Source organism: Ornithodoros turicata, chromosome 1, assembly GCF_037126465.1.
Source record: "Ornithodoros turicata isolate Travis chromosome 1, ASM3712646v1, whole genome shotgun sequence".
In the NCBI taxonomy this organism is placed as follows: domain Eukaryota; kingdom Metazoa; phylum Arthropoda; class Arachnida; order Ixodida; family Argasidae; genus Ornithodoros; species Ornithodoros turicata.
In genome coordinates, this window is record NC_088201.1 from 193,419,204 (window position 1) to 193,906,790 (window position 487,587).

A 487,587-nucleotide genomic window follows, 5' to 3' on the forward strand; every position below is an offset into this window, starting at 1 on the left:
ACTGCAAACACCCTTTCTGAAAGGGTGTAGAGCAAGCTGAAGGTGTAACATTACACCTAAAAGGGAGTCAGTTAGGATACCATCTTATTACACCAATATTGGTGTAGAAATACACCAATACACAAAGGGTGTATTTTCTTCGAGGGTGTTGCTATACACCTTAAAGGGAGTCAATTAAAATACCATGGAATTACACCCAAAAGGGAGTTTTTCAGTTTACAGTGTAGGGACCAACGACATCGCACGGTCGACAGCACAACATGTCATCCAGGAATTCGAAGCACTAGTTTCCTTCATCACAAACAACAGACCAGGCGCTGAAATAGTACTGACAACGATACTTCCCCGAAGACAGAACAAACACCGAGCACACATATACCAGGACACATGGCTACACGAGTTCGACAGGAAGGCGCACGCTGTCAACAGTCACCTCATCCACATGCGTCAGGTACACACCAACGTTATGGTTATCACACACGCAGCTTTCGAATACCACGCTGAAGCACACCTCGCTCGGGAAGGCATCCACCCAAACCACGCAGGCGTACGAGCTATGGCACACAACATCAAACACCTAATGGTCCATAGATGCCGTCCTGCACTGACAAACGCTCAAACACAACATCATCAACCAGCTTACACTTTAAGTGCCAGCACCGCAAACACGCCAGAACACACGATGGCATCAAAGGGGACCCCAACGACCACTGCACCCACGCATACACACGCGGCAAACGACAACACTCCGAACACAACCCGCACACACACAAAGTTCACACAAACTGTGACACGGAAAACCACAAGCACGCAAACACAGACAGATGACATCGAGGAACACAGCGAGTCTCCACAGCCACTGACCCCACAGCCACCGACCCCACAGACACGACGCACGCGCACATCACGCAGAAAACACCGTTGACTATCTAATCGCCAGCCTACCATGCAGTCAACGAACTTTCTACGAATGCGAAAACTCATGGAGAAACGTAGCCGATACCTACATCATCTACGGATCTACACCCACCACCTGGCTCACAACACAGTACCTAAAGGCCTCACCCCTAAAACAGTTCCTGCATTAGGAAAACTGACACCTGAACTAGAGCTAGAGTGGGCATCAGCCCTTAACAACACAGCCCGTACGTTTCTAGAAATATTAAAGAAACAGTGCCACGCGCAACTCGCTACGATCCAGGCCCATATGAACAATATCAGTCTCACCGACGCGGAGGCAAACACTCTCGAACTACACATTCAACAACTCAACCGCGAGCTAGCTAACAAGGAACACTCAAAACTCGGAAAACCTAATTCCAACAACGACACGGATACCGGACCCACTAACACGACACACGCAGCAGCCGAACAAATAATTTCCAGCACCACAACCACAACTCTCCGCAACATCGCTGAGTCACCCCGAGAAAACGCTGACGCAAGCACCGTAATAGATATATCACGCTCACTAACCAGCGACGAACTACAAGTCCTCTCTAGGGGGTTAACATTCTGCCCTACACTCAATTCTGTTAACGAATACGAAATCCATAAAGACATATCAGACTTTGCGAGACGGCTACGCCTTAGAGAATTCTTCGCTCATACAACACAAGAAAACAACAACGACCTCCGACAACCATCAACCTGGACACCAAATCACGGCCGAGAACCCGCATTAGACCTGTACATTAAACAAGTAAGCAACGACATCCTTCGCGGTATTTCCCAAAGCTCGCGTGGTCGCAACCTCACTAAAACACAGCGTGACATCATCAAAGCGCTAGCTGACAGAGATGATATCATTATCAAGCCCGCAGATAAGGGTGGGAGTATCGTCATCTGGCCCACAGATAAATATGTTTCTGAAGCTCAGAGGCAACTCAACAATACGCAACACTACCTCAAACTGGACCATGACCCAACAAAGGAGTACACGGCGCTAATAACCCATACCATACAGGACCTCCACGAACGAAAGCTCATCACACGTGATGACCTCAGATACCTCACCCCATCAAACACAGGCGCAGGTCGTTTCTATTTACTGCCCAAAATCCACAAGGTACACGCCAACGAGCTCTATACGGCTGACATCCCCGGCAGGCCAATTGTATCTAATAACAACACACCAACAGAAAGACTCTCGAAATTCCTGGACCACTATTTAAACCATATTCCGACAACACTGCCATCGCATGTACAAGACACACCCCACCTCCTCAGAATAATCAGAGATATAAACAACACTCGTACATTTGGTAGGGACACAATACTAGCCACGCTGGATGTGACATCACTGTATACTAACATCCCACACAACGACGGAATCACAGCCCTCTGCAATACCCTTTCTACAACAAACACCAGAAAAGACACAGAAACCATACTCGCTCTAATGGACTTGGTCCTTAAACTGAACTACTTCGAGTTCAATGGCGAACACTACCTACAAGTACACGGTACAAGTATGGGTACACCTGTTGCACCCACATACGCAAATATCTTCATGGGGTTCCTAGAAAACACAGTTCTCAGCGCCCTCTCATTGAAACCCACGGTGTACCTTCGATACATCGATGATATACTGATAATATGGGAACACGGGGAACATGAATTTCAAAAGTTCATAGATCTACTGAACACCGCGCATAGCAACATAAAGTTCACATCACAACAATCAACTCACTTAATTAACTTCCTCGACACCACAATATCACTAGACAACGGCAACCTCATCACAACCCTGTACAAAAAGCCAACTGACAAACAACAATACCTTCACTTCAAGAGTCACCACCCGCGTCACTGTAAGGTTGGAATTCCTAATGGGCAGAGTGTAAGACTACGCAGAATTTGTTCAAACGACACAGATTACGCTGAGAAGCTTGACGAACTCTGCAGTACACTTGCCCAAAGGGACTATCCAGACTCCCTCCTAACCGAATTCCGTCGCAAGGCACTTACACTCGATCGAGACGAGGTTCTGGAAAACCGAAAAAATCCTGACGCGTGCCAAATAAGCTTCATCACAAGATATTCCAACGCACTTCCAAACATCAAAGCCATTCTACAGAAGCACGAGCCCCTCCTCCAAAGCAGTGACCGACTTAGCAATATATTCACAAATCCTATACAGGTGACATACCGACGTGCAAAAAACCTGGCAGACTCCTTGGTCAATGCCAAAATCAGCAAAACAAGCACCCCGTACACGGGAACACGACCCTGCAACCTCCCGCGCTGCAAAACATGCAAGCACGTTCAACACGCTAACTCCATCAAAAGCACTGCGAGCAATTACACCCACCCCGTTAACCACGCATTCACATGCACAAGCTCCAATGTCATATACTGCATTGAATGCGGCGACTGCTCTATGCAATACATTGGTGAAACCGGCCAACAAATGAACAACCGCCTTACCGGACACAGAACCGACACGTCCAACAAACTCCCCAAAGCAGTCGCCGAACACTTTAACGTTCCTGGTCACAATTTTGACAACATTAAACTATATATTCTAGAAACTGGGTTTAGATCCACACGTGACAGACGTGATAGGGAGTCTTATCTCATATACAAGTTCAACGCTCTTCACCCGTCCGGTATCAACAAATCACAAGGCACCCTAGAAACACTTCACAAATAAAATATGCTTTTCCCTTCTACCTCCATTATCATCTGTTATGTTATGCATGGCCACTGCTTTCTACTTTCTTTATTGCATGCCACAACTTTGCATTACAAATATATATATATATATATATATATATATAGAACAAATAGGTTAATATATCAGACGGCTACGAAGTTGAATAAAAGTGAAATAATAAGACTTGGACTACAGATTACAGGAACGTTAACAAAAACTAATTTATTTAATGGGCATTTTAACACATAGATTAAAAAAAGAATGGTCGACGTTTCGACAGTGGCACTGTCTTCGTCAGGACAAAAGAGGTCCAAGGGTTGCATATTGCTTAAATAGGTTTCCTGGGTGACGTCACAATCGGTGCAAGTATGCCACGTGGCAGTTGTCTGAGTCATATTCTGGAACATTCCGCAAGGTCAAGTCCGGGTGGTGATGTCATCTTTCTTGGGGAGCCAGCTCAGGGTGAGCTGTACTGAGGCCATAGCTGAAAAGAAAAAAAAGGAAAATAAAAGGAAAAAAATGGGAAAGTATATCCTATCTAGACGACCAGATTCCTTACTGTTGAAAGTACACCGGGATCATCGTTAATGATTGATTGGAATTTGTAAATGAGGTAAGACTCGCGTTGTTCCCTGCCTCTATCGGAGCTAAAGTTTGATTGAAGAATAAAAAGGGCAACGTCATTTATTGAATGACCAGGCTGGTTGAAATGACGAGAAACAGGAAGATTTGGCTTTTTATTAACGTCCGACCGGTGGTTGTTGAACCTGATCCGAAAAGATGTTTTGGTTTGACCTACGTATTGTGCTTGACACGCGTTGCACTGAATGGCATAAATGACGTTGGATGAATTGCAGTCAAAGTCACCATGAATTTTGACGAAGAAATTAGAATTTGTGCTGCTAAGCACGTGGGCACCTCGCATTAGTTTGCATATTTGACATCTGCGGCCATTGCACGGGTGGCAGCCTGCCGTCGGACTTGTTGGTCGGTTGACTTTGGAGCTGACTAGATTATCGTGGAGGTTTTGCGAGCGCCTGTAGGTCACACGTGGCGGTTCGGGGAAGATTTGTCGCATGCGCTCTGACTGACAAAGAATACCGTGGTGGCGATTAAGTATACTGTTGACGTTGGAAACATTATTGTTGAATGTTACAACGAGGTTGACGGAACCATTGTCTGATTTGCGGTTGCGGTTTTGGAACAGAGCTTTGCGATCTGCCCTGCGGGCCTTCCTTATTGCGTCCTCAACTAAACTGGGTGGGAATTGGTGACTGATGAATGTTTGCTTGAGTTGGTTCAAATTTCTATCCAGATCACTTTCGCTGGAACAGATGCGTCTATAACGAAGTGCCTGGCTGTAGGGGATAGCAAGTTTAGTGTGCCGCGGGTGGCAACTCTTGAAAGCTAGGTACTGCTGGGAGTCCGTAGGTTTACGGAACAGGTCCGTAGTTAGGACCCCGTCCGTTAACTTTACCTGGACATCTAGGAAGTTAACAGTTAGAGCTGAGTAAGAATGGGTGAATTTGATAGACGGTTGTGCTTGGTTAAAATTGCTAATGAATATATTCAGATCGTCCTCCGAATATGGCCAAACCATAAAGATGTCGTCCAGAAAACGCTTGTACAACGTCGGCTTTTTCTCGCATTGGAACAGAAATGCCTCCTCCAGGTTACCCATAAAGATGTTTGCATAATTTGGTGCCATCTTAGTGCCCATAGCCGTGCCACTGACTTGCAAGTAATGTTTACCATCAAATTCAAAGTTGTTATTTTTCAGAATAAGGTTAAGGAATGTGAATAGAACACAAGGATCGTATGAGTTGTCCGAATATTTTAAAAACGCCCTTTGAGCTGCAGCAATGCCATCTTCGTGGGGGATGTTGGTATAGAGGGAAGAAACGTCTAGCGTGACCAGCAAACTTGAGGGAGGAGGTTGGCACTGACTCAATATTTCCAGGAAGTGATTTGTATCTTTAATGTAGGATGGAAGTTTTGGGGGTATATCTTTAAGAAGATAATCTACAAAGCTGGAAATATTTTCGGTAGCTGTACCGTTACACGAAACTATCGGGCGCCCTGGGTTCCCAGGTTTATGGATCTTGGGGAGCATGTAAAATCTGCCTGGCACAGGATCTCTAGGGAGTAAGTACTCGTACAGGGTGGTGTCTATCTTTTTGCTGGTTTTCAGATCTTTCAAGCTACAGATAACATTAGCAGTGATCTGTTCCGTAGGGTCAGCTTCGAGAACTTTGTAAAATGATGTGCAAGATAACTGCCGAATGCCCTCGTTAATATAATCAGTTTTGTTCATTACCACAATTGCACCACCTTTATCAGCTTTTTTTATAACCAGATCATCACGTCTTTGAAGGTCGGAAAGGCTACGGTGTTCAGCTGGCGATAAATTGGACTGTGATTTACGATTGGATGAATGGCCGTACGCGTTAATAATGTCCTTTTGGACTGCACGAATATACATATCCAGGGCTTTATCACGGTTACCGTCCGGTGTAAAACTGGACGGCTGTTTGAAAGGGTTGGAGTCTGACTTAGGCTTGTCATGAAAGTATTCTTTGAGGCGTAAGCGGCGGGCGAAGTTATCTAAGTCTATGTGAAGTTGATATTCATTTAATTTATTGTTGCTGGGACAATATGAGAGGCCATGGCTGAGTAAAGATATTTCGGAATCTGTGAGAATATGGGATGACAAGTTAACGACATTATGAGACTTGGGGCTTTCGGCATTACCGGGGTCAGTGGAGGCGGCGTCTTGATTTTGATTAATAATGGTGTGCTGATCCTGTGATGACGTACTAGTAATTTGGACAATACTTATCGGGCGACTATCCTGAAACGTTGTTTTAAGCCCAGTAGGGGCAACCTGGCTAACTCCGTCCCTGGCGAGCTTTTTGCGTTTACTGCAGTGCACGGCTTCTTCCCTGTTCTCAGCGAAGCGTGCTAAATCTGAGTTATGGTTGTCACCAAGAGCGTTTTTTTCGCGAATAATTTTAGCTTCCTGAGAAAATTGGCTGATAGCGTCATCACAATGGGATAACAACACATCGATTAACGCGGTGGAGGCATTGTTGATAATCTCGTTCCACTTATTTTGGTGTTCATTTTTAAGGGGGAAAGTAGGTTTAAGGTCGATTGCAAGTCCCTTTGGAATTTTGTTGTGTCGCTTATAGAGCTGCAAACTTTCACGATGAGAGCTATACCGTATGGACTTATCAGTTAGTTTTCTAAGTTTAAAGAAAGCATGGGCGCTAGGGGATGGTTGAGGGTCAAAGTTGGAAAGAGTACGCTCACCGGCGGTTAGTCAATCCTGTCTTGATGGTCGTGGCGTCCGTCCTCGCTGTCGCTGTTCCAAGATGGTGGCTTCCTGTGGAGTAGGCCACACCGGGTCCGGGACGGCGGGGGAGTCAGGTCGACGAGGTGGCAGTCGTCGTGCGAGTCGTGGTAGCAGGTTCTGCAGGTGACGGCTGATCATCCGAACTCCCTCGAAGTTTGGATGAAGTCCGTCCGCAGCCAGGACCTGGGTGGGACGTAGTCGGTAGAATCCGTGGTCCAGGTAGCAGAGGTCCGCGGTGTTCCGGCACAGCTGGATCAATCGACGGTTGAACTCGAAGGCCCGCGGGTTACACTGGAACTCCCTGCGCCTGTCAATGAAGGGTCGTCGTCGGTTATATGATCGAGGAAGGACGAGGGTACAAACCACCATGTCGATTCCTCCTCGAGCTCGTATCTTCTCTAGTAGTCGTTGGTAGTGAGAGATAGCCTGCTGCGGTCCAGCGCATGGCATGTCGTTCGTCCCACAATGCAGGACGACGACGCGAACGCTCGGCGGCAGCTGGTCGACCTCCTCAGTGAAGTCCAGGATTCTTGCTCCGCTTCGGGACACGAACATCGTTGGCATCGATCGGGACCTGAAATCAAAATGGTGATAAAGGTATTTTGCTTGAGAATCTCCAAGAACAGCAACTGTAGGAGCATAAAATGGATACTTCCTGACAATCGGTCCAGGTCTTCCAGCAGCCATCGTAGAAAACAGAACAAATAGGTTAATATATCAGACGGCTACGAAGTTGAATAAAAGTGAAATAATAAGACTTGGACTACAGATTACAGGAACGTTAACAAAAACTAATTTATTTAATGGGCATTTTAACACATAGATTAAAAAAAGAATGGTCGACGTTTCGACAGTGGCACTGTCTTCGTCAGGACAAAAGAGGTCCAAGGGTTGCATATTGCTTAAATAGGTTTCCTGGGTGACGTCACAATCGGTGCAAGTATGCCACGTGGCAGTTGTCTGAGTCATATTCTGGAACATTCCGCAAGGTCAAGTCCGGGTGGTGATGTCATCTTTCTTGGGGAGCCAGCTCAGGGTGAGCTGTACTGAGGCCATAGCTGAAAAGAAAAAAAAGGAAAATAAAAGGAAAAAAATGGGAAAGTATATCCTATCTAGACGACCAGATTCCTTACTGTTGAAAGTACACCGGGATCTTCGTTAATGATTGATTGGAATTTGTAAATGAGGTAAGACTCGCGTTGTTCCCTGCCTCTATCGGAGCTAAAGTTTGATTGAAGAATAAAAAGGGCAACGTCATTTATTGAATGACCAGGCTGGTTGAAATGACGAGAAACAGGAAGATTTGGCTTTTTATTAACGTCCGACCGGTGGTTGTTGAACCTGATCCGAAAAGATGTTTTGGTTTGACCTACGTATTGTGCTTGACACGCGTTGCACTGAATGGCATAAATGACGTTGGATGAATTGCAGTCAAAGTCACCATGAATTTTGACGAAGAAATTAGAATTTGTGCTGCTAAGCACGTGGGCACCTCGCATTAGTTTGCATATTTGACATCTGCGGCCATTGCACGGGTGGCAGCCTGCCGTCGGACTTGTTGGTCGGTTGACTTTGGAGCTGACTAGATTATCGTGGAGGTTTTGCGAGCGCCTGTAGGTCACACGTGGCGGTTCGGGGAAGATTTGTCGCATGCGCTCTGACTGACAAAGAATACCGTGGTGGCGATTAAGTATACTGTTGACGTTGGAAACATTATTGTTGAATGTTACAACGAGGTTGACGGAACCATTGTCTGATTTGCGGTTGCGGTTTTGGAACAGAGCTTTGCGATCTGCCCTGCGGGCCTTCCTTATTGCGTCCTCAACTAAACTGGGTGGGAATTGGCGACTGATGAATGTTTGCTTGAGTTGGTTCAAATTTCTATCCAGATCACTTTCGCTGGAACAGATGCGTCTATAACGAAGTGCCTGGCTGTAGGGGATAGCAAGTTTAGTGTGCCGCGGGTGGCAACTCTTGAAAGCTAGGTACTGCTGGGAGTCCGTAGGTTTACGGAACAGGTCCGTAGTTAGGACCCCGTCCGTTAACTTTACCTGGACATCTAGGAAGTTAACAGTTAGAGCTGAGTAAGAATGGGTGAATTTGATAGACGGATGTGCTTGGTTAAAATTGCTAATGAATATATTCAGATCGTCCTCCGAATATGGCCAAACCATAAAGATGTCGTCCAGAAAACGCTTGTACAACGTCGGCTTTTTCTCGCATTGGAACAGAAATGCCTCCTCCAGATTACCCATAAAGATGTTTGCATAATTTGGTGCCATCTTAGTGCCCATAGCCGTGCCACTGACTTGCAAGTAATGTTTACCATCAAATTCAAAGTTGTTATTTTTCAGAATAAGGTTAAGGAATGTGAATAGAACACAAGGATCGTATGAGTTGTCCGAATATTTTAAAAACGCCCTTTGAGCTGCAGCAATGCCATCTTCGTGGGGGATGTTGGTATAGAGGGAAGAAACGTCTAGCGTGACCAGCAAACTTGAGGGAGGAGGTTGGCACTGACTCAATATTTCCAGGAAGTGATTTGTATCTTTAATGTAGGATGGAAGTTTTGGGGGTATATCTTTAAGAAGATAATCTACAAAGCTGGAAATATTTTCGGTAGCTGTACCGTTACACGAAACTATCGGGCGCCCTGGGTTCCCAGGTTTATGGATCTTGGGGAGCATGTAAAATCTGCCTGGCACAGGATCTCTAGGGAGTAAGTACTCGTACAGGGTGGTGTCTATCTTTTTGCTGGTTTTCAGATCTTTCAAGCTACAGATAACATTAGCAGTGATCTGTTCCGTAGGGTCAGCTTCGAGAACTTTGTAAAATGATGTGCAAGATAACTGCCGAATGCCCTCGTTAATATAATCAGTTTTGTTCATTACCACAATTGCACCACCTTTATCAGCTTTTTTTATAACCAGATCATCACGTCTTTGAAGGTCGGAAAGGCTACGGTGTTCAGCTGGCGATAAATTGGACTGTGATTTACGATTGGATGAATGGCCGTACGCGTTAATAATGTCCTTTTGGACTGCACGAATATACATATCCAGGGCTTTATCACGGTTACCGTCCGGTGTAAAACTGGACGGCTGTTTGAAAGGGTTGGAGTCTGACTTAGAGTCTGACCTAAGTCAGACTCCAACCCTTTCAAACAGCCGTCCAGTTTTACACCGGACGGTAACCGTGATAAAGCCCTGGATATGTATATTCGTGCAGTCCAAAAGGACATTATTAACGCGTACGGCCATTCATCCAATCGTAAATCACAGTCCAATTTATCGCCAGCTGAACACCGTAGCCTTTCCGACCTTCAAAGACGTGATGATCTGGTTATAAAAAAAGCTGATAAAGGTGGTGCAATTGTGGTAATGAACAAAACTGATTATATTAACGAGGGCATTCGGCAGTTATCTTGCACATCATTTTACAAAGTTCTCGAAGCTGACCCTACGGAACAGATCACTGCTAATGTTATCTGTAGCTTGAAAGATCTGAAAACCAGCAAAAAGATAGACACCACCCTGTACGAGTACTTACTCCCTAGAGATCCTGTGCCAGGCAGATTTTACATGCTCCCCAAGATCCATAAACCTGGGAACCCAGGGCGCCCGATAGTTTCGTGTAACGGTACAGCTACCGAAAATATTTCCAGCTTTGTAGATTATCTTCTTAAAGATATACCCCCAAAACTTCCATCCTACATTAAAGATACAAATCACTTCCTGGAAATATTGAGTCAGTGCCAACCTCCTCCCTCAAGTTTGCTGGTCACGCTAGACGTTTCTTCCCTCTATACCAACATCCCCCACGAAGATGGCATTGCTGCAGCTCAAAGGGCGTTTTTAAAATATTCGGACAACTCATACGATCCTTGTGTTCTATTCACATTCCTTAACCTTATTCTGAAAAATAACAACTTTGAATTTGATGGTAAACATTACTTGCAAGTCAGTGGCACGGCTATGGGCACTAAGATGGCACCAAATTATGCAAACATCTTTATGGGTAATCTGGAGGAGGCATTTCTGTTCCAATGCGAGAAAAAGCCGACGTTGTACAAGCGTTTTCTGGACGACATCTTTATGGTTTGGCCATATTCGGAGGACGATCTGAATATATTCATTAGCAATTTTAACCAAGCACATCCGTCTATCAAATTCACCCATTCTTACTCAGCTCTAACTGTTAACTTCCTAGATGTCCAGGTAAAGTTAACGGACGGGGTCCTAACTACGGACCTGTTCCGTAAACCTACGGACTCCCAGCAGTACCTAGCTTTCAAGAGTTGCCACCCGCGGCACACTAAACTTGCTATCCCCTACAGCCAGGCACTTCGTTATAGACGCATCTGTTCCAGCGAAAGTGATCTGGATAGAAATTTGAACCAACTCAAGCAAACATTCATCAGTCGCCAATTCCCACCCAGTTTAGTTGAGGACGCAATAAGGAAGGCCCGCAGGGCAGATCGCAAAGCTCTGTTCCAAAACCGCAACCGCAAATCAGACAATGGTTCCGTCAACCTCGTTGTAACATTCAACAATAATGTTTCCAACGTCAACAGTATACTTAATCGCCACCACGGTATTCTTTGTCAGTCAGAGCGCATGCGACAAATCTTCCCCGAACCGCCACGTGTGACCTACAGGCGCTCGCAAAACCTCCACGATAATCTAGTCAGCTCCAAAGTCAACCGACCAACAAGTCCGACGGCAGGCTGCCACCCGTGCAATGGCCGCAGATGTCAAATATGCAAACTAATGCGAGGTGCCCACGTGCTTAGCAGCACAAATTCTAATTTCTTCGTCAAAATTCATGGTGACTTTGACTGCAATTCATCCAACGTCATTTATGCCATTCAGTGCAACGCGTGTCAAGCACAATACGTAGGTCAAACCAAAACATCTTTTCGGATCAGGTTCAACAACCACCGGTCGGACGTTAATAAAAAGCCAAATCTTCCTGTTTCTCGTCATTTCAACCAGCCTGGTCATTCAATAAATGACGTTGCCCTTTTTATTCTTCAATCAAACTTTAGCTCCGATAGAGGCAGGGAACAACGCGAGTCTTACCTCATTTACAAATTCCAATCAATCATTAACGAAGATCCCGGTGTACTTTCAACAGTAAGGAATCTGGTCATCTAGATAGGATATACTTTCCCATTTTTTTCCTTTTATTTTCCTTTTTTTTCTTTTCAGCTATGGCCTCAGTACAGCTCACCCTGAGCTGGCTCCCCAAGAAAGATGACATCACCACCCGGACTTGACCTTGCGGAATGTTCCAGAATATGACTCAGACAACTGCCACGTGGCATACTTGCACCGATTGTGACGTCACCCAGGAAACCTATTTAAGCAATATGCAACCCTTGGACCTCTTTTGTCCTGACGAAGACAGTGCCACTGTCGAAACGTCGACCATTCTTTTTTTAATCTATGTGTTAAAATGCCCATTAAATAAATTAGTTTTTGTTAACGTTCCTGTAATCTGTAGTCCAAGTCTTATTATTTCACTTTTATATATATATATATATATATATATATAAAAACCCTTTGCTGGTTCTGGAATTTTCCCCACGTAACCACTAACCTCCTTATCTTTCTCTATGCTTGCCAATTCTTGCCTGTTGTCCCGTTTCGTCCACGTGTTCGTGAACCTTCCATTTTTCTGTAACCGGTCTGTAGCCTAGATCACTACGTTCACATAATCCCCTCCACACTCTAACAAAGCAGCCATTCACTCCGGCCGTAAAAACCCGTACGGAACCTTTCTTCCCTCCGGGCTGTTGACCCACAATTCGCATGAACCTTTAAACACGTCACACCTAACCCTTTAAATACCATGCCAATGATGAGGACGGTGCCCAGAAGAAGAACAGTCTCTGTTCGAAATATCGGCGGCTTCTGTCCTGAGGCAACTCCCTTCCTACATTCTACCGGTTCGCTGGATTTCTACCCATCTATGTATATCCAAGTGGGCTTCTACGTCCTCTAATATATGGTTATCCGCGCTCATACCGTATTAAGACACCACCCCACGTCCGACATCCCAACACTAAAACATTTATAGAAAACGCTGTAGTTACCTTGTTCAAAGCGTCTTCATGCTTGCATCTAATGCGGTCCAAGGTTTTAGCGTTCTTCACCTATGAAAGCAAACGAACATAATCATCGCATATTGATTTAAATTATGTGCAGTTCAATGCTTGGCCTGGGAGTGGAGCTCAACTACACCCAACTTTTCTGTGCGTAAAGAGTGCTATACATAGTAGAAAGCGCCCGGGAGATGATGCACTATATACCGGTGGATTTAGGTGCCTCAATACTAGCTCCCTTCGTGTAGGGTGGAGTCACCCTTTGTAGAAGCGAATGCCGCAAAGCCGCAACATTGACACCCACGCTTATCACGGATGAATGCTGTGTACCGATTTTCGCCAACTTTTTAAAGCCTCCTTTGTTACGAATTTACTCAACTATAAAATGCAGTGTATCGCTAAGCGTATCGCTACACTTTTATGAGCGTATCGCGAGCTGTGCGTGGGAGTCAATATGGCGGAAATTCGTAGCAGACGACGCGGTTCTCTTCACCCTATGCAGAGGGAGCTAGGATGGAGCCATCCCACGCTGGATATTGTGCAGAGTACCATTTCGCAATGCTGTGCAAGCTCGCTCCTTGGTTTTGATATACGAGCTACTCATTCGTTCGAGTGTTATGTTCCGAAAAATTGGGAAGAGTCTATGATAGGCGAAGACCAGTCGTATACGAAGAACGGACAGAGGCGAAGTCTTGATGAAGGGGACCATTCTCTACGCGATCTCTCTTACGAAGCTTAAACATCAGTACTTAGCTATCGAGTGCACGGAACTACTGCCATATCATATGAGAGAGGACCAGGTCCCCGATCTTCAACTCTTATCCCATAAAGCACGTTAAATGCCAAACTTCGGCCCCTGATTTGCCACAAGCACTTGCGCGTGCCAATCAAAACGGCTTCGGAGCGCGCAAACTTTAAATATAACGATAATGATCGCTATTTGAAAGTTCAAGATCGGGGCCCTCAACGTCTGCTCGTGCTTCACGTCCGCATGTCATTCCCCTATGTACCGCTGTTTTCCGTTTCATACAAGCGGACATACATCGGGACGATTATTTCCCAGATATCCGCGGGGCGGTCACAGTGGGATCTTTTATAACATCTCGAACTGTTGTCCCCGTTATTATCATGCTACTGCATCCGTGATCGCCATCGCGTGATGCCGTGTGCGTCCCTCACGCACATGTGCCAATTATCACCATCGTCGTTTGGATCAGAGGCTCAAATTTACAGTTTGAGTGATCTATAAGGTCCGTCACATTTTCCTGCGTGACGCGATACCTACTTGACGGACTTCCGCTGGAACGCAGTGAATAATTTATGCCGGAGATCACTAAGCTAAGAAGCTAAGAAAAACTCGTGGTTACCAGACACTGCGCAAGAAAATAAAGACGACCACGCAAACGTTCGCCTTCATGCATTTTCTATGGGCTATACCGATGTAAAAACGGCGGTCTACGAATGGTTACGTGCAGCTTCCACCTAGGGGCGCTAGCAACGTGGAAACCGAAACCAACTCACGTGGGCTGGCGCCTCTAGGCGGAAGCTACACACTACCATCAGCACGCCACCGTGTTCACTTTGGTATAGCGCATACAAAATGCATGACAACGAACGTTTGCGTGGTCTAATTATTTTATTTCCCAGTGCGTGGTAACCACGAGTTTTTCGTAGGTTTCTGTTGCATTGATTATTCACTCTGTGGCAGCGGATGTGTGTGCGTCAAGTAGGTATCGCATCCAGCACTGAAATGTGACCAGGCTTTTATATAGCACTCACCCCTTAAATACCGCTCCGCGTCCGAAAGGCGAGTATCCATCAGCCCGTGTATCACCACTGCTACCACGCGGCTGGACACAGGGTTATTTGATCGGTCGACGAAGGCTCGTATGCACGCACAGGTTGAAATGTTCCCCGGCACACGACGCCTTCCTGGACATTTCATAACAGCTGTTCAGGACTGAAGGGCACACGCACCGAGATTTTGTGGCCGTCGGTGTACGCAGAAAACACGCGTCACGTTAACCCGGCACAGTGTAATTCAAGCGTTCCCACCAGAAATTCCCAATACGGTGAACTCCCTGACTCTGGCCTCGTCAGCGGCCATTGACGTGCTGCGCTTATTTATGCGCTTATTACGAAAGCCACACCGCTTTATGGAGAATCCACAAAATCTTGGTCGTGAACGTGCCCACAAGCGCGACCCTTGACTCGAACAATAGAGAATTTAACCCTCTGTTATCGTATTCGAAAATATCACGCGCCTATGTCAGTTTGCGCGGACGCGCAAATATGGACGCGGGTGACATTTTATAGCATCAGTTACGAAGGCACGAGCGGATTCGTCGATAGAGATTGTACGACGATGAATCATTGTAATCACTGCATTATAAGAAATATAACATATTGATTTACATAGCCCTGACGTTGAAAGTTCCGTTACAATTGTGTAACCGTATCTTGGATTATTGTTTAACATGAAGGTCTTAGATACAACCATAGTTTCGATGTTACCCTAATAATAATCCACGATTCTTTACGTAGGAAAGAGAACAGGATGGAAAGCAGAGAGGCTGAGGCCTTCGTAGGGAAATTATCCGCTAACGGTATAGTGGTGACCGCACTTCCCCGTCACTGAATGACTGTGAGCAAGAGTGTAGCATCGACACTCTAGCTGGAGTCGTTTTCTGGCTGTCTCAAAGGCTTCCTTATGTACATTTTCTATGTACTATAAAGTATGAATAGCAGAAGGAAATACAAACAGTGAGCGTTTCCATGTGAGTTGTGCTCCCTGAATATAAGCCTCAAAATGTAGAAAATAAGGCAGTAAATATGCTGTCTTATCTGTTGCGCTCCCTGTTTGCATTGACACGCTCTCCCCGTTAGTAGTGTAAAACCCGTACACTGGGAGCAATGACATAACTATAGCCACACGATGCTATACACTGGGAGCAGTACGTAGTTAGCAATGACATACCTAGCCAGACGGTGGGAGCACTAGTCGCTAGGAGCGTTGCGTAGCTGGCAATCACATAACTACAGCCACAGGTTCCTCCACACTGGAAGCACTAAATACCGGGAGCAGTACATAGTTAGCAACGACATTCCTAGCCAGACGCTCTTAGCAGGACGTTGGGAGCATTAGACGCTGGGTGCAGTGTGTAGCTGGCAATGACGTAATTCTCCAGATGTTGCTCTACACTGGGAGCACTAGACGCTGGGAGGAGTACATACTAAAAGCGATAAAACCCCGGTGCAGGGGACACAAAGAGACAACACAGACGAAGCACTGACTGACAAACAACTTTAATGGCAGGGACACATCTTAAATATACTTAAGAACCTGTTCCGGGTGCGAGCCGCCCCAAGCAGCACAATGTACTGAAAGTCGAGTGCAATAGGGGTGGAAGGTATGTGTCTTATCAATTCTCTTTAGTTTCACAAGTCTGTTCAAGGCCTTCCACCTACCCGTCCACCCCTATTGCACTCGACTTTAAGTACATTGTGCTGCCTGGGGCTGTTCAAAAACACAAAAGTGTTGTTTAAAAGTCATAAGTTAGGTGTTCTTCTTTATAAGGAAGCCTTGTTGATAAAACAGGCTGGAGATAGTTGCATTAGCGTGCCTTCCGTGTTGGTAACGGATACAATCCAGCAATTCATTGATAACTAACGCGAATTCTGTTCCGGGGGGGGGGGGGCGTTTACTTGGTGCCTTGTTTGCGTGATAGCTTTTTGATAACTTTGTGATAATTTTGTGACTACAGCATGACGGCCTTGGCTGCCCCTAGGGGTCGGGTGTGCAGTTGGTATATTTAAGATGTGTCCCTGCCATTAAAGTTGTTTGTCAGTCAGTGCTTCGTCTGTGTTGTCTCTTTGTGTCCCCTGCAGCGGGGTTTTATCGCTATTAGGATGTACCACCAAACAGCCCGGTTTTTATCGCTTTTTAGTTACATAGTTAGTACATAGTTAGCAATGCCATAACTAGCCTGACACTGTTAGCAGGACGCTGGGAGCAAGATAACCCAGACCAATCTCGCGACAGTCCCGCCCCGGCTCGTGCAAGTGATTGATAACCAAACATATGTCACGTCTTTCTATTTTTATTTGAACCATAATTGATTCTGCATCACCTGCAACACACAAGATACTGCAATTACTACACAATCACACATATGTAAGGATGCGTCACACATTAACTGGTACACAATGTAGCACACAAACTGTCACATAAGGATACTTGTGAGAACACGTAACACACAAACATTGTGAAAACTGTTACGCGAGGGCACACCATGTGTGGATCGTCAAACACGCAACCGCCCACTCTATACAGAGTAATAATGAAGAGACCTTTAGTGGTGAAGAGCTCTGAACTGCTGTGCTTCATGCATCAATGTAGTCCTGTGAACAGCTGTGCTTCATACATCCGTTTAGTCCTCTGAGATGCTGTGCCTCATGCATCCATGCACTTATCTGAATTTGATATACCGCACAATCCACACGGCATCACTGATTTGAAGACAACTATAGGACGTAACGCTTTCGCAAGAGTTCTGAAGAGAACACTTTGGCAATAATCTCGAGGAAAAGCATACCACACTGTGATCCCTGGAAAAAAACCGCTGAAATACCCCCTCGCAAAACAAGTTTTGGGATCAATTACCTTGTCTCGTGTAGCTCTTTCTGTGGCGACTTGAGCAACGAATACCTTTTCTTTTCTCGCGTAGCATTATCTCCAGCGAGGATCTGGTTTCTTATACATTTTTTATTTTTGCTGCAAGCTTCATGTAACCTCTGAAGAGGAAAGTGAAGCTCTTCCAGGATGACTATTTCGAATCGCATCTATCGAGATTTTCCCCGGCGCTCCTACCCAGGAACGAGTGGCAAACCAATTGCATATAAAAGTTGTGTGTGCAACTGGATGTTTGCCAGAAAGAGAGAAAATGGTGAGCCAGTTTTATGTAAATGTGCTCTCGAATCCTTCCACTAATGATCTTCAAAATAACACGATGAGCAAGTTCCGTGTTAAGCTCTCTCAGCCCTTAAGTCTAGATGGTAAGTGGGAAGTTGCCCTGACAGAGGTAAATATTCCTTTTGCAATTAAGAACGTCACAGATGACGTTAATGAGATAACGATGACAAGCATGTTCGGCGCTACATCCACAAATGAGAAGATCAAGTTTCAAGCAGGAGAAAACATTCTCCCACCCATCAAACAGCTGCTCGTAAAGCATTAGAAGACACAGGCGCGAATACTACGCGGTACTGGTCACTATGAAACACAGCTTCCACTTAATGTACTTGGAATTAAGTGCCCACGCTGGCAGCTAAGCTTGGTTTTACTCAGAAGATTATTGGTCGCTGGGAGATGGATAAAGGTTAGTCTGTAAAGGTACTGAAGCACCAATTGGATACCGAAGCGGAAATCTTAATTGCTTATCAGTCACGTACAAAAAATATGAAACTCCTGAAGGTTATTACAGATCGGGTCAGGATCCCTAGATGCAATGAATCACGCATATCGAACACAGTTACATCTCCCACAGGACGCTCGTCTTTTATTCTACAATTCCTACAACAACGTCTGTCAACTGGAACGTCATAACGATGGCTACGTCACATTTCACCCATATTTAGCTCTAATGTTGGGATTTGGAGCGAGAACAACTTTCTCCAACTTTGCTGTGGCAGAACGTGATACACGATGATACACAATCAGTAAAGCAGGAACTCCGCACCACTCTCCAGGGTCTGGAGGCTCTTAGCCATCAGTGCTCCGTGTCCTCAATCCTTCACCCTTGAGCCCTAATTCCCTGTACGCATTCTTAGGCTCTTTTGTCAACTGGCCACTGTGTCTACTCATGTGATGTGCATTGGTTTTTTTCACTTGCACCTCCTATGGATTGCGCTTTGCTTTTGTTTATATTTGTATTACATTTGTTTGTATTTCTCTCAGCCCTCACCATTTTCTCTTGTACCATTTGACATGTTTTCGGTATATCCTTCACCACTTGTTGCAGGTCCTCAAACATGAAGAAGTGCAGCCTACTGCGCGAAAGTCTTGTTTTTAATTTGTATATAGTAAACAGTCGATTCTCTTAGCGCTCTTTGTTATTTAGCACTGTGAGCAATTATTGGAATCTTCTAAGGTGTTCTGAATTTGAGGTTGCACCATTGACACAAGGGTTGTCGAAACGTTCCACTCACATGGTCATGGTCACGCACTTTCTGTTTCTTTGCAAAAGTTGCAGTGGGTGGCGGCGGCGTGCTGGCGTTCGTTCTCTTCGCTCATTTCCAGAGGTGCAATCTTCGTATCCACTCCAAAATTTCGTCGCGCAATCTCTGTAGTTGACTAAATGAACACAGCAGCACAATCTGGTCCACGAAAAAGATGTTTTTGTGGAACATTTGAATCTGACGCTCGTATAACTAACAGGCAGAAGCAGGATTGAATATTATCTTCATACACGTTTCCTCCGTCGAGACATGCTGACAGGACACTCTCAAAGCCATACACACAGTAGAAAGGTACTTCAGCCGAAAGATGTTCACTAGTGAAATCTAACATGGCTTCTCTCTTTGGATAAACTGTCGTGCCTACCTTCTGAAGTTTGCACATGTTTACTAAATGATTATTCAGGACAGCTTCTGTAGTGAAACCAATGGTACATCGCGTACAGTGGAAACGTCGAGGTTTTTGAAAGAAACCATTGAGATATATGATGAGCACACAATGAGAATCGATCATGAGTAGGTCCACATGTTTTTCGCGCTCCTGGTTCACAACTTTTATAGGATAAACACATTTCTCTTCCCTTCATATGCATAGACATTAATGGTGACACCATTTTGTTTTTAAAACATTTCCATATCTTTGGGAAAAGCGATGGGAAATGACACTTGGAGTACATACTGGGTTAAGTATGGCCGACACGAGGGTGCTCTACGTCTTCGAAATTGATCAGCAGGATGCAATTCTGCTATCACGGAAAAGCGAAACACATATTTTGCTCACCCTCATGCAGATCGTAATCCATATTCAGTCGAGACCTATTCTTGTGTTTCAACTCTGCAGGTGGATCAAAGTCACTACAACCGATTAGTTCAGGCGATAGACGTCCAACATTGATAATGCAGGTGAGAATACGAAAGAGGAAGAAACCAGAGCCTTTTATTTCGAGACTTTCCAAGTTGTGTGCAACTTCACTGTCTGGCTGAATAAAAGTGTGTTTTATGTCTCCTTTTGACCATACTGTCCTCACCGTGGAAGGCACGAAACGTGTATCAAGTAGTATCTCATCATCATCCACTGTATGTGGTCTAAGTTCTGCATTGAGAAGGATGTAAAAACGTAATGGGAAGCCAAAGTATCGCAGCACACTACCAATATACTTTCTGTATTGATGAAAGAATGTTGTCACATCATGTCCAGCTTCGACTCTGTCATGCAAGTGCAGTTCGAAGCGTCTTGTGTAATTTCGAGGTGTGCATACAGTCTCATAGTATGGGATACATGGTGTCTCCAGTTGGTGTACGTTTGCCAGATGAATTGGAGTCCAAGCGGTGTTGCATAGAACTGTCGCTCGTGTGGAACACACAGATGACAGGTGACCATGGTTTCTGCAGCTACTTTTTCTTGCCATTAGTGAGAATGATGTCTGGATACGACAAATTTTTGCCATTCCGGAATCCATCCTTCTCCTCCATTTTGCAGATTTGGTAGCCGTCTCATCTCTTCCAGATCTTCGTCTGAAAGTCGCTTGAATCTATTAGGAAGGTAGACTTTCACCTTGGTCTCATTGTCTGTCAGTAATTCCACATACACAGTACCTCCATACATTGCCTCGATTCCCCGAACATCCAAAACATCAAATTTTTGATTCTTCGATAATGTACTCATCTTTTGAATTTGTCCATCTCCTAACTTTTTCAGTTTGTTGAGTTTATCCAAAATCGATGACATGATATCCTTGGAAACTGAAAAACCACATGGAGAAAAACTAGTTAGCTCAACATATACCCACAGGTAGCATACCCTTTCACACTCATATTCTCACTGACGAAAACCCAACGTAGGTGGTTGTCTATATGCTCGTACAACAGACAACTCATGCATTTTTCGCTAATGTCCTTTAATGTCGGAAGAGCGAGCAAACATGCATATAGTCACGTTATATCTTGTCAGACCTTTGAACGTCTGCTTCCTCCTCACACCACATGGTGAACGAACTTGTGTAGGCATGTTATATCTTGTTAGATCTTGAACGTCTTGCACGGACACGTGCTACTACCTTGAATCTACTGTCTGCGTTTTCCGCATACATGATTTTTTTTTGTAAACTTGCATACACATGTTATGTCTTGCAAGATCTTGAAGGTCTTGTAGAGTTGTCTGCAAACCTGAACATACTCTGTGCATTTTTCATTTTTCTATATCAGTTGCTACAAAAAGTTTTTTCTTTATTTTCTACGTGGCGCCTTTAAAAGAAATACCTCAATGAAGTTAAGAGAGACAGTTATAAAAGCGAGTTTGAGATAGTAAAATAAACAGTAGCTCTTGGTGGTGACACCAGAGTGCCATGGCAGAACACAGCTCAAGGTGGTTCGATATTGAAACTCAACCCGGTGGTTCGTGGTCCTCATCAGACAGCGAGGAGGCAACAGTAGAAGGAGATGAGTGTGGCAAATTGAACAAAAGTGTCTGTAGCGCGATCCAAGGAGGGACAACCGGAAGCCTCGGAAGGCCAATCGAAAGGTGATTTATTCGCAGCGCACGGGCACCGTGCTAAGCTCGGTGCGCGGCGATGACGATGATGCTACATAGCCCCCCCGTTGGAGGAGAGCTATAGTCTCCAAGTGACTGTCTTGGGTGAAGGGCTGGACGGGGGATGCGAAGATGGAGAGAAACTTGCCAAGGCTTCAGAAGAGACGTCCGGATTCAAAACATGGGCCGGCTTTAGTCTGTCGTTGGAGACGGTCTCCTCTCTGCCGTTGACCTTGATGATCGAGGTCTTGGGGGTTCTCGAGAGAACGGGATGAGGCCCAGTGTATGGCGGTTGCAGAGACCTGCGTACTGCGTCGGTCCGCAGGAACACGTGGGAGGAGTTCATGAGGTCGGGGCTGACGTAGGGAGACTGGTTGTGCCGCTCCCGAGGCGGGGAAGGTCGAAGGCAGCGGAAGGCTTGCTGCAGCTTAACGAGGTAGGCTTCCGAGTCACCTGGGGAAAGCGTGGTCTGGGAAGCGCAGAACTCCGATGGCAAGCGAAGCGTGGTGCCATAGACTAATTCGGCGGGGGAACAATTGAGTTCGGCATGCAGGGCCGTGCGGATGCCTAGAAGCACGACCGGAAGCGAAGAAACCCATTCGCCTGTGTTTCCAATGCACATGAGGGCGGCCTTCAGGGTGCGGTGGAAGCGTTCTACAAGGCCGTTAGTTGCAGGATGGTAGGATGTCGTCCGGAGACGCGAGCAGCCTAGGAGCTTCGTGAGAGCGTGAAAAAGGGCGGACTCGAATTGTCTTCCCCTGTCGGTGACGATCTCGGAGGGAGCGCCGAAACGGCTGATCCATGTGCTGACGAAGGCAGCAGCCACCGAGTGGGCGGTCATGTCGGCAAGGGGAACGGCCTCCGACCACCGCGTAAAGCGGTCGACGCATGTCAAGATGTACCGTTTCCCTTCGCAGTGTGGCAGGGGGCCGACAATGTCGACATGTACCGTGTCGAAGCGGGCGTCGGGAGGAAGGAAGCGGGACAGAGGTGTGACGGTGTGGCGGTGGATCTTGCACCGTTGACAGGCCAGGCAGGCCTGAGTCCAGAGCCGAACGTCCTTGGTGACACCGGGCCAGACGTATCTTGCGGAGACAAGCTTGACAGTACGCCTGACACCAGGGTGGGCAAGGTTGTGAATGCTGTCAAAAAGCGCCCGGCGAAGGCTTACTGGAACGAACGGTCTAGGGGTGCCGGACGAGGTATCGCAGATGACGGGCGAGGAAGTACCGGGCAGCAGCACGTCTTGCAAAATCAACGCAGACGCGGAGCGTCGAAGGGCTTCGAGCTCACTGTCTGTTTGCTGGAGCTGAGCTAGTCGGTCGAGGGAAAAGTCCTGGGAAGACTGAATGGTAGCCAGACGGCTGAGAACGTCGGCGGGTACGTTGTCGGATCCCTTGATGTGGATGATGTCTGAACAAAATTCTGACAGAAATGCCAGGTGCCGGATTTTCCGTGGCGAGTAGCGGGAACTGGACTTTCGGAAGGCGCCCGCCAACGGCTTGTGGTCCGTAAGCAACGTGAAATGTCGGCCTTCCAACAGGTGGCGAAAGTGGCGCACGGACATGTAAGCTGCCAGGAGCTCTCGACCAAAGGTACTGTACTTGGCTTGGGTGTCAGTAAGCTTCTTAGAGAAGAAGGCTATTGGTTGCCAGAAGCCAGAGATATGCTGCTGGAGAACTGATCCGACGGCCTGGTTGGAGGCGTCAACCATCAAGGTTGTCGGGGCGTCATGGGCAGGGTGGGCCAGCAGGCTAGCGTTGGCGAGGTTTGACTTGGCTTGGTCGAAGGCATGCTGACGTTCCCGGGACAAGTCGAGGGCTGCGGAGGGCTGCTCAGGAAGCTTCAGCATCTCCTCGAGCGGCAGGAGGGTGGAGGCACAGTGAGGAATAAACCTCCTGTAGAAATTAATGAGTCCCAGGAATCTGCGAAGTTTACGGATGGTGTCGGGACGAGGAAAATCTAGGATGGCTTGCACCTTGCTCGGAAGAGGTCCGATGCCGCTAGTGTCGAGGTGGTGGCCGAGAAATTCAAGAGAGGTGCTGCCGAATTCGCATTTCTCTGCGTTGATGACGATACCGTGGTGAGCGAGCCTCTCGAAAAGTAGGCGAAGGTGCCGGAGTGCTCTTCGGCGGAGGAGCTGGCCACGAGTATGTCGTCAACGTACGCGAAAACGAATGGTAATCCTCTGGTCACAGGATCAATAAACCTTTGGAAGGTCTGTGCAGCGTTGCGGAGTCCAAAGGGCATCCTGAGGAACTCGAAGAGGCCGAAGGGGGTGGTAATGGCCGTCTTTGGAACGTCCTCAGGAGCCATGGGTATCTGGTGGTACGCCTTCCGCAGGTCGATTTTTGAAAAGATGGTGGCCCCATGCCACCATGGTGGCCCCATGCGGATGTTAGGCAGGGGGTAGCGGTCTGGACCGGTCTTTACGTTTAAAGCCCTGTAATCTCCGCATGGTCTCCAGTCCCCAGTTTTCTTGGGGACCATGTGGAGGGCCGATGACCAGCTGCTGTCAGATGGGCGAGCAATGCCGATTTCCAGCATATGCTCGAACTCCTGGCGGGCGATGACAAGCTTTTCGGGAGCGAGACGGCGAGGCTTGGCATGGGTGGGATGTCCGGTGGTAGTGATACGGTGTACCACGTCGTGTTGCACCGGGCGAGTCCAATCGGGAGGTTGGGTGAGGCTAGGGAACTCTGCAAGCAGGACGCCGTAGTCACAACTCGGATTGGCAGGTTTCAGGCCGAGAAGGCCATGGCGTGGGGAGATACGCGTCGACGAAATGCCGGCCATAGACAGGTTGGTAGTAGAGTCGACAAGCCGACGGTGGAAGGTGTCAACGGCGAGACGGTAGTGGTTTAAAAAGTTCACGCCGAGAATGGGGTGCGTAACGGCGGCCACGAGGAAAATCCACCGGAATTGACGGCGTAAGCCCACGTCTAGTGCCAACGATCTTTCCGCGTAAACGGGGATAGAGGTGCCGTTCACAGCGGAGAGGTGGTGCGTGGCAGGTCTTCGTTTGTCTGCAGCGCTAGCTGGCAACACGCTGACTTGGGCGCCGGTGTCCACCAGGAACAGGAAGCCGTGAGATTTGCAGGCAATGAAGAAAAGGCGACCTGGATGAGTGTTCCGGGGATCACTAGTCGCCGTTAGTGATCCTCTCTGCTGTTTCCCGGCCAGCCGCAAGGGCTGGCGCAGTTGCGAGCAGCGGCGCCGAACTTGGCGTGGTAGAAGCAAGGCGGAAGGCAACCAGCTGGAAGTCGGCTGGGAGAAGGGGTCAAGCTACGCCGTCGGAGGGATGGGCGACGGGATCGAGGTCGGCGACGGGGGCGCCGGCTCGACAAGGTTGAAGCGACTACGTCAGATAACCGTCGAATTTCTTCGTCGAATTACGTGTTGGCAATGCAACAGAAAGTGCGGCTGATTTTCGATAGAGCTTTACTATTTTCTTCTGGATGCCTTCAACTCAACTCCCATCATTCATTCATTACATGTATTTTCGTTGGGCTTCCCTTTGCGCCCCTCTTCCACTGGCATTGCGCAATTCCGCGCGGCGGAGTGGCCAGCTGTCGGCTACGCGGCGGCGAGGAGAGCCGTCTGAATCAACGGGGAATTAAATGACGGAGGACGAGTTTTTTTCGTGAGGAGCAATCTAATGCTATCATACTGCAGGCCGACGCAACTCTGGGCTCAGGCAATGCTCGGGACTGCCTAGCTCTGGGGGAAGTACTCATGCCCTCCAAAACGCGGCAGGTGTTAGCTTCCAGCTAATCGTACTGCGGCTGGTCGCGCGTGAAATACAACATCCACATTCAACGATCCCAACGATACGAAATGGCTGCGCGTCTTCAACCTTTAAGAGGGAACACGCTCGGCATGCCCGTTGCCCGCACGGGGCGTGCGGACGCTAGAGGTGACACAGTCAGGTCGCCTTCTGTCCACTCTTGGGTAGTTCCATTTTAAATCGACAAGCGTGGGAATTTTTAACTTCCATGAAAAAAATATATGTTACATAGCATCTTCATTGATGACAAATGCAACAATTTCGTGCTCCATCCGATGAACCGTTTCCGATATGGAGAGGCGGAAGTTTGCGGCGGCGAATGTTGGTTCGAATTTTTTCCCAACTTTGACCTCATAGCAACGCGCTTCTTGTTTTACCACGTCCTTCAGATTTGGCTGATAAAAACTATGGGTTCAAGACAGCACGCGGAAAAAGTCCCGTGACTCCTACTTTAAAGGGGCGCTACGAAAAAATTTCAGAACACAGCACTTCCTGCAAAAAATGTACGATTTCGAACTTTTATTGTTCATGAGCCGGTACGCATTCCCTTGAAATTGGACTGATTAGAACCGCTAACTCATTTTCTATCGAATAGTATAGATATCATTTATATAGCTCCTGTGGTAGAGCGAGCAGACGGCTGTAAGTAGGAGCAACTCGCCAAATTGCTCCCCCCAATCGCCCCCCCAAAACGTCAGTTTATACATTGAATTTCCCTCTCCCCCTCCCCCACTACGCGCTCCGACAAAGAAACCGCCCCCCAAACCGAGCGTCTGGATCCGCCCCTGACACAGGCTGATATGTGGTGACTGATAGTCTGGTATACACGCCGAGCAGGCGTAACCGAAAATGTATTTCTAAACTAAAAAAAAATTATCTCCTAAAATATGAATAAAATTTCGGCCAGCGGATTGATAGGTTGGCCCTTTATATCCTCGTCAATCAGACGAAATTTATTGCTTGCCATGTCACGCTGTTATTTAAGCGTTGTTTAGTGAATATGTGCAGTATTAGTAATTTTTAGACACGGTTATAGGTCTAGTAATGCTACTGCACGAGTTTTGGCTCCCGGATTTGTCAAAAGATTCGATAAGATTTAGGTCCGGAAAACAAGTCCGGAAAAATTTAAAAGGATTTGATTTAACGTGACAAAATGAAATCCGGACTTTATTTGGATTTGATTTACTATTTTCAGAAAAACTGCGGATTTGATTTAAATCCGATTTGAGCAGCCAAATCCGCAACTCTGGTATGAATGCTCGTATATCTGCAGGTCTGGCATGATATTACATCAATATCAGCCATGTATGAATGCAGTACTAGTATGGCAGGTATCTGTATCATGCAGTCCAACTTGCTGGTACCACTGGTATACATATAGATACAGTATGACAGATGTGATACATGCCGATTCGATATCAGAAATATCCAGTAGGGAGGTGCAAAGCAAGCAGGTACAGTGTACGAGGAAACCAATGCCAGGCACACATTCGAGATACTGATCAAGGAGAAAAGAAGTTATTCTTTGCTCAAGTTATCTACATTCTCAACAACAAGATACTTTGTCCAAAAACCTGATAGGAGGGACTAACTGATATGAGTTACACAACTGCCAACGGTGTAAGGAAGGTGATATGTTTAATTGTTACAAAGGAAAAAAACAGAAAGGGAAAGGTTAGTCAGACATAGTGGGGACTATAAAAGCTTACCTGATAGCCAGGTGCTGCGTTTCAGAGTAGCTCCTATCTTCAGTGACCACCGGCATGCCTCGTGAGTATTCTTAAGCATTACGCCTTTCATACGAGTGATGCCTTTCGAGATTGCCATGTGTTTTTAGTATAAAGCAAAATTGTTTATGCACATAGCTCAAGAACTATTATATATCGAATATTACTATTCGAGACGATTTTTCGAAAATGTTTTTGTAGACTAAATTTGGGTTCCACTTTCGAGGAGCATCCCCAGGTCCATTCTCCAAATACCCATGTCCATGCTTTGAGTTGCTGTACATCTGTGCTTCCAACATCCATGTAGCCTCCTAGGGGTTGGTGTGTTTTAGGACTTTCCAATGCTCTCTCGACTCAGTGGAGCGCACATATTTTTTCTAGGAGCACCCTCTCCAGCTCCATTTCTTCAAATTGTTGTGACTATGCTTTGAGTTGCTGTGCTTCAGGCATCCAAGTAGTCTTCCAAGAGTATGTGTCTTTGTAGAACCATTCAAAAGTTTCTATACTTACCTGAGCATATACATCCTAGGATCGTGCCCAGGTCGATTTCTTGAAATTGTTGTGTCCATGCTTCAAACTGCTGTTTTTCATACAATTGTCTTACAATGAAAACAAAAATATAAAAACTTGAGATACGTTTGGCTATCAATCACTTGCATGAGCCGGCGCGAGATTGGTCTGGGTTACCGTTCTCCCAGCGTCCTGCTAACAGTGGCTGGCTAGTTATGTCATTGCTAATTGCATACTGATCCTAGTGTCTAGTGCTCCCAGTGTAAAGCAACGTCTGGAGAGTTACGTCATTGTTAGCTACACATTGCTTCCAGCGTCTAGTGCCCCCAGCGTCCTGCTAAAAGCGTCTGGTTAGGTATGTCATTACTAACTATGTACTGCTCCCAGCGTCTAGTGCTCCCAGTGTAGAACAACGTCTGGAGAGTTACGTCATTGTCAGCTACGCATTGCTTCCAGCGTCTAGTGCCCCCAGCCTCCTGCTAAAAGCGTATGGCTAGGTATGTCATTGCTAACTATGTACTGCTCCCAGCGTCTAGTGCTGCCAGTGTAGAGCAACGTCTGGAGAGTTACGTCATTGCCAGCTACGCACTGCTCCCACCGTCCTGCTAAAAGCGTCGGCTAGGTATGTCATTGCTAGCTATGTACTACTCCCAGCGTCTAGTGCTCCCAGTGTAGAGCAACGTCTGGAGAGTTATGTCATTGCCAGCCACCCACTGCTCCCAGCGTCCTGCTAAACGCGAATGGCTAGGTATGTCATTGCTAACTATGTATTGCTCCCAGCGCCTAGTGCTCCCAGTGTAGATCTGCGTCTGCAGAGTTACGTAATTGCCAGCTTCACACTGCCTCCAGCATCTAATGCTCCCTGCGTCCTGCTAAAAGCGTCTGGCTAACTATGTACTGCTCCCAGCATCTAGTGTGCCCAGTGTAGAGCAACTTCTGGAGAGTTAAGTCATTGCCAGCTACGCGCTGCTCCCAGCGTCTAGTGCTCCCTGTGTCCTGCTAAAAGCGTCTGGCTAGGTATGTCGTTGCTAACTATGTACTGCTCCCAGCATGTAGTGTGCCCAGTGTAGAGCAACTTCTGCAGAGTTACGTCATTGCCAGCTACGCACTGCTCCCATCGTCTAGTGCTCCCTGCGTCCTGCTAAAAGCGCCTGGCTAGGTATGTCATTGCTAACTATGTACTGTTCCCAGCGCCTCGTGCTCCCAGTTTGGAGCAACGTCTGGAGAGTTGCGTTATTACCAGCTACGCACTACGCCCAGCGCCTAGTGCTTCCTGCGTCCTGCTAAAAGCGCGTGGCTAGGTATGTCATTGCTAACTATGTACTGTTCCCAGCGCCTCGTGCTCCCAGTTTAGAGCAACGTCTGGAGAGTTGCGTTATTGCCAGCTACGCACTACGCCCAGCGCCTAGTGCTTCCTGCGTCCTGCTAAAAGCATCTGGCTAGGTATGTCATTGCTAACGATGTACTGTTCCCAGCGCCTCGTGCTCCCAGTTTAGAGCAACGTCTGGAGAGTTGCGTTATTGCCAGCTACGCACTACGCCCAGCGCCTAGTGCTTCCTGCGTCCTGCTAAAAGCATCTGGCTAGGTATGTCATTGCTAACTATGTACTGTTCCCAGCGCCTCGTACTCCCAGTTTAGAGCAACGTCTGGAGAGTTGCGTTATTGCCAGCTACGCACTACGCCCAGCGTCTAGTGCTTCCTGCGTCCTGCTAAAACCATCTGACTAGGTATGTCATCGCTAGCTACGTACTGCTCCCAGCGTCTAGTGCTCCCAATCTAGAGCGACGTCTGAAGAGGTATGTCATTGCCAGCCATCCACTGCTCCCAGCGTCCTGCTAAAAGCGACTGGCTAGGTATGTCATTGCTAACTATGTACTGCTCCCAGCGCCTAGTGCTCCCAGTGTAGAGCAGCGTCTGCAGAGTTACGTAATTGCCAGCTACACACTGCCTCCAGCATCTAATGCTCCCTGCGTCCTGCTAAAAGCGTCTGGGTAACAATGTACTGCTCCCAGCATCTAGTGTGCCCAGTGTAGAGAAGCTTCTGGAGAGTTACGTCATTGCCAGCTACGCGCTGCTCCCAGTGTCTAGTGCTCCCTGCGTCCTGCTAAAAGCGCCTGGCTAGGTATGTCATTGCTAACTATGCACTGTTCCCAGCGCCTCGTGCTCCCAGTTTAGAGCAACGTCTGGAGAGTTACGTCATTGTCAGCTACGCACTACGCCCAGCGCCTAGTGCTACCTGCGCCCTGCTAAAAGCATCTGGCTAGGTATGTCATTGCTAACTACGTACTGCTCGCAGCGTCTAGTGCTCCCAATCTAGAGCGACGTTTGAAGAGTTACGTCATTGCCAGCTACGCACTGCTTCTAGCGTCAAGTGCTCCCAGCGTCCTGCTAAAAGCGCCTGGCTAGGTATGTCATTGCTAATTATGTACTGCTCCCAGCGTCTAGTGCTCCCTGCGTCCTGCTAAAAGCGTCTGGCTAGGTATGTCATTGCTAACTTTGTGCTGCTCCCAGCGTCTAGTGCTCCGAGTGTAGAGCGACGTCTGGAAAGTTACGTCATTGCCAGCTACGCACTGCTCCCAGCGTCTATTGCTCCCAGTGTAGAGCAACCTGCCGGTATAGTTACGTGATTGCCAGCTACGCAATCCTCCCAGCGTCTAGTGCTCCCAGTGTAGAGCAGCTTGTGGCTATAGTTACGTAATTGTTCCCAGTGTACAAAAATACCCCATAAGCCAGGAGTTTGGCAATGATGATGTCCGTCACATGACGGACGAAACGTCTGCGTAAACCTTGTTATTTTGTTATGTTAAGGCTACTTTTTCCCAGTGTACAGTTTTCACACTCCTCCCGTTGACTGAGAAAGTACCTATACTTAACCTACCTCCCGCATTTTTGCATTGCACTCTTCTTCACGTTTAGCGATATCCTCTGTCATCTGAAATATTAAAAGGAGTCTTCATAACTATAAGCGCCTTTGGTAATGCCGATATCAAAATCTATAAACGAACCTTCTTCAGATCCAGTTCTTGCTCAATTGTCTTGCGAGCAACATTGTAGCAGGCGTCCAACATCTGTAACAGAGAAACGGAGACAAGAGACAGTGTTAGTTGAATGTGTTGATGTTAGCATGATATAGCTTCGTTTTTCACAGGAATGAAAGCAACGATGCGAAGGAAAAACACTCGTACCACTGAAGTAACAACCACCGGTTTCTTTCTGCGAACAGATTTCTTATATATGCTGCTGAGAGGTACATGTGATCCTTCTACACGGGTACACCTCGTTATCGCCTCTGAATAAATGTGCCGCTGTTGAAGTAACTGTGACGAACGACTTTAACATCAGTTACCTATACCCAGGGGGAAAAACTAGCTGAAGCTGTTTGGATTCAGGCATAGCGTATGTGTTTGTAAGTCCTAAAACAGCCATAGGCAGCGATGTTCCTAGAAATCTCCGTCGTCATGTTCTGATTGACTACTCATTAGAAAGCTTTAAAAGTCAAAATCTTTCAGATACCTTCTACATGTGCCTGTTGATGTGTTGATGCTGATGCAAAAAATAATAGGGAGAGATTGCATTCGTCACACGACAAATGCGGCTACTCCCATAAACAGACTCCCCATGTCTGTCCCTGTATCGTCACAGAATATATCTCCAGCTTTAGCTGTTACCATGGCGTAGAGTTTAGTCTGGTCAGTATAGAAATTCATTGTACAGGTTTTCCCATCGTATTTAAAACTGATACCACGGAATTTAATCCTGATACCTTGGGATTTAGTCCTCATGCCGCCACATTTAATCCTTATACCGTGGGATTTAATCCCTCTTGTGTATAATTGAATGCTCGCACTACCAATTTTAATCATTGTGCCGTGGAATTTGATCCTAAATTCTCAGGTTATCTTTTCTTTACTCTGTTCACTACCACGACACTTTGGGTCTACATACCTGTATGATTTATGACCTGCTTTGACTATTTTCCCATTTACAGCCTACACTGACTTTTTTGTGACTACCCCTGCTCACTGCACTATGTGATAGTATGGAACTACCTGTACCATCTATGACCATGACTGTTGCCTTGTTTGTTGCCGAGGAACGTCCCTTTAACATGCATAACCTCAATACACGTGTTAACGACTAAACTGCTAAGGAGCAAGCGGAACGTCCTCGCCCTGTGGGAGACCTGGACCAATTAACCATGACACACGGAAGGCTTGTGATACGTTTCCTGTAGCCTTCATTTGGATGCTCTCTGTGACCACCAAGAGATTGACAAAGTTACCCAACAAGGAAGGATGCCCGCTCTCTCACCGGACTGGTATACATTACACCGGGATCCTGTGAAGGCAAGATCAATAGGTTACTGCTAGCCAAGCTCTTCTATTACTCTTCAAGCAACAGCTTCGTAGAAAACTTTGGTGAGCTCTGAAGAAGAGTCGGTGAGTACTGGCCATTCTTGCGCGCACAAATCAACTATATGCTGCAAAAAGAATACAATGGCATAGAGATGTGCAGCTGTTGATGAAGCTGGATGCGAAAGGCGTCGTTGTATGGTATTACAAACGCCGATGCAGACTTTCCGTTTCTGGAAGCGTCATTCGTGTATACTGCTCCAGAAGTGGAAAATGTCTCTTCTATCAGAGCATGAAAATAGCATCGAAGGATATGGGGAGAACTTGGTCTCTTCGTTCCCGAATATCCAGAAGTCTCAAGAAGATGAGTGGGAGCGGTAGGAACCAAGGGGCTTCCTGTGGTGTTACGTCCTTAGCTGCGAAGCCAGTGGGGATACCACGTGCCATCGATGCTACTCAGGGTGCACGCGAACGGAGGAAGTGTCGAGCTGTTTCCCTTTGGGAGAACGACGAATGCTAACGACAAAACAGGCTCCGAACAGTATAGAGTGAAGTTGTAGGAATTCTCTATAGGCTGTAATATACAGCCGCCCGCACCAATCCTGTGTGTAATTGAAGAAAGCAGTCTTGAGCAAAGCTTCATCATCAGCCAAAAATGTGTTGAATAGCGGGGAGCCATCGGTGCACTTTGGTTTCGGGGTGCTCAATATGGCGTGTCCAGAACAGATCCCATTGTGTGACCATGGCAAGGCAGGGATGGAAACGTACCATCTCAAGCTTCTCTGCACCGACCCACAGTGAGAAATTTATCATAGCCCTGCGTGTGAACGGACGCCCGATGCGCTTTTCGAGCGAAAGGTCCATCCCAAGTTGTGTGACATACTTGTGGATGTTATTTAAACGAAGAAAGAAGGAAGTCACTGAAAAGGTTAGCCAGCTGCGGGACTCGAACCCACATCTTGTGGATTGCCGGTCCAGGGCCTACCCAATTCAGATAAGCTAACACGCCCCTCCAATGACTTCCAAGGTTGCGCCATGTGAAGGGACGGGCCACATCCACCCACTCACTCACTCCCTCACTCACTCATTCCATTTTCACTCTTACATGCTTTCTCACTCACGCACACATTCATACGACGAGGCGACGCAAGCGGCATCCGTTGAACACGATGGGAACTGATGTTCCGAGGCTGGAAGAACGGACAAACACACAAAGCCTCAGGCCTTCGATGTTATTTAAAGCCACTGATATTTCTACTGTTCAAGGGGCAACATCATCTGCATCGACAGAGAACGCCACTTATCGAGGAATCATCTGTTTGAGGGTCCCCATCACCACATGAAGGTGGAAGGGCTTTGGCCTTGGAATGTACCGATAGCTACAGTTCCGTCCGCAGAAGAGTCGGCATGATACACTAAAAATGTGCAAGACGTGCGGCAACCAAATGTGCGAAAGAGTGTCATAAGCGCGCTTGACGTGCAAGAAAACTTATGCGACTACACGTCGGTGAGCACGAGAACGCTGAACTGTAGAGACTCCATCGAGAACTGGATTCATGAGGCTTCGGCGGGGGCGAAATCCCACCAGAGGAAGCAACTTTGTTTTTCGAGCTATCATTCCAGGCGATGCAAAACCACTCTTTCTATCAGCTTTCTCATAGATCTTGTAAAGCTTGGAGCGCGAAATGACGATACGGCATTTCTGGTTTGCATAGTATCAAAACGGGCACAACTGTTGTCTCCTTCCAGCTGGAATGGTGCATTCCACGCCAAGTGATCCAGCGATTGCGCTCGATGAACGCCGATTCCCATGAAAAAAAAAGAGAAAGAGTGCACTGCGGTGGTAGAGGTGTACCAAATCCCAAGTATTAGACTCAAACACCTCCGCGTTCCGACGCTAGAGGGCTTTGAAGTTTGTGTTGCTATCAAAAACCATACTCCCTATGGAAGCGTGTCGTCAGCGTCCTACAGCACTGCAGAAGCTGAAATTTTGAATGGGTTTTCTAGAAGGACCATGCCACCTACTGACGGAGTCTCAGCAGTTTAACGCAAAGTTTAGAATTTGGAGAATTCTGGGAAACACTTCGACATTTGCCCAAATTTGCGATTTTTTATAAACATAATTATTGCCTTTAACAAAACCAAATTTTGCAGGCGTAAGGTCCTTCTACTACCTTCTAATAAAAAACTCTGAAGTATTTCCTCAGCGATTTAGGTGTAGTAAAATATTCTTAGAAGCACGGAAATCATTGAAAAGTGCATGTATCAGTGAGGAAATTTTCAACCGCGATAACAAGCTAGAGAGACGTGCTTTATATAGAACTGTAGAATATCACCTCATTTATGCACGGAGAAAACACTAGAAAAGTACCTTTTTTAAATTGAACTTATTATTTACTTTCGGCGGCATACCAGCGAAGTAGGCTTCGCAGCGCGGTTACCGAGTATGGGCGCACCTTGCTCCTGCTCACCCTGAAGAACATTGTATAAAATTGAAGTTACTGCAACAGAAAGACTGGAGATAGTTCTCTAAGCTAATTAAGTCAACACCAAAATGGCGATTTTCCTATTGACCTTTTCGACAGTCTCAATTTCGGGGCTAAGTTCGCCTGACAGCTGTTTTCTCTTTTTCTCGCATAAACAAGGCTGGAAAATTTGTAATGCCTGATGTCAATAACTCCAAGAAGGAATTGTGTACATTATCCAACATTCGCTGCAGCAAGAACAGTCCCCTTTCGTCAAGGAATATTATTGTTTTAGTGAAAACGACGTTAGCATTGCACTGACAGCAGGAGACCGCAACAAACGAATGATAGCTTCTTGTACCAGGCACTGTAAGGTCATTTCTGTGTTTCGAAGGAGGATCGTAGACTCCCTTTCATTTTCATTTTTGGTGACTCATACTGCTGTTATATTTCCTGAATATTCATTTGCACATGTGTACAAATCATGAGGCGTTAGGATATGGCTGTTGAATGACAGCTGTAGGCTGGCTTTTGCTGCGACCCTCTCCAACGTTCTCCCATCAGTCACGTCACAGGGACCCATCCCACGGTATATGTTGCAAGAAATGCCAAGAGGGGGTATTCCAGAGTCATATACCTGGTGACAGAGATTGACAATGTTTTTATTTCTATTTTCTTACACTATCGTGACGCAGCACCGTCTCTGAAATAAGAGTTTTACTAAGAAGTGGATCACTAACTGTAATCTCAAAACGGAACATTCACACGAGCGCCAATCGTGAACAACTTCGAAGGACAGAGAATCCCAATAATCGAATGTAACACTCATTCGTTGTTTGCTGGGTAAAGGTTATAGTAAAACAAGCTTCGGCACATGAAGGAAAGCGATTCAACACTTACCCATGTGGGTATTATTTGCTGTACTAGTAGAGCCTAAGTTTCATCAGCGTGTTTGAATAGGTTCAAAATAGCGGACAGCTCAATCGCATTCAAATAAAAAAGAAGAGGTCTACCAAATCAGGAAGAGCAGATTGCACATGTCCAAATCAGTCGAGTTCAAACGACGGTGTTTTAAACCTTCTGCAAATATAGAATTCCCCTGTAGAGAATATTTCGCTTAGTTGCATTGGTCAAGCACCATTATTGTCAACGAAGGGAGCAAAAAATCTGAGACCTGAAGGAAGCAGAAACCCAAGACAGAGTGCAAGTTGTACAAGGTCGACATGTGTATAGACAGCAGTAAAACATTTACAGTCACGATGCAGTGAACGAGGCAATTAAACGTACAAAGACAAGCACAACAGAAGCCACATAACTCCCGCTTGCATACTTCAAATAAATGCAGCGGGTTGGAATTCCACTGGTGGTGCCTTTTCTTTAAGTGCCATAGTTCACTTGATAGTCGTATGGCTGCAAGGGCCGAAAGGGGAAAATGGAAAACAGTCGTCAAGTGAAGTTGAAGCGAACTTGAGACTTCTGCGGCCCCGACATTGAGACTGCCGAAAAAGGTCATTACGCAAATCGCCATTTCAATATTGACTTAGCTTAAAGGACAGCCTCCAGCATTTCTACCGCAATAAATTCAGTTTTAGACTACGTTTTTCGAGGTGGGGAGGAGCTAAGTGAGCTCATGCTCGGTGACCGCCCTGCGAAGCCTACGCCGCAACTATGCCGCCGAAACAAAAGTTATTGCTTCAATACAAAAAAGTACGTTTCTAATGTTTTCTCCACGCATAAATGAGCTGTTCTTCTACAGTTCTATGTAAAGCATCCCTTTCTAGCTTGTTATCGCGGTTGAAAAGTTTCTTTTCACGGATTTCCGTGATTTTACGAGATTTTTACTACACCTAAATTTAACTTTAAAATTAATTTCTAATTTAATTCACTACACCAGAGTTCCGAATCTTCTATTAGAAGCTGGTCGTGATGGACGTTATACTTGCAAAATTTGGGTTTCTTAGATGCTGTAGCTATCTTTAGGAAAAATATCAAAGTTGGGCAAATGTTTCGAAGAATTCCCTAATACCTAAATTTTGCGACAGACTAATGAGACTCGGTGGGTAGGTGATGTCCCTCTAGAAAACACGTTTAGATTTTCAGCTCCTTTGATGCAGTAGCACGCTGGCGACACGCTTCCACAGGAATGATTATTTTTGCTCGAAGCGCAAACTTTAGAGCTCCCTAGCGTCGGAACGCGGCGGTGATTCAGGCTAATACTTGGAATTTGGTATATCTCTACCATCGCAATGCATGATTTTTTTTCGCGACAATCAACGATGATCAAGCGCAATCGTTGGATCAGTTGGCGTGGAATGTACCAGATTGTAGATATGCACAGTGCCAGTATGCAGTATGTATTCTATATCTGAGTGAGAGCTTCTGTTGACCGTCCGTCAAAGTTTCAGGTGCGGCTACGTAATTTTATCGGATTCTAGGTACGAGCGCACGCTCACATATTTCAATGCTGGCTTTAGCTCGTGGTCCATACCCCTGCTGTATTTGGTCAGTCTTGACCACTGTGGCCAGTGTCTAAACCAATAAATATAGGGATTATGTGCTTAACACGTATACCAAATACGTGTGCACAACAGACTTGGTCAATGTATCCCTTAGAGATCAACGAACTTTTCATTGTCTTCATTGTCCAATGACTACAGCTGCCAAGTGATTTTGAGACGCGAGAGCGTGAAAATGTCGCGCTTCTCGCTTCCGCTTCTCGGTCTATGATTCCCACACCAACGAGCCACCCAGCGCGAGCTGAAAAATCGGCAACGTGTGCGTTAAATCACCATATCACTTGTATCTGCCGGATGTAGATATTTTCGCTCTTGCTTCCAAGATGGCAGACGTTATAGACAAAAAAAAACATACATGCATGCTGGCACATGCGAATGTAATACAGCTGGTAAATGCGATAATTTCGAGCGTGCTATATCAAGCACAATGACTTAAGGCTGTTTTGCATGCTTCGAGCTATTTTACGCATACAGTTGTGTGCAAATCTGTAGACATATTCACTCCAGAATCCGCTTGGGGACCCAATGTCGCAGCAAATAATCGCAGAACTGGCCGATGCTTTTTCAGTGCAGAACCGGTGATAAACAGTTAGGAAGTTTGCATAAACCTACGAAGAGCGTAAGCAATGCCGTTGTGAAGAAGTGAACTGTGTGAGTGAAGTGAACTATAAGAGCCAGTGCAAAATGCACAAAAGGTATTAAAAGCTGTCATTGCAGAAATCAGTGCACAAATATGTGCGCTTGGCAGATGCACTTAACAAAGACAATTCCTTCATAATCACGTTTGCGTCTGTCTCTTACTGTGTACATAGTTTAAAATATATACAATGGCATTATGTGCGATGACCTAGGGTGACTATACGCATTTCGGACTACATGATGAATATTGTTGTCTTCTGCTCCAACCTTGAACCGATATCAAGGGTTGCTAATGCTTGAAGTTAACACCCAATATATTAATATAAACATTAGTTTGTGACGTGACGGCCAACAACTCTTTCGAAACTACAGCTTTTTCCGCCGTTATTAATCCTCTTGTCGTACATTTTAATCCTTATACCATGACATTTAATCCATTTGCCATCAGAATTAATCCTCCTTTCATTATTTTTAATCCTCATTTCACATAATTTAATCCGTTTTCCATGCAATTTAATCCAAGTGACTGTGTGTGGGCTACATGACTTTTTTTTGTGTATTTTGGGACAATTCCCATGTGTACGCATATTGCACATGCTTTTCACTAATATTGTGGGTTTCTGCACCATAACGGGATACTGTGGGACTGTCAATCTGGATTACGGTGTTGTGGGACTATTCCCATGTCTACGAGTATTACCCATGGTTTTCATTAAAAACGTGGGTTTCTGCATTGTAATGGGATACTGTGAGACTCTGTACATGGATTACGATATTGTGGGACTATTCCCAGGTGTACAGATATTACCCATGCTTTTCATTATATATGCGGCTTTCTGCACTGTAATGGGATAATGTGGGACTGTCGATCTTCATTACGATATCCTGGGACTATAAGCAAGTCTACGGTTATTCCAGTGCTTTCTATTAAAAACGCGTTTTTTGCACTGTAATGGGATACTGTGGGACCGTCAATCTTCATTACGATATTGTGGGACTATTTCCATGTCTATGGGTATTACCCATGCTTTTCATTCAAAATGCAGGTTTCTGGAGTATAACGGGATACTGTGGGATTGTCTGTCTGGTTCAGGATATTGTGGAACTATTCCCATGTGTGCGGGTATTACCCATGCTTTTCGTTAAATATGTGGGATTCTGCACTGTAATGGGATACTGTGATCCAGATAGACAGTCCCATAGTATCCCATTACAGTGCAAAACCCTCATTTTGAATTAAAAGCACGGGGAATACCCGTAGACGTGGGAATAGCCCCACAATATCGTAATCAGGACTGACAGTCTCAGAGTATCCCATTACAGTGCAGAAACCCGCGTTTTTAATGAAAACCATGGGTAAAATCCGTAGACATGGGAATAGTCCCACAATACCGCTATCCAGATTGACAGTCCCACAGTATCCCATTAGTGCGAAAACCCGCGTTTTTAATGAAAAGCACGGGGAATACCCGTAGACATGCATATAGTCCCAGGATATCGTAATCAAGATCGACAGCCCCACAGTATCCCATTAAGGTGCAGAAACCCGCATATTTAATGAAAAGCATAGGTAATACCGGCACACATGGGAATAGTCCCACAATATCATAAGCAAGGTTGACAGTCCCACTGTATCCCATTACGGTACAGAAACCCGTATTTTTAATGAAAACCATGGGTAAAATCCGTAGATATGGGAATAGTCCCACAAAAACACAATCCAGATTGACCGTCCCACAGTATCCCATTATGGTGCAGAAACTCGCATTATTAATGAATAGCATGTGCAATACTCGTAGACATGGAAATTGTCTCAAAATACCCATTATCTCAGTATCCCATTAGTGCAAAAACCCGTGTTTTTAATTAAAAGCACAGGGAATACCCATAGACATGCTTATTGTCCCAGGATATCGTAATCAAAATTGCCAGTCCCACAGTATGCCATTACAGTGCAGAAACCCACATATTTAATGAACAGCATGGGTAATACCTGCACACATGGGAATAGCTCCACAATATCCTAAACCAGATAGACAATCCCACAGTATCCCGTTATACTCCAGAAACATGCATTTTGAATGAAAAGCATGGGCAATATCCGTAACATGGGAATAGTCCCACAATATCGTAATCCTTATACACAGTCCCACAGTATCCCATTACAATGCAGAAACCCATGTTTTCAATAAAAGCATATGTAATATCTGTAGACTTGGAAATAGTCCCACAGTATCACAATCCAGATTGGCAGTCCCACAGTATCCCGTTCAGAAACCCACGTTTTTAATGAAAACCATGGATAATACTCGTAGACATGGGAATAGTCCCACAACACCGTAATCCAGATTGACAGTCCCACAGTATCCCGTTATGGTGCAGAAACCCACAATATTAGTGAAAAGGACGTGCAATATGCGTACACATGGGAATTGTCCCAAAATACAAAAAAAAAGTCATGTAGCCCACACATAGTCACTTGGATTAAATTGCATGAGAAACGGAATAAATTACGTGAAATGAGGATTAAAAATAATGAAATGAGGATTAATTCCGATGGCACATGGGTTAAATGTCATGGTATAAGGATTAAAATGTACGACAAGAGGATTAATAACGCCGGGAAAAGCTGTAGAGTATGATTTAGTAAAGCAGAGAATTCAAGAATTCCGTTGACATCGGTCCAAATGTTAATCGCCGTTACTGAAATCATGTGAGTGCGTCTGCTCACAGTAGTATAGAGCCGTTACGTACAACAGCCACTTTTTTCTAATCCAGTTGTAGAAATTTCTAATCCACCACCCATTTCTAATCCAGGTCAAGCCAGGTCTCATCCAGGCTCCACCCCTTCATGGTGATCCACCCAATTTCTATGTGATTGGCTACCCTTCATTGCCACATCTGCTCACTCGCTCATAAACACCAAAATTATCTATTCTATTGAATTCTAAGTTGGCTCATAGGCTTCCAAATCGCTCACCTGTCTATTGGTCTGGGGGTGGTCACTTTCATTCATTTCTAAAACCTAGTGATTGGCTTGTTGGCTTCCTGTCATACATGCTCGATAGACTCATTGGTCATTCCTACTCACAGGTTACGCGGTCACACGCTTTCAACTGCATATTGCTTCATAATTCCAGCTGCATAATAGACAACCACTCATTGATCAATCCCATTCATTTTTAGGCCAGCTCACAGTTCCCCCAAATTGCTTATTCATCCGGGAGGCCTTCTTTTTTAGCCTGAGTGACTCTCGGCAATGGTTGGGACACAAAAACATGGTAATTAGTTTTCAATGTTTATTGAGTACATCATGGCAGTCTCAGAGATATTGCAGTTCTCCCTGGGGACACATCCATGCACGCCGTACATCTCCGCTCGCATCCATGGCATTTTTCGCATAAGAACCATGTGGATCACCCAGGCACTCGTCCTTCTCTATCCATGACCCAGAGGCAAACCGCAGGAGAGAACAGTATGTGACAGAAGCATTAATTCTCTTCCTGCACATCTTTTGAAGAGATGAAAGAACATTATGAGCTTCACTATTTATATCACCCACTTAAACTTACCATATTCGTAGCTTCCATAAGGATAGGAGTCGACGTCATTGCACAGGTATCTCTTGTCGTCGTATGCCATCAGACTTCTTTTGACATTTCTGATGGTGTACATACACTGCTTCTTTCCAACGATCGATACTTGTTCGTTCGATACGCTCGTGTGATTGAACAAGGTATCGTAGTATGTCTCATGGAGGAGGTGCTTGCGTACAATATTCTTTTTGACCCCTTTAGCTCTTGCAATTTGCTTTCCTCCAACTAATTTGACGGAATACATTTTAGCTTTCAAACGTACTACTTCCTCAATAGGTACACTACCAGTTTCGCTTTTGAATGCCCCAAGTCTTCCACGATTCTTTTCACTGTACAGTGGATGATCCCGATCAAAGGAAGACAGATCTAAGTGGTCGGCGGCGATCGCTCGTAACTGATCTTCGTAGTCCTTGCAGAATAGGCCGAGGATCAAAGAATCCGTGTCAAAGTAGCAGGTAATCACCGGACAAGTGAGCTTGCTCAAGAGGGTTTCGTAGTAGAATGAGTACATGGTTAATTTACTGAGTTCTAAAATCGTAAACCCAATTTGGAGCGGGAAATCGCATCGCACTTTTCTTTTGCGCATTTCGTGCATGACACAATCTGGGGACAAAATTTCCATCCGCACGCATTCTGCCAGACTCCCGAGGCGACTCGCCGTCTCCTCATCGAAGGCTACTCGAATATCACGCATGTTAAATTTATTTAAAAGTGTTCTCCCAAAGACTGCATTATTTGAGAGTTTGTAGAAGTTTTTTTCGAAAGTCGTACACGAGGCAACGCGTGTGGCAACATTGTCCTCGATGTAGGGACGCAGGAATGGTGCTTGACGAAATTTTAGAATTTGGTGAATTTTCGTCACCCTCATGCCCAATCTACAATAGAGTGCGAGCAACGCGTAATGAACGACGTACTCGACCTTGTCCTTGCACGTGAGCAACAGCTTTTTGCTGTTAGCAGGCTGATACATTAATTCTTCGAGAAGCCCTCGCTGGAATGGCGAGAGTCATTCCTTTGGGACGACTGCCTTCTCGGGAGCCAGGGGGAAGTACCTCGTTAGAGCATGGATAGATTTTGGATACTCCAAGTCACATACGTACACATACCCCACCTCCGAATCCGTGGGGTGATGCATAAAATCCACGGAGCTAAAATCCTCGACCCATTCGAAATCACCGACAGGGAGGTGCTTTATCATACTAAATCCGTAAAGACTGTTGCAATCTATGTATGATATGTACACCTCCTCTTTATCAGGATCATAGCCGCTACACAGAGGGTTATTGGCACACAAATGACGCCTGCTCGCCTGACAGAGCCCGCCTCTAACGTCCGATTCGATTGTTCTGTACATTTCCTCATCGGTAATCAATTCCAATTTTGCATTCGTATAATTTAACGCGCATTGCCACGAATAGGATGCCAGAGAAACGCAATGAAGCAATTCCAATCCGCGTGCGCTGTAGCACAGGCGTCGGAAGTGCTGCATTATGTCTGCATGTAAGAGGGCATCCGTCTTCAGGTACAACGTGTTATAATCCCGTAAACTCGAGCATCCAAAATGTTCAAATACATGCACAGCGTACTGGTAGCCTTCGTCGCTTACATCTTCCCCAGTTAGATCATTTTGAATGCGGATTTTTCTGGGAGACTCAACTCGTCGTACACTGCAAAAGAACTAAGGTAACTGTAAGGGAACACACCTTTATGAAGGAAAATTTTGTAGTCGTCTCCAATACCTGCTTCAAGCATTGGAACGTCTCTGCACCCCCCATGGATTTGACGGTTTCCACAAGCTCCCCAAGTGATGAATTTAGGTACTGCATGGTATCTCTGAAGAGGAAGGTACCAATTTCAAACGAACGAATTTTTTCCATGGAGCTGGCCACAATGAAGGGAGGTCGCTTCCACCCGAGAACGTGAAATTCCCGTAACAGTCCAGCCAAATCATAAGACAAATTGTGGACCATGATCGGCAATTTTTCTCTGGTAGTGCACGCGACGTTACAGGGGTTGCACAGTGTCGCGATATAATTTGTCTCACCCGCAGTACAATGCTTCGAATGATCATGATGCCGGACACGAGGTAGGTCTTTCGCGAATTCCCGTTTACAGTATGCACAGTGGGTGGCAGCTCTGTGCTTGGCTTGTTGTTCGTCGCTCAGCACCATTGCAGCGGGGCAGGCGTTCAAGGCAATCATTTCATCACGCATTTCCATGAGCGCCTTCACACACTGCTTTGCTGCATCTTCCCCATGGTGTGTTCTAATGCGCATCACCTTTGAGTCGTGGGTACGCACGAGCACAGCACAGAAGCTAGAGGTAATGTGACGTTGCATGCCAACACCACTGGGTGCGAGTACGCTCTCAGTGTCCAACACAACGACGTAGTTGTACTGCTGCATGTACTGTATTTTAGTAAACTCTACAAATTTTTTTCCCGGCTCGCAAAATTCCAACAGGATTTCGTTCACGTCCGTGCAAAGGCGTCGATGTTTCGCCATGCTCTCTTGCTTCACGAAAGAGCGTGTACAGCGTTCGCATACGAAATGGTTACTTCTTGTTGTCAACATGCGTTCGAGGGACTTAATCCCAAAAAAATGCTCATCTACTTCCAACAAGTGAATTTTCTTTTCCCATTCTAGTTTTGGGAGTCGCGACACATGTACTCCCTGATCGACGTACGCGTACACGTAGACGGAAATCTTGTTTTGGTTTTCGAATTCGTCAAGATCAGAGAAGAATACAGGGAAGTGACTAGGCCACCAGTACTCTGTTACATAATTTTCATATTTTTTCCATCGGTTCCTTTCCTGCGGGTGCAAGAGGGCGAGCGTATTGTATTTAAAGCACTCGCCCTCCTTACGCTCTAGTAAAGGGACATTCGTTAACACGTTTCTGCGTTTAGCCAAATTTGTGGGAAGTACCCCATTGCACCCGAATTTTTTAGTTTTCACAGCGGAAATACACATTTGAACTTTTTGGACGTCAGTGGATACAAACCCACTACCCTCGCGCTGGTAATTTTCAACCCGCCCAGTGGACTCCTGAATCACATCCATCAAAGTATTTACGACAGCTCCATCACTGTGGACTTCACGAACAAGCGCCATAAAATGAGCTATGTGTGCGGTTACTTCCCTCGATTTTCTTTCATCATTAGAACGTCAGAACAAATGCAAAACCTAAAGGGTATTCTTTGCGCTTGCAAAATAGCAATTATATTGTGGAGGTGGTTCATTAAATATTGTCGCAAGTCCTCTACTCCCTGATCGTGAACAGATGCCAGTAGCACAAACGCTTTGGCGATACCTCGAAATGCGCTATCAGTTTGAAAGAAAGGCAGGAAGGAAATGTCCACATAGGGATGTGGTCGCTCAACGTGAGCACGCAATGTGCCAGGTGAAATGTCTGGAGAAGATGGTGAATTCTCTTCCAATGGCTCATCATCCCCGATATCATGAGGATCAAAAAAGCAGAACACGCATCTAGGCACTGAAAAAGAAAAGAAGAAACACTAAGAAAACGTGCACCACAGAGCGTGGATGAAAAATACTTACTTTTGAAGCGAGCTCCGCACACTCCCGAAGCTATGCGAAGACTGCTGCCTCTTTACACATCCTCCCCACTTATATAGCGGCGACCTCGCTGCATGCCCCAACATGCACGGGCGCGAGGAGTCGTCATAGCCTAAAAATAAACTTGCTCTGCATGTTCAAGGTCGCAGCTTGCCCTTGGCTTCACGTAATGCTCCGTCCGCCTACACCATTGCCGCACCTGAGCGCAAAGTTCGCTCTCATCACATGTCATTCCGATATGCAAGTTGCTTCCATGAGCAGGCACACAACCATCCCTTTTTATTCACAGTGGCTGTGGAATTTCAATAATATTACTTAAATGAAACAAATTGCTGTGAAATGCAGATTCATCTCAGACAGGAATTTCTACCCGCAGCATTAAGCCCTCAGATACCAGCATTTCTGCTCGAATAGCAAACTACCTATGACTTCAAAAATTAAAGCTAACAAACTACCGTCAACTGACAAAACATCCATTTCTCCTATCAGATAATTATTGCATAATGCTACATACAGTCGCATTGTCCCTGCGTAAAGAAACCACAGGACAAGGGTACACAAATTCACTTAAGCGATGAGGGAAAAGGCTTAAGACCTCAGGTCACCACACATCGCCACGCGGCTAGCACAACATGACACCAACAACATAATAGAAGCGGGAAGAACTGCAACACTGCTAAACAAGTCCAGACATGGCACGATGACGTCACAAACCAAGAAAAAAGCACACACGCGCGCGCACACAGCAGCTCAGGAACGCACAAGGGGAGGTGCTTTATTGGAATTTCTACTCCTGGCTCAGACACCAACATTTCTGCTCAAATACCCATAACTGCAAGATTAAGTACTGCTTACTTCATCGAGCACCCAACAAAATCAAACAAACAAACAAAAACAAACAAACCCACCTTCCGTGATAGAACACTATTCAGCTTTACCAAGTGATTTTCTTCTGCTTTAGCAGTGAAAGAAAAAAAGAGCCATGAAAAATTACACGTACTTTTGCTTGAATAGCTATAACTGCAAAAAAAAGAAAAGAAAAAAGAAACCGAAGCACATGCTAATAAATGGAGAAAAAGGCACCCATTTCTGCTATCAGATAATTATTGCATAATGCTACATACACAGTCGCGTTGTCCCTGTGTAAAGAAAGCACAGGACAAGGGTACACAAATCGAATTGGGAAAAAAAAATCACTTCTAGTCTACTCGCGCAGCATAATACGATATACGCTTTTTTTTTACGGGCGAAAATTGCAATAAGAAGACACTGCTATGCAAGTGCAACAACCCTTTATTTTTAAACCAACATTTCATGCAATACCACATAAATTTATCACTCGAGTCACACGAAAAGGCATACACAATGTACTTACTGGTTAAGTGGGGTCACAGTTGCACACACACACACAACACAGACACAACGAGCGACAGTGAAAAATAAGAAATTACACACACTTCTGCTCGAATAGCAAAGTGTCAAGCATAACAAAACACATTTTCTACCACCAGAAAATTATTAAACAGAATAATACAATATTCGCAAAAATTAAGCTTGTGTGGCAAACACACAACCTGAGGAACACACCCATTCACATCTGCTTCCTGAATTTGTTATACAGGCGTGAGCGATTCGATAAGAATATAAAGCACGCTGCTTGGAGAAAGCATATATCATGTGCAGCGCGGTCTACTCTATTGAAAATGCGATGAACCTCATTTTTCAAACAAAAGAAAATCACAGTCGGCATAATATACGGCAATGTCGGCAATATCACTGAAGTCAAACACATTGAACTTACTTGTCAAGTGGGGTCGCAGCTGCACAAACGCGCACGCACACTCACACCTTTTTAGTGTCTCACAACCAGTAAAAACCCAAGGTCTATTCACAGCCACATAAATTCATATTATTCCTCACGTCAATAATTATCCAGCCATCGTCAAAACGGGGAACACGCATATTCCAATGCGAAACAATAGGCCTTCGCGCCGGATGTAATACGATATCGCCAGTCGACCGTCCCAAAGCAAAAAAGAAACACAGCATCTCAGGAATGCATGTTGCCTATACATCCAAGAACAGCGTGCAGCAATTATAACACAGAATGAGATTCATTTCTTTGTACTTTTGTTTGCTTGTATATAAATATTTCACAAGAAATATTACAGAGTGTAAAAGGAGAACAGCATTCGCTACACCCTGTAGCTCTTGTCATTTTTAAACAAACCAGTTTTCATAACCACACTACCATTCACTAAATAGGGGAGTCACTAACGATTCAACTAAGATAAAATATCATACCATCATCATTGATTGCAAACTTCACGCAAGAATAAGCAAGTGCTGCGCGTCGTATTTTTCTTATAAGAAACACCAAATCTCGCCGCGTTAAACACAAACAGCAACGGGTTTTTTTTTGTATTTTATGTTTATTTTTGTCGTTTCCAGCAGCTCATTACTTTGTGCGAGTCATCAAAAATTAAAAATTTCTGATCTGCTGCCGTTAAAGTGATAAAACAGTGTGCCCCCATGTGAGCCACATCCCGGCCCGTTCACGCAGTTAGGACACGCTTGACGCTATGACGCGCGCTCCGTTATCGTTTCCCCTTGCAGGCACACTGTTTTATCACTTTAACAGCAGCAGATCAGAAATTTTTAATTTTTGATGACTCGCACAAAGTAATGAGCTGCTGGAAACGACAAAAATAAATACAAAATACAAAAAATCTTTGCTGTTTGTGTTTAACGCGGCGAGATTTGGTGTTTCTTATAAGAAAAATACGACGCGCAGCACTTGCTTATTCTTACGTGAAGTTTGCAATCAATGATGATGGAATGATATTTTATCTTATTTGAATCATTAGTGACTCCCCTATTTAGTGAATGGTAGTGTGGTTATGAAAACTGGTTTGTTTAAAAATGATAAGAGCTACAGGGTGTAGCGAATGCTGTTCTCCTTTTACACTCTGTAATATTTCTTGTGAAATATTTATATACAAGCAAACAAAAGTACAAAGAAATGAATCTCATTCTGTGTTATAATTGCTGCACGCTGTTCTTGGATGTATAGGCAACATGCATTCCTGAGATGCTGTGTTTCTTTTTTGCTTTGGGACGGTCGACTGGCGATATCGTATTACATCCGGCGCGAAGGCCTATTGTTTCGCATTGGAATATGCGTGTTCCCCGTTTTGACGATGGCTGGATAATTATTGACGTGAGGAATAATATGAATTTATGTGGCTGTGAATAGACCTTGGGTTTTTACTCGTTGTGAGACACTAAAAATGTGTGAGTGTGCGTGCGCGTTTGTGCAGCTGGGACCCCACTTGACAAGTAAGTTCAATGTGTTTGACTTCAGTGATATTGCCGATATTGCCGTATATTATGCCGACTGTGATTTTCTTTTGTTTGAAAAATGAGGTTTATCGCATTTTCAATAGAGTAGACCGCCCTGCACATGATATATGCTTTCTCCAAGCAGCGTGCTTTATATTCTTATCGAATCGCTCACGCCTGTATAACAAATTCAGGAAGCAGATGTGAATGGGTGTGTTCATCAGGTTGTGTGTTTGCCACACAAGCTTAATTTTTGCGAATATTGTATTATTCTGTTTAATAATTTTCTGGTGGTAGAAAATGTGTTTTGTTATGCTTGACACTTTGCTATTCGAGCAGAAGTGTGATTAATTTCTTATTTTTCACTGTCGCTCGTTGTGTCTGTGTTGTGTGTGTGTGCAACTGTGACCCCACTTAACCAGTAAGTACATTGTGTATGCCTTTTCGTGTGACTCGAGTGATAAATTTATGTGGTATTGCATGAAATGTTGGTTTAAAAATAAAGGGTTGTTGCACTTGCATAGCAGTGTCTTCTTATTGCAATTTTCGCCCGTAAAAAAAAAGCGTATATCGTATTATGCTGCGCGAGTAGACTAGAAGTGATTTTTTTTTCCCAATTCGATTTGTGTACCCTTGTCCTGTGCTTTCTTTAAACAGGGGCAACGCGACTGTGTATGTAGCATTATGCAATAATTATCTGATAGCAGAAATGGGTGCCTTTTTCTCCGTTTATTAGCATGTGCTTCGGTTTCTTTTTTCTTTTTTTTTTGCAGTTATAGCTATTCAAGCAAAAGTACGTGTAATTTTTCATGGCTCTTTTTTTCTTTCACTGCTAAAGCAGAAGAAAATCACTTGGTAAAGCTGAATAGTGTTCTATCACGGAAAGTGGGTTTGTTTGTTTTTGTTTGTTTGTTTGATTTTGTTGGGTGCTTGATGAAGTAAGCAGTACTTAATCTTGCAGTTATGGGTATTTGAGCAGAAATGTTGGTGTCTGAGCCAGGAGTAGAAATTCCAATAAAGCACCTCTACTTGTGCATTCCTGAGCTGCTGTGTGCGCGCGCGTGTGTACTTTTTTCTTGGTTTGTGACGTCATCGTGGCATGTCTGGACTTGTTTAGCAGTGTTGCAGTTCTTCCTGCTTCTAGTATGTTGTTGGTGTCATGTTGTGCTAGCCGCGTGGCGATGTGTGGTGACCTGAGGTCTTAAGCCTTTTCCCTCATCGCTTAAGTGAATTTGTGTACCCTTGTCCTGTGGTTTCTTTACGCAGGGACAATGCGACTGTATGTAGCATTATGCAATAATTATCTGATAGGAGAAATGGATGTTTTGTCAGTTGACGGTAGTTTGTTAGCTTTAATTTTTGAAGTCATAGGTAGTTTGCTATTCGAGCAGAAATGCTGGTATCTGAGGGCTTAATGCTGCGGGTAGAAATTCCTGTCTGAGATGAATCTGCATTTCACTGCAATTTGTTTCATTTAAGTAATATTGTTGAAATTCCACAGCCACTGTGAATAAAAAGGGATGGTTGTGTGCCTGCTCATGGAAGCAACTTGCATATCGGAATGACATGTGATGAGAGCGAACTTTGCGCTCAGGTGCGGCAATCGTGTAGGTGGACGGAGCATTACGTGAAGCCAAGGGCAAGCTGCGACCTTGAACATGCAGAGCAAGTTTATTTTTAGGCTATGACGACTCCTCGCGCCCCTGCATGTTGGGGCATGCAGCGAGGTCGCCGCTATATAAGTGGGGAGGATGTGTAAAGAGGCAGCAGTCTTCGCATCGCTTCGGGAGTGTGCGGAGCTCGCTTCAAAAGTAAGTATTTTTCATCCACGCTCTGTGGTGCACGTTTTCTTACTGTTTCTTCTTTTTTTTTTTCAGTGCCTAGATGCGTGTTCTGCTTTTTTGATCCTCATGATATCGGGGATGATGAGCCATTGGAAGTGAATTCACCATCTTCTCCAGACATTTCACCTGGCACATTGCATGCTCACGTTGAGCGATCACATCCCTATGTGGACATTTCCTTCCTGCCTTTCTTTCAAACTGATAGCGCATTTCGAGGTATCGTCAAAGCGTTTGTGCTATTGGCATCTGTTCACGATCAGGGAGTAGAGGACTTGCGACAATATTTAATGAACCACCTCCACAATATAATTGCTATTTTGCGAGCGCAAAGAATACCCTTTAGGTTTTGCATTTGTTCTGACGGTCTACTGATGAAAGAAAATCGAGGGGATCTAACCGCACACATAGCTCATTTTATGGCGCTTGCTCGCGAAGTCCACAGTGATGGAGCTATCGTAAATACTTTGATGGATGTGATTCAGGAGTCCACTGGGCGGGTTGAAAATTACCAGCGCGAGGGTAGTGGGTTTGTATTCACTGACGTCAAAAAGTTTATATGTGTATTTCCGCTGTGAAAACTAAAAAATTCGGGTGCAATGGGGTACTTCCCAAATTTGGCTAAACGCAGAAACGTGTTAACGAATGTCCCTTTACCAGAGCGTAAGGAGGGCGAGTGCTTTAAATACAATACGCTCGCCCTCTTGCACCCGCAGGAAAGGAACCGATGGAAAAAATATGAAAATTATGCAACAGAGTACTGGTGGCCTAGTCACTTCCCTGTATCCTTCTCTGATTTTGACGAATTCGAAAACCAAAACAAGATTTCCGTCTACGTGTACGCGTACGTCGATCAGGGAGTACATGTGTCGCGACCCCCAAAACTAGAATGGGAAAAGAAAATTCACTTGTTGGAAGTAGATGAGCATTTTTTTGGAATTAAGTCCCTCGAACGCTTGTTGACAACAAGAAGTAACCATTTCGTATGCGAACGCTGTACACGCTCTTTAGTGAAGGAAGAGAGCATGGCGAAACATCGATGCCTTTGCACGGACGTGAACGAAATCCTGTTGGAATTTTGCGAGGCGGGAAAAAATTTTGTAGAGTTTACTAAAATACAGTACACGCAGCAGTACAACTGCGTCGTTGCGTTGGACACTGAGAGCGTACTCGCACCCAGTGGTGTTGGCATGCAACGTCACATTACCTCTAGCTTCTGTGCTGTGCTCGTGCGTACCCACGACTCAAAGGTGATGCGCATTAGAACACACCATGGGAAAGATGCAGCAAAGCAGTGTGTGAAGGCGCTCATGGAAATGCGTGATGAAATGATTGCCTTGAACGCCTGCCCCGCTGCAATGGTGCTGAGCGACGAACAACAAGCCAAGCACAGAGCTGCCACCCACTGTGCATACTGTAAACGGGAATTCGCGAAAGACCTACCTCGTGTCCGGCATCATGATCATTCGAAGCATTGTACTGCGGGTGAGACAAATTATATCGCGACACTGTGCAACCCCTGTAACGTCGCGTGCACTACCAGAGAAAAATTGCCGATCATGGTCCACAATTTGTCCTATGATTTGGCTGGACTGTTACGGGAATTTCACGTTCTCGGGTGGAAGCGACCTCCCTTCATTTTGGCCAGCTCCATGGAAAAAATTCGTTCGTTTGAAATTGGTACCTTCCTCTTCAGAGATACCATGCAGTACCTAAATTCATCACTTGGGGAGCTTGTGGAAACCGTCAAATCCATGGGGGGTGCAGAGGCGTTCCAATGCTTGAAGCAGGTATTTGGAGACGACTACAAAATTTTGCTTCGTAAAGGTGTGTTCCCTTACAGTTACCTCAGTTCTTTTGCAGTGTACGACGAGTTGAGTCTCCCAGAAAAATCCGCATTTCGAAATGATCTAACTGGGGAAGATGTAAGCGACGAAGGCTACCAGTACGCTGTGCATGTATTTGAACATTTTGGATGCTCGAGTTTACGGGATTATAACACGTTGTACCTGAAGACGGATGCCCTCTTACATGCAGACATAATGCAGCACTTCCGACGCCTGTGCTACAGCGCACGCGGATTGGAATTGCTTCATTGCATTTCTCTGGCATCCTATTCGTGCAATGCGCGTTAAATTATACGAATGCAAAATTGGAATTGATTACCGATGAGGAAATGTACAGAACCATTGAATCGTGCGCTAGAATGGGGGGCCCTGTCAGGTGAGCAGGCGTCATTTGCGTGCCAATAACCCTCTGTGTAGCGGCTATGATCCTGATAAAGAGGAGGTGTACATATCATACATAGATTGCAACAATCTTTACGGATTTAGTATGATAAAGCACCTCCCTGTCGGTAATTTCGAATGGGTCGAGGATTTTAGCTCCGTGGATTTTATGCGTCACCCCACGGATTCGGAGGTGGGATATGTGTACGTATGTGACTTGGAGTATCCAAAATCTATCCACGCTCTAACGAGGTACTTCCCCCTGGCTCCCGAGAAGGCAGTCGTCCCAAAGGAATGGCTCTCGCCATTCCAGCGAGGGCTTCTCGAAGAATTAATGTATCAGCCTGCTAACAGCAAAAAGCTGTTGCTCACGTGCAAGGACAAGGTCGAGTACGTCGTTCATTACGCGTTGCTCGCACTCTAATAGAGATTGGGCATGAGGGTGACAAAAATTCACCAAATTCTAAAATTTCGTCAAGCACCATTCCTGCGTCCCTACATCGAGGACAATGTTGCCAGACGTGTTGCCTCGTGTACGACTTTCGAAAGAAACTTCTACAAACTCTCAAATAATGCAGTCTTTGGGAGAACACTTTTAAATAAATTTAACATGCGTGATATTCGAGTAGCCTTCGATGAGGAGACGGCGAGTCGCCTCGGGATTCGGGCAGAATGCGTGCGGATGGAAATTTTGTCCCCAGATTGTGTCATGCACGAAATGCGCAAAAGAAAAGTGCAATGCGATTTCCCGCTCCAAATTGGGTTTACGATTTTAGAACTCAGTAAATTAACCATGTACTCATTCTACTACGAAACCCTCTTGAGCAAGCTCACTTGTCCGGTGATTACCTGCTACTTTGACACGGATTCTTTGATCCTCGGCCTATTCTGCAAGGACTACGAAGATCAGTTACGAGCGATCGCCGACAGCCACTTAGATCTGTCTTCCTTTGATCGGGATCATCCACTGTACAGTGAAAAGAATCGTGGAAGACTTGGGGCATTCAAAAGCGAAACTGGTAGTGTACCTATTGAGGAAGTAGTATGTTTGAAAGCTAAAATGTATTCCATCAAATTAGCTGGATGAAAAAAAATTGCAAGAGCTAAAGGGGTCAAAAGGAATATTGTACGCAAGCACCTCCTCCATGAGACATACTACGATACCTTGTTCAATCACACGAGCGTATCTAACGAACAAGTATCGATCGTTGGAAAGAAGCAGTGTATGTACACCATCAGAAATGTCAAAAGAAGTCTGATGGCATACGACGACAAGAGATACCTGTGCAATGACGTCGACTCCTATCCTTATGGAAGCTACGAATATGGTAAGTTTAAGTGGGTGATATAAATAGTGAAGCTCATAATGTTCTTTCATCTCTTCAAAAGATGTGCAGGAAGAGAATTAATGCTTCTGTCACATACTGTTCTCTCCTGCGGTTTGCCTCTGGGTCATGGACAGAGAAGGACGAGTGCCTGGGTGATCCACATGGTTTTTATGCAAAAAATGCCATGGATGCGAGCGGAGATGTACGGCGTGCATGGATGTGTCCCCAGGGAGAACTGCAATATCTCTGAGACTGCCATGATGTACTCAATAAACATTGAAAACTAATTACCATGTTTTTGTGTCCCAACCATTGCCGAGAGTCACTCAGGCTAAAAAAGAAGGCCTCCCAGATGAATAAGCAATTTGGGGGAACAGTGAGCTGGCCTAAAAATGAATGGGATTGATCAATGAGTGGTTGTCTATTATGCAGCTGGAATTATGAAGCAATATGCAGTTGAAAGCGTGTGACCACATAACCTGTGAGTAGGAATGACCAATGAGTCTATTGAGCATGTATGACAGGAAGCCAACAAGCCAATCACTAGGTTTTAGAAATGAATGAAAGTGACCACCCCCAGACCAATAGACAGGTTAGCGGGTTAGAAACCTATGAGCCGACTTAGAATTGAATAGAATAGATCATTTTGGTGTCTACGAGCGAGTGAGCAGATGTTGTGGCAATGAATGGTAGCCAATCACATAGAAATTAGATGGATGAAGGGGTGGAGCTGTGACCAACCAACTAGAGGGTTTAGAAGTGTCTTGACCTGGATTAGAAATGGGCGGTGGATTAGAAATTCCTACAACTGGATTAGAAAAAAGAGCGATTTGGAAGCCTATGAGCCAACTTAGAATTGAATAGAATAGATAATTGTGGTGTTTATGAGCGAGTGAGCAGATGTGGCAATGAAGGGTAGCCAATCACATAGAAATTGGGTGGATCACCATGAAGGGGTGGAGCCTGGATTAGACCTGGCTTGACCTGGATTAGAAATGGGTGGTGGATTAGAAATTTCTACAACTGGATCAGAAAAAAGTGGCTGTTGTACGTAACGGCTCTATACTACTCTCACCATATAAACCAGGGTGTCGAACCGAAACGTTTTTTGTTCCGGTTTTCGTTCCGGTTACATCATAAAGGATCCGGTACCGGTTCTGCTCTGGAGCAAAAAACCAACGGTTCATACCAGTTTTTAACCGGTTCCGCTTCTACTGGGAATATTCATCCCCACAAAAAAAAAAAAACAATGTTACATAATGTAAACCCGTTTATTCTGCATACATGGTATTTAATATTAATAGACAGCTGTGAAATTGGTAGCTCCTGGTTCCTGTAGGTTACTGTCTGTTCAAATGGGCTTTCTCCTTTCTTGAAGCACATGCTACAAACGGACTTGTTTGTCGTGATGTCATACGTAAGTAGTACTTTCTTGCTGGATTGGAGTGATCGCGTCCCATCCGAATGTCTGTTGCTACTGTCTAGCCAGCAAGCACAACCGCACGAGTAGGACGCAAATCGAGGAACACCTTCCCTCACAAACGCGCTCGACGGCTCCGTTTTATTTTCTTCGTGTCCTGTCCACAAAAGAGATGCCACTTCGCACGGGCTTGCCCTCGCGTATACGTAAACGTATTCAACTTAGCAAACGTATTCAACTTAGCTGCTCTCCAACAAGGGACGCGTTGCGCGACATTACCGATAAAGAAGCCGTTATGCAGCCCCCTGGGGTCGCAGTTTAGTTGAGGAGAGTTTGCGGGGATCAAATTAAAACGAACACTACGGCACATTGATAGAGAGTCACATGTACCTCTAAGTCTGTGTGCGTGCGCGAACGATAAACCATTACAAAGGGAGCCTAAGGGTCATAGTATACCGACATACATTCCACCGTAACCGTAACCCTCGTATAGTATCCATGACATGACTTCAGAGCACACGACGTCTGTTTCATTCGCCTATCCGTAGTCCAAACCGATGAAGTTTTTTCTTGGACCGAAAACCGTTAAACATATTTTTCGGTTTCCCTCCTGAGCGAAAAAAACGTATACGGTTTCGATTCCGCTCCGGTTCGCACCAAAATAGCGGTTATTTTCGGTTTCGGTTTTCGGTTCGCTCCGACACCCTGATATAAACAAAAAGTGTAATATATTTAGTGTTCTCTGACACAAAAACGCATAGAGTAGAGGAGACCAACCCATGCCAAATAAGCAATGAGGTGACACTTAACATGACTCGAAATCGTGCCTCATTCTTAAAGCGACAGTCCCGACATCGGGATGGTATTCGGATTGCGACTGCATTCGATCGTGCTCCGCACGTATATCATCCATGTAAAACAGAAAGGGTGGAAGCTTCCCTGTTTAGAGAAAATCGATTACAACTAACGTTTAATCGATATCCGGTTTCGGTTTCTTCGTGGCGTCACTGTGTTCTCGACGTCACAATTGTTCAAGACGACACAACAACAATTAGCGCTTGGTTGAGGCACATAGTAGGATTTTCAGGTGCGGTTTTACCAAGTTAGGATTGGCAACTTGGTTTAATAACTTTTTATTTCGAACTATGTAGTGTGTGACATTTGTCATGCAGGCGTTGGTGCTGTAACTCAGAGGCGCCTGACAAATGTTTATGCTGCGTAGGCAAAATATGTCACGATAACGATGTCGACACTTAATAACACTTACTTATCTCGTCAAAAGACATTGGTACTGCACCGAACTTTTATCCAGGACGGTTAATACTTGCTACCGTTTTTTGGGGTCGGTCTCCGCAAACCCGAAAAACGACACGCACCTTATGTTTTCCCTGTTGTTCTCACGATGTACTAAGCAACACCTACGCTTCATCGCTCAACAACTCCGTCACGTATGCAGTAACCAGGTACTTTTATTAAAAAGCAGGAATGGCATGCGTATTGAAAGTACAGGAATCAGAAACGACGACGCACAAAGCACAACACACAGACACAGCCCGCCGAGAGGAGCCGAGCAGTTCGAAGTGCAGTTGTTGTTCGAAGTGCGGCTTTCCGTCGGGGGTAGAAGGTGATACTTTAAAATTGCATTACAAATTATCGGTGCCGAATATGAACGAAATTTTTGCCTCGTATCTGCAACTAGGAAAAATTGCCACAACGGCACCAACTCACCTGAGAGAGCTGTGCTTCGATAAGCCCAATATACGACCCCATTATGGGAGCATTTTCCAGTTCTGCCATACACGTTGCTTTACAACGGCGGTGTACTGCTTCCAGTGCATCTAATGGTCCCTCATAATCCAATGACTTTTGGTGCTCCTGTAATATATATATAAGGATATAGGAAAGATGAACGCAGAACCATCAAAGACGACCGCATCTGTCCTGCTTTGGGGTTGTTTCTTTGTTTTACTCCGTCGCGTGTTGCTGCTGGTACTTAGTCAACATGGCAAGTCGCTCAGCGTTCTTTTTTTTTTTCATCCCTGAGGTCGCACGGTAAGCTTTGCCTTTTCTTCTCAGATTTGGTAGTACACATGATAAATGTTTGTGTCACTTCTCGTCTGGGACTATTCTAACGTCTTCTTTTGTAATGTTTTCATGCTAGATGCTTCTGCTTTTGTGATTTTAAAAAATCACAAAAGGTTGTCGTGCTGCCCAACTGTTGCAGCACGACAAGATTTTCGTCTGAGTCACAGCCGGTAACTGAGTGTCGTGCCATGGCGAACATCAGGTCGCGCCGGCGAAGCGTGTCAATTCCGGACATGACGTCTTTCTTTGAGTCGCATGTTTTTAAGAACTATACTCTCGCCAAATGCCGTATCGTGTACCGCTTCACATAGGAGTCGGCAGTTGTCGGATGTCGCGAAGACGTGAACTCAAATCTCGGACGCTGCTTGAGCCACTCTTTCGATTTACGTTGCAGTTGACAGCACTGACGACGTGGTAGAGCACAGAATTTGAGAAAATGGGCTATCTGCACACAATGTGATGCAATGGCCTAGAAGGCGCCTGTTTACCGCGAGCGATGATCGCAGATATTTGAGGAAAGATTGAGCATCTGACGACACGGTCGTACGACATGTTTCATCCGACTGCTGAATGAAGTGCGCTGTCACACTGAAAAAGAACGAATTTTGCGACACTGGTCCTGCTGTTGTGTCGCGTCAGTGTGATGGTAAGTCGGCGACATCCCCATACAAGAACCCGATACAACGAACACATTTTGACAAACTTGTGTCGCGTCGCCAGGCGTTTGATGATGTGCCGCACCAGTGTGACAGAACTGTGATCTTGGAATACAGTTGAATTTAGGCGTAAAATATTTGGCACTGGTGTTGCGGGTTTTGTGGACATCTCAGGCGTAGCCTCGTCTTGCTTGGCCGCTCGTATGTAACTCTTTTGGGTACACAACTTGACACATACCGAGCCTGGCGAAGGTCATTACAAGCTGTCAGCAGCATTGGCCCTTGTTGTCTGCAAGACCATGATAAACGCCCTACCAGGGTTCAGACCGTCAAATATATTTTTGGAAAGCGTGGTTATCTTGCGTGCCAATAGTGTTCCCAATTCTCATTAGTAAGAAAGCAGCAAAAAGGAGATTACACATAACACATGGTAAGCATCTCATGAGGAATAGTCCTCAGAAAGTTAGTATGGGACAGTATCCGGAACGCGAAAAATATGTTCTACTTTTACCGGGAAGCATTTGCAGACATGAAAGCTTGCATAGGACGGTGGCATGAAAATATGCTGGCAAATGACTGCATTCGAGGACAATAAACGGATTGTAGGGAGCCTTGATATCAGTTCAGTAATGGACTACGATGGACACTCTAAACAAATTTGGCTTCTATAGTCAGGCTCTAGCATTAGGGAGTGATTCTGCGAGGATGGATCCAGGTACAATCTCTTTACTGCACTAATTTAACCAAAAAACTTCGCTGTTGAGGGACAACCGAGGACATAGCAAGAATGGCCCCACAAGAAATACTCAGGCACCGGGCTCAATTCGTGTCGGGAAAGAATACGCTTCGTGATTTGTCAGGCCAAGGTACCAAAAACTGCCCTTTAGAAAGTTGGAAAGACGCTCGTCGAAAGGTGCTGGCTCAATTTCCGCTTCATGCACGGAAAAGGATCACAAAGATTATCAGTGCATCACCATAAGAGGAGAACAATGAAAGCAAATATGGTCTGAGTAATGCGCTGGAATAAAAGGTGAATAGGAATTTATTTAAATCCGTTCCTGACGTGATGGCCATATCACGGCGTGATGGGATCACTTTGTAGCTCCGTCGCTCTTTGTGCATGGTCACGGAGAGTCATGCAAGGTGGTTTCATTTTCACAAAACAGTTGTGGCTACACGGGGCATCATGACATATGGAAGCAGCTCTAAGCTATCGAGAGAAAACGCTCAAATATAAAACAAACGCAAAATTTCACAGCCACCTTCTTGTTCTGTAGAATATAGAAGAGTAAGCCACACAATAAATACTTAATAAACAAAATTTAAAACGATAAATGTGCCCAAAATATACTATCATCCGTTGTCCCTCTCTGGAGAAAAGTTTGACTCACCAATGAACTAGGACATCACCTACCTGGTGGAAGGCTGACACGTAGTTTTCCTGGATACCTTTAAGGACATTGTTGTTGTGGATAAACGCCGTCAACTGGACATGTGGGAAAAGAACATATTGTCATCGGCAACATGATCGGAGTAGGCTTTGTAGGACGCATTTAAACAAAGTGCGAGAAAGCTAATTACACATGTGCCTTGTAAAATGCGTGTTTGAGGGGGTCTCGACAACGGGGGTTTCCGCTGTATGTAATCACACTTGCCCATCAGCGCGGGAAAGCACGGTGAGCTCGGGACACAGCTGGTTTGCCTGAAATTGCTCATTTCTTCAATGTCAACGTAGACACTTGATCACTAGTCTGATGAATTCAATTGTGCCGCGGGAATTATCTTCCTATTATATCTCTGTAACCAACGTAGCCGCCCCATTGGAGCCTTTTTATATGTGAGGGGTGGTCCCTTTAAGGTTGCATTTCGATATATTACTTTTTCTTTCATGGTCGCGTGCCAGATGTTCCTTACGGCACCTTAATTACGACAAGAAGCGTCAACTTGGTCTGCAGCAGCGATCGCTGGTCTGATACAGAACAATGATGTAGCAGCATTGGCTCCCATCGGGAAGGTCGCGTTTGCATTTGCCCAGTGAGCAGCTTCCAGACGAGTGTCACGATTATGCCTCAGGTGGGCAATATATATCGCATCGTTGTGCAGCAAAGAGAAGGCACTATCCGCCTTTCCCACAAGATCACGCCCCGTTCATACTGGGTTCTACTGCCACCTCCTGCAGTCACTAGTTTGGTATAAAAAAATAACTGGCACCATCTTAGTAGCATACTGACAGTAGTTGTCAAACTGTGAGAACAGATGCTTTGTCGTGCATGATTTTTATTACAGATGAGCGAAAGCTGGCTCGTCCTCCCGCTGCGCTATCTTTTCGTGATTTTGCCGTACTTTCGACTTACCAATATCAATATACCTTCAGTGTTGTGCCCACTTCATACGGAGGCAAGAGTGGAATACTGCCATGCAATGGGAAAGGTAGTTGGGCGTATATCTACCAGTTGTCTAGGATATGATGACTCTGAGGATGATGTGCGCATTGGTAGTGGCTACGAAGCAGCACTCAGTTATTGCGTACCTGATGAGCTTCATTTTATTCAAGATATGAAAGCAGCCGCGAGAGTCGAGAACGAAGTCTTTAAATATAATGTAGAATTGATTATCTACCATAGTCTGTGGGTGAACAAAGCGGTGGAGTTTTGCGTCGCGTCGTGGACAAGGGTACCTGTCAGTAAAAAATACAACGGAAGCGAATGATCCTTCAGCGCAGCCTCGTCGATCGTTATAGGAAGATATTGTGAAGCACGAGTAAGCGGAAGCGAACGAAGCCCTCCAAAGAAAGAGATGGAACAGCTTCTGTTGCTTGAAAAATTGCAGCAGCCCGCAACACCATGCACAAGCTTAAGACTGATTGCTGAAGCACCACTCAAGCTGGGCATTAACATGTTCCGACGAAATGTACGGAGAAGATCAAGGACAGCCAGTATCCGTGCAAGACAGGACTCAGCAGGGAGTAATACTCTACATCCAGAACATATCACGTACGACATTCACTGCTGACGTCATCGACTTTCGCAAGTACTAAACGAAAAACTTTCAATCTAAACTTTCAAATCTATATCCTCATGGGCGTGCTGAGGTAGTCGTTCACCATGATTACACCTCATCGCGACAATGGAAACACACACAATCCATATCGATTATAGTACACTCTAAATCTGATGCCCGTTGTGTACCTCTCTGAAGAAGCGGGGATCGGTCAGATGAGGTACACAAGCGTTACACCGAAGCCAAGGTCTTTAGACAGCGGGTACATAACCGTTCCTGAGCAAAGGGGCTGCGGATTCGTGAGGCACACAGCAAGTACAGCACGCTGTACCGTACGAACACGACTCGTACCTAATGCCTTCAAGTATCCGGTATAAACCCACTTCGCGTACACTTCTTAATTACTTTTACACATTATGATTCTTGTGGGTATGGCAAGTGTGAATAAAATAAGGTTTAGATTTCGTTGCACAGGCGAGGATCGCGGGATAGTGTCGGGGCTGTGATTATTATTTGAAAGACTGTCACATTTCAGCTATACCAGCTATAATGTAGCTCCTGTATTAAAACTAACTACATTTTCCAAGGTTTTGAAAAGGTAGTTTCTTTTATTATTACTTCAGTGTCCTATATCATTCCAATTTCCACCCGCTTCATGCGCATACCAGGGGAATATCGGTCCGAGCCTCGCCACGAAACAGCAAACGTCACTGACATCACCCGCAAGTTGTGCAAGGCATTAAATTACAAGTTCCAACGTGCGTTCCAACGGTCCTCGCTTGTATGGTTCCTTCGCCTATGAAAGAACAAAGGAGGATGTGTTTTTGCGTCGTGAGGGGTAAGCTGAGAGTGTATGCTTGTCGGTCGTCTTTCAGCTTTCATTAAGTGTGCGATCACGCTTCAGGAATATTCATCCACGGCTGTTCTGCTGTATTTCCTATCGAGGAGCGGCTACAGCCTTGCGTTTGCGTCCCGCCAGGTAAGAGTGTACAGTGCTGGACAAAACTTTACGGAACGCGCGAGCGGTGTATTTTCTCTCGGCAGAGACACTAGCGGCAAGCGGAAGACGGATGGAAGAGTGCGCTTGTGGCGACCCACTTTGAGAACATTGGTAACTTTGCTTCTGAATTTTTTTTTCGCACTACTGCACCAATTGCGAGTTGCTATGGCGGGAAAGGAATCTCTCCGCTATCGTAAAGATAACAGGGTGCTAGGATAAATTGAGGCGACAACGAGCTGCAGTGACCCAACTTTTTTCATCTCTTTTTATGCGAAAAAAAAACAGAAGAAAAGAGTATGACACAAACAAAAACAGCAAGGAGGATGCCATGCTCTTTTAGGAACTTTGTCGGCCCCCCTCTCGCAGCAATAACGGAGGCCATGCGCACAGGCAGGGATTCGTATAGCCGACGGACAAGGCCCACGCCTTCACGTAGTAAGGACCAATCTGCTTCTATAAATTCCCAGAGCGCATCTCTGCTTCGTGTAGGCGTCCGTCTCTTGCTTATTCTGTTCTTCAGGATTTCCCAGTCATTTTCGATAATGTTTAAGTCCAGCCTCTGCGCAGGCCATGTCAGCTGCATTACGCAGAGGTCATCAAGAGGGCGGTGCTCCCCAATGCTCTGGATGGGTGCTGCCATTTCCAGCACGATGGCAGCTCCGTCCATCGAAGCACAACTGTCCAACGCCTTCTCGACGACCTCGGCGTAATGCAACTGACATGGCTTACGTCCGGGCTCTGCGCGGGCCCCCTTTCTCTTTTTGTATGTGCTCAAGGATACATGCTCTTGTTTTCTGCTCTTCTCGAATAGAAAACACATGAAAAAAAAGCTAGGCCACTGCAGCTCGTTGTCCTCTCAATTTATCTTAGCGCCCCGTTATCTCTACGATAGCGGAGAGACTCCCTTCCCGTGGTAGTACCTCGCGCTCAGTCAATGCCACCTACAGTATAAGGCCGCATGATATCCCTTTCACCCTGGTTCTCACCCTGACGTCACGTTGGTTGGACCGTGTAGCGGGACCGGTTGCTTCTCGTGTAGCTACCTCCATATGAATGTTTATGGCAACGCACGAGCAACTCAGTGCGCGACCTCGTGACGGCACGAGCTCGGCACTCGCGCTGCGTTCACTCCTGTTTTCGCTTTCGGCAAGTACAGACCAAATAGTTGTGTTTGTCCATGTGGTTGGTCCAGCTTTCTAGTTTTGGACATGCCGGGTCGGTGCACTATGCCACGATGCTGTGGGAATTACGACAGTGGACCAAATGTTCTAGTGTTTTCCTTCCCGATGTATGGAAAACGAAGGAAAGCATGGGCCAGAGCCATACCAATGAAATACTTCGTTTTCACAGAAATCTTCCAAAGTAAGTTTTGAGGGTCACAAGTGGAAGTACCGTGCGTACCATGTTGACGTATCTATCTGCAATATCTGTGTCAATACAGTTTAGTGCCACCGAGCATTGCCTTCCCGTTGTAGATTGTCTTCTCAGCTTGTCGACGCGTTTGGGAAAAACTCAATAAATAGTGTACTGAATTAGAGTTAATAATGACGGGAATAGAAGCTACCCGCAGAGCTGAAACGCTATAGACAACTAATTTACAACAGATGCAGTACCATGATAATTGTGTGCATAAATGAAACATTTTATTCACTTCCGGGTGTGTGAGCGACACTTTGAAGCCAAGTACATTGTGACCACGTCAAGGTATGAAGACCACAACACTGGCAAAGTTCTGACAGTACCCCAGGAGAAGTGGCGTCTCACATTTGATGCCATCCCTACAATCTTCCCGGACTGCCCATCCTACTTGTCAAAAGCAGACGGATCAAGAGCATCGCCTTGCCAGAAGAGAACACGACTAGATGCTGCAGCAATGAGAGATTCCATCGAACAATCTATACAGTGTTTTGAGGTAGAGAACGAAAAACATAAGGTGGCAACATTGCAAGACATTGTAGCTGCTCTACCTCAGTTGAGCATCTCAAGATTCAGTTCCACTCTCCACACCGATGAGGCAATGTTCCTACACATCGTTGATGAACGTGCCCCGTTCCTGCAGTATTCAGTTGTGCTGAAGCAAGATCTCTCACTATTGGTGTTCAAGGGCAGGGTACAGCTTACAGTCCTCACAGAAACTATCCCAACAACCGTGGAAGACACAAGAGTTCTCATGGGAGTATTGGAGGAAGTAGAGAACTTTGGTGCCAAGTGAATAGCTCCTGAAGGCGTCGACGCATCACAGCCGGTGATCTCTCTCATACGAACACTGATTAATGATTTGAAGTCAGCTTCAGTGACGTCGGATGAGTCAGCATATGCCTTTGATTTTCTTTCGAAACAGATAAGTCTGCTGACCAAGAAGCTTCCGAAATACTCAGCAGACCTCCTTGTGGTTGCAAGCCTGCATATCGCCACAAGTTTACAAATTCGCCCGGTCCTCCTCGAAGCTCGTCTTGCCTCACCCGTCAACCATAAAGCGGGTTTGCTCTGGATATGGAGTCAACCTTTCCCCTCTCTTTTTTTTACTTTGTATTAAACATATCCCCCCCTCCCCCAGCGTCAGCAAAGTGATGGGAACTTCCTTTCCTATACATGAAGAAAAGAGCAAAGCAAATGACAGAGCGTGAAAAGGTGATGACATTAATGCTGGATGGGGTACACCTGAAGGAGTGCTTTGACTACAAAGGAGGAACCATTGTCGGGGCCTCTGTCAAGGCAGCTGAACCTGGGAAAATTGCAGCATGGGTTTATGACTCAGAGCTTGTTGATCCAAACAAAGACGTGGTCCATATCGTACCACTTTATAAGATCACTACTGAAGTCCTGCATCAACTTCTCCGAAGAGTTATTGTGGAGCTTGAAAAGGTAGGCTGTCATTGCTGTTATCACTGAGAACAACCATCAATAGCAAAGCCATGTCTTTCTTTGTGAGGCCTTCGAGATTGGACACTGTCTTCCCACATCCATCTGACAGCAGTCGACCGCTGTCTTACATCGTGGAATCCGTCCATTCGCTGAAATGCATACACAACAACTGGATCAACCAAGAAAATCATGGGATGGTCATGTACAGGTTGGGACACAAGTTTACAGAACACGCGAGCGGCGTACGTTTTTTTAGGCGCGACACCCTAGCGGCTGCCGGAAGCGGGTGAGTTCACTGTTCCGGAGGGATGGAAGAATGGAAAGGTGCGCTGTTAGCAACACGCTTGGGTGTTTCTTGGAGGTGGAAGCTACGGCTGTGTGTCGCTAACAGCGTACACTTCCACCTCTCCAAAACAGTGAACTCACCCGCTTACGGCGCCCGCTAGGATGTCGCGCCGAAGGAAAAAGTACGCCGGTCGCGTATTCCGTAAACTTTTGTCCCAACCTGTATCACCCTTCCTTTCATCATATGCTCGAAGATGCTTCCACACCTATGCTCTCTGCAAGTTTCAACGCCCTGTGTAAACTTCATGCATCTGAACAAGGCGAATTGATAAAGCTGAGCCACGGATTGGCCATGAAAGCACTGAACCCATCCAACTTGGAACGACAGATCGTAAAGTTGGCACTGCAAGTCTTCAGCAGTTTTGTGGTGTAGGCGTTGAGGCAGCGTAGCGACAGACTTGAAAATGCCGATGAAAATGCTGAATTTGTGGACATAATAGTGAGATGGTGGCCAGGTGGTGGTGGGCATCTGTTGTAAACGTGAAGACTCCCAGAAAGGGCCAAAGACTCCGTGATCCCCTACAGCAGCCCGTGACTTCACTGACTGAGCCCCAGATTCTGTTTTTGAATAGTGTTGATGAATGGTTTGATGAATGGCAGCGGCAGAACCTTGACTCTGGCAGATTAACACGGGAGTCCGGTTTTCTTCCCAGAAGAAGAACAGTCTCTGTTCGAAATATCGGCGGCTCCTGTCCTGCGGCAACTCCCTTCGACTTCACATACGTTCTCCTTGAAAAATTCCTGACAGACAGTCTCGAAGCGAGATTTGGCCAATATGGAAGATTATCTGGAACACAGTACCACATATCTGTGAGGCAGATCTACGAGTCTGAAAACAAACCGAGACCGCAGAAGATGATGTCCTTGCCTTTAGACGAAGAAATGGGAGAAATGTCAACCTCGCCTGCTGCTGATGATCAAGACTTTGACATTGAAATTACAGATGAAGGCATAGCAAGTAAAAGATATGTCATGGCTGCTAAATCCTACGTGGCAGGATATTGCGCTCATTTGAAGTCAAAGATGTTAGCTTGCAAGCCATGTGAAGAGAATCCTGTCCTAACGCACCGAAAACTCGTAATTGAAAGTTCAATGATTGAGAACCTGACGTGAGGAGGGCTGAAGTTCCCTCAACCATTTGTGGTGAATTCAGTTGTATATACCGAGCTTGTGGTAGGAACGCTGATGTCTGAGAAACATGCTGTGCGGCTTCATGCAGCTAGGAACCAAAGACAATTGGTGGTGAATCTGACGCAATCACTGCTGGATACCTTTGATGACTTTGACTGCTGTATGACAACACATACTGTTGAACTCCTAGAAATAACATTGAAATATTAAACTCCATTTACTTATGTTCCCTGACGATACACCTACAACTCCTGACTCTGTGAGTACTCAAACGCAAAATATTCGTTAAACACAAGTTCCAAACAAATGTCAATATAGATACTGAGCGCCCAAAAAGCAGTGAATGCTTCAGATTTCTGTAGTCTGCCCGTGGTATGCCATACTTTCCAAGTGACGTACAGGAAGGCATTTACGAATTAGCAGTGCTATTATGTTCATAACAACACAGTCCAATTTTTCAGTTGAACATTGTTCTGTTCAGGAGAGAAATATTGGACTAATGTAACTTAACCCTGTCAAAGAACTACACCAGGCAATCCTGATTGTGTCATTCCACGCCATATGATCCAAAGGTTCACTTCGCCCCCTCAGTTGTCAAAAAAAAAAACCATGGGCACTCCGCCCTACCAACAGGCATCTGAAAAGATTTACTAAAAAAATATCGAACCGCTCTTGAGTTCGGAGGGGTCAAAATTTTCGCAAACGACGAAACAGCAGCACGAAGGAAGAAGCCGAGAAGGCTGACTTCTCCCCATTGATACGGTTCCGTGGCTCACGGTGACACAACGACGCCCCAGCAATGTGCAAAGGTGATTTCTTCCTCCAAATGCGTAAATTTTCATACGTCGTACCTGGAGAGCGGTTTACCATTCTTTACCCAAGCAGCACAGAATCTTGACCCAATATAGGCCCTATATTCCTAAGGTTCTGCCAATATTGACCCATCATTGGGCATATTGCCCCAATATTCCCAAGAACCTCTCAATGTTGGTACATCACTGGTCGTATTGGCATTCCCAATATTGGTTAGATACATGGAATACTGCCATTTTTTTAGCAATCTAGAAAATCAGAAAGAATTTTCCCAGATTAAACCAAACCTAAAAACTTCGCACTGGCAGCCGTGTCAGGCAGACCCAAAGCGAGGGTCTGCATCAGCCCCAGGTTCAGACGAAGTTCTAAATCCAAGTTTGTTCGACAAACCGTCACGCTTCGCGCTTCGTTGCAACAACATCCCTGGGAAGCTCAGCCAGAAGCGCCGCGGCAAATGCGGTGCTGTAATTTGTACTGCTTGAATGCCGCTAATCGGATTACCTGTTCTGGTTCTACTAGTTATCTGCCACGTCGCAGTTATTCATTTGCAGTGACTTCCGAACGCTTTGATATTCAATCAGGAAATCAGCATGGACTGCCTGTGCACAACGCCCTCAGCTAAATGACTTGCAGACTGAGCTCAATCATAGACTGTTGTGCGGTGACCACTTCACACTGGATTACCTCTTGTGCCAGAGTTGGGTTGAAAAGAAGAGCTCGACGTGTATTCGTGTGTTGGTTGCAATGAAACGAAGCTCACAACAAAACCACGGTATCTATGTTTCCACGTGTCCCTGTTTCCACGTGTCCCTCAAACCGGTACCATAGACAACAAGGATAAAAGCAGTCGACGTTACCAACAGAGTGGCAGTCAGCAGCTGCATTGTGTGCCGTGCTTAACCCCTGATTTTTGACTCAGGTAAAGCAATCAGTTCCTATCAATAACATTTTATATTGAATGCTGCTGACTGCCAACCATGAATTCTGGATTACCTGACATTTGTATGCATTGCCGTGAACCCCTGCCTGATGAGGGAAATTTCATAAGGTGCACAGGTTGTCAAATGGGGTATCATATTGGGAACCTGTGCTCTGGAACCAGAGAGGCTACCACTCGCAACAAACAATTTAAACAGAGCTGGAAATGTTGTACGTGCCGACTGTACACCGACGGCAGTGGCAAATCCTCGGAAACTGATACAGTTCCCGTAGCGATCGGCGTACTGGCAGAAATAAACCAAAAGCTACCTGAACTGCATCCAATAAAGAGACAACTATCAGATGCTGAACAGAACGTCACCGCTCTTTTTGAAATAAAGAAAAAGGTCGACGACCTTCTAAGCATCAAAAATACTGTTCACGAAATTCAGAACACTGTGGAATTCCTATGAAAACACAGGCACAGTATGAAAACGTGCTTCTCGATGTAAAAAAGCATGAGCAAAAGCTTTCAGAGATTGAGAAGGACTCAAAGAAATTCGAAGCGAAAATCAGAGTACGGAAAAAAGATCGGTCAACTGAAAGCCTCACTGAATAACGAAGAACGATACAATAGGTTGATGAACCTCGAGATACACGGAGTGCCCTTAAAGGAAAATGAGGACCTAATGGACACAATATGCGAACATGCCCGCAATCTGAATATCCCTGTTAGCAGTAGAGACGATGTACAGGCCATACACAACCTTCCTGCCCGTAGGGAAGCCTTGCCTGTAATAATTGTGCGTTTTGTAAACCGGAGGACAAAGGAAATATGGCTGTCCAATAAAAGTGCTCTAAACGTAGCTAAGACCGAAGGCAGAATCCCGCGAACTGTTTTTCTTAACGAGAACTTAACAGCGGCAAATAGGCAGTTGTTTTGGAGAGCACGAACGCTTGCAAGAGAACATAATCACAAATACGTTGGGGTTAAAAATGGTAAAGTGTTTGCGAAAAAATAAGATGGACAGCCAGTGCTTCGTTTGTCTCCCGAAACTGACTTGGCACAAATATGCTAGGCTCCACATGTTGCTGTTCTGGACTTGCAATGCCCTACACACCAGAAGAGTTTTGTAACAACATCGTAAAACACGACAAGATGTCGATTCTTCATCTGAATACGCAAAGTGCCAGGTCTAAAATTGACGACTTACATACTTTGTTTAATAATCTTCAACGTGCTTTTGATATTGTTATGTTAACTGAGACGTGGTACACAGATAACGATGACATTAATATGTTTATTCCTGTTGGTTATAAACACTTTTTTTAAAATCGTACTAACAGGAGAGGTGGTGGTGTGGCATTATTGGTCAGAGATACGCTGACTTGTGAAACGCTTTGTGAGCTCAGCTCTTGTAATGACATTGAAATGCTCGCAGTCAAATGCCAAAATGATATTTTTGTAGTGGTTTACCGACCCCCGACTACCGGTATCACGTTGATATTCACTGCAATGAAAAAAATTTTAAGGACGTGTACCGAAAATATGTACAATATCTATGTATGTGGTGACTTCAACATTGATATGCTTAACAATAACAATCAAGCATGCGATTTCACGAACTTACTGAAATAGTATGGATGTTACAATGTTATCACACATCCTACCCAAGCAGCACAATGTACTGAAAGTCGAGTGCAATAGGGGTGGACGGTATGTGTCTTATCAATGTTCCTTAGTTTCAAGAGTCTGTTCAAGGTCTTCCACCTACCCGTCCACCCCTATTGCACTCGACTTTCAGTACATTGTGCTGCTTGGGTACACGCGTTACCGATACTTCGTCAACGCTCCTTGATTTGATGATAACAAATCGACCCTGTGAGGCAATCACTGCCGGTGTTATCTCTAGTGATGCAAGTGATCACATGCCGACATTCATGTTAGTCAAACAAAGTACACACTTACAAAGGAAATTGCGGTATCATACGGTCCAAAAGATGGGTGATGAGGAAATAAACGAGTTCAGGTCGAAACTGAGTAATACTGACTGACACGCCGTATTCATCTCAACATCTGCGAACGAGGCGTATAACAAATTTTATGGCTCTTCTTCATCCTATCTATGTTAGTAGCTTCCCGATGCACCGTGTCAAACATCCATCACGTGCATGTAAACCCTGGATCGCGCCTGCACTACCACGTATGTTGCGAAAGAAAAACAGACTCTACAAAAAATTTACCGAAACAAAAGACTCGGAAGTCTTCGATATCTATAAAAGGTTCCGCAATAGTGTCAACCGTGCCACTAAACAAGCAAAGGCAAGCTGCTATCGGGACCTTTTCTCGGGGAGTTGCGACGCGGCCACTGTATCGAAAAAGTTACGGCGCAATTTAAATCCGACTGTTGTGACGGACAATGTTAGTGTCAGTGGCATCTCAGACGATGACCTTCCAAATTTGTTCAATAAATTTTTCTACAATCTTGCATCGTCCGATGCTACTGACCTACCACCTCCATATTACCTATCTCGTGACAATGTCACGGAATCGATGTTCCTCAGACCCGCAGTTGATGAGGAGATAGCCACGATCGTCTTAAACTTCAGGAATGGCAAATCTCTCGATTGCGATGGTTTACAGATTAAACGGATAAAATGTGTTATTGATATTATCGCTACCATTGAAGTGGGTGGTTGATACTATATTGTAAGTTTAATTGGAATGCACGGATAGGAGCAGTGAACATTACGCGTTGCGATTACAAGTTACATCCCAGGAGCTTTTCCCCGAAAAATGCTACTGTTGCAGCTACGTATAGCGTGTTTTGTGTCTTTTTGAGGGTCCCGACGTCCTCTTTCCCACCGGTTTGGTCCCGTAAGCACGCAGCGTTTCGTCATCGAGTTTTAGTATACCGTTCATAAGATTATCGTGGCTTATCGGAACCAATCGTAGTGGTGCGTGACTCAGAATCTTATTCACTGATTGGTTCCGGTTCATACGGTTCGACGCAAGCCACGTTATCAACGGTCTGCTAAAACTCTCTATTCGCGTAGGAGTGTCGGTGCAGGTGCCGTCTGGTAGCGCCTCCTAACTGTCTGGGGACGGAACTGCCCAAGCACCACAATGTACTGAAAGTCGAGTGGAGTAGGGGTGGACGGGTAGGCGGAAGGCCTTGAACAGACTCGTGAAACTAAAGGACATTGATAAGACAAATACCGTCCACCCTTATTGCACTCGACTTTCAGTACATTGTGCTGCTTGGGTAGCTTCCCCCTCTCCGATCTCGTTTAAACTTTAGGTTCGTATTGCGCGTTGGTTCCTCTACAACTGTCTTGTTCACGCCTATGTTCTAATCACAGCGGTTATGCTTATGGCCTTTCTGGCCTATGTTCCTTTCCTTTAAGGCCTATGTTATGCTTATGGCCTTCCTACATAAAGGGTGGCACACAGTGCACTCAATGGGACACAACAATGCAATATTCGTGCACGCAGTGTTTAGCAAATAATGTGGGTTGACCCTGACGTTTTACAGATGTTCAACCCATTCGTACATCATTTGCAATTTTTCGTTAGAGTACACCCTAATGAAAAATTGAAAACCCGACTCAAAATCTCTCTAAGAGACCACTCAAAATTTCCTGAGAGGTCTGAAAGGACCTTTCAAGAAAATCTGAAAGGTCTGGTAGGACCGTTTAGCACCTCTGAAGGGTCTGAGAGGACCTTCAGAGAAAATCTGGAAGGTGTTGTAGAACCATTCAGATAGTCCTGAGGGGTTTGAAAGGACCTTTCAGACAGCTTTGATGGGTCGTGTAGCACATCCCAGAGCAACTTGCTACATGTTTTCCGCGCCGCAGGACGTAGTACCTCGTCTGCTTTGGAAAATAGGTCGCAAGATTTCACATGTCTAGCACCTCTGTTTAGCACCTCTGAAGGGTCTCAGAGGACCTTCAGAGAAAATCTGGAAGGTGTAGAACCATTCAGATAGTCCTGAGGGGTTTGAAAGGACCTTTCAGACAGCTTTGATGGGTCGTGTAGCACATCCCAGAGCAACTTGCTACATGTTTTCTGCGCCGCAGGACATACTACCTCGTCTGCTTTGGAAAATAGTTCGCAAGATTTCACATGTCTGTGGATTATTCCTCCAAGGTACAGGTGCCGTGCTAACCTTGGATTTCCGGTCCTCCTTGAAGCTATTGTTCTTGCAATCCGTGCGTTATTGCACTGCACATAAGTGGAAGCGTTTCGGCAAGTCGCCAACGCTTCAGTCTGTCTGCTCTGAAACGTTGGAGTGTGAGGACGTCGGCCGCGGATCTCAAGTAATTCGCGTTTTGTCTTCGAGATTGTAACTATTTTGAGGCATGTAGACAATGAGCTTTTGTGAGTGACAGCATTCCTGTTCCGTTTACGCTTTCACCACTGTTATTCGCAGGCACGCATTATGAGTGCCGATGGGAAGATTACCAACCACGTTATGTTGCCAACCGCGCTTTGTGCCAAACGGTATGTTATGTATTTCGATGCCTACACAATGACTTACCCTGACATTTTGAAGTGGTACTTCTTGCCGATGAAGCTCCTACAAAGCGTCAGGCAAGCGACCCTAAGGTGGTGAGTATCCAATCTCGCCAGTTAGCTAGCGTCTAACGCAAACAAGGCAAACTGGACGGTGCGTCGCGAGTCCACAAGTGTACGAAACGCAAACGAACATCATCACCGAGAAGCTGAGTTCGTCAAGATTATTTTTCGTCGTCGCTGCACGGGCATTGCGAATATGTGTCCCATGAGTTGACACTTTGTGGAACACGACTGTATGTGTTGATGATGACCGTATGCTTTCGTAGACATGTATGTGCTAAATCTAGTTTCTGTTGCTGCTATTTACCGTTTCGTGTAGTTTCTTGTGAGTGATTCTTCAACCCATATTAGATATTCACAATTCTCCAAGACATTTGAAGTAACTGTTAGGTAAGCTGATAGCAGTGTGCATGCCTTGAGTGTATCCGTACAATCGAAGAAAGTCAATATATGTGGAGTTTTGTGACATCTGTCTCTGGTGTATCGTAGCACTGTATGGTTCTACAGTTCCGACGACAGGTGCAGTGTAGACGACGAAACTGGACATCCATGTTCCGATGTCGAATAAGGGTACCAGCTTCTGAGAGGTCCTGACAGGTCCTGTCAATCTGAGGGATCCTATCAGGCTGAGAGGACCTGTCAGTCCCATAACAGATTAGACCTGAGAGGTATTTTCAACAGAGTGCTGTCAACCTCTCTACTGACGACTTCCCTTCCACGGGCACCGGAAATGAATCATGAAGGCCATCATTGCAAGCTAATGCCACAGAAAGATAATGTAATATCTGAGTATGCGTATATATGTAATAATACACGCATGAGACTACACCCAATTGGGTGTAGTCTCATTGTTTTCATGCTGAGGTACTCTTTACGCTCTATGCTGGTGCGTGCTCGCAGACATTGTCACAAGCCGCCGCCGTGTAGCAGCGACGCAGCCACAGCCCACTCAAGGTCACGTGGTAGAGTCGAGTTACGTGGGGCTTCGCTAACGGAGTGCAAAAAGTGAGCCCCGTGACGGAAGGTGCTCTTTCAGATGTCACACCGCTGACGCGAGAACGCCCACTCCGGTGCAAAGTTGTCCAGTTCAATAAGCGAGCGTGTCGAGGCGCAGCGACAACTGTGTTCCACGGAGACTTCAGAGCAACGCAAAACTCATTTGTGTAAAATGCGACAAGCTGAACAGGCAGAATGCTTCGCGAGAACAACGAAGAGCACCAGCTTCATCTACAATTGAAGGAAGACGCGCGTTAGATAATAAAAAAACCTACCGACTACTCACGGGATTTCCTAAAAGACAATGCAGTAGCTCAGGCAGAACTACAACATAGACGAAACTGTCTTAGGAATCAAAATAGTCACTCTGCAGGTAGACACGGTAGAACCGCCCTAAACCCTGCATGCGATATTGGTGACGGAAGCGTCCCGAAGAGGGGGTATGGTGTTTGGGGAAGGTGCGGTCAGCCTACTCGGGGATTGCGGCTAGGTGCACCCAGAGGAAGGGAAATTAAACTACGACGTTCCGCGAAGTTACCACACCTATGCGTCATAAGGGTAGACTACAAGGATTCCCCCACCAAGGGTGATCCTCTAAGGGAAGATCAGTATGTTCGTTCTAGCGAAACTCTCTTACTTGTTAATCTCTTAGGAACCCCCCTCATAGAATACTTGAAGGAACACAACATGCACCGTCATGGGAGACCTAAATAGAAACATTTGGAAGCGGACTTTATTGAAGGAAGTCTTGAGCTTGCATCTAGCCACTGACGATAAAATTACCACGACCCATGCGGGAAGTGTTATATATTGTGTCTTCATTAGGGGCATGGACAAGCCCGTAGGTTGCTAAGTACGTCAGGTACAACAGGCTCCACAGGCCTCTACTGTCCATCGTCGGGGAATGCCTGCGACGAGTTCATAAATGATGTAGCGTTTGAATGGCAATTTGCACAGGGATTTCCCTGGGGTTTCTGTAGTACTTCGTCGCTTCCTTTTTTGTCGCGTCCACGCGCGCTATATATCGCTCAGTGGCACTACGGAGTTAGCTCTCATGCACAACCCTATGGCAAACTCGAAGGTACGTCAGGTGAAATGTACTGGAGGTGTCGGAAACTCTTCACAGACGCCGTTTCTCCGGAAAATATTGTGAAAGTTGTTCTGTGAGTGTGGGACCCTCACCCATAAAACCACTTTCGCGATATTGTCCATGAATTCCTGGCGCTGGCTCGCCCATGAAATACCGAATTTTCGCGAATACAGTGCTGCGTCGACGAGGGTATAATATTTTTTTCATAATATGCATTTTGAAGCAATCTGATATTATTGGGTTAACTTTTCATCATAACAGAAAAAAGTAATGATATACTACAGATATTTAGATGTGTAAACCTATACTCACGTCGCACATGGACCGCACTTCTGGCAATTCCCCGCTTTTACAGTTTCGGAAGTATGCCTGCAATGAGATAATTCAGTATAGGAAACGCTAAACAGCATATCACTGCACTTTTGCGCCGCAGATCTACACACTAAATTTTTTTCACACTTATGTTAGTGCAAGAGGTGTGTACTTTCGAATATACACCCTAATCACACTCATATTATACCCCTTCGAGAATGATCCTCTCGTAAATGGGTGTAAATTGGGTGCACATCTTAAGGGTGTACTAAGGGTGTAATAGGGGTGTAATGGTTTAAAGGTGTGCAATTCTTCAGTGTTTTTCTGTGTATATAATGAAATTAAACTTCGACACATCCCCCTTCGTTTCGAGTGGCTTGCGAGCTGGGCTAACGAATTTGCTGACGTTCGCAAGACAAGCAATGCATATAGTATCTGTTTTCTCTTAGAAAAGAAATGCCGTTCTAAGTGAGCCTTTGGTTCGCATCCCATTTACGTGTTGTTTCAAATTTATCTCTAAATTTAAGCGCGTATGTTCTTATCCGTATACCAGACAGTATATTGGTTCAATATGGCACCAGTTCGGAATTGCCATATTGGGAGAACACAATCTATAACATGCTCGTGTTATTCATTTACTTTGGCTGGTATGCATGATACTCACTATGGAAACAAAGCTGCGCACTTTACGCCATTGATAAAGGGTGTTGCTTTACACCAAAAATTAAATCAGTTATGGTATCGTCCAATTTCCAGTATAGACCAACAAGACGAATACCCGCTACGTATATGTGACACCCTTTCAGAGGTAAACTGGGTGTACCATAACTCTCACCCGTTTTAATGTTAATTTTGAATGTGTTGTGAAATACACCCTGAGAGGTAATGTATTTCATTACCCCTACAAACTTTTACACTCAATTGGGTGTGAGTTATGGTACACTCACCTTACACTCTAAAGGGTGCAAAACAGTTTAGTACGGTGGAAGAATGGGCATAAAAGAAGTCCAGAAGCTGTGCTACTCCTACGTCTCCTACGTACAGACTTGGAAAAAAAATGGGTGTATGATGCTGTAGTGAGTGACGCGTTGAATGTTTTAGCTGTAAGGCCGTATTCTTTCTAGCTGGTTTTAGCTGATTTACATCAAGAAAGAACATTGTCACTGATATAAACTAGCCAATGTATATAGTGTGCTCGTAGAACAACTTATAGTGCTTGTCCTGAAGCACCCGTTTTGGGGTCAATTTTTGTCCACCCAATTTGTTCGTCGGATACATCTAGGTGTACACTCCAAGAAGAAAGGTACGAGGGTGGTTCCATAAGTTTCCGGCCCGACCAACTTTTAATAGTCATAGAGACGAAACAAGTGTATCACTTTTCGACATAGTCACTCTTAACTTCGATGCACTTTTGACACCTTTCAACCAGCATTTGTAAACCCTTGAAAAAATAGTCCGAAGTTTTGTCCGCAAAATGCTGGAAAACTGCCTCTTGCACCCCACTATCGTTTTGAAATCTCCGTCCTCTGAGATCCCTCTTCAAGTTTGAGAACAGGAAGTAGTCACTCGGTGCCAAGTCTGGACTGTAGGGTAGGTGGTGGATTTCTTCGAAGCCGCACTCCTTCAGTGCAGCCTTGGCAACAGAAGCCGTGTGGACAGGGGCATTGTCCTGGAGCAACCGGACACCTCGACTCAACCTGCCGCGCCTCTTTTCCATGATGGCGTCTCGCAGTCGGTGCAGGAGTGAAGCATAATGAGTCGCATTCACTGTGGTGTTCCTCTTTTTGAAGTCGATGAGGAGGATCCCGTGACAATCCCAAAATATTGTTGCCATGATCTTCTTTGTGGATTGTGTGACCTTGGCTTTTCTTGGGGGTGCTTCTCCTGGTTCTTTTTCGAAAGGGAATCATAATAGAGCACCATAGTCTCATCCCCTGTGACAATTGACTTCAATATTTCTTCTTCGCTCTCTTGACAGAGCTCCAAAAACTCTTTGGCACAGACGACGCGCTGTTGCTTTTGAACTGACCAGAGAAGTCGTGGCACCCATCTCGCAGTAACCTTTTTCATGTGAAGGCCCTCGCCGATGATGCGAAAAACGGTTGTTTTGGAAAGCGCCAGCCTTTCTGAGATTTCATTCACCTTCAGACGCCTGTCGCTCAGCACTTCCTCCTCGAAGAGAGACAAATTTTCTTGTGTCACCATTTCCACTGGACGACCATCGCGTGGATCATCTTCAATGGACTCTCGCTCCAGTCGAAACTGCTTAGCCCAGTTTTTACCGTTGTGTATGAGGGAGAGGCTTCCCTGTACACGTTGTCCAGTCGCGCTTTAATTTCTTTAGGCGAAAGTCCCTCTTTTGTCAAGAATTTTATCACAGCGCAGTACTCGATTTTTTTTCCATTTTAACCGAAGAGTGCACCCTGGCTGTTTGAAATGCCGCTCGCCAACCGACAAAAGCATGGAGAGGGTTGAGGGTGGTGTTCGGGCCCTCTAACAGATTGCGCCACGCGTCCTTAATCGCATTTTCAAATTCGCGCGCATTTTCTACCTTGGGCCGGAAACTTATGGAAGCACCCTCGTAGAAATGTCTACCCATCTCGCTAGAACTGTACTGCAACCATATTTCTATTCAAACAAATTTTACCTTTTGGGCAAATTTTACTGCAAAGTAGAAACAAACTACAGAATAGGAACTGTCGTTTACCAGCAGGGTAGGAAATTCTACCCTTTTTTCCTTAGAGCAAACGTGAGAGAGAGGAGCAAGGGAAAGGGACTCCGCCGCTTATACCCGCGGAGGAGAAGGCACGCGCGGATTGGCCCGAAATGGTCGAAGTACTGTCGTTCTACCAGCTTTGGTAGGAAATTCTACCTTTTTTTCTTAGAGTGTATTAGAACATTGAAGTGATTGCGAAAACAGTGTATTGGGGTCAGTTGTTAGTGTAAGTAAGATACTTTTTGGTAACATACCTCTTTTTTTTAGTTACAGTACCTTCTCGATGAACTTGTTCACCCAACTTTATGTTCGGAACTCTTACTCTCATTACCACTCATCGCGAACTACATATCGCTATAGTGACTGCACTTGAAGCACACCGCCTACTTCGCTCTATAGATATCAAACACTGTAAACAAATCGCCGGTGTACCACCACCAAGCATGTGGTACAAAGAGCCATGTTTGTATGCACTGACTCCCGAATAACATATTTCTCCGTTTCTTTTCTTCTTCTTTTTTTTTGTGGCTCAGCTTATTTAATACGAGAACATACGTGCATTGCGTTCGGAAACCTGTGTAAGCTAAGCTGATTCTATCTTGCCAGCAACACTTCAGCTGCGCGGCACAAACACCATAAGGAAAAGTTACATAATATTTTTTCGTCTAATTGCTTTATTACAGAGGTAATCTTGGAGCAGTAGACTCTTCCAGGAAACAGCGTATTACACGCAGTTTTTCGTATAATCATACGTGTGGCTCGAAAAATGGAGGCAGAGAGTAGCCAACAGCAGTAACCACTAATTCATGAGAGACCCTAGCTTTAGTGCAGTGATGCCAACAGCACACAGGAGGCTAGTGGTTGCCAAGTACGTTGTCTATTCTTAGACGTGTTGTTCGTGGCAATTAAAACCATTATGCCATTCGTTTGATCCCTATGAGTGGTTGCTTCGATGGCAGTTGCGCCACTTGACCACCGATAAAACTGCTCAATCCGACGACAGTAAGCAGACGGAAACGCTTAAGCTTGGGATTCGCGGATATCTCGAACAAAATAATGTAATTGCAGATAAACAGTCTTGTATGCGACACATTCTGACGGCAAAAACTAAATGCACATATCGGTTATGTGTATTCAATTGTGTCTTAGTGAGCACCATCTCAAGATCAGTATCAATGTGTAATGATACATCTTGGCTGTAAGTATAACGATATACTTTACGCTTCATGCTGGGCATGTCATGGAACATAAATATTGCACCATCTTTAGGTACATTCGATAACGAGGTGTCTACCGCAAGGTGTTGCCTGGAGGAGGGTACGGTAGTGTGACTGTCTGGGCATCTTGAGAAAATCGGTTTCACAAACTCTTCCAATCTTCTAACATCAAAGGGACAGCGCGCCCTGATACTTTCAAACAGCCCCAGGAACTCGTGTTCCCCCAGTGTTGGAAGCCATACAGCCATGATGACATCTGTTCCCCTTCCGGCAGTGTTGTTTTCCCCTAGAGGCGGCTTTGTGTAGAAGGGAGCATTACTGTATGTTAACGGAAGCGGTGGCAATTACAGTGCTCTTGGAATGCTGTGCCGGGCGCACATGTGTTTTTGGTTTGGCATAGGGGACTGGCCCGGACTGTGACATGGCGCGGGAAAGGTGATATAAACCATGAGTGACGTCGAGAGAGGGAACAGGGAGTGACAAGTCGCCTAGTCCGTCAACTGTAGTTATGCGCCAAGAGTCGGAACGAGCGAGGAGCAGATCTGTGATCGACAGCCGGACAGGTGCCTGGGGGAGATGGAGACGGCGGCGCCTGGATGCCTGGAATCCACCTTCCACCTGAGGGTTCGTCGCTTGGGTCTCTCTCCACCATCGCGGACGTCCGGAAAACCGAGGCTACGACCGTATGAGGGCGGCTTGCGGTGATTGACCGGCGCGACGTATACCTGATGACGTGGCGAGCGAAGAGAGGGACCTAAAGGGCGGTATCAGAACTCCTGGGAACGAGCCTCCAAGTGGAACAGTAGGCCTGCCGCCAGCTCGCCGTCCTCGCTGCTGTTGGGACACGGGCCGTGGACCAATAATAAAGACCAGAACGGATGAAGATCGACGGACGCAGCAGCTGAAGGCCAACAGCCTGGAGAGCCGGCCGCGTAGGGTACAGCCGAAGTCATCCTCAGAGTTCCTCTGACACGCCATCGTCCATGGCGTGGTGAAGAAGCGGTGTCGTCGGGTGCACAAAAGCCGCAGTGTTATGTCTTCCGTATTTGCATTTCTCGTGCGAGTTTTCGACGCCGGTACACACAACATTTTTACACATTTTTGAGTGTAAGGTGGATGTACCTCACACCTCTCTGAGTGTAAAAGTTTGTTGGTGTTGGTGTAATGAAATACACCTACCTCTCGGGGTCACTTACTTCAACACCTTCAAACTTGTATACTTAAAAGGGTGTGCGTTATGGAACACCCACATTATCTCTGACAGAGTGTAACATCAGCGGGTGTGCGGCAGGTTGGTCTGCAGTCGTAATTGGATGATACCCTGATTCAGTTTTTGGTGTGAATCAATGCCCTTAAAGGTGTTGTGACAGTTGGTTTCAAGCTTTCCCAGATAAATACGAAAAACTATTCTATCACCCGACATCATCCCATATTCAAGTTTTCAGGTGCATGACGCAAGCACATGCGGAGAAAAACGGCCCCGAAGAAGCAACAGTGGTGACGTCACACAGGAGCAGGGAGGGAAGACGCGCGTCTCCCAAGCCAAATGGGGGAGAGGGGTCCGTGAGGTCACACCGTGGGTCGTCGTTTTGCGGCTGTGCGTATTTTCCGAACTAATCTAGCGAGAGGAAAAATTATTTTTGCCACAGTGTTCTCATAATGAGTACGATGCGTATACATTATCCTTCAACACATCTGAGAAAGTGTCGCAACACCTTTAAGCAATGGCGTAACGTGTGTAGAATTGTTTCCATGGTGTGTGTATCATGCATATCAGCCACAGTATAAATGCATAACAAGAACATGTAATGCATTGTGTTCACCCAATATGGCAATTCCGAACCGGTGCCATATAGGGCCATATTCCTGGTGCCATATTCGAATATGCAGTCTGATACACGGGTAAGGATATACGCACTTAAATTTCGAGATCAATTTGAAACATCACATAAATGGGATGGCGAACAAAAGCTCACTTAGAAAGGCATTTCCGTTCTAGGAGAAATATACTATATACATTGCCTGTCTTGCGAGCGTCTGCGAATTCGATAGCCCTCCTCGCATTCCAGTCAAAACGAAGGGTGAGGTGTCTTAGTTTAATCTGATTATGTACACAAAAGAACACGGAAACGGGGAAGTGCTTGGTGTGTCAACAGACCACCAAGATAACGTTTGTGTTTCTTACTGATTTTGGTATAAGGAAAAATTAAGACTCGGTGTACACGCCATTCATATTCCACAACAATTTTAAATATCTTACAGTCAGGCAAAACGCACTTAAATCATTACACCCTTATTACACTCTTAACACACCAATGTAGATGTGCACCCAGTTCACACCCATCTATGAGACAATCAGCTTCGAAGAGGTGTAATATGAGTGTCATGTGGGTGTATACTGCAAAATACACCCATTTTAAACTAACGTAGGTGTAAAAAAATTAGCGCGTAGTTTAAAGTGTATCATGCCATATATTTGAGTTCCGTCCGCTTTATCTCACGTGTGCATTTGTTGCGCGTTTTGTGCAGCCGTTCTCTTAAAGTATCATGTCATAATGTTTAGTTGAGCTTTCATTAAATAATGTTTTGTTGTTGTTAACGAAGTGCGTGGTGTCATTCTTTCTAGCCTCTGTGGGTGCCCATGGGGTGTGCCCCTGTGTCACCCCTTGTTTCGTTATTATTGTGCCCCGTCCCCTTCGGCAACGAGGGACGTCGGCAGAAAAATGGCGGCATAGTATTTACGTTATTTTATTTGGTAGCGGTATCGCGTTACTTTTTCAAAGTTGTAGCGACGCTAGTATTGCGCGACTTTTTTGTGGAGTAGCGAGCAGCGGTATTCCATCACTTCTTTTTTTGGAAACGAGTACAACGGGTAATGGAATTCCCCTTTGGGATAAAGGATGGGACATTTAAAGGAGCATTGAAGTGACCCAAAAAATATTTTTAGTTTTTCGCTGCGACATCTTCAGCAAGGAATAAAATGAGCTCCTGCGAAAGAACGAGGAGCGCAGGTAACCTACAGAGTACGCGCAGGGCTCTGTTCCGCACGCCTTAAAAGAAAAAAAAAAGAAAAAAGACTCTCCAGATGCAGAGAGCGCATCGGCGAATGAGAAGACGTCGTGACGTATCATGGGCTGCGGCACGTGACCACTGACGTCCGACAGCACAGCTCAAGCATGTATAAGCGACGCGTGAGCCGAGAAGAAAAAAGGCTGCGAGCAGTTTCTACGTCATGCGGGGCTCGTTATCTCTCCTCCGCGGCTGCTTTCTCCGACTGTCTTTTGTAAATTTGATTGCCCGGTGACGATACGCCGCAGAGCGAAAATGTTTTGCAGGGTGACTCCTCGTGGACATCTTCACATATGAAGCAGGGTTCCCAGCCATGTTAAATGTCACTTCCATGCTCCTTTAAAGCCTCAACAAAGTGACACTTGAGAAGTGGCACGCGGAAAATACTCGCATACCTGAACTTAGTTACAGCCTCATTTTACAACTATTTTAGTTGGAAGCGATAACTAGTCACGGTTGCATGTTGCTTGTAACTTAGTTACTGCACGAGGCTGCATGACATACCACCAGTGTTGTACATAACGGCGCTACTAGTAGGGCCGCTACCGTATTCGCTACTTATTTCAGTAGCGGAATAGCGATCGTGCTACATTTTAAATTGTTAACGGAAAAAGTAATTCCGCTACTTTTTTACGTAATTCCGCTAGCGGCGGCGTCTTTCTCCGCATCCGCCACAGCTACTTTCATAATATGGATGAAGTGAACACAGAGGGAAAGTGAGGTGACAATGATGCAGAATTTCTTATTGTCATTCTTTTTAGTTAGTTGTTACTCAGGCAAACTGACGTGACGATCTTCTTCAATCTCACTAGCTTCTGAACTTGGGGGAGTTAAAGGCACGCATGGGCCAAAATCAAGTACACCATCGACTGTGAACCGAGTATTTTAACGCGTTAGCATTAGGATTGTCGAAATGCAAAATACTGTATTTGTGTGTATGATATGATGAACCCTCACCAAGCAAGGGGGATAAGGAGACATGTAAATGAAGGTAACTGATATGAAATTGAAGTAGTTGAAGGTATAGAGTAAGAAGTAAGAATAAAGATCATTAAGGCAACAAAGGTGAGTTTAATCCTAACGAATGTAAGATATATGTGACTAAGAGAAAGACCAAATGAAATTGTAAGTGCCGGACCACTGGATAACTGGAAGTCAGGTTAGACTAGAAGTGGACAAGCGGAAGTCGAGTTGGGCCGGAAGAGTCGCTTAATACTAACAGTTTCTCTCGCATTTACCGCTAAATCGGAACTGAACTGTTTGGCACGAAATACCGTTGTGCGGTGGTGTCGTCCAGTTCATGTTTACACTTGTTCAGTAATGATTATCAACTCCACGCCCCTCTAAAATTCACAGCGCAGCATCTTCCTTCATGATGTGGCGTGCGCTGCACGAACATGAATGGTTTATCTGCATGCACTGTGACTGTACACACCTCGTAACTGCGTACTTCTTATAGTTTGGTTTCCCTTCACGAAATGGTTGCTACTCGCTACAACCTCAAGCAAGCCTCGTTCACGGCTCAACACAAGAACATGTGTTGTGGCCACCGTGGTTGTGACTGTTCATACGAGTCGTCTCCTGCTCTTTCCAACTGGATGCTTCCATTCGATTTCGTCAGGTATTATTGGGAGATCCATGCGCTACATACGTTACGCTACATTACGCTACATACGTGAAGAAAAACGTTAATATAACGGGTTTCTTTTACCATCCAGTAGGTTTCACCCATAAATTATTATACGGCAGAGAATGCGCGAGGAGCGCTATAAACGACGGAAATTTCCAGAGACCTTTATTTTGAGAAATGCTGGGTTATAGTGCATTGCCTTCATTTGTGTCTACCCTGCTGAGAAGGGATGTGAACTGTCGCACACCTCGCTCGTTGTTATAGTCTTCGAAATACAAATAGCATTTTTACACTTACTTTGCTCAATATCATCGTCTTTTTCACCCCCGCGGTATGGGCCGAGCGCTTCCGCGTCGCTGCTCCAGACGTATTCATTTCGAAATCCGAACGGCAAAATCACAGCTCTCTTTGTGCCAATCCGTGACACCAAGGATGAGCCAGGTTTCGTCATACGGTATTCCGCTGTTCTATCAACTTTCAAACAGCCATCAAAACTAACAGGAGGACGGGTTCTCGGGTTGGGAGGGGGGGGTTGCTTGGTTGTTCTTTTTTGTGTGATAAGTGTTTGTGTCTACAGCATATTGGCTTTGCCTCAGTAGTAATAGGGGGTGTCCTATTAAATTGGGTGAGAAACTACGGCACCCCTGCCCTGAGCCCTGCGCGTATTTTTCCCCGCGCGGCGCCTGTGCGGAGGGTTGTCCGCGTGATTATAACATGCAGAGACATGATTTTTGCGCCTTGGCCGACCTTTTTCGCGTATTTTTTCCCACGACCGGCGGGCGGCGCTCGGGTGGAGGCTTACCGGTGGGCGGCGCGTGGCCGGAGGGCTGCGTGCGCGTTTACCCTTCAACCTGGCCCGCCGACTTTCGTCATTTTTTACATGCAAAGGATAGCCATACGCAAAAGTACAAGTGAAAATATATTTATTAAAGTCATTAGTGTCAGAAATTATGTTATAACTCTGCGTGAATGGGAAAAACTTAGCCAAAAATCTGAAGTAGAAGGAACACAATACACGTAACAATACCTATTAAAGGTATGATACAATAGCATTGAATAGGTATCACAGATCAAACACAATATTTTTTCTTAACTGTAATCACACAAGTTCCCAAGGAATCAGAACAGACACCACATTTAATCAAAGAAGATATTCTTAATCAATATGATTATAAACAAAATTACAAGTCGTATTATAAAAAGTCTAATATTCCTATACGTGAGAACCATCAGCGCAATAGCGGGAAGTTCTGATAGTTGTATGTAATTAACTGTGAACAGCAGAGACCCTGGAAGACTATGGGACATGAACACAAGAGGAAATAAAATCTATACCACTACAAAGAAGATATTCCTAATCAAAACAACATAGTAATCTATCATTCAGAAAATCAGAAGAAAAAATCAAACTCATCAGAAAATAGACATGTTAAAAATGAACTTCACCACATAGCACACTCCTAGCCAACAAACAGAACAAAGAACAACACAAACACAAGAGGAAATAAAATCTATACCACTACAAAGAAGATATTCCTAATCAAAACAACAGAACAATTTATCATTCAGAAAATCAGAAGAAAAGATCAAACTCATCAGGAAATAGACATGTTAAAAATGAACTTCACCACATAGCACACTCCTAGCCAACAAACAGAACAAAGAACGACACAAACACAAGAGGAAATAAAATCTATACCAATACAAAGAAGATATTCCTAATCAAAACAACAGAGTAATCTATCACTCAGAAAATCAGAAGAAAAAATCAAACTCATCAGAAAGTAGACATGTTAAAAATGAACTTCACCACATAGCACGCTCCTATGCAACAACCAGATCTAATAATATCTGCCCTGATTTGTTGAAAACGGGAGGCGTACACCTGTTTTGTGACAGTTATGAACATTTCGAGCGCAATAGGGAATCTAAGTTGATTATTCCAACATTACACAACTTTTAATTTCTTATTAAGTGAACAGCATAGACGTAAGGAAATAACGAGAAACAACACAATCAACAGCTACAATTAATAGAGAGCCAAACCTGCGCACAATCCAACACATAGAGAAATAATAGCTAATCAATCTATCAAAAGGCGAAATATTACAATATAGCACAGACTTAAGGCTGAAGAACAGAGGAAGACGCGGCGACACGTAAACAACAACAGAGGAAAATAATCTATCATTGAACCATCATAAAATCGACTAATATACAATTTTCATTCTAACAAACACTATAGAACCTTGATGGAGGTATCCAAGACGTAGGAAATATGCACTGTTTTCACTCTTTTCCCCAAAGCCAGGAGACTTTATGTCTCTATCTATGTGACCATAGCACCGCGCATGCTTTATCACTCAAATGGTTAGGGCCTATATTACTTCGTCCAGCAAACGGGGAGCTCTAGAGGTCAGATAAGAGAGTTCAAAGGCGATATATTTTATTGTGCAGCGCAAATAGACGTCGATATCACCCGCGGGGGTCACTATCTTTTCGCATCATTTCCCTGAAACGGAAATCTTTCGTGAAAGTGGTTGACAAGTCGAATAAGTTTGTAGAGATGCGATATTGTTATTGAACATGAAGAGAAAGTTCAAATTATTAATTGGTAGCAACGATACTCAATCAAAAACGAGAAACAAATTTAATTACATCTATTTTTGTAATATCTTGCAACAGAAATTTCCAATGAACCACACAGAAATATCAAATGTGAAATGCAACTCAGAGTTATGAGGCATTCCCATCTTAGAGGTACTTACTTATGTCAATCGAGTGAACAATTGAAACACATACAAGACAATAATTATTTCGAGCAGTAAGTTCACAACTCATAGAATATCAGTCGAGTGAGTACTTGAAACAAAATCAAAACAATAAATCTCACGACAGGTGGAGATTATAGCATTCTAAACCAGATAATAAAATTTTAATCAAAATAAAATAAACATAGATATGCTTTTAATTAAGTGTAGATGTGCACTTGAAAACAGAAGAGACAATTGCTCTGCATTGAAAAGATGGACAGATTTTGTACTCGATACCATAAGTCATGGGAAGATGTGATAAAAGACTGCTTCGAAAAGGAGGAGCCACGAAACGATTTCATTATCGCTGCATTTCAATACGTCCTAGACATGGTCGTATTCGGAGAAATGGTACAAACTACAGAACTGAAGGTGCAAGAATTTATATGCCGAATCTACAACACTTATAAAAATATCTGCACATCAACGTCGGAAGGGCCACTGGGATTGATGGCGGAGTTTTTGAGGTTTGCAAACGAAGAATTGAAATACACTAGACCAGATGTAATTGTAATCATTGCAATGGGCATTGCATTCATCAAGAAAGCTGTCAGATCAAATTATCATATACAAGCCGTCTATATCGCACGATTCATTACGGATTTGTTGAAATTACACATATCTGAGATGGAAAGTACATAAAAACTTATCGCGTGATAGTGTTCCACTACCACGGCAACGCAATTATTTTCTTCTACCAGTCAGGGATGTCGAATCAACAGAAGTTCAATATTGTCGTGCAAGGTCTGATGTATTATCACCTGTTGAAACTCAACAAACATATCAATTGCGGTGGACCACCGGACGATTTTCATCTAATACTCTCTTGTACACCATTCAAGAATCTTCATACAAAGAAAGGAAACATCAATAAGAGACTGTGCAAGTTCATCGCGACAAAGTGCAAGTTGTTGAAGCAATACAAACACGGTGACAACATAGCGCCTGCGTTAATCAACGCTGGATTCAAGCGCCCAATAATCAGAATAAACTATTTAATGTCTTCGGAATTCATCAATGAAGACAACAGACGAAAACTTCAGAGTTTGAAATAGAACTGTAATTTATCGAAATAAACAAGTGTATCACTGAAACAATAAATGTAATCTTTGTCATCATTATAATGAATTCTACGCATCACAATGAAAACACATTGCATTTAGCATGGCTAGAGAATTAAATTTGCACAGTGCATGTATATTTCTCAATCAGTTGCACTAGCGCAGACATAGTAAAAGAAGCAGAAAAGGCGTCTTTGACAAGCAACCCGATTGGAGTGCGGAACAAATAAATAAATATTTTTGTCAACACAGTTGTCCGTTTGTATGACTGGATAGGAAAAATGAGCCGTACAAGATAGGGCAAAACGGGAAATAGGGCAAAATAACTGATTGCGGCGGGATAAGTCAAAGGGTTCGCGACACAGTGTCATCGACTTTTACGATCACATTCGGGTTCAATGCCTGGGAGATAATACGAAGCCTTCGCGAAAAGCGAATCTATTATCAGATGGTACAATGCAAACAAAAGATTTTACGAGCATGACGTGCAGGCCAAGTCTACATTTCTAATCAAATAGTCTTCGTAACACACAGCACACAAACGTATATGAAATAATTTCTAAGTGGTAATCAGATTTTGAGAGAAGCAGATCACACAACCGCCATCAAAAGTGCTTAACCAATATACAATGAAGATGAGCGTTATGCATAAACACAATGGAAGATATGTTATATTAATTATAATAACCAGATCACCGCAGGTCACACATCAACGTAGATCAAATTCACAAAATATACTCGAGATTTCCCGTAACCATACAGAAAAACTATCACATTATTTTAGTGTCATAGCATCCGGGCACTACAAATGGAAAGGCCATACTTTAGTTTTAAGTCTTTAGCTCATAACGTTGTAAAACGCAAATTCCACACTAAAGATTATTTTCTTTAAATTTTCAAAGTCGAAACTGCACGCTATTTCTTGCATTTTTCTAAAGATATAGATTAGAAAGTTGTGCATATACTCACACATACTGTACAAGATATTTGATTGTGGATTAATTGCTAAAATTTATCGATTCACATTCAAGAGAAGTGATGACTACCACACATCAGTAAGAGTTTAATTACAATTTGCACAGGTATTGCGATTTATGATCAGTGTTGTAGAATGTGTAATTTCACAATACGCAAGCTTTAGGTCGCTCACTTTGACGAGCACTCTTTCACGATGTCAGAAAAGTTATTCGAATGGATTGATATTTTCTGTATACTCTATAACATAATGCGAATTCTTTATAATTGATAAGACACATACCGTCCACCCCTATTGCACTCGACTTTCGGCACATTGTGCTGCTTGGGCTCCAATCGGGTTGCTTGTCAAAGACGCCTTTTCTTCTTCTTTTACTATGTCTGGGCTAGTGCAACTGATTGAGAAATATACATGCACTGTGGAATTTAATTCTCTAGCCATGCTAAATGCAATGTGTTTTCATTGTGATGCATAGAATTCATTATAATGATGACAAAGATTACATTTATTGTTTCAGTTATACACTTGTTTATTTCGATAAATTACAGTTCTATTTCAAACTCTGAAGTTTTCGTCTGTTGTCTTCATTGATGAATTCCGAAGACATTAAATAGTTTATTCTGATTATTGGGCGCTTGAATCCAGCGTTGATTAACGCAGGCGCTATGTTGTCGCCGTGTTTGTATTGCTTCAACAACTTGCACTTTGTCGCGATGAACTTGCACAGTCTCTTATTGATGTTTCCTTTTTTTGTATGAAGATTCTTGAATGGCGTACAAGAGAGTATTAGATGAAAATCGTCCGGTGGTCCACCGCAATTGATATGTTTGTTGAGTTTCAACAGGTGATAATACATCAGACCTTGCACGAGAATATTGAACTTCTGTTGATTCGACATCATTGACTGGTAGAAGAAAATAATTGCGTTGCCGTGGTAGTGGAACACCATCACGTGATAAGATTTTATGTACTTTCCATCTCAGATATGTGTAATTTCAACAAATCCGTAATGAATCGTGCGATATAGACGGCTCGTGCATGATAATTTGATCCGACTGCTTTCTTGATGAATGCAATGCCCATTGCAATGATTACAATTACATCTGGTCTAGTGTATTTCAATTCTTCGTTTGCAAACCTCAAAAACTCCGCCATCAATCCCAGTGGCCCTTCCGACGTTGATGTGCAGATATTTTTATAAGTACTGTAGATTCGGCATATAAATTCTTGCACCTTCAGTTCTGTAGTTTGTACCATTTCTCCGAATACGACCATGTCTAGGACGTATTGAAATGCAGCGATAATGAAATCGTTTCGCGGCTCCTCCTTTTCGAAGCAGTTCTTTATCACGTCTTCCCATGACTTATGGTATCGAGACAAAATCTGTCCATCTTTTCAATGCAGAGCAATTGTCTCTTCTGTTTTCAAGTGCACATCTACACTTAATTAAAAGCATATCTATGTTTATTTTATTGATTAAAATTTTATTATTTGGTTTAGAATGCTATAACCTCCACCTGTCGTGAGAATTATTGTTTTGATTTTGTTTCAAGTATTCACTCGACTGATATTCTATGAGTTGTGAACTTACTGCTCGAAATAATTATTGTCTTGTATTTGTTTCAATTGTTCACTCGATTGACATAAGTAAGTACCTCTAAGATGGGAATGCCTCATAACTCTGAGCTGCATTTCACATTTGATATTTCTGTGTGGTTCATTAGAAATTTCTGTTGCAAGATATTACAAAAATTGATGTAATTAAATTTGTTTCTCGTTTTTGATTGAGTATCGTTGCTACCAATTAATAATTTGAACTTTCTCTTCATGTTCAATAACAATATCGCATCTCTACAAACTTATTCGACTTGTCAACCACTTTGACGAAAGATTTCCGTTTCAGGGAAAGGATGCGAAAAGATAGTGACCCCCGCGGGTGATATCGACGTCTATTTACGCTGCACAATAAAATATATCGCCTTTGAACTGTCTTATCTAAACCTCTAGAACGCCGCGTTTGCTGGACGAAGTAATAGAGCCCCTAACCATCTGAGTGATAAAGCATGGGCGGTGCTATGGTCCCATAGATAGAGACAAAGTCTCCTGGCTTTGGGGAAAAGAGTGAAAACAGTGCATATTTCCTACGTCTTGGATACCTCCATCAAGGTTCGTAGTGTCTATTAGAATGAAAATTGTATATTAGTCGATTTTATGATGGTTCAATGATAGATTATTTTCCTCTGTTGTTGTTTACGTGTCGCCGCGTCTTCCTCTGTTCTTCAGCCTTAAGTCTGTGGTATATTGTAATATTTCGCCTTTTGATAGATTGATTAGCTATTATTTCTCTATGTGTTGGATTGTGCGCAGGTTTGGCTCTCTATTAATTGTAGCTGTTGACTGTGTTGTTTCTCGTTATTTCCTTACGTCTATGCTGTTCACTTAATAAGAAATTAAAAGTTGTGTAATGTTGGAATAATCAACTTAGATTCCCTATTGCGCTCCAAATGTTCATAACTGTCACAAAACAGGTGTACGCCTCCCGTTTTCAACAAATCAGGGCAGATATTATTAGATCTGGTTGTTGCATAGGAGCGTGCTATGTGGTGAAGTTCATTTTTAACATGTCTACTTTCTGATGAGTTTGATTTTTTCTTCTGATTTTCTGAGTGATAGATTACTCTGTTGTTTTGATTAGGAATATCTTCTTTGTATTGGTATAGATTTTATTTCCTCTTGTGTTTGTGTCGTTCTTTGTTCTGTTTGTTGGCTAGGAGTGTGCTATGTGGTGAAGTTCATTTTTAACATGTCTATTTCCTGATGAGTTTGATCTTTTCTTCTGATTTTCTGAATGATAGATTGCTCTGTTGTTTTGATTAGGAATATCTTCTTTGGAGTGGTATAGATTTTATTTCCTCTTGTGTTTGTGTCCCATAGTCTTCCAGGGTCTCTGCTGTTCACAGTTAATTACATACAACTATCAGAACTTCCCGCTATTGCACTGATGGTTCTCACGTATAGGAATATTACACTTTTTATAATACGACTTGTAATTTTGTTTATAATCATATTGATTAAGATTATCTTCTTTGATTAAATGTGGTGTCTGTTCTGATTCATTGAAAACTTGTGTGATTACAGTTAATAAAAAATATTGTGTTTGATCTGTGATACCTATTCAATGCTATTGTATCATACCTTTAATAAGTATTGTTACGTGTATTGTGTTCCTTCTACTTCAGATTTTTTGCTAAGTTCTTCCCATTCACGCAGAGTCATAACATAATTTCTGACACTAATGACTTTAATAAATATATTTTCACTTGTACTTTTGTGTATGGCTATCCTGTGCATGTAAAAAATGACGAAAGTCGGCGGGCCAGGTTGAAGGGTAAACGCGCACGCAGCCCTCCGGCCACGCGCCGCCCACCGGTAAGAGCCTCCACCCGAGCGCCGCCCGCCGGTCGTGGGAAAAAATACGCGAAAAAGGTCGGCCAAGGCGCAAAAATCATGTCTCTGCATGTCATAATCACGCGGACAACCCTCCGCGGGGAAAAATACGCGCAGGGCTCAAGGAAGGGGTGCCGTAGTTTCTCACCCAATTTAATAGGACACCCCCTATTACTACTTGCCTCCACTAGGGGTCGGTGAGAGCAGTGGTGTACTTAAGCGTGTCTGATGCATTAAAATATGTTTGTCAGTCAGTGCTTCGTGTGTGCTGCGTCCTTTTGTGTCTCCTGCACTAGGGTTTTATCACTTTTAAAATGTACCACCAAACAGCCCGGTTTTTATCGCTTTTTAACATAAAGGTAAAACCGTCTTGGGTTTCCCAATTCGTATCCACAAAACGTGTTCATTGTTCAGAGATCGAGAGTTCGTAAAACCAGGCGGAAATAAACGGCAAATGTTTCGTCTCGCGGCATACCGTTCATACATCGAGGAAATTCATAAATCTAGGTTTCACAAGTCGAAGGTTTGGCAGCATGTGTGCATCTTGTAGCCTAATGTCACTGTTTAGTCATTATTTTATCGTTCTTTGTACAGGGTGCACTGCTGAATTCTAGCATCGTGTTATGCCCATTTTGAGTTTTATCATTGTGTTGTTTTTGCTGTCAGTTTTCCATACAGCCTATGACGTCAAGTATTGTGTCATTTCATTCGTGAGTGTCCCACCCTCATGCACATTACTCTCCACCGTTTTTTCTGTTTTTCTTTCATCTCTTGCAACCTTCTTTCTTTATTTTCTTTTCATTTATTCGCGAATTGTTTACTTGCGGAACCCCCCCCCTCTTTTTTATTTTTCTTCTAATAAGGATAGCCTCCGCCCAGAATCGGCGTTTGGCAGGAACATCTTAAGTACTTTGTTACCGAACTCTCTCTTGTTTTTAATCAACATTCCTGACTTTATTACTTTGACACGTTAAAATTATCCGTCGCGTAATCGTTATCCATTATACTTCTTTTCGTGTGTCAGTGTGACGCTGCTATAAAATTTCTGGGGATTTCCGGACGAACCTGTACACTGAATTTACTCCTTATTTATTTTTGCGGCGGCATTTGTGTTGTCAGCTCCGAATAATCAGTACAATAAATATTCGGAGGCAGCAAATTCGTATATATTTTGCAGTCGTTCAGTATGGCTGTACACTCACGGAGTCAAATCCGAGATGCTTCTTAGTGGAACCATTTCAGTGTATTTTTACTTTGTCCGTAGCGAGCACCTTCCGGAAATTTCGCGTCTGCACCTGGTAAGGTAAAATACTAACCCTCTATGGGTTCAATTTTGAATAACTACAATATTTAAGGAAGGTCGCTTTACAAAGTTCAAACGTGGAAGCCCTCCAAAAACTTGCCTCTAAATTTGATACATCGTAGGCAGACCCTTAGACTACACACAGACGAAAAATAGAAATTCGCACTTGATGGGTAGGAGCACTGCAAGTTTTTTGTCAAAATTTTGGCAAAATCTTCTTTCTTTTTTTTTTGACATAGACTTTCAGCTTTTGTATTCATGACTTTCCAGACGAACGTCCGCACAATTCCCCATGGATTCGGCCCGGGACGCATACTAACCCCCACACCTTCCTGCTGTCCTCTCTCCATCTGTCCACATCTGCACGCTGCTCATATCCACGGTTGCTTGGCGGCGCTAATAAGGCATACAAAAAATATTCACATGAAAACTAATTGCTGCCAGTTCTAGCCGTTCTGAGCGTTTGAGTTCATAACAGCGTTATAATCACTCCATGTAGTTTGCTCAGCAACCAGATGTGCTCGCATATTTCACTGGACATGAGGCAGGTTTGATACCACGGATGACACAATGCAGTAAAGTAGACGTCTTCACACAAGGTGTATAAAGGTCACGCAGTACTCTTCTGTAGACGAGGATGATGTGAAACGTGGTGTGCAAGCTTTCTCCCTGGAGTTACGTAGAAGTTGTTAATTTCGCGGTCTTAATAATTCGCGAATCCAGCGCGAAGCATATTTCCGGAATATTTCGCGGGAACTTAAATTCGCGATTCTGGGCACTCTTCGCCCCACTATCTTATTGCTATAGTGTTGTTTTCGTTTCGTTTCCTTTATACCACCTTTTTTTGTCTTCTTTTTATTCCAGCTTTTTCTTGTTTTATTTTTCTGTAATAGCAAGTCGTCTGTTGCATTGCTAACCTTTGGACCTTTCCATCCGTATTGCTATAGACATATTCTCCCCCTTTCGCCGCCGGTCTTCGTTTGGGTGACATACCGTTTTTGTGCAGGAGATAAGAACGTAAATTAACGAAAGGCCGATCAGCGGAGTGCGGCCTTTTCGGACCTTCTTAAATGCTCCTTCTTCTGTTCCGGAAACACAATGGTTTGCCAGTGGAGGCCAGTGTAGCACTGTTCTTTGGCTTACTATTCGTTGTGTCCGGGTTCCGACGGTGACAAAAGCAACCTGTCAGTTAGGCATTGAATTCTTTCCACGTTGTGGAATCGACATGTCCTGCTACGGTACTTCAAGCCCGGATCGCCACAGCCACCGCGTTAAGTCCCAGTGAGCATGTACACGGAGTGCCCGACGGTTCAAAACTGCTGACAATGGGGGACAAGTGTGTATTTTGTTCTGCTGACGAACATGTATCCCAAGAAGTTCTCGATCAGCATCATCGGAAGCGGGAGCGTGGATCGTATAAAGATTACACGCCGGAACTTTGAAGCAAGATTGCAAGGTAGGCTATTGAAAATGGGAACAAAGCAGCTGTCGCAAAGTTCTCATCGGACCCCTACTGGGCAGTCAACCAGAGTACTGTGTGCTCGGTAAAAAAGTCGGTTAACAAATGTCAGCAGACCCCAGTGATACAGACAGGGAACATTCTTCACTTCCCCGCCAACCTCGCGGAACCAAGCCCCTCAAGTCGATGCTGACGTCCAAGCCTACATTAGAGAACTGAGGACATATGGTTGCAATTCCAAACACAAATATACATTGCTGCTGCCCCGGGCATCATCCGGGCTTGGAAGGCATCCCTCCTGCCATAATATGGCGGATCACTCGTTCTCGACAAGCCATGGGTAAAGTCCTTCTTGAATCGCCTAGGATTCGTTCGTAGGAAGGCAACGAAAGCTGCCGAGAAGCTCCCAGTGGACTTCAACTTGATGAGGAGAGAGAAGCTTCTTGAAATCATTTCCTCCGTTCGGTCTGACCTAGAGATTCCCGACAAGCTTGTGATCAATTTTGACCAGACTGGAGTGAAGCTTGTTCCAGTGGGCGAGTGGACAATGGAAGAACGTGGTGCTAGGCCAGAGCTTAAGAGATCTGTTTGTTAGAAATATTAGTGCTGTATGAAGAATGGCCACCCTATTGGAAAAACGTCTTGAGGTTACCCCATAAATCCTGAGGTTATCTCAGGATATCTTGAGGTTGTCTGAGGTTACATCAGAACCGCCTGTGGTTCTTCTGAGGTTACCTCAAGAAATCCTGAGGCTCTACCTCAGGACCTCAGACCCGACTGTGGTTCTTCTAAGGTTACCTCAAGAAATTCCGAGGTCCTGCCTCAGGACCTCAGACATCGCTTTCGCTCTTTTGAGGTAACCTCAAGAAATTCTGAGGTTCTACCTCAGAACCCCAGAACTTGCAGTGGTTCTTTTAAGGTTCCGCCTCAAGACCTCAGACCAGGCCGTAGCTCTCCTGCGGTTACCTCGGCGAATCGAGATTCATCATAGGGCCTCACACCTTGGTACACCTTACAGCCTTGGGAATTTCTGTGGGAACTTCTCAGGGGGCTTTTCGTTGGAGAGGTTCGCAAGGTGTTTTGAAGTAGAATTTAGTTTGATGACTTGTAATTTAATTATGTTACCTTCACTACACATTGAAAGAATTGCTAAAGAGCAAGCGAGCTGGAGGTTATAATTCATATTACTCATGCCCAGCAATTCGGGACAAAACGTAAAGCGGGCTTCACCTAATACTGCTCCCATAGAAGCCATGTATTAGGAATAGAAAAGCGCGTGTAGCACGTTCCTTTGTTACCGCTTTGCATTCGTTCTCTAGTGGGACGTTCTCTGTGTCATAGCGAAACATATGGCGCAAGTTTCGTTAACGAATATTGGGGTCTTCGAGGTTCCATTTTGGTTCCAAATTTCTGACCTGTAAAGTAGGCTTCACCAGATGCACTGAAGCGCTGGTTGAAGCCCTCTACCTGGTGAGTAGTGGTGGCAAATACTCCATGTACTTTGCAAGAAACGCGTGAGCAATTGAATGCTCTGTACGGCATCTCAAACACTCTGCAAGACAGATAAGTTCGCATAATTTGTTGCGCATGCAAACAAGAAAAAAAAATCTCTTGCTCTCACGAGGCTCTTGCTTCGATGCACGGAGCTTGTGAGGAGGTCTTAGGCCAGTGGCGCGCGCAGGCAAAGAATATCGTGGTATGAGCGGTGGTAAACAAGCACAGAGGCAGATATTAGAGCAACTTTTGCGGTGCGCTCGCACCTTCTGTGGTGCGATCGTACCGTTTCTTTTGTTGTGGGGTAGCAGAATTCACTTGCGCGAATTCAACCTACCCTTGTTATTTAACCAACCAACAACAACAAGTTGATTCCTTTCGCATGGTAATAAGCAGGCATCATCTACCTACCGCCGCGGGATGCGCGTATTGAAAATCAAAGAGCGCGTGTAGTGTTGTTTTTGTTATGGTGATGCTTGTAAATGCATATTTGTGGGTGAATATGGTCAGGTTCTTTTGGGGTCTCTCCTGCGTCGACTCCTTCTCAATGTGGCTTTCACCCCACAATTCAAGTGCATGATCAAGTGCTGGCACACAAGCCTCTGCTTAACGTGCGGTGTCGTTGTGAACTCTCAGCACATTCTTATGGAATGTGCACTCTACTGCCCGCAAAGAACATACTGTGTGATGAGGTAGCCCCTATCAACAAGAGACCACTCAATTTAGCTGCATTCATTGTCCCCATGAAGATCCTGTGCTCCATCCATCTCGGGTTCTTCACCTGGTCATGGACTTCCCGTCTTCCATTGAATGGACGCTCTTATTCTTTCCCGTATTTTCATCCTTCCTTCATCAGCTTCATATAATGTTCCACGTGCAATGGGTTAGGGTACTAAACCACCGCGGTGAAACACCCCGTCATCATCTATTGTTGGTGTTGTCCTTTGAGGTTCCAAACTGTTCCGCTCGGTTTGTTGAGGGAGCTTCACTTGGGAGCCCCAATGTGTGTGTGGGGGGGGGGGGGGGGGCGATTTTCTCTGCATACTTCCGCATATACTTCGCGTGCTCAACATTCCGCTTGCATGGATTCGAAATAAGGAACAGATCCAATGCTCCTACAACCCGAAGTCCTAAATAGGCTGTGAAAAGAACAATGAAAATCAGGTGAGAAGATGGTGATATTCAGAGGGCGATGGTAACATCCCCCCGCAACGAATATCTGTTTTGAAAGTCCCGAACGTACACACTCATCCTGGCCTCCTTTAATGTTCTCTATGATTAGTCCTTCAAGGAGCCATATTTGCGTATGAATGTCTTTATGTTTGCGCTACTTGGCTACGCGCGTTTCGGATCGTTTTTCCTCTGTTTGGTTGGTAACATGTGTCATGGTAACATCTATTTCTGTCATTTGTCATCCATTGTACATTCTCCCGTCTAATTTTGTACAAGCCAGACATTCTGCTGCTGCACGAAAAAGAAAAGAAACGGAAGAAGCAAAGCTTTTCAGACATAGTATGCGGAAGCAGAATTGGCACTAGCGGAAGACCAGCTGTCCAGCACCGGATCAGAATCAGTAAAAGTGAAGCACAATGCACTTTGTTGAGTATGAGGTCATCGTAGTGCAGCGCACAGTTCAAGCAATTCCAAACAGTTCTAGCAATTCGTCGAAACATTTATCTACATAGAGGTGACATCACGGGCTTTTACAGCACCCTGCTGTGTGTGATCAAGAAACTCCAAGAGCGTATACAACGTGTTGCGATAGAACCGTGTCTCCTTTGGTTCACCAGTAAAATATCAATGAGAAAACATACAACGCCCTCGTACATTTATCGCTTATCGGTGCTCCAGAGAGATGTAAGAGGGAAGCAACGCTGCCTCTGAGACACCCAAAGCGCATAATACCTTCTCTTTTTATCTTCAGATTGATCGAACCACAGTTAAAGCACACGGGTATCAAGCAATGGAAGCTATGTGAGCACCTGCTGTACAACGCCTGCGGTCTGTTTATCAGCATCGTGATCATACCATGTAAAGGTTTATTTTAAGCTCTGTACAAAGAGCGGCTGGAACTCCCGAGCATATTGCATGATAAGCCAATTGCCCTGTTTCTTTGAAGCGGGTGGCATCACACTGCTAAGCTTGGATATGAGAATTTATTTATCGTATCGTTTTCGTAGAGTTCTTCCGATGTACTAAAGCTCGCTATTAGCGAGGTTTAGCGAGAATTCTTCCGGTGTACTAAAACACGCGATAACACGCGTTTTAGTGCATCGTACGCTATCGCCTTTGCATACGTAAGGGATAGTGTGGTGGTCCTGCGCAGCTCTCTAATGCGCGAAGCTCTGTTTTCCTCATGCGCAGAACCAACAACGCTATCCTTTACGTGCGCAAAGGAGATACCGTACGATGCACTAAAGCTCACTATCAGATAGTTTTAGTGCATCGTACGCTATCGCCTTTGCGTATGTAACTGATAGCGTTGTTGGTTCTGTGCACGCGTAAAACATAAAGCGATCTACAGAAGATACGCAGCCAGAGCCAAGGGACGACAAACCCGCAACAACTGCATGCTTACTAACAACTGACATAATTTCATGCAACAGAAAACAAGGAAAACACAAGCTGAAGTGATAGGAAAAACTGGCTTGTTAGTCACTATCTTCCTCTTCGGTGGTCTAACAGCGCCTGTCGTACAGGTAGCTAATCTCTTGTGGCGATAAGTCAATTGACCACCGAACAGGAAGGTAATGACTAAGAAGACAACTTTTCTTGTCACTTTTCTTTGGGTTTTACTCGTTTTCTGTTGCATTAAATTCGGTTAGTAAGCAGTTCTTGCGTGAAGTCTGTCGTCCCTTGTCTCTAGCTGCGTATCTTCTACAGCGATATGTTCCAGCAAAAGAGAGCTTCGCGCAGTGCGCATAACCACTACGCTATCCCTTTGCACTAAAACTAGCTGTTGGGGACTCCGGTAAATGGGGTACTTTTTACATTAACGCTTGAATGAATGATAACAAAAAGTAAAGTCAGCAAAAGGAAGAAAGAGCATATAGTGCTGTTTTTGACACCCGGAGAAGTTGGCTAATTCGATTACAAACAGCTGAAGAAATATGTCTTCCACATAACACGAACAGCAATTTACCTGCCGAAGCGTGATGTAGAGTACGATCATGGCTTTTCGCTTTTATTTCTTTTTTTACGTGCGAGTGATCTGAAGCACTCAGCACCGCATTATTGAGACTCCTCAGTTTGCACTTTGGTTTGATTAGGTAGGAAAACACAGAAATTTCAGTATGCAGAAGGCCACTAAGACAGAAAAGTACAAAAAGTTTCAACAAGAAATGCAGCGGCGGCTCAAGGGCTGTTGCTCAACACACATCGTAATATTTGCCTGAGCTTCCTTCGAGGTGTCACTATGACACCTCGCCTGATTTGCGTCGAGCTCCGCGCGCAGTTCAGCGTACGTCATTGAACCTACGGATATGTGGTTCCATCAACCTGAAGATAAGAAAAAAAAAAACGAAATAAGAAAAACGATATTGTGCGATTTGGGGGCATCAGAGGCAGCGTTGCTTCCCTCTTAGGTGTCTCTGAAGTAGCGATAAGCGATAATTCTACCAGGGCGTTGTATGTTTTCTGATTGATATTTTACAGGTGAAGTAAAGATAACGTGGTTCGATCACAACACGTTGCATACACCCGTGGAGCTTCTTCATTGCATACAGCAGGATGCTGTAAAGGCGTCATGATATTACCTTTATGTGCGGAAATGTTTAAACGAAAATTGCTGGAACTGTGCGCTGCAGTGCGATACTCAGCCCAGGGAATTGACGTTCATTTTTACGAATTATGCTCCGCTGCTGGACAGTTAGTTGGTTTTCCGCTTGATGTGCAGCTTAGGACACCAGTTCACGGCACACCGTGGTGTTGCATTTCTCCATTGGAGCGACAGCCCAGCAACAAACCAGAGCGGACGCACACACACACTCAAGGAATAGCTGGTCACCCGTTTCTTATTCGATCTTCTCCTGATAGTTAGCAGAGCGCCGCTCCGATGAAGAAATACGTCAGCGCCGTGTTCCGTAAACGTTTATCCCAAGCTGTACCCCCCGCAAGTAGACCCCCCGCAGCGGCACGTCATACCAAGATATCATGAAACTGGGAAAGAGTGGATCTTTGGCAAAGCAAGCACACGTGGTTGTCGCCGTCGTTTAACGTCGTGGTTTTCGCGTTTTGGTGAGGTGAGGTCAGGGTAGTTCTGCCTCGCCCATGAAGTTTTCCTTGGTATCTCCTTCTTGCAATGGCATCCATTATCGGAAACAACTCAAGTGGTCGGCAGCTGCCAACCCACGTCGCTTTATTTTGCCAACGACGGTCGCGACATTTGGCAGTGTGACGTAGACTGTTCGCAAACAGCGGGTAGTCTATTGCGCACATTTTATGTACGAAATGCTCTGCTTCTTTCTTTTCTTTTGCGGGTAGCAGGAGAATTCCCACCTTGTACAAAGAGAGACGCGATAATAAACATTGAACGACAAAGGACACAAACAATTGCTCTTTTTTAAGTTCAGTGTTAGCGCCGCGAAGCAAATGTAGCTATGAGCGGCGTACAGACGTGGACAGATGCAGAGAGGAGCAGGAAGGATAGGGGGTTAGTATGCGTCTTCTGCAGATTTCAGCGAGAACTGTGCAGACATTCGTCTGGAAAGTCTGCCCGAAAAGCCAGAGAGAACCTCAGACAACACAGCCGGTGCCAGGACTCGAACCCGCGTCACCTCCCAGTCTCTGCGTGGAAATGAGTAATTCTAACCACTACGCCACGATAGCTAGCACAGAAATATATATTGGGTAATGGGGCAAAATGAGACAGAAATTTGCAATTTAACGTGAAATTTTTATTTTTCGTGTTTTTCAAGAAAACTAGCCATAGACACATTCTCCGGGTTCTACAACTTCTGACCTGTAAATGGAGAACGAATGTAGCCGGTCTAATATAATTACAGAACAAGAAATTTAAAAACGCAGATTGTCTCATCTTGCCCCAACCCTCTGGGCAAGACGAGGCATCGCGTGGGGCAAGATGAGACACGCCGTGGTAATGAACTACACAAATTAGTTTTTGCAATTCATGCAGACAAAGTGAAGCCAGTAGACCACTACACAACCCCCTGAGCCCACCATAACCACATATAATGTCCAATAAAACCGCCCCCAACCCGGTGCTATTTTGCTCCACCGTCCTTTACAAACAGGGCACGGCCCGTCTGACGTGTCGCTGGTGACTGGCTTTTGTGTGCGCTTCTGCTTTGCTGGAAATATCCTAGGAAACAGGAAAATTTGCTGGAAAATACTACACAATATGCACAAAAGAAATCCCTGAGGAACAGGCATAAAGCCACCTAATAGTTGACTTATCAGTTTTTAAATCACATGAAATTGAAATTGCATTCAATTAAAATTACATTAAATTGTCGCGTCTTGCCCCGTGCATGTCATCGGACGCGTTATTTTTTCTGTTCAACAGTGAATAACCAAGAGTGCCCATATTTTGTATATATCTAGAAGAATGAATAAAAGAACGGGATGTGAACTTCCATTGACAGAAAAGGCTGCGAAACGCTGCCGCACTGATTGCAACAAACGGACTACAGAAAATCGCGCCTTTTGTCGGGTCTTTACATTCCAGTCAGAAGTAACCGATATTTTTCTCCTAAACGCATACACCAGTACGTACAATTCTCACGTGCAATAAACCGGACATGTAGAGCCGCACATCAGTAAAGTTTCAAGAGCATGCAGCAACGCGTCTCTGAGACAGGCGGCGTCGAGTAAAGAATGTCGCGTCTTGGCCCGTGTCTCATCTTGCCCCACCTTACCCTATATGTTACCAATCAAAGTGAGAAAAAACGACCCGCAACACGCGTAGTCAAGTAGCGCGAACAAAAAATCATCTATACGCAAATATCGCTGCATAAATCAGCTGTTTCAAGGACGAATCATAAAGAAGAAAGATGGCAGATTCTGTACTTTCGAGGCTTTCGAATCCGATGTTCGTAACTGGGATGTTACCATTATCGTTTGAATATATTGCATTATTTGCGCATTAAGATTATTAGCGGTATTTGGAGCACGCGAAGTTCATGCGGAATTGTGCAGAGGAACCAGCCAGATTGGGGCTCCCAAGTGAAGCTCCCTCAACAAGCCGAACTGGAAAGTTTGGAACCTCAAGGGACAACAACAACAACAATAAATGATGACGATGAGATGGGGTGTTTCACCGCGGCGGTGCGGTACCCTACCACATTGCACGTGAAACATTATATGAGGAGGATGAATGAAAATACGAGAAAGAATTAGAGCGACTGGAGCAATCCAGTGGACGACAGGAAGTCCATGAACAGGTGAAGAACCCGACGATGGAGCACAGGATCTTCACGGGGACAATGAGTGCAGCTAAATTAAGTGGTGTCTTGCTGATAGGGGCAAGCTCATCACACAGAATCCGCCTTTGCGGGCAGTAGAGTGCACGTTCCATAAGAATGTGCTCAGAGTTCACAACGACACCGCAGGTTGAGCAGAGGCTTGTGTTCCAGCATCTGATCACGCACTGGAATTGTGGGGTGAAAGCCACATTGAGGAGGAGTCGACGCAGGAGAGACCCCAAAGGAACCTGACAATATTCACCCGCAAATATGCATTTAGAAGCATCACTATAAGAAAAACAACGCACTACACGCGCTCTTTGATTTTCAATACGCGCATACCGTGGCGGTAGGTAGATGATGCATGCTTTACCAGGCGAAAGGAATCAACTTAGTGCTCTAATGTTGGCATCTGTTCTTGTTTACCACCGCTCATACCACGATATTCCTTGCCTGCGCGCCACTGGCCTCAGACCTCCTCACAAGCTCCGTGCATCGAAGCAAGAGTCTCGTAACAGCAAGAGATTTTTTGCTTGTTTGCATGCGCAACAAATTATGCGAACTTATCTGTCTTGTAGCGTGTTTGAAATGCCGTACAGAACGTTCAATTGCTCACGCGTTTCTTGCAAAGTACATGGAGTATTTGCGCTAACTCACCAGGTAGAGGGCTTCAACCAGCGCTTCAGTGCATCTGGTGAAGCCTACTTTACAGGTCAGAAATTTGGAACCAAAATGGAACCTCGAAGACCCCAATATTCGTTAACGAAACTTGCACCATATGTTTCGCTATGACACAGACAACGTCCCACTAGAGAACGAATGCAAAGCGGTAAGAACGGAACGTGCTGCACGCGCTTTTCTATTCCTAATACATGGCTTCTATGGGAGCAGTATCAGGTGAAGCCTGCTTTACGTTTTGTCCCGAATTGCTGGGCATGTAAAACCCGAGGCTAGGGAACTACGAAAACAGCCGGACACTGTCCGCGTGCGTCTGTTTGCGTAGCTCCCCAGTCTCGAGGGTTTTGGTAATATGCAAACAGAAATCACATTACTCGTGTGAAAAATACACTACCCATTTTTGCATGACGAGTAATCTGAAAACACAATGAGGGTAATATAGGGTAAACGGTAGATTCTCACGTGTATTTCTATTAGAGGCTATAATGGATAGATAAAATTGCAAGCAGGAGTTGTTGCGATACTTTCTGCTTCTATGAGCTTCACACAGGTTGGCGTACGCCACAATGAAATGTTGGCAAAGAATCTACAAAACATAGAATATTTCGTTTCGTTTGGTTCAGAAAAAAAAGAAGAAAGAAAACAACAACGCGGGAAACATGCGTCGGTGTTATTTTTACAGCTCCACTCAGTGGCTTCGCTCCAGCGACGCATCCCTATTTCTCCCTCTTTTTCTTTTTTTGCTCGGGGGCCGTACACTAAGTTCCCGCTTTTGTAACGCGTTCTCGGAATCACCTCTCTCTGCTTAGTACAGTCACGCACCAGCTTCCATGGCATGCGTGTGTATTTGCTTCGTCCTGTGTGCCGCTTATTAAAGTGCCATGATGACGTGCGTATACGTGAGTTTCTTGACGACATTTGAGTTGTTACTTCTGTGGACGACGTGAGGAATTTTTCTGAAGACAACGAACGCACAGATTTTCAATCGGAACACGGAATATCCAGTGCATGCTATTTTCCGGAAGGAGGGCGAGAAAACCCGTGGAAGCTTCTTTCTGGAAGGTACGTGAAGGGGAAATTTTCTTGTGTATAGGTTTTGCTGTATGTGTGTGCCTGCGTATGTGTGTGTCTTGTTTCAAAGGAAAAATTATGCTTGAATATCTCGTGAATGGAAAGTGACACTTTAGAAGTTGATGTAACTTTGAATTTCTTGTATTTGTGATACCGTATTTTCAGATTCCCTACGATGCATTTCAGATCGATCGCATGTCGCGTGATAGGCACTGAGGATATCGCCAAGGCCTGCAGCGAACGAAAGCGGATAGCAAAACCATCAAGCCGTGAGCCGGAACAGCAACAAACGCGGAATAATGTGAGTGTTTACATATCTTGAACGGTGTATTATCGGCACCAAATTTCTGTCCTTCTGTTGCTTTCCATTCGACGTGCCTGAGGGTGCTGCTCGCCAGACTGTTTATCCATCTGGTTTGACAAGCATTTATCGTTTCTTTTTCTTGTTGAAAACGTATACGCATATTCTTGGTATGCATAGAGCTACTAAACTTATTTGGAGACGCTAGGTATGCCTGTGGTCGCAACCGTCTGCGTTTTGAGTATGGCAATTTACCGTAATGAACTTTTATAGTTTTGTCACTGCGTGGAACAAATTACTTTCGTAGATGCAGACATGCGCACGCAATTTGGTAATCACTATTCGGTATTTCGTGTATTATTTTGTATTACGTCTCTGGTTATCGTACCTCAACTGAATTTTATCTCTATGTGCATACCTCCAGTGCTTCAAGAGCAGAACGGAGGCAGGTGAAGAAGCCAGAAAGAAAATGAAGAGCGTCGCGACACTGAACGACAAATTAAAGCGTCTGAAAAATATTTAGAACCTGATGACCTCAATACCAATAAAAAAGTCTTTGAACACGAAATCGTGCTACGGGCGCTCTGTGTTGTCCAATGCTTTCAGGTCCAATCTGTGGAAACCTCAGGCCCTGAGGTAACCGCAGGGGCTCAAACTCTGAGGTAACCCCAGAACCCCAAGCTCTGAGGTAACCCCAGGACCACAAGCTCTGAGGTAACCTCAGAACCCCAAGCTCTGAGGTAACCCCAGGACCTCAAGCTCTGAGGTAATCTCAGAACCTCAAGCTCTGAGGCAACCTCAAGACCTCAGATGTCCCATAATACCTAGAGACCTCAGACTTTGAGGTAACCTCAGGAATTATTTTCAATAGGGAATATCCATAGCCATAGCCATAGAACCCATTTTAATCTTTAATTTTGAATTTCAAACACGTCTAGTATCATTTACTTGTTTCTTTAATGGCTTTTTTTCCTCATTATAATTCACTGGCTTGCACTGTGGCATTGAGGAGTGCTCGGCCACCCTCTTAGGCGTATATCGCTCGCTGAGCGACCCCTAGTTTGCCAATTCCGAACGATGCGCAGCTACCCCGAGCTGACGAGCCGCAAACACGGCGAAACACGTGTCCTCTGGTGGTGTCGCATCGTTCCATGAGTATCTATATCTCTCTGTATATATAAAATGAAAAAAAAATAGCCAGAGCTCTTTGGCTGCACGTATAGCATGTGTTTGTAACTCAAACGTCGCCATGCCAGTACTGGACAGCCGTTTCGGCCTGGTTGGGCCTCATCAACAGTACGCAGGCAGGCAACGTTTGAGTGGATGACGTCAGAAGGTCACGTAACACGTGATTCCTCCCGTCAGGGTGAGATAACTCACTCACTGAAAGCCCAGTGCAAAGCCAGTGAAGTATAAAATGAAAAAAATAGCCGGAGCTCTTTGGCTGCACGTATAGCATGTGTTTGTAACTCAAACGTCGCCATGCCCGTACTGGACAGCTGTTTCGGCCTGGTTGGGCCTCATCAACAGTACGCGGGCAGGCAACGTTTGAGTGGTGCGTACTGTCCACTCAAACGTTGCCTGCCTGCGTGCTGTTGATGAGGCCCAACAAAGCCGAAACAGCTGTCCAGTACTGGCATGGCGACGTTTGAGTTACAAACATATGCTATACGTGCAGCCAAAGAGCTCCGGCTATTTTTTCTTTTATATATATATACAATTTGATCGTGCACTCCCAGCCGAGTACAGCTGTTTCGTCTTACTTGGGACTCATCAGCCCGGTGGCACTGTTAGTGCCGACCAAGATCGTGTCACTTCCCTACGCCAGGCTGATGAGTCCCAAGTAGGACGAAAGAGCTGTACTCGGCTGGGAGTGCACGATCAAATTGTAAACATATGCTCAACGTGCAGCCATAGAGCATTAGCTATTTTTTCCTTTTTGTATATATATATATATATATATATATATAAATAAGTAAAATAATAAGACGTGGATTACAGGAAGTTATATATATAAGTGGAATTAGATGAATGCGGTTGACCACGAAAAATAAAGATATTCAATAAGAATGAGAAGTGAGAAGTGGAGACAGTGCTTCTACAGGAAAATGTATAAAAGGGGGACCTTATTAAAAACTAAGAGGGGGTATTCGACATTTCGACAGCGGTGCTGTCTTCAACGGGAATGGGGTATTATGGTGACGCACGACAATTTCAAAGAATGAGAGGGGAGTATGTACAAGGTGAGAGGGCAGCACACGTGCTTTGTCAAACAAAGGTAAAAGGGTAAAATTTTTACCCTTCATAATTTACCCTTTTACCTTTGTTAAAGCACGTGTGCTGCCCTCTCCCCTTGTACATGCTCCCCTCTCACTCTTTGGAATTGTCGTGCGTCACCATAATACCCCATTCCTGTTGAAGACAGCGCCGCTGTCGAAACGTCGAATACCCCCTCTTAGTTTTTAATAAAGTCCCCCTTTTATACCTTTTCCTGTAGAAGCACTCTCTCCACTTCTCATTCTTATTGAACACACACACACACACACACACACAAACACACACATATATATATATATATATTAGTATGATTCACCTGCGGCACAAACACCTCAAAACAAAGACGGTGGACGGAATATAATGACTATGGGTACATCGGATACAGTTTCGTATTCCTGTCCCAAGAGATACGACGCTTTGTTTATCTCCACAGGACGATAAAGTCACCTAAACACAGTTTGAAATGTGCTACCAACACGCTCACGCTAGTTTTCTATGTGATTGTATGACGGAAACTAGCTTCGTATACACCTACCTGTTTGTGCTTCGCAAATGTTAGCTTAAGAAGTTGAAAAAACATTGACGATGAACACACGTTTTATTCCTAAATATTCGATAGGGCTTTGCTTATGAGAGTTAGTGAACTTGAGAAAAATTGTCACATCAGTTTGCCTGACTCAGCAATCAGTAAAAGGAATAATAAGAAAAAATTCTGCTTCGCCGTTATCTCACTTATTTTCTCTGTGTTCCACATCTTCCATGTTAGGAGAGTAGCGGCAGCGCAGAGAGTCCGTCGCTACCCATATTCGTAGCGGAAATACCTTTTACGTTAGCAAATTAAAATGTAACGGGATCGCTACCCCGCTTCTTTTACAACGCTGCTACAATACATGTACAGATGTACAACACTGCTTCTGTCACATTCCCCATGTAGTTCGTTGTGAAGATCAGTGTAATATTTCGATGTAAAAGCTTTAGAAGCCCTTTAGAAGTCCTGATTAGTAGGCCCATATACAGGTACGACCTGTACTCCGCAATACTGGGTAACCTTAGCGTGATACAAGTGTCTTATATGTGGCCATTTCCATGAATGCTTTCAACAACAATTACAGCTTCACATTAATAGTAGCTGTGTTTGTTATTTACTTGGAGTGCTTGGCTTTCTGGTGTATACACTATGCAATGCATGAGCATGGTAGCATAAACATCAATGACTTACCTTGAACATAACAGTGAAATCCTTGCAGGTTAAATGCCTTCCGTTGACAGATTTTGGTACGAGATTATCGGGAGAAAAAAGATATCGAACCAAAGCGTCCAGTGCCATTTTGAACTTTTCTGACAAACCTGAAAAAAAAAGAGAGGAATGGCAAAGATTGAACACACTTACCCATCAGTATTCCAATTCCAGACAGTAACCAAAGCATGTTCGATAAGACGGGTTGGATAAAAAGGAGCTTGGCTGAACAGTTTAAACATCAAAACAAGTATTGACATTTTGCGTCGTGAAGCCAAAGGTAGAATTCCGTGCTTGTTTTTCACCTGGGACATGCTTACTGCTATAGGCCACGTATATCGAGAGTAAATCTTATCGTTTTGTTTTGCATCAGCTCCAGTTTGTCTGTTAAGTACCTCTGATGTGGACTCCAAATTGCAGCCCCATACTCGAGTTTCGACGTATCAATGGAACGTGAGCGAACAGTTTTACGTCTGCTGTCGCCAAATATAATGTTAGCTTTAAAAAGCCTAGTTTGCGCGAAGCATTCCAACAAAGCTTTTGTATGTGATGCGGTCAAAAAGCGATCAAATTCATGTTTAAAGGCCGCGTAAATAGCATTAACATGTAATCCGTCATCTGTCAGTTCAAAGAAGTATTATATGCAGGAAATCCAACAGTGAAGCCTTCTTTAATATTCACAAGCTTTCATGTAGTATAGTCTGGTCAGGTGCAAAACATTTGCACAAGTCGCACAGCTACAAGGAAAGTCCTATGTGAGCACTAAAGGCGAGAGAGAAAGAGAGAGAGAGAGAAACAAAAGGGGGAATTGTGCCTATGGCGTCACTCTGTGTGACCTTGGTTCACAAATGGAGTTTGTTGGAACGCATTATCCTACAAAAGGTGTTCCGGCTGGCTCAAGGTTACCTGTCTAGACTTGAGCTAGGAATTGTGCCCCTAAACAATGTGGTGACGGTGATGTAACCATTTAAACGTAAAACGTTAAAAAATAAATCTATTAAAAACCCAACTTCCAAAATAAACCTTTACAAATAAATCATGTAAGTACAACCGTGGTCAAAATAAACTCCGAAAAATTAACTTCGCAAAATCAATGCATCAAAATAAACCTTCAAAATCCATCCACTTTAATTTAAAATCTCGAATCATCATCATCACTATCATCATATAATTGGTGGACAGCCGAAGCTTTCTACTTTTACGTTGGAAAACAGTACGCTCTTCACCTTGGAATGAGCATTCATCTGAGATGAGAACGACAATTTTTTTTTTTTTTTCTACTGGAACTGGCTTGTGGGCACATTTTCCGTGACTACGCACTTCGTATATTTGTAGTTCTCCCCTAAATGAGAACAGTAAAGGGGACGGATTCGAAGCGTCAGCCAGCTTGAACGGCTTGAACCGATGAAGTTATCCATGCATCCACCACTTCCACTTGCTATGACTACGTAGGCACCGTGGGGAGAAAACAAGGGAACGAACAAAGAAACGTACAACACTAATTCCTTTATGCCATGAGGCCTTCCACCGTATGCATATAAGAATGGCATTGCTCCACTAGCTTAACCCAGGAATGTGTGTGTTATTTTGTATTCGTACGCGTCGTCGTTTAAGTCTCAAACTGGATATTTCGATTTCATAAATTATTTTTGGAAGAAACATAGTTACCTATGAAACAGATGTGAATGGAGAACGTCGATATTGAGGATTTCGCTGAGCAGAACATGGTGTTCCCCATAGGCAAACGTACGGCAGAGTTCTCCTCTAGCCCTATGATTTATTTTGACAGGGTGAATTTTAATTTCCAGAGCATGGATTCTGAGGTCGCTAATTTGAGCAGGTGAATATGGATGGGTGCAATTTTAGGAGTGGATTTTTCATGTTTTACTTTTGAGTGTTTATTCCAGAATACACCCACAATGTGTGAAAGCAGCGTTACGAAGCAGCGACGGAGATAACGAAGACGAAAGGGATGGATGCGACAAGTGAATGAAGGACATAGTCGAGATAAATTGATAGCGGGGACCTAAGGTTATGTTTAGGCCCTGTGGGTGAACAGATTGAAATTCGGATATTAGGTAGGACCAGACTTGTACGTAACGGGTAACGGGTAATTGCGTTACTAGTAATCAATTACTTTTTTGAGTAATTTGTAACGTAGTCGATTACTTTTGGGGCCCAGTAATTTTTTTAGTAATACAATTACAACGTTCAGTAATCAATTACCAAGTAATCGATCACTTGGAAACTAAAGAATCCACATTGTTCGGGACGACGCACACTCACATATATGGGATGATTCACCGCCGTGAGAAGACAAAACCAACTGCAATCTGCAAGTTCGGTGCAAGGTTTATCTCTAGGACTTTTCCCGCAACAATTACTTACCCAAGGACCTCGAATTCAATTGCCACAGTGTTCCGCACGTGTAGTGTATTTTTGAGTCCACTGTCCTCTCCCCATTCATGTGTACTATCTATCCGTAACCCGGCCTGTATGTAGTAAGTTGGACTGTAGGTTGCACCGTGAACCTGATGAGTCATTTGTGGGAGTTCCAGTTAGGACTCTTTTCACAGAACTCTCAAAACTCAACCTCTCGACACATTTTTCACAGAACTCTTGACCCCGATAACCTAATGCCACTCTCGTGGCATTATTCAGGCAGTGTTCAGTGTTGCTGCGGACGTTCTGACAAGAAAACGCGGAAAATTAACGAACGAAAACTTCGAGAAGCAGCTGCTACTAAAGTTGAACACTGCTCTTATGAAATAAATTCTGCTTTAATGCTGACTTCGTTTTTACTTCGTTTCGCTTCGTTTTTGCTCAGTTTCCTTTTCTTTTTTTTTGTGGATATCTTTTTTCTATATCTTCTTTTCTATCTTTTTTTATATCGTTTTCTCAGATATCAAAAGTAATTGGCAAGGTAACGCGTTACTTTTCAAGGCGTTACTTCATTACTTTTTCCGGCAAGTAATTTGTAACGGTAAACAATTACTTTTTCGTACAAGGTAACGGTAACGGTAATCAATTATTTTTTTTAGTAACATGTACAAGTCTGGGTAGGACCCCCGACTTTTGCGCTTGATATCGTATTAAAACCAGATTCTAATACGACATTTTTCACATCGGTGTGTTTATTATGATGAGGGAGATTGAAATGAACCGGAACCGGAGATTGGCGTTTACTATGAACGTCAAATTTATGTCAGATTAGAAACGAGGGCTCACGTATAGTGTTTGAGGTTACTGAACATTGCATCTGACACAGGAAATTAGATAACAAACATTTTAAGTACTACAATGAAGGTTCCGGCGGATGTTAAGTGAAAAATAACTAGTGCTGCTGCGGAAGCGAGAATAAATTTGCATGTTTGGCAACGCCTGTTTCCACAAGGGAACAGCCAGGTAGTCGCTGCGTTAACAGAGAAGGTACAAGAATATTCCGTGAATTATTCGATCTACGAAATGCAACCATAGGGACAGATGGAAAAAAAAATTAACTTTTCGCCGTGTAGAATGTTGAGGCGCCTTTTAAGGATTGATTTGGCGTTGCAGAGGGATTTGTACTAGGCAGTAGCAAAGATTAAACTGTTGTTGTCATTTTTGGGCTTGGAGATTACTAAAGCAGCTCTATGAACAGCCTCTACAGACCTAGATTATTATTATTATTCTATCAGCGGATGAGGATTTGGGAAACTAATCATGTATAAGGTCAGTATGGTAGCCTATCTTTGGAAAGTCAGACGTCATCTCTTTAGCATGTAGAAGTCGCCGCTTTCTGAGCTAATCCGTTTAAGGCGAAGAAATTGACCGTAGGGTATACTTTTTTCTGTGCAGCCTGCTGGCAACTTTTAAAGTGGAGGTATTAACGGTTATGGGTCGGTTTTTTATACAGCCTCACAGGCCTCTCAGGTTTAAGTTGTCATGCTTGTGGTCACACCTGGGCGAAGCAGAAGCTCGGGGGGGGGGGGGGGAGGTGCAGAGTGCGTGGACAGACAAGCGGGACGGACAGAAGTGGGTCTGCGTGCGAGGCGCTTCCAGTACAGTGACATGCCTAGGGTCTCGACCTATATTGACAGTAAAGTCTGTTTACAACCTTGTTTGACTCTGTCTCATGCTAGCTTCTATCCGAACTACCCTTGGGGCTCTGGCGTCCGGTGTAGGCACTGTGAACTGAGCTGATCCGCTGTCACGTAGGTTGACTCACAGCCTGCCGCATCACATAAGTTATACTGCAACGTCATGGATATTTACTGACGTTCTCGAATTGTTACACGAGAATTAAATTTTATCATGAATGGAGTTGAAGTGTTCAAAAAACGAGTGCAAATATGACTCATCACCTGACCACTGGAGCAAAATGTAATCAATAAATATGTGGTACAGGAGTGGCTTTACAGGAAAAAGACTAACGCTCTGGCTTCGAAATGGCCCAGCATGAACAGGTTCGCATAATTTCGTCACACCTGGGAACTCATTTCATGGTCGAATGAATTTACGAATCTGGTCGAGCGGTCGAGTGACTGACTTAAGGACTGTAATTACCGGTCTATTGTTTTCTCGAAAGTGCAGAAATTGATTGACAAGAAAGCTCGCTTTGCTTCTCAATTTTATTTTTATACAGATTGCATTACGCAATGTGTTGTCCGCAGAGGTATTTCCCTTTCTCCCTTACCTAGGCTCAAGTTTCACTCACCCGGTATCTCTACTAAATACCAAAAAAATCTCTCAGACACGCTTCAATTCAACTTTTAAAGATTCTGACATTCGAAAGCTCATATGTGATCAACGATACTCATAATCAGTTAGATCAGCTAGCTAGTCGTATCTATCAAGATGAACTGCTGAATCTCTGATATTACCTCTAATAAGTTCAAGAAATTGCACCCAAAGCAGCACAATGTAGTGAAAGTCGAGTGCAATAGGGGTGAACGGGTAGGTGGAAAGCCTTGAACAGACTCGTGAAACTAACGAACATTGATAAGACACATACCGTCCACCCCTATTGCACTTGACTTTCAGTACATTGTGCTGCTTGGGACTATACAAAATCCAAGAAATCTAGGCGCGACAATCTAATCTTATCCCCGATATTCGACACCGACCCAAGCAGCAAAATGTACTGAAAGTCGAGTGCAATAGGGGTGGACGGGTAGGTGGAAGGCCTTGAACAGACTCCTGAAACTAAAGAACATTGATAAGACACATACCGCCCACCCCTATTGCACTCGACTTTCAGTAGATTGTGCTGCTTGGGGACATGTGTAAGGTGTTGCCAGTTGACCTTTCTGTTTCCACTCCATGCAAGAACGCAGTTTTCAACCTTTCTAATGCTGCATTGAATCAGGCCCAACTCATCGTTCTATCCATGGGGGGGGGATATGTTTATTAAGAAAAAGAAAGGAAAGGTCAGCAAGACGAAGGTCGGCTTGCTATTCCAAACAAAAAAGGCAAGGGGAAGGGGAAGGAAAGAAGAGGGGACGAAAAGAAAAATAAGAAAAGAAAAGGGGAAGAAAGAAGGAGAAAAGGGGAAGGAAAGAAAAATAAGAAAAGAAAAGGGAAGAAAAGGAGGAGAAGAAAGCAAAGGAAAAGGAAAGGAGAAGAAATGAAAAGAAAAGGAATAGAAAAAACTAAACTAAAACACAAAACTAAAACTGAAAAGTCACACACACAGTCACACAATCACAAGGCGTTGACAAGGTTCGAAGGAGGAGCGCTGTGGTGACTGCCCACTGGGCCGAGAGAGAAACACAGGGCTCACAGGGAGCCCAGGAGACCCGTGTTACGCAGAAAGCGGAGCACCGCTTTTGTGACTTTCCACTGGTTAGCTCGCTGTACAGGGCCAAGGAGTGTTGCGAGAGAAACGTCTGTCCGTCCGTCCGTGCACCCAAGCTCTGAGAGATGTTGCCAGAGCACGGCCCGATGATGGTGGTGACGCTGACAGTGGAAGAGCTGATAAGAAATATCGTCTTCTACACCGCAGCAGGGGCAAGTGGGAGATGAGACGCGGCCCATTTTGAACAGGAGTGAACGGGTGAGGGCAACGTTCAGCCGGAGACGATGTAGAAGGGTCTCCTCCTCGCGGGTACAGCGGCAGCCGATGACAAACTCCAGTGAGGGGTCGATGGACTGCAGGAACGCATTAGGTCGGATAGCGTCTACAAGAAACTGGCGGGTGCCGTCGCCGCAGAGACGCCGTATAAGCAGGCGGCACGCAGACACCGGGAGCGGTAGTAGGGGCACCGGCGTGGCCGCACAAGCGCGGCGCGTCTCGCAGCCGCGTCAGCACATGTGTTTCCGTGTAGCCCTGTATGCCCGGGTACCCACTGAAGGCAGATACGGTGGCCCACCGAGGAGAGTTGGGCGTACTCCTGAAGTACCATGGTACGCAGATCGCTCACGACACTCGGGTGGTATGTGGACAGGAGCGCCAAAGACGCCTTGCTGTCTGTGAGGACGACCCACGCATCAGGCACAGATTCAGCGATATACCGCAGAGCGGCCTGCAGTCCGAGCAGCTCCGCATCCGTGGAGGACACTGTGCAGGGAAGTCGGAGGGCGAGGTCACTGTTTTCCTGCGAAACGTAGTAGGCCGCTGCAGATGACTCATTCGCTACCGATCCATCAGTATAGATGGCGCGGCTCAGAGGATAGGCCGAACTGAGATGCTCGAGCGCGAGCTGGCGGGCTACTGTCACAGGCACATCGTTCTTCCTCTGGAGGCCGGGAATAGTGGCACAGGTCTCGGGTCTTGCAAGCGTCCACATCGCAGGAGCGTGCAAGGACAGAGAGAACTGTGCAGGGACGGACCCTTTGAGGCAACCGAGAGCACGACCGAAGTCAGAGGCTGGGCAGTCTTCGTCGACGTGGCGAAGGTAGTGGAGAGGGTGCCGAGTAAGGTACCGTGCGAGAACACTGAGGGTTGCCCCGTCCCGCAGGACATCGATCGACGGTTCACGTGCCTCGGCTAGGACAGAGTATGTCTCGGTGGTCGAAGGGACTCCCAAGCAGACGCGGGGGCTCCTGGCTTGGCTAAAGAGGAGATCTCGATTTCTGCTTCGGCTGATACCGTGCAGGATGGGAAGGCTATACCGGAGAGAACCCAGCACGAGGGATTGGTGGACACGGCGGAGGTCAGAGAAGGATGGGCCCCATCGCAAACCAGCGAGGCAACGAAGAACCGCCCAAGGGTCTTACCTTCGTCCCGACAACAGCTGGAAATAACGAGTTTCAAATTTTATATGATATACATAGCCTTGGTCGGAAAATGCATCTCAAAGCGTTTCTTCTTTTTTTCATGGTAAACCTCTAACCGAGAAAACACCCTTCAGGTAACACTTCCAGCTAGACACCAGAATCTTCCAGAATTAGTCCTCTTATTGATAATTATATTAATTACGGACAGATGATGCCTACTGGCAACACGACACAAAATCTTTATTTTCTCTCACATGATTTCGTCTTCTGCAAGTTTCGTGGTTGTGAAGCATCCTAGAGTGTCACTCTGACAAATCCACAGCGCCATCCGGACCGGAAATGTACAAATAGTCGAAAAGTAAGAAGTTCGGCTCGCAACCTCGGGTTCTCGCCCCCGCTCTCCTTTGCGAACTTTGACGTGGTGGTGAAAAACAGGCAATTCTATATATTAATATACAGGGTGATTTTTATTAGTTACAGAAGTTTTATTAAAACACTAGCAGAGCAAGATAGATGTCGTTTTTGCAGTTAAGTTATATGGCTGCGAACATTCTCTTGAAGAAAGTATGTAACTACAAAATCAGTAACTCCTTAAAATTCATAATGAGAACACTCTAGTTTGGGTTATTTGGGTGCTGCAAGGAGCGGATATTAGCTACACCTCAAGCTGTACTAGTCATCGGCCTGTCCTGTGAAACTTGTTAATAAGAGTTAAATTCACAACAGGGCAGGACTTCTTCAGTAAACACTGCGGATAATAGACTGTTTGGTGTCTGTGCGGTTTCCGTGTCAGACAAAGTTACACGACCCTTATTTAGGTTAACTCGTGTGTCGCTCCCAACCTTTGCTTATTGCAACACACCAAAACTTTTTGGGATTGGTCTTTAACATACCTGGCAGAGAATAAAACTTTTATTTTATTTTATCAAAGCCGCCTTGTTTTCCTTTTGTGGTCCTTGAGTACTTGTCCCAACGTTGTTACAGCTACTACTACTACTACTACTAGCTTAGCTACTACTACTACCACTAGCTAAACGATATTCCTTTTATTAGCAAGTCGTTTTAGCTCTGCGGAATACCACGGGTTCTAGATTTGGCCCGCATTTTTTAACCTACAGGGGTATTCGCATACACACTTTCAAGCAGGGCATCTCCATGGGAGCACCAGCTTTCATTTACAGATCGCTCTGAGAAGCACATCGGGAAATTTTCATAGTACCTCTCCAGGCTTGAGTTTAGGCATTGCATATTTGCTTTCTTATAGTGAGATATACACTTCGTGATTTCACTTCCTTGAATACCCTCGCCTACATTGATCGTTTGAATACCCTCGTGCTGCGACGCGGGCAGGTGTACAATAGCGTGCGATTTTGAGATGCGCGCCGATTGTAAGGTGTGAGGAACGACATGTTTCGCGTCAAAATTACCAATGAATACGTCAGCGACGAAATATCCTATCTGCCAATGGAGATGATGTACGAATCATCTCTGGATCAGGAGCTGTTCCACTTGAAGCCATACTTTAATTAGGAACAGCATTGGAGGACATACAATACAATGGTCTCCACAATCGCACAACAGCGCTTTAAGTCCCCACATTGATGTAGCGTCTTGTGCGCACACGTCTGCAATCTAATCTGCACTGCACCGATCGCGGTGTGTAGCAGCTCTGGCTGCAGTTACTGCCACTGTGGCTTCTACAGAATATGTGTTCCGGCGAAATGTGCCTTCACGTCGCAGCAACTGCGGAGCTCGCCTCGCACAGCGTTAATTGCAAAAAAAAAAAAAAAAATGCAGGAGAGAAACGGCAACTGTCCAGGGCAGATATGGTGCGCTACTATATACGTCTCAAAATGTCCAAACTGGGGCTATAAGGCTCCGCATAAATTTATACCCGACCTTGACTTTGTACATCCCCCATAAAAAAGTGTACTGATACTATATAAAATGCCTATTGACAGTCGTCAGTGGTTGTACGAAGGAGTTCCATAGCGAGTTTATAAGCCAGGTGCGGTCTTCCTGTACACACTTAATTTGGACACGCCTAAAGCGCGAGTGACACCTTGTGTAGGCATCGTTCCAGTTGAAAGTCACTGAACTACATTCTGATCTAAGCGTCACGGCCTCGTGAATAGGTCGTTAAAATGGGGCTAACGAAGGAAAGGTGTGTGCGACGCTACGAGACATCTGCGTGTGACGCCGAAGAGAAGCCACCTGAGACGGCTAGATCATCGCAGTCACGTTAGGCGTCTCTTTCGCGACGGCAAAGCGGAGCAACAGACGCCAAACAGTCTGGGTCTGCCCACTCTCGCTCGCGTTCCAGCCATTCCATCTTTAAACTACAACCGTTGAACGCCCTCGCGTCGCATGCTTCTGCCATCTGTCTGGGCTCGCGTTTGTCTTTCCTGCGGTATACTCCAGCACTGCGGATGTTTAAGTAAGTAAAGTACGTTTTGTGCGGTGTGCTGCATAGCAACAAAAAAGTAATGTGTATGTCCCAGTGCCCCGGAAACAACGGCTTGAGTTGATGCGTTCATGTCGCAGATGACCAACAAGTGAGCTGTCAATGCACGGAATGTGTCCGTGAGAATGAACCTATATTGAAGGAGCTTGAAGTCCGGGACGGTCTCGTACCCCCTGCCCCTCCCATAAAGTGTACCATTCGATTGCCCTTTGTTGAAAATGGAGTACTGCAAATTTACCCGGCAAAGCATGTCACGGTTATTAAATAACCGAATTAAATCGCTAGAGATTACAGAGCACGTCGCGATCTGTGTTGGCAACAATAAGAACGGCTACGTCGCCCTGCAGGAAGGTCTGTGATGGGATACAGAAATAGTGTGCTTTTGCGCGCGTTAGTGCGCCGGCGTGAGCACACGACTTTCAGGAGCGACTGGGGACCGCGGCAACTCTCGTACATCTCCTCTCAGTTCTGAGGCGAAAAACGCACATTCTGAGAAGTGTCCCACATGGTGGTTTAGAACGACTATGTTAATCATGAGAGACAAGTTAAAAGTCGCAGGACAACCCCACCCACAATCACAAATCTGAGGTCGCCGGTCATCGGCGCGCGCGCCATCGCATTACAGCTCCGACCAAAAATCCATTACGCACGCTTCCATTACACTCCCCGTTACACGCTGATCATGTTTCGAAATCAAGTGTCGCTGACGATGTACATGGAGAAGGAGTGCGTGTTTATTTAAAATCGCATTAAATACTCGCGGAAAGAAAAGACGTGACTTAGCTTCCACGTATCCGATTATGTACCACATTATCGGAGACCCCACAGTCAATGCACGGACTACGTTCTCCGCTCGCGAAGATATATGTCTGAGTGTCCCCTTTTCGAGAGCAAAGGGGATGGCTCAACCCAAGGTCCTTCTGCAGGTTCCAATTGCCATGACAACGGCGACATACCCGGAGGCCGACGTCATGCGTGACGTTGCATGAGAGTGAAGCGCAGGTTTTGTTGTCTGCTATTACGGTACGTTTCGACAAATTCCTCGAAAGCGACGTGGTTATTCTGAATGAAACTTTTACGGATGTATGTGTACAGTACTCGTGAAGCTAGTTTTGGCTAAGTTTCGGAATCGCCCCGGCTGCACGAGACCATCTCTTTAAGATGAGCCTTACGAGATACCTTGTGTCCTTAGTTTAGAGCTTTTGGAAAGTTCGGCCTCAACAATGTATTTGACCTACTGCGTATGCGTAAAAACAAAGTCTAAATAAAAGGAAGGACACTACAGTTGCCTGCCTGCCTACCTTTATTTTTTTAACGAAGATGTGGTAACTAGGGAAAATAACTGGTTATAAAGTGATGATGTCAGCATGTGTTGTGAACATTACAGTTTGAAACTGAGGCAAAGCTTCGTTTCGCAAAATCAACCCTGTAGTACAGCTCTGACACTTCTTCGGCCCCGGAATTCCGACGTTTTTCTTCTGCGTTTGGTAAGCTGTGGCTCTTCGGTTCAGTTTCGACCGTAATGTCCACTGCCTGTACCAAATATATAGCAGTAAGTTATAATGCAAATAATACGACACACATAACTTAATCAGCATCCCTGCGTACATAAGAAACCAAGATATAACAGCAAAATATTAGCAGCCCTGACTAGCAAACGTTGTACTTTCGAAATTAGTCTTACGTTTTGCGCAGGTTCCATAACAAGTCACTGCCGTGATGGACCTTGGGCTGTTTTTGTGCGTATTCTTTGCGGCGAGGAGCGCTCCATTGCATATGGAACAACGTCCAACCATCGCGTTTGTTGAGAGGCAGGACACCAGCATTTAAGATGCGCTAATTTTGTGTTTAGCTGTCTACTACATTATGGAGCTCTCGTACCCGTCATCATATAGACAGTTGCTTGGACTTCTCAAACAATGCTCCTGCAAGCCACATCATTTGAAGATGTTGTATGATAAAGAAAGTAAGGAAGACTGTTGACATGATGTAATCCGCCCTCTTACTGAGTGAATTTAAGGAAGCATTACATATCTGAAAGAGACAGATCTGTGATATGTGTAAAGCTGAAAGGGATATATCTGTAAATGGAACCCCACACAGCCAAATAAATGTTTAAAGTGCCACTCCGGACCGGGAAAACGACGTTTATATTATTTAGTCCATGAAAAGAAGGTACCTCAAGGATTCCATACGCGAAATTTCACTCCTCTTTGCAAGCGTTGTGTATTTCTCTCATTTTTTGAAGATCTGCCGATATCCACGAGTTTGGATAACGGGAGGAACAGGTGACGTCATGTCTTGCCCACAAATTGCAGTGACATCATGTTCTGGAAAGAGCGCTCTTCTCCTTGCAACGACGCCGGCGTCTGGAAGGGATTACGTGGTGGAGAAGTCACGCGACGCTGATCGAAAGAGGGGAAATTGAAATAGATGACTTCCCCCTCCTTGTGTTTTCTCGAAGGTCAAGGCGGTCGGCGGATATGTCACGTGGGGCTATGCTAACGAGGTCGCAAAAAGTGAGCAGCCCCCGGAAGACGCGAAGGGCAACAACGTTCCCAGATGACAGCCGGCAGCTCCGTTGGAGCCCAACATGACGTCACAGTTCTCAAAAATAAAAATATTTTTCGCTAACTTTCGCGTCATGTAGAGAAAAATATTTTGCAGCAATGTGAGACAAGAAGAGACATATGCTTTGCTCTCATTCTGTCACATTGAATAACACCGTATGAACATTATAAAATTCTGGAAGTGTACAAGAGGGAACGTAGTATTTGATACTTTGTATTCTCCAGGCTAGGGGACGGAACGCTAGCACAGTGTGGTAACCAGAGTAGCTACATTTCACATGGCGGAATTAGCCTTACTCTGTGGCAGAAGCTCATCGAGTACTTCTCGGTTGCGCCACTTTTGTCTTATTCTTGTCACTGTTACATTTTACTGACTTGCCGTAAGGTCTCAGCGCATTCTGGTATTTAATGCTCATGATGTTGTAACAGAGATGTGTTCACGTCCCGCCCCCTGCCACACACCACGGCGGGGAGTCTTGTGTGGTCAACCGACGAAGTGCACTGCTTATGCCGCCTGATACGCGTCGGAACTGCGGCGCTGATACCTCATGTAGCACATGGTGGGATAATACACGCAAAAAGCAGGGATAAATTAAGACTTTAAGGCTAGGCCTAAAGGTAGATGTCTACTAAACCTCTACGGGGTTAGATGTTCAGTGAATGTCTGCATCAAGATGTCTACTGACCTCTACGGGGTTAGATGTTTAGTAGACATCTCAATTTGGAGGTCTACTGCACCTCTACAGTTTCAGATGTCATTTAGACATGCACAAAAAAATGGTCTACGAGACACCCCCAGATGTTCCACGCTAAAAATCTCCTTTTGATGTCGTATAGCTGCACATATGAATTGTAGACCATACTGAAGCACTCTCAATGTCGTGGTTTTTCTTTTCACGTGTGCAGGGAGGGAGGGGGGATATGGAGAGTTCAGCTACGTGAAGAGTTTGCCTGGTTGGTGAGAGCTACGAGGACCTGATACTCCACATTCGTTAGCTGAGGCTGCAGGCAGTACACAGTGAAATACATGTGTCACTGGGACACTATAGTAGTACAGTCAAAGAGTGACAGTCAACGTCGAGACGCAGTCAAGGCCTAGAAACCGAGCCTGTGTCTGTCTGGAATAATAGCAAGGCGTCTGCAGCAAAGCGTTGGGATGCTGGATTGCTCCAGGGCTTTAGAAGAAGTTTCAGATGCTTTTGTATGCGGGTACTATTCCTTACGTGGAATTAACCTTGAAATTGTTCTACCCTGCTTGGTATTTCTGTCTCCTAGCTCCTCCACTGTTCCCACGGGAGAGGGTGTCAGCAGACAAGCTCCATTTTTTGCACCCCCCCCCCCCGCCCTCGTGCTTGGGATCCGAGATAAACAAGTTTCATCACTAAGCTCGGAAATGCTACGCGTAATTCATGTAGAAGAAGCCTTACCTTTTTTTAAAGAAAGCTACTGGTTTGGCAGCATTGCAGAACTATACGCAAATTAGCATGTTTTGCCGCAAAGATGAAAGAGATCTTTTGGGGCAAAACGCAAGATACTTCGCTTGTCGGCAGCCGTTTTTGGGCACTTCAGTTTTTCGAATATAAACAGTGAGTGCCAAAGCACCCATGATGGTAGGAGAAACGAGACAAAAATAAAAATAGAAAACGCATTTCCTGCGTGTTACTCGAGCACATCCACAGCTTTCGATGCACTAGTACCATCTATAGATTGCCACAAGACCATACCATCAATGATAATAGCTTCACGGCGGATGGAATTACAAACGTCAAGGATGCCTTTCAAATTAGCCGCCCACCGCCAGCAAACTTACCTCTTTCCGTTGGAGCGGTCCGAGCCTCCGAGCTTCGAGAAAACACAAGGAAAAGGTAGAAAAGGGGGACACCTCTATGTTTACCCTCTTCCCCTCTCTTTCGACCAGTGCCACGTGACTTCCGCACCACCTCGTCCGCGTTGGAAAATAGTTCGCGTGATTTCAAACGTTTGTGAGCAATTCCTTCGTGGTACAGGTGCCGTACTGAAGATCTTGCAATCCGCGCAACATTGCACTGCATGTACGAGGAAGCGTTTCGCCAGTCGCTTAAGTTCCAGCAGGCCGTTTAATCAGTCCGTTATGGAACGTCGATGTTTGAGGTTTCTTTGGATGTTCGTTGGGAATCTGAAGCGATTCCCGTGTTCGTCTACAGGATTTAAGCAGTTTTTGAGGTATGCAGACGATGCATCGGATATGCTTTCCTGAGGGCCAGGCATTCCTGTTCTTTTTGTGCTTTTACCTCTGCTTGCAGGCATTATTAGCGCTAACAGGAATATCGCGCAAGATGCAATGCTGTGGGAGTGTTACTAACCGCTCTCTCTGCAAACGTTAAGTTACATGGAGGAGTGCACGTTGGAGTGCGTACGCGATTGTCAAATGCCGGGATATGTCCACGGGGACATCCAGCAGCCTCTACGATAGCGCAGTCGCTCTCCCATAGACAGAGAGCCGGCTATCCTTAGTGGCGGTGACACAGGAAGTGTGCCCCAACCTGAACTCCCCACGCGGCGCGGCTAGTCCGCGTCAACGGAAGTTCTGCCGAGAACATAGCTCGTCTTCAGGGTGTTCTTGTCCAAGAACAATGTACTCGTGAGTGACCCTGGTTACCACTTTGACCTGGAGATATACAGGAAAAATAGGCCACAGGACATTCCTGCTGTGTTTAAGCCAGTGAAACAAGACTGCTCATTCTGGAAGGCAAACACAAATGTAATTGCGAAAGACACCCGATCTGCAGCTCAAGAGCCTATTCAACACCACCTGCTAAATAAGGATGGGTCCATGTGTATATCTGTGAAAACGGAGGGTGCATTCTCTCAGCTTGTGTCCGTTCGGTGTGTTGCAGGCATCGATGTTGCGATTGCCATCCCAACGTCGTATGTCACAAATCAAAGCAAAATCCCCGCTGAGCCGCTGGCGTACCCAAATTAAGATGTTACCGCGTAGAGGATGTTCTATCGGCTTGAAGTCAAGTGTATTATACCTCCAATGGAAAATGGGTCCGACAGGTACATTTCCTTGAATTTTGTCGAACTCACGTTTCGGCCCACACAGAAGCTACCCACGAAAGTCCACCTGGGCTTTTCCGAGTGGGCGAGTATAAGGATGGTTGACCGCAATGTTTCCATTGTCAAAGATTAAGCCACCTTGCCCGTAACTGCCGCTGGCCCCAACGTTGTAAAGTTTGCTCTGGTCCACACAAATTGAGGGATTGTACAGCTCGTCCCCAACACCTGCCAACTGTGGCGGCTATCTTGTCGTCTCTCATTCCCAATGCCCTCATAAACGTTCTGCAATAAGGCGTCTCGAAGAGTCTGTTCTTAGCGTGGATCAGCCTTATATGCTTAAGCCTGGCAGAACGGTCGGGAATGTCTCCGCCGCTCACGTCCTCCTAACTTAGCGCCGCCCTAAGACAAATGCTGCTGCAGTGAAGCCCCAGGATTATCAACGTGTTGACCGACCGATGTCTCTGCCCCAGCAGCCACCTGGCCAGTCTGGATCATCCTACTCACAGGCACCTGTCACCTATGCTACTGTTGTAAGCATCCTAAGGAATATTTCCTCACGGAAGCAGGTGGCCTCCAGTCGACTGAAGCTGTCCTGTAACCTAGCTTCGAGAGATGGCGCTAAATTCATCTGCGTCTTGCCCCTTTTGCTTGCTGCTCTCAAAGCGACAGCTTCTCCGTTCTCTGCCCTCCGCATCATTACATCATGTTCAGTAGCTTGTCGCTGCTGATGGCCTGCTCGTATCGTTCAATCATGGACAGCCTCAATAGAGGGCTGCAGTGACGCGGTAGAATGCGAGAGGATTGTGCAACAAGCTGGCGAAACTCAAGTAGTTTTTTTTCCCGTAGTAGTAGTAGGAGTAGTTTAGTACCAGTAGTTTTCTAAGTAGTAGTGCCCATTCCGATCCTGGCTCTTAAATCTGGCTAGGGGATTTCAGAGTTAGTGGTTACAATATACAACGGTGTCGTCGAGGACTCTAATATGTGTAAGGGTACGCTTAGCGGCTGTCTTCTTGGAGAGCCCTCAGATTGCTCCCATCGACCATGTCAGGTGCAAGGTCGGTTGCTTACACTCGTCAGTTTGTATATACCGCGGTCTGTACCTATGTCGCCACTGAACATTCAAGATATCTTTCTGGGACTACAATCACAATTATCGGTTGTTGGTGACATTAACGCCGACAATCCGGTATGGGGAACTAGAATCACAGGACAGAGAAGAACAAGCTGGAGTGAGGCCATCCAAGTTCTGAATCTGTGCCTCCTGATGACGGTTCACCCACTTACTTGTGCAGCAACTTCATAACAGACGCCCTGGACGTCTCTGTTTTGTTCCAAGGACATATCTAGGCCTTTATCATGGGTACCGACATTGACGGGCGAAGCAGCGATTACCGGCCTATCTATATGCCTAACAACATCGATGCGTACCGTTCAGATTGGCTAGCAGGAAGATGACGCAGGTCATGTGCATCAGGATATGACAGCAGCACAGTAAACAGAACTACAAGGCTCTTCTCTTGGGTCATCATTACGACTCGTGAAGATCATACCAAGTCGAATGATACAAGTCCTCGTGTTGAACGGCTTCGATAATATAGGAGAAGGGCTGAACGGAAGGCAAGACGGCCGGAATTGTTGGAAAACATTGCAGCTGCTCAGCGTACCGCCAGATCTGTGCAGACGACAGTTTTTCAAAGTTTTTCAAAGGAAATCGTTGACGTGTTTTTTTCTTGTGTTTTTTTTTTACGTGAAGAGAGCGTACGACACCGTAAGTCATGCCGAGGTGTTGCATGCGTTGGTACAAGCTAGTGTACCCACTAAACTCTTCTTGGTGACTTTCTGTAGTAGAGGGTTGTATCTGTACGCACTGGAGATGGAGCCACACCGGAAGTCGTGGTAATACATGGGATCACACAGGGATTTTGCTAAGCTATGTGTGGGAAATAGGAAACCACGGAAATGTGTACTGGGGCGCTATGCTCTTTAACCTCGTCATGGTAGGTCTGAAGTCCTGCATCATCCCCAGGCTCAAGATTTCAATGTACGCTGACGATTTTTGCATCTGGACAGTTACAAAGCCAATACCTCAAGACCTGCAATTCGGTGTCGTCTGCAGTCTTCCCTGGACAGAATTATGCGGTACTTCACCGAAGCCGGCATGGATATATCTGGGGAGAAATCTGCAGCTCTCGCCTTCACAACGACGGCCATGCACTGTTATCAGGTTTTTCTTGCTGGCTGGCCGATCAAGCAGGTGAAACACCACAAGTTTCTGGGTGCCGTCCTTGACTTCAAGTTGTCCTGGAGGACACACATTGATCACATCGACCAAAATGTTCAGCAGTGAACCTCCGTCCTTCGTCACTTTGCAGGCGCCAAGTGGGGTATAGGTGAGCGGTCACTCTTGGTGCTCATAAGGCTCTCATTCGTGGTGCACTTTTGTATAGCCTTCCTATCCTTCACGGCATTTCTGAGACGCATGTTCATTGGCTTCGGTGACTCTTTGCACGCATTCTAAGGACCTGTCTCCGCTTCTCCAAAGCCACAGAAACGCGGATGATTACAGGCGGAGCTCATGGAATTCCTGTTTAAGTGTTCCAGACGAGGGAGACTACGTCACTGCTTGCGCCCGTTCGCAGCAACTTCAGTGGCGCAAGCACAACAACCTCTACAAACGTATTGCGGACGCGTAGCCTCAGATGCCCGCCTTTTTAATAAAGCCTACAGCGCCTTTGTTTCCCCCGTGGTCACTCGCAATGCCCTTGATCTCATCCTCCTCCAGCACGGGACAAAAAAGGAAAAGAAAGGTAATGGCAACGTCAGTCCTTCGCCAGATATCTTTGGACATGATGTCCAGCGCAAACGCTGAGTATATCGCTGTCTACGCCGACGGGACACCTACGCTTGTAAGGTCATCGCCCGCCTTCGTGATTCCTTCGGTCCGGGTGTCCCACGAATATCATATATAAGGGGCATGTGGAAGCAACTCTCAGCGAAGTTCCTATAAGGTGCGTGTCCTGAGATGCGCGGTATGCGGGCGTGCATTGTCCTGTAGGAGGAGGACTCCTTTGGTGATGAGGCCCGGCCGCTTGTGCTTCAGCGCCTTATGCACATCCGTGAGAACCTGGCAGTATTATACACTATTGATGGTGGTACCACTGGGCAGAAAATCAACATGAACAACGCCAGCCTTCTCCCAGAAAACCGTGCCCATGACCTTACCCAGAGACGGGGTGCTTCGGAACTTTTTGGGAGCTGACGAGCCCGGATGCTTCCACTGCTTTGATGCGTGTTTAGACTCAGGAGTGAAATGGTGCGCCCACGTTTCATCGCACGTGATGTTCCCGTCAAGGAACGGCTGTCCATCTGTGTCGAAACGGTACCTTAGCTCTTGCAGAATTTCCAGTCTTCTCTGGCGGTCAAACACGGAGAACTAACTTTCCTAAATTGGAGGTGTTCACGAATGATAGTGTTCAACATTCCCACAGAAAGGTACGTCTTTCGAGCCAGTTCTAGACATGTTATCCGTCGGTCCTTGAGGATCAGGCGCTCCACAAGTTGGAGGCGCTCCATGTTCTCAGGAACTCTGACACTGGGCTCTCAGCCGCCCCGGCCGGGATCGTCCTGCACGGATGTACGGCCGTCTCGGAGCCGTTTGCACCACTCAAGCGCTTTGCTGCGGCTAAGTGTATCGTCGGCATACTGAGCCTCAAGTCTCCTGTGAATTTCAGATGACTTTACGCGTTCATTCACGAAAAACTTCATGACAATTCGCTGTTCGATGTGCGCGCTCGACTCGTTGTCGGCCATCTTGTCCAGCACGTGTCTTTTGTTTTGCACAAACTTTGGACCACCACGTGGTGAACGCGGAGGCCTGTCCCGTGTGAAAATGACGAAAAAGAAGTAGCGCGAGCCATTTGTATACTCAGGAGACAGAAAGTCCCGGTTTGACTTGAACACCCCTCGTACTTACACGTGGTGACAGAAGGGCATTCTTGTCAGTGATGACTCACCCAGACAGGTCATTATTGTACTCCGTGGATACAACTTTGTAGTTTTCACACCCAGGCCAGTTTCCTCGCTACCTCTCCTCCCTTCTGCATAACCTTCGCGTCAACGTGGCTTTCAGTCCAAAATTCAGACACCGATTACGGTACCCTCAACAAGCTGCTGTTCCAGCTGCGACACGGTGGCAGACCTTCAACACGCACTGATTTACTGCACCTATACAGTCCGGAGAGAGCAACACCCCAGTCCCAACAGCCTTGCCGCAATTTTGGGCCCTTGCTCTAACACTCTACACGACCGTCAATGCTTGCAATTACATAATAAGTTCTTGACGTCTAAAGGCCTGCCGAGCATTCTCTAACTTCAGAGTCTTTGGCATGAGAGCGGGGATGTGACCTATGGGACTTCATCGCTCTACATCATCGGTGGCCAGCTGCATGAACTCTAAACCTACTGTTACGACGCCACCATACGACGCATATCGTGTCTCTCATTTGCAATGTGTTCTGTCATGTGTGTGCGTGTGTGTATGTCTCTTCTTTTTCATCGCGTAACCCACATGTACTCGGGTATGGTACTGCAATTGCTGCGGTGAAAAACCTCATCCTCTCGTCACTCACGTAGTAGTAGTTGTCGTTGTTGTTCTGCAGAAGTAAAATAATCATACATGTATGAACAGGAAAGTATTTGCATAGTGGCTGAAAAACAAATATTGATACATTTCAGTTCTGCAATCAATACGAGAAGACATTTTGTTACATATAGGCGTTCATAGTGATATCTTTTTTTTTTCTGTTTTAAGTAATTCTGAGAACAGTTCGTGCCTCCAACCTGCAGCCGTGGGCCACCTCACACGTGCGTAAAGTACTTGGTGACTTTAGAGCATGTAGATCAGAGCATGAACCGAGGACAAAGACATTGTTTCCGTCTGTCGCTGATACAAGAAGTGCGATTTACGTTCATGAATGGCACTAGCTGCTTTGGAGGTGATCTCGGTTTGCTGGTATATCCAACGAGCGGAAGCACTGACGGTGTCCGGTAAGTGGTGCGTACATTTACTTTTCTAGTCAGTGTTTAAACTACATGACTACGAAACTAATCTCGTACCAACTTCCATGGTTCACTTGAACCAGGCGTATACCTGTATGTGAATGAATCTGTATGTTGCCCAATTCTGCCTTAATTTACAGATATTCAATCGCTAAATATTGCTTCGTTTTTTTATGTCTGGTCTAAAAAGTTAATATACTCTGTGCCAACCTTAGATAAGCTGATACCCGTATTTTACAGTAACATAGCATTAGTGGTAGCTGTAAGGGAAAGCTAGGGGACGAGCACGCAGCAATAGAACTACATCGTAGGACCTCTAATAGACAATCCCATAGTCAAAATTTAGACGTCATTTAGACGTATACACTACCCTTGACGTTTTTCGCCGCTTCGGAGGAAGAACAAAGGAACTTCAAAACTGGCGCTTTTCTTCACGTTTTAACTACAACACATGAACCCCGTTCCGTTCGCCGAGGAGAGTTGTCACACTCGCTACTTAAAGAAAACGAAGCCGAGCAGCTGCGCCATTTTCAGGCTGTTTGTTAAGGCCGTGTCACACCATACCGACTTTTGTCCGCCGACTGCCTATCTGAACGCGACATGGACGACCGACGACGACGGCAACCGTCAGCAGCACGAAATTGGCCGATATCAGTTATATCCACCCTGTATGTACCCTGTACATCAGTTAAAACAGCTTCTCGACAGATTTACGTACGTCGTTTCACATCATTGTTCGCTAAGAGACGGCACCAGAACCCGAAGCAAAGGCATTTCGTAAAATGATCATACAAAACATTTTGTTGCGTGTTTTCCTTTTTTTTTCTTCTGTTCTTTAGTGGTCACACTAAATATCATTTTTCTACAAACGATAAAGTTGCAAAAACCAACCTAAAGTATGTAACGCACGGACAGTATAGATTTGGAATTCATCATACGACTGAGAAACCTCATTTTCCACATAATAATGTGTTTCGCGGAACGCCAAAAAGTACACGAATACACAAACGACAATATAGTTTATACTTGGATAGAATATGATATATTAGAAGATAATAGCAATAGTTTATGTGAACTGGCGGGAGAAGCATCACAGGAGAAAGTGACTACCGTTTCTGAAGGCTGTAACGGTTTCAACGTCAATTTAAAATGTGGGCGCGCTAGTAGACCTATGCACTCTGTACAACCTACGACGACTGCTACTATGAAGGAGTCACATCTCCCTGCTAGCACGCGGCAGTACCCTGTTAGCGGGTTAGTTTCAGCTTACTGTGTCAACAGTACACTCTAAAAAAAAGGAGTAAAACGGGGAGTAATTGCAGCTTCTACTCCCCTAGACTGCAATAACTTCCCATTTTAGTCCCTAACCCGACATTTAGTCCCGACAGTTACTCCCCAGCACTGCAGATTGTCACTGAACTTCGCGAATGGTCTCCTGAATGCAACAGTCTACGTAAAAGTGTGCCCTTGGTCAATTTGACGGCATAAGGCTGTATAACTCAGCCAACGTAAAAATGTTCCAGCCACAAAGAGAAAGAAACAGTTAGCGCGTCTTTCTTCGCAAATTGTGCCCTATGTATCGCGAAAGATTTTATGTCACTCGATATATCACGGTTGACGGTTTGCTTCAAAGTATTTTCATGCATGCACAAGAATTATGTACCTGGGACTTTTACAACAGCGCGTGAAATGCAGTCTCCACTCTGTGACATTCATTTACTCCCGAGCATTTACTCCCTAAAGGGACTATTCTTTCTGGCAATGCATTTAGTCCCAAAAAGGAGTAAAAGTACTCCTTTATTTTGTACATATGGCGCGCCGCAGATGGGCGCCCCCTAACAAGTACGTGCGTTCTTCGAGTACACATAAAATACATAATATATTCGGATTCAGTTAGAGAGAGCTCCACTTACCGCTATTTCTTCCGTCAAAGTCTCCCCTCGTTACGCACTCCCCAGGATGTGGCATCAAAAAAGAATCAATGTCTGTGATGTTTTCTTTGATGTTCGCACGCATCTCGTTCACACTGTCCTCTGCTTCTTCATTATAACCAAGCCATTCGTCAACTAGTTTCCGCTCGCCATCCAAACCAGGCGGGATTTCGTCCAGGGCCTCCCAGTCACGTATAAGGAAAAGCAGCTTCTGGAATGCGTCGCCGCTCTGACCTTTCCCTTCGCTTCCCATCTTCTTCAACATGTTCGCGTACTTGGCGCAGAACTGCACGAATGAATGCAAGTTGTAGCCAATGACTACCAGTGTCTATAGGGCACCACTTTAGTGGACATATATAGTTTGATACATTTTGTGAGTGATAAGCTGATAAGTAAATTTAGAAACTATGGAGAAATTGAATTCGGCACCCGACCAATTTTGTACCAACTGAGATATATCAAAGTAAAATGCGGCGTATATTTCGCCTTTAATCGTTTTAGTTCGATACAGTGCTGTTTAAAGGCACCCATTCGCTGCACTTGCCGAGAAATTGGCGGGCTTGACATGAAAGTTGGGTGACGTCGGCTCCACCTTAGGTTTCCCAGCCCCTTCGTGGCAAAATCATGAGCGAGAATTGCAAATTTACTTCGTTAGTAGATTCATACAACTGGCGTTCAAACGTGTTCGTGCCTCTCTGAGCACTCGAGCTGAGCAAAAAAGGAAAATATCAGAAATTCGAGCGCCTACTATACAGCTCAGTTTGAGGAGAGTTGCGGGAAGTAGATTCCGTTCGGTTATTGCGTTTCGTCGTCTCCTCTACCGTCGCGAGAGACCCAAGAGCCTTCAGCTGAATGAGAAAGTAACTGAATAGCTACCAAAGCTGCTAACCGAAGTGATAGGCGGGTTAGTTGGGAGTTTTAGTGCATCACGAGGAACTCAACGAAACTTATACGATAAGTGAAGTTATGAAATCGAAGCTTAGCAATGTGATGTCACCCACTTCAAAGAAACGGGCAGACTGGCTTATCATGTTTTCGGAACTATTATCTTGAACGTCTTTTCATGTAGCTACAGCTCGCTCGAGTGATCATAGTATGCAGGGATCATTTTGAAGCGTGAACTGAAGCAACGCTTCCGACATTTCTCCAAACCGGCTGTTCCGCAGTGACAGGAAATTGACGTCATCAAATTGCCACCGCTGCGCACGGTAACGATTTTTAAAATGGAATTCTGCAATATTTATTCATCTGCGGAATAAATTACTTCGCGCGATGCATGTTAATAGGCTCTGTCTTGAAAAAATGGTAGTGATTGAAGTACTTTCTGAGCCCTCTAATGCTTCGTATATCTTAAAGGCACTAGAAAACGACGACAACGACACAACACGACATCGAGCGCCTAATGTCAACAATTTATGAACGTACACGTACAGATGAGACTTTGTAAGAATTCAGCAGGGTCATTCCATGCCAAATCACCCAATGGCCGTGCTCGACTCCCTCCAGTTTCGGTTCCAAAAATTATCATGGACTCCTTACTGCAAATACAGATATTTTCCCGAGTCTTACGGCACTATGTTGAACAGCTAGCTGTCGATTTAGGCTGGGTCAAACTTCGTCAGAATCGCGAAAACCATGCTGCGAAAAAAGTGACCTACTGAGCAGGGCTTTGAGTCTAGGTGGACGTTAGTGACACAGAATGAAAGAGCGTGTCCTTAACATTTTGCCAATATCAAGTTCTTCCCTCGTGTCCCATTGTCGGCCAGGCGTAAGAGAGCTGCTATTTGGCGCTATTTCTTACAAATTTGCGCCTTGCTAAGGGCACTTTTCGCACAAGCTGGAAGAGAGAGAAAAAAAAAATCAGCGTATTCTGAACCTTCCATACTTCAAAATCACATGTTTTGATGGCCGAGCACATAATACGTTTTGCCACATTTAATCCCAAATGTCATACTTTTGGCAAAGTTGGCCATTTCCAACGCCATTTTTGAATAATGAAGCGGTCGGCCGAGAAAAATCCAAATGCGTGGAGATGACAGATCAATATCTATACTAACGCATATAAAAAAAATTAAGAAGGTACCTTTTCATAAGGACGAGAAAATATTTTTATGTCCCATACGGTTACGCGAAGGCCGCACGAGACGGCTCCCTGTGAGGTTGAGGCGCGCGAACAGATCGCGGCCCGGTTTCACAAGCCTCGTCCTGCGGCCGGATATGAGCATGTCCCCTTTTTTCCCAGCCCTTTTGTTAGTAAACTGTGAAGTTTTTATTGTTATCAGTGCATTAGTAAGTATTGTTAGTAGGTGTTTCTCAGAGTCTTTCAGCGATGCTTTCACACTCACAAGGAATATTATGAGCAAACCGTGCTATCCCCTCGAATGCGATTTCTTATGATTAATAGCAACGCAGGTCACGTTGTGAGCGGATGGTTTTTGGTGCATTGTAGCGTCCAAAAACGCGCTCGTATATCTGCACCTTGCCTTGCCTTACCACATCCACGGCCTGGAAATCGGCTTAGGAGAGCTCATCCGCGGCTCAGCTGATTAGTTTATGATCGTATTTCTCACATGTGATGCATGCCGGGTTACCAAAAAGGTTATTATCTCTCCACGTTTGTTGCTGAAGTCGTCGTGCTGAACAATGGCCGAAGTAAGAACGTCAGGAGGCACTTCTGAATCTCCTCAACACCTTAGGGAAGTCGTTGTTTTCCTTCGCTCTGGTTGTCTAGAGCTTACACTTCAGCGTATATTTAAGTAAGTGAAGGCAAAACGCGCACAACGTGCCAGTGAATAATGTGACAAATGCTCACGACTAACCGTTAGCAAATGCGCGCGTGCAAAATGAATGAAAATGTATGAAAGTGCGTGGCACGCAAGGAAACTTCATTCGGAGCAGCGTTCAAGACCTATCTTTTCGCCGTACACAGGAAATTGGAGGAAAGAGTAGTGGTCACTTTTAATGAGATACCCTACCAATGGTCGCCTTTGAAAAGAAAATATGAAAGAAAAATGAAACCGATGTGCATTCATTTATGTAGGTAATCTTTTTGTTCTTACTTCAAACTGTCACAGTCGCGAAAATAAAATATGTAGACTGTCTGAATTGCAAAATAAACTGTTTTTATCATTCCAGCCTGCTTGGGTGAGCATCAGCAGCTAGCTGTTCGGTGTGGATGTATTAGCAAGCACGGCATGAACGTCTCGGGCTAGTACGTGGTAGTAGCATAGATGTGATTTAGTTGCATATAATGTCTGTCCTGGGCCTCCATAGCGGATATGAAACTTCCACCACACGAAAAAACGTTATTCGCCGAATCAAGCCTCGCGCCCCTGCGTAACTATCTGTAGAGTGGGTGGTATATAAAAAAAATATTTTCTCGCCCTTATCAAAAAGTACCTTCTTAATTTTTTTATATGCGTTAGTATAGACATTGATCGGTCATCTCCACCCATTTGGATTTTCCTCGGCCGAACGCTTCATTTTCAAAAATGCCATTGAAAACGGCCAACTTTACCAAAAGTACGACATTTGGGATTAAATGGGGCAAAAAGTATTATGTGGTCGGCCTTCAAAACATGTGATTTTGAAGTATGGAAGGTCCAAAACACGCTGAATTTTTTTGTCCCTTCCAGCTTGTGCGAAAAGTGCCCTTAGCAAGGCGCAAACTTGTAAGAAATAGCGCCAAAAAGTAGCCCTGTTTCGCTGGCCGAAAATGACACACGAGGGAAGAACTTGATATTGACAGAATGTTAGGGCCATGCTCTTTCATTCTATGTCACTAAAGGCACCTATACGCAAAACCCTGCTCACTAGGTAACTTTGTTCGTAGCATGGTTTTCGCGATTCTGACGAACTTTGACCCTGCCTAAATCGACAGTGGTTCAACATAGTCCAGTAAAACTCGGGAAAATATCTTTATTTGCAATAAGGAGTCCATGATAATTTTTGGAAGTAAAACTTCACCGGGTCGAGCACGACCTTTGGGTGATTTGGCCTGGAATGACCCAGCAGGAATTCGCTCTTGATATCTCTGTCGCTCTGATAACGAGGTCTGCTAATTCCGGCGGCAATCTCTAAAAGACACGACATATGTGGTGCTGTGTGTGTCGGCGTTTTTTTTTTTTTTTTTGCTTTTAACTTATAAGAACCATGTAGAAAGAGGCCGAAAAATAGGTTTTATTGAAAATTTAATGTATCTTCCTATCCCCTTGAAACAACAACATGAAACTTTGAAAAGCAATTGATGTTACGGTTGATCTCACCTCTACATTTTGCACGAGAGCTTGATTGATGTTCCTGGATACGTTGTACATAAGCGTTGAACTAAGGAGCATGCTGAGTGAAAACAGAGTCGTGTTACACTTAAGGGTAGAGCTGCTATCCCCAGTGCCTTCGGTGTCCATCAGGACGACAGCAACGGTACCAGATGGCGTGTTCACTTTGAAAATTCTTTTCCAGAGGGATATTCCAGAGGTGTGTCTTTTGCTGCCGTATTTCCAGGAAAACCCTTTCAGCGGCTTGTCGGAATGGCCCATCCACTTATCGGTCTCTCTGTTGCGCTCAATTTGTTTCAAATATCTGGGTTCGAAAAATGCAATCCATTCAACCTAGTACGCTGGTTCATTGTCAAAGAGAAAATGAAAAATTAACTTACCTGATCAAGTAACCAAGAAGGAAAGACTTCCCAGTACGGAACATGCCAGCAATCGATATGACGACAACGGGCAGGTCCGCAGCTTCTTTCCATATACGATGCTGAAATACCTCGCCCTTCAATTCGTATGTGTTCTTTTCTGACGTTGAAGGTACAACCACATGCAGTGCCTGTGACTTCGAGGATGGCGCCTAGATGGTACCAGTAAAAACACCAATATTTGGATTTTTTTAATCAGTAAATCGATCAACCAATAAAAAAAAATACTGGCAGATATGATGCATTCAGGTTCGTCAAAGTAGATGTGCTTTAGGATGGTGGCGGCTCGGTTTACCGTTCGTGATGTACTGCGTGCGACATACTTTTCTAGAATCTTCATCCCGTGGCCTACCTGTCTCCTATCGGCTCTGTCGCATGCGAGGGACCTATACCATTATCGCCTCCGAGGTGAGGCCGTGTTTCACACAACGCCACCAACCGGAAGATATCATCTGTGATATTCGAGCACCAAGTGCTTCATCTGCTAGCTTTGTTTGTCCCCCATGCTAGCAGACGACGTCTAGGTATCACATATGATCTCTCCCAGTTGCTATCGTTGTGTAAAACACGGCCGCCCCTCGGAGGCGATGATGCTATGGGTCCTTCGCGCGCGGCACCTTCGATAGGGGACAAGTGGGTCCCGGGCTGGAGATTCTAGACAAGTGTGTCGTAAGCAGTAGAAGTGCAAACGAAAGAACAAGGGCACAGACACCAGACGAAGACAATCACTTCTGGTGTTTTTGAGAAAAAATCGGGGGAATAGCACCGCAAAGGGTATTACGTCGACGACCATTTTGTAGGCCGCGCATTGAAAGACATGGCCCACCCGGGGGCGGACCGCGTGCTCAAGGGGCCCTTCTCCAATATACGAAGTACCAGCTCCCCTTTGCCTCCCTCCACCGCGTAGACGGATTTGAAGGTAGACCAGAGCATATCTGTCTTTCTTCCTTCGTCTACACTTGTATACCGTGAACATAAAGAACCAACGAGCTGAATCTTTCGCAATTCCTTTTGCCATCCCGCCGGAGCCATCGAGGTTGCAAGTGATCTACGAGAAACGAGGTAACTGGCGCTGTACAATTTCTCGTCATATATGTTATGTCATTTTTTCGCTCTATCTCTCTTACGGTGCGCCTTAAGTATACTTCAGTGTGCATCGACAGACTTCATCTGTTGCAATCTGTGACCGTTTTTCTTGAGATGGCCTTCCCGGCGTCACTTGAATTCCAATGGTACAGTGCTGGACAAAAGTTTACGGAGCACGATCGGGCGCATTCCTTCCTCAGAGTGACTCGCTAGCAGCGAATGGGACCGTACGCACTTTCACACATGTGCCTAGGTAACCCAGGCACCTGTTTGCAAGTCCGTACGGCACCAGTCGTTCATTCGGCAAAACTTTACAGAATGTTCCGTAAACTTTTGTCCAGTACTGTACAAAAAAGATCACTCCCATAAATAAAACCCCTTCTCAGAAAATAAGGGAGTTGAGTGTTGTATGGGTTCGTTTGGTGCAATGTGTCTTGTTACGAGTTGTCCCAGTATGAGATATCTTAGTATGAGTTGTCCTGGTAAGAGTTGAATGTGGTATGAGGTGTCCCGTGTGAGATGCCTGGTGTGAGTTCTCCTGATAGGAGCTAGGGTCGAGCCGGCCAAACATGTATCTGTCCAGTCGGTTGTACGACTTGAGGGCTTCGTGGACCTTGGAAAATTTACAGAGGTAGACAACAAGACCGTTCCTGTAGACTCTGGACCTTCTGATAGCCTTCGAGACTTTCATGAGGAAGTGGACTGAAATGAACGGTAGGTACTTCAAAATTCTATTTGTATTTCAAACATTCACGGAACCATATTTTTATGCGTACTGATTACATGATTTGTGTGCAGGCGTATTTGCTGCTCAAGGCAAACAAAGGCGGACGCATTTGGCAAAAATTGCTGCGGAGTCAGGAATCATATGCAAGCAGTCAAGTCTGTACGTGGACTATGTACGCTCGGATGGAGCATCATGGTTCACGTGCATATGGAGGCAGTTCATTACATAGGTACATGATAAGTTGATGAAATATAGTTTTGAGTGTTTTTCTTTCGCTAAGATACGATATTGGTTGAGTAGACACTATGTATTCTCTCTGCAGGGCACAGCTGAAAAAGTTGCAGCACAAAAAGTTGCAGCTGAAAAAGTTGCACAACCGTCCATCCTGTGAACTGGAAACGCCAATTGTATTGTGTATCGGACTTTTCCGACCTCCTAAAATGTCTCCGAAACATGTTTCTCGAGGCTGGGTTCAACACGCTGAATGGGAAGGTAGCTTTTTACAATTATGACTCAATTTGGTAATTAGGAGCTGCTTACCATGCTGCCTGTCAGATGTTGGTTGTGTGTTTAGAAATTCCGTTTCTTTCTAGGTTACGAAGCAACATATAGTTGCTGCATCGAAAAGCGACTGAGAAGCTCTAACCTTGAAGCAATGGAAAGTGGATCCCGATTTATCTCTCGGTCAGTCGACTGCCCTGCAATTTTTCGTCCATTATATACAGGCTTCGCCTCTGTGTCGCTTTGACCCTTTAGACACAGGCCTGGTTGCTCCAACACTATGTTATGCTCCACGTGTGCCGTGCAAGCAGATATTCAGCACGTGATTGTGGAGTGTGTCCTTTTCAGGGTTCAACGAGCAAGGTTCAAGTTGTGAAGCCCACTGGAGTACATCATTGCCGCTCCGCTCACTTTGGCGACAGTCCTTGAGCCCTGGACCGACATACTGCAACACCATCGTGCCCTGCAGATTTTACTGGATTTTCTGGAAGACACCGATCTCCTTTATGTCCCCTAATCCTGATGTGAGGCCTTGCTACCATATAATTGTGGTGAACCGGGCACGTTGGTTTGATCGAGGTGTTTTGTTTGATTGGTGCATCGAGGTAAACTAGAACTTCAAACGAGGACAGACAGGAGAGAGGACAAACATAGTGCCAGACCTCCAACAAACAAAGGTTGTTGGAATTCTTGCGCAGTGTTTGCCCTATCCTCTGTCTACCCTCGTTTGAAGTGCTAGTTTATCTCGATGCTTGCTACCATAGCTCCCCCCTCGTCCCCTCATTGTCATTTTACATCTTATGCAGTACCACCGACATTGGGGTAGTGGGTCACAACCCGGGTGGCGAATTTCCCCACTCATCATCAATAGTGTATTTGTTGTTGCTGTTGTTTGTGAAAGCAATGACGCGCATATCTCGTTCAAAACTTATTTTCTGCTTGCTTTCATGCATGAAAACATGCTTTGAAAAATGACGAGGTCGTATGGGGATTGAGACGTTACTGGGAGGCTATAGAAGACCAGTATGGTGTCTCTACAGCAGCTGTCAAGTTTGACACTACGACGAACAAGCTTATGGAACTTCTGACATCACGCTGCACATCTCATGTTTTACATTATATATGTCTTGTAGTTGTGTACTGCAAGTGGAAATAAATGTCATAGCTGATATGATTTCTTTATTGCTGTAATTTGCTTTCTGTCATGTTCAGTTATATCTTTCTTTTCTCATGCAGTCTAGGATCACTACTCGAACACTTCTTGCAAGTGCTGCACTTCTTGAGAGAGTGGGAGTTATTTACAGGTGCTGCAAGCTATCTCAGCAAAAGAACATATGGAAGTCTAAGGGCTACCACTGAAATACACTACGCCTCCTAAAGTTCTTTATATCACTGGGCTTCATCTATTTCACGACCTCTCGCTTGAGTCAAGATTGTACCGAGAAACTCTTTGGCATTTGCAGATTCGCTTGGGAGCAATGGGGATCTTACACCGACATAGTTCCTACGCTTTTACAACCTCGAAAGAGCACCACCTGAGGGGACCTCTGGAGAAGGAGTGATAAGCTCCCTCTAATGTCCTGGCTATAATAAAGGAACACCGTCAACCGGACATTTTGATGCCTTGAATGATGAAGGCCACGTTCATCAGCTTCATGGACTGCTAAAAACTGTGCATGCAATGTGCAACATAAAAAAAAAAAGATTCACGCTTGATTTATTACGCTTCAAGTTATGCGACTAGAAAGTACATCTTCAAACAAAATAATGAGAATATAAGCCTCCGTGGCTGAGTGATGTGCCACGGTGTAGCTATTCATACCCCTGAGAGTTTCCCAAGTCTGTGACTCGTGGTGGGCTGCTGTATGTGCCAGACGACATGTTTAAGGTCATAAGTGCCTTGGAAGAAGCAGTTACGAGCTGTTTCACTGTGTGTGAGCTGCATGCTGATGATCTATGCTGATGTGCTACCGCATACAATTGCTTCAGAATATCCCATAGGCTGTGTGCTCCATCGCAGCAAGCTCACACCACCAGTTTGCGATTTTTATGTGAAACAATACATAAGGCATTTCTACGTTAACGGTATCGACCAAAAGAGCACGTCAGAATATTTCCAAGCGTTCTCTGTTTAATTAGATGCATGTAAATAGTTTACATGAGTAAATCAGTGAATCTGTGTAGCAACAACTGCCATTAAGATGTGCATTAATAGAAGCAACGTTGTCGACGTTTGTGTGTCAGTCTGTTTAGTAGTAATGCAACAAAGGTACCAATGAAATCAGTCATCAGGTTTGTTAAGTGTAATACCCCTGTTAGACGGGCTAATTTAGTGTAAATTTCAACGAGTGACACTTGCACTTAGTGTCATTCGTGTGCTGTCACACGACATGTTTTAGTGATACTCAGCTGAAAGTACACCAACGATTTAGTGAGTTTCCCAGACTCACTTCACTTCTTCGCGCGCACTCTTCGGCTGACCGAGTGCGTAGCCTCGATCGCAGGCTTTGTGGTAGAGGTAAAAATATTGGAAAAAGCGAAGGGCCCCGATACCACAATATTTTCAAACAAGTATTTTCAATAGCGTGTTTATTCTATCTTAGCACTGTGTGACAAAGTTCCGAAAAATCATGTCCTTACTTTCGTTATTAGCCGGTAAGAACTTCGCGGTGTCGGCGATCCGGCGTCGGCCATTTTTGTTGTGCCGCATGTTTGAGATCAATTTGGAAGAATATTTGCAGGAGGGGTTTTCAAATCAGAAATAAACATTCTGAGGTTATTGCGGCGCACGCCCACAAATTTTGCCGTGTTTTATTTTTATACATCGTAATTGCCATCATTGCTTAAGTGACACTTACTTAAGCAGTGTAGCAAGCACGTAGTGAAAATGACATTCCCTTGGTTGGAGTGCACTTGACGAAAATGACACTAAGTAGCCCGTGTGGTACGGGTATAAGTATAGTTTTGTTAAAGTGGGACTCCGCAGCTAAATCACCACAAAAAATGTGACATAGCAGTAACCCTTGGAGTGCCAGGTACATACATACGAAATATCGCGTTCGCAAAGTGCGCAGATCTTATTCAAACGAATTATTACGAAGTGCGCGCTTCGCCTCTGCGAAGCAAGAGGACGCTGAAAGCAACACTGCTGACGTCCTCCGGCATGAAAGAATGCAAGCTTTGTAGCAGACGACAAAGCTGGGTGACGTCACAGTATCTTCCTCCGTGCAAACCGCTGTGCGCTTTGCATTTTGCTTTCGGTTTGGTGTTGTCATCATTTACGAATTAATTACTGGTACAAAATGAATGCGAATGTTGTATTCGGTATCAAGGGAGCGGTCCGTGTTCAGTATGATGCTCACCTAGTTTTTTTTTTTTTTCGAGTCCTTGCGAAGTCTCCCTTTAAGTATACTATAAGTGTCTGAATTACGTGTATCTAGGTAGATGGTGTATATCTTCTCTCCCGATTATGTAACGGTATACTTGAACCAACTCAGTTGTAACGCAGACGTGCTCTGTGACAGGCACTACCCAGCTAGGCATTACAGTGAATCGCCCCGCGGGGTGGAGGCGCACCGGATTGCGTCGTCTGCTACCTGCAGGCTTGCACGAAACCTATGCACGACCTAAGGACTCTGTCCATTTTGAGCTTATAGGTACATGTTGGAGTGGTCCATAAATTTCAACAAGGTAAAGTAATAAGCAAAACTTTGGCTAATTGTGGCCAATAAAAGGCACGGCATCGTATGTACAACGTGTATAGCATTCCTCCAACATATCTATGCATTTATTCCAGGAGCGGCACGCTCTCGTCTCTCAGATCGGCACACCACGTTCTAGACACCATAGTGACATAAAAATCGGGAACCAGCAGACTCAATGGATATGGAGGGCTGCTTCCAAGTGCCCGTCCACCCAGAAGCCCTGGAGCTGTTGAAGTTGCGGTTTGGGCTTGCTGAGGTGTCAGCGGTGGGAGGAAAATGCAGCCTGATTACACTCCTCCTCCCACCGCTGACACCTCAGCAAACCCAAACCGCAACTTCAACAGCTCCAGCGGCTTTCACCACCGTCTCGAAGATTTCCCTCCCATCGGTCAGTCGTCTGCTGCCCCTGCTGCACCAAATGGGAGGTCCAACCCCAGTCAACCATCCCCAGAGGGTAACAGTGCAACGAGTACGGGGAACCGTCCAAACTCAGCAAGCCCACACCGCAACCTCAACAGCTCCAGCGGCTTCCACCTCGAAGAATCCCCCTCCATCGGGAACCGTCCTAAGTTGCCGCCTTCGTCTACACGGTCACCTACCCGGCGAAATGCTCCCCGTGATCATTGTGCAACCCAGTCCACGTCCTGTGCCAACCCTGTGCAGCCCTCATCCCCAAACGCCCGGAGTAGCCCCAAACAGAAGCCCACCGTGTTCACCTCGCAGCGCGGGCGTCACCGTTCGGACTAACACCCCTATCGCCGCCACGACTCCCTCGGTCCGGACACGCAAGCCTAAGAAGCAACGACGTGCGACACGGAGGTACAACACAAGGAGCTCTCACTGACTATGTGCGGACAATGTAAACTCTACAACGTTCCTTAGGGCACGTAAGTTATTAGACAGAAAAACTAGATTTGTTTCTCACTTCCATTTCTACTCTGATCGTATAGCACAGAATGTTGTACCCAAAGGTTTAATGGTTGACGTTCACCCAACATTTAATTTCCACTCACCGCGTAGTTCCAAGAGATGGCGTAACATATTAACGCATGCTTCTATAGAACTGATCAGAATTTTGCGAACAGAAAGTTCTTACATAATCAAAGACATAGACAACCAGCTCCGTCAACTAGCTCTAGCTCTAACGCCAGAAGAATTGCTCACACTCAATCGTTTTTCTTCTGATCAGCTCGCCCAATTACAGCGCACGAAGTGTAAGAAAGCTTGTCGTGATAATATCCACCTTACAGACATCACCAGCCTTAATCTTTGTACGGTTTTATTAGACCACCCACAGACTTCTGTAGGTCCACCACTAAATGTTGTTTTTAACGTATCAGGCGTTACGTTAGGCAAAGCTGAAACCAGCGTTTTATCCAAAGGACTGAGCTTTGTCCCCACTCCCCATGGTGTTGATGAATTTGAAATTCTAAATGATCTCCAAAATTTAGGTAGACGAATGCACTTGCAAACATTTTTTCACGGCAGTGCACGCACTGAAGTAACGCCATTTAAGAAACCTTCCGTCTGGACCCCTGACCCATCAAAAACTAGCCCTATGATCGACAATTATATTAAAGCAGTATCCAATGACATCAAAGGCCTTCTTAACATTTTTGACAACCGGGGATCATTTAATTTATCTAAGCAAGAAATGATAGCACTACGGAATCTCAAGTATCGTGATGATATCATAATCAGGCCCGCTGATAAAGGCGGAGGAATTGTCGTGATGAATACTTCAGACTACGTCAGCAAAGGAAATGAGCACCTTAGGTGATGCTAGGTTCTACAAGCCTCTTGACTCTGACCCCACTCCACTATTTTGTCGCACAATTAACCAAAAGATCAGCGGGCTAATCACTAACGATTCTATTCCACGTAACATTGCGGAGTTCATTAGACCCAAAAATTCTACTCCAGGTTCATTTTACCTATTGATTAAGGTACACAAGAAAAATAACCCCGGCAGGCCTATAATATCGGAATAAACACACCCACCGAAAACATTTCTCTCCTTTTACACCACTGTATCAAACACGTTCCTCCGCTTCTGCCCTCTTACGTAAAAGACACCAATGACTTTCTCCTCAAAGTCGATTCGATTAATAAGCAGAACAGCGATTTGAGCAACGTCATCTTGGCTACTATGGATGTTACATCCCTTTATACAAACATACCACACGATGAGGGTCTCGATGCGGTGAAAGTTTTTCTTGAATTTTTCCCGTCTGAAGTTCTCCAGACATCAGCTGTCCTCTCGCTCCTTGAGCTTGTGCTCATGTACAACAACTTTATATTTAACGAAAAACATTTTGTCCAAATTCAAGGTGCAGCAATGGGGTCACGCGTGTCTCCCAACTATGCGAATCTTTTCATGGGGCAATTCGAAGAAAAAACATTAGCATCCTTCCCGATCAAACCTTTAGTCTTCTTAAGGTACATTGACGACATTTTCATCGTGTGGTCGGGTGATGAACCATCCTTAATTGCGTTTTTCGAGCATTTTAACTCCGTACATCAGGCCATCAAGTTCACGTGTATCTTTCCCACTCATCAGTGAATTTTCTAGACGTGACTGTCTCTATACTGTCTGGTAAGCTGGTCACGAATCTATACAAGAAACCCACTGACAAACGCCAGTACCTTCATTTTAACAGCTACCATCCTAATACTCAGAAAAGGAACATCCCTTTTGGTGAATTCACACGTCTAAAACGCATATGCTCTAACCCAGAAGATTTTGAGGCATGCGCTGAAGAAATGTCCAACGATTTTAGAAAACGAAACTACCCTCCCAACCTTATAAACAATGTTCTCTCCGCGTGCAAATCTCTAGATCGAGATAAATTACTTTCACATGAACCGCGGCAGCAACAAAACCCCTTATCCTTCGTTACCGCCTATAACAAAGCACTGAGTGGCGCAGGGTCCATCTTCACCCGCCATCTCAACATACTTCACAGCGACGAAAAACTTAAAATAATTTTTCCTGCTCCCCCCAATATCACATTCCGTCGATCACGTAACATTCGTAACTTACTAGCTTCATCCCGTCTATCCCAACCAAACCCCGGGTGTTCCCCTTGTGGTAACAAACGCTGCCAAACATGTCATCTCATTAGCCCATGTACATTTATCTCGAGCACCTCAAACGCTTTTATTTTCGAAATCCGACAGGGATTGCACTGCAACTCTTTTAACGTATGTTACCTCATTATGTGCACTAAATGTTGTATTCAGTATATTGGAGAAACCTCGAACACCATGAGGGAAAGGTTTCATGGCCATAAATCCGATACTGTTAATAACCATCCTACACCCGTTTCTACACATTTTAACCTTCCTGGACACGCTTTAGGTACGGACCTCAAAATCGTTATCCTTGAATCGGGTTGTAACAGTGACATGAAGCGCAAAAATCGCGAATCCTTTTTAATTGCAAAATTCCAGTCTCTAAAGCCTCATGGTTTGAACATCCACGCAGGCCCAGTACAATTATCGAACCCGTAAATATAATTTTTCAAATAAACAAAGATAATGATAAACACACACACACAACTCTCCAATTGCCACATTTTCTTCGTTTGTCTCTCCCCTGAGACCACCTCCGTCTTCACTTTCTCACGGTCCACTGGTCACCTGTGTACTCCGCACCTGTGCCCTCATTCCGTCGCAATACCCCCCCCCCTTTTTATCCTTAATTCCTCGAACGTCACCAACAAGTGTTCCCCTCCCTGTTGAAAAAGAGCCAAATAGGTTGTATGCGATCCTATTTATCCTATACAAATTGATGTAGGATCCTTATGTCCTATTTTGTATCATGTGGGAAAGTTGTGGGATCCTACATGTCCTATATTCATTGACATATAGGTGAGTCATACGATCCTACATGTCTCATATTAGGCTATGTAGGAGAGTTGTGGTGTCCTACTTGTCCCATATGCGGCAATTATAGGAGAGTTGTAGGACACTACATTGCCTATATCCGGCTACGAGGAGACTTGTAGGATCCTTCAAGGCATCAAAAAGGAGCTATAGGAGATCTTACGTGACCTGTTTGGTTTCATGTGGGGAGGACGTGGGGAATTATTTTGAGATATGGAAGTGATATATTAACACAGCAACAAACGTTATTTGATTGCATATATATATCCTTCAAAACTGGGGCCCAGAACGAACTAGTCATATTCAATCATGTTTGCCATTATATATATTTTTAGGTTGAAAACAACTGAATGGACTGGTTGCATTCATTTATGGAACATGCATAGAGTATGTCCATTACTAGTCGACGAAACATCAAGCATACAATGATGCGTGCATCCCTTTCAGTGCTATTTAAGCACAGACTTCGACAGCAATGCGCAACCGGTCGAGGTGGCGGGTGAACCCCATCGAGCGACATTGCGGTGTCGATGGGGTTCTCGGTCTAATATTCAGGACTAAACCTGTTCTATCAGGACGCGGTTTGTTGTGACGGATTCCCCAATCCTTCCCCTTCACGTGCACGCTCACGGCTGGCAGGAAATCCTAAAAGTAGTCGAGATACTTGGAAATTCCAGGCCTCCGTCTGCACTTCCGATAATTCGGAGCCCCGTAACATCCGCCCCGCTAGTCAGGTCGACGCCAGAATTTCCGTCCTAGTAGGACTTGAGTCGCTCTACGATCGGTCAAATGGAACCATGGATCGGTCTTTAGCGGTTCGGGGGTTGTGGGGAGAGACGCCTTCGTAACTCTGTTTTTCTAAACTTTGGGGCCCTTTTTCGGAAGGAAGCACGCGTCGGACAGTTTTCATCTTTCTGGAGTGTACTCGCCTCAACTCGGTGAACGTGGCAAAATTTACTACAGCTGTCAAAGTCTTCTGGTTCTCGAGCTACCGGTTTCCGTGTTTACACTCCTCCCAATACATGGGTCTGCCGGCCGTTTTTTTCCTAGAAACGTTTCCATCGCACCTACAGAGTCGTGTTTGACATAGTTTTGAAGCTCTCGACGTGCTCTTACTAACCGCTTTAATTCCGTAAGCGCGCGACTTTCCGTTCCCCAGATATGGGCTTTGGAGTTGGAGGGTCATGGCGCTGGCGCCAGCAAGGGGATCACTCTGGTTTACACTTCGCAAAATAAACTTCGAGAATAAACTCCTCGAAATAAATCACGAAAAAATCCACGGTGTAAAGATAAAGCCGTAAAAATCAACTTTTGCGATACAAACGCTTCAGATTCAAACTTTCAAAATAAATCGTCTCTGATTGGTCGACAGGCACGGCAGCCTCAGAGCAGCGAAGGCTTTTGGCTCCCGCGTCTCAGAATAGTTCCCCGCAGGGTGAGGCTTTTTGCGGTGGGCTGGGAACGAGAGTACCGAGTCTGGACGAATCGTTTACTGTATTCTCCGCCGGCTATCAGGATTCTGTTGACACTGCAGTTAATGATTTGCTCTGCTGCTCGCCTGTCAAATTTGAGTATGTCGAACTCTGAATTCGTGTGGTGTCACCGAATGAGTTCCCGGTGTTGGTCCCAGCCGTCCCAGCTATGGTGGACACCTGCTATATTATGAACATTGTCGCGAACATCGCCATTCTCCTGCAGCTGCCTTGGTTGTGAAGTCGTAGAGTTGAAAAGTGACGATCGACGAAAAAGCCTGATTCCGATACCGTGTGGATGTGTTGTGTTTATCCGTCTGTATGTGTTTGTGTGTGTTCCAGCCTCAGAACCGTAGAATCGTGAAATCGGAACCTGCCTGTGGTTTTCCTTGTGAGCCTACGTTCTGATTTTCTGATTAACGCACGGAACAGGTACTGGACAGACTCTCGAAATGCATTTCTGCAAATAAGCTGCATATGAATGTGAAGAAATTGTGTGTTTGTTTGCAAGAAAAAAACTATTTTCTCTCGAATGAATAACTTGAGTCAGCAGAGGTCCTAATTTTTTTGTAACCAGCATACGGTAATGTCAAAGTGTAACGAAATAAGATTCTAATTTCAGGAACATCCACATTGATTCGCGCACCTTCCTAGACAACGATTTGCCATGCAAAAGCTGCAAAAGATGTATCTAGACATAATACTTCAAGCACTTTGTTTTCACTGGTCTTTGAATACACTGGAACCGAAGAATGCCATTTTCAAGGTATTAAAAACCATGAAATTTTCTCACAGAAATTTTTGCATCTTTTTTATTCGCGTGGACATACAGTGTAAATTCTGGTTATCAGATGTCGGAACTGAAGAAAACTAAGAGCAATGAAGTAACTGAAATCAGAAGTGTGAGAAATGAATGGCACCCTCTGTTGTATTTCTTTGCCTTCCTTTCTCTCCTGTGATCTTCGCATTCAGAAATCCCCAAGTACGTTTATTAGCAGTCACTCTTTATGCCTAGCACCCACGCCAAGAAGAGGTCTAAAATTTACGGTACCAGCTACTTCACTGTATGGTACCCTTGCACCCATTTTTACAGCTTATAAATATTGTGCTGAAATATGAAATCGCTGTAAAACTTGCATCCTGTACGACATTACATTAAATGTGCTGCTTGCAGTTCTGCAGCGTTGTTTCTTCCTCACGTTCAAGTGAAAAGGCAAAAAGAACGCTCCGGGACTTACTCTCACACAGCCATTATTTCGGGGCCATGTCCTCGCACTAAATGGTCACGAGCATTCTTTGGAAAACTATAGCGGCACATAGGGAAACCGACATTGCATTTGCACCGACCTTCTATTTCTAATAATTAAACGAGACCTAATTAGTACATTCGCTTCGGATGTAGAACATGTTGTCATCCTTTATAACTGCAAAAATATTATTTCTCTAAGAATAAAATATCAGTCCATGGACATGCTATATGCACTGCACCTACTAGAAATTAACCAGTGCTTGCTGAAAATATACCGGTATTTGTGCCTTATGTGATGTATGGCCCACATTTTCTTTTTGACCAGCTATGCCAGTGTGAGAGCTCCTACGCCAGACTAGCTAATTCTTCCTCTTTGTCCCCTATGTGGTCACATATATGTTACGCTACAAGGAAGCTACCTGATACCACAGTACCAAAGAGGTGAATTTACATGAAGACAATCACATAGCAGAGTGAATAACAACCACCATTATTGACTTAGTTTGCTTGGTCGATGACAACTGAAGGTGGCATATTTCTTTCCTCAGATTTTTTTTATTGGTTTGTTCCAGCTAAAAACAGAAGCCATACACTGAGCAGCAGGGCATAATAAAACCCTCCATAAGCATCACTTTGCCTCTTTGGCTTTGGCAAGCGTGACTTTGCCTCCACAAGCATAACTTTGACATAATCGCTTTGTGCCGTGATATAGGGTACTATGACTGTGTTCGCAGTACGATTTAAAACGTTGGCACCTATAGGGCTAGATTGTAGCCCCTTATTGCGTGCAAATATTCTGATGCCTGCAGAGCTGTAAGCTGTTCTTCCGGGTGAAAGAAAGCTTGAAGACTGCATACGTTGTGGCTCACTGCCAAAGAGATGCGGTTGGAGAAGAAATTACTGGACATAAAGCACAGTGAGGCATGCTCCACCCAGGCCACAAGGAGGTACACAATTAATTTGAGCCACCTTCTGTTAGTGCAGCAAAAACACCTATTTCCACTGCAAGAAAGACTGTTTTTTTTTTCTGTTGTGGTTGAAGGGCACACGAGATCATAATAAATTGTTTCCAAAAGCTGTTACGTCGCATTCTGACATGATCTGAGCCAATATGGTCAGCTGATGCTATAAGACCTACAGAAAACACATGTCAGCTGATTCTGAACATGCTATAGGAGAGGGTATGCCCTTGAAATGATGAGATTTGTTCACTTTCCAGATGACTTCAGGTATGTGAAAACAATCATAAATGTTGACAAAGCTGTTATGAAGCAGCGACTGCAATTAATCTGTAGAACTCGGCAGAACGGTTGAATGCAGAATTTGTTCAAAGTGTGCTATAGCGTCATACAGATGGGATATGAATGAGCTGGCGAAACATTTTTCTTGCGTAAGAGCAAATACACCTGTAGGTTCTCAATTTTTTTTTTTTTGCTTCCTAGATGGCCTCAACTCACGAACAAGCTGCAGCACATTATGGTGACAATTTTTTTAAATTTTTCTTAAAGAAAAATAAACCTCTAGATTTTCAATATGTTGCAGGAGAGGACTAGTTATACAAATAAGGGAAGATTTCTTTTAGATGACCTATATGTGAATATACTATCTGAAAAAAATAGTAATTTTTTGCAAGTGCTTGTTATTCTCAAACACATGGTTAAACAATGAATATAGATCAGCTTGATATTTTTATGTGAAGCTAATCACAAGCAATCAGTTACAAGCATAAATAATCTGGGGCTCCTTCAAGAATGCTAATGTGTCAGAAATTTATTGTAAACTTGACTCCAAATGTGTTCCTTTCTCGAGTTCTCACCATGTCACCAGATTTATTCTCGTTCTACATACCCTTTGGGATGGCAGAGCCGTGGTTCCCCTCTAACACCAGGCAAGGAAAGCGCACAAATGATGCATATGTAGATGTCAGAAGGAAGCTCGTTAGGGACAACTTCATATTTCGGCACAGTTTAATGTGCCCCCATTGTTCAAGAAAACAAAATGATGAGTTACATTCGATATATGCATCATCTAAAAAATGCACACAATTTTTTTCAGTGATATTTAACAGTGTCAAGCTACATCTCTGGCTGGTTTTGGCTGGAATAGCCCGGGTTGACAGTTACACAAGCTGATGTATGCAGACTTGTGCCCGTTACCCAAAAAAAGGAACTAAATACCGTTACCCGTTACTTCAGAAAAAAGTAACTAAATACGTTACTCGTTACCGACATACAAAAGTAACGAGTTCTCGTTACTCACAGGTAACGAGTTACTTTTACGTTACCGCGCATAGTTAAAGGATCCAACAGACATGCCGCCACACGTGTGAACGTGATTATTGACCCTTCGTTTTGACTTGTTGCCCCTCTGCGTCGCGTCTTGGGTATGGGTCATTGTAATAAACCTTTTGCTGAGTCTGATAATGTGTCGTCCGTCCTTCGTGGTCCGTGTCTCTCGGCCCCTTACCATGAGTCTATATCAGCTTGCCTGGACCCTTCCTTCTTTCCGAAGTGGGGGTGATCGGAGACTATGAAGACACAAGAAAAGACACAGGTTTTCGTGCCACCGATCACCAACGGTTCCCGAAAACAGACGAGGGGCTGCGTCATAATTTAGGGCGCTCAGAAGCTTAGCAAACACAAGAAAAGGCTAGAAGTCGAAACGCGTTTTTTGTAGCCATAACACAATTGGTGCCCATTCTTGGGAAGGGGTGATGGTCGGAGATTACGGAAACAAGAGAAAAGACAACACACCCAGCCAGGGATTGCAATAATACTTTGAGTCACACGTGGTCGTGGGTCACGCAGGTCAGATCCGCACGCATTGCGCCACACGGAGTGCCGAAATGTGCTGCCCCGCGCTGAAGAAAAGGAACGAGTAACGTCAGTAACGAGTTACCAATTTTTGTAACTGATTCCGTTACTATTACCATAATTTAAAAAGTAACTGAATCGTTACTTCGTTACCAAAAAAAGTAACCGTTACCAAGTAACGAGTTACTTGTAACGAGTTAGGCACAACTCTGGATGTATGTCAGCACTGAAAATATAAAGGAAAAATGGCAATTTAAAATGCCTCACTCAATTTACTACTTTTCATAGCTTACACCTTGACAGGTGTTTTTTATCCTAAAATGGTTTCATTGTCAAAATCAACGAGAATGACCGTCATCACACTAACAAGTTTCAACTGTATACCAAGTAATAACAAACATGTGCTTACTTTTTCTGCAATCAAGATGTAAATTACATCGTTGAGTTGCAGGCTTCAGTGAAAAATCACTGCTGAGTGAGTACGGCACTGCTAGTGACGCAACATGTGATTCCAGTGTCTTTCACCCCACCCCACGTTATTTCATGAGCAATTAGCATCAGAATCAATGAGCTTGCATGATGCACTTATGAAGGGTAATTTCATGTGTGCCGATAAACATACTGCAGTGGTAATTTACAATGTAGTTTGTGGCTGTGGAGCATACTCATATTCGGTATGCCATATGAACTAGAGGAGCATTTTCTGCCATAAACATTAGATGAGCGAAGACCCCAAAAAATGTAAGCACTGTTTACGTGCACTTGACAACCTGCATTTTTATAACTGAGAGGCTCTCTTCATAGCTAGAGGGAAAGGGTGCTGGCAATGTGGCACATGTTCATAAGATGTAGAACCAGAGACACAGAAAAAAAATTGACAGCATATCATGATCTCAATCATGTCATTGCGTCCGTGTTTCTGTCTCCTGTTCTGCATTTGTTAATCTTTTTGTGTAGTTGCTGGATTTTAGCCAACAGCAGGGGTCAGCAATTAGAGAACATCCAGAACATGCAAGGCATACAATTCCTCATTCCCCGCATTCCTCATTCAAGTAACGTCGTAGAAGTAACCATGCGAAGAAACAATACAACAGTGAAGCTGGCTTCAGTACACTACAGCATGTAACAATATACAGTATGCCTCAGTGTTTCCCAAACCGTGTGTCAGGACCCCCATTGAGGCCACGATAGCCCAAACGGGGCCCAAGAGAGAGCAGATGAAGTGAGGGCAATATGCCACAAAACCAAGGAAACAATTTCTCTACGACTGCATTATATTGAAGTTGTTTTACAAAAATGCAAGTTCAGTTCAGCACACAATTAGTCGGGAAACAAGCTAACTCGCAGCAATGCTTTGAATCAAGTGTGCCGCAGTATCATGACGAGACCGTGGACCTACATCAGATGCTACTTGCACGCACTAGTATAACATAAATTATTTCTTTATTTATTTCGAGAACCCCGAGAGTCCGGAGGACATTACATGGGGGGTGGGAACTGGAGCGTAAGATACATTTACAGCAACTTGATAGAAACAAACAAGCAAGCAGAAAAGAACAACACAATTAGCAGTAAGTAAACAGGAAAATAAAGAAACGACGACAGTACAATCTTATATGAAAACAAGTATTAAAGCGTGAAACAGGGAGTTCGTTCACATAAGTACAGATAATTAACAAATATGATAAGGGGGAGGTGAAAAATTTCATAGCAACTGACATACAAGCGTGGTGGTCTTGTGGGTGGAGTGAACGGGAGAGGGTGTTACAAAATAGTGTATGGTAGATAATAGTTGCGAGAGGTGATGGGAGGTTGTTCCATTCGATGGCAGCTGAACAAAAGAATGATCTGGATAATGCATTGGTATTACAATGAAAGAATGTGACCTTATTAGTGTGGTGGATGCGAGGAAAAATGACACTCAGGCAGGTGATGGGCGATTGGTGCGGTGGCAAGATGAAAAAGAACCAATGGAAGAGGGCTAACTTGGCAAGACGGCGACGATGTTCGAGTGAGTCGAGATTAAGGTTTGATTTTAACGCGGTTACAAGGGATCGAATTTGTAGTCGTTGGAAATGAAACGGCCAGCCCGATTCTGGATGGCTTCTAGGGCGTCGCAGAGATACTTTTGGGGAGGGTCCCAAATAGGTGATGCATATTCCAGCTTGCTTCGTACAAGAGCCGTGAAGGTTAGGAGCTTAAGATGGAGCCCGCCAACCTGAGGGTGCGTCTAACAAAGCCTAGGGGGCGAGAAGCGTTAGTTATTATGTGGTTGATGTGCTTGTTCCAAGTTAGGTTGGAGGAAAGGTGGATTCCAAGATATTTGTAAGAATCTGCTCGGGTTAATGTGATATCACTTAGAGTGTAGGGGAAGGGAAGAAGGCAGGAGACCCGTCTTCGAGAAAACGACAAAATGTGACACTGTGCAATGTTCAGAGGCATTTGCCACTCATTGCACCAACGCCGGATTAGTTAAAGGTCGCTTTGGTCAGAAGGAGAGAGGATTTGCCTGTACACTACACAGTCGTCAGCAAAGAGACAAATCGTGGAAGATATGCCTGAAGGAAGGTCATTTACATAGAGAAGGAAAAGGAGAGGGCCGAGGACTGAACCCTGAGGGACACCAGAAAGCACAGGTACATCTGGGGATAGGTGGTTGTTGCAAGTAACAAATAACGTACGATTAGTCAGAAATTGAGCTATCCAATGGACGACATACGGGTCGAGGTTAAGCAGACAGAGTTTGTATAGAAGCTTAGAGTGCGACACCATATCGAAGGCCTTGCGAAAGTCTAAGAAAGCGGCGTCAGTCTGATGATTATTGTCCGCGTGGAGAAAGATGTCGTGAACAAAACTGACTACTTGAGTTTCACATGAAAAGAGGTTTCGAAACCCGTGCTGCAAGTGATAGAAGAAGCATTTTTTTTCAATGTACTTAACTACGTTGGAGTATGCGTTCGAGAATCTTACATACTATAGATGTGAGTGAAATGGGGCGGTAGTTATTAACGATGTGGCAGCTGCCTGATTTGTGAATAGGGACAATCTTCGCCATCTTCCAGTCCTGCGGTATAGCAGAATCTTGGAGTGACTGAGTAAATATGCAACATAGAATCTTGCTGGAAATAGATCTCGTGTTGTATAGAACCTTCGGGTTAATAGAGTCCGGACCAGCACTCGACGACAGCTTAAGTGACTCAATGATTTTACAAATACCATGAGTGCTGATATGAATGGGGACCATAGGTGACAAAGCGATTACTGATAATGGAGTTTGGGTGTACCCGTTATCGGTGTTGAAAACGAATGAAAACAAGGAAGCGAAAGCGTTGGCGCAGTCGCTGTCGGCGGTTGTCAGTTAGACTGATACGGTGGGATTTTGGTGGAGATAAGATTTTCCAAAATTGTTTTGGTTTATTCGTCAAGAGAGACGGGAGGTCGATGGTAAAGAACTTATGTTTCGCTTCCTTGATCGAGCACCTGTATTCCCGTTCACAGTACTGAAATTTAGCCCATGATACGTTGTCGCCAAGACGCTTTGCTTTCCTGAATAAGCGCTTTTTCTTGGTTAGCAAGATTTTAAGACTTTTCGTGAACCAAGGATTGTGATCATAACATTTCACTCTTATCTTTGGAACATTGTACTCGGTAAGGTAGTTTATGTTGTCACGAAAGAGGGAGCAGTTATCCTCAATGGAGTGAGGCAAGGTGCCATGAAATGAATTTTCACACAGAGCTTCAAGACCCTCGTTGATGGCTTTGAAGTGAGCTCGAGCATAGTCGTATATGGTTTTATCGTTGAATTTATGAACATTTGGACTACTTGAAGAGATATCTTAGAATATGGTCACTGAGACCATCAGTGACATGCAAAGAAGTGATGTGCTCAGGATGGGAGGTTAAAACCAAGTCAAGGGTTGACTGCGTGGCATGAGTTATTCGGGTAGGATGTGGAACGGCATGCGATAGATTAAATGTAAGGCATAAATCCACAAACAGTGTCTCTTGTGAACTCCGGGAAAGATTGCCGTGGAGCAAGTCCCAATTTATTGACCGTATATGTATCAGCGTATATTGAAGGTGTATATTACTGTATATGTATCAGGGCAGATTTCAAGCTTCCTGAGCGCGCACAGACGGTGATTTCAGTTGTCTCGCGACGTAACAGACGGAGAAAGACACCGGCTGACACACACAGACATCCCGAAGGCTATGCTCATCTTTGTTGATGCACCCACGAATCCACAGGAAGACTGCCGAAGCTCTCCCACTCGTATTAAGTACCTGTAGCTTGAACTACAAACAGTTTAGTGCACACTCCACGAAACGAGAACAGCTGATTGCTGCTTTCATGGGCGGGGCCATGCGAGCGCCCTTGCGAGCCGAGAAGGACCGTTCAACAGAGGAGCAATTTTAGGTAAGTTCGAGCGTGGCGCCAGTCGTCGGTGCAACAATTTCCAGAGTGAACCGAGTTCGATCAGCTGAGATAACGCTTTTTTCATTCTTTTTCTTTCTAGTAATATTTATCATTCTTTTTTATTCATTTCCAATTCAAATTCCAATTCCAGCTCAACCGCTCAGCGCGCTGACACTAGTGCAACGTAGAGTCAATAAATCTTTCGCTTCCTCGCTTCCCTAAGGAGAAGAGTACTTGAAGTATATTCCTGTTGTGTGATTCCTTTTTTCCCTCTCTACGTTCCAGAAACATACGGTTTCTGAGCCAAGACAATATAGTTGCGAGCGCAGTTGACTTAGAGAAGTATCCCATACAGATCCCGTACCGTGAAGACCACCACCCCAAACGTGGTTGCCACGGTTTCGGTTTTGGCCATTTGCATGTCAAAATTCAGGGGGCTTGATATTTTAATACACGTACGCGTTTCAGAATTTTTAAACGTGGATTTTAACTAGGACAGTCTCTCATATCGGTATCTGGCTTTTGTTCAAGACGTCCTTATTAGAGTTAATTAATGAATTTAATTGATTAGTCATCCTTATTAGTCATTACAGTCTCTCTTGGAAAAGATACGCGCCCGTAGAACTCAACTGTGAAAATGACGTGCTCTCGTGACTTTTCTATAAAAGTTTGTCCCCCCCCCAAGCTGAAACACACACACACACACACAAAATAAACGGGTTGCCACAAACGCATACTCTGTGGTCGTAGCCATATTTTAATGGATATTTTTTAAAAATAAAACAACTAGGACTATGTGTACATTAGTTTCGCACGTACGCGTACGCGAGTGGAGGAAAACCTTATCTGCAAGGTATTTTGGCATTCTAATTTGCATAATTCACTAAGATGTGTTTTTTTTGTGTGTGTGTGTGTGTGTGAAGCTCTTTTTCTTTCTTCGAGAAACAGAAAGAGCAGAATAGCTGGCAATCGGTTTAGATATGAGATGAATCCTTCATCTATATGCTTCAAATTATTATCCCCAGAGGTGACATTTGTTTTTAGTGCACCGTTTCAGATTTTCCATTATCGAGATACTTCGCTCGCCGATGCACTTTGCAGAGTGTGCAATGATGTCTTTTGTGAACGAGAGAAACCTCAATATATTTCCACGTAATTTTGATCCTACAATTAATTGAGTTGAGGGTATCAGGTATTGAAGTGTGCAGCTCTCTTCTGATATTTAGTGGGAATCACACATTAGTTACACATCCTCTAATCCTCTTTAAAGAAATGTCTTCTTGAAGTGGACACGGAAACTACCTTTCGCATACAGTACACTGCTGGCATACAAAACCCTTGTACAAAGTGCCTTAGAAACAGTACAAATGACATCACACTGTCCATCATAAAAACAAATGACATCATACTGTTCAACAGTGCCACCAATTTGGTACAGTTGAGCTACGCTCAAAGCTAGGGGGGACGAGTTCGCATCAAAAAGGCACGGTCTTGAGGGGATTATGGTGGTCTTTGACAGAGCACGCAACTTTCGGTCCTACTTTTCTTTCAAGAGGAGGCAGTGAACAAGTGCCCATTCGTGGAACCCAGCCCTCCCCTTCCGATTTGTTTCGGTATCAGTCTGTCTACCAATGTCATGATGACATTTCTATTCTGTTGAGTTTCTTACATGCTGTCCAGGACATATATGTAGGTAGGTAGGTATGCCAAGAATTTTTTTTATTACTACCCTTTTTTTATAGTTTGAATCCCTCGAAAAACCATTGCGCAGCACCAGAACACAAAGGCTACATAATGACCCAGTTTCACCAACCTTTTCAGCATCTGAACTAAGATGAACGGTCATTAAACTATCTGCTTCACCACATCACCGATGGAAAAAAACAAGTGTCTGTTAAGTGTCTGTTCGAGGATTGGCAACCCTTGATATTGGTTCAGTTAACCAGAGTTGGTGAAACCGGGCCTATGGAAGTCACCGAAACATTCATCACATCACAAACCAAAGTTTGTACAAAGAATTGAGTGCTAGCATGAAGTTTTGGCAATTCTGAGTAGCATTTTAACTGCTGCCTATGTAGCTGCTGCATAATTACAAGTAATTCAGAAAAAGTAGTACACAATTTGAGGGTACTCTATCTTCCTCTGCATGGTATTGAAAACTGTGATGATTCCAAGTGCTCATCGTCTTGGCCCAGATTCTGTAGCAGACTTATCAGCCATTTGTGTTCCTATTTGTGGTACTGTGGCAAACTAGTCACTCCACCCACATACCAGCATTCCTAGGTTACACATACCATGTGGTTGATATACGAAGAGGGGAGTCAAGTCCTGTAGATCGCATAAACAAAATACAGAAACCGACACTGAAGATTTTTGTTTAAGTTTAATTTGTACAAGGTTTCGCATGGAGGTCCACGCTTCCTTAGGTCCTCCCTGAGGAAGTGTCGGTTTCTGTATTTTGTCTGTATCATGTAGTTATAAGAGTGGTTTAAACCACCTCACAGAAGTTGCAGATGCTGTTCATCAACTTTATTTTGAGATGGACAGAGAGTTTCATTGCCTGGGGCGGTACTCTACCCCATAGCTGCTTGTGGTGTGAGGAAGGAAATAATGTCCCATGGAGTCCAAAATTGCCAAAAGAGCTTCGAGAGCAGGCATTCGTGGGCTCGATTTAGCTATAGGCCAAGAAATTTTAGAGAGAGGGGCAGGAGTTCAGATTATTGAGATCTCAAAATGGCAGTTTGGAAAGCTCAGTAGTGTGGGCAATGACAAAGAATATACTCTGGATCTTCTACAGCACCTGAGAGAGCCAACTTGCCTCATGTGGTAATGACACTGAGCTGTAAATGCCCCATTGAGTCACAGTGCACCACATTGGCGAGAAGTGTTTTGTGGCATCCAGAAACCAAGCTCTGGGCCAACATTTCTCAGTATAGACGGGACGAAAACGTCAGTTGTCCATTGACAGGAACACTATTTAAACAATCCATTGATATGTTGGTGAACGAGATCTGCTTTCTACATGACCAGTAACATTCCTTTGCTATCTTTCACTGTGATTTAATTAAACACATCCCTCATGTGACGGCGTTCCCGGCACAGTTTTACCTTGCTAAACCACTTTTCGCGGTGCTTATCAAACATAACATTAGCGGTTCTTCGTAGGCCGAGGCCGAGGAAAGCAAGAGACGTTTCCATGATGTTTACCGTGATGTACGTGATTACCGTCGTGACAAATGGTCGACACAGCAGTTTTGCGGTACGTTTTATAGTTTTATATGTTGCCTATCGTGGACATTTTTCGCTACCAGATTGCCTGTCGAAAACAGCTACGACTGCATCAATGTCACTTCACCAATGAATTCCTTCATAAGTTACACGCGCGTGTTAGCACACCAAGTCGTTACACGTCTGAAAAATACCTGACGAAATCGGCAGAAGAAACATATGCTTTATTAGAGCTTGCAGTGATTATCCTTTTCATGCAGCACATCACGCAACACCATACAGCTCCGTCGTTACTCCATTTTCTCTAATAGCCTCGTCCCCAATAGTAGCCGAACGGCCGAACCTCTGAAGCGTTGTTTTCCTAGTATTCATACGCGTAGTTATTTACGCCTCTAACTTAATTAAATTAATGAATAATTGAGAGATACATGCGGAATACCACACAGAATTGCATAAAGACTCGTTATTCTGGAGTGTGACCTTCTTAAACACTGATTTTCTCACGTAAAACCATGCTTAACACTGGACTGCATAGACCCATTGTGATTTATTTTGACAGTTTGAATTTGAAAGGATTGGAATTTGAAGGGTGGATTTCTTAGCGTGGATTTCAAGTGTTTTATTATTAAGAGTGGGTAACAGAGTACACCTGTATCTGGACCTGTTTCTGTGTGTGTACCTTGGAAGACCGAAAGCTGTTGGATTTCGTGAATTGAAGGTTAGTTGTATGCATGTAATGCCATGTTTCGTGCACCTTTTGCTTTCCTAGCGTGTGGGTTCCTATAACTTTATCCGCTCAGTGCGATTATTACCCTATTGTTACCTATTGCCTTATCCTCCATCTGTAATCTTGTGCTCTTACCCTGTTGGTTAACCTGTATCATCACTTAACATCAGGTTGATATCATGTGTGATGCTTCAGCGGCCCTGCTACAGGGTACCGGTGCTCTAAGGATACAGATCTTCCTTTTTTGGTTATTAATTCATAATAACTCAGCTTGGGTCATGCATATTTTCCCCGAGTGTGGAAGAAATATGCACAGAATGGAAATAATCGCGGATATTATAACTCAACGTGCATTGTTTTCACCCTGTTCAGGTAATGCCTTACTGACACCCTTGCTGTAGCCCCAGTTGTCATAGTTAATTGATCTTACTGCTAACAAACAAAATCATTGTCTTTGGACCTCAAGTAACAGCATATGTGGGAAGTCTGGTTAACCTGTGCACGAGTTTTGGCACATTTTATGTGACACATAATGTATTATCCCTTGTTAAATCTAGCTTCCTAACTCGCTTTATTGTTTCAGATGCCTCCAAGAAATATATCTTAGAGCTATCATCTACACTGTTAGGAGAAAAGATATATAAAAGAATAAGGTCTAGAGTACGACATTTATACCTCATCACCATTGTCTATACCCTGTTTAGACCATGTGTAAGGTACAGATCACTGATTCTATACCTTCCATTCAATTATACCACAAAGCCCTTAAAAATATACCCTCTAGGAGTTATATGTTTATACCCTGAGGTGCAAATAATATGCCTTCAGGGAGGTATAAAGATAGTATACCTTGAGGAAGGTACAGCGTTTATACCTCAAAAGGTACACGCCCTGGGACAAGCCGTTTATACCCGAAAAGGTATAAATTTTTCTAACAGCGTAGCATGATCCGTAAAGGTGTTGAAGACGCTGTACATCAGGCAAGAGTGTGATTGTTCAACAGACATGTCAGAGGGATGATGAACGATATCAAAAAAAAAGAAAAGAAGCTGCATGATTTGTTATTTCCTAATATACACAGCACAATAGGGTGCACAAATTATACAGGATCACCACGAGAGACTTGGACCTATTTGCATGTAAAACCCAACATAGGTCCCACAATCAAATATGATCCTGTTTATATGTAGGATCGCATTTGCATGTAGGTCCCACAACCAAATAGAAAAGGTCGTTGGAAGGAAAGAAAAAGGTCGTTGTGGTTTAGTGACGTCGGGTTGAAATCGATCACGTGATTTCTCCGACTATGAAGAGCGGTTGACTAAATGTTGATCAACATTTGGTCAACCGCTCTTCATAGTCGGAGAAATCACGTGACCGATTTAAACCCGACGTCACTAAACCTATGGTTCAAGTCGGCTGGTGAATGCGGACTGAGTAGTGAATAGATTAACCCTACAGCCAGGAAATGACGTCAAACAGGAAATGATGTCATCAAGGACGTATGACGTCACTCCAGGCCGCAGCCGCTCCGCCCTCATATCAGTGAGGTCAGTGGATAAGATAGTTAATCAGTGACGTCACATAGTTAATCTTAGTGATATGATATGAATGATAAGATTAAGTAACAATAATGACGTCATGGTGAAACACACTAGGAATCGAACTTGGGTCCTTTAGGTTGTCAGACGAGCGTCTCAAGCCACTGGGCCACGGGCTCTTCATGTTTACTTTCGTCGCTAATCAGGATAGAATTGTGTGGGGTGGAGAGGTTGTTTGATTTCTTTTACGCCAGGTGGCGTCTTGGGGAGTTGAGTTCGTTCATCTAGAGATGGCAGCACTTCCAGCAAATTTACCGCCGTTCAACAGATGGCGCTACCTGCGCCCCCAAATTTTAAATTTCGCGCCCATTTGACTTCGCTCTTGGTTTAAAAGAACTCCTCACGATCATGTTGTTTTCATTTTAGAAAAAGAAAAACAATGGCGAGCCAGTTCTATGTCAACTTACTGTCAAACGCCTCGAGTGATGTATTTCCTAGTAACACAATGAGCAAGTCCAGAGTTAAACTAGCTCAGCCAGTGCAATTAGATGGAGTTGCTGATGAAGTGGGAGGTTGCTCTGGCGGAGGTGAATATCCCATTTGCAATTAATAATGTCACAGATATCGTTAATGGTATATCGGAGACTAGCCTCTTCGGTGGCGTAACCACGACAGAGCAAGTTAAGTTTCTTGCGGGAGAAACCATTATTGTACCTTTTCGTCAACTTCTAACGAAACACTTCAAAAACCAAGCCAAAATAATACGAGTCAGTGGTCATTATGAAATACAACTTCCACTAAATACTGGTCTGGAATTAAGTTCAACTCTCTCTGCTAAGCTTGGCCTTCCTGAAAAGATTATCGGTTCTTCGGAATTGGATGAAGGCCAGCCAGTAAAAGTATTGAAATATCAGGTGGACACTGAAGAGAAAGTCACCCTAATCACGTATCGTTCACGTACAACCAAATACGAAGTTCCAGAAGGGTATTATGAGTCAGGGAAGGACCTCGCCGATGCGATAAATCACGCATATCGAGCAAACTTACACCTACCAGAAGATGCTCGTCTCATATTTTACAATCCCTATAATGGAGTTTGTCAACTGGAACGTCGCAATGAGGGTTACGTTACATTTCACCCATATTTAGCTCTGATGCTTGGATTTGGAAAACGAACAACCTTCTCCAGTTTCACAGTTGCTCAGCGTGATGTCTGCCTCTTCCCAGCGCAAAATTACACTTTCGTTTACAGCGATATCATCGAAAGTGAAGCTGTAGGTGATATAACCGCACCCCTTCTTCGACTTCTCCCATTTAGACTGCAGAGTCGGAATGAGGTTATGTCCTACTCTTTCACAAATCTTTACTATAAATATGTGACTGTCAAGGAGCTGACTAGCATTCAAATCGAACTGGCAAACGAGATAGGTGATTTCATTCCCTTCATTGCTGGTTCTGGTCGTGTGGGAGTAACATTACATTTTCGAAAATGCATATAACTCAGACACCCTGTTGTATATCGCATTTCGGCAGCGGTAAACGAGATCAACCATTGCCACATTACTCAGCTCCTCTTTATCAAGTTGGATCTGGCTTTTTTTCTGAGTTGGTGCAGCGGTTTATACCTATACTGACTAAACAAGTAGCGCCCTATGTAGGTCGGAAACTTCTTGACACAGGACGTCACATAGCGGAGGAAGTGAAATAGGGAACAACGTTTGGAGAGGCACTAAGGAAAGGGTTGGTCGCACCATCCATTCAACTCGTGACGAGTTGCTGCATAGACTCAGAGGGAAGGGTAGGAAACGTAATAAAAGCAAGGGCAATAGAATTGATCGATCAGTAAAACCAACGAAGAAACGAAGAAAGGTTGACTTTTTCACCTGAGGAAAAAAGATGTCTACCATCGCCTTAGTACATAAAAATTCTTGCTTCTGCACAACGAATCAGTTGGACCTGTTTTCTGTTCCACCGACAAACTTTTCTCTGGAGAAGTCAGAATATGTGGAGTTTTTCCCCATTTCTGCACCTACCTCGAGCGGTGTGATTGAATATAATGTTCCAGGTCTCGGTGGCGGCTTCTTTGATCTCCAGTCGAGTTTCTTACACATTCAATGTACAGTTGTGCGTAAAAATGGAGACGCAGCATTGACTACAACTGGCAGTACAGTGACAAATGACAACGTTATTCCTGTACAAGCATTTGCATCTTCTCTCTTTCATCATGTCCACATTTATCTTAATTCGACTCTGGTATCTAATTTCGAACATTATGCCTATCGTTCTTACTTGGACATTGTTACAAATGCAAACAATGTTACTCAAACTCACACCTTGTCTGCAATGCTTTACGAACCAGATCCAGTGGGAGAATCTGAAAATTTTGCTATCCCCAACGAAGCAAAATGACTTTTCGCACGCTATAAACGCACCAAAGGATCTACTCTCTGTGATCTTTATTCTCCTATCTTTAGTGACATCTGTCAGCAAGAAAAATTTGTCCTTAATAGCACCGATATTCGAGTGGTGTTGAGACAATGTACTGACGAATTTAGACTCCTCTCTGGTCCCAGCGAGACTGAAAAGCAGAGAAAAATAGAGTTTTCTCGAATAGTGCTCTACCTCCGACGTGTGCAGGTTTCTCCAAGCGTACTCGTTGGCATTGAAAGAAGACTTCAAACGACACCCGCCACATACCTTCTTCGAGGTTTAGAGATTAAGTATAGGACAATCGCTCCAAACCAATCTCAGGTGATATTTGATGATCTCTATAGTGAACGAGTTCCTTCTAAGTTGACCGTATTGATGGTCAAGAGTGAAGCATATCAGGGTCATAGAGAACGGAACCCTTTTAAGCTTGAAAATTTTAAACTCAAAAGAGCAGTGCTCGACGTTGGCGGTCAACACTACACCGACGACTTCGACTTTCAACGAGACATCTATGCAAAGGGATACATGAATTTGCTTCACAAACTTAAGAGCAAGGATATACCTCTAGCTCCGGCTGCATATGCAAAAGAGACATTTATGCTTTATTATCACCTCACACCGGATGTGGAACTGCAGTCACTAAGTCCAGTGCTTCAAGCTAATGTTCGTCTCACATTGACATTTGCTGCTAACCTTACAGAAGCTGTCACGGTGCTCTTTGTTTCCGAGACACCTCGTGTTCTGGAAATAAACAAAGACAGACGCGTTAAATTCGTATAAACGAATCAAAATAGAAGAATGGGAATTTTATGCAGCTTTTGCTCGGAACCATTGCACAAGGACATGCTTTCGTGGAACTTTCGCTCGCGATGAAATTGCATTGCAAAAAGCTGGACCGGGTCTTTATGTGGTGAATACAGCTCCAAGATCTTCCCCGGGAGAACACTGGACTCTATTCCATATCTCTAACGATAGGAGCATTTCTTATTTCGATAGCTACGGAATGCGACCACTATACAAGGAGTTCTACAAATTCATACACCCAGCATCTTCATTTCACTACAACAGGAAACGACTTCAGGGATACGGCTCAGCCACATGTGGACTTTATTGTCTCTATGTAGGTAGTCTTCTCTGCTGTGGGTTTCTACTTGAAGAGTGTACTCGGAGGTTTTCACACACCAACTTTAAACTCAATGATAGGTTGATAGCAATACTTGTGCGTAAACAGATACCACGAAAAACAGATAACATGTCATGTTGTAGTGTACTCTAAAAGTGAATAAATTTGTTTTTGAAAAGAAAAGAGCCTTTATTTAGTCATCTTAGCAAGAAAAGTAGGATACATTACATCAGACAGCTCACAAAAATGGCGAAAGTATTATACAGTCACAATTTCATCATCACTTTGAAAACAAGAGAACTGAAACAAGCTGTTTTGCAAAGTACATACTCCACTTTTTTTTGCAAACACTTTGAAAAAGTTTCATTATTTAAGGAAGTGACAACTCTCTCATTCACATAAAAAAAACTTAGGAAAAAAGGTGCACTGAATAAGTCAAATGAAGATATGTACAATCAACACTCCTTTAGTGTTAAACACTTGTTAGAAAAAAACACAAGAATAAAGAAAGGGTAACATCTATATTGATGGCAATTGGCTTTTCCATCATTTACCATCCTGTTGCTTCCATCTTTGTTTACACTTGTCCGATGCATACATATGATTAGGTGTGAAAACCAAAAGGGAACGTTTCAATTCCATCTGCACAAATGTAACGCTTTGTATCCAAAGGGTTGAGAGCAATCTTTGTCACTGAGACACTTTTGTTTACATTGTCTTTGCGCACGATCAGGTTCTGTTTAATAGAGTGTATTCTGCCATACTCAAGAGCGTCGGTGTACAGGGAATAAAGAAGCTTCTGTGCTTCAGAATGTTTCACACCTTTCGCACGGTTGTACTGCTTTTTGCTACTCAGTTCGAGAGCGTACACTTTTGGTTTTAGACAACAGAAACCGAGAATGTGATCACAAGGCATCTCGTTTTTAAACATTCCCAGTACCATCTTATTTTTCGCGGAATATAACGGATGATCGGGGTCATAGCTAGAGTTATCCAGATGCTTGTCAGCTAGTTCGAGAAGCGCTTTCTCTTCACTCAACTTTATGATGAAGGAATCTGTGTCCATATACAACAGTCTAGTATCTGGAGCTACACGAAGAAGGTGGTTGTGGTAAAAATCAAACATCTTCAGCTTGGACAGTTCCAGTATCGCGAATCCTAGGTACAGTGGCTGTCTCATGCGGAGCACAGATTGAGAGAATTGGAAGAGGATAACATGAGAGCTCAGCGGTCGGAACTCCTTTAGGTTTGGTTTGCGTAGGAGTCTGAGCACTTGTTCGTCGGTTACTGTGAGACGACAGTTTACAAACTTTCTAACCTGCATACACGAACGTCCGTACACGCTATTAATTGCAATCTTAGCTTGGGAGCTTTCGAAGGCATTCGTAGCTCGTTTTCGAAGATCGTGATTGAAGTCCACATAGGATCGGAGAAAGGGCTTTTGATTGAACTTTAGAACCCTGTGAACTTTGGTGAGACGCAAGCCCAAATGCATATACAACTGCAGATTGCGATAGTGTAGAAAATATCTCTCTTTGTCGAATAATGTCAACAGTAATTTTCCATCGGTAGCTTTCTCAGGAAGGTGAAACTTCTTCATCAATTCCTTTTGATACTCTGACAGCAGATCATAGGGAACTGACATTTTCTCGGGGGCAACTGGCAGATCTCTGTGACGTTGGTGGATTTCTTTGTCATATGCTAGATCTACCTCGAGGAAGTAACCCATAGGTGCGTCATCTGGGAGGTGTGTTATATCCAAGTTCGTGATTTCATCCTCTGTGAGCCACTCGAAACCTCCGTAAGGTAGTGGTTCTCTCATTACTGAACCGTAAAGCCCATTAACGTCTATGTAGTGGATCAAGCTACTTGGGCTTTTGGGGTCAAACTGCTCTGTTCCTGGTACATTTGCAGTCGCTTTCCTCAGCGAACACTGTGTAATACCTCCTCGTATGCCATTTTCAATCAGCAGGTACGCGTCAGGGTCGTGAATCAACTCTAGCTCTACCTTACTCATTTTTAGAGCGCAAGACATGCTTAATCCGGGCAGAGGCACAAAGTGAAAAGGTTCGATCTTGTGAAAGTCAAGTGTCCACTTACGAAAGCCCTGAAACACGTCTGCTAAAAGCAGTGCGTCTGTGAGTAAATATAGGTCTGAATACTCTCCCAGATTACGGAGTTGAAATTTTTCAAAGACCCTCTGTGCATGACAATAATCTTCTTCACTTACTTCTGTCCCATTCAAAGTGTTGAAGAATAGATCCCGAGGAGGTAGAGAAAGCTCATTGTAGGCTTCGAAAGTGGTGACAAAATTGTAACAAAACACTCCCTTGCGAACAACTAGTTGAAAGTGTTCTTCGTTTGGAAAAAATTGACGAAGACAACGAAAGTTGTCTTCACCTTTCTCACGTAGATTTTTCACTAATGTTTCGAGACTTGCATTCAAGAAGTTTAAACTATCTAGGAATCGATAAGAGCCAACGTCTATAGCCTTGAATTTTTGGGAGCTACTGGCAATCACCTTTATGTCTACTTTCTTAAGCAAATGCAAGTGAGACAAAAGAAAACTCAAGTCATAGTTGGCATTGTGTGCAATGATTGGAATCTTAGGAGGCACTCTCAGTTTCAAGTTACAGGTGTTACACAAAGTTGGTCGAAATTTTCCACTTACATGGTCATGGTCACGAACTTTTTGCTTCTTTGCAAAAGATTCCTGGCAAACGTTGCAGTGACTTGCTGTGGCATGCTGCTGCTCGTTTTCTGCGGTCATTTCTAGAGGGGCAATTGTACGTATCCATTCCAAAATGTCGTCATGGAGTCTGTGCAGTAGCTCCATAAAGACAGTGACACAATTAGGTCCACGATACAGATGCTTTTGGAGGACATACCCCAAGAACACAATGACCTCCTAGGTACGTCCGAGGAAAGTCATCAGCGGACAGGGATAACATCCCCAGGACTTCCCTACCAGGTCCTCAATTTGTTAGAAATATGACAAAGTGAGACTCCCCGTCATATCCTCAGGACCTCCTATGGGAGCTACCAAATGACGCGGCTAGTACAGTTCTCGGAGCAAGCAGATACCTTAGTGAATTATTATTTTGGGAAGTGAGGGCACATTTGCAGCACCCAGTCAGCGTGTGTGTGTTTTTTATATATTTTCAACCTCGGTCACCAGCTACCATTCGTGGTTTCTCATCTGTATTTCGTTCAGCGTATTTCTCATCACAAACAATGAGTGTCACAGTTTAAATGGCAAAAAAGGAGAGATATATAAAAGGCGTCTAGGTCATTAAAACCTGCGAAACCACTTAGAAAGGCATATGATGCAGCACCATTTCCTTTCCAAGACAGAACAGATACAAGTTATTGCTTGTCTTCCGAACTTCACCAGATTCGGGAGTCCTCTTCGCATCTCAGTCAAAACAAAGGGTGAGGTATCCAAGTTTAACTTGATTTCGCACATAACCAACAACGATGTGAGAAATTCCTTGGAGTATTAAATCGCTATCAAGGTAGTGTCCGTGTTTCTTACTGCTTTAGTTTGATGCATGCATAGTAAGTGAAGCTTGAGCAGTCAAACGCTATTATTTTTTGTCTCTTCGGAAATAAAAGGCTCCGCGCAACCTCCTGCCAGGGACCCTTTGCGGACACTCATGCAACAAGACCTCAGTGGAAGGTCTAGCAAACTGTATTTTAGTGCACGTCAAACGCTGCACATGGACGGATTCCTTTAAAATCCGACGATCAGAATTTGCGCCCCTATACCTCTTTTTATTTTATATTTTTGTTCGTTTTTTTTATGCATGAGCACTCCTTCTTTGATTGTATTGGGTAATGAGAAATAAATCGGGAAGTTGATTACAGGCTAGCAGGTATTAAAATGCACAACGCAGTATTAAAATAATTTACTTCTCCTGTACTTGTCCTCCGGTTGACGACCGCAGGATGTACGCAAATGATAATCACTGGAAGCTCCTATGATGACAGCCTGTGGACCTCCTCCGTTCATCCCATCACGGACGAGGACGTGATGACACTTTGAGGACATCCTGAGGACCGCGTGTGTTCTTGGGGTATGAGTCGGATGCGCGTATCACTAACAGACAAAATGAAGAGGGGATGTGATCTTCATACACATTTCCTGAATCCAGACACGGTGACAGCACACTTTCAAAGTCATACACACAGTAGAAGGGAACTTCTGACATGAGATGTTCCCCTGCAAATGCTAATGTCTCTCCCTTCTTTGGGTAAATGGTCTTGGCTACTTTCTGTTGCTTACACATACTTAAATGACACTTCAGACTTCCCTCTGAGCAGAAGCCCATTGTACATCTTTTACAATGAAATTGTCCACGTGGAACAAACAATCCATTAAAATTTGCGATGAGCACAAAATGAGAGTCAACTAGTAACAAGTCCACATGTTTCTGACGCTCCTCATCAACAACTTTGATGGGGTAAATGTAGTTTTCTTCCTTTTCGTACGCGTACACATTAATGCTAATTTCATTACGTTTCTCAAATATCTCTACATCTTTTGGGAAAGCTACGGGAAATGTATCAGGAAATACATACTGTGTTATGCATGGTCTGTAGAAAGATGCCCTCCGCCTGTGATGCGAGGCAGGATGTAGTCCAGCAATCACGGAGAAGACAAAACACATGTTCTCTTCATCTTCATGTAGTCCGTAGTCCACATTCAACAGGGAACGATACTTTCGTTTCAATTCACTCGGTAACTCAAATTGGGAACATCCAATTAGTTGAGGAGCCAAACGTCCAATGTTTAGAATACAAGCAAGAATGCGAAAGAGAAAAAAACCGGAGCCTTGAATTTCTAAGTTTTCTAATGTTTGTGCTATCTCACTACTCGTCTGTGCAATCGAAGGCAGTACATCTCCCTCTGACCAAACAGTTCTCACTTTAGAAGGTACAAAATGAATCTCAAGTCGTAACTCCTCATCGGGCGTATGTCGCCCAAGTTCTACTTTAAGAAATGTGAAGTAGCGCAGTGGGAATCCAAAGTGTCGCAATACATTAGCAAGATAGTGTTCATACTCATGAAAAAACGTTGTCACTTCATGCCCCGCCTCGTCTCTGTCACGTAGATGCAACTCGAAGCGTTTCGTGTAGTTCCGTAGTGTGCAGAGAGTCTCACAAAATGGTATGCAGGGTGTCTGGAGTTCGTGAACGTTTGCCAGATGAATTTGGAGTCCCTCTATTGATGCATAGTACTGACGTTCGTGTTGAGGACATAAGTGACAGGTCACCATGATGTGGAGAGAAGTGTCTCAGGATGGGAGCTGCCGATATGTCGATGTATCATCACTTTTTCTTCCCATGAGTGAATAGAATGTCGGGCGAAGCAACTCTCTTGCCATCTTTGAATCTCTCCTTTTTCTCAATTTTAAGATTTGGCAGTTGTCTCATCTCCTCTAGATCATCCTCTGTCAAACGCTTAAAGCGACTAGGAAGGTAGAACTTTACACGTTTGTCATTCTCCATCAACACTTCTACATAGACCGCTTCACCGTACACCGTGTCAATCTTTCGCAAATCCAAGACCTCCAGCTTTTCATTCTTCGGTAGGGTACTCATTTTCTGAATATCTCCATCTCCAGGTTTCTTGAGTTTATCGAGCTTATCCAAAATAGATGTCATACCTTTCTCTTGTGGTGACTTCTCACTCTGGCTCACTTATTCTTTTCTACACACAGAGTGCAGCTGGAAATAAGAATAAATATAAGCACACTTTCCCACATATCGGAGCGAAAGGAAAAAAGTGTAACGTACCCTTCCTCCTGTGAGGATCTGTGCGAAGAATCGTCATGGAGGGCAGTCTTATATAGCGCTTTGCGAACAGTGCATGCATAGACATGTTTGACTTTGTTGGTTACCTTCTCTGACGTAACCAATCACGTGCTCATCACATGTCTAGACAAGTTTGAACAGGAAAAAGTAAGAAAAAAAGCCGTCTAGAACAGACTTGTTCCGAAAAAAAAGATACAGTCAAAGACTCATATTGCATGTTTGCACAAACTGAAAGTGCTAGAACTTGAGAATTCTACACTGACTTGCTGCACAAGATATACAGATATGAGTTTCCCAGCTCCCATATCCAACATTGACAAACTAAAGGAGTGCATAAAGGTTAAGTGTTGTTTGCCATTTATCGTTTTCATAAAAAAACACACATGCTTGAAGAAAAAAAGAGTAAAAGTCTTATGTAATGTGCTATTTATACCAGTCTTCATTTACTTGGAAGAGATGACTGAGGTTAGACCTTATAGGTTTATCACTCCTGTCTCAATGACTATATCTGGACAAAGTCAAAGTGGAAAGACGACACTCGTTACACGTTTGATCAAGCATAGAGCCACTGTCTTCGATAAACCTTTCGATCGTATACTATACATATACTTGTACAAGCAACCTATTTTTGACGATTTTCCCGAAGTAACTTTCAGTCAAGATATTCCCACTAACCTGGAGGATGTTAGAAATTCTTTAATCATATTTGACGATTGCTTGGCTGACAAGAAAAGGCTAAAAGAAATCTGTAACTTCTATGTAGCTGGATGCCACCATCTCAACTGTTCGGCCATCTTGATTACTCAATATTTATTTGTTAATGATCCTCTGTATAGATGTATTCAGTTCAATAGCAGTGCTCTAATTCTATGTCGTTCTGCTCGAACTGTGGATCAATTACAAATACTTTCACGACAATTGTTTGGACGGAACAAAAGCGACTTATTGACAAGCATATATAAGGATGCTTGTAAGAAACCGTATTCATACATCGTAATTGACTTGTCTCAAAATTGTTCAGACCACTATCGAGTGTGGACGAACATATTTCCCGACGATCATCGCCAAATAGTATATAAAACATGAAACGTGTAAAGAAGAATATTCATTTTCTTCACTTGCTCGCAGAAACTACGTCACCCGAGCAACGTTATTATCTTTTGGAGCATGCTACAAAGGATCAGTTGAATACGGTCAGAGAAATTTGTATGAACCTTTGTGAAGGAAACGTCACAGTAACTCCGAGAGTAAGAAAGCAATTAAAACCTTACGCAGCATCAATTCGCATTTTGGCAAAACGAGACGCAACGGGGGTCAAGAAAGCTAAAAAGGTCTTGCAACAATCAGGTGGTTTTCTGCAGTTTCTATTGCCACCTTTGTTGGGTCTCATCTCCTCATTGGGTGGAAGAGCGATTGCAAAAGCAATCGGAGTATAATCGATGCAGAAATACGAACTTGTACCTTACCGAGAAGATCACATCCCAAATCTATTGAAGAAAGGTGAACCGGATGACATCAAGGCAAAAGAGATAATTCAGTATCTTCACTCTTTGCTACATTCAAGTAGAGCTGCAAAACAACATACAAGCGAAACACTTCCTGGATCGCGAGAAGAAGGAACACAGACCGAGGAGGGGGAGAAAAGTGACACAATTGTTGGATTTATGAGTAGTGGTTATAAGGTCAGAGCAAACCAACTTCTGCAACTTCTACAACCAACAATCTCCTGGAATGCGCAAACCTTCGAAGTAATCGTTGACGGTCAAACGTTGGAGAATAGTAATATAATCGATCTCGTTTATTATCTTGTCTCAAGAGCGAGAAATGTTCGAACTCCTCCTTACTTCGATCGCATCTTGCCGCTATTGGTCAAACTGAATCTACCAACACTTATTGTGCATCCAAATCGTTTAAAAAAACACAGAGTAACGGGAGCATCGAGCAGTCGAGCATCGCCTGTTACAAGTGAAGCAAGCACACCTGAAGGTGCCTCGCCAGCAATCACACGTGCTGCAAAGCGTGCCCGCCGAAACCTAACATGGACCCCATATTGAAGCCTGTGCAGGAGGAACAGAAAGACTATTTTCAAGATGAAACCATATTGTCGCACTTCCCTCCAAGGCATCATAAAAAGGTATTAGCAATACTCAAACTGATAACAACTGTTCTAGCTTACGACGAGTACGGAAGAGTTATATGTCACGGGAAGGTAGTGCCACACTCGTCCATTGTCGAATTGCTGAAGTATGAACTTCACAACAGACAACCTTCCTGGATGAGAGGAGACGTGTCAGCTACAATAAATGCCTATCTATCCCTTGACGCTCTTCGAGTTCGCAGCAGAAGAAAGCACTAATGGCCGCCTATTACGACCCAGAACATGCCGGCAGTTTTGGTGGAGTGCAGAGACTCGCTCAAGCCATCGGTGAAAAGAAGGGCAGAGTTGCTAAATATCTGGAGACAAGTGATGTTTACAGCTTACATAAGGAGTACAAGTGACCCAAGACCTTTCGGAAAATAATTGCACTCGGAAAGCAGGAAATGTTCCAAATCGACCTAAAGGACATGCAGTCTCTAAAAGGGCAAAATGATGGTTTTCGCTATTTGTTCTTCTGTATAGATGCTTTTTCCCGGCTCCTCGCTGTTGTACCCATTCGCAATAAAAAATCTCCTGAGATTCTTCGAGCACTTAAAGTTGCATTTAAGAGGATCGGTACTCCCCGGCTGATACATAGTGATCGAGGAACAGAGTTTACGGACAAGGTAGTGCGAGAGTTCTTGAAAAGAAAAGGCATAACGTTATATCATTCTATGTCTATTTATAAATGTGCGATAGTTGAGAGATGTCAGCGAAGTATTGTGTCTACACTTTACCGTATCTTTACCTATCAGGGTCATAAACGTTATGTGAAGATTCTACCTCAAGTAATCAAAGCGTACAACAATCGAGTGCACAGGACTCTCTCTGCGAGACCTGTGGATGTAACCAAAGAAAACGAGCACATTTTCCGAGAAAGACTTTATCCCACCCCAACTGAACCCCCAAAGAAGCCAGTTTACAATCTTGGTAATCTCGTTAGAATTGCCAAATATAGACACCAGTTAACAAAGAGATATTTACAGTCATTTACGAAAGAGATTTTTTCGGTGAGAGCAATCAAAATAGGTTATCCTAATACATACCTACTGCGTGACCTTAACAATGAAGATATCATTGGTAGTTTCTACGAGAGTGAAATGGTAAGAGTGAGAGAAGTACCGAAAGTAGAAAAGATTATAAAAAGACGAGTTAGAAATGGAAAGCTCCAGTATTTAGTTAGATTCAGTGGAACTGCGGACAAGCAGTGGATAGCAGAAAATTACCTCGGCTAAAAAAAAAATGACCAGTACAGCATGGTCCGACGTTGAAACCCAGCCTGGCGATTCATGGTCCACAGACGACGAAACAGAGCAATCGGAAAAAGGAGAAGATGAATGCGGTAAATGGAATAGGAGGTCCCACATATTTCAACTCCATCTGCCACGTAATGAGAAACATACCTCTTGGAAGCAGCTATCAAATTGTGGGTTAACAACGGTGAAGAGGACGCCATTAGCGGAAGCTTTTCAAATTGTGACGAACATTGTGCTGTTTCGAGCTCTACCGAATAATCCTCCAAATCAAGTCATTTGGGAAACTGCAAAGGAAATGTATTCCATGCTTCATACAGACGATTCGTTTTTAACAAGTTCATCATTCGTTTTACTAACCGAATGGTCACGGCAAATGAGTGAGCTATTTGACTATTCGACTCGTTTCGATGCCATGCAACTTGCTACAAAGAGTCTGTGTTTGATCGACACTGCCATAAAGCATGGATTCCATTCAACTGCCAAGTACATAACTTTATTTACTCTGGACCTTTTGAAAAATCGACTTGTTTGTGAATAAGAAAAATGCATCGTCAATAAGAAATAAATTCATCCTCAATACTAAGACCTTCTCACTTCATCATAAAAGAGCGAAATGGATAGGGTGTGTTTTCTATTTTGTCTTCTGTGTCACATATTCTTTCTCGTCATAGTAACTTTTGAGTTAACGAAGTCATCATCTTCACTTCGACAAGGTAACTGTAGCAAAGAAGTTGAGCTGGAAGAATACGTTTATGCCCATACGTGTCCTCCTAATGCATCACTGCTGGCGTTACGACTTTGGGACAAGACTGGTCTTCCAACACGCTATGGAGTTACTCTCACACACAATGAAACACAACAGCTACAGATGTGCTTGAGATTGGTGAATGTCAGTCATAGCTTTTACGATCAGGAATGTGTAGAAGTATGTTGTTTGTGTGAGGATCGGGAGCTAAAAGTTCACCGCTGCCCACAAAATGTATACACACTCGGTCGAACACATGGCCAACATCATTCTGGATATGGAATTACGCTGTCGAAGAGGGCTGTTATATTGTTGTTAAAGTATCTCAATAAAAAGAATTAATCGGAGAATCACTAGTTTATTTTATTTTGTTTTTAAGTGAGTAGAAATATGTACATAATAATCAAGCACTCTTTGAAGACATTACTATTTCGTTTCAACTTTTTTTTTTTTTTTAGTTCTTAACATGTGTCGCTATCATTCCATGCTCGCCTCTCTTCGGAAAAGTGATGAAAAGCAGACGACGCTGGATCTCTTCCTTTGCGAAAGCAGATTTCGAAAGTGCTACCCACGCTCTACTTTGCAAAGGAAAAAAGAAAAAAAGGGTTAACGAAGAGTTTGCGGACCGTGAGTAACGAGGATGTTGACTGCAACGATGTAACACGAAACCATATGTATGGAGCGATCACGTGGAAGGAAAAGATGTAACACGATGTCGAATGCGCAAAAGTTGTCAAGCGGAACGAAGTGAGATTAGGCCAGCGATGAGTTTGCGGAAAGAGGTGATTAGTGTCTATGACGTCTACAAGGCACGCTGTTGTCACGTGGAAGTTGTCAATAAAAGTATGGGAAAGAAAACCTTGACATAAGGATGGCTGAAACATTCAACAGAACTCCTAGCACAGCGTCGAATCCAGAGAGGGGGGGTCATGTGGTCTGCCTGTCAAATCCGTATGTTTTCGCCGTCACTGCGAGCCCCTCTCTGGTGAGACTGAGCTGGTGAGACTGAGCGGGTCAGACAGTTGATGTACGAGTGGACTCTGTCGTCTTCGAGCATAATCATCTGAGGCTGCTGTATGCGAGTTCATTGTAACATTCACGGAAATGCAGTACGAACGGTTCATGATTGTCTCCGTCACTTCCCCATACCGTCTGGCTCACTGTAGAAACTTCAGCGACTCGTCGGCATCATGTGTAGAGCGACTTTGCTCCTCATCGGAGCGAGACAGCCTTTCTAAGACTCTCTCATGCAACGGGAAAGTTGTCCTACATCTTCATCAGTCAAGACTTGAGTGTGATGACCTCCTTTTGTCGGAAAAATCTCCGCAAAGAGACCAGTGATCTGTTGGACTTTCTGTTCGCTTTGGATATCACCAACACAAAATCAACATTGCCTCATCGTCGTCCTCACACGGTATGTGGATCGACTTAATTTAAATGTCGATTCGATGCTGTGTTAGGTTGACTGTGTCATGTAACGTCAATAGAAGGAATATTTATCCCTACAGCGAGACATGTGTGTAATTGTCTTACAATATGCCCGTTACTTACTTTGCATAACACGGTGAATTAGAGTATGAAAATCCAAATGTCAAGGAAGCTCAACTGTTTTGTAAACTAGAGTAGCACTATGCTTTGCTCATTCTTTGAAATGACTATAGACTTGAAAGATAACTGTGATCTAACTGTTATAATAAAAATAAGTCATGAAAAAGCGAATGAATTTGTTCTTTTTTTATACTCGTTCTTTTTTACTGTTTCGTTAGGGATGGAGAAAAATTTACAATAATGTTTTCTCCCACATTTTGCTTGCTCTCTCATGCTTACAGTAACGAGGAGGGGCTCTCCTCGTGTTATTGTTAATTGCAAATGGAATATTCATCTCAGTCAGAGCAACCTGCCACTTTCGATCTAATTGCACTGAGTGAGCGAGTTTCATTCTAAACTTGCTCCTTGTATTACTAAGAAATACATCACTCGAGCCGTTTGACAGGAAACTGACGTAGAAGTGCTTCGTAATTTTTTTTGAACGAAATCGCTCATTGTGTTACTAGGAAATACATCACTCGAGGCGTTTGACAGTAAGTTGACATAGAACTGGCTCGCCATTGTTTTTCTTTTTCTAAAATGAAAACAACATGATCGTGAGGAGTTCTTTTAAACCAAGAGCGAAGTCAAATGGGCGCGAAATTTAAAATTTGGGGCGCAGGTACCGCCATCTGTTGAACGGCGGTAAATTTGCTGGAAGTGCTGCCATCTCTAGATGAACGAACTCAACACCCCATGACGCCACCTGGCGTAAAAGAAATCAAACAACCTCTCCACCCCACACAATTCTATCCTGATTAGCGACAAAAGTAAACATGAAGAGTCCGTGGCCCAGTGGCTTAAGACGCTCGTCTGACAACCTAAAGGACCCAAGTTCGATTCCTAGTGTGTTTCACCATGACGTCATTATTGTTACTTAATCTTATCATTGATATCATATCACTAAGATTAACTATGTGACGTCACTGATTAACTATCTTATCCACTGACCTCACTGATATGAGGGCGGAGCGGCTGCGGCCTGGAGTGACGTCATACGTCCTTGATGACGTCATTTCCTGTTTGACGTCATTTCCTGGCTGTAGGGTTAATCTATTCACTACTGGACTGTTATGTTTATCGAACATGAAAATAATCCTAAAAGTGCATACTTCAGACAATGCACTAATTCTAATGCACTCTAATGCATTCTAATGTGCATTCTAATGCACAGTTCTGTGTGCTCAGCAAAAGTCACATTAAAGGAGCATGGAATGTATTAAGAACGTATATTCTATTACGATGTACCATCAACACACTACCCTCGGCAGCCGTCCCGAAAATTATTTTCCTTGAGAAGCGTGAATTTTGTGAAATAATTAGTTTAGAAGGGTGTACACCCTTTGGTACGTCTGTGGTGCGCATGACCCATGAATAGTGCAGATCCAGAGAAATGTACTGCATTAGCAACATAATCCTGCCTGTCTTTCTATAATCCTTTGAATTCTGAGGTACAGAGGGCTCCATGTAGGTTGTCGTTTGACTTGTCTGGCGACCGCAGAGTCCAAGGTTACAGGGACCTTCCTTTCCAGAGGAGCAGTGAGTGCTTTTGTTGCATTACGTCCTAGATGTCTACAGTGCTTGGTAATGAGAATACTGACTCTCTAAATAATATGGAGCACATTACCCAACATTCACTCGTGGATTTTTCCTTTTTTTTTACTATTCAGACGATGAGTACTAATTTCCACCTGACGCTGAGTTTGCAGATCATCAAATCATCAGATCATCAGATCATCATCAGATCATCAGATCATCAAATTGACGAACAAGGCGGCTGAGCATCTACCAGCAGCAGCTCTTTCCAGCCTCCATGAACAAAGGTGGAACTACAACAATAAAGGCACTCCCTGGCTTACGACTGCAGTAAGTACTTGCAAAGGCAAGCACCAGTGTAATTCCAGGCAAATTCAATAAGAGTGAACCCTGCTTCCCATAAGCCTTGTACGTGTAGAGTGCTCTAATCGTTATTCATCAAATCCGCTGTCATTTTTGGTGAGCCTTATTTTCCTTCATAGGATCTAGAAGATTCATTCAGTCGGCTGCCGATAACCCTTTGCACCGTCACCGTCCACAAGGCTCCTTTCAGCATGACAGACAGGTCCCCAGGGACAAACGGGAAGGTAATGGTCGAGGTCTGTAGTGCTTGTCGTTAACAGCAGGGAGCAATCTTGCCCATGCTGCTCCTGGTGTGTGGTCACATGAAATTTGTCAGAATTGGATGTTGGCAAAGGTGATCGCGATGTGGGAATGCAGTGCAAAATGCAAAACGAAAAAACAACAACTTTATTGCGGGATGATGACTGGGCAGTTTCATTGACAGGGGCGATACATTGCTGGCAGTCATGCGGGCACTGAAATAATAATGAAAAAGAAGGCACCGTTGGGATTCAGCAGCTGAGAAAAAGAACATTTGTGGCCTACGGGATTGAAGGCTCTCTTGTACACCATAATTGCATGCTGCTGACATATATTTGTGCGAATCTACCGGGTGAATTTAGAAAAGGTTACACATTTTGATCGCGTCGTGACAATAGAAGCTAACGTTTCTGGAGCTTCAAACATTTCAGACGAGAGTTATTTGCCTGAAGTTCTATCGCAATTTTTTTTCAAATGCTGTGAGTTCGTAGAAAAAATTTAAACAACGCAAACTGCCACCTAATTCATTTCCTATGGTTTGTACCACCTGCAGACAGCTATGTTTCTCTCTGTCTTCTTCGCGTTCTCATTCCCACGTATAGCTGGTGCTGCCCCAAAACCGTGCATTTGCATCTTGCTGCCGGTCCTTCCTACACGGTCGATTCTTCTAAATATTTGCTTTTGCTTTACCTGCAGGCAGCGCCACCTATACGTGCTGATGTAAATGTGAAGAAAGGGTAAAGCCTTTCTTCACGTCCAGGTCCAAGAACTAACTAACTAACTCAAAGCAAACAAAGGAAAAGTGTGCAATACGTCTTCACTATGGGATTACACATAACGCGTTTTTGGGATCCCTAAACGTGGATGTGCTTCACATGAATGAGGTTCTGGTACTCGGTTGACAAGTTGAAATTCGCCGTTAGAGAGAGCGAGTTATTGTTGTCTTCGTATTCCACCATTGATTCTGTATCATTTGTCACTCTGTGTAAATCATTGAATGCGTCGGTAATTAGCGACCCAGTTCCAAATTTAGATTGTTATTGATCAGTATCACTCGGCGAACTCGCATGATAACTCCTCTTTACTCCGCAAGCAGTAACACGTTTGGGACCATGTGTACTCTGGCGCCCGCCAGATGATCTCCATCGTTGTCGGCCATCCCAAAAAGCGAGATGCAGCCGTTCCTCGATTAATTTCACAGAGCGCACGCGCGATGGTAGGTTTAACACATAGTGATCTTGATTGTAGGTTCACTCTTTCCCATATTCGAGGAATATTTTACTCAATAATGTGTCTGTATCCTCGAACGTGAGCTGTTTTGTTTGCCTGTTCTGCCCTGATAGCGTTTTCGGGTTATGCGGTGCTTTGTTCATGTTCAGGAAGCTGTTGAGAATGGAAAATCCCACGAGACCAACAACATACGAATCACCCAGGTGTAGCGGCTTATCTAACGTGATCGTGATGTCGTTCAGCGTGTTGGACGGGTGCAGGTCCATGCTGGCGTTCGAGGGCAGATACCCGTAAAATTCATTTTCTGACATCGCTTGTGGACATCCAAAAATCGTGATCCTTCGCGTATCCGAACCAGCGCAGGTACGAGTGACATATCGTACGATGGAAGATGGTGGATGGGCGCAATTCCTGTTCGTAGAATGATCCCAGTATTTATTTTCCCTTCGAATATTTCAAGTACACTACGCGTGGATCGGTGTTCCTCGTTCGCGGTACCTCGAACACTTCTGCCATCCACCTTTGATCGTAGCCTTTGGCGAACACCCCGCGATCTAGGGCGGGCTACCTTATACTTGCTCTGGCGTGGGGTCGTCTTATGATTCTTTAATCAAGCTACTTCATTCACAGCGTTCATATTTTTCGGCTTCTCGCCCGTGACAAAATATACCGAGTCGTTATAGTCGGCCACTATCTTCGGCAGCACGTTGATGCAATGAAACTTCGCCGTACTATTGCAATGTCTGGCTATTCTTTCTCTAATTGTTCTTTGCACACGTTCACAGGAGGCCGCTTTCATCGCACTTTGTGTTGTATGATGAATGATTTAATAATGACTGAAAATGCTGACGAAAGAGGGAACCAGCGGTAACGCGTGCGCTTGGAGACTGGGAGGTCCGCGGTTCGAATCCGCGGGCCGGCTGTGCCGTCTGGGGTTTTTCCTGGGTTTCCCTCAGATGTGTAATAGGCGTATGCCGGCACAGTTCCCCTGAAGTCGGCCCATGGACGCAGCTATCCTCCCCCCGAGCGGATTCTGCTCGGTCTTCCACTTCACCCTTTCCTCTCCTCCTCTCCACCACCTTTCCCTTCCCGAGAAACATGCCGCCTAATCAGGCAGGCAGACCTCTCGGGTTCCTCCCAACGACACTCCTCCTCATCCTCCTCCCCAACGTTCGCTTCCACGATTGATCAGGAGATTATTTGGAATTCCACGGCGGAAAACTCGTTGTCAGCTTTCTTTGTGTCTTGCGGGCGCTTTGTGCGAATGGGGACCATGTATAGATACCTCTAAAGCGTATCTATGACTGTTATGATGTACTTGCAGTCTTTGCTAAGTATCTGATATCTATGCATATTCAGGAGGAGCACCTGATACAAATTCCTTATGTCAGTTGTGATGATACAGTGTTGCTTAATTTTTGTTCTTCTCCGGCTTGTGAGGGTTGAAGCAGCTTCTTTCTTCAGCTCTTCGATGGCTTCTCAGCACGGGAGCTTGTGATAACATCAGTACCGATCCACTCTCCATAACCCTTTTTCCTTGATTTTCCACAGGGCCCTATATTTGTTCCAGCGAGCAATTTGGTGTATTTTCAGAGCACTTATAATCTTCGATACTCGTTTGTATCAACATTTTCATTTTTTGGTTTCTTTATGAGGGCGCTCTGAGGGCCGGCATGTTGAGGAGCGTGAGATGTCTTCTGGGATCGGCGTTTCGCGAGCACAAACAGGAGCTGTCCTTCGTGCTGTAAAATACCCGCTCGCAGGCTACGAGATGGGGGTGTTCGCGAGTGCAGATCAACTAAATAACCGTCCCCCTTTTCCATCACCTGGTTACACGTGTGGAGGAAAGGAGAGGAAAGGAAAGCCCCTGTCTGCCGAACGCTTGATGTCCAAAGGATTCTGTCATTGAGCATTCCTGAGCAATCCGACATAACTGGTGTTCAAGGGTATCGTTCAAAAACTGGCATTGTGATAGAAAAAGGCTTCTGTGATACGATCATAAGATGTATTCTTATGGTGGCTACCGCGCCCAAACAGTGACTCCAACAGAACCCACTTTTCTGTAATTTGTTCATCAATAAATATGATGGGGGATATTGTTAATCCCAATCTCTGCGTGCCCATAAACTCACCACAGTCAAAATCCTTTTCCCATACAGCTGCATACTTTCGTACATACAGTGCCTTCTCCGGTGGAATGCTAAATAACTTGGTTTGTCTCATTATATTCTGCATGAACACTGTCTTGTCATACACGGGCGCGCCGGAGATGAGAATTCGATTGGGGTGCTCGAACTACATGCGCATCGTGGAATAACTTCAGGAGACTGTGTAGTGAGATGTGATGCAACTTCATACAACGGGCTCATACCTCCTAGCGCGATTGATAATCGCCTCCTTATTTCTTCGTGACATGTTTCCTGAAGCTTGCGCAGTGACTGCTCCCTGTAAGCCGGTAGGTACTGGTCCAAGACTTCATATATATGATGTCCTGCAACTTGTTTGTGGTGTCAAGGGAGTGCGGTACGTGGCAATACATCTCGACGAAGTTATCTTGTAGATGTGGCACGTCGAGGAGCAACAACGTAGAGCTAATGCACCTGAGTTGTGCAATCTGGTAGCACTCTAATGAGGTTATTTAAGATAGAGCTGCAGAGGAGCTGCTGTTGAGCGCCCTATTTGGTCGTGTGCGGTTTGGCAACGTCATGCAACCAATCAATCAGCGTTGAAGGAACGGTCCGCAAATGAGTAGGCTTAGAATAAGTGGGGAGGATCGACCAGTCAGATGACTTATAGGCGTAGAAAATGTGCGGGGCCAATCTTCGATCTGCTGGCTTACTATTGACCAATCACTGAGCTGGCCAAAGCCAGCTAATTAGCATACGGATGGAGCATGGACCAGTTAGCGGGGGCTCAGCCAACTAATTCCGATATGGGGTGGCAGAGCCACGACCAGTGGGCTTGGCATGCACGAATCATCGTACGGCGGGTGGAGCTATGCCAGCTTATTAGCATAAAGGCGCAGAGCTAGGGCAGCCAATCATCGATCAGTGGGTTTGAAAGAGGCAAATCAGGAGCTACAGTCGACAAATCACCGTGAAGGCGTGGGGCAAAGCCAGATCATTAGCATAAAGGGGCGGGGCTATGATCGACGGATCAGAGGGCTTGTGTTGAATTAGAACTGAATTTTGAGCTAGGACTGGGTTAGAATTGAACTAGAATTGGCTTCTATTGGATTAGAAAAGCGTTTTTCTTCTGTGCGATAGCGATATACTACTTATGTGTGTGGGGTAGAGCCGTATCTTTCCGCTGTGGAAGAGTGTCCAAAAGCAGGGTTATACTACATGTGTCACAATTTGACATATCGAATGGGAGTCACCTGCTAACTTTAAGCTCTCTTTCTACACCACAGGTTGCACTCGTACTTATGTACTTCCAACTTTCTGTGTAGGAATTTTACCGTTTGGTACATCATATTTGACTGATCATTTTCTATTTCATGATAATACTGAGCTCATGGAATGAGCTTATGTTGCACCACAGTTGAAGCTTGAGCGTACGCCACCTAGAAAATATCTTGTACGGCGCCTACTACAGGACTGAGGAGCTACGCTCCATGAGTGCATTACCATACCATATCTGGCTTACAGATATGGTGCAACTGGAGAGAAGAATACCATGCTACGCGATGCTCATAGAGGAAGGTGTAAGCAGACGCCTTGCAGGAAATGATCGAACAATGGTAGACAAACATATGACAACCGTAGCAGTTGCTCCTGAACAGTACACAACACCTTTATCATTTATCCAGCAAATTATAGGAGTATCAAAGTTTCTAGTGAAAATACCACTTTTCGAATTCCAATTTTATTTTGATAACAGGTATACAGTTAGATAATATAAAGTTCAGGAGGAGGAGCCAGAGGGAAGAGTTCTTGGTTAAAGCGTCATTCGAACAAGAATAGAATAGAATAGAATGGCAGGCGTTTTAAGAGTCGGAATCTATTGAGCGAGAACTAAAGGCAGACACATAAAAGTAGTCTTAGAAAATCTAGTAACTCGTAATCAGTAACTACCCGCAAGGAAAAACAAAAACATAACTAAACACATCACATTATTCTGTGTAACAAAGTAGCACTTGTAGTGCACTAGGCATGTAGGTAGCCCACAGCGAAGTAATAAACAATGGGAATAGCAAATAGTCAAAACATTAGTAGGTGCACCTCAGGCAGCAAGGAGATTAAGGATACTAAATAGCATCACATATGTGGTCCTAGTAAAGTCGTAGTGGTTTATAATGTACGCTCTTTGTGAAAGGAGGCCGGTTCAATCAGTAACAGTTTGGCTGAAAAAAAGAGAGTTAGCTGATTCTCGAACCTGTGAAAGAATGTGGACGAATGAGATATTGGCGGGCTACTTGAGGGTATATTAATGAACAAGTGGTAACCTCAGTGTTCGACGGCATTCACCAAGATTAGAAACTTATAATTGCTGTTTGATTAATTAAATTGAGAAAAACCGTGTCAAGTCACTAATAACGAACCTCGCGTCTCAGTTTTGGAAAACCGTAAAGCAGTTCGCGAAGTGGATTTAAGCAGATGTACTGGATGCACAAAATAGGTACAAGCCAACTTCTTCAGCTGCTGAGGAGCGAGTTTGGGATTCCGCCCATTATAACCAAGTACGTAGCTACGCTTATCTACTACAAAATCAATAATATTTCCTCCAAGTTAGATAATCTGAGAGAACGGCGCAGAGACATTTATGTGAATCCACCTTGGAAAGGGCGCTGTTACTGACTGAATATATAAGAGGTGCGTGAAGACATAGTCTGCGATAATGGAAAGGTATGACGCAACACTTCTCAAGGCGAAGTGACTTTTGTCGGGTGTGGCACAGTGAGTGAACTAGTCCAAAATCATGTTGGAGTGCTACGTGGTTACAATAACAATTTCCCGGTATAGAATACAGTCATCGGAGGAGAGGCACACTAAAAGGTAAATACAATTTTTTCGTGTTTAAGCACGTAACTAGTTTTAAAGAAAAAGTGGACCTCGAGTTTTATTTCTGAACCGGCTGGTTCAAAGTACGTGTGCTACATTGTAAAATTTATGGACAAGCTCTACTCAGAACGTCGTTCGTGGTGCCATAACAGATGATACGGGGCGACAGGGATTCAGCGAGTAACACTGAATGAGTACGTTTTTCATATTTGGAGTGTAACAACAACCCTGGCAATTGCCAGGGAAGTTGCTACATTCCAAATGTGCAAGGCAGGCATGTCAGCACTTAGCCTATATGAGCCGGGTTACACATACAACAATGAACCAATATTGACATCCGCGCTACCAAACATGTGCCCAACCCCTATATACCAGCTCTGCCTGGGTATTTCTTAATGCAATGGTACAGGTACAGCAGTGTCAGGTAACGCCAAGCTGTCGATGGATGCCACTGGGTTTCTCAGTGAGGACCTGAAAGAAAAGCAAATACATTAAACTTGGGACAAACCGAGTGTATCACATAATATTTGCACTAAAACAATGGTTGACATAATTATTCCAGAATCGAAAATATATTCACTAGACATTGTTATTGCTGATAATAATCATTGATTCATCATATATTAATATATATTATACATCAACCATACTATATGAATGTATTATTATCGTAGTTGATGGCATATACAGGTGCAGTTATTAGAAGAGCGTATATATATATATACTCATGGAACGATGCGACAGCACCAGACGACACGTGTTTCGCCGTGTTTACGGCTCGTCAGCTCTGGGTAGCTGCGCATCGTTCGGAATTGGCAAACCAGGGGACGCTCTTTAATGGTTTTTTTCCCTCGTCGATATATCTCGAAGAGGGGACCCAAATTTTCCTAAAGTCGTATTTCAATTTTCCTTCAAAAGCTACACCGCATACACGTACTCCCGGTGTGAGCCACGTCGATGTAATAGTGTTTTAATAGCCAGTGTCAAAATTTTATAAAGTTTCATTAATAATAAAAATGGGCCGGTGGTTTAGATCAGAAAGTTGTACAGTGGAGATCTGAGGTCTGAAGTCCAAGATTGGCGTAGCGTGTAGCAGTGCGACAGCAGCAAAACGCAATATCATCGTGCGTCCAGTGGAGTTCCATTCCACATGGGGCCGGTTTTTGTTCTTTCTTTTGTCCCTCCCTCGCTGTGTCCCGCTCTCTCATTCTTCTTCTTGGCTATCCCCCAGTTGATGGTGCATCCCCGCTTTTTGAAAGCTTGATAAAGTGTCCCAGTCGTGCTTCTTTCTATTACAGCGACAGCTGTTAAAACTCTTGTTCCGATCTTGGCTGAACAGACTTCGCTCATGCAGTAGCATGCTGTCTTTCCAATAGTATCACTTTTATGCAGCAACCGTGCTTGCAAAATAAAAAAAAAACAACAGCCGGAAGTGCCTGTAACTCCGCTCCCGGTGCTGCATCGCTGCCGCGCAAAAACACATGATCCGTTCCGCAAGAATGCCCCACCGTGGATTTTTTTTTTTTTTTTTTGCACCAGACCTGCGATAAACGAATTTCCTGTCTTCGTTGTTGAACGAACATTCTTCATATCATTCTATTTCTCTAGTTTGGTTTCTGAAACTTGTTGATTTCAGTGGCCAGGAGGTGTAACAGAGCAGTCGATTGGCCTTTCTCTGTTAACACGCCGACGGAATGTGCTGGGGCTTGTATTTCGCCAACAACTGGGCTGGACATGTTGTGCAACGAAGCCATGAGTTTTAAAGCGGCACTAACACCATCAAATGCGTTTTTTCGACTCTAGTTGCAGAGAAGAGCCACTTCAGCAATATAATTTTTTCATCTCAAGAAGCTGAAATCTAGTTCTAAAATGTACTGCAGCATCATCGGATACGTAGATTACATGAGGCAGCATAGGTAGAGCATCCCCCAGAAGCCCAACTATTTTTTCCGAATGCAAGCAGCACATGTGCGGTGTCGTGGGTCATGTACTCACTCACCGTGGCGCAGCTTCTTATACCCAGCATTGTTGTGCGACGTGAATATGGAAAGCTGTTCTTTTTGGAGTAGTGCCCCTGACTTCGTTAAAAGAGAAATTAATCGTCCGGTTTTCTGCGAAGTCAAAATGTAGAACAATATGCCTTTCTTGCGGAGAAGATTTCTCGATCATGATAGCGTTCCTCTGGATATTCTGTATACAGGGTGTTCAAAGTTAAGCTTTCACGAGCGCAACGCAAACACAGCGATGACAGGAAACCGGATGAAAACTTTACGCTACTTGTGTGTTTGTCCCTTCAGATGACGCACCCTGGAAGTCGCTGAGAAGGCGTGTTAGCTTAGCTCTATTGGTAGAGCTCTGGACCGGTAATCCAGAAGACGTGGGTTCGAGTCCTACAGCTGGCTAACCTTTTCAGTGAGTTTCATCTTTCATCGTTAATTTCTTAGGCAACTTGAGGCCTTGTATGTGATTGTCCCTTCTATGTTGTTCCAGCCGCAGAACGTCAGTTATCTCTTGTGTAGGAAACAGGTGCTGCTAATTATGTAGCAGCTGTTTCTTACTCAAGGAACAGAAAAATAGGCGAACAAAAGAAAAACTGGTGCTATTTGAAGCTAAAAGTGCTAGTGCAAGCTTAATTTTGAACACCCTGTATACGCGTATTTAATGTAAAGTGCATGAACTTCCTGACTTGTTTTAATAATATTGCCACCGTCAATGTATTCGTAATCAGACCTCCTTTGTCCCAAGAAGGAATTGTAACTTCGTCGTTTCGGTGCATTCGCAGATTTTGTAAATTAAGATGCTTCCCTCCTGCGCAGTGGTTGCATTCTCGGAATAGACACACACGTCTTGGCTCCTCACATAGAAACAGTGCTTTTATGTTTTCCATTGTGTGTCTGTGTGTGTTTTGCATTTACTTTTATGCTTCTTTAATTCGTTGTGCTGATGCTGTTCGTGGACGCAGCAACGAGATCGTACGAGATCGAAATTGGCACAATAAGTGCGAACACACAGTTCTTGACGTGGCTGCAGGCGAAACCACTTTGGTGGGACCGCATATAATTTCTTTTATTCCATTTTTATGCCGGTGCTATTAGTCTTGAAAATACTATCTGTCTCCCTCATGGAACGTGTCATGAAACGTTTGTTTACAGGTTTCCTCTTTCCATCAATCCGTGGACTACATGATGGGCGTGCCGAGAGGGGGGCAAGGGGGCCCGTCCCCTCCCTGGAGCTCTAAGGTAGCTTGTGAAAAAGTGCACTCTTTAGTCATAGGACGCAATGAATATTCTCAAATGTCGTAACAGGCACCTCTAAACACCTGCACAGTCTGCAACGTCCACCTCCAGAAAAAGAGGTAGTAATTAGTGGGAGATGCACGCTTGCCCCCTGGAAGCAATTCGCCCTCTTTGAAAAAACCCTGGGAACGCCCATGGACTCCATCATTTTGTTTGAGCCTTTGGGTGAAGCATTTCATCTTATTACAAGGAGTACTTCAAAGCAGTATTTGCATCACTCTGACGTATTGACTTGCGAAAAGCAAATCATTTCAAGTTTTAATTCCGAGAAACCTACGATTGCGTTCGTTTTCTTTTGATCACTGCTAGGATTCTCAAAGCCGCAAAGCGAATTTTAGAGAAAGAGAAGTGCTCTCCTTAATTTGATCGAAAACCTGGATCTGCTTGAGCATAGTCTGGGTCCGAAGTACATACTGGTGGAGACTGCGCAGAACGGCCACTCACCGCTAACTGGAAGTACTTTGCGAAGTTCTTGCACAATTCGTGCTTTATGTCAAGAGCTTCACTTCGCTCCGCATCCAAAACTCTCTTCTGTGCACTGGCATCCTAGGCTTGAAACAGCTACAAATCCGTGCTGCTTGGATGTCTTTTTCCTCGGCATTTTTTTGCGCATAATCCGCACAACACACACGTCCAGTATACGTTTTGTTCCATCCCAGCTGCGCTGCACGAAGGATGGCCGAAGGCGAGAACAGCCTTCAAAAATGTCAAGAACTTTCTTTGAGGTTCGTGCCTTTACATAACCAGAAGTCAACGGAACAGGAATTTCAACCAGTGAATGGCACTGGTCATCAGAAAGGTTACCTTAGTTAGGCCGCATATCACGCGAAAGGTTTTTCCCTGCAAAAAAATCTGGCTCTGTGCTTCCCCAAATACGCAGTCGGTCCGCATATTTTTGCAATGTAACTATTCACTTTCTCTCAGGAAACATCTAAGACAAAGAAAATGCAAAGGTGTGTGTAAAATAAAAACATGTTATTTTGTAATAATAATTATAATACGATTTGATTTCACACGCCTTTTCTTGCGAAACAGCCACCGCGTGTTTTTGCACGGCCGCGATGCAGCAGCGGAAGGGGAATTACCCACGGTTCTGGCAGTGATTGTTCAATTTGTAAGTGCAGTTCTTCATTCTTAACTGGTATATAAGTGGCACGGCTTGGGACAAAAGTTTACGGAACACTGGGGTGTCGCATTTCGCTGTTGGGACGACACCCTAGCAGCCAAAAGGACCAGACACACATACTGAATTAGAATTACATGAACAGAATATCCGGTCGCCCGTTTCGTGTTCGATCTAACAGGGGGCCCCTGCGATAAAGAGATAAGCCAGCGCTGTGTTCCGTAAGCTTTTGTCCCAAGCTGTACCATTGGAAAGGTAACACGTAACTGCATCAGCGAGATTTTTTTAAATAAAGACAGGTGTTTAGTAATCAAAGGTGCTTTTTAAGAACAGACGTAAGAATACGTTGCATTTTGCCGAATGACGGTTAATCTAACGCATATTACACCTCTGTAGGAGAATTAATATGTAAACAAATTATATCGATTAAAAGAGAAAGAAATAAGCTTCATTGTGATACAACTTTCTTTGGTCGAGATGTATACTTTATTTGTAAACTGGCTGCAAACATTGAAAAGGCAGCCTTTTTGCGATAATTTGTCGAAGGCGAAAAGACGATTTGTAACGACGAAGTACGCCCAAGTTATAATATTGTGCGTAGAATAGGTTAAAAGGAATGTTGTGTAACTTCTATGTGAGGCGACTGGGGTGTGGTTGTTCACGCGGGTTGACGTTTCATTTTCTTTTTCTTTTTTTCACATCCTCTGCACCTAGAACTCAAACACGGTGATCTTATTCATCAGACACGAAATGCTTTCAAATAAAGATATCGGAGAAGTCAAGTTGAGTACGTATGAGTAGTATGAGCATTACGGAGTACACGATTAACGGGGGGGGGGGGGGGGGGGGTTGAGGTAGCTTGCCGTTGTTGGCCGCACTGAAGTGGGCATCGTGACGACTATAACGGATTAACAGCGTAGTGGCACCTCTCCTTCCCGCCAATTTACAAACTGCCATTCTTTCCTCATCTATGGTTGCATGCGTCTATACAATGCTCGCTTTCACGATGCTGGAAAACACCTCGCGCAAAGATGTGGTATTTATTGACTTGACGCGACTCAATGTGACTTTTACAACTCAGTGGCGTTACCGCTTGCGATAAATTGACTCTCCTATATGCAGTCTCCGCGGCGGTCTGGAAGATCTCGAGCACAATCTACTTGATTGCCCGCACTACCAACCTTCCTGATCCATACGTTCAGTAGTAGTAGTGTATCAGCTCAAGTATCCGGAAACTCACATCTTCGTCTGGACGCCATTAATTAGCAATTAGAGCTAATTGGGACCCCCCACATTAATCAGGACCCACCAGGGAGTCATTACACTAATTGGGGATCATCTAATACACGTCCAGACCACTGTGTGAGTTTCCGGCTACTTGAGCTGATAAAAAATAAAAAAATAGGTAGAAAATAAAATGAAAAGATAGAAATAGAGTGGAGAGAAACAATTTATTCGAAAATCAACGATGCCGCGGCGAAGAAGCCGCTCCGCAACACCCGAGTGACCAGCGCCCGCCATGTTGGTAGTTTGCACCCAGCAGTTGCAGAGATCGACGACAGGTGGCCACTTAGTTGCACGGCATCACACCAGATGGCGCCACCATCATAGCTCTAGACGAGAAAGACAGAACAAGACACTAGCAGCAGGTAAAAATGACAGCACTGCTAAGCAAGTCTACGCATGCGAGAGAAAAGGTCTATCCGCTACTGCTAAACAGAAAACAGTACACATCGGGGAAAAAGGCTTACGGGGACGATCGCTTAGGCCTAACCACAACACTACGCAGCTAACACAAGGCGGGAACCACACATCGCTAAACATGCGTCAACAGGCTTGGACACCGCAAAACAAGTCTAAACATGCGAGAAAAGGCTTAACAGGAGCGCGGTCAAATCACTCGTTGGTCACCGCTAAACACGGCAAACATACGAGGAAAGAGGCTTACGGGGACGATCGCTTAGGCCTAACCTCAACACTACGCAGCTAACACAAGGCGGGAACCACACATCGCTAAACATGCGTCAACAGGCTTGGACACCGCAAAACAAGTCTAAACATGCGAGAAAAGGCTTAACACGAGCGCGGTCAAATCACTCGTTGGTCACCGCTAAACACGGCAAACATACGAGAAAAGGAGCTCGTCAAATCACTCACCTTTTCCCGCGCGGCAACTTCCAGGCAGAAACTGAGCGAGCGCGGAGAACACACACGTCTGCTCTCTACGAGATCCAGCCAGAAACTGAGCAAGCGCGCGGAGCGCACGTCCGTCTTCCGCGACGGTCTGAGAGAAACTGAGAGAGGCGACGCGCAGCGGCAGCTATGGATGCGCGCGCGCCCTCTGCTTCACCCGTCCGCGCATGCGCGCGCGCTGCTAGCTCCCTCTGCGCCGGCCGCGGGTGTTTTCGGTTTCGGCTCTCTGCTGCGCGCGCGCGCGCTCCTAGCGGCGACGGGTGGCTTTTCAGTTTCGCTTTCATTCTCCGTTCTTTGCGCGCGCGCGTTTATCTCTATAAAGGCAGCGCGCACCACGCTCGCGTCATCATTCTGACCGATACGTGGAAAACGCCATTTGTGGTTTATTCTCCTGCGTTTCTCGTCGTCGCAAGGAAAAGACAAAAAACGAAGAACTTCGCGAATTTATACGCGGCATCGTGGAGGAAGCCTTTCAAGTCCACCGTCTGGAATGGTTGCAAGCACGTCAAGAAATGTGTCAGGACAAGATGAAGACGCTCGACCGCATCTTAGCGGCGGACAGACTGGCGAAAAAGAAGTCCAACTTTAGCCTGGACAATCTGTATTGGGAACGCAGTTCCGATGTAGAGGACGACGACGAGGATGTGTAAATAAAAGCGATGCATTTCTCTTCGAGTCTCAGTCTCGGCGTCTCGCAGTCTCGCAGTTTGCAGTCTCGCAAAGTGGCGGATTTACGTAATCGATGGATATGACGTGAATGGGGTTAGTGCGAGCGTGAGAACCCTGTACTATAAGATGGTCATCCCCTGTACCCCCCTTGTCCACTACTCTCGAATCAAGAGCGCCGAGAAAATGCTGTATACGTTCCAGACGATTTTGGACCTTCTGGTCCACATTCGTCCGCCGTTTGGTAAGTTTTTCTCTATCTCTTCTTGTTTAGAAATAGTTATTTTCTAATAGCTAACGTTCCTCTGTAGGTTTCACTGTGACACACATTGGGCAGCTATTTTTCCAGCTGATCCCCGGTGCGGGGGGAGATGTGCCCCGCTTGGATATGGAGACGTTTTTGCAAGCGTTCGCCATCGTAGGCGAAGAAGACATTGAGACGGCCACCACAGAAGTGCTCATGGCGTGCTACGCCAGGGAGTGGCGAGAAATCGCTGTGCAGCGGGGACTAGAGGGAGAGCTCTTTTTCAGAGTGCCCCAAAGCTTAGAGGAGCATACTTTACCGCTAGAAGGTACTGCTCCTTTAAGCTTCGGGGAAGCGGAGCACCTCCTCTACTCCCTGGTGCACCAGTGGAACAGAGCGAGTGCAGCGGGTTGGAGAGAACTCGCTGAACGCTGGATGGCGAGTCAAATACCGTGAGTGTTTTTCGATTGTGGTTTTTGTTCGTAGAATCCTTATTCTGGTTCTTTATTACTAGATTGGATCCCTGGGTTCTTATGGAAGACCATGAAGCACCCATGTAAACACGCCAGCCAATAAACGCATATCGTCTTTCGCATCACGCGACTCTCTCTCTCTCTCTGCCCCAATACAATAGAAGAATAGGAAACCACAGATCCTGCGTATAAAAGCGAGCGTGGGATAGGACGCAGTTAAAGATGATGATGTCGACGATGTCACCACCACAACGTTCGGTCTGCTTGCGCAGGAGGTAAGTGCATTTGTATGTGTTTAGATCGATGTTTGATTAATGGCTCCTTTTCTCTATTTGCTAGGTGCACACAGGAGAATTATTTCAAATTGGGGGAGGGACTTCATGCCTAACATGAGGTCCGATTAGGCTCCGCTAAGTTCAAAATTAGGGGGAGCATCGCCCGCATTATTCAAAATTGGGGAGGGACGTGAATTCATGTCCAACATGAATTCTGATTAGGCTTAATGGGGAATTGCGGGGCGTCCCCCGCACCAGTCAAAATTGGGAATGGGTAAGGGAGTTTATGGCTAACATAAATTCTGATTAGGCGTAATGGGAAGATTTTGGGGAACATTTTAATCTGGCCTTATTCAAAATTGAACTCCTTCTTTCATTTTTCGTTAGATTATTCCAAAACGGGGGGGAGAATTCGTGCATAACACGAATTTCATTAGAGACCATGTTGATTATGCAAAATTAAGGAGTTCTTAAAGGGATAATTATTTCAAATTGGGGTTAAATTAAAACCTTCTTTCATTTTTCGTTTGGTTGACATCGTCGACATCCTATGCGATATTGCAATGGCGCGGTGTCCAAAGTACAGACGCCATCAGCGCAATGAGAGGGGGAGGAGACGGTCTGGTTCTACGACGGTTGATCGAAAACCCACGAGGGGCATTCATCCAGTTTCGTGGAGCAAAATGTAAGTCGAGTGGTTCTGCTGTGACAGGGGCATTCATCCTCGACGCGAGGCATTTCGTGGAGCAAAATGTAAGTTGACCGTCTCTGCTGAGAGAGTGTATTCTATGTATGACATTGTTTTTCAGGAACCAATAGCCGCTGTCGTCGCACATCATGCAGCACATCATGCAGCACAGGAAATGCCGTCCAGCAACCTCCCCGTTAGGCCCAACTGCCTTTCTGTATAGCAGTAGGACCCCTCCTTGTACAGCATTGGGCAAGGAAGACCGTGAGCGCCTTTGTGAATCGAGTGGCCGTGGAACAAAGAGCAGGCATCTATCGACCAAACCTTTTGTTTGTATTCAATAAAGATGTTTCAGTGAAAGAACACACAGAGTCTCGTCAAAGTTATTCGGACTGTTTAATGCGTTGCATGTCAATAACCAAGCGGTATTTCAATAAATCAATGACAAGGTTGGCGATGTAGACTGCTTGCAAATGTCGCTGCTTCCGCAGGGCGTGCTTAATATGAGCGATGGCACGAGCGAGAAGGTCCACGATGTCTGCAGCGATGTAGTTGAATTCTGCGTTGGACAAGCTCACAAATTCGCTCATTAGTCCCAGGGGTCCGTCTGGAACCGTTATGCAGACGTTCTTGTAACGGGCGTAGATCCGACGCACCATCTCCTGCAGCGGCCCCGGCGAGATCTCTCCTATATTGCCAAAGCCTACCATGTCTATCACGTAGCGAAAAGCAGTGATGACGAGCTCGTTGCGGGGACTTTCGCCGTTGAAACATTCCTTCTCCACTTCTTCCCAAGAAGCGTGGGTGCGGGAACAATTTTGTAAAGAGTGGTAGCTGAACATCTTCACGTAGTGATGACGCGAGCGCGGTGCGCGCTGCCTTTATAGAGATAAACGCGCGCGCGCAAAGAACGGAGAATGAAAGCGAAACTGAAAAGCCACCCGTCGCCGCTAGGAGCGCGCGCGCGCGCGCGCAGCAGAGAGCCGAAACCGAAAACACCCGCGGCCGGCGCAAAGGGAGCTAGCAGCGCGCGCGCATGCGCGGACGGGTGGAGCAGAGGGCGCGCGCGCATCCATAGCTGCCGCTGCGCGTCGCCTCTCTCAGTTTCTCTCGGACCGTCGCGGAAGACGGACGTGCGCTCCGCGCGCTCGCTCAGTTTCTGGCTGCCTCTCGTAGAGAGCAGACGTGTGTGTTCTCCGCGCTCGCTCAGTTTCTGCCTGGAAGTTGCCGCGGGGGAAAAGGTGAGTGATTTGACGCGCTCCTTTTCTCGTATGTTTGCCGTGTTTAGCGGTGACCAACTAGTGATTTGACCGCGCTCGTGTTAAGCCTTTTCTCGCATGTTTAGACTTGTTTTGCGGTGTCCAAGCCTGTTGACGCATGTTTAGCGATGTGTGGTTCCCGCCTTGTGTTAGCTGCGTAGTGTTGAGGTTAGGCCTAAGCGATCGTCCCCGTAAGCCTCTTTCCTCGTATGTTTGCCGTGTTTAGCGGTGACCAACGAGTGATTTGACCGCGCTCGTGTTAAGCCTTTTCTCGCATGTTTAGACTTGTTTTGCGGTGTCCCAGCCTGTTGACGCATGTTTAGCGATGTGTGGTTCCCGCCTTGTGTTAGCTGCGTAGTGTTGTGGTTAGGCCTAAGCGATCGCCCCCGTAAGCCTTTTTCCCCGATGTGTACTGTTTTCTGTTTAGCAGTAGCGGTTAGACCTTTTCTCTCGCATGCGTAGACTTGCTTAGCAGTGCTGTCATTTTTACCTGCCGCTAGTGTCTTGTTCTGTCTTTCTCGTCTAGAGCTATGATGGTGGCGCCATCTGGTGTGATGCCGTGCAACTAAGTGGCCACCTGTCGTCGATCTCTGCAACTGCTGGGTGCAAACTACCAACATGGCGGGCGCTGGTCACTCGGGTGTTGCGGAGCCGTTTCTTCGCCGCGGCATCGTTGATTTTCGAATAAATTGTTTCTCTCCACTCTATTTCTATCTTTTCATTTTATTTTCTACCTATTTTTTTTATTTTTTATCAGCTCAAGTAGCCGGAAACTCACACAGTGGTCTGGACGTGTATTAGATGATCCCCAATTAGTGTAATGACTCCCTGGTGGGTCCTGATTAATGTGGGGGGTCCCAATTAGCTCTAATTGCTAATTAATGGCGTCCAGACGAAGATGTGAGTTTCCGGATACTTGAGCTGATACACTACTACTTTCAGTTAGAGACCGGCGCGGATCAAGGCTCCCAGCCCGGCCCTAGCCGAGAAATACGCCGGCACCACGCATCGGGCAGGACCTGATGTGGCTCGGCCGGATGACGCAAGTAATTCCACACAATGGAGGTCTAATAGTTCGTATTAGGGATGTGCCAACGGAATCCTTGAATCCTAGGCAGGGATTCGAGATTCTCGAATCCGAATCTCAGTGCCCAAAACTGAGAATCGAATCTTTCGAATCCACCAATCACGTTTGCTTGTTTCTTTTTCACATTGGTGCCTCCGGAGCCTGCCCAAAGCTTCATTGGCCGACGGGTGTTTTCTTGTTTGTTTGTTTACATTGCTTTGGACTGAAAGAACTCACCCAGGAAAGGAAGGTGGGGAGGCTATAAGGTTCAGGTAGACGGCAGCTTCCCCTCTTGCTCTGTACTTAAAAAAAGGATACACGACGCAAAAGGCGCCTTTACCCTATCGCAACCGCTTTGCCTCCGTAATTTCATGTATGTCTAATATTTCTGTCGAATAATTCACCCACTGGCACAGAAATATCCAAGCGTGGGTACCTCGTTTTCATTTCTTCGACGATTGGTTCCTACAACTTTTCCTTGAAATGTACGTTGTGATACATCTCGTCCCCCACATTCCACAGTTGAAAAAACCATTCAAATAATGAAAAAAAGAGAAGATATACTCTTAGCTGAGTACAGCAGACTTCGCCGCCATTGCGATTGATGAAGGAGCAGGGTTCTTCTTCTATTTAAAATGTGTGGACGTGTGGGTTTCCAGTCGTAACAAGACGGTACGAGTAAAAAAGCGCAACGTCTTCTTGAGATCACCCGCGAATTCGAGGGACCGTTTGCAGATCGGCGGCAAAGGGCCCGCGGACTGGGTCCGCTGTCTCGCGGACCTGGGACAACGCACATTTTGCCCACGTCACCTGTGACGTCTACGCGGTCCGCGGACGGGTCCCGGGGATCCACCCGCCGTGTGAATCCATCCTTAATGTAACGGTACGCTCGCCCGCGTGCGTTCTGCAATTAATTTCGTCTACTGTTACTGCATCGTTACACCGCCAGCGCTCCTCGTAAGTTTGCTGAGACATTTATGAGTTATGAATTTGTTTGATAAGAGCTAGAAACACGTACTTCCCGACTTCAAATGCTTGGCGGGCTGAGCTCTACTCGCTGAGTCACCGGGCCCCGCAGGGCTCCACTCACTGGGTCACCGGGTCGTGCCCTGCCGCATAAAAGCGGGAAGGCCCGGGCCGTTTTTTTTTCATTCGAAGCCCGAGCCGGGTCGGTTCCGGAAACGTTGGCCAATGCACGGCTCTACTTTCAGTGCCTCTAAGTCATCTGGAATCTCGCCCTTTCGCTGTGTCAAAATTGCTTGTTCCGTGGCCAAATCCCCAAGGCTAAGGAGCCACCGGGGACCAGAATATCCAGGTTCGATTCCTGCGTCAGCACCTCTTTTCCCTGTTTGAATTCATTCATGGAGCTTGTTGTTTCCAGATTGAGCGTCATATTGTAAAGTATCCATGTGGAGTAGTTTTAAACTGGCTGTATAACGAGCATAAGAGCAGTTGTTCACTCCGAGAGACAGCGAATTGCATTCCTACGCAACAGACGACTCATAGGCTGAGCTGATGAGCATGAGTATGAACATTACAGTGCCTCATTCTGATGCAGATACTTACCTCAGCGATACTTCAGATATGTTTTGAAGAGGCCGACTCCAGCTTGGCAAAGACCAGGGAAAGTGTTCGCGATCGTCAACCCAATGTCCCAGATTCGATTCTTTAAAGATGCAGTCTGCATAGCCTTTCTCATCTGCGGTAGGTAAAGAATGAGATAATGATGTGTGACTTACCAGAGCTCTGATAAATGTCAAAAGGGGAGGGAACTTTCAAATTACCTGTTCCATATCTAGACTGTGTCTTCTGGCCATAGAATCCATATTTTCCTGATATTTCTTCCTCTCCTCTTCCATGAGCTAAGAGAGAAATCCGCCTTACTAGAGCGAAAACAGCCGATGTTTCTGCTACATGAAAGACTTGTCACGATCTCGTTTTTGTTTCGCGATAGCTCTGTTTCGTCCCACATTTGCGTGCTGAGATTCCGTGCGCAATGTGAAGTACACATATAGTTTCGTGTTAACATGCAATCCGTGAACTTGTTATAACCTGGACGTTCTGAGAGGGGAACTCCACAGCACGACAGACTTAATAGGCACACGTTAACAAAGTAAGCCGATGCTACGCAATTTCTTGGAAAGATGTGTGCACTGCTAAGTTATATCTTGTGTTCAGAAAGCTAAATAAAGAAAAACTTAAAATATCCCGATGTGATACTTAGAAAACCTGTGCGAAGCATTAATTAATTTGAAATCCCAATTGGAGCTCTCCAATAACTGTCGAGCAGAACCGTGCGCCTTACACGGAGTACACAGTAATGGTACACTACTGATTTGCGCTAGTGTCACACTCTCAAATGCTTAGAGCACACCAGCTGTTGTCACCCCCGTACCTCCCATACTTCTTTGTTTTGTTTTGGCTGCCGGCGTGTTCTGCTATACGAACGAAGTCAGCTCATGTGAAAGAACGACCTATGCAGATGACCTGTAAGACGTGTGCGGGGTCTCTCTTGAATACACCTTTCACAAATCATGTACATTTGGAAAGAGCGTGTCGGGCAGGAAGGGAAGGAGGAGGCATGGTGTTGAGGGGAGGGCACGTCGTGACGTCAGTTATACTCCCTGAAGGCTCGATTGCGTGACTCGTGATGTGGACCGGCGCAGCTCAATCCGGTGTAAGTGGTCAGATGCGCTGAGATGGAAACATGACAAAGGGGAAAGTGTCCGGGCAAGAGCCGGCACACCCAATACGGTCTCACCGACCAACCGAGGCTGCTTTCTCAGAATACTTTCATAAATTTGATCGTGGGGTGATAATACAGCGCACAGCGAAAATAGCTTGCATTGTGGGTCTGTATGGACGGCTTGACAAATTGAACAAATTCAGTTTTGTGCCAAGTCATTGCTACCTTAACAATGACTAGTAGGACTCACACCGTATTGCTGGCGCTGCTTATGTGCAAGCCTCAACTTTGAAAGTTGTTTTCGTCTCGTTTTTGATGAGAATGCTCACGAAAATGAGATGAATGGTGGTCATGATTACTCACTGGCTGAAAATAATACCACACCAGAGTCCACTGGCAACAGCAAAAGCCGCGGATAAGTCCGCGGAAAAGTCGGACAAAAAGTTTGCCAATAAGAAAACCATTAACACCATCTCCCGTTGGAAAACGCTGCCGGTTTTCAGCAAATACGCGTACTGTAAGTCGAAGTGGCAAACTGAAAAGGAACAAACACTTCCCTCACCATTTCTGAGTACGAGTCAGATGCGATATTGAGGTCGCCAAGTACATCACCTGCACAGGTGCATGTGGGCCGCAGAAATAACGATGTTAAAGTAACAACGTCACCCATATTTGCATACCCGACATGATACTACGTTTGTTCATGATTTGATGGTGCTCTTCACAATGAGCTGTCGGTGTGTTATCAGAAGCCAGCGTGAAAGTTGCGATGTTCAAATGGAATATACAAAATTTCATTGCACAAACGCGGTGATTGGGGCATTAATTGAAGCGAGTGTTCTTAAGCGACGTATACACCGAGAATTAGCCGAGGCAGGCCACAAACGGACGACACAAGCCTAAAGCTTAAAATGTGTGTATTTGTACTGCATTGAATCCAATAAAAAGAAATGTTTGGAGTAGGTTCGGCTACCAGAAACGGGAACTGAAAAAAGGAAACGTTAAAGGTGTTGCGACACTTTCTCTGATGTGTTGAAGCATAATATATATGCATTGTACTCATTATGAGAACACCGTGGAAAAAAGAATTTTTCCTCTCGCTAGATTGGTTCGGAAAATAGGCCCAGCCACAAAACGGCGACCCACGGTGTGACCTCACGGACCCTCTCCCCCATTTGGCTTGAGAGACGCCCGTGTTCCCTTGCTGCTCCTGTGTGACGTCGCTGATGTCGCTTCTTCGGGGCCGTTTTTCTCCGTATCTGCTCACGTCACGGATCTGAGAACTTCAATATAGGGTGATGTCGAGTGATAGAATAGTTTTTCGTATTTATCTGGGAAAGCTGGAAACCAACTGTCACAACACATTTAACAACCAGAATTCCGCAGGAAACGTGAGCACAAACAGAAACAAAAGTATTTTCGTTTCCATCTGCAGAAATCGAAACGGACACGAAATTCAAGGGCGGTGACAACATCAGAAACCAAATGTAACAAACGTAATCCAGCCTAACTTTAACATTTATTTTAAGGTAATGTAGTATCCCATCAAAAACATCGCATTGAAGTCCTCCTTGCTTGCTTCCATAAGACTGTCCCTCAGTTAACGTCCTGTTGCTGCAAGACCAAACCGTAATGCCGAAAACGGAAATAATTATCTTAAGGAAGGAGACACCAAAACCACCAACGAGGATATACCGGAGACGACAACAGAAAGAAGAAGTCGAGTTCCTTAGGTATCGGAAACTGAATCGTAGCTGCTTGCTTTAACCAACCCTAGTCAAAATTGACTGTATGCTAGGTACAGTCATCTTTAACCAACCCTAGTCAAAATTGACTATATGCTAGGTACAGTCATATGAAATTATATAATATGGTGTAGTAAGGGTTACCTTTTCGAGACTTTCTTGAAAATCGCGCTTGGGCTTTTCTCGCTCTTCCCCAAATCGGTGCTCCTTATCCTGCAAACATAACGGTGACGCTTACAGGAAGTGATGGAACTATGGTAGCGCTACACACAAAGCGGGCTTACGTGGGTGTACTTCCTCCACATATCACGGGCATGTCTCCACACATCGTAGTGGTCGTTAAGGTCCTACAACGAAGATAGGAAAAACGGTATGGCATCTGTATGTGTTATCCGTTATGAACTTATCATGTGTGAACGTGACTAAAATGTGCGATGTGTGTCCACCTTGAAACCGGTCCTCAGTTTCATATTACCACGCATACCTCCAGAATACTGTCCCGTTTTGACCATTTATTTAGATTTTTGACCATTTATTTGAGAAAAGTCGCTACCGCCCACTTCTGATTTACTACCTACATTCGCAACGGTCTCTTAATTGTTCTCTTTAGAGAAAATTGTAGCTGTATGTTCTATTATACAGATAAAAAGAAACGGCCTTCTGGAAAGTCCTGAAAGAAGCCAACCTCTGGGATAAACCAAGAAAAAAGAACGTTCATTGAAAAAAAAAAAAGACAAATAGAAAACTGGAGCACACTAACCGAGGGAACAATGCTGACAATAGAAATGCACAGTCCCGAGCTGCAATTATTCGAAATTATTATGCAGAGGGAAATTACCTAGTTGATCGGTTGCAAAGGCGGCTGATGTTTTAGGAAACAAGCATCGATTTCCGATTTCGAGATCACGTCATGATATTTTGTAACTGCATTTGGGGGGAAAACAGATAAAGAGATAGCGCATGTGCAGTAAAGAACGTTACAATAGGCGGTCAGGAAACTGTGGAGGGCAATGAACATGCTCCGAGGAAGAACAACTTTTCTTGCTTAAAGGTACGATCTGTCCGTCTTAAAAAGTATCCCATTCGATTCCTCTTTGTAGAAAATGGCTTAAAGTGCAGCTCCGCTACTGTTCCGAAAGTATGAAGACGTTGTGATATCTAGAACCGTGGTCCCAACTTCATTCATAAACGCACATTGCTTTCCAAATTTCCATACTCCTTCGTGAGAAATTTGAGAAAAGCTACCGGGCGGCGGTTCCACTTGTGACGTCATACTTGGAACTGCGCGGATTGGATAGCCACACCTAGCCAGCTCTGCCTGGCAACCAGTTTGTGTTTACACTCCGTCATGGCCGCTGTATCGTGCTGAAATAGCTGTCACGAGCTATCGGGGACCACCGCACCGTTTTATCACGTTTCTTATAAGAAATACTTCGTCTTCGAGCACGTACTCGTTCTCGTTCTCAATAGCTTTGGTGGTGCTTTCTGCACGTGCAGCAAGACCGCGCATAGTGCGCTGCCAAAGCTACTGAGAATGCGTACGAGTATGTCACACGTTAGGTGTTAGGTCTTGTTGGTAGCATGAAGCACAGTGCGGGCACAGAATGTTCGCTCACGACGGCCGTCGTTGCACAACGAGGCCATCCTGTAAGGCTTGTTAAAGAAGACCGGCAAAACTATCTTTGAGGCTATTAACGACAGCAATTATCACGGAACACACCCAAAACATTCACCTTCGCCCATAGATCTCCGCCATCGCATCGACGATTTGGCGTTAGCCAAGCCACGAGCGCGGCTAAGCCAGGACGAAGCCGGGATTGGTCAGGGTTTGCCGACCACAGGACCGCCGTGCCAGGAAATTAAAAAAATTGTTTTCTTAAAAACTACAAACAAATGGGTGAAAATTTTTCACGTGTATGCTCCCTGTGCGGAAACGAACGCACAGCCCAAGCGTGGCTCCATTCTGTCGCAGTCGAAAATCGGCGGAGCTGAGCTTTAAGGCGAACCCACGGCAATCCACCAATGGCGTCCCCATTTCGAGGGCAAAGGTACACTTCCGGGAATGATTCAAACCCACGATCCTTCTGCAAGTTGCAACTGCTGTGCAAACTTTGGCAAACAGCAAGGAGCTGCTTTGCTCGCCGCTCAGCCAATGAGCGACTTACACGCGTGTCGTTTCATGAGGGCAAAGCGCCGGTTCGTCATCTGCTATACGGCGTGTTGACGGCTGACGGCTGTATGTCTACTGTACTCGTCAACAGGGTTTTGGTTAATTTTCTATCTCTTCCCGACTGTACGGGACCGTTCCATTAACAAGGCAGCGCAACGATGAACAAAATAATACCGCAACATGACGGCTGCCGCCCACTGAGGGATGTATTTAATGTAATGCTGTGCTTGAGTAAAAGTCATTGTTAGATAGCGCTTGTTCTGCTATCGTCTTGTGCCTATGTGGGCTGTCTTGTTAAGTAATATAACCAGCAAGTAATATAAGAACCAGCCCTGTTTCGTCATAATAAACTCATATATATATGTTAAAATATATATATATATATATATATAAACTTATATACATATAATAAACTTATATATCAATGAATATCAGTGTGGATTTTGAAGAGCATAAAACGATGGTTAAATTACATAAAATAACAAAACGAGGAGTTAACACACAACACTTTGTGTTGTCACTCGGATATAGCAAACATGTAGTATTCGATTGTGAAAGTTCATTGCCAGGTAGGGTGCGCTACCACGTAGTACCGCAGCTCACAAGTGCAGTTCACGAAAATATAGCCCACACGGTTGATGTCTTCGTAACATGTTAGCACATGCTACCTTACGGAGTACGAGGCAATACTGTAATCGCATCAGATCTCCCAAACACACAATAAATGTTTCCATGTTTTAAATGTTCCACTGTGGACTACGCAAATCTTCTTACACATGCAATTAGGCATCTCACTTGTGACATAAGCGGTGTTCTAATGCCATCCAGTATACCTCTCTTATTACCTGATTCTTGGTAATTACTGTTATCTTAATGGTGACCATAGTGCTGTCGTCGGATACACTATGAAATATGCATGCTTGTATGGAGCAGGTATAGAAGCTTTTTTTTTTTTTGCTTTGCAGCTTTTTAATAAAAAATGCAGCGCTGAGAACATTTTTCCAGGCAGGTTATGCAGCCGGGTGGATGTCCAGTGGCAAAGCCCATGTAGCTACTAGACGACTACTTACCTATTAACAGTGATGGCCAGTAGTTAACTACATGTAGTTAAACTACCATATTGTAGTTAAAAAGTAGTTGTCAACTACTTGCAGAAATGTAGTGGCAACTACTAGTTAAACTACTATGTTAAGTAGTTAACTACAGTAGTTAGGTTACTGAAGGCGCAAACTACTTCCGATTTTGCTGCAAGCTTTACGGCGCGATTGTGCTTCCGACTTTTACCTTGAGCTACTTGTTTGATGAGAACGGAGGTGCAAAGCAATTGTGTCGTGCATGTGTAGTAAATCTTCACTTTTAATGCTTGTCCAGTGAAGCCTCATTTGCTGTGAAGTAATTCTGCAACTTAGTTTATCGCGTAGGCACAAAAAGAATCCCGCCGCGAGCTTTGTATTTGACTGTCGTAGCAGTGGCTAGAGCCAAAGTTTATCATTCCGTGTGATTCATATTTAGATGTCCAAGAACACTACAAGGGATTGGTGTTGATGGACAACGTTAAGTAGTTATAGATGTAGTTAAACTACATTGCAGTAGTTAAAGAAATAGTTTTAACTACTCCCCTGAAAAGTAGTTTAACTACTAGTTAAACTACTCCATCGCGAAGTAGTTAGTAGTTATAGTTAAACTACTGTAGAAGTAGTTAGCGGCCATCACTGCCTATTAATTAATTCATTAACCTATTAACTTGGTGTTGTTTCCGGAAAATGCGAGATAGCAAAATTGGAGAGATTCCAATGAGATTCCATGAGGTATAAATCGCCAATTCTTGCTATACACGTGAAAAACGAGACCTACACATTTCTCAAGCACGGAACAACATTCTGTTACTGTCAAGATGATCGGGAGTTTCATCGCCAGGGGCGAAACCCTTCCACATTGCTGGCAGTAATGCGGTGAAATTCATGATCTCTCGCGTAGCACTGAAGTCCAGCGGTGTTTCTCGACCGCAGGAGGCTATGAATGTCATGTGGTCTTAGAGCGTGAGCTCTTATGGGCAGGCCCACCTCAAATCTCATGGTCGGCGTCTGCGGAATACTCATGTCACGTGACCCCCCGCTGAGCGTAATCCAGTCGTTCGGGAGGCATTGTACAACGGAATCTCCCAGTACGCTGAGCTGCCATTTCTTCCCCGCTTCTCGATGCGTAGGCAGATGAGACATTAGTATTGAAAAATTAGTAGTGCTCTGGCACTGGCCTGCTCGACCTCATTGATATGCTGGGCTTATTGTAGCGGGCAAGTCCATTTATGTAGCGTCCACAAAATCTTGGTCGTCAATCGGTCCACGAACGCGATCATGACGTCGGACGGTATAAAATTTCTTAGATTGCTTAGATTTCTATCTAAGTTTTCATTCTAAAATTCTATTGCCTATCTGAGCTTGCGCGGGAGCTACCGTTTTCTTTTTTTTTTTTTTGGACACGGGTGACATTTTAGACCATAAGCTGCAAAGGCGAGTCACGTGCCTCCCCCCCCCCTCCCCGCGCCAACATCAGAGTGTATATTCAACCTGCAATATACAGCCAGACCTCGGCGAAATCACGCATGAACGCGATAACCCACGATAACCGCCATCACGATCACCAAAGGGATGAGTGTGACTGTGGTTGCAATCGTCATTGAAGTGCCCTTGCGATGATCACGGCGCGTTGAAATAACATCAGGAAACCCTGTGGTGATCGCGAGCGCTCACGGCAGTAATCTGTATTTCGTGATTCCTGTATTGCGATAATGATGCCACGCCTCTGGCGGCACTCAAGGGGAATTCCAATGTGATTACGGTCAGGCTCTTTGCCCTGAGCGCGATTATTGCGTGATCGCGCATTACCGCGATCATGTTATTCTGCAAAAGTACAATGTATAGGGAAGCGTGCACCTTCTGCACGCGTTCGCAACGCCGTGTGTTCAGTCCCATTCTGATTAATTTTATATTATAGTTGATGCTCTGCTTCACTGCTGTCTACCCTCAACACGCCCCTGCCTATAAAGTTCAAATGTAAGAGGCGATATTTGCATAACGCTAGTCTTTGGATGCTTTCTCAACTGTGTCTAGCATGCTCGGACGTCTCTAATTTTTCGTATCTCGTCTTCGACGATCACTGTGTCGTTGTGAACCTGTTGCCGGTTGACCAGACCAAATGTCCGTTGTCACGATACTAGAATTTTGCAATGTCGGCATGTGGTAGTGTGTGTCGTTTTCTGTTTCTCGCACTTTGCTTCGGCATGTAGACATAGTCGTGAGGAGAGGGCCAATGGCCACGGCAGTTAAGAAATATGTCATAATCGGTAGTCTACATTGTGCTTCCAATACCAATTATTTATTCAGCTGCGTCGTGGAATTTCTCCGGCTTCCTACCCCTTTGACCCCTTTCCGCCGCGAGGATGACTTTTTCCACTGTAGTCTGGAGAAGTGAGGATTGTCACGCCCTTTGTATTGCACCGGCCACCGAGAAAGGCGTTCGACGCCACCGGCAGTGGCCGGTATGCCAAAGCAGACCTCCGCTAGGCTACCCAGCTTATGATATCGACTGGTGTCGTGTTTCCAAAAGGTACAGACATCTTGCTCGTCATATTCCTCCGCAAGATACTCATCAAGTAGAGACGTCTGCCGAACTTCAGGCACCCGAGGAACGTGGTATCAAGGACACCGTGGATGCCGAGGGCTGTGGAAAGATCCACAGTGTGCTCTGACCGTGCTCGAAATTTCCCACTGCTCTTCTCTTTCCAAATTTTGGCGTGTTACAGTGAAGACACATCATAAATGTTTTCTCGCCGTCACTAGAGCTGCCGATATATTTGAAGTGGTCCTGCAGCCAATCGGGGACAGCAAAGTCACCCATGGTGTGGAGCTCGTCAACGCGATCAAACACGATTCTTCGCTGCAGCGGTGGCGCAACACCTGTTGCCTTCACAACCAGTGCCCAAAGGACCCACACCTGGGCTCGAACAGCTTTTTATTGCTCGCCTGCAGCTATTTTTGGCCCGAAAGCACAATCACAAGAGGAAATGCATGCCCTCCCTGCCTTTGCTGTGTGCAAGTGCCATGTGCCAATAGCGCAACTACATGGTGATCGCGATAATGCTTAGATATCACACGAACGGCCTTTGCTTGATATCGTGATCGAACTCATGCAGTCACCCTCATGATGATCGCTGCATGCATGCGCGAACCAACTCATTCGTTCGACGTTCTGATTGCAATAAACAGTGGCGCGAGGATGAGTGCGATCCAGTATCGCGCTCATGGTGCACAGCGATCACGCGCCATATCAGCCTGAGCGTGAGCGTTGGTTGGCTTCAGCCTCGTGCTCGCCTTATCAGATGATCGTGATCGTGAGTTCTTTCGGGCCGAAATGCCGACCTCTGTATATAGCTACATGCAGAAACTAGAGCTATAAGGACAATGGACAAGACACAAGTTAACGGTATCGACAGCTTACTTATGTCTTGTCCGTTGTTCTTATAGTCCGCGTTTCTTCATACGGCCATGTACCGACACTCAGACACTCACCCATTCTAAACAACAATACATAGCGGTTCAAGTAATAAGGGCTAACTGCATGGAACACTTTTAACAAATGTATGTCAGCAGAACTTGAAGGGAGCGTCGACGGTCCGGTTGTAGCGCTCACTGGAAGGATTTATTGTCCTTCGAGATACATTAATATACAGGGTGTCCCATCTAAATGTGACAATATTTTTTACAAATATATCTATCACTTTTTCCGAGATGAAACCAATTGCAATATAACACATGCTGAAGGGCATTCCCTATAGGACGGCATTAGCAGACTCCTAAGACAATTGACTTTCAATAAGAAGTTGAAGTTGGAGTTCAATAAGAAGTTGAAGTTTCAATTGAAGTTGTTCCAATGAGAACATCTGATCTCTTCGCTAACCAGATACCAAAGCCGTTTTCAGAAAAATCCCTTCGATAGATCGCAAAAAATACGTGAAGGAGCACCATTTTTTTCTTTATTTTGTTCATTGCGCATCTTCGAAGAAGCGTCTTTCCTTCACCCCCAGGGTGAGAGAGCGAAGGAGCACTGTGCCGCCTCATGAGTCGAAGATTAGCTTTAGCTTGCGGAAACAAAACAAAGACAAATGTATCGTGTGACTCTATCGCAATTGCCCTTACCTTGGGCTGCATTTTGGGCTGCTTACCTTAGGACGCAAGAGGTGATAGTGTGTTCTTTCATCCTCTCGTATTGGGGGCGAAGGAAAGACGCGCCTCTAGAGATGCGCAATGAACAAAATAAAAAAAAAAGGTGTTCATTCACGAATTATTTGCGAACGATCTATCGAACGGATTTTTGTTCTGAAAACGGCTTTGGTATCTGGTGACCGAAGAGATCTGATGTTCTCATTGGAACAACTTTGTATCTTTTATAATTAAAAAGTTATTTATTGAAATTTAAGACATTGTTTAGGAGTCTGCTATTGCCCTCCTAGGGAGTGCCCTTCAGCATATGCTATTTGAACTCGGAAAAAGTGATAGATATATATTTTTTAAATATGGTCACATTTAGCTCGGACACCCTGTAGAATAAACGCGTGTAAACTGTTTAGAAACCGCGAACCTTATGACACACGCGCAACATATCATGCCGCCATCTTCCATTGTCCCCCTCTCCAGTCTCCTCCTCTCCGACGTCGCGCTCGCGCCCCATCGTTTTGTGCACGCAAAAGTTGCAGTCAAGAAAAGCAGTCACACCTGGGCACACTTGACAGCGCCACAATTGTGACAGAGTATAAGGAATGTCCAACTTCCTCTTCAACGTCTGCCGTGCGCAGCGTTGCGCGTTTCAGCCGGCTCCTATGTTGAACTGACTGCTTGCCATCAAGTTCTGCCACCTCATTTCATCTACGTTCTATTGATTTCACACGTTCCATTGATTCGTTTCACTGACGGCTGGTGTTCGAGGTGTTAACGATTCTGTTTTACCATTCCAGGGCATATTCTCGATTCCCGCTTGTTACGTGGACGTGAGTATTCTTGGATAGCCGCAACTTTTCCCGGATCAATCTCCGCACGTCTTACTGATATGACGCGCCCTAGGAACTTCGGTCGTTACGGAAGAACTGACACTTTTCCAGGTTGGAAGTAAAGCCACTTTGCTTCAGTCGTTCCAACACTTCGATGAGGATTCGAGCCTTTCTTCTCTTCCGCTTGCAAAGGTGATGATACGATCCAAATGCACCCAGCAGTTGCGTCCAACCAGTCGCATTAGAATTATGTCCATTATGCCCTGAAATACACCGAGCACACTTCAACACAAAGTGCATCCTGTTGAAGCCGCAAAGGCCGTTCGGGACCTGGTTTACCGTGTATGGAATGCTTTCCTCGCTCATTGGCACTTGACAATTGAGCCCTGCACGGGCCTACTTTTCCGGGCCCGACCCGGCCCGGGCGCATCGAAAAATGGCCTGGGCCCGGACCTTCATATTTTTATGCGGCCCATCCCGGCCCGGCCCGGTGGCCCAGTGAGTGGAGCTCGGCCTGGCGCGGCCCGGTGACTCGGCGAGTAGATCCCGGCCTAGTATTTCTAGCCGTGACGTACGCGTTCCTGGCGCGTATCAAACAAATTTATAAGTAAATTTATCAGAAGAGAAGACAAGACCACAAACATACAAGTTCTAGAGGGTTGAATCGTACACATAATGCAGTGTCCTTTACTTGTCTTTGCAAATATATGCACAGGAATGACGCAAGCGCGTGATGATATGAACTAATAGTCCTCTATTGTGTGGAATTAGCTGCGTGACCCCACCGAACCTGACTCTCGGAAACGTGTTTGTCGGCTCGGGGCCGGGCCGGGCCGGCCCGCGTTTCCGGCGTATTTTGTCTGCCCGGGCCCGTGCAGAGCTCTACTTGGCAGGGCTGTGTATGCACTGTGGAACCCGGGAAGCTCCACAGTACCCCTCGAATATCACGCATTGGTGCCGTGCAAGTTCTCGCTTATTTAACTCTTGATAGTCCAGACAAACTGAAACCCCCGCTTCCGTCTGCTTTTCTCACACGCTACAGGGGGTGCACAAGGCGTTTGTACTTTGCCGAATAATTCCCGCCATCTCCACAGCTTCTTGTATCTCCTCTTGTCACACTACCAGATGGTTTCCGCGGTAGTTGCGTATCAGTGGGCCCTCGGACGTGTGTAACTTCCACTGTTGTTCTCTAGGGCCCCCCATCTTCCCCATATTGTCCAAAAATACGCTTGCCAATCTGTTCACCCACTTGGATGCAACGCGCCACTAACGAAGTCGTTAAGGTACATCATATCCGACGCCTGAGCAAACGACGCCACGTGCTCCTGCCTGTCCGTCAGCAGTCGGTGACGTACCAAAAATGACGCTCCCAGTACAAAATCTCTAGCTTATACCAGTGCCGTTTGGTAGGGTATCCACTCTATTTGATCCCTCCATGTGACCTCGACGTCTAGTCCACCAATGGTAGTCAGGGTACTGTTATGTTGGTACAGTTTGGGTCGTCCAATGCTGCCCCTACGAGTTTTGACCATTCCGCTGGCATTCAGCAAAAACTGTGAGGATACGAGGTTCGCATCTGATCCACTGTCAAACAGAGCACGTGTCACTTTCTCCACCACCGTCAGGCCTATCACTGCTCGGTGGTGTAGGTCGTTCATGGGCAACCTCTCCGGTCCAGTGTTGACGTCATAGAGTCCACACAGTTCGTTCACAGCTTCTGACACCTCACAAGTGTGGTCGCACACGTTGAGTTGAGAGCTTATTTCTTTCCGGTCACCCACGCCCGTCCTCTGAAAGCTTGCGTGGTGCCTTCCTCTCCAGACATGAACACATACATATGTCACTCGTTGTTCCAGGAGGGTTTCACTGTCACTCGGGCTAGGCGGTTGTGGGGAGCGATTTATGAGATGCTCAACCTTACCGTACCGGAAGCAACTCCGTTTCTCGTTTTGGCATGCCGCTTGGCTTGGCTTCTGGTTTGGTGAAACCTCTTTGACAATCTCTTACCTGTCTTGTCAGCCTTGTCTTCGGCCTTCTCTTCCGCTGCCCTTCTTTTCCTCTTAGATGTCTTCTCCAGTCCAGGTGCTACGCATTGTTTTGGGGCGAAGTGGCACATCATCTAAGACATCAAACTAACCATTCACAACCTGATGCGGCCTCTCCGCAGCCGCGCACTTTCGGACGTCTGTCTGCAACTGCACGTGGGCTGACAATCCCTCATCAATAGTAGTGAGGAATTATGGCGACGAATATTGCCCGGGCGCGGTCTACATAGTCTGCAGGGAGCTTACAACGTGGGACAGAGCCAGCTGTACTCCTCGAATTCCACGAGTAGACGTGAAGCACTCAACAAAGTTTTGACGCCATGTCTGCCAGTCACGGATTGTTGAGCCGCCATCTGGCATATCCTGGCACTCAAGGGCATGTCATACAAGGCGCTTGTGCAGTGCCACAATTGCTGCTTTGTCGGACGCGCTGAAGGGTTGCATTTCACCTTCTACACGACGTAGGAATATCACAGCGTCGTCGTCTCTGTCGTTGAAGTTGAGACCCTCCAAGAAGTCTCGTGGCACTTGGAAATTGTCGTTATCTAATTGTCGTGAAGACCCGCTTGAACGCCAAGGCTCATTGTTGCTCCCCCACCGTCTCCACGGCTGCGTCCGGCGATCACCAGGAAAGCTATTCTCGATGAAGTAATGCGCACATTACTTCTTTTGCAAGCTATCGTTGGTAACCAATCGAGGAAGGCGTGAAGAACCGTCACGCGCACGCAACCAAATGCGCAAGCAATCAAGCACGCGGTTGCATTGTTGTAGCTGGGCTACTGCCTCACGAGAACGCCCTATTTTCGCCCTTTCGGAACCGGGAACGGCCATCTTCTAATGAAAATCCTGCAGAACCTTTATATTTGTGTATTTTAATGTATGTGTGATGTGCTGACATAAATGCCTTGTGATAGCTCCACAATGGGACACAAGGAGAGCAATATTACAGAAGTAACAGCACCCAAGTAGCAGTACTGCAGACGTTGTGCCCACGCCATTGCTTGCGACAGGAAACGGAAAACAGCATGCCGAAATAATTTTATTTTGTCCTTATTGGTTGAGCCAAAACCTGCTTCCGGTAGCCAGTGGAAAGGCCAACTTTAACCAGCAACGATGCAGAAACACACAACTCCAAATGCCATGTAAACAAAGTGCCGGGAATTGATAATTGTTTTGTTGAGTAGTATATAGTAATATATAGCTAATATTTCTGAGAATATACGACACAATCTCCCTTCGAGGCCTCCGGTGGTTGCGCCCACAATAGGGAACGGCTATGCTGGCTGTGTAAGGTACGCCCTTGCTCCTGCCGTTGAAGGTAGAGCCTAGATGAAAGCACACGGCGCACCCGCAAATTGTTGAAGGTACTTGTGGATGTCCCGAAAAAAAAAACTTGGAGTTCCTGCGCGTCACTAGCATGTGGCCTGTTTGAGGAATCCGTGTGTTGCTTGTGCACAAGCTTACGATGACGATGTCCGTTCTTTTAGTGCTTGTCAGTGTTATTTGCAATTTGCAACATGTTTGGTTTTTGTCGATCATTACAAGATTAAATTACTGTTATTGCTGCTGTGCATGGTTAATAAACATATGTCATACGACTGCAGTACCTCCTTGACGTGACTATGCGGCGTTACATATGTAATATTACATTGCTTTCCTCGGGTTGCAGTAATGCTTCTGAACGTAAAGAATAGGTCTTTCATAATCTCTGACCTCGCAAAAGCTCCAAAGATGAGTGTCAGCAGCAGAAAATAATCGTAGCGGCAGCATAGCTTCGGCCACTGGCGCTTTCCCGCTGTTTGGTCTGTTTAGTTGTCGGCCAATAGCAATGCAAGAAGCACGGAACACGGAAGTTTACGTTGTCGCCCATAGAAATGTGGGTGGAACAAGAGGTTCCACCCTGAATGTGACGGGGAACTTGTCGTAAAGTAATGCGCGCTTATTACTTCATCGAGAATAGCTCCACAGGGTTTAGGTAGCATCGAGCACCAACCAGCGATTCTCTATTCGTAGTTCCATTGAAGCCCGTCCACCTGGGCACCGAAAAGGGCTCCCGTAGCAATCACTCTTGCGTGCACGTCACTCGACACGCGCCATTATCCCTCCCGTTGCCCCCGGAGTTACCCCTCCCGTTGACGTTTGCGGCCGCGCAGCTCGAGATCTTAATCGTGTCACAGTGCCCAGATGCATCAACGCACGGGACTTTGGAATGCCGGCCGCAGTTTCGATTTCCTTGTTCAAAAATTTGGATGTAGTTCGTTACCGGGACCACTGCGTTTTTGTAACCAAAGAAAATAACTAGGTAAATTTTATGTTTTTACCTGAAGCAGGAGCAAATTAGGAACGAAATTAAACAGGAATGACCCTCGTATATTGCGTGAAACATATAAAAATTAAATTTTATCGCCCGTTTCTTGATGGCGCTCCGCCATCTTGGGTGAGGAGCTTCTGAGGACCTAACCCGAGGCACAGTCTCGACGCCCGCACCGCCTACTGCGTGCCTGGGGTGGGGCACAGACCCCCCCCCCCCAATCTGTAGAACCTAACTTAACCTAACCTCACTAAAGTGAGGCGATTTAGCCCAAGTTTCGAATCCGTTAGGCTTAGCATTCCCGTGTTTCTCCTGTGCTAAAAGTGAATCAGATGGGGTTGTTAAAATGCCTATAAAAAAACTTCTAGTCCACAGAATTTTATAATTCTTACCTTTTTAGATTCAGTATATGAACTTCTTTCACTTCTATGCAATATTTACCCTTCAAACCCTTTCACAATTTTTTAAAAACGAGTGGTCCCGGTAACGAACTACACCCAAAAATTTTGTCCTACATCTCTACTAGAGCATCTGTCTTCTTCCTCACCTTGCTTTCCAGCGCAGCCCTGCTTGCACGAAGCTGAGCGATGTTGCCTACACGAGTGTTCGCCTCATCAGAAACATTTTTTTTCTTCTTCTTCAGCATGGCTGTCTTGTTCCGTCGCTGATCACGGTTTATTCAGACATTGGCTAGCAGTGTATTCTAGCGGTCGCTGCTTAGGGGTGGGTGTCTGTAAAGGCGATATCCTGCACAAACAGATGGTGCGCGAGCCACGCGTAGGAGAGAAAGGCCTGAGCAGGAGACTGAGGAGGGAGACAGTGGAAGATGGCAGCATAACACGTTTCGCGTGCGTGATGGTGTTAGCGGTTTTCTTTCTTTAAACAGCTTACAGACGTTTGTTCTGTATTAGTATATCCCGGAGGTCAATAAATCCATCTGGTGAGTGTTACACGGTGACTAGCAGAGCCAACAACGCGCGCTCGAGCGATGCGCCCACATCCGCCGAGAACAGAACAGAATAGATTTATTCCGAAATTGTGCTAAATAATGTGACAAGTTTTAAGTACTTGTGCATACCCATAACACGAAAGGTGGACTGTGGAGTGCATATTCGCGACTCCAACGAACCCGTAGCCACAGTCGGAGATTTCGAAAAGCTGCGAGTGCAGGTTCGAGATCACGTCGGGGCAGGGAAGCAGTACAGCGGAACACGTTTCTCCTGCTTATGGACAGAAAGCCGGCAACAAAGAATGTATCGAAATCGAAAACAGGAACCTTGTAGTACGAATTTCTTCTCAGCATGTTGGAAATACGCCACGCATTCTTTTCATCATTTCCTAATCAAGAAGAACGGAACAGAATTCTCATATGTGTTGACCCATCGCACGCTCTCGTGATCGACCGTGTCGCCGGGGTTTCATCTTAATATTAATCTTCGGAATACAGAACAAGGAACTGGGATTTCTTTGTCTTGCTGACATGTATGCACTTTCAGACTTCATGCAAAGAAACAATATCACCGTACCAATGCGGCATAGACAAGCATCCACTATTGGTGTTCGCAGCGAGAGAAAGCTTCTGGCTGGTGTCGCACACGTTTCAACGAATGACTGGGAAAGATAAAAGTATCAACCAAGTTGTACGTGAATACCAAGAGCAGTGCAGAAAAAGAATACTTCACTGATGTCAGGCTCTTGCCTGTACAAACACGTACGACGCTAACCAGAAACAGCATTCGACCAGTCGATCACAGATTTCTCCGCTACCTAGACAGGCCAGCCATCATACCCGCCCATGGGACGGACGGCAAGGTCTCTGCTACTCCCTGATTAGCCATATCCGGTCCAAGAGGCGCTCACTGATTTTCCTTGTCCAAGTAACGTTTAGAGAGAATTAATTACGGTATGCCCTCAACATCCGTCGTCTCCTGTTACCATGCGTTAGATGAAATTGCGCAGGAACAACTCCACTAATTCACGTCGGAGTTTCGCCGTCAATATCGGCGATGGACGAGGCGTGAAATGGCATAGTTGTTTCGGAATCGACCGCGCCGGATGCGGTAGCCCGTTGAAAGTGCAACCGGTGCGAACTAGTTCGTATTTTACTTCAAGTACAATTTTGAGGTGCTTCGCCCAGGGGTGACGCAATGTCCTCAATTAAGGGGGATCTCAGATCCCTACCGCCGCCCGTTTCGGCGGCGGTTGGGATTGCCGCCCCTTTGCCAATCACTAGTGACGACACAGTGTAAGACGTGAGGGGTGACCTTACCTACACATGACGGGACTTGCCGATAGACATGGTATCATGGTGAATCATTTCAACCAAACAAAAACAATTATCTGACGATGCTGAGTGCAAAGTTTCATCAATTTGGAAGTTATTCTACCCTATTGCTGGTGGTAATGTGGGAGGTTAAATTATGAGTCGCCTCGTAAGGAGGACAGATGTCTTACGGTGTCCAAATAGTGAGAAGAGCTTTGATGGGGGAACGTTGGTGGTCTGGATGTGGCCATGAACCAACCAATTTCGATAAAAGGAAGGTGCAGGACTCCAGCTGATTCAGGGGTACTGAAAGTTGTGTTGGTGATAGCTACATAACGGTCTCTTAAAATGTTTATTAATACTTTTTTGCTACTGGGCGAAAGATCTAAGGTCAGCTTGTAAAGGACGAAAAGTGGTGGTGCACGAGGTGCGCATGTGTCGTCTGAGCCGACTTCAAAGTGAACTATGCCGACATAGTATGTGGCTATGTCTGACAGCGTCTGAAGAAAAGTGGTCTCTATGCCCAGCAGATCAGTGTCTGCCCCCCAATCAGTTCAGTCGCTCGAAAGCACATTGCCTCCAACGTGAATGCGCTCCGCTCTTTTTGCGATTGAGAAGTGAGCAGTTGTGGAGTTGTCTCTTTCGCACAGCAGAATTGTGCGACTATATATCAGCATCTGTTTCTTCCAGCAATTTTATAAAAGGAGGCGGATTAAGATAATGACTGGCTCCAATTTTGCTAGACATCTAATGAGTGCGATTTGTGAATATGGGCAATTCATCTTGCAGGATTTATGTTGGCTTTCCCACAGCATCTCCTGCTGGCTACAAACTGCCTGCGAAAATGGTATCAGCGGTGCTATGGCAGCAGTTATGAAAACACATCAAACACAACATCAAATAAGAACCTGCATATTTCTGCAAAATGCACTCTTTTTTGTATGTTCATGACAAAAAGGTTTCCCTCTATGTTACCTTGATGAGCAGTTCCCGAAGTTCTGCGTCATGCTTTCCCATCTTTTGCTCGTTCTGGAACACTGATAAGCACTCTCTTGTCAGTCTATCATGTTCCATTTGAATGTCAGTGTCAGAGTGGGAATGAACGATCTGTAAAGACAATTATGTAATGAAACGAACGGACGTATGGCATTCTCCGGCAGCGGCCTCCATGAATTAATAGTTCCCAACTGATTTCAGTGTTTCGTTTTAAAAAGCTGACAACTGATGCCAACACGTTCGTTGCAGGGTGCCAGTTGCCAGGACACAAGGACACACGTCCTCCAAGTTGCCGTCACAGAGACGCGTGATTGGGCATATTAAACGCGGTGTAACGCGTGTTGAATATTTCGGAGCCTGTCAAGGCCACACAGAGAGAAAATTGACCCTTCCACAGTGGTGTATGGTAACAGTCGCCCCTGTCCTGTACTCGTCAGCCCCATATACCAGACGTTATTACAGGCACCAGCGAAACGTTATTACGGTAAAAGCAATATATCCTATTTTAGAGAATGGTCATACAAGCCAAATACTCACAGTTACGACACATGCACATAATCAGGTACATTGGAAAGTCCCCCAAAGCATGAAGTAAGGGGATAACTAAAGGGTGATGGCATGCATTAGCTCTCACCAGAGTGAGTACACTGTTAATATTAAGCACGTTGAAATTGTTCAGCAACGAACCCAGTGTATTGCTGCAACTGTTCCTAATATGAGGCTGATGAATAAAAATAACAAAGACGGTTAAGAGGATCAGCTGTTTACTATATACATTAAAAACGAGACTTTCGTGCAGTAGGCTGCACTTCTTCAGGTTTTGAAAAACGTGAAGAAGTGTAGTAAAAAGTAGAAAGTAGTAGAAAGAAGTATAGTAAACAGTTGACGCTCTTAACCGTCTTTGTTATTTTTGATTCTGCATCGCCGGAAACTTGTATATTGTTTTTCTTCACGTTCTACTATGCTGATGAATAAGGTTGAAAGAGCTCATGAACGCAAGCAAACGCATGCACTCTCACGCAAGCTCCTGGGGTTCAGTTCAGACGATAGTCATACAAGTTGTAGCTCGTATTGCATACAACAACTATCGAATCATTATATGTACATTGAATGTCAGCTTTGCTATCAAAGTGTTTCGAGCTCGAAAGAGTTATGTGGTGGATAACTTTGACTGAATCATTGCTTGGAAGAACATAGTACCAGCCGACGGTAGGATCTTGTGCCGGGATTTTCTGCCAGGATTTTCCGCGACAAACGTCTGCTCGCAATGTTAATTAATTCGAGTGTCGCAAATAGGCATGCCACCTAATCCGACTCTTCGCCCGTCGATTAACACAAATTAACGACAACCGTGTTTAAACGTTACCTCGATCGGAATAACTTCGCATTCTGGAAATTTCATCAAGCCTTCGTATCATCTGTGTGAAACTCTGTCATTTCTACTACGTCTTTTTCGGTACGCCGATTTTATTACCATTGGCAACAGTGTGCTTTCATGAATGTAAAATTATCAAATTTCAGTACTGCGGTTAGTTTTGGCTTGGCACTTAGTTTTGCACAGTGGGATTAGCGTAGAAGGAATTGTATTGAAGTATAAGACTTGTATTGAGATGGTCATATTCCTACAGCTTGTGCTGCTAATGGCAGTGCACTTGTAGTCTGTAAATTATGAGTGAAGCTTTTCTGGTTATTTTTTTCACCTGGACGGACCTGGACGCAACTTTTGTCACCTGGAGCAACGGGACAGGCGCATAGGAAGTGCATACATAAAGATGCCCGGTGAACTGGCACGAAGTAACGTTTGGCCACTGGGAACGCCAATAGGACTCGTCAGCCATCGGATGTCTGACCTTTCGTGGTTACTTCAGGTACAGTGGCCTGGGGTGAACATGTTAGCGAGATAATGGTTGTGCAAGTGGTTGTAGCAACTGCAATCATACGGATGCTGTGAGGTTTTCAATTACAAACTAGATATTGGTCGGTAGTTTTGGGAATGGCGGGATCTGGATATGCCGATTTATGTTGGTGAGCCTTCCTTGAACTTCTTCGCAGAAAGTCTCCTTTTGTACATGATAGGGTTTAAAAGAGCTGGCGGTCTTTCTGTGACAAACACAAAGAAAATTTTGTGTGTGATCTTGTGCTCTGACGTTAAGAAACAATGGTGTCCTTGATGTTGTTTCGGCCTTTATAAAACATACATGAATCAATGTCCTCGACCTTCCTTTAAAGGAGCACTGAGTTGACTTCTAATGCGTTTCGCGTTTGTTTGACTGCGGCGTGTACTGCAAGAATAAAATTATATCCTGCGAAGCAACCACGGGAGCAGGTAATCTGCAGCGAGGGAGTGATCCTCTATTCCGAATGCCTTTGAAATATCCACCACGCCTTGAAACAGCGAATAGAAGAATAAGGGATGAAGGAGAGTACGTCGTGGCCTAGTCTACTCCCCTGGCATGTGACGTAGCCCTGAATGACCGAGCGTATCTAAGCACTGCGGGAGCAGTGGAGGAACCAACAACGAGAAACGGCTGTCTCGACGTCACGCGAGGATCGTGCCCCCCGTGCGCGGCTGCTGTCTCCCACTGTTTTTTGTACATTTCATTGCGCAGTGACAATAATGCCACAGCGAAAACACGTAGTGACTCTTGACGAATAGTTGAGGAATGAGGCAGGGCGTTGGAACACATTAAATGTTGCCTCTGTTTAATGCATTCGGGGAGTTGGGATTCAGAAAATTGCTAGGACACGCGAAAGAGGGTATGCGTTTTATAGGCGCCTTGAAACGACAGGCAATGCCAGCGGTGATTTTCCAGCGCACAAATTAAATTATTTAAGCCAAAGCCTTATTAATTTTCCCTCTGGTAACCTGAAGAGCACACGATTGACGCCATGTGCAGCGAAATTCGCTAGCGAATCATAGAAAGGAGAATTACCAATACCCGCCAGAGCGACACAACTCTTACCTACAACGTCAATGCAGCGGAACAACGGTTACCGCAGTGCCTCGCTGCTGTGCTTTGAAATTTCTACTTCCTTGCAGTCTCAAATTTATGACCAGTATAATGCTTAGCGTGACTTTGCGTGAAAAAGACACCTGCAGTTGCAAACCCTCGTTTGTGACGCTTTACAATATGCATTGAGAGACCCTATAGGGCGATATTGTTCGCACTCATAGACAGAAGGAAGTTCGAATGACAGAAATATGTTATTGGGTGTCTTACCGCTTCCATCCCGGTGTCATATTTTCCAACGATCTTGTCCATTATTCGCTTGTTGTGGATAAATGCAGTCGCCTGCGAAGAGCACGAATACTGAAGATAATATCTGCCTGGTTATCAAAATGCGTGAGATAGACAAGAAAGTACAAGATAAAATTATTATTCATTGTATTAGTGTACTCGTATCACCGCGTGCGAAATAAATTCTTTAAATTCACGTTTCGTTTATTCATTAATATGCAAGTAAATCATGTGTAGTCAAACCTACGTTGAAGATAGACAAGGGTTGAGGGAGCTCCTTATGGTTGAAGACGCTAAAATAAGCCTGAAAGATGAACGAATTGTCATAGTAATTTTCCCGCGCGCACTTTCACTCACAGTGATACATCTAAATAAATCATAACATTTCTACAGTGCTCTCAATAGACAATAATAAAGAAAACTTATGACCAAAGCATATGAAATATAACAAACAACCAAAGGAATGGGCAGACAACCGGAGGATGTCCTCATTCTATGTACACTAATACACTGTCTCGACAACATACAAATGGAAGGAGCTCACCTGAAACATGCACACGAGCTCCTTGCACGTAACAATCCTTCCATTGATCTTTTTTGGAACAACCGTTTCGGGTGAAAGAAGAAAAGGCACGAGATCCTTTATGTGAAATTTAAAATCTGTAGAAAGATCTGTAAATGAAGATTGATATTGTGAGGTACTGATGCTTTTGAGTGTGTAGTTGGAAAACGGTGCAGTGCTTGCGACAAACTTGTCTGGAATCTCCAGCCGGTAGCCCACATGTCTCTATCAGCAGTGTCGCGCCAGAAGAACCTGTATCATTACCGTTCTTGAGGGGAAGCCGTTGAGCCGGAATTGTTGTTTGGCACTGCGCTACCAACCGGGAGTAATCATCTGTGATACACATGAGCAGCATGCGTTGTGTGTTAGCATTCTTTCTTTTCCACGCTAGCCGTATGCTACCACACGACGACCAAGTATCACAGATGACCTCTCCCAACTGGTGACGCTGTGTAAAGCACAATTTCTGCTGTGATGCCGCTGTTCGGCGCACGTCACCAACGACAGAGGACAGGTGTGCCACGGGCTTGATATTGCAGACAAATCAGTATCAAGCAGTACAAGTAGGAAAAAAGTTCAGGCGAATGAGTGGTGTAGCAAACGAATTCCTGAAATGTGGATGACTGGAAAATGGTGACCATGTGTTGGAATACATGAGAAACATACATTTTTCAAGCGCTAAACCCAAAGACGACACAAAGCCGAGTGAACACTTTCAATATCTTCGTTCGCGATACTACACTCCCCTTTAAGCAGACATAGCGACTGTATAGTGCCCCTGTGGTAGTGAAATATATTCAGTGTCGACGCACATGATCCCATTTTGACCAATCAGGGGCATTTCCCATGTCTGTCTTCTTCCGGTTCCGTTTTCGAAAATGTGGTCATATCACATCATCAATAGAAGCCCCTTCTGATTCGTGAGTCCTGACACATTGTCCCAGAAATGTGAAGTCATCCTTACGTTGTTCTCGTATTCAGGTGACAGTCGCATCCGGAACCGGCCTAGATTAAATTCATACCATAATGTTCGGTATCGCTCGTTAGTCTACTTGACCAATTTTTATGACTGGGAACTCCTTTATTATTAAATAAATGGATTTTAAAAATCAGAGCCGCCTACGCAGCCGCGGAGTCTCCAGCGGGACCGACATCTCCGTGAAGCATTTATCTATGCGAACCAGAGGGCTGCGCTGGCTGCGAGTAGTCGATCGTGTTGTTATTGGTTTCAAGCTCCTCTCCTCTGCTTTCGACACTTGTGAATAATGGGAAATCTGCTGACATTTCTTTCACTTCTGGGAGCTCCGAAGTTATTATATCAGGAGGTGCACGTTGTTACTGTCCTGTTTGTATGAAGACGTCCACAGCTAACCCGGAGGTGTTTTACGAGCCGAGGGACCGCGAGATCAAGCGAAAGTTGGGAAGATGAAGTTTCCTTTGCAAACACTGATCTACCAGAGGAACTACGCATGTGTACTTCGCGTTTTCCGGACAATATCTGCACGCCCACTGACATTAAGTGAATGCGCGTAGGGATTCCAGTGAAACGAAAGCGTTTCAGTTGACGCCGTGCCGACAATATTCACTGCGTAAAGGCAACTACTCAGAGTGCCATTCATGGAGGAAGGAAACACAAGGAGCGGCCCCTCCGACAGTTTTCTATCGGGACGAGCGTAGCCGGCCTCGCATTGCATTCTGGGATGCTCCTGTCTACCACGTGACCGCTCACGTGACCCTCCAGACAGCATGGATCCAGCAAAGCAGACGACGCGAGCTGTAGTTGTGCCGCAGTTCAGGTGGCAGTATTACGTTGAACGCGTGCTTGCACTTTATTTCTGTGTGTTACGAATGTTTACTGTTCTATTAGAAGACCAGTCACAGTGTGCAGAACGCAAAAGGAGTACGCGGGACCGGAAACATCACGTGTGGCAACGGTTACTTCCAACGTATGTACTTTTCTTGACTAAGTGGTTAAGAATGCCGTTCCATTAATCAGATTTGTACAACAACTGAAGATATGAAACGAATCTGCGGCAGAGTTTGAGGTCCCAAATGAACAATTCAAGATGACTCGAAGACACACGGGCGACTAAAGCAAGTTACCGTGTACTTACGAACAAAACGCGTTCCCGTGACAGAGCTGATTTCAGTTCAACGAGAGCCGCAGCCGGGACAGGAACACATTACCATACGTCGTTTCTACGACGGTGCTCACATTTTCACAATAAATTACTTCCAATAAGCAAAATCATACGGACAGCAGCGCGAGAAACAAAGCCTTGCAAAACCGAAACTTTAGAGGGGATCACGTGGTGAACAGGAAGCAATGGCGATTTTGACCCGAGCGACCGCTAGAGGGTGGCTACGCTAGTCTGGAGGGAAGAGCCGCTCCTTGTGTTTCCTTCCTCCATGGTGCCATTCCCCGACGTGACATTTGTTTCGCAGCTTCAATGCGCTAAAGATTTGGAGATGTGCTGCTACGACGATGGTTTCGCAGAATTCGTGTGTGCCAGGTAGGATGTACGGCCCGTCGTAAAGCAATAAAATGAGCAGGGGTTCAGCCACACACCATGCGAAAAAGACAGCTGTTCCAACATGCACACTCAGTAGTATTGCGTGACGTTATGCCCTTTGCAGTTGAGGGGACTCTGACCAGAAGTTGTGGGAGCTCTTTCGTACTTGCCGTTGATAAAGCACCTAACAAGGACTCTCCATGAGAAAATTCACGCATTAAAACCCCACGGTTTCTCTAAACTAGAATTTTAAACATTCGACTTCATCCGAGTGCAGCACGCCTAGCGTCGAACCGAGAAAACATACGCTTATATAGAATATCCACCCACCATCAAAATGACGTCGACATGAGGACCACTGGCAACGCCCCCAGTTGACTCAACGCATCACGTGGTCACGCAATGCCCTGTCAATTTCCTTCATGAAATGACACTTATACAGGGTGTCCCAGAAAACGTGTCATTGAATTATAATAAAAACACTACACCAACTAGAGTCATGTGGTCAATGGCATTTGTCCTTACTGCGTTTTGGCCACCTCCTCGTGTGAATGTCGTGTAACGTAAATTTAATTACGTCAATTTTTGCGAGCTTAAGTCGGAAATTTGCCTAGTAAAGGTCACTTTTTCACCCCACCAATGTGAAGAGCGTGTCTAATTTAGTCAAATTAATGATAATTGACAGGGATATGCAGAAGCTATCCCATCGAAAAAAAATACCCGAACATCATGCTCTACGGAGGTCGCACAGAATAGCACACGATGAATTTTTCAGCGCAGTCGTTGTCAGTCCGACGAAAGGAGGTTGGAAACCCAGCCCTTCCCGACATCGCAGAAAGAGATAAAACAGGCACGGCTTATCACGTCCGACTTTCGCTGGGATAATGCTTTCCCTCTCAAAATTTTAGGAACTGTGACTTCTTCTACTATCACTCTGTGGGCTGGCTTCGGAACCTCCTTTCGTCGCACTGCGAGCGATTGCGCTCGAAAAGTCATCGCTCGCTATGGTCCGGTGCTCCGAAAAGCATGATATTCGGCTATTTTTTCTGATGGGATAGCTCATGAGTATCACTGTGAATTATCATAAATTTGAGTGAATTCGACACGCTCTTCATATTGGTGGGGTAAAAAAGTGACCTTTACTTGGAAAATTTCCGAGTTCAGTTCGCAAATATTTACATAATTAAACTTGGAGAACATGACATTCACATTAGGAGGTGGCAAAAACCTTGTAGCTCTAAAGGGCTAAATGCGCCGGGAAGAGGAAAGCAGTAAGGGTGCCATCCGCGGATGCGTCGTTTGGAGACGGACTACACGCTCACACACGTCCGCACAGGTTGACTTCTTTATTGCAACTACAACTGAACACAGAGAGAGAGAGATGGAGACCACAGAAGGGAAGTAAACGGACACTCTCCGTGGGAACGATACGAGGATGGGAAGCCAAAGGAAGTTTATGTAATTGGATGCTCGCCCCCAAGTGGTTCACAGATCGAACCCCAGACACTGAAAACACATACGAAACGTTCTGTCTTTACGTTAGCGGAGAAGACAGCACGTACATATATAAACACACGTTCGTTTCCCCAACACACTCCCCCGCAATGAGCACTAGCTCATTCTGTTATACAATCTCTAGCGGGAAGAGATGTTGGATGGCACGTTTAAGTGTTCCACCTCCGGGAAGTCGGACCTCACAGGATCGTACACGTCCATCTCTGCCAGGGAACACTTTCACAACACGACACATCCTCCACATTTGTCTTGGAAGACGGTCCTCCTTTAGTAACACTAAATCGTTTACTTGCGGTGCCGTTGAGGTCGCAGTGCGCTGCTCATGTGCTGTACGCAGTTCCAGGAGGTACTCGTGTACCCACCGCTTCCACAGGCGCCGCAGGAGAGCCTCTCGGTAACGCAGCATCTTCGATAGCTGCGGCTGGCCGGGCCCCGAGGTAACAGTAGGCTGGTCAGGCAGTCGGGTTATACGCTTACCGACTAGGAAGTGTGCCGGTGACAAGGGATCGGGTTCGTTGCTGTCCGAGTAGACGAAGGAGATGGGCCTAGAGTTCACCATTGCTTCTACCTCTGTGAGTAGCGTTGTTAGTTGGTCAAGCGTCAAGCTACTTTTGCCCAGGACCTTCCGGAGAGTCGTTTTGACGGTGCGCACCATCCGTTCCCAGAATCCGCCCCACCACGCTGCTCTTTCAACGATAAATTTCCAAGTTATGTGCGTCCCAGAGAAATAGTCCTGTACTTCGCCGCCTCGCATTTCGGTCCAGAGCTGTTTAAGGTCTTTCGATGCGGAGGAGGAGGAGGAGGAGGAGTGTCGTTGGGAGGAACCCGAGAGGTCTGCCTGCCTGATTAGGCGGCATGTTTCTCGGGAAGGGAAAGGTGGTGGAGAGGAGGAGAGGAAAGGGTGAAGTGGAAGACCGAGCGGAATCCGCTCGGGGGGAGGATAGCTGCGTCCATGGGCCGACTTCAGGGGAACTGTGCCGGCATACGCCTATTACACATCTGAGGGAAACCCAGGAAAAACCCCAGACGGCACAGCCGGCCCGCGGATTCGAACCGCGGACCTCCCAGTCTCCAAGCGCACGCGTTACCGCTGCGCCACCGGAGCTGGTGTCTTTCGATGCGCGTTTGAAAGTGAGGGCATTATCTGTGTACACAGTGTGGCATATTCCTCTCCTGGAAATAAATCTACGGAAAGCCAATAGAAAAGTGGCTGCTGTTAGATCGGTTACCAATTCGAGGTGCACTGCTCTAGTTACGGCACACGTGAACAGAACTATGTATGCCTTGCTGCTTCCGGTCTCAGTTTTATAGAACAAAGGTCCTGCGAAGTCAATTCCAGATACAACAAATGGTTCTGCCTCTGTCACACGGTCGCGTGGTAGTGGTGCCATTGCCTCATCCGCTGGCTTGGATCGCCATTTCCGACAGGTCAAACATTGATGAATAACTCGTTTGACTGCTTGCCTTCCTCTCAGTATCCAATAGGACTCACGGAGCTGCACTAAGGTGTCTCTAACACCTCCATGCAGAAGTCGCAAATGCTCTTGCATGATGAGTTTCGAAGTGAAGTCGTGATCCCTGGGAAGAATTATGGGATGCTTAACTGCTGTCTCTGCATCGCACTGTTGCAGCCTTCCTCGCAAACGCATTATTTGATCCTCGTCCACGTAGGGTGACAGGGTTCGTAGTGGAGACGTTTCGCCGACAGTGTTTTTTTGCCCGATGATAGTATCTCCAGTTCTCCTGGAAAGCTTTCCCTCTGCACCTGGCGGATCCATTGTCTCAGCGAACTTTGGATTTCGGCCGCATTGAGCGGGCCAGAAATCCTAGCATCTTTCTGTCGACAGTTGTGAATAAAACGCTTGATCCACGCGGTGATTCGAAGCACAGTCAGAAGAGAACTGTGGTTCTCAAGAGTGAGGAGTGGCGTGCTAACATCGGCATCCGTCGCCATCATCGCTGTTGCGTTTTTTCTTTCCTCTCGCGATGTTGTTTCAGGAAGCTCCAAGGTGTCAACTTCGAATTTCGGCCAGAGGGCCTCTTCATTGTTGAGCCACTCAGGTCCCTTCCGCCAGAAGTCGTCTTTCATGAGCATGTCGGGCAGCACTCCTCTTGTCAGCAGATCAGCTGGATTAGATTCACCTGGACAGTGATGCCAGTCTGAAGGGTTGCACATACTTTGAATTTCGGTGACGCGGTTGGCAACAAAGGGTTTCCATCTACTAGCGCTTCCTTTTACCCAGTGAAGAACCACGGTCGAATCGGTCCAATACCGCACGGTGAGGCCTTCGTAGTTCAAAGTTGCTGTCACGTAGTTAGTAAGCCTAGCACCCACAAGAGCACCCAAAAGTTCAAGTCTTGGGAGTGAAACTCGCTTTAGTGGGGCTACTCTCGATTTAGCAGCTACGATAACGACATTTATGCTTCCATCTTCGTACACTGTGCGCAGATGCAGCACTGCACCGTACGCTTGCTGGCTCGCATCGCAGAAGCAATGAATACTTCGGGACACAACTGAGTCATCGTCTGTGATTGCCCTTGGCACAGTGATCTTTGGTAGAAATGGAATTCCCTTGCACCACTGTTGCCACTCTTTACCGATGTGTTCGGGTAGCTCGTCGTCCCATCCGATGCCCAATTCCCACGCTCGTTGACTTAGTATTTTTGCCTTGACTGTGTAGGGCGAGAGAATGCCGAGAGGGTCGTATATTCGTGCACTAACTTGAAGCAAACATCTCTTCGTGTCTCTTTTCTTTGTCAGGAACTGGTCCAATGAGTCCATTGGAGGTGACAGGACGTCATTTGTCGTGTTTCAAACAATGCCCAAGACCTTTTTCATCTGACTGTTGTCTTTGTTTTTAGTCCTGAACGATACCTGTAGCTCACTGTCGTTGGTCGCCCACTTCCTTAGATGCATGCCAGCAGCCGAAAGAACTTTATTTGCCTCATCGTGCAGAATTTCAGCCTCTTCTCTTGACCTGACGCTAGTCACAAAGTCATCCACATAGAAGCCGTCCGTTAGTTTCCTGCAGGGTTCGGGGTACGTGCTAGACATTAAGTTGAAATGATAACGAAGTGTTGCTGCAAGAAGGAACGGGCTGGAGGCGGCACCAAAGGGCACCCTCGTCATTCTCCACACCTCAATCTCGGACAGTGGTCTTCCGCTCTCCGGCATGAAAGTGTACCACATGAATCTGAAAGCGTCTCTGTCGTTCGGATTAAGAGAAATTTGCAAGAATGCTTTCTCAATGTCGGCTGTAACGGCAACACTGTGCTTACGGAATCTTAGAATTGTCGCCAGGAGATCAGGATTCAGGTTTGGTCCAACTTCCAGGCAGTCATTCAACGAAGGGCAGTCCGAAGCACTGGACGAAGCGTCAAACACGATGCGCACTTTAGTACTTGCTTTGTCAGGTCTAAATACAGCTCGATGAGGCAGGTAGAAGACTGGTCCGTCGGCGTTTGCTTTGATATCAACTTTCTCGGCGTGTCCGTCATTCAAATATTGCCGAATAGTGGTGTCGTACTCTGTCATGACGTGCTGGTTCTTCAAAAGCCTTTTCGTTAACGAGTTCAGTCTTTCCTCTGCAGTTCGCTTGTTTGTTGGCAAACAGGGATCACTGGTTTTCCACGGTATGTCTATCTCGTACCTTCCGTCTTCATTGTGCTTTATCTTTGCTTCGAACTCTCGCACGATAGTGTCGTTTACCTTGTCGCAAACCGTATCCTTTGTTTGTATACCCATATGCTCTAGTTCCCAAAATCGTCTCAGTTCGTTCGATATGTCTGCCTCGTTTTGGTCAACTACCGTTCTCATGACGCAGACATTAGTGCAAGTTGTAACTGTACTTGTTGGTACCGGTCCTTGAAGAGTCCAACCAAAGATTGTATTGATAGCCACCAATGATTCGCTCAAATACTTTGTCTCTCCGGTGACGACCCTCCAATAGCAGTCTGCTCCGATAAGGATTCCGATTCCATGGTCGCAGTCGGTGTTAGTCATCGGAACGTCACCTACGCAGAGACCATCCCGTTCCATTTTGGCTATGAGGTCGTTGTTCGGCACTCGCATGACATCAGTGCAAATTTCTGGCATCTCGAGCGCCTCAACTGCGATTTCGTTACGGTCAAACTGGCTACGCAACCATACTTGCACCCTGCGGCATTTTCTCTGGATAGTTGATGTAGAGCCAAAGGTGTGGACTGTTAGCTCTTCTTCTCCTAAGGTTTGGCATTTAATCATCTCCGACAATGACTTCTTAATAAATGTGCATTGGCTGCCTCCATCCATCAGAATGCGTGTGAGCCTTCGATCACTTTCACTTTCTGCATATGCACGAAGAGTCTGAAGGAGCACTGTGCTGTTTGCAGCGTACGTCGGGCTGGAATCTCTCAACGTGGCAACTACCGTTGGCTTCATTATCTGAGTTTCAGTAGCTGTTGCGGCAACTTCGGATCCGGCGCCACGTTTCCATGTTGGGTCGCACATCACTGTCAAGTGTTTCCCATTACAAAATGCGCAGCACACTCGGGACCCACTTCTGCATTCCCGTGCCCGATGATATTGTTTGCCACATCCAAAACATCGTCTCTCTGCTTTGAGCTTCTCCTTCTTTTGTTCCAAAGAAAGAGGAGCCGCGCAGCTCTGCAGGGAATGATCAGTAGACTCACAAAATACGCATTTTGTTTGTTCTGCGCCAACCGTTAAGGCAACTCCTGATGGGAGATTGTTGTGTTGGCGACTTCGGGTACCGTCTCCAAGTTGTTTCGTTATGTGAGGCTTGCTTGCTCCCCCGCGTTGACCTCTCTCGCGTCCGGCAACTTCTAAGTTCAAAAATGTCAAGTAGGAGTCAAAATCATCCTTGTCCGCATGCTTTCGATCATATTCCAAGTTGATATCCACAGGGACTGCCTTGCGTAAAACGGATAGCAACAGCACACCATATGAAGAATGGGCCACACCCAAGGCTTCCAGGCACCTGACCCCAGTTCGCACTTCGTCGTAAAGTTCGCGTAGCTTAGCGACTTGACTTGAATCATTTACTTTTGGCAAGTTTAACAATCTTGACATGTGTTCGTCGATAATTAGACTTTTCTTCCCGAATCGGTCCTTCAGAAGTTCAATGGCGGTCGAGTAGTTTTCTTCGGAAAGCGAAAGTCCTTTGATAACTGTCATTGCCTTTCCTGTCAAGTAGCTTTTCAGATATTTGAACTTGTCCACCTTGGAGAGCGATTCGTTAGAGTGGATGGTAGAGTCGAACTGGTCCCAAAAGCTTTCCCAGTTTCTGAGATCCCCGTCGAATTTTGAGATTTCCAGTTTCGGAAGTTTCACATTTGTGGAATTTTGACTTCTCGAATTACTGGAGCTCCTTGCGTCAGTGGGGGGACTATCTAGGGCATGCTTGGCAATCGACCTTGTGGTGCAAATTTTGTCTTCATAAGCCTGCGATCCCGTCAGTTCCTCGTCATAGGCCTCGTCGGTCGTTAATTCTTCTATTGCGACGTTTAGCTGTTCTAAGGCACTCTCTTTAACAGTGAGGAGGTCGAGTTTCTGTTGCAGCTCACCTTTAACATTCGTTGTGCTTGGCTGCTGAGTAAGTTGCACGATGTCTTCCGTTATCTTTGTCACTGCTGCACGGATGGTGGAACGTTTTCGTTTGAGTCGGTCCATCGTCGATTACTCCACGGTGGTACCTTGTCGATAAAGGGCCTTCTTTCCCGGGTTTCGGCACCAGAAAAATGTAGCTCTAAAGGGCTAAATGCGCCGGGAAGAGGCAAGCAGTAAGGGTGCCATCCGCGGATGCGTCGTTTGGAGACGGACTACACGCTCACACACGTCCGCACAGGTTGACTTCTTTATTGCAACTACAACTGAACACAGAGAGAGAGAGATGGAGACCACAGAAGGGAAGTAAACGGACACTCTCCGTGGGAACGATACGGGGATGGGAAGCCAAAGGAAGTTTATGTAATTGGATGCTCGCCCCCAAGTGGTTCACAGATCGAACCCCAGACACTGAAAACACATACGAAACGTTCTGTCTTTACGTTAGCGGAGAAGACAGCACGTACATATATAAACACACGTTCGTTTCCCCAACAAACCTAATAAGAACAAATGCTGTTGACCGCATGATTCTAGGTGGCGTGGTTTTTTTATTACAATTCAATGACACGTTTTCTGGGACACCCTGTTGCAGAGTCTCAAACGAAAACATATACCATGCTTTTAACACCTGCAGTAGGTTCTACGATTGCCCTTTCAATCTGGGCACGGCGTCCTATATGGTTCCGTATCCGACCAGGTGTACTGCTTGCCGTATGACGAGCTTGCGAACTGCGAACTTGTGTGATTCCCGGCCCATCCTACCTTTTTCGGGTCATTGGGTTAGTGCTGGAGTTCTACGCAATATTCTGAACGTTTCACCTATCGTTGCGGTGTACTGTTCTTGATCTGCTGTGAAGCAACGACCGGCCGCCACTCGCCTCCGCGTAATTCTATCTACTGCATCTCAAACGAGCATCGGGACCTCATGATGTACTGTAAATGCTGAAGTTGAATTCATCTAAAGAACCTTCATCTAAAGAAACCAAGCGTGCTGTCGTGCGGTTGTGACGAAAAATAAGTCTCAACAATGTTAGCACATTTACTTTTCAGTTCCAAGTCTACGCACTGAAAACCATGCAAGCGCTTCCGATCATTCTCGTAGCTGTTGTGTAACACGTATGCTTTCTTACGCAATCCAACAGAAACCTCCAATTCTCCAGCCCAATTATCTTTATGTGGTCCTTCTGATGGCTTCCCACTAGATTATGCCGCTCTGAAGCATTGAGATGAGGAAGCGTCGTGGTGGCAGCACCTCTGCCTTCGAAAGATGAAAGTCATTCCACACTGTGCCTATTGGCTTTGTATCGAGTAGGACAAATCCAACAGATCCGGACTGCCTTTTTCAATAAAGTTTGAAATGGAAGTATGTGTTATATTGGTTTCACATATCCCCACCACATATTGAGTGTGTATCATTGTACTTCAGATGCCAGCATATCTATGTACATTATTATTCAACACCTAGTGTGGCAAACTCGACACCAGTCACGCAATGCCAACAATTGTTTCTCCCTTTTCTTCAACTGCTTATGTTGATCCAGTCATGTCCTTGTTTATATATCAATTTACCAAGTACATGATTTTGCTAGAATCGTCAGATTTTTAACTATTCACAGTTTTACCATGGTTTTGGCGCACTATACCTTGAGTCGCTTATGCGCCATTAAAATTTAGTCATCATCATCTTCTTCTTCAGCTGCTATTATTCGATTGAAGTGCCAGGTTTCAGTTGGATACAAGGATAATGCGAGGTATATTTTTTGCTTCCAATCTGCAATTGCTCATTTCAGAAAAATAGTCACTGTGAGGTTTCTTTTCGTTTTCGGAAACATTAGGAGGACTAAGAGAAAGCACTTTTCTACCAGAACATCCCTTATGCACCTGCGTTTCGATTAAAGCACGCTTTACAAGAATGACACACCACTCAACAGCGATGAACATTTGAAGGTTTTACAATTACAATTACAATAAATATATTGTCAAGTAAACTGTTTACAAGGCTCATCATAATATTTCACCACATTAACGCAAGCAATTGTTACAGTAGTGGCCCACGGTATGAGGCTCGCCACTAATCATCATTCATAATGTCAAATCCTTTACTGAGAACGTCGGCTTAACACAGCATTTTAGAACAAAGCGAGTAAACGTTTCGTCGCCTATCCAGGTGCCATCATCGCTACAAATGAGAAGAGTCAGAAATAAAAGAACATCGAAGGTGTCTCCATTCCTTTCTTCCAGGGTGTTTCATACGTCATTTGGCGGCCACTGTGCCCATCAGGTATTAACACTATGCATATAAATTTGAGTGCATAGAATGTGATCCTACCTACATTGGCGAGATCGACAAAGGACGTGGGACAAGAGTAAAAGATCACACAAGGGACATTGCCAGGACTACAAGTGGTACTCGAACCAGGACCGGATTAGTATACCATTGCTGGTCTAAGGGACATGTAGGTATTTAATTTTCATGGTGCGGTAACGTTTGCCCATTACTAGCGATGAGGCCCTAGAAAGTTCTTAGAGTCCTGCTTTATCAGGCGTGATGCATCAGCCTCTGATACAAAGTGTAGTTCCTTATTGGATGTTTACGACGGCCTCTTAGATAGGCTCATGTGCTCCTCTTTGGCCTCTTTAGCACTGGTGACGCCACCCGGACAGGAGGCAAAACGTTTACGCTCTGTTTTTAATCGTTGTGTTAAGCCGGTCTTTGCAGCCAACAAGGATGTTACATTATGATGTGGTCACTCTGCTTTTGAAATGTATTTGCATATAAAGTTGTTGTTTTACGAAGCTCATTTCATTGCAGAGATAATTCTTATTGCCTATTGCTCAGGAGATACCATTCTTGCAGTCACATGAAACATTGAATGGCCAATTTCAAAAGTAAAGCCATTCTGATTGATGTTCTTGCCGACATGGCATAGCGTATGCATGAGGTAGCTCCATTTATGAAGCCTGGGAACACTCTAAGCAATTAGTGTGCTAGCACTAGACATTGTGTGTGGCGTTACATATTTGGTTTTGCTAGCGAAAATAAGACGGGTGGATAGAAAGGCAGTTACAACCTGTTTCCACAAAAGACACTCAGATTCATTAGTAATTTCCTAAAAGAGACGAAAGGCTTTCCCAGGTTACTAGAACATGTGTACCTGGTTGCACAATAATTCATACACAAGAGTTCAGTGTTTCACACAGCCTTCTTTCCATCAAAATTGTCAAAAGGTATGACCCCCAAACCTCGACAAAATTGCTGGAGAGTCTTCACTGGACACTGTCGCTGTCCCTCTCACCAGGTGGTCTCTACGAACCCTGACTTCCAGTTCGGGATGGACCGCCTGAGGAAACTTCAGCATGTTTTCCCAACACAAACTGTCGCAACTTCTATGAGCAGTGTTGTACTTACTGAAAGTAGCATGAAATGCTGTGCCTCGACAGGTTATGTTGATATCCTTCTTAAGACTGTAGAGAGATGTTCCTCGATTGTAAACCGCACTATCAGACGGAAGCCCACTTGCCACCATGCCAATGAGTAGTGCCTCACAGTCAGAAAAATCAAAGGAATCAACCACGGAGGCTCAGAAAAGCCGTTTTCTATGTGCATGTGATCCAGGACTGAGCCGTGAGTAGCACCTGGGTTTCTTTAAATTTTAGATATGTCATCTTTGAATTTCCTCCTCCCCTTTTTTATGCAGTACCCGAGATTGAGATGAGACCTGCAGATTGAAAAGAAAGAGAGCATAGGCGGTACAATAGATGTGACACGTTTTTCTGATTTTGATATTTATTTATTTATCAATATATATTAAAGGCCCTTGCGGGCATATCATGAGGGGGACATCAACATGAGTCACTTCGAAAATGCAGAAGTTACAAGTAATATACATATTTGTAAGACAGAGCCTGCGTTTCGTTTGTTTATCAGAGGCTCTCAAGAAACTGTTCATTGTAGCAACGGTACACAATGTTACGAAAGGAGTGCTCATCTATCGAACTCATCAAGCTTGATCTCTCTTGAGGGCTATAAATCGTCCTAAATACAGATGCTGAATAATTTTAAATGCGATAAACGAGCCGTGCGAGGAGGTACCTCCAGTTAGGATCTTGGGTACTTGAAGCCTGTATCAGTTTCTGTGGGGAAGGCTTGCTATAGACCCTGTTCACTGCACAGGCTGGGATAACCGTCCTCTTGTTCTCCCAAGCCTGTGCAAGACTCACCTTGCAAACTGGCGATACGCTGTGTATCTGTCCGTCTACACAGATGTTCATAAAATATCGTATAGGCAAATACGTAATCGGTTATAGTACAGGGTGTGTGCAATGACATTTCCACATGTACCTGAGAGCAACTTATTACCATACTTGTCTTCTGTTGCTTCAATCATGCGCGATCACCAGATACTAGCTATTAAAGAAATAATATCTCTACACATATTACATATAACATTTGGCGTTTTGAGCGGACACTTCCTTTCTGTAGCCATGAACTACAACGAACTTCGAGCTGTTCACCACACGAGAGCAGGGGCTGGAGGTGTCTTTAACTTCCCTACCATTAAGACTAACTACAGGAAACTAACCTTTTTGTTTCGAAGTGTAAATGAATGGAACAGCATACCACCAAACAAAAGCGTCAATTTTTTTTTGAATTTAAAAAAACTAGCGAAATATTTTTTGCTGTCAAAAATGTATCAAGATTAATTTAACTATTACATATGGTAATATTTCTGATTTGGGGCACAAAGATGTGCACCTGTGTATAGTGCGTGCCTTGCTATTACATGTGTATTATTTTTGTGCATTGTTTTTCATCTTTGCTTTGTTTTCATGTATTATGTTTTTATGTATTTCGTGTATTATTCTTGCGCATTGTTTCTAATCTTTGCATTGTTTTCAACGGCTCTAATGTTTTTATGTCACACGGACGACCCTTTAACCGGTACACTTTTCCCTCTGGGTCTTCCATCTGTATACAAGGTGTCCACGCTAACTGTGAACAAATTTTTTTTAAATATGTATAACACTTTTTTCCAAGATGAAATCGTTGCAATATAGCATATGCTGAAGAGCACTCCCTAGCAGGGCATTAGCAAAGTCCAAAGGCAATGTCTTAATTAACTCGCATTAATTAAGTTTTTAATTATAAAAGCTACAAAGTTGTCCCAATGAGAACATCTGTTCCTTTCGGTCACCTGATATCGTAGCCGTTTTCAGAACAAAAATCCGTTCGATAGATCGCCCGCAAAAAAATTAGTGAAGGAACGCCTTTTTTTGCTTTATTTTGTTCATCGCGCATCTTCGGAGACGCGTATTTCCTTCATCCCCAACAGAAGAGTGGGAAGGAGCACAGTGCCGCCTTATGCGTCGAAGATGAGCTTTAACTTGCGGAAACAAAACAAAAACAAATGTATCGGGTGACTCTATCGGAACTGGCCTTATCTTGGGTTGCATTTTCTGTTTCCTTTTAATCTTTTTCCAGGACGCGAGAGGCGATAGTGTGTCTCAAGATACAGCACGCTGACAATTACACAGTTGCCTGTATTGCTTTTATCTAGTTCAGAGTTGTGTATTGTGCCGTCTTTTTATGTGTTGCGCCCTGTACTGGAGTTTTTAGCGACTTTAATGCAGGACCAAACCAATTTTGAGCACCCAAACTTTAAAATCGTTCGACAAGGACACATGTGACTTACTTGTGAATCTGGTCCCCCAACGGTTCGCGCTGCCCACTGAGTTCAAAACAGGGTGTCGGAGCGAACCGAAAACCGGAACCGAAAACCGAAAAAAAAACGCTATTTTGGTGCGAACCGGAACGGAATCGAAACCGTATACATTTTTTTCGCTCAGGAGGGAAACCGAAAAATAATTTAACGGTTTTCGGTTCAAGAAAAAACTTAGCCGGTTTGGACTACGGATAGGCGAATGAGACGTCCTGTGCTCTGAAGTCATGTCATGGATACTATACGAGGGTTACGGTTACGATGGAATGTATGTCGGTATAGTATGACCCTTAGGCTCCCTTTGTAATGGTTTATCGTTCGCGCACGCACACAGACTTCGAGGTACATGTGACTCTCTAGCAATGTGCCGTAGTGTTCGTTTTAATTTGACCCCCCAAACTCTCCTCAACTAAACAACAAGGGGGCTGCATTACAGCTTCTTTATCGGTAATGTCGCGCAACTTAGCGCAGCTAAGTTGAATACATTTACGTATAGCGAGGGCAAGCCCGTGCAAAGTGGCAACTCTTTTGTGGACAGGACACCAAGAAAATAAAACGGAGCCGTCGAGGCGTTTGTGAGTGAAGGTGTTCCTCGATTTGCGTCGTACTCGTGCGGTAGTGCTTGCTGGCTGGACAGTAGCAACAGACATTCGGATGGGACGCGATCGCTCCAACCCAGCAAGAAAGTACTTTATGTATGACAAACAAGTCAGTTTGTAGCATGCGCTTCAAGAAATGAGAAATCCCATTTGAACAGACAGTAACCTACAGGAACCAGGAGCTACCAATTTCACAGCTGTCTATTAATATTAAATACCATGTATGCTGAAAAAACGGTTTTACATTTTGCAACATTGATTTTTTTGTGTGGGGATGAGTATTCCCAGCAGAAGCGGAACCGGTTAAAAACCGGTATGAACCGTTATTTTTTTGCTCCGGAGCAGAACCGGTACCGGATCGTTTATGATGTAACCGGAACGAAAACCGGAACGAAAAACGTTTCGGTTCGACACACTGGTTCAAAATATGCCACCTTCAGGACAATCGTACTGGGGCACAGAAGTTGGAAATCTTCGCGGGTTGCAATGCACTTATACTGCAGTCATTCGGCAGTGCTTACGATCTCCTTGCAGCACAAGCATTCTATCTCTTTCGGCGTTATGACACACCAGCCGCACAGGCAGCTTAAACAGCAAGTGCGCATTAAATATGAGGACACAAAGTTTCAGAGAACGTTTACATGCTCAATCACAGTGTGTGTTAAAAAGCTCATTGCTTACCTCTCTGTCGAAGACGGGCGGCTGACGCTGTTTGCCTCATTTGTGATCGATCTTCGTAGAGCTTTGGCTTTTGGTCGCATTCGCGGCGGCGGCGCCGTTCAGAAAGCAAGGCCCCCGAACTGTTCAGCAAACAAAATTTCCTTCTCGATCGCAGAAAGGTCAGAAAATGGTCCGGACTCGAAGTCTCCGCATTTCTTGCTTCGACGTCCATATTGAAGATAGCTTTCCGCATGCCGCCGCAGTCACAAACTCACTAACAACAGAACTTCCAGTCCGGCACCCAATGAACCCCATGCTTTCGTCACACAGGCGGAATTTGGAGGATATCCACTTCAGAGAATCTAGATTTCGGTGCCCATTGCGGGAGTTTAGGTGGAAAACCCAAACCGGTTTTCAGGTCCCCGTTTGACAAGCTTTGCCGCCGGGCACAGCCAGAATATTTCGCTGCGGCTTAGAGACATATTACAGCTTCTTAATACATGAAAACAAAATATTTGTCGACCTTCTGGTCGTAGTCACTTTAAGATTTCAGTGAAATGTGAAATGTAATATGGGCAAGCTTGGAACACACCCGCTGGTTCAAATCGATGCAGTACAATTCGATTAATTTTAGCTGGAGGCATTTGATCTCATTTATCAAATAAAATCTGTTGATCAGATTAGAGAGAACTTTTCCCATAATTAAAAGTGCTTCAAGTTCTATGTGATTTCATATATGGCACGGAAAATAAATAGTAGCTTATTAGCATGAAATAATATTTCTTGTTCAGAGCAGTATTGGACTATCACTGCCTAAAACAGGACTCCATGGGATAACATATCCGTTGTACAATGTAACTATTTGGATGAGCTTATTTTATTATGAATTGTTGCAACATTACAATACAGTTACAGAAACACGCAAATGTTTGCAACGCTGCCTTGCAGCTACGCAGACCCACTTCCTGGTGCACACTGCCAAGCAGGACAAGCCTCCCACCTTCTAGAACCCTCCTTCTAACATGATCTCAGTCGTTCTTGGAGTGTGCGGGGACGAGCACAGCTGAAAGTGTGCAACTGGCGTCCTTTCGAGATATCAGCCGTTCAACACCAACCTCCCAATCAGCACAGACGACCGGGAAAAGGTTAGGAACGCAACGGGGCTACTCGTTCTCCAATGGTCGGTATCGAATGCAGGAACCCGATGCTACACTCAGAGAAAAATTTATACTTTTAGAGGTACAGATTGCCTGCTCAATAACTTAGCCCTCCTTAGCCCTTCTCTTATACCCCGCTTAGAGGTATAAAAAATATAGTCCTGAACAAAGGACTATATCGTATACCCTTAGGGGTACTGCTCTATACCCCTGTGAGAGTATGCACGAGTACCATCATGGTATTAAATCACACCTATAGGCATATACATTTTTAGAGGAGAGATCTAGAAAAATCACCTTTGGAGGGAACACAAGTTTTTGACATACACACACGTACTACAAACACACGCAAATGCATATGGTTGTGAAGTAGAAAGCAAAGCCTGTGCACATTACTCCCCGAAAGAAGTGAGAGGACGCTGACGAGCTGGTGCATGGTGAGAGAGGCGGAATCCGAGACGAGGAGGGAAGAAGGACGACACAACAAGAATTCTCGAAAACAATCGAATTCTCGGAAAGTTTCGAGAATTCTTATTGTGTCGTCCCTCTTCCCTCCTCGTCTCGGGTTCCGCCTCTCTCACATTACTCCCCATGTAAAAAAAAAAAAAATTGAGTTAAAAACTAATGAAAAATTTTCAAGGAGCAAGATCGCTCTGCGCAGTCATCAAGTCACGATATATCACGATCTAAGAAGATATCTTCCCGGAACAGCACCGCAAGCGGTACTGCCCCGACGACCCTGTTATCGACCGCGCGTTCAAAGACACGGCCCACCTAGGGGCGGACCGCGCTATCAAGGGGCCCTTCTCCAAATATGAAAGACCGGCTCCCTTTCGCCTCCCTCCACCACGAAACATTAATACGCGGAGTTGAAGGGAGACCTGAGCGGAAGATATATCACGATGATAGACATTTACAGAGCAACAAATACTGATATATACCGGCGGCGACATGACAACGTGTGAAGCAGTTTTCGTCTGGTACGCAACTCTAAGGGTGAGGACATCTAGATGCAACATTCCGGCAATACAGATATCATACAGCCATAAACTAACCATGTGGATTCAGATAGTACTGTACTGATGTCTACGTAGATGGGTAGAAATCCAGCGAACCAGTAGAGATGTAGGAAGGGAGTTGCCTCAGGACAGAAGCCGCCGATATTTCGAACAGAGACTGTTCTTCTTCTGGGCCCAGAAGAAGAACAGTCTCTGTTCGAAATATCGGCGGCTTCTGTCCTGTGGCAACTCCCTTCCTGTACTGATGTCTGTGTTTCTTAATTAAATATCCGTTTAATTCAGCTGATACCGTCTCAAGAAAAAAAAATAATGATGTGATACAGCACGTTGCGAAAATAAATGAAAAAAAAAGCCCTAAAAAGGTATAAAGAAACATAACGTATAGCAGCTTCATCTATACCGTCAAAGGCATAGCCTGGTTATCTATTCCTTGTACCGGATATAAACGCGTGGTGACGAGGTATTAATATGGTACGTTAGCATTCCTTTATTTATACCTGTTCCATACCCTTGAGAAATGTTGGAGGTATAAATGGGAAATTTGTACCTCTTCTATACAATCCAAAGGTTTATATCTGAAGCAGAAGGTATAAAAGGGGTATAAGAGCACATTACGATACCTTATTTATACGTTTTTTTTCTAACAGTGTATGTCGATAGTATCCCAGTACAAAGAGAAAGGAGGAATGCGAGAGGGAAAGATTGCAAGGTCGCTCACCGAAAAATCTCCTATAGTCACCCGATTCGTGATCACGTGGTAGATGTAAAAAAAAAGCAAAATAGTAGGATTTCACCCTGTTCCCCGACACCATGCCGATTGCATATCATGTGGCCGTGCCTCATATGGAGTAGGCAAGCGCACTTTTAGGACATCCAAGCTAACGCTGCAGAGGTTGATGCAATGCAGAACCATGAAGGCGCCCGGCGGCTGCAAATTCAAACGGCGAGACGTGAGAGCGGAGAGGGTGAGAGGCGTGAGTAACAGGTGACAGTTGGGACTTGGACGCTTTGTGGTGTCTTCGGTTGCAGTAGCAAGGATCGTCTAACTTCTGTGCAGTATTTGCGTGTGTTTTAGTGCGCTTTCGAAGACAACGCGATGACAGTGGTCCCCGCGCAACACATTGTCGATTTCCCGGAAGATTTTTCACAAGAAACGGACGGTGAAAGGCCAACCGGACTGCACGTGGGGATGCCTCTGACGTTCGAAAGTATCAGTAATGACCGTGATGTTATGCTTACTATTAATTAGATGTTTCAATTTTGAAACTTAGGAAGAACTCAAAGAGATACAGATTCCGAACGTATACGGTGAAGAGGAAGGGGGTATATTGTAACGGAAGGTAGATGAAGATGAAGTGCTTGTCACGCGCAACCATTCTCATGCATTAAATCATTACCATCCTGACGCTGTGCCTCTCGCAACAATACGTCGCGACCTGCATGGACAACAGGAGCGTCATGTGTTATCTTCTCTGAGAAAATAGAAGATGTGAGGTGGCCAACAAAACGTAAAGCTCCCTGTGGTCCGTGAGTGCATCGCACAGTCAGCTAAATGCTTTGTATAGACACAGTGAGTGATCGGACTTATTCGTACATATGGAGATGCATTGATTATTTCTTTCTGCTTAGTGTATGCTTTGAGCACAATAAACAGTATATTCCTTGAGCAATATGTGCATTTCCACGTATTAATTTTTCGATTATGCATTCAGTGGACCGATCTGCCAATCCTGGACCACTTGAAGAGGGGACCAATGGATCAATTCCACTAGTTGCACTTCAGGTGAATCTGGTTCCACTTTGAAGTGGTCCCACATTCAAAGTGGGACCAGTCCAATAACCCACTGTGAAGTGGTCCCACTCTAGACTTTTGGCTGGGTACAGTGGGCACTTTGGCTCAGCCACCAATTTTATGCTACACAATGATGATTCCTCATTCCCGAACGCTACCATTTGCAAGTTTCACGTGGTTTAAAATTTTGGTTCGCAGATAGAAGTTGTATTTTCTCAAAATGCGGATTGAGTTAATGCAGATGAGGTAATTGGGATAACCGTTCGTGATGCAAACTCACCGTACATTACCGGGAAAAGGAACACAAATTCCACAAACTATACCAAACGATACACATAGACGAGCATCCCGAGAAAAAAAATGATTTAGGAGCAGATGATCAGTTGGGTATCATGGCCCCAGACATACGATGTACTCTCGTTAACCCTACTGCCGCAACGTCTTTCAGTTTTACTTGGTGGGATAGCGTTGGCCTTGGTTAAATGCTGTTCTGATATTTTCTCCATGTTTGAACTGTCCCAACTGCATCTGACTTGTACATGATGTCGTCGCGTGTCTTTTCACCTCTTTTACTGTGATTTTTTTTTTACTTTCGGTTATATTGCAGCAGTGATTCTGCTGTGCGCTGCAGTGATTGCTGCAGTGGCAATCTTGGACGCTGCAAGGGTGCTTCATTATACTTTCTCTTTGACAAGCAAATACCACTGAGTCCAGACGAGTGCTGCTGTGTAGCGGTTTTGGTAGGCAGGGAAATATGTAGTCTCTTATAGTCAATCTGCTTCTCTTGTTTACCTAATATTAAACGAGAGCGTCACCTGAGTGTCTTGTTTTGGATGCAGAACACCTCCAGAAAAGCCGTAGGAGGAAAGCTATTTTTCCTGTGGTACGTTAAAAACTGGCGGTACTAAAATTGCGGCCAGTTTCAGTCCAGCAAGTACTGCGGAAATAGTCAGTGGTGCCTTTTATCGCTCGGTTCGGAAAGTGTAGTTCGTTTGAAATAAAAATCTACCCATAAAAGCGAAAAATGGAAAAAAAATAGCGGGCGAGGAGGAAGGGGAGGGTGTTTTTTGTGTTTTTAGGTGTTTTTAGCCCATCGGTGTTTTTAGCCCATGCTGCGCGTGCACGCAAGTGCCACGCCATGAAGCAGTCTCTGTAATAAACGTGCGTGTTGCATTGCGGACTGGCGTCGCTGTCCGAAGGATGTGATGATAAATGTTTTCAGTGGAACATTCACGAGAACTTCTGTGGGCTACAATTCAGTGAATCGGTGTCCAAGAATGCAGTAGTGGTCATCTTGCGGCGCATATACGGAACACGCCCATTCCAAGTGTACACGTCCACGATAGCAATGCGCGCGCTTCTGCTGTCTCATTGGATGCTGCCAACCTTTGCCTCCGGGGCACCCCCTTCGTTGCAGCCAAAGACGGCTCTGTTTTCATTGAGCTTTTCTTCTAGGCGGTGGCGCAGTGTGACATATTTTTTTCTCGCATCAGACAAATTGAAACATGGGCTTTCATTTAAGAGCAAGTTGTTTTTGCTTTCTCGTTTCCCTTTAAGTCGAACGGAGTATAGAACCCTTGTGGAAGGCCGCATCTTGCGCCAACAGCAATACTCATGTAATAATAGCAACAACAGGCACATACTTAAAGCAACAACTGCCTGCAGTTGCGGCATCAAGAGCAGCAAGCATCAAGCCAGCCCTGTGTAGAAATCAGGTCACAGGGATGCACCCTCCTGCGCTCAGCCATTTGCTTTTAGGTAGGGGATGTTGCAAAGGCATGTTTGACGTCATGAAAATATGTACCCAGACAAAATCGCAGTATTTCAGGGCACAAAGCAGCATTTATTATTTCATACTGTGAATGGCATTATTACATAAGTACAACTTTGGACAGTATAAGTATCACTCTCGTAACTGTTTCCATTTCCTGCATGTAATTAAGGCTTATGCACACTGACAGTCGAAAATTTGATGGTGTCTTACGTGTCTTTTTTTGAGATGCCTTCATATTCTGCACAGGACTTGCAGTTCTAATTCTCCCATCATATTTGTTTTCGAGTCCTTCGCTGCCCTTTAAATACCGTGCCAATGATGAGGATAGTGCACAGAAAAACATCAGTCAAAATATTGGTAGCCGTCCTAAAGATGCACTTTCCTTCACATTTCCTAGCGAGATTGATAGATTTTCTACCAGTCTACATTTACAGTCTACATTTATGAACAAATATGTTCATCAAGGATCAATTGCTTCACAACCTACCCGTTATTGCGGACATATTTTCTGTGGGTTAGATATTGCGTCATTTGCCTCACATTCATACTGCTCTTGCATTTCAGGGATGCATTATGTTGACCCTCCCTTGTGCACATCTGATGCCCACCTTGTACCAACTGGCTAGGCTGCTAGCCCCCGAAACATTAACCCATTCGGCAAGCAAATGGGCATATTGGGCCCTGCACCTGAATGCATCGCTGTGAAGTTGAACATGATGGAGAACTCACAGGGACAAGAACAAGAAACACACACAGCGTTCAACTAGCATCTGGTTTATTTGGACAAACACCCCTTGTCCAAATAAATATGTTACCAGTTGAATGATCTCTGTGTTTGTTGCCCGTTCGCGAATATGTTAAGTCCAAACAGACATGCTCTATTGCTGCACTGTAAATTTATCAAGATGAAGCAAAATTTCAGCCATGCTTTGCTTATCATTTTATTGTGCAGTTCAATGTATGTCTACACCGCATTACAGAGCTGAAACAAGATATGGACAGCAGGAATGAGACAGGTCTCAATATTACACTGCGTGACATCAGTTACAACTGGGCTGATCAGGAAAATTTAGTTGCAGGTTGTTAGTTTCTAACATGGGGTTGCTGTGGAGCAAAAGGATGGAAAGAGAAGTAATTTATATGGAAGAAACCTGCATAAATCGGGATATGTGTGCGAACACATGTACGCTCATATAATTTTCATGTTCTACGAATACAGGCAATCATCCTCAAGCAGCAAGGGACAAGGACACAAACACGCACAACAAGACAACCTACTCCACTATAGCAACTGCATGACAGAATACAGCACAGGTGTTTCTTTTACTTGAAGAACAATTTAAAGGGACTATGAAATTTCCCGAACCCCCATACTTTTTTTCGATGGAAACTGTTCTTCCCGCAGAGAAACTAATATGCCACAAATTTTTCCGGACGAAATCGCTCCACTCTGCGAGGAGCGCGCGCTGGAAATGTCTCTTCCGCGTTCCTCCTCTCCCGCGCATATTTCCCTGCCGATGGTGTAACTGTACGGACCGCACTTCGGTTCCCCGTTAAGTCACCGGTGTTGCACAATGGCAAGTAATGCCGCGAGCTCGCGCTGTGGCTGCCGCCACTGCCGAAATCTGCCGATCGCGCGAAAGCTGCTGTCATGGAGATTTCCACTCCCGATGAACGCATACGCGGGATCCTACGGCGCATGCTCCTGGCGGGATTCCTCGGCTCGGCAACACGTCACGGTGACGTGTTGCTGAGCCGGCCGTGGTCGCGTCAAGTTACCCGTTGTGTCTCCTCTCGGCAGCTCGCCACGGCGTGGCGCCAGCTGTCCTCCCTTCGCCGCTCCGTTTAAATTCGCTCCCGAGAAATCCGCTCGCGCGACGAAAGTAAAATTTCGGTTCTAGACTCAGAAAAATGTCTTCTTTCGAACGAAACGAAGAAAAAAAATCGTTTCATAGTCCCTTTAAGAACACATGCGCAAGATCAGCGCACTCTTCTGGAAAAACTGTGAGCAACTTCTTCAAGTAATATTTTACTTTGTCATCATTAAAGCAGTTGCCATTGTTTCATTGTGCATGTTCATGTCCCTGTTTCTTCCTGTTGGAGGATGCTCGTTCAATACAAACTACTCCACTTCGCATGTTTGCTCCGAACACAGGCAAGTACCAAAGCTCACAGTGTTAACAATATACAGCATTGTAAAAAAAAAATTGGTATCCGTAGTAATGTAAGATATAATATGCATATGAAATATGTTATCCTTATGAATATGTTAGTACCCTCATATGACGATGGGAAGAGCAACAACACCAGGTAGCCCAGCTGGTGAACCTTGGACATCTGTGAGAAAAAACAATCCTTAAATCCGCCGTGTCAATTAAAAAGGGTAAAATCAGTGAAATAGACCCTGTGCTATGAAAAACAACCAAGCTAAACTGTACACAAGATATACCCATGAAGCAACATGTATACAAAGTATGCCACCAAAGTGTTCGGTGTATGGGTGTCCTCTTTTAGTGTTCGCCCTGTACTGTTAGCACTTTTACCATTTTCATTATCTTAGTGCAACACAACCAGCAATATGTTTCACGTAATATAATAAGCTGGATGGGATGGGACTTGTTCAGATGAGATACTGTTCTGAATCCAGGCGATGAAAAAGTGGGGTGCTAGTTGTGGAGAAACATCCATTTCACGTGAAATACAGTACAAAAGGAAATGCTTGACGCAAGATTTGATACGGAATTTGTAGTTTCTTTCACTTTTGCACACCTTAACGTGGTACTGGAATAACTGTTCGATTACATCAGCGATGGCTGCGTGATATCTATCTATCGTTTGAAAGTGATAACGGGTGCCCCTCGAAGAAATTGAAAAACCACGTTACTGTACCTGTTGTCCCTTCGAGCAGGAAGTTGCAGCCGATAGCATAGGTCGGTGGAAAAAGGAATTACCTGTAATGCGCTAGAACAACAGTGCTATCGCAGAGCGTCGCTGCCGTGCCCACTACATGGCAACTAAATGCTCGTCTGCCTCCTCTGACTGCAAAACGATATAGGCCGCTGTTATTTTGAAATGGGCGTGTGTCAAGCACTGAATCGAGGAACTGCTCGTAACTGACGAACGCCGTGATTATCGCGACCAGTTTCGTCTCCGTATCTCCAATATATAGTGTCGTTGCAAAGGATCCCGAAAATAAGGATCACTGTCTTCATCATTGTACTGCATCACTGCTGTCCTCGAGGAAATCTCTGAATAGCGACGACAGGCAACATTAGGTAACAGGTTAGGTAACATTCGCTCGCGTCGAACATGTTGACATCCAAATGCCTTGCAGAGCTTGCAGACGATGGCGGACCAAAAGCGTACCGGTCCAGATTCTGGAGGCCGCGCCCGAATTGGTACTTAGATAAATAAGTTTCCACGCTTTTTGAGAGAGGGATTAGTGGAATACTCACAACATACGGCGTCTGCTCTTGTCGTGTATTACATCGCCTAACAGCTGAACAAGGCCACTATTTCGTGTGGGGTTTTCGATGGAGTGTTCAGCAGTCGATAGAGAATAAAATGACTCTAAAGCTTCGAACTCGCCCGAAACGGATGCGACTGTCACTTCAACGGATTCGCAAACGTGCGCAGCAGTCGGTTTGGTTGCATCAAAGCTTTATGGATGTGTGAAGCAAAAACGTTTTTTTCTACTTACGACTCCCCAACATACTCTACTGAGGGGAAAGTACGAAAGTTAAATTTAGAGGAATCTTACCATGAAGTTTTCCGTCGAAGCTCGACTTCTCTATCGCGTCACCAGGTCTAGGCAAGAGGAAACATCTCACTTCGGCGAAGCTGGATATGATGTTTTCGCGCAGTTCGTAGACTTCACGGGGCAGTGTGTGGTTCCTTTCAAGCCAGGGATCAAGCAGCTCTTGTCCTCCTTCCAGTCCAAACGGTTTCTCTCCAGGATATTTCCAGTCACGAATAAGAAACAGGAGCTTCTGGAACACTTCATTGCCCTGGCCCTCCTTACTTCTTGCCATGCTAGCATACTCGGCAAATAGCTGGAAGGAAAACGACCACTTAGATACTGCCGACTGAGGAGACTTAAACACTCTTTCTTTTACTTTATTCCATGTCTTCCTTTTCTCACTTTTGTTCTTTTCGTCATACGATTCTGCTCTAGAAGAAATTCCTTTCATTCACCCATTTTCTCGTCGGTGCCACGGGATGTCCACCCCTGAATAATGAGTTATTGCTACTGCTCTTGTTTGAGCGTGAACCTCACGTATGGGTGCCACGTTCATATCTGCCAGAGGCATTTGGGTTTCCTTCTGGAAGCAACAGCAACAGGAAAATATACCGTCCATGCGTTTGGGGAACAGCACAACCCTGCGTACTTGCGTACTTGTGGTGCAATTGCAGTACATAATAGAAGGCGGTTTTATAACCAGAGCAATTTTTCTGATGTTCTTCTCGAAAAGTACGTGAATCTACGAGGGTGGTTCAATACAAAGGAAAGTTTCATTTTATATTTTATTTTCAGTAAGAAACCACATGCGCATTATTCTTCAACATACTCTCCCGTCGTCTTTGTACTACGCCTTCGGATCGTATGAAGAAACACGAGGCGGACTTGCCATTTCTGGATGCATCATCTGTATAGCTGCTACAGACCCCCAAAAAAGTAACTTCCCGTCTACCACAGGCTCGATAAAATTGGGCTCGAAGGTCTTGAAGGGATACCGAATCTCTTGTTTCCAGAAGTTTCGGAAGGCTGACGAAGGTTTTGTTGCATCGGCAGAGATCAGGGTGGTTCCGGTGGTTTTACGGTCTTAGCTACGAGGCCTGTGGCTGTGCGTCTCCTCTGCACTACTCGATAGAATCGCTCTCGGGGCGGTATCGAATTTTCCTGAGCAGCGAAGCGCCAGCGTTACCACACAGTGATGTTCCTTTCATATCATCGTTTGCAAAACACAGCCCTGCACGAACGTTGTAGCATTAGGTGGTGTGGTGGTGCTACCCTCATCCGGATCCCCAAGTACCTCTCGAGAAACTGCCTCTCCCCCCTCCCCCCCCCCCCCCCTGATAGAGGACATGCAGCCGGGAGGCGACGGCGACATTGGAGCATGCAAGATGGTAGAACAGTCTCTCAAGCGGAAGAGCCCTTGGCCATCATTTAGGCATACTCCACACTCCAACTCCTGATGTCGTAATATCGTCCACATCACGTCCCCATTTTGGGCATGACGTTTATTGATGCCACAATCGTCATCTTCCGCCGGGAGCATAAGTAATTGTAAAAGAAGAGCAATAGGAGACCGCGGGCACCCTTTGCGCGCGTGTTATGTGCCGTTTTCCTGGATCGCGCAGAGTTCAGTTTTCAGTTTTTATTAAACGTTCACTTGGTACAGGGCGTGGGATCATCCATTTCCTCCACTAAATTTTTGCCAAATCATTTTGGGAAAATGCTTCCGAAACAAGGAACAAGGCACGTGGCCAATCATAACTCGTTTCAGGATTATGCTAGCTTCGGTCGTTTCTTTGACTTTCTTTTTGTATATTTTCATTGTACGGTGACAATTCACCGCACAGAGATATTAGGGAATGGTTGCTCACCGCTGATAACCTCGCCGTTAGCCTACCGGGCCTACAGGAACCTATGACAGCAAATGTGACTCAGAATCTTCTCTGTTGATAGGGTGAAGAAGACGCGGTGAGATAGATAGGGTGAGGAAGTGCGGTAGCCAACCGAAAACCGGTGGCGGTCTAGTAATGCTCGCTATTAAGGATCTTTAGTATGCCGTTGGTAAGGTCACCGTTATGCTATCGTGCACGCTTGCACAAATGACAGAGTCGAATCTCCTGATTGGGTGGGGTAGACGCGGTAATCTACCAGAAGCGGTATGCTAAAGTCGTTAATATTCTTCGTAGCGATACCTGACGGACAGGTTGATCAATTAAACAAAGTCTTGAGCAACTTGATATGCCTGCTCATTGCTCCTTCAAGAACACGCTTCGAGAAGAATACGTGTCGTTCACGAGCTCGATAATAGCAACACATGGAGCTATGAGGAAATCTTAATTCAACAAAATTATTGCGTTCGTTTAACGCAATGATTTTGTTCACTTAGCATTCCTCAAGATCCCTAAGTGTAGCTCTTATCACGCTTCGAAATGAGAGCTTTTCTTTTCTCTCTCTCTCTCTCTTCAGTGCTGTTATTAAGGTTGATGGGAGCTGTACAATATACCGGTCTCCAATTGTCAAGAACTGCTCATCTGTCGTATTTCATTGTCCACCTCTGTGTAGAGAACCAGTCGTCCATACGACGACAGCAATTTATTTAATAATAGTTCAGGTGCCTGGTCGTGTCTGGTTGTTTTTGGTTTGGCGAACCAGATAACATGCAACGCATGACTAGCTTTTTGCTCGAACGGCACGAGTGAAAGGGGTCACGCGAAAAAAAAAAAGACTAACATTCACTCCATTGAACATCGAATTACACAGTACGGACACTGTTCAGCGACAGTGGGCTTTCTTTGGAAGGTTTGGGCACTAAACGAATAGGTTAGGAATGAATTCAGTGATAACACCAGTGGACAGAACACACTTTTCAAATAACGACATACATGACTCGTACCCACCTTCAGATGCTCCAAATCGGACTGGGTTATTTGTTTGGTGAGGTTGTACACTTGGACAGAGCTCAGCAGCATGCTCACTGAGAAAATTGTGACATTTCCTTCCAGCGTGGACGTGTTGTCGAACGCACCTTCCGTGTCCATGAGGACTACAGCCACGAGCCCGTGTTTCGGGGTCTTGATTTTGAAAACTTTTCCCCACAGGTGAATGCCAGTTGTATGTCTTTTGCTGCCGTACTTCCAAGAAAAGCCTGTCAGTGGTATATCGTCCTTGTCCATCCAACCAGATGGATACGACGACATCTCCAAGTGTTCCAGATACCTGTCATGTCAAAGAAAAGAAAACAAGAACGCACTGATGACAAAAATGTAAGCTCAAGTCAGTGCGCTAAGGTAAGCTCTAAGACTGCGTTTTGGAAACGGGGTCCGGCGAGCCTTGTCGGTTCCGCGAACAGAATGCTGTTCAGCACCCGCGACTGTAAATTGAATGGCTACAAAGACTCCCTCTAGAACATGTCTGCACCTGATACAGAAGCCGAGAAGGAAGGACTTTCCGAGTCGGAATCCTCCTGCCACTGACAAGACCACCACAGGGAGGTCTGCAACATCGGGGTTGGTGAGAAGGCGTTCCAAGTTATCATTCCGTAATTCGAAACAGTCCGGGTTATGGCTGGGGCGCACGATGACCGGATATGCTCCAGAGTCCAGTGCAGAGTCCATTCCCTGCAATGGAGTCTTATTCACCCATTCAGCGTGAGTTAGCACTGTGCTTGTCATGAAACCTCTAACTAGCATATACACTGTTGCTTCTTGGACGATGCCATATTGAAAGCGCGTGGGTATCTAGCCGGAGAAACACGTCCAAACCAGTTTACCGCAGAATCCAGAGAGGAGGAAAGCACAAGGGTTGTGTGCTTCCTCCATGATATCGCTTTCCTCCTTTCTGGCTTGTGCTGGCTGCAAAGCGCTGGGTGCTGGAAAGAAGATGATGTGAACAAAGTGCTTCCTTTCCCATCCTTTACGAAATTTTTATGATGTAACCATAAGGAGCTACCTAGATATGCTTTGAGCAGGTGGGTTATGCCGGCTTTCGGAGAGCTTGTGAGATATGTTTTGGCACGAAAACCGTTCGGTTTGTCAAAATTTACGATGCAACGAAATTTTCTTTATTTTATTTTATTTAGATATACTACAAAGCGATCAAAGGGTTCAAGTAGGGTGGGCCATAACATTTCACTCAAAATGGCATTCCGAATAGACACACCTGCAAGCACATGCATACAAATACAAGAGTGTGAAACATTTGGTCAGACTCAGGTGATCCCGTCAACAAATTGCTGTAATTTGGTTACATTATGTACGGCCTGTGGCAACGAATTCCAATCGCGAATAGTGCGTGGAAAAAACGAATACCTGAAACAGTGTACGCGTGCGAATGGTTCTTGGAAAAGGGTACTATGAGAGCTTCTTGTATGACGAAGTTCGCGAAACCGTGTGTAAGAATCTATGTCGATGTTATATATTCCACGCACTATTTGGTACAAGAATTTGAGTCTTTCCATCCTAAATCTGTCCGGGATGCTGCCTAAGTTTCCTCTTTGCTATAACATTGTAATAGAAGTGCCGTAACTGTTAAAAATAAGTCTCAGTGCTTGATTTTGAACCCTCCTTAACTTGTCATAATTACTCTTGGTAAACGCTTCCCAATTTATGGGACGTCACGGTGGTGTCTAGGTGGTGTTAGACGTCGCCTCCTTCGCTTCGCTGCATGCCCTTTGTTTTATCGGTTTCACCTTACTTGAGAAACAACACTCGAAATAAACACTAGTTTTTGTTGTCATGCAGGACTCAATTCACGGCGAGCGGTCTTGGAAAGTGTCAACACGACCGCTAATGATTTCCCGCAGTGTTTTTCAGTTGTTCCAAGGAGTACTGTTACTCGATTAGGCATCTGTCGTCACGCCAAGGTGATGATAATCTGATACACTTTTGCTACCAGTCTTGGATGATCAATCGTGCAGCATCAAACGTGGAACACGGGCACACCGGGGTCTTCCTCACGCGGAAGTTCTCGAGCACAGCGACAGTTCCTCACCTCTACACTTGTGTGATGATGTTATAACAATACATCAAGTTCAGCCTAACGGCGCAGCGCCCCCATCGTCTCCTTCGATTCGTTTAAAAGAACACGCTTCCTTTGTCGACACCAGTGGAATCGGAAAGAACGCTACAACAAGATCGCTAATGCTTTACCGCAACGCTTTTTCAGGTGCGTGCCCACAACTTACTTTCCAAAAGAAGTAACAGTATAGGGTTTATTCACTGACGTTCCCTCGCCGCCATACTGTAGGTTCCTCGAAGTCATGTTCCCGCATTCGTTCGCTGCCATATGCCGTTCGAAAAAATGGAAATTGTTTGGATACGCTACAAATCACACAACACAATAACTTTGAAACACCAAATATACGGTGAGTACGATATGGGTAGCGGCTTGGATGGGACCTACAATATGGCGGTCGATGCAGCACGGGCACGGAGGAGAAATAAGGAGACCGAACTCGGCTGGAGAATAACGTCCCAATTCCTCGAGTCTATTGTTGGCCGCGACGCGGCGCTCGCGTTCCCTCCGCTACTAGCTCGGCGAAATCTGCAAGGCAATGCGCTGTTTGTCCTCGAATACTCTACTAAGAAGCGTTAAAAACGAGTGTTTGTATAATAAAAATTAACAACGATTTCTCCAATAATGAGTTAATGTTTTCTGGTCAGCTCCAATAATGTTTTGCAATTTCTGTTGCCTCGTTTTCGTGTCATAAGTGGGACCTACTCCAAAGGAACCAAAGGTTGTGCTGAAAAGACACATTTAAATGGCGTGGAGGGAATGACATGTTTGAAGATCTGTAAAGTTTCCGGACGCAATCTTTTCGGAATATGTGGGCATTTCTATGTGGTGTCGCCGCATAAGCTGGGACTGGGAAAGTTTTATCTGCGTACGTGAGCAATTAAGAAAACTTCGTGTATGGCGACGTTGAGTGGCACGCTATGCTATACGGTTTTGGGAACAGAAAAGAAAGTCTGTAATGTGTGTTGTCCAACACCAACATCTTGAATAACACTGACTTTGAAGTTCAGTTCCATGCCTAGGAGTTTCAATTTACTTCAGCACAAGCATGCTGCTCAAACCGTTTACACCAGGTATTCTACCCGAGCTAAAAAAAGCCCCAAATCCGGTAGATATGGTCTTCACACCCCAACCGGACACCAAGATGAAAATTGTCTTGGGGAATCTCTTCCTTAAACTATACGGACTCAGTAGAGTCCTCTACCGCGTTTGCAAACCTGTGACAGAAAGTGCGTTCTGGCACCTTGGTATTAAATTCTTGTATGGTGTCATGTTAAATGTAACTCAATCCTCTGTACCCTAGCGGATGCTTCACAATTACGACAAAAAGCTCCCGTTTCCCAAAGCGTTGTGCACGCGAAGCGGGTGGTAGAAACACCATTAACAATGTAGATCTCGCAGTCGTGCCTTGCCAGTCATGCAACTTACCATCCTGTACGATGTCAAACAACAACCATTGTGCTCCTTCGGGTGTCTTTTGATCTCAAGTAAAACAAAACATACTTCCGCGATTCTTAACAGCCTCTTAACTGCGAGTGCACTACGCTTATTTAGACATTCAAGCGGCTTGAATGTCTTGAATCAAGCCTCGAGCAAACGCGGAACCCCCTTGACGGCGGCTTCCCCACATTGTAAAATGAAAGCCTCCCGCTTTGCACCAACAACAACTCCAGGCGAAAGATGCAAAGAGAGATCGTCCCTTGATACACGACAATCGTGTTTCTTTATCAAAATATTTTTCTGCTTGCACTGGACACACTAGTAAGTCTAACACAGCGCATTACAAGCACGTCATTTCAGAGGAGCAAGTACCTGACCAGAGCCGTATATTAAAAGGGAGTCTGGCCATTAATGGGTCATGCCTATACCTGAAGCTCCACCCACTTTTTCAGCTTTCCGACCAATGAAGTCTTGAAATATGGGGCGCTATCAATCAGCCTATCCTCACTATTTGCCCCCCTATCCAACCTGGGCAGCGCCATTTCGGGTGGCAAGTGGATTGGATTGGATTGAAATGGATACCTCTCGCAATCTGCAAAAGTAGTGGATTGTTGGTGCAAATTTGATAAGCGCCACCTAGGGAGCGTAAGGCACGTCCGGAATTGTCGTCTGCTTCCGTCGTTGTACCGCTGCCGGCAGAACCACCTGCTGGGACACATTCTGTTGTCGGTATGATTTTTAAACAAATCTACATGAATAGTTGGAATATAAGAGGCAAGAATGTTTATATCCATGAAATCCAGCTGTTAAAAATGAGACTGTACAGCACAGTGCCGTTTTTGTTATGATTTCGTCGTGATCGCCGTGCTCACTAGGCCTAACACCGGCTACAAAACGTATTATTTTCAGTTAGATATCGATGGATGACCATAAGTTGAAACTGATTTCCGAGAAATTTATATTAGGATGTACATTTGCAGCGTAAAATCAGGTTAGTCTGTGAAATTTTTTGTCACGAAATGCCCGCTTCACTGTGTTTGTTTTCGTCGCCATATTGGGTGGCAGTATGGTGTCATGGCGACCCCCTTTGTAAAAAGCAGGCCAATCAGAGGACCGAAACTGTGATTGACAGGTCGAGCCTCTTTTTGTGACTCCTCCCAATGGCCAGACTCCCTTTTAATACACGGCTCTGTACCTGACGGAGCGCGAGCGCCGCGCCGCGGCCACAATTAGACTCGAGGAATCGGGACCACACTTTTTCAACGGCGGCGCGGCAGAGTTCGGTCTCCTTACTTCTCCTCCGTGAGCACAGGAGACTCTTTTCGGCTGTAACAGGGGCGCGAAGCTGTAGTACAAATCTGTTGTAGCGGAAAACTCACGTGACCTCCGGAACTGGACCAATGACTGAGGACTAGCCACCATATTTTTTGTTTCTTTTTCTATTATGTCGCGAATGACGCAAATCACGTGTTATCCGTTTCTCTCTCACTACTCCCCTCTGCTCTGCTTCCCGTCCTCTTTTGTTGTTCCTTGTTTTTCTTCCATTCACTGTTTTTTGGTTCGCGTTTGTCGGAATGCAGTGGATGTACAGGAATACGACTGAGCCTTGGTTGTTTTTGTCAGATGAAGTATTTTATTGTGCGACATGCGGTTATACAAAGCAAGACGTATACAGCATGACCTGCTGTAACGAAAATAACATGACATTAATATTGCTCCGGAATTTGCTTGAAGAAGCCTGATAATGTCGGACTGCCTCTTGCAAGGACTGCTACTGGTGGCTGGAGCTCAGTGGCTGCAAGATGAAAATTAGTATCAGATACACAGCTATGCATGTGAAAGTTGCAATTTAAACATAAAGAATAAAGGTGCTATTGAACGCTAAAAATAAGAACGGTGGTTGGGTTGTGAGAAGCTCGTAGCCATGGGGTGTGATGAGCGACCTTAGTGCAAAAAATACCTTTTATTGCGCTACTTCACAATGATGCCGAATAGCCTGACGCTTTGGTGCTGCGTACAGAACAGCTACTAAGTCAACGTCGGACGAAACTTGTCCAGCGAGATCACCGAGAGTCAGACTTACAGTATAGCGTCATACATTTATATGGTTCGACGTGAGCGGGTGTTTAATCATAACATTTAGATGATATTGTTTCACGAACAGAAATATAGTCTACCATCGTATCTGCAAAGCAACGCTGTCTCTCTCGGCCAGAGCGTATTCCGGTCCCGATTTACTGACTGTTAAAGGAGTACAGAGGGCCATCCAAAAAAATTTCAGATTAAGACATCTGATGAAAGTGTGTGTGTCATTATACCGAATAGCGCGAAAGGTTTTGATGTGTGCAATTTGTTTCCCAGAAAAAAACCCACATAAACATAGCTCCGCGCCTTCACCCTTAACTCGCTACTCCAGCTATAACGAGGATGAGGAGGTATGATGGCACGTCACCGATGACGGCATAAGGAGACTCGTTCTGGTTTGCCGGTCAGTGGGGGTCAGCGCCTTGTCCCTTTGCCGCCGTAAACCTGTTTTGCCAGTTCTCCCGGAGAATTGGGGATAGAAGGAGCGGCTGAAGCATTACCGAGCAAGGAGAAAGGCTTTATCAGAACCCCGAACAGCCGAGTAGCAGACGACAGCGGAGTAGCAGACAACATTTCCCTAGGCCAATCAGCGAGCGTTCTCCTTATAGCGTCAGCGCGAGGTTCCAGGCAGATCACAGGCTGGTACTGCTCTTCACCACCGTTGCGCACTGTCGCTTTTTGCGGCGTATTTTAAATTCAATTTCTGCAATAATTATGACTCCGTGGTGTAAATTACTTCGCACGGTGCATCTTACTGGCCTACTTCACAGTTTTATAGGAAGAAAACTGGGTGTTAAAAATGACTTCTGTGCTACTTTAAGCAACTTATTCACAATACACGAAGTGAATGCGGTGTTGTAAGGCAACAAGCAATGACAAATGACTTACCTCTCGGCAGTCGTTGACCGGGTATCGGGTACGAGGCGTTCGGGCTCTCGAATCGTTTCTACACCAAGAAGCAGAGCAGAAATGTTGCGTAGTCATCTTCCCTGGCAGCTGTGACTGTTCAAGGGCACTCACATGACACAGCTTGCGTTTTTAAACAGGAAAAATCACAACTCATACTCCAACCCAACCGCTATACAACACGAGCCGTCTGAAACGGACGCCGGCGACTCCGTGGACGCCTGTTCCAACAGGCACAGCCGCCGCGCTGTCGCCTGTTTGAGCGCTCGCGAGCAAATTTCAAAGCTGCCAATCATCGCTCAGAAAACGAATTCATCCTCATGGGAACCAATCAGTAATCACTAGCCACCGGATGTCTCCATGACGTTCAATTTATGATGTTTTCTGACGTCCGATGACACGAAACGCATGAAACGCCCCACGTTATCACGCAAAGGAATTGGCGAGTTTCGGGCCCTTGGCTGTAGTTCGAGTCATACAGGCTCCGCCTCATGGAGTGCGTCATATGTCACGTGAGGAAGGACAGAGAGAGCAAAGGATGAGGCGGGGATGGCAGGAAGAGCAAAGGCGGGGAGGTGAGATTGGTATGTTCACGGCGGCAGAACTGTATAACAGGCAGAACTGTGCTTTGCAAGTATACTTGCAAACAGTTCTGCCGCCGTGAACATACCAATCTCACCTCCCCGCCTTTGCTCTTCCTGCCATCCCCGCCTCATCCTTTGCTCTCTCTGTCCCTCTTCACGTGACATTCACGTGAATATGTTCACGGCGGCAGAACGGTTTGCGAGTAGGGCAATTTATGAGATTTTTTGGGGAGTTCTAACTACAAAAAAGGTATTAAGAGCGGTTATATGTACACAGCTCGTCAGATTGAGCAAACGATAAACATTCCGTTAAATGTTCCGTTGAAACAGTCAGCACTTCCAACACGTCATGAAATATTATTTACGCTGTTGCCTGTGTACTGCTGTCCGAGGCGTGTTACCCCATTACGGCTTCTCGAATTCAGCATTACGTATTCGGTGCACGGCGATTTTCACATTTATCTTACTTCACAAAATAGTATAGATTATTATGGCTATGTGTAACTTTTGTACGTGTAACGTGTTTACTCTCATATTAACCTATGTGAAGCAGGGTAGGGTCCTGAGGCTACTAGGGGTAAACATCGCACATCATCATAACTTCTCTATAATTTATTATTGTTGTAGTGCTTCCGAATTTCGAGATATAGATATTAACAAGAACAGATACAGAGAAACTATTTCATTAAATGCAACACAATAATCACGTGTATATTGCTCTCAGTCTATTATTTTGCTCTTTTATTTTATTTTATGTTTCCAGCGATTTGAGCACACATTTGAATCACACATCACAGACACAACTGCTTGCTCAGACCTGTCGCACTTAGTGTAAATTGTATTACTGCGCACCGGCCTTGGTGGCCCAGTCGGTAGCGTGTTCGCCTTCTGATCCCGAGATCGCGGGTTCGAACCCGGCCGAGGACGCCAGCAACTTGGTGGCAGGGTACAAGTTGCTTAGACACGCCGTCTTCCGCGAGGGACGTTAAATACGGGTTGCCGTGTGATGAGCTTTCATCGCACGTTAAAGAACCCTCAAGTGGGCAAAAGCAATCCACAGACCGACCGCTGTGGCGTCGCTCATGATCTCAGTTGTCTCGCGACGTAAACACCCAAATATTATTAAAGTATTACTGCAGTTGTCCGGGTGTTAAAGGGAAGGTCTCGTACAGCCGGGGCTATTCCGAAACTTAGCCAAAACTATCTTCACGAGTGCTATATACACATACAACCGTCAAAGTTTCATTCAGAATAACCAAGTCGTTTTCGAGAAATTTGTCGAAACGTGCCGTAATAGCAGACGACGAAAGCTGCGCTTCTCTCATGCAACGTCACACATGACGTCGGCCTGCGGGTCCATCGCCGTTGTCACGGTAACTAACTTGCAGAAGCACCTTGGGTTGAGTCATCCCCTTTGCTCTCGAAATGGGGACACTCAGGCATATATCTCCGCGATCGGAGAACGTAGTCCGTGCATTGACTGTAGGGTATCGGACAGTGTGGGGCAGAATCGGATACGTGGAAGCTAAGTCACGTGTTTTCTTTCCGCGGTTTTTAAATAAACACGCACTCCCTCTCAATGTACGTCGTCAGTGACACTTCATTTCGAAACATGATCAGTGTGCAACGGGGAGCGTAATGGAAGCGCGCGTAATATATTTTTGGTCGGAGCTGTAATGCTACCGCGCGTGCCGATGGCCGGCGACTTAAGATTTGTGATTGTGGGTGGGATTGTCTTGCGACTTTTAACTTTTCTCTGAGGATTAATATAGTTGTTCTAAACCATCACGTGGGCCACTTCTTAGACTGTGCATTTTTTGCCTGAGAACTGAAAGAAAGTATACGAGAGTTGCCGCGGTCCCAAGTAAAGGTTGGTCCTCACTGATGCGTTTTGACGCACACGCATCTGTTCCGTTGGCACGCATCCTCAGTGCTCAACGCAGCGCAATGCGTTGACATGTTCTCACTGCCATGGACCTACGTCCGTCGGTTGACGGCAGATGACACATGTGGTCTACCAAGCGCACCAAGGTGGGTTCAATGCATGCCCATACAGCACAGACGGAGGCACTACGATTGAACATCGTATTTTAAAAGCGTTTTGTTTGTGGTGGTCTCGATATGAGATACGAAAACGGTGACGCTCAGCGATGCTTTCGCTGGATTTCTTGTCACCCAGTATTCCTCGGCGACGCTACTCTTGCAGCAGAAATTGAAGGAGACAAGAACACACCTGTTCTCACGCCGCACTGCCTTTTTATAATCTATAGCCTCGTCTTGTTACCTCCATTTCGCTGCATTTATTGCACTGCAATGCCAGCAGGGCAGTACAACATACACAAAACCACACAACGTTGCTCTGTTGGTCGCCATTGCTGTTTACCTACCAACTGCAAACTGCGCAAGCGTCAGGTTCGCCGCCCTGATTGGTCGTCTTGCTGCATCGAACGCACTGCTGTGCGGAAAAGTTGAGCCGACGCGAACTCTTCTATGTCCGTGCGTGGGAGCTCTCCGTTAGCTCGTCGTAATTGGTAACTGACGGATACGGGCAACGGAACGGATGCCTGTGCGTCAAAACGCATTAGTGAGGACCAACCTTAACTTTTGAAAGTCGCCTGTTCACGCCGGTGCATTAGCGCGCGCAAAAGCAGACGATTTCTGTATCCTATCGCGGACTTTCCCGCAGGCCCACGTGGCCGTTCTTACTGTTGCCAACTCAGATCGCGGCATGCTCCGCAATCTCTTTCAATTTAATTCGGTTATTTAATAACCGTGACGTGTTTGGTGGGGTAAATTCGCAGTATTCCATTTGCAACAAAGGGCAATCGAATGGTACACTTTATGAGAGGGGAAGGGGGTACGAGACCATCCCTTTAAGGTAACGTGACAGAAGACAAAAGTTCAGGGAATTCAGAACAGTCCTCTTATGATTTGTAGTTGTTGATCGCAAAAATTTCGGAAGTTCAGCAGTACGCACTTGTGTTGCCGTTCGGCAAACACTGATCCCAATCTTGCGTTTCCTGCCCCTCTTTTTTTTTGTCTAATAAATATATCCCTCCCCCCCCCCCCCCAACTTGCCCGCGAAGACTAGTGAACGAGTTACTCTTCTTCTTCCAATCCGGAATGATATGCTTGGTTTAATAAACGAACAAAAGTATCTCTTACCGTATGAATTATTTTGAGTGACAGATACCCATCGGAACCGCTCGGACAGAACCGCTCATGTGGGTCAACTTTGACGCGCTCTAATGGTAAGGGTATTTAAGTTGAAGATATTACCACGCGTGTTTGTTGTAGCGTTGATACATGTAAAACATTTACCATAAATTTCGGACCTGTAGCTTAAGCGTCCTTTGTTCCCTATCAAGGCGAAACTCTTCAAATTTGCATTGATAGAGATCTACCTGACACGGAATCGTCGTGCCTGCCAACTTTAACGCGCTCTATTGGTGAAACTAATTAAAATGCACAAAGTGTCACGCGTGTTTGTTGTAGTGTGGATGTCTGTCAGTCATTTAACATAAATTTCGGACTTATGGCTTAAACGTCCTTTCTTGCCTGCGAAATCGAAATCGATGTGACGACGGAACGGCTTATGCGGGTCAACTTTGACGCGCTCTAATGGTAGGGGTATTTAAAGTGAAGGTATTACCACGCGTGTTTGTTGTAGCGTTGATACATGTAAAACATTTACCATAAGTTTCGGACCTGTAGCTTAAACGTCCTTTGTTCCCTATCAAGGCAAAACTCTTCAAATTTTCATTCATAGAGGTCGACCTGACACGGAATCGTTGTGCGGGCCAGCTTTAAAGCGCTCTATTGGTGAAACTAATTAAAATGCACAAAGTGTCACGCCTGTTCGTTGTAGTGCGGATGTTTGTGAATCATTTAACATAAATCTCGGACTTATTGCTTAAACGTCCTTTCTTGCCTGCGAACTCGAAATCGATGTGACGACGGAACCGCTTATGCGGGTCAACTTTGACGCGTTCTAATGGTAAGGGTATTTAAGTTGAAGATATTACCACGCGTGTTTGTTGTAGCGTTGATACATGTAAAACATTTACCATAAATTTCGGACCTGTAGCTTAAGCGTCCTTTGTTCCCTATCAAGGCGAAACTCTTCAAATTTGCATTGATAGAGATCTACCTGACACGGAATCGTCGTGCCTGCCAACTTTAACGCGCTCTATTGGTGAAACTAATTAAAATGCACAAAGTGTCACGCGTGTTTGTTGTAGTGTGGATGTCTGTCAGTCATTTAACATAAATTTCGGACTTATGGCTTAAACGTCCTTTCTTGCCTGCGAAATCGAAATCGATGTGACGACGGAACGGCTTATGCGGGTCAACTTTGACGCGCTCTAATGGTAGGGGTATTTAAAGTGAAGGTATTACCACGCGTGTTTGTTGTAGCGTTGATACATGTAAAACATTTACCATAAGTTTCGGACCTGTAGCTTAAACGTCCTTTGTTCCCTATCAAGGCAAAACTCTTCAAATTTTCATTCATAGAGGTCGACCTGACACGGAATCGTTGTGCGGGCCAGCTTTAAAGCGCTCTATTGGTGAAACTAATTAAAATGCACAAAGTGTCACGCCTGTTCGTTGTAGTGCGGATGTTTGTGAATCATTTAACATAAATCTCGGACTTATTGCTTAAACGTCCTTTCTTGCCTGCGAACTCGAAATCGATGTGACGACGGAACCGCTTATGCGGGTCAACTTTGACGCGTTCTAATGGTAAGGGTATTTAAGTTGAAGATATTACCACGCGTGTTTGTTGTAGCGTTGATACATGTAAAACATTTACCATAAATTTCGGACCTGTAGCTTAAACGTCCTTTGTTCCCTATCAAGGCGAAACTCTTCAAATTTGCATTGATAGAGATCTACCTGACACGGAATCGTCGTGCGTGCCAACTTTAACGCGCTCTATTGGTGAAACTAATTAAAATGCACAAAGTGTCACGCGTGTTTGTTGTAGTGTGGATATTTGTCAATCATTTAACTTAAATTTCGGACTTATGGCTTAAACGTCCTTTCTTGCCTGCGAACTCGAGGTCGATGTGACGACGGAACCGCTTATGCGGGTCAACTTTGACGCGCTCTAATGGTAACGGTATTTGAGGTGAAGGTATTACCACGCGTGTTTGTTGTAGTGTTGATACATGTAAAACATTTACCATAAATTTCGGACCTGTAGCTTAAACGTCCTTTGTTCCCTATCAAGGCGAAACTCTTCAAATTTTCATTGATAGAGATCTACCTGACACGGAATCGTCGTGCGTGCCAGCTTTAACGCGCTCTATTGGTGAAACTAATTAAAATGCACAAAGTGTCACGCGTGTTTGTTGTAGTGTGGATGTTTGTCAATCATTTAACATAAATTTCGGACTTATGGCTTAAACGTCCTTTCTTGCCAGCGAACTCGAGGTCGATGTGACGACGGAACCGCTCATGCGGGCCAAATTTGACACGCTCTAATGGTAAGGAGATTTAAGTTAAAGGAATTACCAGGCGTGTTTGTTGTGGTGTTGATACATGTAAAACTTTTACCATAAATTTCGGACCTGTAGCTTAAACGTCCTTTGTTCCTTATCAAGGCGAAACTCTTCAAATTTTCATTCATAGCGATCTACCTGACACGGAATCGTCGTGCGTGTCAGCTTTAACGCGCTCTATTGGTGAAACTAATTAAAATGCACAAAGCGTCACGCGTGTTTGTTGTAGTGTGGATGTTTGTCAATCATTTAACATAAATTTCGGACTTATGGCTTAAACGTCCTTTCTTGCCTGCGAAATCGAAATCGATGTGACGACACAACCGCTCATGCGGGCCAACTTTGACACGCTCTAATGGTAAGGGTATTTAAGGTGAAGGAATTACCAGGCGTGTTTGTTGTAGTGTTGATACATGTAAAACATTTACCATAAATTTCGGACCTAAAGCTTAAACGTCCTTTGTTCCCTATCAAGGCGAAACTCTTCAAATTTTCATTCATAGAGGTCGACCTGACACGGAATCGTCGTGCGGGCAAGCTTTAACGCGCGCTCTATTTGTGAAACTAATTAAAATGCACAAAGCGTCACGCGTGTTTGTTGTAGTGTGGATGTTTGTCAATCATTTAACATAAATTTCGGACTTATGGCTTAAACGTCCTTTCTTGCCAGCGAACTCGAGGTGGATGTCACGACGGAACCGCTCATGCGGGCCAACTTTGACGCGCTCTAATGGTAATGGTATTTAAGGTGAAGGTATTACCACGTGTGTTTGTTGTAGCGTGGATACATATAAAACATTTACCATAAGTTTCGGACCTGTAGCTTAAACGTCCTTTGTTCCCTATCAAGGCGAAACTCTTCAAATTTGCTTTGATAGAGGTCTATCCGACGCGGAATCGTCGTGCGGGCCAGCTTTAACGCGCTCTATTGGTGAAACCAATCAAAATGCACAAAGTGTCACGCGTGTTTGTTGTAGTGTGGATATTTGTCAATCATTTAACTTAAATTTCTGACTGATGGCTTGAACGTCCTTTCTTGCCTGCGAACTCGAGGTCGATGACGCGACGGAACCGCTTATGCGGGTCAACTTTGACGCGCTCTAATGGTAATGGTATTTAAGGTGAAGGTATTACCACGTGTGTTTGTTGTAGCGTTGATACATATAAAACATTTACCATAAGTTTCGGACCTGTACGTCAAACGTTCTTTGTTCCCTATCAAGGCCAAACTCTTCAAATTTTCTTTCATAGAGGTCAACCACACACGGAATCGTCGTGCGGGCCAGCTTTAACGCGCTCCATTGGTGAAACTAATTAAAATGCACAAACTTTCACGCGTGTTTGTTGTGGTGTGGATGTTTGTCAATCATTTAACATAAATTTCGGACTTATTGCTTAAACGTCCTTTCTTGCCTGCGAACTCGAAATCAATGTCACGACGGAACCGCTCATGTGGGCCAACTTTGACACGCTCTAATAGTAAGGGTATTTAAGTTAAAGGAATTACTAGGCGTGTTCGTTGTAGCGTTGAGACATGTAAAACATTTACCATAAATTTCTGACCGGTAGCTTAAACGTCCTTTGTTCCCTATCAAGGCGAAACTCTTCAAATTTTCATTCATAGAGGTCGACCTGACACGGAATCGTCGTGCGGGCCAGCTTTAACGCGCTCTATTGGTGAAACTAATTAAAATGCACAAAGTGTCACGCGTGTTTGTTGTAGTGTGGATGTTTGTCAATCATTTAACATAAATTTCGGACGTATGGCTTAAACGTCCTTTCTTGCCTGCGAACTCGACGTCGATGTGACGACAGAACCGCTCATGCGGGCCAACTTTGGCACGCTCTAACGGTAAGGGTATTTAAGTTAAAGAAATTACCAGGCGTGTTTGTTGTAGCATTGATACATGTAAAACATTTACCATAAATTTCGGACCTGTAGCTTAAACGTCTTTTGTTCCCTATCAAGGCGAAACTCTTCAAATTTTCATTCATTGAGGTCGACCTGACACGGAATCGTTGTGCGGGCCAGCTTTAACGCGCTCTATTGGTGAAACTAATTAAAATGCACAAAGTGTCACGCGTGTTTGTTGTAGTGTGGATGTTTGTCAATCATTTAACATAAATTTCGGACTGATGGCTTAAACGTCCTTTCTTGCCTGCGAACTCGAAATCGATGTGACGACGGAACGGCTTATGCGGGTCAACTTTGACGCGCTCTAATGGTAGGGGTATTTAAGGTGAAGGTATTACCACGCGTGTTTGTTGTAGCGTTGATACATGGAAAACATTTACCATAAGTTTGGGACCTGTAGCTTAAACGTCGTTTGTTCCCTATCGAGGCGAAACTCTTCAAATTTTTATTCATAGAGGTCGGCCTGACACGGAATCGTCGTGCGGGCCAGCTTTAACGCGCTCTATTGGTGAAACTAATTAAAATGCACAAAGTGTCACGCGTGTTCGTTGTAGTGTGGATGTTTGTGAATCATTTAACATAAATCTCGGACTTATTGCTTAAACGTCCGTTCTTCCCTGCGAACTCGAAATCGATGTGGCGACGGAACCGCTTATGCGGGTCAACTTTGACGCGCTCTAATGGTAGGGATATTTAAGTTAAAGGAATTACTAGGCGTGTTCGTTGTAGCGTTGAGACATGTAAAACATTTACCATAAATTTCTGACCGGTAGCTTAAACGTCCTTTGTTCCCTATCAAGGCGAAACTCTTCAAATTTTCATTCATAGAGGTCGACCTGACACGGAATCGTCGTGCGGGCCAGCTTTAACGCGCTCTATTGGTGAAACTAATTAAAATGCACAAAGTGTCACGCGTGTTTGTTGTAGTGTGGATGTTTGTCAATCATTTAACATAAATTTCGGACGTATGGCTTAAACGTCCTTTCTTGCCTGCGAACTCGACGTCGATGTGACGACAGAACCGCTCATGCGGGCCAACTTTGGCACGCTCTAACGGTAAGGGTATTTAAGTTAAAGAAATTACCAGGCGTGTTTGTTGTAGCATTGATACATGTAAAACATTTACCATAAATTTCGGACCTGTAGCTTAAACGTCTTTTGTTCCCTATCAAGGCGAAACTCTTCAAATTTTCATTCATTGAGGTCGACCTGACACGGAATCGCTGTGCGGGCCAGCTTTAACGCGCTCTATTGGTGAAACTAATTAAAATGCACAAAGTGTCACGCGTGTTTGTTGTAGTGTGGATGTTTGTCAATCATTTAACATAAATTTCGGACTGATGGCTTAAACGTCCTTTCTTGCCTGCGAACTCGAAATCGATGTGACGACGGAACGGCTTATGCGGGTCAACTTTGACGCGCTCTAATGGTAGGGGTATTTAAGGTGAAGGTATTACCACGCGTGTTTGTTGTAGCGTTGATACATGGAAAACATTTACCATAAGTTTGGGACCTGTAGCTTAAACGTCGTTTGTTCCCTATCGAGGCGAAACTCTTCAAATTTTTATTCATAGAGGTCGGCCTGACACGGAATCGTCGTGCGGGCCAGCTTTAACGCGCTCTATTGGTGAAACTAATTAAAATGCACAAAGTGTCACGCGTGTTCGTTGTAGTGTGGATGTTTGTGAATCATTTAACATAAATCTCGGACTTATTGCTTAAACGTCCGTTCTTCCCTGCGAACTCGAAATCGATGTGGCGACGGAACCGCTTATGCGGGTCAACTTTGACGCGCTCTAATGGTAGGGATATTTAAGGGGAAGGTATTACCACGCGTGTTTGTTGTAGCGTTGATACATGTAAAACATTTACCATAAGTTTCGGACCTGTAGCTTAAACGTCCTTTGTTCGCTATCAAGGCGAAACTCTTCAAATTTTCATTGATAGAGGTCGACCTGACACGGAATTGTCGTGCGGGCCAGCTTGAACGCGCTCTATTGGTGAAACTAATTAAAATGCACAAAGTGTCACGCGTGTTTGTTGTAGTGTGGATGGTTGCCAATCATTTAACATAAATTTCGGACTGATGGCTTAAACGTCCTTTCTTGCCTGCGAACTCGAAATCAATGTCACGACGGAACCGCTCATGCGGGCCAACTTTGACACGCTCTAAGGGTAAGGGTATTTAAGTTAAAGGAATTACCAGGCGTGTTCGTTGTAGCGTTGATGCATGTAAAACATTTACCATAAATTTCCGACCTTTAGCTCAAGCGTCCTTTGTTCGCTATCAAGGCGAAACTCTTCAAATTTTCATTCATAGAGGTCGACCTGACACGGAATCGTTGTGCGGGCCAGCGTTAACGCGCTCTAAGTAGTAAAAGAATAATACGACTTAACGAGCAACATGACACCTTCCTCCTCTCTCACCCCCCCTGTTACCCCCAATTTTGCAATTTGCACCCCACCCAATTTTTTTTTTATTTTTTTTTTCGATTTTTCACTTAAAATCGCTCATACACGCATAAGAATGCGATAATAGAGCGTAGAATATAATTGCAATTAATAAATTCAATTACTATTCATTCCAACGAGAGAGAGAGAGAGGAGGAAAATATCAAATTATCGTTAAGTCGTGTTATTCTATAATGAGACACACGAAAAGAAGCGCACATACGCATAAATGCACTTTCTAAACTCATTTAATAATTCAAGACATTACTATACACATTCAATTCATTAATGTGCCAGTCCAGGTTCGGTAACAGCATCAGCCCATGGGCGCCGCCATTTGCAAAGCGTCACACCAGGCAGGTCGGAAAGCATCACGTCAGGTGGCAGCACCGCTGTCATCATGGGGACTTCCGTGGAATGCAGAAAGAAACAAAACAAAAAAGTGCTAACGAGGGGAAAACACGCGCGAAAACAGGCACACACACACACACAAAATTTTCACCATCGCGAATATGTGCGGGCATGCACCGACGAGAATAGCAACAAGTGTCATTGACAGAATGGCGTACAAGGGAATTGCGAACATGTTTGGGCATGCACGGACAAGAATAATAACAACAAGGGGAAGACTTTCTGCTAATCGCAACAAGGTAAATCGACAAACATACACTACTGCAATACACGCTGTCAAGTTATCGCAGTTAGGGTGTAGGTAAACGCGACAATAGAAGAAGTATTAAAACGACAACTCACCGGCACCGAAGTATTTCCACACACATCACTCAGTCAAGAACAGTCGCTCGTCACGAAATCCGTGGCGAGGAGAGCACCAACAGCATGACCGCCACTCAGAGATCCACCCGAAGCAATGAAGCGTCCGTTGATTTCTCCACCAGGGCATCAAGAGCTCTGCACTGTCATTGGTCGTGACGTCATCCGTTCCAAAGGTCGTCCAGAGAGGAGAGCTTCGCAAATCCCCCTCTGTTATTCATTAAATATAGTAACCAATTATGACGTCACTGTTTATGGAAATCTTGCATTAAAGCGAAATCCAGACGGGTGCGCACCTACACCACAACCGTTGCCCTAGCTTCCCCTGCGAGAATGAAGCACTAGTCTACCAGACACCGCGCTGTTTGACGTCATCATTTCCTCCCATTGTCTGAGGCTGCTCCTGTGAGCACCCAACCACCGCCCAAACAGTCAACGTTTCAAAGTTCGCTCTTGCTATCAGGAGTGAAGAATGCGCGCCAGACAAGAGTGCTTCATGCTCCCTGGTATTAATTGAATTTACATCGCCATATTATTTTGTTTACTGCGCTATTACTGATTTTCATTCTTACATTAAAGATTACGAAAACTACTACTACTACAAAAAAATGCTCTTGCTCCTGTTATTGAAGGTCATATGAAATTACTCTAACTTTTAAGAGCCATAAATTATATTCACTCATGAAAGGAAACACCATCCATGCGCAAAGGCTGAGAAAAAAAAACTGATCCTTGCAATTAAGCACGATTTCCTCGAAGACTTACTAAATGACTAAATAAACATATCAAAAAGCGCTTTTTCTACTTTCAATCATTGAGAACAATATCAACATTTTTTGTACAACAATTCAAGAAACTAATCATCGCTCTCTTCGTGGACGCTGTTGCTTCTGTCTAGAATAACTGCCCCTATTGAAGATGAGAAAATAATAAGCGAGCCTGGACCACTCAAAGTGATCAATAGGTTTACTGAATGCGCGAAAATCATATTTTCTTTCTGATTTTGCACTTTAAAAGTAGCGCACTATCCACAAAGCGTGATCTCAGTTGTCTCGCGACGTAAACCCCCAATTATTATTATTATTATTAACCATAAAGCGCGCCAAGTTTTCCTCAACCCCCATTTCTGCTTGCTACATGATCTGTCATGCAGTGACGCAGGGCAAGAATGAATAAATTTAGCATATGAAACGCATTTTCACCATTCCGTTTTGCAGCTTGCTTCCATGAGCAGACACACAACCCTCCCTTTTTTGTTCACGTTCGCTATGAAATTTAATTATTATTACTTGAAATGGAACAAATTGCAGCAGATTCGTCTCACAGAGACGGAAATTTGCATTGAACGCTCAGATACCCGATTTTCTGCGCTACGACTGCAAAATTAAGCACCATCATCAACACATAAGTCATAATGCGTGTCATGCCTTATCGAGCAATGTGCATACCGACAGGCATGACAAAACACAGAACAAACACACACTCCCGTTTCTACTGTCCGAAAATTATGGAACCGCGTAATTGTACGCACCCTGAATTTTACCAGGAAATCTAAACTTGAACAGAGCTAAAAGCCCAACAAAAGCTAACACCGACAAACAACAACTGAAACACAACAATTAACAAACACACCCATTCGTTTCTGCTGTCTGAATTCGCGCTAAATGCGTGAGCGATTCCAAGAGCAAGCACACCGTTTGAAGAAAGCCTAACAAATGTAGCTCAACACAGCCCTCGCCACAATAGCCGGGTGGGAGGCTGCACGATTCACAAAAAACGACTTCTCTTGCTGATTTTGCTTTTAAAACACGGTTAACTAGCAATTAAGCGCTCCAAGTTTTTCTTACTTCTCATTCCTTCCTCCGTCTTCCGCGTCCTGTCATGCAATGAAGCATGGCAAGAATTAGTAACTTTAGCATATGAAAGTCATTTTCACCATTCCATTTCGAAATTTGCTTCCATGAGCAGGCACACAGCCGCCCGTTTTTTGTTCACATTGGCTATGAAAATCCAATAATCATACTTACTTCCAACAAATTGCAGTGAAATCTAGATTCGATTCACGGAGACGATAATTTCTACCCTCTGCGTTAAGCGCTCAGTATTGATGCTGGAATTGTAATAGATATGACTGCAAAACTTAAGCACCTTCATCAACATAACAGTTCTAATGCGTGTCATGCTTTATCGAGCAAAGGGCATGCACAAGAATCGTGAAGCATGACAAGATACACGCTAACAAACAACAACTAACAGACACACACACACATTTCTCCTCTCAGAAAATTATTAAGCAGCATAATACGACATACTCTGAATTTTACCGATAAAACTAAGTTTGAACACAGCTACAAGCACGACAAACGCGCAATCTATCAACCTACAACAATAACTGACGGTTAACTAGCAAACACACCATTTAATTCTACGCTAAAGGCATGAGCGATTCGATAAGAACAAAGCACACCGCTTTATGAAAGCCTGACAGCTATGTAGTTTTAACACGGCCCTCGCTGCGATAACAGCGTGCAAGGCTCATAAAATCGGTGCGAATCCTTGTAAATTAGCGTGCCCAAAACAAGCACTTCACCTTGCCCGCAAGTCATTCCACAAAGAACTCTATTAAAAAACGCGCGCGATAAACCTCATTTTTTAAACTAATATTTCGCGCAATCGTACATAACTTCTTCACTCGAATCGACAGGAATAGGCATACACAAAGAACTTACTTGTCAAGTGGGGTCCCCGCATAAAATACGCCCGCACACAACAACAACAATAAATGATGACGATTAGATGGGGTGTGGTGGGGTGCTGCGGTGGGGTGAGGCACGCACACAGACACACATACAGACTCACATTTTTCACTACACACAACGAGCGTCGCGAGTCTTCACAGTCACAGAAATCCATATTATTTCTCTAAGTCAATAATTATTCATCGCAAAACACTGCCCATATATACTATGTATGCAGCCATGAAACAATAGAGCTTCGGTTCGGATGTAATAGGATTCTCCGTCTGCCGACCGACGCGTACGAGAGAGAGAGAAAAAAAGAAAGAAAAACACGAGTGAAAGCAGGCCAGGAATGTGCGTTGGCTATGGCTATGCGTACAGAAAAAAAGAAAGAAACGGTGCCATCATGCTCATATGCAGCATCTCTAATACATCTCCCTATTATTATTACTATTTTCAACAATATCAACACCATAATACAGATTGGCTACACGAAATTCTGATTCTTTCCTTTTACTTGTATTCGCTTCCACTAAAATAATTTGAAGGAATAATATACAGTGGAACAGGAAAATGAGAACAGAATTTCAGCATACGCTACACGCTGGTTCACCTAACAAGCTCGAAACCTTTCTGAATATATCCTGCAGGTACTGGAATAAAGATTTATCGCAAAGATAATCATCTGCTGCACGTCGTATTTTTTAAAATAAGAAATGGTAAAAACACTCGCTCTCAGCGTGTTAAACGCTATATGTAGCAAATAATAACAACAATATCAGAGCATTTTTGTTCTTTATTTCGTTATTTCCAAGAGCTCATGACTTTGTGCGAGCCATAGAAAAATTAAAAATTTCTGCTTTGCTGCCGTTAAAGTAGCATGAAAGCGCACTCGAATAGCAAAGTGCGTATTGTCAAGCATAACAAATGCACACGCTAACGACAACAATAACTACTAACAAACACAACCCTTCTGTTTGCTTGAAAGCATTAGGGAATAGCAAGCCCACACCGTGGCTAACCTTTCCCTTTCCTTCTTCTTACTTTGCATTAAACATATCCCCCCCCCCCTTCATTTCTACTGTCTGAATTCGCGGTAGAAGCGTATAAACGCTTTCACTATAACAAGCACAGTGCTTGAAGAAAGTCTATAACAAATGTAGCTCAACGCAGCCCTTCCCACAATCACCGTGTTGAAGGCTGTCTTTTCTTCCTGATTTTGCTTTAAAAACGTAGCTTAAACAGTTTTTCGCACATAACATTTCTGCTTGCTACGTGACGCGTCCTATCATGTAATAAAGCAGGGAAAGAATTACTAAATTTAGCACACAAAAAAATGTTTTGCGATACCGATTCGCAATTTGCTTTCATGAGCAGGCACATCCCTTCCCTTGTTTGTTCACAACTTCACAGCGCGCATGAAATGTAAACACGATTTCTTAAAATGCAACAAATTACTGCAGAATCGTCTCACGGGGGCTGGAATTTCTACCATCTGCGTTAAGCGCTCAGATACCCGCATTTTTGCACAAATAGCAAAATAGCTATGTCTGCAAAAAGTAAGCACCTTCAACAAGTTCATAATTCCTGTCATGCCTTATCGAGCAATGTGCATACCGACAGGCATGACAAAACACAGAACAAACACACCCATTTCTGCTGACAGAACTGAGCTGTACAATGAGGAACGGAGCAACCCGGGCAAAACAAGGGCTCACACATTCAGTGAGCAGTGACTACTCCTTGATCAGCATAATACTACCACATACTGTGAATTTTACCCCGAAAACTCAGCTTGAACACAGCTACGGGCATGACAAATGCACGTGCTAAACAAAAAACTGACAAACACACGCTTGCGCTGATACTGTCTGAACTCGCGTCAAGTGAGTGCCAGCATAAGAACAAGCACTCCGGTTCTTGCTGTTGTTGTTGCTCTTAACTAACAAATGTAGCTTGATGCAGCCCTCGCTGTGATGACCGCGTGGAAGGCTCATAAAATCGATTCGAACCCTGGTAAAATAGCGCGTCCACAACAAGCACTTCACCTTGTTTGCAGGGCACCCTGTACCCATCTCTTTTCAGAAAACGCGATAAACTTTATTTTTAATCAATATTTCGCGCTACAGTACTTTTCTTTCACGCGAAAAGGCGTACACAACGCGGAGATTACTTACTTACTTTTCAAGTGACTTCCCAGCTTCACAAATACACACGCCCACACATATTTTTCATACACACAACGAGCGTCGCCTATTCAAACTCCCAAAAGTGTCTTCCCAGCCACATTATTCCTCAGGTCAATAATTATCCAACGACAAAATACGCAACACACATATGCGCCAGTGGTACAAAGGACAGCGCGTCTTCGCACCGGATGTAATAGGAACTTCCACGCAGACGACACCAGCTAAAAACAAATAAAGCAGCTCAGAAATGAACATTGCCATTGCGTACAGAAAGACATCGAGCTCCATGCAGTAATAAAAAAAGATGAATAACACAGAATTGGAATTCGTTGCCTCTTGCTTTATTTACTTACACCAAAATATTTTGAAACGATAATACAGAAGTGAGTCAAGCAATTGAGCAAAGAATACATCTGGATTCGCTATACACACAGCACCTCTAAGCCATTTTTAAACCAAACGAGAACGCATGTATTCATTAGTATGCTATAATAATCGTAACAAAAAAGAAAAAAAAACAAAGGAATGCATGTTCGCTATACATCCATGAGAAAACGGTGCCGAGCTTTTGCGCAGCAGTTATGATACAGAAGGGTTATTTTTGCTTTTATTTCGTTGCACCCATATATTTTGCAAGAATACTATAGAGTGGAACGGGTAAATGCGAACATCATTCGCTACACACTGTAGCTGTCATCATTTTTAAACCAAACCAGTTGACATGTGTTCATCAGCATACGACCTTTCACTAGATAGATAAGTTGCTAATGACACTCACAAAACTGTCATTCCAACATCACTGACTGCAAGCTTCAGTGCCCAACAGAGCAATGCGCGCCCATCAGCATGCCTTGGACTCACTTCGCACACATACGATACCTTTCTTAATATATCCTACTGCCACCGGAATCAAATGTTTATATGTTTATCGCAAGGATAATCATGTGCCTCGTGTCGTATTTTTTATTTTTTAAGAGACGCCAAAAGAGCCTCATTCTCGTCGTGTTAAACAGTACGTAGGGACTGATACAAAAGAGGGCAGGGTAATTTTTCTTTATTTCTTTATTTATTTTATTTTTTCTTTAGAGTTTATTACTTTGTACGAGTCATCTAAATTTAACATGTCTGCTTTGCCGCTGTTAAAGTGATGAAACAGTGCGCCTGAATCGCGTCCCCACGCGAGCCGCATGCGGGCCCGTTCTCGCGGTTTGAACACGCTGACGCAATCGCGCCCGCGGTCCGTTACCGATTCCCCGTGCGAGCACACTGTTTCATCACTTTAACAGCGGCAAAGCAGACATGTTAAATTTAGATGACTCGTACAAAGTAATAAACTCTAAAGAAAAAATAAAATAAATAAAGAAATAAAGAAAAATTACCCTGCCCTCTATTGTATCAGTCCCTACGTACTGTTTAACACGACGAGAGTGAGGCTCTTTTGGCGTCTCTTAAAAAATAAAAAATACGACACGAGGCACATGATTATCCTTGCGATAAACATATAAACATTTGATTCCGGTGGCAGTAGGATATATTAAGAAAGGTATCGTATGTGTGCGAAGTGAGTCCAAGGCATGCTGATGGGCGCGCATTGCTCTGTTGGGCACTGAAGCTTGCAGTCAATGATGTTGGAATGACAATTTTGTGAGTGTCATTAGCAACTTATCTATCTAGTGAAAGGTCGTATGCTGATGAACACATGTCAACTGGTTTGGTTTAAAAATGATGACAGCTACAGTGTGTAGCGAATGATGTTCGCATTTACCCGTTCCACTCTATAGTATTCTTGCAAAATATATGGGTGCAACGAAATAAAAGCAAAAATAACCCTTCTGTATCATAACTGCTGCGCAAAAGCTCGGCACCGTTTTCTCATGGATGTATAGCGAACATGCATTCCTTTGTTTTTTTTTCTTTTTTGTTACGATTATTATAGCATACTAATGAATACATGCGTTCTCGTTTGGTTTAAAAATGGCTTAGAGGTGCTGTGTGTATAGCGAATCCAGATGTATTCTTTGCTCAATTGCTTGACTCACTTCTGTATTATCGTTTCAAAATATTTTGGTGTAAGTAAATAAAGCAAGAGGCAACGAATTCCAATTCTGTGTTATTCATCTTTTTTTATTAGTGCATGGAGCTCGATGTCTTTCTGTACGCAATGGCAATGTTCATTTCTGAGCTGCTTTATTTGTTTTTAGCTGGTGTCGTCTGCGTGGAAGTTCCTATTACATCCGGTGCGAAGACGCGCTGTCCTTTGTACCACTGGCGCATATGTGTGTTGCGTATTTTGTCGTTGGATAATTATTGACCTGAGGAATAATGTGGCTGGGAAGACACTTTTGGGAGTTTGAATAGGCGACGCTCGTTGTGTGTATGAAAAATATGTGTGGGCGTGTGTATTTGTGAAGCTGGGAAGTCACTTGAAAAGTAAGTAAGTAATCTCCGCGTTGTGTACGCCTTTTCGCGTGAAAGAAAAGTACTGTAGCGCGAAATATTGATTAAAAATAAAGTTTATCGCGTTTTCTGAAAAGAGATGGGTACAGGGTGCCCTGCAAACAAGGTGAAGTGCTTGTTGTGGACGCGCTATTTTACCAGGGTTCGAATCGATTTTATGAGCCTTCCACGCGGTCATCACAGCGAGGGCTGCATCAAGCTACATTTGTTAGTTAAGAGCAACAACAACAGCAAGAACCGGAGTGCTTGTTCTTATGCTGGCACTCACTTGACGCGAGTTCAGACAGTATCAGCGCAAGCGTGTGTTTGTCAGTTTTTTGTTTAGCACGTGCATTTGTCATGCCCGTAGCTGTGTTCAAGCTGAGTTTTCGGGGTAAAATTCACAGTATGTGGTAGTATTATGCTGATCAAGGAGTAGTCACTGCTCACTGAATGTGTGAGCCCTTGTTTTGCCCGGGTTGCTCCGTTCCTCATTGTACAGCTCAGTTCTGTCAGCAGAAATGGGTGTGTTTGTTCTGTGTTTTGTCATGCCTGTCGGTATGCACATTGCTCAATAAGGCATGACAGGAATTATGAACTTGTTGAAGGTGCTTACTTTTTGCAGACATAGCTATTTTGCTATTTGTGCAAAAATGTGGGTATCTGAGCGCTTAACGCAGATGGTAGAAATTCCAGCCCCCGTGAGACGATTCTGCAGTAATTTGTTGCATTTTAAGAAATCGTGTTTACATTTCATGCGCGCTGTGAAGTTGTGAACAAACAAGGGAAGGGATGTGCCTGCTCATGAAAGCAAATTGCGAATCGGTATCGCAAAACATTTTTTTGTGTGCTAAATTTAGTAATTCTTTCCCTGCTTTATTACATGATAGGACGCGTCACGTAGCAAGCAGAAATGTTATGTGCGAAAAACTGTTTAAGCTACGTTTTTAAAGCAAAATCAGGAAGAAAAGACAGCCTTCAACACGGTGATTGTGGGAAGGGCTGCGTTGAGCTACATTTGTTATAGACTTTCTTCAAGCACTGTGCTTGTTATAGTGAAAGCGTTTATACGCTTCTACCGCGAATTCAGACAGTAGAAATGAAGGGGGGGGGGATATGTTTAATGCAAAGTAAGAAGAAGGAAAGGGAAAGGTTAGCCACGGTGTGGGCTTGCTATTCCCTAATGCTTTCAAGCAAACAGAAGGGTTGTGTTTGTTAGTAGTTATTGTTGTCGTTAGCGTGTGCATTTGTTATGCTTGACAATATGCACTTTGCTATTCGAGTGCGCTTTCGTGCTACTTTAACGGCAGCAAAGCAGAAATTTTTAATTTTTCTATGGCTCGCACAAAGTAATGAGCTCTTGGAAATAACGAAATAAAGAACAAAAATGCTCTGATATTGTTGTTATTATTTGCTACATATAGCGTTTAACACGCTGAGAGCGAGTGTTTTTACCATTTCTTATTTTAAAAAATACGACGTGCAGCAGATGATTATCTTTGCGATAAATCTTTATTCCAGTACCTGCAGGATATATTCAGAAAGGTTTCGAGCTTGTTAGGTGAACCAGCGTGTAGCGTATGCTGAAATTCTGTTCTCATTTTCCTGTTCCACTGTATATTATTCCTTCAAATTATTTTAGTGGAAGCGAATACAAGTAAAAGGAAAGAATCAGAATTTCGTGTAGCCAATCTGTATTATGGTGTTGATGTTGTTGAAAATAGTAATAATAATAGGGAGATCTATTAGAGATGCTGCATATGAGCATGATGGCACCGTTTCTTTCTTTTTTTCTGTACGCATAGCCATAGCCAACGCACATTCCTGGCCTGCTTTCACTCGTGTTTTTCTTTCTTTTTTTCTCTCTCTCTCGTACGCGTCGGTCGGCAGACGGTGAATCCTATTACATCCGAACCGAAGCTCTATTGTTTCATGGCTGCATACATAGTATATATGGGCAGTGTTTTGCGATGAATAATTATTGACTTAGAGAAATAATATGGGTTTCTGTGACTGTGAAGACTCGCGACGCTCGTTGTGTGTAGTGAAAAATGTGAGTCTGTATGTGTGTCTGTGTGCGTGCCTCACCCCACCGCAGCACCCCACCACACCCCATCTAATCGTCATCATTTATTGTTGTTGTTGTGTGCGGGCGTATTTTATGCGGGGACCCCACTTGACAAGTAAGTTCTTTGTGTATGCCTATTCCTGTCGATTCGAGTGAAGAAGTTATGTACGATTGCGCGAAATATTAGTTTAAAAAATGAGGTTTATCGCGCGCGTTTTTTAATAGAGTTCTTTGTGGAATGACTTGCGGGCAAGGTGAAGTGCTTGTTTTGGGCACGCTAATTTACAAGGATTCGCACCGATTTTATGAGCCTTGCACGCTGTTATCGCAGCGAGGGCCGTGTTAAAACTACATAGCTGTCAGGCTTTCATAAAGCGGTGTGCTTTGTTCTTATCGAATCGCTCATGCCTTTAGCGTAGAATTAAATGGTGTGTTTGCTAGTTAACCGTCAGTTATTGTTGTAGGTTGATAGATTGCGCGTTTGTCGTGCTTGTAGCTGTGTTCAAACTTAGTTTTATCGGTAAAATTCAGAGTATGTCGTATTATGCTGCTTAATAATTTTCTGAGAGGAGAAATGTGTGTGTGTGTCTGTTAGTTGTTGTTTGTTAGCGTGTATCTTGTCATGCTTCACGATTCTTGTCCATGCCCTTCGCTCGATAAAGCATGACACGCATTAGAACTGTTATGTTGATGAAGGTGCTTAAGTTTTGCAGTCATAGCTATTACAATTCCAGCATCAATACTGAGCGCTTAACGCAGAGGGTAGAAATTATCGTCTCCGTGAATCGAATCTGGATTTCACTGCAATTTGTTGGAAGTAAGTATGATTATTGGATTTTCATAGCCAATGTGAACAAAAAACGGGCGGCTGTGTGCCTGCTCATGGAAGCAAATTTCGAAATGGAATGGTGAAAATGACTTTCATATGCTAAAGTTACTAATTCTTGCCATGCTTCATTGCATGACAGGACGCGGAAGACGGAGGAAGGAATGAGAAGTAAGAAAAACTTGGAGCGCTTAATTGCCAGTTAACCGTGTTTTAAAAGCAAAATCAGCAAGAGAAGTCGTTTTTTGTGAATCGTGCAGCCTCCCACCCGGCTATTGTGGCGAGGGCTGTGTTGAGCTACATTTGTTAGGCTTTCTTCAAACGGTGTGCTTGCTCTTGGAATCGCTCACGCATTTAGCGCGAATTCAGACAGCAGAAACGAATGGGTGTGTTTGTTAATTGTTGTGTTTCAGTTGTTGTTTGTCGGTGTTAGCTTTTGTTGGGCTTTTAGCTCTGTTCAAGTTTAGATTTCCTGGTAAAATTCAGGGTGCGTACAATTACGCGGTTCCATAATTTTCGGACAGTAGAAACGGGAGTGTGTGTTTGTTCTGTGTTTTGTCATGCCTGTCGGTATGCTCATTGCTCGATAAGGCATGACACCCATTATGACTTATGTGTTGATGATGGTGCTTAATTTTGCAGTCGTAGCGCAGAAAATCGGGTATATGAGCGTTCAATGCAAATTTCCGTCTCTGTGAGACGAATCTGCTGCAATTTGTTCCATTTCAAGTAATAATAATTAAATTTCATAGCGAACGTGAACAAAAAAGGGAGGGTTGTGTGTCTGCTCATGGAAGCAAGCTGCAAAACGGAATGGTGAAAATGCGTTTCATATGCTAAATTTATTCATTCTTGCCCTGCGTCACTGCATGACAGATCATGTAGCAAGCAGAAATGGGGGTTGAGGAAAACTTGGCGCGCTTTATGGTTAATAATAATAATAATAATTGGGGGTTTACGTCGCGAGACAACTGAGATCACGCTTTGTGGATAGTGCGCTACTTTTAAAGTGCAAAATCAGAAAGAAAATATGATTTTCGTGCATTCAGTAAGCCTATTGATCACTTTGAGTGGTCCAGGCTCGCTTATTATTTTCTCATCTTCAATAGGGGCAGTTATTCTAGACAGAAGCAACAGCGTCCACGAAGAGAGCGATGATTAGTTTCTTGAATTGTTGTACAAAAAATGTTGATATTGTTCTCAATGATTGAAAGTAGAAAAAGCGCTTTTTGATATGTTTATTTAGTCATTTAGTAAGTCTTCGAGGAAATCGCGCTGAATTGCAAGTATCAGTTTTTTTTTCTCAGCCTTTGCGCATGGATGGTGTTTCCTTTCATGAGTGAATATAATTTATGGCTGTTAAAAGTTAGAGTAATTTCATATGACCTTCAATAACAGGAGCAAGAGCATTTTTTTGTAGTAGTAGTAGTTTTCGTAATCTTTAATGTAAGAATGAAAATCAGTAATAGCGCAGTAAAGAAAATAATATGGCGATGTAAATTCAATTAATACCAGGGAGCATGAAGCACTCTTGTCTGGCGCGCATTCTTCACTCCTGATAGCAAGAGCGAACTTTGAAACGTTGACTGTTTGGGCGGTGGTTGGGTGCTCACAGGAGCAGCCTCAGACAATGGGAGGAAATGATGACGTCAAACAGCGCGGTGTCTGGTAGACTAGTGCTTCATTCTCGCAGGGGAAGCTAGGGCAACGGTTGTGGTGTAGGTGCGCACCCGTCTGGATTTCGCTTTAATGCAAGATTTCCATAAACAGTGACGTCATAACTGGTTACTATATTTAATGAATAACAGAGGGGGATTTGCGAAGCTCTCCTCTCTGGACGACCTTTGGAACGGATGACGTCACGACCAATGACAGTGCAGAGCTCTTGATGCCCTGGTGGAGAAATCAACGGACGCTTCATTGCTTCGGGTGGATCTCTGAGTGGCGGTCATGCTGTTGGTGCTCTCCTCGCCACGGATTTCGTGACGAGCGACTGTTCTTGACTGAGTGATGTGTGTGGAAATACTTCGGTGCCGGTGAGTTGTCGTTTTAATACTTCTTCTATTGTCGCGTTTACCTACACCCTAACTGCGATAACTTGACAGCGTGTATTGCAGTAGTGTATGTTTGTCGATTTACCTTGTTGCGATTAGCAGAAAGTCTTCCCCTTGTTGTTATTATTCTTGTCCGTGCATGCCCAAACATGTTCGCAATTCCCTTGTACGCCATTCTGTCAATGACACTTGTTGCTATTCTCGTCGGTGCATGCCCGCACATATTCGCGATGGTGAAAATTTTGTGTGTGTGTGTGCCTATTTTCGCGCGTGTTTTCCCCTCGTTAGCACTTTTTTGTTTTGTTTCTTTCTGCATTCCACGGAAGTCCCCATGATGACAGCGGTGCTGCCACCTGACGTGATGCTTTCCGACCTGCCTGGTGTGACGCTTTGCAAATGGCGGCGCCCATGGGCTGATGCTGTTACCGAACCTGGACTGGCACATTAATGAATTGAATGTGTATAGTAATGACTTGAATTATTAAATGAGTTTAGAAAGTGCATTTATGCGTATGTGCGCTTCTTTTCGTGTGTCTCATTATAGAATAACACGACTTAACGATAATTTGATATTTTCCTCCTCTCTCTCTCTCTCGTTGGAATGAATAGTGATTGAATTTATTAATTGAAAATTATCTTCTACGCTCTATTATCGCATTCTTATGCGTGTATGAGCGATTTTAAGTGAAAAATCGAAAAAAATTTTTAAAAAAATTGGGTGGGGTGCAAATTGCAAAATTGGGGGTGAGAGAGGAGGAAGGTGTCATGTTGCTCGTTAAGTCGTATTATTCTTTTACTACTGCTCTATTGGTGAAACTAATTAAAATGCACAAAGTGTCACGCGTGTTTGTTGTAGTGTGGTTGTTTGTCAATCATTTAATATAAATTTCGGACTTACGGCTTAAACGTCCTTTCTTGCCTGCGAACTCGAGGTCGATGTGACGATGGAACCGCTTATGCGTGTCAACTTTGACGCGCTCTAATGGTAAGGGTATTTAAGGTGAAGGTATTACCACGCGTGTTTGTTGTAGCGGTGATACATGTAAAACATTTACGATAAGTTTCGGACATGTAGCTTAAACGTCCTTTGTTCCCTATCAAGGCGAAGCTCTTCAAATTTTCATTGATAGAGGTCGACCTGACACGGAATTGTCGTGCGGGCCAGCTTTAATGCGCTCTATTGTTGAAACTAATTAAAATGCACAAAGTGTCACGCGTGTTTGTTGTAGTGTGGATTTTTGTCAATCATTTAACATAAATTTCGGACATATGGCTTAAACGTCCTTTCTTGCCTGCGAACTCGAGGTCGTTGTGACGACAGAACCGCTCATGCGGGCCAACTTTGGCACGCTCTAATGGTAAGGGTATTTAAGTTAAAGAAATTACCAGGCGTGTTTGTTGTAGCATTGATACATGTAAAACATTTACCATAAATTTCGAACCTGTAGCTCAAACGTCTTTTGTTCCCTATGAAGGCGAAACTCTTCAAATTTTCATTGATAGAGGTCGACCTGACACGGAATTGTCGTGCGGGCAGCTTTCACGCGCTCTGTTGGTGAAACTAATTAAAATGCACAAAGTGTAACGCGTGTCTGTTGTAGTGTGGATGTTTGTCAATCATTTAACATAAATTTCGGACTTATGGCTTAAACGTCCTTTCTTGCCTGCGAACTCGAGGTCGATGTGACGACGGAAGCGCTCATGCGGGCCAACTTTGACAAGCTCTAATGGTAAGGGTTTTTAAGTTAAAGAAATTACCAGGCGTGTTTGTTGTAGCATTGATACATGTAAAACATTTACCATAAATTTCGAACCTGTAGCTCAAACGTCTTTTGTTCCCTATGAAGGCGAAACTCTTCAAATTTTCATTGATAGAGGTCGACCTGACACGGAATTGTCGTGCGGGCAGCTTTCACGCGCTCTGTTGGTGAAACTAATTAAAATGCACAAAGTGTAACGCGTGTCTGTTGTAGTGTGGATGTTTGTCAATCATTTAACATAAATTTCGGACTTATGGCTTAAACGTCCTTTCTTGCCTGCGAACTCGAGGTCGATGTGACGACGGAACCGCTCATGCGGGCCAACTTTGACAAGCTCTAATGGTAAGGGTTTTTAAGTTAAAGGAATTACCAGGCGTGTTTGTTGTAGCGTTGTTACATGTAAAACATTTACCATAAGTTTGGGACCCGTAGCTTAAACGTGCTTTGTTCCCTATCTAGGCGAAACTCTTCAAATTTTCATTGATAGAGGTCGACCTGACACGGAATCCTCGTGCGGGACAGCTTTAACGCGCTCTATTGGAAGCCTATACGAAGAGGGGAGTCAATATACTTTCGTGTCAATATACTATATATACTTTTGTGTGTCACCACTTCACTTTGTACCAGAGGAAGCGTGGACCTCCACGCGAATGCTTGTACAAATTAAACTTAAACAAAAATCTTCTGTGTCGACTTCTGTATTTTGTTTACGCGCTCTATTGGTGAAACTAATTAAAATGCATAAACTGTCACGTGTGTTTTTATAGTGTGGATGGACTGAAGGAAAGACGGGTCTCCTAAGATGCGCAATGAACAAAATAAAGAAAGAAAAAAGGCGTTTCTTCACGATTTTTTTGTAGACGATCTACTGAACGGATTGTTGTTCTGAAAACTGCTACAATATCAGGTCATCGAAAGGAACAGATGTTCTAATTGGGAAAACGATTTTTAGGTAATGATTGATTTGACGGTTGAGCAACATATGGCCAAGAACGTCCGCCGGCCCAGAGACGATAGAAGTAAAAACAGCATGTCTATAGCCCTTAGTTTTTTTTAAATAAAAAAGTCTGTATCGCTTAAAAAAGACACCCTGTATAATATGTGAAAAAAGTAGTAAAATCTCTTTGGCTGCACGTTGAACATATGTTTATAAGTCCCAAACGTCGCAATACCAGCACTGGACAGCTGTTTCGGCCTTATTGGGCCTTCATCACCAATGCGTAGGTGAGCGACGTTTGAGCGAGTGGCGTGGTAAGGTCACGTGGAACGTGATGTTCTCCCGTCAGGATGAGAACCTCCCCTCTGAAAGCCCAGTGCGAAGCCAGTGAAGTATTATGTGAAAACACACACAGCGTAGCCGTTTTCAGAACAAAAATCCGTTTCATAGATCGCCCGCAAAAAAATAGTGAAGGAACGCCTTTCTTTCTTTATTTTGTTCATTGCGCATCTTCGCAGACGCGTATTTCCTTCATCCCCAACGTGAGAGGGGGAATGAGCACAGTGCCGCCTCATGCGTCGAAGATGAGCTTTAACTTGTGGAAACAAAACAGAAGCAAATGTATCGGGTGATTCTATCGGAACTGGCCTTATCTTGGGTTGCATGTTCTGTTTCCTTTTAATCTTTTTCCAGGACGCGATAGGCGATAGTGTGCTCTTTCTCCCTGTCACATTGGGGATGAAGCAAAGACGCGTCTTCTAAGAAGCGCAATGAACAAAATAAAGAAAAAAATGGCGCTCCCTTGCGAATTTTTTGTGCGCGATCTATCGAACGGATTTTTGTTCTAGAAACGGCTACGATATCAGTTGACCGAAAGGAACAGATGTTCTCATTGGGACAACTTTGTAGCTTTTATAATTAACAAGTTAATTAATGAAAGTTAATTAAGACATTGCCTTTGGACTTTGCTAATGCCTTCCTAGGGAGTGCCTTTCAGCATATGCTATATTGCAATTGATTTCATCTTGGAAAAAGTGTCATATATATTTTTTTAAAGTCTGTATACACTTAGCTGGGACACCCTGTAGAGTCGAACATCTGCCGAGAGGTCGCCTACTTTGAGTTTTCCTGGAAGTCTAGGCCTTTGATATGTCAGTAGTGCATTCCGTGTAGCAATGTATTCCCCATTTTTCCGTATATTAATCTTACGTGAGTCCACGACGTCCTGGGGTCGGATTCACAAAGAGCTCGTGCGACGGAATCTGTCGTATCTCCGTCGTAAGGGAAAGTTACGACGAAGTGTAGATTCACGAAGGGCGCGTGTCGCAAAATCTTCACAGCTTACGGCGGAATCCTGCGAGAGCTCCCGAGCAGTCTTACGAAGAAATATGGCGGTGCTATTTGGCAGCGGTGGATGCGGAGACGGCAAACAAAGACTCCGTAATACGGGCCTACACATTGTAGTTCGAGAGCCTTCGAAGTACAGAACTTTCGAGACCATCCCCGAAGCTAAATTGAGGCACTTTTTTTGCTTGGTAACCTTCAGCAAACGCTTCAACTTTGTGCCCCGTAAAATCGGGTCGCAGGGATTTTTCAAGCATCCCCTACACCCCGCTAAGACACCCCCAACACTCCTCCAAATTGTCTGCAAGAAAGGCAAAAGAAGCCATAAAAGCTGCGAAACTGGGTGCCACACACCGCTTACAAAACACCCTCACCCACCCCCTCCCCGAGACGAACATACTGGGAATATATTTGCTGTGTCATCCAACGCGTTTCGCCTGTGATTGCATGGCATCCATTATGGCTACCGAAAGACCGAGAGCACGTGCAGTAACAAAACATTTGGGGACGAACTACTTCGTCTTCTTCTAACGGGACGACACTTATTGGTGCGATTACAAATGTTCGTCATCGTTACCATAGCGAAAACATAGTCTCGCACCCTTTGGCTGTTTCTCTCGGACGTCCACGTGACAGGAAGCTAGCAACTTCCTCTTACTCGTCAAAGGGGGTACCCTCTCCACTACGATAGCTTTGTGAATCGCGCTTACGACGCCGTCGTACGCGCGTCGCTGACTACGACGTCTTAGCGCATCTTAGCATAACTTACGATCGCGTTTGTGAATCCGACCCCTGATCCTTTATGCCCATCAAGATCTCCTCAGACGGCACATCAATCAGCTCTGAAACTGGGATGGCGCCTCTGCAAGTGTTCAGTGCTGTGTGCAATAAATCTGAAATCCCTTTCCCATCATTTCGTGCGCGTTCAGGATACGTCCACATACTTTTTGTTTGCTTATTTTAAATGGAGGTATATGTCATGGTTCTGGTCACACCTGGGGAAAGAAGAAGCTCGGGGGAAAACGTGCAGAGGTGCGACCTAAGGGGCACGGACAGAGGTGCACGGGCGATTGTGTTCTGCGAGGGAACGAGGACTCCTGGCTGTTCGTTGGCATCGTCGTGGAATTCAACCGCCTGGCTCTTGGTTCGAACTTCCACCTGGTCCTGGGTTCCTGGTTCTGACTGCGGGTTTGCCCTACCATGTTCTGGCTGCTGGTGTGCCCCACCGGGTTCTTGCCTCTGGTTCTGGATTGCTTGCTTGCTGGCGTTGCACTGTCCGCCCCCGAGGGTTCACAGTAAAGTTTCTGCTTACAACCTTGTTTGACTCTGTCTCATGCTGGCTTCTATCCGAACTACCCTGAGGGCTCTGGCGTCCATGTCCAGTGTAGGTACTGTGAATAGACCCGCTGTCACGTAGGTTGACTCACATCCTGTCGCATGACAGTCTCCAAATCTTATGCGTTGGATTTCAACGATATTTTCAGACCGATGCCACGACTTGTTTGATGAAAAAATTTGACTTTCCTGTACATTTTTGTCTTTGTGAGTGTCCGAACCAGAGAGTACGATGTATTTCGCAGTGAAGTCTGTTGATACAATGTATAAAACTGTGGTCGGGGCGTTTTGCCCCGATATCAAAGGAAAGAAAAAAATTGATCCATGCAGAGGTGCTCCTACCCGTCACCCGCACTTCACACTGAGAGATGTGGGAAGGGCTCGGAGGTTTAGCAACCCATCGGCAAGGGCTGGACCGATGTCCCGACCGCCACTGTTTAAGTCTCCTACCCTTCTCGTCTCGCCCTTCATCCATAAGTCTCGCCATTCATCTCGTGAGCGCGGTACGGATAACACCTCGGGACTCGGAAGTGGGGTTCGTGATGGCGCCATCTCACCAAATATCTGCATGTACAGATGCCCCCTGCTGGGCCGCCTTGCACAGAAGCGCATTAGAAAGCGCGGTGCCGAAGCTCTCTCACTGCATGTGGAGAACATGTGGAGTTCATCGTGCCGTCCGAGCACGGGACAGCCGTTTACTCTACTTGAGACTCATCATGACGGCGCACGGAACTGACGCGATCTTGGTTCGGCACAGATAGTGTGTCTACTTTCTGCAATAAAACATTCTACATGTGGGGTGTACGGTTTCGGCTCTGGCGAAAAAGAAAAAAAAAACTCTCCAATGAACATTATAAAATAAGCTTATCTAGATGTGGGTCGTATGAACTGGATGTAGAACCTGTGTCGGAACCTGATCTGATACCCAAAGCGCATGTGTGCGGACTCAGTACCTATTATGATTGCAAGCAAGCACACGTGAAATGAATTAGTTTTCGTTGTTCTTGATGAATGTTGTATTTGACCTAGAGTGTAGAAATAAGTGAGTGTTTGCATTTTCAAACGCGCGACACCAACTGCTAATGGCAAAAGGGAAGTTGAGGAAATCAGCAAAAGTGGCTGGGACAAATGCAGGGGTTCGCGCCATACGCGTCTGAGCGTAGCAGATATTTTATTTGTGTTGTTTGTGCTTACCGTCCCCTATAGTGGTTTATGCAGAATTTCAAGCATGTTGGGGTGTTTAAAAAATTGGGGAAATAGAAAAGTCCCCATCATGGGAGTGCGCAATTAAAAAAGAGAGGCGATGACGCCAAAGATTTGAAGAGGGTGGAAGAGATCTGGATAAATCACTGTTTTTTTTTTAGTTTTCACACTTTATGATCAGAAACGGTCATTTTGAGGTAACAAAGATTAATTGGGAATGGCACACCTACTGGGAATAGTTTCGTCAGGCGCCTCATTATTCCATCGGAGGGACTATTCAAGGACAGCAAAGAAACCAAGGGTTAATCGTATGAGAAGATTTATTTTCTGGCTCATGTGTCTCATCCAGTGTCACTGCCCCCACCCCTCCCCACTCAAGCATGTTCCATTACCTGTCACTCAGATGACCATAGCGGGCATCTGGGAGGAGACACACGTTGTAGAAGGTATCTTCCTGAATTGGAGTGCTTCCAGTCGTTCGAACACGTCTCTGGTATACGTTTTTGTCTTTCTGTGCGGGAAAGAACATCTGCGGCTCTACTTAATCATTATGCGATAGATAAGAACATATACGCGCGGACGCGCGACCGATACCGGGCGGAGTCATAGCGCTCTTTTTTTTTTTTTTTTTGTTATTTTGGTTTCGTCACTGGTCATCCTATCCCATTTCAGAGCCAGTCAAATCCTGCTGACCACCTGAAGAGAAAATCTGACCTCGTGCTTTGAGTTGTTGATATTGCTGCCTCCGGCCGACTTCCGCAGTCCTTGTTCTTTTTGCGGTTTTTTTTTCTCATTAGTTATCTACTTGACACAACAGCAGTACTTGAGCAGATTAACATCGACACTGCGAAGTCATGAAGCAAACGTCTCCCTTTCAACTGCAGAGTGCACGCTGCATGACGAACGTCTTTCTTTGGACAGCACCAGTACTGTTTAGTTGCCATCCGATGCAGCAAGGATAGGAAATGGAGGAATAAAAATAAAAGAAGAACCAGCTCTGCACGCCAGAACACCTAGATAATTACATAGTCTTCTATGCCGGCACCAATATACGTATGTACTTCTAAGAGGTATGTGACATGAGTTATGTTTACCTGGCTATGCGTGCGCTGTTCACTGTGCGCAGGAGCTCTGCATGGCTGTGTTCTTGATAGTTCGTCGCCCATCTTGTCCTCCTGAAATAGATGATACCTTTACTGTGCGGCTGTTATACTGCGATATTTGTGAGGGTTACTATTCCAGATAATTGTTTACATTAAATAAAGCTGTAAGCTAATGCAATTAAATGGAAAGCACCGTTCACACATGTAAGTACATTGGATTGAAAATGCTTTTGTGATGATCATGCTTCCTTGAACTTTTATGCTTTTTGTTTATTTATGTTTATGTTTATTTATTTCAGCATACTACAAATTTTCGGGGCACAGGTGGGTGGGGGGGGGGGGCAATAATAGTGAGTAGAAATGGTCAGAAAAGCGAAGTGCTACATTTTTTTAAAGGAGTATACAGATATGAGGCGTGGAATACATCATAGCTGCAGTCTGTCAGTCCAGGAAAGGAACTGCATAATGTTTTCTTCTTTTTTTTGCGCTGAATGTTCACGGTGGGAGATTACTCCAATTGTGTTTGGTGCATGGAAATAAAAAGTATAGGTAACACTTGATGTGCGAATAGGCACTTTTGGCTAAGCGAGCCGGAAGGTTCTTGGAAAAAGTTCCAAAGTTTGTCTTGATCTTCCGCAGCGCCGGAGACAAAACGTTATAATAAGAGGGACGAGATAGCACGCATGTAGGCGTTCTATACCGTCTTTACTACACTGACCTTGTATCACCATGTCCTGTGCAGTAGAAAAGTCGATATAAACATGTGCCAACTTCCCTGCTACACCCTCTCGTCCAAAGTTTGTCGTTTATTTTCCGTCCATAATGTTGCATAGAAATTTTAATCCACCAAGCTTAATCATGCGTTGCCAAATAATGTAACGACAACGCGGCTTTTGTAAGGTAAGATGCTCAGTGAATCTCTCGCTGAACTTCGAAATGTCCTGTTTCCTTCACACCTTTCTGTCGTCTCTGCCTTCCTCTTCTTCTACTAGCTGACATATCCCCATCGTTCCCTACAACTATCTAAGCTTTCTTGTTGCTGTAGCGTTGTTACCGAGAGCTTAATAGATCTCAAGCCTGCAGCGAACCTGCGAACTCATCGACCTCCATTGAAGAATTGCATTCGATCTGCTTTCCATAGAATAACGATTAGCATTGAAGGTTCGGAAAAAGTGTCCACATCTTGGCGTGACGATGGAAGTGTCTTCGAGTGTCCACAAGTGGATTGGTGGCTCAAGACCGTCACGGTATTTTGTCCAGAGACTTATTTTCTCGATGTTGCCTTCATAGTAGAATACATTAGCATGTTTTAGTCCTGCAATTACATCAATACCAGCGCTACCAGGGTGTCCACATTGGACATGACAGGCTGCCCTGTCTTCTGCGCTTTCCAACTTTCCTATGCGTTAACTGTTTAGAGCTAATTGGAGTGAATATCATTATATTTTTCATAATTAAACTCTTCATCCGGCCGACAAGTCAAGAACATCCGTGCCGTTCGCGTTATCAAAATCAAACACAGGAGTAAATGCATTAACATGCTGTCACGTTCCTGAACAGTGATGGCTTCACAGCATCAACAATTTTAGACATAAATTTTCCGTTTAGTGCAACATCATCTTGAAAAGAAAAAAAAGGAATATATATATATATATATATATATATATATATATATATATATATATATATTTATATATATATTCTTGAAGGTCTTGAAGATTCAGACGGCGCCGTATTAATACACAGAAGAAATAAGTTCGCACAGCTCGATTTCCCTTCCCCCACCACTGTCGAAGCACACGAAAGTGAGTGTTTTCTGTTTGACCAACTCATTATATCTTTTCACTTGAAAAAGAACGGTCCACCGTTCGAAACGTCGTGTCTGTGTAATTTCAAAATGAATTAAATGAAGTCATCTGAAAATATTCCTTTGGTGGTGCTCTGTGCGAACTTATTTCTTCTGTTATTTCTTCTATACATATATATATATATGTTTACAATTTTATCGTGCACTCCCAGCCGAGTACAGCTGTTTCGTCCTACTTGGGACTCATCAGCCCGGCGTAGGGAAGTGACAAGATCTTGGTCGGCACTAACAGTGCGTCTCGGCGAGACGTCAATGTTCCACGGTGACAGCGCCACATGTGGAGGCCGCAGTGCAAGCCAGCAAGTACATATACAAAAAGGAAAAATAGCTAATGCTCTATGGCTGCACGTTGAACATATGTTTACAATTTTATCGTGCACTCCCAGCCGAGTACAGCTGTTTCGTCCTACTTGGGACTCATCAGCCCGGCGTAGGGAAGTGACACGATCTTGGTCGGCACTAACAGTGCGTCTCGGCGAGACGTCAATGTTCCACGGTGACAGCGCCACATGTGGAGGCCGCAGTGCAAGCCAGCAAGTACATATACAAAAAGGAAAAATAGCTAATGCTCTATGGCTGCACGTTGAACATATGTTTACAATTTTATCGTGCACTCCCAGCCGAGTACAGCTGTTTCGTCCTACTTGGGACTCATCAGCCCGGCGTAGGGAAGTGACACGATCTTGGTCGGCACTAAGAGTGCGTCTCGGCGAGACGTCAATGTTCCACGGTGACAGCGCCACACGTGGAGGCCGCAGTGCAAGCCAGCAAGTACATATACAAAAAGAAAAAATAGCTAATGCTCTATGGCTGCACGTTGAACATGTGTTTACAATGTGTCCTACGCCGGGTGTCCTACGCCGGGCTGATGAGTCCCAAGTAGGACGAAACAGCTGTACTCGGCTGGGAGTGGACGATAAATTTGTAAACATATGTTCAACGTGCAGCCATAGAGCATTAGCTATTTTTTCTTTTTGTATATATATATTGTGAGATAGCGAAAGGGCGAGAGAAGAGCCGTTTAATGAGGGCAGGAAGAATGAATGCGGGTGGTTGCAACTCGCGCTAAGATGCAGTGATGATCATGGCGATGATTCTGCAGTACCCGTGTACCAATATGTTCTGGACCTAAGGAATAGGTTGGAACAGACATGTAAGTGGGCGGAGTCAGAGCTCCGTAGGGCCAAATTGTGTCAGTCTAGAACATACAACAAAAAGGCACATGTACGTGTACTACACCCAGGACAGAAGGTCCTTGTTTTACTACCTACGGTACCGAGTAAACTTACCATGCAGTGGAAAGGACCGTACACAGTGGTCAAACGCCGGAACGACCAGAATTATGAGGTGCACATGGGCGAAGGTATCAAAGTGTTCCACATAAACTTGCTGAAACTTTACATTTCACGTGACACGACTGAATGTGCGGCAGTCGTGGGCGAGACAGTATTTCGTGATGAGATTGCGTGTGCAGCCGTAGCTGAAGAAGCACCTCTTGAGGAGCAGATAGATATCCCTGCTCCGGGGTTGGTTCCGGGACAGTCTTACAATGATGTGACATTCGCAGACACTTTGGGCGAAGGGGAAAAGGTAGAAGCACAAACGTTGGTCAAGGAGTTCCAAGAGATTTTTTCAGACCTTCCGGGTCGCACGAATGTGCTTAACTGCCACCTCAGGCTATCGGATGACAGGCCGATACAGGCAAAGCAGTTCCCAATACCTCAGGCGTTGCAAGAAACGATAGAAAACGAGGTCCAGCTCATGCTACGTATGGGAGTTATAGAGAAGTCAGAATCTGCATACCGGGCGCCACTGGTAGTGGTGAAAAAGCCAGACGGTTCTAATAGGTTATGTGTGGACTTCCGCAAGCTAAATGATGTTTTGGTATTTGATGCAGAACCGATACCTCGGGTGGATGCCATGTTAGCCCGAGTCGGCAGGAAACGCTACTTTTCTAAATTAGATTTAGCCAGAGGGTACTGGCAAATACCAATGTCGGAGTCGTCTAAAGAAAAGACGGCCTTTACAACGGAAAGCGGCTTATACCAGTTCAAGTACATGCCTTTCGGACTGAAGACCGCGGCTGCGGTATTTACCAAACTTGTGAGGGAAGTTATCAGGGGTATACCGAACGTCGAGCACTATATTGATGACATACTTGTGGCAACAGATACGTGGGAAGAACACCTAATGGTATTGCGGCAGGTGTTTGAGAGAATAAGGTCTGCTCAACTCACTCTCAAACCAAAAAAAATGTGAGTTTGGAAACAGAGCAGTGTTGTACTTGGGGCATGTCGTGGGACAAGGTCAGATCACCCCGAACCCTGACACTTTGGAGAAGGTAGGTGCGGCGCAAAGGCCACACACTAAAAAACAAGTCAGGTCATTCCTAGGCTTGGCAGGGTTTTATAGGGACTTTATCCCGCATTTTGCAGAAGTCTCGGCTCCACTGGTTAACTTGACGAAGAAGGGTGCTAGAAATGAAGTTACATGGGAACCACAACACGAGAATGCATTCGCTCAGTTGAAACGGTGTCTCTCCACTCCGCCAGTATTAGTGGCGCCTGATTTTGACAAAACATTTATCCTCAGGACAGATGCTTCGATGCAAAGCCTGGGCGCTATGCTACTGCAAACACATGAAGGGGTTCCGAGACTAGTAACCTGTGCTAGCAGGCGTCTGTCAGCCGCAGAACGCAACTACGCCACTATTGAGAGGGAGGCACTGGCTCTTGTCTGGGGTATTCGGAAGTTCCAGTGGTATTTGTTCGGACGTTCCTTTATAGTACAAACAGATCACCAACCTCTGCAATACATTAAGAAGAACACGTGTGTGAACTCTAGGGTGACGAGATGGAATTTGTTTTTGCAAGAGTATGAGTTCACTGTGCAATACATCAAGGGCAGCGAGAATGTCGGAGCTGACTTTTTGAGTAGATTATGAGGTTTAAGCTGCAGCAGAGTGTTGCCCAAACATTGGAATATGTTGTGATTGATGGAGCCTTGCCGTCAACAAGGTTCTCCAGTAGAGTGTTGTTTCACTGTTTTTGGTACGGGTTCGTGTGACTTGTTTGGGGCGGATTTTGTGTGACATGATTACCGATGGTGTGTTAGATTGATCGGGTTGTAGCGTGATATTATTGTACAATAGAGATGTTTGGAAAACTGAACTAAGTTGCAAAGTAGATGTTATCTGGTCGCCCTAGAATATGTCGCAGTGCATCATAAGCGTATTTTCGTCACTTAGCATATGGACAGTGACCTGACTTGTTTTTTAGTGTGTGGCCTTTGCGCCGCACCTACCTTCTCCAAAGTGTCAGGGTTCGGGGTGATCTGACCTTGTCCCACGACATGCCCCAAGTACAACACTGCTCTGTTTCCAAACTCACATTTTTTTTGGTTTGAGAGTGAGTTGAGCAGACCTTATTCTCTCAAACACCTGCCGCAATACCATTAGGTGTTCTTCCCACGTATCTGTTGCCACAAGTATGTCATCAATATAGTGCTCGACGTTCGGTATACCCCTGATAACTTCCCTCACAAGTTTGGTAAATACCGCAGCCGCGGTCTTCAGTCCGAAAGGCATGTACTTGAACTGGTATAAGCCGCTTTCCGTTGTAAAGGCCGTCTTTTCTTTAGACGACTCCGACATTGGTATTTGCCAGTACCCTCTGGCTAAATCTAATTTAGAAAAGTAGCGTTTCCTGCCGACTCGGGCTAACATGGCATCCACCCGAGGTATCGGTTCTGCATCAAATACCAAAACATCATTTAGCTTGCGGAAGTCCACACATAACCTATTAGAACCGTCTGGCTTTTTCACCACTACCAGTGGCGCCCGGTATGCAGATTCTGACTTCTCTATAACTCCCACACGTAGCATGAGCTGGACCTCGTTTTCTATCGTTTCTTGCAACGCCTGAGGTATTGGGAACTGCTTTGCCTGTATCGGCCTGTCATCCGATAGCCTGAGGTGGCAGTTAAGCACATTCGTGCGACCCGGAAGGTCTGAAAAAATCTCTTGGAACTCCTTGACCAACGTTTGTGCTTCTACCTTTTCCCCTTCGCCCAAAGTGTCTGCGAATGTCACATCATTGTAAGACTGTCCCGGAACCAACCCCGGAGCAGGGATATCTATCTGCTCCTCAAGAGGTGCTTCTTCAGCTACGGCTGCACACGCAATCTCATCACGAAATACTGTCTCGCCCACGACTGCCGCACATTCAGTCGTGTCACGTGAAATGTAAAGTTTCAGCAAGTTTATGTGGAACACTTTGATACCTTCGCCCATGTGCACCTCATAATTCTGGTCGTTCCGGCGTTTGACCACTGTGTACGGTCCTTTGCACTGCATGGTAAGTTTACTCGGTACCGTAGGTAGTAAAACAAGGACCTTCTGTCCTGGGTGTAGTACACGTACATGTGCCTTTTTGTTGTATGTTCTAGACTGACACAATTTGGCCCTACGGAGCTCTGACTCCGCCCACTTACATGTCTGTTCCAACCTATTCCTTAGGTCCAGAACATATTGGTACACGGGTACTGCCTCTTCCGGTGCTTGGTTTGTCCAAAGTTGCCTGAGGACCGCCAGAGGACCGCGTACAGTTCTCCCGTACAACAGTTCAAAAGGCGAAAACCCTGTACTCGCCTGCGGCACTTCCCTGTACGCAAACAGTGCTGGGGCAATATAACGATCCCAGTGCCGTGGCTGCTCCTGAACCATGCGTCTCAGCATTTGCTTAAGGCTTCCATTGAACCTCTCTACTAAACCATTCCCCATAGGGTGGTATGGGGTTGTATGTAGTTGCCTAACGGACAGCAACCTCGCAATATCCTTCATGAGGTCGCCCGTGAACTGGGACCCCCTGTCGCTCAAGATTTCACGTGGGATGCCCAACCGTGAAAACATCTCTACTAGCGCCTCCGCTATCGTAACCGTCTCTACATTCTTTAGGGCTACCGCCTCTGGGTATCGAGTAGCAAGATCCACCAGCGTCAGTATGTACCTGTTCCCCTGTTGAGATGGTGGATTAATGGGACCCACGATATCTATGGCCACCCGCTGAAACGGGATATGAATCAGAGGCATGTTTCCCAACGGCGCTGTCTGCCATCTGCCCTTCGGCGCGGTACGTTGGCACACATCACAAGAGCGCACGTATCTCCTTACGTCACCTTGCACGCCAGGCCAAAAAAACTCTGACAACACCCGATCAATCGTACGCCTCTGGCCTTAATGCCCTGCCATCAACGAGTCATGCGCTTCGCGCAATACTATCATGCGCAAGGCCGACGGAACTACCAACTGCTCCACGTCTCGCCCGCTTTCCAACCGGCATATCCTATGCAACACGTCCTGTTTTAATTCAAACAGGTAAACATTGCGGCACCTTGGCTTGCTTATCGTTTTCCCTACCTCACTGAACGCTCGCGAGAGTGTGGGATCCGCTCGTTGCATTTGAGCCAACTGCTCTCTGCTCACCTCTTTGTCCATGCACTCCGGTACCTTAAGTGGTGGACGTGATCGGCGAGCCTGCCTGGTCTGGCCCCTTGTAACCACACCAGCCACCCCTTCCGCAGAGGGTTCCCCTCCTTGTGCCGTACTGTCCAACTGTTCAACCTGGGGCGGCTCCGTGATGGTCTTTACGGTCCGCACCCCCGGCACATTGCCTATCATCACATCGAACAAAGGTTGATCAACACAATACGCTGATACTATGCCCTCTAGATATGGAGTATGCAGGTCTATCCGCGCCTCTGGCCAGCTACGTTGCGTGTTGTCGGCCAAGTACACTGTGCAGTTGTCCCCAGTCAACTGCTCCTCCGCGACCAGGCTACGGTGCACCAGCACCATATTACTCCCTGTGTCCCTCAACACCTCGACTTTTCTCCCCCCTAGAAAACCTACGCACGATGGTAGTTCTCCCACAAGCCCGACACCTCCACAGGCCTGAACCATATCCACTACCATCTTGGGCTCTGTATGGGGTTGATCCGATTCCCGTTCCGGGGATTCCTCATTAGTATCTCCCGCACGTGACACACACGCAGCTCGACCCTGCTTATCAATGTCACGCGCCCTTTTCCCACAGTTACGTGCGTGGTGGCCCACGTCACCACATGTCCAACATGAGCCTTTCTCCCGCCGTCTCGGGGACACCCGGCAGTCGGACGCCTTATGTCCTGCCCTACCACACAATACACAGATGGGGGGCTTAACACTCCCACTGCCCTTCGGCGTACTATCCGCTCCATCACTATGGGGGTCTGATGCGTCGGGATCTAAGACACCGTAGATCGCGGAAAAGGGGCGAGTCCCGCGGAAAAGGGGAGAACTGAGTTGTGGACTGGATGGCGCTATTATAGGCGAATGTGAGGTAAGGCAGCAGGGTGTCCCAATTTGTTTGGTCGGACGACACATAAAGGGACAGCATGTCGCCGAGTGTATGGTTGAACCGCTCAGTAAGACCGTTGGTTTGCGGATGGTATGCGGAGGTTAGATTATGGACGACGGAACATGCCTTGAGAATATCTTGAAGGAAGTGAGCAAGAAATGGACGGCCACGATCACTGAGGAGGACTCTAGGAGCGCCGTGGCGGAGCAGGAGGCAGTGGATGAAGAAGTTGGCAATCTCGTCGGAAGAACCTGTTCGAAGCGGAGCGGTCTCGACGTAGCGTGTGAGGTGGTCGATGGCTACGACAACCCACTTGTAGCCAGATGGCGTGGTAGGAAGAGGGCCGAGCAAGTCGATGCCGACGCGATCGAAGGGCGCATGGGGGGGGGGGGGGGGTTGAAGAGGCTCCAGGAGACCGGCTGAGGGGGATGCAGGCGGCTTCCGGCGTTGGCAGGGAAGACAGGAAGAAACGTATTTGTAGACGCTGGAGTACATTCTGGGCCAGAAATAGCGCTTTCGTACACGGTCGTAGGTTTTATAGAATCCCAAGTGACCAGCGGTGGGGTCGTCGTGCAAGCTGTTGAGGATTTGCTGACGGAGCTGCCGAGGCACAGCCAGTAAGAGTCGTTGGCCTTCAGGATCGTAGTTACGCTTGTACAAAGTGGCATCCAGCAGCGTGAAGTTCTTACATTTACGCTGCAATTTGCGGTCAGAGGAAGGGGCTGTGCCGTCGAGGTGGCGAATGATCTCTGTGAAGTCGGGATCGTGAAGTTGGTATTCCCGGAGGAGGGGAAGGTCGACAGGTTGCAGAGAGAGAGCATTGATTGTCGCGTCACTTTCTTTTGCGGAAGGAGTCAAGGCAGGCAAAGGGCAGCGAGATAGTGCGTCAGCATCACGGTGCTTACGCCCGGATTTATACTTCACAGTATAGTCGAACTGTTGGAGACTCAGCACCCAGCGGCCTAAGCGTCCCGACGGGTCCTTGAGAGTAGTCAACCAACATAATGCGTGGTGGTCTGTAAGGATGAGGAAAGGACGTCCATAAAGGTAGGGGCGAAATTTCTTGACAGCCCATACGACGGCAAGGCATTCCTTCTCCGTTGTCGAATAGTTCCTCTCAGGCTGTGAAAGTGTCCGACTGGCGAAGGCGACAGCGGATTCCATAGGAGCATCAGGTGCGCGTTGAGCAAGAACAGCCCCGATGCCCACGCCACTGGCATCTGTATGTAGCTCAGTGAGCGCAGCTGGGTCGAAGTGAGAAAGGATGGGCGTCGACGTCAAAGCTGTTTTAAGACGGGAAAAGGCAGCCGTGTGCTCAGGAGACCAGGAGAACTTGCAATTCTGCCTGAGGAGGCACGTGAGCGGAGCGGCAATATCCGCGAAACCTCTGACGAAACGACGAAAGTAAGAGCAGAGACCTATGAAGCTGCGCAAATCCTTGGGTGTGGTTGGCTGAGGGAATGATGACACAGCCCTGATTTTTTCTGGATCCGGTGCGATGCCTGCCCGAGAGACGACGTGGCCCAGCACCTTAATTCGGTCGTACCCAAGCTTGCATTTTTTGCTGTTAAGTTGTAGGCCAGCCTTTGCGAGGCATTGAAAGATGTCACCGAGTTGCTTGATGTGTTCGGAAAAAGTGGACGCAAAGACGACAATGTCGTCAAGGTAGCAGAGGCAAATTTTCCAGCGAAGGCCGCGGAGCACAGAGTCCATCATGCGTTCAAAAGTGGCTGGGGCGTTGCACAGTCCAAACGGCATGACGTTGAATTCGAACAGGCCGTCCGGAGTAGTGAAGGCAGTCTTTTCCTTGTCGGCCTCGGCCATGGGGATCTGCCAGTAGCCGGACCGCAAGTCTAGAGACGAGAAGTGGCTCGCACCACGAAGGGTATCGAGTGCATCATCGATCCGTGGCATGGGATAGACGTCTTTTCTGGTAATGCGGTTGATACGGCGATAGTCGATGCAAAAGCGGATACTCCCGTCTTTCTTCGTGACTAACACGACTGGAGATGCCCACGGACTGGACGAGGGTCGAATGATTTGCTTCGAGAGCATTTGATCCACTTCTTTTTCAATGACTGCCCTTTCCGAAGCAGAAACTCGGTACGGCCTCTGCCTCAAAGGGGCGGCATCTCCAGTGTCAATGCGATGAGTGGTATGTCGTGCGACCCCGAGTGGTGATGTGCCAATGTCAAAAAGGTAGGAGTAGCGTCTTATCACCGCAAGAAGCTGTTGCCTTTCAGAGGGCTGTAAATGTGGCGCCATCATTGAATGAAAGATAGCATCGTATTGCTGAGAAGCCGGGATCGTCGAAGGGATTGAGGAGTTGTCGGTCGAATTCAGGACAGCAATAAGATGAGGAGCATCGTGGAAGTCACATGTTGCAATGAAAGATCCTGTGGGGAGCAAAACGGGACCCTCCGAGATATTGGTGATCGGGATAACCACTTCCTTGTTTGTTATGGTGCACACACATGAAGGAGCAATCAGGCCTTTGGCAGTGAGTAAGCCATTTTGCGGATGAACAATGATATCTGTCGAGCCGGGCGCGTCCGGGCCGGCGCTGAGGGAAACGAAGACTGTGGAGCGGGACGGGATGCATATGTCACAAAGGACGTGTAGTTTGTGGGGCAGGAGGCTGACGTGCTGATCGTCATAGCAGGGCATACCAGAAAGAGATAATTCTTCGGCAGAACAGTCGATCAGTGCCCCATGGTCTCCGAGAAAGTCCCAACCTAATATGACATCATGCGGGCAGCAAGGAAGAACGACGAACTGAACAGGATACCAGGCTCCTTCGATGACGACACGTGCGGTGCATATGCTGCATATGCCGGTAGGCGAGAGAGTTGTGGCTGCAGCACTCCGAAGTGCAGGTCCATCATATGGAGTTGTCACTTTGCGCAGTTTCTTACAAATCGCATTACTTATTACAGATGTGGTGGCACCAGTGTCGACGAGAGCATGGAGCCTGAGGCCATCAATGACAATGAGGATGAGGTTTCGGGGAGGATTTTGATTCATGACCCGTTTCGCAGTCCGCCCTCCTCGGACCGCGGCTATTGGTTTTCCTCCTGCATCGGTGAGCGACTGCGGTTGCGAGGCGGCGGCCGTGGGTCTCGAAACCGTGGTGACGGGGATCGTGATCGACGACCGTTGGGTGACATTGGACGGTCTCTGTAGCCAGTGCGAAGGGACACGTCAGGCCGGTCATAAAACGTAGGGCGGGTCCGGAGTCCTGAGGCGCTGTATGAACTTGAGGCCCTTGAATCATACTCGAAGTCCCTGCGTCGGCGGCGACAGTCACGGGCAATGTGACCTCGGATGCCGCAGTAGAAACACGTACGCGATTCTCGGCGCGGGGGCAAATACGGCTGCTCTCGACGGAGTACGTAAGGGCTTCTCTGAGGATATAGAGCCGTTACAGGGGCGACGGCTTCGTAGTCCGATGCTGGAGGCGCTGGAACGTTATATGCAGGAACTGTGCGAACCACGTCGGCATATGTGCGATGCATCGGCTGGAGGGGGTGGAACGGGCGTGTGTGAGTCACGTCCGCACTGGTTGGCGCTGTTACAAAGTCCTGCCTGGGCGTTACTGAGACCGCGCAGAGCGCGGCGGACACTTCCTGTTGCACAAGCGCATGCAGACTATCAGGAGAGGGTGAAGACACTTGGCACGTTGAGCTCAGCCGGGCTAGTTCTTCCCTTAGAATCTGTCTAACAAGTGCCCGTACAGCTTCACTATCCGATGTGTCTAAAGTAATGGCTGAAGCAAACGGCAGCGACTGGGAAGGAATTCTCAAATTTTTTGCATCGTGAAGTTGCTGGCATGCAGCAACAACATCCTGAACAGTTGAGGGTGACCTTACTACAAGCAGATGAAATGCATCCGGCGCGATCCCTTTCAGGATGTGCTTGATCTTGGCCTCTTCTGACATCGTCGGATCTGCACGGTTGCACAGGGACAGGATGTCTTCAATGTAAGAAGTAAAGGTCTCGTCGGGCAATTGTGTCCTCTGGGTCAGCCTGTGCTCGGCGTCGGCTTTCCGGAGTCCAGGTCGTCCAAACAAATCAACAGCACGCGAGCGGAATACTGACCAGGAGTTGATTTCCGTTTCATGATTGATAAACCAAGTTTTCGCAAGGTCCGTCAGGTAAAACGTCACATTGGTGAGCTTGCAGCTGTCATCCCAGGCATTAAATTTGCTCACCCTTTCGTAGCCAGCCAACCAGTCGTCAATATCGGACGTACCGGTGCCGGAAAATATGGGCGGGTCTCGTTGACGTGCTGCTGGAGGTTGAGGCGGTCTCGCAGGCGCCGTTTCGGCGTCGCCGGTTGCAACATTGGGGGAAGCCATAGACAAAAGGGAACGTCCGGAGCGCAGCTCCAGCGTACAGGTAGAAAAAGGCAACGGCAATTGGGGAATGCGTAGTCAGGAGAGTCGGGATCTCGAAGTCGCACCTCCACCAAATGTGAGATAGCGAAAGGGCGAGAGAAGAGCCGTTTAATGAGGGCAGGAAGAATGAATGCGGGTGGTTGCAACTCGCGCTAAGATGCAGTGATGATCATGGCGATGATTCTGCCTCACAATATATATACAAATATAAAAATGAGCGAATGCTCCATGGCTGCACGTGAGGCATATGTTTACAATTCAAGCGTGCCACAATCCCAGCTGTGGACGGCCGTTTCGAGCTTTTTGGCTCTCATCGGCACAGCGTAGGGATGTGACACGCTCTTGGGTCGGCACAAACACTGTGTCTTTGCAAGACATCAATGTTCCAGGGTGTTAGCAACACCTCTGGAGACCGCAGTGCAAAGCCAGAAAGTACAGATACAAATATAAAAATGAGCGAATACTCCATAGCTGCACGTGAGGCATATGTTTACAATTCAAGCGTGCCACGAGCGTGTTACAATCCTGCCACAATATACTGCCACAATCCTGCCACAATATAAAAATGAGCATTCGCTCATTTTTATATTTGTATCTGTACTTTCTGGCATTGCACTGCGGTCTCCAGAGGTGTTGCTAACACCCTGGAACATTGATGTCTTGCAAAGACACAGTGTTTGTGCCGACCCAAGAGCGTGTCACATCCCTACGCTGTGCCGATGAGAGCCAAAAAGCTCGTCGTGTAACATTTGGAAAATTGCAAGAACGGGCTATTTTACGTACTCTTAAATGAAGGAATCTTGCTGTGTGCACTTTGCCATGCTTTCCAAGACAATAAAAGTTTCTTCAGCTAGTATTTACTTGTGTCGCTTAAAAAATAGCAACGTAGCTTTACGTAGTTGGTGTGACTGTTGACCCTTGTGAGAGCTCTCCAGGGTCGTCCGTACATCTAGCTCACTTTAATTGGAGGCGACACCGTCCTCCCGATCTGGTTTCCTATATTCAATGACGGCAATTCGACATTGCATGATGAACTACTGGCAATGGGAACGAGACAGAGAAAAGGACCTCTCCCGAAGGTTATCTCCCTACCTCGCCCTCCTTCCTACAGTGTCCAGAAATGTTAACGCTAAACTAGCTACGCTAGAGACAATATAATAATATTGTGAGAGCAAGCACCGTCAAATGGCCATTGATGGGCTGGAGAGCTCGCGTGCATTCACACGCGACTCGGAAGGCTGAGTTCAGGGCCGTGTTAACCCGCTGGGTCTCGCAGCACTCGTGTACTGCTGCGGCTCCTGCGCATGCCTGAATGAGGCGAGTTCTTCCAGTTTCCGGGACACCGGACTTCCCTCGGCCTTCCTTATTTTCCTTTCGACATCTTCCCTCTGTTTCTGACCCATATTCACAATAGCCGAAGAAGCCGGAAATTTTCGAAAATGTTTTACTTATATCGACTACAATCGTGCCTCGTTAATATGGACAACTGAAATTATGGACGATTTTTCTAAGGATCAAACTTTTTCGATGCATTTTCGTCACGGTAATGTGGAAACTCGCTTTTAAGACAATAGACAGTCCAGTAGGATACAAGTACAAATCATATGTAATGCATGCATTTTCGTCTCATTATGTACGGTAAATAAGCTCTTCAAACAACATTCCGCCATTTATCGGTTATTAGATAAGCTCTCTCCTGAAACCTTCCAGAGGCAGGGCAACCGAGTAGCTCAGTTCGCTTTCTTGACCATGTTTGAATTGCTTTTCTTCCTTTTTTCTTTTTTGATTCCGTCGTTTATGTTCTTCCCTGACGAATTATTCACAACGCCGATGTGATTCAATTTCCACAACTTCCGCAGTGAGTTGGCCATATCGTCGTTAGAGGTGCACTCGGCTCTGAGTACGCAGGTCACAGCATTCAACGTTGCACATTCAGTACCAGATGTTGAGGTGGGACTTTGAAATGTCTATCCCATTTTGTTTTAACTGCGATAAGGCATTCGTTATGTCTGCAACGCAAAATCTTTCCCGTTACAATTTCTACAGCTGATCTCCTCCAGAAGCAGATTAATTCCTTGCATGTCCTGAACGTTGGGGAACAATAAGTCATCGGCGCCCTCTAGTTTTGATATTCTGCGCGATGTCAATGTCAGTGGGCGCCCAGAGTACATCCCTGCATACAGGGTGTCCCAGAAAACGTGTCATTGAATTATAATAAAAAAACTACGCCATCTAGAATCATGCGGTCAAGAGCATTTGTTCTTATTAGGTTTTTTCCACCTCCTAATGTAAATGTCATGTACTACAAGTTTAATTATGTAAATATTTGCGAACTGAACTCGGAAATTTGCCAAGTAAAAGTCACTTTTTTACCCCACCAATATGAAGAGCGTGCCGAATTCAGTCAAATTCATGATAATTGACAGTGGTATTTACGAGCTATCCCTTCGGAAAAAATAGCCGAATATCATGCTTTTCGGAGCACCGGACCATAGCGCGCGACGACTTTTTGAGCGCATCGCTCGCAGTGAGACCAAAGGAGGTTCCGAAGCCAGCCCACAGAGTGATAGTAGAAAAAGTGACAGTTCCTAAAATTGGGAGAGGGAAAGCATTATCCCAGCGAAAGTCGGACGTGATAAGCCGTGCCTGTTTTATCTCTTTCTGCGATGTCGGGGAGGGCTGGGTTTCCAACCTCCTTTCGTCGGACTGACAAGGATTGCGCTGAAAAATTCATCGTGCGCTATTCTGTGCGACCTCCGTAGAGCCTCATGTTCGGCTATTTTTTCCGATGGGATAGCTCCTGAATACCCCTGTCAATTTACATTAATTTGACTAAATTTGAAACGCTCTTCACATTGGTTGGGTAAAAAAGTGACCTTTACTAGGCAAATTTCCGACTTAAGCTCTCAAAAATTTACATAAGTACACGACATTCACATGAGGAGGTGGCAAAAACCCAGTAAGAACAAATGCCATTGACTCTAGGTGGGTTTGTTTTTTTCTTATAATTCAATGACACGTTTTCTAGGACACCCTGTATATCAGGAACAACACCTGCTTCAAAGGGGTATTCTGGCGGTGAAAACTGGTTTTGTATGTGGCATTTCACTACGTCACATCGCTTGGGATTCAAACTCGACATGCATCCAAAAGTGTTGAGCGTGAGGACTACGTTGTCGCTCCCTTGAAGACTTCACTGTTCGGTCAAGTGTTTCCTTATGAAAGTCTCTTGGCTACCTTCGTCGATTATTTCACGAACGTAGATGTACTTGCCGTTGGCTGTCACCCAGTACCTAAAAGCAAGTAGGGGTACCTGAGAACTGTTCCTGTTTAGTCCGTCCGGGACCAACACGTTTGTGGCCTTGTTTGTTTCGGTGCTCACCATGCGCTTGCTCTCGGGCCTCCACGATGGGTCACGCACTGCCGATGCACGCCAACCTCTACAACGGGAACACTAATTTTCCTCTTGGGACCTGGCGTTGTGGCCTTTTTGTGTACAACGACAGCATGGCTTACCACCGACTAGCTTCTTTTTTCTGTCATCTAGTACCGTAATTTCACGCGTGTAAGCCGCACCGCAGATAAGCCGCAGGATGGGTTCTTAGGAACATTTTGAAAATTTTCTGGCAGATAAGCCGCACTCGCACATAAGCCGCGGGCAATACGCGACGACTGATTTGCGTGACAAAGGAGACCATAGAGGAGGCCATAAACCCTGTGGTCCATACTCCAGGGTCAACATAGTGTGCAACAAACGAAGTCAGGTCTATAGAGTTCTAGCAATTTCGGATTCTGCGCTTTTTGGGTGTTTTTCATGGATAGATGGTCAGTGGTCTTCCAGAAGACGTGAATCACTGTCACCACTTTCGTTAAAGCTGCTTGGGGGAATGCACCAGGAAGATCAATCTACTCGAATGTGGACCCGCCCCTGTTACGCACTGCTGGTGCATCGGCAGGGCAGTGCTGTTCCAGAAACATTGTCAGCCCTTTCGTTAAAACTGCCATATGGGGAAAATACCAGAAAAAAATAGTAATCAGATTAGCCGCACCGGTGGATAAGCCGCGGAGCGCCCGTGAGAAAAAAATCACGCATAAGCCGCGGCTAATACGCGTGAAATTACGCGTGAAATTATTGGCCTTCGACGGTTATTGACGGAGAAATTATGTGCCCTACCCAGTTTGCAGTCGAGTGAGAAATGCTGCCACAAATGCAATAGACGGTTGGAATAGGAAGACGATTCAAGCTGCTCACATTTCTTTGTTTTCCACGGTGCTTGCCCTGTCTGCTAGCACTCCGGTCGGTGAGTCGACTATTCTCGCGGTTCTCAACTTGGACTTGAAGGAACTTTTTTTATTTATTTATTTCATGTACCCTACAATTCCACATGAGTGGCACTACGTAGGGGAGAGGAGAACATAACAGTACATACGAATGAACATCTTTTCAAGGTATAAGATTACAACAGCATTTAACGCAACAGAAATTATTGCACTCTTTTCAAGAAGATGTCATTGGAGGCCGAATGAATTAAGTCACGAGGGAGGCTGTTTCTTTCGGGAATAGTTTTAACAAAAAAAAATAGTTTTGAAAAATTCTTGATCTGAAACGGTAAGGCTTAATCTTGTGTTCGTGATCTAGGTGTTTAGAAATAAAACTAGGAGGAAACAAGTAATTACCAGAAGGAATACCAGAAAGATCGAAATAAATATCACGGAGGAATTTCAACCGAGCTTGCTTTCTCCGAGACTCCATAGACACCCATCCCAGCATGGATTTTAAATACGCAGATCGAAAGTAAGGTGAATATGAATTTGTCACAAACCTTGCTGCTTGACTTTGAATTTTTACAAGTTTTTTGTTTACAACCATTCTCGTGCGGATCCCAAACCGTGCTAGAGTATTCCAAAATAGGTCGAACATGCGATTTACAGACTATCTCCTTAATGTCCCTGGGAGCCCCTTTAAAATTTCTTCTAAAGAGCCAAGTGTGCTGCTAGCTTTTTAAATGATCATGTCAATGTGTTTTTCCCATTTAAGACTTCTGTGAATTTTGACACCTAGATATTTATATTCGTCAACCGTTTCGAGAATAGTATTACACAATGTATAGTTTCAAACTTAGATGCTACTAGAAAACGACATAGCCTTACATTTGCCCGCATTCAGTTTCATACCCCAGTCTTTGTACTATAATTCTACTTTACTTAAATCCCATTGGAAAATATTAACATAATGAACCGTGTCTATGGCCTGATAAATTACACAGTCATCTGCAAATAACCTTATGGAAGAACCAATAACTCCGACAAGATCGTTTATACAAATTAAAAATAAAAGAGGACCTAGGACGCATCATTGCGGAACACCCGACGTAACAACAGTCGAAGGCGAATTCACTCCGTTAATAACTGCAGATTGACTCCGGCATTCAAAATGATCGGTAAGCCAGTTCAAAACTTTTGGGTCTAAGCTTAAGGAAGACAGTTTAAACAACAATAAATTATGATCTACTGTGTCGAACGCTTTCCTAAAATCAATAAATACACAATCAGTGCGAATTTGTTTGTCAAAGTTATAAGCCAGGTCGTGATAAAAGCAGGTTAGCTGAGAAGTGCATGAATACTTACTACGAAAATCGTGCTGGGCCGTCGAAAGAAAATCATTGTGTGACAAATGGCTCATGATATTTGAATGTATCATATGCTCCAATATCTTGCCAGAAATATTCAGCATACAGACTGGACGGTAATTCTCTTTGTCGCCAGATTTGAAAATTGGCACAACATTAGCGGATTTCCAGTCTGATGGAATCCTACCAGATTCAAGCGAGCGTGAGAAAAGCATTAATAAATAATCAACAACAGCATGAGAGCATTTTTTAAAGACAATCGGGGAAATCCCGTCAGGTCCGCTACTCTTCTTAACATTCAATTTGCAAAGTTGACTAAAAATACCGTTTTTCGACAGGGTTACAGGTGGCATCGGCTCCACAATGTGTACGTTGTACTGAGGGTGCGAAGCTACACCAGGGGAGCAAACCACAGACTGAAAATAGTCACTTAAGGTACAAGCCTTAGCAAGATCGTTATCGATAAGATCGTGAGGCGTTTTAATGGCAGGAATGGCCAAGGGCACCTTTTTTCATTGATTTTATGTACTTCCACAATAGCTTTGACTTGCCCCCGAATTTGACTTAACTCTTTCAAAATATGTCGGCTTCTCTTTACGAATCGCGTTACGAATACATTTAGATAACGTTTTTATCTTCTCATAGTTCAAAGCACTGCCGTCCTTTTTGAACGCGGAGAAGGCTGCCGATTTCCGCCTGTCAACGTTTTTATATTCCTCGTAAAATAGGGTTTATTGCATTTGCGCTTGTGCTTAATTTTCCGTGTCGGTAAATATCCCTGAACAAGGCTGGTCAGCACATCTCAAAAATGCTTCCACAGAAAGTCAACACATTGGGATTTGCTTAATATTTCTAAATCAGTGTAATTAGCTACCAGATTCCTAGAAATAGCCTTAAAATCAGCCCTGCTATACAAGAAAAGTTTTCTCTGATGCTGATTTGGTACTACCCTAGAGTGAGTCTCAACACTAGCAGTCACACATTCGTGATCCGAGAGGCCCGGGAAGACAGAAACATCACTAATAATTTCCTCACAGTTACACAGTAGTAAATATAAAATGTTGGAGCCGCGTGTCGGAAGATGAACAAATTGGTGCAAAGAATGCATAGATAGCATCTCATCAAAAACTCGGTAAGCAGGTGAATTATACAATCTCTCATATCCGATAGTACGCCACTTGAAATGTGGCAAGTTAAAATCACCGAATGTTAACACAATATGATCGGAGATAAAAGATACTTGTTCGCACAAATTTCTCAAACATTCTTCGCCTGCGGACGGTAGAAAGAACACAGTGCAATGGATTTCCCTTTCGACAAGAGACGACACCATATAGACTCACATTTGTCAAAATTACTCTGAATTTCCTCAGCGTGCACATAACTGCGTACACAAATAAATACACCACCGCCATGACTGTTTCTATCCTTTAGAAATGCCGTATAGTTAGGAGGGAACATTTCGAAATCTCTCACGTAATCATCAAGCCAGGATTCACATCCCATAATTATATCAGGATTAAGCGTAGATAAAAGCGTGCAGAAATCATCAACTTTATTTTTTACGCTTCTGGCATTCAGACACAAAAGCGACAAATCACATGTCTTTCCAGTGACATTCCGAGGAAACTATATTGAGGGTGGTCCGTTATTCGTTCGATTGTTGCCAGTGGCAAACCGCGGCCGAGGTCGTTTTGCCTGTATCCACATTACAGTTTTGTGTGACACCAGAACAAAATGAAGTATGAGCTGTAACCGGTCGCCTACATGCATTTAAACTGTCCCACTCAAATGTCCTCCGTTAACAATCAACTTGTTATATACCAAACGTACAGAGCTGCCTTGCTTCCGTTCATCCTTTGCAGACTCCCATAATTTGTTTCCGGATACCTCTTGTTCGATCGCAGAAATCCTCAGATACAGAAAATACAGTGCCCCTCAATTTTGCCCCTCAATGGCTTTGAATGAGTGTGCCTAGAGGACCGTTGCATTGGTAAGCCCATAACAGTGGCACGAAACACAAAACCTGCAAAACAGGAAGAAGGTTAGCCATGCCAACTCGATGATTGCCGTGCTTCCCTCTAAAGAAATCCGCAGGATGACGGTCATTTAAGGGCCATAGTGATAGGCTGCCCCTGACGGAACTTCAGTATGCGCTGTTGGTAGAAAACTGCTATTATCGACTGGGATACAGACGCTGAGGTTGGCTTAACATCCGTGACAATTCCGTCTTCGACTGAGGTCGTGACGCTTCTGACACGAGACTGGTTAGTTTGGCAATGGAAGTCTACGACGATGTCAGACGGAAGTGACTACAACACGGCCTCTGACAACATCGCAGAGTAATACCCTTGTTACACTAGCGCTTTCAACCACGGTTGAGTCGACCGCGGTCGAACTCAACCGTGGTTGAGAGTTTTACACTGCAGCGCCAAACGTGGTTGACTGCACAACCACGGTTGAGCTTCGACTGAGCTCCTCAACCACGGTCGGGTCCACTGAAAAGCAAGATGGCGGACTCCACTTCAGTTACTGTAGTGTCGTCGGAAGCAATAAGTGAGCTGCCGTGCAGTAAAAAACACTTCGTTTGGTCAGATGCCATGACAATGCACTTGATAAACCCCTGTGAAGACAGTGTAGCCTTATTGGGGACCAAAGAGGCCAGAAAAGAAACGCCGCCGATTACGACCGCGTCGAGACCGCTACTGCGGTCTTCATCGGGAAGCAAGTGCGAGTTAAGATAGAAAACATGACGACGGAATATAGGAAACGCAGTTCGTAGTAGTTCAGTTCTTGTTTCTGCTTGCTTGTTGTGTATGTCATACCTACTTACGCCTATTTTATCCAGCTACCACAACATGCTTTTAGATGATTCCGTGCGATCAGTGGCGTTTTCGTCGCATTCCTGCGAGCGCGTATGATGTACATGCTGTCTAGTGTCCTTTTCGATGTTTCATACTATTTGGCACAACTTATGACATGTCATTCTTCAATTTTCAGCTTCACCTATGAAACTACACCTATGAAAACTACAGCCACATTGCACGGTTTCGCACTGCTACAAAACGACTACTTCAGAAACAATGAAGCCATGATTGGTGAGCATAACCACAGCTGCAATCTGAATCTGTATGCTGATATGATGTGTGGAACTCTGCATCTGACTGATCTGCTTCAGGATGATGAGGGGATATGGAAATGGGGTGTTGTACGTCTTCGTGGCTGGAATATGTGTTGCAGTTAGTATATCACTGCTTGTTCTGAACTCATGTGAACCAAGCATGTGCTTAAAACATGTAATAGTTTGTAAAAGCATTATTAAGCGGTAAAAAATAAAAGAGCAACAATTGTGAAGTCAATAAATGATAATATGGATAAGCATTTACTAAGCTGGAAATGAGGGCCAGTGCTGGCAAAGCTGCGTGTAATCATACGCATATTACTACTTAGCATAGCAAGGCAACTAGTGGGTGGGGATCCATAGTCAGGAGATTCACGCGCAACAAGAAAAGACAATAACGGTAGCTTGTGCGTATCGTATGTCATTTGTTGTGCATGTTGTTTAGCCCTTGTGTATGTGCATGTGATGCACTATAACCATGCTATGTTAGAAGTAGTCCCGATAAACTTCGAAGGAGGGACAAAACAAAGAAAAGAGTTGCAAGCAACTGCACAGGAAACATCGAAGCATCTTCCTCAGTAATGTGTCGTCTCACTGCATGCTTCACACATACTTGTGTATCTTCAAGGTTCCAATTGTACACGAACAGCCAGATGCAAACCATTGCTGCAGCATCCCAGCAAGAAGAACAAACAACTGAGCAACAAGAGACAAGTTTGGAACCTGCACAGACCTCGCAGAAAAAGTAGCGCAAAAACGAGACTGCGATGATGCAGGTTCTAGAGCTCTAAAAAGCTGTGGAAATGAGAGCTACAAAAGCTGAAAAAAGAACGAAGGTTTCAAAGAAAAGTACTGAGGCTGCAGGAAGGAGTTACAGAATGCAACAAGAAATGCTTCGATAAGCAAATTAAAATGGTGCAAGCGAGATGGTGTACTGTGGAAAAAACTAACATTTCCTTCAGTTTGAGGAACACGCAGTTCATATTGTGTGTTCCTCAAACTCAAGGAAATGTTTCCTCCTTCAAAGAAATGTTTCATTCGATGCAGGCGTATTTTCAATCATCGCCACCACAACAATTTTCTTTTTTTCCATAACAGAGAAAGCTGGCATGGTTTGTTTCTTAGCTCTATAACAGTGCATTGTCCTTGCAAAGCCTCATTAAATGTATATGTGTAATCTATTATGTCGGCGATTCTCGCTTTTGTTAATTAAGCTGAAAAACGGTCATTGCGTGAAAAAAAAAAAACTTACAACAACAAACCATAGGCGTATTACAGTAGTTATAAAATCTACATATAAGGAAGCATTACAGTAAAATTATTCACTTTAGAGGAATGTACTTGCCCGCAATAAATATGCTGCCATAGTCTTGTAAAATGTTGTTTGATTGATTGAGATTTTAAAAAATGTGGAGGCGTTCCGGTCAGCTACTGCAGAGCTCGTGAATAGCAAACAGTAGAAAAACCAACCTCAAGATGATTGTTGTGTTCTTGTGGTTATGTTACGAACGGAGTTTCATCAAAACTGCGCGCGTTCGGGCGCCATGTTTATTTCGCAACTCACGATGATCAGGGCGGGTACATAGTTGCCAACGGGTTGCATAACTGTAGCCGCAGATGGAACAATAGGATACTACACTATCCTCCTTGTGGGAGAGATTCTAGGGGAGTCAACATCCTTTGGTACGAAGGCACTGAGTGGTACAGCATGGTGGTTTCACTTTACGTAGTAAAGTCAGTGAGGTGCACTGGGGGTCTTCGTTCTCGTGTGGGGTACCGTCTCTCAGGGCAGCATTGGCTTTGAGGTCCCACTGAGTCGCTGTCTGCGTCCTTGCTGTTCGTTACAGGTGGTCGAGATAACAGATCCTCTGTGTCCAGTGTCGAACAATCTGGAGCTTGTGATATTCCAGTAGCATCTTTGAAAAAGCTCGCGTTGCGAACTATCGTTCGCTTATTGTTTGATGCCGTGACCTGCGATCCTTTGATGTTGGTGATTGTATAGGAAACCTGAAAATTCCTGGAAAATTCCATTTGCATGCACATCGCGAGACAAAGACGCATACGCTGCGTTCGTTGAACGAGGTTTCCAGAATTGGAAGAAAGCTGTTCAACGATTGGGAAGTCATGAGAAGCCAACGCTTCATCGTGAAGCTTCCACGGCGCTCAGAAGTGCAAGCACAGGAGCTAACGTAGCGACTGTGCTCTGTGAACCGAAGCTCAGCCAAATGAATCAAAGTCGTCAAGCTCTGCTCGCTGTACAGTTCGTTCCAAGCGAACAGTACTGTCGTCTGTTCGCTTTCTGGCATGTCATGGGCCACTTCGTAGTGTCACTTCGCGGTCACAATGTGGACCAAGGTAACTTGAGGCAGCTTCTTTTATTGCGGGAAGCGGATGTGCCAGGTCTCGGGGCGACGCTCAACAAAAGTAGGTGTAAGTGGAATTCGCCGGACTTGCAAAATGAGAGGCTTGAACTCATTACCCACAGCATACTCCGTTCCGTAATCAGAGAAGTGCGGGACGCGTTGTTTTGCGCGGTGATTGCTGCGGAGACCTCTGATATTAGCACTTAGGAGCAGATATCCTTTTGCCTCACGTACGTCAAAGATGGCCTTGAAGTGGAAGAAGTCTTTATTGGATTTTACGTGACGGCTGATACGAGTGCACGCACCCTCTTCTCAATGGTGAAAGACGTGTTGTGTCGACTGAATCTTCAAATTGAGAATTGCGGATGACAGTGCTGCGACGGGGCTGCAAATGTGTCCGGCAAAAGCGGTGGACTTCCAGCCCTAGTTCTGGATATTGAACCAAGAGTGATGTATGTACACTGCCTTGTGCACACTCTCAACATAGTATTGCAAGACGTGTGTAAGCAAATTGATGTGTGTCGCGACTTTGTCACTTTGTTCGCCGACTTGGTAAATTTTGTAAAAACACCTCCAAGGCGCCTCAGCTGCTTCGAACAGCTCCAGAAGGAAGGAACACCGGCCCTCAGACAATTCTGTAAAGCCCGGTGGACGCTGAAGGCATCCTCACTGCGGTCAGTGTCAAGTAACTACTCTGAGTCGGTGCAATTCCTTCTCGCTTTGTCATCGGAGGAAAAGAATTACACACACACACACACACACACACACACACACACACACACACACACACACACACACACACACACACACACACACACACACACACACACACACACACACACACACACACACACACACACACACACACACACACACGCACGCACGCACGCACGCACGCACGCACGCACGCACGCACGCACGCACACGCACACACACACGCACACACATTGGATGGTGATGGGGTGGGCGATTCACCGCCGCTGAGGCGGTACACTGCCCTATTTCGCGTTGGGGGAGGATGAAGGGATGATGATGGGGCTTTCAAAGAGCCGTCGCCAGACCAGTGGAGCACAAGTACTCCGCCAGAAGACGAAGGCCCTGCGCCTGGTGGGCAGTGTTCGACCACGGACCGAGGAACTTCGCTAGGTTGAACGGCCGCTTGTCAATGCGTTGCATAGAGAGTTCCATTAGGGCACGCTCATGGTGGTATTGCCCACAAGCCAGGATGACGTGGCTGAGGTCGCAGTTCACCCCACAAGTGAGGCAGAGGGAAGACGAGGTGGAGCCGAGACGGTGTTGAAAGGCAGGTGTAAAGGCAACGTTGAGCCTCATGCGGTGGAAGAGAGCAGTTAAGGGGCGCGGTAGTCGCTGAGGAAGGACGAGAGAAAGCGTGGGATCTACATCAGAGAGAAGGGAGTGAGCTATGTCGTATTCCCACTGAGCCTGCATCTTGGGACCGGTGAGAGTCGAGAGGAGGTGTCTTCGGTCGCCCGACGACATCATTATCAGGGAAAAAGCTGCGTGCTGATGGGCGTTCAATGCGGCTCTGTCTGCTTCTTCGTTGCCGCTGATACCGACATGTCCGGGGATCCACTGCAATACTACAGTGTGCTCTACAATGGTCGCCTTCTTATAAGCTTGCAGGATGTCCAAGACAACAGGACCGAGGAGTCCACGTATGCGAAGTTGGCCACACACTGGAGCGCGGCTCTTGAGTCTGTAAAGACTACCCAGGACTGAGCTGGACTGGCTGATATTTTTTGCATAGCAAATAGAATGGCGTAAAGCTCGGCACACGTAGACGATGTTCTGTGAGAAAGGCGGTGACCACAGGAGACTGACTGAGATGGAATGACAAATGCCGAGGACGATCCACCCCGAGTAGATGACCCGTCAGTGAAAACTGACGTTGACGCCGTGTAGTTGTCGTTCATCATGCCCAGGGTAAGCTGTTTGGCGACACACGGGGCTGTATCCCTTTTCCTTCCATGCAGGCCAGGAACAGTTAGGGAGGTGAGTGGGCTTGACAGAGACCATGGAGGGGCACTGGGAGCCACTGTCTTCACTACGAAACGCGGGACGCTAGGCTTCAACTGAGTCATCACTGAGCGGACCTTGCAGTGCTTGCGCCTCAAGATCTTCGATAGGAGCGGGTGCAGCCGATGATGGGACACAGGACACAGGAGCAAAAGCCAGTGGCTATGCAAAAGCGCTCAGAAAATTCGATTCATATTTCATGCTCGGGCTGATGATCCCGGTATTTGAGAGATTGGAGAGCGCAAATTCTGCTCTGCAAAAGAACAGCTTGCAGTTTGGGCATACAGAGCAAATAGTGAAGACCGCTAGAGAATATGTTGCTGAACTCCGCGACAAATTCCCGGGCTTTTAGAGCATGGTGAAAGCCACGGCTGAGGAGCTCAAAACTGGGAGCCCCAGCCTACCGATAAGCCAGAGACAAGCCCCACGTCGTTACGACAAAGGATCTCATGCATTTAAATCAACGGAAGCCTATTATCGGCAGAGGTTCTACATGGTAATTGACACGGTTCCTGCGTCTCGGTGCACTCGGTTTCACCAAGGTCGAAAAGTTCTTAATGGGAAAAACTGACAGCGGTTATCTGTGCGAATTCTATAAAGGAGATATTGAGCGCACGTCGTCTTCAGCTTCATCGAGATATGCTGCTGGACATTGCAAACCAGCATTCCGTAAGCCTTGCTTCATTTCAGCGTTTCAGGACATAAAAGAGCTGCTCTCAGGAAAAGAAAGTGAACCACTCTGGACGATACTTCCAGAAGTTGTTCAACTTCTTCGATTTGTATTGACCATACCTGTGACGTCCTGCACATCAGAAAAGTCCTTCTCGTGCCTACGGCGGCTGAAAACTTACTTGCGTTCCACAATTGGACAAGCCCGGTTAAACGATATTACCTTGCTCCATTGCCACAAAGAGTTAGCTCGTGAACGCTGCACGCTATCTACTAGCTGAACGCTGTAGCAAACGAGTTCATCAAACGAACAGCTCATAAAGAAAACACGTTTCAATTTGTTGGCTAGAAGAATGCTATTTTTTCACGGCTTCTAAAGCCATGTGTTCGTTCTCTGAAGCCCGTGTCTGTTTCCCGTACCATCCAATGTGCTGGTACGCACCTGTCATCATGTACCAGCCGAGAATTTGACAACCAAATAATAAATATTACACGTTGCACATGGTCGTCACTTCGTTTCCAGCTCGGGCACCGCTGGACTCCTCCCGTCCCCTCTCGTGTGCCAAACTCGCCCCCCCCTCCACCCGGTAAAATTGGCCTGCTACGCTTATGGTGAAACATCTATATCGTGGCCAGACTTCCGTTTTTATGTACCCACACATTTAATTCACCCGGAAAGCCGTTCCGTTCCCATAAATTTCCGCTGAATTTGGGAAGCAGCAATTTCGGCGCTTTTACTCCAGTGTGCCGTTGAAATAACACTGCACCGGAACTTTGCGGTTCTTTGATCAGTCAGTTGTCACTGAGATAACTTCGAGTTCATGTTTGCCATGATTTCCGTGACTCTGTCCTCATACTCAATTACCGTGTTGTACTCATAGTCGTCATCAGGCACAATGGGATCTATTGCCGCGTCAGGGTTTGAAGTTCATTATGACTTCAGGATTTTTGTTAGCTGGGCCGTATAGCAGCACGCTCCGCCTTCAGTCGGTACATAGTTCGTCGGTTTGTCGTTCCAGACACAGTGACGGTAGACGCTGTAGATGTGTTCCCGGGTTTCGGCACAAAAAGATGATGTAGTAAAATCCATAACCGACTACACTAGATGTAACCTACAGTTGAGACCACCTGCATTCAAGTAAGCCAGCCGTGTCGATTTGGAACACATAGCCAGTGAACAAATATATTTGTTTCGGACTCGAGAAATCCAGACCTCTGTTTGCTTGAAAGGGACGCCAATAAAAACGACCCTGTTTTCTTCCAATCTAACTCAGGGCTTCGTGATCCTTCCATTTCGGAACTCACGGTATCGTATTTAAATTTCACGGTACCATGTTTTGCCGATCAAACTTGCAACCAAAAATATATAATTTCTATAGGCTCCGTAGCCCCGCTTTTGTGTGAAATTTGTTACATGTTCGGGACAGGGCCATGGAAGTTTGGTAAACTAGTAACGTATGTAGATGATATTATCGTTGTGGCAGGCGATTCAAACACAGCTATGCAAACCTTAAATGTTGCTATCGCTTCTTCCCTGAACTAGTTTTCACACATGAACCCCACAGGCAAGGAACTGAGAGTTCTCGATACCACCTTCTGTATGTACCTAGGCCAGTGTTGAAGGTACGGGTGAAGTGATGCTCAGTCCCTTCTCAATATAAATCAACATAAATGGCATCAAGTATAAGCAAAATCAGCATTAAAGACAGCTAAAAAAATCTTGCTATCATTAGGTCGTCCCTTGCATTTCCTAACAATGTCTGATGTTTCCTGGAGGGCAATAAGCTAAAAAGCGCGCTTTAAATCCGGTTCCTGAACCGCGAAAGTGATTAGATGTGGGTCGATAATTCCTTTCTACCATGGCGGAGTCACTTAGGGAAGTTTGCTGCGATGTTTGGCTCTACTGGATTGCCTACACACACTTTCTAGTCCAGATCACACATAATTTTTTTATACCTATACTATGTACGGAAACCGGCCTCGGTGGCTCAGTTGGTAGCGTGTTCGCCTTCTGATCCCGAGATCGCGGGTTCGAACCCGGCCGAGGACGCCAGCAACTTGGTGGCGGGGTACAAGTTGCTTAGACACGCCGTCTTCCGCGAGGGACGTTAAATATGGGGTGCCGTGTGATGAGCTTTCATCGCACGTTAAAGAACCCTCAGGTGGGCAAAAGCAATCCACAGACCGACCGCTGTGGCGTCGCTCATGATCTCAGTTGTCTCGCGACGTAAACACCCAATTATTAATTACTATGTACGGAGGGTGTAATCAGGGTGAGATGGTTTAAGGGTGTTTTACCTCATTGTAAAGTGTTTAACGTTTTCGTGGAAAAGAATGACGTGTACACTGAGTCTTAATTTTGCCTCATACCAAAACAAACAATAAACACAAACGTCATCGTGATGGCAACTTGATACACCAAGCGATTCCTCACTTCAGTGTTTTTGGTGTATATACTTAGGTTTAAACTTAGACACTTCGCTCTTGATTTTGACTGGAATTCGAGCAGGCTATTCAATTTCCACATGTCTCGTAACACAAGCAATGTATATATTATTATTTTTTCTCTTAGAAAGGAAGTGCCGTTCTTTGTGAGCTTTGGTTCGTCTTCCCAATTATGTCATGTTTCAAATTCATCTCTAAATATGTCAGAACGTATATTAGTCCAATATTGCCACCACTTTGGAATTCCCATGTGGAAAGAACACGATACATTACATGCTCATGTTACGCATATACTTTGGCTGATACGTACGATACACGCACTCTGTAAACAATGGTGCACACGTTACGTGGTTGCTTAGGGGTGGCGATTTACACGAAAAATGAAGTTGAATCAGTTATGGTATCATCCAATTATCCAATTACACCCTAAAAGGTGTTTGAATTTTAAGAGTCAGGCTAAGAAGCTGCACACTCGCTACACTAGGCGTTACACCTTTCCTGAGGTTATGTGGGTGTGTCGTAACTCACACCGCTTTAAGTGTAAAAGTTTGAAGGTGTTGCGAAATACACCCTAAGAGGTATTTTGTTACACCTGAAACCGTTTACAAGTAAAGCGGAGTGCGATCTACGACACCCGCCTTACACACAAAAGGGTGTAAAAGTTTAGCGTGCACAAAAGACCTCTCTGTAGGGTTGGCAACGCGCGGATGTTCATCCCGTTTTGCATTACGCCTGCTGTGTCATTTTATTTTTAGATGCGCCATACATTGGGCAAACTTAGCTGTGCATAAATAAGAGATTGTGTAACCATAAGATTGCAATTACATAACTAATGTGTCGATAACGTCTGGCATACGAAACCATGTGCTCAGTTGCGTCGACTGTGCGGCCCGGTATACGGATGCCAGTCCATTGTTATCACGCGATTCAACTCGCATTCTGGTGGAAACTGTTTTACTATGTCACGTCCATGCTGTATTTAGTCAGCCCCTAGTCATCGTCTCCCCTGCCCCCTGGTGTTTGCTTGCTGCCTCCGTTCCTTAAATCAGTGTGTACTTGTTATCAGGTGTACAAGAGGCAGAAACAGAATCGCGAAATACACTTGACACACATCTTCACGAAGGATTTCTGGGTGCCCTTGTAGCAAGGCATGGGAAGTGGAGCCGTTTTATAAAGACGCAAACAGACTCTTCCCTATTTCCTCATTTTTTTCTAAAGTGTCTGTAGGAGCAATAACACACACGAAATGCGAAGAATGAGTGAGACTTAACTTACTTCAGCTGCAAACCGAATATTCTTCCTGAGCGTGGAGTGTCTGTACAGTGTCTCATCCGGTTTCTTTTCCCGTGCTACATAATACTTGACCAGTGTCATCATTTCTTCGAAATTCTTCGTAAGATAGTCTCTGTTGATGACTTGACAGAGCGCCTGGACGAATAAAGAACCACCAACTGAACCCGGAGACGAAAGATAACCTGCAAGGTATAACACATATTGTTATCATTGCACAGCAACCTTTTTGTGACGCGTTGATATACTGGGGCGTTCACAATCACCAGCCATCATCACTATTCATTGATCATCACTATTCACGAGTCAAGAAAAGTACAAAAATTTGATCGCGCACAATACTGTAGGAAGTAACTCGGACTCCCTCCTTCGGAATTATGGGATTTGGACGGCTTTGCAAGGTGTTTTCTAGATAGTTTCTTGGAGCGTCAGAAGTGCAAGTAAAAGAAAAAGAGAGGATATTAGGATATGAAAAAATGCGGCCATGCAACAAAACTTGAAAGACGGATATTATACCAAGACAAAAAGTGCTGAAAGTTATCAGTGACATTATTCGGGAGTATGGAGCTGGAGGGATATGTGAGAAAGCGGGTGTGTCAATGTTACATAGAAACAACGATGGGAGAGGGTGAAGGAAAACTGTGCAAGTGAAGTGCTTCTAAGATAGTCTTTTAAGGTCTTGATTACGTCATAAGATGTGTGGTTGCATATTTTAGAATAAGACAAGACCTGTGGATGTGTCTCTCAGTATTGGAAGGTGAAACTAGCGAGAGCGTTAAAGTTTTCCACAGGAGGCTCGAAACGCCTAGTACGAACGCTACAGGGTAGCTAGAATGTGCCGAAACGGAAATCCTCGCTGTGTAAAGTGCTTATTTTAAGGGAAGTTTTCTCTACTTCGTTCGCTCGCTCTTCAATTTACTTTTCACCAGCAGTGTAGAAGATAGCATAAGAAATACCTGTCGAGGTACTCTCGAAGATAAAGAAATCAGCATGTGAAGGCACACTTGTAGTCTTGCTCGGACCGTCAGCAAAGTCAAATTTGCCTCCCTGTTTCCCGCCACGTAAAGTCTGGAAAGTAAGGTAATACGTAGGTAAGCGAAATCCAACCATTGAGGCATTAATGCTGTCATAATTCTTCTCTTTCATTTTTATACGGCTATGAATAGCGTTGTGTAAAATCGCACATTCAGGAACATTTGGGTGTGGTGGTAAGTCGCCCATCTATAAATAAATAAAAGGGTACTTAGTTAGGCCGAATGTAATGAGCCTCGAGTATGCCGGTTGACATGGTACGCCAGACTCAACCAACAGCACTAGCAATAGATTTATCGGTTGTCAAGACATATCTGATTTTTCCATCACCTCCGATTTCTACAACGGCTTATTTTACGGTACGATGAACGTGTATGGGCTGAAATACCTTGTGGTATTGTAAGGAGCACGTTAGTTTGTAACCGTTGTTTTCTCGACCTCTTCGGGAGTAGTACAGAGTAGTAGGGAGTAGCTCTCTCGAAATAAAGTTGTCGTTGTTGTTATTTTCTCGATGTTTCGATATGCACGCATAGCTTCTTCGTTTAAATGGAGCAATGAGGCGACATGGCTCGAAACCTGTTTCATTTGCCTACCATGCAGGACCGATCCTGCAATGCATGCAAATGTTTTATAACTGCACAATCGAAGCCGTGTGTCCGGCGCAAGGTTGACAACACCCCTAGATACATTTCTAATAGATTAAATTGTAATAGATCACCCCTTTTTGCTTCCCCTATCTCTTGGTTGTTCCACTTTAATTCCTTCATAACTGTGTTTGCAACGTGGCCTTCTGAACTTTTATCTGCTCTCTCTCTCTGTCTGTCTGTCTGTCTGTCTGTGTGTGTGTGTGTGTGTGTGTGTGTGTGTGTGTGTGTGTGTGTGTGTGTGTGTTTTGAAAACTTTGTACAGATGGGCGCCGAAAAAGATACAGAGTACAAGCAACGAAGGAACTTTCGAAGCCCCATAATGATGAAAAAGAATGACTACTTTGATTACATTAAAATTATATGGGAGATACTAGAAATAGATTTACAGTACAGTTAGTGGTCGACGTATCGGCAGTCAGCGATGCCCTCAAAAGGACTAAACTTGAAAATAGGTGACAAGTGTTTATATACAAGGGGACGGGGGAAGGGAAGATGTGAACAGTAGACGTAGAGCGGCTTTGGTGATGTTCCAGGAGCATCGTTCCTGGTCGTCCATTGAACACTTGCAGGGGCTATGCTCCAGGAGAGTTCATCCTGGTCATGAGAGAACTAATCTTCTGAGGCTGGAACAACATAGAAGGGACAAATGCATACAAAACTTCAATTTGCCAAAGAAATTAACTATGAAAGATTCATCCTGGTCGTTCTAAAAACGTGAAACGATAAAAAGAGACGTCAGAAAGAATAGAGGAGGGCCAGGAGATTTGCTCTATGAGGTAAGGCTGCGAACTGCAGACAATATGCCGGAGTCTTCCTTTATCGTGGACTGGAATTTTTCAATTAGGAATGATTCACGCTGTTGTCCGCTGTGGTGTCACGTAAAACTGGACTGACGGACGGACGGACGGATGAATGGATAGACGGATGGATGGATGGACGGACTTCACACTCAAGGTGTCGGAAATCAGTGCAAAAAGGCCATATGGCTTGGCGTAGAGACTTATGTACACGCTAATATTGTTGAACGAGTGGCTGGCTTGAGTGAAATGACGCGACACAGGGATATTTGGTTGGTTTCTAATATCGAATGTGCAATTATTAAAACGAATTTGGAATGACGTTGTAGTTAGGCCCACATATTGTGCTTTGCATGAATTGCATTCCAATAGATATACTACGACGAAGGAGTTGCAGAAGGAAGCACTTACTAATTTTTACTTGGAAGTTGCTGTGATGACGTTTCAGTATGTTTTGAAGGTGAAGGATCCCGCCATTGAAGTTGACTGTAAGATTAACCCGTTTGGGGCGTTCGGGCTGTGCTGAGTTTTGTACAATTCTAGTATATTTGCGCAATTTGAGTGTATCTTTGTGCCCATAGCTGTGCCGCTAATTTGAATGTAATGTCTGTTGTTGAATTCAAAATTCACATGTGAGTATTAACGAAATTAGTGTTTCTTCGAGAGCAGAATCATAAGGATTTTAGGATAGTTTTTCACATGCAACTATGGTCGCATGACTGCCGTTGTCGTGGGGGAGATTGGTGTAGAACGAGGTAACATGGAGACTCACAAGTAGCTCGTCGGTAAAACAGACTGAAACTCGCGGATTCCTTTGCAGGATAGAGTGAGGCGCTTCATGCGTTTCACGTCATCGGACGTCCGAAGACATCATAAAATGAACGTCAGGACGACATGTGGTGGCTAGTTCTTACTGATTGGTTCCCATGGAATGAACTCGTTTGATGAACAATGATTGGCCGTTTTCAAATTTGTGCGCGAGCGGTCAAACAGCCGACAGCGCGTCGGTAGAAACGGCTGAAACCAGTTCCCCGAAACTCGCGACTACCTTTCCGGGATGAAGTCAGGCACTTCATGCGTTTCACGTCATCGGACGTCCGAAAACATCATAAAATGAACGTTAGGACGACATCCGGTGGCTAGTTTGTACAGATTGGTTCCCATGGAATGAATTCGTTTTATGATCAATGATTGGCCGTTTTCAAATTTGCGCGAGCCTCAAACGGACGACAGCAAGTCGTAGAGCCGGCTAGAAGCAGTTCCCTGAGACTCACGATTTCCTTTGCGGGATAAAGTGAAGAGCTTTCGCTAAGCCTATTTTGTTCCCCTTTTTCTGACACCGTTACTTAGAAGGCTACCCTGCTCGCCGACGTTCCGTCGAATGGGGACAAACCGTCCGCCTTTCAGGTAGCTGTAAGGTACAGTCAGTTCATCAGTAAGTAAGTTCACCGTAAGTGCATCAGTTAACGTCGCTGTTATCAACCGCGGCAGAAAGGGCATGAAGAACGATGCCCGCCAAAAGGGCTGGCTAAGGACCCCATGGCAACTTCGCAAATGCGAAGTAAGCCCAGTCAGAACAAACGCCCTGTATTGAGACATCAGACAAGGGTGAGATAAGCGGTTCTGATGAGAAATCTACCGAAAGTGATAGTCTTAGAACTGCACTTAACAAACGAAGCAATGATGTGGCTGCAGATAGTGCTCTGAACCACTCCCGGATAAACGAACTCTCAGATACAATGGAAGATGATGAGGGATTCATCACTGTGGTGCACAAAAAGCAAAGGAAAGCAGAAATACCTGTTATTATGAGACCTGTCAATCGTAAGGAATCTTTCTTTCACGTAAACCCAAACAACACTTCTAAAGAAGTCCTGCAAGCATCTCAAGAGGAAATTAAAAGCCACAGTTTCGCAAAGGACGGCAGTATTGTGATATCGGTTGCGTCTCTGCCTGCTGCCAAAGCCTTGCTTGCGCTAACAACGTTTTCCAGTATTGCTGTGACATCACGAGTTGCAGATTCATACGCAACAAACACAGGGAAAATAGTTGGGCTCAGGATTACATACAGTGACGAACAACCGCTGGAATTCTTGCAACCCTATGGTGCTGTGGATGGTCGTCGTCGAAAAGGATTCAAGATGCATGTCAACGCGAGACATACGCGTCAGGAACTACACTAGTGTGATCATTACCTTCAAGTCTTATGTTCAAATGTCGCACTCTATAAAGCTGGGATTTGACACTTACACAGTGTATGGGTATTTTACGCCAACCCAAGGTTACAACTGCATGCGGTTCGCCAAAGAATTGCAGAGGCACCACGCGCTGTAAGGTACGTGCAGGGCCGCACAACTATCGTGACTGTGTTGCGAGAAGGCAAAATAAGTGTGCCAACTGTAATGGTCCCCACGCAGCTTTCTATGGCAAGTGTTCCCGACGCCTAACCGCCATGAGAGCAGTCAAGGCCGATGCCTATGGTAATGAAGAAGTAAAGCGTTATTTACAAGCTGCAAGTCGCAAACAAAACAAAAGGCTCAACAAAAGAAATACCAAACTCTGCCACCACCGCCAACGTTTGAAAATTTCCCTCAGCTACCACAAAGGCCAGCTAAAACAGGGATAGCACGAAAGACCACAGGCCAACCACCAGCAGAAAAGCCTCCACCGCCTCCAAGTGTCTGGTCTACTGAAGAGTCTGCCGAAGGCGACAAGCCTACCCCGCCACCAGCGCCCCCAAGGAAACTCATCCATCGACCAGACAGAAGGGTTACCCAGAACAGAAGTCTCCTTGGTCCTCCAGATCATTCCTGTTGTTCTGGCAGCATTTAAGGCTACTGTCGTGTCTCTCCCACAAACCCAACAACTTCCCGAGGTAAAGCAGGTTCTTGCCTTCGAATCTCAACTGCTGACGATCATTACGCAAGCCAGTCATGGATAAAATTTACAGTAGTGCAACGGTTATGCAGTGGAACTGCAATGGACTTCAGGGACGAATCAGTAACGTGAGAAAATTTTTGTTACGTTATCCTATCCTAGTGCTAGCGTACATAGAAACTGGAATCAGCAGTACTTTCATGATCTCAAACTACGAGGGGTGTTCAAGTCAAACCGGGACTTTCTGTCTCCTGACCGAACAAATGGCTCGCGCTACTTCTTTTGCTTCATTTTCACACGCGACAGGCCTCCGCCTTCACCACGTGATGGTGCAAAGTTTGTGCAAAACAGAAGACACGTTTCTGAACAAGATGGCCGACGACGAGGTGAGCGCGCATATCGAACAGCGAATTGTCATGAAGTTTCTCGTGAATGAAGACGTAAGGTCATCCGACTTTCACAGAAGACTTCCGGCTCAGTATGGTTACGATACGCTTAGCCGCAACGAAGCGTTTGAGTGGTGCAAAAGGTTCCGAGACGTCCGTACATGAGTGCAGGACGATACCCGCCGGGACGGCTCAGAGCCCAGTGTCTGACTTCCTGAGAACATCTAACTTGTGGAGCGCCTGATCCTCAAGTACCGATGGATAACATGTCTCGAACTTGCTCGAAACAAGGACCTTACTGTGGGAACGTTGAACACTATCATTCATGAACACCTCCAGTTTCGAAAAGTTCGTGCCCGTTGGGTCCCGAGGCGGCTCTCTGAGTTTCACCGGCAGAGAGGACTGAGAATCTCCCAAGAGCTAAGGTACCGCTTCGCTACTGAAGGACAGCCGTTCCTTGATCGGATCATCATGTGCGATGAAACTTGGGTGCGCCATTTCGCTCCTGAGTCTACACGTGCATCAAAACAGTGGAAGCATCCGGGTTCGCCAGCTCCGAAGAAGTTCCGAAACACCCCGTCTGCGGGTAAAGTCATGGTCACGGTTTTCTGGGATAAGGCTGGCGTTGTTCATGTTGGTTTTCTGCCCAGTGGTACCACCATCAATAGAGCTTATTACTGCCAGGTTCTCAGGGATGTGCATAAGGCGCTGAAGCAAAAGCGGCCGAGCCTCACCACCAAAGGAGTCCTCCTCCTACAGGACAATGCACGCCCGCATACCGCGCATCTCACGACACGCCCCTTACAGGAACTGGGCTGAGAGTTGCTGCCACATTCCCATTACAGTCTAGACCTCGCCCCCAGCGGTTACCATCTCTTCGGACCATTGAATGCGTTCCTTGGGGGCCGCCACTTCAGCTGCGACGACGAGGACAAGAATGCAGTCCGATCATGGCTGCTATGCGCCGATATGGATTTCCACGCTGCTGCCATCCAAACCCTCGTGATACCCTGATACAAGAGCATTGGTGTAGCTGGAGATTACGTTGCAAAATAAAAATAATTTCCCGCCTGTAAGTTCATTTTACTTTCGCGAAAAATGACAAATCCCGTGTTGACTTGAACACCCCTCGTATGTTTGTTACATATGTGCCCGGGACACAAGAGCCATGTACTGTTAGCAATCCGAAGAGATATTCCGTCGGCTTTTGTGCAGTCATCTAGCGTCGGCTCTGCGGAATATGTTATTGGAAAAGCACGCCTATCTACAAACACAGTTACCATTGTTGCAGCATATATACCTCCAAAAATGCAGTTGATACTAAGCAATTACGGACATTTATCTCACTGCTACGTCAACCCGTGCTGATGTAAATGCACATTCCCTTCTACGGGAAAGCAAGAAAACGGACGCAGGAGGACGACAGCATTATGGGCCTTGATCTTACATTTCTAAACGATGGCTCAACAACGTTTTTACGCGGCCAAACCTACAGCAGCTGCATTGATGTCACACTGTGCACAAATGATATTGAACAAGACCTTATATGAGCTGTGGATATTGCTACAAGAGGAAGTGGCCACATTCCAACCTATATTATTGAAGAAAGCTGCATGCAACAAAAACCCAGAAGGCCCCTTACAGTCTACAACTGGCATGATTTCCAGCATGAAAACACGGCCTCTCTCTCTGGCTGTATATCTCCGAGAGACCTTGCAGCAAAAATACAAGAAAACCTCCAGGAAGCAAGCAAGACAGTTAGACTACCTAGTGCATATGCAAATATTGATGCTAATTTCCAGCAACTGAGGGCTCAGCGCAGAAGGGCTGAACGACGATTCAGATGCTCAGGGGACCTAAGGCATCGGAAGGAGGCCACTGCACTCAAAGAAAAAAAAAACAAGAAACATCTCAAACAATTAAAACTAAAAAAATGGACCGAGACTTGTGCCTCATTAGATCCATCAAGAAGTAGCACCAAGACGCGGCGCATAATAAAGAGCTTGAAATCACTTCCCAAGCAAAACATCCCTTTCCGTGCCATTGCTTTGAAAACTGGGACCTCAGAAAAAATGATTGCTGAAGAATTCCTTACGACAATAACAAGACCATCTGAGGCCTCTTCAAGCCCCATGCATATACAGGGTGGGTGCATATAAAGTATCCCACCATTTATTCACGTATGGCATTTCCTGGTTACCCCATGAACTTCCGGTGGCGTGGGATGACGCATTTATCGGATGAAACCGAACAAAAAAATCTTAGTAACCAAACTCCACGTAAAAAAAAAAATTGCCGATGCAAACGTTGCTCTCCGTGCATCCCGATTTTCCTATGCAGAAGTCAATATGGCGGTCACGGGACAGTTGCGTCTAGCTACCGCTAGGCATACCAGATCTCGTTTTGTTTCTCTGTGAGCGGCACCCCGAGCGGTAGTGCGACACAACCCTGCTACACTGCTATGGCCCATTGGAAATACAGAGAGCGAAGCTCACGTTGCTAACGATATCATTGCCCAAAGTTTGGTTTCCACGATTTTCTTCTCGACGTGCAGCGCATAAATGCACCGTGGTGCACCGCCGGAAGTTCCTACGGTATGTGGGAAACGCGCTATGTACGAAAATGTGGGGCTACTTTATCTGCACCCACCCTGTACAATCAGCCCGAACTGCCTACGTAAATGCACTCGTGTCGAAACATAAAGGAACACCAGAAATGGATTCAAAATTTGCCATGGGTGAACTACAGCGTGCACTTGCAAAAGCATCAAGAAAGAAAACAACCCCAGGACATGACAAAATTACGTATAAATCGCTTGAAAACCTCGGGCCAACCGCCATCAATACTGCAATACTGATTGCTTGATTGTTTCGTTGCTGTTTGATACACCTTTCCCCTGTCATGTCTGTTTTGCCTTCTTTACCTTATCAGGGAAATAAGGAGCGAGTTTGGGGCGTAAAAGACGTGCCATCGAGTTATAAGTGGAAGTCTTTCAGGCTGGCAGGGGCTATTTGTTTCTGGATCCAGGACTGCCGTGGCACGTAGCGCCGCTTTTCACATTTTTATAGGCTGCTCCCACCTTGATGTAAGTAGAAAGTATTGTTTGCATATAGCTACTTTGCCGTCGGGCTGCTGGGACACGATAGCTCGGACGAGGCACCCACGATAGGAGCTTCCTATGTCGTAGAGCCGTAGCGTGCACGAAGCGCTGCCCGTGCTGCACCTCAACTATGCAGGAGTCGTTGCAATATCGGCATCTCGTGAGGTACCAGCCTGCAGCACTGAGAATAGCGGGGTGCTGAAGTTGCGCGAAGCATGGTAGGCTGAAAATCTGAAAAGCTATGCATGGTAGGATGAACTGCTGAAAAGTTATCTTAATCGTTGTGGTATACAGCGTGTTGAAGGACTGCGTGTCATTATCGGAGATTTCATCAGGTACACACCAAAAAATTGTGACACCCGCTATGGGGATACCACTTTATACCTAACTTCCTTGATTAAGTTACTTTTTCCCACAAAAATGTAATATTTGATATATGTGTTTCAACAGGGTACCTCAACAGAACACAGGCGGGCACACAAGGTGGGTACAGTGGCTGAAAACTGTTCAAGGGCTGCCGCATCTCTATCGTGCACTCCACCGTGTGTGCTCGCTGCACTTTGAGCCAGGCTGCTTTTATACTGGGCACACTCAAAGACAAAGACTCAAGCCTGATGCATGCCCTACAATTCCTGCCCAAGATGCAGAAGTAACAAAAACACATAATCAAAGTTTTAAAAGAGTCTCACGATGTTTGCAAAATGCAGAACCAAGAATAGCAGGAGCAGGGGGACCAACACGTTGTCACGCTGTCGTCACTTCACACGGAAAGCAACTGGCTTTGACTCCCCTCAAGTAGTCCCAGAACGCCACATACAGGCAAGCTTTCTACCTACACACATCAGGTGGAGAAAAAGCGGTACCATAATCACCAGTTGCCTCATGACTAGAGCATGAATGCGTTGCAGCCCAGTACAGTAACTAATTACAGGCTTTCGCTTTACATTACCATAGGACGTAGAAGTGGAAGAGCACCACAGTACTTCCAGAACGTTTGCACAGCCTATGACGAGCTCCACACCAGAGGTTATGGGACATAGTGTTGGTGTTTTAAAGTCGATCACCACATTCATATTAAAAAAAAAACATGTTAGTCAATCTGCAGTTCTCTTTTCCTATTATCGTTCTTGTCCTCTCATACACAAACATAAATTTGGTGTCAATTTGAAAGATAAAGAAGTAAAAATGTGAATTATATCTTGCATGGTGAATAGCGCTCGAGGACATGGCAACCCCATCGGTGTCGGGAACTATGCCAGGTGATCAAACACTGGTACACCCTCAACCAAGAGGAGACCTCCTGTAAGTGTTTCTACAGAGCGCAGTTAAACTACACAAACAAGCGTGTCTCATGGCCCAAAATGACATGCTGTTCATTGGCAAAAGGCTACATCAGCGCAACAACACCGGTGAAGTAAAGTCAGAAAAAGACACCAGGCAGTGTGCGCAGCAAACTCTACAAGGACATTCATACGGTTCGAAAACAACACCGGGTTCAAAATTAAAGACGGTCTACCAGCACCTGGGGAAAGTAAGGCGAAGACTTTATGCCACCAAGCAAGTTATTCGACGGAGAGAGAAATTCAATATCTGAAGAAGCTCATCGATGACATGAAGGAAAAGAAACTAATACCTCAAGAGGCCGAAATACAGCTACAGTCATTTGGTGAGCTGCCAGATGAAATTCTAAAGGAGTGGTACAAAACTATAAGAGGGTGCCATCTGGACGGCGTTACAGTGAGAACTTCAGGAAATTTGACACAACGCTTCTCTACTATTCTCCACGTGCATACAAGTACCTGTCAACAAGGTTTCCAATGCCGACACCAGCTACCATAAGAAACGACTGCAGGTTGTTGATGTGTAGCCAGGATTCACCATGGAGTCTTTGCAACACGTGAAGGAAAAAGTACAGTGGTGCCGTAGAGGAGGAACGGCTGTGTTCAGTAATGCTGGACGGCACGAGTATTAGACGATCAAAAGAGAAGCCGACTGATTGGGTATGTAAACTTTGGCCAGTCCAAAACACCCGAAGACTCCGATGACGTCCCCTTCGCGACGGATTCTTTTGTATTGGCGTCGTAACCCACTGGAAACTGCCCATAGGATGTTTTCTGAACAATATTTCTCCGGAGATGTTCTTCGAAAGATCGTCACAGATGCTGTTAAAGTCCTGCAAGAGTGCAATATGCATGCAGTCACACTTGTGTGCGATTGCTTGTCCTACAATGTAACAATAGGGAAGATTCTTGGCTGTAGGATCTATCAACGGCAGCCTGAGGACTTTCACACATCCGTTCCTCACCCAGTGAGACCAGTAGAGCCTATCTTCCTCATCTTCGATGTCGCGCATGCACTGAAGCTGCTCAGGAACCTTCTCGGCGACAAGGGCACATTGTACAGTTCTGAATATGGAGTAAGTTATCATGCTATTATGTAGCATTGAGTTGTCCTTAGGCCCAAAATGTTGTAGGTAGTGGAGTGGGACTCCATCGTTAGACTGCACACGCTACAAGATGAAGAAGAGCTTCGCGCAGCTAACCGGCTCGTTCGGGCTCATATCGAGTATAAAAGTCAAATAACGAAGGTGCGTCTTCAGAACAAACATTCAGCCTATCTGTGGGCCTTCCACAATTTCAGGACACTGAGGGAACAGAGAGGTTCCTTACAGATGTCAATGAGGAATAGTGAATGCTCTTGCTGTGCCATACTTAACCATATTCAATTTTTCCTTGTAGTGATTTTGACCTGCTAAATTCGCATGCACCGCATGCCAAAGTGTACAAGGCGCCGCTGCAACCGGCAACGTTTAGTGGCCATGAAGAGAGGATCTTGTCCATCTCTAAGAAATTAATGACACTGAGGCTGCCGTCGGATGTCAACAATCAGCCTCGCCTTCTCCCTGAAAAGTGTTGCTGAACTAGCCAGCTACCTTTTCTCACAAAGGTTGTGCAGGTAGGTTTCTATTAACCCACAATTCCCAAGCTGTACAATATTGTGATGGTTTCTTGTTTTTAGTTTAATAGCGCTAAAATAAGCAGCGTGATCTGCGATATTTAAGTGCAAATGTTTAATATCTGATGTAATGTCTGTATTTGCATAGTATGCTGCAACTCATGGTGTGCGTAAGCTCCTTTTGAGAAGAACTAATTGCAAAGTTGCGTTTCTTCCCTGCAGGCACATCTACACCTACAGACTAAGCGAAGACGACCTGGAGACTTCTTTGGTTGTATTCGTCAGAGGGTAGGATGGAACGACAACCCATCTGCACTTCAGTTCCGCTATGCTTGTAGAGCAGGGTCAAAAGCAGGGAATGTCGCTCCCAGCTTAGAAGGCATTCTCATGCTGGGACATTAAGGCACGCAGAGGCAGAATGAACAACAGCGAACTGAAGACCCGGATGAGGATGCCCCACAGTCTAGTGCACTTGACACAGCTGCGTACTTCCTTGACCATGATGAGATCCTAAAGTAGGTGGGCAAAAAATTGGCGGGCACCTTGTCGCATTTGTGACAAGTCGGATCACTTGCTCCGGTTGCATTGACATTATGGTACACTTTAGTGGAAGCAGCATTCTTCTCTTTCTGAGAGAAAATGAAAGCACGGTCTGCCCATCTATGTTTGTACAAAATGTTCTTCGCTGTGGGGAACGTATCATGAGGCAAAGGAAAAAGGCTGATATGCAGGTACTTATTATGTCAGCATTTAAAATGTTTGCAGAAAGACACCGTCAAGTAAGTGCATCGAAGAAGTGCTTTGACGAAACCCCAGAGCATGTTATTACGAAGGATGTTCAAGTCAAACCGGGACTTTCTGTGTCCTGAGTGTGCAAATGGCTCGTACTACTTCTTTTTCGTCATTTTCACACCCGACAGTCCTCCGCGTTCAGCACGTGGTGGTCCAAAGTTTGTGCAAAACAGAAGAAACGTGCTGGACAAGATGGCCGACAACGAGGTGAGCGCCCACACCGAACAGCGAATTGTCAGGAAGTTTCTCGTGAATGAAGGCGTAAAGTCATCTGAAATTCACAGAAGACTTCGGGCTCATTATGGCCACGATACACTTAGCCGCAGCAAAGCATTTCAGTGGTGCAAACGGTTCCGAGACGGCCGTACGACGATATGCTCGCATAGACGCCCTAGCACGTCGGGCACATGGGGATATCAACCTCCGTAACTGTTCACTACCACTTTCAGCCTCTGGCTGTCGATTACAGATACGCCGAATCCGCCACAGCGGCACCAGGCAGTTTCAAGAAAACGCTGTCCGATTGAACGATCATCTCCGGTCCATCGACCCGTCGATGGATTTCGTTGCTACACACCACTGCTCGCGTTAGCGTCCATTCTACAACGACTACGACTTCGTCTTCAGGACACCTCTGCTTTTCTATAAAACGAGTCACTCGCACAAATGTCCCACTTGCATGGTTGAAGCTGATATTCCAGGGCCCGTCGACAATGAGAGATTCGACACCCCTCGAGTCACGCTCAGACGACGCCTACTCGAACTGCGATGCACAGGCTTTTTTCTGGCCACTCTGCTCGGCCCTGTACGACACCCCACACAGCGCTCTGTGACAACAGTTTTGATGTTCCTGAGCTGCACAGGTCTCATTCTTCAGTGTCTCACCCCAGGATTTTTCTGAGAGGGGGGTCCAGCATATGCCAGCATGGTAGATATACGATCTAAGTCAATTAAACACTAGGTGAAAACAGAAATTGAGGAGGGGGTCAGGACATCCTGACCCCCCTCTAGATCCGCCCCTGTCCCACCCTCACCCTCAACGCAAGAACTTCATCTTTTTTTAAGTAATCTTTTCTTTAATCAATCTCACCCTTCTTTCATCGTTTGATAGCCATCTTTTTAAAGGCAATATTTTCTTTAATTTACATCACTCTCCCTTCATCGTTTGTTAGCTTATCCTTTATTTCCTAATTCTTTTCTTTTTATTGTAGTTTTCTTTTGTTTATTTACTTCGGAATGGCAAGACGACGTCGCGTTTGGCTTACCTTTCCTCCCTTTTTTTTCTTCTTGTTCTAATAAATATAACCCCCTTGTATTCTATGGTATAAATACACATTTGCTCGGCATGCTTGTGGCATTACCCGAGGCTACAATAGAAAAGCTTACGTGTAAGAAGAACAATTTGGGTTTCCCAAGAAGCTTCGTGCAGACTTTGTTACTGAACTGTTCGTAGATGTATTCCAGGTCAATCAGTTCGCCGCCGAAAGGGAACGTGATATCTTCCTTGCCGTGACCCAGCACAAAGCAGGCGAAGCAATCTGATGCTGTCGATGAATCCTTGTCAATATCGTCTTTACCTGTTCAGAAACAAAGAAAATGAAATTATTCTTCGGGTTCCTAAAAGGGAAACGTTGGTTTGGGATGCTACAAGTAAAAAAACATGTCTTACACGTTTTGAGCTTTTCGCGGATATCTGCTGGTGTGGGAACGTCGTAAACTTTAACGTCAAAGCCAATGACGCCACCAAATACACTTTCTATGGTCTTGGCGTCTGCTTCAGCTCCCGATTGTTCTTGCGTGTCAGGACTCTTCTGCAAATAAGCGGCAGCCTGAGATGTTGTGGACTTGTGCTGCCACAAGTGGTGTACTGGGATGATGTACCTCAGCATCAGGGTTAACTATGGATGTATTACATAGTATTGGAAACCTGGTTGAACAATAAATGTGTTAAACAACAAACAGTTATCATAAATAAATATGATGTTCGGGTATAAACTAAAGCTCTGCTCGCACAAAGAGCCCACAACGAACGTTACGCAAAAATCACAATGAAAGAATTGCTAAAGAGTAAGTGAGCTGGAGATTATAATTCATATTACTAAAACCCGAGGCTAGGGAACTATGAAAACAGCCGGACACTGTCCGCGTGCGTCTGTTTGCGTAGCTCCCTAGTCTTGAGGGTTTTGGTAATATGCAAACAGAAATCGCATTACTCGTGTGAAAAATACATAACACATTTTTGCATGACCAGCCGTCTGAAAACACAATGAGGGTAATATAGGGTAAACGGTAGATTCTCACGTGTATATCTATTAGAGTCTATAATGGATAGATAAAATTGCAAACAGGAGTTGTTGCGATACTTTCTGCTTCTATGAGTTTCACACAGGTTGGCGTACGCCACAATGAAATGTTGTGCAATCTACAAAAGAATCAAGATTCTACAAAAGATGGAATATTTCGTTTCGTTTGGTTCTGAAGTTTCCGCTTTTGTAGCGAGTTCTCGGAGTCGCCTGCCTCTGCTTTCAGCAGTTACGCGCCAGCTTCCATGGCATGCGTGTGTATTTGCTTCGTCCTATGTGCCGCTTATTAATAAGGTGCCATGATGACGTGTGTATACGTGAGTTTCTTGGCGACATTCGAGTTGTTACTTCTGTGGACGACGTGAGTAATTTTTTCTGAAGACAACAACCGCATATATTTTCAATCGGAACACGGAATATCCAGTGCACGCTATTTTCCGGAAGGAGGGCGAGGAAACCCGTGGAAGCTTCTTTCAGGAAGGTACGTGAAGGAAATTTTCTTGTATATAGTTTTTGCTGTGTGTGTGTGTGTTGTTTCAAAGGAAATTTGCTTGATTATCTTGCGAATGGAAAGTGACATTTAGAGGTTGATGTAACTTTTTTCTTAAATTTCTAGTATTTCTGATACCGTATTTGCAGATTCCCTACAATGCATTTCACATCGATTGCATGTCGCGTGATAGGCACTGAGGATATCGCCAAGGTCTGCAGCGAACGAAAGCGGATAGGAAAACCATCAAGCCGTGAGCCGGAACAGCAACAAACGAGGAATAATGTGAGTGTTTACATATATTGAACGGTGTATTATCGGCACCAAATTTCTGTCCTTCCGTTGCATTCTGTCCGATGTGCTCACCAGACTGTTTATCCCTCTGGTTTGACAAGCATTTATCTTTACTTTTTCTTGTTGAAAACGTATACGCATATTATTGGTATGCGTACAGCCTCTAATCATATTTGGGGACTCTAGGTGTGCCTGCTGTTGCAACCGTCTTCGTTTTAAGTACGGCAATTTACCATAATGAACTTTTATAGTTTTGTCACTGCGTAGAGCAAATTACTTTCGTAGATGCAGACATGCTCACTCAATTTGCTAATCACTATTCGGTATTTCGTGTATTATTTTGTATTACCTCTTTGATTATCGTACCTGAACTGAATTTTATCTTTAAGTGCTTCAAGAGCAGAACGGAGGAAGGCGAAGAAACCAGAAAGAAAATGAAGAGAGTCGCGACACTGAACGACAAATTAAACAGTCTGAAAAATATTTAGAACCTGATGACCTCAATACCAATAAAAAGTCTTTGAACACGAAGTCGTGCTACGGGCGCTCTGTGTTGTCCAATGCTTTCAGGTCCAATCTCTGGAAACCTCAGGCCCTGAGGTAACCGCAGGGACTCAAACTCTGAGGTAACACCAGAATCCCAAGCTCTGAGGTAACCCCAGGACCTCAAGCTCTGAGGTAACCTCAGAACCCCAAGCTCTGAGCTAACCTCACAACCTCAAGCTCTGAGGCAACCCCAAGACCTCAGATGTCCCATAATACCTGAAGACCTCAGACTCTGAGGTAACCTCAGGAATTATTTTCAATAGGGTTGACAGAGGGAAATACGGCCAGCCCGTCAAGCCTGTAAACCACCAAATGCAGAGTAAATCAGAACCACCTCAAAGCGCTAAGCTGCTTTGAATAATAATAATAATAATAATAATAATAATGAAGATCACGAGTTAAAACAAGGTAAAAGCAAAACATTACACCATCCAGTTTTTTTACATTGATAATTCGTGCAAACAAATCGATCACCGAAGGGGAACAGCTCACAGTCACACTTCACAACGCACTTTTATTTGTTGTCAGATGCCAAAAGTGAATATAATTGCAACGCCTTGCAAACACCAGACAGTTTCCATCTGGACGGCGATCCAACCAATACACGTGCGGTGAATTGCGGTGAATTGCTAGAGGCCCACGTAACTGGTCAGGAAAAAACTCATCGCGGAGGAGGTGGTCCTTGCGTCCCTTGTTGTGAACGGCCGTCAAGCAGAAGACGATTACGTTCGACGAAAAAAGTGCAGCTCACGTGTCATACCTGATTTACACACACACACAAAATGTTCATCATAGCGTGTTATCCCAACGCCTGCGACAAGGAGAAACGTAATGCTTCAGCCCTCAGACACGACAAGAGACCTTGGGCGTGAGATTGGCAGGGGAACACCAGCTAGGGTTCTGAATCGCGTGCCCATCGTCACGTTGCCCACATCTGTGACGCCGACAACGGCGTGCCCTTTCACCATCACCAGCCCAGCCCCCAACCACCCCGAATCGCGTGCCCTTTTTACAATCCCTGGATTTCGGGATGTTGATATGTGGATCCCAGGATGCACCGGCACCGATTATGCACCGATTTGCACCGATTTTGCACCAGCACCGGCATTTGCATCGATTCGGAATGTCGACTTTGCAATGAAGTGCGTCTCTTCTTGCCGTCTGCTGCGGAATAACTTCTGGCTGGGGCCCAGGAAAAATAAAAAGACAAATCTTCCTGTTTCTCGTCATTTCAACCAGCCTGGTCATTCAATAAATGACGTCGCCCTTTTTATTCTTCAATCAAACTTTGGCTCCGATAGACGCAGGGAACAACGCGAGTCTGACCTTATTTTCAAATTCCAATGAATCATTACCGAAGATCCCGGTGTACATTCAACAGTAAGGAATCTGGGGGCTTAATCGCTTCATCGTCGTTACGGTCGTTACAAGCTAACGAGTGGTGGGAAATTCAAAAAGGTGGGCACGTGACACATTGCGCGTGACGTGTACCACGACCTTTACGTATTGCGCGAAGAGCGTCGTGCATGTGTTTTATCACGTGCCCTCCTTTTTATATTTCGCGCCCGCCTTTTTGAATTTCTCGCCACTCGTTAGCTTGTAACGACCGTAACGACGATGAAGCGATTAAGCCCATGGTCGCCTAGATGGGATATAGGTTCTATTTTTTTCCTTTTATTTTTCACTCTTTTTATTTCTTTTCAGCTACGGCCTCAGTACAGCTCACCCTGAGCTGGCTCCCCAAGAAAGATGACATCACCACCCGGACTTTGCCTTGCGGAATGTTCCAGAATATGACTCTCGGACAACTGCCACGTGGTATACTTGCACGGATTGTGACGTCATTCAGGGAACCTATTTAAGCAATATGCAACCCTTGTACCTCTTTTCTCCTGACGAAGACAGTGCCACTGTCGAAACGTCGACCATTCTTTTTTTAATCTATGTGTTAAAGTACCCATTAAATAAATTAGTTTTTGTTAACGTTCCTGTAATCTGTAGTCCACGTCTTACTATTTCACTTTTATTCAACTTCGTAGCCGTCTGATATATTAACCTATTTGTCCTATATATATATACGCTACAAAATGGAGGTTGGAACGACCAGGGTGTTGTATATAGATAGGGGAGAAAAGACACCAGAGACTGAAGTAGGGAGTAGGGGAAAGTTATTTATTAAGCTGGCGTTTAAACTAAGGGTTTGGGGAAGTCTACGTTTCGGCGGAAGCTCCGCCTTCTTCGGGACTGAGACGAAAATCTATGTACAAGGTATTTTAAAAGGTTACAAAAGTGTCGTCACAGCTGGTACAATTTCACTGCGAGGCAGTCGTCAGTGAGTCATGTTCTGGAAGATTCCGCAAGGTTCCTAGGTCATCGGCCGGGGAGATTACGTGTCAGAGCCTTGGAGTTCCAGAAAGGTCTGGGGTCGCGCTCGTCGAAAACCTGTTGTCCGGGGTGTTCTTAGCGTCATTGTGTCCAGCTGTGAAGAAAAGAAGAAAAGAGGCAGGGGGCACTCTGAGGTCACACAGAAAAAAAGTTATCCGGATATGCTTCTTACAGTTGATAGCACTCCTTTATCCTCATTTATTAGAGATTGGAATTTGTAGATCAAGTACGATTCGCGTTGCTCTCTGCAGCGATCGGATGTTAAATTTGACTCTAAAATAAAAAGTGCGACGTTATTAATGGAATGACCGGGTCGACTAAAATGGCGGGAAACCGGGAGGCTACCTTTTTTCGAAACATCTGATCGGTGATTATTGAATCGAATCCTAAATGAATTTGATCTACATATTGCGCGGAGCATGTTGTACATCGAATCATATAAATAATGTTACTTGAGTTACAGTCAAAGTGGCCATTGATTTTAAGGGAGAAGTCGGAGTTTGTACTCTTGACCGCTGCCGTGCTTTGCATTGATTTGCATATTTGGCATCTTTTACCATTGCATGGATGGCATCCCGCCGTAGGTGTTAATGGTTTGGGAACTTTGGAGTTGACTAGTCTATCTTGAAGGTTGCGGGCACGTCTGTAAGTAACTCGTGGCTCCTCGGCAAATATTTGTCGTGTCCGTTCAGATTACAGAAGGATGCTATGGTGGCGGTAGTAACGAACCTTCGTTAATCGTAATTTTCCACCCAGTCTTGTAAAAGACGCCCTGTGCAAAGCACGACTTATATATATATATATATATATATATATATTTAAATGGAAAAAAATAGCCGGGGCTTTTTCATTTTATACTTTTTCATTTTCATTCACTTTTTCTTTTTCATTTTATACTTCACTGGCTTTGCACTGGGCTTTCAGTGAGTGAGTTATCTCACCCTGACTGGAGGAATCACGTGTTACGTGACCTTCTGACGCCATCCACTCAAACGTTGCCTGCCTGCGTACTGTTGATGAGGCCCAACAAGGCTGAAACAGCTGTCCAGTACTGGCATGGCGACGTTTGAGTTACAAACATATATATATATATATACTTATATATACTCATGGAACGATGCGACAGCACCAGAGGACACTGCGTGCAGCCATAGAAGCCATCTTAATCTGTAATTTTGAATTTCAAACACATCTAGTGTCATTTACTTGTTTCTGTAATGGCTTTTTCCCCTCATTATATTTGACATTTGACGTTTCAAATATACGTCAAATTCGGGAGGATCAAAAGAACAAAAAGAGATACCTGCGGAGAGAGATAGATTCTGCAATATTTCTTGTTGTAGGATTGGAAGACTCCTTCTGATTTCATGGCAGTTTTATGCTACTTGAGGACTGTTTTCCGCTATGGCTTCCGTAGCTGACATGAGTCATCAGCTAATGTCGTTGTAAAGTATCTTGGACGACTAGGTTGGTTCGTTTCGGATTGCAAATGATATTTTTTGGGGAAGGGTTGCTTGAAACAAAAAGTCGGTTGGACACCGTTCCTTCTCTTTCACTCGTACCGTTGAATATTTGTTGCCAATAAAGCAAAAATTTATAATCCCGAAATCCCGAGATTTAGCCCTGCGAAATCCCCGCATTTCGGGACGTGAAATTATGATGAAATTCCGGGATTTCGGGATCCCGAACTCCGAACCATAGCACCAGCGCTGCTTGGCGTTGCGCAATACCGGTGACGTAACGGGGGCCAGCAGCACGGCACTGTTGCTCGATCTACAGGAAAATACGTGCGGGAGAGGGGAATACGGAAGAGAAACTTGAAGCGCACGCTTTTCACACAGTGGAGCGATTTCGCCCTGAAAAATTTTAGGCATATTAGTTTCTCAGCGGGAACAACCGTTTCTAGTGTGGCGGCCCGTGTGTGATGACGAAGACGTGCCTCTGCTGCCACGCGCTACGGCGCTGGCACGGCAGTTCTACCGGCACCGTCCTAGCGTGAGGCCACGACCATCTGCCCGCTGGGACATTCCATCATCGCCGGTCAGGACTCATGTAGAGGGACACCACCTCCTCTACATTTGGTGACCCGAACTATGAACACCATGTTCGGCATAATTCGGCCAAGCACCATCCCAAATTACTGCAAGCCCACCTCCGAAGGTACGGTGCAACGTTCTACCGAGGAACCGCTAGGCGACGACGTCAATTCACCGCGGCTCCACTCATCGCAACGCCCGACCGCGCCACACCATGGTCCTACCCACCTTACCCATCTACCCAGATCACGTCGCCATGGTCTCGCACTCTGCGTCACGTCGCCACACGCTTCACGATGGCACTCCTCGGGCTTCCACCAGCGGCACCTTCCCGAGCATCACGCTCCTGTACCGGTCGCGGTACGCCGCTGTCGACCGCCCCACCCGCATCTGCTACGCTTGCGGTCCAAGAACCCTGCCCGCCTCGCCTTCCCACCAGGCTTCCATACAAGACACTGGCAGCTCGCCCAGATGCGGTCAAGAGGCTCCGGGACCAACATTCCACCGGGGACACGCACGGAGGCCACAGTGAGTTTTACTCCCGGTCTCCCCGTGCTTCACGATGGTCCTCCCCGCAGTCTCCTTGGCGACAACACTACGAGCCCAGCGCTCACGAACCGGTCGCGGTTCTGTCGCCCCTCTCTGAATTACTTCCGCATACCTGCCCTCACACCGCCCCTGGAACCCGCCCGGTCAGCGCTTGCCTGCACCAACTACCCTGCTGCTACTGCGATTTCTGAACAAGTCGTCCCTGTTGCACGTGTCGCCCGTCTTCCTCCTCTTGATGTATCGACGCGGCCCTCAACCGCCAGCTCTACACCGCTCCGCGTCTGAGGGGGGGAGTGATGTGGCGGCCCGTGTGTGATGACGAAGACGTGCCTCTGCTGCCACGCGCTACGGCGCTGGCACGGCAGTTCTACCGGCACCGTCCTAGCGTGAGGCCACGACCATCTGCCCGCTGGGACATTCCATCATCGCCGGTCAGGACTCATGTAGAGGGACACCACCTCCTCTACACTAGAAAAGAAAAAAATAATGGGGATTCGGGAAATTTCGTAGTCCCTTTAACCCTCCTTTACAAACGAAATATAGGGGAACGCGGGGCAAAACGCGGCAGTTTGCCACTTAGTGCCACCTAGTTTTTAAACGTGCGGTGATAGAGATAAGATATTCCGGTTACGTAGGCGTCCACATGTACCCTGCTACTTAACATAAAGACGACGATTTTGGTGTGCCCCAAGCAGAGGAAAAAAAAAGTGAACTGAGCCTATTTAAATATAAGACAGCGGTCAAAACTACGCGAATTTCGGCACAGTACTTTTTTCGGTACAGTGAAGTTCAAGCACTGATGCGGCCTGTATTAAGCTACGCGTTTAGTTATTACCGTTGGTTATTCGTGTAACCTTCCACAAACTTTCAAGAGGTTCGCTCCTCCCGTTTTTAAGAGGGAATGTTTTTAACAGGGCGACACTCGTGGGGCAAAACGCGACACTTCGTTAATTAGCGGCGTCTCTATTTAAACGCCCAATGGAATTCGTTCGATACTTTGACCAAATATCCACTGTAGCTCAGCTTAAGATCGACGTGATTGGTGGTGCACAAACAGAAAAAGAAATTGCTCAGTCAAGGTTGGTGGACAAGGCAGCCGGAGATAAGACTCGTATTTTTGTTCGTCTCTCTTTTTCGCTGGTGGAAAAGGAAGAGTTTCCCTCACTCGAATCCCTCCCACATCGCTCCTTGTGGACACCTCCGACAACTCCATCGGAGCGGCTCTCCAGCAAGTGTCGGACGGCGTTGTAGCCACACTCGCCTTCTTATCCCGGAAGCCTTCCGTTATGGAATCCCGCTAGGGAACGTCTCGCCGCATATTCCGCTGTCCGGCATCTCAGTCACTTCTTGAAGGGTCTGAGGTTTGACTGACCATAGCACCCTGGTCGACGCTTTCACCTCAGATAGTTAGAGGTACAGCCAGCACGAAACTCGCCACTTAGCGTACATTGCCGAGGATTCCACCGACATTCGACACATTAGGGGTACTGCCAACATCATTGCCGACATAATCAGCCGGGTTGAGGCTGTCGGTCCAGCAGCCTGCAGTTCTTACATTTACTCGTCTTGTTCAAGAACAAGCAAATCATCCCGAGATGCAGCACTCTGCTGTCTCGCAGAAGACCAGCCGCAAGCTGAGAGACGTCACTTTCGTGGTTGCGCAAGATCGGAACTCGATCCTCCGGAGCAGCACACAGTCCTGTCCTGTGCCCTTCGTCCCTTTCTTCGACAGCACTCAGCTCTTAGCCCACCCTTGTGTGTGTGCCTCCACCATTATGATTCTCCGGCGTTTCATATGTCCGGGTGCGCGAAAGGACATCCGGCTCTGGGTGCGCGCCTGTACACCGTGTCAGCTCTCGAAATGTCATCGCCACACTGTCACGCCTCTTGGCACTCTTCTATCTCGCACGGACCGTTTCTGAATGGTACACCTCAACATCGTGGGCACGCTAACTACTAACGTGCGTAATCGATTTACGCGACGACCTGAAGCGGCGTCCATAGCTGACGCCATCGCAGATACCGTCGCGCGCACATTCCTCGGAACACGGATTTCCCGCCCTGGCGTCCCTCAAGAGGTTGTGAAGGACAAGGGCCAAAAATTCAAAAGTCGCCTCTTCCTGGCTTTAACTCTCTTTGTGGGTAGCACAGGTATCCGAACTTCGGCTTACAGCAATGTCTTGGTCGAGCGCTTTCATCGGCACTTGAAGCAGGCCATCATGGCCCACGACAAGCGCAACCGATGGGCCGATATGAAATAACTGATGTTCTGAGGCTGGAACAACATAGAAGGGACAAATACATACAAGCTTTGTATGTATTTGTCCCTTCTATGTTGTTCCAGCCTCAGAACATCAGTTATTTCATGTTCATCAGTTGCCGCCTGCGTCGTTCCCGTCGTATGAGTGTGCGTGTGAGTGAGCAAAAATGTAAGAGTGAAAGGAGAATGAGTGAGAGAGAGTGTCTGGTTTGTCCCTTCAGATGACGCACCCTGGAAGTCGTTGAGAAAGCGTGTTAGCTTAGCTCAATTGGAAGAGCCCTGGACCGGCAATCCAGAAGATGTGGGTTCGAGTCCTACAGCTGGCTAACCTTTTCAGTGACTTTCATCTTTCATCGTGCCGATATGCTGCCCGTCGTCCTCCTCGGCATACCTTCCGCCGTGAAGCCCAACCTCGCCTGCTCTTCGACTTAGTTGGTATACGGCTCTCCTCCTCGACTTCACGCCTGCCGTCTCTTCCAAGAATGCTTCTTCTTTTCTCACCCGCGTTCGCCGAGCTTTTGCGGCCATCCGCTTCACGCCGACCCGCGCCTCAACTTCACGGTCCTCATTCGTACAGCCCAGCCTGCGCTCATCGGCACACATTTTTCTGCGAAAGTGTCGTATTCGCCGCTCTCTAGAGCCTCCCCATTCTGGACCCTATAAAGTGATCCGACGTAGTCCCAAGACATTCATTATCGACGTTCTTGGTACAACCCAGTCGGCCTCCATTGACCGTCTTAAGCCCACCTTCCAAGACCACCCACCTTCAGGGATCATCGCCCCCGTCCGCTCATAGGGCTGTTCGGCAGGGCAAGAGGGCGCTCGTGTTTACGGCAGTCAGCGCCACTTGTGGCGACTGTGCTAAGTTTTCCAAGGTAGCGTGTTCTCTCATCACGCACATGTTATGTGCTGTGTCCGAATGACCAAGTTGTGTTACGTTTTTTGAATAAGGTATAAGTGACCGAGGACTGTCTCCCCATCAAGTCGGAAGAAGAGAAACCGTCAACAGCGCGCGTTTTCGGCGCAAGGCAGAATATTATCAGACAGTCTCGAAATACGGGTATAATGTGCCTCCCAGGTACCGTAGCTGTACTAGCTCTGAGCGAAACCTGAAATGAATGGAGCGAGCGCTACGAATGTTTGTCAGCAGCCAGTAGTTGGCTCTTTTTATGGGCGTCACATTCTTTCTTTTTTCCTTTTGCTTACTACAACCAAAGCTACCGCTTGTCAGATATCCGTGACCGTTTGGGAAGAGAGGAATATGGGAGTCAGATTACGACAGTCATCAGAACAAGAATTTAGATGCCCCTGCGGCTGAGATTATTAACTTTGAGACACTTTTGACACAGTGTGAATGAGACCTAACTTAATAAAAGACATGTCTCAAGTACAACACAACTTTCATAATCCAAGTACCAATTGCAATGACTTCCACTGGATCCTGCGTGGGTATGATGATTTTGGGAATCACATGCACTCGCGACATCTTATACTTCTATACTTGCCAAGCCCTTTGTTCCACCTTTCGATCACGGTAATTATTTTTATCCGATAATCTCGCAGTAAAACGCGTAGTTTTACACATAAAGCCTCGTATTGTCGACAACTTCCAAAGATGTGATGACGACCGCGCGTTATAAGACTTACCGAGCCGGTGCGATGTACTTAAACTAAGGTGAGGGAGTAATGAGAGCCGTAAAGGTGGACGCTCGCCATACGTCACTGCCTATAAGATCGTAAAGGCCAGCCATGCTGCACGGATGTAAGCGCACTAGGCATCCGCGTCAGGGTTGAAGGTAGAAGGCCTATAAAGAGTTGGGGACGTTGCTTCGGAGGTTGAGAGGTTGAGACGGAGGTTGAGACGCGAGGCCCATATTGCGTCTATAGATACAACCTAGGCCTCATATACTATACCTGGGCCTTTATTATACTAAAACGGCGCTACCATCAGGTTCAGAGGGTGCTGTTAGCGCAGCATCATCTGCTGGTTAAGGAGAATGACTAACAACGATGACTAATCAATTAAATCCATTAATTAACTCAAATAAGGACGTCTTGAACAAAAGCCAGATATCGATATGGGAGACTGTCCTAGTTAAAATCCACACCACGTTTAAAAATTTTGAAACACGTACGTGTATTAAAATATCCATTCCGGGATTACACGGATCTTACGGTATCGTCATTCGGCTCTCTAAAAGCAGAGATGGTGCCGCTTACAGAACGTGAGAACACTTACACATATTTCTTCTGCAACGAAGCCGAAGTATTCACCTGAACAGATACCATGACTGCCACATTTCCATTTCCAGACAAATATGTAATTAATAATTTAAAAAATAAATTCATAATACCCATTACTGATGATTTTCACATAGTACTACGCAACCGAGACATAGCTCTACGTGTATGACAGAATGGCGTAGACACAGGCGAGCTGGTGGACGACATTTATTATGAAAAAAACCTGAGCGTGGGGCACGAAGAAGATACAAAGGCAGAACAGCTCAAGTTTATAAGCTTGCGGAATCACACATCCATCAGCTTCAGTTTGAATGTAAAAAAATAGAATAAAAACATATATAATACAAGTGCCCCCCGGTGTCCTTTGTGCAGTTCGTGCATTTAATAACAGTGACGTGACTTAGGCTTTTATTTTTACCGTTCCCCGGGCTGTACATTTTCAGATATTGCACGGAAACAAGTGGAATATCGTGCACAGCGCATGTAATCGTATTCTTCGTCTGTCGAGTCCACTCTGAAACTGCTCCTCGCCGTACCATCAGGAGAGAGAGGCAGCGCGAGTGTCGCGCTGCCAAACTTTAGGCGAACGTCCCTATCGGCGCCAGACAGAGTCTCTAAGCCTCCCAGCGAGTCCGTGACGTGGGCCGTCACTCTCACCTCGTCCGCTTCCTCGAGCAACACCACCTAGATGCAGAAAGCCTGTGCGCTCGTTGGCGTGACGTAACAATTAAGGGTCAGCCAGTCAGGATCGTGTTTTCAACGGCCGCAGCCAGTCACGCACGTGGTTTCAGCGGTTGTGGCCATGGAGAAGAACCACCGTCGTCTGCGAGTTGTCATTGACCCTCCCCACGTAAAAAATGGTAAAACTTGGAAATAAAGCGCAAAGCGGTCTCACTCTTTCTCAAAACTGGTTGCACTTGCGCTTTTTGTCTAAATATTTAGGTCTGCAGGTTCCAGGTGATGTGCAATCATTTGCGAGTTCTTGAATTCGCAAAACGGTGAATCGTAATAGCAGACGAATTCTGGCTTTATATGTCCACATAGCGAGGGAGGGAGAGGAGTCAATGCGCAGGCTTTCTTTATCTAAGTGGCGTTGGCTCGGCCGTTCTCAGTGACCTCTGGTCTGCAAGGGTAGAGCCCCTGTTGTTCCACAGACGTCGACACCCTTGTGCCGTATCAGTTATACTTTAGGTGCGTGGGAAGCGCGAAATAAAACCATTAATTTCTTAAGATCAGCTGGCGGCTCCGAACCTTTTTTTCTTTCACGCCCTCTGTAACGAGCTCTAATGACAAACTTTTTGAATTTTTTTATATACTTCTTGGTTAAACGCAGGTTTGATCTCCGTGCTGTGGAAATTTGGGGACCGTCCACATTCCTACAATGCATTGCCAAGTTTCCACAGGGCGTGAAAACTCTGTCCTTGGCTCCTTGCGTTTCATTGTGGCTATCAGATACTATTTACCCAACCCATGTCAAAGCAGTACGAAACACGAATTTATAAATAGTATCAGATGATTGCATTGTACATACCTCCCCCCATCATAGGCAATTTTCACTTGGCTTGAACAACCTGATCCTATCCCTGAAATGCGCATCAGCATCAGGGAGGAAAAGCAAGGGTCACGGATAGAAAAGGCACGCGCGCAACGCACACAGACACACACACATAGACACGAAAGTAAACAAATAAAATAAGTAGCTAAACGTACAACACATCAACACTTGCCAAAACATCAGCACTTGCCGTCATCAGCACTTGCACAGTTGCGTGCAACTGTCTGGCATTGCGCGCTCCTTAGACGTTCTCGCTCGATTTGTTGAAAACGGGAGGCAGGACCTTTTTTCCCCTTATGTTCGGAATAATTGACAGTACAAAGAAACCGTACCCCTCCCATTTTCCTCAAATCGAGGGAGAGAACGGTGTCATTCGGGATGATGGTTGGCTAGGAGCGTGCTATGTGGTGTAGCTAATTTTTATATTTTATTGGTGGTATTTATTATATTTTATTTTAATTTTATATGGTGTAGCTAATTTCAATCAAGGCACTGTATGCATTTCATACGTCAAGGGTGTATCCGAGTCGGTTCGTCGAGCGCTTCTTCCACTAGATATCAAGACAACATTTAAACCTTTCATCAAACTTCGAAGTATGCTGTCCAAGCCCAAAGACCCTGTTCCCCCCACTTCCCAAAGCGGAGTTGTTTACCGGGTACAATGCCAAGACTGCGACGCAGTATAATAGGGAAAACGGGTCGCAAATGCTGTACCCGTCTCAAAGAGCACAAACGTGACGTGGACTAAGCTACACATGTGACAAGGTCAAAGACGGAACTGCTTGACCATTGTTGGAGGACCGGCCATACTTTCGATTTTGCTAATGCGGAGACTCGGGCTCGCGAACAGAGGTGCTGGCCCAGGAAGCTCCTGGAATCGTGGCACATTCGGGGTGACCCACTTGCGTGCAACGTGAACCGTGGCCCTCTCCCGGAGATATTTTTCGACCTTCTTAAATAGCGACTTTTGTGTCTCTCATTGCTGCCTTTTGCACTGATGATGCCTCCTGAATGGGAGACGAAACGCCTGCAGTAAATTGTTGGTTTGTTGTGCTAAGTCGGTGTATTTGTGTGTTTTTCTTAATATGTCTTCCCCCGGCTTTTGGAACATTTTTGCAGCTAATTTTTAAGAGCGTACCCTACAATGAAAAAATGATTATAGGAAGCAAGCGAGCTGGTGAAGATGATGCATGTACCCTACTAGTTCGCAGTCCTCGCGGCGCATTCGTCATCATCCATGATAAGAGCACGCTATCTCACCTACGGAACGACAGAACCGCCAGCCCTGTTTACCAGTCGCTTTGAGAACGAATACCAAAGAGTCTCTTGCGGCTGTTCCTTATCTTCCATCACCCCCGTGTGTCCACCAGGCGGATGAACACGAAAATGACGGCCGGATCGCTGATCCAAACAGCGCATTGGTGCACTGCTATGCACAAGAAATATGTAAACCGACACCAATTAATTACTCGAAAAAAATCACTAAGTGTCGATGCGTTTTTTTTTTCTCGGAATATGTTTCGCTGAAGGTCCCGATGCGCAAGATAGATATTCCGTAATCGTGCGAAGTAAATGTTAAACGTTAGCATGTTTACTTAATTAGTGAGCGTACGCAAAGCAGCCGCTCACTACTCAGTTCATGGCCGATGTCCCAAGGATCTCCACCAAAAAGAAATTTCTTCGATGGCGCCCCCTGTTCACGAGGTATTCAGCAGGGGGATTTTCGTGAAACACCCTGTATACAAGAAATTATGCCGAGAAAGAATTAGCCGTATATCTATAGAGGCTTTTGCTCCCCCGGCATTTGAAATCTTACATATTGTACTCAATGGGACAGAGGTAGATTTTAGAAGTAGAAGGCGCTCCATGGTGGTTTCACAGTTTTTACATCGAAAGCTATCCCCTTTAGGTAAAGTTTCGTTGCAGTTTCACAATCAGTGGGACCATCGACTCTAAAGTGATTGTCGTGATTATGTAGTGAGAAAATTTTGTACCCGAGTGCACGAAAGTGCGACTAAAATGTGAGAAGCCGCACTTAGAGAGGGCTTAGCCTAACGACACTTCTACATGTAGCAAAGCCGTATGTGTGTTTGAGCACGTGTAAATGGGAGGAGGAATGAAACTCGGAAGGGAGGGGAATTATTTAGAGTTCAGCGCGTATTCTGCTGTGACAAAAGGGAGTGCAAGATAGGTTTCAGAGAAACATCAGTAGTATAGATTAATACGGCATAATAACGGTGCCTGTATAAGAACCGTGCGGCATAAGAACCGTGCTGAACAACGATATCCTTTTTCTAATCCAAGATGGCGGATTCTAATCCAATTCTAGGCCAACACAATCCAGTTCTAAGCCAACACAATCCACTTGTAATCCAGCACAAGCCAAATCCAAAATCATCTGATTGGCTGCCATTAGCTCCGCCCACTTCACATTGATTGGCTTTTGCCAGGCCTACTGATCGTTGATTGGTTGACCATAGCTCTGCTCCTTAATGCTAATTAGTTGGCTTGGCTCCGCCCACTTCACGTTGATTGGCCCATGCTAAGCTCACTGATCGCTGATTTGTTGACTGTAGCTCCACCCCTTTATGCTAATTACTTGGCTCCGCCAACTGCACGCTGATTGGTGCACGCCGATCGCTGAGCTCCGCTGATTGGTCGATTCTAAGCCTACTGATCACTCTCCCAGACTTTCTAAGCCATCTGATTGGCCGTCCCCACCGATTGGCCCGGTGAACATAGCCTTTATTCGTGCCCGCCAGATGGCAGCGGCCCCGCTGCTGCTTTATCTCAGATGTTCAAACTTACCTCGTGGCGTGCAACTTTCCGCCCACTTCATGCTGATTGGTCCATTCTAGGCCTACTGATTCAGACGTCTAAGCCTACTGATCACCCTCCCAGCGCTCTGATTGGCCATCCCCAATGTAAGCCTACCGATTGGCCCGTTCTAAGCCCACTGACACCAGATATCGCAACTCTTTACTGGCTCCGCCCACTTCACGCTGATTGGCCCATTCTAAGCCTACCGATGGCTGGGCCTGATTGGTCCACGCTAAGCCTACTGAACGCTAACCTGAATTTATCGCTCCTAAGCAGCTTCAGACAAGACACATGATAATTGTTGATTTCAACCTTTATTTGGTACAACGGCCAGCTGTGGGTTGGTTCAGCTGCATCAGTGAGATCATTGGTCCATAATTCTATGCGGTCATATCTCGCGCTCATTGCTCACTCAGCTCACTCGGTAGATTCCAACTGTTATTGGTTCATCTAACAGCAAGTGGTCTGCTCGTTAGTCCATCTGACTGCAAGTGGCCGCTCACCCAGCTCCTTATTGGTTCTAGTTGGTCACAGCTCCCTCATAGGCTCCAACTCCGATTGTTCCATCTAACAGCAAGTGGTCATTCACCCACTGCTATTGATCCATTGAACTGCAAGCCACTCATTGGTCACTCACACTCATATCTAGATGAGATAAATTTAACTGTGGGTAACTTTTACTATAAGATAACTTTAGCGGAGGTCGTACACTGGTAGGCTCCAACTGCTATTGGCCAGTGCTAACCGATATGCCTCCACCCTTGTGCTCATTGGTTTCACATCGTTTCTGCGCATGCTCTGACGGCGCCGAAGAAGGTTCTCTACACATTTAATAGAAATTATGCTATTGGTCCAGCTACGTCATAGGGCACGGCTTGGTTCTGCTGCGGCTCGCCCTGATTGGTCCATGCTACTTACCTCGTGGCGCAACTCTTTGCTGGCTCCACCCACTTCGCGTTGATTGGTCCATTCTAAGCCCACTGATTTCTAAGCTAGTCCACGCTAAGCCTACTGATCACTCTACCAGACTATCTAAATGCTCTAATTGGTTGCTACCGATTGGCCCTCACTGGCCCGTTCTAAGCCCACTGACACCAGATGGCGCAACTCTTCACCAGCTCTGCCTACTTCATGCTGATTGGTCCATTCTAAGCCTATTGACTTCTAAGCCGAACCGCGCTAAGCCTACGGAACAGTGAGTGGCTAGCCTGTCGCTCCTAAACCACAATGCAGCAGCTTCAGACAAGACACATGACAATTGTTGGTTTCAACCTTTATTTGGTACAACAGCCTCCTGGTCCAGCTGTGGGTTGGTTCAGCTGCATCAGAGAGATCGTTAGTTCCTTGCGCTCATTGGTCACTCAGCTCCCTCGATAGATGCTATCGGTTCATCTAACTGCAAGCGGTCTGCTCATTGGCCCATCTGACTACAATCCTCTCATTGGTCACTTATGTCTAGAGCTCCCTAACAGGCTCCAACTGCACTTCCACTCATCGCTAGACCCAACTGCTACTCCCTCTAATATCTGGATGAAATAATATAAGTTTAACTGTGGGATATTGAAACTTTTACCATAAGATAGGTTTAGCCTGGGGCTGGTAGGCTCCAACTGCTATCGGCCCATGCCTCCACCCGCGGCTGCTCACTGGTTCACAATGAAACTTTTTCATATGCTCTGCCCTACACATACAAGAGATGGCGCCGCTTGTCTTTGCAAACATGGACAGCTGCCATTGCATTGGTGACTCATTTCTATCCAACTGGTTCATACTTCTAGAGAGCCAGCGTTAGAAGGCTTACATGCCGCCGCTTGTTCAAATAGCCACAGTTGCTAATGGGAAATTAAAAAAAAACGTGTTTAAGGTACACATCTCAAAACACACTCTACAGGAGTAAAGTTGGCTTCTCCTGGTTGCACGCGTGGGTTAGGTCAAGCCCACCCCTGAGAACACGCTTAGGATCGTTTAGGATGTGTGTGCTTTGCAGTTCAACCTAAAAATTGTTTCAATCAAGCAGAATGGCAAATGATGCAACGGAGCGCGTTCATTCTTGAGAACGAATTTTGTGACAGAACCACAAAAAAAAGAAAATATTCAACGTGTATAAAACAAAGTGCAAAAAAAAACCCATCGTGATGCTAATCAGAGAAAGCAAGCACGCGTTCGAAAGGAGCAGGAAGAAGGACATGATCGAGAAAACAACGATAGTTGATGCTGTGCAGAGAAGCCTGATTGAGGGGAAAACAGCTGGTATGATCAATAAACCCTATAGAGCTTGGGCCTGTTTTTATTTTAGATAGCGCGCATTCAACACACGAAATTAAATAAATCGAGCAGTATATCAATAGCATAGTGGCGCTATGTGGTGAAGCTCAAGACGCACTGACACTCCAACGCTTATTAAACAATGCTCTGCACGCACGTACTCAAGCTTAAAAAAAAGGACTCAACCCAAGCTGAGTACGAAGAAACACAATTTCACATTGCTCCCCTTAGAATATTATGTTCAAACATAGCCAGCGCACGCGACACAGCTCGTACGCAGAGCACAACTGGAAGCACCCTTAGAAATATAAGTTCAGGGCGCAACGTCGCACTATGAACTTCATGAATGTCTTCTATGAAGTTCATCTCGGAAAAAAAGCGCTCACCTTCGCAGACGGGCACATAGATTCACGAGCACCATGCAGCAATATCTGAAACATGTGGTGCGTGGACAGCTCACGCGACTTTAACCAGCTCGTGTTTACGCATATTGCAGTTTTAGACGGTGCACTTCAACATAAGATATTAATTAAATCAAGCACAGAGCACAGTGATGCTATGTCGTGACTGACGCTCCAATGCTTATTAAACAAATTGCTTGGTGCCATGCACGCATGTACTCAACTCAAGCTGAGTATGAAGAAACACAATTTTAGATTGCTCTCTCCCCGAACATCCCGGCAGCCGCACCTCCGCGTTCCTTCTCTATACTGGAAGTACCAATGTTAAAAATATTAAGATCATCGCACTATGAACAAGTCCATCTCATAAAGAAAAAAAATGGCTTACCTCATCACATCGGTATGACGCCCGTAGATTCTTGTCGCGCGACGCGCTACAGCAGGGTAGGGAAACACGGGCGCGTGGACAGCTCACACGATTTCAGCCTGCCCGCGCACACCTCACAACATGCGTCGACACACCAAAATGTCGCGCAACTTCCAGGCACCCACACGTTGACCACTTACCGTGCCAGCCGCACGGAAAACTTGGTAGCCGAAACACAGGCGCATAACACACCCCTCCGGTTGGGACCATCTCTTTTATATCAATGCTCGCTCGTTTCCGCAAGGTTGCAAGTTCGAGAAATTGGGTCACCTTGAAGATGAGCCGGTGTTCGAGCCATCTGTTTTATATCAAAAACGCACTTCCACCCGTCATGGCCAAACTGAGTACTTTGCGGCGGAGCCTAGCGGAAAAAAATGTTGTGTCAAGGTATTGGTATATGTAAATAGGCCTTCTCCGAGAAACTGGGTCACCTCGTAAATCATGTTTTCCGAGGCCGCGCGTATTAAAACCAAAAGTAAGCAGCGATCACACAAGGTTATGCGAAGAAAAAAATATCCCTATGAGCCCACGTCACCACCTGCTCATTGCCGAAACAAGCACCAAAAACAAAGGGTTCGCTTATGCAGTTTCCAAGAAGTTCCAAATGTCCTTCGCGCGAGCGCGCTCGGGCATGATTGTGTAAACAAAATCGCACCACCCTCCAAGGGCGCATTTGAGTTCCGTCCGTCGGTCGACTCTGGGTCAAGCGCACAACGAGGAAGATGAGAAAAGTTCTCATTTTCTGTTCATTCGGCAGTAAAATAAAAGTATTTCCTGTTTTTAGGGGGTGAAATTCTGTGTTGTGTGATGGAGAAGCTATATAGATAGGTGATAAGGAGAAGGATTATATAGCACGTACTCATCGACTAAGCGAGTATAGTTTGTGGAGAGCCCCACGCTATTTTAAAGACATTTTATATCATATCCCAAACGTTCTGCGCGATTAAACAGCATTATGGAAAGAAGAAAACCGTTTCACGCATCACGGTGCGTGCGCGTTTCAGCGTGCTCAAACAAGTTCTGGCTATTAGTAAAAGAAGTAGTTTTGGATTCCCAGGTGGGTTCTGCATGGTGTTTCCAGCGCATCAGGCGATGTTCTACAAGAACGTAAACTGTTCTGCGCGATCAAACAAGTCCCGCTCCCACGCGCGTGCCATATCATAACTTGTTTCAGCGTGCTCAAACAAGTTCTGGCTATTAGTAAAAGAAGTAGTTTTGGGTTCCTAGGCGGGTTCTGCATGGTGTTTCCAGCGCATCAGGCGATGTTCTACAGCAACGTAAACTGTTCTGCGCGATCAAACAAGTCCCGCCCCCACGCGCGTGCCATATCATGACTTGCTTCAGCGTGCTTAAACAAGTTCTGGCTATTAGCAAAATAAGTAGTTTTGGGTTCCCAGGCGGGTTCTGCATGGTGTTTCCAGCGCATCGGGCGATGTTCTACAACAACGTAAACTGTTCTGCGCGATCAAACAAGTCCCGCCCCCACGCGCGTGCCATATCATGACTTGTTTCAGCGTGCTTAAACAAGTTCTGGCTATTAGTAAAAGAAGTAGTTTTGGGTTCCCAGGCGGGTTCTGTATGGTGTTTCCAGCACATCAGGCGATATTCTACAACAACGTAAATTGTTCTGCGCGATCAAACAAGTCCCGCTCCCACATGCGTGCCATATCATAACTTGTTTCAGCGTGCTCAAACAAGTTCTGGCCTTTGTGGTGAGACGTGGGACTCGTATGATGGTGCAGGTTTGTAAGAAACACTGAAGAGATTCAAGGGCACCCACTATGGAAATCGACAGCCGAATTAGAAAAGGTATTGCGATTTTATCCTCGCTGTCTAATCAAAAGCACTATTTTCAGCAGGGCGAACGGTCCTCGATGTTTTGACGGCGTTTTTCGGTTGGATTCCGGAAGATGCAGTACCGCGGGGTCTCTATGAAGCTTTCATCGGGAAACGATTCACCACCATCGACAGGGTAGATGGTGCTGTGGACGAGATCCTACGAGTATACCACGAAATTGAGCTAGAAAAAGTAGACGCGAACCTATTCAAGATATCACGCGATCTCCGCGAAGTCCTAAAGAGATACGGCTACAGAGACATCGCGGGCACAGATATTCTTCAAGCTCTCCATCTGCTGCACGTCTTAGTTTACCTCTGAAATGAATGCTGTCGTGTCATGTACGAACCGGATGGCTGTCCCCTAAAGATCGAGTAAACCTGTGTAATCCTCACGTAAAATAAAGCTCTTTCGTCTGCACAAAAAATTTTTGAATGCATGAACAGACGTTCTCGAAAGTCCAGCCTACCTCATTCGATGTCGATTCTTAGTCGATGAGTACGTGCTATATAATCCTCCTCCTTATCCCCTATCTATATAGCTTCTCCATCACACAACACAGAATTTTCCCCCTAAAAACAGGAAATACTTTTATTTTACTGCCGAATGAACAGAAAATGAGAACTTTCCTCATCTTCCTCATTGTGCGCTTGACCCAGAGTCGACCGAACTCAAATGCGCCCTTGGAGGGTGGTGCGATTTTGTTTACACAATCATGCCCGAGCGCGCTCGCGCGAAGGACATTTGGAGCTTCTTGGAAACTGCATAAGCGAACCCTTTGTTTTTGGTGCTTGTTTCAGCAATGAGCAGGTGGTGACGTGGGCTCATAGGGATATTTTTTTCTTCGCATAGCCTTGTGTGATCGCTGCTTACTTTTGGTTTTAATACGCGCGGCTTCGGAAAACATGATTTACGAGGTGACCCAGTTTCTCGGAGAAGGCCTACTTACATCACCTTGACGCAACATTTTTTTCCGCTAGGCTCTGCCGCAGAGTACTCAGTTTGGCCATGACGGGTGGAAGTGCGTTTTTGATATAAAACAGATGGCTCGAACATCGGCTCATCTTCAAGGTGACCCAATTTCTCGAACTTGCAACCTTGCGGAAACGAGCGAGCATTGATATAAAAGAGATGGTCCCAACCGGAGGGGTGTGTTATGCGCCTGTGTTTCGGCTATCAAGTTTTCCGTGCGGCTGGCACGGTAAGTGGTCGACGTGTGGGTGCCTGGAAGTTGCGCGACATTTTGGTGTGTCGACGCATGTTGTGAGGTGTGCGCGGGCAGGCTGAAGTCGTGTGAGCTGTCCACGCGCCCGTATTTCCCTACCCTGCTGTAGCGCGTCGCGCGACAAGAATCTACGGGCGTCATACCGGTGTGATGAGGTAAGCCAATTTTTTTTTTTTTGATGAGATGGACTTGTTCATAGTGCGACGATCTTAATATTTTTAAGATTGGTGCTTCCAGTATAGAGAAGGAACGCGGAGGTGCGACTGCCCGGGATGTTCGGGGAGAGAGTAATCTGAAATTGTGTTTCTTCATACTCAGCTTGAGTTGAGTACATGCGTGCATGGCCCCAAGCAATTTGTTTAATAAGCATTGGAGCGTCAGTCACGACATAGCATCACTGTCCTTTGTGCTTGATTTAATTAATATCTTACGTTGAAGTGCACCGTCTAAAACTGCAATATGCGTAAACACGAGTTAAAGTCGCGTGAGCTGTCCACGCACCACATGTTTCAGATATTGCTGCATGGTGCTCGTGAATCTATGTGCCCGTCTGCGAAGGTGAGCGCTTTTTCTCCGAGATGAACTTCACAGAAGACATTCATGAAGTTCATAGTGCGACGTTGCGCCCAGAACTTATATTTCTAAGGGTGCTTCCAGTTGTGCTCTGCGTAGAGCTGTGTCGCGTGTGCTGGCTATGTTTGAACAGAATATTCTGAGGGGAGCAATGTGAAATTGTGTTTCTTCGTATTCAGCTTGGGTTGAGTCTTCTTTTTTTTAAGCTTGAGTACGTGCGTGCATAGCATTGTTTAATAAGCGTTGGAGTGTCAGTGCGTCTTGAGCTTCACCACATAGCGCCACTATGCTATTGTCATTCTGCTCGATTTATTTAATTTCGTGTGTTGAATGCCCGCTCTCTAAAATAAAAACAGGCCCAAGCTCTATAGGGTTTATTGATTATACAGGCTGTTTCTCCCTCAAACAGGCTTCTCTGCACAGCATCAACTATCGTTGTTTTCTCGATCATGTCCTTCTTCCTGCTCCTTTCGAACGCGTGCTTGCTTTCTCTGATTAGCATCACGATGGGTTTTTTTTTGCACTTTGTTTTATACACGTTGAATATTTTCTTTTTTTTGTGGTTCTGTCACAAAATTCGTTCTCAAGAATGAACGCGCTCCGTTGCATCATTTGCCATTCTGCTTGATTGAAACAATTTTTAGGTTGAACTGCAAAGCACACACATCCTAAACGATCCTAAGCGTGTTCTCAGGGGTGGGCTTGACCTAACCCACGCGTGCAACCAGGAGAAGCCAACTTTACTCGTGTGTTTTGAGATCTGTACCCTAAACACGTTTTTTTATTTCCCATTAGCAACTGTGGCTACGTGAACAAGCGGCGGCATGTAAGCCTTCTAACGCTGGCTCTCTAGAAGTATGAACCAGTTGGATAGAAATGAGTCACCAATGCAATGGCAGCTGTCCATGTTTGCAAAGACAAGCGGCGCCATCTCTTGTATGTGTAGGGCAAAACATATGAAAAAGTTATATTAAAAGTCACCTATCTTATGGTAAAAGTTTCAATATCCCACAGTTAAACTTATATTATTTTATCCAGATATTAGAGGGAGTAGCAGTTGGGTCTAGCGATGAGTGGAAGTGCAGTTGGAGCCTGTTAGGGAGCTCTAGACATAAGTGACCAATGAGAGGCTTGTAGTCAGATGGGCCAATGAGCAGACCACTTGCAGTTAGATGAACCAATAGCATCTATCGAAGGAGCTGAGTGACCAATGAGCGCAAGGGACTAACGATCTCTCTGATGCAGCTGAACCAACCCACAGCTGGACCAGGACGCTGTTGTACCAAATAAAGGTTGAAACCAACAATTGTCGTGTGTCTTGTCTGAAGCTGCTGCATTGTGGTTTAGGAGCGACAGGCTAGCCAATCACTGTTCAGTAGGCTTAGCGTGGTTCGGCTTAGAAGTCAGTAGGCTTAGAATGGACCAATCAGCATGAAGTAGGCAGAGCTGGTGAAGAGTTGCGCCATCTGGTGTCAGTGGGCTTAGAACGGGCCAGTGAGGGCCAATCGGTAGCAGCCAATTAGAGCGTTTAGAAAGTCTGGTAGAGTGATCAGTAGGCTTAGCGTGGACTGGCTTAGAAGTCAGTGGGCTTAGAATGGACCAGTCAACGCGGAGTGGGTGGAGCCAGCAAAGAGTTGCGCCACGAGGTAAGTAGCATGGACCAATCAGGGCGAGCCACAGCAACGTGTAGAAAATGTGTAGAGAACCTTCTTCGGCGCCGTCAGAGCATGCGCAGAAACGATGTGAAACCAATGAGCACCAGGGTGGAGGCATATCGGTTAGCACTGGCCAATAGCAGTTGGAGCCTACCAGCGTATGACCTCCGCTAAAGTTATCTTACGGTAAAAGTTACCCACAGTTAAATTTATCTTATCTAGAGATGAGTGTGAGTGACCAATGAGTGGCTTGCAGTTCAATGAATCAATAGCAGTGGGTGAATGACCACTTGTTGTTAGATGGACCAATCGGAGTTGGAGCCTATGAGGGAGCTGTGACCAACTAGAACCAGTAAGGAGCTGGGTGAGCGGCGACTTGCAGTCAGATGGACTAACGAGCAGACAACTTGCAGTTAGATGAACCAGTAACAGTTGGAATCTACCGAGGGAGCTGAGTGAGCAATGAGCACGAGAGATGACGGCATAGAATTATGGCCCAATGATCTATCTGATGCAGCTGAACCAACCCACAGCTGGCCGTTGTACCAAATAAAGGTTGAAATCAACAATTGTCGTGTGTCTTGTCTGAAGCTGCTTAGGAGCGATAAATTCAGGTTAGCGTTCAGTAGGCTTAGCGTGGACCAATCAGGCCCAGCCATCGGTAGGCTTAGAATGGGCCAATCAGCGTGAAGTGGGCGGAGCCAGTAAAGGGTTGCGCCATCTGGTGTCAGTGGGCTTAGAACGGGCCAATCGGTAGGCTTACATTGGGGACGGCCAATCAGAGCGCTGAGGGTGATCAGTAGGCTTAGACGTCTGAATCAGTAGGCCTAGAATGGACCAATCAGCATGAAGTGGGCGGAAAGTTGGACGCCACAAGGTAAGTTTGAACATCTGAGATAAAGCCGCAGCAGGGCCGCTGCCATCTGGCGGGCGCGAATAAAGGCTATGTTCAGCGGGCCAATCGGTTGGGACGGCCAATCAGAGGGCTTAGAAAGTCTGGGAGAGTGATCAGTAGGCTTAGAATGGACCAATCAGCGGAGCTCAGCGATCGGCATGCACCAATCAGCGTGCAGTGGGCGGAGGCGACTAATTAGCGTTAAGGAGCAGAGCTATGGTCAACCAATCAGCGATCGGTAGGCCTGGCATAAGCCAATCAATGTGAAGTGGACGGAGCTAATGGCAGCCAATCAGATGGCTTTGGATTTGGCTTGTGTTGGATTACAAGTGGATTGTGTTGCCTTAGAACTGGATTGTGTTGGCTTAGAATTGGATTAGAATCGGCCATCTTGGATTAGAAAAAGGATGTCGTTGTTCAGCACGGTTCTTATGCCGCACGGTTCCTATACAGGCACCGTTATTATTCCGTATTAATCTATACTACTAACATCTACAAAGTAAAGGTGTGGTTTCACGGCCAAAGAGGCAAAAGAACATTCCTCCTAGGCAGCACAATGTACTGAAAGTGGAGTGCAATGGGGACGAACGGGAAAATGGAAGGACATGAACAAACCCGTGAAACTGCAGGGTACTGATAAGACACATACCGTCCACTCCCTTGCACTCGACTTTCAGTACATTGTGCTGCCTTGGTGGTGAGTGCGGCTTTAAAAACAGAAAAGACAACGCTGCAGATGCAACGCTGCCCCGAAGTTCGCGTTCTGAGAAATCGAACGCTCTCTTCAAAATAGTGTCACTTCTTAAACTCTTTTACACATTGTAATTAGGCGGTAAAAAATATGTTCAAAAGTTCTTATAGCTGTAGTGTACTGTTATTGTCACGTGGTCTGTCTGCCGAAGATCCCCTTTAATACTTACCTTATCTGTGACCGTCGTGTGTTTTGCATGTATGTAACGTATGCTTATTTTTATTTGTGTTTAATTTTTAATTTTTCTTCTCAGCACCACTGGGAGGCTTGGTTCCCTCCAGTATGAAATTTGATGGGTTCCTTAATGCTGTGAGCTTCTACATTTTGTCCAACGGCGTTATATACCTCTGTTTAGGAGAAGCGAATGCAAGTCATCATGTGTACACTTGTATCTGCGACAACATCATAAATTGTGCAATTGTGCATTGCCCCTGCTATGGCTGGCAGTGTCATTCACGAACAAAATGTAAATGTCATCTAAGTAAGTCATATGCCGCTATGTTCAACTTACTTAAGTGCACAAGTGCATCGAATACAATTAGGGCCTGGCGCATTTCATCCTGTTGCGTCAATGTTTTCTTGACTTCAATCTGATCATGGCGACGTACCTGTGCAGAAACCATCCTTTCTGCAGAAATCCTTCGTTCAAGCAAATGCTCGAAGGCATGCATAGTTCTCTGCAACAGCCTGCTTATTTTCCGGGCACGTTTTGCGCGTAAAATAGTGCACCCTGAGCGATTGTTGCAAACACTCGAGGTGACGTTGTATTTCACCTTCGACTAAGTACTATCAATAACATAAGGGCCAATTCTCACATTGCGACACCAGACGCGACATCGTCCTGAACTGAGAACGAAGAAATCGTTTGAGTGGGAGACGTTTTTTGTGTGCTGGAACCGTTCTGATCACGCAAACGGGAAAATTTATTGAGATCGCATTTGTGACTTTCCCTCGCATTTTTTCGCATTTGTGTGTGCAAGTAAACGACGCTGACATACGAACAAGCTCGCCTAAGGTGAAGTAACTGTGTGCTTCCAGAGTCTTCCAGTGTGTACGTTTGCACAATATCAGCAGTGAAATGACTCGGCGAAAATATTAGATAAACTACAATGCGATTGTGAATGGCGACATGTTTCGTGGGTGGGCTGTTCAGCTGTCGATGCGTAGGACAAAGAGACCAACATGCTGAATGTCGTTCATAAACAACTTGGTCTTGGTTGATTCCTTCATAGCCCTAAGTTATTCGGGTATTGTGGAAGGACACAGTCGAGAGTGGTGTAGCAGTACAACACAGCCGGTGTCGCTCATGATGAGGTTCATTCCCGAGACCCCGGGACAGGATTTCGGGATTGTGGGGAGTTCAGATGGCGCTTCCAAGTATAGTCCTCCGCGGGTGAGCATTATCTGACCCGCATCCGACCCTACCCGCAGGTTCGAATCTCCAGCCCACACGCAACCCACGTCCCGTTACAAACTGAGACCCGGGTTCGCACGCAGCTCGCATATTTTTTTCCAAAAGCTCACCCGCACCCGGCCCGCTACCCGATGAACGTTGATGAGTAAACTGAAAGTACTCCCTGGTGATGATTATACAGGGTGTCCCAGAAAACGTGTCATTGAATTATAATAAACAAACTACACCACCTAGAGTTATGCGGTTAATGGCATTTGTTCTTACTGGGTTTTTGCCACCTCCTCATGTGAAGGTCGTGTAACGTAAGTTCAATTATGTAAATTTTTGCGAGCTTAAGTCGGAAATTTGCCTAGTAAAGGTCACTTTCTTACCCCACCAATATGAAGAGCGTGCCTAACTTAGTCAAATTAATCATAATTGACAGGGATATTCGGGAGCTATCCCATCGGAAAAAAAAGCCGAACATCATGCTCTAAGGAGGTTGCACACAATAGCGCACGATGAATTTTTCAGCGCAATCTTTGTCAGTCCGACGAAAGGAGGTTGGAAACCCAGCCCTCCCCGGCACCGCAGAAAGAGATAAAACAGGCACGGCTTATCACGCCCGACTTTCGCTGGGATAATGCTTTCCCTCTCCCAATTTTAGGAACTGTTACTTTTTCTACCATCACTCTGGGGGCTGGCTTCGGAACCTCCTTTCGTCGCACTGAGAGAGATTGCGCTCAAAAAGTCATCGCGCGCTATGGTCCGGTGCTCCGAAAACCATGATATTCGGCTATTTTTTCCGATGGGATAGCTCGTGAATATCACTGTGAATTGTCATGAATTTGAGTGAATTCGGCACGCTCTTCATATTGGTGGGGTAAAAAAGTGACCTTTACTTGGCAAATTTCCGAGTTCAGTTCGCAAATATTTACATAATTAAACTTGGAGTACATGTCATTCACATTAGGAGGTGTCAAAAACCTAATAAGAACAAATGCTGTTGACCACATGATTCTAGGTGGCGTAGTTTTTTTATTATAATTCAATGACACGTTTTCTGGGACACCCTGTATATGTCTGTGTGTATGGTTTCTTGTAGGGGGAAAAGGTGCAAATGTGTGTTGGTTTCTGGCTTCAGGCATGGCGCTACGGAACGCGACATGGACAAAAAGGGACACACAGGAGCTGTTGTACACTAACGGTGTGAGCGTTTGATCCGCCCTTGTCAGCGACGTTTTTATTCATGTTTCGAGCGCTGCTGTACAGACGACTAACGAATTGAGGGACTCAGTGTGACTTTCTAATAGTGTTTTGGTAAGATGCATCGACGACACCGGACCGCTGCCCTGCTCCGCACCCAACAATGACTCCTCGCCCCGACCCGCCGCTACCCGCTACCCCAAAAACCTACACCGGCAGCAACGTGCGGGCCACCCGCGGGTGCCCGCAGGTGCCGCGGGCCGTGCAGCACTCTCCTGTGACTATATCGGGGCATTGTGCGAAGTTCATGTGTGTTTTGTTAATTCAACCTTTTCCTGAAGGAAAACGCTCGAGAATTCGCGGTGTAACCACATTGGTAAAATAGTGACGGGGAAATGCTTATTTTTTTTTCTATGATAATGGCGCTCCGTTTTTAGTCATCTAAATTTTACTGCTTCACGTGAAAAGAAGGCGAGTCCCGCTACAATTGAAGTCCCAAGCAGCACAATGTACTGAAAGTCGAGTGCAATAGGGGAGGACGGGGAGGTGGAAGACCTTGAACAGATTTGTGAAACTGAAGAACATTGATAAGACACATACTAGCACCAATGCTGCACTGGACTTTCAGTACATTGTTCTGCTTGGGGTAATAGGAAATATTACTTTATCATTCCCTCACACAGGTGTAACATTCCACTTGAATGAAGAACACCAACAACAAAATGAGAAAAAAACGAACGGAAGGGAACGAAACATTAAATGGTTTACAACACAGCCGCAGCTTGCTTAGCACGTTGTACAATGATTGAAACACGACGTGAGAAAGCACAGAACGGTGAGGGTGGCATCCCCCATTTCGGAGCGAACTATTGTGCAAATACTGGCTGCGGAACTGAAGGGCTGTTCAGCAAATATCTGTACGCACGTGTAGGCAGCGGTCCTCTGCCACCCCCAGTCATAAAAAAAATGTCATTTCGTTACGAAGAAGTGAGTCAATACCTGATGGCTCACACGGGTCTGATTTGCTTGTAATATTTGCTCTCACGAAATCCCGGGATTTCCCGGAAGAAATCACGTGGCTTCAGGACGTCAAAAATTGGCCGGGATCCCGGGATTTTCAGATACAGGATATCCCGATTGACAACCCTACGTTTGTGCTGCCGTCCTTCGGCAAAACTCAAGCGCGTTTTGTTTGTTTTCCATTTTTTTTATTTTTTTAGACCGAGAAAAAAAGAAAGCGAACTCAGAGGAGGTACATATTGACGGATAAGAGAATCGAAGACCCCCTCTACAACTACGCCATTGGCAGTTTTGCTATAGTCCCTGCAGTATTGATTAATTTCAGTTAACGAATTAACTAACGAGGAAACAAAAATAGGCTTATTATCTTTGGACCCTTACAAACATTACGCGCTAAGTCTTCTTTCAGTGCAGCGTACCATATTTATAAAAAAATGACACCTTTTATACTCATACTTCGGAGACTCATACGTCGGAGGTATAACGGCATTCAGAATGCCATTTGTACGAGCGATACTCGTCTAAAAAGAAAAATGGCATGTGAGCGCGATGGAGCAGTATGAATAATGCTCTTCAAGCTGGTCACGCAGTACCCGATATCGCCAATCTAAAGGAAGTGACCCATTCTCTTCTCTTCTCCTTCCTTTCGAGTTTCATGCCTTATCTCGCCTATACACGTGTACAAGCGTAACGTTGCCTCACTTACGCCCCACATGCTATTAGTCTAAATACACTTTAGGAAGACGTGTTCGCAAATCATGGGCATGACACACAAAGAGACAAACAGAACACAAGCCTCAACAGTAATCGATAGACAAATCAGCTGTGGCGGGCTCCATCTACGGACAAACATACACATACAGCCTCCAAGAGCATAAGGGACTAAGTCAAGCAGTAATTCACGAAAAGTCAATGAGTGCCTAAAATGTAACATCCCTGACCGGTAACAAGGGGGTCCATGTTCGACCTCTGGCGCTGGCACCGAAGGATTGGCTTTTTCGTGAATTACTTCTTGAAGCCTCTATGACCTGAGTACGTGAATCATTTATGAACAACTGATTCGTCATGAGAAGATGAGATGACGCCCTGTGTTGCATGTATCCTCAAGGTTGTTCACCACTGCAGTAGAGAAAGAGAGTTTAGTGACAGGAAATGGATAGCCATAATTACTTAGTTATTTTTCGCAGCAAGATTATGTAATTCTGATAGAAAGACAACACTATACCACTTAGGTATTTTTCCTAGTGAACAACATGTCCCAGTAAACCAGAAATATCCCAGGTACGTCCCACAAAGGTCGCACACGTCGCATATGTCCGCCACGTCTATGCGACGTTACCTGTACGTCCACAATGTGACTTTCAAAAATATCTTACTTTCTATATCCCTGGGACATCTCATAGATGTAAAAAGAAAGGAGCAAGCGCGCGCTATTTTTTGGAGACATCTAGGGCACGTGACCCCTAGTGGCATGACGTAATCAAGAGGGAAAATTTTGCGGTTTACTACCTTATTTACCAAGCAATCACAGTATACACGGTAGCTTGAGTTAAAAACATGATATTTGCCATGATGGGGTGTCAGGAACGTTCACAGGTATACGCTGACATCGTTTGCAGACTCACAAGCTAACTGCAAAGACGTTGTCACCGTTGCAAACGTCATACGCTACGCTACACTTGATGAACGTACTCAAACAATTTGTATCCCAGTATATGCTCGTTCTTGTATCTCTTGAAATCCGCGTACGCGGTGGAGGGGCCAAAAAGGGTGCCTAAGTCTTATATGGTGAAAGGCGAAAGCACATTTATTAAACCGTGGTCTGCATTCGTCTTGGATTAGGGCCGAAAGGCCTCCGGGCTGCCAGTTACCACACTACAATACGCTTATGGTTCCAAAAGCCTAGCCATAATGTAGCCTTGAAGTAAAACATTGTTACATATCTGATGAGAATGTGTGGCACCCCACTGCATAGTATATAGCACATTTCTAAAAGAACACATTTATAGCGATATATGCAGATTTGAGAACATTCTGTGAATATCCAAATATCCCGAAGTTGACGTCCGTGGAATGCGGAAAAAGTGGGACAAACCATAGTCGTCAGGACGTACATGCGGCGTCTACGGTCTCTCTGCAATGATCCATGGGATATACAAACATCCAATTTTTGATATCAGGTGGACATCTCCTAGACGTCTATGGTTTACTGGGGTATGTAGTACGCCCACAATATTTCTGCAGTAGACCCTCTACAACGTAAATAATGTGGCTTTAGTCGCAACAGTAATGCACCAAGTGCAAGACAAATATTGTAGATTGTACGCATTTAGCGTACATGGCAGCTGGACTGCATGTAACGTGTCCGCAATTTATTCGTGCACCTGATGCCAGGCAGACCCAGCTTCATTCAACCTTCAGCGTCCGCCTCTGCTAATTCTCAAGTTAGATTCTTAATACTATTGTGTTGTCAACCGTGGATACGGAGCGCAGTAACTAACAGACAGCTGCGCAATGGATTCATGAGGCCTCCTATTTTCATATCGCAATTGTCTTAACGCGACTGTTCTGCTGTAGGAGCTATATATTTCATAAGCATGAACTTAAACCTCGACTTACCTCCATATTGCTCTCTTTCTTTTTGTTTTTGCCTTGGTCCTCGGGAGCACTTTGAAAATTTGTGTGTACGGCATCTAGCTTCAGACGATTACATACCGGGACTCCAGATCGCCTCTGGGGTCGCACTTTGCCTATGAAAATATTCATGGACGAAATCCCTGGAGTAAATCGTTGCCTAAAGGTGTGGAACTTACTCCGCACGGCAATCAATCGCTGCGAGTCAACAGCTTCGCACAATTTGAGCTATTGGTAACTTCTAATTGGTAACACTCGAATGCTCAGATGAATTCTTCTAACAGCAGAGAGTGTCGCCCCGTCGCATTCCCAACAAGTTCGCTCTGGCTAATCACAAATCGCTGCAGCTCACAAAAGGCAAGGTTAGCACAAGGAAGTGCAACTTCCAAACGATGTCATGCCAAAGAAATGTTCACGTGTCACTTGTTTCCGGTGTTAGCAATGCATAACGGCTGTTTGCTAATGCACAATGCACATAGAAGGAAACCAAAGAAGCCAAGAGGCCAAGCCCATGCTTTAGTGAACTGAGCACGAGGAAGCTGATGAAGATGATGAAGACGAACCAACGCCAGGCAACGCCGAGTGCATGCCGACCATCTGAAACTCAGATCAACCTGAGCACCCTCTGAGTCGATTCAACCTTTGCCCTGGCCACAAACGGACGCAACGACAGCTACGTCAGAGAAGCCAGAGCAAAAACAGGACCATCCCAGGTCACCGCGGTACCCTAAAAGAACCCCCAAACCTCCGTCGCGATACGTCCATCTTGAAGGCAGGAAAGTAGTGGACTGAGCACGAGGAAGCTGATGAAGATAATGAAGACGAACGTGAGACGAGGAATAAACGGTTATGTTCTCTGTGGCTCTAGCTCTCTGTGAGTCTAGGAAGACTACACTACACATGCCCATCTAAGACAGTTAAAACTTAGAGCAGTGACTTCGGCTGGCCGATTATTTAACAGCATGGCCGAGAAACCAAGAAATATGTTTTCTAAAGAACTACAAATAGCTGGAGCAAAATACTTATCCCACATGTCATTAAAAATATGCATATGTGCAATAGGTGATGACACGATAGGTAGGTAATGCATAACGTGCAGGTCTCTTCACGAATTCTCAACTCCACATAACATGACATTATAGTTACAGAGCCAATGAGCATAGCAAGAAAACGTATTCATATGGAAATAGTTAGCACAATGGTTCCGAAACTTGGCCATCCCGCAGCCCATTAAAATAGAGGTGACCTCCCTCCCTCGTCACGATGCCGGACGTTTTCCCATCTCCGCCCATGAACGTCGGCCGAAAACGTTACTATGACGTGTTCTTTGGGCTACATTTAGAGCGAGTTCACTGAGCAAGAAAGTCTTGCGCAACTGCAGGATTGCGCGACCATGAAAGCATACTTGCTTATGAAAGTGAGCCTGTTTCTTGGGGCATAGTTTCTCGAAACGAGGACAACGTTTCGGCACCGCAACTCTAAGTCCGTGCATGATATTGAGGTGTGAGCTCCACTTTGTTTTGTGTCCACAGCGGAGAAGCCGAACACGCATAAGTACGTTGGCACGAATAGAAGGAATATTTTAATGACTTTTCTTGTCAATAGCGGGCATTCCGTGGCCAAACCTACACAAAATTCGGGAAGTGATTGTTGGGGAAACTGGCGCCTCAAACTTGAATCTGAACTCAGGCCCATGAACTGCTCTTCGTCTGCTGTAATAAAGCCGTCGGGAAGAGAAGTCGTGTGAAATGGGTCCAGTCGTGTTTATTGTCCTCGATCTACAGAAAGTACTTCTCAAACTGAATCTTGAGAGCCGGGATATGTCCCTTAATACACTCTAAACCTGGTACCTTCTAGTAAAGGGTACAACTTTCAAAAGTTTTACCCTCTATTTCAGAAGTTACCCTGTAGCCTATGGGCGATACCCTCTATAAACGTTACACAGATCACCTATAAATAGAGGTTACTGTTTCCTAACCGCCACACCGACATAAAAGTTACAGTTTCGCCAGGCATGGCTGTCTCTAAGACGCCCGCCTCTTCACAGACGCTACAGAACAAATGGTGCTCAAAATGAGCTCTCATCGGTGCAGAACGCATACTGCCATTCGCAACATATAGCTATAATATGCGTAATTCATCTAAAGGCATCCAGTGGCGAAAAGCGAGTGATCACTACATGTACAGACTCACATGCACAACAAAATAAATAAATAAATAATTGCCACTGGAGCATATGTATTATTTAATTGGCAAACTTGGAACTACAGCTGAGGCAAGAGCACGAGGACGTCACAATACCAACACTTCAGCTGTGGTGAACGACATTCAGTTTCAAGGAGGTATACTCTTGGCAGTCCTCACGTTGTTGCAACTTCCTCTCCAGTACGCCGAAAACATTTCTATTCCTTTCCGATATGTCAGAATGATACATCAGCGACGCAGCTATTGTTAATCAGAAGCACACAAAGAAGTAAAACACAAGGATGACAAAGGACTAAGCAAATAACGGACGTAACACACACACGTACACACTGTGTTGAACCGTTGAACCGTGTTGAAGAGACAGGTTGTGCTGCGATTAATGTTCCTAGACTGTCCAGCAACGTACGACTGTACGTAACTACATAAACTTTGTAGTGAACACACCGTAGAAATACCCTGATAAAGTTCATCACTTCAATCTTGTGCTTTCTTCACAATTCTGAACACGATCCGCAGTTCGTACAGACGCAGAGACACATTAACGTAACGCACACTGATCCGAAACTCTCGTACTGAATGATTGAATGTGCGGCTTGAACGAGAACACAGTGGCTTGTGAGCAGTGCCTTTTATACAGGTTACAAAGAAACAAGAAAAACAAACGAAGGAAATTCAAACGCGGAATTCGTTTAGAAGTTACAACGTTCCTATAAAGGGTACATTTATAAGTTACGACGATTGGATTTCCGTTGAACTCTGAAGTAACCTCTATTGCTCCTCCAGTGTCACGTTACAAGTCGTGTTTAACCTCAAAATAGAGGTATCGGACGTGTAACCTCTATGATATTTGGAAATCTACGTCTATATAGAGGTTACATTTTGCTAAAAGTTACAATAAAGGGTACCGAGTTAAGATTGTATAACTGAGGACTTCAGCAGCGTCACACGATTCTGCACTCTGCGCCACGACTGCGCGGTGCATCGTGAAGGCAGGGCGTCCGTGTATGCCGCGATAGACGCAGACGCCGTGGCGTTTTGAGGGAGGGAGTGGACCTCAGGACATCGATTTTCGCCTTCTTGCGTGTCAAATCAGGCTTTAAAGCGAGTTTCTTGTGACGCCTCGAAAGCGTTGCACACCCGTTGCATACCATGCATGTAAGTGCGTTTATGAGAAACCTCCGCGTCTGCAGCCACGGGCTTCCTGGTCACGCAGAATAGCGAACACATCCGTCGCATTTTTTTCTTTTAATTTTTGAATGTTTCACAGTTTCGGAACAACTGACTTAGCACACAAGATCAGACAAAATTCCGACGAGGACATCACTGCACTGTGGCACTACGACACCCTCCACATCGTTCTTGTAGCGACTCGCCAAGTACGGTCGCACTGCCAGATGTACAAGTGTTTTCTTTATCTTTGCTTTCTCTTTTCTCCTTCTCAGAAAACACTGCGCTCAACTCCACATCAATGGCCACTCAACAAGCACCTGCTGACATCTCTGCCATTCAGATCAAACTCCCGGAATTCTGGTCCAACGACCCTCAAGTCTGGTTCACCCAAGTGGAAGCACAGTTTGCACTACGGAACATATCATCACAGACGACTCGATTCAACTACGTTGTTGCCGCATTAACCCCATCCGTCGCCACAGAGGTTCGTGATGTACTTCTTTCGCCACCAGATGAAAAACCGTACGACACGCTGAAAGAACAACTCATCAGCCGGACATCAGCGTCAGAACAACGACGTATACAACAGCTGCTCACATCGGAGGAGCTGGGCGACAGGAGGCCTACTCAACTTCTCCGTCGTCTGCAACAACTGCTCGGAGAAAAGGCCAGCACCATTGATGAGACTCTATTGCAGGAGCTTTTCCTTCAGCGGCTCCCAGCCAGCGTTCGTATGATACTGGCGTCAGCGAAGAGCACAACGTTGTCGGACATCACCAACATGGCCGACAACATCATGGACGTTGGCTCCCCGGTCATCGCTGCCGTCGGATCCCAACACGAACCCCCGGCTATTATGGAGCTCCGGAAGGACATCATAGACCTCAAAGACACGTTAGCCGCACGGGACAGCCACGCCATCGATGACCTCCGCGCCATGATGAACGCGCCGAGATGAACAAGCTGGTCAAGATGGTGCAGTCGCTCGGCCCAACGCAGCGAGGCCGGAGCCGATCAGCTTCACGCCGACCAGCGCCAGCCCGACGACAGTCTCCAGCACCGAGCAACAATGGTAATGCACTTTGCTGGTATCACCAAACATTCGGCGACAATGCCAGACAGTGCCAACCACCGTGTTCGAGAGCGGGAAATGGGACGGCCAGCAGCTAACGGCGGTAAGCGAAGCTGGTCACCCACCCACCCGCCACCGACTCTTCTATGTCACGGATCGCGTCACCAAACAGCAGTTCCTCGTCGACACAGGTGCACAAGTGAGCATCATCCCGGCGTCAACAACGCATCGCCGTGGCAAACCGGCTGCACCTGAACTCTACGCTGTGAACGGCTCCGCGATTCACACGTACGGTGAGCGTTCCCTTACTTTGGACATTGGCCTGCGACGAACATCCCGTTGGATCTTTGTGGTTGCTGATATTCCCTACGCCATCATCGGAGTGGATTTTCTACGCTATTTTGGACTACTAGTGGACATTCGCCAAAATCGCCTTCTAGATTCAGTGACATCTATGACTACTCCTGGCACGCTATCACGCCTTCTTTCACTGAATCTCACTACCATCCGTCCTGGCCTTTCAAACTCGTTTTCCAACATCTTGGAAAAGTACCCGTCTCTCACCCGTCCGGTAAACACTGAGCTACCTGTCAGCCACGATATCAGCCACCACATCGAGACCAACGGACCGCCAACATTTGCACGACCCCGTCGACTGTCACCTGAAAAGCTGCAGATCGCCCGGCGCGAATTTGAGCACATGCTGCAGCTAGGCATCATCCGACCATCGTCGAGCCCCTGGGCTTCGCCGCTGCACATGGTGCCCAAGGCTACTTCAGGTGATTGGAGGCCGTGCGGGGACTATCGTGCTCTTAACCGAGTTACGGTCCCAGACCGCTATCCCATACCGCACATACAAGACCGCATCACTCCGTGGAGCGACCATCTTTTCACGGATAGATCTGAAGCGGGCCTACCATCAGATACCCGTCCACCCCGATGACATACCGAGGACGGCAGTCACCACACCATTCGGACTGTTCGAATTCGTTCGTATGCCCTTCGGATTGCGAAACGCCGCGCAAACGTTTCAGCGCTTCATCGATCACGTCGTCCGCGGTATGGACTACTGCCACGCGTACATTGACGACATTCTTGTTGCAAGTGCGTCACCTGAAGAGCATGAGGAACACCTAAATGCTTTGTTCGCAAAATTGGAACAATTCGGAATAGTCATCAACACAGCGAAGTGCGTATTCGGAGTGTCATCACTAGACTTTCTCGGACACAAAATCGACAGCAACGGAATTCGACCACTACCAACGAAGGTTCAGGCAATCACTGACTTCCCAGCTCCAACGACGAAACGTCGCCTGAGGGAGTTCCTGGGACTTGTCAATTACTATCACCGATTCGTTCCCAACTGCGCCGAAACCATCGAGCCTCTCCACAAGCTTCTCAGCAAAAAGCATAAAAACGACAAAATTGGACCGTTGGAGTGGGGCGATCGAGAGAACGCTGCCTTTGAGGATATCAAACGCCATCTCGCCAACGCAGCTCTGCTAGCCTACCCACAGCCGGACGCGCCAACATCTCTTATGACGGATGCGTCAGACACCGCCATCGGCGCCGTCCTCCAACAACGCATCAACGACGAGTGGCAGCCCATCTCTTTCTTTTCTCGCAAGCTGAGTCCGACAGAACGCAACTACAGTACATTCGGACGAGAACTCCTTGCAGTATACTCTTCAATTCGCCATTTCAGTCACTTCCTCGAAGGACGCGAATTCACCGTATTCACAGATCATAAACCACTGACATTTGCTCTGAGATCGGTGAAGGCCCAGTCCGGATCCCACACATCTAGAGAACTTTACTAGTTTGAACCGCACCGGCTTTCAACAAACATAACAAGATACAGTTAACGTTTCGGGTCCCATCATCATCTACATCAACATCTAGAGAACTCCGGCAGATGTCGTTCATACTTGAATTTACCTCCGACATCCAGTACGTGAAAGGCAAGAACAACGACGTCGCCGACTGTCTTTCTCGGATACACGCTGTAAACTCAACGCCACCGGCTCGCACTGACTACAACGCCATTTCTAAAGCTCAGAAAGATGACCAAGAACTCATCCAAATTTCAAGTGGCCCAGGAACGCTGACTTTCCAGAGCATCACTCTTCCCGATTCGAACACTACCCTTGTGTGCGAAACATCGACTGGAAAAGCCCGACCATTCATCCCTCTAGTCTTTCGAAAGGACATCTTTCACGGCATCCACATCCTTTCCCACCATGGCATTAGAGCTTCCCAACGACTCATCACGTCAAGATTCTTCTGGCCATTAATGAACAGAGACGTCAGGCACTGGGCTCGCACATGTGACGCGTGCCAGCGCTCTAAAATTCATCGTCACACGTCCAGCCCCATCTCAACCTTTCCGGCACCAGAAGCACGCTTCGCGCGAGTTCATTTAGATATTGTGGGTCATCTTCCCCCATCCCAAGGCTACCGCTACATCCTCACCGCGGTAGACCGCTTCACCCGTTGGCCCGAGGGAACGCCCATGGAGGACATTCCCGCCCCAACGGTGGCCCGCACTTTCGTTTCTACCTGGGTTGCTCGCTTCGGCGTACCATCAACAGTAACAACAGATAGAGGCGCCCAATTCGAGTCATCCCTCTTCAAGGAACTTCTCACCATCATAGGATGCGACAGATTACGCACGACAGCCTACCATCCAGCTTCAAACGGCCTCGTCGAGCGTTTCCACAGGCAGCTAAAGTCATCTATCATGGCTCGTGGGGATGTTCGATGGACAGATGCCCTCCCTTTTGTCTTGCTCGGCATAAGAACAGCTCTCAAAGCTGACATCGGCTGCAGTGCTTCGGAGCTCGTTTACGGCACCCCGCTGCGTCTCCCTGGCGAGTTCATTACACCTCTCCCTGCAGCAAAGATTCCGGATCCCGCTAACTATGCCCACTAACTTCAACAGTTTATGGCCACACTACGCGCCGTCCAACCAAGAGCACTGGACAACGACGCATCGTTCGTGAGCCCGGAAATGGAATCTTGCTCGCACGTGTTTCTTCGCCACGATGCAGTCAGGAAGTCACTGCAGCCCCCCTACGACGGCCCATACCGCGTTCTCAAGCGCAGCCGGAAGCATTTTACTATACTTATCAACGGACGCAACGAAGTCGTCAGTGTTGACAGACTAAAGCCAGCAATAATTGGCAACGGGAGCAGCGACAGAACGGGAACCCTGCCTCAACAAAAGACACCCACACGTCTTGAAAACCCCTCCGGCAAGCCCCCTGCAGCGCAGAGGACACATGCAGAAGAGCCCTATATCACCCGCTCCGGCAGACGGGTGCGGTGGCCACAGCGACTTGTGCTCGGACACTGACGAGTATTTTTGTTATTTTCTCGCTCGTTCCTCACTAGAGGGGGAGTGCTGTAGCGACTCGCCAAGTACGGTCGCACTGCCAGATGTACAACTGTTTTCTTTATCTTTGCTTTCTCTTTTCTCCTTCTCAGAAAACACTGCGCTCCCGTCCTCTCTTTCCTTCCTCTCGCTTCCCTTTTTCCCTTGCCGCGCTCTGCGGCTGAAAAGCTGTAAATGCCAGTGGGCCTCCGACCTTTGAAGTAAATAGATTGCTTTTAAACACACTCAACTGCTTCCGTGTTCTCCGTGCCTTTACTTGTGGCGACCCGACATTCTCTTTCTCATTCTTCGCGGCTCTGTACACACAAAATGTAAGAAAATGTTTATGTTCCAAACACGTAACTCACAACTTTTATGATCGCACATATTCCACACTTTTTTCCTGCTTTCTTGTCCATCTTGTACCAGATGTCATCCTGACGATAATATTCAGGTGTGGTGAAGTCTTTTCCCTTGTCAGCGTACACATGTGCCAAGCTGCAGAGGAATAAAACGTCGCAATTAAAATCATTTTCGACCAGAATCCATCGAAGCGAGTGTAGGTGTCACAAGCAGTTCGAAACGCATACTTCGTGCACTTGCAGCAAAGTAAAACATTTCCAAAAGGTTACTATGCAATGAATCCTGCGCGTTTCTGACAAGCCAATACAAATTAAATTAATTCTCCAAATTCTAGTTGGTTTGAATGTAAATGCATGTGGAACTCTAGTGTGTCTGAGCTGCCTATTCACAGAACGAGAAATGATGTGTCTTGTATGATATGCACAGAAAAATAGCCGCTCTTGAGAGGGAGACTCGTGTGTGCTCTGGAAGAGCTTGAGCCATTTCGTGAGGGGAAACAGCTTGCTTTTCAAGTCACCAGTAGAGACGATGATGCGAATCCATTCCCTCCATCAGTTTTTCCATTAGTTTTGGGGGACTGCCTGGTTTGGGGTTAGGGAACAACCAATTCGTCCTTCATGTAGGCGGCACATATCCCTTCTGCCGTGTTATACACATCAAGGAGAATAACAATAACAACAACGAAAGAAAGAAGCACGAAGACAGAATAACTGGTCAATACGGGAGCTTTCGGGCAGAGCCTGACCTTCTTCAGACGAAAGCAGCAGACAAAAACATTGCTTATATAAGGAGTGGGATCGGTGAGAGAAGGAATCAAAGAATAAGAGAGAAGCAACGCATGCAAAGATGCCGCGTTGCTTCTCTCATTATGCGTGCAGCATTTTACTCAAGTATTCACAACAAGTAAAGCACTACGCAATGATGCTCTGGTATGCACAAGAGACAAATGATTTGCGGAAAACTTATTCAATTTTATTATATCGATTTTATTTATATCGATATTTGATGCAAGCCTGTGACTGACATGCTCGTCGACTTCCCCATAAACAAACAAACAATGTGTCACAGTGATACTATATATACTAAACATTTTGCAAGCATGTCTACTGACATGTTAACATGTACTAGCTAAAGAAATATTTGCTCTTCTGTTTTTCTAACCGTCCTCTAAAAAATTCGGTCTTATATACATATATAAAAAAAGGAAACATTCTGCGCCTGGAGCATTGTCACCACTCTCTGTTCGTAAAACATCTTTATTTCCGTCATTGCTTCCAATTGCAGCTGGTGTTTTTGTTTTTCCAACTTCAGGACCTCTCCATATAGCTGCGCAGACGGCTTCCTTTTGTTTCTAGGGGCACCTGCATTGTGACTGCGGCTTGGACGTGGGGCTGACTACGGAAGCCTGCTCCTTCGTGATTGGTGGACATCGGTGGAAAAGGATGGCACAAATGGTTCTGTTGACCCATCTGGGAGAATGCCCGTTGCTGCGTCAACGGTGGAGGAACCCTCACCTCGCTGTGTGGCCATTCTGCAGTGGCACAGTGAGTGAGTGATTGAGGGTTTTCTGGCGCATGAGCGACTACGGCTATTATGCGCCAAGACAATGATAAAATGTTATCTATTTAAAAAGGGGAATAATTCAGTTAAAATTTAGTTTAAAAGTACTTGATGCAACCAACATCGTTTAAAAAATTGTATACACAATTAAAAGAACCACGGGCTCATCACCCAGCAAAAGTGCGGGATGGAAGGGAATGTTATATTTGTAAAAGACGGGAAAGTGGCGGCGACGGTGAGCTTCATGCGGTGGGTACATTATCAGATGATGCAGAACAGAAAGCGGTTCCCTGCAAGGCACACACTGGGGTGGATCCTCCTCCCGTAAAAGGAATCCGTGTGTCAGGTAGGTGTAGCCAATACGTAACCGAGCTGACAGAATTTCGTGAAGCCGGTTACTGAAAGCATGTGTGGGCTTGCCTATGTCATGTTTGATTAGATGGAGTTTATTAGTGTTCTGTGTGTTCTGCATGTTTTTGCCATTTCTCATTAATCGTCTTTCGTATGACTGAGCGCAAGTCTTCAGCTGCCACTTCTGTAAATGCGAGGTCGCCGGACAGTGCCTCGACAGCGGCCTTGTCGGCTTGCTCGTTGACACGTATACCTACGTGACTTGGCGCCCAGCAGAGTGTTAGAGAGAAACCTTTGTTTGTAATTTGGCTGAATAAATGCTGGGCCTGTTGCACAAGCGGATTCTTTTGTTTCCGTAAGCTACATATAGCTTGTAGACAGCTGAGGGAATCGGTGTGCACGACTGACGTATCAATGTGAGAGTGTAACACATGATTAAAAGCAAGGATCACAGCGTATACCTCTGCACTGAAAATGGAAAAAGTATTTGGCAGACGGCGAGACACAGCAGACGTGCCTGTGACCATAGCACATGAAACCTTTGAGCCCGTTCTAGAGCCATCCGTGTAAAGGGCGACATGGTCCCCAAAACTGTCCTTTAATTATAAGAACTCCTGCTGGAGCACAACTGTAGAGGTTTCTTGCTTTTTATATTTAAGTAACGATGTGTTGTGTGTTGGTAGTGGCTGCCATGGGGGAAGCCTCCCACCACTTGCTACTAGAGTCACCCTGCCCTGGTCAGGGAAGCCGTAAGCTTCCATTTCCAGGGACAGTCGCATACTAAAAGAAGGGATGACAGAAGGTATGTTCAAAAACAGCTGCTGGAAACGGGTTTCTGTGGCACAGGCTAGGGCAGGGTGCTGCGGGTAAGATCTCACCTTCATTGCATATGTAGAGGCAAGGTAAAATCTCCGTTTTTCGAGCGACCATTCATTGCACTCTGCATACAAGCTTTGAACTGGAGATGTTCGAAAAGCTACCAACACCAGACGGAGACCCTGGTGGTGAACTGGGTCTAAAACCGCCAGAGCAGACTTCCGTGCAGAGCCATAAACCAAAGACCCGTAGTCAAGCTTTGAGCGAATGACGGAAATATAAATACGACGCAGGACTTCCCGGGCTGCACCCCAAGACCTGTGCGACAAGATCTTGAGTATATTTAAGGCCTTCATTGACTTGACTCTGAGATTTTTTATGTGAGACGCGAAATTGAGCTTTTGGTCAAAGATGACACCAAGGAATTTGTGTTCAGGCATGACAGTAATATCCTGGCCATTCATTCTGAGTGTGGGCTCAGGAAACGCACCCCTTACTCTTGAAAATGGAACACAAACAGTTTTCTCAGGGGAAAACTTGAAACCGTTTTTGGTGAACCAGTCTGAAAGTTTGTTTATGGTGAGCTGGAGCTGTCTCTCACACCTAGAAACGCTTGTGGGAGAACAGGATATTTGAATGTCATCCTCATATAAGGAGTACGTGACAGACGGTGGAATTGCATGGACGACAGTGTTCATCTTTACAATAAAGAGTGTTACGCTTAGAACAGACCCCTGCCGGACTCCATTCTCTTGTGTGAACAGGCGGGACTGTACAGTTCCCGGCTGCACCCTAAATGTCCTCCTCTGAAGAAAGTTTGCAACGCAACGGAAGAGACGACCACGTATCCCAAAAGAGTGTAGGTCACGAAGAATGCCATACCGCCAGGCGGTATCGTACGCCTTTTCGAGGTCGAAAAAGATGGATACACAATGCTGCCGTCTGGCAAAAGCCTCCCCAATACCGGTCTCCAAACGCAATAGGTGGTCTGTTGTTGAGCATGCAGTTCTAATGTCACACTGATATCGGTCTAGGCATTCATTTTCTTCAAGGTAGTACGTAAGTCTGCAGTTCACCATACGTTCAAAAGTTTTTCCTAAGCAACCGGTAAGGGCAATAGGCCTGTAACTCCTTGGACTGGAAGAACTTTTCCCTGGTTTTAGCAGTGGAATGATGATCGCCTCCTTCCAGCGGGATGGGAGGCGGCCCTCATTCCAGACAGAGTTAAAGAAGCATAGAAGAGTTTCTAGCAATGAAGGTGTTAAATGCTGCAGCATAGAGTACGTGATGCGATCTGGCCCTGGAGCTGTCTGTTTTGAAATGTTCAGTGCTCTTAAAAGTTCTGTTATGTTAAAAGGCCTATTGTAAGCGTAGTTGTCGCCAGTACCACATGACAGGTTGCACTTCTCGGCAGAATCCTTGATCTTCAAGAACTGGCGTGTGTAATGAACGGAAGAGGAAACGTTTTGGAAGTGTTCGCCTAAGGCGTCAGCTTGGTCTTCAATGCTCGGACACGTGGTTCCATTTATTTGCAGAAGTGGAACAGAGAAGCTCCTGTAGTCGCCTCTGATTTTTGTCCATCTGTCCCATACAAACTTGGATGGAGTGCTACTATTTAAGGTGGATACGAAATTTTCCCAAGATTGCCGTTTCGCTTGTTGCCGTGTCCACCTCGCTTTCGCACGGGCTCTTTTAAAAGCGAGTAAGTTTGCTGGGGTTGGGTATCGGCGGAACTTACCCCATGCACAGTTCTGTTCCCGTCTGGTGTTCGCACAGTCACTCGTCCATCAGGGCTTGCAGCGTCTAGGGAGGCGACCTGAAGATTGCGGAATGGACTTAGTGGCTGCGTTGATAATACTGTGTGTAATAATGTCATTTGCTTCATTAATGCCTAGTCCATGAAGTGATTCTGTTGACAGAATGGCTTCTTGCTTAAAGGAGCCCCAATCGGCAAGTTGTGTTTTCCAACGGAGTGGTCGGGTAGTGAGGGTAGCTGCCAGTTGATTGAGTTTTAATACAAAAGGGAAGTGTTCGCTACTGTAAGGACTGTCGGCAACTGTCCACGAAATGTCTTGGTATACAGATGGACTACATAGTAAAATGTCAATGGCTGAGAAAGTATGTGCAGCCGAATTGACATGTGTTGCACTCCCTGTGTTGAGAAGGCAGATTGGCAGAGATGTTAGCATTTTCTCTAACATCCTACCTCGTGTGTCAACTTTTGAGCAACACCACAGAGGATGGTGTGCATTAAGATCTCCAAGCAGCAGAAAAAGCTGTGGCAGCTGTCTGAGAAGGTCTTCAAGTTGTTTTTCTTCAACCTTAGCTGATGGTGGTAGGTACAGAGAACACACCGTCATCACACGGTCAGTGCAAATCTGCACTGCAACGGCCTCAAGATTTGTAGAAAGTGGGACATCTCTCGCGGGAAGTGCTCTCGCCGTGAGGATGGCCACACCTCCAGAAGCACGTGCAGCGTCCGTTCGGCCTTTTCTGTATACGTTCCACCGTCGGAGGTGGCATGGAGTTTCAAAGTTCAGGTTCGTTTCTTGAAGACAGAAACAGACAGCACTGTGTCCGTCTGATATATCATCGATGTCATCAAGATTCCCCAGAAGACCACGACAGTTCCACTGAATGATACTCTTGCAACTGGAACTTATTAGGAGTAAGCAGAGGAAGGGGACCAGCAAGGACTGAAATGCAACCTGAAAACGTGAAGAACCCGTGAAATGTGGGAACACGAATGTGGAGAATCAAGGAGCCTGTATCCTTGGTGGAGGAACCTTTTGCTGTTCTTGGCCTTTCAGACCCCGTCCTCTGCCAGTGCTTTTCTTTCTCTGCTCTTTGCCCAAGGACGAAGTAGTACTTGGAAGACTCGATGACGACTTCTGCGATAAGCAGTCGTCATCATCAACATCCATGTCTTGACTTGTACTTTGGGACGGGCCCTTGGCAATCCCGTCCCAAACGGAGGGAGATGCAACAACCTCCTTTGAGGTTGTGACGGCCTCTCCTTGGGTGATTGGCTGTGTGGCCACGGGAAAAAGCACCTCTGTGACCCTCTCTTTGGGTTGGGGAGTGTGGTGTGGAGGCCCAGAGGTCTGGGTCTCCACTGAAACTGAGTGGTGCCACTCCCCTGCGCACCACATCAGAGAAAGTTCCTTTCTACTGGAACTGGGCTCTCGCCGCTCGGTATGTGACGTTTTGCTCAACCTTTATCTTGAGAACCTGTTTCTCCTCCTGCCAGAACTGACAGGATCTCGAGTACGCGGGGTGGTTACCTTCACAGTTAGTGCATCGGATATAATTTGAGCATGTCTCTGACGAATGGTCTTTGCCAGCACACCTTGCACAGACAGCCTATCCACGGCACACCTGCAAACCGTGGCCAAACTTCTGGCACTTGTAGCAGCGTCTTGGATTGGGGATATATGCCCTCACATGACAATTTAGATAGCCAGCTTTGATTGTTGATGGAAGACTGTGGAGCTTGAAAGACAGGACTACATGTTTCGTGGGAATCTCTTTCCCCTCTCTGCGCATCACGATTCGTTTTGCCGAGACTACACCCTCTTCAGCCAGCCCTTCCTCAAGTTCGGAGTCTGAGCACTCAAGTAGTTCGCTCTCAGATATCACACCTCTTACGATGTTCAAAGTGCGGTGAGAGCTTACGATTACAGCTGTTTCTCCGATGTGGGTGAGGTAGTACAATGCACTGCTTTGTTTTGGGTTACCCACTTGGACTTGAATGTCACCACTGTTCAGCTTCTTGGCGCTGTAGTTGTTGCCAGCTACACTTTGCAATGATTTAGCAACTGCAAATGGTGACATTTTCGAAAGCGGTTTTGTTTCGTCTTTGGAGTGTACTACGACAAACCTTGCATACCATGGTTCAGGTTCGGATCTATATAGGAATGTATTCTTTTGCTCGGTGCGGGACCTTTTCAGGCTCCGATCATTGGGTGGTAAGGAATTAGAAGCCATACATGGAATGGAACTATTCGGTGTAAAAGTCCTGCCGCCCACCACGGAACCCAACCAGGGGGACTGCGCTTAGCGCCGTAGCAGGTACGTTCACACTGTACCCACGTGCAGCTTCTGGAGGGTGAAAGACTGCCCTTTGCCGCCAAAGAAGGTGAAAAAAGAAAGGGAGCAAGGAGGGGAGAAGATAAAGAGAAAGCAATGAAAAGTGAGATGGCGACTATAACTGAATAGTCCTGGCCGGGCCTTCCAGGACCACCCGTCTATGGGAAGCAGGGGCCAAAGCAGTGTGCTGTTTTCCCAGAGGGGCCCCGAAGGGTCCAAACCAACCTCCGAGTCCACTCAACTGCCAGGATCCCCCTTTCCCCAGACACGGGAAAGCCACGCGCAGCTATACGTGGGGGTCTCCCTCCTGCGGCGACCCAACCGTGTGTGCAGGAGGGGGCTACTGCGGCTGCTGCAGGGCGATGGGAGTACCAAGTTCCCGACGCCGGGTGCAGTGGCACAGAAAGTCCTACAGACATGTGATCGGTGATGCCACGCTATATGTGATTTGTATTCATCTTGACTGACCTTCCAAATAAACATGAATACTGTTGTACACAACGCCGCTTGGAAACTTACAGCAGTTTCACTGGACTCTCTGCGCTATCAATTCCTCCAGTAATCCCAATGACGCCTGCCGCCCTACCCCTATGATCTCAAGGGCAGCGGACATGACAGACGGTATCTCTACAACCCTGCCCTTTTCACCCAAAAACAAACAAACAAAAGTGTGTCGCCAGTCCCCTTTTTAAACAGCTCAGCCACCTCAAAAACAGATTAGTTGTACTCAGCTCTTCCACTCGTCCACTTACTTTTCGTGAACGCACCCCCATGAAAGCACTTTCCTTCTTTCATTTTTTGCATAAGCACCTCACTCACATCAAAAGTGGGGAATTGTGGCTCAGTGTTGATTTAAAAACAATACAAGTTACGCAATTTTAACATTGCTACAAGCTCCACATAACAACAAATGAATTCAAATAATGAACACAACAAGCGCCGCAGTACGTACTTGCCTGTCTTGTTCATCTTTTTTTTTTCTTTGTGCAGTTTCGGCGTATTGCCTCTGCATTCGTGTGCATACATTGTCCCACCTCTTCTTAACCTCCTGCAGCGATCTATGGTGGTGGGGTAACCCCTATTAAACTTAATCACCTCAGATATCCCCCCCCCCCCCCGACGATATCGTCCCCGCCGGTAGCGCAGTCGGTGACGTGTTGGCTTGCTGAGCGTAAGATCGCAGGTTCAATTCTTGTTGAGGAGGGCAGCAATTGGGGAAGGTAGACACTGCTTCCAGTACCGTGTGTCGGATGTGCACGTCAAAAGAACCCAATGTGTCGAAATCCCTCCTATCGCCACATTAAGCTGGCTCATCTCCCTTTATTATTAGTATCATTCACTGGAAGGGTCTTTTTTCTGAAAACAAAAACAAACAAACAAAACAAGCATTTTGAATGGGTGCCGACATAAACACCCTTTTGTAGGATGTTCAGAACGACCTCTAAAGATGCTCACTCCCTTTTCACACCCTTAGGGGTGTAAAAAGCTTTAGTGCGTAACTGGTCCTTTTTACGTGTAAATCAACACCCTACGATGGAAACACACCCCGCGGGAGGAGCTCACTCAACGCGTGTGGGCAGTAATCCAATTATACCTACAGATTCCAGTGTTAGTGCAAATCAGCACCGTCAAACAATGGCATAAGTTGTGATTTGTTTCTATGGCTGTCGTATTATGCATATTAGCCAAAGTAAATTCATAGCGTGAAAACGTTCCCCAATATGTCAATTCGAAACTGGTGCCATATTGGACCAAATTAGCATCTGATATAGAGATATACGTTTGGATAACGATATACGAGCTTAAAGTTAGTGGTAGGTTTAAAACATCACATAAATGGGTTAATGAACCAAAATATCATTTAGGAAGGCAGTGACATTTCCTTTCTCGGAAAAAAAAGAATATAATATACATTGAACACGAATATGGTACAGAACGCACACAGACAAGGACGACATACATGGAACCTTTCCGCCCCCAAAGCCGAAAGCCTGAGCAGCTGAAAGTCCCAGCGTGAACAAGAGCAATTCGTCCCAATAAATCAGCCGCTAGATGAACGCTTCCCTCTGTTGTGCTTGTGCGTGTGCGTTCTCAAACATGTTCAGTCCCAACCAACATGCTGCACAGTCTCGCACCCTTATACACATGATTGTCTTGTGAACTTTGCAGCCCATTGTAGTGCCGTGGGGAATGACCAGGCTCACGGCGCCGCAGAAGCAGGTCTCTAGCTTCGAAAGCAAGCGAGTATCGTCCTGCTGAGAGGAGAATCCATTTCTTCGACGTCTCGTGACACTCTTGGCTTCCCGCCAATGGACAACAGACATTCTCCCCCCATCCATGCTGAGCAGAGTTGGTCCAACACAAGCTTTCCGCATGCCACGAAACACCTCTCGTCAAGATGCTGCATTAACTCATCGAAAGCGACCCGATGTGGCTTTTACAGCTCATTTGCATTACCGCTTGAGACAAGTTGACTCTCCCAGATACGGTCACTGCGGTGCTCTAGAGCAGTGGTTCATAAAGTGTGGTCCCCGGATCCGCGGCGGTCCCTGAGAGTGTTCGCGGGGGTCGGCGTCGATCGCAGACAGCAAGAAGACCATCTAGGCCAGTACTGGTCACGCAATCTCTGAAGAAGATGATATTTATATATGACGATATATGAGAAGGCAGAAATATACTGCCTTCTCATTTCCTGCATGACGGTGCCTTGTGTTTGTTTGTTTTGTCTTCTTTTTTTTTTCTTGACGTCTCTTGTCTGTATCAACCTGAACCGAACTTAACGGGGGTCCTCGAATGAATTCTCAGTGGTTTGGGCGATCCGACACAACGAGCAGTTTGAGAGACGCTGCTCTAGAGGATCTCGAGCACATTCTTTTTCGTTGCCCACAACCCAGCTACATTGCTACCACAACATTGTTGCCAGCGTTCCTGAACAGCACTGTCGGTTCTCTGAATCACCTGAACTCTCGCTCCCTCCCTCACAAAATTGCTTGGCCCTTGGCCAAATACAGCCCACAAACGCTCTGCCCTCAAAGCTCTTGCGTCATTTTTTGACACAGTCGGACTTCGACCCTTATTGTGACGGCGCGCATTATTTCAATCCCCTAATCACCACCAGCGATTGGGAAACTCCCCATTCCTCCCCTTAAAAGTAAAGGTGGTGTTGTGCTGCAAATTCGACAGCCCTGCTCGCCTTCAAGTGAAAACGAAGGTGAGGTGTCTCAGTTTAATTTGCCTACATGCACAAAAACACTGAAGTAATCAAAATATCGTATGCGTTTCTTACTGGCTATGAGGGAAAACTAAGACTCGGCGTACAGGACATTCATTTGCTATGCACGACAATGATAAACATTTCGCTCAATTTCACCCTTTTCGCACCAGTAGCAGGACATGCATCCGCAAGATCGATCTCTGTAAATATTACACCCATCCAACAACCAACATGCAAACTTTTTCCCGCACAGGGTGTAGCGTTTACACCCAAATTACACCGCATTTGCACCGAAAAGGGTGTTGAGATTTTAAGAGTGATCATGTATCGGTTTGTACATCATATCTAGTCATGTAGATTGCTAGTTTGTAGGTGATTCTTATATTGTGTATTTATTTACGTTTCATACTGCACAGGACCGCAATTAACTATGCCTAGGATTTTTGCACCGTGTCATGCGTCACCTATTATTAACATGTTGGTAGATGTGCTTGTGCTGTTCAAGAACTCAGGTTTAGTAAAGTATTTGTTCCCATAACACAAGAAAGCTAAACCACCGCTACGTGTATTAGTTGGCATACGCAGAAAATAAAATACATTTAGTAAAATGCACTTACGGCCTAATCATACGACACGACTGCTAAAAACATCAGGGGTCGGATTCACAAACGCGATCGTAAGTTACGCTAAGATGCGCTAAGACGTCGTAACCTGCGACGCGCGTACGACGGCATCGTAAGCGCGATTCACAAAGCTATCGTAGTGGAGAGGGTACCCCCTTTGACGAGGAAGAGAAAGTTGCTCGCTTCCTGTCACGTGCACATCGGAGACAAACAGCCAAAGGGTGCGAGACTATGTTTTCGCTATGGTAACGATGACGAAAATTTGTGATCGCACCAATAAGAGTCGTCCCATTAGAAGAAGACGAAGTTGTTCGTCCTCAAATGTTTTGTTACTGCACGTACTATCGGTCTTTCGGTAGCCATAATGGATGCCATGCAATCACAAGCGAAACGCGTTCGATGACACAGCAAATATATTCCCAGTATGTTCGTCTCGGGGATGGTTGAGGGTGTTTTGTAAACGGTGTGTAGCACTGAGTTTTGCAGCTTTTATGGCTTCTTTTGCCTTTCTTGCAGACAATTTGGAGGGGTGTTGGAGGTGTTTTAGCGGGGTGTACGCGATGCTTGAAAAATCCCTGCGACCCGATTTTACGGAGCACAAAGTTGAAGCATTTGTTGAAGGTTACCAAGCAAGAAAGCGCCTCAATGGCACTTCGGAGATGGTCTCGAAGGTTATGTGGCAAAGTGCAATGCGTTGGCGCGTATTACGGAGTCTTTGTTTCCCGTCTCCAAATCCACCGCGGCCAAATAACGCCGCCATCTTTCTTCGTAAGACTGCTCGGGAGCTCTCGCAGGATTCCGCCGTAAGCTGCGAAGATTTTGCGACGCGCGCCCTTCGTGAATCTACACTTCGTCGTAACTTTCCCGTACGACGGAGTTACGACAGGTTCCGTCGCACGAGATCTTTGTGAATCCGGCCCCAGTCCCTCAGAGCGGGTGGTGGGACAGCATCACTTACTGATATAACTGTCCAGACAGCGCACATCGTTGACATGGTTTGGAAAATGAATGTGCCAATGTGTGTTTCGACTTGTATTTTGGTGGTGGAGCAGCATTTGCGCCTAGCGTCATGTCGATTACTGCTAGGGCTTACTGTGCCCCTACAACAGCTTAGTTGCCCCTTCGTTAACTTGGCGTTCTTGCTTCGTTAAAACGTTGTTCTGGGCTAATTGATCAACACTCACCTTTCGAGACGGCTTCCTCTTTCTTCTCTAGGAATTTCGTCCGCATGACATTCTGCAACCGTTGTAATATAAATGATTAACAAATGGACACCATATACTGCGTGATATAATATCATAAACATGAAACCTGATTTCGTTTGGACCCTATTTGCACCTAACAGCTTGTTTAGGTCGGCATTCGGTAATTTCAAATCCGACCATTTCGTCTTTTGCTTTGCGTTTCTTTTAATTAACAGTAGTATGACTCATAATATCAATAAGTGCATACTTTCAGTTCCCAATCATCCATTATAAAAAATCATGGAAGTTTGTCCTCCGGTGCGTCTTCAAAACACCGCCACGACGGCAGGCAGATCGCTCGGAAATAGAACGCCACCTCACCGAAGTCCTGTTTGTTACTCCGCGCAACAGTGGAGACCGACCACCTCAACCGTCTCTTCTTCAGTAAAATTAATATATTTCTTGAAAGTATCCACTGGCCAAAACTGATTATGCATAAATATTAATGCAACATATATATTTTGTAGATAATTGCTTGTTCCATACTGAGACCAATGAAGGATGCAGTATTTCTAACATTGTCCAAACGAATTCTGTCGTGAGGCTTTGAGAGAATAGAATCACAACGAGGGCAATGCTCTATAATAAACTTAATGAATTGAGGAACAAAATAAAAACGTTTAAATGAGCTGGCGTATTGTGGGGCAACCTTGGCTGATATCTGAATTATCCAACAGGAAATAAGCGAACGACATAAGACTGACATCAACAATGAATTTCTGAAGCAGAAAACACGTTATCAGAAGAAAAGATGACAAAGCTGAAACCAAAATGAATGAGCGACGTGAGACACAGTGATGGGACGATGCACCAAAATGGCATATCTACGTAGAGCTCAACTTGTTCACGAGGCTGCGCCCAATAACAACAGAGCTATGCACTAACGCTATGCGACTTTTGTAAGTGTAGGTTGTCAAACGACGCCTTATACAGAGTCTATGGCAACCGTACACGCGTGTAGGCGAGATATACGGTAACGTTCGTCGCTGCTTCGCAGTCAAGTTGGGCGAGTTTCTCTTCTGAAAACAGCTTGCATATTACATAACGAAGTTTGCAAGATTGGAACTGACTCTGAAGCTAAGGAAGCCCAGCAAGAGTAACACAATGATGACGTCACCCAGTCACACGAATGGAATTGCAGCGCTGGCGATTGTCTCCGACGTCGTCTGCTTCGCCTTCGCACTGTAATATACTAAGTGAAATTTGAACGGTGAATACGCCGACCTTCGCCTACTAGTGTGAGCTCTGAGGCGACCATGTCGCGGTGAACACGTGTTACACTCCTGGCTGTACGAGAACGTTCGACGCTAAACAGAGACAACATTGCACAAGCCGATCACAGATTCCTGCGACCAGCAGACACCGCTCCTCCCGCACCGGTCGGTTGCCAAGGGCCCTCAGCCACTCTCTGACTGGATTTGTTCTTGCCAAAGGCCGCCACTGATTGGCCTTGTCGAAGTGACGTTTTCTCCTATTTCCAGAGCGGTAATGCCGGAATATTCTCAATATATGCCTGCTCTTCGTATGTGTTACACCAAACCTGCACAGGAACAACCCCAGTCATCCGCGTCGGATTTTTCGGCGTTATTGTCACTGACGAACGTGAAGTAAAGAGGCACTATAGTTTCGCAATCTACAGCGCCGAATGTAACAGTCACTTTAAGCAATTTCCGGTGGGTGCTTTCCTGGGCACCACGGAGGCTCTACCCCCTGTGCCTCCAGAGACGTCTGTAAGAAAGTGGGTGTCTGGCCATTAGTGAGACCTGTCTACACCTGTAGCTCAGCACACTTTTTGGCTATCTGCCCATCATGAGCTGAAATACGGACCCGCTTCATGGAACATACAGGGTGTTTCAACTAAGAGTGAACCCCTATTTATTATACAAATGTACTTGAGATAATGATTAGAAACCACTGCGTCATACTTGTGAAGGTTTTGCCGCCTAAACAGGTGGTTTCCATCAATGTATCTCATTAATTTCTCTAATTAGCTTAATTAAACTATAAAAAATTCTCAAGGAAAAGTAACTTTTTTGCGCTAATTAGAAAACTCTGGCCACAACACCCAATTTCAGTCACAATTACAGGGTCTTTCACGATCTTTCCATAAAATTTTGACACCCGATAACACGTAAAAACTGCCCGAAAAACCGTCGCTCGTCAATGGGCCTGATCCGGCGAAATTACCCAACCCTTTATGCTTTATGACTGGGAAGTAAAACCCGAGACAAGGACAGCAGACAACTGTTCTCCTTGCCTTGGGTCTTACGCACCACGACCTTGTCATCGCAATTCGCTTCTGTCGATCATGCTTTATGACTTCGCTGATTATCAGTTACTCATGGTTGCGAAGAGATAAGCTTGTGAAGGCAAAATAAGTGATTTCATCCGGTCCCAGCCCTCCCTTTTTTCTTCTGTTTTCTCATGCTGTTTCCATGCGCAGTGGGAGTGTCTTCCGGCAGAGACAATACTCCCGGCGCCGCGAAATCCGAAAGCGCGCTTGCAGAGATGGCAAGTTTTCGGGTGTCGAATTTTTGTGGAAAGACTTTGAAAGATCCTGTAATTGTGACTGAAATGGGGTGTTGTGGTCATGGGCTTTCTAATTAGCGCACAAAAAGTTACATTTCCTTGAGAATTTTTTGCTTCTATTAAGCTACTTAGACAAGATAATGAGGTGCACTGATCGAAACCACCTGCTCGTGCGGCAAAAACCTGCACAGGTATGACGCAGGAGGTTTCTAATTTTAATCCCAAGTACATTCTATTATAATTAAGGGTCACTCTTAAGTGAAATACCATGTATAGTCAGTGTTATGTTTTAATTATGACTTATGAAACATAACAGCAACCATGAACGGGAAATGATGTGCATACGGATAAAAGTCTGCCATACAATGCAAGATTTTAGGCATACGCAGGGTTATTCTTCCTATTTCCTACCGATCTTTGTCTATACTAGGCATTACAGAACACATTTTTTTCACGTGAAGCGTAGTTTGAAGGCAAATTACAAGATAACTACACGATCATATGCACTTACGGATAAAAATATATGTGAGTTATGAAACAATGTTGTCACAAAACTCTCACTTCGCCGTTCAAAGCTAGGGCGACATTTTTGAGAAAATTCTGGAGTCATGGTGGTCTCCACGAAAAAAAGCAGCGAAGGAAAAACGCTAAAGTTTGATTGACAGGTCGAGGCACTTTTTTAGGCTTCTCTTAGTGGGAAAGTTTCCTGTTAATATATACGACAATGGGGGCCCCATTTAACAGCGCTTTCAGACATCCCCTGGGAATTGCACCATCACGCACTCTATTCCGTGAACATGCCAAAGGGTCGTCCAGTTGGAACTGGGAGTTCACTTGCAATTGACAAGGATGAGTTTCACGACTATTTCAGGCATCGGAGCAGGAGGTATGTGTGTTTTCAAGGCACGGCATGAATAAGACGTCTTTACCAAAGATGAGTTAGTAAAGCACAGCAAATTATGCGTGTTATACCTTGATGGGCGTTGGAGAGTAATCCGTCATATTGGTCGCTAAACGTTTTCGGGAGGCACCGGCACAACTTATGAGGACACATCATCGAACGCCGTAGGAACGTTCGTGTCAGTAGCTGTGTTAGTTGCTGCGGCATTTGGAAATTTCGAAGCGACCATGTCGATACCGCCACAAGGAACTGTTCATGTGGCATACTCTTGTCCAGACATTGGCACGTAAGCCGTAACTCGCGTCATGCGCCGGAATTGCCACCGTCTTCCGCTGTTTGGGAAAGGGCGCAGAGGCTGCAACCTTTAGCGCGTTGCCGAAGTTAAGGCGCATTCCGAAACGCCACATGGAAGACACCAGAAGTCCGTGCCCAGGCGCCGTCCAAGCGGTTGCTCCTTGCACGACTGACGATGGTGGTAAGTACCGACAAACCAATCAAAGCGAAGATCAAGTGCCGGGTCCGTGGCGTATGTGAACAAATGAATGACCTGTAGCGCGCGTGTCTCGTTTCCTTATCCTTCATTATCTTCCTTATCTCAGTGCTTACACCCTTGCCGTTCTCCGTTCGCCTCTTCCCGATCCGAAGCCTCACGTCATTGAGAGCGACACGGTGTCGAAATCGGATGGCGCATACGATTTCCTCAAACTCCCTGTTTACTGACACAACCTGCACTGTTAAAAGTGAACTTCACCGCATAGCAACGGTCATAGCCGGAAGTCGGAACCGGGAATTAGATCATGCTGTATCCTGATTTGTTGGAAATGAGAGGAGCCGCCTATCTGAGACACATTATGTATGTCCCAGGTAGGCGCCTCCTCCTGCTTTGAACAAATAGGACACAGAATGATATCATATGGCATGAGACTTGACTAGAAACGTGCTATGTGGTGAAGTTCTGTGTTAACAGTGTGTACTATAATCCTGTCCGGAATATTAACATTAGAGAGTCTTAGCTCATCGGAAGGAGCTCACAGTAACAGTTCCGAAAACATGATAAGGCAATTACATTGTTTCGTTGAAGCGAGCAACATCACGTTGCTAAGATTGGATTTAAATTATCATTCTCGTTGATTTTCTCCCATGTTATAGAACTCAATAATACTTCTGTCGTATGCCTTTCACTCATCGCGTATACGCGCTACAGTGTTTGAGCTCGTAGGTGAAGATTGCGTGACGCCTTTTGAAGTTTATGTATTCTGTCCCGACCTGTATAGGGGTTCTAGGCTTCGCTCCGCATTGTACGGTAAATTATTGTTTACACCATGACATCAGCCGCCACGTAGAAATCCTGAAAAGTCAGCAACGTGCAATGAGAAAGTAGCTAAAAGTGGCCAATTTCTCGTGCATGTAGACAATTGCGTAGTCAATAGTGTGTAGGCATCATATGACATAGAGTGACCTGATGGCCTCAAAGGAAATCGTAATACGAATTCGAAGCTGCGGCTGAGTACTCTCGTATGACACAGCAACGTTTTAAAACAACATTCGGACGGGATCTAGCATACTCATCGCAAACACCTCGAGGGCAGAGGGCAGTTGACTTCGTGCGCGTCGATTCCAAAACGGTGGTAGCTAATTAATTCTCATTGATCACTGACCACGGCAACGAGAATTTAATGGGAGTAACTGGGAAGTTTCGTTAAATGCTCTGCAAGAGACCGCTGGATGTTGAGAGCATGGTGGAATTTAATCTACGCGAGAACAAGGATACGTCATACTCTAACGGACCAACGATGCGTGCCCGTGGTAGATGTGAACCGTCTGAGCGATCACCTGGAAGGAGCAGTGCAGACGATCTCGGATACAACTCTCTGCGAAGCCAGTCAACTTTGCGCTGCGCTTTGATTGGCGTACAAAAGTGCGTCACCATGATGTTTCTTTGCAACTACCACTTTCCCACTTCCAGGAGCAGTGCTAACACATAGAACTCGTCTATTTAATATATATCAGGAGTGGAAATGTATTATAATGCAAAGTATTATGATAGTGTTGCTGTAATGCTTCTTGTGTTACTATTACATATATAATACGAGTTTGAAAAAGATTCTGTATTCGTATTATAATACTCAAAATTTTTTATTACTGGTGTTAGTGTGTTACACATAAGAGAGTGAAGAAGACAGTAAGATTACATAAGACAGTAATATGCCTTAGCCTTCATGCTGACCATTGCCGCTGTATGGCTGAGCTCTTGTATGTCTCCACGCCATCACACATTGTTACAGTGTCATTTCCCGATTGGATGTACCACTGTTATGCCCGCTGCCCTGTTCTCATCAAAGTAATCGAACTCATTTGCCTTGTGTCTCCCCTGTCATTGGTCGTTATGTGAAGAAGGCTAAAGAACAGAAATAGATGGCACGAGCACTTTTGGTCTTGCAATGTTTATGCCCCTCGGCGTGCCCACATCACCCATATCACAAGACCGCCCTTGCGTGTTCTTGCTGGAAGCGGAAGGCTGTATTGTGAAAGAAAAATTGGTGTGGCGGTGAAGAAAAGTGTTCCTGTGTAATCTGTTTCCTCTGCGCAGGACATTTTAAACTCTGCAGGTGATACGAAAAATAAAATATATGTGCGTGAGTGTGGTTCCTTTACGCAGTAGCGGATGCAGGTAATGGGTGACTTGTGATGTAAAGTAATCGATGTCGATTGCGTTAATATTATAGTCCTCGCCACCCAACCATCGCGGCATGGTCGGCGGATCCGCACCGCGCGGCGCGCACGCGCGGTGAGTGTAGAACGAAGGAGAGGGTTGTTGGAGAGTGCAACGCGCGACGCGGCGCTGCCTGACGGCGCGACGCGACGCGCGCTGAGGCGCTGCGAGCTTTTCGCGTCATCAAACGTCACGATACGTCAAAATTTTTACGTCGAAGAGGGAGTTCTCAACTCTCACCAGCCCATTTGCTCCTGCAGCCGCACCCACGGCATGCGAGCGCTCATTGGTCGATTTGAAATTATAAACTTTCCGTAGCGCGCGTAAGCGGGTGGCGCCGTGTCGGCGGTGCCTGAATAGCTCGCCGTAAAGTTTCGAGATGCGGTGGATGCAGCAGGGGCGCAACCAAAGCATCCATGCCGATACCGCCATGGATGGAGTTTACTGTGGTTGCATTAACATGTTGTCGATACCGACCCTGGTAAACTCGGAGCCTCTTCGATAGTTCTTCAAGTCAATTCAGTGATAGATAAGTGGAAGGCAGCTCCGCTTCGCTCGCTTGGTGTGACAACGATCCAAGAAGGACCAATACTGTGTTTTTCCGCCACCCACTCGATGACGGGTAAATCAGTTCCTATTCCATTCTACCCCTTAGCATAGCATAGCACCACACCTGTGGCATTTACACAGCATTTAGGCCGGTAGAATTTTTGGTTTTCACGTTTCTGATCCCTATTCTGGTCTTTCTTGCTCAGGTATAAGCACTCAACTCATATCTGCTTCAGAAAAGCACCTGCATGGATACAGCAGAATGGATAAGCCACTCTGGGTGGTTGGAGCATCATCTTTCGCATAACAGCTGCACAAGTTCCTTTGTGACGAGTCAACCAGACGCCTAGGCAAACAGCAAAGGGATATGAACATGAACTCTGTCATGCTGGATCTGTGAATGTGTGTGCCTGTGCACTCAATATACTGTTGTTCTACTGTGAAGTATTCCATATGAAACATCAGCTATCAGTGAATACGAAGTTGCTTCGGCATATTACTCGAATCTCAGAAACAGTGTTCATGTCATGTTTGTGTTTGGCGCGACTACAGCAGAGTGCATATATATGATTTTGAAATACCTACCCAGAAAATAGAGCACCTTGTGTAACGGAAACAGCCAACGCTTCCGCGTTTTGTTATTTATTTCACTCGACGCGAACGAAAATCCACAACCGTCCTTAACTCCAAAAGTGTGGGAGAGGGAGAGAACAGAATTAGAAAGGGAGAGCATCGGCAGCGTCACAGGTTACCCAAGGAGTCTAAAAAAAGCAAAGAAAAAGCTACTTATCTGTCGTCCAACGACAAGGCCAATGCTAGAGGTCACGTGAGTTTTTCCCAACCATTGCAATATACTGCCCTTTCATCTCCTCGCGTCGGCACTCCGCAGTGCAGTTGTGGGGGTCGACAGGTTCAGAAGTCATTGCGTCGGTCCGCCTTGGGTGAAAGCTGCGCGAACGAGCGGCGGCAAAAGAAGCCCGCGAGACGGCGGCGTCAAACTCAATCGGAGTGAGCTCGAAAGGCTCGTTCGGCTGCAAATGCTGTCTTGAGTTAGCTTTGGGTAGAGCCGTGTGAAAGGTTGTGTGCGTTTGTGACGGCCTGTATAGGGTTGTGAAGGAGGTCGCAAATAGTTTTCAACTTTTAATGCTAACACTTTTGCGTCGGATCCCCAGATTTTCTTTTATTTTTTTACGAACAGGGCCACTGGTGACTAAGAATTCACAAAGCACATATTTGAGACAATTTTTAGGTCTGAAGAATGCTATTGTCTTTGTTAACATATCAAGTTTGTAGGTTGATATCGATTGATCGATTGTCGAATATTTGTCGGTTTATCAATTTTAGATTTAGAGTTTTAGTGTTAGTTTAGTTTAGAGTTAGATTTAGAGTTTAGAGAGAGATTTAGAGTTATGAACCTGCCCATTTTTTTGCCGTTTTCTCTCCAGTTTGAACCGCTAGCAGGCGGAAGGTCTCATTATTCTCCACAATCCTAAACACTAATTTTTTGTCGTGGTTCGAAGTGGAATCTGAACTTTTAAATGAGCATTAAAGTGGTATCTAACATGGCCCAAAACTGCTGTCATCTTGTAAAGCAGTATGTGAAAAGCATTCCCACAAAATATTTCTGTCCAAAGTTGTGTCACCACGGTGCAATTAATTTGGAAAATCGCTGCCGCGGTGACAGGCCGGAGCGCTCCAACTGCAGACCACACCCACTCTAGTGTGACGTTCGTGGTAGAGAGCCCCTCATTCGTTCGTAGGAAAAACCGTCTGCTACGAACATTGCTAGCTGCTTCTTGTTGACTTCTATTATTTATATGATTTATATCACATTTTCTTTAAAAGAAGAAGCATATACGCAGCCTGAGAAAATAAGACTACGGTCACAAGAGTAATATATCCGTGGCTTCTGTGCAATCTCAGAATTCACAGCAGCAGAAAGCTATTGCGAAGCGGTATTGTGGAAGCGGTATTGTGGCGCCACCTGTTAGCCCTTGAACCAACTGCGCGGTGAAAACTGTCGGACAGGCTGCACACTGTCGAGAAGCACGGGGTTTTTGCTGTACAAACGCAGTTAATTTCGGGCTGCACCACTCGTTCTTCCCGTGGTGCCTGCGGTCCCAAAAAATCGTGGTTGTGTCGTTGACAGCCTTCAAACCCTCCGTTTCGGACATCACGAAGCCGGAGAACGCATGGCGTCTCCCAAGCGGTAGCAGACGCTCCGGCCTGGGCGATGATGCTCACCTCGATCATGTGATCCCAAGTCCAATGAGGAGCGTCCTCACCACTTGCGTCACATAGTGACGTGTGTGGTGGCGCTCATCACGTGCCTATCGTGAAGGCGAAGGAGGGTGTTTCGCGCGCGGGAGGTTCGGGGAGCTATTGCAGGCGTCCCAATTTAGCTACGGTTGCACTAATTGTGGGAAAACTGTTTTCGGCCGCCTAACATTCCATACTGACCAAAAACAGAAAAAAAGTTGTGGGCCTCTAGACTGCTCCTTTAAAGGGCGGCTCTAAGGGGGTGTCATAGACTTATCGAAGCAGGTATATTCTGCACTCAATGCTCATTATTTCGAATACACTCGCAATGCAACGCAGGGAGAACAAAATGTTCGCGCTATTTCGCTATATGCCCTACTTGTCAGGTGCGTTTAATGAGGAGTTTCACGTCAAAATTACGAATGGATAAGCCGTAATGACAAGATATGATCTGCCAATGAAGATGACGTATGAATTTCTTTAAATATGTCTCGCTAGGAACCGTATTTTTTGCATTACCAGCATTGTGGAAAGTATAATACAAGAGATGGAGCTCAAAATCACATAACAGTGCTATTATATAACCGTCTCAGCACTATTCTAGCTTCTGTTGCGCACGCATCTGAAATCTGATCTACACTGCTCCTCTCGCAGCTGCTACAGCTTCTTGTGGTGACTTCGTAGCCGCTTTGTAAGGTTTCGTTTGTCGAGAGTTGTGTATAATTTGTGCGTTTGGTCATGTTGACCGGCCAATTCTGTTCCTGTTACCATGCATGGCATTATTACCGAAAGCTTCGGCCGCAGAATAGAGGGCCATGCACGGGCCGATATTTCCGGGCCCGACTTGGCCTGGGCTGAGACCGTCATGTTCTCATTTGGCACGGCCCGATGGCCCAGTGAATAGAGTCCTGCCAGCGCCGATGAGTCAGCTCGTAGGTCCCGGCCTACTATTTCCAACCGTGACGTACGTGTTTCTATAGCGCTTATCAAACAAATTTAAACGTAAATATATAAGAAGAGAAGACGCAGCCATAAATGTACCAGAACTGTCAGTTTAACATCAGAACAGTACGAGGCCAAATCAAATCCTGCTTGCTCGCGCTAAGCACGGACGTCGCTTTCTATCGCTCAAGCTGTAAACTAGGCTTAGTTCTGAAATATTCCTACTGCACCGTTAACGCGTTCCTTCGGTCCACCCTTGGGCCTGCTGGTTCTCCAGCCTGCCTATGAAGGACAGGCGAGACACCCCGTGAGCTACTGCAAGTCAGGTAAGAGACTTATGGAGATCCAGAAGTCGACCACCTGTTTGGCGTCATCCGCCTGTAAGTGCAACTTGTGCAAATCCACCTGCTGCAAGTTCGCTTGGCGCAACTTGTGCTGATTGTCAGATGGCAGAGGCAGGTGGTTCTCTTAATCCTGAGTTTTCGCACCGTGACTGGTCGGAGACCACGATCCCGTACAACACCGTGAAGGACCCTGAAGATGATGAGACGGCGCACCGCTTTACGTTGGTCACATGTAGAAAGAATCGGCCAAAAAGAATACCTGTGCTGTTCAAACCCGTCGACGTCAGCCGTTCCTTCTGGAAAGTAAACCCAAACGATGTGGCTAGAGACGTCTGCACTGCTGCGCAAGAGGCAATCCCCCATCATCGCATAAACAAAGATGGCAGCTTGTGTGTTTTTGTGAAGTCTGAGGGAGCTGTGACCAATATGGGGAAGATCTGTGATGTCCCTCTGGACTATGACAACGCAGACCTTGCCTTATACCTGGAGCAAGAAGGCGTCATCTCCGTATGCCGGCATACCTGTCATGTTTACCAAGAGGACGGTACCCACAACTACATTCCTATTCGGAGCGTTATCCTTACGTTTAAGCCCACCCTGAAGCTTCCCAACAAGGTACACTTGGGATTTGGCGCACATGACATTTATGAATACGTGGATGGCCCAGTCCAATGCTATAATTGCCAGCGTTTCGGTCATCTCCAGCGCAATTACCGCTGGTCCACACGATGCAAGATCTGCTCATGTTCGCCCACTCTTCAGCATTGTACTGCGCGGCGTGAGCCAACTGTGGTGGACCACATGCGGCCTCACATTCTCTGTGTCCTTAGAAGAGATCAGCGATCCAGCGCTTCCAGACGGGTGTACTCCCCAGCGTAGGCCGTCCTGTGGTCAGCAGTAGTAACGATGCCCCGGTTGGAGCAGCGCCATGTAAACAGCAAATGACTGCTGCGGTGCAGCGCCGCAAGAGAAAACCTACCCCAGGTCAGACTCACCGGTCTCTGCACCGCAAACAAGAGCCCATGCTGGAGCTGGATGCTCGTACTCCTTTCCCGTCGTCGTCTCCTTTGCGCGAGTCCTATGCTGCGGTCGCAGAGCGGGCCGCGGTACCCCAGCTACTACAGCCAAGCCGAATGGCAACGAGTCGTGATGACTCGGCAGCGGTGCTACTTTCCTTGGTCATAGCGGTTCTAAAGACACTTTTGGCGGCTTCTCCCGGGGCTGCGGGTCTCCCAGATGTGCAGGTCTTGCTTGCGACTGAAAGGCTGCTGTCAGCGAGGCATGGAACATCTGTATGGGCGGGCTACCCTCCTCCTATGGAATGCGCGTGGTCTGCGCATGAAGCTACCGGACCTCAAGTTGTTTCTGTTGAAATATCAGACTCCCCTTATGGCCATCAGGGAAGCATGTGTGAAGTCCCACTTTCGTCTTAGTGGCTACAATGTTTTTGGTCAACCCGGGGTGTCAGTGTGGAAAACAGTGCTCTGTGTGCGGCGATATTTGACTACAACGCAGACACACCCGGTGGTGCCACTACCGTTCGACCTTGTGCATTGCAGAGTTCAGCTTGGAAGAACAACATTGTCTGTTTTGAGTAGGTATGCCCCGCCGTCAGTCCTCGTGACAATGCATGACTTGCGGTCGGCTCTTGGTGGATTGGGTGATCCCCAGCCTGTAGTTGGTGACATGAACACGCACCATCCTATGTGGAGAAGCCGTGATCGGGATGGCAAGGGGTCTCTGTGGTGCGACGTCATTGAAGATCTCTACCTCTGTGTCTTGAATGATGGGCCTCCAACATTCCTGCGTCGGGACTTCTCGACGGACGCACAAGACGTTTCGGTCTGCTCCAGGGATCTTTTTCCACATGTCACTTGGAGTACGGATTTGCATGGCAGAGGTAGCAACTATCTCCCCATATTCCTTTCGTATTCCGGGTACGCTTCCGGTGCAGGCCACAGGATCGCTCGGTTGACCAATTGACAGTCTTTCGCAACCTGAGCAAGAAAGTCAGCAGAGGAAATTGCTGATTTCATTGTGCAGTGCCTAACGTCGTCAGCCACGGCTGCTAAGGTCGCTGCTGGTCATGCAGGTACGGATTCAGTAGTGGAACTTTGGCGTGCTTATAGGAGACAGGCGGAGCGAAAGGCTCGGCAATCTGGCCAACTCATGGATGCTCAGGATGTACGTCGTGCGAACGTAATGGTACAAAAGGCCCTGAAGGCAGTGGATGTACGTACACTCTAAATCTTTTCACACCCCTAAAGGTGTAAAATGGGTGTAGAATGGCTGTACACAGCAGCAATACACCCTTTTTACACCCCAAGAATCTGTTTCAGAGCTCTTGAGGGTGTAAGAATGGTGTATTACACCCTTTTCTGAAAAATTTCGGTGAGGGTGCGATACAGGGTGTATTCTAAGGTGTATTTGAATGTTGAACACACATTTATTTTGTTCACTGAAAGCAGATCGAATACTGCTAACATAAATGGGGAACATTATACATGAGCGCATTAAAATTACGTATGAAACACTGAAAGAACGCACAACATGAAGAAATAATAAACACATGGCATGATTAACCGCGAGGCGTGGATTAATTCAGGCAAAGGAAAGCTTGACATAAGTGAAGAAGTAATACCCAAAACGCACTGTCACACACAATCTGGATCGACCCGCAATCCTGGTTGACACAATCCCGCTGGACGCGCTGCGCCGTCCGCACTTCACGTTCGTGATCCAGGTTTTCATTTGACGCCGTCTGGTGAGAGCTTCGCACCAGCTTTCCACAATACCCACTGAAGTTTCAAATTAAAAGAAAACATTGGTCCAGGATGTCTACTTGAAATATATTCACATTAATGCAAATGCTGTTTCAGCTGTTTCAGCATTTGTCAATGTTGTTTTCTTCGTTCGGGCCGCTGCCATCACCGCCTTCGTGCCAGCCCGGAACGCCCGGAACCGGCAGTGCGAGTAGAGAGAAGACGAAGAAGTGAAAGGAAGCCACTGCGCCTGTGCCAACCCTCCTTGAAGTGTGTAATCATGTTCGCGAGCGCGGGACAAGTGTCTGCGTCGTTGATCTCTGTCGCCGATACTCGCTTTGTCCGCACCTCAGGACGATCGCAATGTCTGCCTAATCACGATTGCGCGCGATGTGGATCCTGCGTCAGTGCGTTTTGGGTATAACATAGGCAATCCAAGAGCACATAACATGAATTGACTGATTAAATAAGGCACATTACAGAAGCGCATGACGTGGATTGATAACGTGCCTGCCATCAGGGAGTTTGTGCAGGTTCAGCACGTCAGGTGAAACGCTGTTCCAATTTTCCACAACAGTCGTTTCCTGACTGGTGGTTACCACATAGACATGCAAGTGGCTATCGTATCCAACGGTGGTTAAACACTGTGCAATGAAAAGAATCTCAGAATTTACAATATATATTCCTAAGATCTCTGAAAATACCGGCAAGTCATCTTCAGGAATTTCTTTTACGATTACACAGCTTGCAGAAACTGTAAGGCCATCAATCGTAACACTTCTGACAGACATCACAGTGCCAACAACCATGCGATTGTCAGAAACATAGTTTCTTATGTGTTCGGGTACGTGTTCAAGTAGCACCTCTCTTGTTCCATCAGTGGAGGTGACATGACTCATGAACTGCTTTGACCACACGTACATCTGACCGAGTTGGTGCCTTCTGGCCAATGAATAGGATATGTTTTTGAAATTACGAATTTTTCTTGCAATGTCTTTGAAATATTGATGTTTTCCTTCAAACCGCATGCACCAGATATCTACAAGGGGACCATACATGCTGAGGAATCTCGGGTAATGCACAATATAATGCATTTTGCATGGTACGGACACTTGTGGAAACAGTGCTGTGAAACCTTCCAGAAAAGAAAATATGCAGCGCTCCAGATAAGTAACATACACTCGTGGTATGCACTTGCTCATTATAATATCGACAATTTCACGAAATGCTGTATATAGTTGCCATGTCTCATCTTCGTGCGGAACACAATCTCCGATGTACAATGCTAGGTTCCTAAAAAGACAAAACCTCTGTGAGGCTGTACCTCTCATTACTCCTCCACTAGACAAAAAGTGCTGGGAGATTGGCTCAGGTTTGTTTTTCTTGTCACACTGGTCATAAGCAAAATTTAAGATGCGCTCATTCAGTACATCAAGGCTGAACAGTCTCTGGGAGATGAAGTATCTTATAAAGTGGCGCAACACAAACGGTATGACACCTTCGTGCAAGTCATGCATTACGTCAGGTGGCAAGTGTTCAGTGGGATGAAATCCCTTTGTGTGAACTGCAGATGGTGCTTTAAGGCCATAAAGAGGCAACGTTGCAACACCCCCACGAAGCATGTCCAAGTGGAACTTGTGGAGTGCTGGAGTGCGCAACACGAAGTCCTGTTCTTTGTGTTTTGTTCGAATTTCATGATGTAGAGCCATGCAAAATCGACAAATGTGTCCGTGGTTAAAGCTTGCCTTGAACCCACCAATCCGATGGCTTGAGAGATTGTCACCTGAGAGGCAGAATACGCTTCCAGTAATCATTTTGTTGTGAACCGTGATACCTTCAGTTTCCAGGTGGGCAATATCCTGGTGCAGCCGTTCCAGTACTCTGTCAAACCCGTACTTTTGAATGTGCTTTTCTTTACATAAGAGAGCCAAATGGATGTGTGAAAGTTGTGCTCTCAAGCGTGATGGTACATTTAGCAAAGTATAGTACACAGCCATGAGCTTGTGTTTTTGTCTTTGTGCACCGATGGGATTGCACACCTCAAATTCATCGGTGTAAAGCTGGATGCACAACTTTTCCCGATCCCCACAGAAATACTCATGGCTTGCAAAGGCTGATGCATCAAACACTGAGCTTAAGGTGTCAGCAAACCTGCATGGGTCACTGGTGAATGAATTGTCAAGCCATTCGACGTAGTGTCTCAACACCTCCAAGATGGGCACGTACTGGAAGCTTACTCGTGCTTCGCCAGCTTCATTTAAGGTCACTGTGACTGGCTCAACATATGGAAGGGCACCAGTCCAAAAGCGTTCACGACCTTTTTTTGTCAAAAGTTGCCCCATTTCACTATTCACAGATGGTTCCACATCACTACCTTGTGCAGAAAAAAGCTGTGGCCCACAATCATTGAAAAAATTGAACATGTCGTTTGCAATCTCGTTAAGCGTTGACTCTGGTAGCTTCTTTGCTTCTTTCCATTTCAATAGGAGCATTGCGAATTCTTTCACAGGATTTTGTCGTTCAGTGGTTGGCCGCAAAGTACTTGTGCTTGCAGTACTTGTGGATGGTAGATCAGCTGAAGCATTTTGTTGAGCCGATTGAGGGATAGCTTCTGCATTATCATCATCACTGCTCTCCATGTTGTCCACATGCTCAACGTTGGTATCAGGTTGCACACTAGAAGAATCGACGCACTGAGGTTGGTCACTACTGTGCGTTTTGAGTAGGTGCTCTCGGAAACGAGACAACGATGTATAGGTTCTGGCACATTTTCCCAGATCACAAGCCCAATTCCTCTCACAGCCATGAGATGAGGATAGGTGACGCAGCAGTGAGTTCAAAGTAAATGCCCTGTGTTGGCATCTGGGGCACTGGAAGTAGCGTAGATTTGGCATCTGTAATAAATTTTAAAAAGTTAAACTTGACACATTAGGCTTCAGTTTCTTAAAACACAAATTGTAACCAAGCTGCTGACCAAAATAAATTAGCTTTCGCCCAATTATTGCGCTGGTGGAAGAAAAAGAATGGTTGCGTCGGAGCTGTAACCTCCATCTGTCATATTCTTAATCTTTCGGGTAGGGAAGATCTTATCTCTTTATCTCTGCTAGTTCATTCCTGCCTGCTTTCGGATTCAGTTAGCTCGGACTACCGTCGTCGCAAAGATTCCCTTTCACGTAAAGCTGTTAATGAACAAGATGGTAACTGTGCGTTCGTGCGTGTTTAGCTTACTCAGAATACGTACCGTGTCCTTCACTGCGGCTGGTTCGTTCTGTGGACGGACCTTGTCACATGGCTACGCAGAAATGTGTTGGAGGAGGTTGTCGGGTGGGCTTTTCCAGATGAACATCTCTCCCTCGGTTCTTTCACTGATGACCCTTTACATCGCTTCACGCTTGGTTACATTAGGCTGTCACCGTTCTGCCAAGTTGAAAAGCTGAGCTTGACAAGACGTGAGAATGAAGCAATGATACTTTCGCGCACTCGGCGCGGTCTTGTGAGGCTGCTAGGAAAGACCGATTTTATCACTCCTGCTTTGTAACCTTCTTTGCATTTTATAACGTAATGTGTTTTCCAGTTACGTAATTGATACCTGATTAGAATATATCTAATCAGAATTATGTTACAGCGAAATTGTGATACCAGCAAGAAACACGCAAAAAAATAGGCTTATAGCGCCACCTACGGATACGTTGTCGGTGTGTGTTGTTGCTCCTTTGAGCCAACGTGGGACAACGCGCGGTGGTTGAATTTGCACGCTTCGTAGGTGAGGGATATATATTGTGCGTTCATCACGAATCAAACGTTAGTCGTTGAAACTACACAGGTTGCAGAGCCTCGTAGCTGTACGAATGGCATCTGTCTCATGCCTTGTCGTCGTACAAAGCGCGGATATAGCGCGGAAACTAACACTACAAGATCCCCATCTCGCCGCCCTGAAAGACGCTGTACGAGCATGCAGACTGCTAGCACCAGTTGTGAACTTGGACAGAGACAGGTTTCAGGTAATACCCGTTTTCTGAGCATGTGTTTTCTTATTTTATGCTGGAGAACTTAATCGTGTGCGTAGAGATAAGGGCTGCGTTACACGACGTGGAGTTCGCGTTTGCTCCCGTCATACACGCAAACGCGAACTTGTGCACGTGTGATAATGTGGTCGTGGAAACGCAGTGCTGGACGGTCGTATGGTCGGCGAATGTGTTAGCCCCCAACTCCCCAACATAATTGCCGGATGTCACAGCTTCGCTGTCGTACTTTCCCGCTGTTTTCCCGTCCTCAACCGGAGATGCGTTTATCGTAAATTTTTCCCATCTTCAACAGGTATTCGACGACGTTTTCAAAAGAAACATCGACCTTGCGGACGATGACGTTATTCCTGACAAGGCAGAAATATTTGTGGTCGCCACAGTGAGTATCACATGTCTGTTCTTGTTTATGGAAATGCTGCCGGTTCGCATTCGGTGATAAACAGTACTCATGGTGTTCGTCAATCGCTGCGTATTGGCGGAGTACCTTGCTGTAACCTCGCCAAGGGTAAAACCAACTAATTTATACGTCCCATTTTTACAGGAAACCCCAGTTCTGTTGGAACCAAAAGAATCGTCATCAGGCGTTGTACATTCATCAATTCTCACAGAGAGGTGACTACCTGATTTTACAATTTTACTTTTCTGACGAATGTAAAATAGACATTGTAACCATGGTGAGTAAGACATGAGTTTGGGTGACAAAGAAGGGAATATATGACACGCACACACATGCATATGTGTATGCGTGTCATCTATTACCTTCTTTGTTACCCAAACTCAGGCGTTATTCACCATGGACATGGGCCACCAGCTTGCCCGCATCTACAACATGTCTAAACACTGTAAACATAACAAATCCCTTCAGCTGCAGCGATTGCCCAAGTGACGATCGTGATGGCAGAGAGTACACATTTCCGGACTTCTGCAGGATGAACGTAAAGCTTGAAGAAGCCATACTGACACCTTCAGTACACAAAAAAATCGTAGAGGAGTTGTACCAGTCGATGATTCGATGCACACTGTATGTATATATTTTAAAACAATCTTTGGCATTGATCATGTGCATGTCATCTGTATACAGGGTGTCCTGCGAGAAAGTGTCAAAAAATCACTAAAAAAAAAAACTAGGGGTGATAAAAGCATGGGACTTGCTTGATGAGACTCCTGAAGGATTTGCCACCTACTGTAATGATTTTCGTTAGTGTAATTAATTAGTGCAATTTCGCTAATTGATTTCTGAAAAATGCCAAGGAAACGTCACATTTTTCAGCCGGAATTGGAAAGGCCATGCCTGGAAAAGCGTATCAGAGTCAAAATTAGTTTATGTTGCGCATGTTTTTCAGAGGGCCCTTGGGCGGAGCTTGTATCCGCCTCGAAGCGAAGGCCGCCAGAGCGCTCAACTTGCGACAGGATTGCGGGTGCTTTTCAGGTAGCAATTTTTCTCTGAAAAACCTTGCGCAATATCAACCAGTTTTGACTGGGATACGCTTTTCCAGACATGGCCTTTCCAATTCCGGCAGAAAAACGTGACGTTTCCTTGGCATTTTTCAAAAATTAATTAGCGAAATTCCACTAATCACACTAACGAAAATCATTACAGTAGGTGGCAAAATCCTTCAGGAGTCTCATAAAGCAAGTCCCATGCTTTTATCACCCCTAGTTTTTTGTTTTGTTTTTTTTAATTTTTTGACACTTCCTCGCCAGACACCCTGTATATTTTGGCGTTCTCTGAAAAGTAATTTCTCACATTTTCAGATACCCTTCTGCCAAGTTTTATTCGAAGGTGGCCAACTCGCTTGTCACAGAGTACCGTAACTTGGCTGATGACAAAGGAAGTGGCTTTGTGAGTTGCTGACATAATGTCTTTATGTACGATATAGCTTGCTCTTTCAGAATTTGTGTTTTGTAAATAACTGAAGCAGCTGAATACGGTAGGACGTCAAGACTAATTTCTTTCTCTTTTAAGGATTCTTGGGTCATAAGCCTTCGAAATAAATTTAAAAATGAGCGACGTAAGATAACTAACAATGAAATGGTGAAAGAATCCAGAGCCAAATATGGTGTTAAAAGGGATGCAGAGAAGGACATGGATGGCACAAATATGTTGCAGCGCAACAAGATACCAAGACCATCTGTAAGTATCTGTGGCGTATGTTAAACCTGCCACACTGAGTTATGCATTTTACACAGGAGAACGCACAGAGCACGTTTAGCACGTCAGATATTAACAAACACGAAGAATGGCTCTTGGATGAATACCTGAAGCAACAACCAGATGTTCCTCAAATGTTTACGCGCTTAGAACAAAGCTTCCAAGAAAGGTCAAAGCAAATGAGAACAACCATGGTTTTGGACTCTGTAAGGAAGTTCCCTTACATCATGGACTTTAAGATAGTAAGTAATTGGGATACATGGAAACAGAAAAAAAGCAATTTGGTCTCGTTTTTTTTTCTTTTTTTTTAACTTTCAGTTCATGCATGAGTTTGAACTACTAACACAAAAGGACGCCGTGAAAGCAGTAGAGGACGCAATCTACAAAGTGCTGCACATTGTAACCAACAAAGACGTACGCTGTGCTCATGATATCAGGAGTAGCATTCTGGGCCTCGACAGGTTCCAAGGATGTCAGAGGCGGAAGAAACGTAAGTAGCGTTTGCCTTCATCTTGTGGTTCAGTTATTATACTCCAATAGACACTAAAATTAACTCATTTTGAAATTATTGCCAAGCGCCATTCTCTGGCTACCGTCTTAACTAATAATTTGAAATCCTGTGCAGGTATTGCAAAGTTAGTGTTATTAAGGTGTAGATTTAATTTACTCTTCCTTTTTTCTTACTAAGATCTCCAAGCTTTGCTTGCTACCAGAGCCCTATCTGACATGTTTAAGGAGACCAGAGCCATTGGCAGCCTGTTTGTTCACGAGTCGGTAAGTGCCGTGTCTTCCAATTTATTTATTAATTTAATAATTGCGGGTTTACGTCACCAGACAACTGAGCAATTTATTTACTTATCTACAATGAAGAACTATAGACTGAATGATAAAATCAATTATAGGAAAGGGAGAGGAGTAAGTAACAACCCATCCCATGCAAGGTGTCTCAGGGAAAGGGAGAAAAAAATAAAATTCAATATAAACTCCACTGGTTAGCAGGGCCACAGCCAACGGAGCGTGTGCAGTAACACCAGAGCCTTAATTTTCCTCCTTCACATATTCTTATTAATTATTATTGTTTTTTTAGGTAAAAACTAAAAATTAAAGCTTCCTATACATTCAAATACATGACCATTAAAATTGAAAATCTCTTGACATCTCGAATCCACTGATACATTTTCAGATATGACTTCTTGTCCCAGTTCCTCTTGTTTCCAATCTTGATAGCTTCCTACATATCTTCTTCAGTATTTAATTTTCCAAGACGTTTTCCCCGATACTCCGGATCTTTCAGTAAGAGCCTTCTTTCTAACAAATTAGTACCAGCTCAAATCGAAGGTCTTTCATGGACTGGGCTGTACTACTGCACTTCTGTATTTCCTTATTTACTAAAGCTCTTTGCTGCATTTAGTAGCGTCATGGACGGCCCCACTTTCCTCGCCTTTTACTGCTCTTATTTCTAAAAGCTCTCCTGTATCAAAATATAGTGCACCTGAAAATCTGCCCGACTTTACCATCTTTTCTTCCAATAATGTTACCAACCATAGTTATAGCAGTAGTAAAGAGTAACCTTTGCAGTATGCGTGTGACCTTTGACCCATGTGTCTGTATACACGCCAAAATTTTTCAATGATACTATCAGGGCCAGTTTGCCACAATCATGGGCGGTTAGGCATACGTGGCGTACCTATTATGCAAAGCAGGCCTTTACATCCTAACTTCATCCTGCACGTGCAGTGCACAGAAAATATGAATGATAAAAAATTAAGAAAAGCAAATGTGCGAAAAAGCTATGCAGTCCGTGGTGTTCGCTTTTATCTCTCTTTTGATGGTGTTTCTATGCGGCTTTAGGTAGCTTTTCGGCAGTTTGAGTTCAGATCGGAAATGCCACAACATCTGACTTCACAAACACTGTTAACGTAAAACAAAGGCACCATCAACAAGTAACAAAAGCAATATGAAAGTGGGCGCCATTGACTTCATGTTTTTGTCATGCCTACTTTTTATGATAGCTGTTTAGACATGATTACGGAAAAGCCCTGTAGCATAGCACCACCTTATTGCCATTGTGTTCGTCAGCTGCTAGTAATATACAATGGTACTTATATGTTGTTCTTTCTGGCACACAGACTGCAAATGCCCCGCCAACACCCCATATCTCATATACTGGGTCATCTGTGGAAGAAGGCAGCATGCTCAAGCTTGTTGTGGAAAACGTCCCCCTTTACCATGTTGTTGAGGGAATGGAAGGCATCTCCAGCATTATCTCGGCATACTGGATATTCAATGCGTCCTATTGCCAGCAGCACTTGAAGACGATAAGTTTTTTTGAAAATGTAGTAGGATTACAGGCAACACCCCTTTGCAAGCCTGTAGTGTCATTTCTGAAAAAGTACAATGCGCTGCGGTAATAGCCATCTTTTTCAACAAACAGCAGCCTGGAAACTTTACCGTGACAAGCACGTAATTGCAAATTTAATCTACGGCATCTTGTCCAGTGCATGGCACAAGCATGGCTATTACTGTGAGGTGCGGTAACTCTGAACAAAGTCATGTTCAGTGCATAGTTATTGTATCGCATTCAATCAAAATGCATTCAAAGCAGAGTGCCTCAGGAACGAATGAACACAAGTAGTTGTTCAGCCACAGACCAGTTTGCTACTCCTGTTGTTCTTATATTGCAAGTATTTCTAACGTAATCTACAGGACCTTTGTATAAAAATTCAGAGCAGCTCTCAGCTTTTTATACATTCAGCAGCTTCTTTGAGGCTATCAGAGCTCCCTCGGGCGGTGCGCTAAGCAGCCAAGTAGATTATATGTGCATAAGCGAACTCGCAAAAAAGCAAACAGTAATTCTGTTCTGAATTACTGGTTTTCACTGAAGAGTACGGGAGTAGCGGTCTTACGTTTCAATGAAAGCCATTAACAAAAAAAAAAAGTATTAGTGCTAAGGCACTGGGTAGGGTACATTCATAAATAATCTGCTACATTACAGATGTGCAAAGGTGGCATGTACATGTTGCTATCGCAAATTTTCAGTCAAAAGACTGTTCAGAGTATATAAGCCACGCATACCATTTTTAAGTGCTGGTGGTGTCATGTACGTGCCGGAGTACGACACAGCTCATATAGCTCATTGAAATGTTTTCTAGTCCCTTCATCTAGTCTGTGTATAGCCATATTTCCTATGTATAGCCACACTTTATGTATAGCCATACTAATAAAGGATAAGTTTTCTAGTCATGCTGGCCTCTAGCCGTGTAATGTATTCTTGTACACGTAGATGATCGCATTATAGTTATGAATTTCCTATAGACATGCTGCATGAGCAGAGCAGCTTTTACTGAATAGGTTAGATGCAGTAAAATTTTGTGATAATCAAAATGACATACAAATGCTCTTCTTTCCAAGATAGTCCTGGGAATATACTCAGAAAGTGTTATCAGCGCGATGCGAAAAAAAGTACTTTTTTTGCATCAAGCTGACAACTCTTTCTGTGTATTTTCTTATTCTGCGTTGTGAATTACACCCTTCCATATAATTACACCCTTGCACGTGATTACACCCCCGCACGTGATTACACCCCCGCAATGTTCATGGTGTTAAACTACACCTTAAAAGGTGCGTGCCCTGCACATTTGGGTTTACACCCTTTAAGGTGTAAAAAGGTTTAGAGTGTAGATGGCGTCAGTTCTGTACGTCTCTGACCCCTTTTACCAGTACTGCGAAGGTATGGCGCGTTGCTCGAAGTCTCAGGGAGGCTCCTCCACCGAAGAATCCACCTGCGATCACTGTCTCACTCGATTACCAAGTCAGAGAAGGATGTCGCGTGACAATTTTGCAAGACCATAGCAGAGAGTTCCGAGGCAGCGAAATGTTCGGGCTTACAGGAACATGTTTTGCAGTTACAGCGCGCTATTAACCAAGCTCCTCCATCATCTGACCACGACATGGATGCAGACTTCAAGTTTGCAGAGCTCAAGACGGCCCTTGCGTTTTCTTGGAAAAAAATGTCACCTGGTCCGGACTTGGTCACCTATCCTGCGCTCCGTAACCTGAATGACACTTGCCTTTGGTCCTCTTTGAGATCACACATCTCTGCTCAGTGGAAGGAGGCCCTAGTGGTCCCCATACTGAAATCGGGAAAACAACCTTTAGATCTGACGTCTTTTCGGCATGTCAGCCTTACAAGCTGCCTAGGCAAATTCCTAGAGCGCATGGTACTTCACAGGCTCGAGTGGTGGCTTGAGAGACGATCTGTTTTCCCCCAGGAAATGTTAGGCTTCAGTAGGCATTGTAGTTCTATGGAGGGAGTCGGTGATGGATTTCGACTCTGCTGTTGAGGAGGCGAAAGCCCGGAGGCAAATCGTGATGGCTGTCTTCCTGGACGTCAAGCGTGCGTATGACACCGTAAGTCACCCCGGTGTTCTGCATGCGTTGCTCCGGTCTCAACTGCCTGGGAAAGCGCTTGCATGGCTATCCGACTTCCTCAGCCAAAGGAAATTTTTGACTGAACAGGCGAGTGTGACACAGAGAACACCGCTGTACCGTAGGGTGTCCCTAAAGGAAGTGTCCTAAGCCCGTTATTATTAAATATTGTCATGGTTGACCTCAAGGAATGTCTACCGAGTAGAGTAAATCTCTCCATATATGCGGACGATGTGTGTATTTGGACTGTCGGAAAGTCCCGGGCGGCAATTCTACATCGGTTGCAAACAGCAATGGACGCCATCAACAACTTCTTCTTGAACGCGGGGATGGATATCTCCACCGAAAAAAGCGCTGTCCTTCCTTTTACTCGAAGATGTTGATGGCTTGTTGTACAAATCCACAACCACTCTGTGTACGGGTAACTGTGAGAAACATTTAATAACTGAGAGTGCGTCTACATGGTTCAAGGAACGCGGTCACTCGAGAAATGCGCAGTTCGCTGCTGCTGTCGGAGAGAGAGTCCCAGAGAGGGAAGACCACGTCACATGACTGTGGCGTACAGGTGTGCCATCTACAGATCACGCTGTGCAACATCCTTTCTTTTTTTTTCTTTTTTTTATGAGCGTACATAGTCGTCGAGGTACTTCGGAGCTGCACGGGATCTTGCTGGACGTTGATTGTCCCTGGCTGATGAATCCCCAAGCGTTCTTTCCGGGGATGCAGCACTCGTGCTAGGAATACTGGTTGCCAGATTGGCAGAGTCACAGATGCTAAGGTTCTGGCTCCCTCGAGCAGCTTCATCTGTGCCAGTGGAGTCGTAGACGCTGGAGGATGGGTCCCCTGTGGATACTTGAATGGCTTCTGGATCCCTGTACCCTGTTGGGTTTGCTGGTACTATGCGCAGGAACACTCTGTTGCGTCGCATTATATTTCCATTGATATTAATAGCGTACGACCTGTTGTCAAGTTTGTTGACTATCTGTCCCCTTTTCCACTGCTTGCTATGGTTTTCAAGGGGTTGTACCATGACATCTGTTCCAACTGTGAGTTCCGGAAGGTCTTTTGCTTTGCTGTTATACTGTTGTCGATACTGGTTAAGCTTGTTTTCTTTTGCTGCTTTAACATCCACAATCTTCGGCTTAAGTAGCTCAGTGGTGGTCGGTAAGATGCTACGAGTCCTTCTACCAATGAGCATTTGAACTGGACTGGCGTCAAGTCCTTGTCGGGGGGTGTTCGTGTACTCTAGTATAGCTGCATGAATGTCTGTGTTGGTTTCTGTAGCACGTAAGATTATCTTCTTTGCAGACTTTACAGCGGCTTCTGCCATGCCGTTTGATTGGTGATGCCCTGGGCTTGACGTAATATGCTTGATGCCCCATTTGTTGGTGAAGGTCGCAAATTCCTCGCTTGAAAACTGTGGTCCATTGTCACTGACGAGGATGGCGGGGATGCCGTACCGTGCAAAGTGCGCCTTTAATTTGAGAACAACCGTTTTGGTTGTGGTCGCATGTAGCTGGTCAACCTCCCAATATCCACTGTAATAGTCAACTGTAACGAGGAAGGGTTTGCCCTTGCATTCCATAAGGTCCACTCCCACTCGTTCCCACGGTAGGTCGGGTACTGGGTGTGGGGCGAGTGTTTCTCGTTGTTGTTTGGTGGAGTACTTCTGGCATGTCTCACAGGAAGTGACAAAGCCTTTGATGTCTGCACTCATGTTCGGCCAATACAGACATTCTCTTGCTCTTCCCAGAAGAGATTCTGTACCCATATGTGCTGAATGCAGTTTCTTCTTGAGATCGTTTCGCATGCTGGTGGGGACCACGACACGTTGGCCTCTGCATATCAAGTCATCATCTAGTGATAGTTCGTCTTTGAATTGGAAGTATATCTTCAATTTTTCGTCGACTTCCTTTTTTGATTCCGGCCATCCTTCCAGGATTATCTTCTTGAGTTTCTGCAGCACTCTGTCGTCCTTCGTTGCTTGGGCCACCTGTTGCAACGTGTCTTGACATACTCTGGAGCGAGTGAGCAGGTTCACCTCTGTCTCCTGTCGTGATTCATCTTCCGTCGCATTGGACAAGCAGTTCTTTCTTCGGGTCATAGTATTTCAAGATTGGCGCGCTTGATACGGCTTGTTTTACTTCATCAAAAGCTCGAGCTGGCTCATCACTCCAGTTCCACTCCACGTCTTTGTTTGAGAGTCGTCTGACGGGTTCCAACATTTCTGATATTCTGGGCAGGAATCTTGCTAGGTAGTTTACCATGCCGCAGAATTTGAGGACTCCTTCTTTGTTTGTCGGGGGAGGCATTTCTGTGATAGCTTTTATTTTTTTCATTGTCCACTTGAAGTCCTTTGTCAGTTAGTAGGTGTCCAAGGAACACTGTGCTCTTTTTCTTGAACTCCAATTTGTCGAAGTTCAGCTTGATTCCTAGCTGACGACATCTCATGATCAGTTTGTGAAGCTTCATGTCATCGTCACGCTCAGCTTCGCCTCGGTTTCGACCGACTCCGTAGACAAGAATGTCATCTGCCACACAGCATACCCCGGCCAGTCCCTCAAGTGCAGTTTGTAATCTTTTCTGAAATATTTCACTGCTTACTGCCAATCCAAATGGTAGGCGTAACCATCTGTACCGTCCTTGTGGTGTCTGGAACAAAGTTAATAGGCTGGACCCTTCGTCTAAAACGCAGTGCCAATATCCGTTCCGTAGATCTAGTTTAGTGAAGACATTAGCTTTCGATAATTCTGGCAGTATGTCGTCCAGGATGGGTAGAGGATGTCGCTCCCTTGTCAAGGCCTGGTTGAGAGCTTGTGGGTCTATGCATATGCGCAGTTAACCAGATTTCTTGGTGGTGACCACCATCCTGCTCACCCACGGGGTTGGCTCATCGAATTTCGCGATGATTCCGTCCTTCTCCATTTGATTAAGTGCGTCCTGTACCTGTGACGTAATGTTCACTGGTACTCTACAGCTTGATACTGCTTTGGGCACAGCATCCGGAGTTGTCACGAGGTGCACAGTTCCTGGTAGAGTGCCAAGTGATGACTGAAACACGTCTGCATACTTCGTTGTAATGTCGCGCAGTTCAGTCTTCTCGTGGTAATTGTCCACACTGGACACCAACGCATAGTTGATTGTGATCAAGTTCATTTCTTCAGCGGTTTGTCGTCCGAGTAGTGGCGTTAAGTCTTCTGCTACCACAATGAATTTCACATCATATATCTGCTGTGATGCTGCTGTCACCTCGACCTTGCACTTTCCTACTGGCTTCAGGCTTGAGTTGTTCCACATTTTGAGTGATGTTGTTGTGGGCTCTAGTTGGCATTCACGAACGAACTTTCTGGGTAGTACATTTACTGCTGCGCCGCTGTCTACTTGGAACTTCAGGCGTTGCCATGAGGAGAATCTCAGCCCGGATCTTTTCTTCGTATGTGCCAAACACAATTTGATCTCTGATCATTTTATCTCGCTCGACACCGAAGTTGCAATCTCGCGCCTTCAATTTCAGATCTGTGATGAAGCTTTCAAATGGTTCACATTGCTTCTGCATTCTGCATCGGAATACATAGCGGGCATAAACTTCGTTTTCAGCAGGTGCAAAGTGCTTTTCTAGTTTCCCTATCACCGTATCATAGTCTTCTTGTGGTTTGGGAAGTGCTTCGGTGGGTGCTTCAAAATTGATGGTATTGTACACATCTAATAGATATTGTCCGCCAACTGTGAGAAGGATAGCTACCTTTTGCTGTTTGGACTTGTGTCAGCTCCGGTAACTTGCATGTACAGGGTAAACGCTTGCCAGAATGCGCGCCAATACGCCGCGCCGTCTCCAGTCGGGTCAAATTTCGGCGGTGGCTGCAGCGTCTCCATGTTCCTTCTCTTCTTTACAGTTGCTCACTTGGCGAAAACCCAGTCTTCTGACACCATGTTGATGGCTTGTTGTACGAATCCACTACCACTCTGTGTACGGGTAACTATGAGAAACGTTTAATAACTGAGAGTGTGTCTACATGGTTCAAGGAACGCGGTCACTCGAGAAATGCGCAGTTCGCTGCTGCTGTCGGAGAGAGATTCCCAAAGAGGGAAGACCACGTCACAAGACTGTGGCGTACAGGTGTGCCATCTACAGATCACGCTGTGCACCAGAAGAGAGATGCGGAGGTTTCAACTTCGGATTGGCGATTGCCCCCTCATACAAGTCAAGTTTCACAGGTTCCTGGGTGTTATACTGGACCGCAAGCTCTCGTGGAGAAGGTACATTGACTTCATCATCTGCAAGGCTCAGCGCTGAGGCAATGTGATTCGCCAATTTGCCGGCGTGCGCTGGGGCTGCACTGAGCGGGATCCTGTTGTGCTCCACTAAACTCTGGTTCGCGGCTCCCTGCTTGGCCGTATTGCACGGCAGCCACGTCTCAACACAAGCTTCGGTGTACACTGGCACGCAGCCTGCGGACGTGCCTTGGTGCCCCGCGCAGCGCTGAGACGCGGAGGGTGATCGCCGACGTCGGAGAAATACCTATCGATGTACTCCGCCGAAGAGAAACCATCCGACACTACTTAAGGTTGCTCGCTCATCACCAGCTCCATACTCCGGTTCAAAAGCTACGTAGGCTGAAGAACAGTAAACTTTCGCTATGTGTTACAGCATCATCTGGAAATATCTGTGGCTTTACTGTTGTCCCGACCGACCCTTCAGTGGCACCATAGACACTGCCGAGCCCATCCCTCTCGACACACATACCTGGCCTCTTGGGGCCGAAGAGACAGATCTCCCGTTCCGGTTCTCAAGCAATCTACTTTGGAAATGATGGGGACAGAGTACAGAGGCCGCACGGCTGTGTTCACAGATGGTTCGCCTGCGTCGGATGGCTCCTCCGCTACCTTTGTCATACCGGAGGAGTCACTATCATGTGGGTTTCGCCTGTCACAACGCATTTCGTCGTCCTCTGCGGAGCTGTATGTCATCTTGCTATCGTTTTTTTATCGTTTTTTTTTATTGATCATCTTTATCTACAACATACATAGAATAGAACAGGACTGTGAGGGCAAGCCCTGTATGACAGTCCAAACTACAAATACAAGAAGTGTTATAGAGATAGAGTGCGGAGCACCAAGCAGTTTCATATGAGACACTGCAAAAATAAAAACAAAAAAACAGCAATAAACTTAAAGAAAATAACTTCTAATCTTCCCTTTAAACTCGCTGTAATTATTGATATGACGGAAGCTTTCCGGTAAGTTATTCCAGATCTGACAACCAAAAGTTTTCAACGAGAAGTACCCACGGTTAGTTCGTGAGGTGGGGTACCGAAGTTTGGCTACATCATGTCGAAGAGAGTAAGGTGTTTCAGAGACCTGCATGACCAGCTGAAATCTACTGGTAGGGACATAAAACAAGTTGTGCATCATTAAAGCGACCTCGTAGTTTAAAAGATTGTATACTGAATGTATCCTCAAGAGCCGGAATTCATGTGAAACTGACTGACGGGGTTCCAAGTTTAGAATAGTTCTCAGGGCCCTCTTCTGAGCGAGGAGGAGAGGTTGAAGGTTACTAGGATAAGTGAGGCCGTAAACCTCTAGAGCATATGTAATGTGAGAATGGATGAAAGCATAGTAGACCATAAGAGCAGTGTTAACGGAGACAAAGTTTTTCAACTGAGATAAAGCATAAAGGCCAGGCGTGATGTTGCTCCTAACCAAGTTAATATGAGGCTGCCAAGATAAATTTTCGTGTAAGAGAACGCCCTAAAATTTAACAGTGCTAGCGCGTGTTAAAGTATAACTTCCGAACGTTAGTTGTAAATTTGAGGAATCGAGAGTCTTTTGAGCGGGGCGGAAAATAACGTAGGACCTTTTTTTGAAAATTAGGCAGGAGCTTGTTAGACCGTAGCCATGCGCCAAGTTTGTCGAGTGCAAGCGTGGCATTGTAAAAAAGAGCTGGAAGGCTGGGAGCTTCCACAAATATGTTGGTGTCATCTGCATACAAAAAACAAGTGATTGAAAGAAATTCAGGGAGGTCGTTAATATAGACTAAAAATAGAAATGGTCCCAAAAGAGAGCCCTGAGGCACCCCCGTATTCAGATACCGCGTCGACGAACTCGAGCCACCATTACATACATACTGTTGCCTGTCTTGCAGGTAACTCTGTAACAGTGCCAGTGGAGTACCTCTTATGCCGTATCTAGCTAATTTCTGAAGCAGAATTTTATGATTTAGGAGATCAAACGCTTTCGTAAGATCTACGAAAATTCCCATTGTCAGTAATTTTGATTCAATATTTGACCGTATTCTTTCAGTGGCGTGAACAAGAGCCTGGATGGTGGATTTGCTTTTGCGAAACCCGAATTGATAGTCGCTAAAGAGCCCCTTGTTTTCGAAGAAACGTTCTAATCGCAGCAAGGTTAACTTCTCCAATACCTTACTGATGGAGGATAGCAGAGAAATAGGCCTATAGTTCCCTACATCAGATCTCGTTCCTTTCTTGTATATTGGTATCACCTTCGCTATTTTTAACGCTTCAGGAAATACCCCCTGTGAAAATAGATCGTTAAATACCGTTGACATTGGATTAGCCAAAACGTGAGACAATTGTTTAAGAAGTAAAGGGGATATGCCGTCATAGCCGCAAGATCTCAGTGGTTTCAAAGATTGTATGACAGACAAAATTTCAGAGCTAGTTGTAGGAGCAAGAAAAAAATGAGTCTGCTTGTGGATATGGAAGAAATAGGGTGGCCTGGGTATCCATTTGTACGTCCAGGCGCTGTGTCACATTGCAAAAGTACTCGTTGAAAACATTCGCCACGTCAGACGGTTCAGACACATGAACATTGTTGTAGGTAAGAAGACGTGCGCCTAGAGTGGTCCCTGTGGTATTCCTTGACAGCGCACTGTTAATTGTTCGCCATAATTTTTTTGGATCTCACGAAGAATGGGAAAGAGCCGTTGCAAAGTGACGTCGTTTTGCTGTCCTGAGGGTGTTTCTGAGAACATTGTTATACTCCCTGTAACGTTTCCGTAAATCGTGATTCAGCGGGGAAAGTCGGACCTTTCGGTAGAGATTGTTTTTGTAGTTAATGGATTTAAGCATTCCCTTTGTCACCCAGGGTTGTCGTATTGTTGAACGTCGGCTAAGGGTGTAATGTGTAGTCGACGATTTAATGACGTCGCAAAGGGTAGAAAAAAAGTACGTAAATTTATCTTGAGCCTCAACGTGATTATCAAGGTTCCAGTTAATCTGCGAGAGAATCCTTTCGACCATTTCAAAGTTCACAACAGTGCGTGTTTGTGAAACACCAGACCTATATCTAAAGCCTGTCTTCAACTACCCTCCTCGCTCCTGGGTGATATACACTGACTCAAAATCAGCCCTGCAATGTGTAGGAAGGATGGGCATCCGCGGCTCGTTGGCCACGGTGGTAGTTAGTATCCTGACATCGCTCAAGGTTCTCGGCGAACAGGGACACCGGGTGACCCTACAGTGGGTCCCCGGCCACACTGGCATTCAGAGCAACGAAGAGGCAGATTCGGCGGATTCGGCAGATTCACTTTCACCATAATTCATCCTCTTATATTAACTACTGTGAAGTGGGGTAGGGTCCTGTGGGTACCACGGGGAAACATGCCATGTCATAATCACTTCTTCATTTATTGTTGTTCACAGATCCAGAACCCACACGGGCAAGTGCGTTACCGTTACACTACATGTTTATTACTCCTTCTTCCAGCCGTTACCCCTCTCGCCAAGTTTTGCGAACGTGTTCGTGAAATACGTGAGGAGTCATAGACAATGTAAATTGGCTTAAGGATGTTACACAGGGTCGAATGATGCGCATAATGCGGTATCCCTTGCTAGTTTTTTGCAAATATATGGACAGGAAGAACGTAAGCACGCGATGATATCGGCTAATTGTCCTCTATTGCCTGAAATTAGCTGCGTGTACCCGGTCAGTCCCGACTCTCGGAAACATGTTTGTCGTCTCGGCCCTCTGTGCTGGCGTCTTTTGTCGACCCAGGTCGGGAACGCGGGTCCGTGCAGGACTCCAGCAGAATACGCATATGACATGCGCCCCGCCGAGGTGTATCGCTACGCGTCACAGCCAAGTCGGAGCTCCCCCCGTACTGCGTTGACTGGAGAAACTATTGCGGAAAGGAGCAGTGCCCGCAAATTTCCTGTGACAATTCGATGCGCTGGGGGTGACGTGCTCTTGACTGTTTGACACGTTTCGGAGGAAGGAAAGAGGAACCTCCACCACATCGTAAAAAAACAAGGCCTGTCAAACCGATGACGAGCACATGTGTATTGCACGATCCAAGATTTTCTGTCCAACATTTTAGGCTGTATTACCAATTCACGTGATCTCGTCACATTCTCTCGCTGGTCCTACACTACTCACTGACATAGAGCAGATGACGTTATCTGCATGTTCGCGTTCGCGTATAACTGGGTGGTACAATTCTTCAAATGATGTAACAATGGGCAGAGATATGTGAATGACGGTACGTTTTGTCACCCGTATCTCGAGAAAAATGCGTTTTCTTCTACTAACGCGGCACCCGTTAGGAAGGAAACGCATTCTAACAAAAATGTGTAAATATAATTATGCATTTTGGAAGAACAATATTACACCCGTAGCCTGAGTTGCTTTTGCGCCAATAAAAATCTTTTTTTTATTCTGTGTTAGCGCCGCGAAGCAACTGTGGATATGAGCGGTGTAGAGACATTGATAGATGGAGAGAGGACAGCAGGAAGGAGTAGGGGAGAGGAGGGGATTAGTAAGCGTCCTGGGCTGGCTTCAAGAGGAACAGTGCCGACTTTCGTCTGGAAAATCTTCGGAAAACCCAGGGAAAACCTCAGACAGCACAGCCGGTGACAGGATTCGAACCCGTGTCCCCTCCCAGTCCCGGCGTGGAAAGCAATCATCCTGACCACTATGCCACGAGAGCTGGTCCAATAAAATTCAATTATCATCATCATCATTAAAATATTACGAGAGTATCTAAATAGCTGCATTTAGGAGTTCTTACGTTCTTTAAAGACAAATTGTGTTAAAGCACCTACTGTGCAATTCCTAATGTATTGTGTAATTGTGTATTAGGAAATTTAGGCACTTATATAATTGTTGCATGTGCATGGTGTTTTCTAAAGGTAAGTTCTAAAGGAATATACAGCATTGCCACTGTATTATATATATGTATAGTCTAACGTGTTGTAATACGCGGTTTCAAGGTGTTACTGCAAATCTGAGTTCGACTCTTAAACTATTCAGCCTAGTGTTCATGCATCGCATAATGTTAATAATTTTTTTTATGTTGTTACTCTTGTCGTAAGAAAGCCTCGTAAAAATATTCGTGGCCAGCCAGATATTCACAGATCGCCCTGCCTTGTCCGCATAATGCAGGCTCCCAAATGGATATTATGGTGCGGTTGGACCAGCACACCTGCTTAAATAGCGGAGCACTCTAACTTCGGCTACTGAATTTCTCCAGGGCTCTGCACGCCTGAAGAAGGTCACCTAGAAAACAATACATTTGAGGAGGCGTTCACCGCATCATTATGGCAGTCCTGCGCCAGCGTTTACGCTCAATTTATGTCTCAAGTTCGATGTCGACGTCTTGCCGTGATACTTTAGAGGCGTACTGTCTTTGACAAGATTAGAGTTTGCCTCTGGAAGATACCTTTGTCATAAAAACAGCTCTCGTAGATAATCTGATGGTGATTCCCAGTAGGATATAATATTTTACGTAGAGGCGTCGATCAGTGTTACGGGCTTTATCGTTGAACTACGCACCCTCTCGCATCCAACACTTTCTAGCTGCCATGCGCCGCATTTATCAAGCGTAGTTCGGTAATCTTTTGCAGCTTCTCCAGTGATCAGAGTGGAAACAACGCGTACTTTAGACACCATGGCGGCAGGGGAACAAGCCCTGCCGTGAAAAAATCAGGCGTCAGAGGATAAAGACACGAAGAAAGCGCACAAACATGTCTAAGAGTGCACACAAGAATCAAGCGAGACACCGAAGAAAGAAGCAGACAGTGGCGGTCCAAAGGGGGAGGGGGTGGTCGCCACCCCCCTCCCCCCAAGAAAGCATAGCCTGGTCCAGTCTTCGTCTCTTTCCCTGTGACACTCTCAAGGAGAGCAAAGAGGGCGCACCCCCGAACTTGTTACTCATAAGACTTCCCATCGTCTAGCATACCAATCCTGCCCCATGACCGCCACACACAACTGACGGGACCCTGCTACCAATCTAGTAATAAGGAGTATGAAGTTGTGATAATTGTAATTCAATGTAACTTTGAATGTGCTCTTAATTGTTCTACCTAAATGCGGAACCGTGCCCCTAAAATTATGTTAACGAATGAATGCTCCAGCTAGGTGTTTGATAGAAGTGACCCACTGGAAACTGCTGCCGAATAATATATGGGCGAGTCGCTGCAACCTAGGTCGACATGAATGTGGTCCAGGTAGACTACAACAGGCTTTATGCTTGGCACTATACCTAAAATAGATTACCAGTGATAGGATTTCGTGCGAGAAAAGGTCGAGCCCGTGTCCAGAGCCTCTCCCCCCGTCCTCGCACCCGAATGGATAGCGACTGGCTAAAGGCTCGCAGACGTCGCCCCCCCCCCCCCCCACCCCAAAGTACTAAGCTGGGACAGCCCCTGGAAGTAGATACGTTGTACTTATACTGCTGCACTGCACCTATACAAGACATGTTCGCCAAGAAGCTGCGCCTGTACAGCTTCTTGCGCTCGCCCCGCGCACTGGTGAGATAGCTTCGTTTGGATTGGGGATGTATAAAGCAGGAACACAAACACGTATTCTGTTTTGGATAGAAGTGATGCGGAACACTCACCCCTTTGCTTGTCCTCTATGTCAATCGTTCCAGAACTGATCAGACTGTCTCTTCTTGTACCTGGCAGAAAGAAGAAATCACTCAAGGTATACTCATTCCTCACGAACACGAGCATAGGCTAGTTCCATCGGAAATTGAACAATCCGGCACCCTTAATGTCTCGAATGAACGAAAAAAAAAATATATATATATATGTTGAAGCCGTCGGTGACCTAGCAGAAGTAAACGCTTTCGGAATTCTCTGCGCTGCTCTGTTCGGGAAATAGGAGAGGAGGGAAAAACTGCCTCTCAGAAGATGACGTCGTCGCGGGCAGGTTTGAGCGTTCGCTACAAGGTTATTTATTGTCGCATTGTAGTAAATTCTTGATTTGGCTTTATACCACCTAGGGCGCAACAGGGACCTAGATTTGCAGTGCTGTCTCCGTTTTTGTTTGTCTGCAAAAAATACCAAAGTTGACTCAAAGCGCCGAAAAGCACCATATTCACTGCAAGTTTCCGGGCGATGTAAAACACGGATAAGATTGAGCTTTATGCCATTTAATTTGTCATTCACTGGGATATTGAATGATATATACTTTTTTACTCTACTCTGTCAGGAACGTGGGCGATACCTCTTTAAGTAGCACCATACCACCGAAAAATGACGAATTTCGGAAGCCTTTATCTAAAAAGCCCCACAAAAAACTGTCCCTGAAAATGTTATATGTTGTAGGTAGTCCCCTAGACTGTGCACAAAAGAAAAATCAAAATTTGGACTTCATCGGTAGGCGCACAGTGAATTTTTTGCCACCCCTATACGCCGAGCGCATTCAGGTGGTGGCACCGTGTCCCCTATGTTGAAAAATCTAATTTTCCTAAGGGACTTTCAACTTCTGTCTTAACATGAAAGTAATTACTACAGTTTGAAGCCGTTCTGAGCGTTTATGTTCATAACGGTGTTGTAATCGGTAAATGGACAAGATGCGGCAAAATCTTCTTACACATTTCGCGTTAAAAATGGTATGCATGGCTAATAACAACGATATGTGGTGCACCATCCTAGTTTTATCAGAAGTTTTCAAAAAACACGAGTTATAATTTATATGGCCAACATGTTCCAAGAATCAAGTCGACGAATGTCAGAGCCCGTGCATTTTGAGTGGCGTATATCGCTGTTGCTAGGCTTAGCGCAGAAGCAGCTCTCCGTTCCATGCCGTGCCGGGTACTGTGGCACTCTGGGCGAAAACAAAACCTATCTTGCGCTTCAGATACAAGGGCGAACAGGCGAGCTGGAGATGAGGATGATTGTGATACACCAATAGTGATACACTAGTGATACACCAATATTTGGGGACGGGGGAGGGAGTTGACAGAGCACAGCACAAAATCTCACGCAGTCCACCGCATGCACGTGGGTTATTTCGCTGCATCTCACTGCTGTACGAGCCATCGAAATCATAAGGAGAGGCTAGAAGCAAAGGTGGCGCTGGCTCTGCGTCAAAACGAGGGATGCGCCATATTGTGGCGGTCAGTGTGGCCACGTGCCAGTCCTGTCTGGGCGCTGTCCTAGGCAGCTCGGTTTCAATGGTGAATATTGTTACTGTAATCAATTTATGAGGAACAGTATGTGCAGTAAGCATAAAATAAACATGAAGTAAGTAATACTACGCCCTTGCCGTGCCGTAATCACCTGTTCTAGAAAGAAAAGGAGGTCTTGAGTGCAAGGGGAATCTAGCAGAGTTTCGGTTCCGGAGTTGCCGACAGCCGGCCGCGGTTATCGGCTAAAGCTAATTACGCGGAGTGCGACTTTGACGCTCGCTGCATCACAAGAAACAATGCGGCTGAAACAACTGACCAGAAATCCGTGACTAGAACGTTAGAACATTTGGAATTAGGGGAAAAGGACCCGTGAATTGTCCGCGTGGGAAGCTCCGACGGAGTAATGAAACGATTGAAATACTGATTTGCCCTTGGGGATGGTAATCCTGGCGGTCCCTACTTTGTGGGACTGCCGCCACAGCCGAAAAATATCGATCTCCCGCAAAAGCCTCGTAAGCGCACAAACAAACATACCGCCTCAGGTGCATTCTGTCGTAGCCATGGGGCGCTGACACAATAGAAATCATAACGATGATTTCGCCTTATGATTTCTATGCGTGACACTCTTATGTTCATGTTTCGGGTACCACGACTTTTTTCTTTCCTTTTTACACAATTAATACAAACTGAAAAGACAACATATGAAAAGGGGAGTGTCACTGGATCAGCGAAGACTGCAGAAAGATTACATAATGCGAGTTGGAATGTTTTACGGGCTCGGTGTCCCCGGGGAAGAGGTGGTACCTCACAGCACAAGGTCGTCAAGAATTCTTTTGGGCTCTGACTTTCTTTTTAATGTAATGGTCTGCTTCCTGGAGATGTGGATTACAGTTTTGAAGCCGGTGCAAGGAAGCTCCCGGTGCAATGAAGCTCCCGAGGCCACAGAATCGTGGTGAATATATTGTTCTTCACTGTACACCGGCAATACCCGCTATTCACACTATTCTTGTCATGTCAGCATTCCTTCATTTGTAATAAGGTGTTTGGTGTTAGCTGGTGAACTTGCGAATCTTGCTGCACTGTATCTGGAGTTTTGTTTCCCGAATTATGTTTGTGCTTCGGGCACAAGTCATGCGCGCTTCCAAGGTGTCACACAAGACATTCTGCCATATCTGGAGTATATTTCCACCAGTGAGTGTCATTATTCACCAACATTCCCTAGCATCTTTATTGGAGACATAGAAATAATAAAATCATTATTTCCGATCATAGGCGATGGGAATTGTTGAGGTGCCATAGGTCTTACTTCTGTCAATATTTCAGGTTTCCCCAACATTACCCCATACTTTTGAGACAGTGGCTTCAAACAGTATTCGAGCAGTCTTTCCACCTTTCTCAGACTCAAAGGATATGTTCCAAACACTTCTAGCCCTCGTGCTTTTACTTTAGCCACAGCAAGAAATTGCTGAAGCCAGGTGCTATCCCAACTATTTTCTCCTGGAAACAGGACAGCAGCACGGTAGTATATTAATTTCATTTTGTGATGCAAAGACTTCAATACACACTTTCGGGGTATTGGCAGCGTTTGCAACTGGTCGGGGGTCCATGTTGTTTATCCTATACTTGTCCACGAAATATGCAGGAATGGTACTTGAACAAGATGTGGTACGTTGCAGTTTATTTGATATGCAAAAAGTGGCATGGCCTTTGAATAACAAGACAGATGAAAGCAATCTTGGAGCAACAATGAGGTCGTGTACACACACGATGCCCGTCAAGAAAATAATTACTTCCATTTGTTACATAATTACATCTTGTCACCTCTGGCAGGAGTAGGTAGTAATAATCAAGATTTGTATTATAGTACATGTAAGTAACAGTTCCAGAGAAGTACTAATGTCAGAGATATGCAATAGCTATATGACTGAGATGTAACTAACGTGTAAGTTCAAAGTCAATACCTCAGTTTCGAGCGTTATACAGTGAATGCTCTTTCAGTCAAACGTAACACTAGCTGAAATTTATGGTCAACTCAAACACAACATGGTGCACAGAGATACTCACTCTGTTGTAAAGTGCAGTCCACTAGTCAAATTACTGCTTAGCTCAAACAAGAAGTGCTGGATACTGGTCGTTCCAGTTACTAACTGTTCACTGTAGCACACGGTAAAGTACATCTAAGAAATAGGTATTACAATGAATAAGCAAATACTGACAACTGTTTAGTTGTACTGTGGTACAAAGCTTTGCTATTAATGCTTGGCTCTACACTCTAGCGATACCTCCTTCTGAAGGCGCTGAAGCGCCTTCACCTGTCTACGAGGCACGGTGCCACATTCATGTCATTCCAGAGCGTATAACTGCACTGTCCACAGCCTGCGAAATAACGATTTAAAAAACTGTGAAAATGAGAGCGCACAAGCAACAGATTTGAAAACACCGTCTCATATACATGCAGTGAAATTCCTTCAATCAAAATGAATTGAGCAGAAGTCTGTTTTGGTTAATCACATTGTCATGAACAATGTAGCACAACTCTACCATAAAGCCCACTGCAAAGATCAAGGACATCTGTTGGACCGCTACAGCTCTGAGCCCGATCATATAATCTCACTCGTGAAAGTGATCATGAGGCGGTTCCTGCTGTTGAGGCCGCACGATCTGCATCGCAAGATAACAGAGAAATCCCAGAAGGCCTACATCATGAGCAAGCTGACCAAACAAGTGCTCTTCATGAACCAGTGAGGCGGAGGTCACGACATGGCCAATAAACGAGTTCAACCAGTCAGTTCGTTACATGTACAAACTCTCCTTTTAATACCTAGGCACCATGCGTCCTACGTCTACTAAGAATTTATGCTACAATTATGACAGCACCTATCACCTTTAAGGCCTCACATTTTCCTGTGTCTGTGGATTTCGCCTATTCCCATTTTCCCTAATGCTTTTAGCGGATTATCTCGCCATCCCTTAACAGGTACACCGACCTCGATCTGCAGGGGGTCCCATTTAGCCTAATGTATGCTACAGACAGTCCCACTGGTAACATCTCATTACGGGTGAAGTCTCATTACGGCCGAAAATCCTTTAATCCCCAAGTGTCTCGGTACGGTCAAATCTCATTACGGCCGAAGGTAGTCTCATTTCGGCCGAAGATGTTTCATCACGGCCAAAAAGAAAAAAAGAAGCAACCGCCATATTAGCAACAGCTGTGTTTTATGCTTCCCAAAGTGTGTCCGAAGCGGTGTGCCCCCACGGTTTGTGTCACACACAATGGTTCATGCACACAGTGCGACAGTGTTTCATGCATCCCTCGTGAAAAATGTTATTGTCATACTGTGTCACACGATATTTGTATGTGTTACGCCATTTTTTCTAGGTATTCGAGGAACATCCTAGTCGTTGGTTCTGTGAGCAAACTGTGTGTGTGTCCTGAAAAGCTCAACTGCACAAGGGAGCCAACTAGGAGCTCCAGGAACCACATGTCCTACGACCATGCCCCACTTTTTGCCCCACTAGCCCCCTTTACGTCCACCTGAAATTTAGAAAAAAGTACATAAGGTGCTGAACAAAACGACATATGCTCTTGTTTGATGATGACCATAAGACATAAGCTGTCTAGCAGACGTTTTTTTATATATTCAAAACATATTCAAGAATTATGGACAACAATGACAATTACGTCATAATGATGTTGCTGCATAGCCAGGAAAATATTTCAGGAGGTGTCTTATGAAGCTTTGCATGGGGTGGAGGAGTCCCTCTCGTAAGTGCTTTACCCAGACCTCCCCCCCAACCTACAGCCCCCAAATGTTCAGTGACACCCCCTAACTTTTTTGCCTGTGTACCCCAAACAAGGGGGTGCCCTTGCGATTTCAGCTTCAGACACGTCTGTAATGGTATGCTAACGTCTGTACTGATATGTCTTAAGCTGTAATGACGTAACTATAATGATGACCACCTCAATTTTTTCCAGCACCCGTCCGTGCTTGGGATTCTGCCCGTTGTTCATTTTCGGAATGTGGATTCTTGAACAGTGCCCGTTGTTCACTTTCGGAGGGGCACTACATTAGTGCTTATGCCACTGCACTGATATCACAGTTTTATGAGCGTGTGTCACTTTGGGCAACATGTAAATTCATAATCAGTATATCCGAAGGGTAAGCAGCAGATGTTACCTGCAGGCTTCATGCTGAAACGTGTGTGCGCAAAACACTTCCGCCGTCGTGGGTCACGTCGTTAGTGTAATCATACACGCAGGAAAATAGCGGGCACATGGAGTAGTGGTAGCAACCTGAAAACGATACGTTCTCTTTATATATGAGTATCAAAAGTATACCTTCGCACATATTTCGTTTTGTCGTTTCTAAGAAGCGCCAGTAGGGGAACAGCTCTTGGTTGGTCACATGCAATCCACAACGCGAGAGGTGCCGATATGCCGATTACGCGATCAAAAATCAAACCAAAGTCTAGAACCATGCACACTTCGCCATACAACTATTTCCCCAGCATCGTGACACACGACACCATTTATCCACGTACAGTGTAATGGGAAGTGATGTGCAGGAATGAAAAAGATGCCAACATACCTGTAATCCAGTGTCTCATAAGTTTGCTTCAATTTTCTGGCGGCTACCATTAAAGGGGCAATAAACAAGTATCCAAGGTGCACTTTTCTCTAATGCAGTGTGATTCGTTACCTACAGTGACCTTTAGTAAAAAAAAATTTGTCGGAAAAAAGTAAATAATGGCTCCAAACCGACCGAATATTGACCGCACTCTTTCGCGCTCATGCCCCGCCCTGCGATGCCCTGGTAACAATAGCCACACGTAATTTTGATGTCGCACACCATCAACCATTCAAAATGCGGGACGCCTGTACACTGATTTTGTTGTAATATCGGGACGTGAGGTCAATTCTAAACATATTTACACTTGATATTAAACGGTAGGAACAACTTATTTATTTACACATGGTAAACAAGACTTTCGTGCACGAGACTGCACTTCTTCAGGTTACAAAAATATAAACATGGTACAGGCACATATATACAGTTGAAGGGGGAGTTCTGGCGTGAGAGGGTAACAGGTGGATGGAAAGGATGCAAACAGAGATAAAAATGAAAAGAACATAAATACAAAAGCAGGGGTATCAGAAGCGAAACATAACGCGAGCCCAAGGGCTTATACACAGGAAACGAGAACACTTGTTGGTGACGTTCCAGGAATTGATAAAAAGGGGGGGGGGGGGGGTTATGGCGACGGAATGAGGACACAGGTGCGGAGCACAAAAATGACCAGTGGACCGTGAGAAAGTGAAGACGGAGGTGGTCTCAGGAGAGAGACAAACGAAGAAAATGTGGAAATTGGAGAGTTGTGTGTGTGTGTGTTTATCATTATCTTTTTTTATTTGAAAAATCATATTTACGGGTTCAATCATTGTAGTGGGCCTGCGTGAATGTTCAAACCATGAGGCTTCAGAGACTGGAATTTTGCAATTAAAAAGGATTCGCGATTTTTGCGCTTCATGTCCTGTTATAACCCGATTCAAGGATAACGATTTTGAGGTCTGTACGTAAAGCGTGTCCAGGAAGGTTAAAATGTGTAGAAACGGGTGTAGGAAGGTTATTAACAATATCGGATTTATGGCCGTAAAACCTTTCCTTCATGGTGTTCGAGGTTTCTCCAATATACTGAATACAACATTTAGTGCACATAATGAGGTAGCATACGTTAAAAGAGTTGCAGTGCAATCCCTGTCGGATTTCGAAAATAAAAGAGTTTGAGGTGCTCGAGATAAATGTACATGGGCTAATGAAATGACATGTTTGGCAGCGTTTGTTACAAGGGGAACACCCAGGATTTGGTCGGGATAGACGGGATGAAACTAGTAAGTTACGAATGTTACGAAAGTCTTGTTTACCATGTGTAAATAAATAAGTTGTTCCTACCGTTTAATATCACTCTTTGATTTACTCAATTTATGGCCACTTGACATTGCCTATTTTTTCTGCCTTCGTATATTTGCCCGTCATTGTCCAGGAGTCCGAAATCTCCCCATCTCCTGTGACTGAAATGCAGATTTGCTACACGTGCGAGACGTGTGACGTAGGTGCTCTCCGAGTAGGAAGGAGAGACTGACGCGGATTATGCTCTTTGAATGTCACTGTTGCGTGGTAAAGACGCTCGCTAGGGGGAAATCAATTTCATAATTGGATATCGTGAGCCACGTTCTTTCATAGTTCATAATAATTGGAGAATGTTAGTGGAGCTGTGTAGTGCCCCTTTAAGTGCAATGCACGATTTACAAGTTTCGTTTCGCCATCCTCATTGCACATTACATTGCTGCACCTTTCGCAAGCGTCGCGCAATCCCACGTGACCTCTTTTTGATCAGTGAAAATAGCTCGCGTCATGGACATGTATGTTCATCTCAGCACTAATCACGTTTTGCATGCTATAGGAGGAGGGGGGATCAATACGGTTTCTTTCGTGTTTTGGTATCTTATTATTTTGCTACTCTCACGCTCTCACTTCGGATGATGTCTAGCAACGTTGGGTATCTCGTTTCTTGTGTCAGCGAGCAGTTGTAGAGTTGTAGTTTACGACGTGTTTATAAATCGATTTATAGTGCTCCAACGTGCAAATTAGCGGACTTATTTTCCGCGGACTTATTTAGCGGCTCTTTATTTTCCGTCGTTGCCTTTCGAGCAGCGTGTTTTGTTCCTGTGAGAACTGAGTTGAACGAATCGTCACAGTCCCAACGTATATCGCGCAGTGTTGGCCAATCCCGAGAACCAAGGATTCTGGTGAGTTATGCTTTTGTAGACTGTCTGGCTTAGCAGTGTGCTATCCGCACATAGTTGCATTGTCATACGAGTAATTTGACTGAATCAAAACAGCCGAAGTGCCTGTGGATGTAGCTCGGTATGTGTTAGTAGATTTGCACTGTTTGTAGTTCGTTGCGCGTTTAGGAACAACAAATTTATTCGAAGTTAATACACCGATAATGCCCCACCGTACAGCAGCATCTATCATTGCGAGCCATATTTCATTCGTTATAATTTGTCGTCATACTTGTTCAAAAATAAAAGCACAAGTCGGCATACTTGAATTGACCTCATGGAATTGCTTACCGCGAACATCTGCAAATGTTGCGCAGGCTTTTGCTCCGTACTAAGCGCAAAGGCATATGTGACTAGAATAAACATTTCAAGAGGAAGTCGTTTAAGTACATTGTTATTTATAGCTATTTTCCATTCCAGTCATGTTATGTGGCTACACGAAGGATTCCAAAAAAGAAAAACAACAACAACCACATGGCTAATAGGATGTTGCTGCCCATGGAGTCATGGCTGAAGAGGTGAGCTGTTAAGATTACAAATGTATCAGACGATTCCGTTGTGAAGTGAAAAATTGTGTAGTAGAGCACAAATGTTAATTCGTGCACTACTTTTATAAGAAAGAAACGAGAAAAGGAAAGTCATGCATGCATCATTTCATGAATTGTAATGTATCACTGTTGCACATTCGCATGTTTCCATTAACTGAATGAACTAATGCAACTCAATTCAGCTCATGGCCATGCTTTACCTGGAAGTCACATTTTTAAAGCCTTGTCATTTTGTTGTCTAGATGAAGATAATGTTAGCCTTGTATGAAATAATGGACACATTACAATAGACATATGGACTTTTGGCCGTTATGAGACATATTCGGACGTAATGAGACTACCTTCGGCCGTATTGAGACTTTGGCCATAATGAGACACTTGGGGATTAAAGGATTATCGGCCGTACTGAAACTTTCGGCCGTAATGAGATACAATCGTCCCACACCGCGTACTGGTCCGTGTCACGTGAGGAAAGAAGGCGGCCCGCGGCGTGCTCCCAAAAGTCATATTCGCATCTTCACGAAACTTTGCAACCTTTTTTGGTTTTATTCAAGCATGGCCTTAAATTGATGCATTTTTCGAGTTCTTCCTGAAAAGTCGACGTGAGGAAATCGTTATTCTATATGTGGAAGTCAAAGTTAATTACGAATAACAACTTTATCCTTTTGCTCTGTTCTGTTCAAGGTCGTGTTAATCGTGCGGTTGAGGTAAACCACTTAAACCTGTTATATTTCGTATATGTGTGCTAAAGCAATGACGTCTGTATTAATAATTCATATTCACCAGGATTTGTCCCCTAATCTGTTCGCTCAAAAATATAACCCGTGCAAGAGTGAAAATATAGTTGTTATTAGCAATATTTCTACACATCAAAAGAGAAGCTTTCTTTTCAGCACTTCATTTTTTTTCTTCAAAATTTGCAGCTCTATTCAATATGCATTAGATGTCCCACTGATGACATGATGTACCGTTCGCCATTCTGAAGTTGTAGTTCTAATATCTGCAGTTTTTCACTGATGACGCCGTAGGCACTCCTCCTACGTGGAGGCTTGTGGCCGGAAGTACGAATTCCCTGCTGTTTCTCATTTATCTGCTGGTCCTTCCGACGAAGTTTAACCATTTTATACAAATTCACATAGCTGCGTTGGGACATCTCGTTCATCCTGTGGTGCCATATTAATTCATTTTGTATCGTACGCCGTCCGCCTTCACGGGTTGCCCTTTGCCATGCCCCTTCGTGTTCCCTCCATTCTTTTCACGAGTGGAGGTTCCTTTCTCCCTCTCTCTCTCTTTTTTTTAAGTGAGCAAAAATATGCTCTCTTTTTCATTTTAAGTTCAATTCCCTGAGTCGCACGAAAGACTTGCGACCGCGCTAGTGATTTCGTACGGTAGTAGCGGGCCCATTTCAGTGTCCAGTCTGTAAGGGAACGCATCCATTTTTTATGCAGTATTTATGTTAAACATTCATTCATTCATTCATTAATGAGTCAACGAAAAAGTTTTACTCGACAATAATCTATTCATTTTATTATTAGTGGTATCGCAAACACCTACATTTGCAAATGTAAAGTGTCCTTGTTTAAGACAACGTAAGTTCGTTGTCGGACGAGCTCATTCATTTCTTGCAGACGTAGCCATCCGGGCGGGGCGCGTAAGTAACGCTCACTTGCCGCTAGTCCCATTTCGCCTAACGCCTGTCACCCCTCCCGCCTCATTAATCCGATAATCCGGATTAGGGGAAGAGGGAATAGGTGAAATGGGATGTAACCTATCTTGCGCTCTCAGTTCAGAAATAGCCAATGACAGGATGAGACAGCTACAACAAAACTGCTAGCTCTCAACTGACATATTTATTAGCAGACTCTTGAATATACACACACATGCTGCTAAATAATGATGATGATTCAGGTTTTTATGGCGCACGGACAACTAAGGTCATAGTGCGCCAAAGCTATGGTGAAAAGACAATGGGGTGGTTGGGGACTATGTAAAAGCAGGATGATTAAACTGAAATCATCGTTTTAGAAAGGTTTAGACATTAAAACACGATACATGAGCACAGCTGGGTAAAACTATGTAGCATTTAAATAGCCAATATCTTTAAAATAGTTAAAAACTCTCATGAAGGGTAAAAGAGGCTCATCACCCAACAACAAGGCTGGGTGAAGCGGCAACTGATATCTGTAAAACTCTTTAAAGTGACAGTGAGGATGAGGTTTATGTGCAGGACACGTGATTAGGATGTGCAGCACAGACAGCTGCTCCCCACAGTGCGTGCATTCCGGTGGTTCCTCCCGGCGCAGTAAAAAACCATGTGTGAGGTATGTGTGACCAACGCGTAAACGACTAAAAACTATTGAATGGAGACGATTTTTAAAACTCGGTATGCTTCCCAAAATTGTGTTTTTTGACAGCCAAAGCTTGTTGTTTTCTCGTGTAGCCCACTCTCGTTGCCATTTTACAATAATTTTCCTCCTCAGGACTGACCTAAGGTCTTGAGAGGGACTCTCCAAAAGGTTCACTTCAGAAGAGAGCACAGCTGCAGCTGCTGCATCTGCGAGTTCATTACCGAATATCCCAACGTGGCTGACGTGGCAACGTGGCAAAAAGACAGGTCTAAGGCTGAGAGAGACTGACTTGAAGAGTGTATGTATGTAGGTGCCCCTGTGTTTAAGAGACAGATGGATGTTGATAATAAAAACTTCTCTAACATTTTTCCTCGAGTGTCAGTTCTTGTACTGCCCCAAAATGGATTATGAGCATTAAAGTCACCTAGAACTATAAAAGGACTGGGAAGTTGGCTGCATAAATCTTCTAATTCTTTTTGTGTAATAGTGTCTGATGGTGGCAAGTATACCGAGCAGGTGGTGACGATCCTGTCTAAACACATCTGCACAGCTACAGCTTCCAAGTTTGTAACTAGATGAATTGCTTTTGTTGGGAGAGATCGTCGTGTGATGATCGCTACACCACCAGATGCTCGGATGGCGTCACTTCGATCTCTTCGAAATATGTTGTGTCTACGCAGTGGATTTTGTGTTTGGTTGTTCAAATATGTTTATTGAAGACAAAAACATGTAGCATTATACGTCTCGAAGAGATCGTTCACATCATCTAAGTTAGAGAGAAACCCACGACAATTCCATTGGAGGATCGTGTGCTGCATAATAGTTGCAGTACTAAGAAGTAGTAGTAAGTATGTCAGAAACTTTTGCCGACGACTTTGAAGAGCTTTCATTATCTATTTTTTGTTGGAGGTGTGACCCGCGGTCTTGTGGGTCCCGCGGTCCGCAAGCTCCTTGTCAGATATGTCAGGGAGTGACCCACTCCCCGACAGACTAGCTCTATTCTTTTGGAGGACTTGGGAGCTCGTGCTCGCAAAGGAGTGCTCAGAGCTCGTCTCGTCCTCGCAATCCATGGATGTCACCTCCGTGGACTGTGAGGACAGAAGTGGCGTAGGTGTTAGTGACGCCACTGGAGTTTCGGGGACTGAAGGTGGATGTGCACCTCCATGGACTTCATTTGTGGTTGTCTCTGTCAGTAGTGATCGCTCGGTCTGTGTGTACTGTGTTACTAGTTTTACTTTCATTTTCACGGCTGTGGCAAAGAATTTTTCGAAAAAGATGGGAGCTACTTTTTTTCTGGCTTCTGGGTAACTGATGTTCTGTGTAACCTAACGTGCAGGACTTCTTTTTCATATTTCCACTTTGTACAGGACCTCGAGTAGGATGGGTGGTTGGAAGAACAGTTGACACAGCAGTCTGGCCCTTTGCATTCTTTAGTCTCATGGTCAGACTTTCCACATCATGCACAACAGGCAGAGCCACGGCACCCGTCTGCAGCATGTCCAAACCTGTTGCACCGAAAACAGCGCAACGGGTTCGGTATGTAAGGTCGGACATCTGCTGACAGGTAGCCTACTTTTAGTTTTGTTGGAAGTGTGGGCCTGTCAAAAGTCAGTACTATATTTCGTGTGGTGATGTACTCCCCATTTTTACGGATTTTGATTTTGCGTACATCAATGACGTCCTGGTCCCTGAGCTCCATCAAGATTTCTTCAGGTGGCACGTTAACCAACTCATAAACTGAGATTACGCCCCTGCAAGTGTTTAGTGTTTTGTGCATCGAAGCTGCAATCTTTACTCCCATCATTTCATGAGCGTTCAATATACGGTTGCAGTCTTTCTCATTCGTGCATTTTATGAGCAAGTCCCCAGATCTGATACGTTTTATTTCCGTGATATTTTTAGACAGGGATGCCACCGCTTTTTCAATCAAAAATGGTGACATCTTTCCCAGTGGTACATTTTTCTCTTTTTCGGAGTCTGCACTAGACAGTACTACGTACTTGGAAATGAACTGTTTAGATGCACTTTGTAAAACTTCGGTCCGTGGTCGCTTCGCGGCCACGATCTCAAATTTACCCATAGAGGTTTGTTGACACGAGTATTTCAAAGAGTCGCCCGTACTTCATACTCATACATACGGGAAGGTCCCGGAGTTTTGAAAACCCGTCGGCCGGAGCTCGACCAATGCCCCGACCGCCACCGTTCAAGGTTTCTACCCTTCGCCTTACACCCCCTCCGCACGGTACGGATAACACCTTGGAACTGGGGGCTGGGGTCCGTGGTGGCGCCACTCACCAAACACCAGCCGAAGCCGGTCCCCCTGCGAGGTGCTGCTAAATAAATGGCAATTTAACCAACAGAATAACAGACAAGAAAATAGGAAGGGAGTTGCCTCAGGACAGAAGCCGAAGATATTTCGAACAGAGACTGTTCTTCTTTTGGGCACCGTCCTCATCATTGGCATGGTATTTAAAGGGTTAGGTGTGACGTGTTTAAAGGTTCATGCGAATTGTGGGTCAACAGCCCGGAGGGAAGAAAGGTTCCGTGCGGGCTTTTACGGTCGGAGTGAATGGCTGCTTTGTTAGAGTGTGGAGGGGATTATGTGAACGTAGTGATCTAGGCTACAGACCGGTTACAGAAAAATTGAAGGTTCACGAACACGGGACAAAAGGCAAGAATTGGCAAGCATAGCGAAAGATAAGGAGGTTAGTGGTTACGTGGGGAAAATTCCAGAACCAGCAAAGGTTTTTTTTTTTTTTTTGTAATGCAAAGTTGTGGCATGCAATAAAGAAAGTAGAAAGCAGTGGCCATGCAGAACATAACAGATGATAATGGCGGTAGAAGGGAAAAGCATATTTTATTTGTGAAGTGTTTCTAGGGTGCCGTGTGATTTGTTGATACCGGACGGGTGAAGAGCGTTGAACTTGTATATGAGATAAGCCAGCCATTCACTCCGGCCGTAAAAGCCCGTACGGAACCTTTCTTCCCTCCGGGCTGTTGACCCACAATTCGCATGAACCTTTAAACACGTCACATCTAACCCTTTAAATACCATGCCAATGATGAGGACGGTGCCCAGAAGAAGAACAGTCTCTGTTCGAAATATCGGCGGCTTCTGTCCTGAGGCAACTCCCTTCCTACATTCTACCGGTTCGCTGGATTTCTACACAGACAAGAAAATAGTGTTATATATCTTTTCCCTCTCCTTATTCTATTTCACAGGCAGTCGTAGTATTATTCTGAGTGTGCCCGCGCGTCCTCTTTGAGATGCCGTATCTCGGACAGAAGCAAATCCAACAGCGGCCTGCTTACACATGCTCTATCTCTCTTATAGCCACAGTTGCTTCGCGGCGCTACCACGTAATTAAAAAAATGCATCTCTATTGGATTCCTCTAATCACTTGTTGTTTAAGTGCAGCCTTGATCTCTGCGTTCTGGAAATTTAGGCAGTTTCAGAGTCCTTACAATGTGTTGCCAAGCCTCTCGAGGGCATCAAAACTCCGTCCTTGGCTGCCTGTGTTTCACTATGGCTCTCAGGTACAAACTACCTCATTTCAACACAGTAGGAAACACAGATTTGTAAATAGCATCCGTTGATTCCACTGTACTTACCCCCCATATAGAGGATGGCAGTTAGGACCAGAATTCAGGGACACCTCCTCTGATGCAGGTTATGCCTGACAGCACAAGAACATGTGAGAAACCAACTCGAAAGAAAAGCAGGAGGTGAGGGTGAGCGAAGATGGAAAGAGGCGTGGGCAGACGAGAAATGGAATTTGTACATAAGATATCGTACATAAGATATCGCGGAGCCCGGCTATCAGCAGCAATTGCACAACGGAGAATGAAAACGTGATGAATCAGCTCTGATAACTTTTACAAAGCTATTCTTTGTTGTGTTGCTGTTCAGAATTCTGGGCTGCTACTCGTAGCGTGTGGAACGAGGCGATTGGCATAAAGCTAGTCTGATCCATTGTTTGTTATCTCTGTGGAGAATGAGGATGCCGTCGACCATGACAAAGCTTGATCCGGTTTCATGAAATGTCCCCTAAACATGGAACTTGCCCTGGAATTTTTGTAGCCACTTTTTGTGGCGTAACGCGATTTTCATAGCTACGCTGGCAAAGAAGAGTTGGCAAATGCGTCCAAAGACTTCTGTTCTCAGTTCAGACATCGGAGGTCACAAGTATCCACAATTTCTTCCTCTACATGTATTTCGCAGACCCCGGAATAACTGCAGTTACCAGTGCGTTTATTATCGAAGAGAATATTTCTTTTTCGTGTACGATTACTTGGTGATCACAAGGCGTCTTTCACCTGACCTTTCGTTAATGCACTTGAGAAAGAAAGGAAAGCAAGAAGCCCATCATATTTATTGTAGAATGTGGGCGCGACATGACCACAGCTATCCGTGTGCCTTCAAATTACTAGTTTTGCGCAGGTTGGAATTTTCGAATTCTCCTGCGACATGTACAGTGCTGGACAAAAGTTTACGGAACGCGCGAGCGGCGTATTTGCTCTGGGCAGAGACACCCTAGCGGTGAGCGGAAGCGGGCGAGTCCACGCGTTGAGAGGGATGAAAGAGTTCACTTGTGGCGACCCACCGTGGTAGTACTGGTAACTTTGCTTTCGAGTGTAACAAACGGCAAAATGGCTTCGTTTTCGGTCTGCTGCACCGAGCGCGAGTGGAAGTCCCTCCGCTATCGGAGAGATAACAGGGCGCTAAGATGAATTGGGGTGACAACGGGCTGCAGTGCCTAGCTTTTTTTCTTTTTTTACGCCTCAGCGTAATGGAGCTGACATGGCCTGCTCGGAGCCCGGACTTAAACATCTTCGAAAACGTCTGGGGCAGCCCGAAAATTCGGATGAGCAAGAGACGGACGCCTACAAGGAGCAAGGACGCACTCTGGGAATTTATAGAAGCAAAGTGGTCCTTGCTACGTGAAGACGTGGACCTTGTCCGTCGGCTATACGCTTCCCTTCTGTGCGTATGGCCCCAGTTATTGCTGCGAAAGGGGGCCGACAAAGTACTGAGACAGTATCGTCTCCCCCTGCCTCTTTTTTTTTGTGTGTGTGTTCAAGGGTATACGCTCTTTTCTTCTGTTTTTGTCTAATAAAAAAAGAAAAAAGCTAGGCACTGCGAGCCCGTTGTCACCTCAATTCATCTTAGTGCCCTGTTATCTCTCCGATAGCGGGGAGACTTCCTTCCCGCGATAGCCACTCGCGCTCGGTGCAGTAGACCGAAAACGAAACCATTTTTGCGTTCGTTACACTCAAACGCAAAGTTACCACTACTACCACGGTGGGTCGCCACAAGCGCACTCTTCCATCCATGGAGGAAAGAAAGCTAAGGAGTGAGCATGACGCCACTCTCAGAGCAGCCAACCTTGGCCAACCAAAAGAGCAGCCAACCTGGGGCAAACAACCTTCCCTCACCCTTCCCTCTCGCGTATTGCCCTGCGCTTCACAGTTTGGTGAGCGGAGTTGTTTGTTTGATTGCAGGCGCTTGTAATTGCGTGGAGTTTCGCGTTTGCAGATTTCGTTCTCTGAATAAGGATCCCGGAGTTTCGTTTCATGCGTAAGTATAATTTTCAATCGTGCCGTTGCTGCGAGCAAACTGAAAGTAGTAGTGCAGCAAAGAAAGTAATGCGCCACGAATATTTTTGGGTGGTTTCTCGTACACATAGGTTTCCGAAATATCAGGAACAACGGGCGAAATAGATTGAGGCCTTAGGAAAAGATGTGGACTGGGTTCCGCAGAACTGGGCCAGAGTTTGCTCGAAGCACTTTCGTCCCGAGGACCTCGACCGAACGTCAACATCTTTCGTTCATCTTCGTCCAGGCGCAGTTCCAACTCTCTTCTTACATGGTCCGGTAAGACGACAAATATTTTCTGGAGGGCGCAACACACATTAAACCCCGAGCGTGTGTCTACCAGGGAGACGACGTGCATGTATAAACATAGCGGACAGTCTAATCTGGCCATTGTGTCAGGCAAAAGGGACTATTGTGCTCAAGGTTGTAGTTGGTTAGAAATCCAAACAACAAAGGTGTTGATGAGGCCCTTCTTGTGAGGCTGATATGTGGCTATCCGAGTGTTCAACACATATGTTTCTTACTGGTCAGATTGAGTTAGGTGGAGGAACGAGACTGCTTTTTGCTGGAATAATTTTGACAGCAATGTCGTGACAATGTGCTCAATGCTTTCAGGAAACCACCAGCACAGCTCCTGTGGAGGAAGAGTTTTCACTACAGCCGGTATGATACACAAAGAAATTGTTGGCTGTATATATTTGCTGTCAAGTCCAGACTGTACACTCAAGTATTTTTTTGAGCTACAGGATGGCGCTAGTGGATGTGCTTCAGTCGCACGCAATTTCACTTTTCAGGCAGCTCTCCCATCATCGGCACTTTTTCAGACACAGGAGCAGGACAGAGAGGCAGAAGTCAGTACAATTTCGCTTCACCACAACAGGCCTTGTCCTCTTGTGAGTTTTAAGAAAATTTACAAATTTCAGGGTACCTGTGGGCACCTTTGGGACTCTCTGACCACTGCGGACGTGGAAGTGGGAAGGTTCCTTTTCACGTCTTAACGACTCTGATTGAACAGGCACTGCAAGCAATGCTGCACTAGACAACACTAGTGCTTTCTATTATCCTATGAGCAGCAACTTAGGTTGTGCAAAATCCTTAATATTTTTTCGCTATATATGTCCTGCAGGAGAGTAGCAATACAGTGGGTCTCCTTCCCATTGATGTCGAGCATCCTATATACCAGGTAAAATGCCTGCAGGCATCAGAGCAGGCTTTTTTGTCATCTAGGGTAGAAAAAATAATGTCAGGGAACTGTAGTTTCATAGCTGAAGGGTGGCTGCATTCATTTCTGCTCGAATCTGTATGATTTATACAGGGCGTTCCTCAAAACATCATTGAATTATAACAAAAAACCTACACCACCTGGAACCATGCAGTCTATGGCATTTGTTCTTATTAGGTTTGTGCCACCTCCTGATGTAGATGTATGTGTATCGTATGTTTAATTATATGAATATTTGCGAACTGGCTCGGAAATTTGCCAAGTAAATGTCACTTTTTGACCCCACCAACATGAAGATTGTGCCAAATTCGCTCAGATTCATGATAATTGACAGTTATATTCATGAGCTATCCCTTCGAAAAAAAATAGGCAAACATCATGCTTTTCGGAGCACCGGACCAGAACACGTGATGACTTTTTGAGCACAGTCGCGTTCAATTGGACGAAAGGGGGTTCAAACCCAGCCCACAGAGTGATAGTAGAAAAAGTAACAGTTCTTCAAATAGGGAGAAGGAAACCATTACTACAGTGAACGTGGAACACGATAAGCTGTTCCCGTGTTATCTCTTTCTGTGACGCCGGGGTGGGCTGGGTTCCCAACCTCTTTATGTTTGAGTGACAACGATTCAGCTGAAAAATTTGTCGTGAGCTTTCCTGTGGGAGCTCCGTAGAGCATGATGTTCAGCTGTTTTTCCCGATGGGATAGATCCTGAATATCCCTGTCAATTATAATTAATTTTAGTAGATTAGACACGCCCCTCAAATCATATGGCAAAAAAGTGACATTTACATAGCAAATTTCCGAGTTAGCAAAATATTACATAATCAGACTTATGTTACTTGACATGCACATCAGGAGGCGGCAGAAACCTAGTAAGAGCAAATGCCGTTGACCACATCACTATAGGTGGTGTAGTTTTTTTTACTATACTTCAATGACACGTTTTCCGGGACACCCTGTATAGTGCCAACCACAATTATTGTGACATATTACTCACTGTTACCAATTAACATCATCCCCATAGCTTTTCATGCGACAAATCACATCAATGCAAGTATTGCTGTCATAATATGCAGTGAATATTCAAAAATGACGCCATGGGGAAATGCTTAATGCTTTGTGAGCCGTGCAGGAAATGTAAGCGAGTCTAAGTAACCTTGCAGGTAGTGCACCCATCACCTGGACCACCTATAGAGGCTGAGGAACAGGTAGAGCAAATGTTCATTACAGAGGAGGTGTGCACTATGCCTTGTACTATAATGCTTGTAAAATTCCCGGCCGCTTCTAGGATCTTGTGGTGCCCTCCAGTAAGCGCAAATATACAACCGGTAATTATTTGCTCAGGTTTCACCCACTTGATGAGACAGTCTCCTTTTACATTGAGTCACATTTCATTTTCCATGAATTTACATTTCATTTCATTGTAAAATTATTTCTTTTAAACGAAAGATGTGTCAACATTACTTCGCATTGTTTGGCCAGCAGGGTGATGTTATTTGTGTTCTACCATTCAGGGGAGTTCGGGCTCTGCAATAGATACATGTCCTGCATACCATGAGGAGCAGCAGTCACAGGTAAGAGGACATGGAAGACACAGTTCTATGAAGTAATCAACGTAAACACCATAAGAGTACTCAAGAGGACTACAACCATTAGCCAGTGCGTAAAGATTAGCACATTAATCTTCCAGGCAACCTTTGTGCACTCTGAAGCACATGTACAAGCAGAAGACCATGTAAGACACAATGCAGCTCAATATTTAGCTGAGCTCGGATGGAACCCAATGTGCCTTGTGTCTAACGTGTATGAAATTATAGGACGTCTCTGGGCTGCTGTGGGACCCTCTTGTCAGTATGGATGTGGACGAGCCAGAAGAGGTATTCAAGCTGAAATTTGTTATTAAATTTAATGAGGATTTAATGAGATTTTATTTTAATGTCCGGAAACGTTCATAGCTGCTTTGCAGCTGTAAAGCAGAGTGCTGTCTCTTTATTTATTTGTTCAAATTTATTATTACTCAAGTTTCCACAGTTTTTTTCTTTTCCAATGAGGTTTACTATGTATACATACTGATGTGGTGTAATTGCTGTGTACCTAGGACAGTGGTGGTTCATCTTCTACTGAGTGCCCACCCAGACCTTCCTGCAGCGAAATCTGTCAGGTTTGTATACTGAGGGCTGCTCCTTGTTTATGGTGGTGTTACCGTCATAAATGGATATTGTTATACGATGACTGATACTAAATATGCGCTCCAATTTTTTTTCCATGATGTAGGCTGAGGCTGAGGCTAGGCTGAGCGCACAATCATCACGGGTCTTGGATAAGGTGAGGTCCGCTATGGGTATACACCTGCAAAACCGAATCAGTAGTCTAGCATGCTGGAGCCCATCACGACGAGCATGATTATTATAATTGTCCTAGATGACAAAGCATGTGCATTAATTGCTATGTGTTTGATTATCCCTAACCTTGTTTTCTCCTTATGATACGCAGAGATCATGCATGTTCCACTTGTTATTGAGAAGATTTAATTTGAAGATGATTCAGTACTGATTTGAGTAACACCTACTAATTCTGCAATGTACAATACATGTAATCATTTGAATCAATAAAATGATGAACTTTCAACACAAAGCATGTCGTGATTCTTTTCCTGAATACACCAATCATGAGTATGAAGATGCCCCCATGCAAAATACAAAATAAAGTGTATATGGTATGTGGAGCACATCAGTGGATGACGTTATGATAACAGCAGTTCAACAACGCACGATGTTCCTTCCCGTGACTAAATGCCATACTGCTGAAACTTATCCGCATCACGTGATGCTGATAACGGGCATTGAAGAGTGGGAAACCAAATAAGGTTTTAGACAACTTGCACAAAACTGGCATGGGAATTATACTAGGAAGAACAGAAAGAAGGGAACACCATAGACAATAAGATATTTCACCTAGTAAATGAATCTATTCTATGTTATACCTTCAGCTGATACGCCAGAAAAAGCATTCCTGAGGGCAAGAGTGAAGTGGTATACCTCATTACATATCAAAAGCAACAAGCAGATTAAGAGGTTCCAACAGGCAAACCGAAGACAAAAAAAGCGAAATGCTGATCTGAAAAATGTAATCAGGGATCTAACACGACAGAAGATACTGCTTGAAGAGAATGCCTCTGTCCTCGAGAGCCTTGGTGCTGCAAACCAAGAACTTTTGAAGCGACAAGTAGCAAAGAAGATTGGGAAAGCTTTACCAACACAGTATTCACCTGAGCTGAGAGCATTTCCACTAACGTTGCACTTCTTCTCACCTCGGGCCTATGACTATGTGAGGAGCGTGTTTGATATCTGTCTGCCTCGTCCAAAGACATTGGGAAAGTGGTACCAAACTATTGATGGCAGCCCAGGATTTTCAAAAGAAGCACTGAAGGCTCTTAAGATGAAAGCAATACAAAATGCTGAGTCTGGCTTTCCTACGCTGTGCAGTTTGATGGTCGATGAGATGGCAATCCGACAGCAACTTCAATGGGATGGACGGAAGTTCCAGGGATATGTGGATATGGGTGCCGGAGCAGAAGGGGATTGCCTACCACTGGCACAGGCTGGATTTATAGTCATGGCTGTGGCCATCAATGCAAGGTGGAAGCTTCCTCTGGGCTACTTCTTGGTTGATGGTCTTGGGGAGAACAACGAGCAAATACCACAACACCACACTTCACACTAACCTGCTTCTCCCACCTGATTATATTTCCAACAGGGTCGATCATGGTAAAAAGATTAAGCTTGTTCACTGTCATTCTAATCACTACCAACAATCATTCATTCCATCTGCAGTCAGGGAGTGGAATGCACTACCTGAGCTTATCATCAACATTACTGACCCCCAGTCATTTCGCCGTCACTTATGTTCACACTTCCGTATAGCATGATATTTTTCCATGCTTGACATCCAGTGCTTTATGTACTTTTTCTTCCTTGTTGTTATTTTTTCTTTTGTAAGTTCGTGTGCTTGCCATTCTATTGTGTTTCTTGCCCATTCCTCATGTAATGCCCTCGGACCTTTGAGGTAATGGAAATAAATAAATAAATAAATCTGGTTTCACAGAGTCTTGTCCACGCCCATGATGCTGGCATCACAGTTGTCTCGTTGACATGTGACGGCGCACCTGCCAATTTTGCTATGCTGAGGTGTCTCGGTTGCAACTTTAGTGACCCGGAAAACTTAAAAACCACCTTCCAGCATCCAGCAACAAGTGAACCAGTCGCAGCATTCATGGACCCGTGTCACATGCTGAAGCTCGTCAGAAACTCACTGTGTGACAAAAAAGTTCTCATCAACCCTGATGGTCATGTAGTTGGGTGGCATTTTATTGAGAAACTGCACACTGTGCAGCAGAAAGAAGGGCTACACCTCGCAAACCGTCTTAGGGCACCCCACATTGACTGGCGTAGGCAACCTATGAAGGTGAGCTTGGCGGCGCAAACGCTAAGTATGTCTATTGCAAATGCCCTCACAGAGTGTCGCATACAGGGCATGGATGGATTTCAAGGAAGCCAACCTCCAGAACAGTTCCTCAGAATCATCAATAACATTTCTGACGTACTAAATTCAAAAAGCCTGCACCAAAAGCACTGGAAGAAGCTACTGTCCGCAGCCAACCTCTCTGATGTTCAAGTTTTATTCCAACATGCAGACACCTACATCTCAAAACCCAAGGAGTATGCAAATGGTCCCACTCTGCTTCAGGGGAATCGCAAGACTGGGTTCTTAGGTTTCAAAATATCGATGAAAAGCCTGCTGACTATGTACGAACAACTAGTCAAAAAGAAGAAGGTACTTCATTATGTTGCAGCACATAAGATCTGTCAAGATCATCTTGAACTCTTTTTTGGTGCAATTAGATCATATGGACGGCATAATGACAACCCTAATGCCCAACAGTTTAGTGCGGCTTTCAAAAGACTCATTGTGCAGAATGAAGTCAGGGACATCAACTCCGGAAACTGCTTGCCACTGGAACAAATTGATATCCTCTATGTAAGCAGCGCAAAGGCAGTATCCTCTGAAGAAATCCTCAACACGACAACTGACCGCAGACAGCTCTTGCCAAACCTTCATGAGAGCAGTGAAGAGACCGCCGATCACGACTACTGCCCTGACCCTGGGTACATCTCGGAATGTGCGGGACGAATTGTGACTTACATAGCAGGATTTGTAATACGCAGGGTACAGAAGTCTTTATTGTGTGAGACTTGTGCAAGTGCACTGACATGCGCGCCCTCTTCACAGCCGACCTACTCACTAATTCGACGAAAAAGCATGGGGGGCCCGCTGTACCCATCAAATTGTGTGGTCAGAATTGCACAGAAATGTGAGCAGGTTGTCCGCACCGCAGCTGCTGAGAACAGGTTAGCTATGAAAAATATCCTCACAGTGATGACTTCCGAGATACTCCAGCAATTCCTTGACCGTAGCCTCTTCCCAACTTTGCATGAGCACATGTTTGATCAAACACCCCTTGAAAACCATTACGTCCATCTTATTCGATGTGTTGATTAATGTTCGGCTCCATCACCTGAGCAAGCAGACATCACAGGACCTCCATGTCAGAAAAGTAAGACAAATGTTCACGAAACTAACCCAGTTTAAGGACAGTAAGGTGCTCACCATGTGACGGTGAGAGTAATGTGAGCACACTGGTGAGTGTAACCATGCAAATTGTAAAAGCACTCGTCATTTCAAGATACTCAAGTGTTCCATAATCTGTAGTGTAAATATATTTTTACATTTCTTTCTTAAGTGTTGCACTCTAGCATACAGCAGTGATACAAGTAGTTTGTATATACTGTTTTCCTCCTAGCATTTCCGCGACTGTTAGCTCCCAGGTGAAAAATGCCTGCAATCCCAAGTGGTTGATGAAAGGATTTCCACCTGAAACTACTTTGAACAAGTTTGTACTTAAGCGGTTTCAAGTGGAAATCTTTTCATAAACCATTTGGGGTTGTAGACATCTTTCACCTGGGAGCTAACAGTCGCGGTGGACGCAAGATGCACGCAATAAAGGATTTTACTGCCCGCCCATGTCTTTACCAGTTCAAATATTGTAAGGAAAATAAAAAGTCAACGTTTACGCACTGAAATGAACGTCATAGACGGCACCACACAGATCGCACATTCGTCTCGCAGTTTTTCTTAGTGTCACAACGGTTGAATCGAACTTTACGTTACACTGTTCGGTCTCCTGTATCGAGTTTGCGTACTTTTGCGACACAAATCGAAAATATAACGCACGTTTCTCGCCGTGCCGTTCATGTCCAGCGATTCCGCCATGGAGACGACCGGTTGCTATATGCAGCCCCCTGTTTGTTTGTCCCACAACCTAGCAACGGGCCTCCGTGGATTGGTCACCTTCGGCCACATGACCTAAATGACATGCAAGCTGTGATGTCACTTCCAGTACATTTTTGTGTACTGGGGCCATATAGGAGTCCTCACTGCTTAGCTTTCTTTCCTCCATGCTTCCATCCCTCAGAACGGGTGGACTCGCCCGCTTCCGCTCGCCGCTAGGGTGTCTCTGCCCAGAGAAAATACGCCGCTCGCGCGTTCCGTGAACTTTTGTCCAGCACTGTACCATCACATGCTAGACAACAGCTGACGCACAGTATTCGCATATTCCTCTGAACAGAAGGGTCTTTTCCAGTGTACGACACAGTGAAGATCCTGGAGATAAAATCCCGCGTTTTCCTAGGGTTCGTTGCTTGGGCGTACTGTAGGTGGGGGAGCGGTGTAGGAGCATGGCTTTGCTGCATCATGTCCAATGACAGCGTTCTGTACGTGTTAAGCGTGTCCGCCAATTCAGATCTTAACATTTGTTTGGAAACGCTTGTTGCAGAATCGCTGTCCAGTTCCAGCAAATTCTTTCTGCTTGTGCTGAGATAAAATTTCTTTGGGGGGTGCTTTGCTCGCAGGAAAGTTAGCATTGGAGTTCGAAAGCACTGTTATGTGAGCACATTAATTCGTTTGATTTAAATGATCGAACATTACTACATTGCGAACGATTCCTAATGCGACATGCGTGCTCTTCAGTTCCGAGTAATTGTTTTCTTTTTTTTTCAAATGAACACATTCAAGTATTCGGGCGCACTTAGAATGCTATACAGGTTTTTTTTAGGCCATACAGATTTTTCATTAAAGAACTATAAGGGCTATAGAAATGCTGTTTTCACTTCTATCAACTCTGGGTCGGAGGACCTTCTTGGCCATATGCTGCTCTACCGTCAAATGACTAACTACCTAAAAATTATTATTTGTTAACTTCAACGACTTCTAACGAAAAATATGTATCGCCTAAAAAAAGACGCCCTGTATACTGAATGAATACACTGTTATTTACTGTTATTTAGCCGAACCAAAAGTGCAGCATGGCCAGCTTTGGTGGACAGACGTCGCCTAGTACTTCGCTCTTCCACCCCGTGGCGTCTACAGCTGAGTCCTCCCCAATCTGTACAGTGAAGCTGCTCTGCATGCCCCGCGCTAGACAGAACCAGTTATGCCGGCAATCTCCGCGCGACCTCATTTTCTTCCTATTCATGTTTATGACTCCGGACATCCACATTCACATATGCGCACAGATCATAATGGATGATTCGCCTGCCTTCTCGCTTCTGAAGGGGATGATGCAAAACTGAGGATACGTGTATCCGCTCCTTCCAGTAGAGTTTCTCCAGCAGCTGGAGCGCCCTCTACCAGCCACATGTTAACATTTGGGTAGTAACTTTGGGGTGCCTCTCCTACTTTCCTTCGGTTAGCCTTGTCTTGCTACATGGTATCCACTAAAGCAAAGCTTTTTACAACCGCTCAGTACAACGCACTTTTATTTAGTGGCTCTAGGTTAGACAACGTTACACTGCGCGTTCGTAATTTTTTGTAATGAAACATGTATGAGACGCGACAAGCTTGCCAGGCAAACCTCGCCGAAATAAAGGAGGATTCGAATACTATTTCCAATTTCTCCCGTGGATTCGATATTTTTACGGTTGCTCTTTCTTTTTATTTATTCATCTATTTATTTTGTTTTACTTTTGCGGTTTTGCGGTGGGTTCTATTTTTTCTGGTTTCTGATGGATAGGTTTGATGTTCTCTTTTGATACATTCTTCGTGGAATTCGAGCGTGAGGTGAAATTGTGGTGCTACACGGTCATCCTTATAGGAAGGGACCGTAATAAATAATATAGTGAGTTTTAGCATACCGTACGCTGTCGCCTTTGCGTAAGAAACAGCATCTTGGTTCTGCGCAATGCGCAAAGCCCTGCTTATATCTTGTGCGTGCAATGAACCATCAACGCTGTCTTTTATGGGCGCAAAGGCGGCAGCATACGTTATACTAAAACTCGCTATTAAGTGTGCAGCAAAATACGCGGAAATCCACCACTCTCATTACAGGGCTTTCTAAATGACAAGCTAAAAGACCTGACATAATATTAAGGTAAGGGTGTCGTCATACCTACTGTTCAATTAAAGGTCTAAAAATTGCTGTGTAGTTCTGAATTTTCGAAATTTCATTTTCGTTTCGAACGTTTCTGCAGAGTGTACTATTACGGTTGTGCAATGAGCTGGTTGCAATGAATGGTTGAGCAATTCAACAAACCGACAGTTACTGAGATTACGTGCGCGCGGAAATAGAATTTCGCAAAAGTCGACTATTTTGGCACGGTTCCAAACCAGCACACATTGCGACAATGCACTGGGACATCTTCAGCACTAGTCGAGTGTTGTGCATTCACGGGTCCTTGGCCCTTTGACAGCCCTACTATGTCAAAACATTGTCCAGGAAGTTCATGGGCTAGAAACCGTATCATAACAATCAACAACTTGAGCTATTTCTAAGGCCAAGTATAGGTAGCCAAGTAAGGAACAGCCGCAACACAGCCAAATCGCGTAGTCAAAGCAAGCGAGGATACGCACCCTTCACTGCAGAACATTTTGCACAGCGCCGGAAGGGGATATACGACGCTGGCTGCACCTGCGTGGTGCGAGGAGCGGATTGAGCCGAATCATGCAATCGGGTATTGCATGTTCTGTGGAAATTCAAAATGCTACGTCCTTAGACTAAGCGCGTTTTTCCTCGACACGCATTTCCCTTTCGGTTTTGTGAAACTTAATAGAAACAGGTGTGTGGATTAAATTAGAACTTTGTGTGAACAACGTGTAATGAGCCGCATTATAATTTTAACGCGAAACACTAGTGTTCCCTGGTATCTTACAGTCGGTTGGTTTTGAGGAGGCTCGAGAGATCACGCAAAATCGTTGTAGTGTCATTGCAGGTCGTGCATCATATCAATACTCGAAACGATGAAATCTGAGCATGATGTTTCGCCTACTCGCACATCCAAAATTCCATGTAATAGCAAGGGCAAGAAACGACGAACTCCAAATGTCAAGAAAGGGTATCGAAGAGTTTTCCTGTTTTGGAATTTGTTTCGCTGGGTCATGAAGCCGTGTATCTTGAACGGACGTTTACCGTATCACAGGCTTTCCCTGTGTCCTCTAGTGTTGTACATTTACCTCAGTCATGGGCAGTATCGAAGATACATGTATCTTCGATACTCTCTTTCGATACATTTTGTGTATCGGTATTAGGTATCGCGTGCCAAAAATGAGAGTATCGGAGTGTCGGTATCTAAAATCAGTTTTAGTGTACCGTGTATTTTAACGCTACTCGGTACTGACAAAAGACGCAAATATTGAGGCCGTTGTGAGACCTAGGGTCGGCGGCGTACAGGCGGTAGTACAAGCCAGGCCGCAGCGGCGTAGATTGTCGACCATAAATTCGCTCGAAGTTTACGTCCGTGCGCGCGCTCCATCGTCAAGGGCGCTGGGAGAGGAGGCGCTTGCGGCTTCTAGTTAGCTCCAGAAAAATATCTTCCGTCTACTTCTACGGCGGGCGCGCCGAAAACGCTCGTCGTTATCCGTAGTGACCTTACAGAGGACCAACCTCATGGCTTTTGGAACTGCGCTGCCCGATGCCCCACTGCTCAGTGCGCAAGAGCACGTCCACTTAACTTGAAGCATGGGTTCCACGTCTGTCATGCTGAAAGAATAGCCGCCGGCTTAGCTTGAACAATGTAACCGAGGCAAAGTCAGAGTCTACCGGGTAAGTAGTGCAATACCAACCGAAAAGCAGCTAAAAAAAGTTTCAGGTTTATTCGTATGTATAGATGGGTTGCACCGGCCCTAAAGGAAGAGGGAAAAGAAGCAGGCGGAGTGCGCCAGTCCACCAGAAAGAGGGAAAAGGCACTGGGAAACCTATGGTGTGACGTCACGTGCAAGCCATGTATAGTCAAGAGCACACACACAGGTACGCACGAAGAACATTATCTTAAAGAATCGTTTTTTGCTAGGCTGCTTATCGAAGCGATCCTTTCAAAATACCTATGGCTTCAGTCCAATCTAAAGTTCTAACAAGGCTAGCTGCTCAGACAGTGCAGCTTCATTAAATCCGTACGGTCGGATACGTTTAAGCCCTTTCAGAAAGAGTGCGCTATAAAAATATACTAAAGAAGTGAAGAAATAACGGATACATTCTTGTACTTCCCTAATCATATTACCAGGTTTATTATATTGGAATTTCAGTGATGTAAACTTCGCTAATCGTAACGTCACCTTTATCATATTCGGGATTTCAGTAATGTATCGAAATATCTACGATACACTACCGAGCATCTGTATCGAAAATCAATTTCGGTTCTCTATCTTGTATCGGTATCGGAAATACAATTTTTGAGGGTATCGAGTATCGGCATCGAAGATACTTTTTTTAACTATCGTGCCCAGCCCTGATTTACCTGCAGGTGACATGCAGGTCATAGCGCGCTTCGTTATCTACAATGTAGCAGTGTAATTTCGAGAGAGATCGTCGATTCTCCCGGAAGGGAAATTCACGGTGACAGAATAAATCAGTTTGTTATCGGTTCGATCGCTTATTAGCTGCGTATAATCATACTTTCTGGTAAAGACAGTGCTCGCTATGCACTGGACAACCTAAATTTGCAAGTAAACACAGTGATTATCCATCAGTTGTACGTGTATTTGCAAAACGTACGTACGTGAAGGCGTTATGGCAATTTATTTGCCTATATAACTTCCCGGACACTCGTTGATTGTACGAGAATTCGTTTGCATGTCTTCTACTAAGCATGACACCCCGTAACACTGAGCAAATACAGCTATTAAATTTCGTAATGATTTTCAAATTTGTAATCGGAACGGCGATTTTGGTCGCGGATGGTTACAAGGGGTGTAAGACACTTTGGTGCACTGACATGACAGTGCAAGGATATAGTGCACGGGAAAAAAATGTCCTGCAGAAAACAGCGGAAGTCACACCCCGCTTGTCATAAAGCCACAAGTTACGCAATTTCATTCAGTGCAGTAACTTGCACCTGTTATGTATAGTGAAAGTCAACATCTTCTTGCTTCTGTTTGTGGTCGGGGCAGTACCAAGGTGACGGGAAAATATTGCTTTGTATTCTCTGGTACGCCAAAAACTCAAATTGTTGTTTCCGTTTCACAATATGTATTTTCTTCTTGTTTCCTCTTGCGAGAAAGCGGTTCCCGTTCCCGTTTCCGATGCGAGGTTCTGTCCTTTTTCAGTACCAGATGTTCGTTACGGAAACACGCCGCAGACAGATGTGTAGTACTTTTGACACTCACTGTAAAACTGTCGCGTTGAAATTAGTGAAGAATTGAGTGCATTGTCTTTATCTTAGACGGTGAAAACGTGTAAACAGCCGGTTAAATTTATAAAAATCTGACCGTGCGGGAAGAAACATTACATCATCCATTAACCTCGCCTCTACCCATTTCCAGTTGAGTTCGCGGATGGCCAGATGCCCGGTTGGGGAGACAACGCATTCATCCAGAAGCGGTTGAGAACACGCTAAAGATTTTTCACTTTTCTCGCCGGTGACAGCTGATACCAGTGCTGCACTACAACTGTCTACTAAATTTTCGCGACTTTGCTGGTTTCCCGCAACGTGGTTGAGGACATAACGCAGAAACTAAGTTTACCACCAGTCATCGCCCTACACACAGCATCAACAAAGTATTTTCTCTTGCGGTATTTTTTTAATAATGTGCTACCAAACACGCCACAAAACATGGCGAAAATAACAGGCACCTAACAAAGTTCGTGAGCATTTGTCCGCTTTGAGCTTTTGGTAGGTGAACAATTGTCCAGTGAGCAAATGTCTGGTAAGCAAGCGTCCGGGATCCTAAACGCAGAGTCACGCTCAGGAAAACGCCATCAGCGGACTACGCTAACCTGATACACAGTCACCGACAGATATCACGGACGGTCAACACAGACACCATCCGTGTTATCTGTCGCATTGCCTTGTCAGGTATATGTACACGTCCAACACAATCTATTGATTCTATGATTTTGTCTGTTTCAACAGGATCTCCTTGTTCTTTTATTTAGGTTGAGCAGTTTATTCTCCAAACGTGAATTTTGCTCGGTTTATTTTGAGGCACACCCAATTTCGAAAGATCTGTTTTGAGTATGGCATACCAAATTATATGATTTTGTTATGCCCATATTTCTTTCGTTGACTGGAAACAGGAATTATTCTCAATTCCGACTCACACGTAACAGCGGGGAGCAACGGGTTAACTTTCATTAACATGTACGTTCTTTTGAATGTCCTCGCAGCGACAAACGAATAGAAGCATCCACTGCTCCGCAATATTCGTGAATCGTGACCGATAGGTCTGTGCACTGAAATGGCAATTATATGGCATCTCATTATAGCTAATTGGAAAAAAATCATACATGGCACATTTTCGCCATTCCTTTTTTACCCCTTAAGCTCGTTCTGTGTAGAATCCGAAGAGGCGTCATCTATTGAGTATAGGGACGTTGTTGGTCGTGACATTGAAGGCACGTGTCGATTGCAAGGGGACAATGAGGGCAACGTTGAACGGAAAGGCGGGTAACCCCTGGCCCATAGAATTATCGAATGGCACATGTGCACGAAGGCGTCGTCCCCACAGCATGGCCTTCGATGACACATATGTCTACGAAGTCTCTTGTGTGGAAAATAGCTTGGGCTAAAAAGGAAGGGAAGGCCTTGCCAGGTGACTGCTGTGGTTCACTTTGCGCTCGAGTGAAGTCATAAACTTTTACGAACGTGTTTTCTGCAGTAGATTCAGGATTATCTATAGGCTCCCTGCACTTCGTCAGGGGGCAGCGCGACGCTCTGCTTTCCGCACCACTCAGCGGCGGGCCTGTTTCCAACTGGGTAGGTGAACCGGCTGCAATGGCTGCAATTTAGTACGACGTGGTTCGATAATTCAAATTAATTTGTTATGCGACTTCTTTCGGAGTTCTATAACTTGAAAAAATGCATTAAGCTTGACAAGAGTGGTCATATGTAGGGAGTACGTGAAACCCGGTGAAGATAAACCCTGGCAAAGTTATAATTGCAATATACGCTTCGTTGCGGTTACTGGCAAACATGGTTACGGCGTACATATCAGTCGTTGCTGTTTAGAACCAATGTTTCGTTGAAACAGCCAACACTTCTAGCACGTGTATCGCAATCGTCATTTATGTAATTGTTGTTGTTTTAGCACGTGATGAAATATTCTTTACGCCGCTGTCCATGTATTGCGCTGTCGTTCCGAGCCGTGTTACACATTACGGCGTCCTGAATTGAACATTATGTATTTTGTGCACTATGATTTTGACATTTATTTTACTTCGCAATATAGTACAGTTGTGAAACATAGTGAAACAAAACAAAGTTGTCTCATAGTTGAAACCAGTTTCGAGAAATCATGTTACTAACAGGAACAGATACCGAGAAACTCTTCCAATAGATGGAATACATTCGAGAATAACAACACAAATGAGGAGACACTAGTTATGTAGGTAACAACTGAGTTATAGATCATAAATCAGTTATTACAATATAAGTGACCCTATATTTCTTTCAATCTATTCTCTTGCTATATTGTGTATGTGTGTGTGTTCTGAGCGATTTGAGCAATATGGTGAATCTCAGGAAAGATGGCTTGCTCAGACTTGTCGCGCTTAGTGTGAGCTTAACATGTGTTAGCAAAATTGTATCATGCTGCAGTTTTCTGGACTCTACATCAACGCTTAGGGAGTTTAGAACGGTCTTCCTGGGGCTGGTATTTGTTGACCGCAAACATTTCCGAAGTACAGCAGCAGGCGCTTTTGTTTCCGTTCAGCGAACATTGTTCCCTATCTTGTTTGTGAATTAGTCTTCTTCAAATTTAGGATGATAAGCTTGCTTTAACAAAGAAAAATATTATCTTGCCGTTTGAATTATTTTGAGTGACAGATACCCAGCGCTGTCGCGATCGGCTTCCCTACCTTGAACGGGAAAGCGGTGAAACTTCAAACGCTTCAAACGCTTCTCAGTTTCATCGTCAACATCGCCTTCAATGTTAAAAAGATTAACAACGCAACAGTATCTCCTGTTGTGACCAGCCTTCGTTGACACATTTTATTGTTGCGACCTGCGCTGTTCACTGCCCCACATTGCCACCAGGTGTCAACCACGACCTACTTAACTTTTTTTTTGATTGCGTGTTAGCTCCGTGGTCGTAGCCATTTTTAATAGAGATTTTTTTACATAAAACAACTAGGACTACGTGTACATTAGTTTCGCACTTACGCGTATGCGAGTGGAGGAAAACCTTATCTGCAAGGTAATTTGGCATTCTAATTTCCATAATTTACTAAGATGTATTATTTTTTTTATTAAGCTGTTTTTCTTTCTTTCGAGAAACAGAAAGAGCAGAATTGCTCGCAATTGGTTTAGATATGAGATGAATCCTTCATCTCATCCAAATTATTATCCACAGAGGCGACATTTGTTTTTAGTGCACCGTTTCAGGTTTTTCATTATGGAGATACCTCGCTCGCACTAACTCGGAAGTCGGCAAGGGGAGCGAGCCCTAACCTAGGGATGGCTGTGTGTGCGACAGCTGATACCAGTGCGCTGAACTGAACTTCTATTTTTTAAAAAACAACTTCAAAATACTGCAGTTGTAGCGAGATACTTTCCTTGGTTTTGTCGCATATTGCGTTCACTTCATCTGGTTTTTCTTTTCGCCAAGTGGTGTAACCCCCACTTTGACCATTGCGGCCTCCCTAAGGTTTATCTGTCTTTTTTGGAAAGGCTGATAGTTACATGTGACACATTGTAGTGTACCGCAGCCAGCTTCACTGTTTGACTGATAATTTGCACGGTTACTTCTTTAATATTATTTGAATTACTTTCGTCTGATACTGTACCATTAAATAGGATAGGAATCCATTATGGTTTAGAATGATTTTTCCTTTGCAATGTTCCCACACTGATCTTGGTGACAAGTTATCTCTCATTAAATTTGCTTTGAGTTGTATTTCACACTGCTTACAGCATAATGTGAGAATGAGAAAATGTACGCTTCACATGTTCTCAGCATCCTCTACAGCAACTGCTCTTGGGCTTAAAATCCAGAAACTACAAAAAAAAAAAAACACAAAACAAAGAAATGTAGAACAGACGACACATCAAAAAGGACACGACAAAATGATTGGGACTGTGTTATGCTATACATTTTTGTGTGTGTGTGTGTGTCTCTCTGGTTCTGCATTTTTGTGAACATGTGCCATGTTGCCGGCACCCTTGCCCTCTTGTCACAAAAACAGCCTCAGACATAAAAATGCAGACAAAAAAGTAGAGAACTCCAACTTAACATAACAAGAGAGAACAAAGATGGGGACGCAGGAAGCTTCTAGAATCTTGGCACATACGCGGTGACCCCTCGGTTTGTAACAAAAACCGTGGCCCCTCCCCGAACAATATTCCCATCTCCTTAAATAGCGACCGGTTGTGCAATCTCTCTTTCAGTTTGGCACTGATGATGTCCGTGGCATGACGGATGAGACGTCTGACTTCTCTACTTTTTTGTCTAGTTATGTCGTCTCCCGGCTTTTGGAGTATTTTTGCATAAAGATGCAGGTTGTGAGAAGCACATAAACACTGCTTACATTGCTAACCTGTCTGTCACAAGACATGTGAAAGGATTGCCAAATTAAAAAAATGATTCTGAAATACATAATTCCCATAGAAGGGAGAGTAAACATTGGAATAACAGGTAAAGGTAAAGCACTGAAGTGTTGGCATTCTTCTGATGTGTATGATATACTGCTCTATTTAACCCATGACATATATGTTGTCAAACATTAACTGCTTGCATTCACCATCAAGATGCTATACTTATTCCATCTAAGCGACTCATCTTTACACGGACACGTGGCACACCATTTTGGCAGAAAGATTTGATATCTCTGCTTGTTGGACATATCAAGCAAATACTGTGCCAAAATTGTGTTACCTACATGACATGCTGCATCTGCTGAGATATGTTACGGGAGAAATACTCCTGAAGCGATTAAAGGAAGTGCATACAAGTACATATGCTTTGCGAAGTTGTTCCAAAGTTCCAAGTAGTTGTTACAAAGTATGTTCGTGTTGAATTGGCAAAGCATTAGTCACCTCGTAACAAAGTGATGAAAGGAGCTAGTGAGAAATGCGAAGCCGCAAGCACTGTTCACAATTCGCCTCTTCGCCTCTTCGGCCATGTTCACAATGGGCAATGACGCTTTTCACTTTGCGTACTACGGACGGACTATGCTATGAGTCGTTTGCAGTGTTTATGATTGATGTAGGCCATGGCAACTACCGATGAACTTTGCAGAGTGTGCAATGATATCTTTTGTGAACAAGACAAACCTCAATATATTCCCATGTAATTTTGATCCTACAATTAATTGAGTTGAGGGTTTCAGGTATTTAGATGTGCACCTCTCTCCTGATATTTAGCGGAAATCGCACAGTAGTTACGCATCCTCTAAGCCTCTTAAAAAAATTGTTTTCTTGAAGTGGACAGGAAAACTACCTTTCGCAGACAGTACGCTGCTGGCATACAAAACCCTTGTACAAAGTGCCTTGGAAGCGGTACAAATGACATCATGCTGTTCATCATAAAAACAAATGACATTGCACTGTTGAACCGAACCACCAATTTGGTACAGTTGAGCTACGCTCAAAGGTAGGGGGGACGAGTTCGCGTCTAAAGGGCACGGTCTTGAGGGGATTACGGTGGTCTCTGAGAGAGCACGCGACATTCGGTCCTACTTTTCTTTCCAGAGGAGGCAGCAAACAAGTGCCGATTCGTGGAACCCAGCCCTCCCCTTCCGATTTGTTTCGGTATCAGTCTGTCTACTAATGTCATGATGACATTTATATTCTGTTGAGTTTCTTACGCGCTGTCCCGGTCATGCATGTAGGTAGGTATGCCAAGAATTTTTTTTATTATTAACTTTTTTTGTAGTTTGAATCCCTCGAAAAACCATTGCACAGCACTAGAACACAAACATACATACGCTACATAATGACCCAGTTTCACAAACCTTTCCAGCATCTGAACTAAGATGAACGGTCATTAAACTATCTGCTTCACTAAACGAGTTCTTACTGAAATATTCACCACATCACCGATGGAAAAAAAGAAGTGTCTGTTAAGTTCAAGAATTGGCAACCCTTGATATTGGTTCAGTTAACCAGCGTTGGTGAAACCGGGCCTATGGCATTCATCACATCACAAACCAAAGTGTGTAAAAATAATTGAGTGCTAGCATGAAGTTTTGGCAATTGTGAGTAGCATTTGAACTGCTGCCTATGTAGCTGCAGCATAATTATAAGTAATTCAGAAAATGTAGTACAAAACTTGAGGGTACTCTACTCTATCTTCCTCTGCATGGTACTAAAAACTGTGATGATTCCAAGTGCTCATCATCTTGGCCCAGATTCTGTAGCAGATTTATCAGCCATTTGTTTTCCTATTTGTGGTATTGTGGCAAACTAGCCACTCCACCCACATACCAGCATTCCTAGGTTACACGTAACATGTAGTTGAAGTGTATACGAAGAGGGGAGTTAAGCCCTATAGATCACATAAACAAAATACAGAAACCGACACTGAAGATTTTCGTTTAAATTTAATTTGTAGAAGCTTTCGCGTGGAGGTCCACGCTTCCTCAGGTAGGACCTGAGGAAGCGTGGACCTCCACGCGAAAGCTTCTACAAATTAAACTTAAACAAAAATATTCAGTGTCGGTTTCTGTATTTTGTTTATATAACATGTAGTTATAAGAGTGGTTTAAACCAGCTCGCAGAAGTTGCAGATGTTGTTCATCAACTTTATTTTGAGATGGACCGGGAGTTTCATTGTCAGGGGCATACTCTACCCCATAGCTGCCTATGGTATGAGGAAGAAAATAATGTTCCATGGAGTCCAAAATTGACAAAAGAGCTTTGAGAGCAGGCATTCGTGGGCTCGATTTAGCCATACGTCAAGCAATTTTATCTGAAAATGGCAGTTTGGAAAGCTTGGTGGTGTGGGCAGTGACACAGACTATACTCTGGGTCTTCTACAGCACTGCAGTGACAGTATCTGAGTGAGTCAACTTGCCTCAGGTGGTAATGACACTGAGCTGTAAATGCCCCATTGAGTCACAGTCCATGAGTCACAGTGCACCATCTTGGAGAGAAGTGTTTTTCGTGGCATCCGAAAACCAAGCTCTGGGGCAACATTGCTCAGTATAGACGGGAGGGAAATGTCAGTTGTTCATTGACAGGAAGACTATTTATACAATCCATTGATGTGTTGGTGAACGATATCTGCTGTGTACATGACCACTAACAGTCCTTTGCTATCATTCACTGTGATTTAATTAAACACCTCCCTCATGTGACGGTATTCCCGGCACAGTTTTACCTTGCTGAACCACTTATCGCGGCTGTTATCAAACATAATATTAGCATTAGCGGTTCTTCGTAGGCTGAGGCCGAGGAAAGCAAGAGACGTTTACATGATGTTTACGTGATTACCGTCGTGACAAACGGTCGACACAACAGTTTTGCGGTACGTTTTATATGTTGCTCATCCTGGACATTTTTCGCTACTCGATTTCCTGTCCAAAACAGCTACGACTGCATCAATGTCACTTCACTCATGAATTCCTTCATGAGTTGCACGCGCGTGTTAGCACACCAAGTTGTTACACGTCTGAAAAATACCTGACGAAATTGGCAGAAGAAACATATGCTTTATTAGAGCTTGCAGTGATTATCCTTTTTATGCAGCCCGTCCCGCAACACCATACGGCTCCGTCGTTACTCCATTTTCTCAAATAGCCTCGTCCCCAATGGTAGCCGAACGGCCGAACCGCTGAAGCGTTGTTTTCCTACGCGTAGTTATTTACGTCTGTAACTTAATTAAATTAATGAATAATTGAGAGATACATGCTGAATACGACACGTAATTGCATAAAGACTCCTTATTCCGGAGTTATTCTTAAAGGGACCGAAAAGTGAATATAAACCTATCAAAACTTTATGTTCAGCGAAAAGCTTGAACCTTCAAAAGTTCAAATATCAAAGAACTCCGATGAAATCGCTGTAGTTTTTCTGTAATCGAATTTTCCATAATTGCATGTCCAGGGACCTAGTAGGAAACCGAGCAGTCTGTCAACAATTGCATGACCCCGCGCCATCTGTCGAGGACGCATGTAATACGCTCACTTCCGGGCGCTAATCCGGCGAAAACGAAAATGGCAGTGGGCATTTGTGACTACTTTCTATGTCGAGAATGTTGAGCCTCTTGGACATGAGTGCGCTGGAATTCCGCATTCGAGAACTGTCGCTCACACAGAACTGTTGTTCGTGCGTTAGCGTGCTGGAAAGTGTATTCTTCGCAGCAGAAGATTCCTCGTCCAGAGATTAATCGGAGTCACATTCGTCCTCAGCAGTAGCTCACCATGCCGTGAACATGAACTGCTTTGTGAAATTTCCATGTATCAGGGAGAAGCACTTGTGTAAGCCGAAACAAGCGCTGTTTTTTCGTCGTGCAGGTGTTCATGTGTGGAATGCATACTACGGTACGGATGGATACTACGGTTTTTGCTGCCGAGGGGTAGAGAATGCGTGTAAAAAGCAGACAGACGATTGCATCAGAACTAACGAATATTTCGAAATACTGTGCCTTGACACCGAAGTACTGCAAGTGTCTTTTACATACGTCCGAGAAACAGAAGAGCATGGCTACCTACACGGCAGCGCCGTGTGGTCTTTAGCGCTACTTCAACGGAAAACCCTTATTTCTTCAGGAACAGCATCTTATAATTACTAGTTTGTTCCTGGAGGGTTAAGTAACCTGTGGGCATAGATGTATTTGTAGGTTATACTCATGTCTCAATTGAGTCTCATGTGAGGAGTAAGTAAGATAATTTTCATCAGTGTCATTCACCTGAACTGTGTTCATAACCTTTTAGTGTACTTCTTAGTGACCACGTTTCCAAGTGTCAACTAATTGGGATCTAACACTTAATTAACTCTGTTTTGCTAAACGGAGTAGTACTTGTAACTGGTTCATTATCACGTCACCCATTAGACGTCACCAACATTTGTAAAGAAGTACTTGAGGGCTGACTTCAAGTGTTATTAACCCTTGATCTGGTTTCAGAGTTAACCATGCACCATTGGTGTACATAGTACTCCAAAATGGCTAAATAATTTATTGCATAAGTTCTCTGTTACTGTAATTGAGATGTACTTTTGTAAAGTACTTTCAGTGCCCGGCAAATTGACACTGGCTTCAGTGTACACTACAAATGCATCGTAACATTTAATTGAAATATAATATAACAGCAGAAGCAACATTTTGTCACAACTCAAACTATATCTTTCTTTTTTATTGTCCAGGGAATTAGGAAACAGAGTAGGGCTTCCTGCCCTGTGATGTTTTGACGTACTTGATAGCGTTGTAAAACCTGCAACAAAATAAACAAGAGCAGTATAAACAGTTTCGTCTTTCCCTTTTGAATTTAACAAGCTAGTTATATTTTACCATTTGTTCACTTTTGTATTCTCTGTTGGTGAAAAGATTACAGGAACAATAATGCTGCAGATCGAACAATGACCTGTCATCTTGATGAAGATCAGAACATTTCTTCAGGCATGCTAAGTGAGACAAAAGAAATGTACAATGAAGGTTGTACAAAAACAGCAAATCTCCGTCGATTAAAACTTTATGTATGTAGATGTTACAATATCGTGTAGTTTCCATCCAAAAGTAGGACTAAGCAAGGTTGTTTGGTAGGTTGTTGGCATGTCGATGTGCTATACCGTTACAGCACAAAATATAGATGTGGGGCAAACGCAGTAGACAGCATGATGGCTCTCAAACTCAAGTGGAGATTTATTCAACAGAACAAGAAACCGAAAGCATGAGTATAGAGAAAGGCAGTACCCATGCAGTGTATGGTGAACCACATTAATCTCTGAGAAGGTAGGATCGGAAGAGCAATAAAGAGAAATGACAGTTGCGTCCGAGATAGGGTAACTCTGCAAATTTAGGACCAATATGATGTGGTAACCTTGCATGCCTCACGGCAGCTCTGACACATATTGATCAATTCCAGTAATGGGACTTCAAATACAATGAACGTTTGCTGTTTCACTGGGCATTCAAGTGTAGAAGATGCATCTCTAGAAAATTAATTAGCGTTCCTTAGTCATAAAGTCACAACTACGTCTCAACAGGAAGTATTCTTGTACCCTTCAAACAAGCTAGTAGTTCTCACCAGTTTCTTCTCCCCTTGTTGACGTCATACTAATGTTCTGCACCTGTCCAAAGACTACAAAAAATGTCACAATGTCTGCAACACGTAACAAATCTAGTGCTTCCATCTGTGGACTTTGCATACCTGTTTTCAGCTATTTCTGTCATGTCAGTGCCTGGATCACGCAATACGTAGTAGTCTGGCGCCACTTCAACACTGGAAGGCCCCTGAAATTAAATTGGTTGATGTTGACAATATTGAGTACGGGACAAGTAGGATAACATAAGTTAAATGGAATACGTCACCGTTATATTATAATTTATACATGTGTGACGTCTGTACACACCTACGAGTTGTGTTGAACTCGTCACCTCGGTGAAGCAAAATCACTGGTTACTGAACGGCAGTTTCCTTCGGACGTCTTCGCAATTCGCCTTCTACGGCATCTTCTTAGTCATCGGCAGCAAAATGAGCTCAGCACACACGACACGACTGCTACGTCTAATAACCGAGTGTTTCGAACCACATTCGTTTTCGCGCACTCTCTTCTTGAATCTTGTGGTAGAAAACGCCCGCCGCCGATGGTGAACGAACATGATTTTTGCATCCCCGAACACCAAGACTACACCAGGCACATGTAGGCCTCTCGAATAATTGACACAACAACCACGAACATGTCATTCACTTCTCTTCGCGCGACCAACACGACCACCCACGACGTAATCAATAAACGCGATAACACAAACGGCCTTGCAGATGGCGCGGCGGATCGTAGCTCGTAGCGGCGAAGTAGCTGAATGCTTTATTAACGTAAAAGCTATGGAAGTGAGCGTCATTTTTGAAATGGCGTTTAGCTGTAAGATAATGTGCGTCAGCTTTGTTCTCTACAAAATTAACTCTCACGTGGTAAGGGTTGACCAATCCCTGGGGGCCCTGGACCTGAAACCCAAGTTGCTCTTTTTCGCCGTTCGCTGGCAGCACCGTCCATGTTCCGGCAATCTTCAAAATATTTATACGTAAAAAATATGCGGAAATGAGAAGTAATGCTTTCTGTATCTTATCAAACAACGATGTTGTGCACGACAGTGGGCAAAAATATGGGGGTTATTTTTCACTTTTCGGTCCCTTTAAACACTGACTTTCTCACATGAAACCATGCTTAACACTGTTTGTAAGTCAAACGTCGCCATGCCAGTCCTGGACAGCTGCTTCATGCTTAACACTTATTTTTCACTTTTCGGTCCCTTTAAACACTGATTTTCTCACATGAAACCATGCTTAACACTGTTTGTAAGTCAAACGTCGCCATGCCAGTCCTGGACAGCTGCTTCATGCTTAACACTTATTTTTCACTTTTCGGTCCCTTTAAACACTGATTTTCTCACATGAAACCATGCTTAACACTGTTTGTAACTCAAACGTCGCCATGCCAGTCCTGTACAGCTGCTTCATGCTTAACACTGGACTGCACAGACCCATTGTGATTAATTTTGACAGCTTGGATTTCAAAGGATTGGAATTTGAAGGGTGGATTTCTTAGCGTGGATTTCAAAAGTTCTATTATTAAGAGTGGGTAACAGGGTAAACCCGCCGATTCCAACCGGTACAGCCGCCGCGATGTCGCCTGTTTGAGCGTCTGCGAACAATTTTCAAAACGACCAATCATCGCTCAGAAAACGAATTCATCCTCATGGGAACCAATCAGTAATCACTAGCCACCGGACGTCTCCATGACGTTCAATTTATGACGTTTTCTGACGTCCGATGACACGAAACGCATGAAGCGCCTCACTTTATCCCGCAAAGGAACTGGCGAGTTTCGGGCTCTTGGAGATAGCGCCCGATTTCTCCCCGAATCCTCGTCCATTATAGCACCCGGTTTTTCCCTCTCGAATTTAAAGAAATCATAAAACCCGAAAACGAAGAACCCTAGAGTCATTCTGTAAGCAAGTCCAAATAGATTATCACTTCAAAACGTTCGCGAAACGTTCAGCAAAGCTGCAAATGAATGACAAACCAACCGAGACGATCGGAGAAGCTGAGCGACACGCCACGTCTGGAGCACGCGCCGCGACGAAAAACCATAAACATATAGGCAAGTAGGAGCAAACGATACGTGAATCGTAGCTCAAGGTCAGGCCGGTCATGACACAACCAGCCTGGTCTCACGGCGCCGGGCTTACCAGGAGGAAACCGTCACTTCTATAAAGGAGACCAAGAAGAGTGGAAAAAAGGAAAGCATAAAAATTTATTTTGCGTGCCATCTAGTGAAAGAAGAGGACGTCACCAAGCCGGAGCGTTCCCCCTTAACAGAGCTACACGTATTGCAAACCGGGCATGCTAGGGTACTAATTTCCGGTATCTGCCCGTTGAAACGACAGATAAATTTTTCTCAGTGTAGTATAAAAGAGTGCGTTTTTGTATTAACGCGGCGCCCGTTATGAAGGAAAAGTATAGTAACAAGAACCTGTAAATGGAATTACGACGCGTGGGAGAACAATATTCCACCTATTACACGCGTAACTAAATAGCTGCGGCGTGGAGTCCTTACCTTCTGTAAAGACAATTTGTGTGTAACCAACTATTGTGCAATACCTACTTGTATTGAGTTATTGTGTATTAGGTATTTTACGTACTCATGTAAGTATTGCATGTGCATTGTGTTTTCTGAAGGGAAGTAGGGAAGAGGAACGGACGGATTTTCGTTACCGTTTCCATTTTCGTTACTGCTGTATTTTCCTTTCCGTTATCCATTTCTGTACGCGCACCCGCTCGCATCCAACACTTTCTAGCTGCCATATGCTGCATACCTCAAGCGTATTTCGATAATCTCTTGCAGCTTCTCCAGTGATCAGAGTGGAAATAACGCGTACTTTCGACACCACGGCATCGGGGGAGACGTCCCGCCATGAACAAAGAAGAAGGCAAAGGAGAAAGAGCAAACCAAAACGCACAGAGAATGTGTAAGATCGCACGCAAGAGTCAAGCGAGACACGGAAGAAACAGATACCGCGTACGTGCTGACGCACTGTACCTATACAAGCTATGTGCGCAAACAAGCTGTGCCTGCGCAGCTTGTTGCACTAGCCCCGCACATTGGTGTGATCGCTTCGTTTGACTTGGGCATTACGAAGGAGGAACACAAGTATGTCTTCTGCTTTGGTTGTAAGTGGTGTGGAACACTCACCCATTTGCTTGTCTTCCATGCCGAACGTTCCTACAAAACGAGCTCGCAGTCGTTCGTTACTGTCGATTGTTCCACAACTGAACAATCTTTTCGGCTGTAGCAGCTGTAGCTGTAGTTCGAGTCACACGGGCTCCGCCTCACGGCGAACGTGATATGTCACGTGAGCCGTTCGCTCGCCCAGGCCTTCTTAGCTCTCCGCATTCACCGTAGTAGAAAAATAGAATCACGTCATAGTGACATGGTGTTACCAGTGGAGTGCAGCTGTAGCTTCCACAGTTTCGCCACGAAAACCACCGCCCCCCTTGACCACGTGATCATCAGTAACGAATCACGACAAAGTAGCCGGAAAACGGCGCCAAAAAGCGCGCGCTGGCTGATTGAACTGCGCATGTGCGCTGCGTGCCCTCTCCACACCCTCTCACTCGAATTATCCCCCCCCCCCTGTTCCGAGCGCTTCGCCAGGCCATCTGCTAATATCATCGGGAAGCAGAAAATGAAAATCCAGAAGACGAAGGAATTCACATGTACAAATTTATTGACACGGTAAACATATAAACAAGAAGCAAGATTTGAATGCAAGTAAATCTACACGATTATTACAGAATACTGCAGAATAAATAAAGAATAAATAGTGCCGAGCAACAGAAGGCGTGACTATCATATTATACAATCCTTAAGGGAACCTATTCGGTTTGGAGAAAGTAGATATTATTATACACATATATAGCATGTGATGAGTCGCAGAAGCCATCCGCTTCGTCCCAGCACAACTGTCGAATTTTCTGGTGACAGGGGCCAATGCTCGCGGATCGCAGGGCCACGAACAGCTGTCGGTGCCTGAATGAAAAAAAAAAAAAGGAACCTGTTAACGATATGGTAAACCCGAGCACAGGCAACGTTAATTGCCTGAATACGCTCTGTAAGACATGCTATCGATACGCGCCTAATGTCGACTAATGACAAAATTCGAGGAGCTCTGCGTATGCCATGCACGATGTTTTCCTTTTCATGCACACCAGTGTATTAAACATCAGACACATTGAAATAGCGGAACAAAACGCAACAAGTAACGCCACGCAGAATCATCAACCAGATCATGACTGACAACCGGCAAAAAGTGATGTAATACGGGACAAGGCGTACCTCCAAACACACAGTTAGGCGACAGTATTAAAAGTCTGATCACTGACATGCATCATACGTTTGTCTGCTTACCTTCCATTCAGACGTTCGCCCATGGCTCGAACATCTTCGAAATCCACGAAACGAAATCACCGTCTGCTCACATACGTAGACGCCAGCTACACAACGGTCAGACGGGTCGGCGCCTCGGAGAAACGAACGCGGGCGAATCCACCGGTTAAATGAGCCTCAGCCAATCATGATCTAGAAAGGTCACGTGGGGGACCGGAGCCAATGGAAAGTAAATAGCCGGAATTTGGCGGGAAATGCCAGCGGCGACACTATTGTCGCGGCGGCGAAACCCGCTTACTGTGCCTCCTCTGGTGTTACATCCTCAGGCATCATGACGGATGCCCATCGGCCCAAGGAGGTTGCGCGCTCCGGGGTTGGTTGACAAAGTTTCGAAATATGGGCAGTCGGCCAGGCGGGCAGCTCGAAGCAAGGTCGCTGCGTCTCCGCGGCTCGCCGATGTCGGCTGACGGTTGACCACAACGACCAAAGAGGAAGTGTATTCGCGGGTTTGTTCGTGAGATATAGAGACTCGGACCATGTACTGATATCCGATAAAGTATCAACCTACGGACAGTCTAGCCAGGTCGGAGCGGTGGTGAGCTGACGCCTGAGGAACACTTTCGAAATCTGTCGCATTTTCAAATTCAGTGACTAAGAAGAGAGTGGTCGTAACGACAAAAGCATTTCCCGTAATTGTGTGACCTTTGGTGCATCGCCAGCATGAGCAGATGCTCATCTGTGAAACGCACGCACTCGTGCACTTCGCTCGCCTCCAGAAGTAGACTGTGTGTGTGCTTTGCATGTTCGAACTTGGTTTGGTTGCAGTCTATTCAACGAACGAAACGTTCTGTACGCACGATGAATATATGAGTCAAACATATGAGTCTGTACGTTGCATCAATAAATATATATTTAGCCTATCAAAAATGTCTTATTTATTTTGGAATAACTGGGGCCAGGTATGAAAACCAGTAGAAGTCAATGGTAGCCAGGCCCGGCCGAAAGGCGAGCCAAACGCAGAGGTTGCTGATTGGCTGGCTGCTATGCATCACGACGCATTTTCATTGGTCGTATGTGCAGTGTTGCTTGAATTATCTCAAACTATGGGCTCTATGGGGAGCTGTGGGCGCCTGGCTCGCCTGTATCTCTTGCATATCTGGGCGCTGGGGATTCTCGTAGCTACGGAGAGATGTGGACACGTGGTCATAGTTTTATAATGTAAATGTGTTTTACGCGTACTACTGCAATGCACACGGGAATGTATTGTGTTGCTTGCACTTCGCGTGTCCGGGCAACCATTCAATTTGATCGGATCTTCACGAATCCTGTATTTTCTTCTCATCTCATTTGGAATTTTTGTTTGTATGTTTTACGCCTTGTCCCGTATTGCATCACTTTCTTCCGGTCATCAAGGATGACCTGGTTGATGTGCTATTCCGTATCCCGTTAGTAGTTGCGTTTTGTTCTGCTATTTGAATGCGTCTGACGTGTAATACACCGGTGTGCATGAAAACGAAAACATCATGTATCGCGTACGCCTGGCAGCCTGAACAGTGTCATTAGTCGACACGACAGTGCGTAACGATAGCATCCCTTATATAGCGATTAAGTCAACGTTGATCGAAAGCTGTTCGTGGCCCTGCGATCCCCGAGCATGTAGCCCCTGTCACTTGAAAATTCTATGGCTGTGCTATGAAGAAGCGAATGGCTCCTGCGCCTCATTCCGTGCTATGTATGTGCATATTAATATCTACTTTCCCCAAACCGAATAGGTTCCCTTGAAGATTGTATAATATGATAGTCAACATTTCTGTTGTTCTGCAGTATTTATTATTTAATTATTTATTCTGCAGATTACGTAATAATCGTGTAGGTTTACTTCCATTCACATGTTGCTTATTGGTGATATGTTACCGTGCCAATAAATTTGTACATGTGCACTCATTCTTCTTCTGTATTTTCATTTTCTGTTTCAATATAGTATCAGCAGATGCCTGGCGAAGCGCGGGGAACAGAGGGGGGGGGGAGGGAGCATCCAAGTGAGAGGGTACAGGAGAGGGCACGCAGCGACATGCGCAGTTCGGTGAAGTCAGAGCGCGCTTTTTGACATCATTTTCCCGCTACTTCTTCGCGATTCGCTAGGGATGATCACGTGACCAAGGGGACGGTGGTTTGCGTGAATAACGCTTTCATATTTTCAAAGATTCCCTTAAGAAGTAGTATGGAGTTCAGAATTTGTGACTTGACTGCAACACAACATCGTGTACAACTTGAGACAGAACTTCAAGGCACAGGTGATTTTCTTCATCAGTGGGGTTCCCTGCCAGCTACCAACAAGAGATCGAATAAGAAACGGGTGACTATCCATCTCTCAGTATGTGTCTCCGCTCTTGATTGATGTAGGGTGTCGCCCAACGAAGAAATGTGACACCATGGAGTTCCTTAAGCTTTTCTCCCGAGCTGTACATTGTACAATCCCGACAGCTAACCAACACTGCTCGGCAGGGATCAGAGTTCCAATTTTAGATTTTGCAAAGGGCTGTCCTTGCAAAAAGGCTTAAGAAAGTTATATTATGTGAACTCCGGGATATAAAGACAAGTGCAGGGCATGAAAAATGTATAGTTCGGTTTTGAAGGCAGTACTCAACATAAGTAAGTTCTACCTCTGAGCGAGGATTGCCTATTCGAGAAAATAACAAACTCACCACATTGTTTAAAACTTCCTTGGCCTGTTACGGCTCGTTTCTGTGCATGACGACATCTGCAAGGTGCATATCCTGTGCCATGCAAACACAGGAGTGGTTACATGAACTATCATTCATCGAGAAATCGTCAGGAGATCTTTGATCTTTAGTTTTTTTTCTTATTGTTTGTCGATGAGAGTGTTGACTGATCACTGATAACATGACTGAGAGGAATAGCTGTGTTGAACAGTCCAAGACACAATCAATGCAAATGTGTATACAACCTGAGGGGCACAGAGATCCAAGAACACATGTCAAGTATAAGAAACAACCAGAAAATTTATTGCACAGCGCCGAAATGCAAATAATCAAAGTAATTGCATGCCACCCTACGCATCAGCAGAAAGGTCCTGCTTGATGCTGTTTTTGTAGGAAGCAAGATTATTGTTGGAACGAACGGATAGAGTAGTGTTTCTCAAACTGCGGATGATGTCCCCCAAATGGGTCATGAGCCTTTTCTTGGGGTCATAGAGGGTCCAAGCATGCATGCGACATGCTTTGAGCCACACACACTAACGTATTGGTTTGCTTATATCAAGAAATCTAATATATCACTTCTTATTGGAGGAATATTGACATAATTCTTTTTTCTATAATATTTCTTAGGTCAGAGTACTTTGTAGGATTTACAAATTGCCACCAATGTGTGTTATATCTATATATATACTCACAGTTAAATATATTTACCTCCTGTAATATCCCCCAGACCAAGAACCTGTGGTGTCATGTGTAGAATATATGCACCCCTTTGTTGGTCTACTGTTTGTGCATGCGTGTCATGAGAACTAGCAGGGAATCCTCATCTTGCAACAAGTCAGTATTTCCTCCTTGACAGTCCTATGGACTGTCCGGCCCATACCTCGCCTCCCTCGCCTCCCATACCCCACAATCCCTGTGCCTCCAGGTACCTGTAGGTCCGTTGGCAGAGCTCATCTAACGTATGACACTCGCGTTCCTTCAAGAACCCTCTAATTGCTCACGAAGTAGCAAATCTCGTAGGCTCTTAAAATCTGTTGTAGTCGTGGATATCGCTACCCACTTGTCGAACAAATGACTTAACCGTGCTCCGAACTGGACGGCAGTTTCTTTCCTGTCAGGCACACAGCTCCTAAACTTTTCCCTAAACCATTCGGGAGTATACCGGAAACTCGACAACAACACAGCGCTAACCTGTTCATAGCTGCTCGAGTCCTCTGCAGACAATCGCCCGAAAACAGGCAAGGCCTCTCCCGCTAGCTACAGACTTAGAGCCCACTGGTCACTCGGCCACCCGTAAATCAGATACAGTTGTACCCAGCTGTGCACATACTCACACACACACACAAATGGCCTGTCTTTAATAAGATTTTAACGGTGTGTAACTCTGTGTTGAAACTGGACACAGGAAGGTCATTTCCAATCAGCAAATGTATTCGGAAAAGTCAGAATGAGGAACCAAGTTGTTGCTCAACGGACGGGGCCTTCTCAGTCTATATTTTTCAAGTGCGATTGGCAAAATCTGTACTTCTCTTCTTCGCTGTCAGGACACCCTCCAGCACTGCGAGGTCATACCTGCCGCTGCTCTTGAACGCGCAGTATCGTATGGGACTGAGTGCCCGCGGAGAAATCTCGTCTTGACGATATAACCGAGATACGTGTCAAATGAAGTCCAATAGTCTACCTCGATCAATTAGTCGGTTGTTCCAAAAGATATCGAAAAAGAAAACTTGAAAATACAGCGCGCTGGATCCCGAAAGTGGTTGTAGCTAGTTCCGCTTTCCACGGAAGTCGCTAATGGGATTATCGCAGTTATAAAACAGGACGCAGGTGTCGAATTATGTACATACTTTTTATTCCCAGACATCGTGACAACAGTATATTGGCTTAGAAATGTTGGTTCTTGCAGAAAGTTTTTGTTGCAGTGCTTGATCACGTGACGGCATTCTGCGCCCTGATTGCATGGGAGTTCGTCCCAGTGGGATGACCAGATGAGTTTTTTTCCTATATGCGTACGTTTTCTCGGTTTGGCGTTAGGTGTGCCGGCGTCGGAGTGGACCGCGGTGTTTACAATTCGGGATTACGAAATCTACGGGGTGTTGAGGCATGCATTTCCGTATGTAAAGTTTATTTCGTGCATTCTATCCGTAGCCGCTGCGGAAAAGTCCCTCCAGCTTCTGGTCAAAGACCCTTTAAAATAGAACAGGTGATAATTACACAGCCCGATTACATAGATAGTTCGAACACGCCACCCGAGTTAATTGAACGCGGCACTATGGCTGCACATTACTTAACCGTCTGCCGGTTTATGCTGCTGAATCATTCTCAACAACACCTGGGTCATTCCACGCCAACTGATCCAGCAATGCTGCTCGACCACCGCTGATTTTCACGAGAAAAACCAGAGTTCATTGTGATGATAGACGTATCCCAAATCCAAAATATTAGCCTCAAATAGCGACGCGTTCCGACGCTAAGGGGCTCTGAAATTCGCGCTTCGAGCAAAAACCGTGGCCCCTCTGAAAGCGTGTTGTGAGCGTTCTACTGCACCGAAGAAGCCCAAAATTTAAACGTGTGTTCTAGAAGGACAATATCACGAACTGACCTAATTTGATTAGTTTACCGCAAAATTTGGGATTTGCGAGATTCTGGGAAACACTTCAAAATTTGCCCAACTGTTACATTTTGTATAAAAATAGCAACAACATCTAGCAAAGCGAAATTCTCCAGATGTGAATCCCCTCGGGAGTTGTCTATAATAAAAAAAATATTCACTCTTTTCTCAACGATGTAGGTGTTTTCAATTTTTTTCAAAATTTTCAATGCCGATAACAAGGTAGAAATATGCGCTTCACATAGAACTGTAGAAGAACTCCTCATTTATGCGTGGAGAGAAAATCAGGAAGGTTTCTTTTGATAAACTGAAGAAATATTTTATTTTTTCGGCGCTATACTCGCCACGTAGGCTCTGCAGCGCGGTCACCGAGTATAAGCGCAAGCTGTTCCTGCTCGCCTCAAAAACCTTGAGGTGAAACTCAAATTTTAGCAGAAGGAATGCCCGAAGCTTTTCTGAAAGTGAATTAAGTCAATATTTTACATATATAAGAGCTCTTTCGACCAGGCCCAATGGGCAGTTCAAGTTCGCTTGACTACTGATGTCCCTTTTCCGCTTTTGGCGCTTGCCGCCATGCTGCTTAAAGTATGTCTATAAATTTCGACCTTGTACACCTTCAGTTCCTTTTTGCGCCTCTCCTTCCTTCATTTCAGAAATGAGTACCTCTGTTGGGATATCACCCACCCTATGGTTAAAGCGCGGATTTATGAGCAAAGTCAAAGCTTCCGTCTGAATTTCGTTTATGGTCACCCAGATCATGAGGCGTCAAGATTTGGGTTTTGAATATTTTTTATTTCAATGTTTTTTGAATTATTTGCTGCGAGCCTCTTCAACGTTCCCCTGATGCCGTCACAGGAACCCTTCCCATGTGATGTCGCACAAAAAATGCAAAGAAACTCATACCAAATTCATTTTGTTTCGTTTTTATAGTATGACGCAGCACCATCTGCAAAATATTCAATGTGAAACTTTCTCAATGTGAGGGTTGTCCGCGGTGAAACGTTGTAGGAGTTGCCCTTGAAAAACGTGCACTGCTCAGTTATCATGCGTTAGTGAGTCTGATACCATTTATAAGTCTCGTGCTGTGGGTCTTTGTCCTGTCTCTCGACATCACGGAAATAAACGGTGATAGGATATGAACAGTAGCCTGGCTGTCGTGCCAGTGCGCATTTTCTGTGGCGCCTGGACCGGAGGCATGCGATGTGACGAGCGGGAATGTTGAAATCGCAGAACCCGCAGTAATCCAGGGGATTTCACCATGTGCGCTCGTTACAGCGCAATGGCCCAAAGCTGCACCGCGTAGGATCATTAGCGTCGTGCCTGAAAACATGAACAAGAAAAAAGGTTTCACAGAAATGACATGCATTATTTTAAGAAAACGTCATGGAAGAAAATGGGGTCACTGTGACACAAGCAAGGAATAAAATCACACGATATACGAAGTGTGAGTTGTGATACGCTATAGGTTAATTTTAGTTTCAAAAATATATATCGCAATATGTGCTATAGCTGAATTTCGTTAAAAATATACTAGACGCTATAATCCCATAGAGGAACTTTCATATGGAATACCAGTCGCGAGCAAATGGAGCGAAGGACAGAAAAGCCACAGAATAGAATATGTTGCTCTAATTCGTTGTTTCCCATGAAACAACAAGCAGTAAAACAATCTACGGTAAAAGAAGGAGAGCAATTCAACACTCACCGCTGTGGAGGTCCTTTGCTGGTGCTAGCAGTCGCCGAAGTGACATCGGAATCTATAGGTTCAAGATATCCGATAGTGCAACGACGACGACCACCAAAAGAAGTTTTTTTTAACAAACGAGCAACACAAATTGCACGTGTGCAAGTCTGTCGAAATTGAACTGTCTCTTAAAACTGAAGCTAATATCCCAAGCAGCACAGACAATCCGGGCCAACATCGGGTCAACATGCCTCTGCCGATAACCCATGCATCGGCCCAATATACGCTTTGCAACGTCCACCTTAGTTGGGCCGATGTCGCTTGCCAACGTGTGTCCGACATCGCTTGCCAAAGTTGGTCCGACGTCGCTTGCCAATGTGGGTCCGATGTCGCTTGCCAATGTGGGTCTGACATTGCTTGCCAAATTGTGTCCGATATCGCTTGCCAATGTATGACCGGTATAGCTTCCCGCACAGTAGCCAGTATCATCTGCCACTTAGTGGCTGATATCACTCTGTTCCATAGCGGACATCACTTGTTGCACACGGTGGCTGGTAAAAGGTCAGCTTCATTTTGTGGTTTTCAGTTAGCATGTGTATTGCATGTGCGCATCACAAAAAATGCAAGGTAGACATATATTAAGACAATGAAAATAATTTATTCTACTTCTTTGTGCGTTCCTTCCTGCCGCCCTCGCGGTCACCCGCAGAAGCCAGGTATCGACTTATCCTTGCGCAGATTTCTTTGTCGGTGACCCCCACCTTCAAAACACCCATGCGTTTGTGAACTGCAGCTGAAAAAAAGGTATAACAGGCAATTAATATGCAGGCCATACCATAAGTAAAACGTGATGCATGTTTAGAATCGCTCTCACTCAATTGAGTGAAAGTCGAAGCTGCATATATGCAGCTTCGACAAGAACTAAAAAAAACTAAGCACAAATGTTCTCAATACCCATTCAGGTTTTGAAAAACCTCAAAAGAGGCACACAAGTAATCATGCTGAAACATTACGCGAAAAGAAGGTCAACCATGGTAGCAAGGCAATGTGTGATTAAAACAAGATCGTCTTGCCCTTTAGTTGTCTTAAGCACAGCCACAGTAGAGCGGCTGTGCCCACAGCACTGCTACAGAGCATGCACTACGTCCCCACAGCCAGACAAATATACTCTTCAAGAAAGTGTGCAAATGTAAGATGACGAATCACCAAAAATTAACATTTCAATAGGGGAAATCGGGTGAAACAGAGATGTCAGACTGAGAGACTATCCTAGCTGGGCCATTTCACTTTTAACACATCCTGAAACATGCACTAAAATATATATATATATATCTGAACTTTGATATGCAAATGAGGCGACCGCGAACTGGGGGAGTACGACGCTTATTTCACGTCAGACGGCCACGTGATTTGGAGCGGTGGATGTGATTGAGTAGGTGCTGCTCAGCTGGCCAGATAAGCCTCCGTCAGTTAGGGCGACATGCTCTTTTTTGGCTTCGGCTCATTTGCATATAAAAATTCTGGAATGGGTATTTTACTGCACGTGCCTTTCAAGATTTTTAAACATGAAATGGTATACAACGAGGATAGTCTCTAATTCTGCTATCTTGCTTTTGCTGGTTGCGACATAAGCTCTTCCACAGGATGCCTGCCTGGCTGTAGAACTCAACTGCAAAAACATCTGTGCTGCTCACATAGCTGTGTTATGAAAATGCTGTAAAGGCTAAAAATAAACACCTCGTGTCCATACTTTTTTTTAAAAAAAAGGACATTTCACTTGACTCGCAACTTTGAGAGCTACGCCAGCTTCAAGAAAGGACAACGAGCCCCGAGTGAACACAATGCATTACACAACAATGTTGGAACGCTGTAAACTATTCTAAAAAGCGTCTCCGACTAAATCCCCTGATCCATGAGGGATAGAACGAAAACTCAGCGACGCAGACATTTTGCCAAAATATTGCTTACCCAACACGCAAGAAAACAGCCTTGTTCCTTTAAATGGTCTTTTGCCATTGCGTCCTTCAACAGTCAGTTGTTGCTGAACAGACTTCCTTGTGCAGGTCTCCATAATGATTCTTACAACATCGTTCAGGGAACTGCCCCCAAGGACAGCTAGGCGATCCACCTTACAGAAATAAAAATGGACACGACTAAGTTTTCACAGATCTCACCAGGGGCATTAATCACGCAAATGGATTGATATACGAGTTACACAGCAAGTTGATAAACCAACATAAAATCAGGTAATGTGCCTTCTAAAAATGAGCTTCCCAGCAATAAGATTATGTCTAGTAAAACAATGCAGCAAAGCAAACAAAGCAGTGTGTTTGTTGAAATAGCTGATTGCTCGGAAAGCTCTTTTGTAACTGTTGGCACATTTCAAAATGTTAAGTCAAGTTTCCCAATCCCAAACAGTCTGGGCACACTTACAAGGTTGTGCCTTGTGGCATTGTCCTGTAGCTTTTCCTCTAAAATTTCCCAGTCCGTAAGACTGCTAAGTGGCTCCTGCAGAATCTGCTCCAGGACATCACAGGAGTAGACTGGTGCTGCTGTTCCTTCGAGTGCTGCAACCCTTTGTGACAAGTCTCTGAGCGCTGCTTTAATGTCCAGCACCAGCTTCAGTAGCTTCTTCTGATACGCTAAAAAAAAAGAACATGTTCACTCATGTGTAAGGACCTAAGGTAATAACTGGCAAAATATTCACATATTAACATGCACGAACAACCATGATGTGTAAAAAAAAAGTTACAAAAGTGGCTTGCATAGGTAGAAAGTTACAAGATTCACAACTGACAGATGAATGGCTGTGGAGTAAAAAGCCAACGCTTTAGTGAGTGTGCTACAAGCCGAAACAGTTAAAACCCTTATAGCATACACAAGTCCAATGATGGTACGGATTACGAACCAGTCAGGTTTCCGTCAGGGTCATCTCTTCCAGCCTGACTGCTGCGGCTTACAGCGTCACTTGCTTCGGGTGAGAAGCCTGATTAGAGAATTCAATCATTGAAAGCAGCATATTCATAACACACAAGATTGATGGGCACTGAAAGCAACCTTATAATATCACAATGGCACACTTAAGCAACTTACAAGGTCCAGGAGATTGTGTAGCTTCAGTGATGCACATACTGCCTAGCGGTGGCGGTGAGAGTGATGCGCGTCCTGATAACAGGAAGATTGTAAGTGATTTGGAATGCTAAAAATGCAGTTCCCCAATACATAATTGCACTTCCACCACTGCACTATCTTTCACCTTGGTGGAAGCACTGAGCCTTTATGAATCTCATCTAAACATAACTTAAACTGCACAGTAGCACCTTGTAGCAAAAGACCGGGCATACTTACCCGAACTGCAGACTGTGTTGTCGATCGTATGCGCTAAACAAATGAAATAATAAATTCATGAAGAAACATTCTAAAAGGAGCAAAAAGTGTCCTTAAAGTATATATTACACAACTTACGTGGTGACGGAAGCTGCATTCTTCGTTTAGCTGGCAGGTCAACCTCAGCTATAGAATACAAGTATTTCATATGTAGCAGCATTTTGACACCCAGCTACTGCATCACTGATGTGAATTGTGAGAATACCTGTGGTATCTTCGTCGCTGGTTTCAGATTCAAGATGAGAGGTGTACTCTGCCTCTCTGGCATTCTTTTTTCCTCTTCTGTAGTTGCCTGTTGCATAAAAACATCAGAACTCAGCACAAGAGAAGATTCCACCATTTTTGCAGATCAAAGAGCACTCTAAGAATCACCTAAATAAAAGTAGACTTACTGAATGACGCCATGCAAACACAAGGGTGCAGCTCCCAGTCGTCTTCCGGCTCGGCTCGATCCCTGATCATATCGGCAATCTTTGAATTCTGCTTCTTGGCTGGCCAAAGGCATAGCTTCCCACCAATAATCCATTTTGACGGCACCAGTTCGACTGTGCCATTTGCGAACTTTACAACTGTGTAAAGTTTGCTAAAGTATAGAAGAAAAAGAAAAGGTTAGAGCAAAATACCACATGCCAATGTTTTTATTAATTTAAGAGAATATAAAATGAGACCACATTCACAATTCTTTGAATAAGTTAAAGTGAAATTACTTTGCACGTGGTTTGGGTCTAACCTCTTGAAAGCTGCACGACTTTCTAAAGATACGGTGGCTGACAGCCGTCCACGTGGTTGACGGGTTTGCGTTTCAAGACCGCATAACGTGTCGCAAATACTTTGGGTAGCTTTTTGCTGACATGCAACATATATTCAGAGGTGCAAGCCGAATGCCCTTACGCGCCTGATGTGTGCATTGGCATCGAGGCGGAAGACCAGTCACAAGGAATGGCTCCCATATAACTGATGTAATATGCTAGCACGAAGACGCAATTAGAAAAATAAAAAAAACGCCTTAGCTCACCTTATTTTGTATGTGCCCATTGACGTTGCTTCTCCTGTGGGTGCCATTTCAAATGCTCTAAAAGCACTGACAAAACAACACTGCAGATCAAGAAACTGCAATGGTGCAGCAAGGAATAGATTAAGCAATGTAAGAGATAAATTAACTGTAGGGACGACGCACCAATACACCAGCCAACTCAAACCACGCGGGACGCAAGACAACACCGCACAAAGAAAAAAACGGAAAAGAAGATCAGGAAGCGGAAGTGGTGATACACTCTCGATCCTCTCGACGAGAACACTGATCTCGTCGATCTCGTATTTCACGCGGGGTTCTTCGGGTTCTTCATGAACTTTGTAATACAAACTTCAATTTATTTAAGTATGAAACTTATATAAACATCAAAATGCAAAAGCATTGCAAATTATGAATGCATTGTTTACTACGAACATTACTACATCCTGTTCCTGTATTATGGCCGACGAATGTGCATAGCAGCATGAAGCCGTGGAATCTAAGAATTCTAGGAATAAGCGCGTTTTGATTCGCTTAATTGCACATCCGGTCTTCGCTTCTCATATGTGGAGTGTCCTCTTCGTGGCTTATTATTGCACTTCGTGTATGTGACACACTGACGCCATGTCTAGATGGACACGCTATCGCGCATTGCGAAGAGATTTCGAAACCACTGTGTCTGAAATTCTAAACAGTGATATACAGCATGTGCATCCATCGTATGTGTGTCCGCAGTTGGGAGATGACGCTGATGAACCCTTCGCAACTGGAGACGAAAGCACTGGTTCGCATTCACTCACAGACGATGCAATATCGGACCTGTCTTGGGAAGAGCTTAGCGATGATGCAGTGGTCGAAGAAGAACCTTGCGGAGATCTGATTCAGCCAGAAAATTCTGAAGACCTGGTCTTGAAGTTAGCCCGACTCTCACTGAAGCACAACCTAACGCATGCTTGTGTTAATGACATCGCCGGGCTCCTGCGATCATGCGGCCACGAAATTCCAGTTGACGCTAGAACTATCTTGGGAACACAGAGAAAGGCTGCCGTGGAACAAGATGGGACGTTTGTTCATTTCGGATTGAAGTCTGGCATCTTGGAATCCATTTCGCTGTGCGCTGTACCAAGTGAGATCAGTCTACAAGCGAACATTGATGGTCTCCCACTTCTGTTCTGCAACGTGCTTCTGGCCAATTTTGTGCATGGTGAGAAACGCTGGGAACCAACAACCCTTCCTGGTGAGCCTCTACTCCGGAAGTGGGAAACCACCCAACTTAGAAGCCTTTTTATCACCATTTCTTGAAGAGTTGAAACTGCTCACCACTGATGGCTTACAGTACAAGGGAAAGCACATACAGGTAAAGCTTGAGGCTGTAATTTGTGATGCTGTTGCACGGAGCTTCCTAAAGCGCATCAAAAGTCACAATGGTTACTATGGATGTGAACGTTGTATGCAAAAGGGTGTGCACCAAGAGGGCAGAATGCTCTTCACGGAAGTGGATGCTCCTCTTCACACAGACAAGAGCTTCCGAGAACAAAGCTGTGGAGGTCACCACATGGGAGAGTCTCCGTTTCTGCAGCTGGAGATTGACATGATTTGTGCATTTCCCCTGGACTACATGCATCTCCTGTGCTTAGGGGTAATGCGAAGGTTGCTGCATCTTTGGACTGGTGGAAAATATGGTCGTGGGAAGCTAACGGCAGAACAACAACACACATTGAGTGAGAGGCTAATCTCCTTTCGCAGAGACTTCCCTACCACGTTTCAAAGAAAGCCACGAGGAGTCAATGAGCTTGAAAGGTGGAAAGCCACTGAATTTCGCTCCTTTCTGTTGTATGCTGGTCCAGTGGCACTCAAGCAACTACTGCCTGACAAGCTGTATGATCATTTTCTGATCCTTCATGTGGCTGCAAGAATTCTAGCCACTCCAACACTGTACAGAACACAGCATCATTACGTTGAAAACCTCCTGAAGTTCTTTGTGCAAGAGATGGGTGAACTGTATGGAAGAACACAGCTCATATACAATGTCCACTCCCTTGTACACCTTGCAGGGGACTGTCTGCAGCACGGGCCACTTGATTCATTCAGTGCATTTCCGTTTGAATCATACCTGGGAAGGCTGAAGCGAATGCTGCGAACCACAAGCAATCCCCTCTCACAAATCAGCCGCAGAGTATCGGAATTGAAGCACTGTGGAGCACCTGTAAATGACAATGCCACGACCCTCTGTGTCAAGCCAGGGTTTTGCTACCACTTTCCCAATGGTTATTTTGCACGTGTACAAGAAGTACGTGCATCACAAGCTCGAGTGACTGTCTTTTCGAACAAGGCAGACTTCTTTGTAACACCACTTAAGTCCTCTTTCTTCAACACCTTTCGAGTCAGTTGCCGTGGTTCCACTGAACGAACGATGCCACTGTCAGCCCTCAGTAAGGAAAAGCAGTGCGTGCTACTCAACTACAAAAATGACTATGTCGCCTTCCCGCTTCTCCACCAAATGCAGTTATCATAGAATACTTGCTTCACCAAGACTCTCTACTTCATTCATGAAGCCCTTTTAAGGGTCAGGCAACATTGTTGCAATAAATGCATACAGGTACATCTCAGAAATAAAAAATAAAGCTATGACTATGATGTCATAGTCCCCATTCTACACATATGGCATCTGCTTTTGAGAAACACTGCGACCACCTTTCAGAATGTATTTTATCGCTGCTTGTGCTAGCCGAAGGAACAGATTACTATTTTCTCTGTGTCTTATGACGGGTTAGGCCACGTAATAATTATTTGTGAACGTGGGAGCCACCCTTAAATCTACAAATGCATGTGGGCTAGCTCTGTGAGCGTCATCTGATCAGTCCGGAACGCACGAGACTATGCCTCCGCAGCCTAATTTAGGTTAACAGATAAAAATATGTTCCCCATTCTGCACATATGGCATCTGCTTTTGAGAAACACTGCGACCACCTTTCAGAATGTATTTTATCGCTGCTTGTGCTAGCCGAAGGAACAGATTACTATTTTCTCTGTGTCTTATGACGGGTTAGGCCACGTAATAATTATTTGTGAACGTGGGAGCCACCCTTAAATCTACAAATGCATGTGGGCTAGCTCTGTGAGCGTCATCTGATCAGTCCGGAACGCACGAGACTATGCCTCCGCAGCCTAATTTAGGTTAACAGATAAAAATATGTTCCCCATTCTGCACATATGGCATCTGCTTTTGAGAAACACTGCGACCACCTTTCAGAATGTATTTTATCGCTGCTTGTGCTAGCCGAACGAACAGATTACTATTTTCTCTGTGTCTTATGACGGGTTAGGCCACGTAATAATTATTTGTGAACGTGGGAGCCACCCTTAAATCTACAAATGCATGTGGGCTAGCTCTGTGAGCGTCATCTGATCAGTCCGGAACGCACGAGACTATGCCTCCGCAGCCTAATTTAGGTTAACAGATAAAAATATGTTCCCCATTCCGCACATATGGCATCTGCTTTTGAGAAACACTGCGACCACCTTTCAGAATGTATTTTATCGCTGCTTGTGCTAGCCGAAGGAACAGATTACTATTTTCTCTGTGTCTTATGACGGGTTAGGCCACGTAATAATTATTTGTGAACGTGGGAGCCACCCTTAAAGCTACAAATGCATGTGGGCTAGCTCTGTGAGCGTCATCTGATCAGTCCGGAACGCACGAGACTATGCCTCCGCAGCCTAATTTAGGTTAACAGATAAAAATATGTTCCCCATTCCGCACATATGGCATCTGCTTTTGAGAAACACTGCGACCACCTTTCAGAATGTATTTTATCGCTGCTTGTGCTAGCCGAAGGAACAGATTACTATTTTCTCTGTGTCTTATGACGGGTTAGGCCACGTAATAATTATTTGTGAACGTGGGAGCCACCCTTAAAGCTACAAATGCATGTGGGCTAGCTCTGTGAGCGTCATCTGATCAGTCCGGAACGCACGAGCCTATGCCTCCGCAGCCTAATTTAGGTTAACAGATAAAAATATGTTCCCCATTCCGCACATATGGCATCTGCGTTTGAGAAACACTGCGACCACCTTTCAGAATGTATTTTATCGCTGCTTGTGCTAGCCGAAGGAACAGATTACTATTTTCTCTGTGTCTTATGACGGGTTAGGCCACGTAATAATTATTTGTGAACGTGGGAGCCACCCTTAAAGCTACAAATGCATGTGGGCTAGCTCTGTGAGCGTCATCTGATCAGTCCGGAACGCACGAGACTATGCCTCCGCAGCCTAATTTAGGTTAACAGATAAAAATATGTTCCCCATTCCGCACATATGGCATCTGCTTTTGAGAAACACTGCGACCACCTTTCAGAATGTATTTTATCGCTGCTTGTGCTAGCCGAAGGAACAGATTACTATTTTCTCTGTGTCTTATGACGGGTTAGGCCACGTAATAATTATTTGTGAACGTGGGAGCCACCCTTAAATCTACAAATGCATGTGGGCTAGCTCTGTGAGCGTCATCTGATCAGTCCGGAACGCACGAGCCTATGCCTCCGCAGCCTAATTTAGGTTAACAGATAAAAATATGTTCCCCATTCCGCACATATGGCATCTGCTTTTGAGAAACACTGCGACCACCTTTCAGAATGTATTTTATCGCTGCTTGTGCTAGCCGAAGGAACAGATTACTATTTTCTCTGTGTCTTATGACGGGTTAGGCCACGTAATAATTATTTGTGAACGTGGGAGCCACCCTTAAAGCTACAAATGCATGTGGGCTAGCTCTGTGAGCGTCATCTGATCAGTCCGGAACGCACGAGCCTATGCCTCCGCAGCCTAATTTAGGTTAACAGATAAAAATATGTTCCCCATTCCGCACATATGGCATCTGCTTTTGAGAAACACTGCGACCACCTTTCAGAATGTATTTTATCGCTGCTTGTGCTAGCCGAAGGAACAGATTACTATTTTCTCTGTGTCTTATGACGGGTTAGGCCACGTAATAATTATTTGTGAACGTGGGAGCCACCCTTAAAGCTACAAATGCATGTGGGCTAGCTCTGTGAGCGTCATCTGATCAGTCCGGAACGCACGAGACTATGCCTCCGCAGCCTAATTTAGGTTAACAGATAAAAATATGTTCCCCATTCTGCACATATGGCATCTGCTTTTGAGAAACACTGCGACCACCTTTCAGAATGTATTTTATCGCTGCTTGTGCTAGCCGAAGGAACAGATTACTATTTTCTCTGTGTCTTATGACGGGTTAGGCCACGTAATAACTATTTGTGAACGTGGGAGCCATCCTTAAAAGCCTCAAACGTGTGCAAGCTTGCATTGTGAGCCAGTGTTGAACCAACACTGCCAACTTCCTGAACTATAGTCACATATGCTGGTGATGCCGGAGATGTGTCAAAGCTTACTGCACACTTTTTGCCGAGACTGAGCAAACGTTCCTATAGTACTATCTAAATCTATGATAGATGACTTTTTGTTCAATTCTCCAGTCACACAAGATATGTGAATGCTCTAGGAAGGAATCGTGCAGAAAAAGATGTGTGTTCTGGTGACATTATTTGAGCCAATGTTGAAGCGACACTGCCAACTTCTTGAACCATTGGTCACATGGTGGCAATGTCGGGGATATGTCACAGCATACCGCCAACTTCCTCCCGACACTGAGCCAACATTCCTATTATAATATGTAATTTTGTGATAGAGGATTTTTTGTTGATTTCTCCAGTCACACAACATAATGTGGATTCTCTGGGAAGGAATTGTGCGGAAAGAGATGGGTTCTTGTGACGTTATTTGAGCCAATGTTGAACCGACACTGCCAACTTCCTAAACCATCGGTCATATGTTGGCAATGTCGGGGATATGTCACAGCATACCGCCAACTTCCTCCCGACACTGAGCCAACATTCCTATTATAATATGTAATTTTGTGATAGAGGATTTTTTGTTGATTTCTCCAGTCACACAACATAATGTGGATTCTCTGGGAAGGAATTGTGCGGAAAGAGATGGGTTCTTGTGACGTTATTTGAGCCAATGTTGAACCGACACTGCCAACTTCCTAAACCATCGGTCATATGTTGGCAATGTCGGGGATATGTCACAGCTTACCGCCAACTTCCTCCCGACACTGAGCCAACATTCTTATTATATTATGTAATTCTGTGACAGATGATTTTTTGTTGATTTATCCAGTCACACAACATAATATGCACCCTCTGAGAAGGAATCGTGTGGAAAGAGATGAGTTTTTATGAAGTGATTTGAGCCGATGGTGAACCGACACTGCCAACTTCCTGAACCATACCGGTCACATGCTGGCAATGTCGGAGATATGTCAGCACATAATGCCAGGTTTGTACCGACTTTCAGCCAACATGCTTATAAATGGAATAACTCTACAGTATGCGACTTTTTGGTAATTTGTGCAATTACACATCGCTATATGAAGCCTTTGACGTGGAAATTTCTGCGAAAAGATGGTTTTTTCTAAAATATTCTGAACCGATGTCGCACCGACATTGCCAATCTTCCCAAATGTATCGGTCATAGGTTGGCAGTGTTGGGGCGATATTGGGCTGACATCCCCAGTTTCTGCCCGACATCGGTCCAACATTATGTGCTGCCTGGGATAGGATACTCCTGTGCAGAATGTATTCTACGTTTGAGTTACAAAGGGGAACAAAAAAGAACAAAGACCGAGTCGAACTCGAACTGATGCTATAAGAGATTGTATGTGTATCAAGTACGGACTGTCCTCCGACCAAGCCCGCCAAGAATGATAAACAAGGCAGTGAACATGAGAAGCGAAGCGAGAGCCTTGAACCGGCTGTGCGGAAGCGTGTGAAGATGAGTCACCCGGCTTGGGTCGAATACTAGATATTCCACACCGAGTCTACTTCTAGAATGACTGTGAGACATGTCCTCACAAGTGCTCATTCTTTTGTGCATTTGAGCGTATATGTGCGTGGTCGGTAGTTTCAGTGAACTGTGTGCAGCCGCGACATTGAGATGGTCGAAAGAGCTTACCTAAATAGGGAAATTACCATTTCAATGTTGATTCACTCCTCTTGTAGGACAGCGTCCAGCATTCCTTTACTAAAACTTCAGTTTTACCTCAATATTCTTTTTTTTAGTTGAGGCGAGCAGGATCCGCATGCGCTTATGACCACGCTGCAAAGCCTACTTCGCGAGTCTGGCGCAATATATATATATATATATATATATATATATATATATATAGATACTCATTGAACGATGCGACAGCACCAGAGGACACGTGTTTCGCCGTGTTTGCGGCTCGTCGGCCCTGGGTAGCTGCGCATCGTTCGGGATTGGCAAACCAGGGGTCACTCAGGGAGCGATATACACCTGGGAGGGTGACCGAGCACTCCTCAATGCCACAGTGCAAGCCAGTGAATTATAAAGAGGGGGGAAAAGTCATTTAAAAAAATAGGTAAATGATGCTAGACGTGTTTGAAATTCAAACTTACAGTTAAGATGGCTTCTATTGCTGCACGTAGAGAAACAGATACTCATTGAACGATGCGACAGCACCAGAGGACACGTGTTTCGCCGTGTTTGCGGCTCGTCGGCCCTGGGTAGCTGCGCATCGTTCGGGATTGGCGAACCAGGGGTCACTCAGCGAGCGATATACACCTGGGAGGGTGACCGAGCACTCCTCAATGCCACAGTGCAAGCCAGTGAATTATAAAGAGGGGGGAAAAGCCATTAAAAAAATAGGTAAATGATGCTAGACGTGTTTCAAATTCAAACTTACAGTTAAGATGGCTTCTATGGCTGAACGTAGAGAAACAGATACTCATTGAACGATGCGACAGCACCAGAGGACACGTGTTTCGCCGTGTTTGCGGCTCGTCGGCCCTGGGTAGCTGCTTAACTTAAACTTACTGTTTGGTTTGCCAATGGTTTGCCCCTGGTTTGCCAATGGTTTGCCCCTGGTTTGCCAATCCCGAACGATGCGCAGCTACCCAGGGCCGACGAGCCGCAAACACGGCGAAACACGTGTCCTCTGGTGCTGTCGCATCGTTCAATGAGTATCTGTTTCTCTACGTGTAGCCATAGAAGCCATCTTAACTGTAAGTTTGAATTTCAAACACGTCTAGCATCATTTACCTATTTTTTTTAATGGCTTTTCCCCCCTCTGTATAATTCACTGGCTTGCACTGTGGCATTGAGGAGTGCTCGGTCACCCTCCCAGGTGTATATCGCTCGCTGAGTGACCCCTGGTTTGCCAATCCCGAACGATGCGCAGCTACCCAGGGCCGACGAGCCGCAAACACGGCGAAACACGTGTCCTCTGGTGCTGTCGCATCGTTCAATGAGTATCTGTTTCTCTACGTGCAGCCATAGAAGCCATCTTAACTGTAAGTTTGAATTTCAAACACGTCTAGCATCATTTACCTATTTTTTTTAATGGCTTTTCCCCCCTCTTTACAATTCACTGGCTTGCACTGTGGCATTGAGGAGTACTCGGTCACCCTCCCAGGTGTATATCGCTCGCTGAGTGACCCCTGGTTTGCCAATCCCGAACGATGCGCAGCTACCCAGGGCCGACGAGCCGCAAACACGGCGAAACACGTGTCCTCTGGTGCTGTCGCATCGTTCAATGAGTATCTGTTTCTCTACGTGCAGCCATAGAAGCCATCTTAACTGTAAGTTTGAATTTCAAACACGTCTAGCATCATTTACCTATTTTTTTTAATGGCTTTTCCCCCTCTTTATAATTCACTGGCTTGCACTGTGGCATTGAGGAGTGCTCGGTCACCCTCCCAGGTGTATATCGCTCGCTGAGTGACCCCTGGTTTGCCAATCCCGAACGATGCGCAGCTACCCAGGGCCGACGAGCCGCAAACACGGCGAAACACGTGTCCTCTGGTGCTGTCGCATCGTTCAATGAGTATCTGTTTCTCTACGTGTAGCCATAGAAGCCATCTTAACTGTAAGTTTGAATTTCAAACACGTCTAGCATCATTTACCTATTTTTTTAAATGGCTTTTCCCCCCTCTGTATAATTCACTGGCTTGCACTGTGGCATTGAGGAGTGCTCGGTCACCCTCCCAGGTGTATATCGCTCGCTGAGTGACCCCTGGTTTGCCAATCCCGAACGATGCGCAGCTACCCAGGGCCGACGAGCCGCAAACACGGCGAAACACGTGTCCTCTGGTGCTGTCGCATCGTTCAATGAGTATCTGTTTCTCTACGTGCAGCCATAGAAGCCATCTTAACTGTAAGTTTGAATTTCAAACACGTCTAGCATCATTTACCTATTTTTTTTAATGGCTTTTCCCCCCTCTTTATAATTCACTGGCTTGCACTGTGGCATTGAGGAGTGCTGGGTCACCCTCCCAGGTGTATATCGCTCGCTGAGTGACCCCTGGTTTGCCAATCCCGAACGATGCGCAGCTACCCAGGGCCGATGAGCCGCAAACACGGCGAAACACGTGTCCTCTGGTGCTGTCGCATCGTTCAATGAGTATCTGTTTCTCTGCGTGCAGCCATAGAAGCCATCTTAACTGTAAGTTTGAATTTCAAACACGTCTAGCATCATTTACCTATTTTTTTTTAATGGCTTTTCCCCCTCTTTATAATTCACTGGCTTGCACTGTGGCATTGAGGAGTGCTCGGTCACCCTCCCAGGTGTATATCGCTCGCTGAGTGACCCCTGGTTTGCCAATCCCGAACGATGCGCAGCTACCCAGGGCCGACGAGCCGCAAACACTGCGAAACACGTGTCCTCTGGTGCTGTCGCATCGTTCAATGAGTATCTGTTTCTCTACGTGCAGCCATAGAAGCCATCTTAACTGTAAGTTTGAATTTCAAACACGTCTAGCATCATTTACCTATTTTTTTTAATGGCTTTTCCCCCCTCTTTACAATTCACTGGCTTGCACTGTGGCATTGAGGAGTACTCGGTCACCCTCCCAGGTGTATATCGCTCGCTGAGTGACCCCTGGTTTGCCAATCCCGAACGATGCGCAGCTACCCAGGGCCGACGAGCCGCAAACACGGCGAAACACGTGTCCTCTGGTGCTGTCGCATCGTTCAATGAGTATCTGTTTCTCTACGCGTAGCCATAGAAGCCATCTTAACTGTAAGTTTGAATTTCAAACACGTCTAGCATCATTTACCTATTTTTTTAATGGCTTTTCCCCCCTCTTTATAATTCACTGGCTTGCACTGTGGCATTGAGGAGTGCTCGGTCACCCTCCCAGGTGTATATCGCTCGCTGTGTGACCCCTGGTTTGCCAATCCCGAACGATGCGCAGCTACCCAGGGCCGACGAGCCGCAAATACGGCGAAACACGTGTCCTCTGGTGCTGTCGCATCGTTCAATGAGTATCTGTTTCTCTACGTGCAGCCATAGAAGCCATCTTAACTGTAAGTTTGAATTTCAAACACGTCTAGCATCATTTACCTATTTTTTTTAATGGCTTTCCCCCCCTCTTTATAATTCACTGGCTTGCACTGTGGCATTGAGGAGTGCTCGGTCACCCTCCCAGGTGTATATCGCTCGCTGAGTGACCCCTGGTTTGCCAATCCCGAACGATGCGCAGCTACCCAGGGCCGACGAGCCGCAAACACGGCGAAACACGTGTCCTCTGGTGCTGTCGCATCGTTCAATGAGTATCTGTTTCTCTACAGCCATAGAAGCCATCTTAACTGTAAGTTTGAATTTCAAACACGTCTAGCATCATTTACCTATTTTTTTAATGGCTTTTCCCCCCTCTTTATAATTCACTGGCTTGCACTGTGGCATTGAGGAGTGCTCGGTCACCCTCCCAGGTGTATATCGCTCGCTGAGTGACCCCTGGTTTGCCAATCCCGAACGATGCGCAGCTACCCAGGGCCGACGAGCCGCAAACACGGCGAAACACGTGTCCTCTGGTGCTGTCGCATCGTTCAATGAGTATCTGTTTCTCTACGTGCAGCCATAGAAGCCATCTTAACTGTAAGTTTGAATTTCAAACACGTCTAGCATCATTTACCTATTTTTTTAATGGCTTTTCCCCCTCTTTATAATTCACTGGCTTGCACTGTGGCATTGAGGAGTGCTCGGTCACACTCCCAGGTGTATATCGCTCGCTGAGTGACCCCTGGTTTGCCAATCCCGAACGATGCGCAGCTACCCAGGGCCGACGAGCCGCAAACACGGCGAAACACGTGTCCTCTGGTGCTGTCGCATCGTTCAATGAGTATCTGTTTCTCTACGTGTAGCCATAGAAGCCATCTTAACTGTAAGTTTGAATTTCAAACACGTCTAGCATCATTTACCTATTTTTTTTAATGGCTTTTCCCCCTCTTTATAATTCACTGGCTTGCACTGTGGCATTGAGGAGTGCTCGGTCACCCTCCCAGGTGTATATCGCTCGCTGAGTGACCCCTGGTTTGCCAATCCCGAACGATGCGCAGCTACCCAGGGCCGACGAGCCGCAAACACGGCGAAACACGTGTCCTCTGGTGCTGTCGCATCGTTCAATGAGTATCTGTTTCTCTACGTGCAGCCATAGAAGCCATCTTAACTGTAAGTTTGAATTTCAAACACGTCTAGCATCATTTACCTATTTTTTTAATGGCTTTTCCCCCCTCTTTACAATTCACTGGCTTGCACTGTGGCATTGAGGAGTGCTCGGTCACCCACCCAGGTGTATATCGCTCGCTGTGTGACCCCTGGTTTGCCAATCCCGAACGATGCGCAGCTACCCAGGGCCGACGAGCCGCAAATACGGCGAAACACGTGTCCTCTGGTGCTGTCGCATCGTTCAATGAGTATCTGTTTCTCTACGTGCAGCCATAGAAGCCATCTTAACTGTAAGTTTGAATTTCAAACACGTCTAGCATCATTTACCTATTTTTTTTTAATGGCTTTCCCCCCCCCCCCTCTTTATAATTCACTGGCTTGCACTGTGGCATTGAGGAGTGCTCGGTCACCCTCCCAGGTGTATATCGCTCGCTGAGTGACCCCTGGTTTGCCAATCCCGAACGATGCGCAGCTACCCAGGGCCGACGAGCCGCAAACACGGCGAAACACGTGTCCTCTGGTGCTGTCGCATCGTTCAATGAGTATCTGTTTCTCTACAGCCATAGAAGCCATCTTAACTGTAAGTTTGAATTTCAAACACGTCTAGCATCATTTACCTATTTTTTTAATGGCTTTTCCCCCCTCTTTATAATTCACTGGCTTGCACTGTGGCATTGAGGAGTGCTCGGTCACCCTCCCAGGTGTATATCGCTCGCTGAGTGACCCCTGGTTTGCCAATCCCGAACGATGCGCAGCTACCCAGGGCCGACGAGCCGCAAACACGGCGAAACACGTGTCCTCTGGTGCTGTCGCATCGTTCAATGAGTATCTGTTTCTCTACGTGCAGCCATAGAAGCCATCTTAACTGTAAGTTTGAATTTCAAACACGTCTAGCATCATTTACCTATTTTTTTAATGGCTTTTCCCCCTCTTTATAATTCACTGGCTTGCACTGTGGCATTGAGGAGTGCTCGGTCACCCTCCCAGGTGTATATCGCTCGCTGAGTGACCCCTGGTTTGCCAATCCCGAACGATGCGCAGCTACCCAGGGCCGACGAGCCGCAAACACGGCGAAACACGTGTCCTCTGGTGCTGTCGCATCGTTCAATGAGTATCTGTTTCTCTACGTGTAGCCATAGAAGCCATCTTAACTGTAAGTTTGAATTTCAAACACGTCTAGCATCATTTACCTATTTTTTTTAATGGCTTTTCCCCCTCTTTATAATTCACTGGCTTGCACTGTGGCATTGAGGAGTGCTCGGTCACCCTCCCAGGTGTATATCGCTCGCTGAGTGACCCCTGGTTTGCCAATCCCGAACGATGCGCAGCTACCCAGGGCCGACGAGCCGCAAACACGGCGAAACACGTGTCCTCTGGTGCTGTCGCATCGTTCAATGAGTATCTGTTTCTCTACGTGCAGCCATAGAAGCCATCTTAACTGTAAGTTTGAATTTCAAACACGTCTAGCATCATTTACCTATTTTTTTAATGGCTTTTCCCCCCTCTTTACAATTCACTGGCTTGCACTGTGGCATTGAGGAGTGCTCGGTCACCCACCCAGGTGTATATCGCTCGCTGTGTGACCCCTGGTTTGCCAATCCCGAACGATGCGCAGCTACCCAGGGCCGACGAGCCGCAAATACGGCGAAACACGTGTCCTCTGGTGCTGTCGCATCGTTCAATGAGTATCTGTTTCTCTACGTGCAGCCATAGAAGCCATCTTAACTGTAAGTTTGAATTTCAAACACGTCTAGCATCATTTACCTATTTTTTTTAATGGCTTTCCCCCCCCTCTTTATAATTCACTGGCTTGCACTGTGGCATTGAGGAGTGCTCGGTCACCCTCCCAGGTGTATATCGCTCGCTGAGTGACCCCTGGTTTGCCAATCCCGAACGATGCGCAGCTACCCAGGGCCGACGAGCCGCAAACACGGCGAAACACGTGTCCTCTGGTGCTGTCGCATCGTTCAATGAGTATCTGTTTCTCTACAGCCATAGAAGCCATCTTAACTGTAAGTTTGAATTTCAAACACGTCTAGCATCATTTACCTATTTTTTTAATGGCTTTTCCCCCCTCTTTATAATTCACTGGCTTGCACTGTGGCATTGAGGAGTGCTCGGTCACCCTCCCAGGTGTATATCGCTCGCTGAGTGACCCCTGGTTTGCCAATCCCGAACGATGCGCAGCTACCCAGGGCCGACGAGCCGCAAACACGGCGAAACACGTGTCCTCTGGTGCTGTCGCATCGTTCAATGAGTATCTGTTTCTCTACGTGCAGCCATAGAAGCCATCTTAACTGTAAGTTTGAATTTCAAACACGTCTAGCATCATTTACCTATTTTTTTAATGGCTTTTCCCCCTCTTTATAATTCACTGGCTTGCACTGTGGCATTGAGGAGTGCTCGGTCACCCTCCCAGGTGTATATCGCTCGCTGAGTGACCCCTGGTTTGCCAATCCCGAACGATGCGCAGCTACCCAGGGCCGACGAGCCGCAAACACGGCGAAACACGTGTCCTCTGGTGCTGTCGCATCGTTCAATGAGTATCTGTTTCTCTACGTGTAGCCATAGAAGCCATCTTAACTGTAAGTTTGAATTTCAAACACGTCTAGCATCATTTACCTATTTTTTTTAATGGCTTTTCCCCCTCTTTATAATTCACTGGCTTGCACTGTGGCATTGAGGAGTGCTCGGTCACCCTCCCAGGTGTATATCGCTCGCTGAGTGACCCCTGGTTTGCCAATCCCGAACGATGCGCAGCTACCCTGGGCCGACGAGCCGCAAACACGGCGAAACACGTGTCCTCTGGTGCTGTCGCATCGTTCAATGAGTATCTGTTTCTCTACGTGCAGCCATAGAAGCCATCTTAACTGTAAGTTTGAATTTCAAACACGTCTAGCATCATTTACCTATTTTTTTTAATGGCTTTCCCCCCCCTCTTTATAATTCACTGGCTTGCACTGTGGCATTGAGGAGTGCTCGGTCACCCTCCCAGGTGTATATCGCTCGCTGAGTGACCCCTGGTTTGCCAATCCCGAACGATGCGCAGCTACCCAGGGCCGACGAGCCGCAAACACGGCGAAACACGTGTCCTCTGGTGCTGTCGCATCGTTCAATGAGTATCTGTTTCTCTACAGCCATAGAAGCCATCTTAACTGTAAGTTTGAATTTCAAACACGTCTAGCATCATTTACCTATTTTTTTAATGGCTTTTCCCCCCTCTTTATAATTCACTGGCTTGCACTGTGGCATTGAGGAGTGCTCGGTCACCCTCCCAGGTGTATATCGCTCGCTGAGTGACCCCTGG

The 487,587-nt window shown here is 45.3% G+C and overlaps 5 protein-coding genes and 1 long non-coding RNA gene across 9 annotated transcripts; 2 read left to right on the forward strand and 4 right to left on the reverse strand.

Annotated features, from left to right (window-relative positions):
- Positions 1 to 182,796: 182,796 nt before the first annotated feature.
- On the reverse strand, positions 182,797 to 460,299 carry LOC135378912 (atlastin-2-like). 3 transcript variants are annotated; one of them, XM_064612075.1, is made up of 21 exons: positions 460,122 to 460,299; positions 417,153 to 417,212; positions 382,631 to 382,682; positions 370,799 to 370,928; positions 330,516 to 330,657; positions 330,233 to 330,423; positions 317,217 to 317,328; positions 316,246 to 316,445; positions 286,038 to 286,118; positions 248,802 to 249,001; positions 248,282 to 248,600; positions 245,409 to 245,700; positions 219,274 to 219,401; positions 218,977 to 219,033; positions 218,712 to 218,783; positions 215,470 to 215,601; positions 199,947 to 200,009; positions 199,807 to 199,875; positions 197,016 to 197,093; positions 196,798 to 196,930; positions 182,797 to 184,419 (listed from the first exon to the last, which is right to left on the reverse strand). In XM_064612075.1, exons 1-20 carry the CDS (start codon positions 460,138 to 460,140, stop codon positions 196,799 to 196,801), a joined length of 2,529 nt encoding a protein of 842 aa, XP_064468145.1. In that variant the 5' UTR covers positions 460,141 to 460,299; the 3' UTR covers positions 182,797 to 184,419; position 196,798. The 3 variants fall into 3 exon arrangements, with proteins under 3 accessions (XP_064468145.1, XP_064468146.1, XP_064468147.1); XM_064612076.1 differs by lacking the exon at positions 417,153 to 417,212; XM_064612077.1 differs by lacking the exons at positions 316,246 to 316,445; positions 317,217 to 317,328; positions 330,233 to 330,423; ... (3 more) ...; positions 417,153 to 417,212; positions 460,122 to 460,299 and adding an exon at positions 293,396 to 294,180.
- Positions 265,513 to 266,404, reverse strand: LOC135378913 (uncharacterized). Its single transcript, XR_010418628.1, has 2 exons — positions 266,036 to 266,404; positions 265,513 to 265,689 (listed from the first exon to the last, which is right to left on the reverse strand). It is a non-coding gene; the product is annotated as an uncharacterized LOC135378913 (long non-coding RNA).
- LOC135379153 (uncharacterized) lies at positions 394,539 to 399,707 on the reverse strand. The gene is made up of 3 exons (XM_064612401.1): positions 398,931 to 399,707; positions 397,014 to 398,583; positions 394,539 to 394,924 (listed from the first exon to the last, which is right to left on the reverse strand). The coding sequence occupies exons 2-3, from the start codon at positions 398,581 to 398,583 to the stop codon at positions 394,539 to 394,541; spliced, it is 1,956 nt and encodes a 651-aa protein (XP_064468471.1). The 5' UTR covers positions 398,931 to 399,707.
- Positions 399,456 to 405,107, forward strand: LOC135378911 (sterile alpha motif domain-containing protein 3-like). Of its 2 annotated transcripts, none has more exons than XM_064612073.1 (10): positions 399,456 to 399,690; positions 400,007 to 400,093; positions 400,256 to 400,326; positions 400,580 to 400,735; positions 401,470 to 401,557; positions 401,681 to 401,848; positions 401,905 to 402,108; positions 402,185 to 402,356; positions 402,555 to 402,640; positions 403,996 to 405,107. In XM_064612073.1, exons 1-10 carry the CDS (start codon positions 399,538 to 399,540, stop codon positions 404,275 to 404,277), a joined length of 1,467 nt encoding a protein of 488 aa, XP_064468143.1. In that variant the 5' UTR covers positions 399,456 to 399,537; the 3' UTR covers positions 404,278 to 405,107. The 2 variants fall into 2 exon arrangements, with proteins under 2 accessions (XP_064468143.1, XP_064468144.1); XM_064612074.1 differs by having other exon boundaries at positions 400,643 to 400,735.
- Positions 460,300 to 468,864: 8,565 nt separating the features above from the next.
- Positions 468,865 to 472,933, reverse strand: LOC135374575 (uncharacterized). Its single transcript, XM_064607522.1, has 10 exons — positions 472,736 to 472,933; positions 472,113 to 472,303; positions 471,926 to 472,012; positions 471,799 to 471,846; positions 471,682 to 471,714; positions 471,427 to 471,498; positions 471,242 to 471,319; positions 470,767 to 470,975; positions 470,302 to 470,461; positions 468,865 to 469,126 (listed from the first exon to the last, which is right to left on the reverse strand). The coding sequence occupies exons 1-10, from the start codon at positions 472,780 to 472,782 to the stop codon at positions 468,996 to 468,998; spliced, it is 1,056 nt and encodes a 351-aa protein (XP_064463592.1). The 5' UTR covers positions 472,783 to 472,933; the 3' UTR covers positions 468,865 to 468,995.
- A 992-nt stretch (positions 472,934 to 473,925) lies between these two features.
- Positions 473,926 to 475,392, forward strand: LOC135374586 (uncharacterized). Its single transcript, XM_064607529.1, has one exon. The coding sequence runs from the start codon at positions 473,934 to 473,936 to the stop codon at positions 475,245 to 475,247; it is 1,314 nt and encodes a 437-aa protein (XP_064463599.1). The 5' UTR covers positions 473,926 to 473,933; the 3' UTR covers positions 475,248 to 475,392.
- Positions 475,393 to 487,587: the final 12,195 nt, after the last annotated feature.

Excerpts from the sequence above, each read along its gene's own strand:
- LOC135379153 (XM_064612401.1), bottom strand. The coding sequence starts at position 398,583 with ATGCCAAATCTACGCTACTTCCAGTGCCCCAGATGCCAACACAGGGCA. Across the intron at positions 394,925-397,013 it reads TAGTGGAGGAGTAATGAGAG|GTTGCGAAAGACTGTCAATT; the intron begins GTACAGCCTCAC and ends TTTCTTGCTCAG.
- LOC135378911 (XM_064612073.1), top strand. The coding sequence starts at position 399,538 with ATGGCATCTGTCTCATGCCTTGTCGTCGTACAAAGCGCGGATATAGCG. Across the intron at positions 402,109-402,184 it reads ACATCATGGACTTTAAGATA|TTCATGCATGAGTTTGAACT; the intron begins GTAAGTAATTGG and ends TTTAACTTTCAG. Across the intron at positions 402,357-402,554 it reads ATGTCAGAGGCGGAAGAAAC|ATCTCCAAGCTTTGCTTGCT; the intron begins GTAAGTAGCGTT and ends TTTCTTACTAAG.
- LOC135378912 (XM_064612075.1), bottom strand. Across the intron at positions 245,701-248,281 it reads CCGATTTGGAGCATCTGAAG|CTATTTGCCGAGTATGCTAG; the intron begins GTGGGTACGAGT and ends TTTTCCTTCCAG. Across the intron at positions 197,094-199,806 it reads TTCAAGAAAGTCTCGAAAAG|CTCATGGAAGAGGAGAGGAA; the intron begins GTAACCCTTACT and ends TTTCTCTCTTAG.
- LOC135374575 (XM_064607522.1), bottom strand. The coding sequence starts at position 472,782 with ATGGCACCCACAGGAGAAGCAACGTCAATGGGCACATACAAAATAAG. Across the intron at positions 472,304-472,735 it reads ATGGGCACATACAAAATAAG|CAAACTTTACACAGTTGTAA; the intron begins GTGAGCTAAGGC and ends TCTATACTTTAG. Across the intron at positions 471,847-471,925 it reads CAGCGACGAAGATACCACAG|CTGAGGTTGACCTGCCAGCT; the intron begins GTATTCTCACAA and ends TGTATTCTATAG.
- LOC135374586 (XM_064607529.1), top strand. The coding sequence starts at position 473,934 with ATGGTGAGAAACGCTGGGAACCAACAACCCTTCCTGGTGAGCCTCTAC.